Raw genomic sequence first — 482,737 nt, 5'->3', positions numbered from 1 at the left:
CTTAATTAAGACATTAACATTCCTATGCTTCAGTGTCACCATCTTTAAAATAGGGCTCTTAATACATACCTGCTCTCCAAGTACAGGTTCTGTACAGGTGGAAGTATTTCCATATGTATAATGGCATTTTTTTTACCTGCTGAATATGTTTGTTTAAAGGCAACAAGGGTGGGGAAAATGCCTGAAGGGAGGTGCCTGCCTGAAGGATCCAGTTATGGTGCCTGTACAGGAGCTGAGAGGCTGCTCCAATGCACATGTTGAAGCAAACTTGAGTCTTCTGGAGTGTGGCAATTACCACACTCCAGCAGCCTCCCGCATCTTGTGTATCAGCATCCCTGTGCTTCAAAATGGCGGCAGGGGTGCTTGAACTGAAGCTCATCAAATGAGCTTTAGTTCAAGCACCCCCACCATCATTTTGAAGCGCAGGGATACTGACCCACAAGACTCTGCAGCACTTTAATTAGAAGTGCTCTAATTTAATGCACTGCCCCCGCCCTCCCACCCCAGCCTCCAGAGCACGAGTAAAAGTGCCCTTGGTTTGGTCTCTGTTACATTGTACCACACTGCACTTGTAAATGTGGCAATACACCATGTCAGGTGTCTGCCCATTCTTGTGCTTGTCCTTAGATGAAAAGGCAGCCCCCCTGCAAGGAGATTTTTATTTTCCAGCCCTACTCCATTCTGTTTTTAGTACCGTAATTGCAATGATGTTAAATAAAATTGTTGCTGTTCTGTTTTGGTCTCAAATACAACAAATTAATGCTGATAGCAAAATGCTTTGACTACAAACAATTAAGTGTACTTAGGCTGTCATTACTTATGTCTGTTTCATCCATTTCCTTGGGCCTAATCCTTTCCCTGTATGAAGCATATCCAACTGGAGGAAGGAATTCTCCCAACACTCAAAGTCATGAATCACTTATACCTACCCTGAGGCTTCTGTGAGACCCCCAACAGGTTGTGGATGGGAGATGATTGCTAATGAATCTGTGTAGCCACTAGCAGATTGACTGTTCTTGCTATGTTTTCTGTCATGCTCTAAGGAGTAGGCTTGTTCAGCTGGTACCTAGCATACAGAGATACAGACCTCCTTTGTGGAGTCCCAGAATCCTGTTTTCACTATCCATCAGCAGAACTGCTCTGGTTTCTTTACTGCTGGGGACCCTTGACTTTTGTTTGGAGGGCTTGACCCAGGTCCAGTAAAATTAGTGGAGGTTTTACCACTGACTTCAATGGACTCTGGGTTAGGTCCATGGTTTGCTTCAGAATTGTATCAAAAACTGCCCCAGGTTATGAACTCCCTACATGTTGCGGGGGGTGGGGGGTCCTGTGTTCCAGTTGTGGCATCATGTTCATTAAATAGACTTGTCTAAACATAGATGGACCCTAAATTTCAGGGGCATCAGTTAGTACTAATTCACTAACCACACCCAGATGACTCTGTGAAAGTCTGTGGGAATTTTGCTATTGCCTCAATGGAGCCTGCGTTTCACCCATCTTCTCCTTGTTTTAACATGTGACAGCAGAGACATTCTGCTATTCCATCCAATATACCAGTAGATGTTAGAATTAAAAAAAAAAGTCTCCCTTTGCTTTTACTAGAAAATGTGATTGGATGTTTTAGAGAGAGCTCATTTGTGGTAAATCTAACAGGAGATGGACAGTTTGAAATAAGCAAGATGCTTCTGTTCAGAGAGGGAGATTTGTAAGATTTCCATTTGTGCACTACTGCAGTGATTCCCAACCTTTTTTATACTGCGGACCAGCAAACTCACTGAAAGAATTTTGGCAGACCAGGTATAAAAATAATCTAATTTACATATTTAGATTTAATTTTTACTTTATGTACAAGGAGTCATACTTGTGATTGAAAGTTGCTTTTTTTCATTTTGGGGCATTTTCTTGGCATTGTACATCCTCTGCACAGTTCTCCTCTCTGATGTTTAGAACTTCATTGCCCCTTTTCACAGAAGTACTCTTTCCAAAAAAGCAATCCACTGAAGTTTGCTTAATCATCTCTTAGCCGTTGCATTTGACATGGAAGTGACTAGCCACAGTTACTACAGTCCAATTTCAAAAGCTGAAGTCACAGTCATCGGCCAAGGGAGGACATTCTCGCCCAGCCAATCAGCATGGTGTGGATGTGGCCTGGGCATAGAACTGTTGCTAGCAGTGGTTAAAGCTCGTGCCACAACCCGGCAGCCAACCCTTCGTGGCTCCGTACCAGGCTATGGCCTGGTGGTTGGGAACCTCTGCACTGCTGAACTTTGCATCTATGACCTTAATTCATGTTACGGCTCTGGTGAGTACTTCAGTCATTCCTTACCTGTGAAATTTACTCTGATACTTTCTTTCATCTCATACTGTGCACAGTAATGTGGGGAAGGAGCAGAAATTCTACAGACTTTCCATTTATGCAGTGAACTGTTTTATATTCTTTTTTTGCTGAAAGTCTAAAACCTTGTTATACTAAACTTTAATGATGTATCTCAATGACTGGTTTAAATTAATCTCAGCATCATGCTGTTTTCTGCAGTTTATGTTCCAGTGGCATTAAATAAGCTTTAGCCCTAGGAATATTTTTCAGTATTCATGCCTTTCATTTAATCATTTTTAGGGTCAAATTGCAGGTGAGTGATTCAGCTTTCTCCATGTAAGTGCTATACATATATGTCTTAGTCTTGTGAGATGCTCAGTATTCACAACTCCTAATGAAGCCCTTGGAGACATGAGATGCTTCCTATGGTTTAGCACTGAGCCATTATATATATCTCTTCATGAAGACAGGTGGAATGACTGAGGGGTCAGACAGTAATGTTGCATGAGGGCATGCTTTCATTTGCATGTACTATGAATTGGAAGGCAAGGCCAAAGGCATGTGACTGGCAAGGTGTTCAAGTAGTAATACATAAAATCAATTAATGAGCTGTATCTATAAAACTAAAGGTTTAAAAGTATTTTATTATGTATGTTGACAGTAATTTACCTTTTCACTGCATGCTTTCTTGGTTCACCTAACATCAAAAATCCTATTACCTTGAACAAAAATAAATCAAATGCTTTGCAGGAGTGAGGCTCTTACCCCTGTGGTAGGACAACGACTACAACTCTGTATCCACCTACATACTGGTACCTTCATTCTCATTAAGTATACATTTGCAGCCATTATGCCACTGATCCTTAGAGAAACTGCATGATTTCAAAACTCAGTGCCAACAATCAGTTAAGACATATATTCTTAAGTTCTGTGTGAAAATTAGTGGCGTGCAGGGCTCTTATGGAGTAATTAACATGTGTGCAAAGTGAACGTTAAATGCCATCAAACCAGAATTTTCCACTACTGTCTGCATAAAGTTTTACAATTACTTGGCAAAAATCTATACAGAGTGCAGATATACAGATTATCAAGCTTCTAGTGTTGGTAAAAAAATATACGGTGCAAAACAGAGGAAAATTTTAACTTCTGGGGTTTTTTATGGTACAAGGTAACACTGCAAGGAAAGCAGAAATTATTGATCCCTTTTGAGTGAGGGTGCAAACGAGCAGTTAATAATAAACACTAACTTAAAAAAACCCTTATGTTTACTTCTTTTGAAATAAGTATTTAAATCTTATTTACTCACATTTAAGCACTTGCCTGACATTTTCAGGTTGACTTTAATTGAATTTTGATTGTGAATTACAAAAATGCAGTAAAAATGCAATTTATCCTGTAACACAATTCCACAGAGCATTATTATATGAAGATGTTTTCTAATGATGATCATTTTTGTTGTTGCTGGTCTCCAGACTGACAGAACTCACTAGAGCAATGTCCTTGCCCTACATATCTATAGCAACAGAACCTTGGCAATATGAGGAAAGACAAGTGTGGTTGTGCCCTCCTGGCTGCCAAGTAACATCTTGTCATGCAGCCAGATTTACTTCTGAACAGACTACATCCACTTTGTCACTTTGAATCAGTTGCTCTTTCGAGGGTGGGGACTTTGCATTCAAGAACTTGACTTAGCGCTTTGCAGTCAGTGATGTTAAACTATCTTGGCTCCTCAAGATAGTTTGGTCACCATGCTGAAAAATACCTAAAGGCAAGGGCAATATTCATTGACCTATTTGTTTTTGAGTTTCAGCTTTGGGTTTTGTTTTTGTTTTTTTGCATAGGAAGAGAGATTTGTCTCCGCAACTTTCTAATGAGCATCACGACAATTATGTTTAAAAGTCTATCCCCGATCCAACCTTTCCCAGAGTGAATTTTAACACATCAAAGTGACTGATAGCACTAAACATGCTGCTCAAAAGACTCCTCAGTCCTGACCTTCTACATCCCTGCTGTTTCTGTCCTGAACAGACTTGGAGAAAAAGAAGGCTAAATGAATAATAAAGTTATTTAAAATAACCAATGGATGAGAACTCTTACTTACATTTATTCATGATACAAGAACAAGGGAACATTCAAAGACATGGAAAGGCCAAATATATGTAACTGATTGAAGTATTCCCATACTGAATGATTTACAGCACACTAGTTATTCCACATTAACTTTCCATCTTGACATGCAAAGCATAGTGACAGTTCCTTTGTGGGTGAGTCTACACAAGATGTTTAGTGCAGAGTAGACTAATTAACTCTGCAGTAAAGACTTTGGCTTCTACATGTGCAGGGCTGTTAGGCTGGAGCAAACTAATAAACTCCACAGCACGATAGTACTTGTATTTAATTACAAGTACTACCCTGCTGCAGAGTTTTTTACTCCACATCAGTGCATGTGTAGACGCTGATGCAGCTGGCTGGGGCTCAGAACAGGTAGCAGGGCAGACAGCAGGTATGGGCCAGCACTGATGAGGTGGTCACATGCCTGGTGATAGGAGGAGGGGGCTGAGTAGCCTTCATTTTAAACCCAGGCCCTCAGTGCTGAGTTAGCAGTTTGCTGCTACCAGCTAGAGAGGGAATATTGCCTGGCTGGAGCTGCTGCTCATGGGACATCTTGAAGGTACAGGGCAGGAAAAAATGGGAATGCAGGAGGTTCCTGGTCCTGGGGCATGACGTAAAACTACACCCTGCTAGGGATGGATGGTATGGTGGGTCTGCCTGTGGTGTGGTGGTTCCCAGGAAATGTCATTCCAGTTGCCACCCTAGTGAAAGGTGAGTAAGAGGTGCCTTATAGCCCCAGCCCCTACAACCTGGTGGGTAACTCCATAGTAGGGACAGGAAAGGTCCAGGCATATATATTGAGACACCTGAGTCCCATGGGGTGTAAGACCCCAAGGCCTCAGTTAAGGGGGACCAAGTAGTGGCCCCTGTGAAGGGGGACTGAGGGGCCTAGAGCAGGGCTAGAAGCCAAGTTTGGCCCAGTGTGAGGTAGAAGGTTGGCAGCCATGTAGAGTAGGGTCTGCGTAAGGGTGGCCTGAAAGGCTGCGTGTGGGCTAGGCGGAGCGTGAGTATGAAAGCCTGAAGGGCCATGTAGAGTAGGGCCCAAGAGGCATCAAAAGGGGCTGTGTGGAGTAAAGCCATTCAAATGAGGCCCAGTGAGGGGCAGAGAGAATGGGGCTCAGAAACAGGCAGAGTCCTGCAAAGGGCAGAGTGCTAGGGCAGAATGCCACAGACCCGGCAAGGGGCAGAGGTTGGCCCAGCCACAGGTCGCAGTTGTTACCAACTTGTGATGCCATCTGTGAGGCATGGGACATGGTATTGCCTTGTTCCCCAGCCAAGCCCTTTGCAGCACATTGAGCTGGATCAGAACAGGCTGACCTCTCTGGCTAGGGACAGAAATTACACATAAATTGGCATAAGTGATTGGAAACCAGTTTAAATCTGTAACATAACAGAAGTTAACTGCATAATAAAACTCTTTCAAAATGGCCAAACCTGTTTAAGATAAATCTGGAAGGATATAGTATCAGACTTAACTGCTTTAGGTTAAATTGGTTTATTAAACTTCTGTCCCAGATCCCCTCCAGATTCAAGTTAACTCACAGTCCCCCAGGATCCCAGAATGCTGTACACCTCCTTTGCAACACCCCTTGTCCCCCCTCACACACAGAGTGGGTGGGCTAGCCTTGGCCCAAGCTGTCTGCTTCAGCCAAGCAGGGAGGTGTGATCTAGTGACCCCTGGCTTCTGGCTTGGACCACTGCAGGCATGTGGCTGAATTTCCAGGATCGAAAGTGAATGTCTTTTTCACTTGCTTATTGATTCAATCTATGCAGTTTAAATTAACCTGTGAAGATTGAATCAATTCAGGCTCAGGTTTTTTGACTGTCTGTACTTTGCCCCTGGGCCCCCTGCCAGCCAGGACTGTTCCAACCTGGTTCAACATGCTGCAGTCCCAGGTGCACTTGTAAACACAGTGCCCAGGAGCAATAAACTCTGGTGCAATAAATGCTAGAGTGTATTGCTTTGCATTAATGGGCATGTGTAGACATACACCCTATGTGAAGTAGCTTACTCCACCTTTGGAACAGGAGTAAACTATCTCATACTTAAGGGCTAAATTCTATTTTGCCTTTACATGCCTGTGTGGTATTTACATAACATTTAGCCCTTAGTGAACACAGTCACTACAATAAATTTCCCTGAAGAAAAGGCTTAAACTCCTAAATCATTTACTTTTTAAAGAACTTTACCCTGAAACAAGTGTATACAGTTATTTTAACACAATGAACATATTTGAATTAAGTAGTTAGAAAGGAAATAAAAATCAGGAAAAACCTGTATTCCTACCTATGTAACATAGAAATAGAGAGAAGGATCTTGTAGTTAAGGAGCTATGAGAGAATGCAGAAAATGTAAATTCAACTTCTGGGTGTGCCACAGGTGTAACAAGCAGAATCATGACCATGGGCAAACCCTGTGGGAGAGTGCGGGGTAGGAGTCTTCCTATACTGGGGACTCAAAAACAGCCCCCAGCTGCTGTTGCCACCACTACCACCACCATCACCACTGCAACCACTGCCGCATGGTCTGCCTGCCTCAGGTGTTGCTCTTACAGTAGCAATGTGGTGTCTGTATACCCAGTTGTTGCTGCAAAAGCAACATTATAGAGCTGCTTTTGCTGCCAAGGCATGGATTCTACAGGGGTGGGTTGATTCTGCTGCCCCCTCCTAAGTTGGCACCCAGGGCTGGTGCCCTGCTCACCTATCCCTAGTTACACTACTGTCACAGACTGTTACCCTGGGCAAGACATTTAACTTCCCAGCTCACCATCTGTGGAATGGAGATAATACCTCCTTTCTCCCTGGATTTGTCTGTCTTGCCAATCTAAATTAAAAACTCTCCATGGACTATTTTTTACACTTGGTCTAAATAATGCCTAGGATAGTAGGGCCAACATTGAAAACTGTGTATCTAGATGGTACTATCATCTGTATAATATTTTCCAGGGGACAGAGCAAGCTCAGTTCAGTGAAGTCAGTAAAGATTTATTCACATAATTGTAACTGAGATCAGATCTCGACTTTTTGGACTGGTGTGACCTTGTGGCAAACTTAAAGATGACATACATAGAGATGTGATTTATCCATAGAGGGAGTAGGATGGATGATCTACTGTAACAGAAAAAGCAATGAACTAAAAGGGTAAGATAAATTAGGAGTGTCTTTCTCCTAACCTTCTTGCATCCTTCTATGGTCTGTTTTCCCCTAAATTTTTATTTGCCATCATATAATTTACATCTCCTTTATTGACCTCTCCAGCATCATACCTAAAGCTACTCTGTAGATAACCTCATAACAAAAAAACCACATCAAATTCAATTACCATATTTTCTCACGTACCATATGCATCTTTATTCCACAAATTAGCTGCTGGAAGTGTGTGTGTGTGTGTGTGTGTGTGTGTATTAAGCAAAATATGGTAGGGGCTGCCTCTGCATATTACCTCACTGGGGCTGGGGCTGGCCCAGCCAGCTCTGCGCAGGCTGCTTCACTAGTGCTGCACTTAAAGGTGTCGCAGAGCTCAGCTCTGCTGTATTTCCTTGCTTGCTAGCAGTATAAACACAGACAGCTGCAATAGGAGGAAGCACCAACCTGTGGTTGTTTTGCTATTCTCCTAGCTACGGTGGATAATTCCTCCCTTAGCAGAAGTTTCTGCAGCAACAGATTCTGCCTTAGCAGCAGCTTGAGAGTCTCTTCAATGCATGGTTACTTTCCCTTGTCTGCCATCCTCTGCACCCCCATTTCACTTTGTTAAAGGGACATACTCAAGCTGTTGTTGGGGTAGATCCTACTGCTGCAGAGGGAAGAATTATCCACAGCAGCTAGGAGGTTAAGGGAGCAGCCATAGGTTGCTGCACCCTCCTACTGCAGCTACCCATGCTTGCTACTGGTAAGAAAAATGGTTTTTGTTCTTCATGCTATCTTCTAAAACCAGGGGATGTGTCTTATTGGGGAGAGCATGCGGCATATGAGTAAATACAGCAATATATTTTGTCGCTGTGTAGACACTCTTATTTTGGACTTAAAAGCCTATTTTGATTTTGCCTAAATTGGTAAAAAGTTAACATTAGCTAAGTTGTAATAAATACTTTTATTCTGAAGCAAGGATGTTCCTGTGCAAATTTACACCAAACATAACAGATGTCATTTACATTTGATTTAGCTATTTAAACTAAGTTTGTATGTAGAGCAGCTTTGAGGCCTTGTCTACATAAAGAAGTTGCTACAGTTTAACTAAAATTGATAAGCAAATACAAGCCAAATGAACAGCAACAGAAGTATATCCACACAGTTTTGCACCAATTTAAGAGATTTATGTTACTTCTACACTTCTCTGTATCAAGTGGGTCTTCTACTACAATTTATTTTCCTCCTGGCTTTTAGGACTGTGCGAAGCTTTGGTCCCTGATTCTATTCAGCTTGATTCAGTGGCCAAATCTCCAAATCCAATGCTACCAAATCTCCAAATCCAGATCGAATCAGAGGACCCTTTAATCTTTCCGAATTGAATCAGAACCCTCCGAATCGATTTGGAGAGTTTCAGAAAGATTCGAACATAGACACAGCTTTAAATGTTTTTTCTATGTACCTCTAGGTACCAGGCGACTCGTGAATGCTGCGCTGCTGGGGTTCATGGAGTGTCCCACAGAAGCTCGGGGGATGCCTCCTGGTTCCGGGGTGTACCCGGGGTCCCCCCATGGCTGATTGCTGAGCAAGGGGGGCATGGGGAGCCCCCCTGTGTGCTCCCCAGCTGACACGTCCACTTCCAGGTTTGCTGCTGAGCGTGTGGGGGGCCCTCTTGCACTCCAGTGAGATGCTCCATACATCCCACCATTTCAGTATTCACAAGCCACGCTGGTACCTTGAGGTATGTAGAAAAAACATTTAAAGTTGTGTCTATGGCCAAATCGCTGATTCTCTGAATCAGCATCGAATCTTCAGATTCAGATTCAGCCAAACTAAATCAGGGACAGTGGTCTGAATCAACAACTCTTATCACTGTCCCCAGTTCAGGCTGAATCCAAATCGAATAGAGCCTGCTTCGCACAACCCTACTGGCTTTTCACTTTTAGATTCCTGCATTCAAATTCCAAACAGGCTGTTCTTGAGTCTTCTTTTTGAATATGTATGCATGCATTTTCAAAGAGATCATACATTATGAACTGTGAATGGATTTAATAATTTAGGTACTTTGGGATATGTTATGTAGTGTTCCTCTGAGTATGTGTGTGTTTATAATGCACTCATGGATATACACACCTCCACACATATTCAGGAGTCACCTGGGAATTAAGGTTTTTGTCTATCAATGATATGCATAAATAGAATGACTCCTCTATTACCTTTATGGAACTGTTACTTGACCGTTTGAACTTGCTCTGTATAAGTCACTTATGAAATTATAATCAGGGACAAGAATGTGTTCATGTATAGCAGTAGCTTTTCTCACAGGTTCAATTTAAACCTGCTTTTGGGAAGCATTGTATTTACCCAGATCCAATACAACTTCAAATTTAAGATGACCCCTCTCCCCCAAAATTAGATTCTGAACATGGAAAATTATAGATTTGTTATAATTTTCCATGTATAGAATCTAATTATTGGAGGGCTGTCTTAAATATATCCCCCACTGCTGGGGTAGGGAAAGCAGCGGGGTGGGGCAGGAAGCCTGACACCCTCTTGTTCCCTTGCCTCTATGCCACTGCCCTCTTCCCCTGGTAACTTCACCCCCCAGTGCCTGACCTCCTGTTGTCTGTCCCTCCTGCCACTCCTGCCCCTCCCCAAGTGACTGACCCTTACACACTTGCTCCCCTGCTGCCTCCCTCCTTCCTGCCCCACCACTGCGTACCTTATGCAGCAGCTCCAGCTCCCGCTCCAGCCTGAGACACGGAGCACAGGATGGCCCTGGCCCTGGCCCTGGCCCTGGCCAGGTAACAACAGTGGTGCCAGCTCCAGCTATAACCCTAGCCTCAGATCAGGGCCAGAATCAAAGATGTAACAGCTCCTCTACTGCTGTGCAGTCTCCCTTGCACACCACCCCTACCCCATACCATGTAATCTCCCCCATGCTGCCCCTCTACCATGTAATTTCTTCTGGGTTGGGGTCAGGGCCTTTCTAAACAGGGGTGGGGGGAGTTCTGCTTGCTTGACCCGTAGGAGCTAGAGCTAGCCTGGTGAGGTCTGTGTGGAGTGGAACATTTTGTCTCAACAGATATAATCTTACATCCAAAGCAATGGCATCCAGCCTCCTTAAACCATCCTAGACAGTGTGGCCTGTAAGTTTATGGAAGAGTCTGATTGGTGCCCATGGGTATTTTCTTAAATGGGTTTGTCTTACCAGGGTAGCTGAAAGGCCTTTATCTTGGGCATGCCTTTCATGTAATTATTTAATATGCTACTAAATCCCTTCAGAAAATGGAAATGTGCCATACCTGCTGCCCTTAAACAGAAAAGAACCTTCTCTTTTAGAATATCCTTAAGTGATGGCAGAAGCTTCAGAATTTTAATGGGTATTATTTCAATCATGGTGCAGAGTCAGGAACAGTGAGTTTCAGATCTTCAAGGGAGCTTTTCCCTTTTCAACCTCTCTTTAAATGAGCTGTGACACTTAAGCCTTAAGAAAGCTCAGAAAATCTCTTCAGTCCTTATTTTCCAGCCTGAAAGTGCTCATTGCAATGATCTGACATATCAATTGGCTTTTCCCTCTTTTTTATGTGCAAGTTGAATCATACATACAATTACTAGCAGAGACACCTGTTGCAATCCTAGGAGATGCTTCCGGACACCTAGTCCGTATGAACACCATCGGAACTCATTTTCCTGTAAGTCCCTGGTTCATAAACTAGTCCCAAGACCTCACCTGATTGCTACATCTCTGTTGTAAAGAACCATGAACCTGTCATGCTTTTTGTTTTCTTCTTTACAGCACCCTTAATCTATTCAACACATTTACTGTGTGAAAACTTCAACAGCCATTTTGTTCTCAGGCCTCAGTTCAGATTTTCATAGGAAACAGATGTTTCACTCCCTATTGGGGACTTCCACTTTGTTCTTTCTTGTTCTTGTTCTATTATTCTCTTCTAGGCCTGCTGGATAATGAGTGCCCTTTTCCAAGTATCAATGCTCTGAAGACTCACCAACTTGAAACCTGAGATTTGTTTACCTGTCTTAGGTCAACTATATAATCAACTGTAACATTATATGATCCTTTTTTGAACTCCAGACTCAGGACTTGGGCTCATATCCTGGTCCATGTTAAGTCAACTGTACATCTCCCTTAACATGAGGCAGTATAATTGGCCCCTGGAGGATTCCCCATGCAATGATAAATTCTTGGGGAGAATAGAGATTCTGTGCGACCTCCTTCCTGTTTTCAGGGCCACCAGAACAGGGTAGAACTCACTTGTGTCTGCTGCCATGGCTGTATAAGGGTGATTGGCAGCTGGCACAATTAAGAACATATTTGTTATTAGCTTAAGTGAGGGCTGTACAACTGGAAGCCTGCAGGCCACCTGTGTGGTACACCTGCATCACCCAGGCTCTTGATCCAGGTATCGCTCCTCCATCACTCTTCTGATGCTACCTCTGGAGTCTGCAGGCTCCCTCTCTCTATTAGGGCTGTGTGAAGCTTTGGTCCCAGATTCAATTTGATGGAGATTTGGCCCGATTTGGTGGCCGAATCTCTGAATCCAAATTGAATCAGAGGACTCTTTAATCTCTTCACATAGAATCAAAACCCTCTGAATCAGTTCAGACATAGAGACAGCTTTAAATGTTTTTTCTACATACCTTTGGTAGCAGGGGCCCGTGAATGCTGCGGTGCTGGGGCGCATGGAGCATCCCACGGGAGCGCAGGGGGCTCCCCAGTGTGCTCAGCAGCAGACCCAGAAGTGAACCAGAAGCACTTCCGGTCCACTTTCCGGTCTGCTGGGGAGTACGCAGGGCCCCCCCACCCCCCAGCTTGACAACTGATGGCTCCTGGGTCTGGGGGGACACCCGGGGTCCCCCCATGGACAATCACTGAGCTGAGGGGTGCAGGGTAGCCCCCAGCGCACTCCCCGGCAGACCTGGAAGTGGACCAAAAGTACTTCCAGTCCATTTCCGGGTTCACCACCAAGCACATGGAGGCCCTTCTGCATTTCTGTGGGATGCTCCATGTGCCCCAGCATCGTAGCATTCACGAGCTGCACCTTCTACCTCAAAGTATGTAGAAAAAACATTTAAAGCTCTGCCTGGGTCCGAATCACTGATTTTCCAAATCAGCATAGATTCATAGATTCATAGATGTTAGGGTCGGAAGGGACCTCAATAGATCATCAAGTCCGACCCCCTGCATAGGCAGGAAAGAGTGCTGGGTCTAGATGACCCCAGCTAGATGCTTATCTAGCCTCCTCTTGAAGACCCCCAGGGTAGGGGAGAGCACCACCTCCCTTGGGAGCCCGTTCCAGACCTTGGCCACTCTAACTGTGAAGAAGTTCTTCCTAATGTCCAGTCTAAATCTGCTCTCTGCTAGCTTGTGGCCATTATTTCTTGTAACCCCTGGGGCTACAAGAATGAAGCATCCAATCTTCAGATTTGGATTCGTCCAAATCAAATCAGGGACAGCGATCCGAATCAATGAAGCGAATCACTGTCCCTGATTCGGGCTGAATCTGAATCCAATAGGGCCTGCTTCGCACACCCCTACTCTGTATCCTCCAGCTTCCACTTCTTTCTCTCATCCCTGGGGGTGGGGCAAAGTTGGGCAGCATAGTCCATGGGATGAGGGAGCCCACAGCTACAGAGCTCTGGGGGCCTGGACATCCTGCATGGCATGGGGGATGCCCACAATGGTGCAGTGCACATGTGGCACGAAAGAGGACCATACATGGTGGAGAGCGGGCATTGGTGCAGCACAGCATGGGAGTCCATATGGCTTGTGCAGCATGTAGCCAGTGCCCCTGCTTCCCAGGAGTTGGACAGCCCTGGCCTAACCAATGGGCTGCTCTTCTAGGTCAACTTGTGGCCCAAGTTTTACATGTGAATCCAGTTTGGAAATACAATTAAATTGTATTTATTGCCCTACTCCAGTAGCCTTGGAGTAGGGCAATAAATAAGCACAGAATATTTAATTGACTTCTGCCAAGCTTAGGGTAACTTCAGTATCAGGATGAAGAGGCTTTATATCCTGCTACACTAGGCGAAGAGATCTGTCAAACCTGCCCAAACTATGAACAGTTCCATTAAGGCTTAGACAGGGAATGCTTAACCTGCAGGTGGAATCTTCAAGAATGTATTTTGTCAAGGAAAAAGAAAGCAGCAAGAAAAATCTGAGGTTCTGGTAATAATGGAGGTACAAGATTGGGATTAAGATTTTTTTTCAACTTCAGCATGACAAGAGACTGCAGTATTTTCATAGACGCCTTTGCTGCATTCAGAACATTGTCACAATGTAAGGCCCTGTAATACGTTTGACTGAGCATTGACCTTTCCACACAGGCACCTGCCCCACTTACAGCACCATGCTTGATTCCCTGTCCTATCTGACACTTTCAGCAGCACAGGCTGAATTTCAACCTGCTCTTCTCCATTCCCACGTGGACGTTCCATCTTTGCCACCACCTCCTGGCTTCTTGCTTCTTACTGAAGAGTCAACAGAGGGTGCTGAACTTCATTAAACTAAGAAATGCTTGTGTGTATGTATGTGGTGTTTCCATACAGTTTAAATGGTGGGGAATCAAGCAAGTATTCTACTAGAGCTGAGAGGAGTGCTGTTATTCTATACATGTTTACCACCTCCATTGTAGTCAGTAGATACTGATCCCTACTGTGCAATAGAGATACAGTATTAATCATCGGTAATCTTAGCCAGGATCAGGTGACCAGGGCCAGCAAATAAACTGCAGTATCTTAATCAGTGCAGCTATGTATTACACCTGTTCACCTGGAGAGACCTAGGGCATACCTACATGCATGGTAGTTAGAACAAACTGCAATACCTAGGGGTTATTAAGTCCAGTATCCTGTCTACATCAGTGGCCAGAACTACAGAGGAAGGCGTAAGAACTTTGCTGTAGTAGATGTGAGATAATCTGTGTTCCACATTAAATCTCATCCTGACCTCTAAAAGGTAGAGTGGCCTATGCCCTGAAGCATAAGGCTTAATATTCTTTACACGTTAATTATAACAAATGGACATTCTTAGTATTTAAATAGATGTCCAATCCCTTTGTGAATCCTATTAATTTTTTTACCTTCAGTGGTTTCCTGTAGCCATGACATCCATAGTATAATTGCTCTTTGTGCGAAAAAACCCTCCTTTTATCAGTATTGAATTTCTCAATTCTTGAGTTCTGTAGAAGTCCCCTGGTTCCTGGGCTGTGGAAGAAAAATAAAAGTGCCTTTGCTGCCACCTCTATGGAACTCCTTATGTACCATATCTTTCTCTTACTTGCTTTCTTTCTAAACTGAACAATTCCAGTCTTTTACGTCTCTCTTTATATGAGAATCTTTTCATGCCCTTGATCAATATCACCACCTAACTGCCCTATTTCTGCAATACTTTTTCTGTAATGAGGATGACAATATTCCATCTTATTGATCATTGCATTCCCCATGCAATCAATCAGTTTCTTGGCTTTGTTGACTATAACTTTACACTGAGCAGCTATCTTAACTAAGGTGTTTGCTGTTATGCCATGATATCTGTACTGTGCATTGGAATTGAAATCAGCCCTATTTAAATTGAAATAAGAATAGCCAGATAGGATTTTGAATGGCTTTAACTAAATCTGTTTAATAAAACTGGGTTAAACCTACGCCTAATTAATGCAAGCATGAGGCTTGGTCTGCACGCAAAGCTGTACTGGTTCAGTTAAAGCACTGGTTTGTATGTGGACACTCTCAGATTCATTTACCTGATACATTGGTTTATTTTACCCTTGCAAATTTATTTTTGAAAATGCTGCCCTACGTGCCTAAGAGAGAATACTGTTCATTATTGAAATGAGATTAACTGGAGAGATGATCATTTGTTTTTTCCCCCTGCAATTTGGAGCCTTGTGCAGTAGATAGGCAATAAAGAAAAATATTGGGATAAAATCAAAACTGCCGCGGACTTGAAATCCAAACCAAAATTCTTTGGTGATTCAGAATCATTATGTCATCTTTTTATTCTTTCATTGCTGAGGCTCTAAGTGAGAATATTTAAATGTACCAAGAAGATGATCTTGAGAGGTCCCTTCCAGCCCTACTTTGCTTTGATCCTGTAAGATCTGTTCCCATGAGAGAGCCAACCTAATTCTTCAAACTTAAGAAATTGGATACATTTATATATGATGCAGAGCGTTTAGGTACTTATCTGAACTGACCCTCCAAATCTTCACTTATACAGCGTCACAGTCATTCAAGGAGCAGTGACCTAAAGGAACTCCTATGCTTTAATTCCTGTTCTAACACTGATTCACTAGTAGGCCAAGGAGATGACAATGAAACTTCAATTTTATTTCTGACTTTGCTACTGACTCACTGAGTAACCTGGGGTAAGTCATTTCCCTTCTGAGTGTCTCCATTTTCCCTGTCTATAATGATATGGTAATGAGACACATTTTTGTACAGGACCATAAACTTGTCTGAAGAAAAGCATCAGAAAGTGAAGAGTACTATTAATGTTATAACATCCAAATACTGGCAAAGCTTAAAAATAGGGGATTTTGAATGGTTAATGTGTTGCATGTCATATTATGAAAGTCTCTTTGGCAACATAAGCCTCTAAAACAGTAACATTGAATTGCTTTAGTCTTAAAAATTTGGAAATTTGCATAGAAGGGCTCCCTATAAGTTCATTTCAGCTCAAGCTCCTGTTTGAAGGAAACCTAATGTGTTCTCTGTTAACAATCAAAGCAGTTCATAGACCTACATCTCATGGACTGTGACATGCTGTGTAAGAGTATTTCAGGTCTGACTGGGTGATAATTATTAGGAATGAGCAGGAGCTGACAGGCAGCTATCAGAATTATCTAGTTTCATTCAAATTCACACTGTGAAGGAAAAAACTCAGTTAAGTTGAGGTAGTCTGTAAAATAACAGTGTGCCTATAATGCTCTGTTTTAGCCCAATGAAGTTAATATGCCTGAGAATCTATTTGAGGATGAAATCTCACATAACTAATATAGTGTTTGACAAGTGATCTCACATCTCAAGCACCAAACAGCAATTTGTGTATTCAAAGTAACACAGTGGGTTGAGTTCTGGCTCACAGGAACAATTTGTAACATTGGATCAGAAATGCATTCATTTCCATTTGCAATATATCATATCCCAGGCAAGGTGGTAATACAGCATTTTTATTGATTCTATTAAAAATATCCATTCTAAGGGGGTGAGAGTATCAAGGAAAACCACAGCCAACCAACTACATAGTCAGCTGTTAGAAAATTAGTATAAAACTGTAGTGATAAAACACTTCCTGATACCATTGATTTTTGGCTCTTATGTATGACTTTAAAACATTAATATTATGACAGAGGACTTTGAAAAGTGATAAGGGGCATTTGATCCATTTTACTGATACTGTTTCATTTTAAACCAAGTCTTCTGGGATTCTGCTTCTCGATACAAAGATATTTTTAGTGTGCATTAAAAATGACTGCCTTTCTCTGTAGATAAGTGTTCAGAGACTTAAAACTTCAGTACGTGGGAAATAAAAAAAGAACAGCTTCACAACTAAGCAAGCTGCCCTGGACTGGATCCCTGGCTGGCTGCTGCAGGTATCTTAAGAGGTAGCATGGAAGCCACCCCTTAATAACTACTGATCTAGACTAGTTCTGTCAGCCCCAGCGTAGCATGGGAAATAAAAGAACAGGAGATTAAATCTAGAGTCATGATACAGACCAATCCCTGAAGTATGAATATTATTTACTGCCCATATGGAGCCTCACATATTCAGTCAAGGTAACTGTAAGGAGGTGTCAGTCTGCAGAGGGATGACACCCGTGCGGGTAGTCACAGGGTTGAGTCTGCCTGGCTGGAAGCCTGGGGTCAGCTGTAACAAATGACCAGTATATGAGAGTGGAGCTACAGAGAGAGTTAAGAGCTCCAGGAGTGGAAAGTAAGGGTAAGAAGGTGTGCTGAGAGAGAAGCATGGAGTTTGGGCTGCTCCTTTTTGGGTTTGTTTAGTATTTGCATCTATGCTTGTTTTATTGTGGGGGCAAAGTTGTCCCAGGTAAAATAAACTGACTGGAAACTGAACTTGGGGCTGACTGGCCTTGATAAGGAAGCTGGGTGAGTAGCCTACTTACAAGTACTCTCTTTAGTGATAGATGACCCTATTATGCAGAGGACTTGGGCACACAGGGGTCAAAGCAACATCTCCAGATCTGAGATGTCACAGAAGGTTTACTGAGACTTAACCAGCTGTCTGACTACTATCACATGGTGCTCATCCATGTGGGTACCAGTGATACTGCTGGGGTAACCCTGAGCAGATCAAAAGTGACTACAGGGCTCTGGGTACAAGAGTGAAGGGGAAGGGGGCTCAGGGGGAATTTTTTTTGATCCTTCCAGTCAAGGGGAAGGGTACGGGCAGGAGTGGATGCATCCTGCAGATCAATGAATGGTTGCGCAGATGGTGTTGCCAGCAGGCCTTTGGCTTTTTTGGCCACTGGATGTTGTTCTAAGAATAAAGATTGCTAGGAAGAGATGGAATCCACCTGACAAAGAGGTAAAAACATCTTTGCAGGCAGGCTTGCTAACCTATAAGGAGGGCTTTAAAATAGGTTTGCCAGGGGTGAAGACCAAAGCCTGAGGTAAGTGGGAGACCTGGAGGAGGGGATACCAGGGGATGCCTCCTCATTCTTACTGAGAATATGCCTCCTGGACAAATGACTAGGGAGGCATATAAGAATATTGCTTGGGCATGCAGGGATGAAATCAGGAACGCCAAAATGCTGGCTGCAACTCCAATTGCAAGGGGCATGAAGGTAATGAGGGTTTCTGCAAATGTCAGCAAGAATAGGAGGATCAGGGAAAGTGTGGTTCCCATGCTGAATAGGAGAGGCAGTCTAGTGAGAGATGATGCAGAAAAGGCTAACCTCAGTCTTTACAGGCAAGGTCAGCTTCCAGACTATTGCACCTGGCAGCAGTTCAGGAAGAAGGTGACCAACTGACAGTAGCAAAAGAACAGGTTAGGGACTACTTAGAAAAACTGGACATGTACAAATTCATGGGGCTGGATGCAGTGCAGCTGAGAGTGCTTGGGGGAGTTGGCTGATGTGATTGCAGAGCTGCTGGCCATTATCTTTGAAAACTTCTGGCAACTGGGATAGGCCTTGGATCATTGGAGAAGGGCAAATATAGTGCCTGCCTTTAAGAAAGGGAAAAAGAAGAAGGGGGGGATCCAGGGAACTACGGACCAGTTGGTCTCACCTCAGTCCCTGGAAAAATCATGAGCAATCCTCCATTTCTAAGCATTTGGAGGAGAAGCTGATTAGGAACAGTCAGCATGGATTCACCAAGGGCAAGTCGCAGTTGACCAACCTGATTGCCTTCTACAATGAAATGCCTGACTAAGATCAATGGATGTGACGTACCTTGACTTTAGCAAGGCTTTTGATATGGTCCCTTGCAACACCCTTGCAAGCAAACTAAGGAAGTATGGGTTAGATGAGTGGACTGCAAGGTGGATAGAAAACTGGCTGGATTGTTGAGCTCAAAGGTAAGTAATCAATGGTTCGATGTCTAGTTGGCAGCCAGTATCAAGTGGAGTGCCCTAGGGGCCAGTCCTAGGTCCAATTTTTTGTTCAATCACTTCATAAGTGATCTGGAAGATGGGAGGAAGTGTACCCTCAGCAAGTCTGTGGATGACACTAAACTGGGGTAGTAGTAAATACACTGGAGAGTAGGGCTAGGATTCGGAGAGCCCTAAGCTAATTGGAGAACTGGGCCAAAAGAAATCTCATAAGGACAAGTGTAAAGTCCTGGGCTTGTAGTAAAATATGTTTCCCCATCTATTGAATTTACACCAGCATCATTCCACTAACTTCACTAGAGTTACTTGAAACTTATTCTGGTGGAAGGGCAGCAGAATCGGGGTCCCAGACTCTGACCTCCTTTGTTTGGAGCACTTCCTGCTGTACTGCTTTTACTTAGTAACCATCTAAACAACAAAGAAGTTCCTCATTAATGATCCTACCATCTGCCCTCCTGTTTTTGAGCATCCATGCCATCAGTAAGCTTTGAGAAATGGTTTTAGAACTGTTCAAGGCTGAGGTGCAGCCAGTCTTGACAGGTGGGTCCAGTGTGGCAGTTTGTACTGTGGCTGTGGACCAGTGGCTTTCAACCATTTTAGACTTGGAAGTACCCCTTGCTAGACTCGGGACACCACTGAGAAAATACCAACTTTTTGCTTTGGCTCATTGTGACTACAGGAAAAATCAATAGAGCAATTATCCTTTATGCAGAATTTAGAAAGACCACATCAGGTGAGAAATGATTTTGATGTTGTGGATTCCTATTTGAAATCTCTGGGTTCATCTTGTGAATAAGGTGTGCAGACATCCGCACACAACAGAGCTAATGCTATGCAGCTCCCCAGCGATCTTGCAACACGCTAGAGTGCCACAGGGCCCAGAATGAGCATGGCTGCTGTGGAAATGCTAACAAGTATTGTTCTTGAGTGGCACCCTCGGGTGCTATTTTATGCCAACTCTATCAGCCAAGTAGCTGTTGCTTGACTTGGCATGAGGCACATGCATTAGATAGGCTGCTGTCGACCTGCCCAAATGAACTCTTTCATCATCAACAAGGCAAATGGGTAGATAAGTGTTTTTGTTGATGTGAAGGTGCAGGGTATGAAATATGGTCAGCTGAAACTAGACAAACTAAGGCAATTATTTTAAATATGCGTGTGGTGGAATGTGATCTTGGCTGTGGTGGCCCAGTTACTGAGAAATCAGATTCTTCAAGGTTCAGGAAAAACCATGTGATCTAACCAGTCACCCCCCTGGTTTCCAACTGGCCAATGGAAAAACAGGAGGGAACTGTTTCTGCTGCTTTTCCAGACCTGAATTCAATCATAAGCAACTCTGACTTAATTTCCTTTTAATTTTCTAACATAAAAGCCTATCCATAAACCTTGTATTTCTGTAGCACTGGTAATTTAATACTCTTTTATTGCCTTTGGCTAGCCTGCCTACTGCTTATAATTGGAGGTAAATTTAGTTCAGGTGTTCTTTTCTTTAGATCCCCTTTTCTTACTAGTTGCAATGTAATCAAAGAGGATGTGGATTTATATTTCATTTGTTCTCTGCGGTTTCTGATAGAGCACTCTGCTGTTTGTTCAGAGGCCTTAAAAAGATTTGGGCAGAGAGTTAAGTTGTTCTACCCATCTCTCACTGGGATGAGAATGATCTAGGATGATGGTAATAATCAGTGCTATAACATGGATTGTGCCTTCTCAGACATTAATGGAAGATGTGTTTGAGGAAAGGTTATTGTTGGTCAAAATTTTGTTCTTTTGACTACTTGGGTAGCTTCTGGATATAATACCAACAGTATGACACACTCTAAAATAGTACAAAAGCCCATAATGTCTGGGGAGAAGGGAAAAAGAATATTCTTTTTCCATCTTGTCGCAGCAAAATTTTAAAGGAAGATTAAGCAGTCTAGCAACCTAGGCAGTAAAAATTATTCATCCTTGTCACAGATGTAATGAATGGAAATGTTAACAAAAATGCTTGCTAAGAAAAATAAATGTATTTATTGCTAAAATTTCTAAAGGAAAGCAATGTTTTTATACTCCACTATGCAGGAATAATATTACCTTGCAATCATTTATCAATTATTCAGTAAATATTGGCTATCCATTAATCTGCATGGACCGTATTATATCATCAATTATTGCAAGATGGCTTCTTGTGATCACACTGCATTCTGCTGATTTCACGGCGGAGTTCTTTAGGCTGTCCTTTGCCATCAGATTTCAATCCTATAGTTCTTGAGCACTCTCCCTGTGGCAGCTCTATTGGATTATACCACATATATTCTTGCATATGTAATGACACTTAACCTGGCTTTGGAAGATCCCTCCCAGCCTGGCCAAGCTCCATCCTGGCCCCCAGAGTTCCCTTCCACAACACACAGGGACGTGGGAGGCAGTGTAAAACTTTATTGAGCAGCCAGTACCACCTCAGCTAGGCAGCCATGGGCCTTGAACACTCAGAAATGCATTGGTGCCTGCAGTGATGTCCTGATGTCCTTGGCTGGGAGGGGGGACAGGGATGTATGGGATAGGTACCCCTGCAGGCAGTGGTGAATGTTGCAGGGAAGCACGGGCTTGTCTGCCACACGATTGAACATCGTGGTCCTGTGCTAAGTTCAAGTGTGGGGTACCAGGGCAATTGGCAGCAAGGCGTAGTGGGTTGGACACACCTCAATCCATGCAAACAGCTTGTCATGGTGTGTCTGGGTCACGCTCATCAGGTGCATGCTTGAGGTGCAGGCCACATGTAGGGTGGGGCCTGCCCTGGGTCATCTTGCTGGAGAGGTCCCCTGAAGGGAGGGCAGGGGCACCACTAACTCCACATCCCTGTCAGCCAGGAGCTCCTCACTACCCCCCACCCCCCCAAGCCTGGGAGCCATGGGTCTGGTAGCAATAGAGGAGACTGCCTGGCTTTCAGGAGGAGAAGGGAGGGGGGGGGGAGGGAAGTGAGTCTGGAACACCTACACAGCAGGTGCTGCCAGGAACCAGGCCTGTCCCAACCTGGGAAGTGGATGGGGAAGGCAGGCTTTCTGTGGCAAGCAGGCTCACCTGCCCCTGTGAAGCGAGCTGGGACAGGGGACTCGGCTGGCAGCTGTCTGTGCCAAGGCCTGCCCAGCCAACTTAATATGGTTCCTGGGCACTTGTGCATGCACAACCCCCAAAGTGAGGCTGGGCAGTGTACAGCCCCTTGGTATAGTGTATGTTATCTCAGAAATGTTGGAAACTCATACAGCTTTCTCCTGGTTCTGCAGGTCCAGCAGCTGCACATGGGAGAGAGGCACCAGCTGTGTGGAGATGCACCTTCAGGGCCATTGCCAGCCTTGGCCGGGGCCTCTGTATGCACCGGCTCTGTCAGTGGCAGATCCAGAACCAGGCTCAGCTGCTGAACCAGCTGCTCACCAGGGCAGAGGAGCAGCTGGTGGACTTACGGGTCTGGCAGAAGGAGGACTAGACATTCAGGAACCGACCCCTGGCCCTTGAGGTGAGGCACATTGCCTTTAGTGAGGGGATGTTGGAGGCCCAAGAATGGCAGGCTGCCATGGAGGGCTGCCTGATGCTGGACACCACCTCGGCCCTGGTGGCCTCCTCATCCTGTCCACTTCACAGCTCTAGGCCTGCCAGCCCACTGGCAGCCACCTGCTGAGGTGCAGTGGCACCTCCAGCAGCCAGGTCCCCCTGCCCTGGCTCCCACACTAGCTGGGCCCCCTCCTTTCTCACCCTGCTGCTACTGACCCAGGCTCCATGCAGGACCTGCCCACAGCGGGGTCAGCACTGCATGCAGCCCCTGCTGGTCCTAGCCTCAGGCTGCAGGAGGGGGAGCTGGCTATGCTGGTGTTGGTGGGGCCAGAGGCTGGGGTGCTGGATGCCTGTCCCCAGGCTCTACCCCATAGGCACCTCCACCTACTATTTCCCCTCCTCCCCCTCCCCCCCTGAGGGCGCACAGAGGAGAAGAGGGTGCTTTATTGGTGGCTGGTGATGGGGCTCTGGTTTGTGGGGGGAGGGGGGACAGACAGTCTGTATTTGTGGAGAGGAATAAAGTGCTTTCCATCAAATTGCCCACAGGAAGCATGGTGCAGGGGGTGTGCAATGGGGTTGGGGTTTGTGGCTGGTTATCCAGGGGGCCTACAGCAGCAAGTGCAGGAGTAGGTAATTTGCCAGCTTCTCTCTTGCATCCAGTGCCCTGGTCCCTGCTGCTGGGTGTGTGGCTTGCCCAGGACCTCGGTGGGAGGCACCTGTTGCTGCCACAGCAGCTAGCACTCCTGCTGCCAAGCATCCTCCACCTGTTGCACCTCCTCTGCCCATTCCTCATGGAAGAGCTCCCCCATGGGCCTTGCAGATGTTATGCAGCACAGGGTGCAATGATGACCCAGGGGGTTGTTGGCCTACACAACCTTGAGGCTGGCAATGAGAATGCACCAGTGTCCCTTCAGGCAGCTGAACGTGCTGTTCAGGCAGTGGTGCTGGAGCCTCAGGAATTTATGGATGGCACCAGTGGCAACATCCATGTGTGTGCATCATCATCAGAGGGGCAGGGGGCCTCTGGTGGAGCAGTGAGCCTGGCCATGTGACCACGCAGCACGGGGGCAGGTAGTGGTTGCTGCGGTGAGCAGGCCTTCAAGCAGGAGCCTGGGGCACAAATCATCACTCCCAGCATCTGGGGGTGAAACAGCCATTATGTGGTTAGCACAGGCTCTGATGACAGTCATAGAGGGCTGTGCCAGCATGCTGCAGACTGCTTCAAGCCAGAAATGTAGTTGGCCAGGGAGCACCATATGGGGCTGTCTTTTAAAAGAGCACCCTTGGCCCCAGGCAGCTGCGGCTGGAGCCTTCAGCTCCCCCTGATCATTGCAAGAGGGTGGAGCAGGGCCACAGGCAGCCTGGAGCAGTGCCATGAGGAGCAAATCTGCTCCCAAATGGCTGTACATGTATGCATCCATGAGGAGCAAATCTGCTCCCATATGCCTGCCCAGGGTTCATTTACTGCACAATAATTTACTGTCCAGTAAACCCATATAGCATGAATTGCTCATGTATATGTGCCCTCTGAGATCACAATTGATATATAGGTGTATTTGAGTAATGATGGAGTGCACTGGTGGAGATGGATGGAGACCCTCTCAGCAAGAGAGAGAGGTAACTGCAGCCTTACACCCAGCACAGCTGAGGAGCTGCTGCCCCTCTGCATGTGAGAAGTGCTGGCTGTTGTGATATTGGCTCTCTCTGTACAACAGACCAAAGACCTCATTGCATATGGAGAGGAGTAGGATTCACCTGCATGAATGATACCATTGGACACTAAAGGCACTGGCAAAGACTATGTTGTTAAAATAGAGGCATGATCTAGCCAACAGTAAAATGAGGAGAAAATATATAAATAATTTCTCATTATATAATTTCTTGTATGTATGGCCTTTTGTGGACTTCATAGATTTCATAGACATTAGGACTGGAAGGGACCTCGGAAGATCATTAAGTCCAGCCCTCAGCTGAGGATCTAGCAGAGATAATTACTGCCTGTGCTATCTTACTGGGATGTTGTGAATGTTAATTGGTTACATTCTGTAAATTGCTTTCAGTACACCTGTTTTACCTAAAACAATTTTTTTTTCTTTTTTAAAAGGTGAAATCTAGTCTTCCTCCATTGCAGTTTAAAACCTACAGGGCCCTGTACTTTGACAGGAACACAAAATATGGAAATCGCATTTGGCTCTCCCTGCTCCTTCCTTAATGGTCTCTTGTCGCACCCCAAGGACCATTTTGTAAATGGGCAACAACTATATAATACTAGTTCAGTATTCTTAATGTTAAAACTTTACATTGGTGCAAACAGATGCAAAATGTCCTCCAGTATCTTGGTCAAGAAGCCAGATCGAGCAGATTGTCTCTGCTGTTTAATCTCTTGACTTCCTGTTGATAAGAGTCCTAGGGCAGAACTGCAAACACCTTGGCTCCAAATGATATCACTTATTCATAGATGTTAGGGTCGGAAGGGATCTCAATAGATCATCGAGTCCGACCCCCTGCATAAGCAGGAAAGAGTGCTGGGTCTAGATGACCCCAGCTAGATGCTCCATCTAACCTCCACTTGAAGACCCCCAGGGTAGGGGAGAGCACCACCTCCCTTGGGAGCCCGTTCCAGACCTTGGCCACTCGAACTGTGAAGAAGTTCTTCCTAATGTCCAGTCTAAATCTGCTCTCTGCTAGCTTGTGGCCATTATTTCTTGTAACCCCCGGGGGCACCTTGGTGAATAAAACGTCACCAATTCCCTTCTGTGCCCCCGTGATGAACTTATAGGCAGCCACAAGGTCGCCTCTCAACCTTCTCTTGCGGAGGCTGAAAAGGTCCAGTTTCTCTAGTCTCTCCTCGTAGGGCTTGGTCTGCAGGCCCTTAACCATACGAGTGGCCCTTCTCTGGACCCTCTCCAGGTTATCCGCATCCCTCTTGAATTGCGGCGCCCAGAATTGCACGCAGTACTCCAACTGCGGTCTGACCAGCGCCCTATAGAGGGGAAGTATCACCTCCTTGGACCTATTCGTCATGCATCTGCTGATGCACGATAAAGTGCCATTGGCTTTTTTGATGGCTTCGTCACACTGCCGGCTCATGTTCATCTTGGAGTCCACTAGGACTCCAAGATCCCTTTCCACTTCCGTGCTACCCAGCAGGTCATTCCCTAGGCTGTAGGTGTGCTGGACACTTAGTGGATAATCTTCCCAGAACAAACAGAGCAAAGAACAATATCTGGATAGGAAGTAATCAGCTGAAGCCTAGTGCATTTGGTACATCGCCAGGGCATTCAACGGAAGTTGGGTGAGAGTTTTTTGGGTTTTTTTTAAGTAGTAGTAGGCTGAACTTAGTTCTGAGAGAGATGCTAATAAATTCTGGGTGTATTATATGGCAAAGCATATGGAATAAATAAGGCACCCCTTAGAATAGTCCACTTCTGTTTCTTTTATGAAATAAGGTTGTTGCTCATGCTGGTTTTTGTTCTTCTGACCTGGACAAGCTGATGCTGATCAAACTCGCATTCACTTATAACCTGCCTTAAGACACTTGCACATATACATTCTCAGAAATGAAAGACTAATGTGGTGTTAGCTGTGCAAACTGGGATGAGTATAAAGAAGCATCTTATGGATAAAGGGGTGTTCTTGGCCAGGACACAGAACGGTTACAGTTGCATCATGGAACTATTTCTGACAGTGATGAAGCAACACTAGGTATTGAAACTGTGGTTTGCTTCTAGTCCTAAGTTAAGCATGAATCTTTAGTCACCTAAAACAAATAACACAGGATTCAGAAGAGAGCTTGTTTATCAGCTTCATGTCCCTTTTTTTAATTGGTAGTTTTTTGGTGTAAGTTTAGTTGAGATCAAACCTGCATACTGCACAAATACATGGCTAGCAAGTGCATAGGATGTCAGAACCAAGCTGCAAAATGAACTGGAGACAGAGATAGGGAGGAAGGATTTACGAAAGCATAAATAGCAGGTAGCCATCTAATTGCCATCTGTGTCTTTGAAAAACTCCCCCTAGAGTGGCGGGAGTTGGAGAGAAGACCAGTAGGAAAGGTTCAGTATTAATAAAATATGAATTTTTGTATCTAAAGCAAGGAAATGGGGAAGAAAAAAAAAAAGCACAGGTTGAAAATGGGAGGATATAACCACACAGCAGATTTTGCCATATTAAATCAAGATAAATGTTAATGTTTCCTCATCTTCTAAATTATTATGGCTGTAGGTTACTAGATATTAGAATCATTGCAATGGAGCAAATGTATCAAAGATCCAGCCTGTGGAGCTCCATCATCCAGGCCCTGAGTCCTGGCCCTGGATCTGGAGATGACCCACATGCTGAATGTGATATGCATTAGACTTGCAATGAATGCAGGGCCTGGTGCATGTGGTGCCCACCCTGACTAGTCCAAGGAATACGCTGCATGTGGTGCTGCCCGGCAGTTCTGGGGCAGGTGCTACATGCATTGTGGGTACCAGGCCAGTGGGCACGATACGTGGTGCACATCCTGAGCCATGCCTGCATGGGTGCCACATGGAGCACTGTCCGGGCATGGGGGCTGTGTGCACTGAATCTGGCATGGGGGGGGGGGGTGGTCTGTGGCTCTGATCTGACCCATGGGGCCAATCCTGCAGTAATTATCCAGCCTGTGGAACAGCTCCCCACCACTCGTCTGGCCCCAGGAGGTCTCAAAGTCTTTCAATAGAGTTATGAGATTTGGAGAAGAGAAGTCTATCAACCTCCCAAGAAACTGTTTTCAGAAGTGGTTCTTTTTATGAAAATACTGGAGCTGTGTTGATGGAAAACAAACTCGATCCTTCCACCAAACAAAGGTTGGGGTTTTTTTTGTTTGTTTTAAGTGAAGCATCAAAGAAACACTAGAATTTGGGGGATCATGTGATTCCACCAGAGCCAATGGCTGCCTGAAGGTAGACTGCTGTAGATGTGATGTCACAGTCCACAGACATCACTGATTCCCCTTAACTCCTACAAAGCATCTCCCCTGTTTGTAGAAAGTGCACCCCATTTCTGGTGATCACTGTGAATAGCTACTTCCCCAGAAGAAACCTGCAGGAAAATCCTTATTCAGAACAGCTCTGATTCAGCTACAACATTGGAGAGGGCTGCCACAGGAGGAAAGGGAACAGGCAGAGCAAAAGAGGAGAAACATGAAACAGCCCCTTTGACCGGGGAGAGGACTTTGAGTTAATCTCACAATTCAGAGTTTTAAAATCTCCTCTAGGGGCACAGTTTGATCAAAGCCAAGATAAGAAATTGGGGGTAGGGTCACAGACGTGGTGATGGTGGCAGAGAGAAACATGCTATTAGCAGCAATTTTTCAAAATAAAATGAAGATGATGGAGGGGAGGGGGAGAAGGAAAGGAGCTTTCAGAGACTACAGATAATAGAAAACTGAGAGAAGAAATAGCATAAGAAGAGGACTTCTAGAAGGTGTGGAGAAGGGAGATTCAGTGGGTTATTTAAAGCAGGTATTCCACTCCTTACAGCTGAAAACTGTGGCAACAGTCCTTGTAGACAAAGCACACTGTGCTCTCTACACTCCCCCCAGTTCAAATCAACCAAGAGACACGATATTACATTTCCTGTTCTGAACAAAAGCAGCAGATTCTGAAGAAGGTTAGAGAGACTTTTCATCATACTCTGGAAGGATATAAAATACAAGTTGCCTACCACAAGGCCTTGAAACACATTAAGGAGAAGGAACCGAGTGCAATTACAGCATCCCGGAGAAGCAAATGTAAGATACAGATAGGATTTCCTGTTTAAACTTATCTTTACATGTTGGCATTATAAGCCATTGTAAAGGAGAAAAAAGGTCTTAAAATACTTGAGAAACTAAACTGAACAGAAAGCACACTAGAATCTCAGCCTGACTGACTCGCAGGAAGAAGCAACACTGTAGTAATGAATGGTAAATTGTTAAGCACAGGAGAAAGAAGATACCATGGCAGGGGTGAAGCTGGGGCTATAGAAACAAGTTAATTTTAGGGTGAAAAGACATAAAAGAATGCACAGGAACCAAATCGGCACTGGACATTAAGTAGGTCAAGCATAAATGTAGATATACTTTATTCCTTCTTTTCTTATAAAGATGTGAAGGCAGTTCCAGCTAACATTTCACCAACCAGTAAGCCAGAGCCTCTACCCAGATTGTTTGTTTGAATATTAACATTATATTGATATGTTAGAATTGGTGTATAGTATTTTCTGTATAAATATGTGATAATTACAACCTCATGCAATTTCTATGCATTACTCCAGTGTTGAAGTTCAGTCCAGTTCAGCCAAATGTCTATAGTTGGCTGAATCGGGGGGAAAAAAAAAAAGAATAAGAATCTATCTTTGCTGATCACTGACCTGATATTGATTTTTAGTTTTTCAGTGTTGTACAATGAATGAGGCAGTCTTTGTAATTAAGTAAATACCATGCTATCATTAAAAATAACAACCTTATCCCATCGAGAAATATAGTTTTGATTTTACATTGTCAACTTTCCTGTATGTGGCTGGTTCCAAGTACCTGTATTTAATTTCTTTTGACTCTCTAAAACTGGTAGCAAAAGAGTTATAAGTCTCTGTTTCCTGAAAATCAAATATCCTTTGCTATAGGATTTAACTACGTTCAAATATCCTTTGCTATAGCATTTAACTACGTCCTGCATCAAGGCATGGAAAGAAATTTAAGTAATGACACACTGAAGAATTACATAAATCTGAGCGTATGGTGCATTGGTAACCTTTTTGTGAAATGTAAAGCTGTTTTTAAAACATCACTTTTGAACTCTACTGTTGCTTATGGGTAGAAAATTGATTGCCTGGAGACTGAAATCTGTTTATTCACAGAGCAGATTATAACAGTGTAAGCATTCCCATATGGTAGTGTGCATAATGTTTGAATCAGGTAGACCTTTGCCTTTGAGTCCGTATCATCTCTACAGGGGCTGGCAGTAAGGTATCTGGTAGTGCCAAAAGTAAGAATTTGAGCTAATTCATTCTCTATTGTTTTTTGTTTGTTTGTTTTGTTTTTTCAGTGTAATCATTGAAGAAAATTTTGATTTGCAGATGATTCACAAGTTGTATGTTTTAAATAGTTTCTGTTTGAAATTCAAGTGCCTTTAGTTAGCTTTGCTTGATGTAGAGGTCAGGCTGTATTCTGTTCTGATTGCATGACTTAGCATTTGCACTGGATTATAAGATTTTGCACTACTAATTCTAACCTTGTTTTACATAGATGTTATGTAGGGGTTTCTCTGCACTTGGAAGTTTACTGATACAGTTATTTTGGAAGAACTCTCCATGTAGATCCAAGATATTCTTGTTCAGGAATAAGAGTCCCCATCCTGACTCCAAAATAGCTACTTTGTCAGGTTTACTAGTGTAATTAGGCCCTAATGGACTTAAACCCAAGAAGTTTCTGTACATTTAGTAAAGGGGCTATTTATGGCTCTGAGTATGACTGTAAACTGCATCTGACTGGAGGGCCTGGTGGCAAAGTGGTGGGGCTCCTTATGGCTGGATATTGGTATTTTATAGGAGCTATGTTGCAACCTCCAGAGTAAGGTGAGCATAGGGCACCTCAAAACCCTAGCTTCCACAGCCTTGTAGGAACTCCTTGGCTGGAGAAAGACTAAGGGACGTCACCCTGACAGAAATGCGCCCTCACTGAGGCATTAGGAAGTCAGCAGCAGTTCTTATCTGTTGCTTTCTGGCAGAAGCTACAACTATTGAGGCACAGCATGTCTGGACTCAGTCTGGCCTTTGGATTTTGTCTCAATGGTCCAAAGGGGTGATAGTAGGTCTTGGGCTTCCACTCCTCCATACTCTTGCCTAGGTGTATTCATTGAAGGTCTTGGTGTAATGATCACAGGACTCTGTACAAGCAGATTCACCAGGTGTGTGACTAGACCTCTTATGCGTACGTCATGATCCAGAGGATCCATGGTTGCCTACCTATTTATGGTCTTCAAGGCTCTACATCTGGGCCTCCAAACTGACTTTGCCCTAATAGCTAGGCACAGAAGCAACATTTGTCAAATGAATTGAAAAGAAAAATATAGCCAAGATTTCTAGGTCTTTTGAAATCCTAGATGGATGGACTTTGAGTACCTAGACTTAGAAAAGGGGGCTTTAGAATTCACTGCTGCTTACATATCAGAATAGGAATAAGCAATCGCCACATCCTTTATCAGATTTTAGTTCAGCATTTTTATATTATGATTTGGCATTATACTGAACTTACAGGTACTCTAATTTAATATGCAGTATTAATCATATAGTCCAAGTTGTGATACTTAGGAGGCAGTTCAATTTTAATTTTTTTTTTTTGTTCCCATAAAATTATCTTGGGTTAGTAATGGTACCATAAGTTGTTCTCTAGACTACTATTATTTGACAGGTTTCTACCTAAACTCTTATTTGACATTATCACTTCAAAATGCATTTAACCCTTTGAGAATATAAAGGTTAATAAGAGTTTTGTACAGGAAAGTAAAAATGTTAGGTGACACTTTAATTAGTGCTATAAATTAGGAAAAGGTATTTGAAAACAGATCTCTCCATCTATGATTCTTCAGTTTCCATTTTTTAATGTAGCATCGTGAGGAAAGTATGCTGGTTCAACTCCAGTAATGAGTTAATTGATGATTAGGCTGATGTCGCAGAGGGGTAGACTGGGCTCCCTGCTGCTTTCAGAGCTGTTGAGGAATATCCTGTGGCTTATTTCATACTGAGCCTCTAGCACACTGTTATTGTATCTGACCTCATTATTGAATTGGAGTGTTCAAATCTTTACACTCTCCCACTGTTCAAAAACAAAACTGTCTGAGGAAGGAGCCATTAAAATGCCATTAGAAACAGTAGGTGATAGGTGCTGAGACTTGTGAAACTACTCTGACTGATGAGTGAGGAAGGTAACATTGTAGTTCATTTATTTGTGTTTTCTGTTTGATTTGATTAGCAAATGCAAAAGTGTACAAAATAACTTATTTTTGAGATGGAATCATGGCTTTCTTTAGTCAGGGGTGGGGGGGAGAGTTGAATAAAGTGATTTTTTTGTGCGTGTGTATTATTCCTATAATACTTTGGAAATGGAACCAGTGAATCCATTCTCACGCATTGTGGGGATGTTGAAGACTGGTCCCAAATTTTCAAATTTCAGCCCTTTCTCATTGCCATCATGCTTCGTATAATAATGGCATATACTAACCAGTTCGCTTTATAGAAAAAAATGTACCAGCTGTTATTCCCAGCTTTCTGTAGGCAGGGACCATTCTGCTGTAGGGCTTGGGGAAAATCTTGTTTGATCAGTTTGGCTTACTGATGCTTCAGCATAATTGTCAAGTCTTTCTTCCTTCCTAGACCTATCTTTGTAGCTTGTCTGTGGTCCCTCCATGGCATTGTTTGAAGCTCTGATACAATGATACTTGTGGTTTGCCTGATTCTGAGTAAAGTCTTAACTGCTCATGGCAACAGAATCTATTACTTTAGCAGGTTTTATAACTTTAGGGTATATACTCAGCAGAGGAAAGTGTTTGAATGATGTGATGCTTCCACAGTAACTTGAAACACTATCTGTATCCTTGAGTGGGAAATGCTGTAGTACCAGACACTTTTTGAAGTCTTGCTTCTCTTTTTCATTGTGCAGTTCTAGTTCATCTCAGTTTAATTTAAAACTTTAATATTAATAACATATTTTCTAATTCACTTCCACACTCCCCTTAATGGTATTATTCCTCAGTACATAAGTGATGTACCTGAACCGTGATTTCTGTGGGGATAAGACGAGATCACAAGCCCTTTGCCTGAGATCTGGGGATTCCAGCAGAGTCGGCAGGGGGAAGGAGAGATGACATGGCCTGAGCATCCAGGAAACTTGCAATATATAAAATAACAAGCTTTTCAGGGACAAAACTAATGCGTCTGGAGAGTCTGAGGAAGCTCCAGGCTAAAAGGCAGTGTGAAAGTAAAGCCAGTGCTTTGTAAAGTATCATCTTCTAAATTGTAAATGGATCCTTAGCATGTGCAAGTGTGTCATAACATGCAGTTTTGTAGGTTCATTCCTTTTCCTTACACTTGTCTTTTTATTCCCAAAGGCAGTTTAGTCATTGCATAGATCCAAGGATTAAGATGCCTCTACATTCTTTCCAGTTCTGCCACTTACCTGCTGTGTGATCCTGAGCAAGTCACTTAAACTTTTTATGTCTGTTTACCTTTTTTTAAAAAAGGAAAGCAAACACCACAGTTTTTAAAAGATACTAGTCTTATAGCTGCGAAGAAGTCCAGTATTTCTCAATCTTGTCTGAACAGAGTCTCCAGATCTCTTTGAGAATCACCCTTCAAAAATGGCTAGTCATTGCCTATAGGGTCACATTAAATCACTTCCCTCCTTTCACATGTGATCATATTGGGGTTTGAAATTTGGTCTCAGATGACAAGCTGCTGAAAAACTGGTTTCGTACGGGCCCTGACTAATGTATTTAAGAAATCTAAAATAAAGTGTTCTCAGTTGAAATTAGCTTAGGAAATTTCAGTGTGGGAGAGAGAAGTAGGAATTCTTCCAATGCCCCTGGGAAGGAGCTGGAAATATGCCTGGTGGTTCTTGTCAACTTAAGAGTACAGTTTTATGTTTGGGTTTTAAAAAATAACAAAACCAAAAAACTTCTCACTTAAAAATACCCCCACAACTTTATTGGTATAGATCAGGGGTGGGCAAAGTCTGGCCCTTGGGCTGGATTGGGCCCACGGTGAACTCCATTTCCCAGCAGTCCCTGCCCATGTTGCTGCAGACAGTTTCCATGGTGACCCCAGGAGTGGCAGAGCCGTGACAGCATGGGGCCAGGGTTTTCATGGAGACTGGCACCAGCAGCACTGGCAGGGCATGTGGCAGGGCAGGGCAGGGAGCTGCTCTGGGACTCAGACCTTACAGTGGTGACAGCATGGTCTGGAGCTGGGGCAGAGCTGCGATCTGCTGCCCACACACCCCACGCAGGGGCAAGCAGGCAGCAGATCACAGCTTTGTCGTGGCTCCGAACTGTGGTGCCACTGCTGCAAGGTTCCAGCCCCAGCCACGTCCCCTGCTAGCGCTGCTGGGGCTGGTCTCTGCGAAAATCCCAGCCCCATACTGTCACGGTTGAGCTGCTCCCGGGGTCTCCTTGGAAACCGGTTACAGTAACATGGGCAGAGGCTGCTGAGAAATGGAGTATGGCCACCAGCCAGATCTGCCATTTTGCCCACCCCAATCTAGATAAATGGGGGGCAACCTTTTTGGAGGTATGCCACAGATTAGCCCCACAGCTTTCCCAAGTGCCACTCCAATCCCCCCTCTCTGCCTGACCTGCAGCTCCTTCTGCTCCATGCCATACGCTCCAGCTGACCTGCTACTCTACTTTCTGCTCTGTTTGTTGCTGTGCTGTTTGGCTCCTCCCTCCTTTGCCACATGCCACATACAGAGGTGGCTCATGCCACTTGTGGTGTGCATGCCACAGATTGGCCTTCCCATGGCCTAGATCATGCATCCTAGATAGTGCAAATGGAGGGGATCAATCCTCCTCTTCCGTTCTACAGAAATGGAGTCTCAGTTATTTTGAAGCCTCATCTTTGCTGAATCCTGGGGAGAGACCTTGGAGAAATTGTTTCAGATGTGGATCAGAAACTAAACTTTGTACTTCAGACACACCTCTAGGGGCAGGCCTTTTCATTAGTGCAGATTCTGAATGCCAGCTCTGAATTGAGGATTTCTTGTGTCCAAATGACTAACATCTCTGTTTGTTTTTTTATTTTTTTACATCTCCTAAAAAATAAAAAGTGTGCATCAATTTTCAACTTGATATTTGACCCTTCAGGGTCTCATAGGTTCCCTCTACACGTTAATTATGGCATAAATGGGTAGGGTGCTACATGTACACCCAATTTAAGGAACCATAAAATGAGAAATGAGCCATTAAAGTGTTCTATATATAATGCAGAACATCTTTATAGCTCGTGTGTGTGGTGCCTTAAAGTTAACATGTGGCCAGGGCTGAAAATCAGCTGATTGTTGGTTCTGGGGCTGAGCCATACTTAGGTCTGGATCTGCCCCACACCAACAATCTGCTAATTGTTAGCCCTAGCCCAGCACTCAGTGGGAGAGCTGAAGGGCTTCCCCCACTGGGAACTTTAAACTCTGTGCCCAGAAGCCCAGCCAGAGCTGCCATACTTGGGTTTAGACAGTCGGCTGATTATTGGCCCTAGTCCTGGCTGTCCTGAGTCTTGAACCTGGGCCTATCCAATAGTCAGCTGACTGTCTGGCCTGACAGCCCTTGGTGAACAAGATCTGGTACTGTCCAAGGTTGGGCCAACAATCAGCTGATTGCCAGCTCCAGTCTCTGGACAGCCCTAGGTCTCAAACCATACCTGGAACTGTTTAGAGTCAATCATCAGCTGACTGCCAGCCCTGTGTGTGCAGCTGCCATGCTCAGCTTTCAGCTTGTCAGTGCAGGGGGAGCCTAGGATTATTTTCCCTGGCTTCCCCTACATTGGCAAGTAGTAATCGTGTGACTGAGATCTGATTCCCAATCCCAAAATCGCACCTCCTGTCATGTACTCAAAGCATGGCAGGAGGTGCAATTGTTGGGAGTGGGGATCATATCCCATCATGCCATTAAATGAGAGTGTGTCAGGGACCATCGTCCATGGGTTGTTTTTTTTTATAACCATGTGCTCTAGAAACCTACCTTTTTAAAATGAAAAGTGGGATCATTATGTATTCACTTTTCCCCCCCAAAAGCTGGAGCTCTCAGTAAACCACCAAATACAAAGGCATTGCCCACATACAATGGGGAGGCTGAACCAGATAATTGCATTTACTACTTGCATGTAGCTCAGGATCCATGTGCATGTGTATGTGTGTACACTGCTGCACAAGCATGGCTCTGGCATTTTCTGAAAGCTAAATTAAAGTCCATTGGAGGGCTTCCAGAGAGCACTTGGAGGGACACTACCCAATTCCTGTAAGCAAGATCCATCCTTCCTCTTCTCTTTCTAACATAAATGACCTCAAATAATAATGCTTTGCCCATATATTGTATATTGCTTCTAAGTGCCCTTATAATATTGGGTGAATAATACAATAAAGGTGTGACAACCAGGACCCTGGTAATAAACGTCTCTATTTCTTGGCTTCAGTCGCATGATAATAGGAAAGCAGAGTTGGAAGGGGCCTCATGAGGTTATTTAGTGCAACCCTCACTCCCACCCCAGCTCCTCAAGACAGAATCATCCCTGATTAGACCATTTCAGCCAAATGATGTTGATATTGTTAGAAACTCTCTGTCATGTAAGAGCTGGATCAATACCAGTTTACTTTTTACAATTACTTCTGATTTCTTTTTTCTTGATTTTTACAAAGGAAGACATTGTGGGGCAGAGGTTGAGGATAAAATGTTCAGAGTAGACCCTAAACTAATATTTAAGCTTCTAAATTTAACACCTGCGTTTTTACTGATTCCTGTGGGAGCCGTGGGTCCTCAGAATCTCTAGAATCACGCCACTTGTTTCAGTGGCCAAATATGACGTGCTCGGCTGAAACGCCAAGTTGATGGCAGAGTAGAGTTCTCCTGACTCTCCATTCCACTAATTGGCCTAGCAGTTTGGTTGACCTTTTCAAATAGGCACTTGCAACAATTTACGAGCCAAATTATTATAAAGCAGCTAAGCAAATTTTGTAACATCCTTCTAGGCTTTTAATGATAACTAAACATTTTGAATAATAGCAACTTGCTAGCCAGTAAACCATTTTTTTTTTTTTATTATGGTGACATTATTTTAAAATTGAGTCTAGTGGCCAAATATGATGTATATTCTCTTACCCCCTCTCCCCATCCCTCTCTTTTTTTATTTTCATCATTTATTGTCCTAGCACAATTAAGCAGTGTGTTGCCATGGAGTTTAATCCACATCTCTCTAGGTTGGTAAAATCATTTGAGACAATAGTTCAGTGTGGCAAACCACAGGGTGAATACTAATGCAGATATGATTGATATTTCAAATCAAGTGATTAAACTCCCAGCACAAGAACTAGAAAGAAAACATTTAAATACTGCATGACATGGCAGCCTTTAGTAAATTGTAAATCAAATCAATGGAAACATGTTCACAAAAAGTTAGATGCGTTTTTGTTTTTGAGTAATTAGAAAATGTTAAACAGAAGGGGAAGTTAATTTTAGTATATGATCTCTACTAACTGTGGGACTGAATGCAGCTGTGCAACTTTCATAAATATTCACTTTATCCATATTGCAACATTTATATGAATATTAGATAAGTTGTCTTGCTTCTAGATGCTACTGTTTTCTCAAAATCTATCTGTACTTTGTGCCACAACTTTGTTCTAACCAGAATGTGGAGTAGGCAAGATTTCTTGGCCTGTTTTGACATGACTCCGAGTTATAGAAGGCTAGGTTCCCGTCACATGGCAGATGTCAGTCACTGGAGCCAGTGGATACTGTATTTGAATGGGCTTTGTTACTATAGTATTGGGACACCTCCCAAACATTGAAATAATTCTTACAAAGGTGATGTGAGAGAGTGAGCTGAGGCATAAAGGAAAAAGTTCAGGAACAGTGTTCCCTGGCTAAAATTTTTGGTTGGCTTTGCTGGTCATTCGTGTTACAGGAAAATAGATTTTTAAACATACAGGCTAGGGTGTAAGAAGAAATGCAGTTTGAGGACCAAGCAATTATGCAGTGCATGGAAGTGAAATAATCATGTCAGGTACAATCCAGAAGGCTGAGCCTGGTGGTGTCAACTTTTAATCAGACCTCTCCTGTGACACAAAATAAATGATAATTACAAGCACTGCAGTAGCTTGCTGCTGTCACGACTGAAATGAGATCATGCTGCATTTATTTTTTTAATCACACACACACACACACACACACACACACACACACACACACACACACACACACACACACAGAGCGAGCCTGGATTAAAATAACATGAAGACTGGGATGCAATACTGTTCTTCAATTGGTTTCCCTGGACCATGAACTCAAACCAGTTACCTTAAGACCAGACTTGCTGAATGAGTCCTATCTTTTCTGAAAAGTTAAGCAGGACTACACAGATACTATTATTAGTTTTTTTTATATGTTTGGTATGTCTAGAAATAGTAAGGTATATTGCAGTCTCTTTTGAAGTTGGTCAAAGCTGAAATAAAAAGCATTGTATTTATTCCCAGAGCGAAGCAGGGCTGAAAGGGGCCTTCAGAGGTCATCTAGTCCAACCCCCTACCTGAGGCAGGATCATCCCTATCCAAACCATAATCTAAACTCTACATAAAATTACTGTCAAACCTGACACAACACAGACCTAACACTAACCTGATGAAATGTGTTGTGACAGTTATACCTTAGTTTCCCACCTCTGTGGATTCAAGTTTAGTTTTAAGGGCCCAGTGACTTCAGCAGAAAATATACAAGTAGGAGGGTCAATCCCTGAACTTCTCTTATTGTGGAAATACTTGTAGAGAGACTTTGGGGGGGGGGGATGCTGCAATTGAGAAGATGGATGCATGGACTTCCTACCTGCTCTTCCTTGCTGCATGGACTTCCTCACTGCCCTCGCTCCCAAATTATCTTGTTGCTTGAGTGGTAAGTTCTCTCTATGGGTTTTCTGCTTTCACCAAAAAGTACATGAACTACGATTCTGCTTCAAAAATTCATGGGGTAAAATCCTGGCCTTCTTGAGTTTTGTTTGTTAACTTTGTAGCCAGGATTTTGCATTTTGGTGCCATCTCTTCATTTGCTGGTCTCTCAAGGCCTGTATATGAGAAAATTGCAGGATGAAGGAGGGCGGCAGCTGCAGAGACCCCCATTCCTGACCCATCCTCACAAGACAGGAAAGAGCCATGCTCAGAGTTCTCTCCCTGCCAGCAAATCTCTGGTTATCTCCATGGTAGTCCTATTGGACCAGTAGTCTATCTTCACTACAATTCAGGCTCCCTGTCCCCAGAAAGCAATTGGGATCCACTTCGGTGCCCTATGGAGCCTAGATCATGCTGTGGAAGCAGCAGCCAGGGTCTTTTTTTAAAGGCCCTGAAGTAGGTAAGAATATTCTGTCCCCTCCTCCCTCACTCTTTATGCTCAGTGGCACATCAGCTCCCCTCTCTTCCTATTCCCCTTCTCTATTTCTGTCTTGGAGTACAGTAATGGAATATCCTTCCTTCCCCCCACACTTCCTGCTGCTGTCCCCAGCTGACTAGGAAACAGGGGGTCTCAGAGCTGCTCCTGCCCCGCTCCAGCTGGAGACGGTTGTCACAGGAAGCAGGTTCCCTCCCCACCAGCCCAGGAGCAGGTCTAGGGAGGGGGAACCTGCTCACCACTGCCACTGTCCCCAGCTGCTCCACAGCCCTAGCTGGAGCAGAGTAAGAGTGGCCAGGACAACAGCAACTGCAGGGAGTTTACCCATCTTGCACCCAGAGGCGTAAGTAGAGAGGGTGAGGAGGGAAGGGGAGGTGCAAAGAAGAAAAGGGAGAGGGTGCTGAGAGTGTGGGGGTGGGGAAGATTCTAACTCAGGGGCAGGCAATTATTTCAGGCCAAGGTCTGCTTACTGAGTTTTGGCAAGTCATTGAAGGCCGCATGACAGGCAGCCAGGGACAGATAAATAATAATTTTCTAAATTTTTTAGGGGCTCCGTGGGCCAGATAGAATGGCCTGGTGGGCCACATCCAGCCCGAGAGCTGCATTTTGCCCAGCCCTGTTCTAACCTGATGTGGAGACTTAAAAAGTCCCTGGCTACTGCTGCTCTGTATGGTTTGCCTTCCCTGATAGAAACTTTTTCCTCTTGCACATTTTTAAGCACTCCTCCATGTCCTTTAAACTTATCATATTTATCCCACACTTTCTCTACTCTATTTTTTTTAAGTGTGCCATTCCATCCACCTTTCTATGTCTTTTGCCTCTAATAAATCCATATACATTCGTATTATAACAATATTTTCCCTCGACTTTTCCCCTGCTGTGAATTTTTTTTTTTTTTAATTCTTTCCTCTCATTTTCCTCTGCATATCTCTCCTACAAATTTTCATACCAGTAAGTGAATTCCTGTGTCTTTCAGTTTTGGAATTGATCAAGCTGGTTAGGTGCTCTGCCTGTATCTCCAATACCCCAAATAATACCTTTTCCAAAAAATCATATCTGTTCATCATTGTTACTAGTTCTGTCCCATTGCCAACTAATATTGCCTTTATCTGCAGTCTCTGATCATCTCTGCCATCGCTCATTTCATTTTCTGTGTCTTCCTGCCATGCCACTTCCAGTGGGCAAGCATGTTGTTGTACCTCTGCCATTCTCTGCTTCTTGCTCAACATCCCTTTTCATGATGCCTTCACTCCTGTCTTCCCTCTGATATCATCACTCCTGCCATTGTCACTGCTGTGGTTATCACTACTTCAGCTGTCACTCCTGCCTTCCCTTACACTAACTTCTGCTCCTGCTTCTCCACCTTTTATCCAATTTCCATCTGTCCCTGGCCCTTCTTTCCCACTCTTCATTTCTCTTTCCACTTCATGGTTACTTGCCACCACTGCCATTGTTTTGAGCTTTGAGTCTCCCTTCTCCACTTCTTACACCCTGGCATTCTGTTAATCCCTTTCTCTGCCTTGATCAGGTTTTCTGTGCTGATTTTTTTTTTTTTTTATCTTTAAAACATTTTATTAGAAAAACAGACCATAACAAAAAGCTCAAAACAACCTCAACAGAGGCCTCACAAAAGGATAATACAACATTCTAAATAAAATAATAAAAACATCAAAATTGATATTCTACCATAAGAATAGGATAGCACATCCAAATAAAATATAGTTTTCCTCGTGTTCAGTCCCCCTTAGTGCCAACTCTTTTTCAAGTCATGGTAAACAACTACATTAACTATGTTTCTACTTTCTTTTCACTCCCACAGCTGAGCAGTGCCTTCCCCCCCCCCCCCCCCCCCCCATTTCCAACGATTCCTGTTTCTTCATGAACTTTAACTGTCTGGCAAACATGACCAAACTTCTGTGTAGCTGAGAGGCTCTGTCGCCCCTCTCTCAACCTGTTGCATGTGATTAGTGTGGCCCCACCTGCTATGGGGTGGAAACCAATCGAGCAGCCCTGTGCCTCATCTGCATATAAATTTTTGGAGGGCTCCAGGACTTGTGAAAAGAACACCCCGTTTCAGTTATGATTGGGGGTATAACAGAGAGACTAATGATCTCATTACTTTAAGGGAAAATCTTGCAACGGATAAGAGTCCAAGCAGCCAAATAGAGGGTAGCTGTACAGAAGTAGGCACCAGGGAAGCCCTGTTACCTGGGCAGAGGGCTGGTCTCTAAGGAAGAGGAGAACATCTGCTAGGCAAGGGAACACTGTCCGGAGTGAGCTGGCTGTAGAAAGGTAGGCAATTAGAAGCCATAGGAGAGCTTAGTGCAGGTGTGGCCCTGCTGCAGCAAGGCAATAGAGCACAGCCTAACCCAGCAACAAGGAAACCGCTGCAGCTGTACTTGTTGGCTCCCATAGCAACTAGCTGGCAGGTCCTGATGAATCAGCCCTGCAGGGGGCAGAGACAGCTGCATGACCTGAAGGGGCAGGACTTAGGAGGTATACAAAGCTCAGGGCTACCAGGAGGCAGTCTGTCTCTGTAGGCTGACAGGGAGACAGCCCCTTTGTGGTGACTGTGCCTGGGAAGCTGCCTGAGGAATCCCAGCTGATATGCTGCCAATGAAAGAGGCCTTGCGCCTTACACTAAGGGCACATCTACACAAGACACTTTACTGTGCAGTAGAGCAAATTACTACATAGTGTTGCACAAATTGCTAGTTTTGTGCCCCTGGAGGCTTAATCCAAATACCTCAAGGAGGGAGTCACACGCTCAGGCTAGGTCCGTTATAAGTTTATTGATTGCGCAATCGATCGACAAAGGGGTTAAGTAACCCAAAGCAGAGTCGACCCCGGGGTACGGTCCGGGGGTCTTTTATAGCTTACCTAAACAAAAAACCGTGGCATGCTGTGACCTATGCATTTATTGGCTGTTTTACACTTTCTACAAGCTTCTATTCAAGACATCACAGTTTCCATGATCATATCTAAGTTTCCACAGGATGTCAAAGTTCAAAGGTAGCTATGCTCAACTTATTATGGGATATGTTGCACCTGCGTGTTTTGCACAGGGGTACTGCGGTAAACTTGGTGCCCTTTAGTAGCCCCCTGTCTTCATGTAACTCTAGGTCACTGTGCTAGTTCTAAAAGTTAAGCAGGCCTTAACTTATATGCAGAATCTACTTGCAAGCCATACTGGATACAGAAGCACATTTGCCAAAATAGAGCATTAGGTCTAAAGTTAAGCATAAAATCTAGCATATTTGTACTACAACTCCCCCCTCAAAGATGCTTTCTAGCTCTATAAATTTTAAGAATCCTCAGTGAGGGCTAGCGTCTGATAACATATAAGCATTTCATGATTAGCGACCGACCGAGCAGTTTGTTTTACAATGGACATCATGCAGGGTAATATACAGGGAAGCAGACAGAGCCCCGATATTAGTAGACAGAAAGCCATTATACCCCCCTTTAACCATCCAAGCTGGGGAAACCAGTTTAAAAACCAATCAAATCTCCACCCATTCCATTTTTGGACCGGAACGTGTGCTACCTTTTCCATGTCATCTGCCAAGGCTTTTATTAATTCCCCATTATCATCAATTTCGACACAGCAATCGGACAAATTTAACTTCTTGCACACTCGTCCTTCACTGGCCAGTATATAGTCAAGAGCTAACCTGTTTTGTAGTACCGTAGTGCATAGCTGAGTGAGCTGATCGCCGATCAGGCGTAGGGCTGCGGCTGTTTTGTTGGTAACTATCTCTACTACGGCTTGGAGTCTTACGATGAGGTTGGTTAAGTACGTGGGCTCTCTACCAACTACGTTCGGTTCCCAAGTTGCGGGACCATAGTACTTAATAATCCTTTCTGCTGGCCATTCATCGTCACCCCATTTTTGGCTTCCACCTTTGGCTATATTCTCGAAGGAGTTATCAATGCTGCGTTTAGCACGGTAAGTATTGGGAGGTATTGTCTTAATACCAGCGGCTGTAGACTGTGTCATCCAAACACCGGGAATCAAAGCTCCTAAATAACAAGTCCCAGTCCAATTAGAGGGAAGTTGTCTATATGCCCACTGCCCGCAAATCCACCGTAGCCCACAGGCTTTATTGGTGATACTAGAGCGGGAGGACATTAAATCTAAAGTTAATGAACCTCTTTGGGTACCTTTTAGTAGAGACACGGAGCAGTTCCGCCAAACAAATGTATGCTTACCCCGAATGGAATATCGGAAGTTGTAGTTGAAGAGTGCCCATAGGCAGGCACAATTTTTATGTGTATTGAATGAGGCACTACTACATTTCCAGGGGCCCTCTCGAGGGGCCGCTTGTGCAGAAGTCCAAGTATCTTGGCATTTTGATTCCCCTACTTTGAATCCCCCTCCCTTTTGAGAAATACATACAGAGCCCCTACTTTTTATCACTCTAAGTCTTTCTGAACCATCGTACCGACCGGAGAAATTGAACTGACGGTCAAAGCCCCAATCCGATAGTATGCCTGTCTTATTGAGGGGGATGGGTACAAAGGGGACTCCTTCCTCACTAGAAGTAGGAGTAAGCGCACACAAAATGCAACTGTGATTGGTTAACGCCGGGGCCGAATCCCTGAGGAGGGTTACCCAGGAATTTCCCGCCCATGGGTTTATAGGTGGTCCCCCACGTTTTGAAATGGCGATAACTGGGGGGCCACTTAGGTTGTTGGGAACAGGCTGGAGACTTGAAGGTTGATATTTGAGGATTGCCTTCCAGAGTGCCTGGTTCATCTTGACACACCTAACTTTGTGGCCGTGGCCTATGGTGACTACAAATTCTATCATAATCTCTTGCTGAGGGCAGCAGTAAGAGATGGGAAATAAGTAGGCTTTAGAAATTAAGGACCTTTTAGCCTGTTCGTAGGAGGCCACAGTGAAGGGAAGAGTGTCGCCCCGTTTCTCACATTTGCAACAGTGAGACACAACCGCTGGGTTGGATGTATCTAAAAGAGACAAGAGTGTCAACCAATAGGTTAAGGTCCACATCTTTGCAAGCGTAATTTTAAATCCCCTACTGGTTCGCTTTTCCATTGGCTGGCTTCTTGTTCCCGGGTGTTCTCAGCTTCCGGAGTGATTACACCCTGGGAGTTGACGTCCTCTTGACGAAAGGCCTTTATCCTTGAGCAATGAGTCCACTTGTCGTTGTTTGCTAGACGAACAGCCGTGTTTGTAGTCAACAACACCTGGAATGGTCCTTCCCACCGTACTGCGAGGGGATCCTTTTTCCACCTCTGTACCAGGACTTGGTCACCTGGTTTAAAGTTGTGGATGGGTGTATCCAGCGGGAGGCTCTGGAAGGGTGCCACAAACCTGTGTAGGGAAGACAAAACAGACTGCAAGGCAATAACATGTTCCCAAATCTTGGATTTGCCTAATTCTATCGTAACTGGTTCCCTCCATCCTGCTGGCAAGACCCTGGGAGGCATACCAAACATCAGTTCATAAGGTGACAATTTAATCCCCCTACGTGGTGTGCTACGAATACGAGTTAAAGCCAATGGGAGTGCCTGCGGCCATTTCAAATGAGTTTCAATACTTATTTTGGTTAGCATAACTTTCAGTGTTCTATTCATGCGCTCCACCTGGCCTGAACTCTGGGGTCTCCATGGGGTATGGAGCTTCCACTTTGATATTTAACGCTTTGGACACTTCCTGTACTATCTTCCCCACAAAATGACTACCTTGATCTGACTCAATAGATTCAGGCAACAGAAATCTGGGTATTATTTCGTGAAGTAGCACTCGTGTCACCGTGGATGCAGTAGCCGTTCTGGTGGGGTAAGCTTCCACCCACCCAGTCAGTTGATCCACAAGTACCAGTAGGTATTGGTACTGACCAGATCTAGGCAGTTCAGCGAAGTCAACCTGCCAAGCCTGTCCAGGATACTGGGCCCAAGGTCTCCCTCCCATGGGGGCCGGTGTCTTCGCGGACCTCGGATTCACCTTTTGGCAGGTCGGGCACTGAGAGGCCACTCTCTGGGCTTCCAGGTAAAGGCCTGGGGCTACCATCTGATGAGTTAACAAATCCCCCATCGTGGTTCCTCCCATGTGAGTGGAAGAATGCAGTCGGTGGAGTATTTCTCTCAATAGGCCTCGTGGTATTAGCACTTTCCCTCCAGGTACGACCCACCACCCCTGCAAATTTTTACAGGGAAGAGCAGATAATTGCATATATGAAAACAAGGCAGAGAATGAGAGACTGGCAGGTACAATTTGTCTCTGGAGTTGCCTGCTGGCAAGATCCAAACAGCAAAGCAAGATTACTGGGCTACTGGACTGGAAACAGGGGGCAGGTAGAGACAGTCCATGTGCTCATAAGGGTTCTCTACCCAGGTAAAACTATGGCTCAGATGGGGCCTAAACAGGTGTACAAGTACTATATTTACAAGTACTATCCTCCTGCAGAGTAAATCAGTTTACTCCCGCCTAAGAGGGACACACACAGAGATGCTGAGACATTTACTGCACAGCAAATTAGTCTACTGGGCAGTAAATGTCTCATGTAGATGCACCCACAGTAGTGTAATTGGGGCAGGATAAGGCAGGCACCCACTTCAGGCACCAAATCTGAGGGGGCACTAGGATTCCCCCTTCTGGGAGCCTATGTCACTGCAAGGGAAGCGCTGCACTGCACTCCCTGCCACAGAAGCTGGGCAGGAAAGCAGTACACCAAGCAGTGCACCCAGAAGGCAAGGGAGCAAGTAGAGTGGTGAGCAGAATGGTGCCCCCCCAGGAACCTTTGCAAAGGCAGAGAAAACCCTGCACTGCCTCTGCCTGGCCACAGGAGCTGGGCAATGCAGCCACGTACTCTATGAAGCATGCATGTACTCTAGATTCCTCCCTACAAAGGAGCCACATGCTAATTAGCTCCCCTCCCTCCCTCCTGGCATTCAGGTGCCTACATTCTTAACTGCTTTCTGCCCATCCTGGGTTATGGACTCCCTGGCCCTATTGATCCTCACCACACTTGGGACTATGGGTCCCAGACCTGTTTCTAGTCCCTCCTGGGTTATGCTCCTCTGGTTCTCAGCCTTCTTGAGTTAGGTTCCTCACCGATCTGGGCCTGGGGGGAGGGGGGGGACTCTGGCCCCTCTCTCAGGCTATGATCTCCCCCCTCTTAGGGTATGGGTCCCCAGGGCCTCATTCCACCCTTCTCAATCAGTGTGCTCAAGTCCTTCTCCCCACCCCCCATCTTTTCTTCTTTAAGAAAAAGCCTGGTCTGGGGTTTGGGGCCTAGCCCCTGGCAGGACTCCCCCACAACTGTTGCCTGCCCCTTGGACACCCCTGTGACCTCCTGACCTCCCCTTTAGTCCCAATCCCAAACCTCCAGTCCAAATCACAACAGAAAAGTTCAGCCCTCCAGCTATAACCAAAAATCAAGCCCTCTGACTACATAAGAAAGTCCAGTTCACAGCTAACTCACAGTTCCTATTAGTAACCCTCCTGGATTAAGGTCTCCAGCAGTCTCACAGTTTTAGGGTGCATCTACATGTGCAAATGCTGCTGGCTGGATTTACTCCAGAGTAATCTACACATGTGCCCATTTGGAAGCAGATTTGCTGCTCCTGACAGCAATCTACTCTCACCCCCTCCAGCCCTGCACCAGCCCCTGCAGCAGCCAGGGGAAACTCTGGGCTCCTGGCAGTGGCTGGGAGATTGCTCCCTGTCCCCTGGAGCTGCATGCTGATGGAGCAGGCTCTGGTAGTGCAGCCCAGGTGGGGACAATATCCCTCTGCCCTGGCAGCCAGGCACTCCCAGCCCCAGCTCCCCAACTGGGGGCAAGGGGCTTGGAAAGAGCTGCTAGCTGCCCCACCAGCAGATCGAGGCAGGGGTCTTAGACCTGTCCCTCCCCTGCAGCTCTTTCCAAGCCCCATGCCTCAATCACCAGATTGGGGCATGGGGCTGGGAAAAAGCTGCAGGGCTTGGACCTGCCCCTGACTGGGACAGTTCCCAGTCAGCCCCCAGCTGCACAGAGAAGTCTGCATGTGCAATGTGTAGCTGGCTGGGGACTGCCCCAGACGGGACAGCCCCCAGCTAACTCCAGGCTGCATGTGTAGACTTCCCTGTGCAGCCCAGAGCAGGCTGGGAACTGTCTCAGTCAGGAGCAGGTCCCAGGCAGTTCAAGGCTGGGCGGGAAACTCTCCATTCAGGGAGCTCCCAGCCCCCGCTCCATGACTGTGGAGTGGGGGCTGGGAGGTCCCTGCTGCCAGGGCAGGGGGACATTGTCCCTATCTGGGCTCCAGTGGTGGAGCCTGCCTTGGCAGCAGGGAGCTCCCAGAGACAAGGGGCAATCTCCTGCTCCCTACTGCCCAGCTGACCACAAGCAAATCCCATTCGTCTGTCTACACTTGCCTTACTGAACAGCAATTACTCAGCAGTTAATTTGCTCCTTGCATTTGCTGGTAGCAAATTAACTGCCAAGTAGAGCAAATTACTGAGTAGTAGTAAGAGATTGCATGTGTACAATAGTGAGCATCACTATTTAGTACAAATATGCTAGATTTTATGCTTAACTTTAGACCTAATGCTTTATTTTGGCAAATGTGCTTCTGTATCCAGTATGGCTTGCAAGTAGATTCTGCATATAAGTTAAGGCCTGCTTAACTTTTAGAACTAGCACAGTGACCTAGAGTTACACGAAGACAGGGGGTTACTAAAGGGCACCAAGTTTACTGCAGTACCCCTGTGCAAAACACGCAGGTGCAACATATCCCATAATAAGTTGAGCATAGCTACCTTTGAACTTTGACATCCTGTGGAAACTTAGATATGATCATGGAAACTGTGATGTCTTGAATAGAAGCTTGTAGAAAGTGTAAAACAGCCAATAAATGCATAGGTCACAGCATGCTACGGTTTTTTGTTTAGGTAAACTATAAAAGACCCCCGGACCGTACCCCAGGGTCGACTCTGCTTTGGGTTACTTAACCCCTTTGTCAATCGATTGCGCAATCAATAAACTTATAACGGACCTAGCCTGAGCGTGTGACTCCCTCCTTGAGGTATTTGGATTAAGCCTCCAGGGGCACGAAACTAGCAATTTGTGCAACAATTTGGCGAGCCAGCCAGGAGACGCCTCTGGCCACTCCGAGGGTCGGATGACGAGACCGGCGAAGGGGGACGTGGACGTGGCCACCAGACGACCGCTTTGGAGTCTGCCACGGTCCCCGGGTACGTGAGTCGGGACACCCGGAAGGTTAAAGGCTCTCCTTCAGAGGAGTCAACCAGGCTGAGTGGGTCCGAAGAGAAGGCGCCGGGGTGTTGGCAGAGTAAGTATTCGCTTTTCTTGTGTCACTTGGGTAGTCTGCCAGGGAAATCGGGAGTCCAGACATTGGCTTTACCGTTCAGCATATAGGTCTGAACTTTGGAAGTCTGGACATCAGTATTAACGTTCAGCAAGACGGTCTGAACATTAGCCCGGGGACTCTGTTAAGGGGAAACATGAGCCGCTGACCAGGTCTGAGACTTAAGGCTGAGCCTAGCCGCCCCGATTCTGCCTAACAAGGTAGCGTCGAACGCAAGGGGGCTCAGCTGGAACCTCATGACTCAGCGGACAGGACTCTGAGTGAGTATGTGTGTATATTGGTTGACACAATGGGTTCGGGTAGCTCCTGAAAAGAAAACTCTGCAACCCCATTAGGATGTATGTTAAGGAACTTCAGTAAATACAAAGGGGAATACAGGGTAAAAATGATGAAGGATGACTTGATTAAGTTTTGTCAGTTAGAGTGGCCGACTTTCGGGGTTGGGTGGCCAGAGACCAGCTCTTTTGATGTAAAGGTGGCTAATGCAGTGTTAAAGGTGGTAACGGGGGGTGGTCATTGGGATCAATACCCGTATATAGATTCCTGGGTTACATCCATAATGACTCCCATTGCCCCGTGGGTCCAAAGATGTAAAGGAGAAATGTGTAAAATCTTGCTGGCAAAAGACACTAGGAAGAAGCCCCGAGTACTTGCCAATTCTGGTAGTGAGGGAGATCTGACTCGGGGATTAAGGCGTAGGGATAGACCACAGCCTCCGGCCAATAACCAAGCTTCAAGGGAGGAGAGCCCAGAGAGTTCTCTGGCATCATCCCAGAGTACCTCCAGCAGCCCGGGAGAAACTACCTCCAGCAGCCTGGGTCCGGAAAGTTCAGCGAACTCCCCCGGGATGCCTCAATCAGACCCTAACACTTTGAGGAGAGAGAGAGAGGTAAACCCAAGAATTCTCGTGGCAACAGCCCCCCCTGCTTATAAACCAAGAGAAAAAGACAGACCTCAGGATCCTGTCCCGGATCCCGATCCAGATTGGCCCTGGCCATTGGGTGACTGGCCCCCACCCCCGACTTGGTGTCCCAAGTACGGGAATGGATGGGCACTGGTACCACCACCACCTCTACCACCACCGCCACCACCACACCAATCCATTCGTAGCTCCCGCAATCAGAATCCTCAATACCGATACCAGTGTCCGATGAGACAGGTGGCAGTTCAAGGAGAGGAGCCCACCTTTGTCTATGTGCCTTTCCACACATCGGACTTATTTAATTGGAAGAATCAAAAACCGTCTTTTAGAGAGGACCCCGAGAAAATGCAGAGCTTGTTCCGGTCAATAGGGCAGACTCATCGACCCACCTGGGCTGATGTTCAGATGAAGTTACGTACCCTTCTAACCTCCGAGGAAAGGCGATTGGTACTGGGAGTGGTAGATCTCATAGCTGAAGGGCAAACAGGGCCAGAAAGGGATATAAGGCAAATATGCCCTATTGAAAGTCCCAATTGGGACAACAATTCGGCGGAGGGAAGAGACCAAAACAGCAGATATTTGAGAATTATAGTGGAAGCTCTGGGCAAAGCAGTACCGTGAGTAACTAACCTCTCTAAATTATATGAAGTCTGTCAAGGAAAGGATGAATCTCCCTCGAGTTTTTTGGAACGGTTGTACGATGCCTTTAAAAAATTTAGTAGCTTGGACCCCAAGGCACAAGAGAATCAGCGCATGGTGAACATGCTGTTTATTGGGCAAGCAGCCCCAGACATAAGGAAAAAGCTGCAAAAGACTGAAGGAGGACCAGGGAAACCTCTTTCGGAACTTGTGGAAATTGCATATAAAGTGTATGGAAATTGAGATCAGGTAGCGGAAAGAAAGGAGGAAAAACGCGGGCAGAAGCAGATGGCAATGCTAGCAGCCGCCTTGAGCAAAAATCCAAGTTCAGGCAGGGGACGGAAGGAGATACCTGAGGGGGGGCAAAAGAGAGGAAAAGGCCGACTTCAGCCTGATGAATGTGCATATGGTCGAGAAAAGGGACATTGGAAAAAGGATTGTCCTAAAACGAAGGACAGAAAGAAGGAAACCCAACCGCTGATTCGCCAGATGCGGGTAGAATCCTCAGGGGAAGACTCTAGTTGAAGAGAACCGGGATCCAAGACCACCACCCTGCAGGCAAATGCCCGAAAGGATCCCATGGTAGAAATAAGGGATGGTGGCAGAAAATACCAGGCTCTAGTGGATACTGGAGCAACCTTTTCCATGATTCCCGTAAAACCCCCTCTAGCTGAAGAAAGCGGGAAGCGGGTGACTGTAGAAGGGATAGAGGGAAGACAAGCCAGATTGCCAGTATGTAAGCCCCTCCTCACTAAGATTGGTAATAATATGTTGGAGCACGCTTTCGTAGTATCACCTGCCTGCCCAGTAGCCCTTCTGGGGCGAGATTTGTTAACAAAATTGCAAGCTGAGATTTTCTTCCGTGAGGATCAAATTGTGGTGCGGCTGCCGGTAAAGCAGGGCTTAAATTACCAAATGGCCCTTCGAACAGTCAAGATAGAACCTGAAACAAAAATTTTTGAGATTTTAGAGAATGTTGATTCATGTGTGTGGGCGGATGGGACCCCTGCCCAGGCAAAATGTATAGATCCAGTCAAGATTATTCTGAAAGAAGGAGAGGGTCCTGTATGTGTAAAACAATACCCTCTGAAGACATCCACCCGGACAGGCTTGAAACCACTGATTGAAAAATTCAAGCAGTATGGGTAGTTGATAGAGGGATCATCCCCCTTTAACACCCTGATCCTGGGTGTGCCAAAAGCCGATGGCACCTCCTTCAGATTAGTGCAAGACCTGAGAGCAATAAACAAAAAGGTCGTAGTGGATCACCCAATAGTACCAAATCCTCACACCATTCTAACCCAGGTCCCAGCCAAAGCCAGTGTATTTTCAGTACTAGATTTGAAAGATGCTTTCTTCTCTATTCCGCTACATGAGGAAAGTCAGAAATTATTTGCCTTTGAATGGGAAGACCCGGACACATATCATAAGACTCAGTTGTTGTGGACAGTGCTACCCCAGGGATTTGTCTCGTCCCCCCATATCTTTGGAACAGCATTGCAAAAAGACATGGAGAACTGGAAAGAGAGACACCCTGAGGTGGCACTATTGCAATATGTTGATGATTTATTGATAGCAAGTCTCGATATACAGACAGGAAATAGAGCGACAGAATCCTTGCTGAATACCTTGGGAAAGAAAGGATATAAGGTGTCAAGGGAAAAAGCTCAAATTTGTCAACCCAAGGTTACATTTTTGGGATACGAGATTAAGAAGGGGATTCGGGCTTTGAGTAAGGATCGAATCCAAGCAATACAAGACATGCCTGCCCCCCAAAATCCCAAAGAACTGCGAGCCTTTTTGGGCCTAACCGGCTTCTGTAGACTATGGATTCCAGACTATGGGGGGAAAGCCAAACCCCTATATGAGTCTCTTACTAAGGAAGGCATCGCTAATTGGAAATGGACTAAAGAAAATCAGCATGCATTTGAGCTACTGAAGGCTGCCCTTTTACAACCACCCGCTCTGATGATTCCAAATGGACGCAAGCCGTACAGACTGTATGTGCATGAGAATAAGGGGGTGGCCTCAGGGGTCTTAACTCAACCAGTAGGCCCAACTTGGAAGCCTGTGGGATACTATTCCAAGGTCCTAGACCCAGTGGCAAAGGGGTGGCCTGCATGTTTGAGGGCTGTCACCGCCACAGCTACTCTTGTGGAGGAGGCCCAAAAGATTGTTATGGGAGCTGATATGGACATACATACCCCACATGGGGTTCCCCAGATTCTCGGAGGAGAGGGAGGAAAATTTTTAAACCCCTCCAGACAATCCAGATATGAAATCTTTCTCCTATCTAACCCAGGCCTTACCTTCAAGCACACCACTGCTCTAAACCCAGCCACCCTGATACCAGAACCGGGACCTCCGTGCCATGACTGCTTGGAAGCATTGACACAAACAGTATTGATTCGTCCTGATTTGACAGATGACCCCCTCGAGAACCCAGAGGAGAAGTTTTTCGTAGATGGCTCAAGTAGTGTGATACATGGCACGCGACACACGGGATGTGCTGTGGTAACGTTGACTGAGACCGTGTGGAAGGAAAAACTCCCTGCAACCTGGTCAGTGCAGGCAGCGGAACTTACTGCCCTAACCCGTGCATTGGAATTAGGAAAGGACAAAAGGGTGAACATTTTTACAGACTCACGGTATGCATTTGCCACCGTTCATGCCCATGGATTGTTGTGGAAGGAGCGTGGGTTCATCACGGCCTCTGGACAAAGAATTGCCAATGGGCCACAAATTGTGAAGCTGTTGGACACCCTCTGATTACCAAAAGAGGTGGCCATAGTACATGTGAAGGCCCATGGCAAGGCTGCAAACGAACATCAGAGGAAAGGGAATGCAAAGGCTGACATAGCAGCCAAAGAAGCGGCACAGATGGGAGGAGAGGCAGCGTTTCAGGGGTTGGTCCATGACGTGCCCTTTTTCTTAGAGGATCGTAAAGTGGAGTATGGTCCAGGGTCAGATAAGCTAGCTGCCGAGCTTGTACACCTGTTTAGGCCCCATCTGAGCCATAGTTTTACCTGGGTAGAGAACCCTTATGAGCACATGGACTGTCTCTACCTGCCCCCTGTTTCCAGTCCAGTAGCCCAGTAATCTTGCTTTGCTGTTTGGATCTTGCCAGCAGGCAACTCCAGAGACAAATTGTACCTGCCAGTCTCTCATTCTCTGCCTTGTTTTCATATATGCAATTATCTGCTCTTCCCTGCTTCTATCTGGAACTGTTCTTGGTTCTGGCCTCCAGGAAGGGGAATCTGTCTGAAATTAACCAGCTTGCCTCTCCATTCTGGGCATGAGTAGCTCTTCTTGGTCCCACAGTTCTAGATTCCCCAGGGAAGTGCAGCAAACAGTGGAGGATCTTGCCTTTGAAGGAGCAGAGACTGAGTGCTAATGCCTGTACAGCCTCAGGTATCCAGGTTGTAGCCATATTGGTCTAGAGGAAAAGGCAATCAGGACTTGTAGTAGAGATGATATCTTTTATTAGACCAACAACATTTTTGCAAAAAACAAACAAACAAAAATTCTTTACTTGCAAGCTTTCGGGCACAAACGCCCTTTATCAGGCATTGGAGAAAAGATTGTAAGAGTTCTCCTGAATAGAAATGAAAGTTCATATTTCATAAGATTTCACAGAGGAGTCAATAGATGGAAAACTCCTCTGGGCAGTCAGTTCATAGCTGGTAACCAGCTGGCTGCTCTAAAAACCAGCTATGAACTGACTGCCCAGAGGAGTTTTCCATCTATTGACTCCTCTGTGAAATCCTATGAAATATGAACTTTCATTTCTACTCAGGAGAACTTTTACAATCTTTTCTCCAATGCCTGATAAAGGGCATTCGTGCCCGAAAGCTTGCAAGTAAAGAATTTTTATTTTATTTTTTTGCAAAAATGTTGTTGGTCTAATAAAAGATATCATCTCTACTACGAGTCCAGATTGCCTTGTACAGCATCAGCCATTTAAGGGCCATTCTTAACTCCCCAAGGGTCTGCAGATTCCTCTGAGGGATATTACAGACAGCAGCCTTACTCAGAGCACAGGAGGTCTCAGCAGTGTTTTTCTTCTCCACTCCTGAGGTATTCCTTTGCCACAGTTCACTATATCTGGCATTTCTTGGTGCCTGGGGCAATATCTTTGGTGCCACTAGGAAATATATTTCACCCTTCTGAAATTCTGTCACCCTTCCTCTTCCCTTCCTAGGATTCTTTTGTCCACTTACTAGAAGTATGAGCCATGGTCATAATAGATCAGTGGGTTCTAAATACCATTGCAGCCTCATATACCATCCAGTTCGGTTCATTGCCCTCTCCCAGTCCCCCTTTCTGTCCGTCTTCAGAGAAGCTTCTTACAAAGATACTTCAAATCTTTCCTGCTATCTTTGGGGAAAATAGAGGAAGTTCTTCTGCATCTCAAGAGAAACTAGTAATTGTCTGGCTCTCAAAAGAAAAGGATGCATCTCAAACATAATTACACTGAACTCCTTTATTTACTGTCTCAAGTTCAAAATGGTGACATGTCAATGTTGACATATTGTCATTGAGGCCCCCCCCCACCGGAAGTATCTCTGATTTGTGATGGGTTAGGACTGTTATCAGCACAAGATCCTTCTGTTCTGTCCTTGGACTCTTAGTAAGAGTCCCATTAATAACGATCCTCAACCCAGAGATCACACAAAGCACTTAAGTGTACATGAAAAAACAGGTTGTTTTCTTTATAACTAACTTAAAAAGAAGGTACAACACCGTTTATACACAAGTTACTATAAAATGAATTAGTAACATATGTTGACTGAAGACCTAAAGGTATAAATTATGACAAATTTAAGCTAAAACATAACACTACTGAATAAAACATATGGAGGGGGAGACTATTCTGCTCATTTAATTAATGGATAATATAGTAATGCTGAAACCAACAAGCTATGGAAGAAGTGAAGACAGTACATTATAATAAGGCTTTCTTCTAATTGATAACTGGAAAACTTTATGCTGTGAAATATGGATGTATGTATTATCAGCGCAAACTTAACTGGAAAGTAGTGAGTCTTCATCTGTGCTGCGGTATATTCTCTGGGTAGTTGTGCTGAGGTGCAATTTCAAAGCCAATCTTTTTTTTTTCCCCTAGCTGATTTCCTTTGAGCAAGCATGCTGCACAGACACTTCATGACTAATCTCTCATATGAATCTGAGTCCTTTGTGCACAATTTATTTAATTAATTTTATATTGCTGTCCATAGACCTGTGAGTGGGCATGCATACACACATTTAAAACACTAGATTCCACCAGCATTAAAAATGTCCATCTACAGAAAATTAACAATTGGTTGGAAAAAGATGACTGGTCAGGTTTTGTGGCAACCTTTAAAAAGTTCTGGCAAGTGAACTTAAGATTCTTTGGGACTTCCCACACAATTGTTCTGTTGTTCATGGTACCTTAATACCTATCTAACTCTAGAATGTACATACTGTTTCCTAAATTGTCTCCCCACAATCCCTCCAAATTTAAAGTGATAAAATCTTCCCCTGCCCACTTTATCATTTGAAAGAGATATTACCAGAGAAGAATGGAGCCCAGAAATTAGGCTTGTGCGAAGTGGCTAGTATTCACTTTGGAGTCGGATTTGGGGGACAGTGATTTGATTCGGTGATTTCAAATCACTGCCTCAAATCAATTCGGTTGAATCTGAATCTCCAAATCAGCCGGGCCCATCCCCTGCCCACTCTCCTAGCCTGGCAATGGCTGCCCCGCCCACCCCAGCACCCCACACTTGGAAGAAAAAAAAAAGCCCACACTCCCCGGGTGCTGCTGGGCATGGGGCAATCCCCCCCCAGTGCTGTCCCAGCCCCCGCCATGGCTGCCCCACCTCCCGCAGCCCCTGCCCTTTTAAGAAGGAAAAAAACCGAGAAAACCCCTGGACTCACCGCTTCTGCCAAAGGGGGGGCGATCCCCTGCTGCCACGTGGGGGGCTCTGAATGAGCCCCTCAAAGCTCTGAGGCCACTGCAGGAGTGGTGAGTCCCAGGGCTTTTTTCCATTGTTTTTTTTTTTCTTAAAGGGCCAGAGCTGGGGGGGGGGCATTGGGGGGCTCATGACAAAGCTCCCCCATGCAGCATGGGGCAGTGGGGGGCTGGGCAGGGATACAGTGAGCACTGGGGCTTTTCTTTAAAGGGCTAGGGTGGGGGTCAGGGGGGCTGGGGGGCTGGCAGGGGTCCCCCCCATGGTCTCCTCCCCACGCTTTGACTCCCCCTCTCCTGCCCCTAGTTCTTACCACCTCCTAGTCCAGGTGCAGCTCCCTGCTGCAGCCACCGAGGACTGTCCGAATCATTGAAGCTCTCTGAATCTTTTCCAAAAATTCAGAGTGCTTCAAATCCATTCGGACCTTTTAATTGGTCCCCCGATTTGATTCGGATTCCGAGATTTGGCCACAGAATCAGGCCGAATTTCCTCCGAATCGAATCGCCACCCAAAGCTTTGCACAGCCCTGCCAGAAATGTATCTGTCTCTGTAAACTGCTTTGAGATCCTTCTAGAAGGAAACTGCTATAAAAGTGTGGGTTGATAATAGTATGATGAATCTGTATCTCTGAGCACAGAGACTTTTTATTAGCATGTTAGTTGGAGAATATTTGCTGGTATGTTCAGGCTGCAACAAGGAGAACTTCTCTGAAGATTAAACTATTTACAGTAGAGTCGAGTCAATGGCAGCGTGCTTTTCCACAGAAGAGGAGAGCTATTTTGAGGTGAATAAAAAAAAAAAAATAAAAGCATGTCATCCTGTTTCTTTTGAGCAATTATGGGATCCCACATTTTTTTTCTGTGAGAGCTTCTGATTGTATGAACATGATTCTGGGGAATGAATTGAGAAAACCTGAAATACAGTACTTTTTTCTTATACCTATAACATTTTCCATTAGGAGATTTCCCTAAGGATAAGGCACACTTTTAAAAAAATTACAAGAATAAGTATCAGTTTAAAGTATTATCTGTTTTTTCTCTTTATACCATAACAGTGTTTTTCCCTCTTTAGTGAAGGCAATACCCTCATGTGGCTTCACAATTCTCACACTTAAATCTCTCAACAGGTGGCACTGCAGGAAATCATCTAATGGCTGATATCTTTCCTGCATTTTTATAGATCCCATTCTTTCCATTTTTTGAAGACATGCAGTGATTCATTGGGAAGAAGTAATTACATGGTGGTAGATTATTTTGTAGAGAGCTTCCTGACAAGGGACAGCACCATGTTTAGGAAATGGTATATTGGAACAGACAGCAGTCCATCTGGTTTTTGGTGTTTTTTATCTCTGAGAGTGCCAGTACCAGTTGCATCAAATGAAGGTGAGAACACTGTTCCTAATGCATACAAGTGTGGAATACCATATCACGGAGAGGCAATATTACTGTAGTGCAAACCATGCAAAGGGCTACAAGCTGCTCAGGGCCCCTGTTACATAAGTTGTTTTATATTGTTGTGTAACAGGCAGTCTGGCCCTGTAAGCGTGATAGCCAGCCCTGGCGTGATAGCCACCTGTGAATGGTTATCTGCCAGTTAAAAGTACAAGCAGGGACAAAGAAAGGAACTTGAATTGGGCTTTAGACCAGAGCTAAAGGGCCCTCTTTTGACATCTGGAAAAAGGCTTTAGCTTTTCCTCTTCTGTTTGGACCAAGGGTTATTGTTTTGTGTTACTAAGACTGACTGCAGGGCTTCCAAGTGTTGCCAAAACGGCTAGTTTCGTTCCCCTGAAGGCTTGTTCAATTACCCTCAAGGAAAGAGTCACACATACAGGCTGGGTCCATCCAGGTTTATTGTTTGCAAACAGTTCGACCGGGGAGCAGAGAGCTCAAATCAGGGCCGACGATGAGTCCGGCCTGGAATCACATTTTTATAGCTTACATTCAACAGAGTCTTGACGTACTAGAAGTTTATTGGCTGCAGTACCAGTTCCTAATTGTGACGTCTTATCTTGTAGGCTGTACTTAACTAGTTATTGGTTAATGTGACTTATCAGGGTTAGTACGTGCGCACTCAAAGGTAGAATTGCAGCATGCTCAGAAGAAAAGAGCAATTTCAACAAAGTTAGTTAAACTTTAGTAACTTCTTATCTTAACGTAACCTTAAGGCACTGGACAGAGATGATTTCAAAATGCAAGGCAAGCAGTAAGAACCACAGACCACAGCTTGGACATTAGACCTCCTGATCTTTACACAAAAGGGTCATAAGATGGTCATAAGACACTTCTATCATATGGTTGTTGCTCAAGCATTACTGCAAAATTATGGGGGCTAACGTCTTTTTACTACACAAGGGAGCAAAGCCAGAAATTGAGGCTGCTTATGGACTATTATTTGGACTGTCTGAAGGACTCCTAAGGGGAGACCCCAGCTCAGTTTCAGGTTGTCTAGTAAAGAGCAGAGGTCTGAAACTGACCCTTTATGTTGGCTCCTTAAAGGTACTTTCAGATGCTATCATCAAATTTATTCCTAGCACTGTAAGATTAACGTTGCTTCTTTAAATATGAAATAAAATTGGAATAATTCTTATTTGATGTGAACTCAAACTTCACAGTTTGGAATCAAAGTTTTCAAAGCAATTGGGGTTGTCTTAAATCTGTGGTGCAGACTTGTTCCTATCACTAATTGTTAATCTAGAAATGATTGTGTGGGGGGTTTTTGTGGTTTGTGGGGGTTTTCTTGGGGGGTGGGGTTGTGCGCCAAAGCATGGAGTAGGCAGACCAGGTTAAATGTGGGTAAATGTGATATGTTTTATTCAACAAGCTAAATAGTTGGAAAAAGTGTTCTTTGCAAGCTTTCAGGCACAAACACCCTTCTTCAGGCATAGGGAGAAGAAGAATATTTGTGCCTGAAAGACTGCAAAGAACAATTTTCCCAACTACTTAGCTAGTCTAATAAAAGCAGCCACATTTACCCAAAGAACCTTGTCTGCCTATGTCCTTAGACCAACACAGCTACAACCAATACCCCCAAAGCATGGAATAAACGCTTCTTAGGGGATAGCTGATTCTCTTCAGACAAGATCTCCAGAAGTCTAAAAAGCCTTGGGAAAATTTAGGCCACAGCGGACATGCTCAGAGAATTAGCGTGATATTAATATAGTTATTTTGTGCTCACATTGTACCATCTGCTGCACAGTATCTTCTATAATAATTTATTTGTTGCAGTTCTCATTTTATTTCTCTTTTCCTGGCTTGCCAAATATTTCATGGTCAAGGGAAACCAAACTATTTTTTATTTTGAGTATTTAGCAGTATTTTTTAACGTAGTCCACTGGAGTCTGGTCCATAAAGTGTAACCTATCTTAATCCTAGGATCTCTGGAAAAGGCAGCTATTTATATTAGTCATGTGGCAGCCCAGATATACAACCGTAACACATTTTATAGAAAAAGTGTTGGCACAATGTATGTCTTTGCAGAGATTTATTCTGGCACTTTAAAAACAAAAAAAACTAGACTAAAAATAGGATAAATAGAGATTAAGTAAAGAAGAATCATAGAAGTAGGGTCGGAAGGGACCTTGTAGATCTTCAAGTCCGACCCCCTGCCTGGGCAGAAGGAAAACTGGGCTCAAATGACCCCAGCCAGATAGGCATCAAGCCTCTTCTTAAAGACCCCCAGGGTAGGAGCCGGCACCATTTCCCTTGGAAGTTGGGTCCAGGTCTTAGCTGCCCTAACTGTGAAGTAGTTCTTACGGATGTCTAATCTAAACCTACTCTCCAACAACTTGTGGCTGTTATTCCTTGTTATCCTGGGGGGCGCTAGAGGAAACAAGGTCTCCCCCAAACCCTTCTGGTCCCCCCCTAGTGAGTTTATAGACAGTCACCAGGTCCCCCCTCAGCCTTCTCTTGTGAAGGCTGAACAGGTTCAGGTCCCGTAGCCTCTCATTGTAGGGTCTGCCCTGCTGTCTCCAGATCATGAGGGTGGCCCTCCTCTGGACCCTCTCAATGTTGTCCACATCCCTCTTGAAGTGGGGTGCCCGGAACTGGACACAGTACTCCAGCTGTGGCCTGACTAGTGTCGCATAGAGGGGGAGGATCACCTCCTTGGCCCTACTTGAGATGCACCTGTGGATGCACGATAAGGTTCGGTTATCCCTGTCGACCGTGACCTCGCACTGTCGGCCCGTGTTCATCTTGGAGTCAATAATGACTCCAAGATCCCTTTCTGCCTCTGTGCTCTCAAGAAGGGAGTTTCCTATCTTATAAGTGTGCTGCTGGTTACTACTGCCCAAGTGCAGCACCCTGCACTTGTCAGTATTGAAACGCATCCTGTTTTTGTTAGCCCACCCCTGCAACCTATCCAGGTCTTGCGGCAGTCTTTCCCTCCCTACTAGCGTGCCCACCTCACCCCAAATTTTGGTATCATCAGCAAATTTAAACAGGTTGCTTTTCACCCCATCGTCCAAATCACTGATAAAGAAATTGAACAGTGCGGGCCCAAGGACCGAGCCCTGGGGAACTCTGCTGCCCACTTCCCCAAGAGCAAGGACATTCTTTTGGATGAGAGCAAAGTCTTTTTTGATGCCATTTCCATATATATTGTGATTGTATATATTGTGGGAATAGACTGCTGTTTGAATTACAGAGGGAGATTTATGCGGATTTAGTAAGTCCTATTGAACAAGGTACTGGGTAATGTGGGGCCACTGCAGGATACGCTAGGCAATCTGGTGGTTGCACCAGAGGAGAAAGCAGACCTTTTAAACAATTTCTTTGCCTCCATTTTTCTGTGCAGGGACATGGACTCCCCCACTGAGATTCGGGACGGACTCAGGAAAGACTCTGCCAGGCCTAGGGTCAGGGAGAACCGAGTTAGAGAAGTTCTGGAAGGGCTGGACATGTTCAAATCAGCAGGTCCAGATGCTCTCCATCCCAGGATGTTGAGGGAATTGGCAGGGGTTATCGCGGGGGCCCTGGCACAGCTTTACGAGCATTTGTGGTGCTCTGGCCAGGTGCCGGAGGACTGGAAGAGGGCCAATATGGTCCCCATCTTCAAAAAAGGGAGGAGGGAGGACCTGGGCAACTATAGGGCCTGTTAGTCTTACTTTGATCCTGGGGAAGCTCTTTGAGAAGATTATCAAGGAGCACATCTGTGATGGGCCAGCAGCAGGGATGATGCTCAAGGGCAACCAGCATGGTTTCATTGGGGCGGGTCCTGTCAGACCAACCTGATTGCCTTCTATGATCAGATCACAAAATCATTGGACGCAGGTATCATGGTGGATGTAATCTTTCTGGACTTCAGGAAGGCCTATGACACTGTCTCCCACCCCATTCTCATTAAAAAGCTAGGCGACTGTGGCATTGATGCCTACACAGTCAGATGGATAGCAAGGTGGCTGAGGGGCCACACTCAGAGAGTGGTGGTGGACGGGTCATATTTGACCTGGAGGGATGTGAGCAGTGGAGTCCCCCAGGGCTCAGTCCTTGGGCCCGCACTGTTCAATTTCTTTATTAGCGACTTGGATGAGGGGGTGAAAAGCACCCTGTTTAAATTCGTAGACGACACCAAGATTTGGGGTGCAGTGGGCGCACTAGAAGGGAGGGACAGGGTAGAGCGGAACCTGGACAGGTTACAGGGGTGGGCAAATGAGAATAGGAAGGGGTTCAATACTGACAAGTGCAGGGTGCTGCACTTGGGCAGTAAGAACCAGCAGCATACCTATAGTCTGGGGAACTCCCTTCTCGAAAACAGAGAGGCAGAAAGAGATCTTGGAGTCATTATTGATTCCAAGATGAACATGGGGCACCAATGCAAGGACACAGTCAGTAGGGCTAACCACACCTTGTCATGTATCCCCAGATGTATCACAAGCAGATCCAAGGAGGTGATCCTCCCTCTCTATGCGACACTGGTGAGGCCGCAGTTGGAATACTGCGTCCAGTTCTGGGCGCCGCACTTCAGGAGGGTTGTGGACAGCATTGAGAGGGTCCAAAGGAGAGTCACTTGCATGATCTGGGGACAGCAGGGCAGACACTACGAGGAGAGGCTACAGGACCTGAACCTGTTCAGCCTTCACAAGAGAAGGCTGAGAGGGGACCTGGTGGCCATCTATAAACTTACTAGCTGGGGGGAATGGGAGAGACCTTGTTCCCCCAGTGCCTCTGGAGTAACAAGGAATAACGGCCATAAGTTGTTAGAGAGTAGGTTCAGGCTGGACACTAGAAGGCACTACTTCACAGTCAGGGCAGCTAGGATCTGGAACCAACTTCCAAGGGAAGTGGTGCTGGCTCCTACCCTGGGGGTCTTTAAGAGGAGGCTTGACAATTACCTAGCTGAGGTCATTTGAGCCCAGTTTTCTCTCCTGCCCAGGGCAGGGGGTTGGACTAGAAGATCTGCAAGGTCCCTTCTGACCCTACATCTATGAATCTACTGACTTGGTATGGCTGTCCATAGTGCATTTCTATTGCCTGAGCTAGTTTGGGTGTCAGAAGCAGTCTAGCCATGGTGGCACGGAGCTCTATATAAGCTAATGTATCCTCCTGAGAAGAAAAGGGAAAGATGTGCGTCTTCACGATGAGGAACATCAAAATTCCAAGTGCTCTAAAACTTTTAAAGACCTTATTGTGGTCTCATATTCAGGCACTAACATAATGCAAGAGGATAAGGTACAAATAAATTAACTAGCAGATTTTCAGATCAGAAAGGAATGTTCTTATCATTGAAATTTTTTTTCATTTTCTGGGGCAAAATTTTCCAAAGTATCCCGAGGTACTGAAACAGTCCGTTCTGTCATATAATAAAGCCTAAGGGAGACCAGGGTTGATATGTAATAGTGTTATGCATAGTGTTGTGCAATAGTGTTAGGAGCACTGTAACCGCAGAACAATGAGGGGAGACGGTAATATACAGAGCTGTAACAGTGCAGCCACCACCTGAAGGTTAGGTCCCAATTGTTGCCATGCTGTATGATTGTTTTTCTCTTTTTTTGGTGATTTTTGCAATTGTGTGGCTGTGGTGGCAGCCTTTTTCTCCACCCTGCCTGCTAACATTAGTGCCCTCGGTTACCCTGTTGTAATTGTGCTGCTGCTTACATATTTTGTGTATGTTTATTAAGAATGGAAAAATTGCTCCTGCAGAGTAATTTGCATGGTGATCCCATGCTGTATCAGGCCTGTGGACCAACCCTGTGTGCCAGATTCAGTTTGTGGACTGTTCCCATCTCACACAAATGGCCCTTGGGGCTGGATGGATTAAGCACCATGGGTTTAATGTACTGATCCTTGTTAAAGACCATTTATCTCCACTGAAGGTTGAATTGAAAGTCAGGGAAACTGTCATCTCAGCCTACCACCATCTTAGAATGTACATCTTAGAATGATACTAACAGGTGCATAAAATGGAGGGAGGGAGGTGGTTGTATGTGAATGTAATCATAGATCACTACTTCCTACTACTACAAGAAACTGGTTATTTCACCATCTGAAGGGGGATGCAAATTTAACTGGCACTGACCAGTTTCCAAGAGCTGATAACAACTGGGCCCTTGGGGACAGGGCTTGCTTATGAGGACTCAGAGCAATGGTGACTAAAACCATAGTGGCAAATTATCCCATAGGTGAATTAACTAGAATTTACTGTATGTGGAATGTCAATCCTGTTTAAGTATATGCAATTAGATCATCATTTAGTAACTGCTGTATAGAGATGGCATTGACAACCTACTCTTACTATATCTAGTGCGGCTACTACTTTACCTCCAGGCTTCAAACAAAATCCATGCATGAGAAGTAAGCTTATGTGGGATGCTGTAAAAAGGGGGCTTAACAACAGCATATTAAGAAATATTCATTTAGGTAGAGGACTAAATGACTGGCTAAAAGAAATTGATGTGACTTAACCCCAGTTGTTAATTCTAGAACAATTCTCAGTAGTGAGGTGTAGTTCCTGCTAGCATAGATTTAAAATGACTTTATTGGAATTGTGTGTTCAGCTTCATCAAATCTATTTTACTGTCTGCACAATAGAAAAGCTCTTTATCTCAGTAAGCAATTATAACTCAATTATAACTCCTACAGTACTTCAACATCACTTTGCCTGGAAGAAAGAAGGAATGGAAGTCTAGGAGAGATCTTCGAGACTAGGGGAAAGTATTTGACGTGAGCAAGTGGGAGTCTACCATTAGCCATATTTGCACACTCCTTTGAATGCAGGCAGTACTATAAACATGCAAATAATTCTTCTTTAATAAAGTTATTTTAGATCATAGTGTTTCACCCTTAATAGAGTCAATGACTGATAGGCACAAGTGATCAACTATATATGCTTTTGTCAGCTGAACACGTTTTCATCGTTCTTAAGAATCAAAAAGGAAAAGAACCTTGTCTCTCACATGGGTGATGCAATTAAATTGATATTTAAAGGATATTTATGCAGAGAATGAATGTAGTATACATTAGTCAATCAGACTATTTGAATTCTTTCTCAGCATAGCATGTAGTTTATAACTGAGTAATTATGATAGGTGGTAGAGCATATTTCTTCTTGATTAATGAGCTAAAGCTAAGCTAAAATGTATATAACCACCCATGAAAAAACCTAGCAATGCTTAATGCACAATTAAAAACAATTCTATTACCAATAATACATTTTGGGTCACATTCATTAAGTTCCCTTTTACCAGTTACAGTTCTTCAGTGTCCTCCTGTGGAGTTTGTTCTTTCTTTGTGAAGAGTAATTCCTGAAGTATTTTGAAATGATAGGCCCTGTTCAGGTTAGTTAGGCAAGTTTGCCGTTGTTTGCATTTTTCATTAACAAGGGAGTAACAGAAGGCAAGCAGACACTGACTAAACCTAACCCATGTTGGCATATTCTTTCATCTAGAGTTTTCAAAGCACCAGATAGTTAAAATACATTTATTTTTCTTTGCTCTGGATTCCAAATGAACCACAGATGTGAAAAAACACCTCTGATTTGTTTTCTTTGCTGCTTTTTCCCTTCTCTTAAAAAAACCCCAACATGTTAATTATTAAATACAACAGTAGAGCTCTATCAAAAACACAGTTAGCTAATGCTATACAAACTGTACTTGTAAAAATGTAGAGTTTATCTATCTTCTTGATTAATTTAATATTTTATGGAGCATCTTGTTTTACTTTACTTATAATGTTTCCAATCAGTTCTACAGGAATCTAGAAATTAAATCAGTGGTTAAATCAGCAAAGCTGGTACATGTCAGCATTTGTTTCTACATCTTTGAAACTTCAAGGATAAAATAGTTCTTGCAGATGGCAGAGTCATTTGTAGTTCTGTAGGTTTATTAAAAAAAAAATCTGGCTTCCTTCATTTGGAAATTAAAGCAAAATGCCAGCTCTAAAAGTGTGGACGATTTTAATATAAGAATAAGCATTGTTTATTTGAAAGTCATAGAGATTTGGTGAATGTTTTTTAAATGACAGTTGCCATATTTTGTGATTTTTGTTTTTGTTACAAGTAGTATAACATGTAGGCTGTCTTCCTGTTCCCAATAGGAAACTGACTGCTTTGCAGTCAATAAAGTTACCAATTAGGGCTACTCTTAGTAGTTATTTTTTGTACTGTGGACACCTGCATGCTGGGAACTGGCCCAAGAACTAACAAATCAGTTTCACATTTGTGAGAGCCCTCTCTAAGTCAATAAAATGTAATTTCAGCACAGTAGAAAGAACTATTTATTTCTGGTTTGTTGGGGTTTTTTTAATCCAGTGGTTGCATAATGTAAAAGGCATAAATGGTCCTGGGAACTGGAATTGGACTTGACCCTCTGCAGCTGTTCATCCAAACCACTATACTATAGAACCATACTGCTTCTTTCTAGCTTTCCTCCTGGCCAAATGAATCTTGCTGGCTTTTCACAGTGGTCCAGCTTTAACAAGAGGGGCAGAGGTTACCCTCACTCAGGATAGGTTATAACTGATAGCTAAGTCCCTCTCCTGGGAGATGTTGATTTGCCCCTTCAGGCCAAGGCAGTCATAAAATTTACATCTCTCACTGCCAAGGCAAGGTGATAACCACTACACCTCTTCTTTGAATTTTAAAGAAGCAGGTGTGATTACATTTGTGAGGGCCCTGCTATTGGGTACATAGGAAGCTTTCAAGTAAAAAGAAGTTACTTGATAACTTTTAGGTGCCTCCAGGATTAGACAGCTTGTGAAGAGGGTTTTCCAGGGTTTTTGACTTAGCATCTAAAGTCTGCCCAAGTCCTCTTTTAGGTGCCTCAGACATTTCTTGCACCTGGCCCTTCGCAACTAAACTGTGGCACTTGTTTGGAGGAAAGTGAACGACTAGTTTGTAGAGAATTCTGGAATGCAAGGGTGAAATTGACTCTGTGGGACGAATGTATTATAGGGAGCAGTTTTCACCTTCAGCCCTCTGTGCTGATTCTCAAGAGTGGGAAATGGAATGCATTCTGCTCATTCAGCGTCCCTCTCCTGGGGGGGGGGGGAAATCCCATTGGGTAGGGTGCAATAACAACTTTGAGCACAGCTGGAGAAAAGTTTCTGTTCAATTTGCGGAGCTACTTTTCAAAACCAGGAAAGATCTATATTGAAAATATGCTGTCCTCCCCCTCCTGCCCACCCATCCCACCTTTTTAAGGAGAAAAATTTTCACCATTTTTCATTATATTAGTTTGCATATTGTAAAGGCAATTTAGGTGAATCAACAAAGTTTTGAGATGCATCATCTGCATGATTATTTCTTTTTATGAATCTGCCCCAGCTGAATTCATGAGTGATATATCTGGCTGTGTGCATTTTATACCCCTTTCTTTTATTATTCTTCATATAGTGCTATAGTTGCATTATGCTTTACAAACATATAGGAAGACGGGGCCCCAGTTGCATAAATCTATAATCTAACCACATGATGGTACAGACCATTAGTCATATGAGCAGTATTGGTGACTTGTTCCTCTGACTAAGACTTAGTTGTATGAATCTAGGTTTGAGAGAGGGTCCTGTGCAATTCTGAGCTGAATTCCATACTTTTGAACCTTTCTGGAGGTCCCACTGGGTGTGATTGATCTAGGGTATTGCAACCCCATGCTTACTGTAGTAATTGAGCCTTTCTGAAGGTGGCATCCGTGGCACTAGAATGCTGTGCCCAAAAATCATAGCGTAAAATTTATTTTTTCTAAAATCCTTTATAATAATCTCCTAAAAGGTATGGAGTTTTTTTTTTATCTGATTGTTTATTTTGATGAATTACATATATAATTAGGGACCTACCTAAATCATAGTTTTGCAGGTTTCTCAGAAACCATGAAATCTGGGGTTGCCTGCAAAATCTGGGGGGGGGGGACTCATAATAAAAATAAGTTTGTATTAAGTCTTCCCCACTTGGGTGGGCTTTGCAGCCTACCTGGGAGGGAAGGTATCAGCTGGCAGGGTGGCATAAAGGGGCAGCAGATAAGGCGGTGGCACCCACCTTCTCCTTCCTCCTCCACCAGGGCCTCTCCATCAACCAGCACTGAGAGGCAGAGATGGATGAAAGCAGCCAGCAGTCAAGATGGCAGCAGCCCCTCGTCCCTCCACCTCCATGGGGCTTCTCTGCCAATCAGTGCTGAGGAGTGAGGCTGCCACGAAATGCCCACAAAATGGGCTCTTTATGCTGAGACAAAGCCACAAAAATAGCTTTGTCCTGCCTTAAGTAGGTCCCTATGTATGATTTATAGTATCCTAAGTATAATATCTGACAATAATGCAACACTGTACATTATTGTATAAAATTCTACTGATATTTGTTGCTATGTTTGAAGCTTAGATACTGAAAATTAAACAACCCCATGCAGCAAATATGTAAACTGGAGTTAGTACAGTGACCAGAATATAAAGTGAGGCAGGAAACTTATATGGAAAATGGATATTTATCAAACTGAAGAGTAAAAGTGTGACTGATAGTGTAGAATTGTCTTTGTTCCCTACTGAGTGAGGGTATGGATAGGCCCCTGAAGTCATTGCTGTCTATAGGTGAACTATAGGTGTTGAGTACATGGGGGCCCAAGGGACCTGTCCCACTCGGGAAGAGGGCTGTTGGTGCCCAAACCTGAGGAAAAATTATGTATATTTCTATTTTACGTTGTGAAAGATAGATTCAGTTATGTTGAGCATGCTGGATGTAAGGTGACACTTAAAAATGATGACTGAGGCCTTAAGCTATTACCCGGAATCTGGATTTTTCGTTTGCTATGGAAGAATGTGGATTTTCTCCTTTAATAGGAAAAAAATGTGGATAGTCTCCTTTAACAGGGAAAAAGACAGGAAACTGCAGGTTTCCTCTTACATGCTGGCAGAGTTCCACCCTGCAAGGGGCTGCTTGGGGCTGGGGGGGAGCAGGGAGGGTGATTGGAGGCAGGGGGTGCCACGTGCATGTGCACATGGAAGCCAAGCAGCAGCGGAGAGCAGCTCCCTCCAGGTAAGCCTATGGGAGTGGGGGGGAGGGGGCACAGGAGACACATGTCGGGGAAGCAGGGGTTGCAGAATTTGCATGGCGGGGCAGGGAGGCACAGGCAATGCAGCAGAGAGGCAGGGGGGACAAGGGAACGTGGTGGGAGGGGGAACACATGCTCCTGAGATTTCTATGCACACAGCAGGACACAGGGCTGCAGCCAAGCTGGACCAGCTCTGGGCAGGAGCCGCCTCTATGGTCCAGTGGGTGGGATCCAGCACTAGGAGCAATGGTATTATCCAAAAAGACAGAGGTGCTGATGAGAACCTATTACAAGGACAGTTAAATGCAACACATCTAAGTAAGCTATGTGGTCTTGCCCATTGCATGCAGTCCCCCTCAGGGCCAACTCTTTTGAAGGCATGGTGAGCCACTATATCGTATACATTTCAACTTCCTCTTCATTCCCACAGCTGAGATGAACCTTTCTTTCCCAAGTACAATGATTCCTGTTTCTTCAACACCATTAAGTGATTGGCAAACATTATGAAAATGGCCCTAAGCAGTTCATAGTATTATAGTGCTTAGGGTTGGAAGGGACCTAAACAGACCATCAGGTCCAACCCCCTGCCCCAGGCAGGAATGGGTGCCAGGATCATATCATCCCAGCCAAATATCTGTCTAGACTCCTCTTGAATACCCCCAAGGTAGGAAAGAGTACCACCTCATTTGGGAGCCCATTCCAGAGCCTGGCAGCCCTAACTGTAAAGTAATGTCTCCTAATGTCCAGCCTGAACCTTCTCTCTAATAATTTGTGGCTGTTATTCCTAGTAACCCCAGGTGGTGCCTGGGGGAACAGAGCCTCCACCAATTCTTGCTGGTCCCTCCTGGTCAGTTTGTAAATGGCCACCAGATCCCTTCTCAGCCTTCTCTTGTGGAGGCTAAATAGGTTCAGGCCCTTTAGCCTCTCTTCGTAGGGCCTGCCTTGCTGCCCCTGGACAATGCCAGTGGCCCTTCTCTGGACCCTCTCAATGCTAGCCACATTCCTCTTGATCCCCCAGTTCATCCAGAAACCCTCTTGCCCCCTGTCTTAGCCTGTCACATATGATTAGTGTGGCCCCACCTTCCATGAGGTGGAGCTGGACCACGTTGCCCTGTGCCTCATCTCAGATGAGTCATCTGTATATACATTTTTGGAGTACCCCAAGAATCATGACAAGAACACCTGGTTCCAGTCATGAATGGGGGGCTAATTAGCACATGCATCCTTTGTGAGGGGTATCTGGAGTATGCACACATATGGAATAGTGCTGGGTTGTGGGGTCACCATGGCTTGAAGTACTGTCAATTCTGGAGCCCATTCTAACAAACTATATGGTAAATAATGAGCATTTTTTATCATGTATATTGTACTAAGTATAAGTAGATACAGAAGCACATACCAAAACAGGACCTCCACCATCTTTTCATCATGTATAATGTGTACACTCTCCTCTTCCCAGATCCATATGATGGCTTAGTTTTCATCAGCTAGTGAGAAGTGAAAACCTGGCCATGAGCCCAATCTCAGTCAACCTTCCTGTCAATGGAAAGCCTAAAACCAGAGCTGATACTTAAAGTCCCACAGCTCTCAGCACCAGAAACACAAAATCTCCGATTGTGCCAGCTCCTCTGCACAAGATGGTAGTGATGGAGGGGGTGGTGGGAAAAGTTCCTTGGATTTCTTCTCAGTCTCAACCCACTTGCTTCAACATTAGGAGCAACATTGCTGTAAGTAGCTTCCATTTCTGTGTTGTATTTCTTTCAGTTTTGTTACCAAAACTTTTCTGGATATGCTAAAAACTGGGATGAGAGTGCCATGGAAGCATGATCACATAATGAATGCCCAGAACTGGGGCTTGGGTAGTTGTATTCCCAATTCCATCTTCAGACTTTCTAGATATATTTGGCCAAGCCATGCAACCTGCACACGACTCAGTTGTCTATCAGCATTAGTGTCAGTGATCCCTCATGGTTGAGGATGATCACTCCAATGGGTAAAGAAAAGGGTTGTAGATGAGTCCATTGATGGCTAAGGCAGCCAATCCTAGAGCTGCAGATTCTCTGGCATATGCCACAGGTGGTGGTTAAAGGTGTTATAGGTATTGGTATTGGTTATTGTATTAGATGCAAGACTAGTGAAAGAAGTTTGCGTGTGACTTTTTTTACATGAGGAGGCTGTTGAGCATTGGCAACTGCACAGATCTTGGCGGAGGAGAAACCTGTGTCCAGTGGCAAGAAGATCCAAGACAACTAGGGTTATTCTTCAACAGTAGCCTTCATCTGCCTTTGCAGCCATTAAGAAATCTTCTGTACCACTGAGGTCTTTGTGTTGTGTTGGACTGCTCTTTGATACCTCACCTTTAACCTTACCACCATGGGTGACCCTACCAGGAGGACAAGACTCCTGATGGTGTTGCTCTCAGGGTCATTGGTATCTACATACGAGCCTCTGTACCCTGTCAAGATGACAGTCAATGGAGAGGGTCTATCAGCAAGACTAGGAAGAATCTCATAGTGGGAAGACTAGTTTAACAACATCTATACAGTAGTTTAACATCCTCAAGTGTTTTAAGCAAAGTTATTAGCTGATTTCACATATGTAGGTAGTTAGGGATTGGAAAATAATAGCCATGGCAAGAATGGAACTGGCAGCCTAGAAGTGAAAGTCTCAGCAGTCTATTCCCAGTCCCCTTGTCTCAGCTGCCATTCCTAAATAATTATGGAGAAAGTGGCTATTTCAATGCAGCAAATGACAATAGTGATTGCAAAATACATAATTAATTATTCATAACTTACTAGAGGTGAGGACTAGACTACCTAGTCGACTACTGATGCTAATATGCAAAAAAGGCTTTTAAGAATTACATGTTGAACAATGGACAAACACGATTTTAGTCGCTTACCTCTAGACAAAAGGAGATTTTTCTATGAAATACACTGAAAGCTATATCCAAAGTCATTGATTTTTTTTTTTTTGATACCATATGTCATTTTTTCAAAGGCTGCATGGTGATAAATATTTGACACTGTAATCTTCACACTTATTTTCCAGACTTCTCAGTTATACTCTTTGTATTTGTAGTGCACTGCATAAAAATATTTTCTGCACATCTTTCCATGTGCTTCCTGTTTCTTTGTGGCCTAGAAAAATTCAGCCTGTCAAACACAACATGTCTGATGATGTGGACATTAAATAATTGTTTAAAATCTTTTGAAACATTGTCCTAGGAGGTTGTGTTTTGTGTGCATAAGTCAATTAATGTGTTTATTAACGCAGGTTCTAGTAAATATTGGACATCAACACTCTGTGAAGGCAGTGAGATATCACCCTATTTCACTTTAATGGAAACTTCTGTAGGTGCAAATAAAGTGTGAATCATGCGTACATAGAAAGAAGGAGGGGTATAGTGCTACCAGTTCATTGATTTATTATAGGGGAGTATGATTGCACCACCCTATTATTAGGGTTCCCTGACACTTTCTATTATCAGAACCTGTTTTCATTTATCAATAATTTCACAAGACTTTAACAAGCTCAGCTGTAATTTTTCATACCGTGTATCTCTTAGTCTGATTCTTTTTTATTTTCTGCAAAAAATAGTTAATTTGTCTCTAGAATGAGAGTAGGGACAAAAATGTTGATTTGTCCAATGTTTAAAAATTCTAGCAACTTCTTCTTTAAGAAGCTTTATCACATTTATGCTTTGAAACAGACTTTAAATTTGGCAGGATTATTAGTTCCGTATGCCCCCCCAACAGACAATTGAAGCATGCTTTTTATATGTTTCAATTCAGGTTACATTACGCAAGATATAACAAGACAAAGAAAAACTGGTTTGAACCAGAAAGCTGCAAGAGGGCATAAACTGTGGTTTGACCTATTGACCTCATAGGTCTACTCAGCTCAACAAGGGAAAAGGGCGGGAGAAAGAGCAGATTGCAAAATAAGCGGGGAAAAAGCAATCATTAGCAAACAATGCACTAACTCAAAGAAGTCAGCAGAAATTAAGGCCTGGGGTTTTCTTCTTCCACAGGTTGGACAACTGTCTAGCAAGTGCATCTCCATAAAATGTCTTATTTCAAAATGCAACCCCCCCAAAAGAAAACAAAACCCAAGCTTCAGTTTTTATCTATATTCTACTACATACAGAGCCAACTGTATGACGGTGCTTCCATAAACCAGAAATAGGGGACTGCTTAATATAAAGACAAGTAGAGTAATTTCTGCAGAGATGTTGCTGCTTCAGGATGGGATTGTGGGATGTCCAGTCATCAGAAGCTGTCAGAACAGCATCTTGGCTGAAGAATGGAATAGGGCAAGTGTCTGCATAGAGCAGGCATGGTAGAATTTGAATGCGGAGGTTACAATACTGACTTGCAGGTGAGATCTTTTGACTGTGGCATTTCTGTGATATGTCTGGGGAGCAGTCGTGTTATCTTGGTTTTGTTCCCAAAGGTGTGTGGTAAGCATGTGTTATTACCCTGAAATAAAATAGTTTTCTGATAGCATACTGTTAGGTTAACAATAATTTAGATTATTAAGAAGTATTAGCTTTACAGCTGAATACAAGGCATGACCTGTGGCCTAGCAATGTTGCTGACCACAAGGCAGAGTGATAGCTAAGCCTTTGCTTATGTTAAGTAATCATTTTAACTGTGTTAACCATTTTCTGAGTAAAATGCAGCAAGTGAATCTATGTCTGTGTGCTGTAAAATCAGCTACAGCAAGGAACAAGATAAGACAAAGAAGCCATTGTTCTAAGTACAGTGATCGTGTCCTTAACAAGTATCTACCACTGTGCAAGTTCTTGCTAACGTATCATAATGTTACTGCTACTTAACTTTAGCTTTTAGAAAGTGCTAGTTCAGCTTAATAGAAATATGCTGTTATGAAGATCTGTGAAGCACCGCCCAAGTATTGCTTTTGTTAACCCTGTAGTCTTGCCTTGTTGTAAAAAGTATAAAAGAACGCCCCACCCTTTGGGGGGGCCATTTTGCCTCTTTGCTGGCTTAATGGTCATTGCTCGAGCAAATATACTGCAGTAAAACTTTACCCGTGTTGTCTGGTCCCTATGCAGCTAGACAACGAACTCCAGGGAGTTTTCTCCCACGACAGGTGCAATCTGCATTATTGGCTTGGCAGGCATATTCTCTGTCTGACAGTTGTATTTTTAACTTGAAGGTAGGATACAGAGCAGTCTTTAGTGCATGTGGCCCAAGTGATGCAAAGCCTAATATTAAAAAGATACTTTCATCTGTTATGTTAGATGAGTGTTATCTAGTATACTGGGTATGGAAATGATCTTGCCCTGCTTGGAAAGACAACCAATTGTAAATGTAAAAAAAGCTACAAAAACATTTAGAACCTACTGAACTTAAAAGATCAGTGGTGATAAGATGATAAAATAATTCATACCTAGGCATGAAGCTGGGGAGGTGTGAAGATGCAGTTGCACCTCCTTTTGATTCTTCTTCTCAGCGCAAGTTTTTGGGTGCTTGGTAATGGGGGGGGGGCCCAAACAGAAGCAGGGAAAGGCTGTAGCTGCACAGAGTGGGGTCAGGAGTCCCCTCCTTGACTCCCTGCTTCCTTACCCTGTGGGAGACGCTTCTGGTAGGAGAAAACATGTCAAGTGTCACCACCAAGAGCCAGATTAACCCTTCTAGGTTCTGCAGTCATCAGCAAATTAAGGGCTTTGGATCCTCATTTGCCCTACCAACTGCAGTGGTAGCAGGGCCAGGGTAGGGGCACAAGAAGTAGAAACAAGGACTGTTTCCCTCCTGTGCTCTCAGTGGCTCACTTAACTGGTTTGAAATGAAGAATGCATGTTGAGGATTAGATTGAGAAAAGTAGATTTGGGAAAGAGGAAACTTGAGGAGGTTGGAACTGAAGAGATGGTGGGAGTCAAAGGACTGAGGGAGACTGAGGCTGGAGGGTGAGATTGGGAACTGGGAGCTAATGGAGGAAGTAAGGCAGAGTTTGGGGTGTCTGAATGCCAGGGGTCAGGAATGGATGATATGGTACTGGAATACTGGGAGAGGTTATATGTAGAGATTGGGATTAGAAATGTGGGATGCCAGGTAGGACTACCTGTACAAAAGCAATTAAAATGGAATAATGCTGGTGCCCTGCAGCTCTACCAAGGAACAGTGAAAATTTTCAAAATTTCTTGTTACATCAGTTCTTAGGTTTTAAATAGTAGTTAAAGAAGTGGTATACTTTATACTATTTCTCTGTAGAGGCAAAATGCACATGTCCTGTAATGCTTAAGAATGTAGGACCTATTATATCCTTAGTATGAAAGGAGCTAGTATAAAATATCAAGAAGTAGTGTTCAAAATTCTTGTTAAGCCACTCCTTGAGCCAGTTTGCTTGGGTTTGTAAAGAAGAAATATGCAGTTATCATTAACTTAGTTACAATCCAAAATTTTTGAGGGTTCACTAGAAACAGTGGAGACTCAACAAGGTAACTTTCAGCTCATTGTATTTCTCTGTGTTCTTTAATATATTCTTAAATTAAATTGCATTGCTAGGTCTTCTAGTAACAGTGGGATAGGGGGAGGCTGTTCACACAGCTGTATCGCATAGGATTTCTGCTTCTGCAGCATTTTTAGTGGGTTCATTAGTCTGGCGGGGGGAGGTCCCATGCCATAACACATGCCTTATACCCTGGTTTAGGGTTCAGTGGAAAATAGCCACCCTCAACTTACTATTGACCAAGTTCCAATTGCTGTTATTTTTCAGTTATTAGTTTCTTTGTCAATTCAGATGAGATTCAATAGATGCCATCAGTGTATAATTTTTTTTAAAATGTATTTCTTATTGGAGGGTTTTTAATGTTTTGATTCACTTCCGAAAAACGTATATTTTTCTTTTTCCTAGAGTATTAATTCTAGTTTCCTTCTCTAAGTGATTTTTCTTAAAATTTGAAAGTTATCCTTTGATTAGGTAGATTGTGCTTGCTCCCCCCCCCATTTATGCCATATGTTTCATACCATTTCCATAGTGTAACAATGTATTAGAAAGCAAGGTCTAATAGTTTCTCATAGTTTCTTTATATTTAGTGGACCTGATCCTGATGTTCTTTGATTTATGTCATATGTGTTAGACATTTCAGCACTCGCACATCTTGCGATAGGATATGAGATTCCAGATTAGAAAAACAAAACAGATTATTTATCTTCTGTGAGATGTGACTATCTGATACCAAAGGTAGACAAATACAGTTTCTAATTTGGGGTGAAATGTATTTCCTATTACCTTGAGAATCTTGCCAGTTGCTCCATATATACATAAATGATTTCTGAGTCTTGCAGAAAATAATTTCTAGTGAAGGCAGTGGGAAGCTAAAACAGTAGCAAAACCAGATCACATAAAGCCGGACATGGGTGGATCTTGAGAGGCTGATCTCCCCAGGTATGGGCACTATCAGCAGCTGAAGTGAGTCCTCCCACAACCCCTGCTGTTTGTTTCTGTATGTTGAGGGTGGAGGATCATTGGAGGTCAGCTATGGGTATGCTCTGGGGTATAGCAGTTGGAGAGGTAGGGGAAGGTGTGGAGTTACAACTTTGCCACCACTTGTCCTGTTTTTGGGAGCTGTTAAGGTGGAAGCTGTTTGTTGGGGAAGAGTTCTGAGGAATGGTCTCCCAGGGACTGTGGGGGGTCATGGGCACTAAAAGTCTTTCAGGGAGGGTGGGGTCTGTGGGGTAGAGGGACATGGGGTGATCTGGGGCTGGGGCATTATGAAGATGGAGTGGGGCAAGGGGCAGATGGGGTTTGGGCCTGAGGATATGCTGGGGACTGTGGGGATGAAATGGGGTGTGAGTAGGTTTGGAGCAAGAGGGATGGTAGGTAAGGGGGGGGCCCAGGTGCTGAGTGGCTGCAGTAAAGTTTGAGTGCTTAGAGGGGCAGGGGAGGGCTCAGTGGGGGTGAGGGAGATGGTGAGGGTCCAAGGGAGCTGGGGCATGATGAGGACAGGTCTGTTCAGTGTGCAGTGGATGCATGGGGACACTGAGGAGTCAGAGGAGATGTCAGTAGGATATTAGGGGAATGGTGGGTTCTGGGGCTTGGAGCATGATGAGGTGGGGATGAGTAGGAGGATTTGTGCAATAGTGGGAGGCAGAGTGGAGTAGAGAATATTTAAAAGGGAAGGGGTAATCCATAAAGGGCATTGAGGAGCACTTTTGTGCCACGGTGGAGTGTCTGGGGGATCCACATGTCAAAGTACAGGGTGTGGCAGGGCAGTAGGGGGCACTCCTATGCTGAGCCACCTGCCTCACTGTGCCTGACCAAAACCCTACTTTGAGTGTCTCCTCTGGGGTGCCCACATCTGGCCGACCCCCTTCCTGGAGCACACTGGAAGCTTGGGGTAATTGCTGCTAACACCTGGGCCTTGGTCTCTGTTAGGGCTCTGTACCACCTGGGGTACACAGACCCTGCTGACCTTGGGGGTGCTTTGCCTGCTGGTAGTAGTTCTGGGTGCCCCTTTAGCCTGAAGCCACCCAAGAGGTTTTCAGGTAATATTCCACCAAGCTTTACTAGGAGTGTAAAGGCCTGTCCCTCCTCTCAGGCATTCACAGCTAGGTATACTGTAACAGATAGCTTTTATTAATCTGAGAGAGGGAGAATGGGGAAGGAGTATAAAATAGAGGCGTATTAGAAAAAAAAAACGACTTGAGCAAAACAGAATGGGATTGTTGGCCCTTTTGAATACGCATCTAGTTTACTTAATCCTAAATTAGTGGCTAAATTTCAGGTGAGTTACTCACATGTTTATGAGAGACTGATGGAGCTTTGGAGGCCTTTTGCTTGTTTCAGCTTCCCACAAATGTCTCCCCTCCTCCAAGATGGAGTGACCCCTTTTTTATAACTTTTATGACCTCAACACTAACTCCCAACCAGCAACAGGCATTAGTTGAAGCAGACCAATCTTTTTAAAAGATGTCAGCATCCCAAGGTCGGGGGGGGGCAGCGTCACCAAATACGCCCAGCAGGTACCTGGGCGGAAGCATGAGACCAAAGGGTTTTTGCACCACAGGCCGGAGGGGGGGGGGGGCGGGGGCGGGGCAGTGTCTCAGACCCAGGGACAGAGAAAGAGAGAAGACGATTTCTTCACACTGGGAATATTTCTGTTTGTGGTTAGGCTGGGGGGTAACAGCTGAACTCCCTGACACCAGGTACCTGTCCCCACCTGGAGCAAGTAGTCATCTTCTGCCCCCAGTTATATTTGTCTTTGTTTTTGTTTAGATCTTAAATGGAATAATATGGTTCTACACTCCTGGCTTATTTAAGCTTCTAATTTCTTTTTAACTGTAAAAATGTGTTTCCTGTTATGTGATGATGCACCATGCCACCTATACTCCCTTTTTCAAAATCCTGGATCCCCCATGGGCTGGAAGGGTGCTAGACAGACTACTGCCAGTTTGTCTATTTGTTCTGAACCTCTGATTTCCTGCAATTCATCAGGCAACTTCTGTTACCCGTAGTAATGAGCTCCTTGCTTGCATGCAGTTTCAGTGCTTACCAATGGGGAAGTTCATCTTATTAGGGGAACATGGAAGATGTTCAGCTTTATAACCTGTCCCTTTTTCTTGCCATTAAATATCTGGCAGAGGAAAAACACATTAAAAGGACATTATTAAGGTTGCAAAGCCAAGCATTCAAAAGTTATGAAATGTCCAATTTAATGCTGCCCTTGAAATCTCATTTTAGCCCCCTTGTGCCCTGATCATCATTTTTGCCATTTTCTAACTCTAAGTATCTGAATTTGTTACATTAATTCTGTTTTAATGTACTTTTTGTGTATAAGTTAAATCAGGCTCACTGAGGAATAGATATGATTAACATAAATAATCAGTTATGAAAGACTGAAAGACATTTCCTAAACAAAAGTTAATTCAGTGCATTTATGTAAGTGACAAAAAAGGGATTTAGCACATTAAAGAAGCAAAAGGAAAGGTGGGGAGCCACTGGGAAAAGATAATATGCACAAATAAAATATGCTGGATCCTGTTCTCAGCATGATTTTGTCAATAATGGAAATGGAAATAAGATTGGGTCCATAATAGAAGCAAATTATAGATTTATTTTTTTCTTTGCAAACTAGTAGTCTTTTTCATATGCCTGGAAAAATAAATAAGTGAAAGCACCTATTGCAAATACATATTTTTAAAAAATAAAATACATCTTTATTTCCTAAGAAATACATTGGCTGTGGGCATGGTGTGTCTAAACTTGCAATTAATATGACTGAATATATGCCAAGTCAATTTGAGCTGGAGTCAACTAATCCTGATGTTACTGTCTACGTGTGTGTTTAAATGCAGTAATTTACTGCAGCCTAAAATAGTGCCTGTGTCTGATGGGACTATCCTATGCCAGAGTAAATTAATCTACTGCACACTAATTGCAGCATGCATGTAGACAGTGATGCTTTACTGCACATTAAATTAGTCTAATGTGCAGTAAAGTGCACGTGTAGATGCTCCCTGTATTGCTGATATCAAATGCCAAATTTTCCTTTTAAGTAATTTTTGCTCCTTACTCATAATAGCTAAAACTTCACTAAAGGGCAAAATCTGAATATCTCTGTGACACTGCCTAAAATTAAAAGAAAACTGTAGAATTTCTGTACAGGCTTTTGAGTATGGTAATGTAAGAGTGATGTATCTACGATGGTCCAGAAATTATGCGAGAGGCAAGAGTTTCATAGGGTGTTACCTTTTATTGGACCACCTATGTAGGTGGGATAGCGTTAGATGAGCTTTTGACTACAAGACATTCCTCATCAGATCTAATCAGAACAAGCATAGTTCCTCTGCCAGGCTTTTTAATTAACTCAAATTTCTACTTTCTGTTCTTGTCTTATTTCTCTCTTCTCTTTTCTCTCTTCTGTCTTAAACGCCCACTTAGTTGAACTGTTGCCGTTGGAATGCTCTGCTCTTCCCGAGCTAACGTTTATGATAGCTGCACCCATGTCTTCACCATGCAAACAGGGCTTGTTCATAATTATTTGGGTACCTGGCAAAGCTTCTTGACAAACAAAAGGGCTTACTGAGGTGATGCCAAAGTCAGAAAATACATATAATAGATATTAACAATTAACAGTGTGTGAAAGAGAGAGAGTGGGAGAAACAAGTCTTTTTTTATTCAATATTTGTAGTAGACAAACTCAAATAGTTCTATAAAACCTATTTAAAATGTGTGAATTTTCCCCCTTAATTGTGTATTGTGATTAAACTGATGAGGACCAAGATCTGGAATTGAGATTATACTGTTGGATGAAGGCTAGAAATATTTTACTAGTCTTCCTGCTTGTCACAACCTAATCCATTCCTTTCTGGATGTACACTAGTCTGTTGTGACCCATTTACTGGGTCACAGCTTCTTGAATTGCTGTTAGGTTTCCAGGGTGTGGTTCTCACTAACACAGTTCCAGTTGCAGGCATAGTATCTGACACCTTTGGGCTATATACCCAAAAGTTATGGCACTTTAGACTCTGAAACCAATGCTCCAGCTCCCCTGAGTTTTTAATAGCATTGAAACATGCCCCTAGAATCCACCTGGTGGCAGGAGTTCTGATTGCTTAACCTCTGCAGGTACAATGTAGCAGGAAAGTTAGTAAAGGCGTTAATAATTTAACTACTTACATGTCTGTCTTCATAAAGCACACCAGTGTTACTGACCTTTGGAGCAGAAACAAAAACACTCCTGCATATAGTTCTCCAAGTCTGATCTGCCCTTCCTGTGAGTTTGGATAAGATTCATAGGCCAGGCAATTGTTCCTGCTTTCCTGTTTTTCAGCTCTTTAATTTTGTCATAAGGCAGTGGTACTCTGTTCCAGTGAAAGCATTCCCTCTTAAATAGTCATTTTGACCCCTTTGCTCTGGTGGCCAGTAATAGATACTGCATTACACCCAGCCATATATTTCTGTAGGCATACTGAGGCTCCAAAATCCCTGTATGCTATCACCTCTTTTGTAGACGTTTATTGTTTTGCTTGGTTTAGTGGTTGAGAGGTAATCAGAGCTGATGACTCTAGATTGCTCTCTGACAGCTTTTCAGAGTAATTCAGCTGTGTCAAGAAAGTGTCAAGCTAGGTGTCAAGGATTTGCAATGGACATTGGAGTGCAACATGAGGGTCACACTCCAACAGGAAGGAAACAATACAAAGTGGAGTCCTGAAACAAAATGTAGTGTATTAAACAAAATTATGGTGGTCATAGATTGAGTATGTCTGTTTCAAGCTATTGTAATACCAACCTAGGACTAACTTTTTTTGTATGATTTCCTAGGGTAAACCTTGAGCACAGTAAAGACAGCTGTACTGGTAGAACAGTTAAAAGACAATGATATCATTTAATGTCACCAAATAGATATGAAAGCATACTTGAGGGAATAGTTTTAAAGTCTAGAAAGTAGCGTTTCTGAAGCTGGCATAAAGTAGGCCACAGTTTATTTTGCCTTTTTCTATTGCATTTTGCTTAAGGAAGGCCCTCTAGTGACTTCTGCCTTTTTTACTGTGAAACAAAGCCTTCACAGACATAGTGTAGATTGCACAAGTGTACTTAGGTGGCTAAGTGCAATTTTATTCCACACTGCTTGAGTCTCTGAAAAACAGTTCATGCAAAAGGTAGGTGGGTCGTCCTTCTCTTCACTGTTTTTTGTGATTAAATCTAAGGGTAGGATGATGATGTTCTACAAAAATAGATGCATTCATACGTTTTCAGGACTTGAACTTGGAGGACTAGAACCACACTTGGCCACCTAAATCAACCTAGATACCTAATAGCTGGAACAAAATCTGGCCTCAACCTTTGCCTCTTCTGGCTGTGAATAGATGTCAGTGTTACAAAGTGAATCTGACTGCTACAACAATGGCTATGTTAGTCTGCAGACAGCATTGGACAGTAACACTGAATTGTGAACCATCCTAAATATCCCAGTGAGGAGTCCAGTAAACCTAAGTGGGCATGTTCAAATGTTACATTCCTACCCATGGAAACAGTTCCTCCAGTGAAAACCCTCAAGTGTACAAGCATTCAAACAGTTTCTACTGGACCAAAAATGGCTTACTCTTATTGATAGGAGCTGCTGCGCTGCCCTACAGCATCTCAGCATTGCAATGCATGTGCCTCGTCCCTGTGACCCTTCCCTGCATCCCCTAAGTCAGTCTGCGACTTGGCTGAACTCCATTGTTCCAGCCATGCACAGAGAAAACCTTTCCCCCTGAGGAAGTCCAGCCCCTCTCCATAGCCCTGTAGTTGTGCAACCGTTAACCTCTTCCTCCTCCACCAAATCCTGAGCAGGCACCAGACCTCACCCTGCCCTCGCCATTCCTAGAGCCTGAAGACCTCACACATTTCTCCAAACCCCCTGACTCACCCCCTTCCTGCAGACTCTAGACCCCACATTGGTTTCTAGACTCTATGCCATTTCTCAGTCCCTGACTTGCTCTCACCAGGGAACTGGACCCTTGAGACCCTCTCCCCTGCCCTTTGGTGCCCTAGTCCCCTGACACTCTTGCCACTGACCTAAACTCTGCAGACCCTGCCACCACTCTTTCCTGAGCCCCCTGACCACACCCCTCACTGACTCCAGACCCATGTGGGTCTGCAGCCCCCAATTCACCTTCAACAGACCCCATACTGGTGCCTGAATCTGCTCTCCCCATAGACCTGAGACCTTGCGTTTCTCCCCAGTCCTGTAACTTACCCCCACCAGTAACTCAGACCTTGCAGACCCTGCTTTTGCCAGTCCCCAAGGCCAATGACCACCTTTTTGCCCCATGGAAGCCCCAGACCCTGTCCCAGCTCCAAGACTTGACTTTTCCCTGCTAGGGAGCCAGATTCTGCAGACTCTGCCAGCTCCTGAGCCCCCTGCCTCCCCCTTGCCAGTGACCTGCTTACTCAGACCCTGCAGATCCTTCCCCTACCATTCCCTGAAGCCCCTAAGCCCCTTTTAGATCCCAGACTCCCTGCCATTCTCTGAGCTCCCTAACTCACCCCCTGCAGACCCCAGACCCTGTATCATTCCCTGAGCCCTTGAATCATCCCCCATCCCTGCTACAGGCCCCAGACCCCCTACTGATTCCTAGCCCCCTGATTTGTATCATAGATCTCAGCCCCCCACCATCAATCTCAAGCTTCCTGACTCACCCCCTGCTAGGGAGCTGGGGTGAGACTAACCCCACCATTTTCTGGGCCCCCTGCCTCCCTAGACCTTGTGTCAGTCCCCAGACCCCCTCCCCCAACCCCTTAAAGACCCCAGATTCTGTGCCCTTCCTTGATTCCCCCCTGACTTGCCCCCCCACCATGGATATGAACTCAGCAGCCACCAACCCACCAATACCCAGCCTGGCAGCACCCAACCTACCAGCACCTGACCCATCAGATTTACCTTACCTGTGCTGGAACTGGGTGTACTGGCTGGTGCCAGAGGGGTAAGGGTCCACTGAGGGCTGCTGGAAGGGAAATTAACAGGCCTGAAAAAACAACAGATGTACTCTAGGTCTGCTATCTCAAAGCCTGTCAGCTGAGAAGGGAGGAGGGGAGGCATGGTCTTCAGGACTGGCCAGCCAGTCAGCTCTGACCTGTGCCTTGGCTACTGGCAGCTGTCTCCATGCAGACAGGGGAGCCTGCAAAGCAAGCTTGGAGGTGTGCACTGGCTAGGTGCTGTTGGCAGTGCAGGCTGTCTGTAGAGCGCCCAGGTGGACCCTGTAATACTTGCATAGTGTTCTTCTAGTAGGGTTTCCAACAGATCAAACTTCCATCAGTTCATCTGAATGCTTGCATGTACCTACTGTTAAAAGTCAACATTTTAACAATTTCATTCCTTTTATAAGAAAGGAAATAAAAGATCATAGAACTGTATGGAATTTTGAGATGTTACCCTTTACTTGTTTCACAAGCTGTGGAACCAATCCTGCCTTGGCATGTAGAGCCCATGGGCATGTTCAAGTCCTATTGAAAATAATTAAAACTCAAGGAAGCAAGTGGAGTTTAGGAAGAGGAACAAACTCATTTTGAACATCTTTACAATCTACTGTGAGCTGACTCACTGGGTGAATGTATTGTGTGGGTGAAGCTTAAAGAATAATGCCATCCTGTCTCTGTCTCTCTCTCCCCCTCTCTCCTCAGTTCAACTCCTGATTAGAGACAAAGCCAAACTAAAATACTGGATCTAGACACCCTCAATCCTTCATTTATTTTAATAGAAGAAACAAAATACTGTATTCAGTGACTGTCCATTCAGAATAATTTTTACTCTGATATTTATTCTGGAGATCTACTGTGTATACTTGAACAAACACAGCCATCTATCTTCTTTTAGCATGTAAAATGTTTACATGATATATTTCTTACATGTATACTAATAATTTGAGAAAGGAGTGAGACTTAAGGGGCTGGTGCCGTACAGTATTACTCCCTTCTTCATAAATAAGTCAGCATTTTAAATCTGCAAATATATTTTACTATACCTATCCATGATACATTACATTTTTAGAATATGTTTTAGATTCTATTTTATTTGGTCTACCAGACTGAGTTTTCCCTGACATTAAAAGTATAATGTTACTTCAACATACAACATGTTAAAATAATGACTAACTCATACCTAAGCTGATCACCATGGGCTTCAAGAAAACTTTCCTTCCCTGGATAGTATTGCATAATGGTGTGAAAACACTGGGTTAAAATGGTTTTAAACACACATTGGATCATTAATTTTAATGAACCATACAAAATTCCTCATAATTTTGTTGAATTTTGTATTGCATTGCTGAACATATTTCAGACATCTTATGAATCTATGGCTGTCGGTTTTTGGGGTTGGTTTTTTGGTTTTTTTTGTTGTTAAATAAAACTGTCTATGCTGGGGGTTTTAGATGCCAGTATATTGCTGTACCCATATAAACTCTAACTAGCACTGGTGTAGCTTAACTCAGCTTGAAGTCTTCAACACTTCTCTGGTTTTATAAACTTATTAAATCACTTGAGTCATCTGTTCTTTAACAACTTCAGCTATATGGAGTAGCTGTATGAATCTTTGATCTTCATGTCTACTTTGAGACTAAATCTTTTTGTCCATATATTTCTAATTAAGGAGTTAACAAACCTTGTGGCTATTCAGTTCTTTAATATATTTGGTTTGAATTTGTTTTGAAGATTTTCACTTCACTTTGGCATGTAATTGTTCTGCATGTCTCTGATTTATAGCATAGGTTTGATACTTTTGCTCACTTTCTTTTATGTATGTTTGTTATCCTTTCACTTAATTTTTAAGTGATCTTTTGAAATTGGTCTTTTGAAATTTTAACCTAACCTTCTCATTTCAAAAGAAGATCTATCGCATCCTTTTTCCAATAGCATTCAATTAACAGGTCTACACAGTTCTGGACTGGTTTTAATTGTATTGTTTTTTAAATGGATAGTGTTGACGTGCGAAGTCTTGTATAAGTGTTTTGAACAGTTTAAGTATATAGCTTGTTTATGAGAGTAAGCTACTAGTAGTTTTATATTGATGTAATTGCATCAATGCTAGGGGGTACACTGATTGAACTAAATTATTTTCTAAACTAATATAGTTAAACTGGTACACAACTGTATCAGTCAGTCCTTGTTATGTTTTTATTCTCACTTTTCTTCCTATATATCAGTTTGATTTCCTATCAGAAGGATTTTGGGGCAAATCTTGCAATCTTTTCACTATTTTATGAGAATAGCTTCTGCAGTTTTTGTCAACCTTGTCTTCTTTATAAAAAATGAGACTGGATTGTATATTTGAATATATGAAATAGATTCCATATACATGAAGTTAAGTGAAGTTACTCTGCTAAGATTTCAGTTTTTAAAGATAAGCTGTCTGACTGGTAGTCCAGATCCAAAATAGGAAGGTTACTATAATTGTCTTGTTTGCAGGAAGAAGAAGAATATTCCTCCATTTTAGACTAGTAGAGGAAAAAAAGGATATGATAAAATCTATCAGATCTGAAGCTTTTTATTTTGCTGATGAATGGATATTTGAGAAGTTACCTTTGTTGCATTATGGTTTTTACTGTGAATTTTCCAAAAATTGGTGACATGATATCACTTTTAAGAAGGGGAGGCAGGTGGATGTGAGCTGGGAGGACCCAGAGTGCAGGGGTGGGGAGGAATGGTACCAGACCTGAAGTAGAGGGAAGGGGGAGGTGAGCCCATACCTGAATGGGGGAGTGGGGGAACAGGCCTGGACTTGGGGGGGGGGGGGGGGTGGGAAGCAGGGCCAGACCCAAAGTGTGGCAGGGAGAGGGCAGGGAGTGGGAGCTGGACACAGGCCTCTGTTCCCGCCCCCCTCCCCCCCCCCATCATTCTTGACAGGCAATTGGCTAGTACATAATAATTGTCTTATACATGTGCAAAATAAAGTTGCATGAGTAATGTCAATTCTGGTGTTTCATAAATTTCAAACATTTCATTTTGCAATCAAACTTTAGCGTATTTTTGTGTGAAATATAAAAGGCAAATGACTGGAAATGTAAGACCATCTTGGTATTTATTATTGGGAATTGTCACAGGGCAATATATTTTTTTACCAGAAGCTAGAGGTGATCTGGGGTGGGGAGGGTGGAAAACTCAACTCTGTGTGTGACAGGGAGCAGAGCCTCTGTTATGAAGAATGAAGAAATAAAAGCTGGAAAGGGGTCCTTGCCCCTTTAAGACCAGGATCTTTTGGGCCAGCAAGGGCCAGGTAGGGCCCTAATAAGACACATGACTGGGAGCAGGGTGTGGCCTGGACAGATAAAAGCTTACCCATAAGTGAGGGGCAATAGAGCCCTGACATTGAGAGAAGGCTTGGCTGGACACTCTGAGTAGCCCTGGAAGGGGAGTGAGTTTTGTTGCGGTTTTCCTTTTGTTTTTGTTCCTAGTTTGTTTAGCCAAAGGGCCCATGAGATGAAACCTTGGGTAAAGACTGTGTCCATTACCCTGAAGCAAGGAAAGAACTTTGAATTGAGACTTTTTTCCTTTAAAAAATGTGGGGTTTTTTTGTAATGGAAACCTGGGGGGCTGGGAGTAGCTGTAAGGGGAGATGCTTCCTCTGAGGAAGGCTACAGCTGCACATGGAATAATCCAAGGGCCTCCTCTGGTGGCACAAGGCATTAAGCAGAGGTCCTGGTTTCTAGCTCTGGAATCTAAAGCATCTGGATTGAAAGAAAAAGTGGGTGAATGGTGGTCTGGACAGGAAGCCTGGGGAGCCAGCTGACACGAAGAGCCCTGCAAGGAGGTAAGAACTCCTCTTTGGATTCCTCCCACCCTTTGCTTTGGGCAGGGATAAGATATCTCCCAATTATTTTTTTCCCAATAAGGTGCCCAGCAGGTGAGTGGGACTGGGAGAACTCAAGAGTGGGGCAGGGGGCACCAGGACAGACTGTGTTAGGCAAAGACAACCCCTTCTCTCTTCGCACCACCTCCCCACCCCCAGCAGGTTCCGTTATATGAGTAAGGACTGAATCTGTCATTTTTGTCCCTGCTCTGGTTGGTCTTCTCACTTCAAGAACCACAATCCCCATGAGAAAGTCCTACACCAAGCAGAGTTCATTTGGTTTTGACAAAATGGCCCTTTTATATCTTAACTGTTATGTCATAAATGTGTAATGTCCATTTGTAACAGTATTTGTAGGTTTTGTTTGTATTGTAAGTGGAACACTTCAAATGTATATTTGTAATGCCATACACACCTCATTTATTGAGAAATCATATTTTAGCTAAGATCATTAAAAATTGGTATCTAAGCTATGTTATTTTAGTTAATTAAAATATACCTAGTTCATCATCATTTTTGTTTGTGTAAAAGAATTTTCATAAAACAATTATAGCATATTATTTTTTTCTAAATATTCCATACACTCTTACTGAATTATTTTGATGGTTGAAGGTTGGTATGTAATTGTTTGCTTCAAGTTAATATAATATATGTAGTCATTGTCTAAACAGAGCACTGAACCAAAAGGTATATAAAAATAGTTATAATAATTTATTCACAACTTTTATCATAAATTAATAAAGTAGTTTTTTTTCCCCTAAGAAAAGTAGTTGTAAATTACTATAGAAAAATATTTCTAGAGAGAAGAATTTAGCTGGTCATTTTGGTGAGTATCAAGTAAATTTAAATATCAGAAAAAAAACTACATAACTGAATTTTTTTGGGGTCAACTTACTTGAACAACTTATGGCAGTATATAGAACCAAGAATGTCTTAGGGTTATTAAATATACATGCTTTTTTTTCTTTATATGGCTAGCAAGCACAAGGGAAATCTGTTATGATAACATTTTATATTAACGAACGACATTGCGTGTTACCAATCACATCACTTAGGGGTTGAAACAGACATCACTTTTGTGCTGCATAAAAATTCTTATGGTGACACAAAGTGAAAGCAAACAGATGTCCATACCTTCTGTCATGCCAAAAATGCTCAAAGTTGTGGCCATGACAAGGTAGTATTAAACTGGGCCTTTTTATTGTGGCTCATGTTTGTTTGTGTAACCCGGGCAGTACTCCAAGAGGTACCCCCTCTCCAATTGAAGGGATCAAAGCAGGTGCACAAGTGCTGTGGGAGGTGTAGGGACTCTCCTCCCCCTATAGAGCAGAGCCAGACCACCACTGGGTACTTAACCATATACCTTTTAATGAGGGAACAATACTGCGAACACAACAGGCGTAAATCAGGGGGTATAGTGGACACTACAGTGCCCCAAGGGGGCAGGATTCAACAAAGGTTAGACACTTAAAATCATTGACAAAAGACAGGGTTAACAAAATATAAAACACAAACAGCAGAGCAAACAATACTGGTTGGTGAAATATAAAAAAAAAAAAAAAGCACAAAATACAAAATGTCAAATGACAAGGAAATATAGGGCCTAGGTACCTGGAGGGGGAGAAAGGGGAAAGCACAATGCCCCTTTCTACTGCAAGAAGACTTGCTTCTTAGCTCACTCACCCCAAGTCACGCCAGCTGGGACTTGAATTCAGACCTCCCACATGGTAGGCAGAAACGCTGCCACACAGCCACCACTGGTAGGGCTGCTCTAAGCTGCTAGGGGTCTTGACCTACCCAGAGCCCTGGCCTCACGTTGAGCTGCCTGGCCTCTGATTGGAGGAGCTGGAAGCCAAGCTGGGAACCTGTCAGGTCACTGCTCAGATCCCTGCTGAAGCGGGAAGCCACTCCTGCTGGCCACAGCCTCTCATAAGGGATCCTGGAGCCCAGTAGGAAGCCTCTCCTGCCGGCCACACACCATGCTGCTGAGGGTCCAACTGCTGCCTGCAGGTCCTGCTCCTTCAGGCTCTTCCGGGGCAACTGCTTCCGCCCCAGTTGCTCAGCTTTTACCAGCTCTTTGAAGTGGTCCCTCACTGGTCTCTTCCCTGAGTCAGCCGGGCTTCCCCTTTTATCCCCCTCCAGGTGACCCAAGGGGCCAATCAGGGGACATGGAAGGTGAGTCTCTGGGGCCTGATTGGTGAGGAAAGGGAATCCCAAGTCCTCCAATCATCTTTTGCCCTTTCAAAACCCCTGGGCTAAGTCACTACCAGCCAGCCCCTCACATTTGCTTATGGTAGAAGAGCTCAGGCAGTGTGAAGCTGCCTGGGCTTCCCAGCATACCCAGGACAGGGACTTTGCAGGGTTGAAGGGCAAGGGATTGCCCCCTTCTATATTTGCGGGTGTGCAGAGGGAAATCCCTTTGCCAGGGATTTACCTGCCCAAGTCTGCAAGTGCAGAGCAGGAGACTCGTGGGGGACACCCTCCACTCTGCATTTGGAGGTACACATCTGCAAGCACAAAGAGGGGAACTTAGGTAGGGATCCCGGCAGAGGGAAATGCCTTGCAAAGGGATTTCTCCCAATGTGCCTGCAAACGTGAAGGGGGAGATCCAAGTCTGGGCATGGCAACTGGGGTCATCTATAAATGACATGTGGAGGCACAGCTGATTTCACTCTACCAGAGATGTTTGTTTCCAGCCTCAAAGTATTTAAATAGTTTGCTGAACTGGGAACTACATTGCTTAAAGGGAGAGTCAACTTAAAAGCTTACTCACTTTTAAAATATAAGCCAACAGTAATTTTGGGTAATGAGCCTTTCCCTGCAAACTAGTGTTCTGGCTTAATTGCTGTGTTTTCCAGGTTTAAAAAAAACACTTTTTTCTCTCTTTGTTGTCATTGAATAGAATTATAGGAGAAGTGATGTTATGAGTGAAAATTTTTTGATAGGCAGAGATAAGAGTTTGTTAAATGAATAAAGTATATTAAGTTAAATCAGAGACCTTGTTTTTTTTCCCCCTCTGATCTTTTATAATTGTCATAATCTTCACTGTTGTTTCATAAGAACAGAAGCTGAAAGATTTTAGCCATAAACTGATTTTTTAAGTTGAATGTGTTCCTTAAAATATTAAAAAAAAAACCCAGCTAGTTTATTGCATTTTACATCATTGATGCAGTCTCTTTACTCTCTGTCCTTCACTCAGCTTGCATGGTAAATCCAGATTGATATTTATTTTCACTTTATAGTCTGCTTCATTTTCTAAAATTCATGCAGTAAGGGCCTCAGCCGTAAAGGTACTGAGTGCTTTTGAATTCCCACTGTTGGGCGATTCTCCATTACCTCTCATCATGTTGGTTGTTATTTTGCCCACAATGGGTGTTAAATGCTACCAAATCAGACCTCTTTATTCCTCTTTCTTCACTTACATGCACTCTGCTTTGATGTAAATAAGCAAGTAAAGTACAAGGCAATGGAGAAATAGGCCAGACAGAAGTGAAGTGTTGAGCATTGTCATCTGGATTGGGCCCTGACTGATATTCTTTTAATATTGAAAAAAAATATTTAAATCCAAACCAAGACTATATTAATAAGTTTTTAATGCCCTGAAAATATATCTATGTATATTAGGTTGTGTAACACACTACCTGTCCAACCTTTAAAATTGCTTGAAGAACACATTTTAATGCTTGATTTTAATAATTTGTGAATTATATGATGATGCATTTTCTTCTGACTAGTTTTACAAGTTTATATAAATATTTTGGCACAGTTTATTGCTGTTTTATTTTTTTTTCTGTCATAATATGTCCCCATATCAATTTTACAGATTTAGTTGTAGGTGTTTTCTTCTTGTGCCACCCAGAATTACATAATTAAACATTGAAATACATACGTTTTGTTTTCTCTATTTGAATTCATTAATTAAATTTGCTTTGTTTTCTATCCTTGAAAGGTTACTTTTACAGCAGTGGTATTCAGAAGATAATGTATACTGTCAGATGCAAACCTTCTGTCTTTGCTATTTACATAGCAAAATGTAACAAAATAGGAACTGCAACTCAGCACAGTATTAAAGTTTTGAATGATACATACCCAACAGCTGGTTTTCCAATAATTTTCTTTTAGGGGATAAAAGAAGAAGATAAACAACAGATATGAGGAACTTGAAAATGCCGATTGATTCTTACTACTGACTCAAAAAAGGATACTTTGTGGATGGAGCAATCTTGCTGTTGTTAAAGCCTCAAAGTTGATCAGGCTTCAAGAACATGTGTTTTTATAATAATCATGTGTCAAATGGAAATCCACTGATGAAGGGGTCCTCTATATGTATATGTGTGTGTGTGTGTGTGTGTGTGTGTGTGTGTGTATATATATGTATCCTTTTTCATGCAGATGTCTCTTCACCTTGGTTCCACTTTTCTGAACATTCTCTAGACAATCCTGGTAGAATAAAGGCAGGCTGAGGTGATGGAGATGCACATCTTTCTCCAACAACTTCCTGAACCTTACATAGCAAAAATAATATTCTTTGACTATTTTTCTGTATATCCCTCCACTGGGGGTCCCAGGGACAGAAGCAGATGGAGCACCTAACAGTATATCTATTATACAGCTGTGCTGGTAATGATTTGGGAGTGGGGTGCAGCCTGTCAGGGGCCAGATCTTTGGGTAAGTGTTGGGGGAGAGTCTATGTAAATGAACAGATCTCTTAGTACAAATGTTTCTAGATAGATCTGGCAGACTTTCATAGAATTGCTTTACTTCAGGAAGCTTAGGTTTCCTTGAAGGAACAGATCCAGAGTGGGTGCAGTGGTGCAGTCGCCCAGGTTACCAACCCAAGAAAATTCCTTTTTTTTTAACTGGCAATCTGTAAACTCTTCACTGCCAGTCAGCCTTTTTTACTGGCATATCTTCACTGACATATACATTACATAATGTCAGTGTAACCCTTCTGCTAGGTCCTAGATAGCAGTGACAATTGTGAGGTTCAAATTTAGGGGTTTAACATCAAAATGTTTGATTATCAGCAAAGTTTGCAGATTGTTAATTTAAAAAAAGCCTTAGGTTGGTAACCCTGATTTATGACACCCCCAATTGCACCTTGCATGGTGTTGCCCGCCCCCAGCAGCACCATAACAATCTTTATCAGCTCCTGGGGCAGAGGGAAGGGAATGATGACCACTGGAGAGCAAGGTGGGGTGGGAGAGGGAGAAAAGTCTTACCTTCTTGGGATCTCCACTCTCTTAACTTGACAGCAGCAGCTGCTATTGCTGCTACTGCTATAACATGAGCTTGTATTGCTGTTTCTGGTGCCCCATTCTTCTCCCCCTCCCCCACCCCACCTCCCATGGCAAAGCCTCCTATCATTCCATTCCCCTCTCCTATTCCCCAGATGCACCAGGGGCTATGGGGCTGCACAGGGCTTCTAGGGCTAGGTGAGGGCAAAGTGTGGCTACCTTTGCCTTGGCAAAGAGTCCTGGAGGGAAGGCGTCATACTGGTACCCCCTCATGGTTAGTGACCAGAGCTGGTGCCCCACTCACCCTGCTCTAGTTATGCTACTATAACCCTAGCCTTACCCCTGCCTGCCCCACTCTCTCTATCCCAACATGAACCCCACCCACTGCTTCTTACTGTCCTGGCACACAGCTCCATCCCAGCTGTACCTCCCACTTCTTGTACCTTGTCTACAGCATGTGGCTAGAGAGCGGGGATGGGTCTAGAAAGCTCTGATGAACTGCAGAGCCCTGATGAGTTCTGTGTAGGTGGTGCTCCTGTGCTTCATGTGTCTTTTAACATTGCCTCCAGCTTTTTTCCTGGAACAGTACTTAAAGCTTTGGTGGCTTCATGTTTTTAAAGAAGGAAAACTTTTTCTTTTTTTACAGATTTTTATGGACAGGTGTTTTTATAGTGATTTTTTTTTTTTTTTAATGGAGTGTGTCCATAAATTGATGGGCAGTTGGCAATCCTGGCAGTCACATTCCCCATTCTGGCTGTGCACCACATGGGTGGTGAGCGCTCAGACTCACTGGCATGTTAATAGAGTTCCTGCTGCGAGTTCTGCATGTGCTAGGATCTCTGTAATGTCACCAGCTGGTCTGCCTGGGGTCCATGCTTTCAAGCAGTTCCAGAGCCTAATGCTGTTTGCTCTTACGCTCTGTCCTCCCTTTCCCTGCCCCAAATTCAGCAGGAAAGGAAAGGAGGGGATGATCAGCTGCAGCACAGGCAGTCATGCACAGCTCCTGCTTTCATGGAGCCCTTGGGCTGTGTCCACTGCTGCTTATCCCTTCTTTTGCTGCTGAACTAGGGAGGAGAAGAGCAAATAGCAGCGAGATTCAGAGTTGCTTGAAAGTGGGGGATCTGGGAAAATGCTGCATCAGAAATCTCATAGAGCTCACAGCACTGGTTGAGCTCTGGCAGAAGCTGTGCTGACATGCTGGTGAGCTCTGAGCAGCATTTCCAAGTCCATTTATAATAAGCGGAATTGAGCTAGTTTTTTTTAGAAGTCACTTTAATTTTTTGAGAGTCATGGGTTAATAAGCACTTCCACTCCCTTCTCTCTGAAAGGGGTTGGGCTTGTTTTGGGCTTGTTTTTAAAGGTATTGCTGCTTTTTTTCCTTGCAAGACTTGGCAACACTGATTCTGAGAGCTCACCGGCATCCAAGATCACAATGGGGGGCTGCAGCCACACTCCTTTGGCTATGTGATGTATGTGCAGTGAATTATTTTTGCTGTGCATCCCACACTGCTGAAGGAGGTTTGGCCACAACCCTGTTGCCATGATCCTAGATCTGCCTGTGTTCCCTTCCAAAAATGTCTGTCTGAAAAGAAATCTTCACTGGGACTGGCCATAAAACTTTCTTTCCTATTGTTTCTGAGACAGAATGGTCTCTCCATAAGTTGTGATTGTAAATTGAATTAAAAAACTGATGACTGTTGCTAACCTAGGGCCATTACCACAGTATAAATATATCAGCACAGTTCTCAAAAAGATGAAGTTACTGTTTTTCTTAACAGTAAAATGATTCCTTTATCAGAATAAGGTATTTGACTCTGGCCTCCTCTTATCTTTGGGGAGACCTGGATTGTCTCAAAGTAATTACTCAAATTAACATGTTATGTACCTGTGCATATAGTTTCTCTGGACTTATTCCTTCACTAGCTGGCTCAAAAACATTTAATAGGTTATTCACGAGTCCATATCTATTGATTTATGTGGCTCTTCTTTTTTTCCTTTTGGGATTCTCAGGTGCTGAAATGTAATGGCATATTTGTGTATCCAAATTACTTTGTCTTTTCGCTGATTGCACTTCCAATCTTATTGGCTTCGGAAGTATTGCTTTGGATGGCTGCTAATTGCTATAATTTCCCCCTGCCATTTTGAATCAGTTTCTCCCTGTGAAAAAACACTGAGTAATATATCATCCTTCTGCTCAGCAATGTATTACCTAATTACAGTCTATTGAGAAAAAATGCTTCCATCTTAGTTCACAATGGGCAAAATTATCAAGATTTACTAGCATTACAGAAATGTCTAAATGCAGGCTCAGTAGATCCATCTCTTTTGTCCTCCATCAGCTTTATCCTTAAAATGCCTGTGCCCTGAAACACAGTAGACACAGAGCTTGTACTCTGTGTAAGCTGGTTTTCATGCTGATGATTATATCCTTTTTATGTTGTGCTTTGCCTGTCTGTTTGTTGCTTCTCATCTTATAATTTGATTGTAAGTTTTTTGAATTAGGGATCATATTTGTTTACAGTATCCAACACAGTGTAGGACCCTGTGGTAGTTCTTTAACATTACACAAATAATATTGAGAATCAGTAGTAGCAGAACACTTCAATAGTGTCTTTTGATAAATAGTTATTTCTATTTCTTTTCATCTAATAATTTAAGCAAATTAATTTTAAAAAATCCAAATGAATCCTGCAGTGATGTATAGAGAAGGACAAGTCATGGGGCAGTCCAATCTACTGGCATTTGCATAGAAACCCTATACAAAGCAAGAGTTAGTTGTGTTGGAAAGGTCTTGAGCAGTCATGAACCAGCTAAAGTAAAAATGCCACAGCATGAGTCTTTAAATTCCCCTCACTTCTTAAATGTTTCTATGTTGACTTTACATGGTCAGAATACAGAATGTTTTTTGTAAAGCTCTCTGAGGTCCCTGAACTGGAATGAGGGATATATAGATTGTTTTGGGGGTTTATTTTTTGTTTGTTTTTAACTTGACCTGAACCATGTTAGTTTCAAACTACTACTGCACTTTGCATTTACTTCAGCTTGAAAGCCACATAATCAAAGGTTCCCTGCAAAGAGAGACATCTATAAATGTGAAAGATACTATATAATATAAATATACATAGCATAAACATATACTACATAGTATCATATACATTTTCTATATAAATATAAAGAAGATACCTATAAATGTGAAAGATACTACATAATATAAAAATATATATGCTACATAATATAAATGTATAAATATAAATTGTGCAAACTTCTTATTATGAACACCAAAATCACATGAAGCTCATCTGGTGTCACATTCAAATACAGAAACAACGCTAGCCAGCTTTTGTGCAGTTTGGGAATCTGCAAAACTTTAGTCATAACTGAATTAGACACCTTTATTGCATCTGAACAGGCAGTTTTTAGAAACTGATTTTTTTTGTTACATTAAGAAAACCTTTGGCCTGGTAATCGCATGCTGGGTGACATGACAAATTATTTGTACTGCTTATTGGCTGAGCCTGTCCCAACATATATGGGAGGGAATTGAGAGTCATGGTGTTCTGGAGCTGTCTATTGCAAACCGTTTATAAGTATTCATACAGTCATAGAGAAGTAGGGTTGGAAGGGACCTCCAGAGGTCATCTAGTCCACCCCCCTGCCTGAGGTAGGGTCATCCCTGTCCAAACCATTCCATACAAACCATAATCTAAACTCTATGTAAGACTACTGTCAACCCTGACACAGCACAGACCTAGCACCCTAACCTGCCACAGGAAAAGCAGGGGAACCACAGCAGCCAATGTCCTGCTTCTATGAACTGTTGTCAATATATGCTCAAGAGATCCTAGGTAGATCCTAGGCCATGCTCCATCCCCCCCCCCCCCCCCGCTACAGAAGGCAAAAAATCCCCACAGTCTGTAGCAATATGACCATGGGGTAAAATTCCTTCCTGACCCCAAATATGGCGATCAGTGTGAACCTGAGCAGAGGGGCAAGACACTCCACCCAGGAACCTCCAGCTTTGGTCCCACCAGGAGCATTGGCACACCCCAGTCAAAGTCCCCAGTCTTTGCTGTAGCCAGCACCCAGTGCCTCTGAGGAAGGGTTAAAAGCATCCTAACATACAGAGCAGGAAAGGGGGGGGGGGGGAGGGGGGGAGAGAGACAGCAACAACCAGCAAAGCCCAGAAACATGAGAAATGCCATAGCAGAACAGACATAGCTATGCCTAAATCATCCTTGAGCAGTGACCGTCCAATCTCTTCTTGAACACCTCCAGTAATGGAGAGTCTGCAACTATCCTAGGCAGTCTGTTCCGCTACCTCACTAATCTAACACTGAAGAAGATTTTCCGACTATCCAATCTAAATTTACTTTGCTGCAATTTCAGGTCATTGGTTCATCTCCTCCTGCATCAAGGGAGAAAAAGTGCTTTCCCCCTTTTTTATGGTAGTCCTTCAAGTATTTGAAGACTGCTATCATGTCCCCTCTTTTACTTTAACCCAATGTTAACAAAAATAAAATGTTTGTAGGTTCAAGTTTATACCCAAGTGGTTTAGCAGTTGAAGATAACTACAACTGAATATATCTTTTAAAAAATTCTAATGAGACTGTACTTTCCTTGCTGTTTGATAGCATCTCCTAGGAGCTGCATTGCTGATGTATCAATGGGAAAATAAACGATCCCCATATGTGTAGCAAAGTGAGGCTTTTGTTATTTTTTTGAGATTCCATTTAGTGTGCTAGTTGTTTCTAATTCATCCAGCCAGACCTAATTAATATGAATGTCTTTGCAAACCCAATATTTTATTTGGATTTAAGCACTTCAGATTAACAAATCAAAGATTAGTCACCATTTAAATCTGTAGGATACCCATATGAGGATAAACCAAGTATGGATTAACTAGATCTGAGCAGATTTATTTTCCTTTCAGGTTTTCAGCAGAGTCTGGGTGTTTAGATAGGATACCCTTAAAATAAACAGCTTTAGTTGTTTTTTCTTTTTTTAAAATAATAAAAGAAAACTATAATAAACCACTACTCAGATGGCATTATCAGGGGCCTCAAGAAAATTTAATCAATCTGATTTGAAGATACTAGGCAAAAATTCAGTTCTTGAAATACTAAATAACTTGACCTTTTAAAATTCTGCTTTGGTTGGAGTCCAGTAAATAACAACTGATTATACTATCTTATAAGGACTTTGCTTTCATTTTGGTTTTTTTTTAAATGTCCAAGGAAGTCTCATAAGGCACATTAAAAACAAGGCTTTCAATTTCTTTACGTTTGATACATTGCTGAAGAACTTCTGAAGTGCCTTTCTGTGTCTTCTAGGTAAAAAGTAATACCAAACTGATAGAAGTAACTAGGGTTGGTCCACAGGCCTGATCCAGCATGGAGTTAGTGCCCTGGATCCAGCTGAAACTCAACCCTGTGCTCAGTCTCATGTGCTGGATCTGGCTGCAGTGTGATCCTGTGTGCGAGCCACATGCGGGGCTGCGTCACCCAGCTCACAGGGCTCCCTACAGGCCCAAAATGTCGGCCATGTTAAATGCTGCGGCTCTGGAAGCCACAGCTATAGATGCTACAATCGCTTCCCTGCTGTCAAGTTTCTGGACCCAGGGGGAGCCCTGCAGGCCAGATGATACAGTCCTGCAGGCTGGATTCAGCGTACAGGCTGGAGACTGAGCACCACTGTCCTAAGTAAAAGTGACACAACACAATTACATTCAAAATCAACATGGGAATTTCACCAAGATCTGGCATTATGCCACCAATCCTGGAATTTTAAAGAGGGAGTTAGTTAAAAACCTTCTACCATTCAAAGGGAGACATACCATGCCCAGTATACTTCTTAAGCCTTGAGCATAAACTTAAGGTATGTTTGCCCCAAACCAAAAAATAAGCACGTGTGAAGAGAGAATAGTATAACTAAATAGCAAAAGGTTCAAGAGATAATAACCTTTAACCTGAACTAAACAGATACCTTTTGAAAAATGGAAAAATGGTCTAACAGAATGCAACAAAGGAATATACTATTATATTTTACAAAATAAAATATGGATTAGAAAGCCTGAGGTATGTGGAATCAGAAAAAAAATAAATGCCTTAAACTTTGATCATACAAGTTATAAGATGACATAACCGCTTTGTGGGGAATTGCTGGCTCTGTATAGTAGAACAGATAAGGGAAAGTGTTTGTTCTTTGTAACTCCTCTGCAACTGCTTCGCTCACCACGGCCTTGAAGATAGCAGAAAAAAAGTATGTACAACCCTGATTTCCAGGTGCAAGAAGGGTGTTATTTCTTGTCTCCCCCGTAGTTCCCATCCTGATAACAGCAAAGCAGTATGAGCTAGTGTTTGTAGCTGCTTTTTCTAGCAAACTCCACTATATGATCACGTGAGTTGTAAGCAACTGTTAAAAAGTATATAAGCCTCCTGATTTTACTCTTGGGGGGGAACCCCTTCCAAGTGCTTGGGAAATCCGTGTCACTTTGGAGTCCCCCCTACAGCTGTAGTTTCTTTTGAATAAAAGCTTCTGCTGACCTGACCCAAAAGTATGCTGCGTGTGTTTCCACGACAGGTAAAAGTGCAAAAATCCAAAGATCTATCAGTACAAATTATCAGAAGCAGACACCAAAAGCCTCAGATGCAGAAAAGCTTTCAAAAAATTGGGAGCGTTAGACTATTAGACAGTAAAGAGAATAGATGGAGCAGCGGTTCTCAACTTTTGACTCAAGGAGCTGCCAGAAAATGCCAGCTCTTTACTTTCATTCATTGATTCTGGACAAATAACAGAGCAATTCTTCTGTTACAAAGAACTCAGAAAGACCACAACAGGTCAGAAATGTTTTGACACTCTGGATTCCTATTTGAAGTGTCTGGGATTCTCTTGTGAATCATATGTCAGTGTTTACACACCTGACTGCTAATATTGTGCAACACCCTTACAAGGATCTCACAGCATCATGGCACCCTGGTTGAGAATCACGGACTTAGAAGGATAAGGACATGACAGAAAAAAACCTAAATGTAGGGGTGCACTGATAAAGATTTTCTGGGCTGATACCCATGGCCAATTATTGACCAGCCATATTGGCCAGTACCGATCCAATTGCTGATATGCAGCCCAGCAGCTTGGAGAGCAGCGTCCAGCTCATAAGTCTGTTGGAGGGAAGGGGCATGGGGAGGGGCAGATCAAGGCCCTCATGGTGAGGGAGGGAGTGGGTATGGGGCAGGTGCAGCCACTGTGGGGGCTGGACTTAGCCTGGCCATCCATGTCCTAGAGTGTCCTTTGTCTAAGCATGTGACTAGAGTCTTGTTTACACCCCCTATGTGGTTGCATGTGCCTATGGTCTCCCGGCTTATCCTTAGCCTTTGCAGGCAGAGCCTGGAGTGTTGTTGTATGAGTAGGGCCTCTAAGGGGCTCCAAACAGTGTTTCTAGGTCTTAAATATGAAATTATTGTATTGGAACTCAAAATGATTGCATTTGCTGAAAAACTGTTGTTCACTGCAAAAAGGTGCAAATAAGTCTTTTTCTTATTTACTTTATATTGCTCACTGTAAGCTGCCAGTGAGTGAGAAGTGGGTCATCAAAGTTAAAGTATTTCTTTATTTCTAGGCAAGTAGTCATAAAAAAGCATTGACAGCTGTCTCTTGTGGGCTAAGATTGAGTGTAGGAAGTATCTGAAGTCCTGGAGTAAAGAGTCTGGGATGGAGAATGCTTGCCTGCAGTATCTGGGGGCATCTGAACCCCAAGACTTCTGAGCTTGGGTCAGCATGCAGGATGCCTGCCAATAGATTTGGGAGTTTCTGAGGTCCTAGGGTGAGAGCCTGGGACAGAAGATGTTTGCCAGTTGCAGTGTCACACATGGTATTTAGAACGAGTCAGTTCTGTCTGCTCAGTGGTGATGTGTAAGGGGAGCATGTGCACCCCCTGAGAGCGCCGGTGCACCCCCTGACAGGCTGCACTTGCCACTTAGGCAGTAGGCAGGGTGGGCAGGCGGGAGCGGAAGCGGCTGCAGTGATCAGTCGGCTGCCTCATGATCAGCTGCCGGGGACCTCCCCACCTGGTTGCTGACTGGTTGCTGGGGGGGCACCAGTCGCCCATGTGCCCGCTCAATTGATACGGTTTTTTGGAACCATTGAGTTCTGCTCATTCCATACAAGTTGGGAGTGATTTGGCTAATTTGACCTGGAACATGAACTATATTAACAAAACCAACCAACCAAACAAAAACCCACCCCTAAAACACCAGGAAAAGGAAAAGTCAGTTAAGACTCCCAGAGACTGCCTTGGCTGTATCAATGAGTGGCCTTAAAAATGATCCTATATTTTGAAGGGGTGTCTTTGGTAGCTATGTTGGTCTGAGACGAAATGCAAAACTAGTCTAGAACTGGTTCAGAGACGATACCTTTTATTAGAGTGCCTAAGAAATCGCAAAATATACATCTATTGATCGATTGATATATCGCAAAAGATATCGATCGATCGATAGATATAATATTTTGTGATTTCTTACTCAGGCTAATAAAAGGTATCATCTCTGAACCAAGAGTTCTGCATTCCTACATTTTGAACACTTTTACTATTATTGATCCAAGGGTGGAAATGCTTGTACACATACGAAATCCAAGGGTGGAAATGATGTACACGGACATTACAGTACACCCGGCAATAGCGGGGCCCGCGCGCGGCTGTGGAGATTGGCTCACGTGCCCGGCCTGCGAGGCGAGCCTGCGAGGAGCGGCTACGTTACGGCCCCGCCCCTCCGCGCGAGCTGCTGGCGGTTGAAACAACTGCCGTAACGGTCGCGTGGAGCATGGTGAGCGGGGCGAGGGCGGGGCTGCGGGAGCGGCCCCCGCTCTGGGCTCAGCGCCGCGCTGCTGCGGGGGCGGAGTAGCGAGGACTCTGCTGTGGGCGGCTCTGGCAGCCCCAGAGACCCCACAGATGGCGGAGGCGAGGGGCAGGAGAAGTCCAGGGCAAGGCGCTGCCCCCTGGCCCCACGGCTCTTGGGAGGGCTGTTTGGTTTGTTTGGAGTTTTTTTTGGTCTTCCTCATATGAAGCGTATTATCAAGGGAAGGTGGGGAGAGAAACTGTAGGAGCAACCTGTCAGTCAAAGCATTTTCCTGCCGTTTGAACACCGTTTTAAAAAAAAATCCTTCAAGTTCATTAGGTTTGGTTGTTCCAAGTCGTGTAATAAAGCAGGACTGTACATAATGTACAAGGGCATTGGTGTTACCTGAGAGAAAAGAAGCCATGTAAAAATAAAGTCCAGGAAAACAAAGTTAGAAAGAATTAAATAAAAAAATAAGGTCAAAGAAAAGGAAGCTGATCCTTCTGCTGATAAAGTTGTGCTAGAAACAAAGATATTAAGATAGGAAGATGAATGTAAGACAAAACTAAAATCTGTCCCGACTCCGCAGATCCACCTTCTGGATCTGCATTTACCTTCTGGAGAGACTGCTTAGTTGCCCTTGCCTTACAGATAGATATGTTTGGATGGACGTTGTATGAATCAGGGATGGATGACAGGAAAGCAGCGCTGGAAGGGACCTGGCAAGGTCATCCAGCAGTGAAGCTCGGTCTGGGACAGGCCAGGGAACAGGCAGGGGGGAGGCTTGTAGGAGCTGAGTTGGGCAGGGCAGTGAAATGTAGGTGGAGGGGGCTAAATGGCATCCATTCAAAGCAGCTTCTGGCCAAACTTTGGAAATCACACTGATGTCCTGTGATCTAGGACACTGTAAAGCCACTGCTGGCAACAGAAAGATGCCTGGTAGCATAGGACATGTTCAAAACTGGAAAATCAGTCGCTAGTCCTGAAACTGGACTCTAGCCCCTTGCCCCATCTACAAGTCAAATTGCCCTTTTTAATTAAAAGCCTGATAGTACAGTGGATTATGTCTGGCATCTGGGCAGGGGGTGGTTATATTATACACGTGCCAAACAGAACTTGGCCAGTGTGAACTGCATCTGCACTGGGAGCACTTTGGCATACCAAGTATGGTTAGAACCAACGTTTTGGTTTGATGGGCAACATGCAAATCCCCAGCCTGTTCCCTATGCAGGTCTAGGCGGTTACATTCTGGTATCATGCATTTCAGAACAGTGAAACATATCAGTTTAATTAGCATAATGTGAGGCTTCTGGATATGGTGTTGTGAGCAGTGCAGCACATTTCAACAGCAAACACACCAGCGGATTAATGCCAAAACAGAGCAGGAGCTTGCATCATGCAAGATTGCCTTATGTTATGCACTGTGGGGTACTCCACACAGCTACAGGACTTACATATGAGATGTCACGTGACAAACCCTGTCTCTTTGTGTTCTGTATCCCAAGCTGCTGTTGGTTTGTTTGCATTAGAGGAGAGGAAGCGTAAGTGCAATGTGTGCTCTGAACTGGCTGGAGCGGGTGCCCATGTGCTGCTGCTTCGGCTGGATTGTGCCACATGTAGCCCCGTTCCAGCTGCTCTGAGATCTGCACAGTGCCAGTTCCAGCAGCTGCTGGATCAGGTATGCTGAGGGAGGAGGAGAGGGAGGGGATCCGTGCACCCAATCTGACCCACATGCTGGCCGCAGGCCACTCACCCATTCCCTAGGTACTTTAAAAATATAAAGGGTTTGCCATGCATTGGACAGTCACAAGGCTTGTATGACCATAGAGCCGTTTAAAAAATAGCTTTTCAGGCTTCATGAAAATGGTGCAAAAACACCTTGGTCCTCAAGACATTAGAAAATGTGAGAGTGAAATTCCTTCCATTCTTCTGCTCCTCTGTGTTGGAGCCATTATATAAAGAAATCATGCTACGAAGACAAATTTCTGATCAGAATGACTGGAAAAAATATAGTAAACTTAGAAACAGATGAAACTAAGCATTAGTATTCTTCATCCCATTGAAATGGTAGTGTTTACATAGAGAAACATGTAGTCAGTCATCACCACTTAGCTGCTGGTATGAAGTGGGAATATGACCAATGGAACCTCAATAACAAGATAAACATTTGCTACAAGAAGTTTGTGTGAATCCTGATATACTAAGAGGACAGGGGTTTGTGAGAGAACAGATATTTCTCCTGGAGTGACACAAATCACTTGAAAATTAGATCTGTGTGAATAATGATATTTTGGTGGCTCCAGGGGTGTCTGTTGATTCCATTGTTGATGAAATTGTACATGTGAAAACGCCAAATAGGGAAGGAGAAGAAGCAGACTGTACAGAAACATCTACTTGCTCACTTCTTGGTGCTCTCTCCTTAGTTAACACCAAAAAGGGTATCTTTTATCAAGTAGTGATGTCCTGGACAAAATCCTAGGGTGCACAGGTAGATCTTAATATTATTTAGAAGGACATGTTTGTACAGCTTTGTATAGTATAGGTAATGAAATGTATTATACAGTGTTACAGTACAGTTTTACAGTTTCTTACTGAACCATTACAGTACAGTATATGTACTAAATTAAAAAATGTAACCAGTTTATAGTTCTGACTTGATTTCAGTTTATGTTCCTGCACATTCATTGTGATGGTCCTTGAGGCAACTGCTGTCTCTCTTGCCCAGCAGCTCTTGATTCTTTGGGGGTGGCTCTTACAAAATTGATCATTTCAGTTTTAATGACTGAAATGTAATTCATTTATAATGAATTACATTTACAATTCTGCATTTCACCATATACTGGAATTTCTGTACCAATAATGTGTTTCTGATGTACACATAGTCCTCAAATTCGGAGTAACTTTGCATGTAGGCACTTTTAAATTATTTTAAACTTGGTATGTGGCTGTTCAAGTTATCTTTTAAAGTAAAAAGGGATCGTGTGCTTGAAATCAACATAAGCTTGGTCTGGTCATCTCTTACCATGTACTTATGGTGGTAAAAGTAAATGTGTAAGTGTTTGGAGGAACAATACCGAAGTATGTCTACTGGAGATTTTCATTACTTTAAATAAATCAGTACAAACCTGTGTGTATACAGATCATAAGAAAATGACTCTGTGCATGAAAACTTTCCTTTCTTTGAATGGAGATAATTAATAGAGTTTTGCTCTGTAGGCAGCTGGTTCAAATGTGCTTCTCTCTATTGGCAAAACTTTCTATGGCACATGAAATTAATATTGGCAAAAGTTCTGCCAGTATAGTTGAATCATCCTTTCAAGCAACATGTGTTGGACCTGTAAACATACCTTTTTGTCATTACTGTATAACTTCTTTGTGGAAGGTTTTGACAAGAAGCTACACCAGTAAAATTTTGTAGTGTAGATAGACCTGGCCTCTGTCTGTTCACTCCTTTGCCCCAAAGTTTGGTGTCATTGGTGAATTTATCTAATTGAATCTTAAAGGGAATTAGGGCTGCCCCCAATACTCCTTAGCTTGCAAGACCATTCCAAAACTTCCCTCACTAGTAATTATAAATCTTCTATTTCCAATCTAAATATTTCTAACTAGTTTGTAGACATTTGATCTTGTGCTGGTATTGTTTTTCAGCCCCCAAAGCTTTTCTTCTAGTATTTTCTCCTAAGCTTTCCCTTAATATTCATCCCCTGAATGTACTTATAAAGAGGGATCATATCCTCTCTCAATCTCAGTTTTGTTGAACTAAGAAAGCCAATTCCTTTAATTTTCTTTCATAAGAAAAGGTCTCCATTCCCATGGCCATCTTAGTGTCCCTTCTTTGTACTTTGTTCCAGTTTAAGTTAATCAATTTTGAAAACCAGTGACCACAAAACTGCACGCTATTCAAAATGAGGTTGTACAAATGCCTTGCGCATTGGTGGTAATACCTCCTTGTCTCTACAGCATACATCTTTGCCCAATACCCCCTAAGACTGTTGTTATCCTTTTTTACATCTGTATTGCACTGGGTTGTGATTTATATATGCAATGCTTTCTAAGTGTTTGGAAAATTTATCATGAAAGTATAATGGAGGTGTAATCATTACTTGCTGATTCATACCCAGAAACTGTTTTTCATCATTAGGACAACAGTCACCTAACCCACATGGACAGACAGAATATAGTGCCAAAAACAAAACTGGCATCTCGTCTCCAGCTGGGACCTGAGAACACAGAAGTACCACATATGGTAGAAAGAAAGTATATTATTCATGAACAAGCTTTTAGCATTCAGGGAGACAGCAGTGCACTGGTGAGAAATTCAGTGTTGTTTTTAATGGAATAAATTATTTTTGTTAGAGACCTATTACATTAGAGCCTCTCCAACTTTTATACTACTTTTTACCCTCTCACTGTCTCCAAAGCAGAGAGCTATGGAGAGATTTCTTATTTCTTACTTTTACACAATATTTAACAATATGTTTTATTATAAGAAAAAGAATGATGATGATGTAAACTAAACTGCATTTAACAAATGCATGAATGCATTACATTTTAGTTTTTATTATTATGACCCTTTTTTGTGTTTGTTCGCTTAAATGATAATTTGTAAATATCACTACTTCATTTTAGATCTTTCAGTTGTTAGTGTAAATTAGTATGGTTCAATTATCTGATAATACTTTGGGTATTTGAAACTCAATTGCTGTATTTTTGTCTTGAGTTCACTCCATACAATTTTATTGATTTTTTTTTTAAATGATTTCATTGATTTATATTTTTAAATCATTGCTGTGGATTGCAGGGTGTTCATCAGGATTTTTTTTTGTTTTGTAGTTATAATTTTAAAAAAATATATCTTTTATGTAACTAAAATAGGAAAGAGAACTTTATATACCATATAAAATAAAATAATATATAATATCTGTCAATGAAACATTTAGCATTTAGCACTTGCAGGGCTGAGGCTGGAAGATCCTTATCTCCCACCCCAAACCCCACAATTGGGTAAGTGTCTTCCAGATAAGGGCCTTCCAGCCTGTGCCCTGTGACCGTGGGGCTCAGGCTGGGAGATAAGGGGCTCTCTGGGAACTGTTGTGGTAAGGGGCAGGTCCCAGTTTGTGGCCCAATTGGGCGATCGAGGCACAGGGCTTAGAAGGAGCTGCACGGGAGGGGCAGGTCCCAGCCCCCTGCCGTGATCCACTGAGGGGGCAGCTAGAAGTGAGTTAGCTGCCCCACTGGTGGATCAGGGCAGGGGACTGGGACCTGCCCCTCCCCTGCTGCTCTTTTCAAGCCTCATGCTCCTGATTGGCGAGCCAAGGCCAGGAACTCCCTCCTGCCGGGGCAGGAGGACATTGTTCCCACCCCAGCAGCAGGCAGCCCCCCTGGGGCCAGGAGACAGGTGTCTACTGGCTCCATGTTCTCTGCCAACCTCTGAGCTAGCACTGGGGGGCCCTGGAGCTCCCCCTGGTGTCCACAGGGGTGCATTGCAGGGCTGCAGACAACTGGGAGCAAATCTCCCTAAGTCCCACATGTATAGACACTAGGGCTGTGCGAAGCTTCGGTTCCTGATTCGATTCGGAGGAGATTTGTCCTGATTCAGCGGCAATTGGTGTCTCCTGGGTCTGGGTGGGCACCTGGGGTCCCCCCACAGCCGATCGCCAAGCCGGGAGTTGCGGGGGGTCCCTCCCATGTGCTTGGTGACGGACCTGAAAGTGGACTAGAACTACTTCTGGTCCACTTCTGGGTCCACTGCCGAGCACGCGGGGGCCCTCTTCGCGCTTCTGTGGGACGCTCCATCCACCCCACCATCTCAGCGTTTATGAGCCATGCCTGATACCTCGAGGTATGTAGAAAAAACATTTAAAGCTGTGTCTATGGACAAATCGCTGATTCTCTGAATCAGAATCGAATCTTCAGATTCGGATTCGACCGACTTGAGTTAGAGCGGTGATCCAAATCAGTGAATCTAATCACTGTCCTCTGAATCAGACCAAATCTGAATAGAATAAGGCCCACTTCGCACACCCCTAATAGACACCTACCCAAAACCCCTTAATGTGCAGTAGCTTACTGCACAGTACATCTAGGATGAAGTAAATGCCTGTGTTGATGTGTCCTATGATACTTTACTGTGGAGTAGACCAATTAGCTCCACATTAAAGTGCATGTATAAATGCACCCAGTGCATACTTTTGAAAGTCTTACTTCTACCTTTTAAGTTGACTTCAGTATATGATCAGTTCAATATTTATTAATGTTTCTACTCTCCTTTTCTTCCCAGCCACCTTCAACAGAGAAGAATGCTACTTTACTCCGCACAGCAGTTTACAGAAAAAACACAGAAATGAAACACAAAGTGGTAAAAGAAGGAAAGATGGATTTTGAATCTGTGTATGTAAAATAATTTTTTTCTATTATATCTTCATTTTATACTTTTTAAAATTCAAACAGATAGGGACATGCTAGAATATTAAATCTAACTCCTTATCTTAATTTCTAGGAAGTTTGAATTTGTTTCAAGACCTAAAGTAAATTTAATAACTCAGGACTATCCCAGCAAAGGGTAAATGCACGTCTAGATTCTGATCTTGTGTGCACACACATAATTCCAGAGTAACTTTATTGAAGTCAGTTGTATTTTCTTCATTTGTGGTAGTGTAAAAAGTATACAATCTGGCCCCAAAATAGCATAATTCTGATTCTGATAAGGTGGGAAAAATGCATGCCATATTAATTTATACAATCATAGAATCATAGACTTGTAGAACTGGAAGGGACCTGTAAGATTATCAAGTCCAGTCCCTGCCATGGGAAGGAAGTTATTGGGCTCAGACAAGCTCAACGAGGTGCCTGTCCAGCTTCCTCCTGAACACCTCTAAGGATGGTGACTGCACCACCTCTGCTGGAAGTGTGCTCCAGATTCTGGCAACCCTTACAAAGAAAAAATTCTTCCTTATATCTAGCCTGAATTTACCCTCTATAAGCTTATGTCCATTGGTCTTCGTCCTCTCTTGTGGTGTCTTTCTGAAGAGTTGCTCACCCAAATCTTGGTGTTCACCCCTGATGTACCTGTACACGACTATCAAGTCACCTCTCAGCCTTTTTTTACTTGAACTGAACAGGCCCAATTCCCCGAGTCCCTCCTCATAGGACCTATCCTCCATGCCCCTGACCATGCAGGTGGCTCTTCTTTGTACCCTTTCAAGCTTATCCATGTCCTTAATGAAGTGTGGTGCCCAGAATTGGATACAGTACTCCAGCTGAGGCGTCACCAGTGCCAAACAGAGAGGGAGGAGTACCTCCCTGGATCTATTGGACACACATTGGCTGATGCAAGCCAGAGCTCTGTTTGCTTTCCTGGCAACCTCATCGCACTGCTGGCTCATATTCATCTTCTGGTTGATCGTAACCCCCAGGTCTCACTCAAATGCTGTGCCAGCCAGAGGGCCACCACCCATTGTATAGTTGTGGTGAGGGTTCTTCCTACCCAGATAAAGGACTTTGCATTTATCCCTGTTAAACCTCATCTGATTCCATTTTGCCCATGAGTCCAGCCTGTCAAGGTCCTCCTAGATCTTGACCCTATCTTTCAATGCGCCTGCATTTCCCCACAGCTCGGTATCATCTGCAAACTTAATCATTGAGCTTTCCATCCCCTTATCTAAGTTAATAAATATATTAAAGAGCACAGGTCCAAGCACAGGTCCACTGGAGACAGCCTTCCAGGATGAGGCCATCCCATCAATTACCACCCTCTGGGAGCAGCCTCTAAGCCAATTGTCCACCCACCTCACTGTAGACTTGTCAAGTCCGGCACCTGCAACCTTGTTTGAGAGAACCCCGTGGGAAACAGAATCAAAGGCTTTACTGAAGTCTTAGTAAATCATGTCCACCACGTGTCCCTCATCCAGTTGGCTAGTTACGTGGTCGTAGAAGGACACAAAGTTTGTCAGTCATGATCTACCCTTGACAAAGCCGTGCTGATTACTTAACACCCTGTCCATTTCCAGCTCACAAATGATGGTCTCCGTAATAAAATTTTCAAAGATTTTACCCAGGACTGAGGTCAGACTGACTGGCCTGTAGTTGGCAGGGTCATCCCTCTCCCCTTTCTTGAAGATGGGCACCACATTGGTTCTCTTCCAGTCATCCAGGACCACTCCCAAGTTCCACTAAAAAGCTTTGCCAGTGGTGCTGCTATTAGTTCAGTCAGTTCTTTCAGGACTCTTGGGAGCAGGTTGTTGGGCCCAGCAGACTTGAAGGCATCCAAGTGTTACAGGAGATCCCTCACCTGTTCAGGACTGATTTTGTGTAGTTTGTTGTCTTCCCCATGTTCCCTGGGCCTCTGGTCAGCTGAACAGCCCCTGTTTGATTTCAGGAATACTGATGTGAAGTATACATTTAGGAGCTCAGCTTTTTCATGGTCATCAACTGTGGGCTGCCCCTGAGCATTCAGTAGGGGCTCCACAGTGGAGTCTGACTTTTTCTTGCTCCCTTGCATCTGTAGAAGGACTTTTTGTTGCCTTTATTCTGGTTGACATCTTGATCTCCATGCCTGCGTTGGCTTTCCTTGTCTCCTATCTGCAGGCCCTTGCAATACAGGTATATTCTTCTCTGGTTACCGAGTCATTCTCCCATTGTTTATATGCTTCATTTTTCTTGTTCAGAAGCTTTTTAATATTGCTGTTGAGCCATGTGGGTTTTTTGGTTCCTTTCCTGTTTTTTCCTCGCATGGGGATAGCCTGTTTTTGGGCTGTGAGAATTGCCTCCTTAAGGAAGCTCCACTGTTCCTGAACTCCTGAGTTGTCCAGTTGCTGGTTGCTGAGGGTCTCTCCAACTAGCCTCTTGAGTTTGGCAAAATCTCCCTTGTTGAAGTCCAGGACTGCTGTTCTGCTGTCTGATTTCCCAGTTTTCTGGTGGATGGTGAACCTATCCAAGTTATGATCGCTGTCTCCCAGAGTACCACCAATCCTTAGGTCACCTGTGATGTCATCACCTTTGGCCAGCACTAGATCCAGAGTCACCTTACCCCTGGTGGGCCCTTGCACAACCTGTATCAGAAGCAGTGTCTGTTGTTGCCAAGAAGTTGGCTGACCTGCCGGAGGTGGCCAAGTGATCCTTCCAACAGATGTCAGGTTAGTTAAAGTCACCCCTGACGATCATGTCTCTAGTGTTAGCTGCCTCAGTCTGTTCCTCAGAGAATGCCTGATCACTCTCCTCTTCTTGGGAGGGAGGCCTTTAGTAGACTCCCACCATCAGGTCTCTCTCTCCTGATCTCCCTTGTATCCTGACCCAGCGGGATCAGGATTTTTATGAGCATATAAACTGACATCTAATCTACTTTGCTAGATGTTCTTTACTGTAAACAGAACACAAAGTTTAATACTTATCTTTCTCCTCCCAAGTTTCATCCTTAGTATCACTAGGTCAGTTAAATTATATTTCATGTTTCCATTTTCTAGCCAGTAATAATCATCTAATGGTAGAGTGCTCTGGGAGAGCAAAGGCACAGTGCATAGGAGAGTCCTTACAGAATCTGCTTTTGTTTCCTTGTTCCCTTGGAGGATTGGGAGAGTGAAGCTGCAGGATGCCACAGCTTCCTATCATGTCTCCTGGCTGGAAAGCATGATGCTTTGTAGTGCTTCAAATCATAGGAAAGTAGGACTGGAAGGGACTTCATAAGGCAGGGGTAGGCAAGACGCGGCCTGCCAGGCTATTCTATCTGACCCATGGGGCCCCTAAAAAATTTAGAAAATTAATATTTATCTGCCCTTGGCTGCCTGTCATGCAGCCCTTGATGGCTTGCCAAAACTCTTGAGTGGCCCTTCACCCGAAATAATTGCCCACCCCTGTCATAAGGTCATCTAGTCCAGCCCCCTGCTCAGGGCAGGATCATCCCTGACTAAACCATCCCAGCCAAGTGTCTATCTAACCTGCTTTTGAAAGTTTTCAAAGATGGAGTATCAACAACTTCTACAGGCAAGAGGTATGGGGAAAGGACAGTAGTGACAAGGGTATTCATCTCCTGAGTTCTAGAACCGTGTGGACTGTCATGTGGACAGTCCTGGTTTAAGGAAACAATCCTCTCTGAGTTAAACCAATAAGCAGCCAAGAAATAGGTGTTTTAATGAAATTTCTTCCTTCTGTTTCTAATTCCTGAGGTATGTGCAGCTAATGGTCCAGCCCCACAGGGAGAGAGAGAGGTAGGGGAGGGTACACACCAGTCCCTCTCCAGTGGGGCAGGGTCCCCCAAATCCTGGGCAGGGCCCCCCAGCCCATGAGCAGTTTCATCAACGGTGGGCCCACTGTGCATGTGGGTAGTTTAAAAGGGCCCGCCAACAGCAAAAAAGCCTCAGTTAAGCTCCAGGAGCGGCAAGAGATGCGCGGGTGAAAGCTCGCTGCACCCCTGCTCCCCCGAAGCCCCCCAGAGACCCTCCAGCAGTTGCGGAGCCCCACACCGACCCCCAGCACAGCCGGAGGTAAGCAGGGCCCGTGGTGGGAGGGGTTAACCCCTAGAGAATGGGAGGAGGCGGCTGAGTGGGAGCCAGGCTGGGTCTTGCCCCGCCCAGTCCCCTACGTCGCCCAGCCCCCCAGGGAGCCACGTGAACAGGCTGCACAAACAGGCGCGCTTGTCTGCTGGCACATGAGTTAGCACGGAGTTCACGCAGGAGGGTGTGCGGGAGGGCCCGAGGCCCTGCCTGCAAGCCCACCTACGATAGGCAGACTCAGGCCCAGCCCTCCTACCAGCAGCATGCCGCGGATGGGCACTCGCTGCACCCCTTGGGGACTGCGCCCCCCCCCCCAGCACCTCTGGGGTCCAGGAGCATGGCTACCTCCCTTTGTGGGGTCAGCTCCCTTTTGGGGTCTCTGGCGCACCAGCTGGAGGAGCTCCAGGCCACAGTCCAGAGACTGTGCGCCATGAGGGACTGCAAGCAGGAGATAGACTCCTAATGCCAGGCCCTTCTCCCCCGGGAGCTGGAGGGCAGACCATGATCTCCCTCCAGGACAAAGGAGGACTCCAGGACCTCCCATTCTGTCCAGTCAAGGAGATGGACCAAGGTGGTTAAGGGCCCTAAGGCCCACCGCACCAAGGCCTCTGCCCCGCTGGAGCTTAGCAACAGGTACAAACCTCTTGCAGCCCCAGCAGAGCCTGCTGAGTTGCCAGGTCCCACAGGCAACACAGGCTCAACTTCAACTACTGCCCCTGCTCTCCACAAGACAAAACGTAAAGTGTTTGTCGTGGGAGACTCCATCCTGAGGAAGACTGAGGTGGTAATCTGCCGCCCCAACCCCTTAGCCCGGGAAGTCTGCTGCTTCCCAGAGGCCCGCATCTGAGATGTTGCGGAGAAGATCCCTAAGCTCCTCAAGCCCACAGACCACTATCCCATGCTCCTTATTCATGTGGGCACCAATGACACGGCTTGGAGCGCTCCCAGCTGGGTCATGAGGTGCTACAGGGATTTGGGAGCAGAGCTAAAGGGTCTGGGGGCACAGGTGGTGTTCTCTTCGATCCTCCCAGTCTCGGGGTTTGGGCTGAGGAGGGAGAGGAGGATCCAGGTAGTGAACCAACGACTGCGGCACTGGTGTCATCGGGGAGACTTTGGCTTCCATGACCACAGCCCACACTTTGGCGAGAGAGGCAGCAAGCTGCTGGAAAGAGATGACATTCAGCTCTCTCCCCTGGGGAGGAGGCCCTTCTCAGCCAGACTGACTGACCTGCTCCATCGGGCTTTAAACTAAGCCTGCTGGGGGACGGGGGGACTACCGCCACTGCTGGCCCGCTGAGCAATCCTTGCAAAGCCAGCAGACCAAGGCACTTAAGGGAGCCCACCCCTGCCCCAGCCCTGGTACAATCTGTGGGCAAGGCAAAAGCCCCCAAGGGGACACTTGCCTTCCTGTACACAAATGCCAGGAGCTTGGGGAATAAGCAGGAGGAACTCAACCTCCTGCTTAACACAAATAATTACGACATCATAGGGATAACGGAGACCTGGTGGGACTCCACCCATGACTGGACCACGGGTCCTGTACAGGAGAGATCGAGTAGATAAAAGAGGCGGGAGTGTAGCTCTCTATGTTAAGGAAAGCTATGCGTCCCTGCAAGCTGATGTTGGTGACCAGGGTGGACAACTAGAGACCCTCTGGGTTAAAATTCATGGGGAACACGGCACAGGGGACACAACAGTGGGATTCTAGTACAGACCTCCCACCCAAAGTCAAGAGCTTGACCAGGAGTTCACCCAGGAACTGGCTGAGGCCGCATGCTCCAGGACCATGGTTGTCATGGGTAGCTTCAGCTACCCAGACATCTCGTGGGAGGATCACTCAGCAAAATCCGAGCGGTCGCAAAGCTTCCTATCATGCATGGATGACCTCTACCTGACTCAAGAAGTCTACCGGCCAACGAGAGGTAAAGCACTGCACGACCTGGTACTGGCTACTGGGGATGACCTAATCAGGGACCTAGTGATCATTGGGAAGCTGGGTGACAGCGATCATGAGCTGATCACCTTCACCATCCGCTGTAAAGCTGGCAAGTCAGTCAGGAACATGGAAGTCCTTGACTTCAGGAAAGCGGACTTTGACAAGCTCAGGAGGCTTATCAGTAAGGCCCTAAGGGACCACAACCCCAGGGGGAGGGGAGTTCAGGAAGAGTGGTTGCTCCTCAAGGGAGCGATCCTCAGTGCACAAGCTAATTCTATTCCATCTTGGAGGAAAGGCAGCAAGAGGGCATAGCAGCCCCCTGGCTCTCCAGGGATCTAGCAGACCTCCTGAGGCTAAAAAGAAAGGCCTACAAAGGATGGAGGATGGGATTTACCTCGAAAGAGGAATATTCTGCACTGGTCTGGTCCTGCAGGGAGCAAACCAGGAAAACCAAGGCTGCAACTGAACTCCAACTAGCTTCGAGTATCAAGGACAATAAAAAGTCCTTTTTCAGATCTGTGGGGAGCCGGAGGAAAAGCAAGGGCAACATTGGACCCCTGCTGAACCAGATGGGACAACTGACAACTGACGCCCAGGAAAAAGCTAACCTATTAAATGGGTACTTTGCATTGGTCTTTCATCAGTCCCATGGGACGCCCATGCCCACTACAGGACAGGGAGGTCCGGGTGAGGGAGATTCCCTGCCCTCCATCAATGCTGACCTCGTGAAGGAACACGTTGAGTGGCTGGATACCTTCAAATCAGCTAGCCCTGACAATCTACACCCCAGGGTACTCAAGGAGCTGGCAAGCGTTATAGCCCAGCCCCTGTCACGGATCTTTGAGAACTCCTGGCGCTCTGGTGTAGTGCCCGAAGACTGAAAGAAGGCCATTGTGGTGCCTATCTTCAAGAAAGGGAGGAAAGTGAATCCGGCAAACTATAGGCCCATCAGCCTGACCTCTATCCCTGGGAAGGTCTTAGAAAAGTTTATTAAAGAGGCCATCCTTAATGGACTGGCCGACACCAACATCCTGAGGGATAGCCAGCATGGGTTTGTTGCGGGTAGGTCTTGCTTGACCAATCTCATTTCCTTGTACGACAAGGTGACCTATCACCTGGACAAGGCAGAAGAGATTGATGTCGTATATCTTGACTTCAAAAAAGCCTTCGATCTGATATCCCATGGTCACCTCTTGGTGAAACTGGCCAATTGTGGCCTTGGGTCCACCACGATCTGCTGGCTGGGAAATTGGCTCCGTGGTCAGACCCAGAGGGTGGTAATTGACGGAAGACAATTGTCATGGTGCCCTGTGACCAGTGGGGTCCCCCAAGGCTGTGTCCATGGATCCATATTGTGCAACATCTTCATTAATGATGTGGACATTGGAGTCAGAAGCGGACTGGCCAAGTTCACCGATGACACCAAACTTTGGGGCAAAGCATCCACACCTGAAGACAGGAGGGCGATCCAGGTTGACCTGGACAGGCTCAGCAAATGGGCGGACAAGAGCCTGATGGTGTTTAACACTGAAAAATGCAAGGTTCTCCACCTTGGGAGGAAAAACCTGCAGCATGCTTATAGGCTCAGCAGTGCTACACTGCCTAGCACTATGGGAGAAAGAGACTTGGGGGTCATCATTGACCACAAGATGAACATGAGCCTTCAATGCGATACTGCGGCTAGTAAAACAACCAAAACTCTGGTTTGCATCCATAGATGCTTCTCAAGCAAATCCTGGGACATCACTCTCCCCTTGTACTCTGCCTTGGTGAGGCCGCAGCTGGAGTACTGCATCCAGTTTTGGGCTCCACAATTCAAAAAGGATGGGGAGAAGCTTGAGAGAGTCCAGAGAGCCACGCACATGATCAGAGGTCAGGAAAACAAACCTTACAATGACAGGCTAAGAACTATGGGGCTCTTTAGCCTGGAAAAGCACAGGCTCAGGGTTGATCTGATGGTCACCTATAAGTTTATCAGGGGTGACCACCAGTATCTGGGGGAATGTTTGTTCACCAGAGCACCCCGAGGGATGACGAGGTTGAACAGTTATAAACTACTGCAAGACCATTTCAGGCTGGGCATATGGAAGAATTTCTTTACTGTCTGAGCCCCCAAGGTCTGGAATAGCCTGCCATCGGAGGTGGTTCAGGCACCTACATTGAACACTTTCAAGAGAAAATTGGATGCTTATCTTGCTGGGATCCTATGACCCCAGCTGACTTCCTGCCTTTGGGCGGCGGGCTGGACTCGACGATCTTTTAAGGTCCCTTCCAGCCCTAATGTCTATGAATCTATGAATGGTGAAGTTATAATTAATTAAAATGAAGGCAAGCTCAGCATGAACTTAGTGTTTGTTCCTCTCTTATACCTGTTTTTTCATTCATTTACTATGCAGCCCTACAAACAGGGATTTTGAAATTTGCAAATAATAGAGTACATGGATTTTAGGTAAAGTGAGTTTAAGTGACTTAGGGTCACACAGTCTGACACAGAGCAGGAAATTGAAGCCAAATTTCTACTCTAGCTTCTGAACCATTTTCTTGAATTTTCAGAAAATATAATGCAGTTCATATGTATTGTGATGAACTATGGATTTTATATCTGTTTTAAATATGTTCATGGTGTTAAAATGTTCCATGCCTCAGTTTACCTCATTGACCTGTATACAATATAAGCTAATGCACCATGAACACATTAAAACAGATATTACAACAACACCCAGAACCTGTCACATCTTTCCCTCTTTGAGAAAATGAACTAAACAGGATCACTGTGACCAGTGATCTACGGAATGTCAATTCCTCCCCCGCACCTCCCCTTTCCTAACAAAGCATCAACAAAAGTGTTTATATAGTTTTCCTCCCTGGGCGGAACCCATCTCTTGTACAGAAATCTTTCTTTCCCCAGGTATCCTTCCTGAGTGGGTTAGCATTGTTGGGGCTGGCTGCAACAATTCAAGAGAGGGCTTGAATAAGGGGTCATTCAAGAGTTCTGTTTAATCCAGTTTTTGGGGCAGGGCATGTAACCAGCATACTGGGGCTGTGCAAGCTGGACTGCTTAATCCTTTGGAGAGGAATAGTAATTTTGCTCTATGGTCTTTTGCCCCAATAAATGTTTTTATTCAAGAGGAGCTGCCTGTTTTTATGCTTGGAACTTCGGGTTGTACTTGCTATCCCCAGCAAGAGATAAAGTCCCACAGGAGCCGAATTCAGCATGGGAAAGGATGTCAACCAGTTGGTGAGCACAGAGAGCTTCCTGCTCAGGGAGAGCTCTGGCAGGAATCCCATGCTGACCAAGCAGGATCTCAAAGAGCATAGTGTGCGCACTCTGCTTAGCCAAAAGGGCTGCAGACACACCCCCTCACTCTTCTTTTGGATCTTTCCATGGGTGAACAGAGTATTTAAATACATTATTTTTAGATTATAAACTCTATAGAATGGGGAGTGGGCCTTATTTGGACTTCTACAGCAGTTACACTGTGAACAGTACTAAAAACAAATGATGATGACAAATGTTTCCAAAACCCGAGTTTAATTTACCAATGTTTATTCATAATTTAAAGCTCTGTCACCTTCAAGACTAACAACCAAATCAGTGTATAATGGCAGCATACAGGTGCTATCTAACATCAGTGTAGATATAGCCCATAATCTTTAAATTGTTAAAGGACTACAGTTTCTGTTGTTCATTCCCCTCCAAATTGCACATTCCTTTCACATGAAATTGCCCTTTCATTCATGCCAAGGAGTAGCTTGTGCCTTAATTATAAAACGTGAATCATTATGCAAGTGATTTCTTCTAGTTTATTTATTCTTTTCTTTCCCTATTTGATTGAATATTCAATTATTCTTTCAAAAAAAAATCTTGTTCAATTTTAGACTCTCAAGAAAACATGAAGATGGAAAAGATATAATTGCTTGTCAGGCTATTGAAGTGGCTGAGTCCAAGACACTGATGGATCAAAAGAGGAGCATGACAAAAATGATATCTTTAGGGTTGAAGAATGAGATGGGAAAGAAGCTTTCCAGGATTCCTGTTTGTAAAGGAATCAATTATGTCACTGGCACATCAGCTGCTTGTACTAGACATGCTGAAGGAAAGTACAGTAAACAGGTCTTAAAGTGTTAGACGGGGAAAGTAGGCAATCTTATATATTCTTTATATATTTATAGAAGTGCTTTAAAGAGTTCTTATGCTGATAGGAATGCACAAAAAGATCACAAACCAGGAGTTTTCCTGTTCACCTGCAAACATGTTCTAACTTATTATTTGCTTTTTATACTGAAGTCTGACTGAGCTTTTTATGTGGTGCAGTGCACTGCTTATTGTCTTCTGTCAAAGTAATATTTATTTTGTGGCCCCTGGCTGCTTAGAAGTTGGATAGCCCTGGTCTCTAGCCGTGATTCTCAACCAGGATGCCATGGCACCCTGGGGTGCCTTGAGATCCCTTCAAGGGTCCCTTGGGGGGCCATGCAATAGTAGTGTTGTTAGTTGTACAAATATTATTCACAAGATAAACCCAGTGATTTCAAATAAGAATTCATAGTGTTAAAAGCACGCTGACCTCTTGTGATCTTTTTGAGTTCTTTGCAACCGCTTAATTGTTCTATTATTTTTCTGTAGTCAAAACTGAGTGAAAACTAAGTGTTGGTATTTTCCAAGGGCTATTGTTAGTTTAAAAAGGTTTAGAACTATTGGTCTATAGCCGACATTTTTGTAAATAAAATAAACCTGTGGGAATGACACTGGCTATGTCTATGTAATAAGATTACTGTCTCCAGTGGTAGCAGTGCTCTGAGAAGCACTATTGTCTTTGCATGGCGTGAACTGGGCTAATTAGCACTGCTGAATTATGATGCCAGTTAGCCTGTCCCCAAGCTAACTAGTCAGATTACAGTTCTATAGCTTCATTTGCTAGGCAATCTGTTCTGAGCAGTGCAGTGCGATGGGCTTGAAGGTGTTGTGGGCAGCCTCCATGATGCAGTGGTATAATAAAACACTGAAGCACATGCTTAACTTCATACATGTGCTTAAGTCTGATTGACTTCTTATACTTACTATAATGAACTCAATTATAGGTCTGAGTGCTTTGCAGAATTGGGGATGTTTTGTAGTATTTTCTCAAATCTCAGTGAAAGTGAAAAAGTTAAGCCTTAATGGTCTACTTTTGTTCAAGCAGAAGCATCATTCCCACTGATGCAAGTATAATCACATATGATAAGATTAAATGAAGAGGAAAGAATTAGAAAAAGATGTGTAATTGTCTTTTTTTGTGAAAACCAGACTAGGTAAAATAATTAATATTTTTACTTTCTATTGCACTTATTTGGAAGTGAAACCTATATTGATATTTTTTTGCTTGTAATTGAAAGGAGCTGGATTTTACATAAAGTACTCTAAAATGCATTGAAATTATTAGAATTCTCTTTTAAAAGATACAAATTTTATAAATATTGTCATAAATGTGAAGAATATATATTAACTATATATATTCTTCTGTATAAATATATATTAACTATACAATAGCAACTTTTTCCTAGGAAAACAAAGCTTCAGAATAATATTTGTGTACAAAAAGGACAGTCATAATCTACTTTCAGTAGCAAATTGATTGTATATTTAAACTGCTTCTTACAGATGATAATGAGACTGAAATTCAAACAGAATTTCAGAACCAAGTTGTTTCAGAACCAAGTTGTCATGAAAAGATTTGTAATCAACAGAAAGCTGCAACATCACATAGTAAAACTGTCAGGGTAAAGATGTACTCTTATGATAGAACAGGTATGTAAATCTTAGAAGCAGAAGCAAATTATGGTCTTGTTATGCCACAGAAACCAGTAGAATTACTCCAGGTTTACATTGATAGAATAGAGTAGAATTTGCCCAGCTGTTTTTTTGGTATCAGCAATGCACATTTGATTTAAAAAAAACTCCTGTGTTCCAGTTCAGGAAAAATGGTATTTTAAGATTTTTTTTTCAGTGACTTGTAACTTTTGCCTCCAAATTACCTTTTACCTTTCTTTCGGAAATTTTCCATTCTTGGTTTCAGGACATAAGTTAATTTACTTAGAATTACAAATATGTAGGTAATTTTCATATATTTAAAAAAATTAAATCTGTCAGGTTTATTTAAAAAAAATTAAACCTGCTAGGCTCTTATATATTGGCTTTTAGAGTTCTGATAATTCAAAAAGTAGCTGATTTAAGATTTCAGAGGTGCCATATAAATAATCTCCATGAGGAGATTAGCACAGTTTGCTAATGTTGAAATAGGATGGTTGGGAAATCAGAAACTAGAGCCCAGTTTTGTACTTGTACTCCAGAAATGAATGTCAGATTGGTGTGTTCAAGGAATGCAGGATCTGGCCCATATAGTGAAAGAAGCTAGTGTACAATACCTGTGTTTTATGGTATTTCCCTTGGGAAATTAATTTGGATAGCTCCAGGTTTAAAACACTGTATTTTTTACTATTTTTGCCTAATTTGTTGTATTTTTTAAAACTTAACGTAGCAAATTAGAGCATATTCTAATACAGTATAACCTCATAAATCCAGTATCCTTGGGACCTAGCACCCGCCAGAAATTTGAAAATTCTGGATTTTTGAAACATAAAAAAGCTTCCCACTCTGGATGTGGAGGGGGAAGCTTGCATGAGGTGGCTGCTGCCGCCATCCACCACCCGTGTGGCTGCTTCCTGTATGGCCGCTGCTCTTTGACCACCCACCACTACCCCCCCCCCCCCCACACACCCTGGATGTGGAGTGGGGAGCTTGCAAGCTTGCACATGGCAGCTGCCACCGCCATCTACGTTCTGCATGCACCTGCTGCTCAGGACTGGCCAATGTCATGTATTTTTAAAAAGTGGTAGATTTTTAGTATTTTGGAATGTTGAGTACCGGATTTATGAGGTTATACTGTGTCTGTACTTGTTTTTGCTTTGTCTTAAACTGACTAAAATAGTACTGCCCCCCTCCTTGAGCATATTAGTAAAGCTTCTAGTTTCTCTTAAACTGGATAAAAATGCATGCTGTGTTCTATGTTCTGATGTGCTGCCCCATCTTCACACCCTTCTTCAAAATCCTAAATCTCCCTCTGTGTGTAGATATATTTACTTGAACAGTAGAAACTAAAGGATTGATCATTGGAAGTTCTGAGTCCCCTTAACACTTACTGAAGTCATCTGTGCTTTGATCTGGTGCTGCTGTCAAGAAATCCATTGTGCATCTAAGGACTGGGATTGTGCAAAATGATTTTTAAGATAACTTTTCTATTTCTCTTATTTTGGTATTGGCGATAAATCAGAGCTACCAGAAGATGGGGCAGGCATTCCAAGCAAGAGGGATGTTTATTTTGCATATCCAAATTGAATCTGAAAATCAGCTCTAGGGTTTCAAGTGGGAAATTAAGTGCAAAGTAGAGGTTTTTTGTCCACTGCTTCAGGAATGTTTCCACACCCATGTAAAGTGGGTATTATCCCCAGTACAAAAACAGAGGTCACACAAGAGAAGAACCCAAATATTTTTACTCTGAATTCCATTTAGCTGTATTGATCATGAAAACGACATTCTGATCAGAGGTATTTTTGCCATTCAAAGCATGAAATATTTGCACAGAAATGCATTGCCAGGTCTGTTTAATTGTTTAATATTACAGAACATTGCCTGCATACCAATAAAACTGTAATGCATATGAAGTAAAATACTAATCATTGTACAATAATAGCTGTCAAAACAGTTTTGGATGTACTTAATTAAAAAATTCAAGGGATACAAGAAAGGGCTTCGGTGGAGTTCACTCTTAAGCTAATATCTGATCATAAATATATAGTATACTTAAGGGATAATAATTTCTCTGTATTTATTCATCAGGGAATTTAACTGATTCATCAAAAGAAAAAATAAAATGCTGATACTCTAAATACAATAATATATATAAGGAAAATATCAGATACTCATTATTTATTTAAAAAGGTATAGCTTGAGAAAAATGGTTCAAGGAAGTGTGAGTGTATGTGTGAGTGTGCATTAGATTAATAAATAAGTCAAGCTGTTCCTTCTGCAGTTTCCTTGCATATATTACAAGGAAAAATAGGACCCCTCTGCGGGTGGAATTGGTCTGTGGGCTGGGTCCAGTGTGGGTTCAACATGTGGGGTTGATCCATGGGTGCAGTCCAGTGCACTGGCCTAGCTGTGGCCGGCTTGAATCTGCGTGCCAGATATGCTGACCCCACATGCTTGTGTGAGGGGCCATGTTATCTGGCCCATGAGGCTCCATCCATGTCTGGAAACTTGGCACTAGGGGAATAGTAACAGAATTAATTGCCATAGCTTCCAGAGCCACTTCCAGAACCACTTCCAGAGCTGTTGGAATTAACATTTCCACCACTCCCCGCTACCAAATTTCTAGGACCAGTGGTGAGCCCTGTGGGCAGGATGACATGGCTCCATGTGCTGGAGGTTGAACAATCACTGGATTAGTTTTCTAGGACTGGACTGACATTTTCTGAAGATGAATATGGAGACAAAGGTTGACCTTTCTGAAGGTTTTTAAACCTTGCACAGGTTATAACTGGCAGCTTGTTTTCATTGCTGTAGTAGCAATATCTGAATAGCTTCAGAGCAATAAGCATAGGCTTGTCCTACCATCAGTGTTCAGCAACAGTCTCCATAGGAGAAAGGGTACAGAATTGTCTAGTTCCTGTTGCAGTTCTGGTGAAGGAGTAAAAGGTTGATCTGTTACTCACCTGGTTTTCCAGAAGACATTACCTACAGTTTCATCACTGCGTACACCACAAAACACACTAGCCTATGTTGCTACACCTCACATTAGTGTAGAATAGTGAATGCTTTTGGCTTTATCTAACTCAGAATTATCCTTCAGTTTTTGTTATATGTTAGCAGTTCGTGATTCCTACAAGATAGTATGAAGCTGTGCTTTAACGAGTCCGGTGTTTGTGTGTTTCTAATGGTAATCTTATTGTATATGAAATTAACGAGCAAAAATATAATGGAGGTAATGATTTTTGTAGGTAATATCTTTTATTGGACAGGCTGCAGTGTTGGAAGAGAGTTAGACAAGCTTTCAGGTACAAGGCACCCTTTCATCATAGTTCTTTGAAAGAAGGATGCCTTATACTTGAAAGCTTGTCTAAATCTCTCCCAGCCCTACAGGTGGTCCAATAAAAAACATTGCTCACAAAAATCCTTGCATCTTGCATATGTCCTGGATCATCATGTCTACAACATCACTCCAACACTATCAGAAATTATAGGAGATAACTGAATCACCCTTACACCAGGATTACTAATACTTTTAATTAATTATATAGACTCTTTAACCTATCATCAGTTGTTATAATGAAAGTTTAGATTAATATATAGGTATTTTCATTGAGGTTGTTCCTGGGTTTTTTCTTTAACTGTACTTTATTTCAACAAATATTGAATGTATCTTTTAAAGCAGGTTAAAACATTCCTTTAAAAATGTCTTGATTCCCCTCCACCCCACCCCAATATGCACAAGAACCAGCTGATGATGACGTGATAAAGCATATTTTGAGGCTGAGAAGCAAACTTGGCTGGCAGACAGAATTATCGCCACGTCGATTTTTATCTAAAGCGGCTAAGATGACTAAAATTCAGAAGCTTGCACTTGGGGTAATTCTTTTTTTCTTTTTTTTTTAAGTTGAACTTTGCACTGTGAAAGTGACATTTGACTAAAAGTTTGCTCTCAATTAGCTGTCTACACATGCCATACAGCACAGTAAATAACTGTGAGTAAATTTGCTACTTGTATTGACAGGTAGCAAATTTACTTTTGATTAGAGCAAGTTACTGCACAGTAAGCATTTACACATTCTGAGCCTCTCTGCAGATTTCCAGCCCCTCTGCAACAAGGGTAGACACAGAAGTGGCAGAACAGCAGACTCCATGGCAGAGGAAAGTGCTATGAAGGGAATAGGTAGCATGGTGCAGCTCTGCTACTGAGCCCCTGTGGTGGACCTCAGACCTCTTCGTGGGCCAGATCTAGCCTGCAGACCATAGATTGCAAACCCCAACATTAATTCTTTACAATAAACAACTTAATAGTAGAGATATTTAGAATCTAAATAACACCTGTGACATTCTTCTGTCCTTCAGCTTCATTGAAGTTAGCATGGATTGTTACTGTCATTTTATAGATGAGAACATTGAGGCACTGAAAAATTAATCACTTTATCAACATTCTCAAGAAACTGCAGTTAGAAATAGAATTTGGAATAGGTTAGGAATTACTGTTAGGAATAGGTTTCCTGACTGCCAATCATTGGGTACATCTACACGTGCACTTGCTCTGGAGTGGGTTTACTCTACAATAAATTACTTTAAAGTAAACCCACCCTGGACAGGTGTCTACACGTGCAAGGATGTGGGAGCAGATCTGCAGCTTCGGCCCTGCACTTCAATCACCCAATCAGGGCGTGGGGTGGGGACCTGCCCCTGGCCTGGACAGCATCCAGCCCCTGCTCCATGATTGCGGAGCAGGAGCTAGGGAGTTGTTCCCAGCCCCCACTCTGTGATCCTGGGGTCGGGGGCTGAGTAGTTTGTTCCCAGCCTCTGCTCTGCAATTGCAGAGCTGTGGCTGGGAACAATCTCCCCAGCCCCTGCTCCACAATTAAGCGGGGACTGGGAGCTCCCTGCTGCTGGGGCATGGGGACATTGTCTCCTCCTGGGCTCCAGTGTCCTGGCATCAGGCAGCTCTGGGGGACAGGTCTCCCACCCCCTGCTGCCTGGCTGACTGGGAGCAAGTTTGCTCCCGATTGGTCACCTACACGTGCCATACAGTGCAGTAAGTAATCGTGAGTAACTTTGCTACTTGTATTGACAGGTAGCAAATTTGCTGTTGATTAGAGCAAATTACTGTGCAGTAAGCATCTACATGTATAGATAGTGATGCTTTCTGTGCAGTAATTTGCTCTAATCTTGAGTAAAGTGTCCTAACTTCAAGACCATTTCCTCATTAAGGAAGACAGTTTTTACATTTAAAACCTTTCCTTTGGTGAAGTAGAAAAATGAGTTTGGACTGAGCTTATGGGAAGATTTCATGGTAGAAGATCAGGTAAATTTAATCTAAGTAATCCTGATATTATTGTTCACCAGTTTGTTTATTAGAACAGCCTGATACTTGTATTTATTTTATCGCTTTTATTTTTATCTCTTTTATTTTTATGGCAAAGTATATAATTAATATATATGATATTTTGAAAAACGATTATTTAGGATATGAATTGTACTGTAACATATTAATTATGTATTTCCTCTATTGTCAGAGACCTTTATTGCTGAAAGATTCTGGAGAATATGTATATTGTCTCCGCAGAGGAAGGGATAACCCTGAAGCTCCTTATAATCCATATGATCTACAGGTTGTTTCTGCAAACACAGCTAGGCATGCTAAAGAATACTGGACTGTTACGGCTTCATTTGTTTCCAAGGTAACAGATCTATGTAAGAATTTCAGCAGCAACATTTAGTGGTAATTGTAACTCAGATCTTCTGAAAGTTTTTCATAGCATGGACCATAGATTTTCACTGAAGTACCACCTTGCCTTCCATTTATGATCCCATCATATCCCTTTTACAATTACAGTTGTATATGTGAAAGGGGAAAGACTATTTGTGTAACTTGCACAAATGCCATACAATCTGTCTGATGCTGGGACTAGACATATAAAGTGATGAGACTCCTACTGGCTTTGACCTAATAAAGCTGGGTCTTTTTTGCTCTGGAAGTAGCCTAGCTTGTTTGGATCCAGAGCCCTAGGCCTCTAGTGCAGTAGATATAACAGAAAACAAATCAACTTAGATCCTTCTGTTAACTTCTGTTAACCAGGGCAGGCTTAGGAACAAGGAGGGTGGCATGGGCACCTACAGGAGGCCTCAAAGGCCTCCACAAATGCTCAAAGCATGGGGAAAAAGCAGGAGGAACTCACCCTTCTGCTAGCTAGCAAAAACCCAGACCTAATGGGGATCACGGAAACCTGGTGGGATTCTACCCATGACTGGGCAGTAGACATCAAGGGATAGGCTGTACAGGCGAGACAGCAGGAAAAAGACTGGGGGGTGGAGGGGGTAGCACTATACATCAAAGAGCAATACATGTCCTCAATGATCAGGATGGAGTCAGAGGAGGGGCAAAATGAAGTGCTTTGGGTAAGAATGCAAGGGGGGCATGGGGAAAGGGACTTGATAGTAGACGTCTACTACAGACTGCCTCACCAGGGGGACGAGCTGGACCTGAAATTCTCAGGTCAGCTCACGGAGGCTGTAAAGTCAAGGGATGTGGTTGTCATGGGTGACCTAAACTACCCAGACATCTGCTGGGAGGAGCGTGTCCGACCGCTTGCGTAGGTTCCTAGCCGGGATACAGGACCTCCAGGAGGTGCATAGTCCCACCAGGGGAATGCCTTGCTGGATTTGGTCCTTGCCACAGGTGACAACCTGGTGAGGGGTCTTCAGATACTCAACCACCTGGGCGACAGTGATCATTGCCTGCTGGAATTTACTATCCAGCGCAGGGTGGTGAAACCAAGTAGCAAGGCAGAGGTCCTCAAGTTCAGGAGGGCCGACTTCTGTAAGCTAAGAAGGTTAGTAGGAGAGGCATTGGGGTCTTGGAGCTTCAGTGAGATAGGAGTTCAAGACGGGTGATTGTTCCTCAAGGAGATGATCCTCTGAGCTCAAAGGGAGTCGGTCCCAATGAGCACCAAGGGGGGCAGGAGTGCTAAGGAGCCCCTATGGCTTGGCAAAGGCATCTAGTTATGCCTGAGGGCAAAAAAGGAGGCGTACAAGCAGTGGAAGCAAGGGGCTATCATGAAGGAGGATTATACCTCCGTTGCTTAGGATTGCAGGGAGGCTGTTAGGAAGGCCAGGGCAGAGATGGAGCTAGGGCTAGCGGCCAGAATTAAGGATAATAAAAAGTCCTTTCTCAAATGCATGTGAAGTAAGAAGAAGGCACTGGGTAATGTGGGGCCCCTACAGGATAGGCTTGGCAATCTGATGATTGCAGCAAACAGAAAACCTTACCTTTTTAACAAATTATTTGCCTTTGTATTCCTGAACAGGGACCGGGACATCTCCCCCACTAGAATTGCAGACAGACCCAGGGGAGGCACCGCCATGCCTAGGGTCAGGGACGACCTAGATAGGGAACTTTTGGAGGGGCTGGACGTGTTTAAATCAGTAGGTCCGAATGGTCTTCACCTGAGGGTGCTGAGGGAATTGACGGGGGTCATAGCGGACCCCGCCAGTTCCCTGGCACAGCTCTATGAGAGCTTGTGGGGCATTGGCCAGGTACCAGAGGATTAGAAAAGGACTAATGTGGTCCCCATTTACAAGAAGGGGAGAAAGGAGGACCCCAGCAATTATAGGCCAGTCAGCCTTTCCTCGGTCCTTGGAAAGACCTTTGAGAAAATTATCAAGGAACACATCTGCAAGGGCCCAGCAGGGGAAGGTAATGCTCAGGGGCAACCAACATGGGTTCATTGAGGGCAGGTCCTGCCTGACTAACCTGGTTTCTTTTTATGATCAGGTCACAGAATCCCTGGATGAGAGTGTCGAGGTAGATGTCATCTTCCTGGACTTTTTAAGAAGGCCTTTGACATGGTTTCCAACCACATTCTCTTAAAAAAAAACTAGGTGACTGAGGCATTGATGCCTACACAGTCACATGGGTGGCAAATTAGCTAGATGGCCACACCCAGAGAGTGGTGGTGGATGGGTCATTTTTGCCCTGTAGGGATGTGGGCAGTGGAGTCCCCCAGGGCTTGGTCCTGGGGCCTATACTGTTCAACATCTTTATCAGCGATCTGGATGTGGGTGTGGAATGCACGCTGTCCAAATTCACTGACAACACTAAGATGTGGGGCAAGGTGGGCACGCTGGAGGGGAGGGACAGAATCCTGCTAGATCTAGACAGGTTACAGAGGTGGGCCGATGAGAATAGGATAGAATTCATTGCAGGCAAGAGCAAGGTACTGCATCTGTACAACCCATAGCCCTCAAAGTGTACCACCTAGTCATGGGTAGGGTCCCGCCAAGTTTCCGTTAGCCCTGCTAAATCAAAGTTACTGTTTGCAGGCAGGAGTGCGAGTTCTTCCTGCTTGTTTCTCACGCTTCTAGCATTAGTATAGAGGCACTTGAGACCTCCGAATGGTACCTTTGGTGCTCCCCCCCACCATTCTGATGCCTAAAGGCCCCCTGGTACTTACCTGGGGTGTACTACTGCATGTCTCGCAGTTTGTAGGTTCCAGATTATTAACCAGATTTTTATTTATTAGAGCAAGAGGTTAATGAAATAGTATTTACCAGCTTACATAGTGTTTATACAACATGAATTGCCATAGTAAAAACTGCATATTGTCTCAGAAATGCTTCTTCAATTCCTATTATAGAAGGGCCATATTATTTCTTCTCATTTCATTTTTTCTAGTTTATTGCAGGAGATAGAACAGAAGAAACAGAAATGATACCCGTAGCAAAATGGCTCTGTGAAAGACAGATTTATTATATGTTACACAGTTTTAATATATTTTCCAATGCCTGGTAAGAGAGAAAAATATTATTTTAAAATTAACATGTTAAAATTGAGTAATTTGCTAATACAGGCAGTCCTTGGACTTACGACACAATTGGTTCCTGAAAACTGCATCTTAAGTCGAAATATTGTAACTCAGAACCAATTTTCCCATAGGGTACAATGTTATAAATGGGGGATTGGTTCCTGAACCAAGGCCCAATACCCTTTTTTCACCAAAAATAACCCAGAATTTTGTACTCAATCAATTATAGATGAATAGTATAGCTACATCATTTATATTGTAAATAGCAATCATATTGATTTGGAAGGATTTCTTTGAGGTGACTTTGCTGGACTTTTTGAAGGGCTCTTGGTTGGAGTCTTCCCAGGAGTCTTGGCTATAGGGTTTTCCGGTCTTTCTGCTTTCTTAAAGGAAGTGTCCAAGGAAGTTTGGAAAGATGGTCTCCAGGGAGATGGGTGATGCGGCGAACTTGTTCGCTGTAGCATTGTGTTGGATCAAGCATTGTAAAGTTGAAACTGACGTCAAAGTCGAAGCAGGGTGTCTGTTTATAAACGTTGTCAGTGCCGTTCGTTGTAACTCAAAACATTGTAAGTCAAGGACTGCCTGTACCTCCAGGATGCAACATGCCTACCAGTTTTCCAATAATTTTTTATTTCACAAAATGGTATTTTACTTCTTTAAATAGTTGTCTACACACACATTTTGATATATGCTCAGCCCCTGAGCCTTCGATGGAGACTTTTTTTAGCTTAGCAGTACCTCTGTGCGAGTGCCTCATGCCTCATCCTTGATTGTCTCCTCCCGTCACACTGAGGGGACAAAACATCTTTGCTCCTCGTCAACTAGTTTTTGTGGCCTGGGGGTTTGACCCATATTTACCTTTTTCAGCTTATTCTTTTTGTTTCTTCAATCATTTTCTTAATATTGGTCCTTTTATTTCTCTTTTTGTTTATCTTCATGCTTTGGAAGGCTCTGGCCTCATTCCCCCATTTTCCTTTGTGACTAGGTAATGTGAAACCACCATTTTTTGTAGCCTGTTGCCTTTATGCAGAACTTTGTCCTTCTCATTTTGAGCTTCTGTTTTGCGACTTTTGCCTCTCATTGCTGCTGTGATTCCTTCACTTAACTCACTGGAATTTCAAAGCTATTTCCCACTGAGTCTTCAGAGAGTCCCACGTGCCCAAAAAGTGCAACATTTCTTGATCCTTCAAGCCCCCAGCAAGAAAAATATGTGAGATAAAACTGCATATTCTTTCTTGAGAAATCTTTCAGACTGTCCTTCAACCCTGGCACCAAGTCTTCGAGATAGCATTGTCCTGTTCCTTGATACAATGTCACCTCAACACCTGGTTTCACAGGACAGTCTCCAGCCACCTCCAGGCTGCATGTGCAGACTTTCCTGCACAGCCTGGGGCTGTCTAGGAACTGTCCCAGTTGCGTAGGTCCCAGCCAGCTCCAGGCTGGTAGGGGAACTCTTCCTGTTCAGGGAGCTCCTGGCCCCTGCTCTGCAATCGTGGAGCGGGGATAGGGAACAGGCTGGGAGCTTGTTCACAGCCCCAGCTTCGGCCATTGCTCCACAATGGCAGAGTGGGGGCTGGGAGCTCCCTGCTGCCGGGGCTGGGGGCATTGTCCCCACTGGGGCTCCCATGGCAGAGCCTGCCCTGACAGTGGGCAGCACCTGGGGACGGGGAGTAATCTCCTGCCCCTTGTTGCTTGGTTGACCAAGAGCAAATTTTCTCCCAGTCGGCTGTCTACACATGCAGCATTGCTCAGCAGTTAATTTGCTACTTGCATTTGCAGATGGCAAATTAACTGGAGAGTAGAGGAAATTACTGCGCAGTAAGTGTCAGCATGTGTACATGGTAATGTTTACTACACAGTAATTAGCTCTACTAAACAGTAAAATGTCTTTTGTAGACGTGTCCTTTTTTCCTAACTCTGCTCCTCAAAGTTTGGAAGTCAGGTCTTTATCCTTAAGAGTGTATGCAGAGGAGCCAGAGAGATTTCATGGAAGACATGATTAATCAGGTTTGCTTTGTATCCTTCCTAGTTTCACCATGGGCAAGATTTAATGACTTATCAGGACCACAGAAAGTGACAATATGTTAAAAAGTTAAAGCCCATTCTATAAAAAACCTACAGAAGAAGAATAAGAAACTGGGGTTATGGATTTACTATACATAAGTAATTGTTTTCCTTGCTTCTAGCATGAAAAAGTATTTTTTCACCTGGAAAAGTATTGTTCAAAGAGTTAGGATGAACAGGAGCAAGTAAGTCTGAATAAAAACTGTTTCTGTGGAAAAACTTAAAAGGAAACAGAAAAATGTAAATTAACCTCCTAGTACTGTGCAGTGAACAATTACAAAAACATTAGATTATCTTTATTGGAATGATATCTGTATGGCAAAAATGCTGTAATGAAAGTTTTTGTTACTTGTAAAGTAAAATATCAGTACTTTATTATGTGTCTGTTTAGAACCCAGACAGTGGGCTTCTGATCCTTGATATGGGGCCTTTATGTGATGTAGTAATATAAATAATGAGGAATATGGAATAGATTTATGCTACTCATCATACACCAAGAGTATTTGGATTCTTTGCAAATGGAGTGTGGAGAGACTAAGAGGATGGAATTAGCACCCATGAACACTTTATTTCTGTCCTAATAGTTAAACAGTCAAATTTGATCTTGGATAACTTGAAAGCAGCATATTTTCAAACTTGTTCTCCAAATCTATAGTAATATTTGTTTTTACTTCCTTATATAAAGTTGTTCACATGGAAGTGTTTGCAGGATCTTGTTTTAAGACAGGTGAGGTAAAGTGATTTTTGGATAGGAAGTCTTTAGAGAACTCTAGAGCAGTGATTCTCAACCAGGTGTGGTACAGTGCCATGCGGTATTAACACTGTTAAGTGTGCAGTCACGTATACAGACAAGGTTCCTTGGGTGAATTTGATATCTGTTATTAGACCAACCCAAATGGTTGGAGAATAGTTATTAGGCAAGCTTTCGAGTTCAAAAACCCTTCGTCAGGCTAAGGAAGTTTCAGCAGTTGGTGTGTGCTCTTCCTGGATAGAATGAAAAGTAAAGAAGCCAGGGACTGGGCTGGGGAGTCAGTTGCCAGGCAGATTATAGTGTATCAAAAATCCAATGTCTATGTTTAGTCCATGATCTCTAGTATCCAGCAGGTTGATGAAATGGAGCTCATAGGCTCGTCTCTGGGAAGTGTTGTGTAAGTTTCCCTTGAGGATCAGGACTGAGAGATTGGAAAAGGAGTGGCCCTCCTGTGAGAAATGTGCCCCCACCAGTAATTGGGTATTTCTGTCTTTGATGGATTTCCAGTGTGCGTTCATTCTGGTGCGCAGTTGTTGTTTGGTCTCTCCTACATATTTTCCATCAGGGCATTTGGTGCATTGGATTAGATATATTACATTTCTGGAGGCACAGCTGTAAGATCCAGGGATGCTGATGACTCTGTTGTGGGGTGTAGTAATAGTGGAGGTGGTGGAGATGTGTTGGCAGGTTTTGCATTTCTTGTCATGGCACGGTCTGGATCCTTTTGGTGTGTTCTGGGCTTGAGGAAGTTTGCTTCTGGTGATGAGGTTGGCGAGGTTCGGTGCTTGTTTGAAGGCTAGGATGGGTGGCTCTGGGAAGATCTTTTTAAGAATAGGGTCTCTTTCTAATATGGGTTGAAATTTTTTGAGGATTTTCTGTACAGGTTCAAGGGAGGGGTGATAGGTCATAACCAGCAGTGTGCGATTTGTGGGGGGTTTTCTTCTGTACTGCAGCTGTTCTTCACGTGGTATCTGGGTGGCTCTTTCAAACATGTGATCTATCTCTCTGGATGAGTGTCCTTGTTGGGGGAAAGCCTTTTTAAGATTGGTGAGGTGGCAATCCCGGGTGTTCTCTTCAGTACAAATGCGGTGGTATCTGAGGGCTTGGCTGTATATCACAGCTTTTTTGGTGTGTTTAGGGTGATTGCTGGTTCTGTGCAAATATGTATGTTGGTCTGTGGGTTTCTTGTATACTGTGGTCTGTATTTTACCCTTCCGGATACTGATCATTGTGTCAGGAGACATTGGTGCTGGAGTATTCTAAAGAAAGTCGGATGGAGGGATGGTGATTGTTGAATTTCTGATGGAACTCAATCAGAGATTGTAGGTTTTCAGTCCAAATGATGAAGATGTCATCGATGTATCTTAAGTATAGCAAGGGTTTGATGGTGCAGTTCTTGAGGAAGTCTTCCTCCAGGTGGCTTATAAAAAGGTTGGCATACTGTGGGGCCATTTTAGTGCCCATAGCTGTTCTCATCATCTGGAGGAAGTGTTGATTATTAAAAGTGAAATTTTTGTGTGTGAGGATGAAGTGTATAAGGTCAGTAATATCTTTGGGCCTGTATTCTGAGTTGTAATCTTGTTCCTGTAGATATGTAAGGCAGGCTTTGATGCCAACCTGGTGTGGGATGTTGTTATATAGGCTGGTAACGTCCATGGTGGCTAGGAGTGTGTTGCTGGGAAGGTGGTCTATGTTTTTAAGTTTCCGTAGAAAGTCTGTAGTGTCTTGTACAAAACTTGCTCTGTGGGTGACAAGTGGTTTTAGGACTGATCCAACGTAACCTGATACTTCCTCAGTTAGGGTCCCATGGCTGGATATGATAGGTCTGCCAGGGTTCCCTTGTTTGTGGATTTTAGGGAGCATGTAAAAAGTCCCCAGGTTAGGTAGTGGGGGGATCAAGGTCTGTAGTTTTTCTTGTAGTCTTGATGGAAATGATTTGATGGTATTGTTGAGTTTTTTGGTGAAAAGGGGAGTAGGATCTTCTTGTAGTTCTTTGTAGTAGGTGGTGTCAGAGAGCTGTCTCTTGGCTTCCTTTATGTAATCCTCATGGTTTAGGATGACTATGGCTCCTCCTTTATCTGCTGGTTTTATTACTATTTGGTGGTTAGATCTTAGAGATTCTGTGGCCTTTTTCTCTGGTAGAGAGAGGTTGTTGTGGTGGCGTGTGTTGCTGATTATTTCATTGTTCATTCTTTCCCTGAAGCAGTCAATGTAGTGGCCAAGGTTAGGGTTTCGTCCACTGTGAGGTGTCCAATCTGATGTTTTTTGGGGCTTTTTGGCATTGATCCTTTCCTGAATGTTGTCAGAGGATGAGTTGTTGTTGGGAGTGGGTTCAGTTTGGTCGTGGAAATATTCTTTGAGGCGTAGGCATCAGAAGAATTCTTCTAGTTCTCCACATTGAAGTATTTTATTAGGGTATTTTTCTGGACAGAAATTAGACCAACACAGCTACAAACTACACCCCTGCAGTCACGTATACATGATTCAGAAGTCAGAATCGGAGATTTCAAATAGGAATCTATAGTGTCAAAAATATTCTGACCTATTGTGGTCTTTCTAAGTTCTTTGTAACAAAAGGATCACTTCATTATTATTATTATTATTATTTTAGCTTTTAAAATGGGGTGCCTCTAAATTCAGAAAAGTTATGGAGGGGTACCTTGAGTTTGAAAAGGTTGAGAACCACTTTTCTAGGAGTTACACTTTTGGCATTTAGGGACCAGGGTTAATTATTCAGTAAGTGATACTCTTCCCTCCCGGTTAAAATAATTTGAAATTGTCCTAGAGTATCACAACTGTGGTAGAGGTTTATATTATGTTTAATTATATTCTGATTATTTATTACTATAAATATTAAGCTTTCCATGGTTTTAGGCCCTGTAAGGAAAGAAGGGCAGGGGACAGATCAATCCCCTTTGTATCAGAGCCCTTTGTATATGCTCTTTCCTTTAGCTTCCATTCTGTGCTACTCTGACATACAGGATACTAAGCCAAATGGACCTATTAGCCAGGTCTATTCTATGACACTTTTTGTTTTTATCGAAAGTTTGCTAATGTCAGTGAACATCTTTCCACTGATTTTAATGCATTTTGGATCTGACCTTTAGTATTTTATAAGGATATTTGGTTTAAAAATAAAGTTGAATTAATAATATAAAGAGAACCATATGATCACAAAGAAAAATTAAATAAATGTTTGATTTAGTAACATCTGAGAGCCAGGCTGAAGATGCAAAAGACAATACCACAGAGTTCTGATTCATTATATCCCTGATTTTTAAACATTTGATATTTCATAAATGTATGAATGATGGTCAGTGTCTCAAAATGAAAAGTATTTGTATGCATTTTACACCTGTGATGTTTCTCTTATTTCTAGAACAATGATGTACAAACAACTATTTTTTGCTGATGAAGTATTTTTAAAATGCTTACTTTATATTAGAGGACTGTGTGAAAATACAAGTAACATTAATAGCTACAGAGGGTCAAAAAATAATGTAATTTATTTGATAAAGGTGAGCAAACTAACACTTTTAGCTATGCAGATATAAATTGCATCACATGTCCTGTTTTATTAAAAATTAAAAATGATCTGATTAATAAGATGTGTTAAGCTATTCTTGAATTTTGGAAGTCAGTAGGAAGGCTGCTTCAGTTATAGCTAATTTGAGCATAAGACTGGCTATAGAGTTTCTGTTTCCAGAAAAATAAGGGAATGGGTATTGGATGTCTGGGTTCCAAATGATAAGTAACAGTTTAGAAGTACTAGTTTAGGAACCTGTTCCATGCATTAAGTATGAAAATAGTTGTATAATGTGTCACCAACACACTGCTGAATGTAATGGGATATTATGACAAGGGAGAGGGGCTGGTTGCCTGTACTACTGTCTCTCATGGACTCATTTCTAACAGTACAAATTGTCCACTGCTAGAAATGAACTCTTGTACAAGGCCTTTGTATATACTCGCACCTCATTAAGACTTGTTACCTTGTTATTCAGTGTGTCAGCAGATGCTGTTAGTCAATCAAGCTACTTACCCCCATGTCCCTCCTGTGAAGCAGTGCATGTGTAATGTCTATGGTAGCAGATTAGCTGAAAAAAAGACAAGCGCTCAGCTTCAAGGTTTACAGGATTAGTCAATCTCGTTAGGGAATTTCTGGGCTGCCACATTCACATGCTGTATGTGACTTAAATTGTACTACAGTATAAACAGTAATCTGTATGGTTACTAATAGTGGGGTCTGGCACAAAGCAACATGATATTCTGTATAAAAAATAATTTCTCATTGCAGTAGAATCCTAGATAGCTTGCCCTATGTTTGGCCACTTTTAAATCAGCTGAATGTTATGCAGTGGAAATATAATTTTCACAATATCTTTATATCTACTGAAATCTTCTTAACTTTTCTTTTTCTCTGGCACCCATGAATCTCTGTAAATGTCACTGTTAAATTAGTTTTTCTAGCCCACTTTTGGAATATGTGTCTTTCTCTTGTAAGTGTACACTGTCTTACACATACACATACACTCACTCTTCCAAGTTGTTTTATTGGTAGGGACCTACCCAATTCAAGGAAGGTGGCAAATATCACAGGAAGATTGTGGGGCTGACTGTCATTTTTGAGGGCTTATTGCAGTGAGCCTCCCCCAAACATCTGGCTGAGGGGCCTGCCGGTAGCCCTGCCCCCCACCACTGTTGGTGGAGTGGACTGTCCCTCATACAGCTTTGCCCCTCGCTGCTGATTGCCTGAGAGGGTTGTCTGTCATGCAGCCCTGTCCCTCGCTGCTAATTGGTGGAGAGGGGTAGAGCTGCATGACAGGCAGCCTTCTTAGTCAATCAGTGCCAAGAGACAGGGTGGCAGCCATCTTGTCTGCCCCCTTCATGCCAGCAGCCCCACTCCCCGCCCCACATCCTCTTGGTGGGTAAGCAACCAGGCCACAGCAGCCATGAGGACTGCTGGCTTCCATTGGGGAACCAGCATTTGATTTTTAGTCAGTTTTTTCCTCCACAGATTTCACAGATATCGCCCAATTTTGTGATGTCCACGAAATCGCAAATTGAGTAGGTCCCTATTTATTGGTGCTGCATGTCATTCTGCACTCAATTTCAACTCCTTGTCATATAATCTTAGAAAATTAGGATTCAGGAAGTCATCTAGTCCAACTCCCTGCTCAAAGCAGGACCATTTTCAACTAGATCATTCCAATTGGGGTTTTGTCAAGCCGGGCCTTAAATCCTCCAAGGATGGAGATTCCACTGTCTCTCTAGGTAATCCATTCCAGTACTTCACCACCCTCCTAGTGTGAGAGTTTTTCCTAATATCCAACATAAACCTCCCCTGCTGCAACTTGCTCCTTGTTCTGTCATCTGTCACCACTGAGCACAGTTGAGCTCCATCCTATTTGGGACCACCCTTCAGGTAGTTAAAGGCTACTATCAAATTCCCCCTTAGTTTTCTCTTCTGCAGACTAAACACGTCCAGTTCCCTCAACCTGTCCTCAGAAGTCATGGGGCAGATCATGTGCCCCAGCATCCTTACTATTTTCATTGCCCTGGCTGCCATCTGACACCTCCAGGGAAGGAATTCTTCGTGATCAACACATCAAAGAGCTACTCAACACAGTTCACAAAGACACACTCATGGACCCAGAGGGACAGCCTTCCATCTTCAGCTCCTTGCGGACCTGCTCCATGATTTTTCCAGGGTCCGAGGTGGGGCTGACTGGTCCGTAGTTACCTGGATTCTTCTTCTTTGCTTTCTTAAAGATGGACAATATATTTGCCTTTTCCAAGTGTCCGGGACTTCCCTCAATCAGCACAAGTTTTCAAAGATAATTGCCAGGGGCTCTGTAGTCATATCAGCCAACTCCCTTAGCACCTTTGGATACATTGCGCTTGGCCCTATGAATTTGTATATATCCAGCTTTTCTAAATAGTCCCTAATCTGTTCTTTCACCATTGAGGGCTTCTCACCTTCTCCTCAAACTGTGTTGCCTGGTGCAGTAGTCTAGGAGCTGACCTTGCCTGTGAAGACCAAGGTAAAAAGGGCATTAAATACTTCAACTTTTTCCCCATCTGTTACTAGGTTGCCTCCCCTAATCAGTAAAGGACCCACACTTTCCCTAACCTTCCTCTTATTGCTAACACACTTATAGAAACCCTTTTTGTTACCCTTCATGTCTTTTGCTAGCTGCAGCTCCAGTTACACTTTGATCTTCCTGATTTCATCCTTGCATGCCTGAGCAATATTCTTATATTCCTCCCTAGTCATCTGTCCAAGCTCCTACTTCTGTTAAGCTTCCTTTTTGTGCTTAAGCTCACTGAAGAGATCTCTGCTAAGCCAAACTGGTCACCTGCCATATTTGCTATTCTTCCTGCACATTGGAATGATTTGTTCCTGCACCCTCAGTAATGTTTCTTTAAAATACAGCCAGCTTTCCTGGCTTGCTCTCTAGAGGTGTGCGAAACGGGCCGTATTTGATTTGGATTCAGATTCGGCCCGAATCGGGGACAGTGATTTGATTAATTGATTTGGATCACTGTCCCGATTTGATCTGACCGAATCCAAATCTGAAGATTTGAAGAATCAGCGATTCAGCCATAGACACAACTTTAAATGTTTTTTTTTACATACCTCGAGATATCAGGTGCGGCTCATAAATGCTATGATGCTGGGGTGGATGGAGCCTCACACAGGAGTGCAGGGAGACCCTCTGTGTGTTTAGTGACAGACCCAGAAGTGGACTGGAGGTACTTTCTGTCCACTTCTAGGTCTACAGCCAAGCACACGGGGGACCCCTTCCATGCTCCGCCAGCTCAGCGATTGGGTGCAGGGGGACCCTGGATGCCCCCCCAGACCCAGGAGGCACCAGTCTCCGGGGTGGGGGGTGTCCCCCGCACACTCCCCGATGAACCCGGAAGTGGACCGGAAGTACTTCTGGTCCGCTTCCAGGTCTGCTGCTGAGCGTGCTGGGGACCCTGCCCCCTCCCTCCCTTCCCGTGCTCCTGTGGGGAATGCTTTATCCGCCCCAGCGTCTCAGCATTTATGAGTCGCCTGCTATCTTGAGGTATGTAGAAAAAGCATTTAAAGCTGTGTCTATGTCCAAATCATTTAATCTCTGAATCTCTCCAAATCAATTCAGAGGGTTCCGATTTGATTCTCAGAGATTAAAGCGTCTTCTGATTTGATTTGGATTTGGAGAGTCAGCCGCCAAATCTCTGCTGAATTGAATCAGTGACCAAAGCTTTGCACACTACTTTCCCCTACTGCTTTCCCCCTCAGACTGGCCTCTCAGGGGATCCTGCCCATCAGTTCCCTAAGGGAGTAAAAGTATTCTTTTCTGAAGTCCAGGGTCCATACTCTGCTGCTTTCCTATCTTTTGTCAGGATCCTGAACTTGATGATCTCTTGGTCACTGTTGCCCAAGTTGCCATCCACTTCTACATCCCCCACCAATTCTTTCCTGTTTGTGAGCAGCAGGTCAGGAAGAGCATGGCCTCTTGTTGGTCTCTCCAGCACTTCCACCAGAAAGTTGTCTCCAATGCTCTCCAAAACCTTTGTGGTTTTCCTGCGCACTGCCGTATTGCCTTCCCAGCAGATGTCAGAGTGATTGAAGTTCCTCATGAAAACCAGGGCTGTGATCTGGAAACTTCTACAGGTTGTCTGAAGAAAACCTAATCTACCTCATCCTCCTGGTCTGGTGGTCTGTAGCTGACACCCATCACAACATCACCCTTGTTGCTGTCCCCTTTAATCTTAACCTGACTTTCAAGTGGCCTATCTCCAGTTTCATACTGGAGCTCTGAGCAGTCATATAGCTCTTTTATCTGCAGCATACTCCTCTTCCTCTTCTCCTCATCTGTTTTTCCTGAACAGTTTGTAGCCATCCATGATAGTGCTCTAGTCATGCGTGCGATCCCACCAAGTCTCATCTTATCCCTATCTTCAGTGCTGTGTGTTGTTTTGTCCCAACTATATTTGCACTTTCATTTCAAACCACTTTTCTATGGAGGGCTTGCATTCAGACAGCTCTGGTTGTCTTTGTGTTCACTTTGCATTTAGGGTTCTGGTGCTTGTAATGTTGATATATAGAATGTTGAGTCGTGGGTGAAAGATACATTCATATTCGAGTAACCAATTTCCTTTGATTGTCTGTGGTATTTTTATCTCTTAATTTTTATCTGTTGCTTCAGGTGGACAGGTCCCGCACATATTCCTTGGATGAGTTTTATGAGGAGCAGTATCAACAAAGCAAACAAGCTCTTAATCAACTACAGACTTTCAGGGAGACAGTAATCACATCCATTAAAAATACTTTTATTAGGGTAATTATTTAAGTTCATTTATCACTTTTTTATTTTATGGTTTTATCCTGTATCTTTTATTCCTGTTCATTTCCCTATAGGCACAGATCTTATTTTGCTTGAAAGGTAACTAAAACTAAATTGCCTCTCTCTTTTCAACTTACATGTGTCTCTTTCAGGAGAGCTGATTCTATTCCACATCTAATTTGCCTAGGTTTCCCATTCTTTCACTGGGCAGCCTAGTCACCTAACCTGTCCCGGAAGACGCACTCATATCTTTACTATACTGTCACTGAACAGAGTTACAGATAGCCTGACTTGCTTCCATCATGTCAGCATTCAGCTCAGTGGGCACCTATATGTGTGAAGGACCTCTGCTCCAGTGCTTGCTAATTAGCACGTGTCGGAGAAGACTTGATTGAGTCTGTTGTGAGTCTGCTGCAGTGTGCTCATTAGTGCACTCCAGCAGCCTCTGCATCACATATATTCAGTGTCCCTATATTTCAAAATGGTGGTGGGAGTGCTTTAACTAAAGCTCGTCAAATGAGCTTTAGTTAAAATGCCCCTGCCGCCATTTTGAAGCTCGGGCTGCTCAATACGTGACACTGCAAGGACTTTAATTAGACTAGCTTTCAGAGCCGCTGTAATTAAAGTGCCCCACTCCCCCTCCACCCCAGAGCACATATATAGATGCCCTGTCTGACCAGCTAAGAGGGGAGGTTCTTTTTTGGGAAATGTCTCAGAGGAGAAGGCTACTAGTGTTTGTGTAACTGATAGCAGCCTTGAATTTCATGTACCATAAAGGGAGTTGATGCTGTTGCCCACTGTTGTCTAGTAGTCCCGGTACTTGCCCAGGAAGAAGGTTTGGAGTCCTAGGCCATCTCACCGTAAGGCTAGGGACAGACATTACACATAAACCAGTTTAAGTGATCAGAAACTGGTTTAAACCTGTAACAGAACAGATGTTCAGTGCACATAAACCAGTTTGAAAATGGCTGAAACTGGTTTGAGATAAACCTGGTTGAATGTAGTATCACACTTAACTGATTTGGGTCAAACCAGTTTATGCAATGTCTGTCCCAGACCCCTTGCTGGTTTAAGTTAAACCAGACCCCCCAGCATTCAGGCATGCTCTCTGGGCTGGGCTGGACTGGGTTGGGCTGGGTGGGGCTCTCTACTCCACAGCAGAGCTGGCCCCTCCCCTCTGCTCCCTGGTTGGAACTTGGCAGAGACTGCAGGTGTCTACGTGGTTTTCCCCTGCTTCCCCCATCCCCTCCTCTCCCCTCCCCACTCCTTGCTACGCAGGGATTCCCCAGTCCCCTCTACCTTACACAGATACTTTTCAACATTAGTGAGCAGACCACATGATGGCTATGGTCTATGCAGTGGCAGATGGGACAAAGACAGAATCAACAGGTAGCTGGTAATGTCCCTGTGTTGCAGTGACAATATGTAGGGGGTGCACGTGCACCCCCTGACAGCAGCATTCCCAGGCAGGGGAAGCAGGTGAGAGTGCTGGTGCCCACCCTGAGAGCGCTGGCCAGGGAGTGTGCCAGGAGAAGCAGTCCCCCTGCGGCCAATCCTGCTGACCTGGAAGTGCCAGCGGTGTGCCGCTGCCAGTTGCGGGTCACCGGGATTGGCCGTGGGGACCCCCCTTCCTCCCCCCCCCCCCGTTCTGTGGAATCGGCTGAAGAAAGACCCACTCCCCCGGTCGCTGACTGCTGGGGGGGCAAGTGCCCCCCGACTCAGGAGGCACCATTCTCCCACGCTCTGTTGTTTTCTTAATGGGGTGAAAAACACTAAGTTGGGGTTATAAACACTGTGTTATCAATTCCCTCCTTGGCTAGTCAGGACCAGGTGGGGAGCCTTCCCTAATTAGAGCATTAGAGCAGCCTGCCAGCGTCTGGCCATGCCCCCGCTCAGCTCAGCAGTGTGGAAGGGAAAGGAGGGTTGCTCTAGTGCCCCCTGGCTTCTAGCCTGAGCCACCACAGGCACGTGCCTGCATTTCTGGGATTTCTTTTTGAATGTCTGTCCCTAGCTTGAAGAGGTTTTAACCCACATCACCTACATCCCAGGATAGGGGCTAACAACCAGTGCTGGCCAGGGGTGAAAGAAATCCTTCAGCCCTCCTGTTGAAGCTGGGCTGCTGGTTGGAAAGGAATGCAAGTCATGACATGAGAAACAGGGCAAACAAGAGGGAGTGTGACTGTGTGGTGCAGTGAGGAGAAAATTCAGTTTATAAGAGGGTAATCCTAGGTTCTGGTCCCTGGTGCCAAGACTGTTTATGTATTTTGCATTAAATAGTCATTGGATGAAAATGATAACTGGTATTAAGAATAGGAGTTAGAACCTAGAATTTTCTTCCCTTTCCCCTGCTACCATCAGTATGCCATCCCCACAGGGCTTGAGTCGCATTGCTTCTTATTTGTTCCCTGGACTATTTTATGCATTATACATTAGATGGCCATTGGTTAAAAAACAGAAATAACAGTGTGACGGCTGTTTGAAGCCTCAAACCCTCAAGCTTACAGAGCTATCCCATGTTCTGACTGTAGCCAGATGATTACTAAGATTACAGTGAACAGAAAATAAAGTTTTTCCTTTTAGTAGGACCCTAGGAGTTGGCTAATCATGACCTGCTTCCCACAATTACTCTATTAATTCCCAACTGGCATAAAAAAAGTCTGTTCCTTCCTGACCTGGGTTTTCAGCCATGTGATCCAGAACAATACCTCTCCCAAAACTTGCTCTTGTGACTGAAAATACCTTGCGAAGCTTTCTTTCGTTTAATAGATTTTTTTTTTCTTTTCAGTTCTAAAATTAAAGCTTAAATACAGGCACAGACAGCCAGTCGGGATAGAGCCTTGGTTTTATTTTAGTGTTTATTACTAAAGTATACTTTTGACCATTTTGTAATATTTTATCTTTATAGTTACCTTATGATTAGCACATTCAAAATAAAAGCATTATTTTTCTCAGAAGTATGGAATCTAAATTAACATCACAGTCCTGAATTTTCAGTGTGTCTGATTCACTAGAACTTTAAACATAAACATTTCTGAAAAATATAGAAAAAGTTTGCAATGAAAAGTGACTGCTTCAAAGTGCCGAATGTGATATATAAGGGATTCAAAGCACGCTAATTTATTTTCTAAATTTATTATCACTATCTCTGTAGGTGGCAGAAATGAAGGGAGTTCAAAAACTTTTTCAGCTTGTGCCCACTGACAGTAAAGAGAAACCAAAATGTACAGAAATAGGGGAATGGTGTCAGATGACTAAATGCTTTTCAAGATTCCTTCAACTAGTTGACAAGATTTTCCAGGAACTTCTTCGTAAATTGGTGCACAATGCTGTCCATCTGCTTTTGGAGTGTTTTAAACGTTCCAGCAATGTGACTGCTCTAGATGAAAAGAAGAATGAAAACCTTATGAGGTTATTTCTATCAGTCTAGATTGCAAACACTGGTTTAAAACAGAATTTTGTTTCATTATATTGTTTTTCTAAAATATTTGGAATTCTTTTTATTTTGTCCTGATTTTATATTGGGATTCTAGACCATTGAAGTTTACTTTGTCATCTAAAGCCTCTGGCAGATGTTACACTTAAGACATGATTAGTCTGTTAATCTTTCTTAACTAGTAATCCGGTCAAATATTTAGGGAATTAATGGCACCAGAAAAAGGGAAATCAGCCACAAAAATATTATGCCAAAAATATGTAATATTTTTATGGCTAGTTTTCATCGTGCCTTAAATTAGGACTGTCCTGGGGTCTCCAACTGGACCTGGTGCAATCCTTGCTGATCAAGAATCAGCTGATTGTCTGCTGGATCTGGGACTACACCGGGGCTCTAATCAGTCCCAATGCAGTCTCTACTGGCTTATCTTCAGCTGATTGGCTGTCTTTAGGACCAGACAGGCTTCAACCAGCTTCAGTGAGGTTCCCAGAGACAGCAGATGATCAGATGATCATCATTTGGTTCCAGGGATCACACTAGGTCTGTTCAAGCCTAGTGTGGTCCTGGAGCCAGTTGACAATCAGATAATTATTGGCCACCCACTTTCAAATTGCTGGTGCAGGAGGAGTCCAGGATTGTGATCCCAGGATCCCCCTGTATGGGCAAGTAGGGCACCATCGGCATCTGACCACAACACCAAAATTATGTGTTCTGCCATACACATGTGGCATGGCATGAGATATGATTGTTGGGATTAGGGATCAGATCCCATTGCACCTTTAAATGAACTTCTGTCAGCAGCCTAAATGTTTACCCTTAAATAAATCATGTGATAACGATTTGGTAAATTTGACTCTTAGTACTGCTTGTGATGGAAACTTAAGGGTATGTCAGTTCTGCTACTTGTCATTCATTTGAGGGTGCCCCTAAGCCAGGGGTGGGCAAAATATGGCCCATGGGCCAGATCCAGCCTTCCAGGTGATTTCATCTGGCCCACAGGCACCCACCAATTAAATGTACCTTGCCCAGCCCGCGCGCTTCACTCCCACCCTTTTGTGTGAGAGGGCCCTGGCCCTGGCCCTGGCCCCAGCCCTGGGCAACATGCACAGCTTCTGGGTGGGGCTGCTGCTGCCACTGCCGCAGCCACCACAGAACCTGCTCAGTTTCCCCAGCCTCCAGCAGCTCCTCGTGTTGTTGCTGCAGTGCTTGCACTGGGCAGCAGGTAGGGAAGTGGAGGCAGGTGGGGGAAACTGCAGCTGGGTGGGAGCACAGAGTGTGAGGCTGGTGGGAGTGCGGAGCCCAAGGCCTGGGGCCCACACCCAGCAGGGCAGTGGGATCATGGGGCTTAGATGGACAGGGTGTAGGTTTGTGGGGTGTGAGGGAGGGTGGGGGAGTCTTGGGGAGTCCCCCACATGCCCCACCCATGACGTACAGCAGCAGTTGCAGGCAGCAGGCCCTCAGGGTGTTTGTGGCCCGTGCAGGTGCAGCCACCTAGCGGTATACAGCTACAACCAATTCCAGGAGCTGCACATGGTGGCAAGGAGCTGTCCACCTCTATTGCATGTGGCTCCATGCAGCTCACTTGCAGCTCCCAGGACTAGTGTGCCATCAGGGGAAAGCCCCACGTGATGGAGCCAGCAGCCTGGCCCCACTCCTTCCCACCATGTGCAGCTCCTGGGGCTCCACCAGAAGTGGAGAGGTTTCTGGAGCAGGGGCTGTGTGCCATGGGGAGGAGGATGTGTGGGGGGGTCCCTACACACCCATACCCTGCCCACACACCTCTCCACAACCCGTCACATATATACATACCCACATGTCCCAACATTACCCTATACCTCTCCATAGACACCCCACACACCCCATATACGCACACATTCATCCACACCCCACACACTTTCCCACATACCCCCTACACACAGTATACAAGAGTAAGACTTTATTTTTGACCTACTGTGTGATCTCCTCTTTATACAATACTCAAGCACACATAAATCAGGACAAAATATTTTTTGAAATAAAATTAAAATATGCTTTAGTAGATGTTTGACTTTTAGTATATGATTTTTTTTTTTCCAGTTTCAAGATGGCAACCCCCCTCCCAAAAGTAGTGCTCCTGGGGGCAAAGGGTGGTTCTGTTGGCAAAGTTCAGGGGTTAGAGGCAGGACTTCTGGTCCCAAGATGCTGACCAGGGGCAGGGCACCTGTCAAGGGGTGGGGCTACTCTTGCAGCCTTCTACAGCTCACCAAAACTCATTAAATGGCTCTCCAGTCAAAAAAATTGCCAACCTCTGCCTTAAACCCATACCTGTTGACCATCTCTATTTAAAAAACAAAACAAAATGCATAAGGTCTGGCAGTTATCCACTCAAAGCCCAGTAGCTCTGCTGGTTTTGGGGAATTACCAACATGGTATCTAAAGCGTCCAGTTTATCCATAACAATTCTAAATAGCAGAGGCAGAAACTCAGAGGCCTTCTGTGTACCATGTAACTACTGTGTCTTATTCTCTAATCTACAGAGAACACCCATAGGGATGACAGAATAACTCAGATAATGTCTACACTGCAAACTTGTGCCTGACACTGACACACACAAACATGCCAGGTTTCTCTGCACAGGTAGTAGCATAGATCCATCTGCGCTGTGCTGTGAGGTAGCACAGAGGTATACCAGTTGACATTGCTACTCAGCAGTACCAGTTCACCCATCTGTAGCACAGCATAGACACACCTATACTGCTTCTGATTCAGGAGGCATGTTGCTACTTGGTGTTCTTTGTTTGAAGAACATATTTCAGTCACAATAAGTTTGCAGTCTACACATGGCATCCATTTTCATGTGATACTCGTCACCTCAGCTGAAAGGACATCTGTCAAATTGCTGGTTATGATACCCATTTTCATAATGTAGGGGAACTGAACTGTCAAACTGTGACAATATTCTGTCACTGTTGACCTAAGCAGTTCCTGATTTAGCAGCCTAAACTGAAGATCTTCATATTCCTTTACCACTCCATGGCACTCTAAATGTCCATGTTCCTTCAAGATTACATTACAAATAAAAGTCTGTTTATTATTTTTATGCAAAGCTAATGAATGTAAAGATAATAAAGCCATGATGTGACCAGGGCAAACTGAAATGCATGGTAAAAATTGTAGTCTTTATGTCTAGTAACTATATGCAAGACATAGATCTACAGAAAAAAAATGTTATAAGCTTTCAAAGTAAGACTGGTTTAGTGATGAATGTTCCAAGTAGATAATAATTCTTTTTTCCTTGTTTGGTAAGAAACACAATTTTTGGTGGCTTATCTTCCTAATTCTCCAGATTGTATAAGAACACTCTTGAGCGATCAGCTAGCCTTTTCAAAGCTGAAGGCTATTTAGCAGGATATGAAGAATTCGTTTGTGATGCTATTAAAGCATCTCAAGAACCATCTTGCCATTCAGGAAAGAATCAGATTTCACAACCTGAAATCATTACTGTAGCTGACATTGACAAGGTAAACAATCCTACCCTGAAAGACAGGAATGCTTATTTAATGCAGTAGAACCATAAGACCAAATCTGAGGTCCTTACTCAGTACTAGAATTTGGCTGGTCTCTGTGCAACAATGCACAAAAGGGAGGAAGAGCAAGGGGTTAACTTTTCTCTTGTGACATCCTGCTCCCTTCTCAATTCATGGCTTGCCACAGATGCACAATGCATTCTGCTGTTTCTGGCTGTAAGTACTGAACACAATTAATGTTGCTAGTGGGGTGAAGTGGTAGACAGATGCTTTCTGTACACCACAAGTGTCTGGGAAGTATTGAAATACCTGTAGAGGTGTCAAACTCATTTGACCCCACAGGTCAGATTTGGACTGTGGGGCTTCTTGAGGGCTGGATGCCTGCCAGTGGCAGCAGTGGGAGCAGCATTAAACCCCTTGGTAGCATTGGTACAATTTGAGAACCTGGGGGGCTCTGCTCCTCCTCTCTTTTTGCCTACCACCAATTTTAATCTCCAACAGTGATTAGAGAGCCCAATTTTTAGCAGAGGGAGAGTGCCAGTGTTAATCCCCTGGGTTCTGGAGGCACACTGATGCAGTATCTCTGGGAGCCACAGCAGCACACACTGATGCAGCAGCTCCAGTGACAAACACCATGAGCTGGATCTGGCCCATGGAGGTAGGCCATCCAGCCCCTGCTCTACACCAATGAGTCAATGCTTGAAAAATAAAATGAAGTTCATAGTTTTTGCCAAATCCACTATTGACTTTACTGGCATTTTGAATAAGTTAAAAGCTTAACAGGATCTTAGAATCTGGTAAAAGAAGAATAATGTAAATAGACAGGATTTTTAATCTACTGTTATTCTAGCATATAAGACCATAAATGATTTTTAAGATCTGATCTTTAAAATGTATAAGACTATCTTCAGGACTTTTTAAAGACACGCGTTAAAGTTATCAGAATATAACAACAATAAGAATATTTGAAAATATGAAGGCTTCCTCAAGTTTACTATTAAATCTTTTAAAAATAGACAAAAAATAAAAAAGCTTTTGATTCATAAAAATATGTTTTGCACTTGTATCCACTGAAGGATACAAAAGTACTTCATGAAATTGGACATGTATTGTTCCCATTTTACAGTTAGAAAAAATGAGGCGCAGACTGTTTTATGACTTCTTTAGTCTGTGGCAGAATTGGGAGTAAATCCTGGATTTCCTGGAGGACTACAAGTCCCCCCTGTAATGGTTTAATCATTTCAATATACCATCTCCAAGATCAGAAATTCTGGTATCACCCCCCCCTCCCCCCAATCCAGAATAAGTATTTCTAATAGTTATATGTTTTACACTGAATACTTTTACTCTAAATCCTTAATATTTAGCACCCTTATAACATTTGCAACATGTAGCATGCTACCTATGTTTTTGGTCATGAGACAGAATACTTAATTTTTTAAATTATAAAGTATCTACAACAAGAGCTGTCCCTTGGGGGCGGGGGCAAACTGGGGCAACCACCCTGGGCCCCGTGCTTTGGGTGCTTTGGGGGGGGTCCCGTGGACAGTGCCTTACAGTCCCCACAGACGGCACCATTGGCACGTGCTGAAGAAGCCACCATTCCTTGTGGCCGCCGTGTGCCACCAGCTTTGCTCGCTGCCACACCCCCGCTCCCTGCTCTGGCTGCTCACTCCTGCCTTCCGCATAGGCCAATATGCCACAGGCCCCACACACCCCTATTGTCAGCTCTGTCTGCAACAACTGACATTTGTAATTTATTATGTACTGTCCACGTTTCTTTAATGTTTATTTTTGTTTTGGGATGTAGGGTGTAAGAAAGCTTCTACATTAAATTAGAGTTTTAGTGTGTCTTTGCAACTTAATAATAGTGGTGTGTTGATGCAGGTATTGGAAGATGTAAAAATACATCTGGAAGGAGTGCAAGAATATGCAGCAATATTTGAAGTGAACATACATCTAAGAACTCCCTTTGAAAAGTTTAATGAGAAAGATGGCATTCAGGAGGATGATGTAGAGTCAACTGAGAAGGAAAATAATTTTTCTGTTATCTCACTAGAGCCTCTGAAGCAAAAGCTAGGTACAGATGGATATTTGAGAAATTGTATATGGGGTAGCAGCAAAAGAACACACGAGGAACTATCAGAAAACACAAATTTAATTCAGATTCAGAGATTCAGCCACCGAATTGGGCCGAATCGAACCAAAGCTTTGCACAGCCCTACAAACTATGCATAATACTAGTCCAAAGCCAAAAAGCTCATGATTTTCCATATAGTTCATTGGGCTGGGCCCCAGCAGAATCAATAGCATTTCAAGCCATGATGACCCCAAAGCTCAGTACTGCTCAGTATGTGTGTATACTCCATTGTCGAGTGGGGATGCTATATGGCCTTGGTCTCTGTTGACTGGGAGCCTTGCTAGGGTGAGCCGTGAGGAAACCAAGAGTATCTTACAGTCGCCTGACCTGGACTGCCTGCTTCTCGCTGGCCGCGCCTTGATGTTGATAAAATTTGCAGGGAGGTGGATCACAGGCTGAGCAACAATCTTCTGTGCCCACCCAGGCCAACTCCTCTTTGTCACGCTCCTTCCTCCTCTCACACCCCACCCTCACCTCATCCTGTGTTTGCTAGGGTCAGTAAGTCATTGACCACTCTGGATGTCATGTTTGCATAGTTAGTTTCTGTATCCGTGGGGGAAAAGTGGAAAAAAAATAACTACTACAATCCACCTTCAGTCTAAAACTGGCTTTATCAAAAATCAAAGTCACTCCATTCAGGTCCAGTCCCCTAGCTTTCAGGGCTCTTTTATGGTATGGCCAAGAAAATGGGCAGTGCCCCTGCAGTTCAACAACTAAATTAGTGAGTCCAGTCCCCTTGCTAGTGACCCAACTAAATGAATCAATTAAGCCAATTCCTTCCCAGGTGGTTCTTCAACCAAAACCATTAAGACCATGAATTATTTGGCAGTTCCTCAAGATGAACCAATCCAACCAATCGACTTCTCTCAAATAGATTAATTAGATCTGCCTGGCTTCTCTGGCAGTTCCCTGAATAAATCAATTAACTTCATCAAGGTCTCATGCTTAAATAAATCAATTCAGTCCATCAGTCAATTGAATCCATCAAAGTTCCAGGCTAATTAAGTAAGCCAATCAATTTCCTTAACAGTTTTTTTATTTATTTATTTTTTAAACTAAGCTATCCAGTCCCCATTCACTGGCCTCACTGGTATTTCCCCTCGGCAGAGGAAAGATCCAGTTCTTTCAACAGTAAGCCTTCCCACTGGCTACCTAGTTCAAAGGGGTGCTTCTTGAGGCTATCTGTTGATGCAGCTTTTTCAGTGCTGTGACACGAAGTGCTGGGTGCTCGTCTGAGCACACAGACTATGGAGCTTTTCTCCTCCTCTGTCTTGACTGAGCTGATTGCACTCCCACTGTGGTGCAGCTCCATCTGGCCACTTGTCACCTGTCCCTTTTTTCCCCCAAATCATGCTGGATCACTGGGAATTCTGCTGGCTCCTGGGCATCCTCTAATCTGGAGTGAGCAGAAGCTCAAAAAACGGGGCTCTCGCCTTCCTCACAGTTCTGCCACTGCCACCATCATTGTGGGTAAGTATGGGGAGTCTCCAGCCTTCATTGGGCTTTCCTCTGGAACCCCTCTTCTCCCTTCACGTCTACATACCCACCACAAAGGATCCATGTGCTAATTATCCCCACTCTCATGACTGGACCTGGGTGTTCTTGTCATGAGGCCTGGGTTCCTCCGAAATTTTATTTGCGGATGAGGCACAGGTCAACCTGGTCCAACTCCACTTTGGGGGGCAGAGCCACACTAATCATATGTGACAGACTGAAAGAAGGAATGACTGAGGGATTCTGGGTGAACTCCCAGAATATGTGCTGCCTCTGTGTGCTTTTGACCTAAGTGCACTAGACCCATACTCACCTGAAAATGAACTATATATTTGTACAATGTATCTTGAAGAACAAAAATCACAATTAAAGTAACCCTCTATGTTATTGTATTATTATTAGTCCATCAGGATTTTTACTGGAATTTTTTTTTAGATTTTGTTGTTATTGCTTAGGATGTTTCTAGCTGAACTCATTCAGCCCATCAGTATTATTGATCCTATAAAAGGACAGTGATGTCATAAGAATCTGTTTTTCCTATCTTCATCTGCTAGAAGGTGTGGATACTGTTTGGGCTGATTGACATGTTGAGAGGAGAATTATTCAAACAATCTTGACTCAAAGGTTTATGGCATAATAAATCAGATCTCTACACATTTGTCTGTTCATTGCTAATCGTGTTGCCAGGTTGATCCCCAATTCTGTCCACTGGTCTCATTACTATTTTCTACAATACCTTTGTTTCTTTTTTATTCCTCTATAACAGGCATGGAGGTCAATTCTGAATCAGATAATGAGGATTTAACATCTGCATGGTAAATATAGTCTTAGAAACTGATGTCAAACACAATTTTGTGTTTAAGATCTGATAGCTGCATGCTGAAAGTCAGCTTTTTCATTGAAAATTCTGTATTAGTGCAAAAATACTATTGAGAACTTTTCCTAAATTACAGAATATGTTGATTGTTTTCATTCTAGTACTTCATCATTCTGTACAGATATATTTTTAACTCCCAATAGAAGAGAGTTTTCAAAACGGTTACAAAGAATTGTGGATGGATTAGAAAACACTACTGGTAGGTATAACTTTTGATATCATTTCTGTAAACTGTATATTAAAGAACATGTAATATGAAGCACAGAACAAGAAAAGGAGAGGCTGGCAGAATTCTGTAAAGCGGAAATAAGAGAGTAATTAAAAAAAAAACATGGGAGGGAAAATGAACACAAAAGAAGAGAGAAAAAATAGATCATAAGAGGGAGCATAAAAAAAGGAAGGAGGGAGGCAGATGCAAAAAGTAGAGGAAGAGTGGGAGTGGGCCTAACATTGGTGGTGGTCTAACTCTCTCTCTACCAACCCTGTTTCTTCGCATAATTCTTACACTGACACTTGTATACACTACTGAATTCTTGAGGCAGCTGATCATATGTTCCCTTTGGAAGTTCATTGAACTATCATGCCATAAACAGCTTATTTCTTTTCACAGTGTGTAATTTCAGGACTTTGTTTATTTAAATAGGGTAGATAGAAATAATTTGAGTGGGAATTCAAAAAGTAAAGCATTATATGAGCACTTCAGTTATGAAGTTATCCTTGGCAGAGAGGTCTCAGTTTCCTCATGTTGTAATTTGACTGGCATGTACAAACTTCAATAACTTATATCCTTGCTTGGTAGACAGAGTCTCCTATTGGTTTACAGTGGCTTGAAAGGTCCAGTCAGAGGTGAGATTGGAAGTGGATGCGTCTTTGTCTGGACATAATGTCCAAGAACAAAGTTGGCAACCTACTTCCTGTGGGCCTGATTTAGCCCAGGAAGGTCAGAGCCAGTCCAGGGCAGCACAGGGGATCAGGCAATACACAGATATATTGAGCTGCCCACCCCTTCCATAGCAGCCTCCTTTGCAGCCTAACTCAATTGTTTTCCTCTCTATGAACTTTCTGACAATGATGGCCAGTAACATAAGTTTTTATAGGAGACTTAGTTGTATGCTTTGGGTTGCCATTTTGTGCAGTTCGTTAGGAAACTTTTGCTGTTAAGCAACTGATTTTTAATGGTCCCTTGAGTGCTCACCTAAGACATATTTCACTGAATTTATATATCTGGAAAGAACATGAGGTAGATTATTTTGCATATTGTTGTACAGCATTATGAAGTTGAAAAACATTGGTTTTAGTTATAGAAGATAACAACTAATTTGGAAATTTAGTTATATGCAACAACCTTACATTCCTCATGCCAAACACAGATGGATGTAGGTTTTCCTGTCTGTTAAAAAACCAGGAACATATTATTTAAAAATTTACATATATGCATATGTAGCAGGCTCAAGACTATCGGTTTGGTGTCAGACATCACCCAGTGGTTGAACTGGCCTGCTTTCAGCTCCTGCTTTCTCTACTTTTCCTCCTACCTCTTTTCTGCCATGACTTGATCTTTACAGGTTTCTTAATGGGGAGGCTGATGGCAGAGACCAGGTAGCCTCTTCCTTGGTTCCTTTGTCTGGTGCGCTATCCCGCAAGGCTTCTCTGCATGAACTCTATGGGGTGAACCTCACCTTTTTAAAACCTTCCCAGTCCAGTATTAAAGGTAATAATCATTTTTTACAGCTGCCCCCAGAGGCATGCCCATGCCTTGTAGATGTTGTCAACTGTTCTTGGGAGGCACCTTGCTTCCATACACAATCTGGCCTACTTGGGCCTCCAAGCACTTGTCAGGGTCTTGGTCTTCCCAGGCTTTTGCCCCCTTTTTCTAGCTAAGCTCACTTAGTCTAGGCCCACCATACCAGAGCCTAGCTTATGAGCTGCAGCCGTCTCAGATTCTGGGTTCCTGACCCTGGTTTTGCCCTTGCGGGCTATAACCCTGGCCCAGCTTCCAGCCATCTCTGGCTTACATCCTGCCCCAGCAAGATACAAAGCCCTGGTGTAGCCTCCCTGGCACTCTGCTGTGGCCTCCTCCTACACTCGTACAACCACCCCAGTCCACCAAGCAATCTTAACCAGAAGAAGGTTAGCTGCAGCTTTGACATAATTTCTTTCCCACCCAAGGTACGATACTTCTAAAAAAAACATGAAAAAAATTGAAGGCACTACTGCTTTAACAGGATTCTACTCCACATGAAAAAAACTTCACTGAAGGGTCTGAGCTGCCCTGGTCGATAGTACCTCCTGAGGTCTCAGCATCTGGGTCACAGAGTCTTCCTGTGCCTGTAATACAAAAGCTGCTGAGTCTCTGCCTTTCCCCCCATTGAGCACATTCATAGACATGAGGGCTGGAAGGGACCTCAGAAGATCTTTGAGTCCAGCCCCCTGCCCCAGGGGCAGGAAGTCAGCAGGGGCCATAGGATCCCAGCAAGATAAACATCCAAATGTCTCTTGAAGGAGTTCAAAGTGGGTGCTTGAACCACCTCCAGTGGCAGTCTATTCCAGACCTTGGGGGCTCATACAGCAAAGAAGTTCTTCCTTATGTCCAGCCTGAAACAGTCATGGAGGAGTTTGTGACCGTTTGACCTTGTCATCCCTTGGGGCCTTCTGGTGAACAGATGTCCTCCCAGATCCTGGTGAGCACCCCTTATAAACTTATAGGCAGAAAACTTATATTCCTTTGTCACTGGCCAAATTACTTTCTCTCTCCATCTCTCTCTCTCAACCCCTCTGCCCCTCTCCGACTTTGGGGCAGGGCTTATGTATCGGAGACCACCTTCTCCCTGCCAATTGCCAGCCTCCTCTCCTGCCAGGAATTTTTGATCTCCCAATTAAAGGATAGTACCTGTTCCTGCTGTTCCATTCCCTTAAAAGGGGCAGGATCCCTGTTCTCCTGATGCGGTTCTTTCTGTCTCAGACCTCCTGCTCTAATCTCTGTCTCTTTCTCCCTTGCTCTCTCAGCAGAGTAACAGGATTAGGGTTCCCTGTTACAGCTTGTTAAAAACTATTACACTTGTTTGCAGATTTAATATTTGAGCATATTTAGATACTAAGGGTCAAATTCACCCTTGGCATAAAGCTGGCTATATTGTTGACTTCAGAATGTTGCTGTGATGGATTTGGTCTATTGAATATCTTCTCTGTATTTATCATGTCAACAGAATTTGGTAACCATACTTGTGGATGTTATGTTATGTTATGTTATGTTATGTTATGTTATGTTATGCTATTGCAATCGCTGTTACAAACCAGCTTTTAGTGACAGTTGTAGGCAAGGAAATAAATGCACATTATTCTTAACTCCAGCATATTAAGTTTATATTTTTATGCCATGCTAATTTGTTGCTTCTTTATACTAATATTGTTCTTATTTGTAAGCAACAAATTAATCTTTCAACTCTTGGAATCCATCCATACCTAGGTAGAGTGCCAGGATTTTATATGTGAAATAAAACAGATCACTATGAAATAATGGTAAATTTTAGAGTACATAGAAAATAAGCAACCTAAAAATTCATATTTAAATGTATTCAGTGGGTTGTGGGATTTTTACATTATGTATCCTTCTAGCAAATTGCTCGTCATGAATGACGGGTGTGGGGGAATAGAGCGCCATCACTCGGTGCCCCATGGTACCACTGCTCTGCCTCTGGCCCCATGCACTCCCCTGCTGCTCCACCCCATGTATGACTGGTGCTGCCATAGTCAGGGGGGACATGTGCCCCACTTGCAATCAGCCCCGCCAACTGATCTTGCTGCCTGGAGTGGTGGGTGTCCCCCTGTGGGTGATCTTGCAGGCCAGGGGGGAACCTTGCTGCTTCCGGGAGTGACTGCGGCCACTTCTGGAAGCGGCTGCAGCGATCAGCCAGCACCTGCAGGGGGGGCACTGGTGCTCTCGCATGCCCCCCCACCCATTACTTAAGTGGTGAGTGCGGCAGTCAGGGGGTGCACCAGCACTCTCAGTGGGTGCATGTTCATCCCTGTGCACCCCCTGCACCTCTCCACTGCTCCATCCTGTGCCACCGCTGGCTCCCAGAAATGGGGTGGGGAGGGGAGCTTGCATACGGCAGCAGCTGCCGACACCCCATGCTCCACGCTGCCACCAGTCCATGTCTGGCCACATGCAACATTCCCCCTCCGTGTCCCCCCTCCCTCTCTCCTCCCATCTACACTGTTGTCTCCCCCTCTCTGCCGACTGTTGTTGGGGCCTGGTGGCAGCAGTGGCAGCAGAGCGGGGGAGGGCACAGCAGTGGCAGGCTGGCATTGCCACCGGAAACCCCCATGTTCCCCATCCTGCCCCCCTCTCTCCCTCTTTTCCTCCCCTCTTCCCTGCTGCCTCCCCCTCCTTGCCAGGGCAAGGCCAGTGCTGCACCACCAGCACTCTGTACCTCCGTCACCTCCAAGGAGCAGGGCTGGGGGCGGTGAGGCCAGCACCCCAGCTCCGTCCCCTCTGTTCCCACTGTCATAGCAGCACTTCACCGCGTCATTGCCATTGCCTCCTGTCTGGAATACTCTTGGAGCCATCTGATTGGTTGTTTCAGTCAGCATTGTGATTGGCTGCCAAGACAACCAATCAGAGTGCGAATAAGGCATTACAGACAGACAGACAGACTAAGGCTTTTATTATATTAGAATTAAGAGAATGTCACAATCAGTCGTATGGAGAAAATAAGGTATTGATGTAGTACTTGCGTCAGTGGAGACTTTGCATGTTATATAGCTCAATTATCATATATCTTTTTTATATTTTAATTCTGGGAATCTTCTTATACAATTAACTTTTTAATAATTTCTTTTTAGCTCAGGTTATTCCGTTTAATCAGGATCCTCATCTGTTGGCCTTCACTCAGTGTTTACATAAAAAGATGCAGTCACCTGAAAGTTGTAATGAGTTGTGCCAAAAGCAGTACCCGGTACCATGGCCAAATTGGGAACTGATTCTAGGGACAGATCCATGCTATGAAAACAATGTGCGTGCTGCAATTCAGGAAAAGTAGCCAAGTAACATATTTTAGTCATAAAAGTATTATATACATAAATCTATAGTTAAGTGCTAATAGTGTGTTCAGTAGTGCCAGAACAGAAAATGAGGAAATGCCTGTCCTGAAACATTAACTTTCTAGTAAGAGATGCATTGAATACTCTGGGAAACCCAGAACTGGAAACACCTGGAAAAATGTCATTAACTTACTTTTTGTGGCTGTCATAGAGGAATTAATTTTTTAGTCAGGAATCTGAGGAGGGAGGTACAAATGAGATATACAACATACAAATGTGAATATTAGAAAGAATCATAGAATCATAGAAGTATGGTCGGAAGGGACCTTGTAGATCTTCAAGTCCGACCCCCTCCCTGGGCAGCAGGAAAACTGGGCTCAAATGACCCCAGCCAGGTAGGCATCAAGCCTCTTCTTAAAGATTCCCAGGGTAGGAGCTAGCACCACTTCCCTTGGAAGTTGGTTCCAGATCCTAGCCGCCCTAACTGTGAAGTAGTTCTTACGGATGTCTAATCTAAACCTACTCTCCAACAACTTGTGGCCGTTATTCCTTGTTATCCTGGGGGGCGCTAGGGGAAACAAGGTCTCCCCCAAACCCTTCTGGTCCCCCCTAGTGAGTTTATAGACAGTCACCAGGTCCCCCCTCAGCCTTCTCTTGTGAAGGCTGAACAGGTTCAGATCCCGTAGCCTCTCATTGTAGGGTCTGCCCTGCTGTCTCCGGATCATGCGGGTGGGCCCTCCTCTGGACCATCTCAATGTTGTCCACAACCCTCTTGAAGTGGGGTGCCCAGAACTGAACACAGTACTCCAGCTGTGGCCTGACCAGTGTCGCATAATGGGGGAGGATCACCTCCTTGGCCTTACTTGAGATGCACCTGTGGATGCACGATAAGGTCTGGTTAGCCCTGCCAACCGTGACCATGCATTGTCGGCCCATGTTCATCTTGGAATCAATAATGACTCCAAGATCCCTTTCTGCCTCCATGCTCTCAAGAAGGGAGTTTCCCATCTTATAAGTGTGCTGCTGGTTACTACTGCCCAAGTGCAGCACCCTGCACTTGTCAGTATTGAAACGCATCCTGTTTTTGTTAGCTCACCCCTGCAACCTATCCAGGTCTTTCTGCAGTCTTTCCCTCCCTACTAGCGTGCCCACCTCACGCCAAATTTTGGTATCATCAGCAAATTTAAACAGGTTGCTTTTCACCCTGTCATCCAAATTGCTGATAAAGAAATTGAACAGTGCGGGCCCAAGGACCGAGCCCTGGGGGACTCCACTGCCCACTTCCCCCCAAGTCGAATATGACCCATCCACCACCACCCTCTGAGTACGACCTTTCAGCCAATTTGCAATCCATCTGACTGTGTATGCATCAATGCCACAGTCACCTAGTTTTTTAATGAGGATGGGGTGGTCGACAGTGTCAAAGGCCTTGCTGAAGTCCAGAAAGACTACATCCACGGCGACACCTGCATCCAGTGCTTTTGTGACCTGATCGTAAAAGGCAATCAGGTCTGTCTGACATGACCTGCCCCTAATGAAACCGTGCTGGTTGCCCTTGAGCATCATTCCCGATGCTGGCCCATCACAGATGTGCTCTCTGATGCTCTTCTCAAAGAGTTTCTCCAGGATTGGGGTAAGATTGACAGGCCTGTAGTTGCCCGGGTCCTCTCTCCTCCCTTTTTTAAAGATGGGGACCACATTGGCTATCTTCCAATCATCTGGTACCTGGCCCGAGCACCATGAGCGCTCGTAAAGCCATGCCAAGGGCCCTGCAATAACCCCTGCTAGCTCCCTCAACACCCTGGGTTGGAAAGCACCTGGACCTGCTGATTTGAACACGTCCACCCCCTCCAGAAGCACTCTAACCCAGTCCTCCTCAACCTTTGGTCTGGAGGTGTTCTCCTTGAGTCCGTCCTGAATCACGGTGGGGGAGTCCCAGTCCCTGCACAAGAAAACGGAGGTGAAGAATTTGTTAAAGAGGTCTGCCTTCTCCTCTGGTGCAACCACCAGATTGCCCAGTGTGTCTTGCAGGAATAATTCCATGGTTTTCTGCAAAAGTTCAGCTTATATACTTTGATGATTATACTTTGGAAAATGATATACACTTACAAAAGTACCACTGAATACCTTAATCACAGAGAAAATTGAACATAATTTTAATGGTGTCAATGATATTTTGTAACCTTTTTTTACAATATCTAACTTAATCCACAGATTGTGACTCTTCTGTCTGTTCTTAGTAGCTCAATGGCACAAGTTGAATCTTACAGCAGAAACTTTATGCAGTATTGTAAGATAGTGGATGAAGCTAAAATTATGAATATCAGAATCTCAAAACTACAAAGAGAATTGTCTTCTGATGATTTTAGGAATATTCTAGACAAGTATACATGTGATATAAAAGAAATAATATGCATGACTACTGAAAGACGAATCCATATGATTAAGGTCAGAAGTTTTAACTATCAGACAGACTGTCTGCCATATTTTGAAGCCCTGCTTAATATAATATGTTCATCTTTGAATACTCTAATTGAAGCAAGGAATACATATCTTTTAGATGTAAGTGGCTTTGATAAATTTTATTAAACAGATATGTAGGGGTAAATAACTGAAAATATACTGCATGATTTTATTCCACATATTTATAAATCAGCAATATCCTGTGATCAAATACTGTTTTGTGGCAATAAGGTTATTGGACAATTATGGAGTACTAATTGTTGGAGTTCTGAATGGAAACCTTAAAGTATAGTTTCTTTGAAAAATTACTCTAAAATGTCATATGGGATTCTACATTTTTTTTGTTTCCATATTTATCCCAACATTTTTCTTGGAAATTGACTGATTAGCTTTCTTTTCTGATTTCCAACTTTGTGTTTTTATTTACCAATCTAAAAATCATGAGATTAGAAGGGACCTCATGGATCATCTAGTGCAACCCCTCTGCAGATTCAGGACTTGCCGTTCCTAAACCATTGCGGGCCAACCCTTTTGGCAAGCATGCCACAAATTAACCTTGTATCCTCCCCAAGTGCCACTCTGATCCTGTTCTCTTGCCTGATCTGCTGCTCTGCTTTCTGCTTCCTACCCAGTGCTCCCTGTCTGGTTTGCTGCTCTGCTTTCTGCTTCCTGCCCTATCTGCCACTGTGCTGCCTGTCCCCTCCCTGGTCTACTGCATACCCCACACACAGCAACTGCCTGTGCCACTTGAGGTACATTGCTGCAGGTTGGCCACCCTGTCTATAACCATCCCAGATAGGCATCCCTCAGGCCTCTTGAATATCTCTAGCAAATATGATGCTGAAACTTCCCCAAATAACTTGTTCCATTCTCCCATTTTTATGGTTAGGAAGTTTTTCCTGAGATTGGAATAAATCTTGTTTGCTGTAGTTGAAGCCCATTGCTACTTTTCCTATTATCTTTGGTAACTGTAGCAGTTTATTTTACAGAATCCATCTTCATGTTTTGTAAGTTTTGCACTGATAAACGAATTCTGGATAGCAAGATTCATGGCAGGCTGTATGTTGTGTTGTATTGTCTTTTCTTCCCAAATTTTAGGAAGATATGCTTGGGGTACATGGGGCATCTTGAAAATTGTTTTTATAACAGTAATTGGAACTTTATAAAGGGGAGGGCTTTGCAACCAGTTCTTAAATCAGTCAGACTTTGAATTAATCCATGGATTCTTAACTTGAGGGTCTGAGTTACAAAGTGGTCTTGAGGAGGATAGACAGCACTGTCTTTTTATTATAGTACCCTTTTTCTTTATAAGAGAAATTTGTTGTTATTGTTGTAAACTGGGGTCAATCACAATGTGAAAAGATTGAGAACTACTGAATTTATTTTATAATTTTATTTGGCAACTTGTTCCATAGCCCAGCTTTCCCCTTCTCTCTCAAGGTAAAAATGCTTTGGCCTTAATTCTTTTGTATTCACAAGCATGTGCTTTTCTGTACCGTGGTTGTGTAGGTATTTAAAATGGATTACTTTATATTGTCAGAAAAATGTGAAGTAGCTGGCCTTCCATCTTCAGCCAAAATAAATATTATGTTGTTATTTTATTAACTATATTGTTCTACTCTTTCTCCAAATTTTATGATTGTAAAACAGAGGGTGTGTCTACACGAGATGATGCACTGTGCATTAGCATAGTTTACTACGTAGTAAACGTGTGTCTAAATGTGCACATGCTTTACTGAACAGTTAACCTCGCTAACTGCAAGTAAATTTGCTACCTGCAGATGCAAGTAGTATATTTACTTGCAATTACTTACTGTACAGTAGCGCTCATGTAGACATCTAACCGGGAGCAAATTCGCTTCCTGTTGGCTGACTACCAGGGGGTGGGAGATTTCTTCCTGTCCTCGGGAGCTGCCTGCTGCCAGGGTGGGCTCTGCCACTGAAGCCCAGGTGGGGACTATGTTCCCCTGCCCCAGCAGTGGAGAGCTTCAAGTCCCCCACTCAGAGATCGCGATCAGGGAGCAGGGGTTGGGAGATGCAGTGTCCCCAGGAAGTGGGAGTAGTTTGCTACCATTAATAGCAAACCTGCTCCTGCTTCCCGGCATGTGTAGCTGCCTGCCTGGGAGTGTTTATTTGTAAGCAAGCTGCTCCTACATCAAATGCACATGTAGACACACCCCGAGAAAATATAAAAACTGGAGAGATTTTGAAAGTTAGGGTCTGTTTTATAGTGTGTTGTAACATGTTATAATGGAAAAAAATCTAATTGATATTTCAATTATTTTAGGTGATCCATTCAGCATTTACAAAGCTGAACAAAGAGCTAACAACAGCAGAAGATTTTATTGAGCATTTGACTTTGTTGAACCAAACTTCTGAATCACTACCAGTGCTGGAGGCTCAATATAACAATCTCTCCCAACTCTGTTGTATTGCAAGATCATATGCCATCTTTATTCCAGCTGAGCAGGTTGCCCTATATCAGACCCTTTCTCGTAGCTTGCATGATCTTAAATCAACTGTCTTAATTTGTGAAAAAAGGAAGAATGATAATATTATAAAATTCAGTGGAGATTTGGATGGATACATTGACAGTCTACAGTTTGAACTTAAGAAATTTAAAAACAAAGTAAGTTACTGATAGATTAGGAAAACTTGTTTTTATCTTTCAAAGTAGTCCAGCTTAGTGGGCTGAAAATAAGTTTAAGAACCAGGTAATGTTAAAGTGAGGGTGTAGCTGTGATGGCCAGGAATTATGCAAGAGGCAAGGATTTCTTAGGGTATCTTTTATTGGACCAACTGCATAGTTGGGAAAGAGTTAGACAATAGGGGTGTGCAAAGCGGGCCCTATTCTATTTGGATTCGGCCCAAATTGGGGACGGTGATTTCGTTTCTTGATTCGGATTGCTGTCCCTGATTCGATTTGGCTGAATCCGAAGATTTGATGCTGATTCAGAGAATCAGCAATTTGGACATAGATACAGTTTTATATGTTTTACCTCAGGATACCAGCATAATTTGTAAACACTGCGCTGCTGGGACAGATGGAGCGTCCCACAGGAGCACAGGGCCCCCCCCCATGTGCTTGGCGGCAAACCCGGAAGTGGACCAGAAGTACTTCCAGTGTGCAGGCCCCCGCATGGCTTGGCAACCCCAGACCTAGGAGGCACTAGTCGCTGTGCCAGGGAGGCGTTGGGGGGGGGGGGGGTCGCCCAGAACACTCTCCATTGGACCTGGAAGTGGACTGGAAGTGCTTTTGGTCCACTTCCTGGTCTGCTGCCAAGCATGCTGGGGAGCCCCCCGTGCTTCTCTGGGACACTCCGTGCACCCCAGCATCGCAGCATTCACAAGCTGCCTGCTACCTAGAGGTACGTAGAAAAAACATTTAAAGCTGTGTCTATGTCTGAATCTCTCTGAATTGATTTGGAGGGTTCTGATTCAATTTGTTGACATTAAATCGTCCTCTGATTCGATTCAGATTCAGAGATTCAGCAACCGAATCAGGCCGAATCTCCGCTGAATCGAATCAGGGACCAAAGCTTCACACAGCCCTATTAGACAAGCTTTTGAATGCAAGCCATTCTTCACCTGGTGTGAGCTCAAAGATATGTCACTGTAAAAAATCCTTGCCTCTTTTAAGAACCAGAAAATACTGAATTCTCTTTACTTACTTGGACAGGAACTCCTCTTATGGCTTTGGGCAAGTCCCTAATATTTCTGCATCTCATTTCTCCCATCTTTAAACTATGTATAATAATACTTATATAGGAAACATAATAAATTAACATGGGCTAATTATGTAAAATTTTAATAAATTTCCCAATTCAACAAAGCACTTATGCAAGCACATAAGTCACACTGACAATAATTTACTTTGTATTACATTAATAACAAGTACTAACCTTTTTAAGGAACCCATTGTACTAAGCTCTGTACAAATATAAATAAAAATACTGCTCCTGGCAAAAAGAGTTTATTCAATCTTAGGTAAAGCCAGGGAATTGCATCATTTAAAACCTGTTAATAAATTTAGTCTTTCTTTTCCTTTTTTGTGTCCTTGTGACAAGGTATTTAGCAAAATTTGCAAGTTCATTGGGATGTGACAGACTGTGCCATAAGCACTTCTGCTATGGGCTATACATTTAGCAAATTCCATAAAACTAGACAGACTGTTTACCTTTTCTATTCATAATGGAAAGGTCAGGAATCTCCCTTCTTCAATTGTTATAAGCTGTTGTCTAATTTCCAGCCTATATTCATACCATGTTACAGCTATTTGTTCTTGTACCAACATTATTCTTAAACTTGAATAGCTCTTCTTCCTTTCTGCTGTTTGCTCCCTGATATATTTACAGAGAACAGGTGTATCCTTTCTTAGCCTTTGTTTTGCAAAGCCAAGCAAGCTAAGTTCATTTACTCATTCCTGTCAGATAAGTTTTCCATTCTACTAGGCACTGAACCAGATGACCCTTAAGGTTTTTTTCTAACCTTATAATTCCTTGATTCCTGTGAACATCCTCCTATCCATTCTCTGCACTTGTTCCAGTTTGAGTGAATCTTTCCTAAATATTGGTGCCAAAATTGTACATAGAATTCCAGATGTCATACTGTGATCTTCTGGTACTTGAGATCAATATTTTTGATTAATTCTCTTCCCACACTTTAGTTCCTTTGTGCTCCAGCCAGCCCCTGTCACAGTATAGACATGTGTTTGATTGCACATAATTACTCTACTGTAGGATAGTACTGCTGGTGACAGTACTAATCTACAAGGGAGTTAATTAATTTAGTGCACCCTAATACCAATACATGTGTAGACTGTGACACTTTACTGTGGAGTAATTAGTCAAGTGCAGTAAAGCACATGTGTAGATGCATCCAATAGCATTCAGCGTCTGTAACACCAACTCCCATGTCTTTCTATGTGATATTTTTTTTTAATTTGGAATAGGTATTCCATAATTTCTTGTCTTGTTCTCTTTTTACCAGTCTGGTAAGAGAACCTGTTACTGTTTAATTTCTTTTGCCGGGTCTAGCTTCACTTGACTTGGCAAATCTCACTCGATCTCTACACCTTCTGCTATTGAAGATAGTGTTCCTAGATGGTCAGTCTCTTTATCTGCTTCCTTGTAGACTCCCTGCTTACTCCAAATGTCCTTTATGAAATGGTGGTGTTGTAACCATGATAACTCAGGGGATAGTTAAGAATCAGGGTTTCCACTGGACCAACAGTACAGTTGGGAGAGATGTTAGACAAGCTTTCAGGCACAAAAAGCCCTTCCTCAAGAGTGGAAAAGTCATTTATGAGGTGATTTTTTATTCAGTTGGCTCTGGTTCCTTTCTGAATAGGGTTTTCTTCTTGTTTGGGGTACAAATTTCTGATAGCTTTTGCATCTTTCACTTAAATCTTGAGCTTTCTTCACCATGTAGTTCCATTAATTTTTCAAATTTAGTCCCTTTGAAATGAAAATCCTTTGTTACAGAACTCTTTATTTAGCCTTCTATTTACTTTAAATCAAATCAACTTGTGTACTCATTCCAAAGTTATTTTCTACACCAGCTTTTCTGTAATATCGTCACTGCTTACCAAAACATAACAAAAATAGTCCTACTAGTTCAGTGACTATTTGGGGAATGCATTTGTTGTGACTGTATTAAAGCTCTGATTTTCCTGGATATCATTATTTGTAGCATTTGTATTCCAGTTTGTATTTGTGAAGTTAGTTGTCCTTGAATATACAGTTGCTGCTATTCATGTCTAGCTCTAGCCATGGAGGTCTATAGTAGACAATACTGTAGGAAGGGCAGTGCCAGTGATACACTGGCACTTGAAGCTCTCACACAAGGGGTGCCAAACATAGGCGGTGGAAGGCCAGAGCTAATGGGGCTTAGCTCCCCAAACTAATTTCATGGCAGCTGGTGACAGCAGCAGCACCACAGTGCCACGGTCCCATAGTGCCCGGTGCCGCTCCTCCATGGCCGTACACAGCACCAACACGCACCAACAGCCTTGCAGGAGGGCGGGTTGGGGGCTAGCCCTCCCAAATAATATTTACTCGCCCCCCTCCATCCCCCAATAATATTTTCTCCTGCTGCCAGTGGTGCCAAATCAAATGGAAGTAATCTTAATAGCGTGTAGGGGGATACACTGCCCACGGCTGACACCAGCTGCCAAAATGCCTGGCTACAGCTCTGATAGCAGATGTCTAAAACTATACCAATAGAACCTCTTCTGCAATCTTTCTCGAAGTGATTTTTGACTCGGCCTGATTCTGTTTTATCCATGCTACATGGTAGATTACAATGAAATAAAAAAATATTAATGCCCTATGGTATCCTCAACCTTTACAGCTAGTTCTGTCTTATAGAGTGTGTGGCCTTCACAATACCTGTGTTGGTCACGCTTGCTATTCTGCGTTGTTTCTAATATGTCTATGATACTTGCTTTTTGTTCTGTACCAGTTCTTGTTGTTTCATTTTCTTGCCCAGATTCCTTTTGTCAATGTACAGACTTCTCAGTTGTTTCTTTTTGATCTTATCCAGTTTCCTAACCAGATTAGATATCAGATTTGATCTTTTAATTAATTGTATTAACAGACTGTGGCACTGTTAAGGAGGTGCTCAGCTGAAACCTAGCTGCTTGTAGTCAGCAGTTAAGAGTCTGCCTGGCTGAAAGACTGGTAGCAGCTGCAGCTAATGTGTGAATTAGGAGTTATTAAAAGCTCCAGGAGCCGGAGTGCAGAGGAGAGATGACTGGTACTGAGGCAGAAGCATAGAGCCTAGTTGCCCTCTCAGGGTCTTAGGAAGGACTGAAGGTTTGGTTTATCTGTCTATTTGTTATTTTGCATACTTATGTTTTATTGTTCATTTTGTTTCTGTGGGGACAAGTTTGCCCCAGGAAAAATAAACTGGCTGGAAATGCAAAGTAGAGAGCTGACTGGCCTTGAAAAGGAAGCTGGGTGAGTGACCTGCATACAGGTTCCAATAGGTGTTCTAACTTGTTTTCATCTCTGTCCCTTCCATATTCCTGCCGTCTAATGTTTCTTTATCCTTTACTATAGTCTTGTTTATCTGATTCTTTTCCTATTTAATGCCTGTGCCTGATTTTAATATCCTAATCTCTGAATCTTTTTTTCCAAATTTAGCACTTCAGAAATGTAAAGCTATAACTAATGCATATGATCATTAATATTCTTAACTCCTCTGGAAAATTTAAACCTGTCTTGAAAAATCAAGACATTCATTAGTATCTAGAGAGTAAAAATAACCCTTATTTTTTGTATACTTAATTCTAGAAGTTTAGTATCCCAGGTATTTAGATGGAGTCCATTCATCAAGAAGGGTATTCTTTTACATGAGTGCTTTCCAGTGAGTTGAACACTCCAAAACCTTCTTCCTAGCACCAATCCTTCAGCCATCTGTTGTTTTTCATTATTGGTTCACTCCTCTCTCCTGATTGTAAAATTGGAAGACTTGCCTGGAAAATCACCAGAACCTTCCCTTTTCTGAGCATCATCCTCACCTTTGTGTAATTCTTACTGATCTGTTGAAGCAGGAATCCGGCAGTACCACTTATATCAAAATGAAGGATAATTGGTGGATTTTTCTCAGTTTCTCTTAAGATTATTTTCAACCTCAAGTCTATATCTTGTGTTCTGTGTTCTAATAGTTCACACTTTTTCTCCTCCAGTGACTGATCTGTTGATTCTTTGTATTAAACACATTGACTCTGTTCTTTCTGACATGGATATGAACATCAGGCTGTCTCCCATTTCTTTTTCTTCTGTAACAAGAGAAGACTGTATTTCCAGCATGTTAAATGGCTGTCATGGCACACCGACTGCCTGAGAATTGCTTGATGTTTTGTACACTTCATGGCACAAATAGAGGTTAATGGAATTTTGCATTCTGCTTTAAGTGATTATTTTCAGTTGCTGAATCTAATTGGACTTAAGCATATGCCCCATTTTAAGCATGTGAGTAAGTGTTTTCCTGAACAGAGAACAAAGCACTTTGAAAATGTAAAGCTGTTACTAATGCATGTGATTTATTAATATTCCTAACTTCTCTAGAAAATGGAAACCTCTTCTGAAAAATCAAGAAGCTCATACATCTTTAGAGAATAAAAAAACCCCTTCTTTTTTGTATTGTTTTCTTCCTAATAAGCCCGAAATTTTAAATTTAAAGCACATGTGCATAGTAGAAGAAGCTATAACAGAACAATATGGTAAAAAGCCTGGAAGTCATAAGTAATATATCTTTTCAGATACTTGCCTATGTGCCCCTCTTACAAATTGTTTTAACCAATTGTTTTAATGTAAAAAAAAATTAGCGGTGCAAGACTTGGTACTTTGATAGTTTCAGAACTTATTCTGTCCCATTTTTATGCTGCCTAGGTTAGAAACCCGATCCTCCTCCTCAGTGAAACACTGCCTAAGACAGCTAAAGAAATGATCCAAAATCTTGTGGAAGAAGCTGCAGTCATTTATAGCAAAACCCAAAGTTATGTTAAGTACCAGGATTTCTTCTACAGTGCAGTTGCTGACATGAGAACAGCATCCTTGGAAAAGATGTCACAGAAGAGTCAAGCTGGTGATTCAAGTGCTCAGAGAGTCACCACAGAGCTTTCTGAGATTGAAGATGAATTAACTTTGCGAAAACTATTGTGGGATTCACTTGAGGAATGGGGAAAGCTTTCTTTTAGGTGGAAACACACCCTTTTTGAGAACCTTGATGTAGATTTAATACAAATGGAAGTTAGCAGATTTATGCAGATAATACAGATACTAGAAAAAGGTAAAAACATGAAAATTGCTAGTTGCTTGAGATTTGTAATATGATTCAAGTGTTGTATTCATGACCATTCAGAAAATCTGAGACACAAGGGTATTTTGTTATATAACCTATGTATGCACCAAAAAAAATAATCAAAATATAAAATATCATTTTTATTGGCCATTCCAAGTATCCAAGAAAAGAAAAACTACTACCTTGCTATCAGAGGTCTGATCCTCATCAGGTAGCTGTTTGATCTTTTCTGTCAGTTCCAGTGTGGGATGACCTGAGCAGTGATGTAGCAAGGGGCAGGCAAAAAAATGCAGCTGCTTCTGGTGTTGCACATTTGTGATCTTGAACTGGAAGCTGCTGCTTCCACTTTGCCCCAGGTGCCCAGGCACATCCCTAAACGACTGGGCCTGAGATGGGGCATTCAGTTCCTGAAAATGTGTATAACATCCCTCCCAGTTATGCTGTGGTCCAATAAAAGATATTACCAAGAACCTAGCTTCAGACTTGTAGACATCCATAGATATAATTAGGTAAGCAAAATGAATGTACAGAAATTCAGAGCCACATCCACAGTTGGTATAAATTGGGATCACAGGACAATAGGGCTGGAAGGAACCTTACATGGTCATCTAGTCCAACTCTGTGCTCAAGCAGGATTGTCCCTGACTAAACCATGCTAGTCAAATGTCTGCCTAACCTACTGTTGAAAATTTCCAGGGATGAAGATTCCACAATTTCCCTAGGTATCCTATTTAAGTGCTTAACCAATCTCATAGTCAAAAAGTTGTTTTTAATACCCTAGATTTCCTCTGCTGCAGCTTGAGGCCATTGTTCCTAGTTCTTTCCCCAAGAGCCATGTAGAAAATTCTATCTCAATCCTCTTTAGAATTGCCCCTCAGTAATTTGAAGACAAATTCCCCCTTGGCCCTCTCTTCTCCAGACTAAATAATCTTAGTTCTTTTAGCCTTTCCTCATAAATCATGTTTCTCAGACCTTTAATCATTTTTATTACTTTCTATTGGACTCCTTCCAATCTGTCCACAAATCTTTTGAAGTGTAAGACTGAAAACTGCACATACTAGTCCCAGGTAGGGCCTCACTAGTGCTGAATAAAGCAGAAGAATCACTTCCCTTGGTTTGCAAGAGACATTTCTATTAACGCAACCCAGTATAATGTTGATTTTTTTTTTTTTTTGCAACAAGAGCACACTGGTGGCTCATATTCATCTTATGCTCCACTGTAAATCCCCAGATTGTTCTCAGGAGTACTGCAGCATAGCCAACATTACCCAATCTGTATTTTTGGTTGCAATTTTTCCATCCGAAGTGAAGGACTTCACACTAGTCCTTGTTGAACTTCATCTGACTAATTTTTTTGATAATTTCTCCAGTTTATCCGGGTCATTCTGGATCAAAGAGAGTTATTCTGTTTATTTTAGTATGTCTTTGCTGTTTTCTTATTCTTCAAAATCAAATTATTATGAGGTGCAAGCCATTGAATAGGTAAAGTATCCAGGTTGTAGCCATATTGGTCTAGAGGCAAAAGGAATCAGAATGCATGGTAGAGGTGATATCTTTTATTAGACCAACTAGATTTTTGCAAAAAAAATTAAAATTTGCAGGCTTTGAGGCCCAAGCACCCTTCTTCAGGCATAGGAGAAAAGATTGTAAAAGTTCTCCTAGGTAGAAACAAAAGTTGATAATTCATAGGAGAGTTGAAGGTGTGGTAAAATCTCCTGTGTCGAACAGTTTGTTTTATGCAGATTAGGCTCAGAGAAAAGTTGGAATAGTCTGTTTACCTTGAAGTTGTTTGATGGCAAGCAGGATGTAGAGTCCCCCTCCTACCTACAGACGTAGCAACTGGGGATGCTGTCTTCGACTCTCCCTCTCAGTTACGTTACTGACAATATTTGCTTATGCAAATGGAATTCATAGTCTGATGTTCTATAAATGTTTCATATTATTTTTCAAGGTTTACCAGAAAATAATATAATAACAGATCTGAAGCAGTCATTAATTAATTTTAAAGAAGTCTTGTCCGTCACTGTGTTTTTAAAAAGTCCATATCTTCAACAAAGGCATTGGGAAATTATACAACGTATTACTGGACAATCAATTTCTTGGGATAAAAAGATTACCTTGGATACTGTTCTGGAACTCAATGTAAGTATATGATGCATTAATTTATATTAAAATCAGTGTCTGATGCATATACTTGTGCTGCAAAATATAGTCCTAATGTCTCATCTTCTATTAAAAACCCTCTGTAGTGTTTCTGTTGAAGCTACCCCCTTCCTCTCCCAGGCAGCCAGGAGAGGGAGATAAGTGAGGCCAGGAGATAAAAATCAAGCTAGATGGTTTGTAGCTCAATAGTATCTTATGTTGCTGTGGACGGGAGCAGGCCATGGCTTTTAATTTGAATCCTTGCTCTTCTCCACTACATTGCTATCCATCCATTTTATCCAATGCAAAGTGCAGTGGTTTGACTTCATAAGGAGTGCTGGAGAGGGGGCTACATAAAGTCTAACCTGTGGTGTGGTGTGTTGGAGACATGCAGACAAAAACCCCTTCTATGCAAGGGAAGGCTAGAACCCAGATCCCTAGCTTCCTGGGCCAGTGTCCTAACTATTCAGTCATTAGGTCTAAAGGATTGGTATGTTCATAGAATCATAAAAAAATATGCACTTCTCTATCCCTACTCTGGATAGTTGGAAGGGACCTCCAAGGGTCATCTAGTGCAACCCTCTGCTCAAGGCAGGATCATCCTTATCTAAACCATCCTAGACAAGTGTTTCTCTAACCCAGTCATATCAAAGATACAGCCTGGTCGCATCTAAACAAGACATTTTACTGTGCAGTAGCCAGTCACCAGCTGCCAGAGGGAGAGCCACCAGTGCCGGGACCAGTGGCCACTGTTGTCCTAGGCAAGCCCGCTGGCTGCTGGACTTGCTGCAGCATGGGAACCTGTGGCCCGTGCCTCTTGCACCCAGTGCCCTGGCCCCCAGGGGTGGGTGTACAGTTTGCCAGGGGCCTCAGCGGGTGGTCCCACTGTTGTCACTGCTGCCACAGCTGGTGTTCCCACTGTCAGGCATCCTCCCCCTGTTGCAATTTCTCTGCCCAGGCCTCACAAAAGAACTCTCCCCAGGCCTCACAGATGTTATGCAGCACACAGGCTGTGACAGTGACCTGGGGGATGTTGTCTCCTAAGCTCAAGGCGGGCAGTGAGGGTGCACCAGCATCCCTTGAGGCACCTGAAGGTGCACTCCACCTGGGCACAGGTCCGGCCCAGGCACCAGCCGAAGTGTGCCTGGCTGGGGTCCAAGTGGCCAGTGTAGGGCTACACAAGGTAGGGGAAGAGCAGGTAGGCAGGGTCCCCAATTGAGGAGGAGCAGGACCACCATGTACGACACGTGCTCCTGGCAGCTGGTGGGGCACGGCAGTGCTGGCAGTAGTGGGAGCGTGGCAGCGGTAAGCAGGGCCCCAGGAAGGGCCTGGGGAGTCTCAGGAAGCAGGAACAGCCACATCCCTGCATGTGTAGATGCCTGTTTGGGAGCATTTATATGTGAGTAGTTTATTCACAAGTAAACTGGTCCCACATCAAATGCATGTGTAGACATATCCCTTGTGTGGTAGATTTGGCCTGTGGAGCCCTAGGATCCCATCTGTGGGTCTCCCAGCACTGGGCTGCTGTTGCATGTGGCATGCATGGCTAGTCCTAGCACATGTACTACACACACCAAAGGGGGCCAGTGTGGGGTATATGCTGCGTGCAGTGCCCCACCAGACCACCCCTGCTCGCTGGCTTCAGGGCCAGTCCTGATCAGGCCCACATACCAACCCCAAGCACTGAAGCCAGCATGCCAGACTGGTCTAATATGCACAGCTCCTGCAGTGCACGCTCCATGGCAGCTCCACATGCGAGCTGAAGGCCAGTGCCAGCACACATTTGACTGCAGTGCACAGGGCTGGTCCAGGATATGTGCTGCATGAGCTGCCTATGCTGGACCAGCCCTTTGCTGCGACTGGTGCGTGGGGCCTGTATGTGGATCTGATATGGGTCTTGCATTGCAATCCCAGGCAGCTGGATGAATTTGACACTCCTAATATAATCTGTACTTAAACTTCACAAACAGCCCTCTTGCAGACCAATAGACACAATGCTTAAAACATCAAAAACACTCTAACTTGCCACAGGTAAAGCAAAGGGAGAGGGGCGCTGTCCACGTCCTACCCCTGCAACTATAGTAAGGAGCTATTAAATAATTCAAACCACTGCTAGGTGTCCAGCTCTCTGCAGCAAGGGAGAAAAGTTGTTCTTCCTTTTCTTTTGGCAGCACTTCATATATTTAAAGGCTGCTATCATGTGCCCTTTCAATTGCCTTTGCTGTAAGATAAGCATGCTCTTTTCTCTCAACCTCTTGTCTTTTATGGCTTTCTTCCAAATCCTTATCACTATATATTGCCCCCTTTGAGATCCTAATTACTTTGCATGCTCTTTTTAAAATGTGGAACCCAGAACTGCACACAATACTTAACCAGGACTGAGTAGATTAGTACTAGTCACCTTCCATGTTATACACTTTATAGTCCTGTTTATTTAGGCCAAAATTGTTCACCTTTTTTGAAGTTGCATCAGATTGCTGAGTCTGCAATCCCACAACCCCAAGTGCTGCTACCCAGCCAGTTATCATCCATTCTGTATTTGTCCTTCTGATTATTCTTCCTAAGGTTTATCACCTTGCATTTGCCTTGATTAAACTTCATCGTGTTGTCTGAAACTCAGTTTTTCCATGTGTCAAGCTCTTCATGAATTCTATTCCTGCCTGCCCAGTTTCATCTGCAGATTTGTGCAGAAAGCTTTCTATTCCAATATCCAAATAATTAATAAACATGTCGAACAGCACTGGATCCTAGACAAACTTCTGAGGGACTCAACTGGAGACTTCCTGCCATTCCAACATGGATCCATATATAATTAATCGTTGTTTACAGCTATTAAGCCAGTTGTTTATCCAGCTCATAGTAACTTTGTCTGGTCCACGTTTCTCCAATTTCTTTATGAAAAGATGCATGTGAAACTTTGTCAAAAGCCTTACTGAAATCCAAGTACCCTTTATCCACTGCATTCCCTTCATCCACCCAACCAGCTGTGTTGTTGAAGAAAGAAATCAAACTTGTTTGGCATGATTTCGTAACAAATTTATGCAGGCTGCTTGTGATCGGATTTTCTTCCTCCACATGCTTACAAATGGACTTTATAATATTCTTCAGTAACTCCTGAGTATTGAAGTCTGATTAACTGGTCCATACTTCCCTGGGCCTTTTTGCCTTTTTGAAAGGGTGGCACTATGTTGGCTCCTTTTTAGTGCTCCAGTACTTTGCTTGTCTTCCATAACTTGGTAAAAAAAATTGTTGCCAAGTGCTTTGAGACCCTGTCTACCAGTTCCTTCAGTATTCTGGGATGAAATTCATCAGGCCCTGCTGACTTTTGATTCTTTCAGACCAGACAAAAACTCTGGTTTTTCTTGTTTATCATTACCCCCCAGCCTTGCTTATATAATTTTTTAAATTAATTGTCTGGTTTGAAGCTTATTTTTAGTGGGGGGAGACTGAGGCAAATAGATGTTGAGCATGTCTTCCTTCTTTCCATCTTCTGTAAAGAGATCATCCTGGCTATTTAGCCATGGACCCACAACATCCAAAGCCTTCATGTTGACAACACTTTAGCCATATTAACCTCCATGATGTGATGGTCTCTACCTTGGCCTTTATCATAAACAGGCAGGATTTATGAGAACATTTTCTGTGCTCCAAACGTAATCCTCCTACCTAGAGCTTCAGGCCTAATTTACTCAGTATAATTCCAAGCAGTACTGTTGGTACCCATGTGGATATGCAGGAAAAGGGTACTGGTCTGAGGAACAGAAGAACTCTGCCAGTCTCTATGTCCATGTCTTGAATCTGGGCTCCAGGCAAACAGGGCCTCAAATCTGGATGATAAATGTCTGCTTCTGGCCTTATTCTCCATCTAACACCTGCAGTCACCTGCATTTCACATTCATATGTGCATGGCCAATGAGTAACCTACTGTGCAAGCTTAGTCTTATGTGGCAATAGTTCAGGTGAAGTAAAATTGTTGCCTGGGTGTAAGTAGCAAAAATGCCACTTACATGGCTAGAAAGCTGCCATTTAGACACAAAGGGAAATAGAATTCTACTCTTCTTAAAACACAATACATAAATAGGGCTGTTTACAGTTGACCTTTAAACAGGTTTGATTAGGCTCCATTTCTGAAAATTAAATATAAATGTTATATAGTTTGCAGAAATATGTATATTTCAGTTATTTACCAAACCATCTGTATCATTACTTTTTTACCTTGCTAGATATTAAGGTTTTTTTCCTCACTCTTTAGATGATTCAGTACAAGAAAAAAATAAATGAAATATCAATAACTGCTACAAATGAAGCTACCCTTGAAATAATACTGAATAAAATAATAGATCTTTGGAACAAAACTGATTTCCATTTATCTCCTCACTATTTTGAAGCTTCAACTATCATGATTATTTCATCAGCTGAAGATATAATAGCTCAGTTAGAAGACTCTCAAGTAACAATTTCAACAATTAAGGGCTCCTGCTATGTTGGACCAATTAAGGTAAAGGTTACTCACCATTTGCAAATGTCTATAGAATATTTTAAGTGTTGCAGAAGTAATAGGTGATTTTTTTGTTAAGGATTATGTTAATCTTTATTCATTGGTATTCATTTCAGATGACACCCCTCCATATGCATAGTAGCAAGATACATATTTGTAATAGAAAGGAAGTTTTAATTGAAAACTTGAATGTGCTTTCCAGAATAAAATTTGCAAGTGGTGTGTACAATTGAAATAATAGAATACTTTATTGCCTCTTTTAAAATCACATTGAAAACCTACCTGGAAATCCCTTGTAAAAGTTTTCATTCCTATGTGTGTGATGCTGTAAGGAGTTGGGACTAGTTACAAGGATCATCAAAGATCTCAGAAGTTCTACATCAACATAGTATTATGTAATACTATGCACTGTTGTGATTTTATTTGATTACCTTTATGCTAAATGTTTTGTTCAGCATTTGAGAACTCGTGAACTCATGTTTAAGTTTATTTAGTTATTAATAAGATCTTGTGTGTGAGGGAGTTATTTTATTTTGATAGAACTTTGCATATTTCTTTATGTTCAATTCTGTCAAAAGAGAAAAGAAGCTAGGTCCTTTCAGGGCAGGAATTAAACAGAAAAAAGATTTAGGAAAAACTAATTTAGATTCTAAAGCACCCATCTCTTCTTTAGCTTTCTGTTCTTGTTTGCATGACATTTTATGCCTGAATTTGTCTAGTCAGAATGATGGCACTAAGAGAGAGTGAGTGTGTGTGTGTGATGTAGCATAGTTGTAGTAGTAAAGATAAACGGTGATGGGCATGAATGAGCATTTTACTGGGCCAGACACATTGAAGGAAAGGATTGATTTTTATTGTATAGTATAGAAACAAACTATAAATGTTGCAGGGAACAATGTTTGGGTGTACACAGAAAGAAAAAAAGATTAATTTTAGGTATGTTAAACATAAGTTTTATCAAGACCTCCAGAAAGATGTCAGGGAGAGCAGCTGTGATGCAGGACTAAAGGAAAAAGGGGAAATGTCAAGTCTGGAGAACATTATCTGTAAATCATCCATGTAGAGATGTTAACTGAAGTTGTATGAGTAGATGAAGTCACCAAAATCACACAGAGGAAAAACAGAAAAGGATAAAAGAAAAAGTGAAAGCTTTGTGACACTCAGAAATGGGTAGAAAGAAAAAGGAACCTTACAGAAATCACAGGTGCTAAAATGGAAAAAGTACTGAATACAGAGTAAGTTATGAAGTCCTTAATTCAGTCATGATATCAGATGCATGAGTTTCTTTACTGAGTCTTCCCATTTTCTAATATTATGCAGTGTGCTTGAATTGTAGAGAGACTATCAGTTGCATAGGGTGTTTATCTGATTGTAATTTTTCTTTGTGAAATAATTAATCTTGTGTGTGAAGTAAATCAGGATGCATATTTTCTAACTTTACTCTGGTATTATTGGATTGTTATGTAACCTAAGTTTTTATTTTTAAATGCTTGTTCATACACACTTTTGCTTTGGGTGTTCACATGTCTCAAGTACTCAAGTCTGGAGTCTTTCCAGTATCCATACAGCATGGATCTAGTGTATAAAGGGCAATATGTGATTCTAGTTCCTCAGTTCCTCTCATCTGTCTTGGGGCAGGCAGTCTTGAGATGAGATATTCTCTTGGCTAACCCAGACACCGTTTTACATGAAGCTGTTCTCAGTACCTTCCCCACCTCTTTTTACTACTTTTTCTTCTTATTTCTTCAAGAAGTAGGAAGCAGGGTGGTGGTAGTTGTTGTTCTCACTTTTTCCTGGTCTTCAATATTTATTTTAGTGAGACATTAAGTCTCCTATGTGGCTCTTCTAGCTAAGTGAGTTTCATAGACTTTCATAGATTTCATAGACATTTGGGCTGGAAGGGACCCCAGAGGATCATTGAGTCCAGCCCCCCCTGCCCCAGGGGCAGGAAGTCAGCTGGGATCATAGGATCCCAGCAAGATAATATTTGAGGTTTCATTTTCTTCCCCTCCCCCCACCACACTTTGGCCAGACCTTTCCTTTGACTTGCCAGAGTTTCCTCCAGGCCACTTGGATTCAAGCTTTGTAGCTATGTTCCTCCTGCAGCAAGGCTATGCCTGCTTCAGGCAAACATTTTAAGTGACTCTTTTTATTAGGGAATCCCTATCCTTGGGAAATGTAGTGTTTTAAGTTGTTCACCAGGAAGGAGGGCAAAGCTAGTTTCCAGGTTATCTCCTAGGTAAACTATATGGTCACCCTCTAATAACTGGAGTGCACGACTAAGTTGGATGCTAATGATACAGGGCTGCATGGTCCCTCTTGAGAAGACCATCCTGTCACAGGATGGGGTCCTCAGGGGTGGCCGTGATACCCCTAGGGCTCCTTAACCATGTCACTCCTGCCCAATGGGCACCCTCTTTCTTGCCTGCCACGTTTTGGTGTACTATAGTAAATAGGGAGGCTGTCCTCAAGTTGTATTTTGGGCACAAACCTGATGGACCCCACTGAACCCTGTGGGTTCCTGGACCCCTTTTGGGTTCTGCTCCAAAATGAATGCCTCTTAGGATACCCTCAGCCTTATGGGCTACATGCGTAGCTCCAAACCACTCCTTTACCATGCCCCAAGCCTCATAGATGGCATTCACATGTTGTCTCTCCAAGGCCTTAGTTCACCTTGGTCTCCAGTCATCACCAGGCTCTCCTCTCTGCAGCCCCATCTCTCTCGGTGCCCCTTGGCGCTGGGGGTCTGTGCACCTCAAATACTGTGCCCACACTGGTGCTGGGGGTCTGTGCACCTCAAATACTATGCCCACACTGGCACTGGAGGTCCCCACGCTATAGTGGGCCCCCAATGAGGCCTCCTCCTTCCCCAATAGCCTCAGCCCAATTCTTCAGTCTTATAAGACAGCAACCAAAATATAAGCCCCTGGGCTATAACATAACACAAAAAGCTCAGGGTGTGCTCTGCCCCTGTAAAAGAATCAAACTTCTACCCTGGCACTAAGTACCTTGTAGGCAAGGGAACCTGGTGAGCTCCTGGAGCCCCATTAGCCCCAAGTGCAGCACATTGGGCAGCTGCAGCATCTCTGGGCAATTCCTCCCTACAGGCTCCTTCCCCTTTGACTGCTGGCAGTGAACTGCCTCTCTAGCCCCAGCCCTGGGGTTTATATGTGCCCAGGGCTCTGCCTCTTCCAGTCAGCTGACCAACTGCAGGTAAAGGCTAATTCCCTCCTTAGGCCTGCTGCCACAGTAACCTGCACCTGTGGGGTTCCTGCCTGACTGCTAGGGCTCTCTCCCTAGGCAGTTTCTGCAACACATCCTTGTCATCAATAGTACAGAAGTTCTACTCCAGTGAACACAGATCTAATGTCAAGTAAATGACCAGGCATCTGCAGCTTGCCACTGGATAGTTACAAGCTACAGGTCAGGAGTCAGAAGGAGGGATTCAGACTGCAGCCATGAGGTAGTGGGAGGGTCACAAACCATCAGTGAGGAAGCAGGGACCTGGGCAGAAGACAGGAACTAGGAACCAAAGGGCAAGAGCCATCCTGTTTAGCCTTCTGGGTGTGGAAAGGGCTGCTGCTTCTAAGCAGGTAGCCTTGCCCATACAGGTAGTTAGAACCATCTGGAAATAGGTTGCTGGCAGCCAAGCTGACTTGGATAACCAGAGTTAGCTAGGGGCTAATTAACCTAGCTGCTGTGCTGACTCTTGACACAGTATACCTAAGATGCAATTTACTGGTTAAGTCATCTTTAGTGACGTGGCTACAGGTTTATTCAGTTAATGGTGTGATAAAACCAGGAATACCCGACAAAATTATTACACAAAACATGTGTAATAACTTTGTAGCTGGTTCCTATCTTGCCTTTAATTGAACATATGGACAGTGCTCCCAGTCTCCAAGGAATGGCTCCCATGTGCTTCAAAGACTGGAAGCTGATCAAGGCTCCGTCAGCTGATTGGAGCTTTCAGCCATGAGAATGCACAGTGCATCCCCAGGGCTGGAAACTCTGATCAACTGATGATAAGGCTCCCAACCACAGGAGTGAAAATTGCTGGTGCAGGGGGAGCCTGAGATTGTGATCCCAGGTTCCCCCTGCACCAACAATATGGCATGATGGGATCTGATGCTCAGTATCAGACTCGCACCTCCTGCCATGCAGAATTCTGCCTTTTTAATGTCTGTCAGTGGCCCTAGAAATTCCTGCTCCAGGGTTCCTTAAGGAGACTCTTTTCACTAGTTCTTCATCCCTCCTGTTTGTGTCCCAGTGTGGATCCTGACAAGGATTGGCACTGTCCACTTCCATGGTGTCTTGTAAATGCAAGGGTAAGGGCCCAAGGTACTCCTTAGCTTCCCTTTTGCTACCTAGTCATCGTGGGTCTGATTGAGAACTTTTGCAGTGAAACTTGTTCCTCCACTGAGGCATAGTGCACTACAATGGGCTCCTGCTATTCTCATGACCTCCATTGGGGTTCAATTCACAGTACTGAGCAGCTTGGTGATCCAGACAGAACTGGACTCTCTGTGGACTCTGATTGCAGATCCTTCAGTAACAGCAGCTCTGATTCCAGTTGTAGAACCATCTCCAATTTGAGGCCCTTTTGTGCTGCCAGTGGGAGGTGGAGGTCTCCTCACCAAACACTTTCTTCAAATCCTGTGAATCACTGTCATTTGGGATTTCACTTATCATTTTGCCTTTTACTAGTTCTATGGAAACTCTTCCAGGGGAGAAGAGATGTAGCTCTAGGCTACCATCTTGTGTCTCCTGATTTGCAGGTTCTTGGTCTTGGTATCCTTTTTCTGCCACGGACCTTCTGCTTGGAGATGAAGCCAGAAACAGACTAGTTACCTATGATCCCATTAGTCTTTTTTCAACATCGCAGAGCCGTCCTGCTTATTTTTGGGTCTGATCTCCCTTGAATGTAAAGAACACTCTGCCAGTTTCCCGCCCAAGTGCAGGGGAGGCTGGACCTGATTAACTGTAAGGTCCCTTCCAGCCCCTAACAACTATGAAACTTAGAGGGGTTGCCTGACACTAACCACTGTCTTTCTCCTCTTGTGTTGATGAGGCAGTTGTTCCTCCTCCAACATCATGGATGAGTGACTTCTTATGCTTCCAGGACCTTATGAGATTGGTGCCTTAGGCCTTCCAAATTCTTGTGGAGAAAAATTGAAGACTTTTTTATAAATAGTTTTGCAGATATCTTGCATCCTATCTTTACCAAATAAATTATCCTTCCCTGTCAAATGAGACCATAATAAAACCTGCAAGAATTACGTGGTAAATGCCTATCACCCCTGCCCTGCCATGATTATATATGTTGACAAACGTTGTCAAGTGCCTTCCCAGGATGTGAATTTTTTCTGTACTCCACCTACAGCTTACGTGTTGGTCATTGTAAGAGACAAAAAGGAAAATTTGTTTTTTAACAGCTCAAAAGACAAACAGCTGAAGACCCTGGATTTGATACTACACACCTGGTAGTACTAACGGGTTCCAAGCCAACTATCAAAATCTGTTGGCTCAACATAGCTTTATATTTTGTGAGTGCCTGGCATTTTTTTTCTGTCAAACTTTTGCCAGGCTCCAGAAAATTAATTGCTACCTTGCTTGAAGAAAGACATTTGGTGATGAAAACCATACTTCAAGCGGCTCTCATAAAGATATTTGAGATTTGGCAATTATGACCCTGAGACATTTATTCTGGCTCTGTGGAAATACAGGATATTCTAAAGGGCTTCCCTTTGAAGGGGCAGAGATATTCTACTGTAAATAGATGAAGCTCTGCACACTAGGGCGATGTGAAGCTTCGAGTGCTGATTCAGTTTGGAGGAGATTCAACCCAGTTCAGTGGCTGAATCTCTGAATCCAAATCAAATCAGGGGATCAATTAAAAGGTCCAAATCAATTCAAAGCTCTCCAAATCGATTCGGAGAGCTTCGGCGATTCAGGCAGTCCCCGCCTGCTGTAGCAGGGAGCTGGACCTGGACTCTGAGTTGGTAAGTAGGGGGTGGGGGAGGGGGGCTGGAGGAGGAGGGAGGGGACCATGGGGGAACCCCTGCCAGGCCCCATCCCCTGCCTGCTCCCGCTGCCCTGCCAGCCCCAGCTCCCGGCCCTTTAAAAAAAAAAATCCCCTACTCACCAGGTGCTGCCCAGCCCGGGGGTGATCTCTGCTGCCCCCCACTGTCCCACACTGCATGGGGGGGCTCTGCCATGAGCCCCCCCATGACTGTCCTGCCTGCCCCAGCTCCTGGCCTTTTAAGAAAAAAACCCAAAAATAACCCCTGGACTCACTGGCTGCTGCAGCGGCCTCGGGGCTTCTGGGGGCTCATGCAGAGCCCCCCATGTGGTGTGGGGTAGTGGGGAGCAGCAGGGATTGCTGCCCCCCCTCCCCACCAGACATGAGCTAGTGAGTCAGGGCTTTTTAATTTAAGGGCTGGGAGCTGGGGCGGGTGGGGCAGCCAGCAGGGGTGGGGCTGGGAGAGTGGGTGCAGATCGGGGGGTCATGGCAGAGCCCCCCCCATGTGGCATGGGGCAGTGGGGGGCAGCAGGGATCACCCCCCCTCCCCCCCGCCCCTGGCAGTAGCTGGTGAGTGGGGGATTTTTTTTTTCAAAGACCTGGGAGCTGGGGCATTCGGGCAGGGCAGCCATTGAGGGCAGGTGGGAAATGGGGGCTGTGTGATTTGGAGATTTAGCTGATTCAGCAGCAACCAAATCTCAGAATCAGATTTGGCCAAATCGATTTGGGAGAGTGATTCAAATCACTATCCCCAAAATTGGCCGAATTCGAAGCAAAATAGTAGCTGCTTCACACAGGCCTACTGCATACCATCAAAGATTTCAAGGATACCCTCTGCTTCTTAGGGATTAACACACCTGCCCTAAAGAAGAAGCATAAATGTCACCCATACACTAGCTGGAAACCACTCTAGAAGCTCTGTTCTGTCCCACCCCTTATGCACTATTTTCCAGGGCCCCTAAGGAAATGCCAGCACTTTCACAAGAGGAAGCAGTCTTCTACTGCAGCTTTTTTTAGAAGCAGAGATAGCCTTAGGGTACAATTGAGAGATGTATTGCACTCCCCGAGGCCCCACCATTTCCTATATTCTTTTGGAAACCACTTGTCCCGTGCCTCTCAGAGAACAGGCCATTTCAGTATAGGCTCTGTGGTTTTGACGCTATAAGAGCTAGCTGTGTCATCCAGTTTAGTATGGTCCCTGCTCCTAGTGCTCCTTCTCTGTTTCTTTTCAGGGATCTTTCATGCAAGACTTAGCTTAAACAGTGCATTTTTTCCCTTTGAGCCTTAGAGTTAATACAGGAAGTTACTGCATTGTACTGAAGAAATAGATATTACAATGACTGGATTTTGGTCCCCAAAAGAAAAGGAGGACAGAATATCATCTTGGACTTAAAGCTAAACTCCTTTATTTGGAAGCTTACGTTCAGAATTGTTGTTAGCTATTATTATTTCATTCTTGCAGCCAGGGCATTTGTTTACATCTCTTGACCTACAGGATCCTTATATTCACAGCACCTTCATGTGCTTCCCACAGCAGATACCTCCACTTTGTGGGTAGAGCAAGACAATTATTAAAATAGTGTCTTACTACCCTGTCTTTTGACTTCCTCAAGAGCTTTCACTGAGGCTTGCAGCTGTGGCCGTCTACAAGAACAATATCAAAACTTACCTTTTCCTAAACAACTAGTTCCTCCTAAGACATGGCGGGAAACCTCCAGTACACAGTTTCATATTCTAGACCGGGGTAGGCAATGTTTTTTTGGCCCAAGTGCCAAAAAAAACATAATGTCTACCTTGGAAGGTGCCAGAGTGCCGGCATGCCAGAAAAACAAAATGAGGGTGGGGGTCGGGGGGGTACATGGCAGGACACACCGCATATTGGTATATTTAATAATCATAAATGTTGCCTTTGTTGTTGTGTATTCCCTTTTTGGTGAGCATGTTGAATGAGATAGAGAGAAAAAAGAGACACATAAGAGAAAGAGGAGAGAGAGAGAAAGAAAGAAAAGGGAGAGCAGAGAGTGAACCAGACACAAGCACACAGAGAACCACGTGGACAAACAGAGAGCCAGAACACACTCAGAACAGACACATGTGCACACACATCCAGAATCAGACGTGTGTACACACAGACACACAGAACCAGACAGAGGCAGACAAACACATAGAACCAGATGCGCAGGCGCATGGAGCCAGACTCCTGGGCCACTGGACAAAGTCTGACCTAACAATGCCTGGTCCCACCAGAGCCCCTGTGCTTCCCTGGGGAGCCAGCCCCTGGGCTGCAGCACAGCTGGCCAAAGACCCAGCCTGCCCATCAGCCCAACCACTCACCCACCCGGCACAGCTAAGCCCACAAACGTTGCGGTGCTCCTGGCAAGGGGCAGCGCCAGCTTCATCCTGGTGGGGGGCTGGGTCGGGGCTGGGCTCGTAACAGGTGGGAGTTAGGCAGGTTCAGCTGCAAGCCCTGCTGCAAGCAGCCTGGGCTCTGTGGTTGGCAGCAGCTACCAGAGCCTGAGCCGGATGCAGCCGGGAGGCTGCAAACAGCTGCTCCAGGTTCCGACATTAGCTCCATACCGGCAGGTGCATGTGCTCCACGGAGTGGACAGTGGGGATAGGGCCTGAGGCAGCATAGCCCTCCCACTGTCTGCTCTGAGGTGCACGTGCAGTCGCTGCCAGCATGGAGCTGATGCCAGGGCTATGGAGCCCAGTGCACCTGTTTGCAGCCTGCCTGCTGCCAGGCTGGCTACAAACAGCTGCACTGAGCTCTGAAGCCCAGTTATTAGTTCTATGCTGGCAGCGAGGAAGACACCAGGGTTTTACTGCCTCAGGCCCCTCCCACACCGTCCATTCCGAGGCGCATGCACTCCCCCTGGTATGGAGCTGATGCCAGAGTCCAGAGCAGATGTTTGCAGCCTCCTGACTGCAACCGGCCCAGGCTCCGGGTAGCTGCTGCCAAGTACAGAGCCTGGTCTGCTTGCAGCAGGGCTTGCAGCTTCCCAGCCGCCTGCTGGGAGCAGCCCAGGCTTCGTGGCTGGCAGCAGCTGGTGGTGGTGGAGGTGTGCTGAGCAAAATGGCCTCGTGTGCTGTGCTCGGCACATGTGCTGGGGGTTGCTGACCCCTGTTCTAGACCTAAATGTGAATAGTCCAAAATCAAACCCAGTTCCAGTTCAGAGACTTAAGTTTATAGGGTCCACTTCAGGCTCTCTGTCTATAAGAACTTACCTTCCTTAAGACTGAGTCACTATGGCCTTCTCATCTCCTGGTGAAGGTCAATTAGACAGCAACAGTCAGAACTTACTTCCTTACATCCATTAGTAACAATGGCAACAAACATCTTCCTGCTACAGTGGGAGGTATGATGAGTATGACTGATCTTCAGGTCCAAGACATCTACTCTAATGTGAGAATGAGGCTTCATATTACTGTCTTATCTCAAGTTGATTTCCAGAGCATGACTTATGATGACTTACATCAATGACAAGAACACCTCTGCCCTAGCCCTTTCTCTCCCTCCCTGAAAGGTAGTCAGCTTCTGAAATAGGTATTTCAGTTGCCAAATAGAATTCTAAGTACTGTACCTCGCAGGCATTTTTACATGTACTCTGGGATGCAATGCTGGGCACTTTAATTAGCATGCCATGCTAATTAAAAGTGCCTGTGCATCACATGTATCAGCATCTTTGTGCTGAAAAAATGGTGGTGGGGCGCTTTGAACTAAAGGTCATTGAACATGTTTTATTTCCGAGCACTCTGCTGCCATTTTTTCAGCATGGGGATGCACAGGGATACTGATACATGTGATGTGGAAGGTTCCCAGAGCACGTCAATTTCCATGCTCCAGCAGACTCAATTAATTGAGTCTGCTCCGATATGCTGGATTTCCAGTGTGTCAGAGCAGGCTCCTTGCATGTCTATAGGAGTCCTAGGATATCTAACTGGACAGCCTCAGTAGGTACATCTCCTTGCATTAGCCATCTACGTGCACACACCCATTAATATCAGCAGTAGAGTAGATTTGCTTGCTTGGATATTCTTATCCATAGGAAGAAAGACCTAGCTAGATTAACTTCCTGGCTAAGTGGACTATATTTTTAGCCTAAAGTTATGCCAGTTCTTTTTTCCCCCTTTCAGAGGCTTTCAGTCTAACTATCCTGGAATACCAACTGAAGCATGGCAACTTATCCCTCATCTCTGCCAAAGAATACTTTGCTGTCCCTTCAGCAGTAGTGTAATGAGGGGGTAGTGATTGGAGCGCCAGCTGTGAGCGCTGACCCTGAGCCTGAGCACTCTAGCATCCAATAACGCCTCTTGCATTTCAGCTCATCACTCTCCCATAGAATACTCTCTCATCTCCCACCTGGGAGTAGTAAAGGGCCTAACCAAGGTATTCCCCTAGTGAGAGAACCAAGTCATGTCATGTCTGCATTACAAACTTACTATACCAAGCAGAAGCATGTACAAATGTGCTTCGCTGCTTTCTGTCTGCTGCCTTTTGAACTGGGAGCAGGGTAGCTGCGTTGCTGCAGTTCTGCAAATAAGCTTATTATCATATGGGCAGTCTAATTGGTGCAAACTCTAGACACATCTATATGTGAAATTAATGCAAAGCAATAAACTCGAGCAGTTCACACTGGAGTTTATTGCCCCCAAGCACCGTGTTTACACGTGTGCCTGGGACTACATCATGTCAAGCCAGGTCAGAGCAGGCCCGGCTAGCAAGGGATCCTGGGAGGTCAACCTACCAGCCCAGGCCTTTTCCAACCCGGCTCAACATGCTGCAGAGGGTCTGGCTGGGGCACGGAGGTGTTCCAGTTTGGGGTTAGCTGGCAGGCAGCCCCCACACTGAAGTGACCCAGCCAGCCCCGTCAGTGTCTAAATGTGCATTGTGGCATGCTAAATAACCCCTCCATAGGATAGTATTTGTGTTGACAAGTACTAATCTACAGCAGCATTTATTAGTTTACTGCAGTGTAATAGGGCAGTGTGGCCTGATAAGGCCACATGTGTAGATGCTGAGACTTTACTGCGGAGCTAATTAATCTACTCAGTAAATGTCTCATGTAGATGCATCTCTTAGTCCCACAGAAGCACCATATGAATTTATATGCTGCTTCTGGTTCAGGAGACAGCCTCCAAGGAGAAACATGGCATGTTTTGAGGATGCTGCCACCTAACTCAGTAAATTCACAGTGTAGGCTTATTCCCAGTCCCCCAGTAAAATAGAAACCTAATATGCACAGCCTAGATGGGCAAACCATTTCAACTCGGGCACAACTATATGTGTTAGATTTGAGGAGAGCTGTGTCCTTTTCCTTGTCCAGGACCAAGTCTTTCTAGAATTCTCCTTATCTATTAATTTCCATTGTTAAAATATCAAAAGGCACAATTAGCACAAAGGCTAATTGAATCTTTTACTGTGTCGAAGTTTGCTACAAGGTTGCTAAAGAGGACCCACTGAAAGGGATCAGAGCTCACTCCACCAGAGTTGAGGGAACTTTGGTTACTATGAAATGTCTATTCTGAATGTTTTTAAAACAGCCACCTGAAGTCTTACACACACTTTTCTAAGAACTACACCACTGTGGAAGCTTAGGGCATATGTTTGGGTTGGTGACAGTCATGCAATCACTACATGAGGAGTACATTCCACCCTTTTTGCCCTCCTTACAAAGCATGAGGAGAGGCAGGAAGCGCACACACTGTATGGATACTGCTAGGGCAAGAAGGTCTGAGCTTAAGCACGGGGCACATGTACACCAGCAGTGGAATGTATGTATGAATGGACCAAGTATCTCGAATAACTACAGCTACTGGTAAATAACTTTTTTTTCAATGTTCCTGCTTTTCTGTTAATTTCTAAGGAGTCAAATATGCATTGGTTTAGTCTCCGTTTAGTTTGCAACTGCAAACAGTTAATTTCTAGTTCCTAGGACTGATGGACTGTTAATAAAATATGCAGAACTTATTGTATGTGTACTAATACATTGAAAGAAAACTAATTATGCTGACTAGGTGGTTTTAGGATAGCATTACAGAACATCTTGGTCACCTCTTTTTTTTTTTTTTAAAGCAAGGATAGACAAAGACATTTTTGTTAGATGGGATTTAGAAATAGGTTTGCAGTATTTGACTTCAGTGAGACTAACTTGTAAGGAGACCAGGATCCAGGTCCAAAATATATATTATTACAGGTAAAGCTACATTCTAGTTTATGCCAGTGCCCTGAAGTGAAACATATACTTCTCACTTGACTGGAAAAAATGATATAACATAAACCAATAAACATATACAATATTTTAGTAGCTTCTTTTCAGACTTAAATAATTAGTTCCTAATGAAGTACGGATTATCCTCTCAAATTGTATGAAGTGCATAGAAACCTTTTATTTAATAAATGCTAGGGCCTACTTTAAACTCTGTAAAAATGGAGGTTCAGAGTCCCTTGGTAACATCTTTCAGATAATAAGAACTTCCCCCAAATGTAGATGTTACTATAATAATAAAATATTATATTTTATCTGGTAGAATCTTGTGGATGGATGGGATCGTAAGTTGAATCTTTTTGCTCACACTCTGGAGGAATGGTTACTCTGTCAAAGGAACTGGATGTATCTTGAACCAATCTTTCATTCTGCAGAAATACAAAGGTAATAATGCATGCATGTCACAGTCATTTTATCAAAACAAGGAATCAAGTCCTCAGTAGTGTTTTAAGCCAGTAAGAAACAACGACTAATGCTCAGTGGAGGACTCCTAGGCATAAATACCTAGGTATGTAGACTTCTGTTGAAGCATACAGCTCTGTGAATAGTTAATTGCTTTGTAGCTGCTCTGGTGCTGTATATGTTAGTATATGAGTTCAAAAGTGTGAATCTGGAAAGCAGTATAAAGTGTGTAAGAAAAAGATCTTAAAGTAAATTGACAAATACAAATCAGAATGAAAAACATTTTGATATTGCATTCTAGAAATTGATTTCTAATATTATCTGTGATTTAAATAGGCAGCTTCCAGAAGAAGCAACTCTTTTCTCTCAGGTCAATAACAAATGGAAAGAGATCATGGTACATACAGAGGAAGACCCAAATGCTCTTAGGGCAGCTACAGCTGCAGGAGTCCTTGAGATGCTGCAGACCAACAATGCACATCTTGAGAAAATACAGAAGTCAATTGAGGTAAAACCACACCAGGGTTTTGAATATCCCCAGCTGCTTCTTATCCACTAGACCAAGCTATAAGCCTTTGTTTTTGTGACAAAAAGTCCATATATTCAAGAAGCATTATTGAATTGCGGCTGAGTGAGATATTTTGAGATGCTTAACAATACATGTTGTTTTCAGAGGACAAACCTATTAATGTCCTTTTCAATGTCACTTATTATAAATGCATTTAACCTTCTAGATAAGGCCTAATGAAGTGATAAATCACTTACCAGAGTAATTAAACTTCAGTTTACTCTTATGTTTATACCAGTGTAGCATAAGATAATATTTCTGTCAATTAATAAAGAAGTTGGCTTGGATTTTACTGTACACCAGAGTAGTAGAAAAGGTTCTGTTGTATCACAAATGAGCAGTAATATCTTACAGAAGGATCTGTTTTTGCACTGACAATGGCAGCTCAATCTGATAGCTTTTTTTCTTGTTTTTGTAGGAAACTGCATCTGCCCCAGATTTTCAGTCCATATACTTTTAGTCAAATCCTCATTTTTTTGAAATGTTAAGTCTTTCAATTTTTGTGGCTCTTCTAATACACAAATTGGAGAATTTAGAAACTCAGAAATTTGTCCATGATGGAAGCTGAAACAGTTCTGGAGCTGCAGCCTTCATGAGGGGAATTCCTAGGCCTTCTAAATGCTGGATACTGTAAGGGAAGAGAGGCAGGGGACAAATCAGTCTAATAAACCATGCATACTCTCTCTGGTAGCATCTGCTCGACCACTGTGAGATGCAATATACTGAGCTAAATAGATCTTTGGTCAGAGCCAGTATGACATTTTTTTCTTATTTTGGTTCTTTGGTCTACAGCTGTGAAATTATATCAAAAATGACTAAAAAGGGAAGCACGTATTTTTGTTTTAAGTGAAATGTTTTCTGCAACAGTAAGCTGGCAGAGAAATAATGTATGTTGGCTCTTTCCATTGTCTGATGTTCTGTGCAAAGCGTTTTTATCATCAGAGCTGCCATCTCTGCTAGGATGAAATTTGTAGGATCATAGAAGGACTAGAAGGGACCTCATAAGATCATCCAGTCCAGGCCCCTGCTCAAGGCAGGAACTTCCCTGACAAAACCATCCCAGCCAAGTGTCTGATCATCCTGCTTTTGAATATTTCCAAGGATGGAGATGTCACAGTTTCTCTAGATAATGGGTTCAAATGCTTGACCACCCTCATAGTCAGAAAGTTCCTCCTAATCGCCAGCCTAAATTTCATCTGCTACAGCTTGAGACCATTGCTCCTAGTTCTGTCTCTTTCAGCTACAGAGAAAAACCCATCTCCATCCTCTGTAACCATGCTTCAGGTATTTGAAGATTTATCAAATTCCCCTTCATTCTTCTCTTCAGGCTAAATGTCTATATTTCTTTTGGTTTTTCCTCATAAGTCTTGCTTCTCAGGCATTTAATGATTTTTGTCACTCTGCTCTGGACTCTCTCCAGGCTCTCTACATTATTCTTGAGCTGTGGAGCCCAAAACTGGACACAGTAGTCCAGATGAGGCCTCACCAGTGCTAAATAGAAGGAAAATCACTTCCTTTGATTTTTCAAGTGATATTTTGGTTAATACAATCCAGTAGGCTGTTGATCTCATTTTATAAAAAGAGCAACACTGTTGGCTTATATTCAGTTTATGTTCTACTTTAAGCCCCGGACCCTTTTCTGCAGTACTGCAGCCTAGCCAGTCATTCTCCAGCCTTTATTTGTGCATGTCATTATTCTGTCCCAAGTGCAGGAGTGTGCACTTGCCCTTGTTTAATCTCACCTGATTGTGGACCATTTCTCCAGTCTATCATGGTCATTCTGGATACTAGCTCTACTCTCCAGTGTGTGCAGTCCCATTCAGCTTACGTCATCCACAGACTTGCTAAGTATGCACTCGATCCCATCATAGATTCATAGTTGTTAGGGTCGGAAGGGACCTCAATAGATCATCGAGTCCGACCCCCTGCATAGGCAGGAAAGAGTGCTGGGTTCAGATGACCCCAGCTAGATGCTTATCTAACCTCCTCTTGAAGACCCCCAGGGTAGGGGAGAGCACCACCTCCCTTGGGAGCCCATTCCAGACCTTTAAGTCATTATCTAAGTCATTAATGAAGATGTTGAACAATATTGGCCCCAGGACATACCCCTGGGGAACCCCACTTGATACCTCCCAGCTAGGCATTGAGCCATGGATCATTGTGCTCAGCAAGTAGTCATCAATCCATCTTACAGTACTTTCATCTGGCCTGTATTTTCTTAGCTTATTAATGAGACTGTTGTGGGAGACTGTCAGAAACTGTGCTAAAGTCAGGGTATTTCACATCCACTGGTCTTCCTCCATCCACAGAGCCTGTTATCTTTATTACAGAAGGAAATCAGGTTGGCCAGACCCAACCTGCACTTGATGTTCATGCTGGTTCCTGATTCCCTTGTTCATCTCTTGGTGCTTCACAGTAGATTTCTTGAGGATCTGCTACATGATCTTTCCAGGTGTCAAGGCTTGTAGTACATTGGTTTTGTTGTGCAGTGATTGCTGTAATGATGAGCTTTGTGACTTGGTGGAGGAGACAAGGGTACTTAATATTAGGCAACTTAACTTTTCATTTTGTCATTTTTGTAGTTTTGCTTTACATATTTCTTAAACATACGGACCATAACTGATCTGACTTCTTGTGGATCACTGAATATTATGCTGCCATTAGACAGGAGTAACCAAACCATATGCATCTGCTTCTTGAGGAGGAGCTTTTATTTGTTTGTCTTCATGATGTAAAAACTGAGAGTGAACTGGGGACAGGATTTTTTATTTGCATGGATCCCAGGGGTTATATTCGGCTTGTTTCCAGTAGCCAGACAAACCTTCATAGTTTCATAGTAGCTAGGGTCAGGAGGGACCTGAACAGATCATCTAGCCTGACCCCTTGCCACAGGCAGGAATGAGTGCTGGGTTCACAAGACCCCAGACAGGTGATCGTCCAACCTCCTCTTGAATTTGCCCAAGGTAGGGGCGAGGACCACCTCCCTAGGAAGTTGGTTCCAGATTTTGGCCACCCTAACTGTAAAATATTGCCTTCTGATCTCCAACCTAAACCTATTCTCCATCAGCTTATGACCATTGTTCCTCATCACCCCAGGTGGTGCTGGGGAGAAAAGAGCTCTGCCTATTTGCTGTTGATCCCCCTGATGAGCTTATAGGCAGCCACCAGGTCCCCCCTCAGCCTCCTCTTGCTGAGGCTGAACAGGTTCAGCTCCTTCAGTCTCTCCTCATATGGCCTGTCCTGCTGCCCTCTCACCAAGCAGGTGGCCCTCCTCTGAACGCTCTCCAGGCTGGCCACATCCCTTTTGAAGTGCGGTGCCCAGTACTGGACGCAGTACTCCAACTGCGGCCTGACCAAAGTCACATAGAGGGGGAGTATCACCTCTCTGGACCAGCTTGAGATGCATCTTTGGATGCATGACAAGGTATGGCTGGCCTTGCTGGCTGCGGTCTGGCATTGGCGGCTCCTGTTCATCTCGGAGTCAATAATGACTCCGAGATCCCTTTCCGCCTCTGTGCTTTCAAGAATGGAACTCCCCAGCCTGTATGTATGCTGTGGATTCCTTCTCCCAAGGTGCAACACCCTGCCTTTGTCTACATTGAACCCCATCCTATTGTCATCTGCCCACTTTTGTAGTCTGTCTAAATCTAGTTGCAGCCTCTCTCTCCCTTCAAGTGTGTCCACCTCGCCCCACATCTTAGTGTCATCAGCAAACTTAGACAGCGTGCTTTCCACCCCCTCGTCTAAGTCACTGATGAAGATGTTAAACAGCGTGGACCCAAGGACTGAGCCCTGGGGTACCCCACTGCTCACATCTTGCCAGTTTGAGTACAACCCATCCACCACTACTCTCTGGGTGTGCCCCATCAGCCAATTTTTTACCCATCCAACTGTGCATGCATCAATGCCACAGTCACTTAATTTATTCATGAGGATGGAGTGAGAGACAGTGTCAAAGGCCTTCTTAAAGTCTAGAAAGACTATGTCCACAGCAACATCATCATCCTTGGTCGTAAAAGGCAATCAGGTTGGTCTGGCAAGATTGTCCCTACCTCTGGTAGGTAGGATATTCCGGTCCCTGTTCAGGAAAACAGAGGCAAAGAAACTGTTAAAAATATCAGCTTTCTTGTCTGGCGTGGCCACCAGATTACCGTTTGTGTCTTGCAGGGGCCCTACACTGCCTGGTGCCCTCTTCTTGTTCCCAATGTACTTGAAAAAGGACTTCTTGTTGTCCTTAATCCTGGACACTAGCATGAGTTCCATCTCTGCCTTGGCCTTCCTAATAGCCCTCCTACACTCCCGGGCCAAGGAGGAATACTCCTCCTTGGTGATAGTTCTTCCCTTCCACTGGTTGTACGCCTCCCTTTTAGTCTTCAGGCATTGCTGAATGCCCTTGCTGAGCCAAAGGGGTTTCTGAGCACCCTTACCCACCTTGCTTCTCTCACCTTATTTATGTAACAGATGCATGTTTTATTTTGGTCCTGTGAATAGGATGAAAAAGATAATGACTAGGCACATTGTCAGTAAAGACAAGCATGAGGATTCTGTACTACCCAAAAGAAGCTGGCCTTTCCGTTGATAGGGAATAAATTATGATCAAGTAATTACAGTTGAAGTCTGTGATTGTGCCTTCATTCATGTGCAAAATATTTTTTAAATTACTAATTGTCATTAAGTCAATAAGTCCTTGTTAAATGATTAGTATAACTGAATATTCTGTTATTGATAGAATAATGTAATAAAGCTCTGCAATATACCACTGTAATTCTGAATTTTCTAACTATTTAAGATGATTTTGTTTCTCACATGACCTGCAATAGAAGCAGTTTCTTTTTAAAGCATATTATAGGTCTTCCATTAAGTGGCTGGAATGATTTTAAAATAGAAGCTTGTAGTACATATGTAACTATAAAAAAAATGAGAAATGTGTTAGAAATGAGAAAAATATGTTTCTACCAGATACCTAACCTAAACAAATTTAATTTACTACAGATTTCTCTTGTGAAAAGTTCTTTAACATGACAAAAGCTTGAAAAGTAAAGTTTGATAGTAGTAACTTTTTCTAAAAGAAGCTGCCAGGAAAGACTCTCTTCATTGTATGTATCTAGAATACATTATAACAACAGGTAGTTCATTAGAGTGAATATTTTTGGATGTGTTAAACTTGCTCTTCATTGTTTGCTTCAGCTATCAGTAGGACAATTGGAGGATACTGAACATTTGTGGGAGTGGACTAGGAATGAGTTTTTCTTTCCTAGTCTGGAATAAACATTAGAGAACTACGTTCTTGTCTAGACACCATGCTATTTGAAGGCCTGCTTTGATTTTACTTATATGAATTTAAATGTTATCTTCTGAAATTTTGTGTTTTAATCTGAAATATCTATAAATAATACCACAGTTCTTTGCTGAGACTAGTTTATCATTTCACACCGGGAAAAGCAAAACCAAAATGATAACAAATCAATCGTTAAAAAAATTGGATGTCTGCCACAGTGGGTGGATTACTGTAGGATTAGTCTTTAATAGGAAGTTTGAATATAAAGGCGGTGGAGAAAGGGTACTTAGCTTTCTAGGAAAGAGGGTGGTCCAAGTATAATGGGTAAAGTAAAAGAAGGCAGGCCTCAAGCCATCTAGGGAAAAAAGTAATAAATTGGAAGCGATGAGTAATAAGAGTATGAGAATGAATTCAGGAGAAATAAGTAGATGTAATGCAGCATTTTGGAGGTGGTAAACTTCAAATCATACTCTAGAATATTTTTACATTTTTCTTTAAAATTATTTTAACTTTATTATGGAATCCAATTTATCAAATAATAAATTTAACATTTAAAGATGCACCCAATCTCTTTATGTATATTTTAAGACAGATATTTAAAATTATTTTTAATTTTTTTTCCCCTTGTGGGGTGGGAAACAGGATTATCTTGAAATTAAGCGAATGATTTTCCCAAGATTTTACTTTCTCAGCAATGCCGAACTTCTTGACATTTTAGCTGAAAGCAAAAATCCTGATGCTATACAGGTAACATTTCAGTACTACTTTCTAGGAACATTCTTTTTGGGTTTGATAATAAAAGTGACAGACTGTTGATATTTTACCATCCCATTTTCTTTTACATCTTTTACACAGCCTCATCTTGTAAAATGTTTTGCAAATATAAGGAAGCTATATATACGCAGGCATGAACAGAACCCTACAGTGGTGGTGATGATCAGATCTGCTGAAGAAGAGACTCTTCAAGTGCCAAAGTATGATCTGCATTTGTGAATGATAAATACAATAGAAATTTGAAGCAGGAAAAAAAAGACATTTCTGTTGTGGTTGGGTTTTTTTGTTCCCAGATGGATCTCTCTCATAAACTTTATAATTTTGGAAGGATATTTCAATATAGATAGAGGTAGTTTAGGATTTTGCTGTAGTTAAGAAACTGTTTCCACAATTACAGCTCTGGCTATCACCTAACAGTGTATCATTTTAAATATTTTGAACATTTGTGCCATGGAGCTCTTACCACAGGCTTTTATAAATCCTCAAGGGGACCTTTTCAGTCTTGGAGAAAGTAGATACAGTTTCCATTGATGTGAATGGAATTTACTAGTTTCAGACCTGAAATTGAATGTTGAGACAGTTGTTAATACTACATACAAGGATTAAGTACGTCTCTCTTCTGTTTATAACATGCATAATTCCATATAAATTCAGAAGATCCTCAGATTTGTTGCATAACAACCAGTACACACTTTGTGTTAGAAAAAATACATTCTGTAGCCTAGTCTCCTCTAATACTAGAATCTGTAGCCTGTCCCTCTTCTCTGCAATTGTGGAGGCTGTTCAAAATTATCATGGAACCCATTCTGACCATTCCCTCTCTTCTGGTTTTCTGTCAGAATTTCTGCCTGACTTGAATTGCACCTTGCCATTTCTTTACTTTGATGTTTTTCAGGCAGTTTCAAGCAACATATAACAATTTTTTCCTTTTCCCTACATCAGGTGTTTTAAATTTGTTGTACCATTAGTCTGCAGATTTGTCACTGCAGTGCCTAATTGCTGGGATTCATTTACTCCTCTCCCTGGGCATGGCCAGTCTGTCTCGGGCAAATCTAGGTTAATCTAAGCAAAATCTTTACATGGGGCAGCATTTATAGTTTTTCTGAAGAGGGGGAATGACGGTCTGCCTCCCCTTTTTCCCAGCATGAATAAGGTACCCTAACCTAGAAGCAGTAGGGCAAAACATCAAGAGAGACGTGTCTAAAAGTTTCAAAGCATTTGCTATAAAAAGAAGCAAGAAACTTTTCCTTGGACCATAGCTGAACAGACATTTCTACGAAGTTAGTTCAGAATAGCAAATAATATATTGATTATAGGGATCTTTTGTTCTCTCTGTCTCAGGATGACCTTATTTACCCACATAACACCCCCCCCCCCAAAAATTAGTCCTCCAAAATTGTATTCTTTGTCTTGAGTGGGGAACCTGATTTTCTGCCCAGGACGGAAGCATGGAGACACTGTAAAATGGCTCTTGCTTCTGTTTTCTTCTCCTCTCCCCCAGCAGCTGCATGAGGAGGGGTGGAGTTCAGTCTTAAGTAGGAGCTACAGTTTTAACCTTTCCACAGGTGAATTAGAGCAGTAACAGAACCTAATCTTCAGCTCAATCATCTTCCTTTTCATGCTCAAGCAAAGCTACAGTTTTAACCTTTTCAGAGATGAATTGACTTATTTTCCCCAAGCAGGAAAGAGGGAGGATGAGTGAGCTAAATATTACTAGCAAGGTCAGAACCAGGCAGCAATAATTCTGGGGGAAAAAATTCTTCATTCTGCCTTCCTAAAAACAAGGTGTATGTCTTTATTTGGGGTATGCAAAAAATAGTATCAGTTACTTCTACACCTTGGGGTCTCTTCTTCAGTCAGATCCCTGGACTGCTTCTGTCTTTTACTATTGCAATATCCAAGAGACTAAGACAATTTGCTTCAGTTTGTTTCTGTTTTTTGCCCAAATTTTTACTTTTTTGTTTTTTGTTTTTCTTTTTCTTTACATAATACTTGTCCTTGCAAAATACCATCAGTTCTTTAGTCTTATACTTTGGATTTGATGTATCTACAAAATGTTCAGCAAATTCAAAGACTGCATATATCATGACTTTAAATGTTCTTTGTTGTGTTCTCAGCTCAATGTTTTCTACTGAGCCCTTACTTTTGAGCTATTCTTTGGCATCATCAGGGATTGTATCTATTACACATCCTTCAAGCAACATGGGCCTATTTTGAGTGTGTTTCTCTACTGGCTGTTCAGTATAGGGCTTGGTCTCCAGCAGATGAGTTTGAGTTTGGTTTCCTTGAGTCCAGTTTAAGATTTTTTTTTAATAACTCAACAGTTACATGACAGCCTTTTGAAAGAGAACTTTAACCTGCTGAATTTGATCATAATACCTCTGACCTTAGACATTTATCTTCATGTAACATCATTACCTCTTTTAGAAACTTGCCCTTTGTTGGCAAACTAATGTCACCAAAATCATACTTAATTTTTAAATAGATTTTATCCCACAGGATGGATATGTGCATGGGATTGTCTATCTATTCAGAGAGAATGGATTTTCCATTCTATCTGGATGGGTTTTCCTTAGATACCCTGCTTTCTGGCATTGATAGCATATGGACTCAGGTCTCCAATTATACATCATTTTAGTTACTTCCCACTCTCTTGGAATTGAATTCTGCCATCTTACACCTCCCTGAACGGGGTGAAGAGCCCTCTCTCCAGCATATGAAGCACACAATTCTTCCCATACTTTTCTAGTTCCAACACATCTTATTTCAGCACCTACATTGTTATGACTCAGTGTCTGATATACTCCTGACAACTTTGCAGCATGTCTACCGGTTCAGTATGCTCTGGAATCTCAAATTCTTTTCATGCATCATGCATACCATACCATAGTTTTTCCATGGCACAGCTGTGCTACTGCATCAGCTGCTTCAGGATATCCTCCCTGCTGGCTGACCTTTTCCAACTTCTAGGTCTGTATCTCAAACTCTTGTTCCGTTTTGGAAAAAATAGTCTTTCAGCAAGCTTTTGTCCTGCCTAGGCTAGGCTATGTCCTGATTACTGGGGCCTTTCATTTTCTGAGTACTGTCACCTTCCAGGTCTCCAGGCTGGTTCTACCACCTGCAGCATTTTTATTACTCCAACCTATTGGCCTTCACTACTCTGGTCCTTTGACTTCACCACTTCAGCTGCCACAATCTCCCAGTATCAGAGGAAGGTGTGAAACCTGCGCGTCAACTGCATCTCCCAGCCCCAGGGGCTCCATGCACCCCCCAGGGCTGGGAGATTGCAGCCACACTCCACAGCTGCCAGGATGCAGCTGGGTCCCAGCATCAGGAGGCACGCAGCTGCAGGACTCTGGGTCCTAGCAGCTGTAGGTGCTGCTAGGGGCTGCTGGGGCTGAGAATCCCCTCCGTTGTGGGACTCCTAGGCCCGGCTGAGCATGGTGCACACCTGCAGCTGGGGGGAGGAGGGGGCAGCAGCAGGGAAGATCCTGCTACACATGCAAATTGAAGCTTGATAGCAACCAGCTATAAAGTTAGTATACATTTTCAAAGCCTAACTTTATAGCTGATTGGAGCTTTTTATAATGTGATAGGTACTTCACACATGTAGCTGTTCTCAAGGTAACTGTGCAATTAACCAGTTAATTGTACAATACTGTAATGTGCAGAGGGGGCCTCAGTCTTCACCAATGGTTCCTTGATCTTTTGGATGGGGTTAACTTAGTCCACAGTGGGTGTGTCTACATGCTCATGCCTTTGCTACTGTGTATTACATTTAGTACCTCTAATACAGGGACAGGCAAGTATTTTGGGTAGAGGGTTTGACAAGCCATCGAGGGCCACGTGACAGGCAGCCATGGGCAGCTAAATATTAATTTTCTAAATTTTTTAGGGGCCCCACAGGCCAGATAGAATGGCCTGGCGGGCTGCATTTTGCCCACCCCTGCTCTAATATGAGGTACTAAATGAAGGCACGCACTAAGCTGTCCTAACACTTGGTAGTAAAAGTGAATACCTTTTTAGTGCCTAATTCTACTTCACATTAGCACTGTTTTTACCATGATGCTTTAATGCACAGTAGAATAAGCTACTGTGCATTAAAGCACACGTGTAGACACACCTAGTCTTGTCTAAGAGGCAGATTTGTTTTTCAGAATCTGGCAAAGAATGTTTTATGAAAACTCTTTGATCTAGCTTGCTTTCTTCCTGGGCTTGAATATAAGGATCCAGAAGAATAGCTCCAGAATCTTTAAAGGTCTAAAGGGCTTCACCATTTTTTTAAATTAGAAAAAGACTACTCTCAAAGGAAAGCTCTCAAATGTTGTTTGGACTTCCCAGGGAATTCCTGAAGAATGGAGCCAGTCAGATTTTGCCAGAGCAACTGATGTAGCCATACTACATTCTATCATGTGAACATGATCCTCACAGGTTGTAAAGTGTTAAGTGTCATCTGACATTCAGATTCAATGATCTTAGCCCCTCTTAGGCATTGTCTAGGGCTCAGCTCTGATTTGGGCTTCCAGCAGTGGGGCCTTAGCAGCTGGGGACTCAAGCATACCCCACACATGCTCTGCTTATTCAAGGTCCCAGGTACACTCCAAACTCAGAATTTTGCCATTGAGGCTTCTCTTAGATTATCTCCAGCTCATTTCCATGCCCACCAGACACCAAAGTTTGAGAGCAGGCACAGAAGGACAAGTGTGGAACAGCCTTACTGACATATAGTTGCAGATTCAGGTAGAGAGGACATGGGTGACTGGTTCTTTATCTTCATTGCCTTTCTTTCTCTGCCTCTGCTTCCCTCCAAGCCTCTTACCCTTGCTCTGCACTGGGCTGCTCACTATTGCTACAGGGCCAGGCTAGGGCCATGCTTAGTGCCCCAGGCTGCAGCATGGATAGAGCCTGCCATCACGGAGCTAGAATAAGGCAAAAAGGAAGATGGACAGACTGTGGAGGGCAGGAGATGGTGGGATGTGGGGGGAGAAAGAGGTTGCAGTGGGGAGACGATAGGGTGCAGAGGCTGGGGGCGGGGAGGGGAGGAGGAGCAGCTGGCAGCAACTGCAGCTATGGCCATGACCAAAGTTAGGGGCCCGAGCCACAGCAGCTGCTTGCTGCCACCTTCCTTGTACTCTATTCTAAGACGAGGGGCTTTTTCCCTCATGTTAAATGGGAGGTCAAAAACCTTATTTTGGTATCAAGTAAATATGGTAGTATTAGCAGGATTAATAGTTTCTCCCTTGGAGTAATGTTATTAATCTGTTTCCTTCACTGTTTACATACGACACCACTTTTTAATATTTATTACATAAAATCAGGTTCCTCTTTACATAGCATTTCATAAGAACAGAATCACTCTCTAGTATTATTCCAAATTCCTTTCCTTTCATATATCTTATTTTCTTGCATATAACATGCCCCTGAGTATATGCACACCCTATTTTTGTAAGGCCCCAAGAAGGAAAAAAAAGTCTTTCCATGGAGTATGTGTAAGTGCCACAGATCCGGAGTCTCCAGGGTTGGGGGCAGGTTAGTAAAGTTAATAAACTGGGGAAAGGTATAGTCCAGTAGAAATGATTATGCCATTTATTCAAGTAAGATTGTAGGAATGCTATTGTAACTCTTCAAAATAAGTAATAACAATAAATGAACTTTTGAAATACTGTTTTTATAGGAGTGTTCGTGTCAGAGGTCCTGTTGAGCAGTGGCTAGGAAATGTAGAAAGCAGCATGTTTGATATGGTAAAAAGGTAAGAATATGTTTTTCATTTGCTAATAAACATGCTATGCCAGGCATTTGGTTATGTTTATATTTATGGCAGCAGCACCCAGAGACTCTTTTACTGGAATCTTACTGAACTTTGTGGTATACATAGATAATCTGTGCCTCCAAAGATCTTAAAACCATTTTAAAAATCAACAAAAGGATTATCATGACTGCCATCTAGAATTAAAAGGGAACAGATCAAATACAAAGTTTAAGGCTGTGTTTGGGAGCAGTTGCATGTAAGTGTCTTCAGAAGTTATTTTAGATTGCTAGACTTAGCTTTTTCAAGAGACCTGAGCATTAATCCACTACTCCTGGAGCATGACTGCAGTTGCAGGATGTGAGCTGTCAGTTGGCCTAGATGCATAAAGTTGTTGGCAGGTAGAGCATTAAGATTTATAGCTACCTTGAATGATTGATTGTTATTCATTAGACCTGGCTCTTCAAAGCCCTGTCTGAACTTTTGTGATTAGACCCAGTACGATCTTTACTAAGGCAATAGGGGAGATTGGGGAGAGGGAGTGGGGGGGGGGGGGGGGGGAGTAAAAGTAGTAGTAAATTGATATAATATAGCACAAGTAACAGACACTGATGAAGTGCTGTGATTTTTGTTTTTTGCATTCTGAATGCTTTTATTCTCTGGAATGGGAATGCCATTAGTCCCATTTGACTAATGTCTCGCAGAGATCATGCAATTTGTTTCATGAACAAAATGTTAGACTGTAGAAACATCTCTTAAGGGCTTGATGAAGGGTACCAGATGTATGGTTCTAAGTATCTGCAAATGGCATTGAGGTTGCCGAGCATTAGCCATGTTGAACCCCTAGTGATCTGGTATAGCACAAAAAATACTCAGAACAGCAAAATGTGTTTGTTTTAAATACTCCCCACATTAGCTAGGGATTCTTCAATGTGATTCAAAACCTTGGCATATAGCAGCCTCATAACTGGTGAAGGGCATTTTGTGATTGATCACTTAATTTATGCTGATGGTATGATATATTTGTAGATTTGTAAACCTTGGAATCATAGAGTGGAATAAAGTGAAATTTAAACAGTGGTTTCTGACTCATCCAGGACAAGTGGTACTCCTTGTGGTAAGTATTGTTGACAACTCATTCAAACCTGAAAATAACATTACCATTTCACTTTAGAATTTTTATTCATTGAAAATTTGTTTTTAATATTTGAATCTTGTTAGTAATGCTATATAGAAGTGCTTTTCTAAACTTATTTGTAAAATGCTTGACAGGTTGATGAAAATATGATTCATTGATTTACGTCTTTTAATTTCTGTAGTTGAATACTGTTCCTACAGTCTGGAACATTTTAACAGTTCTCTGGAGGAGGGACCATTTTGTATTCAGCAGATAAGATGAAAGAGAAGGTAGTTTTGACATTGGACCGCAAATTTAATAGACTTAAAGTAGGGGGAAAGTAGGTAGAAAGTATTTTAAGGGCTGTGACAGAGGTTCACTGTATACCCAGGAGAAAAATTATTGATTCATGATGATTTTATATAAGTACCATTTAAGAATGTGAAAAACATTAATATAATTTCTGAACTCAAAAATCTAAAAAAAAATACAGAAGAATATGGGGGGAAGGTTAAGGTCAATACAATCTTTAGTGTTTGAAAAGCTTACTTATTTGTGAAAGGCTTGTTTATACGTGCTGTAATGTCTTTTTTTTTTTTTTTTTTGCCTGTGTGTTCAAAAAGGAGTTATCAGTAATAAAAGAAACTGCAATTAATGCTACTAGGATAATTCTGCTTTTTTTTTTAGAGCCAAATCATGTTTAATAAGGATTGTACAAGAAGCTTCCAGAGTTCTGACCAAAAAAAGGAATGCATGGGTGTTCATGACAAATTAGTGCATTGTCTTGAGCAGCTTGCTGAGATGGTGTCTGACATTCTGCCACTTCACAAGCAAACCACACTGGAAGCATTTCTTACTCTGTACATCCACTGTAGAGACATACTATCTAGTCTGATGGAGAAACAAATCTTCAAACTGGATGATTTTGAATGGACAAGGTACAGTTGTTTTAAAGTATTATAGCCCTGAATAGTAGCACTATCTGTTATAAAGGCTGCCAGACATTTCCTATTACGAGATTGTTCCAGTGATATATTTTTTTTTAACTTTGCCAAACTTTAAGCATATGGTACTGCATACAGCATATCTACCCAGGCTGGGATGAAAAATGAGTTGTAGAAGTAGGGCTGGCTAGGCAAGGAAAACGAGGTTAGGATGAGGAGCCAGGAGTGAGAAAGAGGCAAGTGCAGGAAAAGGTACAGGAACAGGATGATTGGAATGGGGTAGGAGTTGAGTACAATCTCCTTTTAGAGCCAAAGATTCTTTTTTGAGTGACTGTCTAAATATACATTCCAGTGAGCAGTCATCCCCAAATAGGGCAGCAGTCAGTGGAGGAGCCCACACTCACCTGTGTGGATGTTCATCTATAGTACATATAAGGCAATGTGGCTTCATTTGTCAAAAAGCGTGTTATGGACTAAAAGCAGTCTGGCATCTTGATGCATCTTCTGCATTCAGCTCAGACACTACTTTGCCTTAGCAGTACCCAGGTGTTGCATATATGTCCATCATACTTTGCACTTCCCACTTGCTTCCTTGGTATCCTGACTCAATACAGAGCATTTCTGCTGTCCTTACCAAATGGAGGTTTGGGGCATTAAACTCTGTTTGTAGGCTTTACCATTGACTTCATAGCCATAGCATCATACCAAATGGAAACCAGCCTGGTGTCATACCAGTCACTGACATTGAGACCAAAGCATGAGGCAGTGCATAGTCAGTTGTCCAATGAGTTGTTGCCTTTAGAATCTAACTCCAACAATGATCATGGCAATGACCAGGTCTCTGATCAATCCTGCAGATGTTCATGAAGACTGTCTTCCAGCTTTTCTCACCTCTCTTTCAAATACAGGGTTGTGGGTCATCCACCCAGAGACTCTGATATCCTGCTCTTGGTCTCAAGGCTCATTCCTGGCTTTGCTCACTTGCCCTCTTGGCTCTGGGTCACTCTGACTGCAGGGCTTTTTAAGGACAGAACACACAGCTTGAGATTACTCTAATTCTTTAGCCTTCAATACTGTTCTGCCATCATCATCAGCCCCTAACAAGGACTTATCAGAACTGTGAACCCAACCTTGTATCTTTATCATCCCCAAATGGGGTAGCAGTCATTCAGCCACTCTGTTAGATGCAAGAGGCAAACATTTTTGGGTGATATCCTTTATTGAAATAACATATGGATTAGCTCTTAGACATAGACATATAGATAAGCTTTTAGGTATGAAGTACCTCTCATCAGACCTGGGGATCCAGGAATCCAGAGTGGCCCTAACAAACTCCAGTCACTGTACTGGAAGTAGGTTTGACTTCTAAGCTTATATCTTAAACCCCAGGGTCTAAAACAAATATAGGGTAGTGTGGAAATCCCCCACTTAATGGGAACACCTGCCTTTCATCAGCCAGTCATTCAAATCCAAGTATGTCATATTATTGTTGAGATATTGACTCGAAGTGGGGAAGACCTTTAGTTTAAAAGCAGCTTGCTTGTGTTTATGTTGTGTTTAAACTGGAAACCGGTAGACTGGATTGTGGCTACAGGGGAAACCAGGGAGGGGTCCTTGTGGGGCATTCAGTAGCAGACAGCCCAGCCCAGGTCAGGGACCAGAGGGCTGAAGATGGAGACAGTCAGGGCAGCATGGCCTGGGGTCAGGGACCCAGTGGCTCAGGGCAGAGATGGTGTGGCCATTCCAGCCTGGGGTCAGGAACTCTGGGGCCTGAGGGCTGGCCCAGAGCATGTGAGTGCAAGATGGGTCTGGGGCCCTGGAGCCAAGGTCCAAGGTATCAGACCTGGGATGAGAGGCACAGTGGGAATAAAAGGGGCAAGGTTGGGAAGACCAAGGCCCAGACACAGAGATTCAAGGCCTGAAGGCTGAAAGCTGTATTGGGTCAGGGGGCTCCTTCCAATGAACATGGAGTGATATCTGCAAGGCATGGGTATGGCTACAGAGGAGGAAGGAAAACACACATATAGCCCCTAAGGCAACTGGCACCCTGAGGTTCTTCTGGGCTAGAGGGCCATAACTTAGTATCTTAGACTGGGGCAAGCCAGGTACAAGGGGTGCCAGCAGCCAGAGTGAACAAGGGCTTACCCTGGGGCAGCCTCCTTTAATGCCGTAATAGTACCATCAAGGTGTGGCAGGAAAGGAAAAGGGAAGCTCCCTTAAGAACGAAAAATGTATGCGATCTGAAGAGAAACCAGAGTACTTCCCCACCACACACCCCCACCTAAGAGCTGGCGTGAAGAAGCAAGAGCAGAAACCACATGGCCACCAGGGGACACCACAGCCACCCCAAGGGGGTGGTCCTTGTGCAGTCCCCTTCTATATCTGGCTTCCTACAACTTCATATCTTCTGTGCAGACTATAAAACTGGTGTTCCCCTTCTTATTCTTTGTTCCTGGTCTTCAGAACACCTGGGCAGATATCCTTGGCAGGCATATGTCCCCATAAAAGAATTTTACCTTATTACTGAGCATACAGCTATTTTTCAGCATAGTCACCTTTCCATCAGTGGCCTTTTTCCACTGGTGAACCAAGACACGTGTCTCAATGTTGTACAGGAGTCAACCAGAAAGTGATGCCTTCTAATTTTTACCTCCTAAGCAAGCTATGAACATAGACAGTGTTCTTCCTGACTTCTTGCCTAAAGGGGACCATAGTAAACTGAGAGATGTATGTCAGGGCCCTGAAGACAGTGAAATATTGCATGAAAAGAGCCTGTCCCAACAGAGATATGTCCAAGATGCTACTTCTTTGTGACAAGACTTGCCTACTCACCAGCTTGTATACCAAGAGACGGTCTTGTTGTTTGGATGGACTGTTCAGCCCAACCTTCTTACGGCCCAGAGGATGAAGGACAGACTTTTAGGGTGACACTTTTGTGACAGCAAAGTGAGGAGGCTGTTCAACAATGACTGCACAGCAGGGACAAGGACTTTTACAATATCCCTCATAACATCTAGGGTCTGGAAAAGCAGTCTTACATTCATGGTCCTCCTAGGACTCTGAGATTTTGCCCCATGTAAAATTGGAACTACTTTGGAATATGAATATGGCCAATCACTCAAAACAGGAAAAAGAAGTTACTTATGCATAGTAACTTGAGTTTTTCAATATGTGTTGTTCACATGCATATTCTGTACCCTGCCAACCATTCTGTCCTTGGAATCCCATTTATTCTGGGTTTCTGCTCTTGAGAAGAAATTGAGAATCTGAGATGTGCACTACACTTTATACCCTTGGTGCAGAGAACAGAAAAGAACAGGCACATGTGTGCCATATGAGTGTATTGCTAAGGGAAAAAATGTCTCCATGTACAAATGCATCAGCAGAATGTGCATGTGGCCAGTATATCTCGAAAAAAAAATCAGTTACTATAACTGAGTAACATTTTCTGTTATGAGGAAATACTTGTAAAACCCTTTGGCAATATATTCCATCCTCTTCTATTGCTGTTTTCCATGGGGTGTGAAAACCCACCAACATCATTATTGACTCTGTTAGATCAGCCATACATACATTTACCGCATATCTCTAAACTAAAGATTCCATATTTGCTGCTGTCGCATATGGGGATTATTATGCTGCTACACTGGAATTTCATTTTTCAGGTTGCATTTTTAAACATAGAAGTAGTTAACTGTGTTAGTCTGAAATCATATAGAAGGCTGGTCAGACAGTTAAAAACTTAGTTCCTTATGTTTTTACTTCCTAATACAGAGTGGAGATAACTTTATTTCCTTTTGTATGCCTGAATGGCAGTTTTCTAGCTACATAGCTGAGAGTTCTTGACTGTCTCTGTGCTGTAGATGCATAATCTACATGTAATAATTATTGGACAGAAATAGTGCAGTGTGTAACTGTGTCACAGGGGGAGCAAAGGCCTAAGATTAGAACTGAGAACTTGCTCCCTTCTAGGGTAGTATCTATCTCACTGAGCCACATACTGTCAAGCTGATTGTTTTTCATGGTCCCATATATTGCCTTCTCATGGCTGTCCACAAAGCCAGCCTCCAAAGGGAGCAATGAATAGGGTACCAGATAATGCCTTAATATGTGGTATGCTGATTAAAGTATTGTGCTGGGAACTCAGAGACCTGCAGATACAAACTCTCTGGGCAAGGGAGGCACAGAACTTGGCTTTCCTGGGCAAGTGTCCTAAACACTCAGCCACAGAGGTTAAAACAAAGGAAGGTCCTTCTCTTCTAGGTCTAACACCTGTAAGCCATGGGTTTCTGGCAGGCTATCTTATTGGGACTTACACAGCTATGTAATGGCAGCTGTTTGCCTAGCCAGTGTGTAGTCTACAGAACATGCTCAGTATACATTTGCATGCTTACATTTCCATACTGTGGGGCAAAGTAGAATTGCTATCTGTATGTTAGCATTAAAAATGCCACTTGCACAGCTAGAATGTTGCCACTTGGATGCACGTACAGAAATAGAATTTTGCTCAGTGTCTCCAAAAATGTATACGTTCTGTAGGCTTAAGTAATACTGAGACAAATTGATAAGCAGTTTCATAGTTGGTAGGGTCAGAAGGGACATGAGTAGATCATCAAGTTCGACCCCCTGCCATGGCAGGAAAGAGTACTGGGGTCAAACAACCCTAGCAAGGTGCTCATCTAGCCTCCTCTTAAAGACCCCCAGGGTAGGAGCCAGCACCACTTCGCTTGGAAGTTGATTCCAGATCCTAGCCACCCTGACAGTGAAGTAACGCCACCTGACATCATCCACCCACCCCTGTAACCTGTCTAGGTCCGATTGCAGCCTATTCCTCCCTTCTAGCGTGCCCACTTCCCCCCACAACTTAGTGTCGTCTGCGAATTTGTACAGGGTGCTTTTCACCCACTTGTCCAAGTCGCTGATGAAGATGTTGAACAGTGCAGGACCAAGCCCTGCGGAACCCCACTGCCCACATCCCTCCAGGTCAAATAAGACCCATCCACCACCACTGTCTGGGTGCAGCCCTTCAGCCAGTTACTGACCCATTTGACTGTGTAGGTGTCAACGCCACAGTCCCCTAGTTTTTTAATGAGAATGGGGTGAGAGACAGTGTTGAAGGCCTTCCTGAAGTCCAGAAAGACTACATCCACTGCTACCCCTGCGTCTAAGGATTTTGTAACCTGGTCATAGAAGGCCACCAGATTGGTCTGACAGGACCTGCCTCTAATGAACCTGTGTTGGTTGCCCCTAAGCTTAATCTCCCCTGCTGGCCCCTCGTGGACATGCTCCAGGATAATTCTCTCACAAAGCTTACCCAGGATCAAGGTAAGACTAACTGGCCTATAGTTTCCTGGGTCCTCCTTCCTCCCTTTTTTGAAAAGGGAGTGCCGATTCTTGCTTTCTTAGAAAGCAAGTATAACGTACAATGTATACTAGTGTAAGTATACAAACATTCACCACTGATGAATGAAATAGCAGCACAGGTGTCAACAATTCTCTGGCAAAGTTCCTGTAAGGTGGCTGGTTTAAGTGGGATGCACCATGGTTCTTCAGTTCACTGTAAAGGTAAAAACCAAGGGGTACAAGGAGGGTTAGATCTGGAGATTGTAGTGGGTATTCCGAGTGCTTTTTCTCCAATCCAGGAAATTTCTCATCCACCACCTCTGCTATGGTCTCACACTTCTAATAGCAATTAAAAACTAATTTTCACTGATCAAACAACAGAAACATTGACCCCATAAATAACAGGAGGCAATTGACTCTGATTATCTCAGTATGTCTCTATTTTAGAACAATGAAGAGATCCCTAGGGACCTAAGGAATGCCAACATTGTGACTGTCTTCAAGAAAGGACATAAGTCTGTGTGTGGAAACTATCTAGGTATCGCGCTCCTTTCTACAGCAGGGAAAATTCTCACCCACATCCCCCTGAACAGTCATTGTCCCCATAATAACAGACGGCAATGGCTCTGATTATCTATTATCTTATTTCTACCTCATGCTGAGGGAATCCTACAAGAATCTTAGTGTGATTTCAGATCACCCTGTGGGGCAACTGACATGATCTGTGTTGCCCACCAGGTCTAAAGAAAGTGTCAGGAACAACAGCAGGATACGTATATGACCTTAATTGACCTTACTAAAGCCTTTGATTCCATCAGTTTTAAAACTTTGTGGAAGGTACTGGCCAGATTTGGATATCTGGAAAAGTACATTAAAGGTTCATGACCAGAAGACTGACCATTCTTTGTAGTGAATTGGAGACAGATCCATTTGTCATCCAAACTGGGGTGAAACAAGGATGTGTCATCATCCCAACTCCGTTTCAGTTTTTTTGTCAGTCATCCTGGTTCTCATTAAGGATTGTCTTCCTTCCAGAATTGACACTGAAGCACCCTCCATTCATTCAGTGTTTAATTTGGGTCATTTTTGCTCAAACACCAAAGTACTCAAAACAACCAAACTTGACCTTTAATACACTGACTGCACCATCCTTGCACACACTGAGGAAAATCTCCAGACCATGCTGGATCTTTTTGGAGAAGCCTACCAAACTTTGGGTCACACAACATCGAGAACACTAAAGGCTTTTAGTGCTCTATCAGCTTGCCTTGAGCTATGAATGCAGGTCCCCTCCTCAAATTACTGAGGGAAAGACTCGGGTAGTTTAACATTTCCCCTATCTCAATAGCCATCTCTCTCAGACTAAACATTGAGGAGGAGATCCTGGGCAGGATCCACTGTACAAGTGCCTCCTTTGAGAAATGGTTTTGACATGTCTTCATTCATTGCAATCTCCAGAAAGGTACCAAGATCCAGGTGTGCAATGCAGTCATCAACCCCACCCTCCTCTATGGATGTGAAACATGGATGACCTACCATCATCATCTCAATAGCCTGGAGAAGTATCACCGATGATGTCTCCAGAAAATCCTCCATATCAGATGGGAAGATTGCTGCAAAAATGTCAGCATTTTTCTTGAAGCCACATTACTAGCATTGAGTCGGTAATCCTCAAGCACCAACTTCACTGGACTAGACATTGTGTGCAGATACCTGTCTCTTGACTCCCAAAACAAGCACTGTATTCCCTGCTTAGAAACAGCCTAGGGAAATGCTACAAGGACACATTTAAGGCATACCTCAAGAAAACAGATGCCGACATCAAGAGTTGGGAGGAGATGGCTGCCAACTGATCCCAATGGTGCCACAGCCTCAACCAAGTGGCAGACCATTTTGAGGTAAAGCGTCTTGCCTTCAAAGCAGAGAAGAGAGCATGGAGGTAGGAAAAGGAGAGAAATCCCAGCCTGCAGCCAACTCTGCCCTGTGGAAAGACCTGCAACTTCTGTGGACAGGACTGTTGTTCAAGGATTAGACTCTTAAGTGGCACGCAGAGACTTATAGATTGTAAAGCCAGAAGGGAGCTTGGAAGATCATCAGGTCCAGCCCCCTGCACTAAGTAGGAAAGATAACTGGAGGTCAGGTGACCCCAGCAAGGTGACTGTCTAGTCTCCTCTTGAAGATTTCCAGGGTCGGTGATTGCACCACCTCTGGAGGGAGCTTATTCTACAGTCTGGCCTAGCTGTGAAGAAGTTTTTCCTAATGTTAAGCCTGAAACGGTCTTCCAGGAGTTTGTGACCATTGCTCCTGGTTTTCCCCAAGGGTGCCCTGGTAAACAGTTGTTCACCAAGCCCTTGATGTACGCCCCGATGTAGCGGGAAGCTGCTACTAAGTTCCCTGTTAGCCTTCTCTTCTTCAGGCTGAAAAGTCCCAGGATCCTTTCCTCGTAAGGCTTGGCGTGCAAGTCTCTGATCATATGGGTGGCCCTTCTCTGGACTCTCTCGAGCTTTTCCACTTCCTTGTTGAAGTGCAGCATCCAGAACTGGATACAGTACTCCACCTGTGGTGTCACCAATGCCGAGTAGAGCAGAAGAATCACTTCCTTGGTTTTGCAAGATGAGCCAGTCCACAGAGCAGATTAAGCCTCACGTGCCAGGATCAGGGCCTGGGAGTGGGCCTTGGGGCCTGGCGCCACATCCTTGCCCCTGCATGCTGGGATTGGTCCCTGGAGGCCTGGAACCATCCACCCCATCCCCCCCGGAAAGGTTCCTGGGGGGCTGGTACCACTCCCCTCCACCCCAGCATGCTTGGACTGGTCCCTGATGAGGCCTGGCACTGCTTCCTTCTGTCCCTGCATACCAGAATTGGTCCCTGGGGGGGCCGACACTGTCCCCTCATGCCCCCATGCACCAGGATTCAGGCCCAGAGCTCCCCACGTAAGAAGTCCACGTAAGAATGAGCATCTGTCTAATATCTTATTTCCTCTTGTTCAGTACTTGCCCCCCCCATGCCTTATTTGTGTATGCCTTCAAAGCCCATTCTGAACTGCTGTGTGTAATATTTATATGTTTCAGGAAAATATACTTCATTTTTCACTTGCACACCATGCGTGCATCTACACAAAATGCTAACTGTGCAGTAGCCTAATAACACTGTGCAGTAGTGTGCCAGGCAAAACCCATGCTAATATGCTACTGTGCATTAGTATTAGGCTACTACACAGTTAGCGTCTTTGAAAACCTCGTGTGCCAGCACTGCTGATATTGTATGTTGATTTAGTGCTTGGTTATACAAGTACTAAACTTAATGCATGGTAGTGCACCCCTTTTTTTTTTTCATTCTCTGGTTGCCAGGGAAAATGTATGTCAGGTCAACATAAGTAATACAAATAAAGAAATAAAACAGTGTAATTCTTGGTAGTATATTTTACTATGTTTTTACAGGGTAGAGCAAGGTGTCATATTTGAATAGTGCAGTCATTTTTAAAAGTTATATGGTGCCATCCTCTACTGGAGACGAGTATCTGTAGGAAATCAACGATACTGGTAGGGGGGTTGTTTTGTTTTGCTTGTTAAAGCACAGGATGAAGACTTCTTCTGATATAGAACCCTTTTCTTTTCTGTGCAATGTCAGGAAGTTATTGCAGAATAAATTTACAAAAGTTGTGGATATTAGTAAATCATTTGATAATAACCTAATGTTTGAACATCCATACAAAATGGTTAATTAAAAGTGTCCATGGAGGGGGATGTGTCCAATGTAGAATTCATACTATTAGCAGTAGTGTTGTGGTTTGTCTTATTCAGCATTACTAGTTTTCACTAGTAGAACTGGAATTAAATATTTGAGTTCATGGGTATTTTGATGCCAGACAGATCTATACTCATGTATTCAGTATTGTGATGCCTTAATTTGAATATATACCATAATTGGTTTTACTGTCTTAATTTTCTCCTATTTCTGGTTATTCTCTTTTGGTTTGACTGTTACTGCACTTTCAGCTCTATTTTTTTACTACAGTTAAAGAATCATATTTTTTCATGTACTGAATAGGTATAATATTATTTCCTTTGCAGTTTGTTAGATATAGTCAACTCTTTCCAAGATTCTGATGCAAAAATATTATTTCAGGCAATTGCGTTATGAATGGAGTGAAATAAATACCACATGTAGGGTAGTTCAAGGTAATGCCTCATTTGTTTATGGCTATGAGTACTTGGGCTGTTCTTCTCGGTTGGTTATTACGCCCCTCACTGACCGATGCTGGTTAACCCTTACTGGAGCATTGCACTTGAATCTTGGAGGCTGTCCTGCTGGTCCATCTGGCACAGGAAAAACAGAGACTGTCAAAGATCTATCAAAAGTAAGTACCATATATTGATATGACAGAGAAATAACTAGGTGTATTGATTTAATTTCATTCTGGAAAACTTGTAGCCAATCATTTTTTCTATTCCATATCATCCTTTCTGATAATAATACTTTACACTTTCAAAATATGGAAGTGGTCTAGCATTGTTGAAGGCTCCTGGACTAAACCTCACCCTTCAGTTCAAGTACCATATTTTTTACTTTCACCACTAGCACAGGTTGGGGTTTCAGCTTCTCCTAACCATTTTCTTTAACTTCAATTTTTTTTTTGTCTTGTGGAGATGACCTTGAGTTTTTGATACTTCTTTCTGTTATCTGAGGTGGGGGATTACTGACATATTAAGGCTTTAACTTGCTGGGGTTTTTTAGAGCTCACCAGCACTTCAGCAGAGCTCTGCATGTGCTGGAAGCTCTGTGAACTCCACTACCTGTTAGCAAGGGCTCTGCTCAGAGAGAATCCCTGCTTTCAAGCAGCTCTGGAGCCTTCTGCTCTTGGTTCCCCCCCCCCAAGCTGAATTCAGTAATAGGGAAAGGGAAGCCCTGTTTTCACTCAGCTCTGGGGTGCTTTAATTACAGCAGCCCTCAGGAGCCGTTCTAATTAAAGCTCCCATAACGTCTTGTGTATTCATCATCCCACACTTCAAAATAACAGTGGAGGTGCTTTAACTAAAGCTCATTCAGTACCCTAGCTAATTAGCACATGCTACCTAGCACATGTTAGAGCAGGGTGTTGGGCACATATATAGGTGCCCTTAATGTGTAAAATCCTAATTGAAAACAAGGTACTTTGTATTTTTTTACTGCAAGGTAATCAAATGAGATGAAATTACATATTTTTGCTTCTTGTTGACCTGAACAAATTCATTTTGTAGTAAAACCATAGGGCATTTATACACATACCTTTTTGTCCCACAACATCCCAGAGATCCTCTCCTTCAAAGCAGACTCAATAAATTGAGTCTACTCTGCATGTGAGATGATGTGAACTGCACTGTACCACGTGCAGTTGTATAAGTAATGATATGCGCAGAAAATGGCAGCAGTGCACTTTTGAACTAAAACACCTCCTATGTGTTTTAGTCCAAAAGCTCACTGCTGCCATTTTTTCAGTGCTGACACACATTTTGTTGCCTATACAATTGCAAGCAATGCAGTGCCAGACACTTTTCAAAATGCCCAACACTGCAGTGCTTGCATATATAAAAATGTCCCTTGTGTTTTGTTTCTACTGTATTTTTACAGTGGGATAGCTAATACATGCTAGTTATTCTAATATTTTTTGTCAGCAAAATTATTCACTATGCTTTTATTAGGAATGCTTAATTAGTATGGTAAACTAAGTCAGCAAAACATTTTTAGGGCACCGACAGATGTGCAGCTCCCTGGTCTAACTCATGGCCTTTTACAGAAAGTACTATGAGTTAGACTCCTGACCAATAGACATTCAGTGTTGGATAGAGAGGGTGGAGGATTTTGCTCCACTTTGGAGCCAAGAGAGGCTGTGTATCTGCAGCCTCTTCCCCTAGTCCCACCCCCACTCTTCCAGGTCTGGTGCTCTCTTAGGATGGGAGGAGGAGAAGGCGGGAGAGGGAGGTCTGTTCTGGATTTGGGGGTGGGGGGTGTGAATTGGACCAACCCCTCCCCCCACCTCAGGGTGGGGCTCCAATCCACTCACCCCACCCTGAAACAGCCCAGCCCTACTCCCAACATGCACTAACAGAAGTTAATGAAGGTACTCTGCTTTGGAGCACCTTCATCTGAACCCTCATGTAATGAGAGTTAATTTATTGTGTGATTGAGCACTTTTTAAAGCACTCTGCAGCTATGCAGTTCTGTCAGTGCATGGCTGTAGAACACATTAGGTGGCTAGTTGTATGACAAAATGTCACCTCTGTCAGCACCCTGTGCGACACAGGATACCTATGGTTTGACTCAGTAAATGGCAATTCTTATGTTCCTACCTGCTTAAATGAGCTCTGAAAAAGTTAACCATGTTGACATTTAAAATACTGACTATCTCTGTTATTGGAGTTTGTACCCATTAATAAAAATGAGGCAGTTCATACCTCAGCTCTCTTGTTTTAGACTTTCCAAAAACATAGGCTATGGATGGGTATACTAATCATATGATAAAATGTCACTTCTGTCAGCACCTTTACTACAAACGCAACTGTTCGGTCAGGAGGAATGCTGTAACAAGTGGTGCTTCCTGTGAAGCACCATGAATTACAGCAGGGAGCTGCACATCTGTCGGAACCCACAGTAGCAGAGAGTGACCTGGGTTTTTTCTACTGTTTCCACTGACCAGGATTTTTTTTCCCCCCTTTTCTCTCCCACTTGCAGCCACCACCATTTAAGGTTTAGGAAGTTCTGATTCAGAGTCTGTGAGCTCATCTACATGTGCATGCTCCAAGGTGTGCTCTATAGTAAACCCACCCTGGGCAGGCATCTACACATGTAGGGAAGCAGGAGCAGATTTGCTTCTCATGGCAACAGTCTGCTTCTGCCCCCTCTGCCCCACAGCAGCCCCCTACATCAGCCAGGGGGAGCTCTAGGCTCCCCCTGGGTGCTAGCCTAAGGGCTGGCAGGGAGCTGTCTCCTGTCAGGGGCTGGAACATTGCTCCTTGCCCCTGGGAGTTGCCTGATGCTGGGGCGGGCTTTGCCACCAGAGCCCAGGTAGGGACAACATCTCCCTGCCTTGGCAGCAGGGAGCTTCCAGCCCTGACTTTGCAATCCGTGGAGTGGGGGCTGGGAAATTCTTATCTCCCAGCACCAGCTCCACAGTCATGGGGCCAGTGCTGGGAGATACTTAACCTGCAAGTGCGAGGCTGGCTCTGGGAGATAGGAATCTCCCAGTGCCAGCCCCATGACTGTGATCAGCCGTCTACATGTGCCATACTGCACAGTAATTACTCCTGAACAAATTTGCTACTTGTATTTACAGGTAGCAAGTTTACTTGAAATTAGAGCAAATTACTGTGTAGTAAGTGTCTGCATGCGTGGATGGTGACACTTACTGCACAGTAATTTGCTCTAATCTTGAGTAAAGCATCTTGTGTAGATGCACCCTGTATCCCAACTTCCCATGCTCAATAGGTGCTGATGCCTCTTTCCTCTAAGAATTTGTCCAGTCCCTTTTTGAATTTGACTAAAAGATCAGATTCCACAACATCTGGTGGCAATGACTTTCATACTTCAGTAACATGAAGGAAGAAGTACTGCACTATGATGATCTACAAAATTTATTCCAATATTCCCCAAGGTATAAGTTGTCTTTCCACTCTAAAAGCTGCTAGGAAAGAAATGTTGAAGATGGAGGAAGCTTTTAACATAGGGTTTCAGAGGGAAAGGGATGGCTTCATTTCCTAAAGAGGGGATCAGCTTTCAAAAGTTTTTAGAAACTTGCCTTAATACTGTAAAGAGTGTTTATTTGAAAACATAAATGGTGAATCAGACCTGATGTAAAATGGAATTACTTATTTTTTTTAAGTACTTCATAAAGAATTGTCCATTGGAAATAACTTTTCTAAGATGTGCTTTCAACAGTTCTTATATCTCTCTGGACAACCTCATTTATATTTGCTTATCTTAATGTTTCAAGAAATACGTTATATCTGCTCTAAAACATTATTCTTTTCCTTAGGCCCTAGGAAAATTCTGTGTGGTTTTTAACTGTTTTGAAGGTTTGGATTATAAGGTAAGGCATAACATGTTCTTCATGTCAAATATTGTAACAGGGCAATACTGTAGAGCAGAATAAACATAATTCTTTGAAACATGACTGCCAGTTGCATTAGGTCTTTCAGGTTTTTAACTAATCAACAGAATGGTGTTACAAATTACCAAAGAGAATATTTAAATACTAATTTAGAACTTTTCTATGAACCATATTTGATTTTCCTGGAACTGCATCCCATCTTCAAAAGAAATATTTTTCTCTTAGATCGATACTATAAATATATTAATTTCTGTGTTAAAAACTATTTTTAATTATGGAAATAGTATATTTAATCTGTCCAAGAGAAAGTGAAAAGAGTTATATTTAGATATAAGCATTCAGTTTTGGATCCAGATTGATTTAGATAAGAATTGGAGAACAGTCTCTCTCTACCTTTCCACTCCCTACAGATCAGATCATTTCTCACTCGCATGCTCTTGTGCTCTCTCTTGTGCTTAAAGAACGTGGCAGATTTTCAAAGACTAGTCTTAGGGGGGGGTTTCATCTAACATTTTTCTACTGTTTTAACTAACAAAGCTAATTTCTGTACCTTTTTTAAAGATGATGGGAAAACTTTTCTGTGGACTAGTTCAGTCTGGAGCGTGGTGTTGTTTTGATGAATTCAATCGAATAGATATAGAGGTTCTCTCTGTAATTGCTTCACAGCTTCAGACAATCAAGGCAGCAAAAGATAGCCATATTGTCAGGTATTTGTATCTCCTTGCTCCTTTTTCAAGTAATAATACCTTATCCAACTACCTACTGAATGCTTTAGGCCTAGAGAGGTACTTTAATTTCTATTAGAATTCTTTTCCATACTGTGGTTGAACTTGTGATAACAGCTATGACATTTTTAAATGCAACTGTTATCAGTAAGATTTCAGAATAATTTCTTTTAGAGGCTGGGCATCTTTTTTTTTTTGGTTTGTTAGGAGCAATAATACAATTGTTTCGCCAAATTATTATATAGACAATCAAAGCTGGGGTGGAATGATTAAAGTCTTGCACTACCAGAACAGTACTGTACTTGCAGGTAAAAATCCTTATCAGCATTCTTCAGAAAAAGTTTGTTAGAAAAAGGTAATCAACTGTAACAAACATACTTTTAGTTGCATGAAAGGGCACGTCTATGTGTGTGATTTATGTGCATAAATAAACTCTGGAGATTATTGCTCCAGAGTTTATTCATGAGGAGTATGTGGAGCCTGGTCAGAGCAGCTGGGGCTGGCAGGAGACCTGGGGGGGTCAGCCTGCTAGCCCAGGGCTGCTCCAAAAGGGTTCCACATGCCCAGGCTTCGAGCGTCCCATGAGCCGCCCTGCACCTGCCTGTGCCCCACTCCTTCCCACACTGTGGGGGACTTGGTCTGCCCCTCCACACGTCCCTTCCCTATGACAGACTTACCTGCTGTGGTGGGCAGTGCTCTACACATAGCCAGGCTGCAACTGCGTGTCTGTGTGCGCCCCTCCCCACCTGCTTCAGTCACACAGAGCCTGCACCTGAGCTGCCCTGTGGCCCTCTCCGCTGCCACTGCTGCTCTGCGTTTGAGGGGAATAAGCCCCTTTAGCCCTGACCTTCCACTGCCTATGGCTGCTGCTCACAAAAATCTCTGCAGCAGGGTAGTACTTGTTTCAAGAAACATGCTACCAGTACTACCCTGCTGTGGAGTTTATTAGTTTTGTGCACCCTAATGGGAGCACACACGTAGATGCTGAGACATTTACTGCGCAGTTCATTAGTCAACTGTATAGTAAACATCTTGCGTAGATGCACACAAAAAAAGCCAAAATGCCACTTTTGGGGTTGCCCCAGGCTCCACAAAAGGGATACAGACCTAAATCTTCTCTACAATAGCAGAAGTGCATTGGGCTCACTTTAGTTATGCTATATGTAATTGGGAAGGAGGAAACTATGAAAAGCCTTTACAGTACAAGGACCTTATATCCTCAGCATAGAACTGCTTGGTGATAGTCTTTTCTGTAGTAGCACAGAGGCAGATGTTTAGACCACATGGGTAAAGAGATATTTGGGGAGTGAGCAAGTCCTTGGCTGTGCAGTTATACTGGCCAAAAGTATTATGTGGCTTGTGCGTGCGAGTGCAGAAGCGTCACTAGTTACTATAGCCATTGACATCAGTAACAGATGCACTTTTCCTTTTTTCCATTCTAGAATCTGACCCTTGCCAGTCTTCCCTGGAAGGATATTTTGGAGGATTTTGACCCTTATTATTTTATCTTGTTTTACCCTGATGATTTTGGTGCATTTATTTATTTGTTATTTATTTATATTTTTAACATTAGCATTGAAACACATCACATTATTATCCAATTTGTTTGAAGAAACATTTACCTTTTTTCTAAACGATTAATAATACATTTTATTTAATAGATTTGTATTGGAAGGAAAAGAAATCCGTATCAACACAACATGTGGAATCTTTATTACTATGAATCAGGGGTAAGTGATACTATAGTCTTGTTAAAGAATGTAGAGGCATAAACTTCCTAATTTCCTCTCTGGTGCCTCATGTAAACATTATACTAAGGAATTTTTACATAAATGTCTTCCAGATTATAGTAATTGTTTGTTTAAAAACTACGGTTATGCATTCCTTCCTCTGTATGTTGTTCCAAGATTCAAAAGGAGTAAGACAATATTTCCCCTAAACAATGGTAGTGTCTACCCTGTCTCGGGTATTTTTAAATATGTCCCAAAGGTTCAGCTTATGTTGTTTGTTTACCATTTAGCACAAAATGAACAAAAATAATATTTTTCTATATCATATTCTTACTTATAAAAATGCATCCTATATATCTTCTCTTGCTCATTTTATTTGGGTACTTTTCATAAATTTCTCCTTTCTTATTTCTCTTTTTAATCATAAAAAAAAAAATCTACCTTCCACCTCTTACAGGCTTATAACCATAGAGCTGGATTCATGTCCTCTGCTTCTCTCAATGTATCAGGATAGTATTAAATCTTGTTGGTTATTCCTTTATAAAACAAGCATTTTTACACATGCTCCAGGAATGGGGGGTGGGCAGTTTTAATTAGAGCAGCCCTGAGAGCTGCTCTAATTAAAGTGCCTGCAATGTCTCATGTCTCATGTATTTAATTAAGCTTATTGAATGAGCTTTAGTTAGCTCCCCTGCCACCATTATTAAGCATGAGGAAGCTGATACATGAGATGTGCAGACTGCTGGAGGTGTGCTAATTACCATGCTCCAGTTGACACAATTGACCGAGTCTGCTTCAACACATTGTAATTACAGTGTGTTGAAGCAGCTTCCCTGCATGTCTGCAGGCACCCTTATAGAAGTCTATATTTTCTTTATCATTCTTGAACCTTCATTTATGCTTTGATAATTATTTCGGTCAGTTACTAAAATCTTCTCATCTTAAGGCCTCGCCAAGTTATTCTGTTAGATCTTTGAAGTGTATATATGTCACAATCTATTAGCTATGAGACTCTCCTCTAACTTCCTTCAGGTGGGCTTTTACCTCAGATCTGAGTTACTTATCCTCAATTTCAGTGCTCTGCTTTTGTACATCTCCAGTCTTATTTCTTCTTGCCTTCCCTCTCATTTCTTGCTGTCTTCAAATCAACTGCCTGGTTCTTCTTTTTGTATTCTTCACTCACTTTATTTCTCTTTCCAAAATGTTCCTAATCTTGAAATTCCTTGCATGTCATTTTGCATCAACTAACTACTTACTTTTTTATTCAAATCCTTCCATAAAACATAATTCTTGCCAAGAAGCCTATCAGGTTTATTCCACCAAAGTGAAGTAGGAAAGTTTATAATATACTATAACAATTAGGGTTGTGCGAAACAGTAGTGTCCCGCTTCGACTTCCATTCTGACATTTTGATGGAACAGTATTTCATTTTGAGTTTCATTTCATTTCAAAAGCATTGTTCCAATTTGTTTAGTTGAAACTGTTTTGCTGTTTCGACACTGTTTCAACGTTTTGCCCATAGGCTATAATGGAGAAGCACAAAACAGCCTATAACTGTGTCATTTCTTGCCTGATTCGGATGAATCTTGCAGGAATGGTAGCACCTTCTGAGGGCATGAAGCCTGCCGAGTTTCAAGGAGTTGGTGTAGAGGTTTCTAGGAAGCTGCACCTCAAGCTGTTGACAAGCAGGAGCTGGGGAGCAGGAGCAGTGTCCTGTGATCCAGCAGCCAGATCAGGGGCCCAACCCCCCCAGAGGAGTCCAGCAGAGCCTCTGCAGCCCTTCTGGGGGTGCAGGTGAGCCCTCGGTCTGCCTGCCAGATGACAGGAGGCTGCTGCTGTTGGCTGGGGCCAGCAGCAAGACCCATCTTCCCAGCATGGGCTGCGCCCAGGTCCCAGCCAGCAGCACCAGCCTCCTGTCATCCGGCAGGCAGATTGGGAACTTGCCCACACCCCTGGGAGGGCTGCAGGGGCTGCCCCGGACTCCTCCTGAGGATGTGGGTCCCCAATCTGGCTGCTGAATGACAGGAGGCTGTTACTGCCACCTGGGACTGGTGCTGGGAGCAGCCAGTACCCAGTGCTGGAAAGATTGCTGCTGCTGCTGGCCCCAGGCAGCAGAACCAGCCTCCTGTCATCCAGTAGGCAGATCAGGGGCTCACCCGCACCCCTGGGAGGGCTGTGGAGCCTCTGCCGGACTCCTCCTGGGGGTGCAGGCTCCGACCTGCCTGTCAGATCACAGGAGGCTGTGCCTGCCACCTGGGGTCAATGGCAGCACCAATCTTCCTGGCACTGAGTGCAGGCTGTGCCCAGCATCGGTCCCAGGCAGTAAGAGCAGCCTCCTGTCGTCTGGCTGTCAGATCAGGGCCTGGACCCCCAGGAGGAGTCCAGCAGAGCCCCGCAGCCCTCTCAGGGGTGTGGGTGGGAGGCTGCCACTGCTGCCTGGGACCCCAGCGCTGGGCGCAGCACGCACCCAGTGCAGCTCAATGTAGCTGAGCCCGGTGGTGGGAGGCAGAGTGCAGCCCGGCCCTCCGTTCTGCTTCCCCCCCCACCAAGCTTAGTTCCCCAGCACTGTGAGCTGCTGGGAGCTGAGCCCGGTGGCGGGAGTCACTTCCCCTTACCGGGATCGGAGCACAGCCTTGCTGTGGGAGGCAGGCAGAGCTGGCGCTGTGCTCCGATTGGCTCCACCAGCCCCATGGAATTTAGCCCAGTGGCGGGAGGCAGGGCAAGCCAGGGTTGTGCTCCCCACCAGGCTGAACCACATGGAGCTGTGGAGCTGCTTGGAGCACAGCCCTGGCTCTCCCCTGCCTCCCACCACCTGGCTGGCTGCTTCGAAATTCAAAACATTTTGAAACTTTCAAAACATTTCAAGTGGCTTTGTTTTGTTTCAAGACTGTTTCAAAGCCCTTCAATTCATTTCAATTTCACTGTTTCAAGCTCGAAACAAGTCAAAACAGCATCAAAACGAAACAGCCAGCAAAGCTTTGCACAGGCCTAATAAAAATTGTGCAAAAATAAATCTTCACTGGCTTGACATCAGATAATCATTACGGCTGTGCGAAATTTCACCGGCTGTTTGATTCAACACTGTTTCAACTCATTTTGAGCTTGAAACAGTGAAATTGAATTGAAATGAAAGGCTTTGAAACAGCCTCGAAACAAAAAACGAGGCTAGTCGAAACATTTCGAGTTTCAAAGTAGCCAGCAGTGAGGTGGTGAGAGATAAGAGAGAACCAGGGCTGTGCTCCCAGCAGCAGCCAGGAGCACAGCTCTGGCTCTTTCTGTCTCCCACCGCCGGGCTGCGGGAAGCCGATAATAGCGCAGGGGAAGGGAACTGAGGCCAGACTCAGTTCCCATCCCCAGCGCTGCGATCAGGCTGGGGGTGAGGAGTCAGTCTAGCTGGGCTGACTTCCTTTCCCCAGCCCGATCTAGTGAAATGTTGAAACAGCCTCACTGTTTTGATGAAGAAAATGGAACAGCTGTTTCAAATCTAAATGAAATTTGAAACAGAACGCTGTTCCTACAAAACCTCGAAACTCAAGGTGAAACAGAATAGTGCTGTTTTGCACAGCCCTACTAATCATCTTGGACTAGTCACACACACACACACACACACACGGTCAGAATCAACCTTTTCTTATGAATACTGAAAGAAACAAAACATTGAATACTTGACCTTCCTTTATATGATCCATTATTCACACTCATTCCCCATTACATAATGAATCTGTACTTTCCTTTGTATTTTGTGAATTATAATGTATCTTAACAAGGCTGATTTTTCCTCCTTAAAGGAACAACCTGCCCTGTTAGAGTCCCTTTCTTGTTTTTCATCCTTTTGTGCCTTAGCTTTTCTGAGTTTTATCCCAGTGTGCTTGTGCAGTGCAGTGTGCTTTCCTTTATATTCATGCTTAAGGATATGCCCTTATTTGCAAATTTTATATGAGTCTCCTTTTTTTTTTGATTTTCTGATCCTTCAAAAGTCACTAATGCAGCCACAGTGCATTAGGGATGGCATGGGGATTTTGTCATTGTGCCTTTAACATAGTCTCTTTCCATAACTACCAGGTATCCTGTACTCCTTTAGCCGTTTTTATCTCCCCAAGATACCCTGTTTAAAGGCTGCTTTTTAAAAATCTATTATCTGTATAACTGTTATCTTCATAACAAGGGACTGCAGATTATTTTTATCTTTATTGTACTGTTTTACTCCTGCCTTTCTTAGGCTAGAGAACACTACTAAAAAGCAGGGAAATTCAGAAACTGTCTATGAATAGGGTCTACTTTAAATCACAGGCTAAGCTCACTAATATTGTGGCCCAATCATGGCAGGGGTGCCATTTTTGTGCCCAGATCAGGGGGCTGTCTGCTTTGATGGCTGTTGCAGGCTAGGGAAAGTATTCCCTAGCCAGCAGCAAAAGCCTAGCAGCCCAGGGACGGGTGGAAAGGGTAACAAAAGTGGTAGGGGGAGGAGAGAGCTTGGGAATGAGTAGGGGAAGGGCTATTTGCTCCTCCAGGTGGGAAAGCGGGTTTGGGGGGTTGCGGGCACTTGGGGGCTGCCTTAGCAGATAGCCCTGGCACTGGTTAGGGGAGGGGTTGTTTGCTTCTCCAGGTAGGAAAACTGGGGCCCTGAGGGCTGGGGGCAGGGGGAGAGAGCACATGCATGGAGGACCAAACAGCTCCTCCCCTACCCAGTACAAGGGCCATCTGCCAAGGCAGATTCCAGGTACTTCAAAACCCTCACAGCCCAGTTTGCCCATCTGGGGGAACAAATACCCATCCCAAAGCTCTCTCTTTTCTGTCCCTTTTGCTACCCCTTGTCCCCTTCCCTGGACTGCTTGGCTTTTGCTGCCGACTGGGGAATGCCTTTCATACTACCTCTACAGTTCAAAGCCAGAACAAGTTCTCCTAGGCCCTCAAGTTACAGCCCATGGGCTGAACTTGGCACAACAAGCAATTTCCTCTAGCCCATGAAGCCTGGGTATTGGTGGCATTTTGGTGGCAGGGAGATCCTGTGGCAGATCACATGGACTTCTGCAGCAATTTGGCAACAGAGAGAAGTGTCAGCAGGTGGGTTAGAAGCCCTTGCCTACCTCAGAACAAGCTGCATTATTTTAACTCACTGCTCCTAACAGGCTGGTGGCCTCATTGCTAGACTGTTCCAAATGTTTGCTGATAGGATAAAAGAGTGACCTATCTCCATGTGGGCTGTTGAGCTATATCTTGGACTACTAAAGCATGCTATGACATGAGCATCAGGGCAGTTTAGTTCTCTTTTGACTGGAGCCTACAGAGTCTCTGCTTCATTTCCATGAGCTGTTTTAGTTTCACAGATATGCAAAGCTTTTATTGGGAACTGAGTTAATATGCTGTCTTAGTACTGCTCTTTGGTAGAGGCTTCTGAGCCTCAACCCTGCTTTGAGGGTGCCTTTCTGCAGTTATTATTTCAGTAGGCTCTAAGCATGAACTTCTAGGACTGAGTTACTGTTTGTAAGTCACTGGATGTGGAAGACATATAGACAATCACTTTAAGAAGGAAAACTCAGTTATTAACCTCATGGTAACTAGTTTTCCACATGGAAAACCACATGTGTGATATCTTTAGATCTAGAGAGATACAGATAGATTTCTATACACAGTGTAACGTACTTATATAGCAGGCAAGTGTCTAATTTGCTTAAGTGAATGAGGGGAAAAACCCATATATTTTGCATGTTGCTTACATTGTAACAAAATGTAGTTATCTGTATACCAGTTAAGTATATAAAATGCTTAAGTACATACTATCTTTCAGCACCAGTCTGCTTTGTAACTAACTGTCATTCTGTTCAATTGTGCCAGAAACAGTGAAGGCTTCATTTTCAAGCTTTCTAACAAGCAGCTCCCAAACTGAATATAAGCCTTGAAAATGAGGGAAGCTGATCCGTTTGGGGACTGCTTACACGACAGCACTGAAAGTTCTATGTAATTACCAACTATTGGTACCATTAAGTTTGGAAAGGTGCAAAGCTGTTTTTCAGTCCGAAGCTGTGCAGTTAATTGGAGTACACTGTAGTTAAAGGATGTATCTGGCTTAATATGCTGTATAGCATGCTGTACTTTTTACTGTTATGGTATTCTAACTCCCACATGCTTAATAGAGAGAGAAATTTTGATGGCTTGATTTATGGGTTGTTTGTTTTATTACAGATACAAAGGTCGTGTAGAACTCCCAGACAATTTAAAATCTCTGTTTCGGCCTGTCTCAATGATGGTACCAGACTATCAACTCATTGCTGAAGTAATGTTATTTTCAGGAGGTTTCAAATCAGCTAAATCATTGTCTGGGAAACTAGTCAAGCTTTATCAATTAGCTAGCAATCAGTTGTCACAACAGGTAAAATATCCTTTTCAGAAGTATGCTTTGTATATTATAGAACATACCTAGCATGTGAATATGTGTTTGCACAGACCCCCAGAACACATGTGGAATTCACTACTAATGCATCTATAAGTTATGTTGTAGCAATTTAAAAGAAAATATCTTAAGGAAATAATATTAAGTAGGTTTAAAAAACTTTAATACGTAACCTTTGCATATAAAGTCTATGCTTAGGCAATAATTATTTTTAACAAATTTTATTTTGTAAGTAAAAATATTAATTCATATAAACAAGGTTCATTTTTCTTCTGATTTTATTCCCCTTTAGCAACTACATATTTAATAATGAAAATAGTTTTTTCAGGTGTTTATTTCATGATGTGAATTAACTGATTTTGATCAGGAAGTCTCGAATTGGTGTGATGAAGTATTAAAATTCACTAGCAAAGGCATTTATTTATTAGATGTGTGTGTTGCCCTTCCCCAAAAAAGGGTCAGGGGAGTTTACAATAAAAGGTAAAACATGTCACTAAAACTTAAATTGTTCAGGGCATAGGATAATGTTACTGTTCACTTTTCTGAGCTTCCCATTGTTTATTTCACAAGTTTACTACTAGGATGTATTTTTTCTATTGCTAACTATTTTGATTATTTTTTTCTGCATATGTAGTAATAATTTATAGTTGGTAAGCATGCAGTAAAAGAGTCAAATTTTGCCTTCATTTTCATCTGATCAGTTCCATATAAGAACAGTAAAATGAGTCTAAGAAATGTTTACATGTATTATGAATAATTATATTTTGTGTTTGCTAGGATCATTATGATTTTGGTATGAGAGCCATAAAGACAGTGTTAGTGAGGGCTGGAGAGAAGAAACAAGAGTTAAAAACAGAGTAAGTAAGACCCTGTTTCCATGCTATATAATTAAAAATTAGGTCAGTATTCTGGTACCTTATTAAGCAAAACTCATATCAAATTAAGATGTTGAGACAGAAATCTTTATCAAAGATTTTGACTTGTATATTGATATCCCAGCCTAATGGATGTTATCATGTCTCATCATAAAATAGAAGTTGAGGAATTAAAGGGATCTCTTTAATTATCCTAAATAAAATAGTAAGGTAAAATGGTTTTTAAAATGTGTGAAACATTCTCATTATTAGGTACCTCAGTAGCCATTCCACTGAAGATCCCAGTTCTGAAACCAGTAAGGCCAAGATTAAGCTCATATGTTAAAACATTAAGTTGGCATCATGTGTTGTTTATGAGCAATTACAAAGATGCACTGAAAACATTTTCATACTGCATGTTGACATAGAAAGTCTTAGTGGAGATGTATTGCTCTGTGTTTCACATACATGGATCATTAATAGTAAGGTTCCAGTGGAAGAGGCTGCTAAACACTCTCAGCACATTAATGAACACTTTGGTAGTTTCTAGGAGTATACAACACTGATAGTTTTGGCCTAATAATGAGATTTTGATGCGTTGCTTCTAAGGAAAGAAAATAAGATATCCCAAAACAGTCGTTATCTGATGTGGTTTACTTTTTTTGTTTGAGAATTATGGTGGGGATATAAAGGGTCAAGTTTCTTCATGATATAACCTTATTACAAACAATCAGGTCAACCACAAATAAATCTCCCCCAAAGTTCTCATGCCTAGGTGGGAATTTCGATGTGGATACATATTCCTATATAAACCATTTTCCAGAGATACACACAGCTCTTTGATCAAAGGCAGTAGTTTTTATCCAAGAGCTCTGTGTATCTTTTTTTCCCCAGACCAACACAGCTATAAAATTGATCCCTGGAACCATTTCCCATGCATCTTCTACTATAAATTACATTGTACATAAGTATTTTTCCAGAAATTTTCTAGTCTTCCCTCCTTGCTTAAACTACTGCTTTAATTCCTTTGCTTAAACTTTCCAATATTCTCCCACTCCCAACTGCTAATTTCTCAGCTAGTCCAAAACTCTCAGTTATATACCCCCTGTCTCAGCTGCTACTCTTTCTGACTCAAAACTTTCAACATCCTGTGCTCCCAACTGCTCTCTTCTATTCCTGTTCAAATCTCTGTTACCACCTCCATGACAGAATGCTCTACCACTCCCTTCTATCTCCATTACTGAAGTTCCCTAAATTTCTGTCATTTAACTACAGTGACCCAATTGGGTTTTGCTGGCCATATAGTTTAGCATTTTTAACATAGTTTCACTAGGAGTAACTATATATGTAAATGTGTTATTATCAAATGTTAAACTTATGAATCATTGTTTATACATTTTGATTCTATGTTACAGATTGTCAGCTTTATGGCAAATAAAACACATATGGAGTTAGAACTGATTCATTGTTCTGAACAGATGAAATTGGAACAGAAAATGAATAGTTTTATGAATCTGCTATTTGAGTAAAAATAACCATTTTGATATTGCCCCTAAAATGTCCCTTTTTAGCAGATGTATGCCTAGTAATAGTTGGCAGTATACATTTCATTGAGCCCCACTTTCCATAGGCCTTTATGAATATTCCTCCCACTCTTAGAGTTCCTTAATTACATTCTCTGCTAACTGATGTGATCACAGAACAAATCCTCTTCTTTTTTCAGTGGTAGTATAAGTATCAGGGTTATGGTCAAAGGTGGGCATGGAGTATCCATAGCATACTGAAGTGCGTAGAAAAAAGGCAGAGTTCCTAACCTGAATCTACTGATGCTCTCTTTTGTAGCTATCCTCTCTTACAGATGCCTGTCCTCTCAAACTACATGGGGTGTGGGGTGCCATGTTTCCCCTATTTCTGCTGTTTTCAACTTCTCCTTTCCACGTTTGAGCAGCATTGCATCCAACTCTCCACTGTGTTGCTGTCACTTATCACCTACCCAGCTCCTCTCCATTCACTTTTCTTACTGAATCTTGACTGTCTCTTATCACAGTCTTCCATGCTCCTCTAACAGCATTACAATTTCCAGGTTGATTATTTACATAACTCCTTAATAGCATATATCCTTTTCTCCTCCCCTCTTCCATTGCTGTTTTATGACCATCAGAAGCAAAAAGGGACTTGAAAAATCAGTTAATCAAATTACTCTTCATCACTGTAAATTATATTTTCCCTGCATAGTGATTCATAAATCTGTGCCTACACCTACGTGTGCATCCAGTTTCCTGTTTGCAGTGTCATGTTTCCCATTAGCAGCAGCCCTTCCTTTAGAAACACATCTGGCAAGTGGCCCTCAATAAATTTTCAGTTGTGCATCCCTGCACTATACAGATCCAATAAGCCAATGAGATATGCGCTATACAAGAAACCAAAGATCAAGTACTTATCAACCCAAATCTCATCCTGATACAGCAATCTTCCTCTTTCCTTTCTTTGAAGAGGTAACTGGGTATGAGTGGGAATTTCCTGACATGTGAAAGAACAGAAATAGACACAAACTCAGATTTTATAACTATAAGAAGCAAAAGATGTCATAGAGACACCAAAGGCAAGTGTCACTGTGGTACAATTAGGAAAAAACATGAGAATTCCATTAAAAGGGGGTTTTTCCCCAAGGATACAAAGAGAAAGATGAAATCATCCTTCTGAAGTATTTTTCAGTTTCTCAGGAGCAATTAGGAAAATAGAATCATGAGAAAATAGAGCTGGAAGGGACCTCACAAGGTCATCTTGTCCAGCCCCCTGCTTAAGACAGGAACATTCCTAACAAAAAACATCCCAGCCAAGTGTCTGCCTAACCTGCTCTTGAAAATTTCCAAGGATGGAGATTCCACAACTTCTCTGGATGATGTGTTTCAGTGCTTAACCACCCTCATAGTCAGAAAGTTCCTCATATTCTCCAACCTAAATATCCTCTGCTGCAACTTGAGTTCATTGCTCCTAGTCCTATCCCCTGTGGCCACAGAAGCCACAGAGAAAAGCCTATCTTCATCTTTTCTATAATTGCCCTCCAGTCTTCTCTTCTCTAGACCAAATAACCCCAGTTCCTTCAGCTTTCACTTAAAAGTCTAAATTCCCAGGTCTTTAATATTTTTTGTTGTTCTGCACTGGATTCTTTCTGATCTGTCCACATCCTTTTTGAAGTTTGGGGCCCAAAACTGTTTAAACAGGGACTGTGGATTCTTATCTCATTAGCTGGATTAGTTTGTGACCCACTTTATTGCTATGGGTCTGCTGGTCTGCTGATCATTTGTGTTTCTTGACTAGCACTGTTACCTCCCCTCAGTCTCTCTTTTTCCTTCCTCCCTTGTCTTTTGTATTCTAATTTCTCATGCCTTTTTATAGTCTGCTTTCTGTACATCCTTTCACAGCATATGAAGAAGTGAACTTGGGTTTATTTCATAGTTTCATAGTTGGTAGGGTTGGAAGGGACCTGAGCAGATCATCAAGTCCAACCCCCTGCATAGGCAGGAAAAAGTACTGGGGTCAAACGACCCCAGCAAGGTGTTCGTCTAATCTTCTCTTAGAGACCCCCAGGGTAGGATCCAGCACCACTTCGCTTGGAAGTTGGTTCCAGATCCTAGCCACCCTGACTGTGAAGTAGGGCCTCTTGATGTCTAGTCTGAATCTACCCTCTGCCAGCTTGTGACCGTTATTTCTAGTCACTCCTGGTAGTGCTCGGGGGAACAGGGACTCCCCCAGTGCCTGCTGGTCCCTTCTGACTAGTTTGTAAATGGCCACTAGATCCCCCCTCAGCCTTCTCTTGTGGAGGCTGAACAGGTTCAGGTCCCTTAGCCTCTCCTCGTAGGGCCTCCCCTGCTGCCCCCTGATCATGTGGGTGGCCCTCCTCTAGACCCTGTCAATGATATCCACATCCCTCCTGAAGTGCGGCGCCCAGAACTGGACGCAGTACTCCTACTGGGGCCTAGCCAATGTTGCATAGAGGGGGAGGATCACCTTCTTGGAACTGCTTGAGATGCATCTGTGGATGCCTGACAAGGTGTGGTTGGCCTTCCTGACCACATCCCCACAGTGTCAGCCCATGTTCATTTTGGCATCAATAATGATTCCAAGATCCTTTTCTGCCTCTGCACTGACAAGAAGGGAGTTCCCCAGCCTGTAGGTATGCTGCTGGTTCTTCCTCCCCAGGTGCAGCACCTTGCACTTGTCAGTGTTGAAACCCATCCTGTTCTCATCTGCCCACCCCTGTAACCTGTCTAGGTCCAATTGCAGCCTATTCCTCCCTTTTAGCATGCCCACATACCCCCACATTTTAGTGTCATCAGCAAATTTGAACAGGGTGCTTTTTACCCCCTTGTCCAAATCACTGATGAAGATGTTGAACAGCACGGGTCCGAGGACTGAGCCCTGGGGGACCCCACTGTCCACATCCCTCCAGGTCGAAAATGACCCATCCACCACCACTCTCTGGGTGTGGCCCTCCAGCCAGTTAGTGACCCATTTGACTGTGTAGGTGTCGATGCCACAGTCCCATAGTTTTTCAAGAGAATGGGGTGAGAGACAGTGTCGAAGGCCTTCCTGAAGTCCAGAAAAACTACGTCCACTGCTACCCCTGCGTCTAAGGATTTTGTGACCTGGTCATAGAAGGCCACCAGGTTAGTCTGACAGGATCTGTCTCTAATGAACCCATGTTGGTTGCTCCTAAGCATAACCTCCCCTACTGGCCCCTCGTGGACATGCGCCAGGATAATTCTCTCACAAAGCTTACCCAGGATTGAGGTAAGACTGACTGGCCTATAGTTTCCTGGGTCCTCCTTCCTCCCTTTTTTGAAAATGGGAACCACATTGGCCCTTTTCCAGTCCTCTGGCACCACACCAGAGCACCACGAGTGCTCGTAAAGCCGTGCCAGGGGTCTTGCAATGACCTCTGCTAATTCCCTCAGCACTCTGGGGTGGAGATCATTAGGACCAGCTGATTTAAATATGTCCAGTCCCTCCAGAAGTTCCCTAACTAGGTCCTCACTGACCCTAGGCCTGGGTGCACCTCCCCCGGGGCCTGAGGGGGTCCCGGCAGACGGGCTGATCTGGTCTCTGCTCAGGAAAATGGAGGCAAAGAAATCATTAAATAGGTTAGCCTTGTTGCCTGGTGTGACAACCAGATTTCCTAGCATGTCCGGCAGAGGCCCCACATTACCCGGTACCTTCTTTTTGCCACCTATGTATTTAAAAAAAGACTTCATGTTGTCCTTGATCAGGTAACTAGTCCCAGTTCCATCTTTGCCTTGGCCTTCTTGACCGCCCCCCTGCAGCCCCGAGCAACTGAGGTATAGTCCTCCCTGGTGATGGCCCCTCCCTTCCATTGGGTGTACGCCTCCCTTTTAGCTAGGAGACATTCCCGTATGCTTTTGGTGAGCCATGGGGGCCTTTTCGCCCTCTTGCCCCCTTTGATCCTTGTTGGGATTACCTCCCTTTGGGCTTGGAGGATCGTCTCCTTAAGGAACGACTACTCTTCTTGGACACCCAACTCCCCTCCCCTCTGGGACCTCAGTACCTCCCTAACTATTCTCCTTACCTCATTGAAGTCCACCCTCCTGAAGTCCAGGGCTGCTGCCTTGCTGCATGCTTTTGCCACCTTGCGCTGGATGGTGAATTCCAGCAGGCGATGATCGCAGTCGCCCAGGTGGTCGAGCACCCACAGCCCCCTCACGAGGTCGTCGCCTGTGGCCAGCACCAGATCCAACAAGGCGTCTCCCCTGGTGGGGCTGTGCACCTCCTGGGTTAGATGGAGGTCCTGTATCTCGGCTAGGAACCTACGTGAGCGGTCAGACCTGGCTGACTGCTCTTCCCAGCAGATGTCTGGAAAGTTCAGGTCACCCATGATGACCACGTCTTTAGACCTAACTACCTCTGTGAGCTGACTTAAGAATTTCCGGTCTAGCTCTTCCCCTTGGTTGGGTGGTCTGTAGTAGACCCCACCATTAAGTCCCTTTCCCCTTGACTTCCTTGTATTCTAACCCAGAGCACTTCACTGTGCCCCTCATCTGACCTTGTGCTACTAGATGAGGATATGTATTCCTCCTTGATGTAGAGCGCTACACCCCCACCTTTCCTCCCTGTCCTATCCCTCCTGTATAGCCCATAGCCCTTGATATTCACCCTCCAGTCATGCATTTTGTCCCACCACGTTTCTGTGAGCCCCACTATGTCTGGGTTGGTGTCAGCTAGCAGGAGGGTAAGTTCCTCCTGCTTGTTCCCCATACTACGAGCATTTGTGTAGAGGCATTTGAGGCCTCCTGAAGATGTGTGCACTGGCCCCCTAATCTCAGTACTGCCCGGGCCCCAGTTGCTTACCTGGGTATTCATTCTGCTTGTCGTTGGTCCAGGCTGGGCTGTTCTTGTGGGTGTTGCTTGGTTTAGTGATCTAAGGCTTCCTCCGCCCTCATCTTCCCTATCCCCCGATGAGCCTAGTTTAAAGCCCGCCGGAGGAGATCCTCCAACCTAGAAGAGCACACATGCTTACCTTTGGGGGAAAGGTGAAGCCCATCCCACCCGAGCATGTCTCTTGTCGTGATGTGCGGGTCATTGTCTAGGAAGCCGAAGCCTGCCTCGAGACACCATTCCCAAAGCCACCAGTTGGAAAGTGGAATCACCAGTGAAAGCTTATGATCTCTATATATCTTATTTAGTTAGTTTATAAAGGTGCATATCTGCCCTGTCTTCTGACTGATGTCAAACTAGCACAGCTGGCTACCTATCTGATCAAAACTGGATACTGTACTCAAGATGAGGCCTCACCGGTGCTGAATAGAGTGGAGGAATCTCTTCCCTTGTTTTGCAAGTGGCACTCCAGTATCCTGTTGGCTTTTTCTGAAACAAGCATGCTGTTGGCTCATATTCAGACCCTTTTCTGTAGTGCAGCAGCCTAGCCAGTCATTTGCATAGGTGGCGGAAAGCCAGGGCTAATGGGGTTTAGCCCCCGCCCTCCAAAAGCAGGGCAGCCGTGGCAGTGCAGAGGACCACAACGCAGCCTGGGCACAGGCTCTGGGCAGCTGCAGCAGGGAGGAAGGGTGCACAGACATGCAGTCACAGCCTGCAGGTGGCCAGGAACGCAGCCCGGCAGTGTGTGGAACAGCACCTAATAGGTAAGTCTGTGAAGGGAAGGGGAAGCAGAGACAGATAGAGGCCCCCAAGATGAGGGAGGAGAGGGGCAGAGGCAGGGGCTGGGGTGAATGGAGCTTTGGGGTGGGTGGTGGGACGGTCAAAGCCCTAGGCAGCTCGCCCAGAGGCATGGAGGGCTCCTGCTGCTGCACACACCCCAGGGGAGGCATGGGGGGCATATGCCCCCTGGATCTGTGCATGGGGTGGAGTGGAGGTAGGCTGCCGCTGTGGGCTGGGGCTCTGCACCCTGCTGTCATTGCCCTGGGAGCCATGCAACACCATGTGCCTCCCATCGCAGGACAGGTAGGGGAAGTGGCGCAGCCAGCTCATGGCTCCTGGGGCAATGGCAGTGGAGTGCAGAGCCCAGCCCACAGCAGCAGCCTGCCTCCACTCAGCCCTGTGCACAAATCCAGGGGGGCATACACCCCCCATGCCTCCTCCAGGGTGTGAACAGCGGCAGGAGCCACCCCCCCTGGATGAGCCACCCTGGCCTCTGACCATCCCACAAGCAGCTCTGGGGCCCCACTCACCGCAGCCCTTGCCTCTGCCTCACTCCCTCCCTCACCATGGGGGCCTTTGTCTGCCCTGCCATGACCCTTCCCTTTCACAGACTTACATGCTGGGTGGTGTCTGTGTAGCAGCACAATAGAAGTATCTTTTAAGTTTAAGTTCTACTCAGCCCCCCCAAATAATATTTTCTCCCTCTGCCTATGGTGATTCCCCAGTCCATATTTGTGCTTGCAGTTACTTCATCCTATGTGCCTGAGTTTGCACTTGCCCTGGTTGAATCTCATCTGATTGTGTGGGCCATTTCTCTAATCTATTCTACTCAATCTGTATCCTAGCACTACCCTTCAGAGTGTCTACAACTCCCCCCCAGCCTAATGTGATCCACAAATTTGCTAAGCATACACTCCAATCCTATCATCCAAATCATTAATGAAGATATTGAACAATACCAGACCCAGGACAGACCCCTGGGAAACCCCACTTGATACCTCCTCCGAACTAGACCTTGAGTCATTGATAGCTACTTGTTGAGCATGATGATCCAAACAGTTATATATCCACCTTACAGTTTTTTTGCCTAGTCTAGTGATTCTCAACCAGGGTGCCATGAGATCCTTTCAAGGGTGCTACAAGGTGCCACATGGTGTTAGCATTATAGCTATGAAAACATGATTCACAAGATAAACCTAGGGATTTCACACAGGAATCCATAGTGTTGAAACCAGTCTGACCTGTTGTGGCCTTTCTGAGTTCTTAGCAACAGAAGAATTGCTCTATTATTTAACAGATTGATAATAATTCTGCACCTAGGTCACTGGCATATCAGAGTTGAAGGAATTACTAATAATGATACAAGGAGCACAGACATCCAGTAACTAAGCAAAATATGGATTTCTACTTGAAAAAGTAACAGTGGGCTGTCATGTTCCCCTTTTGGCATGAAATCAGCAGGAAAAACAGGTTTCTCAGAAAAAAAAAATCTGTCTTCAAAGACCATCAAAATGCATATTTAGTAGGGCTGTGCAAAGCTTTGGTCACTGATTCTATTTGGCGGAGATTCGGCCCGATTTAGTGGCCAAATTCCAAATCTGAATCGAATCAGGAGGCCCTTTTAATATCTCCGAATCAAATCAGAACCGTCTGAATCAATTTGGAAATATTCGGAGATTTGGACATAAACACAGCTTTAAATGTTTTTTCTACATACCTCAAGTTATCAGGCGTCTTGTGAATGCTGCAGTGCTGGGGCAGATGGAGCATCCCACAGGAGTGTGGGGAGGTCCCCAGAACGCTCGGCAGCAGACTTGGAAGCAGACCAGAAGCACTTCTGGTCCACTTCTGGGTATGCCAGGGAGCGTGGGGAGGGGCCCCCCCATGCACTGCCCTGGCCAGCTAATGGTGCCTCCTGGATCTAGGGGGGTACCTGGGGTCCCCCTGCAGCCAATCCTGTGGGATGCTTCATCCACCCTACCATCGCAGCATTCACGAGCCGCACCTGGTATCTGGAGGTAGGTAAAAAAAAAAAACATTTAAAGCTGTATGTCCGAATCTCCAGATCAGCATTGAATCTTCAGATTCAGATTCAGCTGAATCAAATCAGGGACAGTAATCTGAATCAGTTAATTGAATCACTGTTCCTGATTCAGGCTAAATCTGAATCTGAATCGAATAGGACCTGTTTTGTACACCCTTAATATTTAGGACTAGGTCACCTCCCTTCTTCAAGAGTCATTCAACAGCATTCATGCAGTGCAGGAGTATCAACATGATAGAGAAAATGATCAACTGAAGTTACAGAAACAATTAATCTTAGAACCTAATCTTCTCATTTTCTGTAAATAAGACAGTGGTTCCCATTAGTTTTATTGAAATAGTTCAGGCGAAATTGAGTACCTCAAAGTCAAGACATGCCGATAAAATATTTTAGATAGATTTTGAGATCTGAAGTTCAGTCCTTCAAAAAAGGAATCTGGTTCTACAAGAACCCTAACCTGGCATCAATACTTTTAACACTGAATCTGAGGATCCTTGCTAGTACCTGCTGTCCATGAATGGTCTGGAAAACCAAGACAATCCCCCCCGCCCCCCCACCAATCAAAACCACAGGACAAGGAAATGAAATGACTGTCACTCATCAGAAATTAAGCCAGACCTTCAACTTTCTTTGGACAGAAGCAGCTCATCTTCTCCCAGCTATACCCCCTCAGAACCCTCAAGGAGAAACAAAGGTTCCAGTAAAATAGGCTGTTTGTTTCTCACCTTGAGGCATACGTTTCATGTTTTGGTCACAAGCTCTTTAGAGTATTTGAAGAAACAACTCTCTTTTCTTCAGGCTTGGAACCATATCACTAGAAACCCTCTGAGTCTTAGAGAATGTACAAGTTGGAGATTCCATGCATACCCATCTCCTTCCCCTTCCCTCATGACAAATTCTTGCAGCAAGAAATGGACTCAATTCTAAGTATTAGAGCAATAGAAATTTTCTTTTGAATCCAAAGGGAAGGGATTCTACTTAAATTATTTTCTAAACCCAGTGAAAGAGATGCTCAGTTCTGGACTTGCTCAGTGTGTTCATCCTCTGATTCAAGTTCAGGAGGGTAAATATTAGGGCTGTGCGAAACGGCACTGTACCATGGAACAGTGTTTTGTTTCAAATTTCATTTAGATTCAAAACAGCTATTCTGTTTTGCTTCGTTGAAACAGTGAGGCTGTTCTGACACTGTTTTGACATTTTGCCCATTAGCTATAATGGGGAAATTTGAAACAGCCTCTCATCTGGCAGGCACATCGGGGCTGTGGGCCCCCAATCTGCCTGCCAGATGAGGGAGGGAAGCTGGTGCTGCTGCCTGGGACTGGCGAAGGGAACTGAGCCCAGTTGGTCAGTTCCCCTCCCCAGCGCTAGATCGGGCTGGGGATGGGAAGTCAGCCCAGCTGGGTTGAGTTCATAACCCCAGCCCCAATGGTCACGCTGGGATTGGCAACTCAGGCCAGCTGGGCTGACTTTCCAGCCCCAGCCCAATTGTAGGGCTGGGGAGGGGAACTGAGTGATCGGGCTCAGTTCCTTTCCCCAGGCCAATCACATTGTTTGATCAGCTTCCTGCAGCCCAGCAGTGGGAGACGGGGAGAGCCAGGGCTGTACTCCTGGCTGCTGCTGGGAGCGCAGCCCTGGTTCTCCCATCTCCCACCACCTCACTGCTGACTTTGAAACTTTAAACATTTCGAAACTTTTGAAACATTTTGACTAACCTCGTTTTGTTTTGAGGCTATTTCAAAGCCCTTCGTTTCAATTCCTTTTCGCTGTTTTGAACTCGAAATGAGTTGAAACAGTGTCAAATTGAAACCGCCAGTGAAATTTCGCACAGCCCTAGTAAATATAGCATTTAAGCCAGTCAAAGAGCACATTTAAAAATGCCGAACTAAACATTTGTCTGCTGGGAGGGAGTAGTCAGCCAGGTCCGACTGCTCATGTAGGTTCCTAGCTGAGATACAGGACCTCTACCTAACCCAGGAGGTCCACAGTCCCACCAGGGGAAATGCCTTGTTGGACCTGGCCCTGGCCACAGGCGATGACTTGGTGAGGGGACTGCGGGTTCTCAACCTCCTGGGCGATAGTGATCATCACCTACTAGAATTCACCATCCAGCACAGGGTGTCAAAGGCCTGCAGCAAGGCAGCAGCCCTTGGCTTCAGGAGGGCCAATTTCAATGAGTTAAGGAGATTAGTCGGGGAGGCACTGAGATCCCGGAGGGTAGGGGAGTCCAAGACAAGTGGTTGTTCCTTAAGGAGATTATCCTCCAAGCCCAAAGGGTGACAGTTCCAACGCGAGTCAAAGGGGGCAAGAGTGCTCAAAAGCCTGCATTGCTCAACAAAGGCATTCAGCAACGTCTGAAAGCTAAAAAGGAGGTGTACACCCAATGGAAGGGAGGGGCCATAACAAAGGAGGATTATACCTCCATTGCTTGAGACTGTAGGGGGGCTGTTAGGGAGGCTAAGGCAGAGACAGAACTAAGACTAGCAACCAGGATCAAAGATAAAAAGAAATCCTTTTTTAAATACATAGGGAGTAAAAAGAAAGCACGGGGTAATGTGGAGTCCCTGCAGGACACGCTTGGCAATCTGGTGGTTGCGCCAGACGATAAAGCTGACCTCTTTAACAAATTCTTTGCCTCCATTTTTCTGAGCAGGGACCGGGACATCCACCCCACCGGGATTCCAGACTCGGGAAAGGCACAGCCAGGCCTAGGGTCAGAGATGACCTAGTTAGGGAACTTCTGGTGGGGCTGGACGTGTTCAAATCAGCAGGTCCAGATGATCTCCACCCCAGGGTGTTGAGGGAATTGGCAGAGGTCATTGCAGGACCCCTGGCACGGCTTTATGAGCACTCATGGTGCTCTGGTGTGGTGCCAGAGGACTGGAAAAGGGCCAATGTGGTCCCCATTTTCAAAAAGGGGAGGAAGGAGGACCCCGGAAACTATAGGCCCGTTAGTCTTATCTTGGCTCCCAGGGAAGCTCAGTGAGCGAATTTTCCAGAAGCACATCTGTGAGGGACCAGCAGGGGAGATTATGCTTAGGGGCAACCAGCATGGGTTTATTAGGGGCAGGTCCTGTCAGACCAACATGGTTGCCTTCTACGACCAGGTCACAAAATCCTTAGATGCAGGTGTCACGGTGGACGTAGTCTTTCTGGATTTTAGGAAGGCCTTCGGCACTGCCTCACCCCATTCTCATCAAAAAATTAGGTGACTGTGGCGTTGATGCCTACACAGTCAGATGGGTCACAAATTGGCTGGAGGGCTGCACCCAGAGAGTGGTGGTGGACGGGTCATTTTCAACCTGGAGAGATGTGGGCAGTGAGGTACTCCAGGGCTTGGTCCTCAGACCTGCACTGTTCAATATCTTCATCAGTGACTTGGATGAGGGGGTGAAAAGCACCTTGTTCAAATTTATGGATGACACTAAGATGTGGGGAGAGGTGGGCACGCTAGAAGGGAGGACAGGCTACAACTAGATCTGGACAGGTTACAGGGGTGGGCGGATGAGAATAGGATGGGATTCAGTAATGACAAGTGCAAGGTACTGCACCTAGGGAGAAAGAACCAGCAGCATACCTATAGGCTGGGGAACTCCCTTCTCATCGGCACAGAGGCAGAAAAGGATCTTGGAGTCATTACTGATTCCAAGATGAACATGGACCGCCAATGCGAGGACACGGTCAGTAAGGCTAACCGCATCTTGTCATGCGTCCACAAGTGCATCACGAGCAGGTCCAAGGAGGTGATCCTCCCCCTTTATGCGACATTGGTCAGGCCACAGTTGGAGTACTGTGTCCAGTTCTGGGCACTGCACTTCAGGAGGGATGTGGACAGCATTGACAAGGTCCACAAGAGGGCCACTCGCATGGTCCAGGGGGCAGCAGGAGGGCAGGCCCTATGAGGAGAGGCTACGGGACCTGAATCTGTTTAGCCTCCACAAGAGAATGCTGAGAGGGGATCTGGTGGCCATCTGTAAACTTACCAGGGGGGCCAGTGGGGAACGGGAGAGTCCCTGTTCCTCCAAGCACTGCCAGGAGTAACTAGGAATAACGGCCACAAGTTGACTGAGAGTAGGTTCAGGCTAGACATCAGGAAGAACTACTTCACAGTCAAGGTGGCTAGAACCTGGAACCAACTTCCAAGGGAAGTGGTGCTCGCTCCTACCCTGGGGGTCTTCAAAAGACTAGATAATCACCTAGCCAGGGTCATTTGACCCCAGCATTCTTTCCTGTCCATGGCAGGGGGTCGGATTTGATGATCTACTCATGTCCCTTCTGACCCTACCAACTATGAAACTATTTACTTCTACACTGCCAGATACAATTACTACGGGCAGCTAGAAAAATATATAAATGGGATTCAAATCACAATATAGTGGGTTGTATCTTCTTTCTCCAGCTTTTTTAAGTGGCTGCTACCATCTAGCTCGGGAGCGAGCAGTTGTTTCAGCTGGAGGGCCACTTAACAAGTTTTGGTAGTATGGGTAGTACTAATAAAAATTGAAAATTAAACTACACCTCTCTCTCCCTTTCCCCTGATATATATGTCACTTAATGTCTGCTAGTGGTCAGTGGTGAAGCTGCCATTGCCTTCTTTTCCAAATTAACCCTAATGCTGTCTTTGTTAGGCACCACAGGGACTTTATGGTGTGGTAGTAGATAGAAGGCAATCTGGCATCAAAGCAGATGCTGGCAGTAGTATAACTGAAGGACAGGAGAGGATTGGCCAGGGCAGCAGCCCCCGGTGCTCCCTTTGGGGGTGGGGTGAAAAAAGCATCCATTGCCACAGCGGTGGCAGATCATGTCACCCCAGGTGCAGAGCTGCACTGCTATGCCTCTGGCCACTTTTCCCTGTTACCTAACAGCACTTGGAAGTTCCTAAAGTGAAGCTGTTTGCTATGTTTTTTTGCTTCATCTTGTGGGCCAATCAGTCTGGAAAGGCAGGCCTTCCCACCTCATTATTTTCTGTGAAGGAGTATAATCACATACTGCAGCTTGATCTGGACTGATGGGTCCCCAAGGTTTCTAGGGATTAGGGTGGGTTTTATGCTCAGAAAAATAACATCTGTGTTATCTGGTAGAGTGGAAATAATGCCATTGTAAAAGAACATTGCTAAAAGGCAAACTTTTCTTGCTCTGAAAACTGACATCTCTAGCTTGCCTTGATGGTATTTTTTTAAATCAATGCCACAGCTTAGCACAGACATTTATCTATCAGGAGAAAACTATTATCTTGTGACAATATAATATTCGACTGACATTATCTTTTAAGAGAAGTGACATGTCATCTTTAATTCTAAAAGCAAACTTTGTTAGCATTAAGGATTATCACAAATTTGATTTGATTTGTCTCTGCTTTATAGTCGATAAACTTTTACAGGAAATGAATTTGCATTTTCTTCTTGTAGCAAGAAAGAAAATGACTGCTGTAATTAATGTTCTATATTTAAACAATTATTTTAGCCCATTGTCTTTTTTTAAATTTTGTATTATAAATATGTCCAACCTGAAATTCAGTGATGCTAATTTACACTTATACTTTAAAAGAATGTTTAATCTGGTACGTAAATGTAACAATTTGACACACTATTTTTACTTAAAGACATAGACTTCACAGATTTCTTTCTGAAAAAAATGTTTTGCTGCCTTACTTCAGTTGAAAATAAATCGGTGCCATCTGTTCAACACACATGAGCAAATACATAGCAGACTTATAGATCAACAAACCTGCAATGTAGAATTTTGGAGGGGGTTATACCTTTTTAATTTCAAGCTTCCAGGGAGCTGATAGACTGTAGAGGAATGTGAAAATTATTAAAGTTGCCTTTGAACTTTTCTCACAAAAATGTTAAAAATCTCACTATATTCAACCACTGCATGAGAATCTTTACTGCATTCATTAGAAATACAACACACAATTCACAGCCGAGGAAGAGAAGGGTCAAAAGTGGCTGTTTAATCTTAACCTTTCTATGGCTGCTCCATAGTCCCCAGCATAATGTACACTAGGGCTGTGTGAAGCTTCAGTAGCCGATTTGATTCAGAAGAGATTTGGCCTGATTCAGTAGCCAAATTTCTGAATATGAATTGAATTGGGAGACCCATTAAAAGCTCCAAATCAAATTGTAAGCCTCCAAATCGATTTGGAGAGATTCAGTGCCGATTCAGAGATTCGGGCATAGACTATACAGGTAGCAATCCTCGACAGCACTGAACACAGCTGCCTCCAGCTGGTAGGTCTGTTGTGATGGGTGGAGGGGGAAGGGAAGGGCCATGGGGGGCGGGAAGATCAACACCCCCACAGCGAGGTAGGGGTTGGGGCTGGGGCTGGGACAAGATGTCCAGCCCGGGTGGTGGGGCACAGGAGTTGGGGAGGGGGGCTCCCATCACCGCACACTGCGGCTGGTGGGCATGGGAGTGGGCATTTGCCCTTTTCATTGTTACCAGTCCAGGAGGGCATGGGAGCGGGTGTGTGCCCCTGGATCTGCGCAGGGCAGACTGGGCTGGGCTGCGCTCCGGAAGGCTAATCCCAGCTGCCTGCTGCCAGGCTAGGCTCCGCAAGGCGGGTGGAGCCAGGGCTGTGCTCCAGGCAGCTAGCCCCAGCAGCAGCCCAGAGTACAGCCCTGGATCCACCTACCCCACAGAGCACAGTGGAGTGAGGGTTATGGGGGGGCTGCAGCCACCCTAAAATTCCCCATAGCCCCTGCTGCTGGCTCCTCCCCGATCTGGGTGCATGTGCCCACCCCCATGCCCTGCCACTGCTCACCCAGCCAGGGCACGGAAGGGCGAAGCCGCAGCTCGTGCGGGAGGCATGGGAAGGCTGGAGCAACTTCCGCCACTGCACGCTGCTTGTCTGAGGCAGTGCAGCGACACCATCCCATGCTTCTCTGCCCCATCTGGGTAAGTGGTGAGAGGGCATTGCCCCTGTTGAGGACTGCTGCCTGTTTAGTTTATGGCCAGATCTTTGGATCCAATTCAGCCAAATCGAATTGGGACGGTGATTCACATCACCAAATCAAATGACCGTCCCTCCAAATTTGCCGAATCTGAATCCGAATTGAATACTTGCCACTTCACACGGGCCTAATGTACACAACTATTGAGCCTGTTGTAGACGAGATCCAGAGCTGTTCCATGGGTGTACATTACCTGGAATCTTAGCAGCATCGCACAATGTAGCCTTGTCCCCAGCATACATACAAACACACAAATACATCAACCTTTTTCATTTGTGAATCCCTTTGGAAATGTTGAATGGAAGTGCAGGCCCCTTTGAATTGTAAGTATGGGTATTCACATACTGTTGATTGATCATAGTCATCTTTTATGGATGCCCTAAACACAGTCTGCAGACCCTCAGGGGTCTGTGGGCCATAGGTTGAAAACTACTGCCCTAACCAATTAATTGCAATGGAAAGAGGAAATATAAACACTCTGGGATTATGATGTTGTTACTGAATATGTTTAGTTAAGTCATTATTTCAGCACACAGCATCAAATATCTCAGCCTCTGAGTCATGCTGCAAGGGCCAAAAAGGAGTTGTGCTAAATGAAAATGAACTTTAGTGTAAGTATCCTGTGCTGTAGCAGAGTGAACATATGGCTCAATATCAGAATCTAAAGATGAAAAAATCCTTATTAAGTTCACTGACTATCTCTGCCTGTGCAAGGGTAAGCCTGAGTTACTTTCTAAACCTCAGAATGGGACTATTTAGCCTTGGAAAACATTTAACTAGGAGAACAAAAACTCTCATTTCAGACCAAGAGTGCTATGCCTGTACAGCTGACTTGTAACGCTGCTATAAGTGATATGCTCCTATAAACTGGTGTCTGTAGTAGTGTATCTCAGAAGGTTAGGGCATTCCTTATAAGTGACATACAATAGCTTGACTGTTACAACTTGGAAAGGGCACTTTGAGATTTTCCACGACTACAGCTGAAGAAGCTAGTGAGTGGAATGTAGGAAAGATAAGTACAAGAAGATTGGAGTTATGTGAGTTCTTAAGGATAGATATTCCATGCAGTCAGGATCCCAAATTAAAGGTTGCAAAGTTAAGACACTGTTGGAGGTTTAAACCAACAAAGTTTAAATTTGGTGGGTTTTGCAATGGTGAGTTGTGTCATCAGAAGTATATGCCTTATTCAAGGTACATGAGACAAACCCATTATCAAAGCTAAATAGAGCTATAATAGAAAATTTGTAGTAAACACTGCTCTGCATAAAAAATGAACGTTGAGTCCATTTCTGAGAACAGACAAAGCAAAACACCTTGGGATGTGGTGAGGCCATGAGAACTGAGGGACACTGATCCATATAAAGAATATCACATGAATCAAGTTTAAGAGACTGAAGGAATTTTAAATACCTTAGATCAATGGTTGCTGATGACAGCATCCTCCTCAGTGATCCACAACAATGCGCCACAGCTGCTTGATGCAAATGTCAATAAAATTTAAAAATAAAGTGTACATGTCAGCAATTCACACCATCCTAATGTGCAGAATAGAAGATTGATCAGCCCTAAGGAAAGTTACTATGCTCTCCACCAAGGAAATTAAGATGGTGTGGTAGTCAAGTGGTCAGATACTCCATGACAGAAAATGAAATGAGACCGTGAAGGACTTAATTTAGCAGGCTCCAGGCAAAGAAAGTGAGGAAGACTGGACTATGTTTGTATCACCATATCCTGCAAAGACTTGAGGACTTGTGTTCATAGGATGGTTCTTGCCATGAAAGTGCAACAAAGCAAACCAGGGTAGAAATTATGGATCCAGTAATTAGACAGAACATCAGTGATCTTCAGAAAGGTCAATTTAGATGACTGCCCAGCATGTGATTGAAGTTATGGCAAAAGGCTATAGCAATTACTGACGCTGAGCAAGAAAACACAAGAAAACCAGTCAGTCAGTTGTCAAAATCTTGGATGCTCTTTGTCATCAATCTGCTTTCCATGTTGTTTGCCAGGGTGTTTGAAAGAAATGTTTAGCATGGATTCAAATATATCTTATACATTGGTACTGGAATGCCATTACAAAAAGAAAAGGAAGGCAGATGAAATGGAATAGAATCCTTTCATTCTCCTTACTAGGCCATAGAGTCACCATCAAACATAATCCCAAAGTTCTTCAGAAACTCAACAGTGGTCAGAATATTTGGAATTAATGTATTTGACAAAGGCATTATCATCTCATCATAGTCTCTGAAAGCTTTTCATATGCTGTAGGGAACAGCGTAACTACACATTTATAGAGCCTTGCCAGAACTGTTTTTTGTGGTTGCCAAACACATTCAGAATCAGTGCCAGTGTGCTGTCAGCTCTATTGCCATGTTGTCATCCCTGGTACAGGGTTTTTCCTAATTTTTTTGAGAGACGACTATACAGGACATGTATTTGATAACAGCAGGTATTCATTCTCCAGTTATGTTGGGGTACACCCCCAACACTGCATTGTTCCTCTTTATGATGTGTTTGAAAATAATTTGCTGTTTTAATTCTGTTCCTGATTAAATAAATTGGATTTTAGCTATTAACATCTTTGAGACCAGGATTGGGACCAGAAGGAAATATTTCATCTCATTTTCCTTTTATTGTATGTTCTGCTTTATTGATATATATCAGCTTGTCTTCTAAAAGTCATTTCAGTGCAAAAATGTGATTTATTTCTGAAGTATCTGCAAAAACTCTGATGCACAGTAAACTGTAAGTAAACCAGAAAATGAGGAGCATGACATTCTCCCAGGCTGTACAACAGAACTGTATGCAAGTTGTAATGCTTTGACATTCTTTTTCTGATTTTTTAGAAATAATCAAACAGGTCTTCATGCAGAAGAAGAAGCTCTCGTTATAATCAGTGCTCTGAAAGAAACCAATTTACCCAAGTTTCTCACAGAAGATGTCCCACTGTTTGAGAATATTATGGCTGATCTGTTTCCAGAAATTGTGGTTCCAAATACAAATACTAGCAGACTAGAGGTAATGAAATAGATAGGACTTCTTTAGGACTGTGATTGATAGTTTTAATGTCACATTTTACTTGGTAAAGAAAGAAATTTTTATAAACTTTTAATAGTTTAAAAGTTCTCAGACTTTTTTCTAAGGAAGAAACATGGCATGCAATAAATCAAAGTAATTGAGTGAGTTAATGGAGGAGAATTCCCCAATAGTTGGAGAAATAACGTGGTTTTCTTTGTGATACTAACCACATCATGTTTTTCTTTGTGATGCTAAGCATAGGCCAACTAACTCATCTGAGTCTTTGCAGTGGACCACCACACTTCTGTGAGGCATGGATGTGGCTGCAGGTGCAGAAAGAGGCCACAAATAGTCCATAAGGCAACAGATGCTGTGAGATGCATGGGACCAGTAGGGCCCCAGCATAGAGTCTAAGGGGCAAGACTGAGCTCACTCTGCGGCACTGGAGATAGCATCCCAAAACCTAACAAATAACATAGATTCATAGATTGTAGAGTCGGAAGGGACCACAATGGATCATTATGTCCAACCCCCAGCCCCTGGCAGAAAAGAGGACTGAGGTCAGATGACCCCAGCCAGGTGACTAGCCTCTTCTTGAAGACGTCCAAGCTAAATGATAGCACCACCTCTCTTGGAAGCCCATTCCAGATCCTGGCCACGCTTACTGTGAAAAATGGCTTCCTAATATCTAACCTAAATCCACTCTTAACTAGTTTACACCCATTATTCCTAGTCACAAGGCATGGCAGGTAAGGTAGAAAGGGTATCCCATGAAGCTGGAGTGGGGACAGTGGTCAAGTGGCCACCAGGGGGCATCACAGCCACTCCTGGGACTTGAGCTTGTCACAGTGCTATAAAGTTTTTTATGTCCTTAGTGGTATAGCATTTCCACTCTACTGGGTGGTAGTAACACCCAGAGGCTGGCTAGCCTGTCCCCACTCCAGCTCTTCCAAACTAGTGCCCTGGGTCTCACCTGCCACACCTTGTTGGAACAACCAGTTATATGGGAGATGTCCTGAGCATGAGATTGGGGTTTGTTTTGGGTCTCTTGACTCCATCCTCCTGTACTTGTCTAGACCTCAACCCTCTTGGTCAGGGCCTACTTGCCCTAGCTGCTAGGGCTGGGCAAACTTTGGTTGCTGATTCTATTCGGAGGAGGTTCAGCCTGATTCAGCAGCCAAATCTTTGAATCCAAATCAAATCGGGAGACCAATAAAAAGGTCTGAATTGATTCAAAGCCTCCAAATCAATTTGGAAAAGATTTGGAGATTTGGGCAGTCCTCGTTTGCCACCACAGGGAGCTGGACACGGGCTCTGTGCCAGTAGGTAGGGAGTGCGGGGGCTGGGGGGCTGGGGGAGATGAAGGGGACCATGGGGGGGGACCCCCACCAGGTCTCACCCCTGCCTGTTCCCCCAGCCCTGCACTCACCAGCTGCTGCAGTGGCCATCAGGGCTCGTGGCAGAGCCCCCCCATGCAGTGCAGGACAGTGGGGGGCAGCAGGGATCACCCCCCCCCCCCCCGCCTGGCAGGAGCCAGTGAATGCGGTGCTTTTATTTATTTTTAAGTGCTGGAATGCTGGGGCCAGGTGGGGCAGCCATTTACGGGGCTGGGAGAGTGGGCAGGGAATGGGGCCTTTTCAATTTGGAGATTCAGCTGATTCAGCGGCAGCCGAATCTCCAAATCAGATTCGGACGGATCGATTCAGGACAGTGATTTGTATCCCCAAATCAAATCACTGTTCCCTGAATTGGCCGAATCCAAAGCGAATACTAGCTGCTTTGTACAGGCCTACTAGCTGCTACCCTCAGGCCTATCCCACTGGTTCCAGCCTTGGCTTCTTGGCAGCAGTGGCATGGCTGGGAATTAAGCCCCACATTTGGGGCTTGGTGCCCCTCCTGTTCAGCCTTGGGGGGTTAAATTCCCTCTCTTTCTTCCTTTCTCCCTCTCTTTGGCCCTCTTGCCTACAAGAGCCAATCTTGCAGGGTACTTTAAGATGCCTGCAGTGCAACTTCCACTTCCCTTCACAGCCATTCCCAGTCCTCCCATCAAACTGAACCTGAAATGCCAGCAACTACTTCAAAATAAAATCCCACCCCTCTAAACACTGAGCACCAAAACTAACAAACTCAAATCCTTTTCCTTTCTCAGTCCTGCGGTAGGAAAACCAGAGAAAGAAAAAAAACCCGGTCTGTCCTTACCCACCAGGGCTTCTTTATTGCTTCTGGTCACCACCGTGGTCTTGGGAGTCCTGCCTTCTCCCCAGCCAGGGCTAGAATGTCTCTCCAGCCTGAGGGCAAGACTATGTATTCTCCTGAGCCTCTCCCCTTCCAGTCAGCCTGACCTATTATCTGATCTGAGCACAGGGATTGCTCATTAGACTCAGCCCTGCCAGCTGCCTTTCCTTCCTGGAGTTCCCTTGTCTCTGGGTGTGTCTACACAAGATGCTACATCACCATAGTGATGAGCTACATTGCCATAGCTTGTTGCTATGGTGACATAGCATCAGCAGCACAAACTGTGATGCCAATGCTACTGCACAGTAATGTGGGGGAAAAAATGTGCGGCACCAGGACTGCATAGTAACACCAGTTACTGTGCAGTCTGGCACACGTGTAGATGCACCCTCTGTGCCACAAAGACCCTGCTCTTATAGGGGCCTTGCCAGTCCTGCTGGCCGTCTTGTCTTCCCTCAGTAACATGGCAAGAGTTCCCTTTAACACAAACCCCTTACCTTTTTCCTTGTCCAGGGGGTGCATTGTCTTCTGCATCTTCTTTTCTTCATGTTTTCATAAGAAGAAGTCAGCATTCACATTTTATGTCCCAGGGTGGTACTCCATTAAAAAACAATAGGGTTGTAAACTAAAGGACCACCTCATGAGCCTCATGTTGTCTGTTTTCCTTTCACTGTAGCAAGTGTGAAGGAGTAATTTTTGTAATTATGGTGAACTGCCAGCTTAACAGATAATACCAGAACATCTCTACAACCCCCTTAATGGCAAGATATTATTTCTTGATGGTGGAATGTTTTTTTCTTGTGAATGTAGTTTCCTACTTATAGGATATTCAGTTCCCTCTCTTCTTTGAGGTAACATCACCCCAGTGCCATGTTTGATGTATTCGTCTATACAATAAACTGCCAATCAAAATCAGATGTTTGCAACACCAGGGAATGGCATAAGGGTTCCCTGGCCTCCTGGAAGGTCTGATCAGCTTCTGTAATAGTTTGATAATCCCTTGAAAGCTTGAAGTTGCTTTTTCATTGAAGGTTGTGGTTAGGTCCACAAGGCCACCACTTTGCCCATAAGTGGGCATATCTGGTCATGGCCCCCTTGGAATACAAGGTGTTGGGTCTCCTCTTTCCCTAGGATTCACTTCTTTGGATTTGCCATCAGCCCAGCTTTTCTCAGTTCCTGAAGTATGGCTAAGAGTGCTTGCAGATGATATCCCCAACTAACTGAAAAAATCACATAGTTTATATACGTTGCTGCATGTTTCTGGTATGGTGCCAATAATTTATTTATAAGTCTCTGAAATGCGGCTGCTGCTCCATGGCGCTTGAAAGGCATCTGTTTAAACTTGTATGACCAACCCCATGGTCTCCCAAAAGCTGTCTTTTTCTAGTCCCCGTTTGCCAGCAGTATCTGCCAGTAGCCCTTTGTGAAGTCAAGGGTGAATATGTAGCTGGTTTGTCCAATTTTCTCTAGTATCTCATTTATGCTTGGCATGGGATATGCATCAAATTTAGCTGAGTTATCTTCTGAAAATTAATGCATAGTTGAATACCCCCATTGGTTTTTAGCACCACCACAATTGGGCTCCTCCACTGGCTCTGGGACTCTATAATCACTCCTTTATCCAACATCTGTTTAATTTTAGCTTTCTCCTGCTTGTGTAGCTTCTGTGGTATTTTGTTTCCAGGCATCCCAAACTACCTTTCCTAGTGGAGTCTCAATGTGATGTATTGCCTCTTTAGCCTCTTCTGGATCCTCTCAAAACACATCCTGGAATTCCTTCATCATCTGTCCCACCTGTGTTCATTGCCAGTCAGTTAGCTGAGCTCTCAATTCCACCACCTGCTGGCTCCCCAGTTCTTCTTCTGGGAGACCTAATTCTAGCTTGTCGGGATATTCAGCCACTCTATCTTTCCACAGCTTCAGCAGATTAATATGATAAATCTGCTTGGGTTTCCACCTGTCTAGTTGGTGGACCTCATAATCTACCAGCCCCTCTTGACAACTTACTTTATAAGGACTGTAGCACTGGTCCCACTTCTGAGGCTCATCTGCTATGAACTTTCTCAGCATATTCTTTAAGCATACTCCATTGGTCTGTGGGTGGTATATGGAGGTCTGCAATTTTTAAATTTTGAGGGTCTTGCACATGCCCCTCATTACACCGGATATGAAGTTACTTCCCTGGTCCATCAATATCTCCCTTGGAAACCCCACCCAGGAAAGAACTTTCCAGCTTCTCTGCCACCTTTGGGACTGAGAATGTCCACATGGGCATGGCCTTGGAATACTACATTGCTTAGTCCATTAGGGATTCATCTACATGTGTGCCAGACTTCACAGTCATTAGGTACTTACTTAGGTAAGAACTAAATGACTGTCCAATAACTGGCATTACTGTGCAGTCCTGATGCTGCACAGGTTTTTTCCCATGCTAGTACACAATAGCAATGAGCTTCTGCAGTGCATAGTAGCTTGTTGCTACTGCACAGTAGCATTGGCTTCGCGGTTCATGCCCACCAATGCTACGTTGCTGTAGTAACAAACTACAGCAACGTAGCTCATTGCTACAGTGATATAGTGTCTCATGTAGATGCACCCTATAAGTAGTATAAATTGGTATCCTGTGCTGCTTTTCAGAAGCAGTCCCACAAGGTCCATCACAACCCTTTCAAATTGTGTTTCCACCAAGTGCAGTGGGACTAGCAAAGCTATAGGAGGCTTGCCTGTGGCTAACAGCTGACATAGGACAGGACCTGCAATAGTTCCCCACTTTATGGTGAATCCCTGGCCAATAAAATTGCCCCAACAACAGGTCTCTGTCTTTTCATGCACTAAATGCCTTCCTTTGGGGAGCTCATGAGCCATCCTCAACAGGGCCCTTCAGTAACACTTTGGGACTAGTAACTGTGCTTCTTCCTCCCCCTCTACTTTTCTCCATTTGACCCAATACAGTAGATTGTTTCTAACCTCAAACCAAGGCATCAGTGTCAGCAACCCAGGGCGTAGAATCTCATGCTTACATTTTACTAACCCTTCTCAAAATGCATTCTGAAAGCCATCTTCTTGCATATGTAGAAATGTTTGTAGATCATCTTATACAGATATAAATTAAGATTAATGCCATTTAGGCAGTGGAACTATACTATAAATTAAAGGAGTGATTTCTCAAATCCATTATTTGTAGGAGAGTAAAGAATGAACTTAGGAGTTAAAGATGTAGTCTTGTCATTCAGGTATGGACTTCTGAAATGTCTTTGTCCATAGAAAATGCAGGGAACTTTTAAATGAAGACCTTCAGTATCAAGTATGAAATAAGATGCATGTTATAGTGAAGAACCCTGTTACATTTGCAATTAAGCAGTTAATTATAAAAAATATTCATCAGTTTGAAATATTATTTATTGAATTCTAGAATGTCAGAAACTCACAGGCTGTTAAGAGACCTGACCATTTATTACAAATGTGTTTTTTCAGAAATACCTTTTTTTTTCTTTCTTTTTTCTTTGTTTTTTGCATACAATACACCTTGGAATATAATATACATCTTGTTTTTGAAGACAGAATAAAGAAAAAATAAATTTCATTGCTGTAAGTAAATAAATAGTAGCAGCTAGGGACTGAAGCCTGCTCATTGTTCTGCTCCCTGTGAGTTGCATGCAGATTTTACTTTCACTTGTGCTCTTAAATGAGACAAATTGTTTTTACCATAGTTCTCAATTATAATGCACACTGAAATTTCCAGCATTTGGGTTTTGGAGAAAGGTGCATGCTTTATGTGAGAAAATATGATATTAGCCCTAGATATTGTGGAAACCATCTGTTTTGCTTTGTTTTTCTATTTATGCCACTGCCTATTTTTTGTATACAAAAGAAAACAAAATGTTCAGGAAAATTTACTTTAAAGCAATTCATATAATTATTTTAAGTACTACTGCTTAGCTAATAGCATACTTTTTCTTACCTTAGAAAGCAATAGCTGCTGCAACACAACAGCTGTGCTTGCAGCCTTGGCTATCTCAAATAGAGAAAGTTATACAGTTTTACAATCAAATTCTGGTAAGTATGGTGGAAATTTTTTTAACATTGAAACTTTTTTTTATATTTGTTTATATTGAAAAATTCTGTTTTGTCAAAACCATTTTCCCCACAGGGCTATAGTGATTTCAGCAAAAGTTATTGTGTGTGAGAGAGAGCCACTTACCTACTTATACACAAATATCCCATTAGGATATTTATTTTAAATGTAAATAACTCAGATTCAGGTTCTTGCTTTGTCTAAGTCAAAGCACTGGCATGAAGAAATGCATCACAAAGAACAGTAATGTCACCTGGTCTTCTGTTGGCATTGCATTTTGTGTAAATCATGAAATGGTCATTGAGTCAAAAAGAGGGATTGACTCAATGGCACAGCAGTTTGAGGCAGGCCTGGGAGATCCAGGTCTTTGAAGTAGTTTGATTTTCTTCCAAGTGTTGGGGGGAAAAAGAATAAAAAAGTTTTGCACAAAATTGAATTGTTGGGGTTTTTGACAAGTCTCATATAGTAGTTTTTTAAATATTTTTGAAGATATATGGCAAAACCCCCAAAACAGCCATAAGTCAGTTGAGAACTACACAAATGAATCATGCTGTGGTAGAAACTTATTTCTCAGAAAAAAGAACAAATTCATATCTGCACATACTACAAATATTACAAGTATTTTTTCTAATTAAATCTAACATTCTGGGAATGATAAGCCTGAAATACTACCTATAATAAGTTGATTTTGCCTATATGTTTTCAGACTCGAGTTGGTGTGATGTTAGTAGGCCCTACAGGTGGAGGGAAAACTACTGTTAGAACAATTTTAGAGACAGCTTTGGTACTTTTACCTACTGTACATTTGGAAAAAAAGTCTAATACTGATCCAGTTTTGCAGGTAAGATTTTAAAGTGTTTGCTTAATCCTTAATTTTAAATTGCTGGTTTTAATTTCCTTGTAATGCTAACATGCATCTATTGTAGTTCATTTTAGAATTTATTTTACCTACAAACAAATTTGTCAGTCAAGACATTTATTTATTTACTAGCAAATTGTCCATTAAGAATGATGGGGGAAGGAGGGATGGAGCCCCAGGTCCAGCCCCATGCTCCCCCTCCTCATCCCCCCCACCACTTTGGGTCCAAACCTGCTCCCCCCTGCCCCCCACTTCAGGTCAGAACCTGCTCCCCCCCTACTTCAGGTATGACCCCTCTCCACCCCCCTCCCCCCTTGTTCTTCGGGTCCAACCCCACCTCATTTCCCCCCTCCCCCTGCTTTGGGTCCGACCCCACTCCATTCCTCCCTGGTTTGGGTCTGACACCCCAGCCACTTCGGGTCTGACCCCGCTCCACCCCCCTCCCCCGCTTCAGGTCCGACTCCGCTCCACCCCTCCCCCATCCCCAGTTTGGGTCGGACCCTGCCCCCTCATTCAGGTCCAACCCTGCTCCAAACCTTCCTTCACCCCCAGTTTAGGTTGAACCCCACCCTGGTTCAGGTCCAACCTTGCTTCCCTCTCTCCCCCCGAATTTTATGGTGGTTTTGCAAAGCAGGTAAGTGTCAAGTTAGTACCAGTCTTTGCCAGTAGTTTGTTTTATTTATGTCACAAAACAACTTAGGAAGTCAGGCTTGCAAAGTCTGTGCCTAGTGCTCTTTCAGTCTCAGGACTAAAGGCCTTGTGATTGAATTAGACTTAAAATAATACTAGGACATAAATTCTGCAATTAATTTTTTTCTTTACTTCAGAACTCAACAAAGAAGGGAAAAGTAGAAACCTTTGTTATAAACCCTAAGTGTGTCAGTCTTGGAGAGCTCTTTGGACAGACTGATCCTAGCACCATGGAGTGGTCTGATGGTCTGTTGGCATCAGCAGTTCGAACATTTGCAAAACATTCCATCAAAAAACCAAAAAAAAAGGAGGCAAATACTGATGCCATCTCAGAGATTCAGGACTGTTATACTGTAAGTTCAAAAGTTATTTTAATAGGAAGAATTACATTAGAGTCTAACATGACTTGTAATCTGAGCCAGCTGCAGGACTTTGAGTTATGCCAGAGGTTTTCAACCTTTTTAGATCAGTGTACCCTGGCTTCTGGATACGGAGCAGTGTACCCCTGGTGTCTGGACATGGAGTTGGGGGGAGCACGTGGCCATCACATGTGAGCTTCCCCCACATATGGCCAGGTGGGCGGTGCCTGCGTTGCAGCACAGGATGGTGCGTGGTGGTGCTCCATCCTCACCCAGCTGCGCATACCCGCTGGGGCCTTCTCAAGTCCCCCTGGGGGTATGCGTACTCCTGGTTGACAACCTCTGAGTTATGCCGAAAGCTATCCTTGGAGCTCACTCCCCCACTCACTCCTTTCCTCACAGTTATCCTTTTCTATACTCACTTCCTTTAAGAAGAAGAGCTAGCAGAATGTCAGTTAATACTGTTCTGATCAAATGTTGCTGTTAATGAACTCAATTAACGCTTTATCTTTGATCAAGATTTCATCCTTGGGGCTATAGTTTCTAGTCACATGTTTAATTTTGAACTATTCTTCAATGTCAGGGATCTCCAAAAACAAATGGATTCCTTTTAGATGTGGGTCTCACAAATAGTTCTTCTTGCATACCTCCAAACTGCTAAGTTTAATGCTTACATTTCATGACTGAGATTTCACCCATTACAGGGAGAGTGGGGTCTAAGAGATTGTGAGCCACCTTTGTGCCTCCCTGGCACTGTACTGCTTTGCTAGAATGGGGTCTTAATTGTATATGTGGTATAAGTATAATTTGTACAGTAAATATTACTATTTCTGCTTATTTTAGTTGAACACCTTGGAACAAACCAATTCTTCAGTGGCAGTAAGAAGCAAACAAGCAACAACATTTCCTTATAATGACTGTAAGTACTCTGAATATACAAATATTGAACAAATGATAGGCAAGGTCCTTTGATTAGATATGATATCTTTTATTAGACCAACTGAGTAGTTGGAAAAAAGTTCTTCACAAGCTTTCAGGTACAATCACCATGGTAAACATTATTTAACAAAAGGAACTCTTTTCACTCAATTTCTGTTTCTTCTCTGTCTGTCTCCACAATGATGAGCTAGAACTGAGGAAGAGGAGGAACCTATGATAAACTCATAAGTAAGCTACAGAAGTATGGGTTGGATGAAGGAACTGTAAGGTGGATAGAAAACTGACTGGATCATTGGGCTTAGAGGGTAGTAATCTTTTGGCAGCTGGTATCAAGTGGAGTGCCCCAGGGGTTGGTCCTGGGGCTGGTTTTGTTCAATATTTTCATCAGTGACTTGGAAGATGGGATGGAGTGCACCATCAGCAAGTTTACAGATGACACCAAGCTGGGGGGAGTAGTAGATGTACTGGAGGGTAGGGCTTGGATTCAGAGAGACCTCGACAAATTGAAGGATTAGGCCAAAAGAAATCTCATGAGATTCAATAAGGACAAGTGCAAAGTCCTCCACTTAGAATGGAACAATCCCATGTACCAGTACAGCCTGGGGATTGATTGACTAAAAAGCAGCTCTACAGAGAAGGACCTGAGAGTTATAGTAGACAATAAGATGAATATGAGCCAACAGTGTGCCCTTGTTGCAAAGAAGGGTAATGGCATATTGGGCTGCATTAGTAGTAGGAGTGTTGCCAGCAGATCTAGGGAAGTGAATATTCCCCTCTTCAGCGCTGGTGAGTCCACATCTGGCGTACTGTGTCCAGTTTTGGGTCCCTCACTACAGAAAGGATGTGGACAAGTTGGAGAGAGTCTAGTGGAGGGCATGACTTCTGAGGAGAGTCTGAGAGAACTGGGCTTATTTAATCTGGAGAAGAGAAGACTAAGGGGGGATTTAGCAGCAGCCTTCAACTACCTGAACAGAGAGGTTGTGGAACCTCCCTTCTTAGTGGTTTTTAAGGCCTGGCTAGACAAAGTCTTGGGTGGGATGATCTAGTTGGCGATGGCTCTGCTTTGAGCAGCAGGTTGGACTAGATGACCTCCTGAGGTCCCTTCCAACCCTCATTTTCTATGATTCTATGGTACTATGGACCTGTAACCATCATTCACTTGGCCAGTTTTCCTAAATATTCCAATTTAAAACATAGGGATCACTTACTGGCCCAATTTTGATGGACTTATTTGCAGTGAATATTACCTTAGACCCTTTTTCATTAAGCTGTCTAGTGGTGCTGACACTCTGCGCTGATGAATCTAAAATTTTGGTGGGTACTACAATAGACAGAATTTTTTAAAGAGTTTTTCTACAAATAATTGACCATATGCACATTCGGAATACTGGGTTTGTCCCATACGAGGAGCCTTTGGCTAGAGCCTGTTTGCCTTGGCAGTACCTATAGTCTGGAACCAGTTTTGGCAATGGCATGGTCACCACTGGCTTAGTGCATGTCCCATGCCAGAGGCAGATCTCCTCTGAGTATTCCTCAGCACTTGGCCCTTCTTCTTTAGACCTGTTTAGTCTCCATTACAAACGGGAAGGGGAAGGTTTATGGAATCTTTTGAATCTTCATTTCCCTCTGAGGGTGCCCCATCTCCATCTTTTTGAAGATCCTGGAAAATTCCAAGAGCTGATATATGGTCTGGCACATCCTGACATCCTGCCTTCCTATGGACAAGCAGGCAGGTAGAAAATATAGGGTTCTCCCCAGGAAAGCCAAATGTCTTCATCACAAGTGTTTGTGTTTGCCAATGAAAAGGGCAGAGCAGGGGTGTCAGTCACTTGGCCCTCTAGGCTGTATGTGGACCATGGGACTCCTCACAGCCTGGAACTGGACCATAATTTAAACCTGTTTAAATGAGGGAAAATCCATTGTTATTTATCTCACAGTGAAAGCACAATAAGAGCAGGCGCATGAAACAGTTACAGCATGTAGGTGTCCTCATCTTCAGTCGCCTGAATTTGGGGGTGATCCTGCAAAAGCATTTAAAAAGTCAATCATTCTAACAGTCTACCTGAGGAAACGCTAATCAAAGGATTCCTGATGTTGCAGTGAGTGTAGATATGAATCAGTAGTCCAATTTTTTATACGAATGTTTAACTATGCTCCCTGTAATGCCATCTGCAAATCTATGGCAGATGTGTGATCAGGGACTTCAACCAGGTTGTATCCAGTACTAGCTATTTCAATGGCATCTCTTATTCATGCAACCCTTCCCCTCCCCCCCACAAAAAAAGAGTGGTCTTATGGGATTGGATTAGTGGTCCATCAAATCAAGTGTCCCATTTACAACAGTAACAACAATATAGTACCATTTACTTCAGAAGAAGGCATGAAATACCATGTGGGAAGCAATCCTGGTATTCTCAAGATAAATCTTCTCCTGCCTTACATTAGAGTTTGGCTTATGCTTGCAGCATGAGAAACAAGGCCAAGTAATCAAATCATTTTTCTGGCAATTAAAATAATTTCCAGGACAGCAAAGAAACTTCTGCCTCTCAAGACAATTAATGTTAAAAGTTAGAGAAAAGAGAAATAGGAAAAATTGCAGTTCTCCTCTTTGCCCTAGTGCCCTAGCATCCATTTGAGTTTGTAGATAGTAAGGGAATCTCCAAAACAGAAAACACTAGCCCCTTTGAAGCAGGAACACCTTCATCCAATCTGGAAGTATCTACAGTAATGGCCTAGACATCAGAAGAGAAGCGCAGCATGGATTCTTCATTAGCATCTGAAAGTTTTTGGCATCCAGCCTGAAATCCACCAGGTACAGGAATTAGTATTTTTTTGAAAAAATTACATTTTTGGCACCAAACGAATCTAAAAGCTCTTTATGGCAGGGATAACTACTTCTTGATTTGCGTAGTAATGGTCTGAGTTATAAATGCTACTGTAATACAGACATGAACAACGCATGCCTCTGGAGGCTGTGGGGGGCATGGCGACCACCCACAGGTGGCTGTGTCAGCGGCAGGGGCGTGGCGGCAGTGAGCAGTGACCGCCTGCAGGTGACCACAGTGACGGTGGTGAGGGCGAGTCAAACGGGGACCACCCACAGGCAGCCACAGCAGTTGGCAGCAGGGAGTGGGTGGCAAGCGGTGGGCGGCAAATGGGGACCTCCCACAACCGCTGTCTGCACTGTAGGCAGCAGTGAGCGGGGACCACCCACAGCCACTGGTGGCTGGGGGGGGGGGGGGTGGCAACCACCTGCAGAAGCTGGCAGTGGCTTCGGTGGCGGCCAATCTCAGGGGGAGTACGTGCCCCCCTGTACCCTCCCTACACGTTGCCTATGAATTGTACAAACAAAATAATACTCTGGTGATATTATCTAAATTACAATTTCTCCAGAATGACTGACCAGCCACCGTAGAAAAATATTTACAAGCCCTATTGGCATTCTGCGAAAGGACTATGACATTCCATCTGAGCATTGTCAGGTACCAAAAATTAATCCAAATGACAGATTAGATGAACCTGTGCCTGGACTTTCTAAGCACTATTATACTGTCTGTAAAAGTCTCTATGACACGATCTATAAAACAATCAAACTGATGCTGTCATGAAAAAAGTTGTCACTAGAGCTTTAGAAACATCTTTGAAGCTAATTTGTTGCTTCCCCAATTCCTGAGAAATTGTTTCCCATTATTTTTCTGTGACCCTGTAATACTCAGAGGGCACTCCTACATGTGCATTTAAGCACAACTAAATTTAATGCACATTAAGCTAATGCTCATTGCACAATTTTTGGCAGGTGTCTACTCACGCAGGGACTTGGCACTAAAGTTAGTGCCAAGTCCCTGCAGCCCTGCCACGTGCCCCTAGTGCAGGGACAGGCAAAATATGGTCCACAGACCAGATCCAGCCCACCAGGACATTATATCCGGTCCGCGGAGCCCCTAAAACATTTAGTAAATTAATATTTATTTGCCCCGCCTCCCTGTCAAAGCTGGCTGGAGCCAGGGGCAGTAGGACCCTGAAGGAGCACTCAGCAGGCTTGAGCAGCCCAGCCCCACCCACCCCCAGCCAGTTCCCTGCTTTCCTGCCTTCACCCTGCTCCACGTGGCTGTGGCTTCTGGCTGCATCCCCCAGCCACAGAGTATGGGACCAGGCTGGTAGGGGGGAGTGCGAGTGCATGTGCGTGCGTGCGTGTGTGTGTGTGTGTGTGTGTGTGCGCGTGTGCGCGCACACAGTCACAGGGGCAGAGTGTGTGTGTGTGTGTGTGTGCGTGTGCAGGCACAGGGGCAGAGTGTGTATGTGTGTTCATAGGGTGAGTCACACACACACACACCCCTCCATACACATGCACCTACTCCTCCCCTCACACTGCCATACACAAACCCCAGCAATCCTTCCCCCATACCCACCCACACCCCACATACCCACACACCCACAACTCCCACAAACCTATACCCACCCCCCATGATATACAAGAATAAGACTTAATTTTATGCTATTGTGCAGTCACCTCTGTGTTTACTACACAAACGCATGTAAATCGGTACAAAATATTTTTTTAAATCAAATTAATGAATGTTATAGATGGTCACTTTTTAGAATATAATTTGATATTTTTCTGGTTCTGAGATGGCAAAACCCCTGGCTGAAAGGAGTACTTCTGGGGTCAAGGGCAAGGACTTCTGGTGGCAAAGGGCAGGGGTTAGAGGGTGGAACTTCTGGTCCCAAGATGGTGACCAGGAGGCGGGGCACCTGTCAAGGGGCAGGGCTACCCATGGGGCCCTTGACAGCTTGCCAAAACTCGATAAGTGGCCCTCCACCCAAAATAATTGCCCACCCGTACTCTAGTGGCTGGGCAGACCCAACACTAATGTTAGTGCTGGGTCATGTTGACACATGCACTAATGCACTTTAACTAATCACGCCTAAACTTGATGCATGCATTTGCAGGTACCAAACTTAGGCGCAATTAGCCTAATTTCACCATTTTTAATATGCATTAAGGGTGCACATGTGTAGATGTGTGCCCGTAATGTGTATTAAATTAAGCTAATGCTCATTAACGCGTCTTGTGTAGATGCGCCCAGACTGTGGCTTCTAAGCCACAAGTGTCTCTCCAACCATGTCTCTTTACAGAAAATATTACCTAGTGCATGCATTTAAAAATAATTGTATACCTTTCCTACAGCAAATCTTGGGGTGTAAATATTGCTGTGGCTCTTTGGTTAATGCTGTCTCCTCATGTAGCTCCTAAACTAGTTAATACTGAGTGCTATGACTCTATCCACAGAATTCTCTTGGATGATTGTGGCATAAATAGACAGTCCTAGCACTCTAAAGACAGATCACATGCTCATGGAATATATGTATTAGTTGCACCCTCTTCAACCTCTTCCATCTAAAATACCGGAGCTTTGTGGCTTCAGAGCTGCTGCAGGCAAGAAGTTAAAATCCTATACCAGCTGGCATGCTAGGCATCACAGATGTCTTTAGGAATACTGTTGGAAAACATTTGTGAGCCTCATCGGAAGAAATTTTGCCTTTAGTGGTAAATGATATCAGAAGCTGATAAAATGAGAAATTTCCTCTCTTTTTTTTGGCAAAAAGAATAAAATAAAAGAAAGAACAAAGGAGTCCTCAGTTTCCAGATGTTTGCATTAAAGTGGTATTAAATAACTGATTTTTCTAACAAAGATAATTGTCTTCCTTATATCCTCCACAGTTGAAGGCTTGTATATGGGTATCTTTTCTTTTACATAAACACATATAAGTAGCTGTCAAATCTTATTTCATAAGGACATAAGAATTGTCATTTACTGAGTCAGACCATAGGTCCATCTTGCCCAGCATCCTGTGTCTCACAGTGGCGAAGAGTGGATGCTGAAAAGGAGAACTCTTATACTCCCGAGTTGTTTGTCCAAGCTTCCACTTGTAAGCTTCCTTTTTGGTTTAAGCTCACTGAAGAGTTCTCTGCTAAGCCAAGCTGGTCACTTGCCACATTTACCTGCACATTGGGATGGTTTATTCAAAACACAGCCAACTCTTCTGGATTTCTTCCCCCCTTAGATTGTCCTTCCAGGGGATCTTGTCCATCCATTCCCTGAGGGAGTCGAAGTCTGCTTTTCTGAAAGCCGGGGTCCATACTCTGCTGCTCTCCTTTCTTCCTTTTGTCAGGATCCTGAACTCAGTCATCTCATGGTCACTGCTGCCCAACTTGCCATCCACTTCTACATCCCCCACCAATTCTTTCCTGTTTTGTGAGCAGTAGGTCAAGAAGAGCATGGCTCCTAGTTGGTCTCTCCAACACTTGCACTAGGAATTTGTCTCCAGCACTCTCCAAAAACTTCCTGGATTCCTGTGCACTGCTTCCTGCTTGCATTGCCCTCGCAGCAGGTGTCAGGGTGATTGAAGTCCCCCATGAAAACCAGGGCCTCTAATCTGGAAACTTCTGCTAATTGTCTAAAGAAAGCCTCATCCTCACGTACCTTATCCTTCTGGTCTGATGGCCTATAACAGACATCCACCATAACATCACCCTTGTTGCTCTCCCCTCTAACTTTAACCCAGGGACTTTCAACATGTTCATCTCCATTTTCATACTGGAGCTCTAAGCAATCATATGGCTCTTGTATATAAAGTGAAACTCCTCCTCCTCTTCTCCCCTGCCTGTCCTTCCTGAACAGTTTGTACCTATCCATGACAGTGCTCCAGTCATGCAAGCTATCCCACCAAGTCTCTGCTACTCCAATCACATCACAGTTCCTTGACTGTGCAAGGACTTCCAAGGCTTCCTGCTTGTTCCTCAGGCTCCTTGCATTTGTGTACAGACACCTGAGGTGATTAGCTGATTGCCCTATTTTCTCAGGAAGAATGAGGCCTCCTCAGCTGTCCCCTCCTGCTTCTGTTTCCTCCAGGTCCCCAACTTCCCCACCTACCTCAAGGCTTTGTTCTCCATCCCCTGGTGAACCTAGTTTAAAGCCCTCTTCACTGCGTTAGCAAGCCTGTCTGCTCTTCCCTCTTTTTCAGGTGGATCCCATCTCTTCCTAACAAGCCTTCTTCTTGGAACAACATCCTATGGTCAAAGAAGCTGAATCCCTGGTGGCAACACAACTTGTGCAGCCATGGATTGATCTGCAGGATGCATCTACTCCTGCCAGGGCCCTTTCTCTTGACTGGAAGGATTGAAAAGAACACCACCTGTGACCCCGTCCTGTTCATCCTTGTACCAAGAGCTGTGTAGTCACTCTTGGTCTACTCAGGGTCACCCCTAACAGTATCATTGGTGCCCACATGGATAAGCAGCATAGGGTAGTAGTCAGGAGGTTGGACGACTCTCAGTAATCCTTCCATGACATCACAGATCTGGGCTCCAGGCAAGCAGCAAACCTCCTGGGACAACAGGTCAGGCTTGCAGATGGATTCCTCCATCCCACACAGAAGGGAGTCTCCAACCACCATCACCACCCATCTTTTCCTCTTCTTGGCAGTGGTCTCCATCCTCCCCACCTTGGGGATTCCTGGCCTGGCCTCTTCCACCAATAGAATGCACTCCTCCTCCTCTGTTACTAGTGCTCTATATCTGTTCTCCAGGCAAACCACTGCACATGGGGATGTTGACTTCTTGCTGCCAGAAGTTACAAGCTTCCAGCTTCCACCTTCCTGGAAGTCCATGCCCTCTTACACATGTCCACATATATATGTCCATTGTAGTTGACTCTCAGTATACATAGAGGTATCTTCACAGTTTCCATGCTTAGGATCTGGTATCAATTGGAAACCTCTACCATGGTGGAATTCCTCCTGTCCTCCTCTTTGTGGTGGACACAGACTGCTAATCATCTTCCTTCAGTGCACATAGTAGGTCTTCTCATCCTTTTGCCTCAGCTGTTAATCATGCAACCTGATTTCTCTCTGCTTTCATGACATCCAGTTCCTTTCTTCCTTGAATCTAAAGTAGTGCTGCTTTAAAACCTTTGAAGATCCATCTATATGATAAACTTGCCAAAATGATTACTTCCTACCCCTTTATGAGGATTGTGCTGCTATATGTATTACCTTCGTACCAGCTGACAAATTCTGACTCTTGTCAGGCAGAAAACCCAGAGTAAGGATGATGGCTCTTAATAGTGATATTAGGCACTTGTTAAAGGTTTTGTTTGCTTTTTAAGAGACTGTTGTCAAGTGAATTGAAACTTTTCACTGAGGCACTTAAATTTGGCACCTTTCCATTATGATGAGTGTCGCCATCCCTCGAACATGACAGGCAACTATAAACAGCATTGTAAAAGTACAGCTTCCCACTACTTTTCGTGTTTATTAAAGAGATGAATGGCTAAGAAGTTTGTAGTTATTACTAATAAATTATGGCTCCCAGGAAAGTGCTTGGTTCTCTATAAACATAAAAATCACAGTTCCTTCCTCCACTAATTTTGGCAGTCTCTATGTACTTGACAAAGAAGACAAAAACAAGGTGTAAAAGGAATTGGTAGTGAATAGATGGGAACAGTTGTAAATGCAGATAATGAGAATGCTTGGTGATCCTGCACTACCAGAAATGTAATATCTCATCCAGTGCCTAATGTCCTGATGGAAAATATGTAGGAGAAACTAAATAACAACTGCATACCAGAATAAAGACACACTGGAAATCTATCAAAGACAAAAATACCCAATTTCCTGTGGGTACACCTCACAAGACAACCACCCTCTCTAGTCTCTCAGTTCTAGTCCTTAAAGGGAATTTGGGGGGCTCATCTTTGAAACACCTTTCAAAGATAAGCCTACTAACTTCACTTCATAAATCTACCGGATACAAAAAACCATGGACTAAATATAGACATTAGATATAAGGCACATTATAACCTGCCTGATATCTGATAGGTAACCCATCTGTCTGCATTTTACCAGCTGTATTCTATCACCAGTTCAACATCCCCCCCTTTTCCCCTACCCCACCTACCTGACTCACACCTATTGTCTCCCATTGCCTCTGATCTTCACTGCCATGCATTTACATTTTTACAGACCTGCATTTTGCATATTGGCTTCTATTCTATCTAGGAGAGCGCACAAAACACCAACCAACTCTCTCTATGCCTAAAGAAGGGTTTTTTATACCCAAAAGCTTGCAAAGAACAATTTTTCCAACTATTTAGCTGTTATAAAAAAAGATATCACATTCACCCAAAGAACTTTGTCTGGTGAACTTGTATACATTTCAAAGTTTAATTTTTACTAGCCAATTGCCTGTCAGAAATGGCAGGGGGAGTAGGCGGGGCCAGAGTGCTGCCACCCAGCTCTATTGCCACCACTTCCAAGGAGCAGGGCTGGGAGGGAGAGGGGGTGAGGCCAGCAGTGTTGGCGTTGCCCCCCAGCTCTGTCCCCTCTGTCCCTGCCATCATGACGGCATGCCACCACTGCCACCTCCTGTCCGGAACGTTCTCAGAGCACTCTGATCAGTTGTTTCAGTCAGCATTGTGATTGGATGCCAAGGCAACCAGTCAGAGTGCAAATAAAGTGTTACAGGCAGACAGACAGACTAAGGCTTTTATTTATATATATATATATATATATATATATATATATATAATTTTGTTGCATTTATGACAGTCAAATTGTGAAACAAATGTCTAATGCTTATTTTCAGGTGAAACTAATAATGACTGGCAGTGGATAATTTTGGATGGCCCAGTAGACACAATTTGGATAGAAAACTTAAATACTGTTCTAGATGACACTAGAATGCTCTGTCTTGCTAACAGTGAAAGAATTAACTTGCCATCAAGGATCAGAATGATATTTGAAGTGGATAGTCTCTCTCAGGCTAGCCCTGCTACTGTCAGTAGATGTGCAATGGTTTTTGTGGTAAGGCTTTTTAAAGAAAAACAATCATAGATTATTGTTTTAGCTATGAATTATAATGTATAATTTATTTATAATAATATAGACAAGCAGCAAAACACATGCAGCATTGGATTGCCAAATACCCTTGTATAAGAGTTACCTCTATACCCAAAGACATGGATTGCAAATATTTGAATCCACCTATCACATAGGCTGATGGTTGAATTAAGAACTCATTATCCTGTGATACTGATAGGAATACAGTGACCTTTATATTCAGGTGTCCAAATACATGTTTGTGTTCCATCTGATCTACAAACTAGTCAAGGGGGGCCAGCAGGCATTGAGAGAGTCCCTGTTCACCCGAGCAATCCCAGGAGTTACAAGAAACAATGGACACAAGCTAGCAGAGGGTAGTTTCAGGCTAGACATTAGGAAGTGCTATTTCACTGTCAGGGCGGTTAGGACCTGGAACCAACTTCCAAAAAAAGTGGTGCTGGCTCCTACCCTGGGGGTCTTTAAAAGGAGGCTGGATGAACATCTGGCCAGGGTCGTTTGATCCCAGTACTTTTCCTGCCATGGCAGGGGGTCGGACTTGATGATCTGCTCAGGTCCCTTCTGACCCTACCAACTATGAAACTATGATCCCTTTGAAGACAGCGGCACAAAAAAAATCTACTTTATTTAGAGCAGGATCAAACTATACAGTTTGAACAGAACACACACTCTTCTGAGAGTTTATGATGAAATATATATATAGCTCATTTTATGTAATTAATAGGATCCAACTAATCTGGGATGGGAACCATACGTTAAGACTTGGCTATTGAAGATCTCCAGAATCATTCCACAAAGTGGTGTAAAGGTCCTTGAAAGTTTATTTGAAATAAGCATGGAAAAAGGCCTAAACTTTTTAGATAGACACAAGAAAATGCAGCCATTTCCTGTTCAGCAGATGGGACTTGTAATGAATCTCTGCAGAATCCTTGGTGCTTTTATTGATATAATGAGAAAAAATGGAGGCTTTGGTCACAGTAAGTAAATATATTTTCAAATTCACTTAAAATACTCTTTCCTTCCAGGTAGACCTTATTATTTGTGCATATATGGCACATCCAGATGAGCATGGATGCTTGTTTCCCTGGGGACCAGTAGCAGCACACTTTGAGCAGCAAGGGGGGGCAAGGGGGGTGGCAGGTAACCTCATGTGGGGTAGGGGAAGCTGGGACCAGGAACTGTGCTGGTTCCAGTAGCCTTACCTGGGGGCCTCCCAGGGCTGCAGCCGTAGCAGGAAGCCTGGCATGCAGCTGGAGCATGGCTCTGACCAGCTAGGCTCTGATTTGGGGCGCTGCTGCCATGTGAATTGCCCCACTTCTTTTCAGTGCGGGTTTTTTTTACTCCAGGATCTCCTGGGCCCAGGACGCCCACCCCCTTCACTGCAAGGTAGCAGTGTAGGGAACATCAGCGTGTGCAGTGTGTGACACTGCAGATGGGTCTGTGGTACCACATATTGTATGTCTGCGTTTGTCTGAACATGGCCATAATGACACAGTAATTAATTTGTATCAATACCCAAAGGATATAGACAAACACATTTTAGCCACTTTGAGGGAGAGTTGGGCAGCTGCTTAGGAGTGTGCAGAAGTTCTTATGATCTTAGTGTTAGTTTCCATGATCCTGCAGCAATAGTAGGAAGCTAAATCACCCTAACTTTGACCCTGAGGGTGGAAACAGACGGTATCTGGTTTCTCATTTTTGCCATCTTAAAAAAAATTGTGGCAGCATAAATGCTGATCAAATAGACATCTTTACCCTTTTTTTTTTGCATCACATGACACCACCCCCAGGCTGAGAAACAGTGAATTCAGGGCCTTGTCACACATTACACTTAGGACATGTTAACTGCATGTAAAACACTTGCATCTGAACACTGAATCAGTAAAACACATGCTAAGTGCTATTGTAGCATAGCAAAGTTAGTACTTTTTCTGGTGAGGAGTATCAGCAGATCATATTATTTAACATATGTTGAGGTAATGTACAATTGCTTCACAGAGGTTATATGATCAGGAGACTTCAGTGCAATGGGGGGCTAGGAATGACAAACAGTTATTTGCTGGTCCCAGCCCCTCCTCACTGCACCAGAGCTGGTTCAAGACTGGTGAGCTGTAGACACTTGTGAGGTGAAGTCTTGAACCAGCTCTGGTGTGGTGGGGAGGGAACTAGGACCAACAACAGACTGTCATTCCCAGCTCCCACAACACACCAGCATTATCAAAAACTCCAGTGTTTAGAATGTGTTTCATTTAGATCATAGTAAGCATTACTGTGCAACTGCTTAGAAAACTTTTTAAGGGTGGTGTTACACATTAGGACTGGGATATGCTAAAGCTAGGTGGCATTAAAGTTAGCACATTGTGCAAGTAGTCACACGTTAAGGGTTAATAGCCTCTCTGACATGCATTGCTTGGACTTGCTGCTACAGGGATATCAAGCAGGGCCATGGCTAGGAGCTGCACACCAGCTCTCCAGTGACTCCACCTCTTGTGGCTCCACCTCCAGTGGCTCCACCTCTCATGGCTCACCCCCTGCACCCATGTCTCCCCTCCCTTCCCCTGCCTGGGGCTCACCTCTATCTCCCACCAGATCTCTTTCCTAGCTCCCTTCTTACCTGTGGCTGCTAGTGCTGTCTCAGGAGCAAGAGAAGCAGCCCTTGGACAGGGACAGGAGCAAGTGTACTGGGCTCAGTCAGGAAAGCAGTGGCAGTGCGGGGGGGTCCCCCTCCCTTCCCTCTCCCTTCCCCCTTCCAGCATGTTGGGACTACCTGGGGGGAGCAGAAAGGAAGGGGGAACCTGTCTACTACTGAACCCAACTCCTCGGTGTTTACCACTAGGGCTGGGCAGGGAGGGAGAGCCTGTCCATTTGTTGCCTCTGACACTCTGGGCTGAGCCCAGCCCCTGTGCAACTCCTGGAGTAGGACTGGTGCTTTCCTCTCCCCTGGGCCAGCACCAGCAGCCACAGGTGAGCAGGGATCTAGAAACTGGGGAAGAGATCCAGGGGAGATGGGGGGTAAGCCCAGAATGGGAGCAGAGGAAGAGGGGAAGGGAAGGATTGTGCCTCTTAACACAGAGGGGAAGGGGAGGGAATTCTTACCTTCTATGGGACTCCTTCAACTTCTTTGGCTGTCAGTCCAGGATGGTAATTCTCCAAAGGATAGATTGTCCATGTAGAGGGGGGTGGGGGGTATGATGCTGGGGGGCTGGGAAGAGTACATCCTGAGATTCTGGAGGACTATTCCAAAGTCCTGTTGGCCCTGTGGAGCAGTCTAACTTTACTGTAACACAAGCTAGAAATAATACTCCTCCCTGCAAAAAGGATTCTCTCTCAGAAGCTCAGAGCTCACTTAGTTTGTCTTTTCCTGCCTTAACTTGAAGATGCTCCCATCTTAAGAGTTCTTGACTTGTGGTACAGGTAACATGTAACAACACCCTAACCCATAGTAATGCTTCCTACAGTGTAAGTGTGATCAGTCTGTCTCGCTATTTTAGAGCTATGTGAGGTATCCATACAGTACTGCATTGTGCCATGTAGACATATCCTATGCAATGAGCCCTTTGCTTTAAGACACAGTTCTTTCTCTGATCCCTTGTTCTTCTGGGGAAGGGAAGTTATTTAACTGCTTCTCTATACCAGCATCAGGTAACTATCACCTCCTTCTTATGAATTATTTTTGTTTGTTTCCTAGATTTTCAATGATTTCCTTAATTACCAGGCCATGAGCTTTCTTTTCTATGTATTCCCCGAACCTTAGGTTTCATTAAGTATTTATCTTTAGGTTCTCTGTGCTTGGTTTATTTGATTTTATAGCTGGATTTTTGAGGTCATCGCTTCAAGTTTGGTTCATAATAGTTTTAGAGCTGTGATTTGACTCAGAGCTTTCATTGAAGGATGAATTGATGCTTCGTTCAATTTGCTTTTTTTTCCCCTGAATATACAATGGCTGCTTAATATTTTTCACATTTGTTTCAAGAGTTCTTGACTGTCAAATCTGGGGTAGTGGTACTACCTGTTTTTCTGTTGGCTTTTCTTTACCACTTTATAGACAGTGCTCCAGTAGATGGAGATACAGCTGAGATCAGGAATTTGGTGCTTGTTCCCACAAGTCATTACTTTATTCTAGAGTGTATAGAAAATCACTGTGTCCCCTTGAGAGAAAAATGTACTGACCTGTGAGGAACAAGCACCAAACTCCTGACCAACCTTATACTCCAGGTTCTATTCCACCTACTAAGCTTATAAGTGGACTTGAACACCTAAGTTCTGTCCTATTCAACCTTACTTGAGTCCCTGAAAAACTATTAATATGAAAGGTGAGTAGGTCTAGGGCCTGCCCAAGGATTTTTGCACCCTAGGCAAACAAAATTTTTTTGCCCTCCCTCCCACAGGCAGGATGGGTGCATGCAACTCCTGCCCCAGTGCTGCCCTCTCATGCACAGGGAAACACCTTGCAGAGACAAACTCTTGATCCCCATGTGGGCACAGGAGCCTGTGAGCAGTGCAGCTCCCTTCCCCCCATCCTGCATGAGGCACAAAAGGATGGGGCTTCGGGACACAAGGAGGCTGTCGCAGAGCACTTGGGTGCCCTGCTCCTAAGAAGGAAAAAAACTGCTAGGGAAAGAGCCCTAGCAGTGAGTGACAAGCCTAGCTGCTGGTTGCCAGGGCAGCCAGAGGAGGTCAGCTGACCAGAAGGGGCAGGGCCTGGCTCCCATATAAAACCCGGGGGCTGAGGCCAGGTTGGCAGTTCTCTACCAGCAGCCAGGGGGGAAGGAGCTCCCCCTGAGCAAAGGTGAGAGGAGAGGCCTGACTGCAGGTACAGCCCCAGGGCTGGATAAAGGATGGAGCATCCATGGGGTGTTTTGAGTAATGTTGTTATAGCCGGGTGGCTTCTGTTTATGTTATAGCCGAGGGGCTCCTGTTTTGTTTACTGTTTAATACCGGTGGTTTGGGTGAGGCTATTTGGGGTTGGAGGAGGCCTCGTAGGGGACCCACAGCAGTGTGGGGACCCCAGCATCAGCAAGGGCGCAGCATTCGGGGTGCATTAACCCCAGCCCCAGAGAGGGGGGCAGTTGAGAATCCCCAGAGAGGGGACGTTGATGAGAAGCCCCAGTGCGGATGTGTTGAGCCCCAGAGAGGGGGGCAGTAAGAAGCCCCAGAGAGGGGGCATTGGCAAGAAGTCCCAGTGCAGGTATAGTGAGCCCCAGAGAAGGGGGCAGCATTTTGGAGAAGCCCCAGAGAAAGGGGCAGCATTGACAAGTGCCAGAGAGGGCACAGGGTGAGACCAGGGTCACGCAGGGCCCAGAGAGGACAACAGGGCACATTATAACAGGGCTGTGACCAAACAACATCAATTCCATCTGCGAGGCTTGGGGCGTGGTAAAGGGGTGGTTGGAGGCCCACATAGCCCATAAGGCTAGGGTGCCCTGAAACAACTGTGCTACCATCTATCGTGGAGCAGGACCTACCAGGGGTCTGGGAAGGCACAGGGTCAGAGTGTACAGCTAACTGTGACCAAGAGGGTGTGAAAGGCAGCCTCCCAATTATATATTTTGTCATCAAAGACGTGGTGGGCGAGGATCGAGGGTGCTCATTGGGCCCACTTGGCACGGTAAGGGCGCCTTGGGAAGATCACAGCCGTACTCCAGGACCCCACCCCGTGACAGAGGCAAAAGAGAAGGCCCAACTGTCTGCCATGCCTCTGGCCACTGCAGGAAGCTGCCTGCCTGGGAAATGCAGGCCTCCACTCCCACTGGTCTACCCCACCTCAGAGCCTTAAAGAAAAGCGGGTCACAGATGTACACAGAGGGCACGTCTACATGAGCACTTTACTGCAAATTAGACTAATCTAATGCGCAGTGACGCATCACTGTCTACACATGCACAGCAGTTAATGGGCAGTAGATGAATGTAAAGTGCTGTTTGTTAGTACTGACAGATACAGGTACTAGCCAATGGCGGTTTATGTTAATGTGCCTGAATGCACGTATAGATGTTGAACCCAGAGCAAATCGCTCCTAGTCAGCCCAAGAAGCAAGGGGCCTCAAATGCTGTTCAGGTTAGCCCCAAGCTCTTGGGGGTAAAGGAGGAGCTGACCCTGGTTCTGGGGGGAGTTCTGAGTGACGCAGAGCTCAGGGTTGGGTAAGCAGGGCAGGGCAGTGACAGCTCAGTGTCCTGGGCTGGCATCAGGGAGCCACACCTCCTGCTCCATGCCACTGGGGGCTTGACCCTTATGCTGCTCTAGGTGCCTTGGAGCATCAGGGGAGGGGAAGGGGGGTGTTAAGAAGGGAACGGGTTGCAGGTGGCCAGTGCAATGGGAGGGCAAAGTTTTTTGCCTAGCTTTCCTTGCTCAGTCCTCAGTTGTTGGGCAGGCACAGCTGCCAGAGGGCTGTCTCCATCTCTGCCCAGCTGTTTCCTCCCCCTCTACATCCACAGGAGGTGAAGGGTCTCTGCCAGGGGGTGCAGCTTGTCCCACAGCTGGAAGAGGAGTGAGGGGAGGCGAGAAAGGAAAGAGGATCACAGGGGAGGCATGGCTAGTGGAAGCAATCAAGGATCCTAAGAGGCTTGGGCGGAGTGTGCATCCCCATACAGCAGAGTCACCTTGGGGGAGTGCAGGCTGGGGGGATGCACCCTATTCAATAGAGCCACTCTGGGCAGGATGCATCCCTATGCAGTGGAGCTGCTAGGGAGGAGGATGCAGGCTGGTGGGGGGGGAGGTATGCTGGGGGTGCACATCCCATTTTCCCCCACAGCTAGAGGCATCCTAACCATGTACCCACAGGTGCCAGCTCCTGAAATGCTACTGACTGCAAGCCTGACCAGCAAGAACTATGACTACAACTGGATGCAGCCCTACTTCCACTTGGAGGAGGAAGAGAACTTCTACCTGGCGGTGCAACAACAGGACAGTGAGCTGCAGCTGCCCATCCCCTCTGAGGATATCTGGAAGAAGGTCATGCTGCTGCCCACACCCCCACTGTCACCCAGCTGCCATGCCCCATTCCCATCCACCACCAACTACCTGGAGATGGTGATGGAGCTGCTGGACAGCCATGTGGTGAACCAGATCTTTATCTCCAACCCTGATAACAAGCCCTTCACCAAGTCCGTCATCATCTAGGATTGCCAAGAAGCTGCTCCACATGCAATCCTGGATGATGATGGACTTGGGGAAGGCTTTGTCATCGGGGTCACAGATGTTGCCACCCAGGAGCTCCGTCACCATCTCCAGGCAGTTAGCAGTGGACAGGAAGATAGCACAGCAGCTGGGCAACAGCAGTGACCTGGGCAGCAGCTCAAACTTCTTCCAAATGTCCACAGAGGGGGCAGGCAGCTGCAGCTCACTGCTCCATTGCTGTGCCACTAGGTAGAAGTTCCCCTTCTCCTCAGATTAGAAGTAGGGCTGCACTGAATTGTAGTCATAGTCTTAGTTCTTGCTGACCAGGTTTGTGGTCAGTGACATTGCAGTGGCTGGCACCTATAGTGCACATGGGTCATGATGCTTCCAGCTATGGGGGAAAGCAGAGTGCACTCCCTAGCCTTGTGCTCCCCTGCCCCTAGGTGGCTCCATTGCATAAGTGTGCACCACCCCCCCAAGCAGCTGTACTGCATGGGGTGCATCCCCCCCAGCCTGCACCCTCCCCAAGACAACTCTTTTGCATGGGGATGCATCCCCTGCCCCAGCCTCTCAGAAGCCTCGATGGCCTTCACTAGCTGTACCTCCCCCAGGATCCTCTTGCCTTCCCCACCTTCCCTCTCTCCTCCTCCAGCTGCAGGACAAGCTGCACCCCCTGGCAAGGACCCCTCACCCCCCAGGAGGACAGAGGGGAAAGAAACTTCTGGGCAGAGGCAGCCCCCTAGTAGCTGTAGCTGCCCAGCTCCAAGGATCAAGTGAGGAAAGCCAGGAAAACTCCTCCCTCCCTTTGCACTGGCTGGCTGCAACCCACTCCCCCAACTCAGCACTTCTTTTCCTTGCTGTAATACTCCAAGATACCTGGAGCAGCACAAGGGCATGGAGCAGAAGACATAGCTCCCTACTGCCAGCCCAGAACACCAGGCTGTCACTGCCCTGCCTTCCCAGACCTGAACTCTGTGCCACTCGGAACTTCTCCACAGCTAGGGTCAGCTCCTCCCCTGCCCCCAGAGCTCAGGACTGACCCCCATGCCCCCTGCCAGCCTAGCGCTACCCCCAGTGCTCCTGCCATTCCAGAGTTGGCACCCAGGGGAGCATGGAGCTCCCCCTGGCTGCTGTAGGGAGGCAGAGCAGGGCAGGAGGTGTCCTGGACTAAGCTGCTCCTGTCAGGCTTAGTTTGCTCCAAACCCATAGATGCACACCTGGGCACAATTTAATGCACCTAAATTTTCAGGACAAACAATTCAGGTGCATTAATTGCACATGTAGATGAACCCAGAGAGCATGAGGCAGCCAAAGCCCAGACTGCCTGCTTTAGTTGCCCTCTGCATCCTGCTCCTGCCCACATGGCCAGGACCACATCGGGGACATGTGGCTCTGCTCCTCAGTTTGATTTGCCATCTCTGGGCAACAGCCAAAGTGTGCCTGGAGTCATTGGAGATGGGGGTGGGAGGCCAGGGATCAGGGAAAGTCTGGGACTTGGAGAAGGGGGGAGGGGAAAGAGAAAATTGGCCTAAGGGAACAAAGTCAGGCTTTCTGGGCCCAGATGATCCAGACAGTGGCTACTCCTGGCTGAGCGTGTGTGCCACCTACCTGCTCAGAGTGCCGGCAGGCTGCCTGGCTGCCCAGACCACCATTTTTGCCACCCCCCACAATTTGCTTCTTTAGACAGCTGTTTGTTCTGCCTGTATGACTACATTGGCCACCAATGGGTCTTCCTGTTCCTTGCTGCCCTTTGATTTCATCTTAAGGATAAGATGACAGTGCATTTCAAAAGTAAATGCATTTAATGGATTTTCATGGACTTGAAAGGGGTGGAATAGAGTCTACTTTAGATTCTCAATAGGTGGAATAGAATTGGCCCTTAGAGCACAAACTGCATCCTGGCTGGTGTCCATTTTCCAATGATGAAACAGTAAGTGCGTGTGCAAACTTTCTTCAGTTATTTAGTGTGAAATACTCCTTGAATGGTTGTGGAAGTTAACTAAGACTATTTGGAATTACACTCAACTTCCTTAGTTAATGTTGAATACCAATACTCTGGTCAATTTTGTTCTTGGAAAGTTGTATCTTTCAGGGTGTTGTGCTTACATACTATTGTGAATTGGCTGCCAGGCCCACACCAGGGTCATTTGGAATAAGGTGAGAAAGTTAGTGTTGTTTGCCTTTTGATGGTTCAATTGCACACATACTGTTAGAAACTATATGCTGCTTACGTGAACAGTTGATAAGGCGTTTTCCTGTAATTCTTCAGGACTTACTCCTAGTCTAGAAGTTATAGGTAGATTCAAAGTTATAGGTACAGAAGGAAGGAAAGAGCTCTATCCCTGAACTGAGACAAAGGGAGCTTACTTTGTTGAATGGAACCCTGAAATAGAGAGAGCACACCTGGCTCCTCTCAAGATAATCACTATTGGTAAACTAATCACAAATTTAACTAGCATTCAAATCGGGCAATGGAAATGCAAAAATACAATCATAACTGGGAGGATGGGTGTTGGTTCTTTCAACAGCTCTTGTTTGGTTCTTTCAACAGCTCCAGTCCATGATTCCTCACTTCCCCCGGGTTTACAATCATATAAGTATTATAAGTAATTGTGTATATATATATAATATACTTATAATACTTATATAATATACATACATACATACATACATATATATATACAATTATTAATGACCTGCATCTATCTATAACTTCATTGTGTATATGTTAATGAAAAAGATTGATCATAAAGACTACCTGCCCAGCTAAGTAAAGAATTTCTGATAAATACTTAGCAACTGTTTAACTGGGATGCCCTCAGATATTATCAGTTACATTCTGACTCTTGACAATGAGTGCTTTTCCTTATGGTAATGGGTTTCATTTGCTTTGTTTGAGTGACTATAGCCAAACACTTAAGTCAATGCTTTCTTGTTTACATCAACAAAAGCTTGGAATCTGGCCTTGCAAACATGTCTCTACACAAGGTAACCCAAAGTTCATTCCACCTTCATATAAGGGACTATATATTCAAGATGGAGGCTGTGGAGAAATCAGCCCCCCCCAATCTGCCTCACTTCTATAAGCAGGCAGCCCCTCCCCACATCTGTTTTATATACCACTGAGCTGTGACCTGGGCTGGAGGCATTCCTGAGGCAGGGGGGAACTCACTCTCCCCTGTATCCTGTGTAAGCCTAAACCCTCACCTGAGATTGGTGATATTTTTCAAACTGACCAACCAGCATCAGCCGTGGTCTAAGGATACTGGTTTGTGGTAGGAACTTAGTAATGAGGTCATGATGACAGGACTATATAAGGTCTCTTCTTCCTGGAAGGAGGGGAGACATGTTTTGGGGACACAGCCAGCTAGCCATGCAGCCTCTAGAGCAGGCTCAATCAGCCCCTGGCTGGAATTGTGAGTAACTTACATGAAATGTAGCAGGGAATTTAGAATCTAGTGTTTTAGTCATCTGTCAAAAGGTTACCAAGACGTTTCTGTTTGTGCTGGGATTTTCTTTTGATACTTCTCTGATTTGTACCTATCCCCAAGCCTGCCCTCTCTACCCAATAACGCTATCCATTAGCCTGTCTTGTAGTACATGCTTGAGAGGGTTTGGACATGCCTTTTTGCTCCCTTTTGCTTGGCTGACTAAGGGAGGCTACTTTCTATGCTTCAGGCTAATAGAAGCACTCCAAGATCCTAAAGTCTATAGGGCCTATGTATCCCGGGCAGCACAGGACCCAGACAAAGACCTAAGTCTGGATGGTGGCAGCAGTACCCCAGGCTTGCAGGTGTGATCCAGGAAGAGGGTTGGCCAGAGGTTGGTGCCCCTGGGGAGGCATCTGATGCCTGTTTTTTGGTGGGGTGCAGCAAGGCAGGTATCTCAGCGCATGAGTGCTCCCTACTGACCTGCCGCACAGGCACTTATTCTATATGCTTTACATTTACTTTAATAAGGATAGAAAAATCTATTTCTTTGTCAAGGAAAACAGAAATGACCTGTCACTAAACTTAATCATCTGAATTATTTTCTAGACACATTATGATGAAGTCTCAAAAGATTTTGAGGCTATAAAATCTTCTTGGACATGATTCTTTTGTTGTTCTAACATTTTCAAATCAGTTGTTTGACATTCTTCTTGAATATTTAACATTTGTATTACTAAGTTTCCTTTTAGTTTACATGAACTTGCTTTGCACATATGACAAATAATTTTTCTCTTTCTAGGTGTGGAAAGCAAGGATGGTCTTGTAGGTACTTCAAAACTGCCACAAACAATGGAATCCAAAGCACTGATTACAAAGGCCACCCTAGAAAAGAAAAGGTGAGGCATATTAAGTTCAGTTGAATTAAAAATTAACTATTATATACTCTGAGAAAGAAGAAACCCACTGGTAAATAATATTTTACTGCAGATTGGATCATTACATGCTGGCAAAAAAAAATAATCAAATCCTATTATAGTGCCCTATGCTGGCCCAACTTCATAAACCCAAAAATTTGTGCAGAATACTAATGGGTGTTTGCCAGATGTGTAATCCAACAAGTTAGATGAAATCTGAGGATTCACAGCTGTTTAATTTAAGAAAAAAATGACCTGAACTTTGTGTCTCAGCTATAATAAATTTGGTCTTTTGTTCATTCTTTCTGCATAATGATTTAGCCAACAATATATTATTCCATAATCACCAACACAAATTACCCTTCCTTGGAATTATTACCATTACTTGAAATACTTGTTCATATGCACATTCCATTCTGGGTTCACATGTGCGTCCTGCTCTCAAGCTCAAAGACTTTTGGATTAACAGTAACTGTACATCATGTAAATATGCTGGGTCTCCTTAAACAACACACTGATGGTAAAAACAGCAGCGGCATCCCTCCTGTTCCTTGGCTAGTCTCAACCACCTTTGGCTCAAGACAAAACTTGCCATTCTTGAAGATTAGTTTTGGCCTTGCAGCCACTTCTGTGCATTCAGTTTTTTCTTAGTTTTTAAATATATTTGCAAAGAGAGAGAGGGAGGTCAAAGGGCTTTAAACTAGGATCATCGGGGGAAGGGGATGCAGAAGATGGAGAGAACCTAGGAACAATGAACCACAAACCATGCACTGGAAAAGTCCACATAATTACTGCGAGGCCTGATAGACATCAGGACGGGGGATATCAATGGCACCCACAGGGGGAGGGAGGGCGGGGGGGGGCTTAAGTGTCTCTATACTAATGCTAGGAGCATGGGTAACAGGCAAGAACTCATACTCCTGCTTGCAAACAAAGACCTTGACCTGGCTGTTTTAACTGAAACCTGGTGGGACCCTACCCACAATTGGCCAGTAGGCATTGAGGGCTATAGGCTGTATAGACTTGACAGGGTGGGAAAGAGCAGGGTGGAAGGTGTTGCTCTCTATGTTAAGGAGCAATACACATCTTCAGTGATCCAGATGGGATCAGAAGAGGGGCAAATTGAGGCACCGTGAGTCAGAGTACAAGGGGGTTGGGGTGAAAGGGACTTGGTAGTGGGAGTCTATTACAGGCCACCACACCAGGAGGATGAGCTAGGCCTGGAATTCTCAAAGCAGCTCTCTTAGCCAGTTCGCTCAAGGGATATGGTTGTCATGGGTGACCTTAACTACCCAGACATCCCCCAGAGGAAGGGGCCTTAAGGAGATCACGGCCCTCCTGGAGGACCCCGCTGTGACACCATCATAATGTGGCAAAGATAAATAGAAGTGCTAGACTTCAGAAAGACTAACTTAAATGAGCTCAGGAGGTTAGTAAGTGAGGCGCTGAAGCACAAGAGCCTAGGGGAGATGGGAGTCCAGGAAGGGTTGTCGTTCCTCAAGGAAATGGTCCTTTGGGCACAGAAGGGGACAATCCCATTGTGCATAAAATGGGTCAAAGGAGCCATGAAACCCTCTTGTCTGAATAGGGAAATCGAGGAAAGCCTAAAGATGAAAAAGGAGGCATACAGACTGTGAAAGCAGGGAGTTGCCACCAAGGACGAATATACCTACTTGGCTCACACTTGCAGGGAGTCAGTTAGAAAGGCCAAGGCAACAATGACTCTCAGGCTGAGAACTAAAGTTAAAAACAACAAACAGTCCTTTTTCAGGTATGTGTTGCAAAAAACGGTGCATGGTAACATAGGACCCCTACTGGACACACTGGGATAATTAGTGATGGATAGGAGGGACAAGGCTGAGCTCTTCAATGAGGTTTTTGCATCAGTATTCCTGAGCATGGACAAAGAATTTGATCATATCCAAATCTGACCATAGACAGGCACAACAGAGACACTAGCCCACCAACAGTTAGCACCGACCCAGTGAAGGGACGCTTGGAGGGGCTTGATGTGTTCAGGTCAGCAGGCCCAGATGATCTTCACCCAAGGGTTCTGAAAGAATTATCCATTGTCATAGCAGAACCACTGGCAAGACTGTTTGAGTACTAATGGCACTTAGGACAAGTCCCAGTGGACTGGAAAAGGGCCAGCATGGTCCCTATTTTCAAAAAAGGGAGGAAGGAGTAAAAATAATGCTGAAGGGAAACCAGTATGGATTCATAGCAAGTAGATCCTCCCTGACAAACCTTGTTTCTTTTTACAACCAGGTCACAAACTGCTTAGATGCAGGAGTCGAGGTGTATGTCGTATATTTGGATTTTTAAAAAGCCTTTGATACAGTGTCACATCCCATTCTCATAAAATAACTAAGAGGCTGTGACTTAGATAATTACCCAGTCAGGTGGGTGGTGAATTGGGTAATGGAATGCACCCAGAGAGTGGGCAGGTCAGTATCAACCTGGAAAGATGTGGGCAGTGGGGTCCCCCAAGGTTCGGTCTTTGGACCAGTGCTGTTCAATATCTTCATAAGTGACTTGGACGAGGGCATAGAGAGCACGCTGTCCAAGTTTGCAGATGATACCAAATTATGAGGCAAAGTAAACATACCAGAGGATAGGGGAAGGATTCAGGTGTATTTGGACAGGCTGGAAAAGTGGGGAGAACAAAACAGGATACAGTTTAACAAGAATAAGTGCAAGCTACTGCACCTGGGGAGGAGGAATCACCAACACGCTTATAGATTGGGAGACAACTTTTTAAGCAGCACAGCAGCAAAGTGAGATCTTGGAGTCAGAGCTGGCTCCAAGATGAACATGAATAGACAATGTGACAAAAGTGATCAATAGAGCTAATCGCACTGCAATTTGCCATGCCTATTCTGAGCTCCCCACTTAGGCTTTTCCCGCCGCCTGGCGCTAACAACGGTCCTGTGGGCCGACAGTTTGCCTCTGGCACCAGTTACCTAGACCACTGATGCTTCTCATCTGCCATGTCTTTGATGGAATTTTAATCTTGAGGATCGTTGTTACTCCCTGCTCAGTGGTGTCATCCTAGGGTGACTTGTTAGCAAGAGGATATTGGGGCTCCACCTCCCCTACACCCCACGTAGCACCAACCCATTGTTACTCTGATGTTGCACAGATGCAGTATTACCAGTCGTCATTCTTGTCTTAACTTGTAGATCTCCCTCTGTCCTCTCTGCCCTCTCCACAGCCGGACTTCCAGATCTCTTCCTCAAGTAAGTATGCTGACTCCTCTGAGTCAGTTTGTGAGAGAAGCTCCTCACTGGGAGGCTGCCACCAGCCATCTCTCTGGTGATCTCCGCTCCCACTGCAGCCTTCCCTTGGCTGCCAGGGACTTCCAGTCCCGCTGTTGGCTCGGAGTGTGGAGTTTTTATCTCTCCCTGCTGACCCTGCTGGTGAATTGGTGCCCGCATGCGCTTACAAAGCGTGTCCATGCCAGCACCGGCTTTTTTCTTCGACCCGTCTCCAGGCTCCTGTTGCCTGCGATGTGGAATGCTGCAGCATTGTTGTAAGTTTCGTGGCACAGCAAACCCTCTGCTGCTGCCATGCTTAGGGTTCTCGGCAGACTGGGTTGCCACTGACGGGGTTTGCGGCATGGCAGTCTCGCCCTTGCCACCCCATTCCCGTGGCTCCACATGCTGCAGGGTCGCTGGCAGTGCTCGCAGTGCGGTGATCCTGCTGCTGCCATGCTCCTGCGGCTCAGCATGTTGCGATGCCACTGGTGAGCTCTGTGGCATGGAGCTTTGCCGTTGCCACCAGGTCCCTGTGGCTTGGCAGTTCCCTTGGCCCCACCACACACACTTTATCATGCATTAACAGGTGCATTACAAACAGGTCTAAGGAGGTGATACTCCCCCTCTACGTGGCATTGGTAAAGCTGCAGCTGGAGTACTGCATCCAGTTTTGGGCTCTGCACTTCAAGAGGGATGTGGATAACCTTGAGAGGGTCAAGAGGAGTGCCACTTATGGTTAGGGGCCTGCAGGTAAGGTCCTACGAGGAGAGATTGAAGGACCTGCATCTCTTCAGCCTCCATAAGAGAAGGCTGAGAGGTGATCTAGTGGCCGTCTACAAGTTTGTCAGGTGGTGGGGGGCAGTAAGGAATAGGAGATGCTTTGTTTTCTAGGGTGCCTCTTGGAGTAACTAGGAACAACACCACAAACTGACAGGGCAAATTTAGACTAGACATTAGGAAGAAGTTCTTTATGGTAAGGGTTACCAAAATCTGGAATAAACTTCCAAGTGAGGCATGGGCAACTGGTGCTGCCTTAGTCAGGGGGAGCACAGGCCCCCTGCCCAGCAACCATTCAGCAACCAGGCAGCCAATCCCACTGACCAGCGGGGGTCTCCTGCAGCCAATCACAAGATGGCCAATCGCTACCGCCGAACACTGTGGCCACTTCTGGAAGTGGCTGCAGCTGCTTCTGGGAGCACAACAACACTCCACACCCAGGCCGGCACTTGCGGGGGGGGAGGAGCTTCTGCCTGCCCCCCCTCCTGCCTGTCACCTAGGTGGCAAGCACAGCCAATCGGGGTGCACCGGTGTTCTCAGGGGGTGCACGTGCACCCCCATGCACCTCCTATGTGTCGCCACTGAAGTGAGGTGGTGCTCTCCCCTACTTTGGAGATCTTTAAGAAGAGACTGGACAAACACCTGGCTGGGGTTGTCTGACCTCAGTGCTCTTTCCTGCCCAGGGTAGAGGGTCGGACTTGATGATCTACTGAGGTCCCTTCTGACCCTAAAAATCTGTGAAATCTATGAAAGAATATTATCAGTTGTCTCCTAAGAGTGCAAAATTCTTTTAATTTTACCCAGCACCAACCTCACTGGTACCAAGTGGGCCAGATGAGTGGTACAGAGAGGTTCCACAGTCTAGTTTGGGCTCACAGATTCCTCACTGCCCCCTGCACGTCAGATCCAGTGTGCATGGCACCCACTCTGGGATCCACACTATATGCAGCACCTGTTCCAGCTAGTCTGGGATGCACACTACATGTGGTGCATACTCCGGCCAGCCTGAGATGCACATAACGTGTAGAACCTCCCCCATCAGTCCATGACTGCACTGGATGTGGCACCCATTCCAGCCTGCCCAGGATACAGACAGCATGTGATGCCTGCCAGGGTACTATGTGGAGCACACTTCCCAGAGCAGGCACCGCCTGCAATGTGCATCCCACTCCTTGCTTGTGGGTCAACTATGAGATACAGAGGCAGCACTGGGGACCAAATAAGGGGGCTCTGTGGGCTGGATATGACCTGCAGAGCTTATTTTTGATGCCCATGCTCTATAGATTCATAGATTCATAGATGTTAGGGTCGGAAGGGACCTCAATAGATCATCAAGTCCGACCCCCTGCATAAGCAGGAAAGAGTGCGGGGTCTAAATGACCCCAGCTAGATACTCATCTAACCTCCTCTTGAAGACCCCCAGGGTAGGGGAGAGCACCACCTCCCTTGGGAGCCCGTTCCAGACCTTGGCCACTCGAACTGTGAAGAAGTTCTTCCTAATGTCCAGTCTAAATCTGCTCTCTGCTAGCTTGTGGCCATTGTTTCTTGTAACCCCTGGGGGCGCCTTGGTGAATAAATCCTCACCAATTCCCTTCTGTGCCCCCGTGATGAACACTATGGTATAAAGAAATTAGTTGTCTTTGTGGACAAGTCACCACATGACTTTTGAGAAGCATTCTTAGCCCTGGTGGTAGAGGAAAATGGTTACTAAGACCTTTCTGTGGCAGATATTGTATGGAATTCTATTACCCTTTCTGCATCCTGCTTAGGGTACTTACCCAGGAAAAAGGAGACCCAGGTTTTAAAGTCTCTCCTCATGGAAATAAGGTTTTAATCTGTATCCCTCTGACTTCCTAGTACATTGCTTGAATCATCACAACACAGATCAGGCATTATCCAGTCCTCTCTTCAGCATGCCTTTTGAAACTGAGCCACTGAACATTGTCATTAGATAAAATGAGTGGCAAATAGTGGGAAAGTTTCTGCCCTATTAGGAACAAGGGTCTAGGCCAGAACTCAGAAGTTAGCTTATTCTTTCTCCTTGACTCGTGTATCTTACTCTTGGCTGCTATTGGCCAGTTTCAAAAGCAGAGCTGGAGAAGGCGTAGGATAATGCCTAACACAGGGGTGGGCAAAATATGGCCCGTGGGCTGGATCTAGCCCACCAACTGATTGCATCTGTCATTTGGGGTCAGTGGCCTCAAAGTCATGGGATCTGGCCTCTGGGGAGCTGGTGGCTCCAGCTGCTACGTTGTGCCAGGTGGGTGGCTCCATAGCTTATGATAGCTCCTGTCCTGTGCACCAGAAGCAGAGCCGGGCACTTGCTGGTATCAGCTGTGGATACAGCCAGCAGGCTTCCACTGGGGATTGGGCAGACTGCCTTGGAATGCAATAGCATTACTTGCGGACTTGGGCAGATGCTGTGATCCCCAACAAGAACCTGCTGGTTGTATCCACAGCTGATGCTGGTGCCCACTGGGCCCTCCTTCCAGCTATGAACTGGCATAAGCTACAGGGATGTGCTGTAGGTGCAGGAGGGTTCAGCGGGGGAGGTAAGAAGAGGGAGAGACAGAAATAGGCAGCCCTGCCCACAGTGAGCAACAGAAGCCAGTGCTGGGTGCCAAGAAAAAGCAGGACCTGGTGGCCGGTGTGCCCCAGGGCCCTTCTGGCTATTGCTGCCCAGAGCCTGCACCTGGGCTGCCCTGTGGCTCCTCTCCACTGCTGCTGCCACCATCCTGCAGCACCCTAAACAAGTTCATGGATGACACCAAGCTGGGGGAAATTGTACATACATTGGAGGGCATGGCTAGGATTCAGAGTGACCTAAACAAATTGGAGGATTGGGTCAAAAGAAATCTCATGAGGTTCAACAAAGACAAGTGCAAAGTCCAGCACCTAGGATGGAAGAATCCCATGCACCGCTACAGGCTTGGGACCAACTGACTAAGCCTTTGTATAAATTGAGCTTCTTTGGAGTGATGCACTGTGGAATATGCATACAGGCAAGCAGATATCTGTAAAATTGTAGTCAAATAGATTACAGAAAGCTCCTTGAGATGGGAGATGCTTTTAGAAAAACTGAAGTGTGGGAGGTATGCACCAATTGGTATGACTTCAGCACAAAGTACAGGGAAGAAGAGGGTGCATATGCATATGCTGAGGACAAAAATGTCTTCAAGCTTGAGTGCCTGGAACACGTGTACTCATAGTGACATATACATATGGACAACAAACCGTGCAGAACTCCAGTTACTGTGGTAAATAATTTATTTTTCTCTGACTTACATTAGAACAGCACCTTACAATGTATCAGAAGAAGAAAAGTCACATTCTTAACATTTCCTACTTGTTGAAAAATCTTGGCAGCTGTTCTACAAACTTATTTATTCTCTGGTATTCAATAGCTATGCAATATTTTGCACCCCATTTGGCTGTTAGTAGGTATGCATGTCTTTTGAAAATGTCACCCCACGAGTCCATATGTTTATACATCTAGAGGGAGCATACCTTAAGTTTAAGACATATGTTAGTTAATGGCAATGAAACATTTGAGATTAATGGTAATAGCTTGCTAAACTACTGAACTCTATTTCTTTTTAATTTATTATAGGGAAGATAAGAAATGGTTCCTGGAAAAATATCCTGACAAACTGCCATCTCTGTTAGGAAAACTCTATGTATTTGCATTTACTTGGGCAGTTGGTGGAGTTTTAAGAAGAGAAGATGATTATGAGGAGGACTCTTTGATTGGCATAAATACCACAGATGAATGTCTTGTAAATGTAACACACAGTTTCAATAATCTTGTTCGTGATATATTTGAAGGAGAACCACCTACTGGTAATTTTCAATATAAGTTCTGTACTGCAAGCCATTCATTAAACTTACAGTGATAATATTGAAATTAATTGAAAGATTTCTTTCTTTTTTTTTTTTTTCAGAAGTAAAACTTGTAATACTGTATTTTCTCCCATATAACCTATACCCTTTTCTCCAAAACCAGCTGATGAAAATTGGGCTGTACATTATATGCAAGAAAAACAGAACCCAAAGAATATGGAAATTTGATAGCAGAGGAGTGGTGGCAGCCTGAATTGTCACATCTCTAGAGGTGTGTCTACACATGCATTTGATCTGGGAGAAGTTTACTCACAAGTAAACTTCTCATGAGTAAATGCACCCAGGCAGGCATCTATACATGCAGGGACTCGTGAGCAGATTTGCGGCTCATGGCAGCAATCTGTTCCCACCCCCTCCAGCACTGCACTGGCCTCCTGCTGCAGCCAGAGGGAGCTCTAGGCTCCCCCTGGGTGCTAGCCCAGGGGCTGGCAGGGAGCACAGGGCCAGTCTCCTGGCAGCGGCTGGGACATTGCTCCCTGCTGCTGGGGTGGGCTCCACCCCCAGAGCCTGGGCAGAAGACAATGTCCCCGTGCCCTGGCAGCAGGAACCTTCTGGCCCCAGCTCTCCGACTGGGGGCAGGAGACTTGGAAAGAGTTGTAGGGGAGGGGCAGGTCCCAGGCTCCTACCCCAATCTTCCAGTGGGGCAGCTAGCAGTGAGCCCCTGGCTGAGCGGGGATTCCCAGCCCCCGCACCCTAATCGTGATCTTGGAACAGGGGGTTGGCTCCAAGTCCCAGGCTCCAGTGGCAGAGCCCACCCTGGCAGCAGGGAGTAATCTCCCACCCTCTGCTGCCCGGCTTACCGGTAGCACATTTGTTCCTGGTCAGGCGTCTACATGAGTGCTACTGTGCTGTAACTAATTGAAAGTAAATTTGTTACTTGCATTTTCAGGTAGCAAATTTACTTATGATTAAAGCAGTTTACTGCACAGCAAATGTATGCACATGTAGACATGCATGCTTACTGTACAGTAAACTGCTCTACTGCACAGAAAAGCATCTCAAGTAGACGCACACTAGGAGTCACATGTATTAATGCTGCTATGACTCCTTTGCTGCCAAATTTTCTGGACCTGTAGGGAGTGCCCCTGGCTGCATGACATGGCCCTGCACACCAGATTAGACTGTCTCCTGGGATCAGTTTGTCAGTCCCATCCAGCACATGGGGTTGACAGCATGCTTAGGAGCAGTTTCAGCTTCCTATCTGCTGCTATTCAGATTATTACCCAAAGTAAGATCTTTTTTTCCTTCATGCTATCTTTTCAGAAACTGGGAGCATGTTATATTTAGAGTCATGTACGAGAAAATTCAGTACTATGTGCTCATATGTATTTTTTAAATCCACATATTTAAATCTGGTTTTGAACATTTTTTAAACTGTATACTACCTAAAGATAACAGAAGAAAAGTTGATTAATAATTATCTCTGGATGCTGACAGACATACCTTGACCATGCTCTAACTTATGACACTTTCTACAAAGTGCCATGAGTTAGAGTCCCTCCTCCTGGCCCCCAATCCAACAGACATTCACCTGCTGGTTTGGGATACAGGGGCTGGATCCTGCCATCACTAGCCCTGGCAAGCAGGCAAGGGCGCCCCAAAAGCATCCAAGAAGACTGCTGAACCACTCCTCTCACCAGCCCTGCCCCCTCCACTGGAGCTGCAACCTGGGGTTTGCTACCTGGCTGGAGCTGGGGGGAGAGGGGGGTGGAATGGACCCCCCCCAGCTTCACAGCTCCTCCCCCTGAGCTACCCTGGTTGGGGTACTGAGGGGAGCTGGGCTGGACCTGCAAGGCAAAGGAGCTCCATTCCATCCTCCACCCATCTCCAGCTCAGGCCACACAAGCTGGCAGCTCATGCTGCTCCTTGCCCCCTCTCTGCTTTGTGCGGCCAGAGCTGGAGGGGGGGTGTAGAAGGGATCCCCCCCACCTTGTAAGCCCAGCCCAGCTACCCCCAGTACCCCAGCCAGGGTAGCTAGGAGGGCTCCATTCCACCCCTCCCCCCACTCCAGACAGACAGAAAACCCCAGCCAGCAGCTTGGTACTGCTCCCTCCCTCCCTCCTCTTCTGCCCTCCCCTCCCCCTGCTGACAGCCCTGAAGGTAAGGACAGCCCCAATGGGACTGTCTCAAAAGGACCACCCTGCTGACAGCCCCAATGCTCAAAAAACTAACTCTAGGGAACACAGGTTCCCTAAGGCACTCTAAAGCAGAGTGCCTTCATCTAATATCTTATTTGGGGAGGATTAATTTTTTTTTGCACAATTGGCCATTGTAAAAGCACTCTGCAGCTGTGCATATGTCATGGCACAGCTGTAGAGTGCTTTCAGGGGCCTGATTGCACTTGTATAAGTGTCCTCCATTTTAAAACTCAGTCACAGAACCACTTCCAATTGAACATGGTCACATTCATTATTAATGCTCTAATTGGAATAGGTAAACCTGTAGGGGTACACGAGCCATAATTTCCACATCAGGTGATTGCTGGAAAAAAAAAATCTGTTCAAAAAGTAGCAAAAACTCTGAAGTTCCAGAGTTGTTAATTTTGTTTAGCTATGTGGCTTTATGTCACTGAGCATATAAGAACAGTGTGAAATTTCTGCTTCTCTGACTCAGATCTTCAGCTAGTATAAGTTGTCATAGATTTATTAACTTCAAATTCTAATATGCACTAGCTGAGGATGTCTTGCTGCTTAAGTGTCTTGTCTTGCTGCCTAAGTGTATCTCTGTTGCTAACTTTACAGGTGTTCAGTTTCCATCAGGAGACAGGGTTATCTTTGCTTATTTTGTGGATTTACAAACAGGTGATTTTGCACCATGGACAGACTTAGTTCCTACCACTCAGTTCTTAATTCAGCAAGGTAAGATTCATTAATTAAAATCCTTTTGATAGACATTTAGCTGGCTTATAATTAATGGGAGGATTTTTTTTTTCCATTTACATTTCTTCACTTACAGAAGTGAAGAAGTTGCACCACAGTAGAATGGAGTTCTCCATCTTTAAAACAAATACAATATAGATAACTTCTAGTATAAATCTTTTCCTACGTTGGCCTTGTATTTTGCTTCAGATTTATTAAAGAGATCACATGCATGGGTAAGAGGGTAGGTTCTTTCATCAGATATGTCTTTATATCTCTGAGAAGCAAGAATATTTTGTGATATCCTTTATTGGGCCAGCTGTATAGCCAGTTGGACAAGCTTTTGGGCACCAAGTGCCCTATATTAGGTGTAAGAGGTGGACACGGGCTGACCTAAAAAGCAGAGAGTACAGCCTCTGTTTAATGTCCTTGCTGAAATAACTGTGGCAGAGCACCTTTGGGGTGCTCACCATGTGGCAGAGGCTGCAATAGGCTGGGGCAGAGCCCAGCAGGGAAGGCAGCCTAGGGAACACCCCCCCCCCTCCGAGTTCATTCAGAGGGGGAATAGTGTGTGGCAGAGCACCTTTGAGGGTGCTCGCCACTTAAGGGCTCCCACAGGCTCCAATGGGAGCCTGCTTTGGAGAAGCAGCAGGGGAAACCCCCTAGGTTGCATTTAAAGAGGGAAGGTGTGTGACAGGGCACTGTTGGTGCCTGCCACTTTAAGACCAAAGCTAAGCAGCCAGCAGGTGCTCGATTAGGGCAGCCATTTTAGATCTCTGGCTGCCTATATAAAGAGCTCAGTTAGCTACTAGCTGAGCAGGCAGTAACATAGCCTAGCTGTAGGGCTTTGTGTATCATCCTGGAGGTAAGGGAGGAGCTGTAGGGGATGGTTAGGAGGCTCCTGGTCTTGGGCATGACCTAAAACTATGCCCTGCTGGGAGTGGGTGGCCTGGTGGGGCTGTCAGTGGTGTGGGAGCCCCCAGGAAATGTCAGGCCAGTTATTGCCCTGGTGAAAGGTGGGTAGGGGCACCTTAACACTAGCCCTCATCTTTGGGTGGGTTGCATGACACCAGAGGCAGTTGGGGCCAGGCCTGGCTGCGGCCACCTGAGCCCTGTGGGGTGCAAGACCCTGAGGAAGGAGAGTGGGGGTCAGGCCTGGCTGTGACCACCTGAGCCTGCTGGGGAGGAAAGCCCTGTGGCCCCCAGTGAAGGGGGCAGAGATGAGTAACCCCAGGTGAGGGGGTGGTGTGGAGCCCCAAGTGAGGGGAGTAGGCCCAGGTAGGTCTTCAGATGCCTGAGGCTGAAGTTTGGGCCAGAGGCCGAGTAAAGGGGGTTCAGCCCAAGAGAAAGAAGGGTGAGTCCTGACCCTGGTAAGTCCTCCACTGCTGGGAGGCCAAGTGTGGGTCAAAAGTAAGATCTTAAGTAGCACCAGTCATGGTGTGAGGTACCCCAGCTCCCACATCGAGGAAGGTGGACCTGAGAGAGAATGTGGGGCTAGTGAGACAGGCCAGAAGTAGAGTACCCCCTCGACTGGCCAATGTTGGGGCCAGGACCAGGAAGTTCAAAAGGGCCAGGGGCCCACCACGAGGGGCACCCAGAGCTGAGGGCCTGGGGTCCTGTCTGGCCTTGGAGGTGAGGCCAGGGCCTGTGTGACCGAAGGTCCTGGAGGGACCACGCCTGAGAGGGGAGATGGGCTACAGGGAGCTTGGCAGCCCAAATGGTGGTGGAGTAGGCCACCTGAGCAGAGGGATCAAAGGGGGATCCTGATAGGAGGATTCTGGAGCCCATTGTGGGGCTGATGTGACTAACAGCTGGATGCCACCTGTGAGGCTTGGGCCACGATGTATGGGAGGTACGGAGCCTCGGACACCCCCAAATATCAGGAGGCAATAATGGGCAGCCTCCCGCTCAATTAACATCCTAATTAATAAGAACAAGGCATGGGAGGTGTGCCTAAAGGGAAGTGGGGAACCTAGTACTGTGGCTAGGCGGGGAGCCCCACTTTGCCACAATAACCAACAAACTTTCTATTGCAGTAACAGTTGTTGGGATGAGGCTGTCTAATACTATGAACTAGTTACTAGACAGAAATTATTTTATTTCACATAGGCTGCTGAACAGCTATCAGACGGTAATATCATGTGACATGCCACAAAGTTGGGTGGCATTTTGATAAGTAATGTCAAGGTAAAAGATTTGTCCATTTCCCATTACTAGTTTCCTGAATCGTACCTAATTTTGGTGTTTTTTTACTTTTTGTACTTTAAAATAGCCAGTACATTGGAAATCATAACACTAAATTACCACATAGGGTTTGAAAATCTGGAATGTACAAATCACATATTGTAGTGTCTTTGTTTTAATTTACTTCTATTTATGCTATGCTTGGAAATAACTTTTACCAGAAAGTTTGCTTTTCGTGATGTGCAGAAATAAGTGGTGTTTTCCACCAGGTTTTTTGCAATGTAATTATTTTAATGGAACATAATTTGGTAAAATTTAGCAGACCCTAAGTACTTTTGTTTACCATATTTACCCGAATCCAAGACTTCACATTTAAGATGCCCCCTGTAACAGGATACGCCCTAGGGCTGCTATGGTGCCCCCTTGATGGCTGCCTAAGTCCTGATCAATTTTGTTCCCACCTCTCAGGGTCTTCCTTTCATGTCTCACCTGCCACATCTTTGATGTTGTTGATGAAGAGGCAAGGGTGCCCTTAGAAGCTGGTGAGGGCTGTGCTCTTTTTAGTCCCCTTTTTGTACTCCATGGGCTCACTCTGGCCTGCTTGGCTTGGAGTTCAGACCACAATGTTCAAAAGTCTCATAGCGTGACCCACTCATTGCTCCTCCATCCCTACTGCCACACACAGTCCTCCGGTTATTCAACAAACATAAACAACCGTATACCAGTACAACTGAAATATGCACGAGCTGCTTTCACAAAGTTTGCTTCCCACAAACTATAATTCCCAGGGCTAGGCTAGGCCCGCTCTCACTCTTGTGGGTAGCTTGGGTTTCCCTAGGCATTGCTTCCCATAGTCAGCTTCCCTGTGGGAGCTCCCCTCCCTGCAGCCTGTGGGGCCTGACTGCTTGCTCTGGCTCAGGGACTGGACTTATATGCCTGGGAGTCCCGCTACCCTCTCCCAGCCATGCCCAAGGGTTTTACTCCCTTAATTAAGGGTCAGCCTGTGCTCCTTCCACTGAGTTCCCTTAAAGTGACAGGAGCCCTCATCTCCCTGGTGCAAATTCCCTTTGCCTTGACCAGCTGCTTCAAACCTCCATCTCATCCCAAATATCTTTCACAGTCTTTCTCTTTTGATGCCATCTGCCTGGTCTCCCGCCTTCACGTAGACTGCTTAGGCACATGCTCTGGATGCGCTGATTGGGTTTTCCTCCCCCTCCGTTGTCTCCAAGTAACAGGGTTTGGGTCCTCTGTTACAACCCCCCAGAATTAGATTCTGTATGTAGTAAATTTATAACTTTGTTGTAATTTTCCATGTACAGGATCTGTTGCAGGGTTGTCTTAAATTTGTTCCCCTAACACTACTGCAGTGAGAAACACAGCAGCAGGGGTACATGGTGGGGGGCAGGTGGTAGGGGAAGTCAAGTGGCCTGATCCCTGACCGTTACCCCCCTGCTGCCTGCCCTCAGAGCCTGTGTCCCTTGATGCCTGATGCCCCTGCCCCTTGTCCCCCCTGCTGCCAGCCTCTCACCCACCCCCCAGTGCCTGTCTCCCACAGGGCCTGTGCCTCTTAGCACCTACCCCTCCCTCCACTTGTCTTCCCTGCTGCCTGTCCCCCTGGTGTCTGCCCACCTTGTCTTGGATTTAAGTAAATGTGCTAATTAAACTTCCCATACCCTTAATTTTAATTGCTGCAGAGTAAAATGTCAGACTCTAACACTGAGTCCTTTCTATTACATTATCCTTAGATGAGTAATATCATTAGAAATATTTCTCCTTCTCAATTTTCCCATTGTTTTCACTGTATTGCCTCCTACTTATTGACTTTGCAACCTGCTTTGCTTTCAATAATTTGTGGCATTTCTTCTAGAATAGACAAATCCTGTACTGCCTGAAGTAATAGTGTTTTTCATTTCTACTTCAAATAATTGGTGAAGTTTCGGGTACTAACATCTAATTATGCAGATGCAAATATTTTAGGGGATAGATTTGTTCTTCCTTTGCTCCTTAAGCTACTTAGCATGCTGCTCAGCCTTCCAATCCAGTGAGCCAGATAAGTGTCACAGGGCTGGTCCACAAGCCAGATCTTGTGTGGATTCAGTGCACAGGATTGGGCCACGCATGCCAGGATCTGGCCTCGCACTGTCTGGATCAGGCCCTGTGCACCTACATCAGGCCGTGTACATTTCAGACTCACATACCCAGTCTAGTACACAGGCCATGCTATCTACTGCAAGGTTTCTCATGGGTCTAGAAATTTGTCAGCTGTGAAGTGTCAATTAATGCTGCCACTGCTCCCCCACTGCCAAATTTTAAGACTCCTGTGGAGCCCTGTCCTGCACTTGAGTACCCCGACTTAGAAGATACCAGTTTGCTGTTCTGTTCAGTGTGATGGACATCTAAATGACCTACATTTTGTGAAATACATAATTATAGATGCATTTTCTGTAACTGGAAAAAGTGGGGTCATTTAACTCGGAGCTGAAATTATTTCAGTTACTAGAAATAAGTGAGATGCTGTGTGCTTAATAGCCAAACTCAAAGTTTTAGCGTTATTACAAACCTTACAGATCTTTGATAGGATCTGTGACATAACATTATGCACAGGGCATACTTTCCACTCAAGCTTTAATTTCAAAATCTGGAATTCCTCCGTGCCAAATGTTTAAAAATAATTAAAATAGATTTCCAGAGTCAAAATATCAGGCACAATGGATGTTAACAGCAGAAAAGATTAGGGATGTGGTGATTATTGTAAAGATCATGCATACTCAGAGAGTTAAGATGACATTTCCAGGACATTTTCTGTCATGAATGCTAAAGCTTTGGGGGGGAGAGAGAACAAGAATACAATAGTAATTAAAAATGAATGTGCTATATTGCACCTGAATTGAAATTGTAACAGTGTTTCTGAAGAGTATGAAGTATTAGAGTTCTATTAGTGTTCAAACTCTAATAAACAAATAATGTTATTTTAAAATTTGTTCATAAGAACTCAAACAATGACTTGGAATAAGAATAATCCTTCAAAAATCAAAAACAAAATTCTGTTTTATATCAAATAAAATATTCCAATAATTACTCCTCTTACAAATTCAGTTCATTTTTTTTTTCCCCTCAGAACATACCAGCTAGCATACCAAATGACCCTTTCCTCTAATTGGGTTAGTCTGTTTAATCTTCATCTTCTATGGTCCCTGTGTAGCCAGACTGGCTGACCTGCTCTGCCAGTCTTTAAACTAAGCCCACCGGGGGACAGGGGGACTACCGCCACTGCTGGCCTGCTGAGCAACCCCTGCAAAGCCAGCAGACCAAGGCACTTAAGGGAGCCCACCCCTGCCCCAGCCCTGGTACAATCTGTGGGCAAGGCAAAAGCCCCCAAGGGGACACTTGCCTTCCTGTACACAAATGCCAGGAGCTTGGGGAATGAGCAGGAGGAATTCATAATAATTCGGAGGAATTATGACATCGGAGGGATAACGGAGACCTGGTGGGACTCTACCCATGACTGGACCACGGGTATAGATGGCTATACCCTGTACAGGAGAGATTGAGTAGATAAAAGGGGCGGGGGTGTAGCTCTCTGTTAAGGAAATCTACACGTCCCTACAAGCTGATGTTGGTGACCAGGGTGGATGACTGGAGACCCTCTGGGTTAAAATCTGTGGGGAACACGGCACAGGGGACACAACAGTGGGAGTCTACTACAGACCAAGAACTTGACCAGGAGTTTGCCCAGGAACTGTCTGAGGCCGCATGCTCCAGGACCATGGTTGTCACTGGGTGACTTCAGTTACCCAGACGTCTTGTGGGAAGATCACTCGGCAAAATCCAAGTGGTTGCAAAGCTTCCTATCCTGCGTGGATGACCTCTACCTGACTCAAGAAGTCTACAGGCCAACAAGAGGTAAAGCACTGCACGACCTGCTACTGGCTACTGGGGATGACCTAATTGATGACCTAGTGATTGATGGGAAGCTGGGTGACAGCAATCATGAGCTGATCACCTTCACCATCCGCCGTAAAGCTGGCAAGTCAGTCAGCAACACGGAAGTCCTTGACTTCAGGAAAGCCGACTTTGACAAACTCAGGAGGCTCATCAGTGAGGTTGTAAGGGGCCATGACCCCAGGGGGAGGGGAGTTCAGGAAGGGTGGTTGTTCCTCAAGGGAGCAATCCTCAATGCACAAACTAATTCTATTCCATCTCGGAGGAAAGGCAACAAGAGGGCACAGCAGTCCCCCGGCTCTCCAGGGATCTAGCAGACCTCCTGAGGCTAAAAAGAAAGGCCTACAAAGGATGGAGAATGGGATTCACCTCCAGGGAGGAATATTCTGCACTGGTCCAGTCCTGCAGGGACTGAACCAGGAAAGCCAAGTCTGCAACTGAACTCTAGCTAGCTTTGAGCATCAAGGACAATAAAAAGTCCTTTTTCAGATATGTGGGGAGCCAGAGGAAAAGCAAGGGCAACATTGGACTCCTGCTGAACCAGATGGGACAACTGACAACTGACACCCAGGAAAAAGCCAACCTATTAAATGGGTACTTTGCGTCGGTCTTCCATCAGTCCCATGGGATGCCCATGCCCGCTATGGGACAGGGAGGTCCAGGTGAGGGTGATCCTCTGCTCTCCATCAATGCTGACCCTGTGAAGCAACACCTTGAGAGGCTGGATACCTTTAAGTCAGCTAGCCCTGACAATCTACACCCCAGGGTACTCAAGAAGCTGGCAAGCATCATAGCCCAGCCTCTGGCACGGATCTTTGAAAATTCCTGGTGCTCTGGTGTAGTGCCCAAAGACTGGAAGAAGGCCATTGTGGTGCCTGTCTTCAAGAAATGGAGGAAAGTGGATCTGGCAAACTATAGGCCCATCAGCCTGACCTATCTCGGGGAAGATCTTAGAAAAGTTTATTAAAGAGACCATCCTTAATGGACTGGCCGATGCTGACATCCTGAGGGATAGCCAGCACGGGTTTGTTGCGGGTAGGTCTTGCTTGATCAATCTCATTTCCTTCTACGACCAGGTGACCTATCGCCTGGATAAGGGAGAAGAGATTGATGTCATATATCTTGACTTCAAAAAAGCCTTCAATCTGGTATCCCATGGTCACCTCTTGGCGAAACTGGCCAATTGTGGCCTTGGGTCCACCATTATCCGCTGGCTAAGAAATTGGCTCTGTGGTCAGACCCAGAGGGTAGTAATTGATGGAAGTCAATCATCATGGTGCCCTGTGACCAGTGGGGTCCCCCAAGGCTCTGTCCTTGGACCCATATTGTTCAACATCTTCATTAATGATGTGGACATTGGAGTCAGAGGCGGACTGGCCAAGTTCACTGATGACACCAAACTTTGGGGCAAAGCATCCACATCAGAAGGCGGGGGCAATCCAGTTAACCTGGACAGGCTCAGCAAATGGGCCGATGAGAATCTAATGGTGTTTAATACTGGAAAAATGCAAGGTTCTCAACCTTGGCAGGAAAAACCTGCAGCATCCTTATAGGCTCGGCAGTGCTACACTGGCTAGCACTATGGAAGAAAGAGGCTTGGGGGTCATCACTGACCACAAGATGAGCATGAGCCTGCAATGCGATGGTGTGGCTAGTAAAGCAACCAAAACGCTGGCTTGCATCCATAGATGCTTCTCAAGCAAATCCCGGGATGTCATTCTCCCATTGTACTCGGCCTTGGTGAGGCCGCAGCTGGAGTACTGTGTCCAGCTTTGGGCTCCACCATTCAGAAAGGATGTGGAGAAGCTTGAGCGAGTCCAGAGGAGAGCCACGCACATGATCAGAGGTCAGGAAAACAGACCTTACAAGGACAGGCTGAGAGCGATGGGGCTCTTTAGCCTGGAAAAGCGCAGGCTCAGGGGTGATCTGATGGTCACCTATAAGTTTATCAGGGGTGGCCACCAGTATCTGGGGGAACGTTTGTTCACCAGAGCGCCCCAAGGGATGACGAAGTCGAATGGTTATAAACTACTGCAAGACCGTTTCAGGCTGGACATAAGGAAGAATTTTTTTACTGTCCGAGCCCCCAAGGTCTGGAACAGCCTGCCATCGGACGTGGTTCAAGCACCTACATTGCACACCTTCAAGAGTAAAATGGATGCTTATCTTGCTAGGATCCTATGACCCCAGCTGACTTCCTGCCCTTCGGGTGGGGGGCTGGACTCGATGATCTTCTGAGGTCCCTTCCAGCCCTAATGTCTATGAAATCTATGAAAATCTGCCGGGGGCCTATTTATATTTGTGTGTATGTTCATATCCATGAGCCAAAGAATTCTTCTGTTTCTGTCAATGGTATCTGTATTTTATGATTATAAAACTGAAATGTCAACAGAGAATGGTATTTTGGTTTGGAGTCATACTCTCCAGTGGTCTGGGCAAATTATTCTTTCATTTGCTTTTTCAACAGATATATTTCTTCCTTTGATTTTTCATTGTTAGAGAATAAACTATAGAAATGATCCCTGAAAGTGTATTAAGCAGACAAGCTCCCTCTCTCTCTCTCTCTCTCTCCCTCTCTCTCCTATGTGCATGAATATATTAATTGGTATATTTATTATTACATTAAAAGGAACCCAAGCTTCCAATCTCTGCCACAACAAGGATTAGACCCCTGGAAATTCTTCCCCACAGCCCTGTCTGCCCCAAGGCACCCATGCCAAACAAAATGTCTTCATGTGCCACACTCTTGGCATGCATGCCAGGGGTTGCCTACCCCTAACATAAAGAGATATCCACTCTGTTGCCACTGCCTCTCTGACAGGCTCCCTGGCTGAATAGTGTGCTTTTGAGGCAACTTGGTAGCACTACAGCTAGGGGGCTATATATATATGCACTCCCCTATAGTGCTTTGTTTTTTAAATTAACACATGAGCAGAATCAGTGTCTAATTAATGTACCTATTCTTAATTTACCAGTATACTATTGGTGTTTATCTGCAATTTTTTTTCTGATCCATTCAGGACTAAGTCAAAAAGAACTAGTAGTTGGAGATTAGTTATATGCTGCTTATAACCTTCCGTTCACTGAAAGAGAAATACACTTTTATAGAATAACTCTGGGCACACAAGTCACAGAAACATGTAGACAAAGAGGAGTGGAACTGTATCTAACAAATACCTTCAAAAATAACAATTTTATATAATTATAAATATATAAATAAAAGAGTGATTTTTCTTCTTTCCAGCAGTCAGCAATAGGCTTTGAAGTGTTTTTAAACCTAATTTTGCACAGTGTACTTTAGTAAATATTAATTTTGTGTATTCTAGTCACAAATGAGTATATAGATATTTTAACTTTCTTAAAACAATTTCTGCCACATTTTCTTTGTCAGCTGCTTGGCAGAGCCATTTTTTGTTTTGATGGGTTCTTTCCTTGTGCAAATTCAATATAATTTCTGCTGAAGCTAGTGTCTTTGGCATGTAACTTAAAAACTTTTGAGTACAGGAGGTAATCAGAATAGAGTGATGATGGACATAAGGCTATGAAAAATGCTTGTTTTAATAAATATAGTGAGAAATAACTTCTCCCTTTTCATAAACAGTGGGTGTGTCTACGTGTGATGCTTTACTCAAGATTAGAGCTAATTACTGCACAGTAAGCATCACCGTCTACACGTGCAGATCCCTACTGCATAGTAATTTGCTCTAATCATGAGTACATTTGCTGCCTGTAAATTCAAGTAGCAAATTGACTCTCAATTGCCTTAGTGTACAGTAAGGCACATGCAGACAGCTGACTGGGAGCAAACGTGCTCCTGGTCAGCCAGGCAGCAGGGGTGGGTGATTGCTCCCTGCCCCCAGGAGCTGCCTGATGCCAGGGCAGGCTCTGCCACTGGAGGCCAGACAGGGACACTGTCCCTCTGCCCTGGCAGCAGGGAGCTCCCAGCCTCACTTCCTGATTGTGACCACAGAGTTTGGGCTGAGAGATAAGAATGTCCCAGCTCAGGCCCCATGATTGTAGAGTGGGAACTGGGAGCTCCCTGCTGCCTGAGCAGGGTGACGTTGTTCCTTCCTGAGCTATAGTGGTGGAGCCCACTCTGGTGGCAGAGCCCGCCTCGGCCACAGGCAGCTCCCAGGGATAGAGAGCAATCTCCCAGACCCCGCTAGAGGACAGCTGTCTCCATGCTGTCTGCTAGCCCCTGGTGCAGGGGCCCAGTCAGGGCTAAATTAACCCTTTAGTGGGGCCTAGGCAAGCAAACTCATGGGCCCCTACTTAATACTATATATTTATATTATTTTTTTCCACTCAATAATTATACAAAATAAGCACAACAGGGCCCCTTTTTCACTGACGGCCCTAGGCAAGTGCCTAGTTTGCTTATGTGTTAATCTGGTTCTGGGCCCAGTGCAGGGCTGCAGGGAGTGGGAGCAGTGTGCTGCTAGGAGCAGCAAATCTGCTCCTGCATCCCTGCATATGTAGATGCGTACCCGAGACAGTTTACTCTAAAGTAAACTGATCCCACATTATTTGCACATGTAGATTCACCCAGTGAGTCCTACTTTCATTTTGCCTTAATTCATAATATTGTGAGGAAAAATGTATGAATACTTGCCAGCTGATTTTGTGCTCTTTCAGTCCTCTGAAAACATTTAATCTAAATTACATGGATTAAATATGGGGAGAGGTGGGCACATTAGCAGGGAGGGAGAGACTGCAGAAAGACCTGGATAGGTTGCAGGGGTGGGCTAACAGAAACAGGATGCGTTTCAATACTGACAAGTGCAGGGTGCTGCACTTGGGCAGTAGTAACCAGCAGCACACTTATAAGATGGGAAACTCCCTTCTGGAGAGCACAGAGGCAGAAAGGGATCTTGGAGTCATCATTGACTCCAAGATGAACATGGGCCAACAATGCGAGGTCATGGTCGGCAGGGCTAACCAGACCCTATCGTGCATCCACAGGTGCATCTCAAGTAGGTCCAAGGAGGTGATCCTCCCCCTCTACGTGACACTGGTCAGGCCGCAGCTGGAGTACTGTCTCTAGTTCTGGGCACCCCACTTCAAGAGGGATATGGACAACATTGAGAGGGCCCAGAGGAGGGCCACCCGCATGATCCGGGGACTGCAGGGCAGACCCTACAACAAGAGGTTACAAGACCTGAACCTGTTCAGCCTTCACACAAGGAGGCTGAGGGGGGACCTGGTGACCATCTATAAACTCACTAGGGGGGACCAGAAGGGTTTGGGGGAGACCTTGTTTCCCCTAGCGCCCCCCGGGATAACAAGGAATAACAGCCACAAGTTGTTGGAGAGTAGGTTTAGATTAGACATCCATAAGAACTACTTCACAGTTAGGGCGGCTAGGATCTGGAACCAACTTCCAAGGGAAGTGGTGCTGGCTCCTACCCTGGGCGTCTTTAAGAAGTGGCTTGATGCCTACCTGACTGGGGTCATTTGAGCCCAGTTTTCTTCCTGCCCAGGCAGGGGGTCAGACCTGAAGATCTGCAAGGTCCCTTCCGACCCTACTTCTATGAGTCTATGTTAGAAAATGAAGCAGTTAGGAGGCAAAGCAGTTAGGAATGGGAAGAATCATACTACAGCCAATAAGACTACTTATATGCTTCCCTGCTCTACAGGATTTGGCTCAAATCCTCTGAATTTTCTGTAGTAACATAGATATGCATTGATCATTTTGTAGAATATGATGCCTTTGGAACTGGCTTGAAAAGCTGCATCCATGGAGGATGCAAAAGCATTCATGCAAAAGAGTGATTTTTATCACCTCAGTCTCCATAAAGCAGTGGTCACCAACTGGTCGATCATAATCAACTGGTTGATTGGGGAGCCTCTGACAGTCAATCTCTGACTGAAATCAACTATCAGAGGCTCTGCAATTGGGAGCAGAGGGACGCATGTGGCTGGGCTGAGCCACGCCCCCTGCCACTGGGGCTGGGCTGTGGAAGTGGGACAACCCCCCTCCGTGCCCCCTGCCCCTGGGTGAGTTGGGCACCAGCCAGGCCAGGTTGGGGGAGGGTCAGAGCCCAGAAGGCTCACCCAGGTAGACGGAGGGGGGGGGCCTCCTGCCACTGCACGCACCCTGGCAGATGCCCCCTGCAATCTGTGCATGGGATGAGGCCACTGTGTGCTGGACTTTGTGCCCCAAGCCCTGCTGCAGCTGAGTAGAGAGCGAGACTGAGCCAGAGGCAGCTCGCAGCAGCTGGGGGGCAGAGGGCTTCCTCCATGTGACCAAGAGTTGGGGAGGAGAGAGGTCCTGTGAGGTAAAAGTGCATAAATGAGGCCCAGTTCATTGGTCAAATGTGTGAGAGATGTCATCCATGTATTTGTTACTTTTGTGGTCATATGAGCACAGATGCATGAGACTATTCCTATGAATAGACATTACAAGTCGGGAAACAAATACCCCTCATAGAATTTTTCTCAGCCATTCTGAATAGGAATACATTCTGATAGAAGGACTCATACTGTTGCCCATATCTATAACTAGGTTTACGTCACTTCATAAATTTCAAGAAAGGATCAAGACCTCCAAGACCAGGATACTGAGGAAGAGCAGTGAAACAGAGAAATTAAATCTGTTCCAGTAACTTTTGCACGTGGATAGATCCACTGAGTTCAAAGGGATTTATTCATAAAGAAAAAAATATTTTAAAATGTCTGAATTTAATTTTTTGGATAATTTTGTTTAAAAACAGATATATTTATTATCCTATCAATATAACCTTTTTAGAAAAAGGAAACATCAGTTCCTCTGATTTTTTTCTTTTATTTTCTTTTTGAAGTGCATATTAACAGATGGATAGGTTATACTAACATAATTAAATGAAATTTGCTAAATGTCAGTGACTACTGGGATTTCAAAACAATTCCACTTCTGTTTATAAAGTTCTTGATTAATATAATTTTATAACTTACTTTAGTAGACATTCTGCAGAGACTAAGTGTCAAAATATGTTATGTATTGCATAGCCATCTAATTAAAAATATTATATTTTAGAATAACTAAACATGTCTAGGCACTTTAAAGATGTGTAGTAAGACCTGGTGTTGGATATGAATTATGTAGGCTGAACTTATTGTTTAGGTATCTGAATACTTTATAAAATATAACAAAGAGTTTGAGTAGAGCTGGGTGATATGTTTTCTTTGGTTGATGATTTTATTCACATAAATAGCTTTACACTGGTTAACTAACACTATTTGCACATTCATGTCATGTGTGACAGATAATTTTAGCAGGGAAAAAGTGAAAAAAATTAAAACTAATAATTTTTATTTTTAATTTTAAAACTAAATTTGAAAAGTTAATTGCTGTTGAAGAAGGAAAACAAAATGGCTATTAAATGTTTTGGTTCAAACAAAAGGTTTTGTACAATTTTAAACAAATTTTAGCCAACTTTTCATTTCTGCAGGAAAACCAAAAATATTTTCAAAGCTCTATTTCTGAATCTTCCCTCACTTCTACTTTCCCGAGTCTTAAGATCCTTCTGCCCCACCATAAAGAAATAACTTGCCAATTCTGATATTGTTTTGGATTATATGTACTGCTATTCATAGTAAGGTGGGTTTTTTCTTCTAAGAAGATTGATAGTGAAACAATAATTAACTAGTCGAGCAGATCATTAAAAGGAAACAGGCTAAATTTTCCTCTCAAACTTTCTCACAAGAAGAGCAAGAGGAACCAGAGCTGTCTTGGAGCTATGCTGCTTCTTTCTCCCTCCCAGTGGGCGTGTCTATACGTGTGCTTTACTGTGCAATAGATTAATTTACTGCACAGCAAAGAATCACCATCTACACGTGCATGGTAATTAGGCTGGAGTAGACTAATTTACTGCATTATCGGATAGTCATGTCAGACGCAAGTACTATCCAACAGCACAGTAAATTACTGTGCTTAAATGCACATGTATAAGGTGACAGGGCTGGCTGGGGCATGAGGATGCTTAAGCACAGGGCTACCAAGCTGGCAGCCCCTGACCTGAAGCACCCTTGTGCCCCAGCCAGCTGCTCTGCAGCATGTGAAGCCCCAGGTCTGCAGGGCTCTATGTGCTGTGGACGGGCTGGCTGAAGCACCCCCATGTCCCAGCCAGCTGCTTCACAGCACATGGAGCCAACAAGACTCCACGTGTGGTGGAGCAGCTAGCTGAGGCACGAGCAGCACCCTTGTGCCTCAGCCAGCCCCCCCCCCCCCCCAACTGCACATGGAGCCCTGTCGAAGCAGCCCTGGGCTGGAAGGCTGACCTCTTGGGTCCCCTGACAGCCCAGATTACTCTCACCAGGCTCCATGTGCTGTGCACGAATAAACTTGGGAGCTAATTGCTCTGGAGTTTTTTGCTCCTGGGTACACATTCAAATGGTGCATGCAAGAGCAAAAAACTCCAGTCCAGTAAGCTCCAGTGTTTATTTGTGCACATCAATTGCACATATAGATGTGCCCAGTTTGTGCAAACCAATAGCAGTCCCTCTGTTTTTATTCTTCTCCACAATGGTGTAACTAGGAGTGGGTGACCAGGACATGAGCCTCAGGCACTGATTAAAAGAGGGTGCTAGCAACACTTGGGTTGGTGGCTGGAATGGTGGGGTTAAGGTTTGGAGCAGCACTCAGAGTGGTACGTGGAGGTTGGGACAGCGCTCGGGGCAGCTAGGTACCACTGAATTAATTGTTGCCAAGTCCTGGTGGTGATGGGTTTAAGCAGCACTGGGAGACAGAAGCCGCTTTAAAGGGCACTAACTTCCCAGCTGCTGACATGTTCTGCCACATCAGTGTCTCTGATGGGGCTATTGGGGTTTGCATCCAGGGCACATATCTTATTAAATTATGATTCTGCTTTTCCTCACCTAACCCAGAATAGGAATTGCCAGTTCCTAAACAACTCAGCTCCCTCCCTTAGAGGACATGCAGCTGTAGGGTTTATGACCTGGGAATCAGCAGGGAGCTGGTGACAGCAGCAAAGGTGCCCTGCAGAACAGTAGACCCTAGTTTAAATTCATGCAATAATAGGGCGATGTGTAAGCATTGCATTATTACATTGAGAAGGAAGCATAGGAAAGAGTGGGTTTTTTTCAATATGGGGGCAGCCTGGGCAGAATGCAACCTAATTTTGTTAATCTTGTAAAAAGTCCCAAAGTGTCAAAGTCCCAAAGTATCAAAAAGTAATAGTTGTGTTTGTGTCTATTTGCTTTCGTTATATAGCTACTACAGCCACTTCAGATCCTCCAACATTTAGGAGTGATGAAATGAAGAGCCAAGGAAGTCAAACCGAGATTCTTAAATTTATTCCAAATATGGACACAATTTGCTATTCTTTTCTAACAAGCCTTCTTTTAATGAATAAACATCCAGTACTTATCACAGGTAACAAAAACTCAATTTTTAAATACCCAGGAAATCTTGTAGTCTATCAATAGTGTTTAATTCCATATAATTCTAAAATAAGGCCTGTGTGGTCAGGTTTTTATTATTTTTGCAGTTATTTTTATTGATATGTGCTATTAAAAAAAACAACAAAGTCATAAACTCAAGTATAGTTTGACCAGGTACTGGCAACGGAGGATGACTTAATCAGCGACCTAATGATCGAAGGGAAGCTGGGAGATGGCGACCATGAGCTGATCACCTTCACCATCCTCCGTAAAGCTGGCAAGTTAGTTAGCAAAGCAGAAGTCCTCGACTTCAGGAAAGCTGACTTTTTGACAAGCTCAGGAGGCTTGTTGGTGAGGCCCTAAGGGACCACGACCCAAAGAGGAGGGGAATTTGGGAAGAGTGGTTGCTTCTCAAGGGAGCAATCCTGGAAGCTCAAGCAATATCTATTCCATCTCAGAGGAAAGGCAGGGCACAGCAACCCCCTTGGCTCTGCAGGGAATTAGTGGACCTCCTGCATCTAAAAAGAAAGACCTATAAAGGATGGAAGACTGGATCCACCCCAAAAAAGGAGTACCCTGTACTGGTCCAGATTTGTAGGGAGCAAACCAGGAAAGCCAAGGCTGCGACTGAATTCCAACTGGCTACACATCTAAAGGACTTTTTATTGTCCTTGATATATGTGGGGAGCTGGAGGAAAAGCAAAGGTAACATTGGACCCCTGCTAAACCATATGGGTCAACTGACAACCGACACCCAGGAAAAAGGCAACCAGCTTAATGGGTATTTTGCATCGGTTTTTCACCAGCCCCAAGGGATGACCCTTCTCAATACGGTACGGGACGGCCAGGGTGAGGGAGAATTATTACCTTTCATCAATGTTGACCATGTGAAGGAACACCTTGAGAGGCTGGACACCTTCAAGTCAGCTGGCCCAGACAGCTTGCACCCCAGAGTACTTAAGGAGCTGGCAAGCGTCATAGCTCTGCCACTGGCACAGACCTTCAAGAACTCGTGGCGCTCAGACAAAGTGCCCAAAGATTGAAAGAAGGCCAATGTGGTGCCTATCTTCAAGAAAGGGAGGAAAGTAGATCCAGGGAACTACAGGCCAATCAGCCTGACCTCTATCCTGGGGAAGATCTTGGAAAAAATTATCAGACACCATTCTTGACAAGCTGGCTGAAGGCAACATCCTGAGGGATAGCCAGCACATGTTTGTTGCGGGTAGGTCTTGCCTGACCAATCTCATCTCCTACGACCAGGTGACATATCACCTGAACAAGGGAGAAGAGATTGACATCATATATCTTGATTTTTTTTGATTTTTTTTAAAGGCTTTCCTTCTGGTATCCTATGATCATTTTATAGAAAAACTGGCCAACTGTGGCCTCGGCTACATCAGTCTTCTGGCTGGGGAACTGGCTCCGAGGTCGGACCCAGAGTGGTAGTTGATGGAAGTCGATCGTGATGCACTGTGGCCAGTGGGGTCCCCCAAGGTTCTGTCCTTGGGCCTATTCTTTTCAACATCTTCATTAATGTTGTGGACATTGCCAAGTGGACTGGCCAAGTTCGCAGATGACACCAAACTTTGGGGTAAAGCGTCCACACCCGAGGACAGAATGGTGGTCCAGGCCAGCCTGGACAGGCTCAGAAAATGGGCAGACAAAAACCTGATTGCCTTCAACACTGAAAAATGCAAAGTACTCCACCTTGGGAAGAAAAGCCCGCAGCATGCTTATAGGTTTAGCAGTGCTACCCCAAAAAGGACTTAGGGGTCATGATTGACCACAAAATGAATATAAGCCACAAATGTGATGCTGCAGCCGGCAAAGCAAGCAAAGCTCTGGCTTGCATCCATAGATGCTTCTCTAGCAAATCCCAGGATGTCATCCTCCCGCTGTACTTGGCCTTGGTGAGGCCACAGCTGAAGTACTGCATCCAGTTCTGGGCTCCACAATTTAAAAAGGATGTGGAGAAGCTTGTGAGAGTCCAGAGGAGAGCCACATGCATGATCAGAGGGCAGGAAAGCAGGCATTATGATGAGAGGCTGAGAGCTATGGGACTCTTCAGCCTGGAAAAGCGCAGGCTCGGGGGGAACCTGGTGGCTGCCTATAAGTATATAAGGGGTGTACATCAGGATCTGGGGGAATACCTGTTCACCAGAGCACTCCATGGGATGACAAGTTTAAATGGTCACAAACTCCTCCAAGACCATTTCAGGCTGAACATAAGGAAGAACTTCTTTACTGTCTGAGCCCCTAAGGCCTGGAACAGACTACCACCAGAGGTGGTGCAAGCACCTACTCTGGACTCCTTTAAGAGTCAATTGGACATTTATCTTGCTGGGATTCTGTGACCCCAACTGACTTCCTGCCCCTGGGACAGGGGGCTGGACTCAATGATCTTCCAAGGTCCCTTCCAGCCCTAATGTCTTATGAAATAGTCATCATGTGAGCAGAATGTGTGTAATGTAAGTATATAATGCATGTATAGAATTCAGATATAGACATAGGAAAATCCCTGTTAGTTGATTCTGTTTTTAACATAGCGTTATTTGATGTATAAGTTTTGTATATTACTATTACATGCTTCTCTCCACGTGGGAAAAGCTAAGTATATACCAATAAATTATATATGCCCAATAAAGTACTGATGTGAAATCCAGAGCAGCCTAAGGGACAAAAGGGGAGCATATAAAAAGTGGAAACAGAGAGAGATCACCAAAGATGAATATACCTCCTCTGCTCGTGCTTGTAGGGAGGCAGTTAGACGGGCCAAAGCTACCATGGAGCTGAGGATGGCAACCCAAGTAAAAGACAACAAGAAATTGTTTTTTAGATATATAGGGAGTAAAAGGAAGGCCCAGGGAGGAATAGGACCCCTGCTAAATGGGCAGAAACAATTGGTGACGGACAGGGGGGACAAGGCTGAACTCCTCAATGAGTTCTTTGCCTCAGTGTTTCTAAGTGAGGGGCACAACAAGTCTCTCACTGGGGTTGTAGAGAGGCAGCAGCAAGGCGCCAGACTTCCATGCGTAGACCCTGAAATGGTGCAGAGTCATTTGGAAGAACTGGATGCCTTTAAGTCGGCAGGCCCGGATGAACTCCATCCGAGGGTGCTGAAGGCACTGGCCGACATCATTGCAGAGCCACTGGCGGGAATATTTGAAAGCTCGTGGTGCATGGGCCAAGTCCCGGAGGACTGGAAAAGGGCCAACGTGGTCCCCATTTTCAAAAAGGGGAGGAAGGAGGACCCGGGCAACTATAGGCCAGTCAGTCTCACCTCCATCCTTGGCAAAGTCTTTGAAAAAATTATCAAGGCTCACATTTGTGAGAGCCAGGCAGGACAAACTATGCTGAGGGGAAACCAGCACGGGTTCGTGGCAGGCAGATCGTGCCTGACCAATCTAGTTTTTTTTATGACCAGGTTACGAAACGCCTGGACACAGGAGGAGGGGTGGATGTCGTATACTTAGACTTCAGGAAGGCCTTCAATACAGTATCCCACCCCATACTGGTGAACAAGTTAAGAGGCTGTGACTTGGATGACTACACAGTCTGGTGGGTGGCGAATTGGCTGGAGGGTCGCACCCAGAGAGTCGTGGTGTATGGGTCGGTTTTGACCTGGAAGGGTGTGGGCAGTGGGGTCCCGCAGGGCTCGGTCCTTGGACCGATACTCTTTAATGTCTTCATCAGTGACTTGGACGAGGGAGTGAGATGTACTCTGTCCAAGTTTGCAGATGACACAAAGCTATGGGGAGATGTAGACACGCCGGAGGGCAGGGAACAGCTGCAAGCAGACCTGGACAAGTTGGACAAGTGGGCAGAAAACAACAGAATGCAGTTCAACAAGGAGAAATGCAAAGTGCTGCACCTAGGGAGGAAGAATGTCCAGCACACCTACAGCCTAGGGAATGACCTGCTGGGTAGCACGGAAGTGGAAAGGGATCTTGGAGTCCTAGTGGACTCCAAGATGAACATGAGTCGGCAGTGTGACGAAGCCATCAAAAAAGCCAATGGCACTTGATCGTGCATCAGCAGATGCATGACGAATAGGTCCAAGGAGGTGATACTTCCCCTCTATCGGGTGCTGGTCAGACCGCAGTTGGAGTACTGCGTGCAATTCTGGGCGCCACAATTCAAGAGGGATGCGGATAACCTGGAGAGAGTCCAGAGAAGAGCCACTCATATGGTTAAGGGCCTGCAGACCAAGCTCTACGAGGAGAGACTAGAGAAACTGGATCTTTTCAGCCTCCGCAAGAGAAGGTTGAGAGGCGACCTTGTGGTTGCCTATAAGTTCATCACGGGGGCACAGAAGGGAATTGGTGAGTATTTATTCACCAAGGTGCCCCCGGGGGTTACAAGAAATAATGGCCACAAGCTAGCAGAGAGCAGATTTAGATTGGACATTAGGAAGAACTTCTTCACAGTTCGAGTGGCCAGGGTCTGGAACGGGCTCCCAAGGGAGGTGGTGCTCTCCCCTACTCTGGGGGTCTTCAAGAGGAGGTTAGATGAGCATCTAGCTGGGATCATCTAGACCCAGCACTCTTTCCTGCTTATGCAGGGGGTCGGACTCGATGATCTATTGAGGTCCCTTCCGACCCTAACATCTATGAATCTATAATGAGTCAGCCAGGATCACTCATATGTATGCTAAGTTGTAATTTACTATGCACAGTGTGCATCTACATATGTGCTTTACTGCAGAGTTGCCTAATTAGTTCTGTAGTAAAGCATCACCATCTACACGTGCAACACTATTAGGCTGGAATAAACTAATGGACTCCACCATAGGATAGTACTGCCCAACCTAGGATGACCACATTTTCCAAATTGAAAGGCAAGACACGTGCCCCCCCAACACACACACACACACACAGTGGCATGGCCAGACCAGAGCCGAACAGGGTGGGGGCAGGCTGACTGGTTCAGGCTTGGGGCTTCCTACCCTGCTGCCTGCCTGGCAGCAGTGGACAGCAGAGCTGCATGCCACTACTGCCCCAGTGGCTGCCGGGTGGGCAGGGGGCACGCGGCCAGTGCAGGCCTGTAGAGGGCAGCCTGTATCCACCTTTGCTTCACACAAATCTGGGAGGCACATGGCCCCCTATACCTCCAGGGAGTGCATGCAGTGTCAGAAAGCTACCCTCCCCTGTTCCTTGTGAATGAGTGGCCCATGGCTGTTCTGTTCCTCGCCCCAGACCCAGAGTCCCATGCACTACCCTGGCTGGACAGTGCCTCCAGCTCCTACTCTCCCTCACTGTGGGGGCCTCGATCTGCCCTCCCACACTCCCTCTGCCTGCCATAGACTTACCTGCAGGGTGTCACAACCCAAGGGTGTGATTTTGTTTGTGTGTGCTTCGGTACTGCTAAATTATTTCCCGCCACTCGGAGCTTTCTTTGCAGGGTGCATTTCTTAGTTGCAAAGAGAAATGCACGGTGCAAAGGAGTTCCCGCCACCTGCGTGCAAATTTGTGTCCCACTATTGGCCAGTTCTAAATTATTCCCACGTGGCGGCTAGCGATTGGCTTGCTAGCCGTATAAGAGGCTTGAGCGGTTTCCGCCCAAGTTGGAGGACTCCACAACCATCTGGAGGAGGAGAACTTCACGTCTCGTGAAGATCTCTAAGCGCTGCGGAGCCTATTGGACCCAGCGTGTATCTCAAGAAGGCTATAGGGGTCTGATCAACCTCTGGCCTCTCCCCGTCGCCGAACGATCCCTCGATGAACCCCTTCCCTGCGCGCAAGTTCCACAGAGCCTAGCAAACTTCATGTGAGTGTATCCAGAGCTCTTTTCTCCAAGTTGTTTTCTTCGGTTGACACGATGGGCTCGCGTGTTTAGAGCCTTCAACCGGATTGGGCTAGGGGTTCGCGTGGAAGGAACTCTTGTCCGCCTCTCTTCTTTTCTGTCTGTAACCGCAACTCAAGCAAGTTTTCCTGCCTGCACCTCGACCATCTTCGGTGTAAGTAAAATAATCTTTAATCAACCGCTAAGCATCCGTGCCTAATTCTAGCCCGCCGGCCTGCGTTCCCCAACCCGTGTGCCAGGGCTGCTGGCCACAGCCCGCCGCGCACCCCCGAGAACCTCGGACCGCTCCCGGCCCGCACACAGGGAGCTGCTCTCCAGGCTGCCCAGCTCTTTCCTGGTCATGCCTGTGTGTGGGTGCACATGGTGCCCCTTGTGTCCCACTCCCTGCAGCCCCTTGCAGGCTGGACCAATGCAAAGGGAGACCCGGATCCCTGCATGATGTTGCAAACTGGGGACAAATGCTGTCCTGGAGTCATGCAGCCTGGGACTGGGACTTGACGATCCCATTCTGGGACTGTCCCACCCAATTAGAGATTAGTGGTCACCCTATGCTTGACACAAGTACTATCCTATGGTGGAGTAGTTATGTGCCCTCAAACACTTCTATAAACAGTGTGCTTTTCATGCCCCAGCCAGCCCCTTTGCAGTATGTTTTGCTGAGTCAGAGCAGCTCCAGGTTAGCAGGCTGACCCCCCGCCCCAGACCCTCTGCCAGCCAAGGCTGCACCACTCCAGCTCAATGTGCTGTGGTCCTGGGAGCAATAAGCTCCAGCACAAACTGTGCCAGAGTTTATTCAGATGCATTCATAGCACATGTAGATGTGCCCGGAATGTTCCGTTAGTATTTGTGTAACTATTTCCATAAAGTAGCTTTCATTGTAGGTTAGCTGTCCTTACCAACCTCACAGCAAGCTGTTAATAAAGCATTTAGCAAAATAGTGGATGAGCAATTGACTGCCAATAAAACTGGAGAAATGAGCCCTAAACTGACTTGTACTAAATATACAGAACTGGGATATCTTTTCCCAAATTCTTTTGTCATGAATAAAATAATTTTAAAGTTTCATATTTTATGTAGTTTTTGGCTCTTAGTTATTAATTTATTAGTTGAGTAAAATCAATAATAGATTTAGGTTGGGTGAACACATTTCATGAACATTGGCATGAACACATGTCCCCTTGCACTTCACAGTCCTCAGTATTCATGACATGCTGCTTTTGTCAGCATTTTGTAAATTTTTTTTTTTAAGGCAAGGGTGTCAAATACATGGCCCGTGGGCTGGATCCAGCCTGTGGAGTTGCTTCATCCTGCCCACTAGGCTACCAACAGGCTACCAGAAGTTGTGGGGCCTGGTTAGAGGGTCGTGACCTGCTGCAGAATCTGAGGCCCCTGGGTCCTAGTGGACTTGGCTGTTGTCAACAGGAAGACAAGCAAGGACTCTATGGACGCGGTCCTGCTTTCCCTGAAGCCACTTAGGCTACCATCATTTGCCCTACTGCCACCATCCCTACCATCATCCTCCCCAGTCCCTGTCCCTGACACTGCTGCCGTGTGCCCCAGGGAGGCCCGCAGTACAGATCTGGCACCCCTATTTTAAGGTATTAAGTCCAGATCAGGGTCTGGAATGGAAAACTAAATGGAGCAATAGTGGAAGAAGTCATATTTTGCAAGTAACATCATTGATATTTTCTACCATATTCCTGGTAGTATCTATTTGCTACACCTACATTCCCAACAGTTTCCATTAATCATCAAATTTCAATTTGTATACATTGGGATAATTGAATCAGGGACCTAATCTGACATAACATGATTCCATGTGCAGTGGGATGAACAATGTACAGATTATATATACAATTGTTGTCACACATTTGTGCTGTGGGGATTTTTGAAAATTTCAGCTGAAATTTTTAAATACCCTGTCTATTTTTTTTTTTTTTTTTTCAGGAGACTCTGGCATTGGAAAGACTGCAATGATTCAGCACATGCTTGAAAGACTTCAGAAAAAAGGAGGATTATCTGTGACATCTGGAACAATTTTAGGAGATGTCTTCTTACACAGTGAAACTAAAAGAGCAAGGTTGTAGATCACTGAAATGTCTTTCCCATCAGCGTTTAATATATAGTAGGAAATAATGTAATCAAACTGTCCTTAAACTTAAGAATGAATGAATAACCAGTTTTAGTAATTTATACTACAGTTTTCAAATAGTTAAAAATATATATATTTTAAGCCGCAGTTTTTAGGTGCTCTTAAGCTTCTGAAAAGAGAAAATATATTAGTCAAATGTTGCTTGGCAGACATTAAACGTACCCCCCAAAACAGCACTCTACTTTAAACTCGGTGCACTCCAACACCGAGCCTAGCACATACCCAGCAGAGGCAGTGCATTAGTTTGACCTAGCTCCCCCAATGTCTGTATAGATCAGGCACTTTAATGGGGCTTTTTTGGTGCTTTTATCTAATAGCTGATTGAATCAGCTTTAGCTAAAAGCACCAAAAAGCCCCACTGAAGCACCCAATCTATACAGATGCTGCAGAGTCAGGTCAACGTAATGCCCTGCTCCTTCCAGTAAAGCAACTTTTTTGGGGAGAGTTTTAATGTCTGCAAACTCAGTACTGACAAGTGCAAGGTATTGCACCTGGGGAGGAAGAACCAGCAGCATACCTACAGGCTGGGGAACTCCCTTCTCATCAGTGCAGAGGCAGAAAAGGATCTTGGAGTCATTATTGATGCCAAAATGAACATAGGCTGGCAGTGTGGGGACGCGGCTGGAAAGGCCAACCACACCTTGTCATGCATCCACAGATGCACCTCAAGCAGGTCCAAGGAGATGATCCTCCCCCTCTATGCAACTTTGGTCAGGCTGCAGTTGGAGTACTGCATCCAGTTTTGGGTGCCGCACTTCAGGAGGGATGTGGACAGCATGAAGAGGGTCCAGAGGAGGGCCACTCGCATGATTGGGAGGCAGCAAGGCAGGCCCTACGAGGGGAGGCTACAGGACCTGAACCTTTTCAGCCTCCACAAGAGAAGGTTGAGAGGGGATCTGGTGGCCATTTACAAACTGACCAAGGGGACCAGCAGGCAATGGGAGAGTCCCCTGAGCACTACTGGGAGTAACGAGGAATAATGGCCATAAATTGATGGAGAGTAGATTCAGGCTAGATATCAGGAGGCACTACTTCACAGTCAGGGTGGGTAGGATCTGGAACCAACTTCCAAGGGAAGTGGTGCTCTCTCCTATCCTGGGGGTCTTCAAAAGGAGGCTAGATATAGCTGGGGTTATTTGACCCCAGCATTTTTTCTTGCCTATGGCAGGGGGTCAGACTTGATGATCTGCTCAGGTGCCTTCTACCATCTATGAAACAAAATGTCTTATGCTCATTCTTAACCCAAAAGAAACTCCATTTAAGTTCTTATTCTCATTACATGGAAAAATGTCATTTTTGAGTTACAAAAATCCAATTGTGCATTTTTCTACTTGTCTTCTGACCAGTCTGTTGAAAAATACCAGTCGCATAACATCTGACATACACCGGGGTGCCTGGAGAAAGACATGGGCCTCAATTGGAGACTCAGGTATGTGATTATTCTCATCTTCAAGGATTATAGCATCATATTTTCATTTTTGTCTGTGCAATTTTGCACTTTCACTTTGGAAGCCTAATTGTGGGGTCAGTGAATTACCTACATTGGTTCAAGTTGCCAGTGTATCTCACCATTTGAACAATGGGTGTAAATTGTACCTGCCAGAAAAAAGGATGAACTAAGTCCTATCTAATGATTAGGTATGTGTGTTACAAAAATGGCAATATAAAATTGCATTAATTCTTAAAAAGCTGTAAGCAAAGGGCGTACTACAACTTTATTAGAAAGTTAAACACTAAAATGTTTGATATTTGATATACTATAATAGCAGAGCAGAAAAGTTCAGCGGGTTAGGAAATGTTAAGTCATTGGCTTGCAAACTAGAATATAGTTCCAATTTCATTTGCTTTTATTTGTGGTTGAAGTTGCTACCCATAGTTTTTAATTCTCGTTATATGGTGAAAATAGCGATAAATCATTCTAGTGGAAAAATAGTATTTTCTATTGTCAAAAATGCTAGACTTTTTCAATGTTTAAGAATGTTACAAATGTTAGGTTTTTTTCTAAATTCTCTCAAGTGTATCTTAGGGCCTGGGTACATGGTACATATATACAGGTGTGATTTTTTTTTTTTAATATAATTTTTGTATGCTGAAGCAAATTTTCTTAGGATCTCAAGTATGCAAAAAGCAGCGTATCCTAAAGTAGTCTCCTATATGCCTCTAGAACTGCATCTCACCACTAGGTATTGGGGGACCTGGTAATAGTCTGTTTGTGTGGAACACATGGCTACCTCACTATAATTTGCAGATACACAACACCTACATCAGCATAATTTACACGAGGGTAGTCTTATCTTTTTGATTCTTTCCAAATTGAATCTACACCAGATTGGGCAGAGTTACCCCATATATATTTTCTATCTGTATAATCCTTCCTTCCAATGGCATAAAGACCAATTACATTCATGTAAAAGTGTAATGGGTACAGGCCCTTAATTTGGAGGAACAATTCTTGAATCTATATTAATAAAAGGGCCTGTGTGTGTGTCAGCACCATAGCTCCACGACCATGATACCTAGCGACCTGAAACTTTTCATGCATACTAAGGGGACCCAGGGGCATGCACCTGGGTGCTATTTTTTTTATTTGGCTCAAAAAATAATTGCCGATTCTTTTTATTTATTTATTTATTTATTTTATGTATTTTTTCTATTCTTCATAAACCCCTGTGACAGGTCAGCCCCAGGAGGCAGAATAAATTTGCCTGTGCAAAATATTCTTTAGCAAAACTCAAAGCTCCTGCCCAAAGTCAGCCGGTACAGCTGGAGAAGTCTCCGCGTTTAGAAGTATTCCCCTAAGGGCTGTTGTTGGGACTGGTTAACAGGACCCAGGAGCACCCACAGGCAGAGTAAGGGCTTAAGGAAGGTCCAGGGAGAAAACTGTACTGGGCCTTCTCAGGGACTGATTAGAGTGTTGTGAGAGGCATTCCCTGTAAGGCAATCTACAAGAAGCAAATTTGCCAAAAATCACCTTGCAAAAGCTGCAGCCAGAGCAGCTGAGACTCTAGAGCAGCAACTTGCAAGACGACAAACAAACAGAGCAGCAATGGCTGCATCCAGAGCAAATGAAACTCCTGCACAGCAAGTTGCAAACAGAGCAGCAATGGCTGAAGCCAGGAACTGGCCCTGGAGGGAAAAAGAAGACTCTGATTTTTCTACAATCCAGCCTTGGATTACGGTTCTGATCCATTAGTTGCAATTGGCTCAATGCCGACTTCTTGCAGCTACTGCCTTGCAATGAGATGGAAAGTAGAAACTCCAGGGATATACTGCAACAGTGGCAAGGTTCAACTGCCCCAAATGAATGATCCTCCTGAGCCCCTTCATACATTGTTGACAGGCAACACTCCAGATGCACATCATTTCCAAAGCAACATTAGAAGATACAACTCATGCTTCCAAATGACATCTTTTGGCACCACAAAAGACATCAGAGAATATGGCTACATGCCCACATTTAAAGTGCATGGCTGGGTTTATCTTCAGATTGGTAGTCTGATGCTACTCCCAAATGAAAGAGCTCAAATTCCTGAAGATCTACTTCATGGGTAACAATACAAAGCAGGCTGAACAGCATTGCACCAATTTCATTCAAACCAACCTACAGGTGGTGTTGCAGTTGCAAGACATACTCCACAAGGAAAACACCTATGTTCACAGGTTCAAGTGTGCCACGGAAAAGATGTCTCCAGAGTATAATGTTGTCATTCATGCAGACAAAACTCCAGCTGGTGAGCATGAGCAGTGCTTCAATGCACCCACAACATCAGAAGTGGCTATTGTTCTGTCTGGTGAACAACAGGGCAATCAAGACATTGTGTTGCAACTCAGGAACAACTCCCTCCAGAGAATTGCTGAGACACATTGATCACATGATGCACTTCAGTATCCACTAATTTTCTGGCAGGGTGATGATACCATTTTGAACTGTGACAAACAAACCCAGCAACAGGTGATGCATCTGCAAGCCTGCTCAAACTGGGGCCATGGTATCTGAGAATCAAGATGGAACTATCTCAATGAACAACACTGGGAAAACAGTTGCAACACTTCAAAAACTGAAAGAGGCAGTTTTTCCAAATGTTGCATATCACTTTCATGACCACAAGTGGCTATACCAAAGAGCCATCCTGGCACCAAAAAAGGATGCAGTCAATACCATAAACAAAGACCTTCTTTCTCAATTGCCTGTCACTGTCAAAAAATGCAAGTCAGTGGACACTGTTCCAGACAACAATGAGGCACTCAACTACCCAACAGAATTTCTCAACTCTCTCGAACCACCAGGTGTACCTTCACACAATCTGGAGCTCAAGGTTGGTGCACCCATCATTCTTCTCAGGAATCTGGACCCACCAGCACTCTGCAATGGAGCACGATTGGCTGTCAAGAAGCTCATGCCACATGTCATTGAAGCCACCATCATGACTGGCCATGCAGCAGGACAGGATGTCTCCATTCCACGCATTCCAATCATTCCCTCTGACCTGCCATTTCAAATTAAATGGTTCCAGTTCCCCATCTGCCTCAGTTTAGCCATGAACATCAACAAGGCACAGGGACAATCACTCAAAATTGTTGACCTCAACCTGCGATGCCCAGGCTTTTCTCATAGCCAACTCTGTTCCAGAGTTGGCAACTGGCAATGGCAAAAACCTTTTCATCATGGCACCAGATGGCAAAACATGCAACACTGTCTATCCTGAAGCTCTACACGGATACAAAAGCATCAAACACTGTCATAAACTGGGATAGAAAAATGTAATGTGAAATCCTCAGTGCTATGCTAAAGCCTTACAAAGTAAATAAATAATTATACCTCACAATTCAGTTGTTTAATACATTTAAATGTTCAACTTTTTTGGTATGACCAAAAGCTCAGTGTCAAGCTGTATCACACAAGTAAAATAGGGTACAAAACTAAATACATTATTAGTACAAGGAAATCGGATAGAATGAAAATATTCTATTTATAAAACATTAAAATTTGATTACTGCAACCCGTGCGAAGGCAGGTACTTTGGCTAGTTAATAATATATGGGTATTTGGTAGTAGATCAGTAGTAAATGTCCTTTATCTCTTGCAGAAGTAAAAGGAAAAGTGTTTTATCTCATACTTCAACTACACTTCTGAGCTACCCAGGCAAATACTTTTAACTCAGAACTATAAAGTAGCTGTTACATTATAAAAGCTCATTTGTTTATATTGGAAAGCTTGTTCTAGGACAGGAGTGTCACTGGGCTAGTCTGCAGGTCAGATCAGGACTGAACCCCTGTGTTGCGTGCAGTGCCTACGTCTGTGGGTCCACACTGTGCACTGCATGAACAACACACACTGGTCCCACCTCAGGGCTTACACTGCATGCAGCATGCAGGCTGGACCTGGCACTGAACGTGACATGGGTCAGTCCAGGGCACGCACTATGTGCAGTGGTTGCTCTGAAGCCAGGGTGCAGGGCCAGTCCAGAGGGGTGCCACATCCAGCCAGTGCGCAAACCCAGTCCATACGCTACTTGCAGTGCATCCTGTGCTGGCCTTGCATACACAGCAAGCCCCAGGACCACACATGATGGACATGGCACAGAGGGCTGGACTGGCCATACTCTCTGCACATGGCCCAGGGCCAACACAGGGCATGTGCTGCATGTGGCACCTTGCCAGACTGACCCTGACCTCTCACTTGAGCATGACCCAATCCAGACCAACCCTAGAGCCAGCATGCAGAGCTGGTCCAGCACGGGTGCTGTTTACAGTGCACACCCCAGGCCAACCCTCTGTGCCATATGTGACCCCTATTTAAAGAGAATATCAATAATTTTCCAATCAAAATGTGAAAGGAAGAACATGTTTATTAGCAGTGGTATAACATTGTGCTGCTCTACCTGTGGACGAGTGAACTTTCCTTGGTTAGCTCATGTGCAGAAATGTTAAATTATCCATGTATTTCATTATGTGAGACATTATAACTGTATTAAATATCTGATTTCTTACTTTTATTGATAGTAAAGGTTGAAATAATTACCATTTCTTATCTGTCTTTTTAATCCAGTGGCCAGCCCAGGGCCTTAATGCACTCTTATGAAAAAACATGTCACTCAGAAAGCTTAAGGAAATATTCTTTGCTTTGAATAACCTTGTAAGAAGTGTTAATGAATATGACAAATATGAGTGACTTTTTTCAGATGACCTTTATTATTTTGCTGTACCTTTTAATCAGAAATCTAATAGGAATGCTTATTTTGAAGATGGGCATATTATGATCATCCTCCAGGAAGCCACATGCAAATAACATCATTATATGAAGGAAATATGTACTTTGACAAGAATTAGATTCTTGGTAATATCATTAAATGAAATTAGTAGGTTTAATAACCACAGTGGAATATCAATAACATAGTGGAATAATGAGTACGATAAGATCCACTGTTAGTCAGATACAATTCTGACTCTTTATTTTCTATGACACAGCTTTCAAGTTGATCAAAAGGCCATATTCTGCAACTGGTAATATCACATTGTCATCTGAAAGTAACCAGGTTGTGATTGTTACCAAAATACAGTTTGGTGCCCATACCAGTGCTGCTCAAACCCAGACATGGATTCTTCAGAAATTAATCCTAAAAAGTAAAGATGTTCTGGGTGCTCCAAAATCCAAACAGGTAAATATACTGATCTCTTATAGTACAATTGGCAGTGCTAAAAGAAATTAAAAGGATAACAGAACTTCATAACCCATTTCAGAGGTGTTTTTGTCTAACTACTGTTGTGTTCTTTAGAATTCTTGGGTTAATATCTTTCATCTACTATTGTGCTTGCTTTTAATTATTAGTCCAGTAGTTCATAATTCTGGGTAGGAATTGGGTGACAGTGTTGTTTATAAATAATATATTAATAACCTTGTTTTTTTGTTGTAATTAATTTAGAAGAATCATAGTACCTACAAAAATAACTACAGCACTTCCAAGACATTTCATGTAGCCAGACTACTCAATTAGCTAAATATTCTGATACGTCTCCAACAATGAGATGTTGCTGTCCAGTACCATTACTTTCTCCTTGGACATCATTCACAAATATATAATACATTACATCCAAATAGGAACTAACTAAATGCATGCATATATAATATTAATTTGTCTCAAGTTATTCCATGGTAGTGGTCCTTCCCTTGTCATCTTTTGCTATTGGAAATCTAATGTAATCTACCAACCTCACCCATGTATGCAAGAAGAATGAGATGCTTCTTTCCTCAGAACCACTTTCTAAAGATAATATTGTCAGAGAAGCTGATCTAGGTTAAAATGAGAACATTGTCCCTATCTCTGTTTGAATGAGATCAAGCATCTTGGCTATTGCTTACAACTATTTGTAGAGTCTCATCAAACCTGGGTTCTTCAGATAATGATATATGCTATGAAAAAATACTTCAGTAGGTACACAAGTTATATGTTTTAGAAAGAAAAGAATGTAGTGGATTCATAGCTACTTGCATGACCTGCCATCATTTCATGTTAATATTCAGTATTACAATACAAGAAAAACAAAGTTCAACATAGTTTAGATATGGTTTTCAGTGTTGTTGTATTTATTCTAAGGTGCTAGTGTTCATTGATGACCTGAACATGCCAATGCCAGAGGAGTACGGTGCCCAGCCTCCACTTGAATCACTCAGGCAATTTTTAGATTTAGGAGGATTTTATAACAGTAAACAACTTGCATGGAAGGTACGATATGGATTTCATACTTTTATCAGTTTTGATAACTGGCTTATTTTCAGAAGTTAAATCTGTGGCATTAGAGCAGAAAAGTATATGACCCTTAATTTCCTGTTTGTTCACTGAAAGGATGAAGTTTTTAGGTGCAGAAACCTAAGCAGTTTCTTCAAGGAAAGTAAAGATCATTGTTTATTTATACACATTGACCCATGTTGAAAAGTATTTGAGCATATGCCTAATAGGGCTGTGAGAAGCTGTGGTCTCTGATTTCAATTCAGTGGAGATTTGGCCCGATTCAGTGACTGGATTTCCGAATTGAATCAGAGGACCCTTTAATCTCTCTGAATCAAATTGGAACCCTCTGAATCAATTCAGAGAGATTAAGAAAGATTTGGAGATTCAGATATAGACACAACTTTAAATGTTTTTTCTACATACCTCTAGGTAGCAGGTGGGTCATGAATGCTGCAATGCTGAGACTCAGGGAGTGTCCCACAAAAACGTGGGAGGCTCCCCAGCACTCTTGGCAACAGACCCGGAAGTGGATCAGAAGCACTTCTGGTCCACTTCCACCCCCCCAGCTCAACAACTGGTACCTCCTGGGTCTGGGGGGGCACCTGCCCCCCCTTCCCTCCCCCCCCCCCCCCCCCGCAAAGCTGATTGCCAAGCCAGAGGGGCCTTGCATGCTCCCTGGCAGACCCGGAAGTAAACCAGAAGTACTTCAGGTCCACATCTGGGTTCACCACTGAGCACATGGAGGGACCCCCACACTCCTGTGGGACGCTCCTTCCGCCCTACCATTGCAGCATTCACAAACCATGCTGGTACCTCAAGGTATGTAGAAAAAAAATTTAAAGTTGTGTCTGTGTCCGAACCCCTGATTCTCCAAATCAGCATCGAATCTTCAGATTCAGATTCAGCCGAATTGAATCGGAGACAGTGATCCGAATCAACGAATTGAATCGCTGTCCCTGATTTGGGCCAAATCCAAATCAAATAGGGCCAGCTTTGCACACCCCCAATGCCTAACTTTGGTTTTGATTAATTCAATAGGATTTAAGTATATGTTTAAATATAGCTATATGTTTGAATTCTTCCCTGATATTGAGACCATTCATATACGCCTGTATATGTGTACACGCACATGCACACACACGCACACACGGATGAGATACATAGCTCCTTTTTTGACAAATAATAGCTTGAGTATGAGAACAAAAAGCATTGAGAGAACAGCTACCTGTCCCTGATAACAGCTCTTGTCTGACCAAACTTTCTTCTTCCTAGATTTGGAGTTTTGGCTGTTCACAGTCCTTGACCACCACCATAATCTCACAATCCCTATATCTCCCTGTTGTTGCTGTCTTGAGATAAGACAACAACCAAAGAATCTCATCTTCTCCTGCTTCAGGCTGTTTTTCTTTCTTATGTTTTCTTCTACCCCTACCACTAATTGCCCCTCTTAGACAGTAGCATAACTAGGGGTGGATGAGTGGAGTACAAGTGCTGCCTGTCCCCACTTTCCAGTGCTTAGCGCAACACCTCTTCCCATCTCTACCCAGAACATAGAAATTGCTAGTTATACCTCTGTACTCGGGGTTCTCTGTAGGCCTGTGCAAAGCAGCTAGTATTCACTTTGTATGTGGATTCGGCCGATTCGGGGGACAGTGATTCAATTCAGTAATTTGGTGCTGGGTGGGGCAGCCATGGTGGGCCTGGGAGAGCAGGTGGGAGTTGGGGGCACTCAGGGGGGCTGGGGGGGGCAGGCAGGGGATGGGGCCTGGCGGGGGTCCACCCCCCCATGGTCCCCTCCCTCTCTTCCAGCCCCCCTCCGCTGCCCCCTACTTACCAGCACAGAGTCTGGGTTCAGCTTCCTGTGGCAGTGAGCAGGGACTGCCCGAATCTCCGCAGCTCTCTGAATCTTTCTGAATAAATTTGGAGAACAAATCTATTTGGACCTTTTTATTGGTCTCCTGATTCGATCTAGATTCAGAGATTCAACTACCGAATCGGGCCAAATCTCCTCCGAGTCAAATCAGCACCCGAAGCTTCGCACAGCCCTACTTATCTGCACATGACACACATGGAGTAAGTTCTCTACCTTCCATCCCTTTCTCCTTCTGATCCCCCAGTTCTACTTACTCTCTGAAACAGGGTTCAGATAACAGCAGCTTTTATTCCAGAAATAAGTGCTCAGAAGGAAAGACAGGTTAAGAGTAGGGGCTGAGCAGGGAGTATATATAGACATGGCTTCTTACAATAACAATTAGTTATTTAACTTTATACATTATATGAGAATTTTGCAAAGCTAACAGAAACTGTTCTTTTTCTTCCTATACATCTATATTTTTAACCTGTTTTTTCATTGAAATTTCCCCCCTCGCTTTTTTATTCTTTTTTGCATTTTCTCTCTCTCTCTCTCTCTCTCTCTCTCTCTCATTTCACTTGTTTCTGTTAATTCAGAATTAGGTAAAGTGCAATTTCTTAGTCTAAAAGATAACTGTATACTTTCACCTATCATCAAAGAGAAACTTTATGTAAAAACTAGAAACATTTCAGCAGACTAATCAGAAATGTATGCATTCTAAAACAGTTCATCTACCCATGACTGTAGTCTAATTTCCTGTCATTGGTTAATTGTTAAAAAGGATACCTCAATTTTGTTTTGTTTATGGGATTTGTTTTTGCTTGTGGGAGAGGTATTTCTTTTTTTAATAATGATTGCAGATCTTTTTTATTTTTTTTTGTCATTTTTCAAATAATTAGAATGTGGCCTGTTTTTTAAATACATTTAGAATTTTTACCATGAAATCACTAACATTTTTAGTATACTATGATGAAACTGTAGAGTTTTCCAGTGTTATACAGAACCAACCACATGATTACAAATTATTTCTTAGGGGTCTGATCCTCTTACCATTGAAGTAAATAAGTCCCAATACTTTCAGCTGAAACAAAATACAGACATTCAACTGGGAACATTTTTTATTACTTTTGGAGTTATGAAATGCACTTGCTATCATTGAATTTTTTCCTTTTCTAATTCTCACAGAATGTCCAGGATGTCTCCTTGGTAGCAAACTGCGCTCCTGCAAGTGGTGGAAGAAGTGAGATTAGCCCACGTCTTCTGTCACACTTCTCCATATTAGCTCTTCCTCAACCTTGCTTACAGTCCTTACAACGTATTTTCCAGGTAGCGGATATAATATTTTGATGAAATTATATCAGTGAATGAAAGTATGAAGAATGAATAGCTAATAAGATTTCAAGCAAAATATGACAAATAATTTTTCATGCCATAAGGCATTAAAAATGTAAAATACAAGGAAAGAGATTACTTGAAATCTCTTAAGAAATCCATAAGAGAAACGGATTTTTGTGGGTGATATCTTTTATTGGAACAACTGCATGGTTGGGATAGACTTAGATATAGGCAAGCTTTTGAATGCAATGCATTGTTCTTTGGGTCTAAGGAAAAAGCAGGCACAACTACAGCTAAAACAGTCTGCAGGGGCATGATATTGGAGAAGATGCATTCACAGGAATAGGTAACAGACAAGAAAACTGCAGAAGAAACAATGACTTGATTCATGGAAAATCAAGACCATTAAAAAGGGGAGAGTGCATTGAACACCTGTGGAATGGAGAGAACAATGAGATAGATTGTAATGAGCCATGAAATCAGTATCTGTGTTCAATCCTCAGTTCTTAGTGTCCAGCCAGCTCCTGAATTTTTATTCCCAGGCTTGCTTTTTCTTGGCCAGGATGGCCAATCTCTTAGATAGGGCTTTAAACTAAGATTGTTGGGGGATGGGGAAATGCTAACTGGAGCCTACCCGGGGACTAATATACAGGAAAGCTCCATCGACAGTAAAGCCAAGCCACTCTTACGGGAGCTGAGAAAACAGCTCCCCTTCAATGCAACAGGCAGCCAGTGACCTCAGTAGAAGGACCTAGGTGCCTGTACACCAATGCTAGAAGCATGCGGAACAAGCAGGAAGAACCAGTCCTCCTGCTTTCCACTGGGCACTATGATCTAGTAGGGATCATGGAGACCTGGTGGGACTCCTCTCATGACTGGAGCTTACCCATAAAGGGCTACGTCCTTCACAGAAGGGATCGGGTAGGGAAGAGATGTGTGGGTGTTGCCCTGTGTGTGAAGGAGCAGTACACCTCCCTACAGGCCGATGTTGGCCCCAAAGAAGAACAGCTTGAAACCCTCTGGGTCAAGCTCTGGGGGAGGTGTGGCGAGAGAGACCTGACTGTAGGTGGTGTGTACTACAGGCTGTCTAACCAAGAGGAGGAACTTGATCTAGCATTCACCTGTGAACTAATGGAGGCCGTGCGTGCAAGGGACATGGTTGTCAAGGGTGGCTTCAACTATCCAGACATCTCCTGGGAGAAGAGCTTGGCCAGCTTGGATCAATCATGATCCTTCCTGACCAGCACCAAAGAGCCTTCTTTGACTCTGAAGGTGCACAGGCCAACTAGAGGCAATGCAGTTCTTGACCTGGTCCTGGCCAAAGGGGATGACCTTGTGACCAACTTAAACATAGAGGACAGCCTAGGCAATAGTGACCATGAAATCATTACATTCACAGTTCGTCGCAAGGCTGACAAAACAGATACCAAGCTCGAAGTCTTAGACTTCAAAAATGCAAATTTTAATAAGCTCAGGTCACTAGTAGAGAATGCCCTGAGAGACCAAGGACCACAGGTAGAGGGAGCATGAGAAGAATGGTCGTTCCTTAAGGATACAATCTAAGGCTCAGAGAAAATCCATTCTCTTATGGAGAAAAAGTAGCAGAAGGGTCAAAAACTGTCTTGGCTAAGCAGGGAAGTTTCAGCCCTCCGACAGAAAAAGAAAGAGGCATACAAACAATGGAAGCTTGGGACAGCCTCTAATGAAGACTACTTGAGAATGGCCCGCACTTGTAGAAAACAGATTAGGCAAGCTAAGGCAGAAACCAAACTAAAATTAGCTACAAGAATCAAGGACAACAAGAAGTCCTTCTTTAGCTACATAGGGAGTAAAAGGAAAACTAATGGGAGTGTGGGGCTGCCGCTCAGTGCCTCAGGATACCTGGTCACTACCACTCAGGAAAAAACAGAACTCCTAAATGACTACTTTGCCTCAGTCTTTCACAAGACCAAGGGGAACAACATGCCAGGTAGGGCACAGAACGAGCAGGGTGGGATTGACACGTTCCCACCATTGCCATAGAACTGGTGTATGATCGATTAAAGAAATTAGACTTCTATAAATCAGCAGGACCTGATGAACTCCACCCAAGAGTGCTGCAAGAGTTGGCTGAAGTAATCGCAGAGCCCCTGGCAAAGGTCTTTGAAAAATCATGGGCCTCTGGAGAAATCCCAAAGGACTGGAAAAGGAACAATGTTGTGCCTATCTTCAAGAAAGGGAAGCATGAAGACCCAGGAAACCACAGGCCTATTAGCTTAACTTCTATTCCAGGGAAAATCCTAGAAACATTCATCGAAGAGGCTATATGTGACAAACTTGCAGAAGGCACGATACTGAATGACAGCCATTATGGCTTTGTTGTGGGCAGGTCTTGTCTGACCAACCTCATTTCTTTCATGATCAGGTGACTTGTCACCTGGATGGGAGAAAAGCAGTTGACATCATATACCTCGACTTTCAGATAGCCTTTGGCCTGGTATCCCACAAGGTACTGATCAGAAAACTGGAAGATATCGGGCTCAACTATGGGACCATCAAGTGGGTGCAAAACTGGTTGCGGGGTAGGACACAAAGAATCCAAATGAATGGATCAGTGTCGTCCTGGCAAGATGTGTGTGGCAGCATACACCAAAGGTTGGTACTTGGCCCAATGCTGTTCAATATCTTCATCAATGACCTGGATGAGGGGGTGGAAAGCCCATTGGCCAAGTTCACAGATGACACCAAGATATGGAGTTGTGCGGACACACCCGCAGATAGGCTACAGATACAAGCAGACCTAGATAGGCTGGCATTTGGGACAGAACGAAACCAGATGAAGTTCATTATAGGGAAATGCAAAATGCTGCCTCTGGGAAGGAAGAACCCCCAGCACACCTACAGGCTGGACATCGCTAACCTAACCAGCACTACAAATGAAAGGGATCTAGGGGTAACAATAGACCCCAGCATGAATATGAGCCGGCAGTGTGACACAGTAGCCACTGGGGCCAATAAAACTCTGGCATGCATCAATCGATGCATCTCCAGTAAATCCAAAGAAGTGATTCTCCCACTTTACTCAACGTTGGCGCAGCCGCAGCTGGAATATTGCGACCAGTTCTGGGCACCGCACTTCAACAACGATGTGCTAAAGCTCAAGAGGGTCCAGAGAAGGGCCACCTGCATGATCAGGGACTTGCATGGCAAGCCATACGAGGAGAGGCTGAAGGATCTTGGACTCTTCAGCCTAAAGAAAAGGCTGAGAGGGGACCTGATTGCTCCTTACCGCTATATCAGAGGCAAACATCAGGGGCTCAGTGAACAACTGTACACCAGGGTGCCCTGGGTGAAAACTACAAACAACAGCCACAAACTCCTGGAAGATAGTTTCAGGCTGAACATTGTAAAGAAGTTTTTCCTAACTAGGGTGTCCAGACTATGGAACAAGCTGCCCTCAGAGATGGTGCAGTCATTTACCCTAGAGGTCTTCAAGAGAAGACTGTACTGTCACCTGATGTCTTTCCTGCTTATGCAAGAGGCTGGACCTTCCAGCCCTATGATTCTATGATTTTATTAAGAAATTTCTGTTAAGAAATCCACCTCTATTTCAGAGCCTCAAGTTGAGGCAGACATTCAATATGCCCCCAAACATATTATATTTCACTGCTTATGAAATGCTTAAGATTTTACAATATTAATTCACCTTAAAAGCAACTTAGAGAAAAAGTTCCTTGAAGATTACCATGGGCCATTCTTACAATAATTTCCAGTTGCAAGATTTTGATTGAAATAGCCTTGGGTGTGCTGAAGAAGAGGCTTAGTTTACATAAATAATCTGCATTTTAAAAACAATACTTTTTAAACATGTTCTCATCTTTCTCTCTCCTACCTCACTTGCAAACTACTCTACAGTTTTTCTCCATTCAATATGACTGACATTGGGTAATCTGGGATTATCCAGGTCTGAAGAAAATGGGTTGGAGCAGCAGCAGGGAAAACTTTTCTTTATGTTCCCCACACTGGGCTAAACCAGTGTAGGTAAATTGGGAGGAGGAGCTGCTGTTCCACTTCTCTTGGGGACTGGGAGGAGTGTCAGGAAAAGGCTCTCTCTGTACCTTCCCCAGACTACGGTAAACTCCATCTGGAGAACATAAGGGGAGCAGAGGCTTCTGAGCTTTTCCCAGGGACCAGGAGGAGTAGAATAACTGCTGCTCTCCCATGTTTACCAGTCCAAGGTCAGCCTGGTCTGGAAACAAGTGGGGACCATGAGGCAGCTGCAGGCTGGAATGCTGCAAATTGCCCATAAATTACTAAGGCATACATGAGACGCTGAGTAAATCCCAAAAATGTAATCACAGAAAACCCATGGCTAGTATGCCAGATGATACTATTCACTTTCAAAAGGATTCAAGGGTGACTGCAGCCTTCGAAACATTGTGTCCCAACTCTAAGAAGGAAGAAGCACCCCCAGCTACTGTCCATTAGCAAGTTTCTTCTGTCTAGTAATAGAGTTGTCCACAAAGGGCCTCAGAGGTACTAAGATCAATATATGGAATCTCTGTCTCCTTTTCTGCTGTACCACAGTCAGGACATCTACCAGGAAGTAAGTTTAATACCAGGACTGAGATGCTGATAAGACCTCTCCAGGATCTCTTTTTATTCCAACTATTCTCCCCTTTTAAAAACAACCTCTTTTATTTTTTAAGTACCGATAGTTCAGGCTATTATGTTCAACTGTTTTATCCTGGAAATTATAAAAAGTATCCCCTGCTGTTTCAACCCACAGGAAATAATTTAGATTCCTGATAGGAAAATCCTGCTACTAGTTTAGGGTTCTGTCTTTTGGTGGTTCTCCTGCACATAATTTGCAGCATTGGCATCTCTTTTCAGAAGAAAAATATTCCAGATCTGTATTTATATTGATAATTTGAGGAAGATCTCCACAGCAGGTGACTGTTTCAATTCCAGTAACGATATAGCTCTTTATCTTTTAGGTTTCAAAGCACATAGGCAAATATCCACACTGACTAACTCCCACCCTAGAGTTCATAAGAGCAGCATTAGACTCCAAACAGCCTACTTTTCAAAAGAGAAATTCTAAACAACAATGAGGCTCATTGCTCACCTTCAAGCTTAAACTAACAAATCAGTAAAATGTCTCAGACAATTTAGACCCATACTCTTATGCACTTGTATCATAGAGCATGCCAGACTTAAACTATACTCCTGTCAAGGATATCTGAGAGCATTATATCTACCTAGCAGATACTGTATGGACATGATAACCCTGGTCCCACAAGAAGTTCCCTCTTAGACAAACTGTACTCCTCAAAGATGCAGTGCAGTGCTCTTCTCTTTTCATACCACTATCTGACAAAGCTGTGGAGACAGACAGCACCACCCAGGTATGGGAGACTTTATCTCAATCACCTTCAAATTCAGAGTTTATAATTCTGTCAAGAATCTCACTTTCACATCCTAGAACTCTGATTTCTTATCTGTCATGCAAGGTATTCTTGCCTCTTTTACTGGGACTCACAGTACAAATGCTGACAGACAACATCACTCTTATTCATTATGTCAACCAGTAAAGGGGGAGCAAAATCATTTACATTCTGTCAAAAAATTAAAGGACTATGGAATTATTGAATTACAAACCTTATCACACCAGCAGCTTTGTATCATCTTTGACTTAGGACACTTTGGTATGTCAAGTCTGCAGGTAACTCTGATGACAGTAAGTGGTCTTTAAAAGTTGTAGATCACTGGGACATATTTTGCAAGTGTGGAGTCTCAAAGATGGACCAGTTTTCCATAGACTAAAACAGCCAGTATTAGAACATATGGTTCCAAATGGGGCTTAAACCTAGATTTCCTTCGGACACCAGTGTTGACCTTTCTCCAGATCTCCAGGATACTAAGGGTCCTGAGGCAACCATGACAGATCACAGGGAAGATGATTATATCACCAGTATAGCCCAGACAGTTCTTGGGGTTAGATCTAATGAACCTCTCAATACAGCTACTTTACCTGGTCTGCCTACTAGTCTCCTGGAAAACAGTCAGAACCAATAGCAACTTCTTTCTTCATGGCAACCTGGATACTGACTGGATGACATGCACTAAAATAAGCTGTCCCACTAAATTCAAAACATTTTGTTTCAAAGAAGAAAACCTTCAACCACATTTCCACACCAGACTAACTCACAAAGCTAAATAGGAAAAACTTATTGTCTAGGTCTTTCAACATTAGCTGCCTCTCTTTGCCTCACCAGTATTAGCAAATTGTACTATTTGCCAGTCCTGAAATATTCTGTTCTTTTCATCAGCTACTTAAGGATTCTTTTATCCATGATTTCTACACATTGTTCTCCAGTCCATGTTATTGAGAAATGGAAAAAAATAAGAAGAATCTGTAAGGGTTCACTGGTGTTCCCTTCAGTTTAGGAACCCTTTGTTCTTGTGACCTCAATATAGTAGGGTTGATGAGTCTATATTTGAGCTGTTAGCCACTGTTCCCTTATATAATCATAAATGAAGTGTATCTTTTAGTAGCCACTCTGTTAACTGAAACAGTGGAACAGATTCAGGCAGTCATGGCAAGTATTATATAATGGTTAGTAAAGATAGGCTCAGTCCAAGTTTCTATCCAAGGTTGTATCTGAGTTCCATGTAAACCAATCCTCTTCTGTCTATCCCTGAAGACAGCTACACTGGTAAATTTGAGGTAGCATTAGATCCGTCTTTTTACTTATGACAAAATTATTCAAGAATATGCAAACTATTTGTGGCTTATATTGAGAGTTGTATGAGGAAAGCTATATCCTCAGAAAGCTTATCTAAGTGGGTCTCCATCTATATAAGGACAAGTTTAAAGTTAGCCAGCTTTGAGCCAATCAGGTAATTTCACTATGTCTAAGGTAACTTCTGCCACCTATTTGGTGACTGTCCATTTACCTGAAATTTGTAGAGCATCTGTTTCTTAGTGCATACCAATTGTGATGGGGCCATCTTACATTCATTATTTAAGGACTCCTCTTACCTGCCTCCAAAGAAATACGTGACCACTCATTGGTCGAGAGAGGTAGTTAGCCATGTCAGTCTGAAGTCAGTCAGAAACCAAAGTAGATACGCACCTTTAGTCACCAGAAGTGAATGCGGCCAGTCACTTAGAAAAAGAAAAAAAAAGAATGGTTATGTACCATACAATAAATTCTGATGTACTGTCCACACAGAATCTAGGACTTTCCTTTTCACATGGTACTACAGAGTCTTATTAATATGGGATCCTGTATTGGTAAAGAAACTGAAGGCACATGTTAGCACACTTGTGCTACTTTAATCTAGCCAATAGGAGTAACAATAGCAATAAAGATGCAATAGCATGAACCTAAGCACATTTTAATAACTAGAGTACATACCCAGGGGCCTTGGAAAGTTTATATGCTGCTAATACATGCTAACAATTGTACTGCAGTTAATATCTATGATAGCCAGAATAAACACATTACAATTATGATTGGGACCATTCTGCTCTGCCTCAGGTGGTAGTGTGCAGCCAACAAAAAGACGTATCTCACAAACAAAGGTCATATGCTTATCAAGAATGGAATCTATATGGACAACTTGAACCAAAGAACCACAGTTACTATATTATAAGTGTGGCAAAGCACCTTTGGTGCCTACCACTCTAAGGGCAAGAGCAGGTAGCGAGGGAACCAGCAGATGCAGACAGCCCTGATGAGGCGGCCACATGGTCACTGGATGGACCATGTGATTGCAGGAGAGGACTGAACAGCCCCAATTTTAGCTCAGGCATTAGGGCTGAGCCAGCAGTCTGCTGCTGGCAGCTGGAACAACAACATCTGGCTGAGCTGCTGCTCGGAACACCTTGGAGGTAAGGGAGGTACTATGGGGAGGGCAGGAAGTTCCTGGGAGCCCAGTAGAGTCCCAAACCCCAGAAAGAAGGCTTGAGCCTAGAGAAAGCAAGCCCCAGCCTAGAAAGGGGGCTTACAACTTGTGGGCCTATGCAGAGGCTAGGCAGGCCCTGATTAGATAGGGCAGGGGTGAAATCAGGGGGCTCAGGTGAGCCCAGGGGACCTAAGTCTCATCCAACTTTCTTAGGGCACTAGGTCAGCCCAGCTTGTGGTGATGGCTCTATGGTGGGGCCTAGAGGGGGATCCCCTCTGGAGTATGGAGAGCAGTTGCTACCACACTGAGTTTCTGAAGCCCTCGACTAGTCAATGTAAGGGGGCCAGGGCTGTAAGGCTGAAGGGCAATTGAGCCCACCACAAGGGGCAGGCCAAGTCTGCAGAGAGCCATCTGGCACCCCAACTAGCCTGGAGGTGGAGCCAGAGCCTATATAGGCTAAAGGTCCTCTTGAGGTGGGGGACATCACAGCCAACAGAGGGTAGAGGTCAGTCAGCATGCTGGCTGTGATGAAGAAGGATGCAATACTTCATGCAATTCTCTGGAGGGGAGGATTCCAAAAGGGGGTCAGTGTTGGAGATGATCCCAGGAGGGAGAGCAGCCCAAGAGCTACATTCAGGTCCCTAGAGAGAGAATTAGACCAAAGTCAGGTAGGCATGCACTGGTCCTGGGTATGACTGAAAACTGCACCCTGCTCGGGAAGGATGGCCTGGTGGGGATGCTTGTGGTGGGGTAGCTCTCCAGAAATGCCAGGCCAGTTTCCTCCCCAGTGAAAAGCGGGTAGGGGCACCTTATAAACCCAGCTCCCACCATCCGGTGGGTAATTAAGAGCAGGGGGCCAGGCACGTCTATGGATACCTGAGCCTATGGGGTATCAGACCCCAGGCCCCAGGGATGGGGCATGGAATTGGTCCCCATGAGGGGACAGGAAGGGGCCAGGTATGTCTGTGATACCTGAGTCCCATGGGGGGTTCAAGACCCCAGTGGCCCCAGAAAGGGGAGCCAAGGAACCTAGAGTGGGGCTAGAGGCTGAGTCAGCCCTGTGTGAGGCTTAAGGCCAGTGCCACATAGAGTAGGGAAGCTCGAGCAACCCAGAGGCCTTGAGGACTGGCCAGCATGAAAGTAGGTTAGCCCAAAGGCCCGAGAGGGGCTGCTAAGGGAGCAGGACAGGAAGAGAGTGGCCCAGTGAGGGGCAGTATGAAAGAGGCCCCAGTGAGAGGGAGGTGGTATGCATGTAGCCCAGTGAAGGGCAGAGTGTGACAGGCCCAACATAGGACTGAATTTGACCTGGTTTTAAACCAGAAATGGGATGATAATCTGGATTCCATCTGTGAGGTATGGGACATGGTAAGGGAAGGTTGGAGCCATGTGTAAAGTCCTAGTCATCGGGGCATTAAATGGACAGCCTCCCGCATTATTACAACGAGTATGATAACAACAAGGCGTGGCAGTGAGACTGCGCAAACTACCCTAGGCAGGTGAGCAGGTCGGTACTGTGACCAGGCCCTGGAGGTTGAGCCCTGTCGCAATAAGTAACCGTTCCCTCCTAATAAGCTACCAATCATAGCTTAAGTCAGCTGGCTAATGGAATAGATTTCTAGACAGAATCTTATGGAACCTTTCATGGACTATGTCCTTGGCTGTTCTCCAGTGATGTATTAGCTATGGACTTTTTTTCCCACACTGCCATTCCTTCCTTTAAAGTTCTCATCATCTGCAATGTTTTCTGTGGGTGGTGGCAGTGGTTCTGCTCCACGTCCTGCTGTAGCACTCCACGGTGGCCCCAGGCTGGTCCTCTTCCCTTTGCCACTGGAAGTGTTGGCATCACTTCTGCTTATGGCACCAAGTTCTCCTCATCTGAGCTGGATGAAGTTTCCATAGACACATGGCCTTCTTGCTCTGAACAGTCTCCCACATCTGGAACAAAGTCAGCATCCTCACTGCCTTGGGATAAGATTTCATCAGTGGATGTGTCACTGTCATCCCCTGTTACCTGTGCAGGGCTTCAGCACTGAATATGTGCTGCCTTCTCATCCTGGACTGTAGAAAAAAAGAAAAAATTGATTGCTGCTGAATGCATATAAATAACAATCAAAGACAAAAGGAAAGAGGTTAAAGTCATATATTTGGACTTTAAGAAAGCCTTTGTCTTGGTGTCCCATGTTGACCTCATGGAAAAATTGGGCAACTTTTGCCTCAACTATTCCATAGTCTGATGGCTGGGGAACTGGCTCTGAGGTCGGACCCAGAGAGTGGTAGTTGATGGAACCAAATCAACATGGCACTTGGAGCCTTGGGGTTCACCACTAGTCATCATTCTCAGACCTGTACTCCTTAATGTCTTCATAAACAATCTGGACACTGGAGTCAAAAGTGGACTGGCCAAGTTTGCTGACGACACCAAACTTTGGGGAAGAGTCTCCACACTTGAGGATAGGCTGGTGATCCAGTCTGACCTTGATAGGCTTGCAAGGTGGGAGGATGAAAACCTGATGGCATTCAATACGGAGATATGCAATGTGCTCCACCTCAGGAATAAAAACCGGCATCACATTTATAGGCTTGGCAATGCTTGCTAGCACCATGACCAAAAGAGACTTGGGGGTCATAATTGACCACAAGATGAATTTGAGCCACCAATGTGATGCTGCAGCTGGCAAAGCAAACAAAACTCTGGCCTGCATCTACCAATGCACCTCAAGCAAGACCCAGGATGTCATCCTTCCGCTGTACTTGGCCTTGGTGAGGCCATAGCTGGAGTACTGCATCCAATTCTGGGCTCCACAATTTAGAAAGGATGTGGAGAAGCTTGAAAGAGTTCAGAGGAGAGCCATGCACATGATCAGAGGGTAACAGAACAGACCTTATGAAGAGAGGCTGCGAGCTATGGGTCTCTTCAGTCTGGAGAAGCGCAGGCTCAGGGGTGACTTGGTGGCAGCCTATAAGTATGTAAGAGGTGTGCATCAGGATCTGGGGGAACACCTGTTCACCAGAGCACCTCAGGAGATGACAAGGTCCAACGGTCACAAACTCCTGCAAGACCATTTTAGGCTGGACATAAGGAAAAACTTATTTACTGTCCAAGATGACTCTATGGAGGTCCCTACTAGCCCTACTTTTCTATGATTTCCTAATAAAATAATAGTGAAAATTATAAGTAGCTGTTTTCTATCATGTGTAGTTTGCTCTATTTCAGAATCAGCAGTATGGTTAAAATTTTCTTAAGAACAGACACAAATTTAGATTAATTTCTTTCTTTTAGGTTCATCTGGGAACATACCTGTATAACAATAGATTCTTATATGAGGTCCAGAAATGCAGTGATCTTTTAACATCCTCTTCCATAGCTATATACTATAATATGTGCCACAGAATGCTTCCTACTCCAGCTAAGTGTCACTACACATTTAATCTAAGAGATCTCTTCAAGGTATGCTACGTTACATTACATGTTTGTTATTGCCATAAAATATTTTGAACTTTTGTGCAGAATAATCTAGCACAATCATTGCAAGCAATGCTGTATCCTGAATCTAGCTAATTTTTTGGAATTTAATTGAATCTAGCCTTCCCATCTGGAGCCCTGCAGTAATTTGAACTTGGTGTTTAGGTACTACATAAAAATAGGTATATAAATTTCAATTCTATCTATTCTTTATTTGCTTTGTTTATTCATTCCTAGATTAGTATGCCTCCCTTAATAATTGCTTATTAATACCTAAGGGAAAACAAACTATGGTAAAGGTAACACTCAAACTTTACAATCTTAAAAGTATTTGCTATGCCATCTAAGACTGGCATGCCAAAACCATGCTACCCTAAAGAGTTATCAAGGCTCAAATAGACCTTTGACCTTTTGATCAGTGGTCAAACGCATTGCATTTTTTCTTAATATACAATTGTGTACTTGTATGTAAACTGCATCTTACCTTTATTTCATTCAGTAAAAAAAGATGTACTGACATTATAAACAAATATCTAGAAAGTAAACAATTTTGACACGTTTCAATCGAGAATGACCTATTTTTTATTATTTATTTATTGGGGTTATGCCTTCAGTTATACCAGGGTTGGATTAGCCTGCAAAATTATTCATTTACAAAGTTTACAAATGTAACAACATTAAAAAGTTTAATAAACATAATAGCAACAAGAATAAGATTCCATATAAAGGACATTCTAGGGTAATCAAGCTTTCTATTACATTCTACAGTAATAAATAAGGCTCCTTTTAGAATTTGTAGGACCTTATGCTACCAGGTAAGATGGGGGCAGAGAAATTATCAAAACTGAAGTTGCCTCTAATTCTAGTACTATATTGGAAAGTCAGATCACATTATCCAGTGAGTTGAAAACTGTACAGTTCCTCAAAAAGCTTAGAACTTCAGGCAGTTATGTGCATTTCTTATGCTAAAGGGCAAGGCTGTCTAAAATATTATGGTCACTAGTGTGGCTTTTTCTGATAGCACTGTTAGGACCAGGTGTGAATTGTGCTACCTCAGTAAGTACTCTAAAGCCATTCTATCTCAGAGGGACATACTTGCTGTAGTTGCTATTGATCAGGGAGCACATGTTACTTTGAATTCCCAATTTATCAAATCAAGAGCAAGACCTTATAAAGGGGGATAAGGCAAAATGCCACATTTATTGATGACATGAATTAGACATAGAGGTTCAGACACACCACTCATACAGATGCACACAAATCATCATACACATCATTACACACAGACATACACAAACCATTCCATTCAGATATTATAGCTACCAGCAGCAGTTTCTCAGTAGGGGCACTGGGTGACCAGCCCAGGCCTATTGAGAGAAGATGGAGGTACCAGCTGGAGCGGGGTGAACAAACGCATCTGTGCTCTGAAGAAAGCAGCAGTTGAGAGAGACTCACCCAACCTGGTATTTTCCAGAGTCCTCTTTTATGGGGATTGGCATTCTTTGTTTTGCAGTTTGGGGTTTTCCCACATTCAATTTCTGTTTTTGCAGTTGTTTCTCATCCATCTTCTGCTTATCTCAGCCCAAGATCAGTTTGGTCATAAAAGTTGGTATCTCAGCCTTGAAGTGTCCTTGCTGCCCATCTGGCAGGATGTGTGCATTCCTCCTCATTATCTCCTTTGTGCCCTAGGCCTCAAAGGGATTCTTCAGCCATCTATTATTTAGTTTACTGACTGGTAACTTACACATTTGGCCCCTTGCTGCTTACAAACACAGTTAAATCTTCTTTTCCTGTCTCTATGCCGTTCTCTCACCATTCACCCTTTCACATACACTCATTCACAAAAGGGTATGCAGAGTTCATTCACTTACATCAAGCAAAAGAATACAAAACGGAGTTTTCAAGTTTCTTACAGGACAAGACTAACATGGTTATATTTCACTACTATCACAATCTATGTTAACATCAGCTACATTAGTTCAGTTCATCATACACACATATCTGTTAGTACCCCTGTAAGGCATGCAATTTGTATTCTCTTCCATGGCATACCACCTTTCTGGCAAGTGTCATAGTGAAAATTTGGTTGTAGCTGTGGGACTGCAGTGTCCCCATCCTGTGTGTGGGTAGCACAAGGTGAGAGGAAGTTTCTTACACCTTCTTGCTCCCTTGATAGCTTATGGAGTAATTAGCAGCCATGTAGCTCTCTTATAGCCTATTTGAAGATGTAGGGAATGGGACCATTATTCTGGAATGTTGTTGGCTTTTGTAAATGTATTTTGTAAGTAAGAAATATGCTTATGCTTTGGTTTTAATTAAAACATATGACACTACTGTTCATAAAGCTCATTACAGTATTTAAAAAGAAATGTACCAACATGTTTGTTAGCAAATAAGTTAAACAAACACTGTATATAAAATTGCAAACAGGTGCTACAAGGGTTGTTGCAAGCCCATCGGTCAATTATTGTCTCAAAAGAAACCACAGCCCTTCTCTTTGTGCATGAAACAACCCGAGTATTCCACGATCGTCTGACTGAACTTGCTGAAAGAGAGATTTTTCATAATTTCCTGTCAAATGAACTATGTAACTATTTTAAGGTAAGTTTGTCTGTTTTTAATTTTTAAGAGGAATAATAATTTGTGGATTTGTTTTAAACCCATTTTTCTAAAAAGACTAGTAATCATATTACTATAAATGAAGGACACTCAGCTCCGCCATATTAAATACTGGTATCACTAAGAGCAGAATTTGACCTGAAAGTTTAAAAAGTTAGAATCTATTCCTACTGTCTCCTGTACTTTTAAGCATTCCTATTGATTTCAGGATTTCTATAGAGGAAGGCTTGTAAGATTGAATCCATAAATATTAGACACTCACCTATTGGATCTGTGATGGGAGAAAATGAAAAGGACCTCCCCCACATTGCACTTAGAGATGAGCATAGGCACTATGCTATGCGAGCATGCTGGGATTTGATTTCAAGTCATGCTTTCTGTTGATAGTGGAAAAATAATTATTTGCATTTATCAACAAGAAAGATTTCAGGTAAGATGTATCTGGAAAAATGTAGAAATTTGACATCTTACTTTAGGAGCTGAAAATGAAATCATGAAGCCAGGAATGAGGAATAATAATGTATGCCCTTCCATTGATGTGTTGTATTATGACACGTTTATATATCTTTAGCTTACTGCAGGAAATAAATGTTTGAAATTTATAGCAACTTAGTAATGTTTAAAATAATATGCAACATAATATTATTGGTTGTGAGGAGATTGCTTTCTACTTTACTTATTTTTCCAGGGAGTTCTCCCTCATAAATATAGATGAAGCCTAGCCTTCTTCAATCTTACAAAATCGTAACTCAAGTTGAAATGCCTGCATCTTTAGATTCTCAGTTTTTCAAAGCACTCAGTAATTTGATCATATTGCACCAAAGTTGCCAATTATGGCCTATGGAACTATCAATGTGTATTTTAATATCCAGGACAAGATCTTCACCTGTTGCACATTGGCAGAGCCCTATTGGCCTCAGTAGAGCTATGGCAAATTACATCATTAAGGAACTAGCTATTAGAGCCATTCCAATCTACATTCATAATAAGAAAATAGCTTCAGTAGCCTGAAACCAACTGCACTACACTTTATGCTTAAGTAGACTCTTGGCTTCTAGGACTTTGATAATTTTCAGGCATTAAAGAAGAAGAAATCAGTTCTAGAGGTGTATTTGAAGTAGAGTACTCATCATCAGAGAATTAACAGTGCAGAACCAATCAGTGATATATTTATATGATTTTTATGTCTTATCTAACAGACTCTTTTTGTTATGTTGTCTCTATATTCATGTCTACTATGTATTTGTCTGACAAAATTGCATACTATTTTAAATGTTTTCTGTGTTTAGAAAAATTAATTGGAAAATTAAATGTATAGATAGCACCTGAATGATTAGCTCTTTTACATGGAACCATTATCAAGAACAATCAATTTCACAACTTATTTGTCTTGGCAATGCTTCTTTAAATAAGATGCTATTAGATAAAAATGTGTGTAGATTATAGGAATTGGGTAGAATAAAGGAATTGTGGGTAGATTTAAAGGAACTGTAAAAAATAATAAAATGGCAAAAATATGAATACAACTTAAACTAGTCATCTGTTTGTAAACTATCTAATTGATTTGCTATCAATTATAAGTGGTTATCATTTACAGACTTAAGATTTTGTACTAAATAGAATTGATAAATGATCAATGTTTACATCATTTACTACAAATCTGTGTTTGAGTATGCTAGCAGAAATACATAATTGTATGTACAGTAATTCAACCTTTTTGATACCATGGCTCATGTGCAAAATGTTCCAAGGCCTACTAGAAACTACAGATAAGTGGGCTGTGAAGGACCATGCTTAGAGTCAGCAGAAAGGTAGACTGTGGGACCATGTATAGCCCCTACATTTATCTATGTCCCTGAGTCATGCACAAAGTTACCTCTTTATCTACCCCAGCCCACCTCTCTTCATCTATGTCTGCAGTCCTACACACCCACCTCCAGCTCACCTGCATGACCCCACAAGCCACAGTCCCCAACTCAAGTCGCTTCCCCACAGCTTGCTTTCTCCTACCCTTTTGTACAGTACCATAGCCTGCTTCAACCTTGTGTACTGTCTTAAGGTCCTACAGTCCAGCCCTAGCCCCTCACACATCTTCACCACTCATCTATCCCCCAGCACCACCTGCTGGCCTGAAGGTAACCTCTGTCCCACCCCATTCACAGCCCTACAGTCTACCTGCTTCATGGTACTCATCTCAGATGTGCTGCAGAGATGCCAGAGCTAACTTTTCACACAAGCTAGTTCTGGAATTAGAGCTACACCTCTATACTCTGACCCACCCCAAATGTTCCTGCAGCACCAAAGAGTATTGCTCTGAGATGCCATGTTTTCAAACAGGAAGCAATATAGCTGCATTCAAGTGTCGCTGCACGCAGACTTAACTTTGTGCGCATGTATAACTCCATTTACTTAAATGAAACTACACATGTGTTATCAAGCTATGGAATCAGTGCATCAGTCATCAGATATCTCTCTCCATGATTTAACTTCTTGGACTCCAGAACACCAAGAAGATACTTAAATCAGATGCATCCCTCTGTACCATCCTGCAGGATGTGTTTGCAGTCTGGGGCTATCCCAAAGTTAACCTGTCAAAAAAGTGCCATGTCTGTTCATCCTAAGTTCAGGATACCTGTCTGATATCTTCCTAATACTGCTTGGAATGGATTCTCTACACAAATCTACCAGCTTTTCTGATCCCCAGAGTACTTTGTAAAGTCAAACAAGATTCAACCAACCTGACTGATCATGATAGCCCCAAAAAGTCTGAGGCAGTTCTTGTTCCCTGACATCCTACACTTCTCATTTCGCAGCTCCAAGAGGTTGTTGTTCCCAGACCAACCATGTCAGGACAAGGGGAGGATACTCAAGTTACAGCTAAACTCTTTCCACTTTACAGAATGGATGCTACTGGGTAGTTCTTGAATATAATCTTCCCCTCTTAATGACATATTGATAAGCAGCAGGAAAATCTCCATAAGGCAGACCTACATGGTCATATGGACAAGGTTTTCAGCTTTATGGAAACCTCATATTATGTGATGCAACACATGGACCTTATTCCATGTGACACATCCCTGTAATCTTTCTCACATGATAGTGCTTTGAAGGTGTTTCTTCAAGATGTTTCTTCCAGAACAAGATTCATTTGAACTGTCAGACATTAATGTAATCCTTACAACAATGATGGGTCCACCTTTCAAATCTGGAAATGTCTTGCTGCCTATTTACTTGTTGTGCAGAGGTGCTCACTTCATGAAGAAGAGTAAGAGAGATCCAACCTGTAATGGAAGATCCTTTTACACAATGTTTCATCCAGACAAATCTCCCATAGGGCTTATTCCAAGCTTTAAACAATATATACTCTCCAGTATCTAGCTGTATTTTTCCAGAAGTCTCATTTGTTCACATCCAAAATGTTATTCCATGCTCCAGATGTGAGAGGATTCTTAGCCTTTTATTTGCAAAGATAGTTCAAATCACCTTAACTCTTTATAGCCATAAGGGTACAAAGATATCCACCCAAAGGCTTTCCAGGTAGATTTCTGACTGCATTAGGCCAGACTATGAGATTGGAAGATATTCCACCAAACCTGAGGCAGCACCTGCAGCTTTGCTAAGAAACATCTTTACTGTTAATACAGGGATGGACAAAATATGGCCCATGGGTTGAATCCAGCCCACCAGCTGATTGTATCCAGCCCACAGGCAGGCAGTCATCAACTTATGGCATCTGGCCTACGGGCAACTGGTGGCTCCAGCTCTGGCTGCTGTGTGGTGCCAGGCAGGCAGGGCTGTTTCCGCTGTGCCAGGTGGGTGACAGTGACTGCTTCCACTCAGCACTAACATGGTGGCATCAGCTGTGGACCCCAGCAGATGCTCCAGTCCCCACCAGAACCTGCCAGGTGCATCCACAGCTGATCCCGGCACCTGCCTGGGGCCGCTTCCACCACACCAGGTGAGTATTGGCTTAAATTGTGGACCATAGGTAATGGGGGGGGGGGCCACAGGCATGCACCCTCAGATTTCTGCACTGACAGCAGGGCACAGGGCTGCAGCCCAGCTGGATCCACCACCGAGTAACAGTGGAGGCTGTGGCAGTGATGCAGTTTCTGTGCCAAAGGCAGAGCATGGGATGTGGGGCTGTGGCCTGGCCAGAGCTGGGGCCTGGCAGCAGAGGGGGCAATGGTGGCACAATTTCTAAGCCAATGGTGGGGCGCAGGGCAGCAACCCAGCTGAACCAAGTGCCCAGCAGCAGCAGGGGCAGCATAGAGTTGTGCCCTTGGCACTGTCAACAGTTACGCATTATCTCTGTGGTGGACGAGGCTAGTAGCTTCCGTGTCAGGGATGGGGATCAGGGTGTGCTACAGTTCCAGGCAGAGGGAGGGGGCCGAGGAGAAAGAGAGAGTTGTGGCCCTTGAGAGGATACCAAAACTAATTAAAACTAATTAAGTTAATTAAGATGCCCCTCCAGCTAAAATAATTGCCTGCCCGTGTTAATAAAAAGTTGTTTGTGCCTTCACTAAACAGAAAACCATTTCAAAGTCTTTAGATCAAATGTTGCATTTTGAAAAGTAGTGCTTCAATCACTGTTCTCCTAAGGCCATGAGCATATGTGTAGTTTGAAGTGTCCATAGTGCTTTTGAAACACTCCAAACAGTGAGCATACAGATGTGCATAGCCAGAGAAGCTTCAGAAATGGTCAGGGTGCTTCAAAAATGACCCCTGAAAACAGAAGAAAAACTTTGAAGCACTTACTGAACAAGCTGCACACTCCAATAGTTCTCCGAATATCACAGTGCTCTGCTCTCCCTCACCCCCATGGGAGGGTAAGGAGGACAGACAGCTAATGAGTGCTCTCCTGTACACTGAGCTGTACTCAAGAACTACCAGAGGCATGCAAGGATTCCTTCTCTCCAGCCCCTTGACTGGAGAGCAGTGCTGCTGCATGCTTCTGCAGTCATTTTGAAATGTTTAGGAGGGGGAGCAGGAAGAGACAGAGACACATCTGCATGATGCCAAAGTGCATCAAATTAGAAGAGCTCCAGAATATGGAGCATTTCAAATGTATGTCTGTCCATACCCAAATTCTCTTGGAGCCTGTCTTTGTGTAGACTGGACATTTCTTTGGAGTAACCCATAGAGGAATGCACATATGGACAACGACTCAAAAAAGAAAAAGAAGGTATTTACAGTAACTAGCATTATCTTAAGAAGTGCTGTTCACATGCATATTCTGAAACCCATCCTGAGGCATCAGAAACTCTGTCGTTCTTCATTCCATTGGCAGAAAGCATGAGGAGAGGCACAGGTCACATATTCACTGTGCAGATATAGCCAGTCAGAATTTTTTGTGCACAAGTGTATGAGATGTGTGTATCCAGTGAAACATGAATGTGGAAAATGCCTCCGAAATAACTTCAGTTACTATAAAATAAGTTAATTCTCTTTTCATGTCTGTATGTTTCTGTTTCTGAGCAGTCTTGCTTGAACAATAGAGTAAGATTGAAGAAATGGAGCCATCTACTGGACGTTTTACTTGATCATTAAATTAGGAATTTGAAAATTCAGCAGCTTAAACATTTTCTTAAGTTATTTTAATACAAATTAGATCAAATAGTGAAAAATGAGGAATACTTGCTTTAGTTGTGTCACAATTAAGTCATTTTTAAGGACTAATTTTTAAACACTCACCTTTTTGAGAACCTATCGGCACTTTGAGATGCCATTTATAAGATTGCTAAAGGGACCTTACCACCTTCAGGAGGAATGTTTTATCTGTCCTTAATGTCTGCCATCATAGCCAATGTCACGATTACAGTCTTTTACAGCAGCTACTTGGAAATCTATTAAAGTTTTGTATACCACTTCTTTCCTGACTATCTCTTGATCATCATAGCCCTGGTCTACCTGACCAACAAGTTAGTTCCTCTCTTGAGGTGCCTTCCCTGACTCAGTCTTGCCCTTATTCATATTTATAGTTATCATGCCTAGCCATTTCTAGTTCCCACTATCCCTTTTCATGTTCTCTTGTTATTCCCTTAGATGCCTAGTCTAACACACATACGGGCCCATTCTCTTCTCCAGGGTCTTCATCTAATCCAGGTCCCTCATCCCATTTTCCCAGGTTTATTCTCTAAGTCTTTTTGTCACAAATCTCCCTTTGTCCATCCTCCCCCTAGCTCCATGTCAGAACTGACTACTTTCCCATGCTTTCCTCAACAGTCCTGCAGCACCAGTCCCTCCCACTTCAGTTCCTCATCTGATCTTAGGGTTTCCCCAGCAGTTGTCAGGTAGTTTCTAGGATGGAATTCTGTTTCCTTTTGTGCATGTAAATAGAAGTTTTCTAGCTGCATAAATCACATTTTTGCCATTTAACCAAAAGTTGCAGTTCTTCTTTCCCTACAGTGTGGATGTGTAAGCATGAACACATAGACCAAGCATGCACAGCAGGCTGAGCACTGGCTGGGAACATGTTCTTCCCCTGGCCTTCCCCACACAAACACACTGGTTTCTGGCTGACTACATTTTGGGGATTGGACATGGGTACTTGTACAGAACGGGTATGTATACCCACCTACCTGTACACTCACTCTCTATAGCTTACTGCACATGCTCAGTCTACATATACACACATGTTCACACGGGGACCTCCAATCCCTGCATGAAGCAGGATCATCTCTATTCAAAACATCCCATATAAATCCAGACAATCAAACTGATCATCTAACCTATTAATAAAACTACACAGTCAACCATGACACAACCACAAGGCATAACACCCTAACCTGCCACAGATAAAGCAGGGAGACAACAGCAGCTAATGTCTTGCATCTGTAAAAGGTTGTTAAGATATACTTGAGAGATCCAAGGAAGAGAGCCATGTGAGCTATAGTGGAAGGCAAACCCCCCCACAGTCTGTACCAATCTGATCATAGGGTAAAATTCCTCCCTGACCCCAAGTATGGCTATTGGTCTGACCCCAAGCAAAGAGGCAAGACCTTCTAGCCAGGAATCTTTAGGTTTAAATCCCAGGAGGAGCCTTGGCACATTCCATTCAAAATCCTGAGCTTTGGCTGTGGCCGACATCCAGTGTTTCCAAGGAAAGTGAAAAAAACCCGTGCAACATGAAGCAACAGAATCAGAAGAAGAAATCCCTTCCTGGCCCCAAGTGGCAACCAGCAAAGCCCAGAAGCATGGGAAATATCCATAAGTGCATAGGCATAGCTAATCCTAGATGATCTTTGATCAATGCTCATGCAATCTCTTCTTGAACACCTCCAATGATAGAGATTTGACAACTACCCTAGGAAATCTATTCCACTTCCTCACTGTTCTTACAGGGAAGTTCTTCCAGATATCCAATCTAAACCTACTTTGCTGTAATTTCAAACTTTTGGTCTGCATCCTGCTCCTGCAGCAAAAGAGAAAAAGTTTTTCCACTTCTTTATTGCAGCCCCTCCAATATTTGAAGACTGCTATCATGTCCTCTCTTAAGGACATGATAGCCTTTTCCATAAGTTAAATATGTCTATTGAACATAAATTGAATATGCCTTTATCATGTATATTCGCTGCCTCTAGACCTGATTTAGCTTCTCTACATCCTTTTTAAAAAGTGGAGCCTAAAACTGCACACGGGGTGCATGTACGTGAGACACTTAACTGCACAGTAGCATAGTTTACTGTGAAGTAAACATATGTGACTACATGTGCAAATGCTTACTACACAGTAACCCTCCCTAATTGCAAGTAAATTTGCTACCTGCAAATGCAAGTAGCAAATTTACTTTTGATTAGTAATGGTGTGTTAGCACTCATGTAGATGCAGTAACACTCATGTAGATCTTTATCTCCCAGCACTGGCCCCACGGTCACATGCACCTGTTTCATCAATGCATTCCAAGCTCATCACATGCACACCCTTCCCAAAACAGGAACTTTAGCCCCCCGCTCTTGGACCTTGTGAGCTGGTGCCACCTTATTTCATGTTGTGTGAGAGGGGAGGTAGAAGCCCTCCTCCCAACATGTCCCGGGACCCCACCTGATGAGCACCAGTACTTACAGCAGGGACCGGGACAAGCGGCAGCTGCGGGGAAATGCCGACGCAAGCTAGGCAGTTCTGCAGCTGCCTGAGCCTGCGGATCGGCGAGCCCTGGGATCGGGGGCTGAAGGAAGCACAAGCTGCTCAAAGGGTAGCTGGGGAGAGAACCAGCTGCCCGGGTAGAGAGGAGCAGAATGCCAGCCGGGAGATGCGGATGGCAGAGCCGGGCAGGGATGGCAGAGTGTAGCACAGGGTGAGAATCCCCAGCATCAGCCAGGGAAGCCCAGCTGGGAGAACCAAGAGTCCAGGCTCAGGGAGCCAAAGATTGCTGGAAGGCCACAGCAGGGAGAAGAAGGTCTTCCCCACAATCACGGGCAAAGACACAGCTGCTCCGGAGAGTTCAGGTACCACAGCGGGGAAGGGCGGTGAGCGATGGCAAAACCCTGTGGGCAGCCTGGTGAAGAGGGAGGAGCAGGCGGCGACTGGCTCAGAGCCTGGCAGGGAAGTCGTAAGTACCACCAGGTGATGGGATCAGGAGTGATTAACTCCTAGTCAGCTGGTACCTGGGAAGAGTACCCGGAGAGACGGACAAATTCCTTCATCCATCCCAGAGGAGCAGAGGGGTCCTGAGAGCCAGAATCCCAGGCATCTGCCAGCAGACGCCGAACATTTTCTCTTTTAGTTAAGAATTTTCTAAGTTATCGTTACCTCCAGGCCGGGGCATGTTTAGTTACCCGAAAGTTGGTCTGAAGACTAGGGATCAACTCAGGAGAGATTGACGGCCAGAAAGACCTGAACCCAATCAAGGCGAGCCACGTGGATGAGAAGAGATCATCCCAGGGAAGATTACAGGGAGCAGTGCCCTTCCAGGTCGTGGATATGGTAAGGGTAGGGTAAAGGGGAGTTTTGCAGCCCCACGAAGGAAGACCAGGGTCACGACCCCTCTGGGACCACGGACAGGGAACTGCCTCCCCATCAATCAACATCCAAGTAATGGCAGGCGAGTAGGGGCAGCGCTTGAAACCAGCTAGGTGGCCCCAGGGTGCAGTCTTACCCTGACTTCACTAGGGAGGAAGGCACCAACCAGAAAGGGGCCGAAGCCTTACAGCACCTACCAGCGACATTACGGAACAGTGTGGTACATACCCCCGCTTTCCCAGGCTGTGTATGTATCCTTTGGCCTGGTTGTGTTAGACAGCCTGTCTGCTCCTGAAGGTTGTGTGAAATTGTGTGTGTGTGTGTGTGTGTGAGAGAGAGAGAGACCCAGACTTTTAAAAATCAGTTAACCCCTACTGCCCATCCTGAACCATTCTAATGCATATACATATACTTATAAGCCAATTCCCAAAAAGTAAACCTCTAAATATCATTTCCAAGTCATCACTAGGTACTAGAGTTCTCAAAGAAAAAAATCACCAGAAATGTTTCAACACTGCAAAATACTGTCTTTTTTTAATCTTATTCTTAAGAATGTTTGATTTATTATTAACATTTCCAAAAGTAGCAATGAGTGACACCCAGCATGAAAAAAAATACAACAGTCCAAACAGTTAAAGCTACTGAAGTCAAGATCTTATAACTGGAAGTGCCAGTCAACCATAATAGAGTGCGCTGTTAGCCCTATCTCTGTTATATGCATATATGCGTAAGTACTGTTATGAACATGAGCACATACACATGCCAAATTGGATAAGATCCCTTTGAAAACTGGTACACTTAGAAAGAAAATTAATATTATACATTAACCACCAAAAAACGGCTTACAAACAGCATTGAATATTGCATTCAAATATATTTACAATGTTAATAGAATGGTTTCTATTTTTAACAGATTGTATGGACCAAAGAAAAACTAATGGAGGAATCAACTATATTTGCTGATTTTCTAGATATGAACATGCCTCTTGGAAGTAGGATTTATCGAAATATCACTAACTATAAAAAACTTGTTTCTGTCTTAGAAGCATTCCATATGAAAATGAGTTCAACAAATAATGAGGTAAAGTGAACAGATGTCTTCTAATCTGTAGTTACTAAATTAAAATTAGGAAGAGAGATCCTTAAAAATATTTTTGAGCTTGCCAAATTGTCAGTTTTTAATACAGTCATCTAAGTTGCAACGACAGAAATTGAATGTGTCCAGTCTACTTTCATACATGCAAATTTGGCATTTTAACAGTACACAGTTACTTGGTTTCTGTCTGCAGTAGATACTGATGTGTGCAAGCGTGGATAGTGAAAATGCAGCAAGTATACATGCATCGTAAGAACATGGATTAAAAATAGCTTCATGGAGGGGTTATTAGTGGTGCTTTAATATTTTAATGCAAATAATTTGTTACACTAGGCAAAAGAAGAAGGACTATCTTAAGGCTAAAGCACTGGATTTAGACCCAGGAGATTTGATTTTGTTTCTAATTCTGCTTTACGTGTGTCACTGGGCCTTTGATTTCAGTTCCATTCTTTAAAATGGTACCAGGGATGTTAGAATAATGTAGAATTAATGTAGAACATAAAAAACACTTATGTACGATGATGAGCACTATAAAAAACTTAGAAATAAATTTAGAAAATCACATCAGTTAATATACTATTAATATACTATTACTGTTTATCACTAGACACAGTTAAAATCTTTCTAACTGTAAAAATAATAGGAGATCCAGTAAATCATACCTGCTGCTGTAAGTAAAAAGGTTCAATTAATTTAGCCTAGAACAGGGGCAGGAAAAATATGGCCCATGGGCCGAATCTGGCCCACCATGCCGTTCTATCCAGCCCTGCAGGGCACCTACAAAGTTTAGAAAATTAATATTTATTTGCTGCAGGCTCCCTGTCAAAGATGACAGGAGCCAGGGGCAGTAGGACCCAGGGGAAACCAGCAGGAGTCAGGAGAAAAGCCAGACTGGCCCCACCTCCTCCCCCCATCCCCAAAAGTGTCTGCCTGCTGCAGCTTTCCCTGCACGCAGCCGACTGCTCCAGCACCACGAGGCCCCTGGCTGCACCCTCCACCACACACATGCACCTACACCCCCTCACACTGCCATACCTGCAGACCTCTACACCCACACCCTCTCACACAGCCCAGCCACCCTCCCCCACAAACCCCATACCCACCCACACCCCACATATCCACACACACCCACATGCTCCCTCACTCCACACCCACCCTCCCACACCTATCCACCCTCCATGCACGCCCACAGCCCCACCACAAACCTATACCCACTCCTGATGCCCCCCACAGTTTACAAGAGTAAGACTTCATTTTAAGCTATTGTGCGATCACCTCTATGTACACTACACAAACGCACGTAAATCAGGACAAAAAGATTTTTTGAAATCAAATTAATGAATGTTATAGATGTATGATTTTTTAGAATATAATTTGGTATTTTTTCTGGCTCTGAGATGGCAAAACCCCTTGCTAAAAGGAGTACTTCTGGGGGCAAGGGGAGGGACTTCTGATGGCAAAGGTCAGGGGTTAGGGGTCGGGACATCTGGTCCCAAGATGGCAACCAGGGGGCGGGGCTATCCGTGCAGCCCTTGACAGCTTGCCAAAACTTGGTAAGCTGCCCTCCACCCAAAATAATTACCCGCCCCTGGCCTAGAATGACATGTCATTTACCATGAGACATAATGTGTCATTATCCTTTTTACCAACTACTTATTTCGTAGAATTATGTATCAATTGAGTGAAATAAAAAATTATGTCAACAGCAAGCTTTTAAGAGACTGCAGTCTTTAAAGGCAAGTTATCTCACCTCCTTTTTGAAAAAGATAAATTATGCTAACATTTCTTGATTTAACATGACACCAGCAGAGGGCAATGCTACTTGAGAAATATATGACAACTTGAGGTAACTAAAAAGCAGTTTCCAGTTTGCAAGAATTTTTTTTTCTGACCAGCTCTAATGAAATTTAATTTTAGTGCCAACAGGATAGTTTCATGATGTGTTTAATTTGTTGTCTTCACTTTCCTATTCACATTCTTAATGAGATTCCACTTAAAGCTTTAAATAGGGCTTTCTCCCCTTTAAAAGGCATAATTAATTGTAATACACTTCAAAAGTGTTATGAGAGGACTTCAAAAACTGGATCACTGCTAGCCATCCACAGAACAAATTCCTGCCTCTTTCCCTCTTTGTGTAACAGTCAATGCATAAGTCCATAAATGCAGAGGTACACTGACATTATTCTGCTGGGTGTGGCTGGATATGGTTTAAGAGACCTGTGCATGGTATTTAAGTTTTTTATCTGCTGCAGACTACTGCTTGCCAAACGATGTGAGGGAGGAAGCTGTACTGAGGCTAATAAAAGGGTTGGTAAGGTAGCATAGCAAAAAGAGAACAGGTGGCAGTATTGGGAGTTTTTAAAGTGAGACTTAAGGGATAAGTACAGACAATCAAAAAGGCTGAGGCTAAGTCAGTTCAATCTTTGCAGGTTAATCTAAGCTGGAAATCTAGCCACATGCCTGCAGTGACCCAGGCCAGAAGCTGGGGGCACTAGAGCGCACTTCCCTGCTCAGCTGGAGCAGACAGCTTGGGCCAAGACTTAGCCTACCCATCATGTGAGGGGATGTTTGCAGGGGAGGTGCAAAGCATTCTGGGATGCTGGGGACTTGTGAGTTGATTTGAATCTCAAGGGGATCTGGGACAGAAGTTCAGTGAACTGATTTAACCTAAATCAGTTAAGTCTGTTATTACATCATGGGTGCCAAGTAGGGCTATGCGAAATTTTGCTGGCTGTTTCATTTCAGTGTTGTTTCAACTCATTTCGAACTTGAAACAGTGGAATCAAAACCAAATGAAGGGCTTCGAAACAGTCTCAAAATGAAACGAGGGCAGTCAAAATGTTTTGAAAGTTTTGAAACGTTTCAAGTTTTGAAGCTGAAGCCGGGCTTGCCTGCAGAGAAACAGAAAGTAAGGAGAAAGAGACGGAAGAGACTGCTCTCATATTGACTGTGTAGTTGGCCAGTGACTGTGATCCTTCCCTGAGGTCCCTTCCAATCCCAGTGCTCTGGGGGAGAGACGGAAAATAGGCATTAAAGGCAACATTGTTTGAACAGGCCTACTTCTGCCCTAGGGTCAGTTACTGAGATGTCTTCCAGAAGCTCAGCAGCATTAGACAACAAAGGCTATCATTCATTTCCTACTTGCTAGCCTCGCAAGTGGGATTCAGCAATACCTTTTGCTTTCTTTCTATACCCTTTTATTTTATTATTATATTCATTGATTGATTCCTTTCCATTTATTCCTCCCCCAAAATCCTCTTTTTGTTTAGTCTATTTTGTTCCTTTTCAAATCTGTGCTTTCTCTCACAATATGCATTCCATTCACTTTGCAGGGAAGCACAGCATAATTATATTGCATATTGTAATATAGAATTGAGATAGGAAAATACATACATACATTTATATATTTTTATTTTATTTATTACATAAATACATACATACATACATTACATAAATACACATACATACAATTATGTGTATTTTAATATGTACATATATTACATAAATTAGATAGATAACAATACAAAAGAAGCAACTGATTTTCCAGCACACCAAGGCAAAGACAAGACACTATGAAACACCATGAAGCGTGCTGGAAAGGCAGCTGGCAAGCCTTTAGGGAGGGGTGGAAGAGGGGGTAGAGGGAGAGCTATAAGTTTCCTGCCTCCCCTTTCCCTTGCTCCTCCTCAGCCTGGCACCAGCGGGAGCAAGCCCGAAGGGAAGTCCCCTCTTGCTCCAAAACCCCATCCCCCCAAAGCAGAGGCAGACCACCCTAGAACAGTGGGAGAAAGGTGGACAGAAAGAGGGGCACGTTGCAAAGGCGAGCGAGATCACCCAGAGCATTGGGGAGATGCTTGCTGTGGATGGCCAGCCCTTCTCCTTAGTTGAGCGGCCAGGGTTCAGGCAGCTCATGGCATTCGTGGCCCCATCATACCAAGTGTCCACACACACCACCTTCAGCAGGATGGTGATGCCTTCCCTGTATGAGGCATGCAGTGAGTACTTGAGGGAGGAGCTGTGCAAGGCAAGTCCGCAGGTGGCATAACACTTCACCTTGGACATCTAGAGCAGCTGGGATGGAGATCATGCATACCTCTCCCTTACAGGGCACTGGTGCAATCAGTTAGGCCGTCGGTGGGCTCTCCTTCAAGCCTAGGTGATGGATGAGTCTCACACGGCAACAGAGATCATGGGGGCCATGAACCGCTTGGTGCAGAGGTGGCTCATTGGACAGGGTGAGCTCACCTGTGGATTCATGGTCACCGACAATGGGGCCGATATGGTCAAGGCAGTTTGTGATGTCAACTTTCTGGCATCTACTGTGTGGCACACAAGTTCCACCTCATTGTCAGGGATGCCTTGGCTGGGGATAGGGCTGCCAGTGACGACACCAGCACCACTAGCAAGTTCATTTCCAAACAGTCTGGTGTGCAGTTGTTGCTTGGTGTCTCCATGTATTTTCTGTCAGAGCACTTGGTGCCCTGATGGAGATGTGTATTGTATTGTATTGTGAAGATATCTCCATACTGGACATATTGTTGGCAGGTTTTGCGTGTCTTGTCATGGCATGGTATGGATCCATTTGGTGTGTTTTGGGCTGTAGGAAGTTTGTTTCTGGTGATGAGGTTAGCAAGGTTTAGTGCTTGTTTGAATTTACAAAATACAGATTTACAAAATACTTTTCACAGATGAGCCTATAAACTGCACTTCATGAACCTCCTAGGTAGTGTTAGGCCCCAGCTCAAGTCTAGGAATAAAAGGTGCAAGTGGAATAATTTCACAGAACAAGCACACTAAATTTCAATTCTAAGCCCCTTTTATACAGAAGTTTTAGACCTTCATAAGCATCCTTGTTTGCTAATTGGCTATAAAGGAGTGACGCAAGGAGTTCTTTACTGAGCATGTCTCTATACCTGTGTTTTAGCTATGTATCTCATTAACATACATATATGTTTCATTAGCATATCTTTTGCCAACCTAGGGGCATGATTTTTAGTATTTTAATGAGCTCTTTGACCCAGTACTCTGATTCTGCTTTTGTTTTCAAGCCTCCTTTATCTAAGACTGTCTCCTCCTTATCATTGCAAATGGGCATTCGTCACATAACATTCACTTTTGCTTAGGCTTTGCATAGTAGTTTCTAGGTCAAACCTCACAGTAGTAGGTACAGAAACATATGGACTCAGTATAGACATTGGAATTCTGACACACTACAACCTGCCTGACATCTGACTCCCCAGGTACCTCTCCACTTTTACCTGCGCTGCTACATCCCCCCACCCCTGCCCCAGCCTGTCCCTCACCCCCGATGCCTCCATTTTCACTTTCACTGACTGGCTTTCTTGCCTGCATTGCATGCCAGCCTCTGGCTTCTTTACTATTCCTTCCATCCAGGAACAGTGCACACATCAACTGCAAGTGCTTCCTCAGCCTGACGTAGGGTTTTTCAACCGAAAACCTTGCTAAGATATATTTCTCTAATTACTCAATTGCTCTACTAAAACATACCAGATTAGATTGACCAAAAGAACCTTGTCTGCCAGTGCCATGTCCTTAGACCAAGACCCCTAGCACCTGTTCCAGGTCAGCTGACCAGAAGAAGGCAAGGCCCTGGGCACATCTAAGCTCCAAGGCTGGGGCTAGCAGGAAGAGTTCTCTGGCAGCTGCTGGAGAAGAAGCTCCTGCAGGAAAGGAAAGAAAGTCTCTGTGACAGCTTGGCTGCCTGAGATGCTGCTAGTGATACCGTGCTGCTTACTAAGTTCTTACCTGTTGTCATTTAAACTGGTGGACCAGGCTGAGGCTGTAGGAGAGGAGGAGACCTCATTGGGATACAGTACCATGTCATGTAGAGGCCCCAGCACCAGTGAGTGTGTACCTTAACACACACAGAGTCACACATGTCACAAGTTTTGCTTTTCAGCAGCTTGAGGTGCAGTTTCTGAGAAACACCTGCACCTATCTCCTTGAAACCTGGTAGGCTTCATGGCCTCAGCAGGGGCTACCATGCCTGCAGCTTTCATGCTGCTGTGCTTTAAGACACATGTGACACGAGTTTTGCTTGTCAGCAGCTTGAGGTGCAATTTCCTAGAAACCCATGCACGTATCTCCTTGAACCTTGGCAGGCTTCATGCCCTCAGAAGGACCTACCATCCCTGCTATTTTCATTCAAATCTGCCAAAAAATGATAAAGTTGTCAGTTGACTAAATGAAATGGAACAGTGCTTTGAAATTAAATAAAACTCAAAACGAAACAGTATCCCGGCAAAACGGTGAAATGGAAGTCTAAACAAAATGGTGCTATTTCACACAGCCCTAGTGCCAAGTATGTGGGGGTCTGAAAGCCCTGTACCCCCTCCCCCAAGAAGAGGGCTGTCACCTGAAACGTGTAAAATTTTCCACATGTTCATCAACTTAGCCACCCGCCACAAACAAAAATAAAAGTTGGTGTTTATGTACTACATCCATCCAGATTTATCTTAAACTAATTTTGGCCATTTTGAAAGCAGTTTATGTGCACTGAACTTCTGCTGTGTTACAGATTAGAAGCAGTTTCCAATCACATACTGGTTTATATGTCATTTCTGTGCCTTGCCAAGGAGTTTAAATTCTCTCCAGGAAAAGAAGAGAAGCTAGCAGAATGACCTGAAAGTCAGGAGTGATGCTTGAAGTGAATTACAAGGAAGATGTATGTAGTTGTAATATGTTGAACAGCTTGGAGAAGAGAAAACAGCAGCATTTTTACTCGTGCAAACACAGCAGCACTGGGTACTTTGAAAAGTGGCCGGCGCTGCAACTTTTCTAGTTATATAAGTGACGAAATGCACATCAGCTCTGAGAAAATGGTGGTGGTGCACTTTTGAACTAAAACGCATCAGAGGTGCTTTAGGTCAAAAGTGCACTGCCATCACTTTCTGCACAGACGTGCATTTTGCCACTTATACAACTGCACGAGGCAGAGTGCAGTTTGCCTCCGTTCACTTGCAGAGCAGACTTGATTAATCAAATCTGCTCCAAAGCAGCCAATCTCTGGTGCGTCATGGGACAAAAAAGTATGTGTATAAATGCCCCAACCCACTGAAGAGACTTCTGTAGCCCTTGCAAGAATAGCTAGGGTACAGAGCGGAGTGTTTTAGTTAGGAGGGACCAAGGGATATAAATCAATTTATTTGACTTTGGCTTGTGTCATGGTTCTTATACTCTATGTGAGCCAGATTCTGCCTACTGCTAAACTTCTATTAAAATTAATAGAAATTACAGGTACACAAGTATGGGCAAAATTGTCCCAATATACTGTATAGTTAAGTATATCTTCATCTAAACAACACTATATTAGCAACCTCTTCTTAGGGATAGGTTTGATTTTAAATTTCAAAAACAAACCAGAATAAAAGTAAAAATCATCATTTATTACCCCAGGTAAGCCAGCAGATGTGGGAAATCCTAGCATTTACTTTCATTTTCTTATGCCATCTCCCCATTCTCCAATAATATCTTGTCAATAATTTCAGTCCTTTTCTAAGCAAACAAAGGGAACTTCCACATGAGAGTCTTCATTAATATGAAGTTCAAGTTGTGCATGTATGTTTCCTGCTCCCCTCAGACTCATATTTCAGCCTGTTTTAAAGGATTTCTACATATTAGCTTCCTGTACCACGTGGAATATAGAAGCTCAGGAATAAAATCATGATCCCACTTAAGTCAATAGGAGTTTTTCCACTGGCTTCAGTGGAGCCATGGTTCATTCAGATGCCAGGGCAAAAAAAAAAGAGGAAAAATACTTAACCAAGCTTTATTGAAAAAGAAAGTTTGAGGACAAAGGTTTGGAAGTCTTACCAGCTACAAATCAGCATAGTAATCTCTATGCAAACTCTTTCTGATACTCTTTTTTTTTTTAATAATTTCTTCAGTGTTATTGCCATACTCTTTCCTTGCTATCTCATCTCCTTCCACTTCCTAAAAATCAGTACTCTGACCGTGAAGCTCACTATTGAGATCAGAGGAACAAGAGATTTGGAGTTTGTTTGTTTTTTCTGCTGCTGTTAGTCTAGATGCTGTATGGAGTCTTCTCAGCCACACACGAAGCCAAATCATGCTCACTTATATTGTTATAATACCACTGAATTCAGTGAAGCTGTACCACTGTAATGGAGAGCAGAGTGTAGCTCATGGTGGTTGCTTTTGTAAACAGACCAGGTCACTGATGGCTACAATGAACTGAGTGCGGCCATGAAAGTGACAGTCATGAAATTGACAGACAATCAAGAAGCAAAGAAAGAGAAGAAATAAATGTGTTGGGGTTTTTTATTAATATTTTACCAATTGGAATTGAACTGTGACTCCCAGCTTTTCTAGGTATTTTCTCCTCTTTAGTCCTTTTCCCCTTGTTACCCACCGTAAATGTCACTTGGCATGTGCTGCTACTTTTCTTACTGTACTTGAAGTTTTTCTTTCTTGATTCCCCAGACTACAATGGTGTTCTTTAAGGAAGCTGTAGAACACATTACAAGAGCTGCTAGAGTTTTTCGACAGCCAGGTGCTCACATGATCCTGGTAAGAAAATTAATCTTTTATATTTACATAGCTGTACATTTAAAAAAAAAAAACCCTAAAGGCACCCATGGAATTGGGGTTTTATGCAGAATGTGCACTTGTCCTGACCAAGAAGGTTCATTTAACTTGCATTACCTTTTATTATCTCTCCATGTTCTGCCTGATTAAATGCAAGTTAAGATCAGAACTAACGTTCGTTTCATTTGTGTTTACCAGCTGTAAGCTAAGTTGAAAATTGAAATTGTATTTTAAAGGAAATTATTCTGGCACTGAATACTATTACTCATTCATTTATGTTCCCTGTATGACCACATCATCCCTCCAGCTCCAGGAATGCTTTACCTCAAGATGCTGAGTTTTTGGTTGTAGCCGTGTTGGTCTAAGGACATGGCAGGCAAGGTTCTTTGGGTAGATGTGATATCTTTTATTAGACCAACTGAGTAGTTGGAAAAAAGTTATTGGCAAGCTTTCAGGCACAGTCACCCTTTGTCTGGCATAGGGAGTCTCTGCTGGTCTGAGACTCCAAGGAATGAGAGAAGGTAAAAGTGTGGTAGGATGTCAGTGAAAATGTAAATAGGTAGAGATAAGCAAGACAAAAGGTAAAGCAAGGGAGGGGAGGAGGAAGAGAGCAGGGGGAGAGAGGGAAAAAAAGGTCAGAGAGAGAAGGTCTCTTTTTTTTCTTTTTCAATTTGAGCTGGGGAAGGAGCAGTTTGCAGGCAGAAAACAGACTGAAACCCAGTAGACCACATCTCGGGATCCAGCCCGCAAACTGACCCTGCACACAGGATCCAGCCCACAAACCAGCCCTGTGACACTCATCAGGTCCATGGGGCCCCAGGAGTTGAACAGCATTGATCTATATAGAATAATTAAGCTAGATCTTAAAATAACTTTTCAAAATCATCTTGAAATTTTTCCAAATTTAGCACAAAATATATATAGTTTGCTCTTTGCCACATTATCTGAGGAAGATTTTGAGAGTCAAAATGTTTTGAAACATATGCCACAAGCTGGGAATTTTGGGATTTGGGGTTCTATTTCTAACTGTACCCATGACTTATTTTGTGACTTTGAAGTTGTCAATTTAGCTTTTTTTTGCCTCATTTTTTCCCAGTTATTAAATGGGGAAAATATTTAACTTTCTAAAGGGCTTTTAAATTTGTGAATTAAAAGAAATGAGAAAAAATTAGCCCAAGAATGTTTAAATTTCTGTCACACCCTACTGTACTGCAATTTATATAGTACAGTACTTTAACAGAATCAAATAAACTTGTGAGTAGAAAAAACATAAAACACTGGAACAATGTATGTGTAGTTATACAAATGTTTCATTTTATATTTAATTATTAATATATTGAATACCAAAGAGGTTCTTCAGTCATTATATGTAAATATAAATAAGGTTATATATAAAAACTGATATTTTTCTGCAGATTGGACTGGATGGAAATGGGAAAGTAACATGTGTGACTCTAGCCTGCTATTTATCAAACTGCAGTCTTTTTAGGTTGTCTATTACGCACAGTTATACTTACTCAGATTTCAGAGAGGACCTGAAAAAAGTCTATAGGCAAACAGGGCTGGAGGGACAGAGGACTGTTTTTCTTATCACTGATTCAGACATACTGAAGGTAAACAGTCTTTTATATGATATTATTGCCAAAATGAGGGCATGTTGATGGATGCATGTATGTTTAATTTAGAGTTACACCAAAGTGCATATGTACAAACAAATAGAGACCAAGATCCAGAAGTCATGCTATATAATTCTCATTCAAAGTCAATAGCAAAACCAGTAGATTTCAATAGTGAAGAACTGAGCTTGTGGCATTTACTCTATAATGATAAATCTTTTTTTTTCCTAGACTGTGTTCTTATGTCACTCTGATATGAAAAAATGAGTGCCAAGTTTAACTGAGAGTTGAAAATTAAACATTTTCAAAGAACAATCTTAAGGAAAATTAATTATCAGAATATATATACAATTTATTGATGGTTGGAAAATTTGGATATTTGACTTCTTGTTTCAACATATATTTTTGGCTGTGGGTTTTTGAATATGCCCTTGTATATCATCTTGTCTGGTTTTTTTGTACTTATATCCTTTGGTTTTTATATATGTCATATATGTCCCTAATAAACCCCAAACCAGTATTTGAACTGTCACTGTTTGGGTATCCTCAAAAGGGTTTTGAGCTATGATTTTGTTGCTTATGTGGAGTACATATCTTTTCTCTGAAAACTGGATTGGAATGTTGGCAAGAACAAACCATCATATAAGATTTCTAGTACTTTAATTTTTGATGGGGTCAGCTATAATAAGAGAATAGTCCTTTTTGTAAAACTTCCTTTTCTTTTTTTCGTTCAAAATCAAGATATGTAGCAGTATGGGAAAACTGAGACACAATATAAAAATTAACTAGTCTTTTCTACCTTAAAAAAGTGTCAGGTTTGATTAGAGTTGTAGGCAAAGATGTGGATTAATTCCTTTTTTTATTCAGACTCCTCCACCCTTTATACACATAATTCAAATACCACAAATGCAGTGGTCACCAACCAAGGATCCCAGAGCCTCTTGAGGTCAATCCTGGGCTGGGGGGTCTGAGTGCATGTGCATGTGCATGCATACCTCCCCCAGCCCAGCAGGTCAGTCGGTGGAGGAGGGAATGGGTGGGTGACCGGGGCACAATGTCCAGCCTGCAGTGGGAGCCACCACTTCTGCGCACAGCTGGGGGGGCATATGCCTCCCCAAAACGTGGGGCAGCACCGGCGGCTGCAGCTCTGAGGTAGGTAGTGGGGCTGGAACAGGGACAGGCTGTGAGTGGCTCATCCAGGGGACATGGGGAGAGGGGGCACGCAGCCTGGAAGGTCATGTGCCCCCAGATCTGCCTGCAGAGTGGGATGGGCTGTGGGCTGTTCCTGCTGGGCTGCTCCCAGCCGGGCTGTGCTGAGGCCAGGTGGCAGCAGTGGTGGCACTGTGATCAAGGCCATGGAGGGGGCCATAGCCCGCCCCCACTCCTGCTCCCAGCACTGCCGCTGCCCGTCCCAAGTGCAACATGGGCCAGGCCCAGTGGGAACATCCTGGCACAGCCTTCCCCTCCCACCGCTCCTTCCCCCCCCCCCCCAAGGACATGGGGCCTGGGGGACTGGTGGACCTGGGGTAGGGTGGGCTGCAGCTGCGGGCTAGAAGTCTGTGCCGGGCTGTTCCCATCAGACTGGCAGGTGGCTGCAGCACTGGGAGTGGGGGGGCTACAGCCCCCCTCCATGGCCTCGCTCCCAGTGCTGCCACTTCTGCCTGGCCTGAGCACAGCCCAGCCAGGAACAGTGCAGCACTGCCCAGCCCACAGCCGTAAAGGTTGGAGACCACTACCATAAAGTATTATGTTGTTAATTTTACAATCAAACAACAAGCTATGGAGGGATTACTAATTGCTGTCCTTCCTCTTAGGAATGTTTTTTAGAAGATTTGAGCTATATTCTGAATTCTGGAGAAGTACCTGACTTATTTGACAAAGAAGAGGTAGAAGATATTGTTGTGAAGCTTACAGCTGTTGCCGAAAAGGCTAACTACACTAATAGCAGAGAAGCTATTCTTTCTTTTTTTCTGCAGGTATTTTGTTAATTACATTAATATCAGAGGATTTTGAAACTTTTTTTAATCAAAATGTTAGAGTGCCACATGCTGCTCAGGCTGAAGACATGTTTTGCCATTGACATCAGTTAAATAGAAAGAGGTCCCAAGCCTACATATTTCAAGAGTCTACTTAGGCCAGTAGTACTCAACCTCCAGCACAAAGAACAGAAGTGACTGACAGAGCCATGTTATCTATCCTGTGAGGTTCTCTGTGGGTCCAGAAATTTGGTGACAGGGGTGCATTGGCAGCATTAATTACTGCTCCTCTGCTGCCAAATTTATGGACCTGTGGGAAGCCCCAAAGACATGGCCTTGCGTGCTAGTTCACACCAGCGTGCAGGATCACTCCATAAGCAGATTTGGTGCTCTGGGTTGGGCCAGCATATAGGATCATACCCATAAACTAACCCTGCACAGGATCAAGTGCACACACAAACCCTGCACACAGGATCTGACCCACAGACCATCCCCACATCACTCATTTGGCCCATGGGACCATACAGATTGAGCACCACTAGGACAATTAAGTCAGTTTTGGAAGCAGAACTTGGGCCAGATCCTATTCCTATTAGAAGTCTAATTAAGATCTGATTTCTTTCTTTCTGAATCTAAACAAAACCATAACCCCTGTAGCATGCCTTCATTTTATAGGACAGCTACCCTAAGGTGATAACAAGGGACAGAAATTACCCATTAACTGGAATAAGTGGTTGGAAACCAGTTCAAATCTGTAACACAACAGAAGTTTAGTACACATAAACTGCTTTCAAAATGGCCAAAATTGGTTTAAGATAAACCTGCATGGATGTAATATCAGACTTAACTGATTTAGGTTAAATCAGTTTATTGAACTTCTGTCCCAGATCTCCTCAAGATTCAGATCAACTCACAGTGCCCCAGCATCCCAGGATGATTTGCACCTCCCCCACAAACCCTCACCCCTCACAGAGTGGGTGGGCTAGACTTGGCCCAAGCTGTCTGCTCCAGTAGAGCAGGGAGGCATGCTCTAGAGCCCCCTAGCTTCTAGCTTGGACCACTGCAGGCATGTGGTAGGGGTGTGCAAAATGGGCCCTATTTGATTTGGATTTGTCCCAAATCAGGGACAGCGATTCAATTCATTGATTCGGATCACTGTCCCCTATTCAATTCGGCCAAATCCGAATCTGTAGACTTGATGCTGATTCAGAGAATCAGCGATTTGGCCATAGACACAGCTTTAAATGTTTTTTCTACATACCTCAAAGTACCAGGTGTGGCTCATGAACACTGCAATGCTGGGACGGATGGAGAATCCCACAGGAGCATGGGGGAGGCTTTGCATGCTCAGCAGCGAACTCAGAAGTCTGCTGGAGAGCAAACTGGGTGGGGAGTCCCCACACCTCCCTGGCTTGGTGATCGGCCATAGGGAGACTCTAGGTGCCCCCCCCCAGACCCAGGAGGCACCAGTCACCAAGCCAGGGAGTCACAGGGGGCCTCTCTGCATGCTCCCCAGCGGACCCAGAAGTGGACCAGATCAAGGCCCCTGTGGAGAGGGAGGGAGTGGGGCAAGGGCAAGTGCTGCCCAGCCAGGGTGAAGCAGGACACCAGATGGAGCCGTAAGTGGCTCATCGGGAGGGCACAGCGAGGGGCAGCAGCTCCCACCACAGTGCGCATCCCCGGGGGAGGCATGTGCCTCCCAGATCTGAGCATGAGTCATGGGTGGGCTGCCTCTGTGCACTCAGGGGAGGATGCAGCGCCAGGGTTTTCCCGGCATGGGGGGCTGGGCCAGGGCTGCACTTGGGATGGGCAGTGGTGACGCTGGAAGGGGGACTATAAGGGGCGCAGCCCCAGCCCAGCCCCACCCCATGCCAGGAAATGCCCAATGCCACCCCCAGCCTGCAGTGGCAGCCTGTCTTTGCTCTGCACACATTTCCTGAGGGCACACAGCCCTCCTGCCTCCCCCAGGGGTGCACACAGTGGTGGGAGCCACCCCTCCAATGAACTGCTCGTGGCTCCTGCCCCAGCTACACTCCCTCCCTTAATCTGCACCCCCTATGCCCCTTTCCTCTCCCCGCACCTTCCCCCCAACAGAATTACTAGCTGGACACTGCTCTCCAAGTTGCCGGACTGGCTGCATGCATGCTGTAGCTTCACACATGCATGTGGCATTTATTGGCGACATGGTAAGCCACATCAGCCAAAAAAGCCAATTGCCAATACTGTCAATTTTCCTTTTATCAGTGCCGATAAGATATGGACCTATGTATCGATGCACCTCTAATAATTACTTTGCACATGTAGCTGTATGATTAACCAGTTAATTGTGTAATATATGTAATGTAGCAGGGGCCTTATACCACCTAATAGGCAGAATAGAATCTGGCCCTTAGGCTCGAAGTCATTTAGGCTTTTTTTTTTAAGTTATTACATATTTATGTTTCTGTTTATAAAAATGTTAAATAGTGGTATTTTTTAATTTTGCCTGTGGTTTTCCATTTATCTATGAAGGCTGATTATTAAACTATTCCATTTGCTGAAAGTGTTTTTTCTGGGGGGTTGTGGGGGAGGGGGTTAGGCAGGCAAGAGGAAAGAGGTCCCCTGAGCAAAATAAGCATAAAAAATTAGACGCAGTATGCCAACCAGTTTCCACCACAGTGGCACATCTACACAAGACATTTTACTGTGCATTAGACTAATCTAATGTGCAGTAAAGCATCACCATCTACACATGCACTGTACTTACTCTGCAGTCAATTAGGCTAATGTGTTGTTCGCTAGCACCAGGAAATACAGGCACTAAATTAATGGTGAATTAGCTGCCACGCAGTAGTGTAGATGCTGACTGGAAGCAATTTGGTCAGGACCCAATCACCATGTGGCTGGGAGAGCTGTCTTGGCAGCTTAGACTGCTGCATCCCAGCAGCATGGAGATCAGAAGGTCCCAATCCTCACATGGCCAGGAGAGCCATCCCTGCTCAGAGGAGCCACTGTCTGCCAGCCATATGGAGATGAATGTGTAACTGCTCCACCCAAGCAGGGGGCAGAACATGCTCCCTTAACAATCCCCATAACTTGCAGCAAGGAGATGCAGACTGACCCTGAGCAGCCAATCAGGGCAGCCCAGTATACAGTTGCTGTCTGTCTCCAGGCAGACCAAGGGAGCCTGTAGACCATGCTGAGATGTGTGCTCTCTGCTGTTCAGGGGCCCAGCATTCCAATGTCTGTTGAGATTGAATCATAGAAAATTAGGGTTGGAAGGGACCTCAGGAGGTCATCTAGTCCAATCCCCTGCTCAAAGCAGGACCATCCCTAACTGGATCATCCCAGCCAGGACTTTGTCTAGCCAGGTCTTAAAAGCCTCCAAGGTGGAGATTCCACAACCTCTCTGGGTAACCTGTTCCAGTGCTTTCCTACCCTCCTCGTGAGAGCCTTTTTCCTTATATCTAACCTAAACTTCCCTTCCTGAAACTTGAGGCCATTGCTCATTGTTCTGTCATCTACCACCACTGGGAACAGTCTAGTTCCATCCTCTTTGGAACCACCCTTCAGGTAGTTAAAGGCTGCTATTAAATCCCTTCTCAATCTTCTCTTCTCCATATTAAACAAGCCCCATTCCCTCAGCCTATCCTCAGAAGTTATGTGCCCTAGCTCCCTAATCATTTTTGCTGCTCTCCCCTGGACTCCCTCCAATTTGTCCACATCCTTTCCATAGTGAGGGGCCCAAAACTGGACACAGTACTCCAGATGTGGCCTCCCCAGACTGCTGAATAGAGGGGATGAATCATTTACTTTGAAATGCTGGCAATGCTCCTACTAATGCACCCCAGTATGCTGCTAGCCTTCTTCACAACTAGAGCACACTGTTGGCTCATATTCAGCTTATTGTCCACTGTAACCCCCAGGTCTTTTTTGGCAGAGCTGCTGCTTAGGCAGTCAGTCCCCAGCCAGTCATCTCTCCAGGTACAAACCAGGAAGAATTCTCAGATCATTTGAATATGTGTATACAGCCATAGTCTTAAATTCACAGCTTCACAAATTATTATCAAAAATCATAGGTTGTTGATCATTTGGGTACAGTACTGTTAGCATGGAAGGAAGTCGTAAATTTAACATACATTTTTTTTAAAAAGTTAAAAAAATAAACTGGTTTGAGGGGGGAAATGTTAATCTTTGTAATGGTAATTTCCTCCCAAAATTATAACTTTATTTCAGAGAGTTCATAGCAACCTTCATATTGTTTTGACATCAAGTCCTGCAGGGCATAATTTCCGTCAGCATTGCCGGACATATCCTGCCATTATTAATTGTTGTACAGTTGATTGGTATGAGAACTGGCCTGAAGAAGCTCTCCTGCATGTTGCAAAAAACTACTTAAGTCAAAAGAATATTTTTGATGAAAATGAGGTAATGTCCATAAAATTTATTTTTCTTCTTTAACCATATGTAACAAGACCAGTCTTAGAGGGTGTTTATGGGGCCCCCTGGCAGCTGTATTGATCCTGTCTCTTCCATTCTGGTCTTTCTCTGGGTACCAGCCTGTCCTCACTTGCCACACCTTTGTTGTTACTGTTAACTCTGGGAGGATGCCTCCAGAGAAACAGAATATGGCCATGGGTGCCCTGCTCCACTTTGCTCAGCCCACCAGGCCCCCTCGCCCTCTGCCCAGTGGGCTTCTGGCAGTCCGTTCTCAAAAATCTTGGGCCTCTGGGCTCTGTCATCTCTCACTTCATTCACTGGGGTCTCCTTCTCCCTTAAACAAAGTCTCAACAGCACCACATCTTAGGACACCCTTTGTGGCCTGCAACCTCCCCTACAACCATACCCATGCTTCACAGGTTAAACAGCTATGCAGATCAACAAGAAACAATTTCACTTAGCTTCAGTGTGAGCTCTGCTCCGTGAAGAGCAGTAAAGACTTAAATGATAATGCAAGTGTGGGCCTGTTTCTTGCATTGGTTACATGAGTACATATGAGTACAGTTGGCTCCCCAGAAGTTAACAGGGCTGTGCTGGTATAAAACCTATACAAATGAGAAAAAGATCAGGTTTATAGGATGTAAGTTGGTAATAGCATTGGTAAAATATCATCTCATCCTTAAATGAGCCATAAGAGTGATTAGGAAAATGTTGCTATTCTTACTGTATAGTAGATTTTTAGCCAGTGCTTAATTATCTAATACACTGGTTCACATTTTATCTTCAGATATATTGGTTTAATCCTACTGATTTCATTTTTACCAAGTGAGGACAGGATTATACCTTCTGTACTGTTTAACGTCCTTGTCAGTAACACAGGATTTTGTTTGAAAAAATAGAGAAAAAAATAATTGATATTAAGTGGAAATTACTAAAAAAATACAATTATTTTCTATGAATTATAAATTCATAGCAAACATTTTAAATACTTTCTATTAATTTTCCCGTAACACCATTCAGTGTATTCCATCTGAATTTAAGAAAGTTGTATAAAACAGGAGATAAACAAAAATATATACTATACTTCAGAAATATAAATATTTTTATTTACTTTTTCTCTTTTTTAATCATTGCATTTTCCAGACCTTAACAAACAGGGTTACTGACATGTGTGTTGAAGTCCACAAAAATATATCAACAATAGTTGAGAAATATTTGAAGGAAACTAAGAGGCATTACTATGTCACTCCCAGTAGCTATTTGCAGTTCATAAACACCTTTTCCAGAATATTACAGATCACAAAAAAGAAAATTCTGATTAACAGGTAAGAAATTATTAGCATTTCCTCACTGTGTACTTTTATAATGTAAAGTTGCATTGAAGTATCCCTTTCAGATCAGCAAAATGTCAAAATCAAGCAAAATAGACCATGTTGTTAAAGATAAACTCCTAACTTGTGCCTATGGAATGTGAAATGAACCTGGGCTACTATTTCAAACAAGTTAAATGAAAGACTTCACTTGAGAAGTGCAGATTGGTATTTCATTTTACTTTTTTTTATGTTTTAGGGATTGTTTTCAAAATGGTCTAACCAAGCTTCTGGAAGCAACATCATTAGTTGCAGAAATGCAGGAAGAGTTGTTTGTTCTTGGCCCTCAAATAGAGCAAAAATCAAAGGTACATCTGAATTTATACTTGTTTTCTCCCACGGACTTTCAAAATCTTTAGTCATTCCCACTGCACCTCACCTCAGAATTCAAAACCTAAATCATACATGTTCTATCACCTCATCTTTTGAGCCTGTCCGTAAATTAGGAAATTATCGTGTACTTCCTTGTCCTATGCTTTCATAGTTGACAGAAATTTAGATGAACTGAAGACAAGATATACTCTTGATTGGTTGACAAGAAACAGAAAAATAATTCTGGAATCTGTAGAATCTTAGATTAGTCATTTAGTCAATTTACTAAGTGTACTTAAGATTCTATGGCCAAAATATTTTGCTAAGGAAAAGTTTTTTTTCTCTCCTGTTAGGAAACAGAAGAACTTGTGGAAAAACTTCGTAGAGACTCAGTAGTAGTGGAACAGGTTCGAATGCTTGTCAAACAGGATGAAGAAATCATGGCTGAAGAAACAAACGTTGTGGAACAATATGCTAAGGTAGAAAACCTGTTTGATGACTTTCAGATTTTAATTTAAATGGGTCCATTCTTATGAGGCACAAAGAACTCTCAAGTCTCATTGACTTCAGTGGAAATTGAGATTATTGAGAACCTTGCAAAATCTAGTTCTTTTTAAAGCAAAGATAAATGGTTGCAAAAATATATACCAATGTTCATATGCCCCCAGCATATGAATGAATTATATTAGGATTCTTTACAAGTTAAAAATTAGAATTAGGAAAAAAGCACAAAAGGTCTCTGTCTTGTTTCTTTTACTCATGATTCTGATTAGAAAACACTTGTGCCTGAATGGCACCTTATTATTTCAAACAATGTCTTTCTGTGTGGCTTTCTGACAAAACAAGAGTTTTCCTTCTGATAGTTATTGTGCACTAGAAGTGATTTCTGTACCGTACATACTGCCAAAAGAGAGTGCCAATTTTAACCTTTTAATGGTTTTTTAATGTTTACAATATAGCAAGCTACAGAGGAGCTAAATGCTGTAATGCCAACTTTAGAAAAGGCTCTTACTGCTTTAGATGCACTGGACAAAGCCCACATTGCAGAACTCAGGTAGGTCTGTTTTATTTTAAAGCCTTGTCACTTTATTTTAGAGCTTTGTTCCAAGCAATAGTAATCCAGCATTCTAGAATAATAATGCTGGCAGATTTCACAAGTACATCTACCTAGCTGAGCTCCTGCCTTAGAACAGTTACATAAATAAAGGTAGAGGAGGGGACCTATAATTTACACAAATTGCAGGGATATGTTTCACAAACTGGCAGTACTACTTCTGCTGGAGCTGCAAGATCTATACTGGAAGAGGTGGAACTAAGTTTTATTGGGTAAGAAATTATCCCAGGGTCAAATTCAATTTGTTCTCAGTGAACAAGCAGTAAAATGCTGGAGAAGTGTGGAACTAAAGATTAGCCCAATAGGAAACAACCACAGTTTGTGATCTGTATGAAATGTTAAACTCGACAACAGTTCTTGTTAACCTCTCAAATGCTTCTCTCTCTTACAGAGTGTATACTCACCCTCCTCCTCTTGTACTAACTGTTATGAATGCAGTCTGTATTCTTCTGCAGAAGAAACCTACTTGGGCAACAGCAAAACACCTTCTTGCAGATCCAGGATTCCTCAAAACATTGGTTACTTTGGATAAAGATAATCTACCAGAAAAGGTGAAGCAAAGCAGTAATGTTTAACATTTTGTCTTAACTCCTTCTGTGAGAACACTTTAAATGGTGTTGATTTGCCTTAGTTAAGGATAAATTTTGCATCAGAACTTGGACCTAGATGTCCTATGCCCTGTGCTACAACCCACTTGCACCACTCTGAGAAGACAAAAAAGCTACAGAGCAGGCAGAAATTACTCCTGCAGAATCCCAGTGTCATGAATAAAGTTCCACAGTAGAAGACAGTCCAGGGAAGGCCAGGAGAATGAGGAAACAGAGACTACAAACTGATGTTGCATTTGTCCCAGGTGTAAGTATTTGTCCAATTTTATCTCTGGACAAAGTTCAATTGTTCAGGTGTCCATACCCTTCGTCCCAAGATAAATCTTTAAAAAGTTCATGGTATAAGAAGTACTGACAGTTTATCCCAGGACATTGCTAAGTGTGTCTGAACAGTTATCCCAGGATTGCAACATCGAGTCAATGGCAGAAAAGTAGGAATGCATTCAGCTACCCACTAAACCCTGATTAGAGGGGTGATATGTGTACATGCCAATCCCAAGGGCATTTCTGGTTCACAACATACAGGCACATCTTGTCCGGAGACAAATACAGCATCTGTTCCTGGCCAGAAAGATGTAAGTATACTACGTATTAGAATATCAGTCCATAAAGGACTGTTACAAGCTGTTACAGTTTAGAACAGCCCTAGGACTACCCTAAAAGGAGATGAAGGTTGAGGTCTGATTTAAAAATGTGAAAGGTTGACTTAAAGTCATTTTGTCTGCTCCCACTCTTCCAGTTCTCTGCTTATTACAGAAGTAGAGGAATAGAGAATCTGTCCTATTGTGTTAATATATAGATTTGGATATGAATAATGCCCTTAGCAAAAAAAAAGGAGAACATTAAGATCTATGAAAGCTTTGCAGTTCACAGGTACACATGGCAGCAGGAAGCAAAACCCACAACATAACTTAAAAAGAAGACAGATTACTTAGTGCTGCCTGCTTCCTAAGCCTGTACAAGAAACATAAGTCCCTAGCGGACTTACCATCTGCACCCCTTTGGCTAATGCACAGAACTTCAAATACTAAATACAGCTGTGAGGGAAGATGTCAGAAAAACTCAGAAACCATCTTCTCCTAATCCAAAAGAGAGCATCTTAAACTGGACATACTTACTTTACTAAACTAAGAGATATAAACCAGGAAATAAACTTTGTTACTATTCAGAAGTCCCAAAACTTCTACCACAGGGATGAAAAAAATTGGAACCAGTATCACAAGAGCCATCTTACAGACAGCATACTAACACTAAATGGGAGAATCAAGATAGTGCCACCCAGAACAACATCATTAATCTATCACAGTGCCTCCCCCCGCCTTCTGAAATATCTGCTTTCTCCAAAGGCCTGAAGTTCTGCTCTGTTAAACAATCTGCTAATATATAGTGAATTGGGAGAATTCTTCCATTGACTTCACCTAAAAGAATACTTACACCAGGACAAAATCACATCTGAACCACCACCACCGCAACAGACCAAATCAACAAAAAAAAAATTGGACTGGACACTTCCCAGTGGACAAAACCACACATTGGACCACTACAATGACTATCTTAGGAAGAAGATCAAAGATGAAATTCTTAACAAATACCAGCACAATCTACACAGGGCCATTTTTCAGTTCTCTCCAAACCATTGTGAACAGTCTTTATTGGTGACAAGAACAGGAGAATCCAAAGAGCTGCCCTCCCCCTATGCAAATTGGTATGTCCTCAGAAGATGTAAGAAGCTTCAAAGAACTCATGAGAAGAGTGACAAGCCCATTAAAGATTAACCCAGAATATGTATCCAAACAGTCATATTCCCTGGTTTACATACTGCACTCAGTGGACCCAACAAGGATAGGTTATTAACAAAGCTGTAATGGACTCGGCCAAAGCAATTTGGCTAATCCCTGCATCCTGTCATCTCATTGCTCAGCAACCAGACACAAAATAGAGTGGCATTTAGAAATACCTATCTTTACTCTCATCCTCCCTGGTTGTCACAATTGTGAAAGAAGGCCAGACCCAAGAATGGGCAGACCCAAGAGGCTGAACCAGTTTGACAAGAGAACCTAGTCATCAGCTAGCCTACCGTTTTAAATAGCCACCTCCCAGACTTATAGCCCACTATAAATTGTGGGTCTATGAAAAGCTAACGGACTTGACAGACTCTGTTACTCAGAACAGAAGACCTGATATCCTTAATTTCAGAAGGGCAACTAGCAACCAAGACACACCTACAGGCTGCTTTTGACACCCAACATCTCTGTTGTGTCCATAGCATTGGCAGTAGTCATGTACCTGTCATTATGGCTGCATTGATCAATTTTCTGCAAGAACATACAAACTATACTAGACCTATCATTTGGCGACATGAAGCGCTTTCATCCCAGAACTGACAAGACACTTCATACACTAAAAAATTCAAGGCCCGAAGTGTGGCTAGCTATTTCAGCACCCTACCACATGGAGCTGAAAGGGAATACCTCCCTCCCCCCACCCACACCATTGCTTGTGTCCAGTTGGGTTTGTTTTTTTTAAGCCTTCCTCAGGGGCATTGAGTGTTGGCTGCAGCCAAGGCTGGGGATTATGCCTGGGTTGTGCCAGTGGTCCTGCTGGGACTTAAAGTGTACCTCATAGATTCCCTGGGGCATATGAAAATTCAAAATTATTGATAATCTTAAAATTGTTTTCTTCTTAGGTATTTCTGCAGTTGAAAAGCTACATAAAATCACCTGATTTTAGTCCATCAAAACTTGGATTTGTGTCCATTGCCTGTTGCTCTATGTGTCAATGGATTTTAGCTTTAGATCACTACCATGAAGTTCAAAAGGTATCTAATTTTATAATTGTTTCTGTATTTCTAAAGACCTATTTAATATTTCAGACAAAATATAAGTTCTTATAAGAATATAGTTGGTAAAAGATGATGTTCTAAACTTACAAAATGAATCTTGATTTAAAAAGAGATTTCAACCAAAACTGAATGAATATATGTCTGAGTTAGTAGGGATCATCATACAAAACTGGAACACACTTCTTACAGTAATTAGTTTCTAGATAAATGCATAATCATAGTAAAACTTACAGACCAAATTCTGTTCTCAATTATGGGCATCTAATCCAACTGAAGTCAGTAGCTTCATAACAGAAACAGTAAAAATTAGTTTGTAGAACTCAGTCTGAGTATATATTCCTCAGCTCAATTTCTCAAACCTCAGCTAAATTTCATAGAGGATATGAAATGAAAACAGAAATACTAAGGATAGGTTTTGTCCTGAATTGTTCTGATTTCCTTGTTACGTGAGGTCATAGAGACTAGGCATGGCTGAAAAGCCAAATAAAATGTTTACCAGGCTATAGGCCTGTGCGAAGCGGCTAGTATTCACTTCAGATTTGGCTGATTCGGGGGGCAGTGATTTGATTCGATGATTCGAATCACTGTCCCGAATCAATTCAGCCAAATCTGATTTATAGATTCAGCTCCTGCCAAATCCCCTAATCACACAGGCCCACCCCCCTCTCCCAGCCTCGGCAATGGCTGCCCTGCCCATCCCAGCTCCCAGCACTTTGGAAAAAAAAGCCCACACTCACTGGGTGCTGTCCACAGGGTGGCAATCCCCACTGCCCCACACTGCCCTACATTGTGTGGGGGGCTCTGCATGATCCCCCCAACCCGCATCCACTACCCCAGCCTTCCCCATGGCCACCCTGCCCACCCCAGCTCTGGCCCTTTAAGGAAAAAAAAACCCCAAAACCCTGGACTCATTGGTTCCTGCCTGGCAGGGGATGATCCCCCACTGCCCTGTGCTGCATGGGGGGCTCTGTATGAGCCCTCCAAAGCCCTGAGGCTGCTGCAGGACCTGATGAGTCTGGGGGGGTTGTGTTTTTTTTTCTTAAAGGGCCAAAGCTGTGGAGGGCAGGGCAGCCATGGGAAGGCTGGGGGAGCAGGAGAATGTTTCAGGGCTCATGACAGAGCCCTCTATGCGGTGTGGGGCAGTGGAGGGCAGTGGGGATCATCCCCTGCCCAGCAGCACCTTGTGAGTGGGGCTTTTTTTTTAAAGGGCTGGGGGAGGGGGGGGGGCTGGGGGAGCTGGCAGGGGATGTGGCCTGGCAGGGGTCCCCCATGGTTCCCCTCCCCGCTCCTCCAGTCCGTCCTCCCCCACCTCCTACTTACCAGCTGTGAGTCCAGCTCCAGTTCCCTGCTGCAGCGGTCAGGGACTGCCCAAATCGGTGAATCTCTCAAAATCTTTTTGAAATTGATTCGGAGAGCTTTTAATCAATTTGGACCTTTTAATTGGTCCCCTGATTCAATTCGGATTTGGAGATTCGGCCACCGAATCAGGCCAAATCTCTTCCGAATCAAATCAGCACCAGAAGCTTTGCACAGCCCTACCAGGCTGGTACTTACTATTGCTCATCATATATAAAACTTTCTACATCTATGACTTTCCTTGGTGTCCTTCCTAAAATCTTTTCAGGCTTGTATTGATCATAGGATTCTAAGAAAGTAGTGCTGGAAGGGACCTCACAAGGTTGTCTAGTCTAGTCCCCTGCTCAAGGCAGGATCATCCCTGACTAGGCCATCCCAGCTAATTTTCCATCCAACCTTGAAATCTTCCATGGATGGAGATTCCACAACTTTTCTAGGCAGCTTGTTTCAATGCTTGACCACCCTCATAATCAGAAAGTTCCTCCTAATCTCCCCTCTCTCTCACACAAATCTCCCATCCAATCTTCAAAGTCTGCAATCTGTCAGTGTTCAACAGGGGACAGAAAGAGGTGTGAGAAATGACTGGTTTGCAACAAATGTGACCTGTGAGTAACCTCAGTTTTCTACAGACAGCATGAAAAAGTAGGGAGAGGGAGATTGAGAAGCTCAGTATCATCAACAGATGTATGCAGTCTATACTCCCTCCCCCACCTCCTTGCCTCAGAGTGCTAGCCGGGGGCCAGGGTCTGGCAAAACTCCCCCCCCCCCCCCTGCTTTGAGCGGCAAGCAGGGGAAAAGCCTGGCAAGGACTGCTTCCCCCTCCCCCTCCAGGCACACCGTGGCTGGGGACTGTGCAGGCCAGGGTAGGGATTTAAACCACTCCCTAATCCTAGCATCCTGGCAGGCCCTAGCTACACACCCCTCAATTTAGCACTGTGGAAGGGAAGGGAGGGCTCACTCTAGCACTCCTCCCCCCCCGCCCCCCGACTTCTAGCCTGAGCCACTGTAGGCATGTGTCTGCATTTCCTGATTCGAAAGTAAATGTCTATCCACTTGCAAATCAGTTTAATCTCTGCAGGTTAGACTAACCTGTAAAGATTGAATCAATTCAGTTTTGGGCTTTTTGAATGTCTGTCCCTAACCCATAGGTTCAGAGTTCTTGCTTAGTCCCACACAGGGTTGAACAGTGTGGTCAGAAGAGCTAGTGCAGCTCTTAGCCCAAGGTTTCCCTTGCCTCACCACTGCAGGAGCACTGCTCTCTGTGGCTCCTTACCACTTCAAGGGAGTGCTGTTCCTTGTCACTGCCCACTGCTGCTGGGGAGGGCTGCTCCTCTTTGGGTCATAAAGACAACCCAGCTCTCTTAGATGCAGATTCAGCTCTTTCAGGATCTAGCTAATACAGACTTCTACCTGACCTGGTAGCACCCTGAGTTCAGCTCTTTAGGACCCAGTGGGTAACAGACTGGACTGGACCCACTAAAGAGATTTATACCTCACCATTCCTTTCTGGTTGGATGGTGAAATGCAATATCATTCCCCTAGGGTTTATTTTTTTGTTTTTTATTTCATGTTTTGGGACAAATCAGCCAAATCAGTTCCGAATTCTATGAACTGAACAGGGCTCAGTCATTCAAGTCTGTGTGGCATTACCACCAGCCTTCCAGACTTTTCAGATTTTTTTTATAATATATTTCGTGGTCCAAGTCAAATTAGTCAAATCAGTTCCAAATCATATTGATTAAGCAGAACTCAATCGTTCCAAAAATTATATTAATTGAACAGACAGAACTCAATCATTCGAAACACCATGTATGGCACTGCAACCGGTGAATATCTTCCATCCCAGACCTATCACCTTGGGACTTCAGATACTCCCAAATCCATTGGCAGGTATAACCTACATGCAGGCCCAAGCCTGGAATTCTGGCATTCAGATTCTTCCTACACTTGATCTTATCCCACAAGAGGCTGAGAAACAGCCCACGTTTTTCAGATGCTCCCAAATCCAGGCATCAAGACCTCCAATCTAGAGCCTTTCCTCCTCCCCTTGTGATTCCTGAGCTTGTGGGGGGGACAGAATCACTTTACCTTAGAGTACCATAGAAGTCATAGTGAGAATTGATCCCTCAGCTTCATTATTCTACTTTCTCTTACAGTATCAACACCCTTAGGAACTTAATAGTTTTAGAAGGCAGGGCCAATGCACCCAAACCTAACTTCCTTGAACTCGTATATTCAAAAGGTTAAAAGCAGTTAAAACATGTTATCACAGTGAAAACAAGCACAAAAGAGTTTTTCATTCCCTCACCCATGCATACCAATAAGGGATATGGAGATAAGAGACTCAGTCCCTCTGTAACAGGGATGGGCAAAGTCCAGCCTGTGGACCGGAATCAGTTGGCCGTGGACTCCACTTCCCAGCCACCCCTGCCTGCATGGCAAAGAGCTGGGGCAGAGCCACGATCCCCTGCTTATGTGTCCTTGCCTGGAGTGTGCAGGCTACAGACTGTGGCTCTGCCCTGGCTCTGGAGCAAGATGGCCCCATTGCAAGTTCCCAGTGGCTGCGGAGCAACCCCCTGCGCTGCTCTGCTGTGCCCGCTGCCAGTGCAGCTGGTCTCCATGGCAACCCCAGCCTGAGTTTTCCCACACAGGTGCAGCTGGGGTCACCATGGAGACTGGCCCAAGCCATGTGGGCAAGGGCTTCTGGGAAATGGAGTCTGGCTGCTGGCTGAATCGGCCATTTTGCCCACCCCTGCTCTATAGCAACCTTGCATACCAATGGCAGTATGCAAATAAGCCCCACAGGGAGGTTGTCATACTGATACTATTACATATATTCACCTTAAAGTGCTTTTAACTAGTCTGTATTTTGTGATTTTGTTACTGAGAATGTCATGGGAGCCTGTCCAAAGCTTTGCTAAAGTCAAGGTATATCACATCCATTGCTCTCCCCCCATCCACAGAGCCTGTCACCTTAACATAGAAGAAAATCAAGTTGGTCAAGTATGACTTTCTCTTGGTGAACCCATGTTGGCTGTTCTTGATTTCCTTGTTCTCTTCTAGGTGCTTAATAATAGATTTTTTGATGACCTGCTCCATGAACTTTCCAGGTATCAAGTCAGGCTGATTTGGTCTGCAATTCCTTGGATCCTCCTTCTTCCCTTTCTTAAAGAGGAGCAGGGAGATACCATGATCAACAGGCTTTCCCCAGGTGAGGCCTGTCCCTTGCACGCCGGGCAGGCTGACCACTGTGAGTTTCCCAAATGCAGGAAACTCAACTGCACAATTTTGTGGTAATGGGGGACCGCGTTTGCGCTTTTCCCCTTGGCTTGCTCCTTCAGCCTTTTGGCAAGGAGCAAGCATGACTAGGGGGCATCCAAACTCCAGTGCCTTTTGGCTTGAGGCCTGCACATAGGATACCTGCCATGGATTTGGGGAGTATCTGAAGTGCTGGACAGATGTTTCTGGGAGGGATGAGATTGCCCAGTGGTAAAGCCACACAAACTAGAATGATTTTGCTCAGCTCAGTTGATTTGGAATTTGGTCTTAAGACAAAACAAAAATCTTAAAGATGGGCACTATATTTTCCCTTGTCTAATCATGTGGGACCTCACCTGACATCCGCAAGTCCTCAAAGGGGATATCTAATGATTCTGAAATTACCTCAGACAATTCCTTCAGTACCTTAGAATGCATCCCATCTAGCCCTGCTGACTTGAAACTATCTAGCTTCTCTAAGTAATCCATAATGAGAGTCTCAGCACTGAAATCTGAAACTTAAGAGCCAGGAATACCCATTTTATGTCCTTCTGAAGTTCTCACTGAATTGGGATTCAGACACATATGGTAAAACCATGCTGTTTCTATACTGTGGATAAAGAGTCTAACTTTTCTCCTTTCCTTACTTAGGACCATCCTATGATCAATCTGACAATTCACAACAAGTAAATTCACTTTTAAAAATAGATTTCTTTAAAAATTGGAACATAGAAAATAGATACTAAATAGGTTTTATGGAAAGAAGAAATAGGAATTTAACATTGTATAATTATAAGGGCTAGATTCAGATCCTAAGTACCTGTAGGCAGGTAAATGAACTTATTTTCAGAGCAGTTATAACATATATCTATTCATTCCTATATGCAGAAACTTTACTTCTGAAGAAGTATATGAGCAGTCTGCCAGAAGTGCCAGGTATTTGATGTGTTGCAACATCAGAAGTCTTTTTATTATTTTTTTTCATCTAAAGAAAATCAAAACAAGAACATGTCAAAGAGCAGACCTGCAGAATTATATTCCTGAGCTACACAGTCTCAAAGTAACACTAGAATATTTCTCTTTGCAGTTATAGCTGCAGTAGATTGGTGTTGTGTGAGTTTTGTAGGCATTGGTGCATCAGATACAAAAATTCTACCTTCTGTCTCTGTGCTTGTGCACAATCTGAGAATTGAATTGGCTGTCAGAATCTTGTTTCCAATTCTTGGCTAAATGACATGAATAAGAAATTATTAATTAGTAGACCGTGGTAATTTCATTTGCTACAGCTTTTTTGCTTTGGTTAAACTCAGTAAGTTTGAGGATGAGGTTATAACATTTTCATGTCAAAGAAACAAACATTACAAGGCACTACAGAACTACAATATATTCTTTGGCATTCAATATATTAATGATAATCACACACAAAATACAATATATTCTCTATATATTTACTTTTCTGTGCCATACATAGCTATACAAATAGATACAATCATGAAATGTAATAAAAATAAGTCTTGTCCCTTGGATTATGTGAGAATCCCCCAGGCCCAGGCTGAATGCAGCTTTAGTCTTCATTTCCATTGCATAACATGGGAGGTGAAATGGTGGTCAACTCTGTAGGCCAGGGTTGGGGAGATGTACACTGTCTGCTTATACTAGGCCTATTCTAAATGTAATATTGCCTTTAAACGGGGCTTCAGGTCAGCCCAGAGGAACTTCTGACAACAGAGCCACCTACTGAGATGGTTTGGGAAGCACAAAGTCTGCCTATTCTCTAGGCCAGAAAAATGGCCTGTTCCAGAAAAATTCAAACTGTTACTGTGGAAACGATTTCATAGGAGTATTATGTGGACCTCATGAATTCTTCCTCCCATTAATACTGGCTGTGTGCAAAGAAGTACTGTAAGGGAGTAAAGAGAGGTTGTCAATTATGTTTTTTGGACTTTTTTCATACTTTAATACTTCAGTAATATAAGAAGTCACTCTTTACCTTACCCTTTCATTCCTCAATTCATTTGCAGGAGATGAAATTTCACCAGGATTCTATTTGGTTTGTCGGTAGGAACTTGAGACAGGAAATCAAATGGAGCCAGGATGTGGAGCAGCATCCAGTGACAGAGTGAGATTAGAGTGGAGTGAGCGGAAATGGGAGGAAGAGCCAAATTATGCAGAGGTTTGGGTGGAGTACGGTGTAGGGGGCAGGTTAACAAAAAATGCATCCAGGTGTCTCAGTGGGAGGGAACTGCTGTTTGGTAGGAACAACCTGGAACCCAGTAGAAGGTCTAGTTGAGGAATTAAGAGAAATGTATGTTTATAGTGGATGATGAAAGTTTGGAAGCAAGGAAGGTGAGATGAGAGAAACGGGTACTAGAGAAAGAAAGCTGCACAAAGGATCTAGGTTTCCCATGAAAGACAGGAGCCAAGGAGAAGGAGGAACTAAGAGGAAGAATTCAGTGTAGAAGAGCAAAAGTTGCACAAATAACTGTCACTAACAACACTTCAGCCGTCCTATCTGAGACCTTCATTTAAATGAAGGATGTCCAGGAATTAAATTATATTAATTAAGAAGAATCTGTATTAAAATTACACATTGATATTTCAACTGTAGCATCTTCTCAACCTGGCTCTCAATTCAGGATCTTGCTTTGCATTTGAAATCCTTTTTCATGAGTGTGTGAATTGCTTTGTCTTTATTTTCTACTGGAAAGTTGCACCTTAGATCTTCAAAAGGAAATACATTGGCCTTGGTTTGTGAGAGCCAGTGAATGAATGATTTCATGTTGCAGTCACATGCCCATGGATTATTGTGCAAGAAAACATCTTTAATAGCTGAAATAGAAAAATGGTGAATAGAACTCAGTAATTTACATATATCAAGTATAATTTGCTTTTTTATGGTTTGAAAACATATTTGAATTATTTGTCAAATAATCTGTTCTGCCTCCCAAATTGTTCTTCTTCCTCTGACTTCATTATCTGAGTGTCTTTCTGATCTCAGTTTCCCCACCCTAAACAATTTCATCTCATCTAACCCCTTAGCCTCACAGTTCAGTCAGTCTCTCAGATACAAAAAAAGAAATATTGCTACCTTTGCTTTGTTTCACTAAGAATTGCTCTTTCTCCTCTCATCATCAAATTGATACTTTTTGACCTCATCTATGTCAATGCTACTCAGCTTTATAGCCCCCACTCTTACTGATCTGAGCCTTGTAATGCCTACAATCTAGCAATATTCCTTCTCTTTTAAGCACACTTCTCTGTCTTTTTTCTTGTCTGTTGTCAATTCTTTGAATCTTTGTTACCATATACAAATATGCATCAAGTTCTTCTCCATCCAAGTTTTCAATAACTTGTTGCTGCCCAAGAGTTTAAAACAGCACTTCACCCTTAATCTTGAACCCTCACCTGAACTTGAAACTATAATCAATGCCTCATATTTGACACTGTATCTTCCTTTGTCATTTACATTGTTGCCATCTCTAGGTTCTTCGCATGTCAACCCTACTGCTCATTCAGCATCTCTTTCTGTGGGTACTTTCTCTTGTACCCGCTATATATTTCCCAGTTTTTTTCAGCCCTCCATTCTACTTCCTCTGCATCCTCAGTTTGGTAGTGGGTTTTTCCTCTTACATGGCTTTATATGCCATTGCTTTGCAGCTTATTCTTAAATCTGCTGCTCCATTCTTGACCTGCTCTCCTTCCAAACCTACGTCGTTGCCTCTCTCTCTCTTATTTCCTCCTCAAATGTCTTACAATCAATTCAACCTAACATGTCTAAAACTGAAGTCCTCCACACTCTCTTCCCAACTAGAGTTTGATCCTTTTCATAGCCACATCTTTAAATTCATTCACTCACCTGTACCTTCAAGAGCCTTTTTCAAATCTCTTCCAAGTCCTTTTCTATCATGATGTCTATGATTCAGCAGTGTACACTAATAATGACTTTTGTGATTTCACAATGGGACCAGCAATTCTTGGTGTTTTTCCTAAGTGACTCTCCTGAAGTGATTTAATTACCTGAGCATCTCAGTTTTAAATTAATAGATGTAAGTTTCTAGCTCTTATGGTAACAGAGAAGAAAGGTTCAAAAGAAAGAAAGAAAGAATATATTTGAAAATCTCATGACTTTTTAAAGACAATCTCATGAGTTGCTGGCATCCTGACTCGTGTATTTTGACTGCTTCAGGTTGGCATTTTGTGTATGTATTTCTTCCTCCTTACACTAAAAAAGTAAATCATTAAGTTTACAGGACATATGCCAATCATCATCACTGAGACCACATTGCATTCCTTTTATCTGCCATTCATTTATTTTGTATGCATTTTGATTTTAAAGCATTTAAAGCAGGGACTGAAGAAATTGACTGAATAAATAGGGTTTTCCTCTGTCTGTATTACTTTTAGCACATTCTGGAAAATATTGTAAGATAATTATAGATTTTAGCATATAATTAAGCTTACAAAATCCTAAATTGTGTTTTCCCTTGTGTTGTATTCTTATTAATGGAGGATCCACGGGGAAAAAAAAACTTGTAAAAGTAGCAAGATTTGCATTTTTAGTCATTTGCCAAGTATGATGTTTACAGAAGACAGTTGCAAAGAAAAGATATCAATGTCAAACACAGAATAGTGCATTTAAAACTTAAATAATATATTTTTACAGTATTGTTTCCTATATACTAGCAATGTCAAAGATATGGCCCACAGAGACTTATTATTTGGTCGGTGGGTCTCAGACTGGACCTTTATGCCGCATACTGTGCATGCTACCACCCTTGCATGCTGCATATGGTGCATGGTACTAGGTCCAGCATGTGTGTGGCACATGGGCCCAGTCTGTGGGCTCAATCCAGTACTCAAACCAGCCTCATGACGCTCATCCAGCCCACAGACTGGCTCCACATGACTCAACTGAGCAGAGTTTGATACCCCTGTTATACATTACAATGTCCCCAAACAATAGCAAGCTGTGAAAAACTTAATAAGTGGACATAACATACCTCAACATGTTAGGATTCATCTGAATATGAGGGGAAAAATTGAGGCTGTTAAATAAAATATCAGTTCATTTTCTCTAGTCCTGACTGAGGAGCCCATTGGCAGGTCAGGAAATCAGAGATTTTGTATCTTCCATCACAGCTCTAAAAATGTATTTTGCAGACCAAAAAAAAAAAAAAAAAATTGGAACAGACTTAGATTCAGGTGGGACCATGTGATGTAGTTCTTAATCCTAGCAGCTTTGATACCAAATGCTGTCACTTATGAAAAAAATGTTAGAATAGCCTTAATTCCTAAACCAAAATAATAATAAGAACAATGGAAAGAGGAATAATACTATGTTCTTACCTGGAAGATGGCTCAAAATGTTTCCATCAATATACTTAAGTTTGTTTCCACTTAGAGCAAGTTGCATTAGTCTTGGGGTATTTTTGAAAACGTCTCGGGGAAGTCTTTCAATATGATTATTTCTCATATACAATTGTTGTAGTTTTGAGAGACCTTCAAATACAGCTGCATTTACTGTCTTCAGCAAGTTGCTGTCCAATACTATGACCTCCAATTTAATCAGAGGCTTGAAGACTCGCACAGGAAGGCTTTTTAGTTTATTTTGCTCAAGATTGAGGAGGTGCAATTGGCTAAGGCCAATGAAGGATCTTGTTGAAATCTTAGAAATTATATTAAAGGCCAAATTGAGTGTCTTTAGTGCACTTAATCTCTGAAACGCATTGGAGGGCAAAGCAGTAATTCTGTTTAAAGGCATATCTAAATCAGAGAGGTTCAGAAGGCCATGAAAAGTGTCAGGCTTAATTTCTACTAAATAATTTTGACCAAGCATAAGAAAGCGCAAATCTGTCAATTTTTGGAATGCTTTGGGTGGAATTTTAGTGATCTGATTTCCATAAAGATTAATTAGTTTCAATTTTCTAACTCTGTGAAAGGCCTGAGGATGTATCAATTTTATGGAATTGTGTTCCAGGTTGATGCTTTCAATGTTCTGAACTGTAGACAGGAATTTATCTGGAAGTTCTTGTAATGTATTGGCCCCTTGGAAAGAAAATAAATCGTTACTTTAAGTTTAGGTGCTCTTCAGTATTAGTCTAAAGCTTATGCATTGGCATATAACTACATTGTATTAATCCTAATAGGGTTCATTTTACTCTCTACCTATAAAAACAGAGCATTCAGATTTTATTATGGATTAGAGTAACAAAATCCACCTCTGTTCTGAAAGTAGTGCACAGCTCTCCTGTGCAGACACCACAACCCAAGTTCTACTTCACCTTTAGCATCCTATTTCCATCTGAATGTTTAGACTTGTCCTTCTGAGAATGCTCAGAAGGGATCTGCTATAGTTACTTGTACTATCATGTGTTGGAGCTCTAAGTATAGGATGACTCAAACTTTCTTTGGCTGAGGGTGACCTAGAACCTGGATCTTTCAGCCTCTAGGCAAGTGCCCTGCTCATTAGCCTCCTCGATCAAACAGTTGTTTAGCCTGTTTCTCCTCCATTTAAATTTTAGGGGATTTACACAGACTTCTGCACTTCCCAGGTAAAATAGGATTTTAAGAAGAAAAAGTGGCTGTACTAGCTTCCTCCTGATCGTGCTCAGGGGGAGAAGTCTAATTGCATAAGTAGAAATAAAATCTAAAATCCTGTTATTGACACTTATGTATCTACTTCAGATAGCTAGGTAATATTTTGACACCTAAAGATGAAATAGGATATGGGCCCAAATGTCCTGTGGCTGTTACTTTATGATCTGGTATAGCAGCTATACACTATCTGCACTGTATGGTAGGGCTCAACAGCTCTGTGCAGCAAAGAATTCTACATTCTGCTCTTAAGTCCACTCTGAAAGCTGCAGAGGCACCCTTTCGTGGCTGCTTTACTGCAGTGCTTTTAATTGCACACACTTACCCACAAGGCTGAGATTATGTGGAGGGTCTTCTGCATGCCGTGTACATAAATAAACAGTTTGACTACATATGTTTTATTTTTCTCAAGAGTGAAGTATACCAGTAATTTATATAACAAGCCTGTTTACTGCATCTTAAACAATGTAATGATTCTGCACTAAAATCTTACCTTATTTCAGCATCTTTCTGCTTTCTTCTATTTATAGGAGTTTATTTTAGTCACTCAGAATGTGTCTTATTTTGCATTTTATATGTTTATGTTAAATTTGTGTATTGAAGCATTTTTAAAAACGAGAGGTAAATGCATATATTGAAACATTTATTTAACATATAAACACCGAAGTTTCTACAGAGGGCATACTTGCATCTTATTGTTTAGGCATCACGTACATTTTCTCCCCTAATGATCAAATCTCTTTGCATAAAGATAAAACAAGTATTGTTTTTACTTTAAGGGTGGGAAAATTGCAATGCCGAAAGTTTAAATGGATTCTCTCAGGTCACATAAGTCTATGACAGAGTGAGGACTAGAACCCACGTCTCCTATCTTATCTAGTGGATTAGGATGCACCTTCTGTCTCTAATTCTTATTAAAAACTTTCAGTAATGTTTTGAAAGCTTTTATTAACTTTAAACAGAGCTTTTGCAAAAAACCCCCCACGTGATCGATGGTTACCTATTCCAGGTAATTGTGGCTTTATAATATTTATACAGTCATTAACATGTTTTACTCATTTATTTTACCTTAACTGTCCTAAATATCACAAAATGTATCACAAATACTTACAAGAGGAAGCAGATGTTACTGTGCTTACCAAATCTTAGGACCCATGTATTCAGAGGCAACTTTTGTGGAACCTCCGTCAGTCCTTTCTGATAACAGTCCACCTCAGTATGGTAAAGATGTGGTCTCTGGGTACAGTTGCACTCTTCAGGGCATGCTTGTACCACATGTGATGCACAGAATATACCAAACAGATATGAGAGGAGTAAATGTAGTTCCATGTCTAGTATAATAGATGTTGACAACTTTCAAACACGTGACCTGATAATTAATATTTTACAGGTGATCCGAGGTGCAGCTAAAGAAACACAGAAAATTGTTATTGATATAGGAAAAATGTGTATGTGAACTTTTAAAATGTAAATAACATTCTGGTTATACACTATAATTTTCTTAAAGGCAAAATAATACATTATGCAATAATATTTTAAGGTTCCTCAACTTAGTTATATTTTGATACTTCTAACTAAAACTGAGCTGCAATTGATTTAAGAAATGTTGTCATTTGAGGGCAGTCAGCTGAAGTCATATATACACACACACCATAAACTATATAGACACTGTAGGAAAAAGTATAAATACATAATTTTCTACTATAACAACAAATGAAAACATAGTATGCAATAAACTAGGTACTCCATAATATGTATTCATACATATATACTGTATATACACACATCTACACATATATCAAATTTAATTTGTTTTGATAGCATTTGTCTTAAAATATTATGAGAAATGTTTGACATTCTTAGCTAAACAATTATGCTTACCTTAAAATATCTGAAATAGAAGTCAAACAGGTGTTTTGGTTAATCAGCAATTTCTAGTAAAGGTTCTTTATTACAGTAAAAATTGGCATTTTACAAACTGAAGGAGAATGTTAACCTGTGCAAGGGTTTTGCTCAAATGTACTGTTTGTGTTTGAGAGTCCCAGAGAGTCAGACAAAACAAGCAAATACAGCCAGTAATAACACATATCAGAAGGAGACATTTACCTGTGAAAGAGCATATGCAACTACAGCACAAAGTTGCAATGAACATATTATAATTTATGCATAAATTAAACATTTGGGCAGTGGTTTGTTTGATCTGGCTGTCTTTGGCTGACTTTAGTATTGACTTTTCAGCCCTGTTAAACAGTATAACTATTACATGTTCTGCAACTTGAGCTAAATATGCCATTATATAACTGTACTAAAGAAACTGAAGTTTAGTTTTTGGAGTCTTTTTTCAATAATATGCACCTAGGTTAATAAACATGGCCCTGTGAAGTCAAGGGAGGTATTTGCTTATGTCTGCGAACTAAACAAAGAGGGTACAGTGAAGAAACAGGAAATATGTAATTTACACTTGTCTGGGTTTGTATCAGGAAATAATGAGACTAGCAGATTTTTTTTTACTCAGACAAGTATATGTACAGTAACTAATACAGTATAACAGTTAGAATTTTACATTGATCATATTCTCCATATAGTATGAGTCTACATTAAATTTCAAGTAAATTTTGTTTAATAGAGAATTTTAAAAGAATCCAAGCTCTCAACTCCTTACAAATGATTACAAAAGTAATTCATTAGGCTTGATCTCTAATTGAAAGAAATATTCATGAGTTTCTACCACCTAATCAAACATCCTGACACAAAACTGTGGGGATAAGTGGACACGCTGGAGGGCAGGGAACAACTACAAGCAGACCTGGACAGGTTGGACATATGGGCAGAAAACAACAGAATGCAATTCAACAAGGAGAAATGCAAAGTGCTGCACCCAGGGAGGAAAAATGTCCAGCATACCTACTGCCTAGGAAATGACCTGCTTGGTGGAACAGAAGCGGAATGAACATGAGTTGGCAGTGTGACGAAGCCATCAGAAAAGCTAATGGCACTTTATCGTGCATCAGCAGATGCATGACGAACAGATCCAAGGAAGTGATACTTCCCCTCTATCGGGGGCTGGTCAGACCGCAGTTGGAATACTGCATGCAGTTTTGGGCGCCGTACTTCAAGAGGGATGTGGGTAACCTGGAGAGGGTCCAGAGAAGGGCCACTCATATGGTTAAGGGCTTGCAGGCCAAGCCCTATGAGGAGAGACTGGGGCACCTGGACCTCTTCAGCCTCCGCAAGAGAAGGTTGAGAGGCGACCTTGTGGCTGCCTATAAGTTCATCACGGGGGCACAGAAGAGAATTGGTGAGGTTTTATTCACCAAGGCGCCCCCGGGGGTTACAAGAAATAATGGCCACAAGCTAGCAGAGAGCAGATTTAGACTAGACATTAGGAAGAACTTCTTCACAGTTCGAGTGGCCAAGGTCTGGAATGGGCTCCCAAGAGAGGTGGTGCTGTCCCCTACCCTGGGGGTCTTCAAGAGGAGGTTAGATAAGCATCTAGCTGGGGTCATCTAGACCCAGCACTCTTTCCTGCCTATGCAGGGCGTCAGACTCGATGATCTACTGAGGTCCCTTCCGACCCTAGCATCTATGAATCTATGAATCCACCTGCTTCTGTAGCTCAGGGGATTTCTTAGAATAGATTATTGTTCTAAGTAACCAACTCAATAAACATATTAATATATAAAGTTAGGTTCCTACATCTATATTTAGCTATCTAAATAAGTTACCTGAATTTCAAATGTGGTGAGTACCCAACAGTTCTCACTAATTTCAGGGAGAGGTATCCACTATTTTTGAAAACCAGACTACATATTTAGATTAACTATATCAGAATTTAGGACTATAATTTTGGACATTTCATTTTGAAAATCTACCATTGGGAAAGTTGTATGTCAAGGAAGATTATGACTCCTCTTTCTGAATAACTTCCAAGATTATAAATATGTTTAACAAATTGTTCATGTTCTCCTCATTCTGCATCCTATGGTACATATTTTTTATCTAGGTAGTGCATCCAAAACAAGTCCGTGTGACAGAAGCTCAGGAAGTACTGAGGCTAGCTCATCAAAAACTAGCAGAAAAACAAAGAAGTTTAGCCCTGGTGAGACATTTCTCATTATTCCATGCCAACTGTTATTATTTGAAGTATGTAAGTTTTTGCATGTCCTTTGGCTCTACATGAACATTTAAAAGTTATTTTTATTTCAAAGACATCAGAAGGGAAAACACTTATTTACTGGAGCGTTGGAGCACAACCATAGGCCTTCTCTACACATTAAATCTATTGCACAATTACCTTGTTAAATTTAGATCGGCTGCATGTGCTAATTAACTATCATGGCTTAAGAAGTGTCCAACCAGTGTAGCAGAAACAGGACCCAGGGGTGACCGTGCTACCCCCTGGTGGCCAAATTACCATTGCCTTATCCTGATTCTAGGTACCCTCCACTATGCCTTGATGTAATTATTAAATTGTGAAAGGGAAGCTGCCTTTTAGTCCTAGAACAAGTCATTGTCCTTCTTTTGCCAGTGGGTCCCCTCTCAGAACCCACTAGCCCAAACTGGTTCTGTCCATAGTTGGGCCCTCCCAGCCCGCATGTGCCTTGAGGTACCCATTGCCTTAGGGGCTTATTATGTGGCTCCAAACTGCCCCTTATACCACATCCATGCCTCGCAGGTGGTGTTTGTCCAATCAGCCCCTGGTACGGGGTCTCAACCAACCTGGCCTCTGCCTCTTTTCTCTTGCTGAGCCAGTTAGCTCAGGATCCATTGCATCATCAGACCTGGTGTCTGGAATCCAGCCTTAGCCATGCCCTGTTGGGCTTGGGCTTACTCCCTACCAGGCTTAGGGCCACTGGCTACAGTCTCTGCACCTCTCAGGTATGCATTTGGCCCCTGGCCCATGTCTCTGCCTTTCTTAGGCACTGGACCTTCTGGCCCCAGGCTCTGCCCCTCTTTGGTCTTACTGCCTCTCAGGTACCTGACTATGCCTTAAGCCTTCCCCCAGCAGGGCTCTCCCCCAGCACTCCCCCAGCATGTGCCCTAGGTCACTAATGGCATTTCCAAGCCAAGAAGTGCAGGGCGCACACCGGTACCCTGGGACCAGGGTCAGCAGGGGCCCAGGATGGGACAGCAGGAGCATGGAGTGTGGCTGGCAAGAGCTCTATGGAGCCAAGCCAACTCCACCACTCTCCCTGTTGGCTTCCAGGCCACATGCAGTCCTGGGGCTTGCAGGGACCGCACACTGCTGGGGCTCTCCATATGCCACAGGCTGTGACTGCCATACCCACACGCCCATACCTCCACCCTCTCACACACCCCAGCCAGCCTCCCTCACCATGCATGCCACAACCCTCAGCCATCCTCCCTCCCACACACAGCCCCCCACAAACCGCCTACCTACCCACACATCCACACATCCCCACACAAACCCCACACACACACCCACAGGCCCCCACAAACCCTGTGCCCACCCACCCATACCCCTCCATACACCCCCTCCCCAAATATACAAAAATAAAATTTCATTTTAAGCTATTATGCAGTCACCTCTATGTACACTAGGGCTGTGCGAAACTTTGGTCTCTGATTCGATTCAGTGGAGATTCGGTCCAATTCTGTGGCCAAACCTCCAAATCTGAATTTAAATCAAGAGACCCTTTAATCTCTCTGAATTGAATTGGAACCCTCCGAAATGATTTGGAGAGGTTTGGAAAGATTTGGCAATTCAGACATTAACACAGCTTTAAATGATTTTTCTACATACCTCAAGGTACCAGGCGGCTCATCGATGCTGTGATGCTGGAGCAGATGAAGGCTCCCCAGTGCACTTGGCAGCAGACCCGGAAGTGGACCTAAAGCACTTCTGGTCCACTTCCAGATCCACTGGCAAGCGTGCTGCCCCCACCCCCAGCTTGGCGACTGGTGCCCCCTGGGTCTGGGGGGGGCACCCGGGGTCCCCCTGCAACCGATCACCAAGCTAGGTGGGCACGGGGGGGGCCCTGCATGCTCCCTGGGGGACCTGGAAGGGGACCAGAAGTACTTCCAGTCCACTTCTGGTTTCACCACCGAGAACGCAGGGGCCCCCCCTACACTCCTGTGGGACACTCCATCCACTCCAGCATTGCAGCATTCACGAGCTGTGCCTGGAACCTTGAGGTACGTAGAAAAAACATTTAAAGCCATTTATGGTTGAATTGCTGATTCTCCGAATCAGCATTGAATCTTTGGATTTGGCCAAATTGAATAGGGGGCAGTGATCTGAATCAATTCATCGACTCACTGTCCCTGATTTTGGCCAAAGCCAACTTAAATACGGCCCATTTAGTACAACCCTAATGTACACTACACAAAACGCATATAAATCAAGACAAAAATATTTTTTGAAATCAAATTAATGTATGTTGGTTGATTTTTTAAATATAATTTGGGTTTTTTTCTGGTTCCAAGATGGCATCCCCTCTAACCAAAAGGAATACTTCTGAGGGCAAGGGGAGGGACTTCCAGTGGCAAAGGTCAAGGGTTAGGGGACAGGACTTCTGGTTCCAAGATGGCGATCAGGGGTCGGGGCACCTGTCAAGGGGCAGGTCTACCCTTGAAGCCCTCAACAGCTCACCAAAACTTGTTAAGTGGCCCTCCAGCCAAAATAATTGCCTGGCCCTTGCTTATATGCTCAGAGCCCTGCCACCTTCTGGTCATGTCCCCTATCAGCTGACCTGCTGGCAAGGCTGCTTATTAACTCCAGCCTAGCCAAATGCCTTTGTACAATTCACAAAACCGCTTCCCTTAAAGGGGCCATTCTGCTTTTCCATAACAGGATAAGGATTCCCTGTTTCATAAGCTATAAAGTTATTATGCTTGAAAATGCATAATAACTTTATAGCTGGTTTTATCCAGCTTTAATTTGCATGCGTAGGCAGTCTGCCACTGGGAGACTGCAGCTGCTGCAGTCTCCCAGACATTGTGATCTCCAGCCATGGGGCACTCCATTCACCCCCACAGCTGAAAGTTTGCAGCAGTGGCCCATGGCTGTAGTAGCTAAGAGGCCTGCAGCTGATGGGGCTCTCAGTCCTTGCTGCCCATGGGGCACAGCCAAAACCAAGAGGCCAACAACATGATCCCAGCAGCCTGTGGGACACAGCCAGAACTGAGTCCCATGCCTGACAGGGTTCTTGGTCCCAACTGTGCCATACAGGCAGCCAGAACTGAAAGTCCTGCACCTGACAGTGCCACTTCAGCCCCCTAACCCTGTCTGATCTGCTGCTTTCCCTTCTGCCCCTTGCCCTATCTTTCACTGTGCTGCCTGCCCACTCCCTTATGTGTCACATGTCCCACTTGTGGCATGCATGTTGAGGGCTGGCCACACCTGTTTTAGAGCAACACAGCATGGAAAAAAACTATTGTTAAAATGTAAGTGCAGGAACTCAGCAGGAAAGCTTTTACCTGTTCTGAGAAATTTTTTAATATTCTAAAAGCTTCCCCTTTACAAAGTAGGATGAAAAACAAAAATATCATATATTTATTTATCAATAATCCAAAAAAATTTCAGTTTAGGTCAGTCAGAACATTTCGTTTCCATATTTCTTAAATATTTAATTTTGATTTTGATCCTTTTATTTCTTTTTACTATAATCAGCTTTAAGTTAATAATAAAAAGTCATTTTGACCTAATAAAAATTAATTTTTGTTTCTAAATATCAAAATATGATGTTTTAATAATTTCGAAACTTTTTTCCAGGTTATAGATTAAGAAATGTGTTGAAATTGACACTTCCCGTAAAATCAGTTTTGAGAAATTGGCCTTTTTCTAGTGAAAGAAACTGTTTCTTTGAAAAATTCCTGACCAACTGGCCAGCTATCTGGAATACGACCAACTATTTAATCTTCTACAAGATCTTGCTAGATGTTCTCATGATTCAGATAAAGTTGTCTGATGTAAATCAGGCAAGCAAAAATCATTAGCCAAACTATACAATAACAATTTTGATCTGTATTCTGCTAATTGTTTTTTAGATTGAAGAACATCAGCGGAATTTAGAGGCAAGATATGAAGAGAGTGCAGCTGAGAAAGCGATGCTAGCAACTCGAAAAGAACTAGCAACTCAGCGTCTGAATAGAGCATCTGTATTAAGCACTGCTCTGGAGGATGAGATGGTATTATTGCTTTTCATTTATTGATAGGCTTACTTTTTGGTCTCAGAACATACAAGATTTTAGTCTCAAAAGTTTTTTTACTTTTTTATATTTTTCTGATGTGGGCTGATAACTAGATACAGACCCTATTACAGTTCCTATTTTGCTTAGTTGAAATATGTAAACTTTGATACTAATTAAATGGTACATATTAACATAAATTTAAAGTAATTTAGTTGTGTGTGGGGGGGGTTGTAATCTTTTTTTTATTTGTGTGTGTTAGGAGCGATGGAAGAAAGCAGTTAATAATTTAAACCAAAAGCTACATGGTATCATGGGTGATGCCCTTATTTCAGCAGCATCTCTAGTCTACAGTGGAGTGTTAACATCAGAATATCGTCAGCAGCTAGCGAATGAATGTCTGAGATTGTGTAATGAGAACATGATTCCCATGTCGCCAAATTATTCTCTAATAGCAGCTATGACAGAAAAGAATGAGGTAATAATATGGGCAGTGAATAAGATAGTAAGAGAAGTGGTTTGTTTTATTTTGTTCTTGATTTCTTACACTAAGCACATTACAAGATTTTTCAGGTGGTTGATAGCTTTCCCTTTTGAGAACTCAACCTGATTCCAAGTGAGGGTAAAATTCAAAGAGCCAAGTATTTTAATGAAGCTGTTTATGATTATTATGTGTCCTTGATTTAAATCTTTATGCCTAGTTATTTGTAACTAATTTATTCATAAAATAATAAGGATTGTCAAAAATAAATATGGAAACTCAAAACTCTTCTAGGTCAGAAAATGGCAAAATGAAGGTTTACCTCAGGACCAGTACTCCACTGAAAATGCTATTCTTGTCAAGTATGGGTGGCGATGGCCTTTACTAATTGATCCACAGAGACAGGCTTGTAAATGGATATGTCAAATGGCAGGGGGCAAGTTGCGACAAATTCATGCTTCGGATTCCAGTTACTTAAGAACTCTTGAAAATGCAGTGCGAGTTGGAGAATCTGTTTTACTTAAGGTACCTTGGCTTTAATGTCTGATGAGTTCTATGTGAAGAACAAAAGGAAAAACTAGAAAAATGAAATTCTTATAAGAATAAAGGGAGTTTAAATAATCACCCAAAATATAAGAATAGGAAAGTGATGGAAGATCAGATAGTTTGTAGCTTTACTTGCTTTAATATTCTTCATTTATATTTAATACATAATACCAGTCTAAAACCTTAGAAATTTGATTCTCTTCTCCCACACGATGGTATAAGTCTGAAGCAACCTCACCCATGTCAGTGCAGTTACTTTGAGATAAAACTTGTGTTGTAAATCAGACCAGAGGCTCTGATAGGTAATGGATAACACTTGCATACATGAAACCATCAGTCAGCCACATGAATTTCTAGTGAATCAGAAGAAAACTTCTTCTCAGAAGACCTGAGATTATCCAGTGGTTCTGGGTCCCAAACACCCCACTTCACCCTACTCCAACTCCCCAGCATTGGATACCAAAGGAGTCTTTCTAATAGGGTGTCTGCAGGTAGCCATTGCCTATGTACATTTGTTAGTTCCCAGGTAGGTAGGGACAGGGCATGTGGGAAGTTACAGGACAATTTTTGAAAGAACAGTAGGGTAACAATGGGCCTTTCCTTGGCCAAATGATGTTTGTCCCCTTTCATTGCTTGGATCCTTATCCCCAGGAGCTCTTGTTGCTGCTGGTACCTAGCTTATCCCACCAGCCCTACCTGAATTTGGTGGGAACAGCTACTTGGAGAAGATCCCTGCCACACAAATCTTGGGCATCTGATTAAGTCCATAATTATTTCCAATGTCAGGTTTTTTCAAACATTTTAAATGCTTGAATGCTTTCTTTGAGACTAGAGCCATAGCTGTCTTAAAGTTATAAAAATAAACTTGGCTTGACTTATCTTACCACAAATTATTTCTTAATTGACAAAAGGTCCCATTTAGTTAACTCACAATGTTACTGATCTTTCCAGTATGCTTCTTTGTGGTAAGAACAAGAATAAAAGATTTCAGCTCACAAAAATATTTTTGTTAAAAAAAAAAAGTTATAAACATTTTTACAAAAGATTTTTGAATAAAAGGATTTCCTGTTATTGTCACAGCATTGTGAATACTGTCATTCCTAGAGTTATTGGGTCTCTATACATGTACTCGGAGGTGTGCAGGGGGGGCGTTTAATTAGCGCGACTCCCAGACAGTTGCTCTAATTAAAACAGCACAGCATCATGTGTATTCAGTGTCCTATGTTTCAAAATGTCCACAGGAGTTCTTTAACTAAAGCTCGTCCAAGTAGTTTTAGTTAAAGCACTCCCACTGCCATTTTGAAATGCAGGACACAGAATACATGTGATGCTGCATCATGCTGAAGCATTCTAATTAGAATGGTCTAGCAGACACATTTAATTGAATCAGCTCTGACATGTTTTAATTCAGGGGTGGGCAAAATGCGGCCCGGGGCCCAGATGCGGCTCGCCAGGCCATTCTATCCAGCCAGGGGGGCCCCTAAAAAACTTAGAAAATGAATATTAATCTGCCCTGGGCTGCCTGTCATGCAGCCCTCGATGGCTTGCCGAAACTCAGTAAGCGGCCCTCTGCCCAAAGTAATTGCCCACCACTGTTCTAATTGGAACATGTTGGAGCACTTGTATGGTACCCATTAATTCTGGATATTTTTTTCCACTAGAATAAAACAGTGACTGCATTGCTTCTTTTTAAAAGTGAATTTCCATCAATTAAATTCAACAATAAAACTCCAGAAGTCTATTTTAGATTCTTTAGGCATATTAAGTACCATAACTATTGCAACATGGACAACATATTAATTGATTTTAGGATCTTGCTGAAACATTGGATTCAAGTTTGGAGCCAATCTTAAAAAAGGAAGTCTACAATAAAGTAGGTAAAGATTACATCAGAATTGCAGGTTCTGAAATTGAATACAACCACAACTTCAGGTAACTGTCCTCAATAGCAGCATTTTTCTAGCTACTAACTTATTAGATTAAACTATATATTACATATTACAAGAGGCCTACATTTAGAGAACAACAGGCACCAGAAGGTAGGAAATAACAACTTATTATCAGTTCTACCTGTGCTTGCATACAGAAAAGCTGTATTAGAAGAATGCTAAAGTTGCAATGTAAAAAGTTTAGAAGTTAGGAAACACCACTATTAGTGTTGCCTGGGCAACCTTAATTATCTTGTGCATATACATGATAATTTATTTTTTTAATTATAGAATTATATATTAGTTATTGCATGTTATTGTGCCTTCCCTATTACAAACCTTCAAATTTCTGCAACAGATGCAGCAGAAAGCAGCTTCCTTCATTAGACACCCCTTATTGATTCCCAGAGTATAGACCATCCTGTGAACTGAATAAGGCAGAGATCTGAATAGAACTTGATCATTTAATGAAAGACTATATTATAAGGCATATTAACATAGGGGCAAAGTAAGGTTACATGGACAATTACAATTCTGGCATTTCCAGAACTTTAAGTATGTAACAACTTAAAAATATATAATAAATATTTTAGTAGATAATCTGAAAAAACAAATTGAAAAAACTCCAGAAATACTGTCATAAGGCACAACATTGACACCCATTTAGGTCATGAGTAGATAACAAACATCTCTTGCTATCCTTTATTTGGACCCTCTTCTAGCAAGGGTTAAGATGCACAAAGCCAAGGGATTTCCTTGCTACAGTATTTGCTAGACTTCCCAAGGAATGTTTAGACCAATGGTTCTCAAACTTTTTAGGCTCAAAGCACCCCTCAGAAAATACTAACCCTTAGTTTTCACTTATTTTTGTCTATGGAAAAATAACATCTGTTGGAAAAAACTCACAAAGACTACAGCAGATCAGAATGTTTTTGACACTGTGAATCCCGTTTGGTATTTAACTGTTGGTGAATATGATTAATCATGTGTAGGTGCTTAGTGCTTACACACCCAACAATGCTAATGTTGTCTCGCACCCTGCAACACCCTTAAAAGGACCTCATGGCAGCGTCTTTGCTTCTGTTATTGACTTCTCACTATTTCCCATTAGAGATGACTGAGGAGAGAAACTGTTCAACAGAATGAGACATTTCATATCTGATAAATTTCTTTATAACAACAGAGAAGCTTTGCAACAGCTCAAGAAATTTCTTATCTGATCATTTTCTTTCTGTTAGCAATGTCTCTGCTCATTCAACCCATCCTAGTAATCTCGTAAATTACTAAAATTCAAATTTGATTTTTGTCCTTTAAAATGGAGACTTAAACTTACAAATTGATTGATATATGCTACCAAGTGGTTGTTTTAATGCTAACAGACATTTGCTGGAGGGTTTCTGCATAGTGGAAGACCTGTTCCAGTGACCAGAGCTAAAAGACAGGACTTACTCCTGAAGCCTCCAGCAAAAATTCCAGGGGTGAGGGGCATTAACATGGTAATAATGAAAAAGGATAGCCAGTGCTACCAGAAAAAAAATGGCTCAATCCTGTCAATGGGTGTCCTAGACATAGGGTCACCAGATTTCCTGAGTCTCAAAATAGGACAGCCTGAAAAGTCTTGTGGAGCAAAGGAGAATGGGAGAGCAGGAGGGAGGTAGGAGTGCTAGAGAGTGCTGCTGCAGTATGTTGAAGTGCAAGTGGGTGAGGGAGTACCTGTACACCGGAATTGTTCTTGGTTTTGAAGCGATTCTGATTTTAGAGGAACTTGAATTGCTTCAAATACACATCAGAGCATGCCCTGGGAAGTTTACAGAGATTTCTAAAAACTGGATGAAAGCATTCATTTAAACAAACCTGTTCAAATGATGTTTAGGACATGTGTTAAAAACAGGAATGTCCCAGTGAAAATGGAATGTATGGTCTCCCTACACAGACATACATTACATGAGATGGAGTGAAGTCATAAGTTCATTCGTTCATAGAACAGGCAAAGGATGGAATTCTCTTTCTTCTTGGTCATCCAAGTGGCCATGTTTTTATCATCTATATGGCATTTTTGGACTGGCACACAAATAGCCGTTCTGTTCCTGGATGAGACTATCTGGACATATAGACAACAACTATGTACATGCCTGAGTACATGCACAGGCAACAAAATGGAAGAGGGCCTTCCCATGTTTTAGCCCTAGTAATGACCAGGAAGAAATAGAATTCCATGCCAAGTATGGTCATTCTCCTTACCTTGCCTAATGAGTGTAATCTCTTACCTGAATTTCAAAACAATAAAATGTATATTTTGAGAAAATTTTGATTTGCTGCATTACTTGGATATTCCTTTAACACTTGACATGTTTTTCAGATTATACATGACAACACAAAAAGCCAACCCCCATTTCCTCCCAGCGGTTTGTAACCTGGTCACAATGATCAACTTCACTGTAACATTCCAAAGCTTGCAAGACCATCTCTTGTCTACTGTAGTAATTCATGAGACACCCCAATTAGAGCAACAACATTATCAGTTATTTGAGAGTATCTCTGCTGACCTAGTCATGCTCCGAGACTTGGAACAAAAGTCTCTGACACTGCTACAGAAAGCAGAAGGTAAACAAAAAGTTTAAAGAAAGCATGTACGTCTGTTTAAAGAAAATTTAGAAAAAATATTATATGTAATTATATGAGCTTTCCTTTAGTATAGTGATATAGATTATTTTTAATGCATGTTTTGTATAAGTCTTTGTCTCAGTTTCTTTTACTAGCTCTTTTGTATGAAGTTCTCAGTAGCCTGGATTATCTCTGTAAATTCAGATTGATTAGAACAGGGGTACTGAACTCATGCTGCCCCACGGGCTGGATGAGGAGTGCAGGGCTGGTCTGCAGATTCGACTTGGTCCATAGAGCAACCCTGCAAGCTGCATCTTTGACAACCCTGGATTAGAATTGATCTATGGCATGCAGATAAATCTGAATTATAAGTATTTGCATAATACAAATAGATTCAAATTCAAGGTAGAGATATAAACTCCATATAAAAATACAATTACATTTTCATCTTCTAAAATACAAGTACCATATTTTCTCACATACTTGCATGCCAGGATATTATATGCACCTTGTTTTTGAAAGGCAGAATGAAAAAAAATAAATTTCCAGAGCTATGACTGCACAGAATAGGCACAGAGCCTAATCTTCAGCTGATTTACCTTCCCTTTTCTGCTTAACTAAAGCTGAAACCCTTGCTGCTGCTGAAGACTGATTTCCAGGGTTGGATCTATGATTTTGAAAAGAGCTGAAGAGTCTCCAGGACTATGAAATAAAAGGGTAGAGATAAAGAAAACCTAGCAGATAGCAAAATTACCCTAATAATTATTAGCTTGATTAGTGGAACATCAAGACCATTTAAAAGGAGAGACAGTTGTTAACCCCTCTGGAGTGAAGAACAATGAGCCACTAAGTCAATTGACTCCCATAGCTGCCTGAATAGTAATGCTATAGCTGCTTCACTACAGAGCAGGAATCAAAAAAGACTGCTTCCCTGCTTAATACATGTACCCCAATTTCGGGGAGCTGATTTTTGGGGGAAAGGTGTGAGTTGTGGCCAAGAAAATAAGATAACAAATATGAAGTAGTTTTGATATTAACATGCATCTTGAAGCTAAATTTTTACTAAAGGTCTGACCACAGACAAGCCTTATGAAGTTAGTTCCATGAAACTAGCTAGATTATTTTTAAATTACATGCATCTTCCTTTGTATCGTCAATTTTCAATATAAATAAAACTTTAATTTTAGGGCACATACTAGATGACCAAGACCTCCTTGACAACTTAGAAAGAACAAAAGTTACTTCAAAAGAGATCTCTGAACGCATTGAAGCATCAGCAAAAACAGAGGCCACCATTGAAAAAGCACGCAAAAGCTATCTCCCTGTTGCAACTCGAGGTGCTGTACTCTACTTTGTGGTAGCAGATCTTGTTAAAATCAACTATATGTATCAGTTTTCACTGGAATGGTTCCATAAAATCTTTGTAGAATCTGTGGAGTCTATAAATAAACTTCAGAGGCAGATTTCAATGTCAGATTCAACTTCTTCTGTATCTGGAACAGTACAAGCCCCTAGTAGGCTAAGCAGAAGGGAGTTCATTCAGAAGGACTGTGAAAAATACGAGGATGAGAAAGACAACTTTAATAGACATCTTAAAGATATAATTGACCTGTTGACAAGTAATGTTTATAAGGTGAGAGGTCACAGTAAATCTAGTTACACATAAACCTTTTATAATACTACAAGAAATGTTTTAATGTTTTTGTACTTCCTAAGCTTATTTCTGTATCTGTATTGGAACCTTTTCCCCTCCACAGATAGTTTCTTCTGCCCTCTTCACTAAAGCCCAACTTTGCTTCTCTTTTCTGCTCTGTGCTACAATCATGCAAAATAACTATAGTGAAAATCAAGTCCATGATGAACTTGGATTCCTACCTGAAAATGAATGGAAAACCTTCCTCTACTCTCACACATTATCTACGATATTTGCCACACAATCAGAGTCTGAAGATAAAGGTAAATGATGCAAATGTGCCTCAGAAAGTAAACAGTATAAGTTATGTCTCAACTATGCCCCTCAGCAACATTTATATGCTATACATATATGGATGTGTATGTTAAACATATACACAACTTCACTAAAGTCGGGGGGGCCTCATAAGTTTAATGTAAACCAGATCCAAAATAGCTAGCAAGAAAATAGAGGGGGGGGCTGATGCAGACTCTGGAGCTCCATGGCTCTGTTAGACATGGCCCTCAGCAGCAGGGGGACAAGCAAGGGCTGTGTCAATACAGCCTTGCTCAGCCTCCAGCCACTTGCCCCATCCCCTGAAGTGCCAGCTCCTTCTCCACTATCGCTGCCTCCACCACCACTTGCCTCTCAGATCTGGCTTAGGAGGAGCTCCACATTCTGGATCAAACCCCTGGCATGGTATGAGATTGATACCCCTGTCTTAAAGAAAGAGCTGAAGTGACAAACATATATTTAAAACATTATTTGAGTGTTTCCCATGGTTTGGAGAGCAAACTTTGACTAATTCTATTACAAAAGCTGTAATCTATTTGTCTGTCTGTCTGTAATGCTTTATTCGCATTCTGATTGGCTGTCTTGCCAGTCCAAGAGCATTTGGACTGCAGGGGGTGGCAGTGCTGTGGCAGACCACTGCCATGACAACAGGGATAGAGAGGACGGGGTGGGGCCAAGGCTACAGCCAGTGACCTTGGCGCAAGGGGAGTAAAGAAAGTGTTGGACCTGTAGCAGCAGCACAAGGGAGGGGGGAATGGGCCCAGGCCTGCTGTGGCGGAGGGGAATAGCAGGCCCTGATGCCACCATGACAGTGGGGACAGAGGGGAAGGAGCAGGGTGGGTGGGGGTGGGCCTGGACCTGAAACAGCAATGGACAGGGTGGGGGGGGTGCACTGGGCCCAGCCCAGCCCCACATTGGTGGTGGGGAGGGTGGGGGAGAAGAGCTGGGCCCAGCCCGGCCTGGCCCCAGAATGGCAGCAGGCAGGGAGGGGGGGCACTGGGCCCAGCTCTGCAGTGCAGGGGGGGGGCAGGTCCAGCCTCAAAATGGCAGTGGACAGGGGGGGCTGCTGGGCCCAGCCCAGCCCCACAACGGCAGCAGGGAGAGGGGGGCAGGCCCGGCCCCGCAGCAGAGGGGAGGAAAGGGGGAGTGGGCCCAGCCCCAAAGGTGGGGGGAAGGAGGGATTGGATTCAGGCCTCTGTCCCCACCCACACCCCCCCTCATTCTTGACAGGCAGTTGGCTAGTCTGTGTATATCCACATTCAGTTTTGAGTTGTCCAACACTAAAATAATTGAACTGTATATTAGATTGTGTGATAACATTGAATATGCTTCTTTTTTTTTAATTAATATTTTAAGCCAAGAAAATATTTTATTATCATGATTCTATAGCAGCTAACTCTTTTCTTTTAGGATACAATATTTGGGCTTCAATGACATGGTATATTCTTTCTATAATAATATTTCTAATGAAACTATGATTGTCATTGGAAGAACCATGTAATGAACATGTAACAATGCAGTTATGCTTCTGCTTATTATTCCTTTGTATTCTATTCCTGGTCTGCTTGTGTCCCATGCACACAGTATCAGAATATTTTCTGTAGCAGTGTCTACTGGGCCATGCTTGTGGCCTGTGCACCCAATGCACTCTAGAGCTGAAGGTGTAATGGGTGTGACAGCTATCCAGTCCCTCCTTGCCTCACTTGTGAGGGAATCATTTTATCAATGAGGGATATTCTAAGTGCCTTTTCTGTTTAGGGGAAATGAACATGCTGCATTAATAATCTGAATACTGCTTTTTTTCCAAAAGGACCCAAAAGTCTAGGAAATCCTGCTTAAAACTCTTACTTCAGAGCCTCATGAGGGGCCAAGCAGAACCAACACAGGAGACAGCTCAGGCTCTTGAATAAATCCCACTGATAACTTGGAAGCAAGTTGTTACTGTATAAGCCTGTTCAACTGCTGTTCACCTCTGGGGTTAGGGACAGACATTACCCATAAAAGGGTTTAAGTGATCAGAAACTGGTTTAAATCTGTAACAGAACAGATGTCCAGTGTACATAAACCATTTTGAAAATGGCTGAAACTGGTTTGAGATAAACCTGGTTGAATGTAGTATCAGACTTAACTGATTCGGCTCAAACCGGTTTATGCAATGTCTGTCCCAGACCCTTGCTGGTTTACCAGCAAGTAAACCAGACTCCCCCAGCATCCTGGCATGCTCTGTGGGCTGGGCAGTGCTCTCTGTTCCCCAACAGAGCTGGCCCCTCCACATTGCTCTGTGGCTGGAGCTCGGCAGAGACTGCAGGCTTCTGCCTGGCTTCCCCCTGCCCTACCTCCCCCTTGCTTGCTGGACAAGCAGGCATCCCCACCTCCCTCCCTCCTATCTCCCACAGCACAGACCCTAGCCTCACAGACCCTAGGCATGTGGTATGCTAGCTAATGCTGAAAGGTGTCTGTGTGTGTGTCTCTCTCCAATTTCACTGAAACAGGTAGACAGAACAGTGACTGCTTAGGGCTTTTTGGAGCTAATCAACAGGTCAGCTGGTAAGCTGTTTAAGAAGAGTTTGAACTAATAGAGAGAAGCTATTGTTATGCTGATGAAGTGATAAACACTGTTATCAGCCCCCTGCTGACTTGCTTGCTTGTCAGTTTGCTGCAGACAGTATAAAGAAGCAGGGAGGGAGAATGAAAAGCTCCGTATCATCAGCAGATGCATGCACTGCACCCCCGCCCTTGCCTCAGAGTGCTAGCTGGGGGCTGGTGTCTGGCAACACTCCCGCCCCTTGAGCAGCTAGCAGAGAAAAGCCTTGGACAGTGCAGGCAGATCTCCCTAATAGAAAAACTAGCAGGACCCAGACCCTTAGCCATTTCTAGGAACTTTCTGTCTTGCTGAGATAAAGCTCTGATTCCCATGGTCCCAAATCAATCCAATGACTACTGAGTCTTCCAAGAGCTTAATTGTCAACCCCCCTAAAATCCCAATAAAAGTAGTATATAATGACTCTCACAAATGTCTTGACAACTTGTACTCCTCAATGCCTGGTAGACTGGTAAAGAAAAGTTTGTTGAAAGAAGTCGGGATTATTATCAGACTCAAACTTCTGTGGCCTCAGTCAAGAAAGTTGGCTTTTGCTTCCAGGTCCATTCCATGGGCCTTGCATCTTTTTAGAACCATCCAACCCTCAATACCTCTTGTTCGCAGTCTTGGAATGCTGGAGAAGGTCTAAATGATCATTGAGAACCTCCTTTTTCAAGGGCTGTAACCTATTTAATAGAAATAGAAAGGCTATATGCTCAGTGAAGAATTCAAAGGCCATTTTATGTTTCCTTAGCTTGTGTGCCTTGGCTCCAAAAGAAGTATGTAAAGTTTAACAGTATCAGAGACAATGGAAACAGTCTATAATCATATGGATAATGGAGATCATTTGATCATCCAAGGAAAAGGCAGATGTTTCAGAGAAGTAAACAGTCTGCCACTTCATGTTCTAAAACATGTCCTCCACTGAACTCTCAGCAGCAAGATTAATGATGTGCTTGAGAGCTGTGCAGAACCAAAGGGTCTATTTTTCCAAGTTTGGGGAATTGATTTGATATCTGATAAATCCTGTTTCTGGTGATTCAAAACATTCTAGCCTTTAGTGCAGTGATTCTTAACCAGGGTACTGTGGCATCCTAGGGTGTCACAAGATCCTGCAAGGGGGGGGGTTACACTATTAGTGCCACACATGATTCTCAAGAAAAACACAGAGATTTCAAATAGGAATCCATAGTGTCAAAATCATTCAATCCTATTGTGGTCTTTCTGAGTTCTTTGCAAGGGAATAGCTCTATTATTTTTCTGTAGTCAAAAAAAGTGAAAGCTAAGAATTGGTGTTTTTCAAAGGATGCCCTGAGTCTAAAAAGGTTGAGAACCCTTGCTTGAGCAGAAAGGATTCCACTAAGACTACCTACAATCTGCAAAACATCAGATAACTGTAAAAGCCCTGCCTGCTACTATCATCAATTCCTAGCCCAGTTTCAAAAGTGCTCTGGAATCTGTTATATTTATTTTGCCATACTGGGCAGTTACGTCACTCATCATCCCTACTGGGTGGCAACACTGTCTTCTGCCTTAAATCTACAAGGATTTTATTAATACCTTTCTGCTGGTCAGAGAGACTCCAACATCTCAAAACATCAGCATTTATCTTAACAGGTTTAATGGGCCCCAGCTCTAAGCCATTAGTATTCTATTATGATTTTCACATTGGCCAAAAAATTAGAAGATGGTCAGGCTTTTATGGTGCAGTCTCCTCATACAGTATTCCACAAAGATACACTTATTCTCAGACCTCACATTAGGATCTTACTAAAGTGTCTTTTGACTTTCACCTTAATCAAGTAACTCTGTGATTTGTTGTCTTTCCAAAACATCATTCTATAGCGAGAGCAGCTTAACTCCACTCTTTGGATTTTATTTTATTATTTGCCAATAGAATGAAGAAGCAGATTATTTTTGCTCAAAAGCTGTTGAAATGAGCCTTGGGTTGTACTAAGACTTGCTATAAAGCACCCCACTTTGATCTGCCTAACAGCTTAGGGTTAATATAGTCAGAAACCAAACATCTCTGAGAAGTGTTCCCATTTTGTTGATTGGTGAAGCTGTTACTTATAGCTTAGTTCTCACTTTCATTCAGCAGAAATCCTTGGCAAAAACTTCAAGGTCTGATGCTGCATTGGGAGCACTATCCTCCAGTCATTATTCCAGTGGCTTCCAAAAACCTGTTCCATGGCATAAGTTTCTGTAAAGCACTGGAGTGGAATACTTGTAGAAAATCACTCAAAGAAAGGAAGGTTACTTACCCTAGAGCCACGATGATTCTTCACATGAATTTCCATCTCCTTCCCCACTATAGAACCCCTTCCATTTGAATTCAGTGAAAGCAAAGGACCTAGATAATCTCTGACAATACCTCCTTTAAAATAGCGAGGGATTCAGAGTGTATGAAAAACACAGATAGGTAGTAGATACTGTTAAAAATTACTTGAGTCTCATGCGCGTGGGATGCATGCATATTAGATCTGGAATACTTGTGGAGAGCTTATCTTGAAGGGCCACAGTTACTATAAGGTAAATATTTTTTCTTTTTAACATCTAAAAGGTGTAAACAATCTTTCTAAAATGTTGTGTTTTCTCAGTTATATCATTAGTTAATGATCAAACTACATTTAGCAGGCTATTGTCACATTTAAGAAGCAAAGTATGAATGTGTTCTGATTAGATCTAAATAATCTTTGTTGCTTAGGTTCATATATGTTTAATAAAAGTCCTCATCTTTTGTGGATGACTGAATCTATGTGGAAGGAATGTCAATACATGAGTGCTCATCTGCAGCCTTTCAGTCTTTTGTGTGAATCCCTTGTGTCAAATTCCCAACAGTGGAGCTTCTTCCTAAACAGCAATAATTTATATTCTTTACTTAGCACCTGTTACATGTCAGCATCATCACAGCAAGGTAGGAAAGTACTCTTTTGCTCTATTTTGTTTTAAACTTAAACTTTATCCTTGTGTAAAAAGTTATGTATCCCAAACTTTGCTTAGCAAAGAAGTAAGTTCATCAAGAACTAAGGTTTGTGGTGACTTTACACACCAGGAGACTGAAGTTTACAGGACTCCTATTCAGCAAAATATTTAGAACTTGAGTAGACATACAGTTATATCACTTTAACTATATCACAACTAAAAAGTATAAATTAGTAGTATAAATACCATTTATACTACTAATACCATTTATACTACTACATGACCATGGAGCTCAGACTGGGAGAGAAGGGTCTCCCAGCGCAGGCCCCATGGTGTGGAGCTGGTGCTAGAAGCTCCTTGCTGGTGGGTGGTGGGGAGTGTGTTTCCCACCCAGTTCCATGAGTGCGGAGCTGGATGAGGAACAGGCTGGAGAGCTGGTTCCCTACTCAGCTCCTCAAGCACCTAGCTGGGCATGGAGCAAGCTCCCCAGCCTCCACCACATGTGTGGGGCAGGGGCTGGGAACTGTCCTGAGCAGGGACAGATTCCAGCTCCTTGCCCCAGTTGGGTGATCAAGACATGGGGCTTGAAAATTGCTGCAGGGCTGGGGTAGGTTCCAGCCCCCTGCCCCTATCTGCCAGTGGGGCAGCTAGCAGTGAGCTCCCCTGCAGCTCTTTCCAAGTCCCCTGTCTCTGATGGGGGAGACAGGGCCAGGAGCTCCCTGCTGCCAGGGCAGGGGGACATTGTTCCCACTCCAGTAGCAGGCAGCCCTCAGGGGCAATGTGTAATGTCCAGGCCAGGTGCCCCCTGCCAGCCTCTGAGCTAGCACTCAGAGGGAGCCTAGAGCTTCCCAGGGTGGTGGCAGGGGCCCATTACAGGGCCCCTGGAAGAGGAAGTAGTTTGCAGCCATAGTTTACTCAGAAGTAAACTGATCCTGGATCAAATGCATGTGTAGACACACCCAGTAAGAAGAATAAGCTAGTTTATAGGACCTTTTATAGCAGTATAACTGCAACCACACTGGGGGTTTTTTCCAGTACAATTATATGAGTATCAGTAAAAGTTCACATCCTTAACTGGTTTAGTTTAGACCAAGATTTAAGTACTTGAGTAGTCCTACTAAAGTCATTAGGACTACTTAGCTATTTAATTTTATGCACAGTCTCCCTGAACTGAGTCTCAAGATCCTGAAATATAACTAACCTCCAAACTGCTCCAGTAGATTACAGGGGATGGAGCAAGACAAGAGACAGGTATAACAGCAACAATGCTTGCGCTTTCCATCCATAGATGTCACATAGGGTTGTGGGCCAGAAGAACATCATTAAACAATTATAGACAGGGAACGATGAGAGCTATCACTCTTGTCCACTAAAGACTGTAAAATTAAAGTGAAGGAAGCCTGGTGATGGGAAGAAGGGAGTCATTTTCAGGATTCACACAGACATCATATGTTTTACTTTTAAGCTGAACCTTTCACATAAATCTATAAAGTATTTCAAATTCACCTTACATGCATGCTGTAGTGCTGTGAATGGGCTATGCTACTAAAAACAAATTGAGATTCTCCATTGGCTTAAGTGGCAGGGGTTGCACTTTTTTGGAGAACAGCTACATTCTTCTTTTGTACATGTGGTCTTATTCATGCTGCACATTCACTGTCTGTCTAGAAATCTGAGAAGTTCTTACTGACAGACTGTGTTAGCAGCTGCATATGTGCTGTGCACACTGTAACATTCTCCTCTCAAGGGCATAAAGAACTCCAGTTGCCATTCAGTTCTTTTTGTGACCAGACATTGGCACAGCGTTGGAACAAATCAGGTTATGCATCTACTTTGGGATATTCTGTTAGTGTTGTGTCCCTCAATTACTATATTTTTTTTTACAATTGATTTTTTTGCCCATTGGCCAAAAAAAAAAAATTAACAAAGGTTGTTAAAAATTAGCTTAGGTAGAAAAGCCGTTATCAAGATTCAGTCTTATATGAGAGCCTGAATTGCCAGGCTTTAAGTAATTTCCTCTGGTTGGAGGGATAATCCCTTTGCCTGACTGATATGATAAATGACTTCATAGTCTAGGAAAAAACTGTGTTTCCTACAAATTTGCAGACCCCTCAAGAAAGTCATGTAAATTGCAATCATGGCAGCTACTCCCACACCCTGCAGGAAAGGGGAGCACAACTGTTAGCCAGCCGCCCTGGCACCAGTCCCCCCTTGCAATTAATGAATGAGCAATGACAGGAGAAGCATTCAAGGAGAGATTAGTTGGCACTATTGAAATCAATACTACATCATTCTTTTGTTTCAGCACCAAAAATGCATATCTCCTTGCCTTCCACTAAATCAGCAATTTTGTCCATATGTAAATCTTCAGTGTAAACTTACCCATCACCAAAGCAAGCGTGTCATCACACAGTGTTGACCTATGCAGTACTAACTTATGGTACAAATTTGGGTATTTCAGGTGGAGGTAGACACATCTTCACACTTGGTACCCCAGGGCCTAAGAAAAATCCTTTTGGACCATTTAGAGTCAGAGAAAACATCAAAGTTTTTAGTTTTCCTCCAACCAATAAGGTGTCCTTTCTCATTAATGAAGGGATTTTGAAATCTGCAAAAGACTTGTGGGCCATACTGACAAAGCACAATTACCTGGAATGGAACAATACTAGATTTCAGACATGATTTCAATGTAGTTTAGAGAAGATGTTTAAAATCTCTATATTTTGAGAATTATGTGATTTCAAAGATATCTGTGCAGGCAGCATTAGATGCATCTGATACAGGTCTTATGGCTAGTAGTCACATGGATTTATATTAGGAAAGATTTGTGGTTGTCAGCATAAAAATGTCATATTTAAAAAAAAAACCCTACAGTTTTTAGACTACAGTTTTCTTCTAAACAAAGGTTGCAGTAGGGTCCTCCTTCATACTACAAGAAGCATTATGAAAATCCAGAAGCTGTAAATTTCAGAAGAGAAAATCAGTTTCATCCTTTACTGCCACTTCCTAGCCTGCGCAGGTTCAGAAAAAGAATTGTTTTGAGATGGTCATGCATACTGGAACAGTCTATTAAACATCCTCTCACAATCCTATTCCCACTTTTCTTTTTTCAAGGAGGCATGGGCTTGGATTACAAGAAACCTATGGGTCTTGCAGGTCATTCAAGAGGGCCTCTACATCACCTCCCAATGTAGTTCCTTTTCAGAAACCAACCACTCTCAAAAACCTCATACAGCAAGATAGGAACTTTCTAATTGGACTAGGTACAATAGAGTTCTTCAAAATTCAGAGAAAGGGATCTTACTTATCCAGCTTCCTTATTCAAGAAAAGAAAGGAAAGACACCCATTTAGCTATCATATGTTTTAACATATACTTAAATCACCTAAGATTTCATCTGATAATTCTCATTTCCATTATGCCTTCATTAAATCACTAATACCAATTCTATATCCTCAATTTACAAAATGCTTATTTCTAAGGGGTAGTACAACCAACACTCAGGAAAAATTACTGTCAATTTCAAATCATCCTGTTTGACCTTGAGTTTTCATGAAGTGCCTATTAGGAGTTACTTTCATTGTCAGGGAGTTTAGTCATACCCACACATAGATAACTGGCTAACTTGGGGAAGATCAACAGAATGGATCACAGAGCTAGTTCAGAAAATACTTTACCTATTTTTCCATCTGGTTCCAAAGATCAACCTAGCTAAATCCTTAAAACCACAGAAAAACAGGAATGAAAGGAGGTCATTTAGTCCAGCACCTGCTCAAGGCAGAATCACTGCTGTTTAAAATATCTCATCGAAATGTTTGTTTATCCTACTCATAAACACATTCAAGGATGGAGATTCCACAACCTCTCTAGGGAATCTGTTCCAGTGCTTAACCATCCTCACAGCCAGAAATATTTTTTTATATCCAGTCTACATTTCCCTTATTGAAATTTAAGGCTGGCTTTCCTTCTCCCATCCCCTGCCATCACAGAAAATAGTCTATCACCTTCCTTTTTATAATTACCTTCAGGTATTTGAAGGCTGTTATTAAGTCTCTCCTCAGTCTTCTCTTCTCCAGACTAAATCACTCAGTTCTTCCAACCTTGGCTTTTTAGTCATGTTTCCTAGACCTTTATTATTTTTCTTGCTCTCTGCTGGACTCTTTCTATCTCATCCACATCTTTCTTAAAAGGTGGTGCCCAAAACTGGACAGAGTATTCCAAGTGAGGCCTCACTGGTGCCAAATAAAGTGAACATGTGCAGATCTAAATTTTGAAAAGGGAGTGCAGATGGTGAGGTGCATCATCACATATAAAACAACACACATTTTTATCCAGTTAAAATAACTAGAAACTTTACTAACATGCTAGGGGCCTAGGGTTGTATTATTCAGTTTAAAATTGAAGTAAAAACAAATATAACTTAAGTGGAATGAGTTTAAAGCTGCAGGGTTGTGAAGAGGGAACTTCATTACCAGGAACAGCTAACAAAGCAAAATTGTAGAACAAAGGATTGGTAGGACATCCAGACCATTAAAAAGAAGAGATGATCATTAACACTTTTGGAAAGCAGAGTTGTGAAGGGTTCAGGTAAATTACAATGAACTATGAAGTCAATCAACTCCCTCAGAACTGCCCAATTAGAAATACTGCTGCCACTCCAGGCAGCTGGTTTTAAACTTTGGGTGAAGCAGGAATCAGAGGGATGCAAGTGCTCTAGTACACCCCTCACCCCACCTCAGATCTACCCCTGAAAATGAAAGAAACACTTCCATTTACTTGTAGGTGACAATCCTGTTAATAGAACCCAGTAAACTCTTGCTTTTTGCAAAAGTTAGTGTCCGCTATAATCCTCGGATTCTTTTGTATTGTATTGAAGCACAGCTAGTCATTCCCAATTTGCTTTTGATTGTTCCGCACTAAATGTAGGTCAATGTTGAAATTCATTTGATTAATTTTGACCCATTTTCTCCATTTTATCCAAGTCATTCTTACTCCTAATCCTGTCCTCCAAAGTGTCTACTCCTCCACTCTGTTTGGTGTCATCCGCAAATTTACTAAGCCTGCACAAAATCCCATCTTCCAAGTCATTAGTGAAGATATTAAACAGTACCAGACCCAGGACAGACTCCTAGGTAACCTCTGCTGATACTTCCTCCCAATTAGACATTGAACCATTGATGACTATGAGGTTAATTTTCAGTCCATTGATTTGATAAGCGTACTTCTAGATTTCAAGGCAATAAGGTCATTTCTTCTCCAGAGGTTGTTTGTTTGGGTTTTTTTTGTCAGTCAGCCAGCTAATTGCAGACACTGAAGACCTATTGGTGTTTTGTAGTGAAAGTAGGTGTCAGGTTTTGGGGACACATAGTGTCATATACTTATATAATATCTTTTGTGAGTTGAAAGTTGGACAGTACTAGATGTGTATCAAATCGGTTTCTTGTCCAGGCATCCACAGTATAAGCTGATAAATAAGAGCCCTACAGATGGTTGTGTTCTTATTTCAGTGAGGAGCAGATAAGGATAATGTCCATTGAGGATTATCATTTTCAGCCCAGAACCACACCAGGAGACTGATCATCAATGAATATAAAGGGGGTTGAGGAGCACCTCTAGATCAGTTCATACACAGAGGATATAATCATCATTGGACATCATAAGCCACATACATAAGACTCTTTTAGAAATGTCCTATATAGTTTTGTTTCTTTTGCAAGAAATGTAAAGGTAATCAATGTAGCATCAGAACATCTATAGTGTTAATAGAGCCACTGAAACGTACAAGATAAATTAAAGCTATCTTTATGCTGTTTGGTCAATGGATACTGTGATGATATATTCACTGAAAATATAGTAAGATTGCTAAACTATGATTTTAAATTTCTTTTGTATGTCCACAACCTTGGTTTAATTATTCTATAACTGATACAGATCTGCAATCAGAAGTAATTGAAGAAACCACTGATCTCAATAGTGCCTTGGTAAATTTTCCCTGGGAGAGTCTTTCTTCATTTCAAAGACTTATACTGGTAAGAAAACAAAATGAGTTGGAAACATTCTTTTACCAAGCATTAGTTACAAATGATAGCTTGGTTAGGTACAGGTTTGAGAGGGATTTATTAGCACTAATATTTCAAAATACATTTTACACAAAATCTTATAGCAAATAAAACGGAGTCAGTTCGCAGCAAGCTATTTAAAATGTAAATAGTTTGTGCTTTCTGAATAGTGAGTTTTTTTTTTACTTTGAGAAACTCAATTTCTCACCTACAACCATATAGTGGGCTAGAGTTTTCAATTCCTAGCTTTATTAATTTTAAGGATGTGCCATAATTAATTCCTGCAGCAATAAGCTGCTGCCTCTCATACACATACAGACAGTCTCACTCTTGCTTCCTGTCGCTCCCACCATCCTTCACTCATGCATATGCATGCATACACATAGTCACACTCACATGCAGACAAACTTACCATCTACTCGTTTTGTAAGGTTATTCTCTTAAATAACTGTCTATACCAATTTCTTTGTATATAAAATTCTTTACTACCTTTTTTAACCCTGTTTCCTGCCTCAGTCCTCATTAGACTGTACTTCTTGCCATGTTTCTATGTACTGAATTGCTTTGCCTCCGTATGCATTTAGATTCATGTAGAGTGAGATGTGTACATTGGCCTACTGATTTTAATACTAATCCAGACAAACAGAAACCTCAGAACCTTTCTGAACTAAACAGTATGAACAACCTCATTTCAGCTTTCAAAGGGATCATTGTTGTGCTAGTGTTAACGTAAATTATGTGATTCATGCTGTTTTCTCATCACTTATATTCTATTGTCAGATAAAAATTCTCAGACCAGAAAGTTTAAATGGTGCAGTACAAGAATTTGTCACTGAGAAATTAGGAGCCAGGTTTCTTCAGACTAGAGGGATTAATCTGAAAGAAGTTTATGAAGATTCCTGTGCCAGCAGCCCCCTAATATTTATTCATTCTCCTGGTGAGCTACTGATAAATTGCCAGAGTGCATCATGCCTTTCTGTCTGTAACCTGCTTATTTCATGCCCCTCTTCTTCAGAACTCTGCATTACCTAAGGCTCACCGTCTTCCATTCATCTCTCTCATGGGCTTTTATATGGATATAAGAGATCTGGCTCAATACTATTTTGCAAGCTTTAAAATAATATTATGTTAATAATATGTTAATTTGATTAGTATACCAAAATGAGATTTCCAGGGAAACAATTTTTCTTATTTATTACTCTTCAGTGCATTTTTGAGAGTATAATATCGCACATTTTCCATACCTTTTAACTCTTATATACTGAAATGTACAGTTCTGCAAAAATAATAATTATAATACCCGAAGTTCAATTCTCATAGGTCAAATAATTAATGATGAAAAACTTCCAAATGTGTTAGAAATCATCATTAGTTTAACTGCTATAGCAGTGTAAATAAACCAAATCCATATTTTTTAATTCAGGAACAGACCCAACTGTTCATCTCCTACGCCTTGCACAGGAACTAAAAGGAAACACAAAGCATGTGAAAATGGTTTCTTTGGGACGTGGGCAGGGGAGCAAGGCTGAAGAGTTGATATATCAGGCACAGATTGTGAGCGGACAATGGGTGTTTCTCCAAAACTGCCACCTTGCTACATCATTTATGCCCAGGCTTTGTACTATTGTTGATTCGTAAGTGCTGTTCATTTACATTCAGGACATATATTGTATTATAAAATTTAATTCAAATATGAAACAATTAATGTAAATATAGTATCTATCTTTTTATGACAACATAAAAATAAAATCTGAGAAGAGAAATCAGGAAATATTTTCATTTAGGGTTATTAGTCCAGCCTGATTTATTTATTGGATAATATTATTTCATTTAATCAGACATTTTGTTACTGTTGCCACTGTATAACAGATACAATGTCTATTTTGAGTAACGGGCAAGTTTACACATTTATTGCTCACTTAATCATAGTTATTATAGACTAGTTAGCCATTGACCAGCAAAGTTTGGGTTATCACTAACCAGGATACCTAACTATTCTTTGGCTCTTGTTTCTGTGATACAAATTATTCCTCTTTTAGTATTTTAAACTAACTCATCAGAGAGGTCTAACTCTAAGAAAAATTTAAGAGTAGTGAATAAACATTTGTATTAGGAAAGAAACTTATATTTTCTGTTTGTGAAAAGATAATGTACAAATCTTGTACTCTTGGCCAGTTTATGGTTTATTAGCAGGCTTGCAATATTTTCTTTTCTAAATAAAATATGCAATCATATTTTACAGATTTACCCAACCAAATATAAACATGGACCCTCAGTTTAGACTTTGGTTAAGCTCCACACCCAATCCTTCTTTCCCTGTTCCTATTCTGCAGAAAGGTTTTAAGGTAAGAGTTAATACAATTAGCCAGTTGTTACAGGCCAGCTGGGCACTGTGAGTGTATTAATTTAGTTGCAGGCTGACTGGGTGCTGCAACTGTATCAGCCACTGGGCTGTTTGGTTTGGGATCGAGGAGGCAGAATTGGGAGTGAAACAAAGGCAAATTTATTATAGCTTATACACACAACAGTTAATAGAAAGATAAATGCGACAAGCAAATAATACAGTATTAAAGAGTTAATAGTAAATAATAACAACAGATAGATGGATTAATTCTGTCACAGGCCAACTGAGCACTGCAAGGGTATTAGCCACTGGGTTGTTTAAAAAAATAGATAGATAGACATGGGTTGGCAACTTATCGATAGCTTTTTGATGCCAGGTGTGCGTTAAATGATTTCATTGAAGTCAAGCATCCCCGAACAATGCTGTCAGAGGGATTACCAGGGAAGATCCCTTGATTCAGATTTGATTTTCACTCATACCGGGAGTTCAGAGTCTGAGCTTGAAACAGTAATGACTGTTCTGTTCCCTCCTTCCTCCTGGTCACCTGATGCACGCGCTTTTTGTATTTAGTTTTATGTTAATTTGTTGGCTTTATTGCCACTTATAATTTTGTTTTATAGTTGTTACTCTATGGGATTGAAAGGTGTTAAAAACTATAAAAAGGTTACTACCTAGACTTGGGTTTATTTAATAAGTAAATTATAACACAGCATTTTTAGATTTGAAATTAACATTACTTAACCTTTTTAGATTTTTTTTAATATGTTTTCTTGAGATGTGCTTTCCTGGAATGTGTTGGGTGTGTCAGGCAGTTGGATCTAGTTTTTATTATTAAGGCTGAACCCTAAGTAGAAATGGTTAGGTCAGCTAATCTTGCAGCTACAGCTTCACCTTTGGGGGTCTAGTTAGTTCCATAAACAGTTAGTTTTATGATTTTGGTTAAACTTATGACAGGCAAGTTACATTTGCAGGTTACAAACTTACAAGCTTTATATTAGGCAAAAATTCCAAATGCCTCCAAGATGCACATATTTATTGCTTATTAATCTCTTTGGTTCTAGCCATCACAATCTACCCCTTGCTTCTTTGGAGCATTTGGTAAGGCTTACAAATATGATTTCTGCCAGGTGGCATATACATGGTTGGCAGAAGCAACAACATTTACTTTGGCATGGGTATCTTGCAGAAATTATTTTGGCACGGTGCCCCCCATGGGCTCGGCCAGTTGTTTTGGGTTGACCAGGGCTGTGTCCTGCAGATTTTTCAAGACCGGTTGGCGATATGCAGCTGTTGTGTATTTAATTATATACAACCGCTGTTGTATATAAATTTCCAATTTAATTATATGGAACCGCTGGAGCTATTGTTTCCCATGGAGGTGGGGTCGGAGGTTTTGGTCGCCTTTTGGGGCTCTGGGTGGTTGTAGAATTTTGAGCTGCAGGTGGGGTTGCGGCAGTGGTTACGTCAGGACCCGGGGTGGGCAGCATACCTGCAGGCAGAATATAACAGCACCAGGGCCATTGGAAGAAACCATAACAATCTTCCCCTGTTCTACACTTGTTTTTCCCGATCCTGGCATATGGGAGGAAACTGAGCAACCACTCTGTCCCACAGTAACATTGAGCAACCACTCTGTCCCACAGTAACATTGACAGATTCCCCCTTGTCAGTCCACAATTCACTGCCAGAGACTAAAAAGCCAATTTCGCACTTCTTCGATTGCAGCTGGGCACTCCTAGTATTCCAGTGTGTCTGAGGCATTGGCAGTGGGTGCAATCTGGGGTGTGGGAGCATGGGAATGCCCCACAGTAATTAAACAGTAGCAAATGACCAGCAGTCCCGTCATAATGGCATTCCACCTCTTCATTGTTAGGTGAGGGTGGTGGCGTCGCTCTGGAGCAGGGTGATGATTCCAGGCCACCTTGGGGCCACTATGGTTGTGCCCGCAGAAGTACCCAATCTGCAGGAGCAAGGAAAAATGGAGTTTGGCTCCCGTTAGATGGATCTAACCTGGAAACCCACCATGAATTATGTATGTCCCATGCCATTAGCACCCCTTTCCGTTTGTCCCCCTGTGGATACCTAACTACTACCTGGTCTCTTGCCTGGAGTTTCCCCCAGCCACTCCTTGGCCATTTCACTGCTGGCTCACAGGGCCCACTTTGATCAAAGGCTTGCTGCACGAAGCTTCCTCCGACACGGGGCCGATTGTTGGCCCAGTTGACTGAACAATTCAGGCGCAGGTCCTAGTTCTTGAGGGCCAAACCAGCAGCCATTTATAGGTTGCACTTTAAGATACCATTGGCTCATTCTACCAGTCTATTAGATTGCGGGTGATAGGGAATGTGATCGGTCCACAGCACATGATGTTTCACAGCCCACTCGTAGACAAGACTGTTGTGAAAATGTGAACCATTGCCACTTTGCAGCTCTGTGGGAGGTGGCTAACAGGTTTTCCAGTGGCCTTGGCAGAGGCCCGGGTGAATATTATTTTGGTGACTGCTTCCACTGCTACAAACACATACTGTTGCTTTCTGGGGGTGCAGGGAAGTGGGTCTGTAAAGTTACATTGCTAAACTTGCCATATTACCTTTTCATCGTGCAGCGACAAAAAGGTAGTCAAGGCAGGGGTTAGTTGTGCTTTGATATCCTGGCAGGTGATGCAGGAGTTGACTAATTTCTGTGCTTCCCTTTTAGTTAGGTGAATGCCCCAGGTGGCTGCTAGGGGAGTAGTGCCATCGTGGCCAGGGTGCCTGTGCTGCCGATGCAGCCATTCTGCAGTTAGCACTCCAGGGGCCAGGGTGGGGCTGTGCACCCAACCCTGGGGTAGGACTGTGTAGGTGTACTGCTATCCCAGCCATGTGAAAGCAAACAAAGGCCAGTGATTTTTATGGATGGGGATAGCAAAGAACATGTCTTTAATGTCTATGGATTTCATCCACTGGGGGCCATGGCACCTAATGCTTTCTGTCAGTGCAGGCATGGATGGGACCGCGGCTGTCAGATGGTCGGTGTTGGCATTTAAAGCCTTAAAATCAACAGTTAATCACTAATCCCCATTTGGTTTACATACCGGCCACACCTGGAGTTTGAATGATGGTTCCATCCTCCAGCTGCCGGTTTATAACGTCTTGAATGGGTTGTGTTGCTTCGGGAGGTGTGCGGTATTGAGCACCCCCTTCATGGCTGGCAGGGTGAGCGGGGTTATAGAACATTGGGCTACTACTGTCATCACATTTTCTTGCTTGCTTTCTTGGGTCATGGCGCAGCCAAACTGCTAGGTTTCCTGCTTAAAGATAAACTGCTGCCCCTGCAACACGTTCAGACCCAGCAAATTCGGCCCTCCCCGGAGTATTGCAGCGGCTGCTGTTACTACAGAACCATTAGGCAAGGTGAACATGGGTCAGACCAGACGTCCTGGTCATTTGGCGCCTCCCACTCCAACTACCTGGTAGGGGGTTCCCTGTGCCTCTTTCCATTTTGCACAGTCCAAAACACATAGCTGGGCACCAGTGTCTAGTAACATGTTAATTTACTTTTTTCTTTTATTTAATTGAATCTGTATAGGTATCCGAATTAAGGAGCTAATATTTGTCACAACCCAGTTAATCAGTGCCCATGCCACTAGCAAGAGATACCATTCAGACCATCCTCATTTTGCACACAGTAGTCAACTAAGGGTTAAAAGAAATCCTTGCCAGAAACTCCTAAAACAAAATCCTGGCGGAGAGCTATATATAATTTATGCCCACGTCACAAACAAGAAACGAAACTTAAGACTGGTCAGGGTGAAAGGGGATATCCCTGCCATAAATCCCTAGTGAAAACTGCTGTATAATTGGCGATTCTAACACAAACCAGATGATGTGGCTTAAATCAATTGGTCACTGTGTAAACAAAACCAGCTTGCACTTCCGCCAAATCGGAAAACTCTGAGGGGAAATCTCTGAGGAGAAACCTGAGCCCATCATCAGAGTAACTTGGTGGTTTGATCACCCATCAATCACGCCCCGTCATTGCGGTCCCGACGTACCCTAACCCTCCTGCAGGCTCGTCCGGTCATTCACGGTATCTCGCTCGTCATACACGGTCGATTGTAACCTGAGACACACGCTCGAATATAAACAATGCAAGCCTTCTGCCTGCGTCGCACGTCACTATCTGGGCGACATAAGTAAACAATCTCCTATAACCAACACGCGTCTGTGCCTGGTTAATTTTACCCCATCCATTAATTACCCGCCTGTCAAGGCGACAGTTTTACTGCTCCGGTGGGAATCAGAATGCAGCTGCCGGCAGCTGCTCTGATCCTCGACAATATTAACTTTAGATACCAGTCTCTGGCTTGCTACTGCCGGAATTTTGGCCCTTTCTTTGGGGGTTGGGCCAGTCGAACTCCCTAGGCCACGTGATTAGGCGAGGTAAAGGCTGGTGGCCCCGCATGTGCCTGGGAAAATGTTACCAGTTTTGCCCTCAGGGTAGAGACTCTCTCCAGTGACACTGTTGGTGGCGCAGAAGGCTCCGCTTTTCAGCTTGTCCTCTTGGTACAGTGTTTAGCCCACAGCCCTTGCAAGACATTGGTGGGCAGTTTATTGATTTGCATCTTATTGAAACAGGCAGCTAACAAGTCTTTCCACATTTTTGCTTGAGGAGTCTTGGGCCGGCCTTTCTCGGCTTTTTTCAATAATTCGGGGAGGTCAGGGGGTTTATCTTTTACTGAGGCCAGTGCCATGACCTTGGTAGTTTTCATTGGCTTGGTAAGCCTTGGCTTCTGCAAAACAGGTAAAAGCTGCACTAATCGCCAGATTGCATTTCTTACCAGGTGATTCACTGCCTCTGGCTCCAAGGCCAACAGGGCTGAGGTGCACTTTGTGGGTGCTCGTCAGCAAAACCTCTTCCACAACAGTGCTGTCATGATTTCTGCATCTGGCGTGCGAGTCCAAACTGCTGCACGAATTATTTTAGTTAGTGCTAATTGATACAAGCAGCGGACAGCCTCCTCTAAATTGCGAGGGGCAGGGTTAATCTCTTCTTCCATATTACCATAACTGGCTGCAGTGGCTTGGAGTGCAGCAGAAAACAAAGTAACATTTTTATCACCTTCTGCAAACTGATTTAACTGGAGCTCAGGGCGCAGAACCATTTTTGTGGCTTCGGCTCTATTCACTCTATTCACTGAAATTGCAAATGCCCCTTCACTATTACTGGCTCTTTTGGCTTGAACTCATGCTGCTTTTGAATATTTTTAATTTCCACATGGGTAAAGGAATTCATCTCTGTTCGGGGATTCTATCCTTGCGGTCTTGAATGAGTTATTACTATGGGAAAAACTTGGCTGAGTTTCTCCCTCAGGATGGGGAAGGCCTGGCTAGGTTCCTCCCTCTGGGCAGGAACATAGAGGGGTGTTTTAGCACCAAGCTCGTTATCCATCTTATCTTTTTTATTTTTCCAGAGCGGAACTTCTGATTTAGCTCTGTACAGACACTTGTAGAAGGATGGCTCCACAGCCTGTGCTAACTGCACTCCCTTCTGGAGGGAAGCAGCCATGCGCATGATCATAATTTTTTCTTCCCTCTGTTGTAAAGTCTCTAAATGGCTCTGTGTAGCTCACACAGCCTTGCATGCCACAGTGTTAAAATCTTTTTCTTCCCTTAATTCCCTCTCAAGCTGGATTACTTGGTTTTTTAGGGATTGGTTCTCTTGATGGAGCTGAGTGGCTTCCTCTGCTCCCAGTCTTAGGCAGGTTGCCAGCAGCCAGGACAGGCATCCTTTCTTAGGTCTGCCCTTCTGCACAGCAGTGAACACAGCCCACTGACAGGGTACTGTGGTGGGATCACTCCAGGTGGGTCTCAACCTCTCTTTATCCCACCCTGGATTCTTAATACCCGTAACCTTTTCTATTAAAGCAATCAGCGGGTCCCATCCCTCTGCCCGTTCTGTTACGTTCTTCCCCTCCAAACTTTCCATCCTCAACCCTGTTTGTGATGCCGATTTTGTCACAGGCCAGCTGGGCACTGTGAGTGTATCAGTTTAGTTGCAGGCTGACTGGGTGCTGCAACTCTATCAGCCACTGCGCTGTTTGGTTCGGGATCAAGGAGGCAGAGTTGGGAGTGAAGCAAATGCAAATTTATTATAACTTAAACACACAACAGTTAACAGAAAGATAAATGCAATAAGCAGATAATGCAGTATTAAAGAGCTAATAGTAAATAATAACAACAGATAGATGGATTAAATCTGTCGCAGTCCAACTGAGCACTGCGAGGGTATCAGCCACTGGACTGTTCAGAACAACAGATAGACAGACATGGGTTGGCAGCTTATTGATGCTAGGTGTGCACCAAGTGATTCCAGAGAAGTCAGGCGTCCCCAATCAACTCTGTCGGAGGGATTACCGGGGAAGCCCCCTTGATCAGGATCCAATCCTCACTCACACCGGGAGATCAGAGTCCGGGCTTGAAACAGTAATGACCGTTCTGTTCCCTCCTTCCTGCTGATCACCTGATGCACGTGCTTTTTGTACCTAGTCTTATGCTAATCTGTTGGCTTTAGAGCCACTCACAATCTTGCCCTATAGCTGTTATCCTATGGGATTGAAAGCTGTTAAAAATTATTATAAAAGGTTACTACCCAGACTCGGGTTTATCCAATAAGCAAAATTACAACGCAGCATTTTTAGATTTGAAATTAACATTACTCAACCCTTTTAGATTTTCCTGAATATGTTTTCTGGGGACGTGCTTTTCTAGAATGTGTTGGGTGTGCCAGGCAGTTGGATCCAGTTTTTATCATCAAGGCTGAACCCTGAGCAAAAACGGTTAGGTCAGCTAATCTTGCAGCTACAGCTTCGCCTTTGGGGCCCAGTTAGTTCTACAAACAGTTAGTTTTATGATTTTGGTTAAACTTATGACAGGCAAGTTACATTTGCGGGTTACAAACTTAAAAGCTTTATATTAGGTGAAAATTCCAAATGCCTCCAAGAAGCACATATTTATTGTTTATTAATCTCTTTGGTTCTGGCCGTCACAACCCAGTACACCAAAATCAACAAGTTACTATGATTCAGTTGTAAATACTCAGTCTGTGTGTTTCAGATATCTTATCCCATTATTGATATTGTTTTAATAAGAACTAAAACCAAGCCAAAATCTAGCTCCAGCATGCTCCCAAGGTTGGTGTGAAGTTCACCAATTCCAAGCTAAGACAGAGGGCTTTATTTCTATACATAAGGAAAATAAAATATTTATAAAGAATGGATTGCTTTGTAAAACCTCTCTAGCTAATGAAGCTTTAGTTCCCTCTTAAGGATCCAAAGAATAGTCCTGCAATAGCAGGAAGAAAGTTAAAAATGAAACATACTGCAACCACAGTGGCTGCCATAATATTTGTGGTGTATGTACTGCAGGTTGATCATGTTTTGATCTTCAGGAACAGAAGGATGTTGTTTCATATACTACTTTGGATAGAGGCAGCTTCTTAGGCCTGGAAATCTGGAAATCCTGCATCGGCTTTGGATATTCATTATCCTTAATTTGCTCTGTGTCCAACTTGAGCAATATTAATTGTGCTAGTCTTATATAGGAAGAGTTCTGAGAAGAATATTTGATGCTAATCAACACCCAAGTCCCCAGATTCCTCTGGGTTGAACTAATTCAGGGCAGAAGTCTTGATATTGGTGACAGTGCTGAGGTACCAGATTCTTCCAGGTTGACCTGTGTGATAATCAGGTCCCAACATTTTCAATGCAGACCCAACATTCCTGGCCACCTCCTCCAGATTAATCTAATTCTGCACTGACATCTAACACCATTGGTTAGAGCCAAGGTCTTAGGAACTTTTAGAGTCAATCTGATTTGTTGCCAAGGTTCACCCATCCTTAGGTGAAGGGCCCAGCACGGTCAACATAACATATAGCTAAAGTTCCTCTGTCCCACTAGATTAGCTGAATTGTGTACTGACAACCCAGCATCAACTCAGTGCCTAGGTTCCCAGGCACTTCCAGGTTGATGTCATTTGTTGTTGATATCGCAGCAGCAGTGGCATGATGCCAATGTACTTGTGTCCTTTCAGGTTGACCTATTTGAGGGCTGAATTCCAATACCATGTACATCCTCTGGATCTATCTAGGTCAACTGGGGCCATTGCCTGTAATCCAGAATTATAGACTGTGGTTGATGAAATGGTCTGGTACCCACTATACTGTAGCATTAAAAAAATTTCACAACATGCTAGGTTATCTTAGTCTTGTGGTGTTAATATTTTGGTGCTATTCAGCAGTGTACAGGACCAGTATGCAAAGTGTTAGGTTTTGGATCCTTCTGTGTGAAAGATCCAAAGGGCAGTTGAGTCCACTCCTTTTATATTCTGGGGCTCAGGGCATGTGAGAGGCACAATGCCACAGTGGACACTGCTGGCTAGAAAAAATGTGCAACTTGACTCTGGCACAGTGTATCCTGCAAAATTATGATATGCAGAAAAATATGTTGGCTAATAGTTACCTTGTTTCCCCTATTTCCTTTTTTAAAGATGGCTGTAGAACCACCTCAAGGTTTGAAAGGAAAATTACTTCAAACATTTGGATACAGTGGCAGTGGAGAGGTAACTGAAAATATCTTCAACAAGGCTGCATTTGGGCCATCGTGGAAAAAGCTGCTTTTCAGTTTGTGTTTCTTTAATGCTGTTGTCCAAGAAAGAAAGAAGTATGGAGCTTTGGGCTGGAATATCCCGTATGAATTTAACTCTTCAGATTTAGAGGTAATATCTGTTAAGAAATTGCAAAGTAAACTGGGATTTTGATTCTCAGGTTCATTAATACTTAGGTTGAATACAGTAGAACCAAGCAGGAGCACCCAAATCAGATACCCAAGAAGTCAAATGGCTCAGGTCCACAACACACTTAATGTTGTGGTGGTAGCTTAATTTTGATACTATCTTTGTCTCCCACAACCTAGAAGATAAAACCCCAGTAAATTGGAAATAAAATGTAAGCAGTCCAAATTTAGGCCTGGGAAGAACCTAATAATCACTAAATTTTTAATAATATGTATGAAGAAGAGAAGAACATGAAAAACCAAAATGCGTAATTTTTCCTACTACACAGGAAGTCTCTTATCTTTTTTTTCACTTCTGTTGACGTGGAAGGTCATGAACATTGTGAGGAGAAAGCAATAGTCCATAGTCCTGACACCAGCACATCATTGTGCTTAAATATTCTATGGAGCAGTGTTAGAGTTTTACTTGATTTAAAACTTGTACGAGAGAATTACCTGAATTTGATAGCATGTGGCTGCACCTACTCCAACCAACACAAGAAAAATCTCTTTGAAGAAGGAATGGGGCAGAGGCAGTTGTGGGTGTAGAGTCCCTCAAAAAACCTCCTCCAGAATGAAATCTCCTGCCCCACACTCTCACTGGGCTTTTGTGGCCCTGAGGTTTTCCTGACAAACTTTACATGCCCTATAAGGCCAGTGATTCAGCACCAAATAGTGTACTGAGGACCAAATACCAATAGCACTACAAAATGCCCCCTCTTTGTCATGGGGCCTGATCAACCTCCCACTCCACAACATTCTGCAGAGGCCACAACATTCAGCAGCAAAGCATTCATATTAACAGCATTTCCTACCGCACCACCCCATATATTGGTATAGCCCCACAGGGGAACAAGTCTTGTCTGTGTTTTCCTGCCACAGACGGTCTTGCATCACTAATGATGTTTACAGTACCAGTGGACATGCACATTTTGCAGAGACCCAGATTGCTACTGCTGCCCATCGCCATTCTATTGACGGTGCTGAGGGTACACCACCGTTGGACCTCAAAAAAACTGCCTTCAGCTAAACTGATATACTTCTTTTGAGTCATTAATAGTTGGGATGTATATATAAACAGTCACTCAAAGGTAAAGAGTGAAAATATTTACTTCGCAATAACTAGAGTTCTTCACAATATTTTGTCCATGTACACATTCCCAATCCTATCCCCTCTGCTTTGGAGAAAGATAAAATAGTAACCTAGCAGATAGCTACATAATATGCAACCCATCATTCTGTGATTGGTGGCAAGGCTGGTAAATCTAGAAAAAGCTAAATTCTATACAACAATTCATTTCTCCCAGCTGAATCTGCACAAGTTCTGTACCTGCATGCATTATCTCCTACTCTAGACCGGGGGTGGGCAATTACTTGGCTTGGAAGGCCACTTAACAAGTTTTGGTGAGCTGTTGAGGACCTCACATGGATACACACACACACACATGTACACACGCCTGTACATGTGTACACATGTGCGCGCACCTCCCCCTCCCCCCCAGTGCCCAGAGCTGACACCTGCTGGCCACATCCACAGCTGGGAGGGGGTGGGGTTTGGAGCCTGGCCATGGGTCTCCTGTGCTGTCCTATCCTGCTCTGCTGTCAGGGCTCCTGATGCGCATGCACACACTGCACCCTGCAACTCCCAGGAGCCCTGATGCTCGGGTGGGATGAGACAGCACAGGGGCTCCATCCCCCATGGGCAGGATGGAGTCACACTCCAGCCCCAGCAGCTGCTAGGCAGAAGCAGCCCCAGCCACCCAGTGCCATGCAGTGGCTGGAGCCAGAGCTGCTGGAGCCTGAGCGCTGCTTATCCAGAGCCTGCTGTGTGGTACCACTGCCCATGCCACCCACCAGTTGGCCAGAAAAAAATCAACTGGTGGTCCGGATCTGGTCCACAGGCCATATTTTGGCCTCCCTTGGTCTAGACATTAGCTGCATTCCCATTAATACAAAACCCCTCAATATTGTAAAATTCAGTTGAGACCCACTGTATATGGGTGTCGGGGGAGGGTAAGAGTCTTAAATAGGTGATCTTAATCATGGCCATTTAAATGTCTCTCTCTTTTCTAGGGTACCTTGCTGTATAAGTGTCATACGTATTTTCTCATTCTTTTTCTGTTGTTTTACATTTTTCTTAAAGATCACGTGAATATCAGCTCTTTCAATGTAATCAGAATCTATTGATTGTTTCTGTAGCATGGTAGCTCACAGCTATCTACAAGAAATCACACCTTCTTATGTTTCAGCTTTTACAGTATATGGCTAATGAAGCAGTTAGGGGATTCCTATGCATCACAGAGCTCTAAAAATAATATCCTAACCCCAAAAATAACAACACCACTGCCTTACTTAAGCCTTTTCTTCCAAAGATTTCCATACAGATGCTGAGAATGCTTTTGAAGAGCCAAGAAAAGGTTCCTTGGCCAGCATTGCGTTATTTGACTGGAGAAGTAACCTATGGAGGTCGTGTGACTGATCACTGGGACCAACGTTGCTTGCTCAGTATTCTGGACAATTTCTATAACCCTGCCATTCTGCAGGAAGGTTTTGCTTATTCTTGTGATCGGGTATGAAAAACTTCCTTTTCAATCAGTATTCTCCAACTATGTAACTACTTGCATCTTTAAACAGCTTACATAATACATTTTCAGTCTTATTACTGATTGAACTTCAATTTATGGTATCTGCATCTAAACTTTGAACAGCAATTAATTGGTAAATTTTACTGTGGCACAAAAAGCTCTCATTTTTTATATTACATTAATCTATATCTTCTGAAAATATGAACGATGTTATATTTAGTTGCACTGACCTGAATTTTAGTGGCATGCTTTGATAACAGCACTTGTAAGGTGAATTTCCTCTTTCTTGATTTAAAAAACTATGGTAAGTGTCTATCATGCATCTTTGTCTGTAAACTGCATCACTACCTCTTTATGGTGTCCACAGACTAATCCTTACAGACCTTCAGGCCTTGAAGAGATTTGGTGTTGAGTCATTTGCAGTGTTTTTGGCTGTTTTCGGTGTTTTGGAGCAAGCCAGACATTCATAATGAAGCTGACAATCCAGTGATCTGTCTAGCTGTCATGCGCTCCTCATATGGCTCATACGGACATCCATTCAATAACAGGCTCTAACAATAACATAGTTGAGGAAGTGACCACATACAACTGACTAATCCTTCTGCAGATCAGTAAAGTTATCGAGCCTCAAATGCCTCATGTTCAGGCTGAATTCAGTAGGAAACATTGCACCTAACATCCCATACTTCTTTTTACCAAAGGTATACAGAGCTCACTTGAGTCAGGAAAGAAGATTGGTACAGATCTGATTTCAGCAAATGAATGGTGTGCCATGTCAGATTGACTGACTGTTAAACTGCTGAAAGTTATTCCTTGTGAGCATGGCTGCTGGTATGGCTCTTCCTAGAAGTGATAGGCAACCAACAAGCTACTCTGAAATTTGGGAGAAAATCAGCCACCTGATTTCTTTGAACATTTTTAGCTCTTTTTTTATATGCATCTATGACATTCCTGAAGCACAGGCTGAGAAATATATATATGTTGATGACACGCAGACTCTGAAATGATTTTCACATCATGGAAATTGCTTTCACATTATCAAAGGGAATCTCAGCCAGGACATGGATGATACTTTTGTCTAGTCTCTATCTTACTGATGTCTTAAGCTCAGCCACAATCAGTACACCACCATCATCAGTGCATGTTCCAACACTTGATGCTGACAGTGATTTCAACGAACAGTTCTATTCCAATCTTGACCATGTTCTGTCTCATACTTGCAGGGAGGACGAGATCATTCTCCTTAGTGACTTCAACACCAAGTCAGATGTGACCTGGAACTCTAGAGTGACACCATTGGGAAAGGAGTAGGGAAGGCCAACTCCAATAGCATCTTTCTGAGTAAATGCACAAAGCCCAGTATTGTCATCATAAACACCATCTTCTGACAGAGCGATAAATACAAGAATACCTGGAGACACCCTTGCTCTAACCACTGGCACTTCCCTCAACTATGTTATTGTTAGAGCCTGTGATTGAATGGATGTCCGTATGAGCCATACAAGGAGCCCATGACAGCTAGACAGATCACTGGATTGTCAGCTTCATTATGAACATCTAGCTTGCTCCGAAATACTGAAAACAGCCAAAAACACTGCAAATGACTCAACACCAAATCTCTTCAAGGCCTGAAGGTCTGTAAGGATTTTCAACAGTGTCTCCATGAAAAGCTCTCCGCCTTGTCCACAAATGAAGGCAACACTGAGGAACTCTGGAAGGGGTTTAAAACTGCCATGCATGTAGCCTGTGCTGAATCCATTGGCTGTACCACCCATCAACACCAAGACTGGTTCGATGACAGCAATGCTGAAATCCAAGCCCTCCTCAGCTGGAACAGAAGGGCTTTTTCTGCTTGTCAGTAACACTATCCCAGCAGAAGAAGGAGATGTATCAGCTCCTCAAAGCTGAAGCTCAAAGGAGGATCTGGGAAATAAAAAAATCAGTGGTAGCAAGGTAAAGCCAAGGAGATCCAGATCTATGCTGACAAACATGACATGCATAGCTTTTTCCAGGCAACCAAAACCATCCATGCCTCAACTTCCCATGGCCTTTTTTTTTGTGATCGCAGGATGGCTCAACCCTCCTCAAAGACAATGAATCTATCCATGCTATACGGAAAGAACACTTTGAGGCATTCCTGAACCACCCCCTAACACCCTGAAATGGGATCCCTTGCTAACCCTATCCTAGAAGAAGTCTGGTGTGCCATCAAGGAAACGAAGAACAAGTCTACTGGACCAGATGGCATACCTGCTAAAACCTACAGGGCTGTTGGCAAGGAACTGGTACTGAGATGCCATGAATTTATTCCCTGAATTTGGAGCAACAATGAGATCCCAGAGGACCTGAGGAATGTCAACATCATAACTCTCTTCAAGACAGGAAATAAGACTGTATGTGGGAACTATCAAGGTATTGCCCTCCTTTCCACAGCAGGGAAAATCTTCTCCTGCGGCCTCCTGACTTGTCTTCCAGCTCTTGCTGAGGAAGTCCTGCCAGAATCTCAGTGTGGCTTCAGACCATCCCATGGGGTAACTGTTGGCTACAAAGCACCAACTCACAGGATCATCATAAAATTATAGTTTATTGGATGGATGCAAAAGTCAGACCATAAACCTTGGTGCTGATCCCCTCAAACACACACACATTCACGCACACACACGCACATTCACAGTAGCTAGCTTTGAACACTAAGCACTGGTGTCAAGATATACCTATCCCCAAGCACTGGAGTCTGCCGTCAATGACCAGTCGAGGCTTCTTTCAGTGTAATGTTGCTGCAGAAGGGGGTCACCGGCTGGTCCTTCTGGCTGGACAGGCAGGGTGCTGGTCAGGTCAACGAGGGTGCCTTTAGGAGTCATTCTTCACTGCCTTTTATACCTCTCTGGCAGACTTTGGTGACTCCCCAATTCTCAGGCTTACCCAATCCAGGGGTCATTGACCTCAAGAAATGTCCTTGCTGGATGGCAGCTGTCAGCCCCATGGGTCACGTCCACACATACTTGCAGTCTCAGGAGTCCATTGATGAATTTTGATTGATTCACTGCCATGATGAATAGAGCTCTGGAAGTGGTTGATCAGGGGGTATTTCAGCCCCAAGGATCTGTTTCCAGCATTGATTAGTTCAAACGGGGGCTTCTGTACCTTTAACAATGAAGTTTCCAGGAATTCCTGGCTCTTTATTGATTCTTTTTTCTCCTTGGTCTCGGATTTTGTAGGTGTTAATTGCCGCTCATTGACATGCTTATCCAGACTAGCTACTGTGTTATAGAATCAACCATGATTCATTCAGATTCTCCGTACAGAGATTCCTGCTCTTGCTAACATTGTTACGTGGTACAACTTACTTTTAAACTTAAAGTACATTTGTAAAAGCATCTACAAGCTCTATTTTCACTACAAATACACCTTATATAAAAATAATGATGATATAATTAAAAAAGAGAGAGGAAGGAAGAAAAGGTAGAAAAGAGAAAGCAGCCCCAAAAGGGGCAAATACTAAAAGGGGGGCTTTTGCCATATGGAAGAGCTTCACATTTGAGGGGGGCAGACAAAAGGGTTTCTTGCTACAACTGATATGATCTTTGTTGCCCTCCAGGTCCAAAAAAAGTGTTGGAAACAACATCAGGACCTTTATATAACTTTCATTGACCTTACTAAAGTCTTTGATTCCATCAATTGTGAAGCCTTGTGGAAGATGCAGGCCAGATTTGGATATCCTGAGAAGCACCTCAAGGTACTGAGGCTTCTCTACAATCGTGACTGTGATTATCCTTTGTAGTGAACTTAAGACAGGTCCATTTGTCATCCAAATGAGTCAAGCAAGGATGCATCATCGCATCAACTCTGTTCTTAGTTTTTTTTTTGACAGTCATCCTGGTTCTCATTAAGGACCTCCTTCCTTCCTGAATTGACCTTGAAGAGTCCTCCATCCATTCAGTGTTCAGCCTGAGTCATTTTCACTCAAAGACCAAAGTGCCCAAAACAACCATGCCTAGCTTTTAATATGCTGACAACTGCACCATCCTTGCGCACAGAGGAAAACCTCCAGAACATGCTGGATCTCTTTGGGGAAACATACCTAACTTTGGGCTTCCATCTCACCATTAAGAAAACTAAAGTGCTCTACCAGTCTGTCCTGGGCCATGAGTGTGACCTCCCTCTCCAAATTACCATCAAGGGAAAGACCCTGGAGGTAGTCAAGCACTTCCCCTACCTCAAAGGCCACTTCTTTCAGAGAGTGAACATTGATAAGGAGACCCAACACAGGATCCAGTGTGCAAGTGCCCCCTTTGGGAAATTGCTTTGGCATGTCTTTATTCATCATGATCTCTGGAAAAATACAAAGATCCAGGTCTACAATGCAATCATCCCCACTCTCTTTTATGGATGTGAAACATGGATGACCTTCCATCATCATCTCAAGAGCCTAAAGAGGTATCACCAATGATGCCTCTGGAAAATCCTCCATATGAAATGGGAAAATTGCCACACAAATACCAGCATCCTTGCTGAAGCCAATGTCACCAGCATTGAGTTGGTGATCCTCAAGCACGAACTTCGCTGAACTGGACACTGTGCAGATGCTTGACTCCCAAAACAAGTGCTCTTCTCCCAGCATAGTAACAGTCTGAGGTCTTGTGGTGGCCAGAGCAAACATTGCAAGGACACATTGTAGGCATAGCCCAAGAAAACAGATGCTGACATCAAGAGTTGAGAGGAGCTGGCTGCCGACCAACCTCAATGGTACTGCAGCCTCAACCAAGTGGCAGCCCATTTTGAGGGAAAGTGTCTTGCCCTGGAAGCAGAGAAGAAAGCATAGAGGAATGAAAAGAAGAGGAATCCCAGCCTGCAGCTTACTCTGCCCTGCAGAAAGACCTGCAACTTCTGCAGATGGATCTCTGGCTCCAGGACTGGACTCTTAAATCACCTCAAGACCCATCAGTGAGCCATAGTAAAGACCATCTTCAAATCAAGGGTTTGCTGATGATGACCCCAGCCAATTCCTTCAGTACTCTATGGCACATCCCCTCCAGCCCTGTCAACCTGAAAACACCCAGCTCCTCAAAGTAATCCCTAATGTGTTCTGCCACTATGCTAGGCTGCTTATCTCCTCCTCTATTCTTGCTGTCAACTGCCTAGTGTGTCCAGAAGAAACACTAGTGTACAGCTTGCCACACCTTCACCCCTTAGATGGGGAAGGACAGATAGCTAAGACTGCAGACACAGGTGGATTCCTTAAGCCTTCAACCAAACCAAGAAAACCCTCCTTCAGAAGTATCAAGATTTCCTCTAAAAACATGTGGCATGCACCCCACCACCCATGCTGTCTGGCTCAAGATAATGCTGTTAGAGAATTCCCATACAGTGGGACATAGCTTTTTTATGCACTTAGAGGTGCTAAATCCCTGTGAAAGCAAGGTCCTTTGGGTATTTTGCTAATAAAAGATTATTTTATTAGAAAGATATCACATCTACCCAAAGAACCTTGCCTGCCTATGTCCTTAGACCAACACGGCTACAACCAAAATCCCTGTGAATACACAGAGTCAAGTGACACAGAGTCAAGTGTTATTAGTAAGTGACCCTCCTTTCCCACATTCGTTGAAGCCATAGAAAAATCTTTTATTCTTCTGCCTCTTTTAGTCAGTAATGGATCCAGAATGGTGAAAAAGTGGACTGTGTATGCAGTGAGGTTACTGCACATGTACCTGGCAGCTGAGACTGGAGCTCTGAGCAGCAAATCACTAATGAAGGGTGGTGCGGCTGCACCTCCCACCCTGAATCTGCCCCTGGTGGGACAAATAAAGAAATGTTAATACCAATGCAAAACCAAGTGGATTACTAGTTTAAAACTTTTGGAATGCAGCAGTATATAAATCACTTTTAAAAATGTTTAATTCACATGGGGCTTAAGTAGAGAAATAACCCTTTGTCAATTGTTTTGCAGGTATATAGACCGATATCTGAAACAGACAGCTTAGAGGATTGCAGAATATATCTAGAGTCTCTACCAGACACAGATCCACCAGAACTATTTGGAATGCATGCCTGTGCTGAAAGAGCCTTTCTGGAGTCTCAGGCGCAAGCCCTTGTTGATACCCTTGCCAGTTTGCAGCCAGGAGTCATGATGGACACCCTGATAATCAGGTCAGTATTCTAAAAAGGAGCCTAAGCAAAATCTAGTGCACAAAACTAGAAGTTACTTGTGCTGATCCACAATTTCAATTATTATTTGCATGCACTTAAGCCTAATTTACCATGTCATTAAGAGTAAGGGCATACAGCATATTGTTAACTAAAAACGTCCCTCTTCTTTGCAATGATATTAGAAGGTACATTTTGAACAGCTCAGCAAGAAGGGAACTGCTCTGTGAATGTCATATAAATGCCTTCATGTGTTTAATGATGCGTGTAATTTTGCCAAGTTTTCTTCTCTGTTACCCCAGAGAATTTTATTTTCCAAAAAAAATGTATTGGCAAGACAGATATACTGGAACTTTCCTCCTTCACTCTTCTTTTTCCTTTCTTCTCACCCATCTCATTCTTTGTCTGTATTAACCCTGAGGTTTCCTACCTAGTCTCTTCCTCCAGCACCTGATCCAGGATTTCTCAATGGGGGGTGCAGGAGCAGCAACCCCCACACTGTAGGGGTGGGTACACCCCTAGCTCCCAGTTTCCTCCATCCCCACCAATGTGGGCAGACTGCTCTCAAGAGCCTCCAGGGACTTTTTAAAGTCCCTAAAGCAGATTCTCTAAAGCACTCCTCTCTCCTTCACTTTTCCTCCCACCTCCTCCACCTGCCACTGTTGCTTTCCCTGCTGTTCTGGGTGCAAGGGAAGCACCAGAGCTGTTCCTGCCCAACCCAGTCAAGCTGTGCCAGGGCTGGGCTCATCTGAAGATAGGGGCACCTGCACCAGCAGGGAAGGAAAGTAGGTCCCCCCTCCCTGCCCTGTGCCCTGGGAACAGGCATGGGGAAGGGGATCCCCCCTGCCCACTGCCACTTTCCTCATCCCCAGCTGAGCCCAGTCCACATACAGCCTGGCTGGGGAGAACAGAAAGGGCTCTTTTTCTTTCCAAACCACCACAACAGTGAGGAAAGCAACAGCAGCAGTTGAGGGAGTGGAGAAATAGAAGGGGAGGGGGCTTTTCACTTGTTATCAGCCCCCAAAATCTCCAACAGTGCACCCCTGCTGAAATTCTGTCCTCCCCTTTTCATTTTCTAATTCTTCCTTCAGTGCTGATTTCAGTAGAGTATCCTCATCTCCCTTCAGATTTCAGCATCCTCTATAGCATTGAACTTTACTGTACAATTCCAGGAGCCTTGCCAACAGAACTTTAGTTTAATATGCCAGACAATAAAGGTTTTTGACTTTAAAAGGTAATTGGTGTCTTCCTGGTTGTACATAGGATTTCTATTTTTTATGATTACCTAACTTCCACCAGATTGCTTCTGATATATGCATGCAGTGTTTGGTTTGGCAACCATCAGTCCTCGTGTATGTGCGAGAGATCACCCAGACCTTCAATGCATATGCCTAGGCAGCAGTATGGAGGAGTGGAGGCTGCCCAGAACTTCTATTCTCCCTTTAGGCTGCTGAGACAGAAACCAAAGGCCAGACTGAGTCCAGATGTTTGGTGCCTCCACAGCTGTAGTTGTATAAGCAGCCAGGAATTCAACCCGGGTCTTCTGCATGGCAGACTAGGATTCTACCACTGAACCCCAGGTTGCTCCATGTATGCAGTACTTTTGTGTATTGTGTATGTCAAATATATCTAGGCCCCAAAATATAAAAAAACACTAAAAAGCTATCAGTGCCCAAGAATTGACTTGCTTAGGGAATAGTTATCTGTTATTCTAAGTTTAAAATAGTTAACAGCTGTGTCAAGGATCTGCCATATCCTGTAGACCAGTGGTTCTCAACTTTTTTTGTACCAGGACCCATTTGCAAACATCAACAGCTGGAACTCTGCCAGCTTGCAAGGGAAAAGCCACCATTTCCCATGTTTTTCTCCTTTAAAGGAGAATCTATTTTTAAAGTTTGTGACCATTTCATATATTCTTGAGATCCCCTTTGGATTGCAACCTACAGTTTGGGAAATGCTGCTGTAGACAATTGACTTTTCCCCACTCTCAGGCTGAAAGGAGCAATCTTTTGGAGTGCCCCCCACACAACGTAGCACTATGTACATACCCCCTCATCTAACGCTAACTACAGAAAACGTCCTCTATAACTTGATGAAAAAAAACCCTTATGGGTGGAATATATGACAATAAATATGACAATGAACCACAAAAGGAAACGAAACTAGATTCTCTCCTATCAGAGCTTCTGGCTTGAGTAATTTCAGAATTACAGACCTTGTTTTTTGTTTTTCACCAGTGGTAGAAAGAGCCAGGATGAATTAGTACTGGAAAGAGCATCTGACATTCTAAGGCAGCTGCCCCTGACTGTAGAGGAGCAAGATACAGAACTGACACCTAGAAGTGAAAGCACCTCCAAAAGTAGAGTTACACTGGAGCGCCTCATGTCAGGACCTACTTGGGCTGCTCTTGCAAAAGCCACTAAAGGTCAGAACAATGGGTCAAACTATTCAACTAGAAAATGTTATTCCCCCAAATATAATCTTTTCTTTTCTTTTAAAAATGCTCTCTAACAGTCTGCTGCACAGTTTCTCTCTTCATTTATAACAGGCTCCTCACCTCTGCAATTCAGTACCCTTCCTTTTGGGAGTAGTAAGGCATGACGTAGTAACTGCCCATACTGCACCGTGCACATGGTGCAGTTGGATTTTGCTGCTACGTAATCATAGCAGCGTGCTAAAATGGGGGAGCGCACCACTATGGCGACGTAGCTACCTATCGCGTAGACCTACATGATCACTACGTTGCTGTAGCGCACCATGCATCAATGTAGCATGTCACTACATCACTGTAGGGTAACATATAGACGCACCCTTAGAGGGCATTCTACCTGCTGCCACATGCTAATAACCTCACATTGCCATAGTGTAGAGACCTCCAGCCAGTTATAGTAGAGGCTCAGCTCCACCCTGTGGTACTGTGTGGAAGGCTTGACCAGGAGTGTCGAAGGCTAGTGTAGAAGGATGACCAGGAGTACGAGGATCCCCAAAGAGAAAACAATCCCTTACCAATTCAAGAGACTGTAGGTCCCAGGAAGCCAAAGCAACTGTCCCCTTTCTCAGGCAGCTATTTATATTGCAAATAAGCAAGTAATGCACAAACCCCTTGCCTTTTCACCTTAGGCAAATGTTTCTTGGAGCCTCTTCTCTACCCAGTGCTTCATATTGGGCTGACTGGCCTACTACCAGAGTCTTGTAGCATGGCTGGGCTAGCAGAGAGGTCTGTTAGGTCTCCGAAGCCGTCTCAGACAGCTGCATAATAGGAACTATGTCTGGCTGGGTTTTCTCCCAGGGGGAAGATTTGCAAAGCAACTTTCCATTTTTCAGTAGTTTTATGTGGGAGGTAATTACCATTTTATCTATTATTCTATTATAATAATAATTAGCATTATACCTTATCCTTTCTTTCCTACATCAGTGGTTCCTACTTTTCAGCAGTGGTGAGGAGAGCAGCTTTGAAACAGAATGAGCAATTTTGTTTTCTGATTTATTTTTTTTATTTTTTAGCAGTTTTCTTCCTCATTCAGGTTGGCCTCAGTATCTTAGAGATGACTGGAATGCAAACTTATTTTTTTTTCTTTAAAAGGAAATCTTAACCATATAACAGTTTAAATTAGCAAAGATACATTTGAATTGTTGTGTTAATCCTACTAAGGTTGCCAGAAATTTTCCATATCTTTAGAAGAACTTTTATGGGTACCTGAATTGAAGGACAGATATTAATCCTCGATCCTTCAACAACAATATTAAGCACCTTTGAGCTTCAAAGGTGAGAGGCATTAGTCAGCTGTGATGAGTGCAGAGAGAAGCTGTTGAGAAATTAGTTAGTTCTGTGCTAGCTAGCTGAGAAATTAGTTATCAGGTAAGAAATATCCCCTTCTATACTCCCATAAAATGTTTATCAACTTTCTTGTAAACAAATTTTCCTAGAGACATTAGATCCATAGGACTGTGTAATAAGAAACAGCAACTCAGTGTAGCCAGTTATGAGCCCAAACAGATTTTAGGATACTTTGGGATAAATTATAATATCAGAGAATGATTCACCTGACACGTTTCTGCCATTCTTCATGCAGTAAAGTGCAAAAAACACCTCATAATCCTTCCCAGCATTTGATAGTAATCTGGGAAGTTTTCTAATATGAATTGTTCAAACACGTGGTTAGTGTTTAAACAGTGACCTGACACATATCTCACTACTATGTAGGAGACTAACAGAATCTTACTAACTACGTTTCAGTTCCGAAGTATTTTAAGATTAAAATGGTTATGTAAGATCACCCCATAGATCTGCTGCTAAGATTTGACCCACAGAAGCTGACAAAATGACACATTGTAAATGTATTACTAGGCTATATTAATATTAGGTTCATGTCTTTTCAACAAAAAATATATCTTTAAAAGGTCTGCAGTCTAAACTTCTTCCTTGCACAGTAGTCCTTACACAGACAAACTTCACAGTAACTTCAGTTGTAGTCTTGTCTAAAAAACTTTGGGGATCTGGCTCAAAATACAGAAGAAAACCAAACTGAGGTACTATCATTCGTTCTCTTAGGTTTGAGATGTTAGACATGCTTGTTATTCTTATATGCTCACCTCTCTATTTTTGAATATTGTTGTACATAAGGGGCAGAGTCTATTCCACCCATTTGGTGTGTATGTGGATGTAAGTGCTTCAGTGCAATCCTATTTCACCCTGAATAGTTTCTGAAAAACTGTTCATTCAAAAGGTGAGTGGGTCCTCATCCTCACTGGTTTTTTGGATTTTTTTTTTCTTTAGGGTAAGCTCATGCTTCTCAGAAGGTCGGGCACGGTGGCACCTTAGAAACAAACATGGCTAATTTCCTGTCCTATGGAAGAAAAAATCCTATCTAATATAACTTATTTTTTCACTGCCAGGACACAATCCCTTTATGAATTCAGCTTTGTTAACTGTTCTCCGGCAAGAGATTGACCGATTTAATCATTTACTGGCTGTAGTAATTCTGTCATTGCAATCACTTCAGCATGCTACTAAAGGGAAGATTGTCCTCACCCAAGGGTTAGAAGAGCTTTATCACTCATTGCTGAGATCCAGAGTACCTGAGCTTTGGCAGGTAAGGTTGAATCCTCACAAGCGACACGTACAGCATCTCTCATACATAGATCTGTGTGTGCGCGCGTGCACACGCACGCATGCACATACACACACACACATTGTGCTCTGGTGAGAGTGATTATCCTGGAAACTTTTGAACTTACTCTGTAAATTCAGAGCCCTAGACATTTTGTGTAGGGCTCTTCAGAACAGGCTTATTATAGTAGAGAAGGTTCAGTTCAGGAAAAGTGACAGAAGTCAAGTTCTGACTAGAATTAGATTTTTTTTTGGTTTGCAAATTACTTTTTTTCTTTAAACAAGAAGAAAAGATGTATGAAAATCTTTCCCAACATTTTTTATCAAATCAAAACTTTCTGAATATTCGCATTTATATTGATGTTTTAACTTCCCTCTTTTTTTCCTTTCTGTACAGTAAAATAAATATTGTTTAAGAAGTTTTCCCCCCAATTTTTCATTCTTTCATTTTTCTTTTGGTGCTCCAACTTTTCAAAACTTCTTCAACTTTGGGGAATTCCCAGAAAGGCCTATGGAAAAAAAAGTTTTAATCTCTGTAACTATAAAAGTCGGAGAAAATGTTAAAAGTTGCCTAGCATCAGAGTTGGTTTCATTTTTTCTGTTTGCCAATTTTTCCAAAGTTGAAGAAGCTGTGAAAAGATAGAAGTGGAAAAAAGAAAAAAAACCCTAAAATCGCTTGACATTGTTCATTTTATTACCTTCAATAGCAAAAATATAAGGAAGAAGGGTTAAGAAAGGGAAGGTGAAATAAAATGTTCATGTTTTGCAAAATACTGAAAACCTAAAAAGGGGGTGGGGGGGGTTCAGCCTTGAGAAATGGAAACAAGATAACTTTTTAAAGAGTTAACTTTTTTTTCACAAAGTTGATTTTCCAATTTCAAACCTTTTGTGGCAATTGGTCATTTCTAATATATAAGCTAGAGCCCCAAGTAATCCTGATGATGACCATGCTAGACATGCTTATACACATTGATATACTATAACAAGATTTGATAACATCCAAACATGAAAATGTATTTTAGAAAAGCTAAATGCATTCTAGGTTTATTTTTTCTAACCATCTGATTTCTGAATTGTTGCTTTGTCTTGAGATCCACCCTCCCACCCCCCCCTTCACCTTCAGTTCTTCCGATAACTTCAGCAGCTCCTTTAGTACCATTGTTTTGAAGAGATTAAGAGGCATTTCCTTAAGAGTATATATTAAAAGCTTGTGAGTTGTTTCTCAGTGCTTTTTCAAGGGCTTTTAGCCTTTATTTTGTTCATGTCGTAGCATGATCCCCTTCTGTTGACTCACTGCCTGGTGGTGGTTCCAGTGTACAGACTGGCTCGATTTGATAATGTAGTCACTTAGAATTTATTCCCGCTTCAGTGAGATTATGCTTCTTAATTATTTTTGACAGCAATACTCCTATAAGTCCTGTAAACCTTTGGGATCATGGATTGATGACCTTATCTTGCGAGTGAATTTCTTTGCAACCTGGGCACACCAGGCCATCAGCTATATACAACTAAGGTAAAGTAGAACATGAAAGAATAAAGAGTCAAAGTGCCGGGCGGGATGACTATTAATGAAAACAAAGCACAAAGTGGAGCTCTGCACCAAAGAGCTAGGATGAGATTCTCAGCCCCATAGACTCTCTGTTTGAGGACCTTCTCACAAGCCCTGGCATAAGAGGCATTACTGAGGGCAAGACCACTTCATCAGAGGTCGGGTCAGAGCCTGCAGGATGGAACAGCCACAAAGGGCTTTAGAAACGCAACACAGCATTGCCTGCAGCACAAGAAAGCATGTTAAAACAAGGAGACTTAAACTGAGTAAATAGTATGATGTTATTGGATCAGTTTATGTAGAAAGGATATAAATTGAATTCTTGTCCAAGTAACTAAATGTTATTATAATCCTTGGAGTCATTGTTCAAATGGATTCATATCAAATAATCTAAATCAAAACTGGGTAAATTTGAACTCCAGTTTGTGATAAGAGAATCTGTAACTTATATGTAATATATTGTTAAAGTCCATGCATTGCATACACTTAAAAGTTAAAGTTCATGTATCAGAAGTGTAACAGCCAAGATCCTGGGGCAGCTGCCACACTCTCAGAAGCAGCGACATCTGGTTGCCATTGCACTACCAGTGCAAGCACATGGAGGCAGCCAGTTTTTCGCACCCTCCCCCTCCAAAACTCAGCACCCAGAGCAGCTGCCCCTCACCCCACTCTAGTTACACCACTGCCAGATGTTGTAAATGGAGAAGCATGCCTGCTTCAACAGTCAATGTACATGGCAGGGAATCCTGGCTTTGTTAAAGTCAGTAAAACTTTGATTTCATGCTTACAAGCACATTTAGAGTGGCGCAGAGCCCATCTGCAGACCAGATTGGGCTCTGGCATTTTCCCCTCCCTCCCCAGTATGAGGCCCCCAGGCCCAGTACCACTCCCTCCCAGCCCAGTGTTCTGGGTCTCCCCATGGAACTGGATATTGGGCAGCAGGGAAACAGTGCCACTGCTCTCCCACCATCATATTTCTAGACCTGTGGGGAGCTTCACAGGCCAGCTGACACAGTGACACAGGCTGGCTCCAGAGCTGGAGGTTGAACACCCCTGGTTTAGAGCAGAGATGCTATCATTCATACCACTGACTTTGGGTTTATTTTGTTTTTAAGAATAGGTTTAAAAATCTAGGCTAGAATAAACAACATGGCAACATGTTTAGCCTGCCATAAATATTAGCTTAAAAGTCCTTATACTGAGCCCAAGAATGACAAGCATGTCAGCTCTTAGGTCGCTAGAAAAATGCATCTTCAGCTTGCTTATCACATGACCAGCTGTGCACAAATGCATGCAAACAAGAGGAGCAAAATTTGGCTCCTAACTTGTATGCTAGTGTCATATAGCTATTCTGCTCACCTACGGAAAAGAAGATAACTGTTGAACTGTGTATCCGGAATATGTTGTATCAAATTTATAAATACAATAAATCACAGACGTACTGAAGAGCCAATTTAAAATTCACATCATGCATTCACTCAGTTTATTCAATAGCTAGATTTGCTACCATCTTACTGCTTTGATTTCAGATATTCAGTCTGTAAATATTTAGTTTTTTCACCTATCTTTAGAAAATGTACTAGGGAATTTAGTTCATTTTCTAAATAACTAATAAAGAAAGAAAATATCTTTCCAAATAAGTGACAAAGTTGGTCATATGCGTGTTCATGTTAAACACCCTACTTAAGCAGCTAATGCACCTTTTATTTAAAAACAGGTATAACAATTTAACGATGTTGCAGAAGCAAGCCAAAGCATCCGGGATACCATTTTTGTCACAAATAAGTGAGAATCCTAGCACTGGCGTTCAAGGATCCCCTAATCAATTCTGGCTTCCAGGATTTTTCTTCCCACAAGGTATGGTAATAATAGAAATTCAGTAACACTAAATAGCCACTATTTTGTTGGGGAAATATAAGCGTGGACCCAACTATAGGCATGCACATGCTTCTTGCACATAAGCTTGGAATCTTGAATAATGATAGCCATCAGGGCTAGAGGTGCAGTTAGTGTGGTACAGCTGGAGCCTGGAAATATATCAGCCTTGCACTAAATAAGCAACAGGGCATCTGTTCTTTTGTTTGTAGCAAGGCAATCAGATGGCATAACTGCAGGAGCTCTCTGCTTTCCCAGAAATTAGCTATGTGCTTGCAGGTTTCCTGAGCAAGCTGTCAACTGCCAAGAGAGGTCAGTACAGAAATCTGTCAACAAGTTAATTTCCCACCGAGTGGGAAAAACCCCTGGCAGGCCTGTTTGCCACCAAGGTTCTCCTCTGTTTCAGGGCTGGGCAATTATTTGGCCCACAGGCCACAAAGGTAGTTTTATTGAGATGTCACAGGCCAAGTAAGGACTAGGGGTGTGTGAAGCAGGTTCTATTTGATTTGAATTGATTTGGCCCAAACCAGCGACAGTGATTCGATTTGTTGATTTGGATCACTGTCCCCAACTTGATTCAGCCGAATCCGAATGTGAAGATTCAATGCGGAGTCAGAGAATCAGCGATTCAGATACAGACACAGCTTTAAATTTTTTCTACAGACCTCAAGGTACCAGTGCAGCTTATGATCACTGCGATGCTGGGGCACATGGAGCGTCTCACAGGAATGCAGGGGGGCCCTCCACGGGCTCGGCCGTGAACCCAGAAGTGGATTGGACGTACTTCCAGTCCATTTTCGGGTTTGTCAGGGAGCATAGGGGGGCCCCCCTGCTCAGCAATCAGCTATGGGGGACCCCAGGTGCCCCCCCCCCAGATCCAGGAGGCACCAGTCACCAAGCTGGTGGGGCCCCCCTGCGCGCTCCCTGGCAAACCCGTAAGGGCTTCTGGTCCACTTGTGGGTCTGCTGCTGAGTGCATTGGGGAGCCCCATGTGCTCCTGTGGGATGCTCCATGTGCCCCAGCATCGCAGCATTCACGAACCGCCTGCTACCTTGAGGTATGTAGTAAAAACATTTAAAGCTGTGTCTATGTTAGAGTCGCCGAATCATTCTGAATCGATTTGGAGGGTTCCGATTCAATTTGGAGAGATTAAAGGGTCCTTTGATTCAATTTGGAGATTTGGCCACCGAATTGAGCCGAATCTCCACCGAATTGAATCAGGGACCGAAGCTTCGCACAGCCCTAGTGAGCACCCTCCCCCTCTGTGCAACGACTCACCAAAACACCCTATGTGGGATGGGACGGCAGGCAGGCTGAGAGCAGTGTTCAGGAATGGGAGGGGCAGGGTTGCAACCTGCTGCCCACACACCGCTGAAACAGGCACAGGTTCCATGGGCAGGGGCATGCAGAAAACAGATCATAGCTCTGTCCTGACCAAGACCCCGTACTGTCACCACCCCAAGATCCCGGATCGTGCTGCAGCTCCCAGGCTGTCTCCATGGAGACACCAGGATCTTGGGGAGGAGACAGGGCAGGGGCAGGGCACACCGCAGCCCAGATTGCCACTGTGCCTGGACTACTGGACAAAAATAAAAATATAAAATTCGGTCCACCAGCTGCATCCAGCCCAGGGCCCATATTTTGCCCACCCCTGCTTTGTCTCAAGCAACTTCCAGCCAGGCTGGGTCCGAGGCAAGGAGGCTCTGTTCCACTACCTCACCACCCCCTAGCTCTGTCCTAATGTAATTTTCAAGTAATTAACGCTGCCAAAGGTCCCTCTGTTAGGGCATGTTCTCGTCAATCACTGCTACAAAAATAAATCACACCAGTTCTTGTACTTTGCCAATACACATTCACTTAATAATTAGCTTTGATATAATTTTATTATAACTTCTGGCTGACCAAGTTTTAGACACTCATTTGACTTAACAAAATAGAGAGGACTCTTTTGGAAAAAGTTGGCCAGTTGATACTTGCTTTTCAGCAATTTTTTAAGGGTAATTCAGACTGAGCATTTTGTAGGTTACAAAATAATGCTGCAGCTTATTCAATGGTACTGGCAATCCGTCCTAAGTACTATTCTGCCTTTATTTAAGTATTTAAATACAACCAGGCTGATATTATACAACTTTACAAATTATACAATCAAAACTTTTTGGCATTCACAACTGATTTCAGTGAAAACAAGACAGACATATTGGTTATTAAACTGTAATAACAACCAGACTGCATATACACCACTCACGTTCATGTTAGGTGTAAAATGAGCGGCACAAAATTAACCGAGGGAAGAAGGCTGACAATACCCATCCTGATTTTACTGAATGTTTAATGCATTCTTTGAAAAAGCATTACTGTAAAATTAACTCAAATCATGATTATACAACAGTGCTGTCTAATATTTTAGCTGGTTTATCTAGTATTATACTGAAAAACAGAAAAATAGTATTATATATTTCTGTGCCGTGGGACTGTTGAACAAATCAGCAGTGGCTGCTCATGGTCAAGGATGATCACTCACAGGTCAAATAAAGGGTTGTAAATGAGTCCATTGATGGCCTTTGGAAAGAAAATATTTGTGAACAAGGCAAAACTGATCTAAAAGCCATCGAGCTGGAGGGACTGCATGAAGCCAGTTCTCCAGTCATTTTGAGTTCAGGGCTGTAAAGCAAATGCAGTTTAATTTGAGGCCCATCTCAAATACAAACTAGGATTCTTCCTTTTCCCTTCTTCCTGCTTCTCGAGTACAGAATGCTTGCATATCACACCCAGCAAACAGATTAGTCTCTCTCATTCCTCTAGGCTTTCTTACTGCCGTGCTTCAGAACTATGCTCGCCAGAATGGCATACCGGTGGATACTCTTACATTTGTCCATAGAGTTCTCCCAGTGGCTGAGGATGAAGAATGTCATCTCAGAGATACAAAGAGAAAACAGAATATACTTCTCGCTGCTTTTAAGGTAGGGGATGCAATAATTTAAAGCCAGCAACTCTAGGTGTAGCAGGCAAATTCAAGCCTACAGCAGAAGGTTGCTTTATTTTGTGTACTACTTGTGCCTTCTGCTGGCTATTCCTTAACTGCTCCATTTAATTTCTGTCCATAGTGCTCGTAGGGTTTGAGAGTGAGTTTTGGTAGCAACGCATATTGGAGTAACACACAACTACCTACCTCACAACAGCTCATCGAGTAAAAGTCCATTTGTAGCTGGTGCCAAGGGTTAATCCATACAGTACCTTTGCTTTGTAAGAACTGTCCATTTATAGTTTAGTAGAGAATTAGAATTAGACAATACAAAGTATTGCCCTGGAGAATGATGGGACCCCTTGTGGCACTGGGGAGTTTCTGCCCTGACAACCATACAACAAAATTCATGGGAAGAGGTTACAGAAAAAGCATTAATTAGCTTTAGGGCACATTGTGGTGACTTGGGCTACCTCTTAAAAGGCAAGTTTGTGTTTTATTACATCACAATATGTAAAATAATCATAACAATTGCATAATCATTACCAATACATGTAAAAGCACTTCAGAACTGAAACAGTTCAATACTTTTTAATATAGTTTAGCTTTTCTGAAAGCTTATGAATGCTGGGAAAGACGTGTCCTCACCCTCAGCAAAGCATTTTCTTCTGTCTGATCATAGGGATCTGCCCCCCCTGAAAATGGTGTTCTAGTTTTTGGCTTATATATAGATAGTGCACGATGGAACACAACTACCAATCTGCTGGAAGAGCCCTGGCTTCAGGAGAGATTTTACCCATTCCCCAAAATGGTTTTTATACCACACAAGGTAAAACTTATGCTTCTTAATCAAGTTTTGCTAGCAGTGGTCTATGCAATTTAAGCAAACAAATGTGAATTTCATATCAGTTGACTGGCTGTTGTAAATGCTAGTGGCCTCTTTTTTTAGGCTTTAACTACCATTTTTCCTCCAGGAAAGGCTAGATATAACTCTCTCTAAGCCAATGAGATCAGATGCCTTAATGAAAGTTCATTTTCATTTGATTAAGTTTATAAACCAAAAGAACAACTACATACTTGACCATAATTGTAAAATATAAAAAGAATTTAACCAACTTCTTCTACGCAACCTAAAATAATTTTATTTTTAGGTTAACACTTGTCCAGAAGAACAAGACAACCTAAGACTTTATGAATGTCCACTTTACCAAACTCCCCAAAGAGCTGGAATACTGTCATCAACAGGTCTGTCCACTAACTTTGTAACTACAATCAATCTGCCAACCCTAAGAACTCCAAGCTATTGGATAACAAGAGGGGTTGCATTGTTATGTCAACTGGATCATTAAAATTGGGGAAGGGGAAGGCGGGGGGATTGGGTAGGAGGAGCAAAAGTTCCTAAACTCCATCTGGTGGAAAGGTGTTTTAGTCTCTTGAAAGAATGGTTATACTGTGGAAACTATCAGCAGTTCATCTGGGCTCTTTATAGAATACAAGTGCTATTTAAAAGGAGAAGGAAGTACTTTAAAAAATGTGAAAATCCACTCCTTAGCTTAAATAAATCTTATGTATATCAAACTATGTATTTTCAGTCTATTGTGCACTTTCTTCTTGTGTTGGTTCTCTACAAATATTGAATTAGGTTAACACATGTCCAGAAGTAGTACAAGACAACCTAATGCTTTATGAATGTCCACTTTACCGAACTCCCCAAAGAGCTGAAATACTGTCATGGACAGGTCTATCCACTAACTTTGTAACAACAATCAATCTGCCAACCCTAAGAACTCCTGAATTAGCTGATGAATTCTTTACAAATAGGTTTGAGACATAGATTTAGACACTCTGGGGTAGACTCAGGCATCCTGTTTATGGTGGGACAAACTATGGCAGGAAAATGTACTATTTTCATAGTACATTTGTCTGTTCAGACATCCTTCACAAGTGTCCCAGGACAAAACCCAAAATCTGCTGCCACAAAGTGTGTGGTGATAGTTTGTCCCAAGACATTGCAAAGGGCAAACTGACCCCGGCAATGTGGCAGAACAGAGAACCTAGGCTTCCCATCCCTCAAGCCACTGCCTTCCTTCTGTCCCAATCCCAGTCCCTTTTCACCCCAGAACAAGAACTTTTGAAAGTGCAAAAGTAGTAAGGGGGTTGGGGGAGGATCCTTTGCTCTACAACATGAATGAAGCATGTGCCCTGGAACCCCCTGCAGGAAGGAAAGGTAGCATGGGTTTGTTGTTTCAGTAAAAAGTCTTGAGGTTCCCATACAGTTGGTGATACAGGAGAGGCAATACCATTTATTTTTGTAGTCCCCCAGATGCAAGCGCCTGAAGGGCCAAAAAAGTATAAGTGAACACTGACACCTGAAAACTAGTTTCTCAAATAATACAACATGATTCTAGTTGATCCTTCATTGAAGACATGTAGTTAGATACAGAAATGTGCAGTCAACTACGCATGATGCCATTTTTAAACAAAACTTTATTGAAGCTTACAAATGTGTTTGTATTAAGCATTCTACTTGCAAGTCAATTTTACAGCTAAAACACAAGAGTGGACAGAATCGACATCAGCCAGGAGCCATGTCTCTGAAGGAAGAGTACACAGAATGTTAAATCATTTGCTCTCATCACGTGATGACAAAATTTAATAAGCCTCCTTCAATGCTGTTACAAATACCACTACTTGTTTTTTGTTCCAAGAATGAAAATGTCCAGATTAGAACATTTTCCCTAGAACAGCTACATGGACCTTCTGAGGCCATAGCCTGCTGAAGAACAGACATGATCATCTTCAACAAGTTCTGCTATATACACTTCAAATGTACAATAGTAACTAAAATGGCTCATGTACAAAATAAAGCATTTTAAACACACACTAGATTTCAATTGCATCACTATTTTAAACACACTTAACTATTCAACCTAAAAACAAAACAGAAAACTCGCTACAAATCATAACCATGAAGGTACTTAAATTTCCCTTCACAGTACAATTAAAATGAGAAAATCATTAGTAAGTCTTTTTGGGGGCAATTCGTGCCCTGCATCCTCTTATTGGAAGTACCCAAAAAACTACCAATTTTAAAAAAGACAGAAAAGGATAAAAACTAGTTCCTAAAGTTAATCAATACAAAAATGTTTTAGCATCTCTCTGGTCGTATAAACTTCATGTATTAAAATGCAAATTTATCCACTTACAATTTATTAAGTAGAAATTAAACTATTGCAATAGGGGAGGATTGACAGATATTGAGACAACTAATTCAAGTTGCTAAGAAACTCACATTAGTTAAAAAGTCAAAATATATACAAAAATATATTAGCTAGTGTGGTTGTAAGCTTAAGTCACAGGTTAATGTAAAAAAATTAAATAGCGATAGTGAAAAACTAGCTATTTTTCCCTATTTGCAACAGTATAAAAGGCAAACCTGCATTTGAGGTAGCGTTGCCAAATTCACAAACTTTGGATTGAAGAGCATATTTTCTATATTTTCATAGTATATTTGTCAATACAATATTTAAATGAACACTTCAATTGTTTCAGGAATTAAATCCATACATTACTTTACAAAAACCCTTATTAAAGGACAATTTTTAAAAAAATACTGGAAATGGTTTTAGTTAAAAAGCTTCTTCTGCTCCTAAACAAGTTATTGCATTTCACATTCAAACACTGTACAGCAAAACCAGGAAGGCTTATATTATACAATCAGGGGGTGCTATGGTACATTTAAGACATATTTTACATAACACAGTGTAAGCCAACTATTGCCATTTTATTTCAGAGGCAGCACAAGCCTGCACCACACCCTAAATTGCCTTTAATTTCTCATGGGATGCAGGACTACGGTTTTTGGCTGCACGTGTCCAGAAACCATCTAGCAATTCCAGAACAAGCTGGCTGAAAATCCTGTTATTCTTTTAGTAGAAACAAAAACCTATTTTACATCACAGTGTTCAATGAAATGTAATTTAAAAATGTAAACTCAGGAAATTAAACCTGAACTCAAAAAAAAAAAAAAACCAAAACCCCAGGACTCCAAGATTAGAAAAAAACCCCAGATACAAACATTTCCATAGTTTTGATTGACCTTGCACTAAATTCTTCCTCCTTTTCAGAGATGTTTCTAAAAGTCACCAATGAGACAGTCCATTTAACATAACTAATGCACATAAGGTTATTTGTTAAATGCAGCTACTACACTGGACTGCTTAATCACATCTTTAAAAGCCTAAATAATTTACCAAATAGGCCAAGTGCAAAGGTAAGAGGTATGCTTTTATTTGCAAAATAGCTGTAATTTCGTAGCAGTTTGCAAACCATGTGTTTAGTAGATGTAAGGAATTATGCGGTATGGTACACGCTGACAGTACCTGTCCCATGCTAAACCATATTTTTTCTTACATTGACGTCCATCACGAGCTTCTCGATGAATGATGAACAAGGTGAAGTAAATCGCATAGAAATATGGTAAAATGTGATTAAAGCCTGTAAACAGAGTTAGAGAGTCACTGAACATTTCCATTTAGCTATTTGGATAGAGTACAAAATATAAAGCTTTGAAATACATGACATGCTGTGGGACTTCCAATTGTCAGCTCCCTCAAACAAGGGTTCAGGGCTATGAACCTCAACTGTAGGGAGACAAGTTCCTGAAAGGGGTAAGATTAGGACAGTCCCCTTTCCAGTGTTTCCCTACTGGCTGGGTTAGGCAGCTCCTCACTCAGGGTGCAGACTTTTGGGAATCCCATTCTCGGTTATCTGATTTCAAAACGGAAATTCAGCTTGGGGCCCAAAAGTTAAGTATCACAACACTGAGACAATCTCCATTGAGATCCTAGCCCTTGGGCTCTATTTTGGACTAAACTGTTTTGGGGATTGTTTTTCACGTGTTTGTATGTGAATGTGATAGGCACAAAGAATGCAGGAGAAAAGGATGGTTCAATTTGATCTATAAAACACAGAAAGCAGTGGGGGGGGGGGCATTTTTAAATATTAAAACAAATTATTTTGCACTGGCACTCACTGACAACAACTAATGAGGATACTCAGCCAAAGCAGTGACAGAAAAGGGCTCTGAGAGATGCATACAAAAGCAAGGAAGTGCAGAGTTAAAGTTGTATCGTGACCAGGACATGTTATCTCCAAACTCAGAATTAGAAAATAATTTGGGTAGTGAGGTTTAAATTAACTTAAACTATCATAATTTCAGCTTCTAAATATTTGACTTAGATTTTTTTAATTCAATTTGTTTGATAGTTTTCTGAAAACAGAAGTTGTACGTTTCCTCAATTTCCATTCCACTTGAAAAAGAAATACCAAGGTATAAATTTCATGAGGTTTAAAATAAAAAGAACTAAGAGATGCTCAGTAATAAGATTTCCAATACAACTGCATCCATTTGCATTTGATCAGACAGATGAATTTGAATTAGAATATTTTATACTAGCAATCAGGCCTTGTAGTAGAGATACCACCTTTTATTAGACCAACAAGATTTTTGCAAAAAAAAGTCTTTAATTGCAAGCTTTCGGGCACAAACCCCTTTCATCAGGCATTGGAGAAAAGATTGTAATAGTTCTCCCGAGTAGAAATGAAAGTTCATATTTCATAGGATTTCACAGAGGAGTCAACAGATGGAAAACTCCTCTGGGCAGTCAGTTCAATATTTTATACTTGAACTTCTAACCATGATTGGTGATACACCGCTGGCAGGCCATGAATGAATGAATGAGGGCATCTGCCCTCCCCAAACAACACTGGTGCAGAGAAGGATCAGAGGTAAAGCCAAGAACTGAGATGAATCCCAAGAGGAAGAGAAGAAGCTATGTACTAGGGAGCCAGGTTTCAAATCAGGTTTGTAAGCATGAAGTCTGACATTCTGTTTAAGATGCCAGGCCCTCTGGAATCATCATTCATTTCCATTAGGAATGGAAGTCAGATGCTAGCACACATGCATTTCTGTCTGATAGCAAGCACTTTAGTTTCAGGAACTTACCACATGGTAGAGACCAAGCCAGAGCCATAATGACGTCACCTAGATAGTTAGGGTGACGAACGAAACCCCACCAATCTGAGACTAGCAGACTTTTTCCAGTTGCAGTAGGAATAAATTTCAAGTCTGTGTACAGAAAGCAGCATGCAAAGTATCATATGTTAAAACTGCATTGAAAGCATATGCAAGAGAACTTAAAGAAAATAAAATAGGAAATGACTAAAAAAGTTACTCACGGGCCAATCTGGGATCCTTTGGATTCTTCCGGAATGCATTTTTTTGTGAGTTTGCACAACGGAAAATGTAATACCCAGACACTGAAAAGAAATAATTTATTAGTTGATTTCATATTTGCAAACTCTGAAAAAGAAAACTAAGCAACCCATTTTCTTCAACAGAATACCTTCTTGCGTAATTTTACATTCATTATAACAAAGTAATTTCTTGAGGTATACAAGTCATCCTTCTTCAACTCCCAGCCCCTTCTAACAGAAGCTTGTTTGCAATATGTGTTTCAAAATATTACATGCATGCTATACTGTATTTGCACATTTACACTTAACAAATCTAAGACTTTGGGAATCTTTATGTTTCAGATTTACTGCTCATCTAAAACACTGGCTGGGTTTTGAAATTTCTATTGTGACCCACAGCAGGTTCCCAATTTCTATCCTACCTTTTCCCACCCCCTATGACACACACACACACAAACACACACGTTTATTCTGATAGATTACCTGTTCAATGATGTATCATAGGAGTTGACCTGGATCTATCCCACAAAAAACTGGATCCAGCCAGCAAAGGTGCAATCTAGCCCATGTTTTATTAACAACATGCTGGTCCCCAGCTGTGCATTTGGCCCATGTTCAAGCTCCACATTTTACTAACGATGCGCCAAACCCCTGCACTGCACTGCACAGCATTTCTGCTTTGTCCAAATAGCTGCTCTTCCTTCTCATCATGGCCTCTAGTCACTGTCGCTGCCAAAATAGCCACCAAAATTCTTGCGCAACAGGTTTGTCAGCAACAAGTTTCCAGCTGAGGCTGCAGAGGGGCTAGAGAGCAGCCAGAAGGAAACAGTGGCCAATGGTACTAACCAAGTCACAGACCACATCCTGCCATTAGTAATAGCTTGCCAATCCCTCACTTATCACAATGTAATTACAAGACATGATGACAGTCACCCACTCCCCCAGTACACTATGAATAGCCTCAATGCTCTATTTGCTCACATAGCCCAATCGAGGATACCGTCTGATGGCTGCAAACAAACAATTTTATTTATTTTTTTTATCATCTGGGATGCTAAATCTTCCTTGAATACAGTTAATTCAGTTAACAACAACTAGCACTTTTCATGTTTAGAATCAAAGCATACATGAAAGTATAAGGACGATTTCACATGGGTTGGTCTGTCCCTTGCCCCAAGAGGGGTAGGTGAGGGAAGGAATGTGGAAGAAAGTTTCAGCCTCTCCCCAAAATGAGAGAAGCCTATAAATTGAAAAAGGAAAAAGAATGCAGGCTGCAGGTCTTGAGAAGTAGATATATCAAGTTTATTCACATTAAATTTGCTTCCAAGGCCGCCTCTCCTCCCTTTCTTTGACAGCCCTACAAATAAGTTTTTGTTTGGGAAAACAAGATGCAACAAAATGACATGCTAACATATGCCACTAATTGAGGGCCATGTAGAGTAAACAAACAAAGCAGCTGATAATTAGTGGGAAGAGGGATGATCTGCATGCCACAATGCCAGGCCCATTTGGGTTTTGTTTCCCCCTCCCCCTTTAATGTAAATCTCAGGCCCTGTATATCATGTTTTTAAAAAGGGTATTTAGAAATGTATTACTCAACAAGCAATTAATTTTTTCTTAGATTAAATTAAAAACAGGAACAAATGTTCTGTTCCAGACTGATATGAATGTACAGGATTGGTTGTGGAGGGTTTGGGCAGAGCAGCGGATATATTTTTTGAATTGTATAGCTGCAATTTTTTTTAAAAAAGGCAACGCTAAAAGAGTTAACTAACCTAATGGCTAAATCGCTTACCACCACTTTATAATGTGAGAGAGTTTATTCTATTATTTGCACTACTTCCTTAGCCAAACAACATCCTAGGTAATTCATTTTTTCCCTGTTTTTATATATCCAAATCTAAATGCTAGAAATGGATAGCTATTACACCTTACCCCTGTTAACTGCTGTAAGAGGCATCAACTTGTAGGGTATACAAATGCAAGTGAAAGTAATATAACCAGCCTCGTTATAGCAAACAGGGAACTGAGACTGAACAACTCGCCAAGTTATTGAACACAGGTTTACTTGAGTGCCATGAAAACCTTTCATCCATTTGCTTTGCTCAGAAAAAAGGAAATAAAACATTAGTAATAAAATAATCATGACTTACTATTTAGAATAATAATTGCAGAAGCAGCAAGCCAAGAAATCTCATTTGGATGACCGACTAGATAGAAAGCCTGTAAGCTGAAGATAAACGGAACCCATACCAAATCTCCAAATGCTAGCATGAATCCAAACCCATCATGGGTAATGTCCATAGTCGTCAAGATAGCTTCCTGGACAGATTGGGGAAGAAAAGTACAGTTCACTGAGCATCAGTATACTTGTCTGTCAGCTATTTAACCAAAAGTGCTACAGATTGGAAAAGGTCTGGCAGTTACCTCATGCCAAAGAGCATCCATTACATACAGAAGTTGAAAACTATTAACCAGTATCATTGACAAAGATGGCACATTCTGATTATGTATCTTCATCTCAGCCAACAGCATTGCCAAGTTCACAACCACCTGAAAAAGCAGTGTCATTTTCTTTACTATGAGTTTTTCACATACACTTAAAAACACTTATTTCTACTACACTGTAATTCATCTTAAAAGTCAAGCAATTTAGATCCAAAATTTAAGTAACATTAAAAATCCATTTTTTATTAAGAAGCTACTTAGTAGCTATCCTAGTTTTAAACAAATAAATAAGCAAGCAAGCATGGTCTATCCTTAACTGTTAGAATACCTCTTCCCTGAAGGAAAGCAGTAAATTTTAATTGATCAAGGTTTATAAAACCATGAGGATAAAAAGAGTCTCGTGGCTTTCAGCAGACCTTTGTTTTGCATACTTTTTCCATCCTCCAACTGTTATAGCCCTTCTACCACAATTAAAACTTTATTAAAGTTGAGCAAGTGGAACAAGATAGGTAAAGACACTCTGACTCACCCAGCCAATTAAGCTTGGACGTAACTCGCAGAAGTATTTGAGGTCAAAATTTCCAATGCGAGGGTTTAATTCACGGCCAGTAAAGAAGTCGTATATAAAGCGCCCTGCAAACAAAACGCACTTTCCTCCATTAACGGTTTTTGGTTGGTTTCTCCCCACATTCCCACTATCCATAAAATGGTTACTTTAATGGTTATTAGAAATGCTGCTAAAAACCTGATAGTGTACAATAAAATTTATCACCGAACACATATGAATATCGGCACCATGTTGAAGCGTTAAAAGTAACCACTAACGGTTTCTTCAGAAAATTTAAGAGACCTCATATGTTAGCACATGCGTTTACATTCTCCTAATTTCTTTAAAAGTTATTTTCAAGTCTTTCCTACTTGAAGTTTGCTTTTTGGCTATATCCCTTCATTCTTACTGGCTTGAGGAACTTTGCTTTCTGTTATCAAGGGACATTACAAATCCCATGCATATGTTATTAAAACCATCCTTAGTTTTTTCCTCCCTTCTTTACTTTCTTTGCTAGAAGGCAATACCAACACAACACAGCAGGTTTAAACCAAAAAAAGCAATTGTGCCTCTTTAAAATGTATGACCGCTCTGTGTAAGAGAGGAGAGAATAATGCTGTAGGCATAACACAGGGCATAAACATGGTTAGTAATTTTTTATGAGGGACAAAGAAAGGACATTGCCTCAACTGCATAGATTCCAAGCTGAGCCAACACTTACTTATTAAAAAGACTTCTGGACAGTAACTAAACCAGTTTTTAATACTCATCATTTTGAAGACTACAGCTATATTTGAGAAGTACACCATACTAGAAAAGCAGTAAGCACAATCCCTCAATTTTACTTCTGCTTCATTTCATCTTTGCCTCTTACACTATCATTCTAAAAAACAGCTCTCAATTTAATGTCCTATTGAAAACCCGCTTCTATATATTTAGCCAGGTGAAGCTACCACCTGTACTGATTGATACATGTCAATATTACTACTACTATAACTGAATGTTTAGGAAGGAAAAAATATCATTCCATTTTTTCTTTATACAGTCGCCAGTCAGTCCATTTTTTCCTACTAACCCTGTAAAACCTTTATGTAAATGTGTAGGCCCAAACAAGTAAAAACAAAACAAAGCAAAACAACAAAAAATCATTTCTTCCAAAACCCAAATTAAACTAACTGCCAAATAAAACAGTGAGTTAATGTAATATCATGTTCTGCATTTGACTTTCCACTGCTATTATCTACTGTTTCAATTTCTTTTTTTCCTACCACAAAAAACAAGGGCAAAAGTCATGAAAGATTATATGAAACACAAAATATTAAACACTGGAACTGGAAAAAGAAAAAAACTTTTCCTTCCATTGCTGGGGGGCACGACCAGTGAGAGCTAACTCATAAGGGAACTAGAGAGGAAGTGCTTTGGTGAGGAAGGAGCAGTCCCTGTTCACCCAGGGTTAGTGAAGTAGTATGCTGGTGTTAGTATTTGTATTATGTGGGAAGCACGATAAATATTTAAGAGATGCCTGACGAGAAGTGCATTTAAAAACCTTGGTGCCAAGTCCTTGCTGTTAGAGCAAGCAGGGAAGCAGGTCCCTAGAATGCAAAAAACTCCCTGAGGGACTGTTTTCTGGTCAAAGTGCATGATTTTTCTATTTTATTTCTGTATCTGGCCTCCAAATTACTGCAATGATCTTTCTTACATAAGAAAGATGGGGGTGGGTTTTGCTTTACATCCCTTACAGCATGTCTGTGGAAAGAATGATTTTTCAGAATTATCAATAACTATGGGTATTTGTTTTTCCTATGGTAATGACAGGTCTGTTTTATTTTGCAAACCAAGGGTAAAGATCTCATAAATTGGCCAAGTTTCCCCTACTGGAGCAGTGAGATGTCAGGGGCTGAAGAGAATGAAGTCTGCTTGAGCAAGGAGTTATCCCAGGGGCAAAATCTAGTCTGTTCTGTAAAGAGAGAGCAGAACAGTGGGATCTGGAAGAGCTTTGATCATCCCCACAGCAGTTTGTCACAGCACAGTATATTAAACAAAGACAAGGAAGTATTAGTATTGCTCCATAAGGCCCAGGTAAGACCCCTCTCCCCCTCCATTTACAATACTGCCTGCAACTGGGGTCACCAAAGTTCAGGAAAAAAGTTAAACTGGAACAAGTAATTAAGATGGCCAAGAAAATAAAGACCTTCTTGTATGAAAGAAGATTCAAGGAGCCTGATGTGTAGCGGAATACCAAACATCATCAGGAGGGGATGCGATTATTTTTTATTGCTATATCATGAAAATTAGAGGGGGAAGTTTTCTAGCCAAAAAAAATTCAAGAAGGGCACAGGATAAAATGGCTACGAACTGGTTATGAAAAAAATCAAATTGTAAATTAGAAGAACGCTAAGTATCAGAGAAATAAAATGTTGGTATCGTCTTTTGAGCCAAGTGATAGAGGCAAAGAGCCTGAATTGTTTTAAAACCAAACTCATTAAGTTTATGGGATAATATGACAGGACAGGGGGGCCAATGAGTGTATGTGGAAACAAATATTTGTAAATGTCCATGATGGGGCAAAGAGGTGACTTGCTTGCAATGTGCTAGGTGCCTATCAACATAAATATGATTTAGACAAGTTTTGTTCATGGAATAAAAACAACGAAAAATCATGATAAAGGAAAGATTTGATTTTCTCAGACTTACCAGAATTCCCACCAGGTGACAGATTTTCCTCAGGTGCTTTCAGAGACCGAATGTAAAGATAAATGCTGAACACCACAGAAAAAACTATAGCTGAGACTGCAAACTGCAGGAAGTGGTCATACAAATAATGAAGCTCTAATTCAAAATACAAAGATATTCCTACGACTGCTGCAGTCAGAGCAAAAGCATAAAATCCTAAAAGAAAAAAAAACAAACCAAAATGTAAGTCTAATATCAAATCAAAACCCAGAGAGCTTGGAGCAATCATTCCACCTTAGCAGGGTTCTGGAGTTTTGAAAAATGCATCCAGGTTTAAAGATACCCCAAATACCCAAATCATTTTACTTTTATACTAAATATGTACTGAATGAGCCCCAAATCAGCTGGCCATTTAAGCAAGTGCTTAAATGATCTCTCTTGTCAGCAAGAAACATTTGTCTTTCTAGAACTGGTTCTTTGAGGGCTGCTCTCTCTGCATATTCCATTAATGACATCCTGTGCTTTGTGCACCTGAACTCATTTTTTGGGGAAGTGTTCTTTAGGGATCATAGTCCTTTCCTTGAGGGTCCTTATGCTGACAAGCAAATAGGAACCACAGAATGACCCCAACCAATCCTTACCTACCCAAAATCCAAATATCAGATTCCAAAATATGCTGTACCTAGTATATAAGGTTAGACATCAGTATCATGTTCTCAATAGAAAGAAAAATATTTATTTTGGCTATAATCTAAACACACACTGCAATGCTCCAAAAGCTCAAAAGGATCATCCAAACACTAGTGAATGGGATGGAGTGCTTGAGTTTGTAGCACCCTTTAGCAGAAACACAGGATGGCACTTCTGAGACTGTGTCCTGGAGAGGGACAGGGGAAATGGAGAAGTTGAGAACTGGACTAGAGAATCAGTCAAGAAACCAGAGGGATACGCTACTTGCTCAAATGGTAAAGGTGGAGGGACACTAGGAGTCTGGTCTCCTAGGGTGCCTGTACATGAGCTAGGAGGCTGCTCTAATATAGTGCAATTAAAGCGCATCAGAGCAAACTCAATTAATAGTCTGCTGGAGTGTGGTAATTACTGCACTCCAGCCAGCCTCTGCATCTCGTGTATCAGCATCCCTGCACTTCAAAATGGTAGCAGGGGTGCTTTAACTAGACCTTGTTCAACAAGCTTTAGATAGCGTGCCCCTCACACAAGATGCTCTGAAGGACTTAATATTGGTCTCTACTAAGTCACTTTATTACTGAGGCATGGATAGCAAGCTAACAGACAACTACAGAAACTTTAAGAGTAACAAGAGTTATGCCAAGTAATCTAACAAGAGCTCAATACATGCACAGTCAGCCATATGCTACACATATACTTTTATAATGAAAAGAACTGTTGTAAATTAACTGTAGAGGAAGGGCTGCAATTGGCTGAGCTACCTATGGTATCACAACAGAAATATTTAAAGATAGATTTAAATGATTTATTGACCTGTCTTTAGCTTAGAGTCTTTCATAACTGGATGAAGTTGAAATTATACTACATCTTAAATACAACAAAATGTCATCAAATATAACCTATATACAAGATGGCCAATGTTAATTTCAACTCAGCCTTACTTCATCACAAAGATCATTCTAGATGCTGGAAGAGCTGTTACAGATGCTAAATTTCAGTTTTAGCAAAGTTTGAATTTTTGGAGAATCTGCATGAAACTCCATGAAACCCACTCTGTACTTCAAAAGTACAGCCTTGTATTTTTCATAAAAGAGATTTTGTTACCACTTTAAGTTCAAACTGGAACTTAACCTAAAATATGGAGACTCAACAGGTACTCCCATAAGTAACACTGGACCAGTGAACAGTGATTAAATTATAGAGATTCCTAACTGTAGATTGAAACAGAAACATCTAATTCACTGCCACGACTATAATAAAGATGAATGCTAGCTGATCAAAGACAAAGCTTTAAAACTTCATGTACTCAGATGTGTAACATCATATTCTGGGGAGAAAATCCTTCCTAATCATTTACTAGCTTTCCTTCTGTTGCAGTGGAGGTTGACTTGTGCTAAATTTACAATGACCAGCTGGTATAACTACATACAGATTTGGCTTTTTTGTTTCAACTCTTTTAACTCAGTGCATTTTTCCAGTTACTCTCACTTAAATACATTTTTAGCTTGCAACATCGAGTGACACTGGTTAGACAATATTACCAAATTCCCAAGGGGAAAAAACTGAACACACATACCATTTATCCTGTACTGTAGTTTCCTTCCATTCAAAAGTGGTGTTCCTTCTACAACCTTTGAAGAGACAAGATTAAAAATACTAGTTTCCCCCCCCCCATACAGATACAAAAAACTATAGTTAAAATATTTTTGTTTCTTAACATGGCAGACAATTCAAATCATGATAGCCAATTAGGGCACAGTCAATTAAAGAAATCATGTTGTCTTTCTAAAAATGCTGTACTTTCTGTAGTTACATGAAATGTTTGTTGTTGTTTTTTTTTTTTTTAATGAGAACTAGCAAGTCTAGTCTTCCATGAGACCCGATTAGTTTCCTTCGTATTATCTGCAGTCAACTTTACTCCTGTAAGCTTCCAATCAGTAAACAGCCACATTTTGTAAACTTTTAAGTCACAAATTTCACAAAAGGAACCACGAGCAGTATATGGAGTAGTTCTCATTAATTTACTAGATTCTGAGCTGAGAACAGCACCGTGTTGATAGGACTACCTATTTCCATACATCATATGAATTAGTTTTATGAACCCTAGGTATGACTACAATTCTCAATGTGCATTAAACTAGCCATGCAATGACATCTGTGCACCCTCATACAGAAGCAGCTACAGGACAAGTTTTTAAAGCATCTGAAGACACTGTGCTGGTAAGACTACTGGAATGCTAAGAAGAGGGTACCTAGATCTTCCCAGTTAATTAGGAGGGCTTAGTGCAAAGAAATTTCTCCAAGAGGGACATACTAAGTGACGAGGCAGCTATTATAAACAGAGTGACTCAGAAGGTAAAAACAGGGACAGGACTTAGATGCTGGAAGCCTTATAATGCAATTTATGCTAGAAAAGCATGCAAATTAGCATTACGACATCGTGTTTAAAATGATATCGACTTCTGTTTCCCAGAGCAGAGTATTATTAGCCAAATCAAAATGGTCTTCAACTGATGCAGGAACTGCTATAAACAAAAACCTAAAATAACCATCCGACTCTTTTTCATTTGATGCTTCAGGGTGAAAGAACAATACACAAGTCCAAATGTACTGTGATGCATATGGATAGGATAGCCAAGAATGACTTCCCAAGCAATGAAGCTTACGATCTGAAGCATGTCATTTAATGTCTAAGTGGAACCAAACAGGAACTTAGAAAAGCAGCAGATCCAGTCTGCCTGCTCAGGTCTTACCGTAAGACATTACTCTATAAATCTATATGCAGCAAGACCTGGACAGGTTGCAGGGGTGGGCTAACAAAAACAGAATGCGTTTCAATACTGACAAGTGCAGGGTGCTGCACTTGGGCAGCAGTAACCAGCAGCACACTTATAAGATGGGAAACTCCCTTCTTGAGAGCACCGAGGCAGAAAGGGATCTTGGAGTCATTACTGACTCCAAGATGAACGTGGGCCAACAGTGCGAGGTCATGGTCAGCAGGGCCAACCGGACCCTATCGTGCATCCACAGATGCATCTCAAGTAGGGCCAAGGAGGTGATCCTCCCCCTCTACATGACACTGGTCAGGCCACAGCTGGAGTACTGTGTCCAGCTCTGGGCACCCCACTTCAAGAGGGATGCGGACAACATTGAGAGGGTCCAGAGGCGGGCCACCCGCATGATCCAGGGACAGCGGGACAGACCCTACAATGAGAGGTTACGGGACCTGAACCTGTTCAGCCTTCACAAGAGAAGGCTGAGGGGGGACCTGATGACTGTCTGTAAACTCACTAGGGGGGACCAGAAGGGTTTGAGGGAGACCTTGTTTCCCCTAGCGCCCCCCAGGATAACAAGGAATAACGGCCACAAGTTGTTGGAGAGTAGGTTTAGATCAGATATCCGTAAGAACTACTTCGTAGTCAGGGCGGCTAGGATCTGGAACCAACTTCCAAGGGAATCTATGATTCTATTGGTCTCTTCTGCTACTTGATCCCTAAACAATAATGCTTACCATACACTCTCCTGTGGGGACTGGAATACAATGCCAGAAATCAAGGGGTTTTCATAACAAGGGGTTTTCTACATCACAGTTGTGCTATTTCAAGTTAGAATAATTTGCAGCATCTACATTACAGTTTAGTTAATTTCCATTATTAGAATTCATGTTGGTATCAAGAATGTAAGTCCAACTTACAAAACAATCATTCGCCATAATGCATTTGCTAGTAAAAGTTTACCTTTCCAACTGGCAGCAAGTAAAACAGAGCTTGGAGAAAGAACCATACAAGCCAGACACCAAACACTCTAGTTTCCCACAAGCTATCAAAAGAAGGCAAAGGTGGAGGAAAGTTCATAATACTGGGGTCTTCCTGTTTGCACATCAACAGCAAGTAAAGCACAGTTGCAGGCATGAAAACTATCATGCAGAAGGTCCCTGTAAATAGAGAGCACAAAATATTAGGAGATGAATATGAAAAATAAAAGTGTTTTATCCCATTAGAACAGCAGTTCTAAACCCATTCTTTATTTCAAACCATGATAAATGTTTATTTGGTACAATGAAACAGGGCAAACCTGGCCTCACTTCCTGCTACTACATGCAGCTCCCAGAACTAGCTGGAGCCAAGTACCACCGGGTGGGGGGGGCCTCCCCCTGTGCAGGCCATTAGTGTCCTGAGGGCCCGTCACCTGCTCCTGCCAGCAGCAAGGGCTTTAGTCATTGGGGGGGTGGAAGCTCCCCCCATGCACACTCTACCACACCCTGCCTACCCACAAACCCCATCACACAGATGTCCACCCTCCAGCCCCACCCCCCCCCCATCACCTCATACCCCCCTACACACACCCCCACACAATATACAAAAGTAAGGCTTTATTTTTGAGCTATTATGCAATCACCTCTACACTACGCAAACACAAACACAAATCAGGAAAAGAATATTTTTTTAAATAAAATTAAAATGTTATAGTAGATGTTTGATTTTTAGTATAAGATTTTGTTGGTTTTTTTCTATTCCAAGATGGAACCCCCCACACCACCCCAGAGTACTTTTGGGGGCAAAGGTAGGGACTTCTGGTGGCAAAAGTCAGGGGTTAGGGACAGGACTTCCAGTCCCAAGATGGTGACCAGGGGACAGGGCTACCTGTGCAACCCTTGACAGCTCACCAAAACGCATTAAAGCGGCCCTCCAGCTGAAATAATTGCCTACCCCTTCTCTAGTGGCTCTCCTCCATTGGAGAGTAGACCTTGCAAGTGGCCATGTAACTGTGTTGTGTATTCCTTAGCATACAGAATGTGACATCAATTTACAAGTAAAAAAACCATGCGTGCAGTTGGGTCACAACTTGCAGTGTGAGAATCTTTGTCTTTCACTACAGATTGTAAATATTCACAGAAAAATAAATTACTTTCTAATCTAAGATGTTTTAGCTCAGTCTTACAGTTGGCAGAGAGCTTGGACTAACAGTGCCACAAACTGTTTTTATAGGTTTTGTCCGCTCTAGATTTAATAATTGTCCCCTCCCCCCTTCCCTCTGCCTTGCTGGGATTATTACAGGGGGAAGTGACCATCTCATAGGTATCTTAATTACTATCACTATTCCTCTTCATAAACTCTTCCAGACTTTATCCAATCACAGAGTCAGGAATTTCTTCTGCCATTATTAAGAAAAGAAAAACTGTTTGAATTTCCTAGCTTTACACTTAATTAAGTCATTTTGGGTATAAAACTGAATTAAGCAGTAATTCCATTTAATACAAAGTAAACAACTTGCCTCTAATAGCTCTCCAAAGTGTATTTTACAAGACTATATTACAGTTGAATTTGAAAAGCCAGATGGTTGAGACTATGACAGCTTACTCCAGTAATTCCGAATACTCAAACCCAAGATGAAGTCTGCTATGATTGTTCTGTTTGTTTGAAAGCAGGTCACAAGAGAACCCAGAATGGGATCTAACATCACCACCATAAGTAAAATGCAGCTGCATCAAATGAATGGTCATAATTAAAAAGAAGGACCTTTGACCATGACAATGTGTTGAATAAAAACTAGTGCTTAATAATTTCTGGTTATTACTAGATTTAATATACATACCAATTCTTCCACCAAATTCTAGCTCTTTTGTCTGTGCTGATGCTTTCTCAATAGTTTTTGCTGCCTCAAAACTTCGTTTTTCTGAATACGTTTCCTCCTTTGTCTTATCTTCTTTTCTTGAACGCACACGGTATTGATCAAGCACACGGTCTATTTCTAGGTCCAAATCAACCTTTTGCTAGTAAAGAGTGATATATAGAAATGTGATTAATATGTTATTCTAAACCTTTTTTTTTTTTTTTAATAAAAAGGTCATTAACTTGATTTAAACAGAGGTACTATGCATTTTTTCACTAAAGATTTTATACAGTCATTAAGAATCAGAGGGAAAAGACAGGTGAAACACCTTAAATGTTCTACTTATGACAGCGTCACCCTGATCACTTAAATTCCCCTTCTGAGCTTGTTTGCTATGTTTCCATCTTTCCCAATTTCAATTCTACATTTTAGTCCTCCATTCACATAGGTACTAAGCTAAAAGATGACTTTTCCTTTGACAGAAACATTTATTTAAAAGAAAATCACTGTTCCATTTCTTGTTTTTACATTATCTTCCTAATTCTTTTTGCTTAATTTGTACATTGTCCATTTCTGATTATTTCTAGTAAAGTTAGTGATTTGCTCTGGTCAAACACACTGCTTTTTGTTTTCATACCTGTAAGATTTTGTGGGACGTGTCGTTCCTTTCCGTACTGTCAGGCTCCCCATTATACCTGCTTGTATTGTTCTCATTCAGTTTCTAGTTAGAAGATGACAGATTGAATATAAAGTGAAATGTCTGTACATAATGAAGAATTTTAAAAAAATATTTAATTTCTTTCTTTCAGTACTTTGGAGTGATTTTGTCATAACAAAAAAGCCATTTGTTTACTTTGTGCACTTAACAGCACTGTGAAAATGAGTAAATTCTATTTCTTCAGTTTGTGTACATCTCCACACAACAAGAAGGAAGCGAGAACACTATTTTAAATACCACTCAACTCATATCAATAAGTGTCAACTGTTATGCAAACTAGAAAATGATCCAATTCACTCATCTACGGTGACTGGTTTTACTAGGTGCAGGATGCTAAAAATTGTTTTTCAGGAAGTATCAACAAAGTATACAAAAAGGAACATCCCTTCAGGCTACATAACTCAGATGCTTCCAGACATTTTTAGAGTGCTACAGAGCCATGTGTTCAAGGTCCTTAGCTACACTGCAAAGGTCTCCAGCTAAGAGGTGAAACAGGGACTGCTTCACAGCTCCTCCCACAAGAAGACAGCCTCAGGCTCACTGGCCTCAGGCTTGTGACCCCTGAGGCCCTGAGCAGCCTGAGAACCAGCTGTAGTCTGTCTCATGCTGCCTGGTAGCCCTTTAAAATACCTGGTGCTTTAACGAACTGCTGATGTTTGAGCAACAGCAGCCACAACTAGAGGTGCACCAATAAAGATTTTTTTGGCAGATACCAATGTCCAATTTTTAACCAGCCATATCGGCCAATACTGATCTGGCAACAACCTATATGCAGCCTGGCAGCATGGAGAGCAGCTCTCTGCCAGTAAGTCTGTGGGGTGCAGAAGGGGTGTGGGGGGCAGATCAAGGCCCCCACAGTGAGAGAGAGAGTGGGGTAGGTGCAGGGGCTGCCCAGCCAGGGCCCTGGGAGTGGGGCGGAGCCACAGGCAGCTTGTCCAGGGGGTGGCTCCCACCACTGTGCACACCCCAGGGGAAGGCAAGGGGGGCATGAGCCCCCCACCCCCTGAGATCACAGGGCAAGGGTGGGCTGCCCGCTCAGGGCCAGGGGCTGTGCTAGCCTCTTCCAGGGGAGGCAGCAGCTATGCTGGAAGGAGTGGCTACAGGTTGGATATAGCCTCCCCAACATTCCCCAGAGCCACCCCTCTAAGCATGGCTGATAATGTTAATTTTCCTTTTGTCAGTGCCAATCCAATATGCCACCAATATATTAGTGCACATTTATCCATAACACCATTGCTCCAAGGCAGCAAGGGCAACAGAGTTCCCAGGAATCTTACAGTGGTTACAGGGAACCCCCATATCCTTGCCAACCAGCCAAGGCTGTTCCCACAATCCCTGCAGAATGGGGACAATTCTGCTTGCTACCCACCACCCCAAAGGGACCAAGGCTATTCCAGACACTTGCCTGGATGCTGGGGTCTTTAAAGAGTATGTGAGCAGCCTGGGAGCTTTTTACAAGTCTTCAGCTCTTGGGTTGTACAAGAGCAGACAACACCAGTTTCCCCACCTGGGCAAACCCAGCCAAACCAGCCCTGTCCCAATTGCCAACGAACAGCAACAGGAACATGGCAACCCATAAGCCTCCCTGACAGATGGGATGCCAGGGAGCCAGCTTTTCTTCCCCCCTGCACAGTGGGAGAGGGAAGGGAAAACAGAGTACCATGGTATAGTGTAATATAAGACCTGGTCAGATGTTAGGTTTGTCCTGACGTGACGAAGAATTTGCCATTTAAAACAATAAGTTTTATCATGAATCCACCATTTTTTGGTGGATTGGCCATTTTTATCAAGGGAGAAATTCCTTTAACATCTAGCATGTTACTGTTTGTCATTGGAAACTATCATATATTCCACAACAAATGTAATGTCTGGAGGAAGACCATTAAAATGCATACACTATTTGTTCTCCTCATGGTTTCAATTTCTGTTTTGTGGCAAGGAAGTTAGAAAAGGCTCATTCTAGTTCTAGCAGCTGAACAAAATGATGAGTTCTTGAGGGACAGGACCACTCTAATCACACCAGTGACCAATGGATCTGGTTCTACTCTCTAAATTATAAACAACCCAATATCAGACTCTGTGGAGCTTCTTCGACAGAGAGGAAGTGAGCTGGGCCACACAGCCATTAGAAACACATTGATAAGTGTATGGTCAACCAGCTGTGCTCTGGCCCCAACAGGTACAAAACAGTTTGTGTTATAACAAAATCCAGAGCACTCGCTGCCTTAAAATAGTCTTTAGAATTCAGCCAAATGAAAACTAATTTTCAATGAATCAGTGACATAACATTGACTATGCACAGACTGTATTTACCTTAAACTCGGTTCCCAGTATATGCCCAAGAGAGGCAGCAGAGTGTTGGTTCAACTTGGCTCTACAGCATAAGTATAGATTGGGCGATATAGATAAGTGCCAAAAAAGACCCACTAACAGCTGCTTAAAATCAACTCCCTTAAAAGCACCAAAAAGCGCTGCTGAAGTGCCCAATCTATAGATGCTCCAGAATCACATCAAACTAACGTGCTGCTTCTTCTGGTAAAGCATAGTGGGGGGTTTCCCCACATCTGCAAACAGCCATTTACAAGATGCAGATTGTGTCAACCAAATTTAGAGTTTCCATCTCACCAAAACATTTTTTTTTAAAAACCTACAGAAATATATGCATGCATAAAAACTAAACTTTGCACAGTGGAAGGTTGACATTTTCAAAAATTAGCACAAAAATTCTTACTTTAAAACAAATTTGCTCCCAAGATAAAAGTAAGCAGATTAAATATTCACTTTAAAGTGAAGTCTGACAAAGTTAAAATCCATTAGAAAAATACCCTATGTAATTGAAAATACTTCCCCAAAATTACAGTACACCAGATTTAAAATCAACAAAAATAATCCCTAATTTCTACATCTTGATATAATTAAATACCATGTTTACTTGAACAGAAGACAACCCTGATAATAAGACAACCCCCCCCCCCCCCAAATAATTTAAATATGGAAAACATATACATTTGATATAATTTTCCAGGTATAGAATCTAATTATTGGAGGTTTGCCTTGATTTTGCCCTCCTCCCACTGCTATAGAAGGGAAAATAAAACTGGGGAGTCAGGTAGCCACAAGATGCTGCTTCCCCCCAGCTTTTTATCCTGGCAATGCCTTCCTCCTGTGTCAGACGCTGCTCTCCTGGAGCACATGGAAGCGAGGAGCAAATTTGTAAGCAATAACCTTGAAACTAAATATGGCTGTAGTTATTTGCATATAGTACCCATATACTTAATTCATCAAGAACTGATGCATGTTACCTTTTTAAAAAAAAATAAAAAACTGCTGCAAGTTTTAAGACAGGTACTCCATAAACACATTTTTGAGCATATGCATGATATTAATCCAAAGCCAAAGGCTTGTGATTTACTACATAGTTCATTGGGTTGGCCCCACCAGAGAACAGCATGTCAAGCCATGGTGACCCCTCAGCTCAGCACTGCTCAGTATGTGTGTGTTCTCCAGATACTCCCCCACAAAGGACTGGCATGGTAATTAGCCCCTGCTCATGACTGAAACTAGGTGTTCTTGTCATGAGTCCTTCTCCACAAATTTATATGCAGATGAGATGTAGGGCAGCCTGGTCCAGCTTCACCTCATTGAGGGCAGGACCACACTAATCATATGCACCAGGTTGAGAGAGGGGTGATAGAAGGATGCTGGGTGAACTATTTGAGGTCCCATTTCATGATGTTTGCAAGGCATTTAAGGCCAGTGAAAAACAGGAATCACTGGAAATGTGAAAGGCTCAGCTCAGCTCTGGGAGTGAAAAATAAAAATGTATGCAATGCCACAGCTCACCATGACATGGAAAAGGAGTTGGCTACTATATATGTTATTCAGATGGACTGTACTAACCCATCCTTGTGGCAGTTCCCATCAGCATATTTGTCCAATATGAGCGTGTGTTTTATTGTCATGCTCAATGTTGGCTGCATTTAATCAACTTCATAGTTGGTTTCTATTGCTAAGAATATGCTGCTTTTGTCAGCGGTTTAATATTAGACAAAGTATTTAGTGAGATTTCCCCCAACTGACCTGGAGGAAAATGTCACTTATCTTATAATCACATGCAAGGAAAAAATCTCTTTTGCATTTGAGTAAATATGGCATGTATTCATTTCTTTTTGCAACTAATTCAATGAAGAACTTAAGATGTCTCTGCTACTTTATTGTGCTACACCCACCACTGAGTTCTTACATAGAGATTTGACTGGTAAATCTCAAAGGAATTTACTGATTAACTACATTTTACATAAGGGAAAAGTCAGGAACAGGGAGGGAACTGAATTGAGCACCATTTCCCATCACACCAATAGCAGAGCGAGGAATAGAACCCAAGTCCCAGTCCAATACTTGCTCCCTTAAATTCAGGCAGTGACATTGCTGGTCATCTTTATAGGTTTTACTGTTCACAACCCTTTAAGTAAGTGAAGTCACTACCTTCCAGAGATTTCTCCAAGCTGTCTACAATTTTCAAAATTATATCATCTTATAGGTTTATAATTTATTTATATTTTGGAGCCTTTTTAAACAACTATGTTACCATAAGCAACCCAATAACAGCGACTGAGAAGACAATTTAATATGTCTTGTAGTACTACATTTTTTAAAAATCTAGACACATCTAAGTCCAAAACTTCAAGTTTTTGCCCTACTGAAAACATCAAGACTTAAGAAAATGCACATAAAAAATACACTGCATATAAATCCAACCAGATAATATTAAGAAAAATCTCAAACTAAAATAAATCCAATACCTCAGGTGTTAATTTAGTTTCTCTAATTGCTTTCTTTTTGTCATCTTTAGCATCTCTGCCTTGGGAGGAAGAACGACGTCTCCCTCTTGCTGGCCGGCCAGGAGACCGAGATCTTGATCTGCTACCACCACGTCTAGAAGGAGAACTTGAATTGCTTTTCCTATGCTTAAATGCTGATACTGACTGAAAGAAACAGGAAAAATTTCAAAGGTTATGACATGAAGGATGAAAAAAGCTTCAGGTTCATTTTACCATCTTCGGTCTATAAATCAGACTTTCACACTACAGTCATTTTTCTGTTATTTGTTAAATGCTTACATCATTGAAATTCATCTGTAACAACTGTGACAATTCTTCAACGTTTGTAATAAATGTAATTACTCAGAAAGGGGCTCAACTATCATCCCTAGTGACTTAATTGCAACGGAGACCATGGAAATGCAAGCTTCCCTACTCAGCTAACATCACTCAAGGCTGATCTGGAGGAACAGCCTGATTAATATTTAGCCTCAAGTCTTCCATTTCTAGCTGAGTCCTGAGCAGTTGTACCAAGAGATATATTTGATTACCTCTCATCTTCACCATTATAAATTTAGTTGCAGTAGAGGCTGCAGTGATACAAAAGTAAGAGAGATCTCTACCCTAGCAATAGCAAAGATCAAGGTGACTAGTTAGATCTGTCAACTATCTACCCTAGATTTTGAAGCATTGTAGACACTTCTGGAGATCAGCAAGGTAGACAGTACTGCCTTGAGAAAACTTCTCATACACTCCAGAGCAGTTATTCCAGAGAATAGTTGTGGGCAATGGTCTTCTGTCCTCAGGGCCCTCACATGGGAGTTCAACAGGGCTCCATTTTATTTCCCCTATTCAAAGTGCACACAGGGCTGTTGGGAGGCAGATACTACAACAGACTGAGAATGCTGGCAACTCCCGCATCACTTTTTGTCCTAAGTGCAGCTACTGCAGTCAATGACTCCTTGCCATATCAGATCATACAACTGGATTTAGGTGCTGCCAAATCCAGCCCACAAGCCAACCCTGTGCCACTCATCTGGTCCACAAAACCAGAAGACTAGGTACCACTGCACTATGATATCTGTATTACCACCTCAAGCACAGAATTCCAAGTACTAATATACTGCTTGTGTTACACAGCTGAAGACAGACAATACATGTCTGGGAAAACCACTTCTTAGGCCTTTACATAATCTTTTACAGAATACCTCTAAGAATGGAGCCTTAGTATCTTAAGCAGACTATCATCAACTAAAAAGTACACACATCTAAAATGGTGTACCTTTTTTTATCTGTATAATACTATAATTGAAAGCTTTATTTATCCAGTTTACTTAATATATTTGACAGTTCTTTGAAGACACTTCTAATGTTCTGCTGATATCAGTTACACTTCCTATGTTATGCACTCACATGAGGATATCACATTCAAGAGAATTCCATATGCAGGCTCTTCATAAAGGTGTTTGCCAGTATCAGCAAATGAAATAAATTTGAGACAATAAACAGGTATGCACAGAGAGAGTAAGGATACTTAAGACTTTAAATATCATGTCCCCACTATAGAGTGTTATCACAAACTTTTTTTTTTTTTTTTTGGAGGGGGGGGAAGAAACATGCTAATTGTTTTTATCAACACAAACACAAATTAACAACGTTTTAGTTAATAGCTTTGTAAGTAGTACCAAAACAGTTTTGGGGTACAATCCTCCTGTGGGAGTTTTTGCAGAAATGAACCTTCATTTTCTAAACATACAACCAGTTTTCAAAATACAGAATAGGATCAAGTTTCTTAAAAATTTTAGGAACATTTTGAATTTCTTAACCAAGGTTTCAAACAAGAAACAGTGATTATTTATAAGCAATTACTTATAAACCAAAACTATTCTACTATAGAGCAAAAATAAAGTTAGACACACAAATTTATGAATGACAAGTCCATTGGGAGTTATTAAACAGAACAAACGGGGACATATCCTCTGACATTCCTAAACCAATGATGTTTGATGCCAGGGAGGGTCTGACAGGAGATGAATCATTCTAAACATGACAATTCATATACTCTCCTTCTAAAGCACCTACTACTCTGGAAGGAGGCAGATACTGGGCTAGATGGACTAATGGTCTGGACCCAGTATGGCACTTCTTAGTTACCCACCTACTATAAACTTAAGTTTTAGTTCTGAAGAAATCAGTATAGTAGACTTCGATTCTAAATACTGTTGACCGTGAAGGAGTACTCACCTTTATATCACTTTCTTTCAACTCAAGCTCAGTTCCATCTTTGTATTTAACAGTATAAAGGTGAGTGAGATCATCGTAGCTAGTTATTTGTACTTCATAATAGAGGACACTTCCAGGCCAACGACCCATCACCACATCACCATCACCAAATTTTCTGTGTGGCATTTTCCAAAATGAATCTTTAAAAAAAGAAAGAAAGAATGAATAAAAACTTGGCTTTCATTTCCATCACTCTTTAAGTACTGTACGGTATCACCATTGCAATAGTCTTTTTTTAACATAATATAGTTAACTTGTATATTCGATATATTACTTGCAGATGCTAGAAAGGCTACTTCAAAAAAACATTAACATTGCAAAATAATATCAAATATTCAAAAGCCAGGGAACTCCACATTTTTGATTGCCTGTGAAATCTTTATTTGTGCCTACCCTCAATTTAAGCATATGTCACGTGATTTTTAATTACATGACTATGCATTATTTAGCCACAGGACACCTATCTACCTCTCAAGATGCATCCAGCATGGGCAGAAAACAGGGTTCTTTACTGCAGGACACTGTGGTGCCCGTGTTAGCTGGCATGACTCAAGGCAACTGCTCCCTCACCCCCAGCCTAATTTTTAGACATATAGGGAACCTCTCCCCAACCATGCTCCAACTGATGAAGAGCTGGACCCTGAGGGCTGAGTCCAATCTAATACCAGTGTACCAGGTCTAACCCCTGCCTGCTGACTCTAGGACCACACACTAAGTTGGACCCAGCCCATGGCTCCAGAACCAGCGTATGGTCCCAGACTTGGCATAGTCATTGTGCAGCTCTAGACCCAGTGTGCTTGGTCAGTTCACAGGCCCCATCCACCACACAGGATGGGCAGTGGGCTCAACTCCCTAGTTGCTGCCACTCACCAGAAGAAAATTTTTTTTTCCTTCAAGCTCCCCGTCAAAAATCAAGGTACATACCATATACAGGGAATACAGGAAACCCTCGCCATTTGTGGTTTTGAATATTTGAACCCATGCTCTTGCCAGCTCTCGCCACACTCTCCTTATAGCTTTCACTAATTAACTGACTTGCAGCAGCAGTAGTAATTGAGGGAGCACGGCAGCAATTAATGCTCATTGTGGATCACGAGCTCCTCCGAGATCACTGATCAATCGATCTGCTGCCCTGCTTCCGAGGAAGTTTTTTCTCTCAAGATTAGTCTTCAGCAGGTCCATCCAGCCCACTCCTCTTCACTCTTCCCTCCCCCACTGCTGTCAGCACTGGCAGTGTCTGCAGGAGCTCTGCACTTGCTGCCACTGGGCTCCCGCTGCCAGGCTCCTAACGTATTTGCAGATTTCGCAGTTCATGGGGATCTCTGGAACATATTCCCTACAAATGATGAGGGTCTCCTGTACTATGTGCAAAGGTATATAGTGTATTCTATCCTTGTTTTTGTTGCAGTGCAATTGCAGTCAAGTCACTTAAATATTTTACAAGCTCTACCTCCGTGTTCTTTGCTTTTGGGTGCCCAACTTAATACCACAGGGTACAAATTTCCAGAAACACTAAGTATTTGCCACTGCAACTGAAGTCAATTGGAACTGTACTTGGACATTATGAAGTATTATAAAATACAAAGAACTGAAAAATCAGATTTTTCTTCTAAAAAAAGGCACCTATGATTAGTGAATAATTCCATTCTTAATTTCAGTGCCTCAGTTCCTCATGCATAAAACAGAAATAACATAACCACCTAGCATCATGTGAGGAAAAAATTAATTTGGTTTATTAACATTTACAAAACATTAAGATACTACAAGACACTCTGCCAAAGCCCCCCACGCATGCTGGACTGGAGGTGAGTTGTTTCACCCACAGCTTGAACAGGTTGCCAGTCCCTGATCTAGCCTGTACTTTAATGAGGCATAAGTTTCTGTAGAGAAAAAGTAGGCAATGATGAAATTAAAGACTATTACGATGCAATGTTCAACAAAAGGCCATGAAGTAAGGTTTCACAGGCAAACTTAATTCTTTTATTTCTTAGCTTTTGATATTATTTTGAAGTGTGTGTAGTTTTAAAAAGCAAAAAAAAAAATCCCAGAAAAAAAATCATCACACTAGTTTCACCAAGTTTTCATCATCTTGACACCCACTCAAAAACAGAACACTGAACCTCTGACCTCTGCCACTGGGGTTAGAAGTGGGTCACTGTCCTCCACGTGGACCTGCACTACCAGATGTTACACATGCTTCGCCAGCCAGCTTCCCAGATATTTGCCCATAAGAATGCTTGGCAGGGGCAAATCCAGAGAGGATGTAATGGTGCAGCTGAACCCCCACCCCCTCACACACACCTTTTTTCGATCACAGTGCACTGCAGGAGCCTCCAGGGACTTTAAGCCCCTAAAGCAGGTGAAAATCCCCCCTCCCTTCCCCTTGGTGTTCAGAGGCACATTTCCTTCAGGTGCTCCTCCTTTCCCCCACTTTCCCCAGGGAGGAAGGAAGTTCTAGAGCCACTTCTCTCCAAGAAGCGGTTCTGATTTCAAGACTTTAAAAAGTTGTCAAAGGCTCCTGTGGCACCCACCCCTGCAAGGGGTGGGGAGACAGAGAAGAGGCAGGGGTGAAGGAGACAGGGAGCAGGGAGTTGCAGCCATCCCTGCAGTGTGGGGTGCTGCTCCAGCACCCCCTTTGGGAAATCCTGGATCTGCCCCTGATGTTTGGATTCCATTTCAGGCTCCAGAGGAAGCCTGCTATTTGGGATCCAGACCTTCTACCCATTTCCCACTCCCAAGCAAAACACTGCCCTGTCCTCCACCCAGAGCCAACCCAAGCAGGGTGTGGGGCTCGCAGGAAATCAACCCATGCGGGGCCCTGCCCCTGCCGGGCCCGATCCCACGTGCAAACAGCTGAATGGGAAGCTGGCAGTACAGAGTTGCCACAGCCAGACTGCAGGGCCCCCAAAACGCAGTGCCTGAGGCAGTGGCCCCAATTTGCTGCCCCCGCCCCCGGCTTCATATCCAGAACTTCCTTGGTCAATTTTTTTTAATGTCATGTATATTAGTCAAATCAGTTCCAAATTCCATTGACTGATCAGAGCTGTGTGGTGCTACCACCAGCAAGTATCCTCTCTCTCAGATTCAACAGTCCTGGGTTTCAGATATTCCCAAATCCATGGTAGGCATCCTATGTTCAAACCCCAAGACCAAAGGCGTTGGGATTCAGATGCCCCCTAATCTCACTTGCCCCTAGCCAAAGGCCATAGAAGCAAGCTAAGAGCAATCCTCCACTGCCATAAAATGTGTAGCTGAAATCCTCCCACTGGGAGGCTACAGTAGACTCTCTCTTATGGGGGTGCCTGCCCGCAGTGCAATGGACAGGTCTCCACCCTCAACTACACCAAGTAATTCGAAGTAGAGAAGAAGGGCATCTTCCCTGCCAGGTACAGTAAAAACACCTGGACCAATACCAATATCATGGCATCCCCTCAACTTCTTGCTCAGTAAGTCACTGGTTCCTCCCTCCCATCTCTTGTCCTATCCATCTTATGTTTCACTTTCAAATTGGCTCCCAGACAAGTTCTCCCTAGCTCAGCTTAACTCTTCCAGCCTCTTTGTCTCAATTCTACAGCCCACCTTGGTCATTTGTCTCCCCATCGCTCATCTTCCTAGAGCTAGTTCCCCAGACTGTGGGGGATATCCAGAAAAAATAAAAACAGATTTGTCGTAAGAATATAATCTTATTTAAGAATTATATTTGAGTTTAAAATCATGCATTTCAAGCAGCAAGCTCACCATAAACTAACAATTTAAGTATACAGCTCTGAAATGTTTCAGTAAAGCAGGAGGTATCAATTATTGTGGCCTACACATGTATACTGGGTACTCTTTATCTATAACTGCATATCTATGACATTTTATTCAACATGCTTCAAGGCATGTTTTTGTCACCAGATCCCCCAATATTCAGTAAATGGGTTCCTCAGGCTGTTCTAAAAGAACTGTTAACTGACTTCACATACTCAAAGTCCAATTTATTTGAATGTATAAGGCTGATTTTCTGCATTTCCCTACCACTCAACCATTTCAATGAGAGTTCAGAAACCAAAGCTGATGATAACTCAAAAAGATTGAGTAATGCTTGACTAAGCTGTGGATGCTCCATAAATTGAGCACAATCTAAAGTTTCAGACCCAGTTAGAAGGAAAAACTGTCACCGAGTTGCTGGCTGACCTATTAGTGAAGTAACCCAGAGACAATGAAGTCCCACATAAGAGGACACCTTTTGCCCTCCCTTGGACAAGTTGTTAATGGTTACACTTTACACTAGTCAGGATAGAAAGCGACAGGAAAACACTAGCTTGCAGTTTTCAATGCAAGAGCCCTACCAACAAAATTATATTCATAAGCAGCTAAAGTTTTACTGCAACACTGCTGCTCTGGAGTGATGAAGGAGCTACAACCCCTTCTCCACAAGAACACTGAAAATGCTTCCAAAAATACTGACCTCCCTCACTATTCTTCAATAGCCCATCTCTCTAACAGGACAGATGTATACAACTAAAAGGAGAAAAAAATAACCTAAAGAAATAGCCACTCCTGTCTAAAAGAGTTGGGAAGTACTCCAAAGGAACCCCCTTAGAGTTTGGAGGCCAAACTCTGAAGAGCTGAACACTGATGCATCATGCTGTGCGCCAGAAAAGGAAGCCATCTGCACATAAGAAAAGGCAAATAAAAGCACAGGGATAAGGAGAAAATTGCCAACTGTTCTACCAGATATAGCTACTGACATCTAAGGGAGAACTTCTGCATTCATTCAATGAGAACAAGCTATAAAGAACAATTTTAGGATCATTGTTATTTATATAACTTATCTGACCACTTATCTTACAAAAGCAATGCACTCACTGGCATTTACCATCATGTGAACATCACTTGACTAAACAGTAAACCAATGTAGTTAGAGCTTCAGCATTCAAAGCATTTCCCCCGCGCTACTGCTCTAACTGTTGCTGGTACTAGTGGAGTTGCACTTGTATATGCACTTGCTCCGTGTGTTCTCTGGTGACTGATCTTCACACTGTACTTTGTATTTTAGAAAGTGGCACTTTCAGAACAGGAACCATGCCCCACAGGCTGCACAGTAAGATGCAGTCCAAGTGCGACTTAAAAGCAAATAAGTAATACTGTATCCATCCTTTAGAAAGAAAAAAGCTTTTTCTAATACTAAATTCATAACACAAAGGGACTCTCACATCCCGCTCTTTAAACAGTCACCAGGTACTGTGAAGAATCTAGTTCATTTCAAAGCTGGACACATCTAAGTTTTTGTAGGACTGGGGGGCTTAGTAGTAAACAATCATCCATTCCATGCCAGCATCAAATGAAGGCTAGAAAAACTACAGACCTGATCATGACAGCAGCCTACTGCTTTCCACAATTACAGTATGGTATTATTTATGCAATGTCAAAAATGTGCTCATTAGAGATTCAATAAGGCACAACTTTAAAAAAAAAACAAACCCCAAGCAATGAACTTTTTTTAAATTTCTGCTCAGAACAGTAGAATACTCTTTTAATATTATTAAGTCAGATTATAAATGTTTATATATCCACCAAAAACTTTAAAAGGCACGTGGCAAAAAACAACATTTTTACTGGAATGCCAAATCTCTTTTGCTTGTAAATATGGACAGATGAACCAGTCTGGTAAAGGCATGACTAACATGCAAGGAGTCAGCAAAGATTCTCTGATGCAAACCACACAGAAAGACATGTTAACATCTGGCAAGAAATAAAGCAGCGAGGACTTCTTCAAGTGATTTCCGTTATAGGACCAACTATGTAGTTGGGACAGTCAGACTAGCTTCCTAATGCATCACCTGCGATGAGTATTATTTACTACTCAGCCCCAATTCTATAAAAACAAAGCTGTGCCCAACTTTGACACAGACTACATCATTCCCAGCACACGAGGACTGTTTAAAGAGTCTTCACCAGGAGACCTGGGACAAAGTTGGGAGACCCGAGGAAGAACGCCTTGCACTCGCAAGCCTGTCCGACTCTGGGCCCTACTACACCTGCCAATTACAGCTAGATAAAAACCTGCTACGCAACAACTTTAGAGTTGGTTGGCACTTTTTAAAGATAGCGAAGAGTCCTTTTGATTGTGGGATCCTTACTTGGCACCCGTGGCTAGCCTCAATGTATTACACAATTCACCAGTTATACAAAACCATAGAAAATGGAAGGGACAAAACCTCAGGAGGTCACGTCTAATCCAACTCCCTTGCTGGCAGCAGGGCGATCCCCAGCTACATCATCCCAGGCAAGGCTTCGTCCAGCTCTTCCCCCCACCCCCCTCGGGGGGGGACTGCCCCTCCCCCCGGGCTGCGGCGCCGAAAGGGCCGAACAAAGCGGGCGGGGAGCGGAGCCCCGGGCGGGGCGGGGGAGGAGGCGGCCGAGGCCCGGCCCCCGGGACGGGGAGCAGCGCCTGAGCGCGGCGCAGGCCGCAGAGGGCAGAGGGAGGCGATTGGCCGCTCCCCCCTGCCGGGAGGCGGGGGTAGGGGTAGGGTTAGGGGTGGGGGCGAGGAAGGGGAGGGGAGCCGAGCCCGCCGCTCACCTGCGCCGCCGCCACCTGCGCGAGAAGCCCGAGCCGGAGCCGGCGGAGCGCGCGCCCAGCAGCACCAAACAACCAACCGCCCAGAGCGACGGTTAGGGACGCGCGCGACGTCCCAGGCCCGGCCCCGCCCTCCCCGCGGGCCGCCCGGCGCCAAGCGCCGCTATTGGCCCACGCGCCGGTTTGAATAGCTCGGCGCGGCACGGGATTGGCTAGCAGCCGGGGCCGAGGGACGGGATTGGCTGAGAGGAGGTGGCGCGTTCCACCCTCTCCCGGCCCCCGCCTGCCCCGCCCCCGCTGTCCCGGTCGCAGCTCGCGCGCCCGCAGCTTGCCCTGGTCCGCGCGCACGCTCGGGATTCCAGCCCGGGGAGCCGGGCGGGGTGGGGGGCTGGTTGAGGAGGGGAACCGCGGGGAGCAGAAAGCAGAGCAGCCGAACGGGCGAGGAGCGGATAGAGCAGCAGATGGGGCAGAGGGAGACAATTGGTCGCTCCCCCGATCCAGGAAGCGGATAGAGCGGCAGACAGGCAGGGAGCAGATGGCAGAGCAGCAGACGATGTAGAAAGCAGGGCAGCAGAGCAGATGAGGCAGGGGAGTAGCAGAGGAGGCAGTGTGTAGAAAGCAGGACAGCAGACAAGGCAGGAAGCAGCAGGTCACATGGGGCAGGGGAGCAGATAGAGCAGCAGAAGGGGCAGGGAGAAGATAGCAGAGCAGAGGGGTGAAGGGGATGGGAGGAGCACTTGGGAAGGACGTGGGGCTAACCTGCCAGATAGCCTAACCCCACTGGATGCAGAACCGAAGAGGCCTTACCTAAATCAACCAGGCAGTCACCCAGGGCTTTTTTTGACCTTAAGTTAAACAAGCAAACAGGAAACGAGTGGCAGTATGGTAACAAGCACAAACCACAGCTGAGGTTAGAGCCTGGATCAACAACACTATCTTGTTAAGACTGGAGGCAGCCCTCTGTAACTTTTGTGAATCGGGTGGCAACCCATTTGAAAAAACGAATGTACTTATTGAGTGCTTACCTCCTCAAAGTGGATGGAGGAGCAGCCAGGCAGGGAGAGCATGAGCCTGCCTTTATCTGCATATCACCTCAAAGGATCTGGCAGCAGTCTGGCTGAGAATCACTGTCCTGGTTGGTGGCCAGAAATTTCCCACAACTTTTACATTTAAAGACGTTTGTATTAGAAACACCTGATTCCTGCCTATACTCCAACTACAGATGTTTCATTTGATGGCAGCAACATTGACAGCATAGGCAAGACGGCATCAAATAACCCAGTACTTCTGTCTGTAGGCTCACGGGCCAACTAACAAAATATTTAGTCCCTATGCCCAGACTACATTTTGAGATTTCCCATTTTAACAATAATAACTAGCAAAGACCCAAACTAGGTGGTAAATGCAGGCCAATCCATGAGTTGTTTTTAAAAATTAAGATCAAAGCCTTGGTATTTGACCCAGCCTCCAAGGAACAGACAGTTAAAACATGGAAATAAATAATCATTTCCATCTTCAAAAAGAAATGAAATAAGCTTCTTTCTTTCTCTTGCTTTTATGGGTGAGGGTGGTCACATATAGGCATGGTACATTGAGAACTATAGTTATAGTTTCATTTTAAGACATTTTTGCTAAGTACATATAACTAATAAAAACATTAAAACTTTTTGCCCTAGGATCAAAAATTATTTCTATAAAAGGTAAAGTAACCTTTTAAAAAACAATATTACAAGCTAAAAGAGAATACTTGGGGCCCATCTCACTCCACAGAGCACAAACATCTTTGAATGAAACACAGTGGATTATACTAAACATTATTAAATAAGGAATACAATTATAAATACAATTTATTAAAAATTTACAATAATGTTTTGGTCCCCTTTACCACAGCTTTACCACAAGAGTACATTAAAGTAACTAGAAAATTTTGTAATCAGGAAGCCTAAACAATGTTGTTTTTTTTAATCATCTCTGCAGAAGTACATTGTGAAAAAGACAGCAAAATGTACTGGGTAACTTGCATTTTATTTATTACCAGTAATTAAGCAACTCTCTCTCACACACATGCACACACACTTCTGCCTTTAAATTGAATTAAAATGCTGTTCCAAGTATTTGCAGAAAACCCTAAGTCCTTTCTGCATCTAGAAATATTGCAATCAACTGCACTGGAAGCTCTGCTCCTTTGACTTTCTAGAGAGTTTAAGACACTTGTCTGGGCTCACATGGAGTCCATTCTCTAGCCTAACCAATATTTTACCTCTATAGCCAGACTGCCAAGGAGGCTACACTTTTAATTTTACTTATTTAGTTTATGCACACAAACAGTAGTGCCAATTTCAGTCATCCGAAACAAGGAGCTAGGCTTCCAAGTAATTAAGTCAGGTTTAAAAAAAAATAAATAAAAAATCAGAGATTCACTTTCTGACTTGGTCTTTATTTTTTTACATGTTGAAGTTTACATTTAAAAAAAAAACCACACAAATCAAGATTCTAACCTAATCTAACAAATCTTGGATGCTGGAGTTTTACAAAATACAGAAAATAGACACAATAACAAAACACATGATAAAAATCCTGAAAATTAGCAAAAATGACACACCAAACTTCATTGAGACATGCCATTAGGAACAAAGTAGTATAGTATAAGTGTCATGTTGCAAATATTATAGTTGATACATAATTCAACACTTTTACTCCCCTGCCAATAAACCATACCTACATCCCATAAAAAACAGTATATATGTGCAACTGACAAATCAACATTTAAAGTTGCCCCTTTGACTATACAAATTAATTTTGCATTGTATGAGCTATATGCTTAATACCCAATATGCTGTGTGATTATTGTAGTTGAACACAAAATAATTCCTTTTAAACTCAAAGAGTTGATAGAAAAAGTTTACTTTTACAAATATTCACACTAGTAAAGTTTGGATTCTTTAGCACTAACAGAAAGTAAATACAGAGGTCATACTCACTTTCATATTCAAATTTATATTCAGAGAAGTTTTCTACTTTCCAGGCCTCCAGTTCTATGAAAACCTAGGTGCAAACAGTACTACATTAGAATAGTGAATTAATATTTTCGTTATCAGATCATCCTATGCATCACTTTATTTTCTAATACCTATGCTTTAAATTAAAATCAGTCACACTACAGAACTACAGTAGTGTCACAGAACTGTCAGAATACAGGTTTTTAAACAAAGCCGTTAGAATTTTGGGGTTTTAATCCTATTAAGATATTATTCTTTTTCAGTTTCATTAGATACCATGTAACTGCACAGAACAGTGCAACTGCAGCACATTTCTGACCTCAAGTGGAGATTTTATTTCTGAACTGTTCATTCTTTTTCCTCTATAAATCAGCTATGGAGAGTTTATTTTCAATAGGACATCTTGTACTTTTTAACAAATGTAAGCCTTGGAGGGAACCAGCTTAATCTTACTAGTAAGGCATACACTTAATGTTAAATGTGGAGATTTCCAGTTCCAATCTCATTTGGAGAATAAATGTTTCAAAGTAAGTCTTTTAGAGACTTGTCAGACCTGGAGTAGAGAACTAGTCCTCTGGCAGAATTTTCATTCAATTCTATGTTGTCAATTAACCTGCTGATATAGATGTTAAATAGTTATTTCAAAGAGTTAAAGGGACATCAAGAACTTGACATCTTGCAAGTCAGAGCAACTAACACACTTTTCCCTGAACCCCACTGCAAATGTATATGGTTTTACATTCATATGTTTTTTTAGGTTTCTCTTGTTCTTTCTCCTGTTGCTATGTAAACGATTGTGCAAATCACAAAACCTGTTTGGGAAAATCAACAGACTGAAACAAAGTTTTTCCACCTTCAGTCTTTAACTTTGATATTTTCAGGTATTAATTGCAGGTAAACATTTTTAGACAGACATGACTGTGTCAATGTCCCCAGTCTGATTCTGCAAGGTGCCAAAAGTACTTTCACAGCCCATGCTTCCAAAGCAGCATCGCCTCTGACAGTTTCTCCTATGCCTTCCCTAGCCCATGAACAACTACTCAGTATTTGGAGGGAACCCACCTACAGTGTTGAGCTGGTGATCATTAACCATGAGAGTGCCCCACAGTTGAGGGGATAGACGGAAACAGAACAGAAAGTAGGCTGTTTCTCCATCCTTCTGCAAGGGCAAGGGAAATGCCTCTACAGAAGAATGCGTTAAAAGTAAAGTAGAAACAATGGATCCTAAAATCTCCCCATGCAGTTTGCCAAAGGCTGCGCCTGAGGGTAAAGAGGAAATGCTGAAGTGGTGGGCTATGTCAGGAATTTCATGTGGTTGTTACATCTGTGTTCTGAGGCTGCACTGGTTTCCTGTCCACATCTAACTGCAATTCAACATTTTGTTTGTAATTTGTAAAACTCTACAAAAAGGGGATCCTACCTATTTTAGGTACTATCCCCACAAACAGTCAAGTAAAGATATCTGAGATAACTTTAAACAAGCTAATTTGAATGCTAGAACCAGGCTAAAATTTACCCAGCTTCACAGGCAGGTTTTGCAGGCTGTGTATAGCTAGAAATGCATAAAGCTTGACTGTTTTCAGCACCCAAACCAGCTCAGGTATTTGTAAAATTACCCCAGTCTGCAGTGCACATACAAGCATGGGAGCAAGGCAAAGTTCACAGGTATAAGTAGTCCCTTTGACGTCTGTTACACTGCTAATGTGCATGGGAGAAGAATCGGGGTCTTTACCAACTTCTCCCTTCCTTATGCAGCCACTCAAAACCAGAGACCAGGAGACACTCTTGGTTAACACCCTCAAAATGTACAGCTCAGAAACTGATGGTAATTTGTTTGCTAAACCTTCCACAGCTCCAAAGGTACCTTTCTTTGTCCACCAGAGCCCAAGTTTAACGAGCTTCATTACATCCTCACCCATTTGCTGTGCTCTTGCCTAGGCACCTATAGCCAAAGCTTTGAATCTTGACTGCCAAATTGTTTGGAGATAGTTTTAGTTTTTGCTATTTATGGTGGTGATTGTTAGCTAGTCTGGGTATTGGCATTCATCTGTAATAGATTAGAAATATAAATTAATATTAGTAGTTATTAGTGCGCTGTCAGGGTGGTGGATACTGCATGCATACATTTTTATCTAGTTCTAGAGCCCTCAGATGAGGAAGGTTCCAGAAGGATTAAATATGTGGCATATCAGGGAATGCTGACTTTTCTCCCCTTGCAATGTTTCTTGGCTCATAGTACATCATAAACTTTGCCAATTAACATCCAGGAAACTCAGCTTACATTTTTCTTTCCTATCCTTTGCTTCCAATCTACTTGTTTTGGTGTATGACTGACAAAATTAAGATGAACCTGTTTTCAAAGTATTTTCATTTATGTTAATACATCTGTTACAGACAGTGGAACAGCAGAAACTCCTTAAGACCACCTCTTGTCTTCATGGCACAACCTTAAGAAGAATCAAACTCTTCTTCACTTGCCAATTATCAATGTGTAAGCCAACTATCTTTTCCCCCATTTTGAAAATGATGAAGGATGGTCACTGTACAGCTCTGTCTACAAAGCTGATAATGATAGTATTATCATCTTTCCTATTATCATTGTAAAGGGAATGAACATTTTCATTGACCAAGCAAAGCAAAAACTTAAACTGAATAGCAATCCACTGTCTGCTTACCTTCTGAAACATTTTCAGACTTTGGTTCTCACATACTAACACAGTCAAGATGTTGCAATATGGACGTACAGTTCCCAGAGAGGAATACTGAAATACATTAACAAAACGTAACATTTCCCTGGTGGAAGGAAGTGGAGTATAAGATCTTTCAGAAATATTTGTTGTTTTTCAGGACCTAAATTACTTGGCAGCATGTTAACTTGAAAAATTACTAGCATAGTACAAGAGGAAAATAAAGATTCATATGTGAGAGTGGGCTCACCACCAGTCTGGTTTGTTAACTTGAGCCCGAAATGGCTCAGGCCAATTGGTGGAGCATTTCCAGCAATCAGGAGGAGGCAGGAAGAATGCCTGCCCTACCCTGACCTGGGGCGAGGTAAAGAAGAAGACCTGAGGAGGAACTAACCACTCAGACTTCCCTATTGGTCTGTTTCAATTTGGGGGTGGAGACACCAGAAGGGATAAAAGCCCATGTGCCCAGCACATGGGCGGCTTCAACGAGGGACGATGAAGATGGGCTTGAGAAGAGCTGGTGGAGTCGACTAACGGGGCGGAGCAGTTGCCCCAGAAGTGGCCTGAAGTCGCCTTTGCTGAGCGGGAGACAGCGAGCGGCTGCTCCTGGCCCTGCTGTGGAGAAAGCGAGCTGCTGTGTCGGTGCACGGAGGGTCCAGAGAGCGGAAGGGAACCACAGCTGCACAAGGCAGTGCAGGTTCCCCAGTGTTGAATCCTATTACAGGCTGTTCTCGACTTAAGACGTTTCAAGTTACAATGAACAGCACTTACACAATTTATAAATTGACACCCTGTTTCGACTTTCTGATGTCAGTTTCAACATTATGATGCTTGATCTGACACCACGCCATGCCACGCCAGTGAACAAGTTCGCTGTATCTCCCATCTCCCTGGAGAACATTTGTCCAAATGTCCTTGCCCACTTTCTTTAAGAAAGCGGACAAGACTGCAGAAAAACCTGCAGCCAAGACTCCTGAGAAGACTCCAGCCAAGAACCCTTCAAAAGGTCCAACCAAGAGCCCTTCAAAAAGTCCAGCAGTCACCTCAAAGAAGTCCTTCCAAATCAATATGATTGCTATTTAAAATATAAATAGGGCTGTGCAAAACCGCACCATTTCATTTCGACTTCTGTTTTGCCATTTCAAAGGGACAGTGTTTCATTTCATCATTTCATTTTGTTTCAAAGCACCGTTCCATTTCATTTCGTCAAAGCTGTTTCAACATTTTGCCTTTAGGCTATAATGGGGAATCATGAAAATGCCTATTACTTTGTCATTTCTTGCCTGATTCAGATGAAAATTGCAGGGATAGTAGCCGCCCCTTCTGAGGGCATGAAGCCTGCCAAGTTTCACAGAGATGGGTTTAGGGGTTCCTGGGAAACTGCACCTCAAACTGCTGAAAGCAAAACTGGTGTCACTTGCTGGCAGCGGCAGCCTCCTGTCATCCCGTGCGCAGATCTGGGGGCCCACACCCCCAGGAGGGCTCTGGAGTTGGGCCAGACTCCTCCCAGGAGTGTGGGCCCCTGGATCTGCACACAGGATGACAGGAGGCTGCCGCCTGGGACCAGCACTGGGCGCAGCCCGTGTCCGACACCAGGAAGACTGGTGCTGCCGCTGGCCCCAGGCAGTGGCGGCAGCCTCCTGGCATCCCACATGCAGATCTGGCGGCCCACACCCCCAGGAGGAATCTGGCAATGCTGGGAGGGCAAGCTGAGCTCCATGGGTCTCCCACTGCTGGGCTAAGCTCCATGGGGCTGGCAGAGCTGCTTGGAGTACAGCCCTGATGAGCACAGCCTGGCAGTGGGAGGCTCTGTAGCCCCACGGAGCTGAGTCTGGCGGCAGGAGATGGGGGGAGAGCCACTGACCAGGGCTGTGCTCGGAGTGGCTCTGCCACTGACTCTCCCGCTGCCTCCCACTGCCAGGCTGAGCTCCGGGGGGCTGGCGGAGCCACTCAGAGCACAGCCGTGGCTCTTCCCCTCCTCCCGCCACCGGGCTACTTCAACACTTTCAAAATGTTTCAAGCGCCCTCATTTTGTTTCAAAGCTGTTTCGAAGTCTTTTGTTTCATTTCAATTTCCCTGTTTTGAGCTCAAAACACATTGAAACATCTTCGACATGAAACACTCATCAAAATTTTGCACAGCCCTAATAAATACATTAATGTAGCTATATTACTCATCTATAATTAATTGAGTACAAAATTCTGGGTTATTTTTGGTGAAAATAGGGTATTGGGCCTTGATTCAGGAACGACAATGTTATTCAGGAATAACATTGTTCCTATGAGAAAATTGGTTCCGAGTTACGACATTTCGACTTAGTTTTCAGGAACCAATTGTGTCTTAAGTCTGAGGACTGCTTGTAATGTAATTTCAAGCAGTTTTATTGTCAATTGCCCCTTGCCAGCTGCTTGGAGAGCCTGTTGGGCGTAGGGACTGTACACTAACTGGAAGACCAAAGAGGGTCAGGGCCTACACTGTTACAGTGCCTTCATCTGTCATACCCAGCTGAGATTGTCTGGGTTTATATTCAACAAGAGTTATTGCTTTGTAAACTTATAAAACCTATTTATAACCTATGTATACCCAAAAATGTTTACTATTTACAGGTTTAATTTTACAGTGCATTGTCTATAAATATATAAAAACATGTGTGTTCGTGCATATATATACATACATACATACATACATGCACACACCCACCCCTATCTAATCTATCTATATACACACATACATATACACACACTTTATATGTTTATAGACACTGCACTGTAAAATTAAACCTGTAAATAGTTAAACGTTATTGGGTGTCCCTGATCTCTGCTCTGCTTTGCAGGGGAGGGAGGTGGGATGGCCGGAAGCTAGGCAGTCATGTTCCCACAGCACACACACACCCGCTAACATCCCTTCAATTGAAGAGGGGGTACCAACCACATACCACCTTGGCTACACATATTTAAAGGACTAAGAGTTTTGTACTTCATTATTAACTAAAACACTGCCAACAAAAGAGATGTCTTTTGGGAGAAAACATGCTCTTGTACTTAGAGATAAAACAAAAAGGCAGGATATCTAGTTGTGCTCTGACTCACTGTGTAATGCTGGGCAAGCAACGGAGTCATACACTGAACATAAAAGTAAGCAAGTTTTCTTTACTCAAGCAAAACTCCTGTTCAGTCGCACAGCATCTGATCCTCACCCACTCTATACTGCGGTTTCATCATTTAAAGGTAGGGATAACTTTTCCTAATTCTGCAGGCCGCACATGTAGACATTGAGACTTTATTGCAAAGCTAATCAGGTAGCTCTGCAGTAAACATCTCATGTAGATGCGCCCAGTAGCATTTCCTTGAAGGCTCAGGAATTCATCCATGCAAAGTAACTCTTAGTGTAAACTTAATGCTGCAGGAATTCTAGCAGCAATTTGTGCAAAGACAATACCCAGGAGACACCCAAGCATAGCATGCATACAACCAAAGTGTTGTAGAGCTTCCCGCTACAACAAATGCAACCTGAACTTTAGGGAATGCAAATTCAGAACTGAGCTCTCTGGCTTAAGGTCTCACCCCTTGTACAAATTAACTACTTGTTCAGAATTGTCCCCCTGAAAGACTGAAAAAATTCAGCACTGTGTGTCTAAATAATTAAACCAGATCGCACAGCAAGCTGTACAGAAAATTGCCTTGTTAGTCAGAAGGAAAACAGCTGCCCCAGGGGCTTTTTCAGCAATAGTTTTACCTCCCCTTCCTTGTCTTTTACCCAATGCATTTGTTTCTTTAGCTTATGAAAGGGAAAAAGGCATAGGAATAGAAGATGAAGGAAATTTTCATGACATGGCAACTTTCAGCTGCTAATGAGAGAACATGAAAGGAGAACCCACTCCTACACAAAATTCCCCTCACCTACAACAAGCCTATATTTTATTGGGCTTAAGTAAAAGAAGGCTGGGAGCAAAATCCCTCAGCAGACCCTACTCCATCCTGCATAATGAAATAACAGCTGCAGCCTCCCTGAAAACTGGGGCAGGGGGCGCTTTAGAGAGACTGGCCTCATTTCTGTACTGAGGATTTCACCCCCAGGTAGCTAGTCACTAAAAGTGGCTGTGCTTGCACAAATCCCTGGTGCAAAAAGGCTAAGCTGTTATAAAACAGTTTGCTTCTCTGTTTTTCTATAGTGCCTCACACAATGGGGGCCCCTTAGGCAACATCATAATAAGTACGAACAACAGTATCTCACCTCTGCAGGTATTGAGCTCCTTGGCCATTTGTACACATGATGGGAGTTTAGTCCCCTAAATTGAAATGATGGGTTTTTAATTGCAACAATTAAAAACCCACCATTTCAATTTAGGGGCTTCTGTCACTGTTACAGTGAGGGGCCCGAACTTACCCCCTCAGCAGAGCCTGCCTGCATCTCCTGTGGCCAGGAGGCGAGCTGTTGGCAGGTCAAGTGGCCCCTAAGCTACAGGGAGCCCTGGTCCTTCCTTCCATGGTGGCAGTGCCCCCCAGGGCCACCTGGATGGGCTGCTAGCAGGGCCACCCAGGTGGGTGGCTAGTGGGTAGGTGCTGCCCCAGCTCCCAGGCAGCACCCAACCCAATCCAATTGTTCCCCGAGTCTGAGATGGGCCAGCACCCACCTGCTATCTCCCTGCCCAGGCAGCCCCAAGGGGTGCCACCAATGCAGAAGGAAGCACCAGGGCCCTCCGCAGCTCAGTGGCCACTTGGCCCCCCAGCTGTGGGAGATGTGGGCAGGCTCTGTGGAGAAAAAAAAAGGATCAGGCCCCTCACCGTTTCAGCCTTCAGCCCACCTTTACCATGGCAGGGGGTGGGGGATAAACTGTCAGAGGTTAAAATGTTATAAATAGCTACATTGCAAACTAAACTATATGCTCATTTAAATTGTAACCCCCCCGCCCCACACACACGCACACACGTACAGCATGATGGAATTAAACTGCAAAAACAGTCAATTTTTGTCATGTGTACAAAGCACCCCTTGCGATAAAACAGGGATGAATTTTAATACCAGTTTTTCAATGAAGTATTAAGGACAGTTCCTAGTGATAAGGGAAGTGTAATACCCTACTATGCACTGACCTTAATTAGAAGTGAATCGAATGCAGTGAAATGCATGTTTTAAATCTACCTAATGTCAGCTGAGGGAAGCAAGGGCTCCAGTAAGGAAAAGAGGAGTAAGTGTAAATTGTTCTTTGCTAATTAAGTCTCTGCAGGAGCCGTAGGAGCAACCAAGTGGCAGGGAAACTGAGCATGTCTTTGTGTTGCTATTTCCTGCTGGCCTGAAGGTCTGATTGGGCACTTGCTGTCCCCTGTGTTTGAGTTTAATACATTAACATCCTATGAATGAGGAAAAGCTGTCTCAGATCACAAGCTGATTATACACAGCAGTCTTTCTTGTGCTAAATTCAAATACCAGAAGCAACAGAGCACACCTGGCAAGTGCTCCCATCCAAATACCCATCCCCGCTTCTCTTGTGCCTGCTACATGCTAGTGGATATAAGTTCTGCTGGATCCTTGATTCAGATCCAAAGATCAATAAGGATCATAAGGAACCCAGACAGTTACTCTGCTCTTCTCTGAACCCAGCCCAGTGTTATTTGTAGTACATTTTTACAAGTTTAACAACGTCATTAGTCTGTCTTTCCCTTTTTCTTTTATTAAGAATTGATGTTTATTTGTCCCTGATATGGATCACAGTGTACCATATCTTGGAGTTCAATCCTTTTAGTGAAATATTTCAAGGCCACGCAACTGCAAGCTGTGTCCTTTTACTCAGTCCTTTGGCTGGGATGATACAATTGGGAATGGTCCTGCTTTGAGCAGGGGGTTCGACTAGATGATGTCCTGAGGCCCCTTCCAACACTAACTAGCTATGATTCTAAATCAATAGGAATTTTGCCATTAGCTCTGTAGGAACAGGATCAGACTCTTGAAAGGTTTACTTCCATTTTTCATGTACTCACAGGAGGATGCTGTAAGTCAGTGTTTTTCAACTAATGAGTCATGACCACCAGGAGTTATGAGGCACTGAAAACTGTACTCTGATCCAAAGCAAATAAAACATCAGTCTCCCATTCCACATACAAACATCCTTTAAGGTTAGTTTTTGTCAGTTTTCTGAAAGGACACAAATATGTTACCTGCCACTATTACTTCTACATTTTTATTCTCTGAGCATGTTAGAAGGTTGATAACATTTTTTCTTTTATTTAAAATAAAGTGTGACCATCCTGCAAATGCTTATAAACATGGCTATAATCTCAGTAGAGCCTTTGCAATGGGTTTGGATACTTAGCTGGTATTTTCTTTGTTGAACTGCTTGCTCCTTGAAAAAAGAGAACCGAGTTATAAGGTGGTGTCTAGCAAAAAGTCAGAGAGTCCAAACCTACCTGGGTCCAAAGGCAGAAACAGGTCCCATCTGAGCTAGGGGATTTCTGTGAGCTGTCAGGAGTACAAAGGTCTATTATACCACACAACTGACCACTTCGAGTTCTATCTGGCAGGACAATGGCATACGCACATTATGGTTTAAGCCCTGAACTGGGATATGGGAGAGGAAGTCTCAGTTCTACACCTGCTGTAAATTTCCTAAGTCAGGTGTTGGCAACATCCAGGCTGTATACAGTCTGCGGATCCACTGAATCTGGCCCATGAAGCCAAAGAACCTTGCCTGTGCTTGTGCCCACACCAGGCCCAGGAAGCAAGGAGCTGCTGTAGGGCTGGTCAGCTAGAAGCTGTACCTGCACTGCTACCACTTCCCCTACTCCCTGGCTCCAGTGTGGGTGCAGTATCTAGCCAGAGGGGAGCTGCCACTGCAGCTGGGAGGTTGGGTGGAAGAGCAGAGAAGAAAAGCAGTGGCAGTGAGGATGCAGCTTCCAGCTGGATGGAAACTGCATCACAGCCAGGGAGTGGGGGACTGGGGGAAGTAGCAATAGCATAAGCACAGCTCCCAGCTGCCTGGCTCCAGCACAGGCAAAGAACCCCACTGCTGATGCACCATGGAAGCCCATTGGTGATGCGTAGAGGGTGCACACAGGTGCACATGCACCCCCTGAGCTTGGCGGTCCCCTGCAACAAGTGACACCAACACTGTTGATGGCACCTGCGGGCGGTTGCCGCCAGCCCCCTCTCACCGCCGACACCACCAGCGACGTCTGTGGGGGGTCCCCGATCGGCACTGGCCGCAGCCAGCACTGTCGGCGGCATCTGTGAGTGGTCACCAACCACTGGTCAGTGCTCGCCCCCTCCTCCCCTGCCACTGACATGGCTGCAACTGCCTGCAGGAGCTCCCCACTCAGCGCACCCCCACCACCAACACTGCTGCAGCTGCCTGTGGGAGTTCCCCACTCGCTACTGCTGCCGCCGCCTGTAGGCGGTTACCATGCCCCCCCCCTCCCCCCCCCAGCCTCCAGGGCGTTCATGTGGCATTCATGTGGAAGCCACCCAGGTTGCATTGGACTGGAGCTGAATTGTTCTGGTCTGTGGCTTATTAAAGGTTGCTGGCTGCTGTCCTAAATGACATTTAGGGTACCCCAATAAGACTAAGAAGCTTTTCCCCACCATTTTTTTTTTTAGGGGGGGGGGGCACATACCTTACACAGGTGTATCATACACAAATGCATCTTATACCCTGGAAAATACAGTATGTCTAGATGACACATATAGTGTCAGATAGCAATATACAAGTTAGCTCTGTACAAGCTAGCCCATGTACCAAAAGCAGCATAGCTAGTAAAATATAAATACTGTAATGTTCCACCCGGTCAAATTATCCCTGTTGAGAAACAGGCATCTTAGCCCAACAGAGCAACAGGTTAGCCCAGCTAAACTGTTTCCAGCTCTTGATCAGAGCTGAGTTATCTTTACGTGGCACTGCATTGCGCCTTGCAGACATATTCTCTGTCCTTAAGTCTCACCTCTCCATCTGCAAACTAGGGACAATCATCTTTTCCTTCCTCATAAGTCAACTGCATGGAGAAATTAATTTCAGAGCCTAAAATTCCATCCTTTTCTATAACTATTCTACCCTCAGGCACTTTTTACTTTTGGCATAAACTTGTTGAGCACTTGTATTCTGGGAACTTTTGTAAAGTGTTATCTCTACAAACAGCTTGGGGAAAAGGGAGGGGAGAAACTTTTTCTGTGTTATAAACATCTTTTACTCTGCTGCTGTGCCCAGAAAGGAAAGGAGGTACAACTGTACACTAATTGGGCTCAGTTCTTTAAACAGAAAACATAGGGGAAAAATACATTTAGACTTTGATCTCCACAGGGAGTGTAACAAACTTCCTACTAGAGGAATTTATAGATGATACCCATTATTGGCTAAGGGAAGGTGGTGCAACTACACCAGTCCTGGTTGTGATGATAAGATTTCTTGCTATAGTATCTTCTGCTGGAAAGCTACACAGTCTAATGTTTGTGTGGCTGTTATATTGCTCCATTGATAGGCTCCCTGGAAGGGTGCGCTCTCTCAGTGTGAAAGTATTATGGAAAACATGTACTACTAATGCACTGTGTTCTAGGGGGGATATAAATGCTGTAATATGCACAACATGCTGGAAGCACCTGTACCAACAGAAATAAGGAATTTGAAATGTTTAAACAGAGTGTTTTTGAATTCCAAAATTAAAACCTTTTTCTTTTTTTTTTTTTAAATCAAAAGCTAATTTCCTGTATGCCTTCAGCTCTCCACCACATGAAGGTGGGGGGGGGTTGTGTTTAAGAATGCTGTGTGGCCTCTTTTGCAACAGTGTAGCACTCCCCAAGGGACTGCGTTCAGCCCAGACATACAGGCTTCTTTGCTGGGTGGGGAACCAGGGGAAGTTGTGCAAAAACAAATGGCTCCTGTAGCATCCCTTAACTGCTAGTGCTGAACAACTGGAACAGATGCAGCTGCAGGAGATGCTGAGCTGTCCCTCAGCCTTTGCTGAGCTGAGGGACACAAAGGGTTAGGAAGACTCAGTGTTCCATCTAACTTCCATAAAATGAAGGATCAACCTGAAATATTGCTTTGGGGCTCTTAGTCTGAGACCACTCCTCAACACTAAATTGAGAGAGGGAGGCCACGCTCCACTTTGGTAACCTCCTGGCTAATACTGTTGCCCTGTGGGGTCAGGCCAAATCTCAGGATCTTGATACTGCACTGTTAGACAGGAGAGTGCGACACAATTGCACATATACAAACACACAAATCAATTAGGTGCATACACACACAGACTACCAGCTCAGGCACATACACATCCAAACCAGCCTAGACACATGCATACCTATTACCAATTCAAGCACATACACTATACACCCAAAAGTTAGACACAGATCACTAATTTGTATATCATGCACAGAATGCCATATATATACATATACATATACACACCCACACATATATACATATACACACACATTCACCAGTTCACACGCATACAACCCACCTACACATACACACAGGTAAGCTCCTAACTTGGATGGTACAGTGTGTATGTGTGCGCTTGGGTACCTGGGATACTTGGGGGAAGGTTCAGGTGAGAGAGAGAG

General features: G+C 43.4%; 4 protein-coding genes across 8 annotated transcripts; 2 read left to right on the top strand and 2 right to left on the bottom strand.

Moving 5' to 3' along the window:
* Window positions 1-41,593: 41,593 nt before the first annotated feature.
* LOC132244850 (uncharacterized) lies at window positions 41,594-137,267 on the bottom strand. 4 transcript variants are annotated; one of them, XM_059717467.1, is made up of 5 exons: window positions 136,987-137,267; window positions 136,326-136,376; window positions 134,389-134,443; window positions 82,539-82,597; window positions 41,594-44,159 (listed from the first exon to the last, which is right to left on the bottom strand). In XM_059717467.1, exon 5 carries the CDS (start codon window positions 43,878-43,880, stop codon window positions 42,126-42,128), a length of 1,755 nt encoding a protein of 584 aa, XP_059573450.1. In that variant the 5' UTR covers window positions 43,881-44,159; window positions 82,539-82,597; window positions 134,389-134,443; window positions 136,326-136,376; window positions 136,987-137,267; the 3' UTR covers window positions 41,594-42,125. The 4 variants fall into 4 exon arrangements, with proteins under 4 accessions (XP_059573450.1, XP_059573456.1, XP_059573446.1 ...); XM_059717473.1 differs by having other exon boundaries at window positions 82,539-82,594; XM_059717463.1 differs by lacking the exon at window positions 82,539-82,597.
* On the top strand, window positions 104,632-142,963 carry LOC109282109 (dynein axonemal heavy chain 14-like). Its single transcript, XM_059724251.1, has 10 exons — window positions 104,632-104,816; window positions 106,788-106,897; window positions 116,810-118,715; window positions 122,458-122,591; window positions 124,244-124,408; window positions 127,402-127,514; window positions 129,718-129,780; window positions 133,657-133,864; window positions 138,545-138,676; window positions 141,834-142,963. The coding sequence occupies exons 3-10, from the start codon at window positions 118,694-118,696 to the stop codon at window positions 142,107-142,109; spliced, it is 1,113 nt and encodes a 370-aa protein (XP_059580234.1). The 5' UTR covers window positions 104,632-104,816; window positions 106,788-106,897; window positions 116,810-118,693; the 3' UTR covers window positions 142,110-142,963.
* A 16,155-nt stretch (window positions 142,964-159,118) lies between these two features.
* On the top strand, window positions 159,119-436,476 carry DNAH14 (dynein axonemal heavy chain 14). The gene is made up of 71 exons (XM_019483009.2): window positions 159,119-159,130; window positions 159,926-160,267; window positions 166,035-166,434; window positions 168,398-168,588; window positions 172,841-173,086; window positions 185,637-185,758; window positions 186,113-186,284; window positions 192,265-192,369; window positions 192,478-192,596; window positions 198,071-198,145; window positions 199,172-199,259; window positions 199,947-200,197; window positions 209,675-209,906; window positions 213,558-213,611; window positions 214,194-214,339; window positions 216,019-216,087; window positions 222,271-222,457; window positions 223,256-223,335; window positions 242,349-242,520; window positions 248,722-248,811; window positions 249,537-249,671; window positions 250,517-250,732; window positions 251,582-251,657; window positions 261,324-261,541; window positions 262,302-262,554; window positions 272,922-273,018; window positions 276,219-276,275; window positions 280,681-280,910; window positions 283,712-283,828; window positions 299,166-299,327; window positions 307,085-307,217; window positions 308,636-308,718; window positions 313,758-313,948; window positions 314,885-315,013; window positions 318,057-318,197; window positions 329,380-329,547; window positions 331,993-332,163; window positions 342,056-342,223; window positions 350,702-350,788; window positions 352,222-352,419; window positions 354,237-354,398; window positions 358,614-358,805; window positions 359,961-360,142; window positions 360,387-360,495; window positions 360,853-360,978; window positions 361,459-361,553; window positions 362,005-362,164; window positions 364,908-365,039; window positions 380,275-380,370; window positions 384,282-384,422; window positions 384,685-384,900; window positions 385,198-385,428; window positions 387,260-387,381; window positions 389,737-389,981; window positions 391,169-391,614; window positions 391,739-391,937; window positions 397,236-397,445; window positions 403,384-403,481; window positions 404,292-404,448; window positions 404,935-405,145; window positions 405,754-405,856; window positions 414,382-414,609; window positions 417,038-417,235; window positions 423,201-423,400; window positions 425,635-425,822; window positions 428,294-428,490; window positions 429,908-430,020; window positions 431,774-431,913; window positions 434,734-434,891; window positions 435,576-435,722; window positions 436,045-436,476. The coding sequence occupies exons 1-71, from the start codon at window positions 159,119-159,121 to the stop codon at window positions 436,240-436,242; spliced, it is 11,583 nt and encodes a 3,860-aa protein (XP_019338554.2). The 3' UTR covers window positions 436,243-436,476.
* Window positions 436,477-437,360: 884 nt separating this feature from the next.
* LBR (lamin B receptor) lies at window positions 437,361-467,614 on the bottom strand. Of its 2 annotated transcripts, none has more exons than XM_059717457.1 (14): window positions 467,506-467,614; window positions 460,902-461,080; window positions 458,640-458,822; window positions 453,757-453,840; window positions 453,102-453,279; window positions 451,244-451,440; window positions 449,083-449,137; window positions 446,841-447,035; window positions 444,129-444,232; window positions 443,579-443,704; window positions 443,305-443,473; window positions 441,134-441,214; window positions 440,901-441,023; window positions 437,361-439,390 (listed from the first exon to the last, which is right to left on the bottom strand). In XM_059717457.1, exons 2-14 carry the CDS (start codon window positions 461,064-461,066, stop codon window positions 439,230-439,232), a joined length of 1,821 nt encoding a protein of 606 aa, XP_059573440.1. In that variant the 5' UTR covers window positions 461,067-461,080; window positions 467,506-467,614; the 3' UTR covers window positions 437,361-439,229. The 2 variants fall into 2 exon arrangements, with proteins under 2 accessions (XP_059573440.1, XP_059573441.1); XM_059717458.1 differs by lacking the exon at window positions 467,506-467,614 and adding an exon at window positions 467,144-467,219.
* Window positions 467,615-482,737: the final 15,123 nt, after the last annotated feature.

The sequence above is a fragment of the Alligator mississippiensis genome, chromosome 1 (assembly GCF_030867095.1).
Source record: "Alligator mississippiensis isolate rAllMis1 chromosome 1, rAllMis1, whole genome shotgun sequence".
NCBI classification, from domain to species: Eukaryota; Metazoa; Chordata; order Crocodylia; family Alligatoridae; genus Alligator; species Alligator mississippiensis.
Note: the sequence above shows the minus strand (reverse complement) of the source record. Positions and strands in the feature narration are given on the sequence as shown.

What these genes read in the sequence shown, in the direction of transcription:
- LOC132244850 (XM_059717467.1), bottom strand. Translation starts at nt 43,880, where the DNA reads ATGGAAAAGCGAACCAGTAGGGGATTTAAAATTACGCTTGCAAAGATG.
- LOC109282109 (XM_059724251.1), top strand. Translation starts at nt 118,694, where the DNA reads ATGTACTCTTATGATAGAACAG. An exon ending in TTCAGAAGCTTGCACTTGGG is followed by an intron (nt 122,592 to 124,243) that starts GTAATTCTTTTT and finishes CTCTATTGTCAG; the next exon opens with AGACCTTTATTGCTGAAAGA. An exon ending in AATATATTTTCCAATGCCTG is followed by an intron (nt 127,515 to 129,717) that starts GTAAGAGAGAAA and finishes CCTTGCTTCTAG; the next exon opens with CATGAAAAAGTATTTTTTCA.
- DNAH14 (XM_019483009.2), top strand. An exon ending in TTAAGAAATTTAAAAACAAA is followed by an intron (nt 160,268 to 166,034) that starts GTAAGTTACTGA and finishes TATGCTGCCTAG; the next exon opens with GTTAGAAACCCGATCCTCCT. An exon ending in TTGAAGGTTTGGATTATAAG is followed by an intron (nt 213,612 to 214,193) that starts GTAAGGCATAAC and finishes CCTTTTTTAAAG; the next exon opens with ATGATGGGAAAACTTTTCTG.
- LBR (XM_059717457.1), bottom strand. Translation starts at nt 461,066, where the DNA reads ATGCCACACAGAAAATTTGGTGATGGTGATGTGGTGATGGGTCGTTGG. An exon ending in ACTACAGTACAGGATAAATG is followed by an intron (nt 447,036 to 449,082) that starts GTATGTGTGTTC and finishes TTTTTCTTTTAG; the next exon opens with GATTTTATGCTTTTGCTCTG. An exon ending in GGCTTGGTCTCTACCATGTG is followed by an intron (nt 439,391 to 440,900) that starts GTAAGTTCCTGA and finishes CTCTGTTTACAG; the next exon opens with GCTTTAATCACATTTTACCA.